This window comes from Gorilla gorilla, chromosome 11 (genome assembly GCF_029281585.2).
Source record: "Gorilla gorilla gorilla isolate KB3781 chromosome 11, NHGRI_mGorGor1-v2.1_pri, whole genome shotgun sequence".
Taxonomy (NCBI): Eukaryota; Metazoa; Chordata; class Mammalia; order Primates; family Hominidae; genus Gorilla; species Gorilla gorilla.
The window spans coordinates 131977699-132437500 of record NC_073235.2 but is presented as its reverse complement, the minus strand read 5'-3'; the positions used below and the strand labels follow the sequence as shown (position 1 = coordinate 132437500).

The 459802-nt window shown below is 40.9% G+C and overlaps 1 protein-coding gene and 1 non-coding gene across 4 annotated transcripts; one reads left to right on the top strand and one right to left on the bottom strand.

Annotated features, from left to right (window-relative positions):
• The first annotated feature begins 18071 nt into the window (after window positions 1-18071).
• Window positions 18072-373918, top strand: DNER (delta/notch like EGF repeat containing). Of its 3 annotated transcripts, none has more exons than XM_004033309.5 (13): window positions 18072-18499; window positions 141049-141354; window positions 144471-144565; window positions 146917-147083; window positions 185504-185649; window positions 219601-219754; window positions 255352-255465; window positions 285374-285598; window positions 313305-313427; window positions 324030-324143; window positions 343055-343186; window positions 364240-364486; window positions 372900-373918. In XM_004033309.5, exons 1-13 carry the CDS (start codon window positions 18224-18226, stop codon window positions 373009-373011), a joined length of 2211 nt encoding a protein of 736 aa, XP_004033357.1. In that variant the 5' UTR covers window positions 18072-18223; the 3' UTR covers window positions 373012-373918. The 3 variants fall into 3 exon arrangements, with proteins under 3 accessions (XP_004033357.1, XP_018878329.1, XP_055236591.1); XM_055380616.1 differs by lacking the exon at window positions 18072-18499 and adding an exon at window positions 120655-120798; XM_019022784.4 differs by lacking the exon at window positions 313305-313427 and having other exon boundaries at window positions 18086-18499.
• On the bottom strand, window positions 126778-126839 carry LOC115933843 (U7 small nuclear RNA). Its single transcript, XR_004069690.1, has one exon. It is a non-coding gene; the product is annotated as a U7 small nuclear RNA (small nuclear RNA).
• Window positions 373919-459802: the final 85884 nt, after the last annotated feature.

Here is a 459802-nt window from a genome sequence, read left to right as displayed (position 1 = left end):
TGGGATGGGGAACTGGAAAGAGGACGGTGTGGGAAGAAAGTGATCTTTTCCTGAAGCTGCACCATCTCAAGTTAGCCGAGTCTATCCTTAGTCTCTGATGCTCAGCTGCATGTAACCCTGAAGTTCAGCAGCTTGTATCCCTGAGGCTCAGAAGCTTGTATCCCCAATCACTTGCAACAGCTGCCTCTTTTTGCTCCACCAGCTGACATCTTTCTATGGGCATAGAATAGGGGATGGGGTGGGCCAAAAAGGCAACAGGGTCAGCTGTTTTGACTTAGGGCTGAGGTTCTGGGCTTGAGGGTGGAGTTTAGCCAGGAGCCCAGCCCTTCTGTATCAGCGTCAGCTGTTTTCACTTAAGGCTAAGGTTCCAGGCTTGAGGGTGGAGTTTGGCCAGGAGCCCAGCCCTTCTGTATCAGCGTCAGCTGTTTTCACTTAAGGCTAAGGTTCCAGGCTTGAGGGTAGAATTTAGCCAGGAGCCCAGCCGTTCTGTATCAGGGTCAGCTGTTTTCACTTAAGGCTGAGGTTCCAGGCTTGAGGGTGGAGTTTGGCCAGGAGCCCAGCCGTTCTGTATCAGGGTCAGCTGTTTTCACTTAAGGCTGAGGTTCCAGGCTTGAGGGTAGAGCTTAGCCAGGAGCTCAGCCGTTCTGTATCAGCATGAGTTAGAAACCTGCAAAATACAGCAACTTAAAGCCAACAGGTAAGGGCTTGGCATGTTTCTGAGTTTATTATTTATTTTTTGATAATATTTTCCCTATTTATATATGCATAATAAAACAAAAAACCAACTGAGTCCCACACCAAGGTGTGCCATCTTTGCTTTTTAACCTTTGGTGTTTCAACAAATGCCCTGATCCAAGAATTCCTTCCCAGCAAAGCCTTTCTCTCTGGCGCGGTTGTCAGAGGAAGGAAGCAGCCTCTTGCTCAGGTAGGTTCAGGTTGCACATGGATCATTTTGATCACTGTCACCAGCATTGATAATGAAAGATAGACGGTTGTGTAGGCGACACAGGAAGCATGCTGATAAATCCTCTTTCTTGAGAACTGATCAGGAGTTTTGCTGAGCCAGGAGTTTTTAACACCACAGACTATTTCTATGTAATGTGAGCCGAAATTCCCACTGATGATCTCAGGATCTATTTCAGCTGTCCCTTATTCCCATTAAGATTAATTTATAAGCTTACTATTTGTCACCAAGGCTAGTTTCTACTCCAGGCAAAATAGTGGTAGAAGCATGTTTCCTGCAGTGCCTTAACCATTTAGTCTAAGTCCCCTTAAAACTCTATACCTGCATGGATTGCATACTTCCTTCTCAGCCCTTGCCTACAAATTTACTCTCAAATTCTCCATTCATAACCAGAGGCAAATGCATAATAACGATTTATAGATTTTCCCAAGGATATTTTCAAATGAAGAGGGACAAAGGCATAAAAACGTAGTTGGCTGGGTGCGGCGGCTCATGCCTGTAATCCCAGCACTTTGGGAGGCCGAGGCGGGTGGATCACCTGAGATCAGGAGTTTGAGACCAGCTTGGCCAATGTGGTGAAACCCCATCTCTACTAAAAATACAAAAATTAGCTGGGCATGGTGGCGCATGCTTGTAATTCCAGCTACTCAGGAGGCTGAGGCAGGAGAATTGCTTGAACCCCGGAGGTGGAGGTTGCAGCGAGCCAAGATCATGCCATTGCACTCCAGCCTAGGCGACAAGAGCGAAATTCCGTCTCAAAAAAAAAAAAAAAAAAAGTAGTTGATGCTTTGATTCAAGAATAGTAGATTAGGGGCATCCCCTGGGCAAATCCCCATTGTTCTATAATGATTGTCTATTGAGCTATGAGGAGGAGGACTGGGAGGCCATGTCAAAGCCAGGGAGAGCCTGGCAGATTATTGATGCCTGCTGTGGGTTAGCAAGGAGTTACCTACTGTGGTATACACGACATATTACCAAGCCTGGTGTAGAGGCAAGATGCCTGCCCTGCGGTTCATAAGAATTAGCTTTTATTAGACCCCTGCCACTGATTTATGGACTGGGTTACTGAGTTCAATGAAACGTGAATTAAATGAGAAGATGTATGAGAGAGCATTTAGCAGAGTACAGGATTAGAAAGCAGTTCTGTTTCTTCAGGCTTTGAACTCCCTGAGAATTTACATACCTGTTGTATTCATCTTTGAATTTCAGCCCAGTGCCTGGCCCACAATAGGCCCTCTATAAATATTTGTTGAAGTAATGTATGCTGCCTATAAAGACCAGGTGAAGGAATGAATCCAGTGGTAGGATCTGAAGACTTATCTGAACAAACAGGAAGAATTTGGAGGTCATTGGAACTTTTCTATAGGCTCTTGGAGGTTACCCTTGATGGGTTTTCTTCCAATTTTTAAAAATTTTAAACATTATTCTTAAAGTAAAGCAAACATGCAGAGAAGTACAGAAATCATAAGGGTACACAGCTCCATGAATTCTCACATACCCATAGAACCACAATCTATGTAAAACCAGAACAGCACCAGCACCCTAGAACGCTGGCATTGCCTCCACCCATTATCAACTCTTCTCTCCTCTCAAGGATACCCTCATCCTGATTTCTGATATTACGCATTAATTTTGTCCAGTATTTTGTGAGGTTCAACTATATTGTTCCATGGCAATGTAACTTGTTCATTTTTTAAAAAATTATTGATTTGCTTCAATGGATAATTCTTTTTATACTTTAAGTTCTAGGTACATGTGCACAACGTGCAGGTTTGTTGCATATGTATACATGTGCCATGTTGGTGTGCTGCACCCATTAACTCGTCATTTACATTAGGTATATCTCCTAATGCCATCCCACCACCCTCCCCCCACCCTACGACAGGCCCCGGTGTGTGATGTTCCCCATCCTGTGTCCAAGTGTTCTCATTGTTCAATTCCCACCTATGAGTGAGAACATGCGGTGTTTGGTTTTCTGTCCTTGCAATAGTTAGTTCAGAATGAGGGTTTCCAGCTTCATCCATGTCCCTACAAAGGACATGAACTCATCCTTTTTTGTGGCTGCATAATATTCCATGGTGTATATGTGCCACATTTTCTTAATCCAGTCTATTATTGATGGACATTTGGGTTGGTTCCAAGTCTTTGCTATTGTGAATAGTGCCACAATAAACATATGTGTGTCTTCATAGCAGCATGATTTATAATCGTTTGGATATATACCCAGTAATGGGATGGCTGGGTCAAATGGTATTTCTAGTTCTAGATCCTTGAGGAATCATCACACTGTCTTCCACAATGGTTGAACTAGTTTACAGTCCCACCAAGAGTGTTCCTATTTCTCCACATCCTCTCCAGCACCTGTTGTTTCCTGATTTTTTAATGATCGCCATTCTAACTGGTGTGAGATGGTATCTCATTGTGGTTTTGATTTGCATTTCTCTGATGGCCAGTGATGGTGAGCATTTTTTCATGTGTCTGTGGGCTGCATAAATGTCTTCTTTTGAGAAGTGTCTGTTCATATCCTTTGCCCACTTTTTGATGGGGTTGTTTGATTTTTTCTTGTAAATTTGTTTAAGTTCTTTGTAGATTCTGGATATTAGCCCTTTGTCAGATGGGTAGATTGTAAAAATTTTCTCCCATTCTGTAGGTTGCCTGTTCACTCTGATGGTAGTTTCTTTTGCTGTGCAGAAGCTCTTCAGTTTAATTAGATCCCATTTGTCAATTTTGGCTTTTGTTGCCATTGCTTTTGGTGTTTTAGTCATGAAGTCCTTGCCCATTCCTATGTCCTGAATGGTATTGCCTAGGTTTTCTTCTAGGGTTTTTACTGATGCATCATTTTCCTGTGTAGGAATTTATTATAATTTGTTCATCTATTCCCCTGTTGATGAACATTTAAGTTTTTGCCAGTCTTTGGCTGTTACAAATAAAGTAGCTATAAACATTTTGATGCTTTTGACCTATATTTCTGTGGGATGTAAATGAAACCTTGGAGAGAAATTGTGAAGTTATAGGGTATATTTATGTTCAACCTTAGTAGATACCACCAAGAAGTTGCCCAATGTGGATGTGCCAACTAACACTCCCTCCAGCCATGTATGTGAGTCACAACTGCTCTGTAATGCCTGTCATTGTCAGTCCTTTTAGTTCTAGCCACTCTAGTGGATATGTAACATTATTTATTCGGATTTTAATATGCATTTCCCTGATGACTAATGTGGATGAGCAGCATCTTTTCATATATTTAATGTCCATTTGGATATCCACTTTTTTTTTTTAATTGAGACAGAGTCTTGCTCTGTTGCCCAGGCTGGAGTGCAGTAGCATGATCTCGGGCTCACTGCAACCTCCACCTCCTGGGTTCAAACGATTCTGCTGCCTCAGCCTCCTAAGTATCTGGGATTACAGGTGTACGGCACCATGCCTGGCTAATTTTTGTATTTTTAGTATAGACAGAGTCAGAGTTTCACCATGTTGGCCAGGCTGGTCTCGAACTCCTGACCTCAAGTGATCCACCTGTCTTGGCCTCCCAAAGTGCTGGGAGTACAGGGGTGAGCCACTGTGCCCAGCCTCTTTATTTATTTTGAGATAAGGTCTCACTCTGTCGCCCAGACTGGAATGCAGTGGTGCAATCATAACTCACTGCAGCCTTAAACTCCTGGGCTCCAGGGATCCTCCCAGCTCAGCCTCTCGAGTAGCTAGGACTATGGGCATGTGACATTACAGATGGCTAATTAAAAAAAATTTTTTTGTAGACATGGGGTCTCACTATGTTGTCCAGTCTGGTCTCAAACTCCTGGCCTCAAGCAATCCTCCTACCTCAGCCTCCCAAAATGTTGAGATTACAACTGTGAGCTACCACACCTGGCTCCTCCTCTTGGTTTCTAAGACAAAGACTTACAGTTGGAATTATTACTTTTAATGAATATATGTTATTGATTGTACTTGTTAGAAGTTAACACATTCTGATTTGGTAACTAGAATTTGGGACTCCTATGGAAAACTTGTGGATATACATATCCACAAGTAAATATATATATATTTGATCAGAAAGATTAGTATTTAGAAGTGTACTTTTCATGTGTTATCCTTTCTCAAGGACAACTCGTACTTTTGGAATGGCTATCAAGTACTTCATATTGTGTGTTTTAAAAATATAGGTAAAACATTCTCCTGCCCAGCAAAGGCCCAAGTTTTGCACCAGTGCTGCCATTTGCCTTTTCTATCTATCACTTTGCTAGAGAGAAGTAAAATACCATGCAGATTTTATTTATTTATTTTTTGAAATGGGGTCTCACTCTGTTGCCCAGGCTGGAGTGCAATAGTGCAATCATGGCTCAATGCAACCTCCGCCTCCCAGGCTCAAGCAATCCTCCCACCTCAGCCTCTTGAGTAGCTGGAATTACAGGTGCACCACGACACCCGGCTAATTTTTTGTGTTTTTGGTAGAAACGGGTTTTTGTCATGTTGCCCAGGCTTGTCTTGAACTCCTGAGTTCAAGGTGTCCTCCCACCTCAGCCTCGCAAGTAGCTGGAATTACAGGCACGTGCCACCATGCCTGGCTAATTTTTGGGTTTTTGGTAGGGCTTGTTGCCCAGGCTTGTCTCAAACTCCTGAGCTCAAGCAATCTGCCTGCCTCGGCCTCCCAAAGTGCTGGGATTAGAGGTGTGAGCCACCATGCCTGGCCTGTGCAGATTTCATAACATTCAGTAGTGTGATAGAGCTCTATAAGGGACAGCCCACCCAGAGGCCTTTGCCATTCTCATCTGGAATGCCTGGTTGTCACCCATTCCCTGTGCCTGGACTCTGCCTCTGGTCCTATGCATTTGACCTGACCCTTTGGCTGGATTGTTTGTCCCTGGATGCTCTCTGCTGGTTCACTTTTAGCTGCTGGCTCTGTAGCTTGTGGGCTGATGATGTCCCCAACCCTGACCCCTATGCTCAGCCCAGTTCTCACAGTTCCAAAGCAATTAGTTCCACCTATGGTCCTTTGGGATTTATTCCCAGAATGTAAGCCTGATTCAGTATAAAAAAATCTATCATTTTTTCTGGAATCAAAAACTATTCTGTGGTCCATAGATTACGTGGTGAGCATGCTTAGCTATTTGATTCTAAAATTCATCATAGTTGATAACTAGGACAATGCTACAAAATCCTGATAGTTTAATAATACAGTGTAATGAAAAGAGGTGAAATCAAGGGCATTCATTTGAGCATTTGCAGTAGAAGAGGGGACAAGTTCACCTTGGGCTAATTTGTGCATTCAGAAAAATGAGCACGCACTTTGCTCCTCTGACGAGGTGTCACACCTATATAGATGTTGTCTGGCTTGTGTCTATTAATTCTCATCTTAGCAGCAAATGGAATATGTGCAACAGACTAGTTTTTAATCAGTCTGTGACATTTGCGTCTAAATAAATTGGCGTAATCTTGAAATAAATGACTGCAGTCAGTGTGGCTCACAGTTATATGAACGTCCTTTACTATTCACAGCCCATTCTTTGAGCATTGCTCAGATTACACATTACCCCCTGACGCACAAAAGGTCACGTGATGCTGTGATCACGTTTGCTGGTGACGTGGGTCCCACACTTCAGTTAATCACCAGGTTGACTGCCATGGCAGCCCCAGAAAGCTGGAGCCCTCAGTGCTCACAAGGAAAAACTTCTGCACGTTACCAACCCCTTTAGCTTTTCCCTGTAGTCATTTAATTAGATTTCATAAAATAAAGCTGCTTTCTCTTGTGCATTGTCAGCAAGAATAGAATGTGCATAGACTGTCTTCTGAGTTCCTGATTTTATTTGGAAATCCATTAAGCCTAAAATTTCTACATTTAAAAAAAAATGAGTATCCTCTTCTTTCACTAGTGTCTTTGAAAAGATTTATAACAAATATGTGAAGAGACATGCTGTCCTTTAAATAGGAGCACAAGGTTTGCTGAGCAAGGACATGAGCCCAAACAGTGGCACTATTTTTGAAAATGTGTGGTAGGAATGTACTATGTGTACCAAGTAAAATAAAATGACTCTGCTTATTATTTATTTATTTGAGACAGTCTCGCTCTGTCACCCAGGCTGGAGTTCAGTGGCGTGATCTCAGCTCACTGCAACCTCTGCCTCCTGGGTTCAAGCAATTCTCATGCTTCAGCCTCCCGAGAAGCAGGACCACAGGCATGCACAACAACAGCCAGCTAATTTTTGTATTTTTAAATAGAGATGGGGCTTCACCATATTAGCCAGGCTGGTCTCAAACTCCTGACCTCAAGTGATCCACCTGCCTCGGCCTCCCAAAGTGCTGAGATTACAGGCGTGAGCCACCATGCCTGGCCAGCTTTGTTGATTGAAAATAGTAATTTGGGTGTCTTTAGTGTTAAAATAATTATAAATAGCTACCAAAGGACTGCATATAGACTATTTAGTTAGAAACATAGTTAATATTTAGCATCACTTTTGTCTCTAGTGAGTCCTTCCTCTCCCTTCCCTCAGCCCCATAGGTTGTCACTCACCCTTGCCTGTACCGGAGACTCCACCACCCGCCTACTGAAGTAACCACTTCTCTACCTCCACCACAAACACCACCTCCCCTCTCTCACTGTTCCTTCCCCACTCCTCACCATCTCAGGAACTGGCAACTCTATTTACCTGGTTGTTTGGGATCCAAACCCAGGTGTCATCTTGGACTCCTTTCTCTCAATCATACCCATGGCCAGTGCATCTGAATGACCTGTTTCCTCCACCTCCCCAACACCTCCCAAATTTGATCCCTTCAGCATTTCCGCTACCCATCCTTGCTTCCCTCCTTCACCCACACTGAGCCACAACAATCTTTAAAAAAATCTCATTTCAGTCACATCATTCTCTAGCTTCTCTATTGCAGGAAAAAAAAACAAAACAAAACACCACATAAGCCCAGTCCACGACTCTGCAAGATTGGAGCCTAGTTCCTTTCTAGCTCTGTTCTTGCTCCTGCTCCGGCAGTTGAGTTGGTTTTATTTCAGTTTCATGAACTAACTCCTACAAATCTAGCAATGCAATAGAAAAACCAGCAGTTGCTAGAGACTGAGTTTGTTGCTCCATGAAGCTTTAGCAGTGTCTTGGAGTGGGAAAGGCAAAGTCGGATTCTACTGGGAATCTGAAGTTTGGTTTAAGGCAGGTCTGTCAATGCAGGGGCTTGATGAAGATCGCATAAGAATCAGGAAACAATAGGATTTGGACTGGTGGAAACAGCAAGGCGAATATTTTGAGATAAATGTTTTAGGGCTTAAAGTGTTGGTGGTTTTATTAAAGTGTCGATGGATCTTTCCAGAAGTTTCAGTCATGAATAATCAAGATATTTGCCTGGGGAAGAGTGTGCTGGAGTAGTAAGGTGATGCCAAGGAGGACAGGGATAGTATAAAATCATGTTCCAACAGAGTAGGCTTTGTGTGTGTGTGATTATGTGGGGAGTCATTCCCATCTCAGGTACAAGCTGTGTGGGAAGGTAAATGGTTTCAATTCTTAGAACAATCAGTCCACAAAAAGGAAGTGCAAATGTCTCTGAAGTATATGAAAATACACTCATTTTGGCTCACGATAAGAAACATATTTGAGGCTGGCACAGTGGCTTATACCTGTAATCCTAGCACTTTGAGAGTCCGAGGCAGCCAGATTGCTTGAGCTCAGGAGTTCAAGACCAGCCTAGGCAACATGGCAAAACCCCGTCTCTACCAAAAATACAAAAAATTAGCTGGGTGTAGTGGTGCACATCTGTGGGATGTGTGGTCCCAGCTACTTAGTAGGCTGAGGTGGGAGGATCTCCTGAGCTTGGGAAGTCAAGGGTACTGTGAGCCAAGATCATGCCACTGCACTCCAGCCTGGGTGACAGAGCCCTTCTCTACCAAAAATACAAAAAATTAGCTGGGTATGGGGGCATGCACCTGTGGGACATGTGGTCCCAGTTACTTTGTAGGCTGAGGTGGGAGGATCTCCTGAGCTTGGGAAGTCGAGGGTACAGTGTGCCAAGATCATGCACTCAAGCCTGGGTGACAGAGTGAGACCCTGTCTCAAAAGAACAAAAACAAAAACAAAAAACAAAAAGAAATATGTTTGAAAACTACACTGAGATACTTTAGGCTTTGTATCCCCACCCAAATCTCATCTTGAATTGTAATCCTCATAGTCCCCATAATCTGCACATGTCAAGGGAGAGACCAGGTGGAAGTAAGTGAGCCATGGGGGTGGTTCCCCCACGCTGTTCTCATGTTAGTGAGTGAGTTCTCACATAATCTAATTGTTTTATAAGGGGCTCTTCCTCTTTTGCTTGGCATTTCTTCCTGGCGCCTTGTGAAGAATGTGTCTTGCTTCCCCTTCGCCTTCTGTCATGATTGTAAGTTTCCTGAGGCCTCCCCAGCCATGCTGAACTGTGAGTCAATTAAACCTCTTTCCTTTATAAATTACCCAGTCTTGGGGAGTTATTTACAGCAGTATGAAAACAGACTAATATGACGGTTTTTCACCTATCAGATTTTCCAGTGTGAAAAACTTTGATGAAACCTTATAATGGAGAGAACAGGGACTCCCACACATTAACTGGCAGGAATGTGAATTGGTAGAATGTCTAAGGAGGGCAATCTGGCACTATCTCTTGAAATTATAAATGCACATACCTGCTGTGCAGAATACAAATGATCACTTCTAGGCATTTATCTAATAAGCTGGCCAATGTCTAAAGAAACTAGTGTCCTCTGGGATGCACTATGAGAGGTGATGCTGAAATAGATAGAAAGTTTTGAAGTTTGTCAATGATCTTTCTTATTGCCTTATGGAAGATATCTCTGTAGTAGGAAAATTAGCCCTTTGATTTTGAGACAGTATGCACATGGTTTTTCCTAGTGCTTTCATATAGCATATGGTGATTTTTGTCATGTGAAATTCTTTAATTTTATGTTGACAAGTGTTTTGATCTTTCCTTCTTTAATGCCTTCTGGATATGTGTCACACTCCAATATTATAAAAATATTCTGCCTTGGTTTCTTCTTGCATTTTTAAGGCTTCGTTCTTTTGGGTTACCTTGACATATTTGATCCACTTGGAGTTTATTGAGGTATAAGTTGTGAGGTATGGATGCAATACTATTATTTTTCCATGTGATGACTCACTTATCTCAATACAACTCATTGAACAAACCTTCCAGCTCTTAGCATATTTTTCTCTGGACTCCTAGTCTGTTCCATAAATTTGTCTATTTAATGTGTCACACTATTTTAATTATTGTAGTTTTATATTATGTTTTAATATTGGTTAGTTCCACCCCATTTCCTTCTTTTTCAGGAGTTTCTTGGCTTTCTTAGGTTGCTTATTTTTCACATGAACTTTAGAATCAGCTTGCCCAATTCCATACTCTGCCTCACCAAATTCCACTGGTGATTGTATTTATTATGTTAAATGTACATATTAGCTTAGAGGCATTTATATTTTATGATGTCACATCTTCCTATTCAAGTATATGATATGTCTTTATATTTGTCCAAGTTTATTTTGTGTCATTTGATTATATTTAAAAATTTTCTTCAATAGGTATTTCACATTCTTGTTATAATTATTACAAAATTTTTTGTTTCTGATGTAAGTGAGATTCCCCACCCCCACATCAACTAACTGCTATTATTTGCATATATGTGGGTTTTTGATTCTGTGTATTTATTTTGATATCTTATGGAATTTTCTTATTGTTTGTAGTATATTTTAAGTTGTATTCTCTAAGTATGATATTATATTGTTTGCATATAATAATTTTACTTCCTCTCCAATTAAATATTTATAAATTTGCTTTTGAATACTGGTTAGGTTTAATACCTCAAAAACAATATTAAATGATAATGATGATGGTATCATCTTATTATCAACTTTAATGGGATTCCTTTTTATATTTTTTCATTAAGCATGATGCTGACTTTTGGGTTGAGACAGAAGTGTGGCATTGTAAGGTAGTAGTTATCTTTTTTCATTTTATTATTTATCAAGAATGTATGTTGAATTTTATTAAATGCATCTTCAACATTTATGAAGAAGGCCATAGTATTTTTCTTTTTAAATCTGTTAATATAGGTAAGTAGGTTTTCTGATAATCATGCTTTTGTTCTGGAAATAAATCTTACTTGGTCATTATATATCAAGTTTTAGATAATTTGCTGGATTATTTTGCTAATTTTTTTTTTTTTTGAGATGGAGTCTCACTCTGTCTCCCAGGCTGGAGTGCAGTGGCATGATCTCGGCTCACTGAAACCTCCGCCTCCTGGGTTCAAGTGCTTCTCCTACCTCAGCCTTCCAAGTAGCTGGGATTACAAGTGCATGCCATGATACCCAGCTAATTTTTGTATTTTTGGTAGAGACGGGGTTTTGGCATGTTGGCCAGGCTGGTCTCAAACTCCCGACCTCAGGTGATCTGCCTGCCTCGCTCTCCCAAAGTGCTGGGATTACAGGCATGAGCCACTGTGCGTCTGGCCTATTTTGCTTTTTTTTTTTTTTTTTTTTTTTTTTTTTTTTTTTTTTTTTGAGATGGAGTCTTGCTCTGTCACCAAGGCTGGAATTTGATGGCGTGATCTTGGCTCACTGACACGGCTGCCTCCCCAGTGCAAGCGATACTCCTGGCTCAGCCTCCAGAGTAGCTGGGATTACAGTTGTGTGCCACCATGCCCGGCTAATTTTTTTGTGTATTTTTAGTAGAGATGGGGTTTTACCATTTCGGCCAGGCTGGTCTGGAACTCCTGACCTCAGGTGATCCACCCGCCTCAGCCTCCCAAAGTGCTGGGATTACAGGCAGGAGCCACTGCACCTGGCTGCATCAATTGTTTTTGTATGTGTCTTATAGCTCTGTTGAGCTTTTGGTGTCAATGGTGTGTGACTGGGGTCACATGTCCATCTCTGAACCAATCTCTCACCAGAGGAATGCTCGGGTCTAGGTCATGTGGCTACTCCTGGACCTGGCAGTGGGGTCAGTTTCATGTGCAGCACATGGGCTGAGAGTTGGTTTCCCCATGGCAAAACGGGGCCCCAGCTATCCAAGAAGGAGAGATACTCACTAGATGGAGAAAACCACAGATGTCCCACCATAGGCAATTTGGTGATAATGTAGCTTGGATATTTCAGGCTTCATTTGTAGTAGAGACAGGAAGCTTCTTGGCTGATAACTGAGTGAGTCATCAGCACTGTTATCAACCCTCGACTGACAACTTCCAGACTTCTTTTATGTGGGAGAATAAACCCCAAATTTGTTTAAGCCATTAACACAAACACCTTCTATATGGAAATAAAAGCATAAAATATTGTGTCTGGAAAACCCAGAGACTGGATACTACTCTATTTTCAGATCCCAGAATAAATTCAGGTGCAAAGAAGAGGACTTAAATTGAATCTCTTTATTTGCGGGTCAGTTATGTGGATTTATTATATGATAAATCACCTCCAGCTTACTTGGGATTTAGCACCCATCTTCTTTCTGAAAGAATCTAAGTTTTCTGTAGCCATTGGCAAAATGGTCTCTCTATTTCCCTCTGGACCTTCAGTTGCCTATAGACAGTGACGTCATTCCTGCTACCCCTTTCCACATTTGGTTAACTTTTAAGGATACAAGAAAACACCCCTCCTCCCTGCAGAGGGTGGGACTGGATGCTGGATTAAAGCTGGCATCACCTTGAAAGAAAAAGTTGGCCGTGTATAGAGAGAAGAGACACTGGATCCTATGTTCCAGTATAGGGAATTAAAAACGGTTATTGAGTTTAAAATAATTTTCATGTTATCAGGAATCAATGTGAAAATACCTGATTTCCACTTGGAAGTAGCTCAAGTGCTTTATGAAATATTTATATAGGGAAGATATGCTTCCTTGCTGTCTTTTTATTCAAGACCTCGTTTAAACCTACTCTAGATCAAATGAATATTACAGTGATAATGTAAAATAAATTAAAACTGTTTTAAACAGCTGCTGGAATGATGGTTTAATTCAAATCAGAGCAAGTCTAGAGGGGAGAAAGTAAATGTGAACCTGTCTCAAACAGAATTTAAGAATTGTTCATTGATAATAGAATAAAATAATCTGAATATATATGCTAACACTTAAATGACTAATTTTAATAAAGATACTACTAATCAGAGGAATAAGATAATTACCTAGTGCTTGTGGCTATGATGTATGCAAATCATTTATTCTTCATGACGATTCTCCCAAGACACTTAAAACTCCCATGTCCTTAGTATTTATATTTTTTACACTGCCTTTTTGGGTTGATTGATTGTTTTGTAGGAAATACTGGAAGTGGAGGAAAGGTACTATGGGAAAGTGGATAAAGCATAAACTGGTGATGTGGAGGCTTGGAGCCTCATTCTGGTTCTGCAGCTACTCAGCCTCGACAGCTATTAGCTTCCTCAATGCATCCTCTTCCTCCTCAGAAAAGATCTTTGGAGAGTCCCTTCCGATTTTCACATCTTACACCGTCACAAATCAGGAGTAGTAGTTACCTTGCAGAGAGGCAAGTGAGCAAACTAACTAAAACTCTCAAGTGCCTCCCCACAATAAACCAAAACCCAGCAAGCACTGTGCATCATACCATATATTATTGATACATACAGACATATGATACATGTGTCACATATGTGATGCACATCACACATACATACATGATGTACATCACACACAATACATACATCATCTATATTTATATAATATATACATCACACATATGTACATATATTCTATATGTATATCTATATTTGTCCCTATAGCTCATGTGTAATATCCACTAAGTATCAGACTTTACATTGAAGGATACATAGTATCTACTTAGTGTCAGACTCTGCACTGTAGGAGATTGATATATCAGATACAGAGTAGAGATTCAAACAAAGCATGGCTCCTAAGCCAGACTCCTCCTTATGTTTGAGTCTTGGCCATGCCTCTTGCAAACTGAGTGACTTTAGACATTTTACTTCAGCTCATTTCACCTCAGTTTTGTCCTTTAATTGGGCACCAGTCATACTTCCTACCTCATCATGCTGGCATTAGGATTAAATGAGATAATATGTAAAGAATACTCATATTAGTGTCTGGTACACTGTAAATACTCTACATCACCACTATCATCACCTAGAGCTCTATAAAATTGGGGTTTCTGTCTCCTCTCCATGTTATATGACATCTGAAGGTCAAAAAGAGTAACTTGCCCAGTGTTGTCATGGGTCCTGATAGAACTGTTCTGGCTAAAGTAGGCTGGTGCTGTTCTTCATGGTAGAAAGCTGTCACCAGGCAATGTATCCCTTCTTTCTATACGTGGCCAACTTTTTCTTTCAAGCTGACTCCAGCTTCAATCCAGCATCCAGTCCCACCCTCTGCAGGGAGGACGGATGTTTTCTTGTATCCTTAAAGGTTAACTGGATGTGGGAAGGGGTAGCAGGAATGACGTCACAGTCTACAGGCAAATGAAGGTGCAGAGGGAAATACAGAGACCATCTGCTGATGGCTGCAGAAAACTTAGATTCCTTTGGAAAGAAGGTGGGTGCTAAATCCCAGGTAAGTTGGAGGGGATTTATCATCTTATGATAAATAATTTAGTTTGGGTCTTACTTCAAATCCTGGGAGATCAAGCTTGGTAACCTTTGCAGTTTCTTCTAAATATAAGTTTCTAAGTCTGTGAATGATGACACGATGCACTCAGGCTAGCATTCTCACAGGATGCTGTGGTGGACAGAGTATGAAAACCTCATCAGGAGTGGTGTTCTCATTGAGGCCAGTGGTTCCCAATTGGCTACCTGTGAACCTGCTGGCCTGGAAAGTTGATTTTCTCCATTTGTGACAAAATGCAAAAAATAAAGACAATTATATTTGCATTAGTTTGTAACATTTTTATAATAACCTATGGGTATAATGCAATTGAGGTGTAACTCTAAACTAGATCTGTGAAGAGAAATGAGTCCTGTAAATTGTTTTGAAATTTTTCCTTTCCACCAAGTCCAGAAGCCTTAGAATTTCTAATGGGATCCAGCCTTCTACCTGGCAGAAATAGTACACCTGAGATCACTAGTCATGCTGCCTGGCTCACTGGGAACAATCAGTCCTGCTCTGCCATTTACTAGTGTGTGGCCTCAAGTTATCTTACATCGTTGAGACTCAGTGGTTTAAAACTATAGTGGTTTATTTCTTATGTCATATGCCCATTGCAGGTTCCCATTGCTTCACATTGTCCTCTCTCAGAGACACAAGCTGGAGGAGCCCCCATTCCACCTCTTGGAATCTTGCCAGTTGTCATGCTAAGGAGAGGAGAACACAGTGGGACATGGGCGGGATTTTAAAAGTTTCCATCTGGAAGTGGGGCATACTAGTCCCTGCACATTTTATGGCCATGGCCAATAATATGACCACATCTAACTTTAAGGAGGGCAGGGAGAGAAAGTCTTACGAAGAAGTAGCGGTAAGATCAAATGTACTATCATTCACCTCATATTCCATTTCATTTATTTTAGCTCAGCATTTTTACTGATTAAGATAAATTTACATGTTGATTCTCGTATGAATTTTATCAGCTGCCAAAAATTTCAACTCCATGGTATTTCCCTAAAAACTTCTTGTAGCTTGATAGTGACCCCCTGACTGATATGTTGTTAAACAGTTTTGAGTCCACTTAGCTGAATTTTCTCCATAAGGTGATCATGAGAAATTGTATCACTTTTTTTTTTGCTAAAATCAAGATACATTATTGGTATATTTGGCCTTTGACTTGTCAATATAGGGACTCTATCAAAAAAGGAAATGAGGTGGGTCAGGATGAAGATTTGATATTCTGTAAGTTGGGAATAATACAAAATAAAAGCCTGGATTTTTAGCTTTCATTTAAACATAGAGGCAATATTATTTTAATACTTTTGCTAATGTGACAGGGTAATACATTAGTTGGACTTTTTAGTTGAGTATTTGGGGGATCTTGCAGATGGTTGAAAAGCTGTCAGTGAAGTACCAGATCAGCTTTCTACAGAAAAGACCCATTTCTCTGAGCGTGGTAACAGTAATAATAGTTAACACTTGCATGGCACTTAGTACATGGATGTTTTGGGACCAGGACATGCAAATCAATATGCTTTTTCCCCAGCATTAATCATGTTGCTCTGCCTATAAGCTAAGGTGCTGGAATATTATAGTCTTCCTTTTTAGCCTGGAAAAAATGAAAGGATCTTGTATTGTCTCTGCCATAATATGCATTTTAAAGATTAAAGACTAAGAGAATACTTTAAGCAAGGAAAATTATCTGAAACATGCAGTAACCAGCATCCAGAAAATAAAACCACTTTTAATTATCCTATATTTCAAAATAATATGAAATACACAAACAAAGGGGTTGCTCAGGCAAAAGTACAATAAACTGAAATGTGATTTTAATTAACTCACAACCTTTTTACACTTCATCTTGCTTCATTTGTGTGTGTGTCTTGATGGAAGGGAATGAAGAGCCCTATCCACTAGTCCAGGATTTAAGGTAAGAGAAGTTAGTTTCAGGAAAGAATGCAACTCCAGGGGCACAGAAACCACCTGAATGACGACACTAGTACCAGCAGAGGGTGCTGGCGTGGCACAAAATTAGGAATTTTCAAAAGGAAGAGGTCTTAGATTGAAAGACAGCAGGTGTGAGGAAAAATGTAATAACTCTATCCACTTGGAGGTCTGAATTCTCTGCTTGCAGATCTGTCTGGGGTTCAGTGATTTCCTGCAATGGCCACATGAATTTTAGGTATCTCCTGAAGCAGAAAAGTGTGACATTTGCTTCTGCGTTTGAACAGGACAGGGAGAAGCCATGCAGTTTGCCTTCTGTTTCCACTGGAGGACTTTTAGCAGCCCCTGGTGTCTGTGACACCTACAGCATAAGTTCACATGGAGTCCTTACTTTAATTTTTTTAAAAAACAAAACAAGCTATTTTTGTGTTTACTAAAAAAAAAAAAAAAAAAAAAAAAAAAAAAAAATTGGCCCAGACTGTCAATCCACGGGAATCACATTTTCTTTTTTCATTTGACCACCTTAAAAAGAAGGTACCTGGGAACCCACAGGTAATAGAGATTGTGAAAGGTCAGGTGGAGGAGACAAGGCTGGATGCGCTTTATTCAGCGGAGTGCAGCCTCCTTGGCGGTCGCAGCACCAGCCAGCCCAGCCAGGACGTGTAGAAGAGCCCCCCCATCCCCCACGAAGTAGGTCACAGCGAATGCTCCTTTTATACAGAGTCCCCTGTTGCGATTCCTGCTGCTAGCAGCGCCTCTGCCAACCTGGGCTTTTGAACTGTTCTTTCGGACGTTCTGGGCTGGGAGTCAATTGACCCACTGGATTCGAATCCAGACTTTCTGGGCCTCAGTTTCCCCCTAGGTTCAACGACAGGGGTGGACAGCCTGACACCAAGGCCTCTTTCCGCCCTCACACGGCGCGGCCAGACATTCCTTAGCGGTGCGGCAGGCCCCGCGCTCTGGAAAGGGCCGGCGAGAATGAGACAGCTGGGTCAGCACCAAGGACAAGGGCCCCGGGTCCGCCTGGCGGACGCGAGGTCACTTCCAGGCGAACCCGGCTGCTGAGCGAGCGTCGGGCGCAGGGTTCCGTGGCCGGGCGGGAGGGCTTGGGGTGCCGGGAGAAGCGCTGTGGGAAGGGGAGCAGTCCCGGGGGATGAGGCAAGGCCGGGCCCCGCGGCGGTCTCGCAGATTCTGCGCCAAGAGGCCAAAGGTGGCTGCTGCGAGCGCGCCGCCCCTCCCTTGAGGCGCCCTGCCACCTCCCGCGCCCTGCCCTGCCCGGGCCTTGGGGCGCACTCGGTGCTCCCGGCTCTGGAGGCCCCTCAAAGCCCCGCTTCCCGCACTCGTGGACCTCTCCAGCCCCTTTCCTGCCCCAGCGTCGCCTGGCTCCCTGTACCAGGGCTGCTTCTGGACACACCCGTGACTTCGACCCACTCCTGGGGGATGGGGTCCCGCATCGTCTTCCTGCAACCCCCATCCCAACTCCCTGCGGGGAAAGAGGCCCCACTCCCCGGTGCTCCAGAGCCGGGGCCGCCAGGCGCCCCGCCCCCCTCTCGCCCCGCCCCGCCCCGCCCCGCCGGCCCCGCCCGCCGTTGCCCGGGGAACCGCGGATCCCGCAGCTGCAGGAGGCGCCCGGCCGGGCGGAGCAGCCCTAGCCGCCACCGTCGCTCTCGCAGCTCTCGTCGCCACTGCCGCCGCCGCCGCCGTCACTGCGTCCTGGCTCCGGCTCCCGCGCCCTCGCGGCCGGCCATGCAGCCCCGCCGCGCCCAGGCGCCCGGTGCGCAGCTGCTGCCCGCGCTGGCCCTGCTGTTGCTGCTGCTCGGAGCGGGGCCCCGAGGCAGCTCCCTGGCCAACCCGGTGCCCGCCGCGCCCCTGTCTGCGCCCGGGCCGTGCGCCGCGCAGCCCTGCCGGAACGGGGGTGTGTGCACCTCGCGCCCTGAGCCGGACTCGCAGCACCCGGCCCCCGCCGGCGAGCCTGGCTACAGCTGCACCTGCCCCGCCGGGATCTCCGGCGCCAACTGCCAGGTGAGTGGAAGCGGCGGGCGCGGTGCGGGGCGCTGGTCCGGGACCAGCAGCCTCTTCCCGCCGGCCCTGCTGCTGCTGCCCGACAATGGGCACGCCTGACACAGGCTTTCCCACTTTGGGAAGAAGATGGATCCAGTCTCTTGGCCCGCGTGGACGCGGACCCCCGGGCAGACCCTGATTCCCTTACCCGCCCTGGTTCCCGGGCGGGGCCAGCCGGGCTCTCGGGGTGTGCCGCTCCGGGGCTCGGCACTCCTCGCGCGGGGCTCCAGACGCTCCGGTTGGCCACTGAGTGGCGCGCCCCTCCCGGCCGGGCCGAGCCAAGAACCACTTGAGCGGTGTCCGCCTTGGCAGCGCGGAGGAGCCGGCTCCGAGCGTCCCCGGCGAGGTGTTCAATGTCCAGGTGGTCCACGCTCCACGTCCGGCTGGACCCTGTGTGTGTAAAGGGTGTGCGGTGTGGGAGGCAAGGGATGTGTGCCAGGTGGTGGGGCACTTTCTCCTTCTCTTCCTCCGCCCTTGAGGGCTGTGACAAAGCAGCCAGAGGACGAGGAGGGCAGCTGCCTCTCCTCGGCCTGCGACCAGCCCTCTCTAAGCTTAGGAGCAGTGTTGGAACAGTCGGAGGCATTCGAGGGGGCATTGTACGTGGTGCTGGCAGGGCCGCCCTTCCTGCCGGACGCTCCACGGGGCGCACGCTTGGGGCTGGCAGCCGGGGCGTGAGCAGGGCACCGGGAAGCCGCCAGAAAGCGTGTGGGCGGTGCGAGGGATGGGACGATGGGATGTAGCCAGCAGCCGCCCGTGAATTTGGGGTTTTCAGGAGAATTTGGCAGAAAATAATATCTGGGGCTTTTACAAGTCCGTTAAAGCTCTGTGAAACCTATTAACATCAACATTTTCAGTAGGCAATTTGGTAGGACTGTGTGTACAGGTAGAAAATCCCCAAACCTGTATTGCAGGGTAGGGCAAATAATGAAGTTATCTGAAATGATTACATTAAACCACATGAATATGGACAATATTTGGGATCAGATACTATCTTTCTTACATTTGGGTGGAGGAGTTTGTTTCATATAAATTTGATAACAATGATTGGAGAGTTACTTTGAGAATGCTCAAATAGGTTCTTTCAATGGGGAAAAAGGCTGCCCTTTCATTATGACAGGTTTTACATTTTTTTAGAGGTAAATGGGATTGAGAAGCTTGACCTTGACAGCCAGATTTTTTTGCATTTATCTAGAATCTTTTTATTTCATTTAATGGCAAATTAGCAATCTGAATCTATCTTTTCAACACTGTGCTCTTCCTCTTTGTTTACTGGTTACAATAAGCTTTAGTTACTTGAAGGGAGATGATGATGAGGAGGAAGAATTTGTGTGATGTGAGCATCAGGAGTAGATTTGGGACATGATAGCTTCTTGGGGGAAATGCCTGTTGGAGCCATTCTAACCATTAGAACAAAATCTTGCTTTTGCAAAAGTCAAAATAACTGCAAATCAAAAACCAAGGAATGGACTCACGCTAATTTTCCCTGTGGATTGATGATTTATATGACTTTTCCTGAAGAAATGAATTGTCTGAGTGTGTCCATCAAACTGCTGTTATATTTACACGTCTGAATTTTATCCTTCAAAGAAATAGTTGATTTGGACCTAGGGTTTAGTGGGAATGGATGGGAGAAGGTACGTTAGAGTGCACATCGATTTACATGAGAAGAAAGACTCACTGGGAATTTAACACAACTCTGAGATGGTTTTTGGTGACTCTAAAAACAGATATAAGACATCTTCAAGAAAAAGAGCTCTTTAGTGCCGCCTAAAGATGACTAACAGAGAAACATAAATATTTTGATTTGTCCTAAGTAGTGACTTGATATATAATATAATTCATTCCGAAGAGTCATGAACTAAGACATAACATTGCAGGACCAACTGGATCAAAACAGATTCAGGTTTCTTTTGTAGCTCCCATTGGAGGTAGGCTTAGCTGTGTGAACACCGTCCACCTGAGCAGAAGCAATACTGCATGCCCTGGTGTGTGAGTTGGAGAGAGCGCTGAAGTTACTGTAATCCTCATAGGAAAGCTCATTGAACTTGGAACTTGATTGGACTTGGTTACCCAGAAAAACTTACTGAGATGATTCAGGGCCTTATAATCCATAAAAATGGATTCCTGATGATTTTAATTTAATCGTTCATGATCTCGCAGTAAGACTTGAGACTCATTTTTCATGGGAACGGCAAAGAACACAAAAGACAATTTCAGAAGAGAAGTTAAACGTGGGGTGGTAGGGAGGGGAGGGGAGAGAGGGAGAGAGAAACTACACATACTCAATTACAGATAAGGAAATAGGATCTTAGCCACTGCAGACTATGTGGTTGCTGAAATAGAACCTCGTGCTCACTGGATAAATTGGAAATGGAATTTTACCTGGATGTGAAGAGGATCTTTTAAACAGAGCGTCACTCCTCCTTCTCCAAAGACAATAGTGTTAGCAATGGTAACATTAGAACCTAACCTTGAAGTTTCTTTCTGTGTGTGGGGAAATTTTGAGAAAATCATAAACTACGAATTAGGATTAAAATGGCTGTCTTTAGGCTTTTTAAAAAAAGGATGTCTTTAGCTTTTCTGTGGTTGGCTGATTGAATTTGCGTAAGTCAGTGGGGTCCAGGACATGCTTCTTTTGTCACCTGAGTCATGGAAACTCCTAGGATTTGGGAATTGTAGGTCGTGTGGGTTTGAAGTCAAGCTGAAGTTAAAACTACTGGGTCTTATTTCCTCATCTTCAACGATGGGATCTATGGGACCTACCTCATAGGATTCCTCATGAAGATAGTGATTCCATTCCTTGATGTCTGATTGCTGCTGACAGCTTTAAAGCCTCACCTCTCCACTTCCTCTTTTCCTCCACATCAAAACAAGCTGATAAGAAAGCCCAGGGGTTCCCTCCTTTGGTGCTGGTGGGAGGTTCAAACCATGCAAACTCCTGCCCTGTGCTACTCCAGCCCCAACCCCAAAATGCAGCAAAACCCACAAGCCAGTCTCCTTTCCCTGTTCTCAGAAGCCATTTAAACCCATTTGGGAACTGCCTGCTGTCCCCAGAGAGCCCCATTATGTCAGCAGTAAACCTTTTTATATCGTGTGTGTGTGTGTGTGTGTGTGTGTGTGTGCGTGTGCATGTGCGTGTGTATGCATGCCATTTTCAGTCTCAGGGTCCAAACCAAATTTTGGGTGGGTGTCCATCCTGTCTCTGTGGGATGTTCACACTAAGGTTCTGGGAAGGATTAAATTAATTAAGTGCTGTAAATCACTGAGCACCTGTGACATTTCTTTCTTTGTAAACTTTCTGCACATATTTCAAATGCTCATTACCTTAACTAGATCGAGGTAATCATCATCTCTTTTAGTCAAATGCAGAAAATGAAGCTCATTTTGATTGAGTGACTAATCCAAGGTCACATTTTGATACTGCCCTGAAAGTCCTCTAACACATGCAAACATCTTAAATCATGAGAAATTCAGCTGATTTTAAAACTGCATATGAAAATCTAATTTGTAGATACATAATGATGATGATGATGGTAGCTTACCCTCCTTTTAAGCACTTGCCACATGCCTGCACTGTTCCAAGGACTTTGCAGACATAACTTGCTGATCCTTGCAATGTCCTATGAGCTGGGTGCTGTCCCTACTCCCATTTTATAGATGAAGTGCAGAAAAGTGAAGTGACTGTCCCAATGTCACACTGCTAGTAAGTGTGAGAACTGGAACTGGAATTTGAGCCAGCCAGGCTGGCTTGATACAGGGCTATAGAATCTAAAGAGTGCCTAGATGAAAATCCAGCCCTGGACCTGTCATAGTTACAATAGGGAGCAAGAGCTATAACCTCCTTGAGTTTTATCATTAAAAAGGGGATAAAGAAATTTCTGAGTCCAGTCTTGCTCTAAATGAGCTTGTATGAGTGTGCTCAGCTCGAATAAAAAGGCACAGAGGTGACAAAGACACAGATTCTCCTTATGCCACATGCTAACCAGGAACCTTCACCTTAGAGTTAGAATTCTGGGTCCTAGCTGAGGTTATTTTTACCATGATGGCAAGCAAATGGACACTACATAAAAAAAATGTTTCTGATAGGTTTGAAAAATCTTCAGCTGATTAGAAATTGAGGCCACTCTTGCTTGTTCTGGTTCATTTGGGGAAGCAGGCAGGTATCAGAGGTGGCAGTGGCTGGGCCAATTTTTCTTTTGTGGTGAGTGATACAGAAACTCCTTCTATTGGGCTGTCCATCAAAGAAGGGGCTATTTACATTTGCATTACTTTGTTTGTAAAGCTTATTTTATTTTCATAAAATAATTATTTGCCTAATATTTAAGCAGTCAGATACCTGTTTGTTTTTTCATTACATGTTCCCTAAGGATCCTATCCTTCAGGATTATAATAACAATGTGTTAATTTCTGCACTTGGAGTAAAAAGGGGACACGTGTGGCTGCTTTTCATGCAAGTTAATTTTACTTATTAAACTGATTTTATAATCCTTTCTTCTGATTAACCATGCTAACTTGAAACAATGGTCTGCTTCAGAGGAACCTATTTTTGATTGAGGTTTGCTAACAAAGAATTCTAGTTCTTTGTACTGCATCAGTCTTTTTTACTGGACTTTACACATATACACACACACACACACAGAAACACACAAACTCACATTGTAGTATGTACAAAATGTTGAATAGTAGCTGAGGTGTAAAGAGACATTGCTTCTTTCTCTGGCTTTTCTATGAACTTCTTGTGACTTTGGGATAATTATTGAACGTTCTTGAACCTCAATGTTCATATCTCTAAAATGGATTAACAATGCTTATCTTATTTTCTTTATAGAAATGATGTAACTCACAAATAAGAACATAGTAAAGTTCTTTTTAAAAGTGTAAAGACGTATGCAAGAATGAAGTTTAAAACATTTTGAAAAAAGGTAACACGTTGCGCAAATAAAAGATATACTAAGAAAAGGATTGTATTTTTCCCCATATAAAATGATTATATTAGTTTATTCAGTGTGTTTGATTGTCCTCCTTCAATGAACAGACACAGCTTTTTCTCTCTACTAGGATGAATTATGTTATGACATGTTTTGAAAAAGAAAATTTAATTGTATTAAACTTTTTATAAATGTGTACTTTTTATTCTGAAATAAATGATTTCTTAGAAAATTCTCAGTGACTTGAAGTTTTCTTTTGAAATGAAAGAACAAAAACTTGTCGAAATTTTTGTAAGAATGTTAAGAAAAGCAGGAAACTTGATGTTTTCTTGGTGTTATTAAAGCAGAATGATTCGCCTGTTTCGTGCACTACATTCTTGCTGCATTCTTAGGAGGTATCACTCTTCTCAGCATGGCCACCTCACAAAAACGTGTTCCTGTCTTTAGCTTCTTTGCTTAAGCTTCTCATGTGACATGGTACCATCAAAAATGGTTTTGTTTATGCTCTCATTTGATAAGCATCAAACAAGAAAGAAAACCTAGTCTGAATTTGAAGGGTATTTGAGTCAGAAAGCTGAATGCCAGGGTTGTATTTTTAGATATCCTTATCAATTCAGTAGGCAGCTGTGGTCAGAGCTGCTTAACCCAGAGGCAGTGACTGCAGAATCCTGCCCCCACCCAACAGAAAACCCGACAATGTGGCAAAGGTTTGCGGACAGAATTTCTTTATATTTACCCCTTCCTCTGCTTCCCCATGTCAGTGCTCAGCCCTGGCAGTGTATTAGACTGACCTGGCAGCTTGAACAAAAATGAGTGGGTCCTACAGTTCCCCTGTCCCCCAGATTCTGATTTAATTGGCCCAGGGTGGGGCCTGGCACTGGTACATTTTAAATGCTCCCCAGGTGATTCTACTGTATGACTAGGGTTGAGAAGTTCCTGCTAGACTCTTATCATCTTCCTTCATAGCCTGCTCGACGTATAGCATGTGGCAGAGAAAAACGACAGTTGCACCTGCTTTGGTCACTCCTGCCTGAAGGGCAGGCAGGCTCACAGCCTGGAAACTCCTGGTCCACACCCTCCTCAAATGGTATAGATTTTGCATCTCAAAGTGAACTTAGAATGGAAAGAGTCGAAACGTGGGAGTCAGGCCTGGGTTAGAATCTGGCTCTGGGTGTCCTTGGGTAAGTGACTCCTTTCTCTGAGGCTTGGTTTTATCATCTGTGAAAATGGGATCCTGATGCCAACCTTGAAAGTTGCTATGGCTTAGAAGTGTCTAGCCCAGTGCCTCGCCCATCAGAGAGACACCGGATAAAAGGTGCTCACTTCTGTTAATTCCTCCTCTGTTCTTCTCACCCAGTGAGTGCAAAGAACAATAAGAAAACAGTGAAGAGAGCATGAGCTGGCAGTCTAGACTATTAGGGAATCACTCCTCATGTTTTATTTGAACACACTAACCTACCTTCAGTCAATAATCACTATGTGCATCTTAGAGCAGTTGTCTTTGAGAGGAAGAGCTCTCAGAATCTCTGCTCTCTTCTCCCCCAGTTGCATGGGAACCCAGCACTGGGGCTACATACAGTAGGCTCTACGTAATACTGTTGAATAAATGACAGGTTTAGTGGGGTGCAGCTGTGGGCACCAGGAGGGCACTGGGCCTTGTGGAGTAGATCCAGGGCATATGAGGAGGGATTGTGTTTAGGAGAAGGAAAGCATATGAAGACATTTAATCTGTTTAATCATTTCCCTTGTGTCAGGTCTGTTCTGGGAAGTGCAGAATATTTTTCAATAAATCCTTTGCAGTAGCTCTAGCTTTTAATATTTCTAAAAAAGCTTTCTTTTAACAATACTTTTCTGTGGCCAGGTGCTGTGGTTCATGCCTATAATCCCAGCACTTTAGGAGACTGAGGCAGATGGATCACCTGAGGTCAAGAGTTCGAGGCCAGCCTGGCCAACATGGTGAAACCGCATCTCTACTGAAAATACAAAAAAAAAAAAAAAAAAAAAAATTAGCCAGCCATGGTGGCACATGCCTGTAGTCTCAGCTACTCGGGAGGCTGAGGCAGGAGAATCACTTGAATCCTGAAGGCAGAGGTTGCAGTGAGCCGAGATCGCGTCACTGCACTCCAGCCTGGGCTGAAGCGAGACTCTGTCTCGGGGGAAAAAAACACAAAACAAAAAAACCACCTTTTCTGATGAACTAAATCAAGGGTGGCCAAAGCACCGTTCTCATCCCCGTTCTTTCTACCAACTAAGAATGGTTTTAACATTTTTAAGTGGTCAAAAAAAAATCAAAACCAAACTAATATCTGGGCCGGGTGTGGCGGCTTACACCTGTAATCCCAGCCCTTTGGGAGGCCAAGGTGGGAGGATCGCTTGAGCCCAGGAATTCAAGAATAGCCTGGGCAACATACTGAAACCTTGCCTCTACATTAAAAAAAACTCATATTGCATGAAAGTTATATGAAATCCAGATTTCAGTGTCCAAGGATAAGGTTGTTTTGAGCACAGCCACATATGTTTGCGTAAGTGTTGTCTGTGGCTGCTTACATGTTCCAGTGGTAGAGGGGAGGAGTTGCAAGAGACAGCATGGCTCACAAAGCTGAAAATATTTCTTTATTTGTTGAGATGGAGTCTCGCTCTGTCACCCAGGCTGTAGTACAGAAAATATTTCTTTATTTGTTGAGATGGAGTCTTGCTCTGTCACCCAGGCTGTAGTGCAGTGGTGTGATCTCGGCTCACTGCTGCCTCCGCCTCTCATGTTCAAGCGATTCTTGTGCCTCAGCCACCTGAGTAGCTGAAGTTATAGGTGTGTGCCACCATATTCGGCTAATTTTTTTTTGTATTTTTACTAGAGATGAGGTTTTGCTATGTTGGTCAGGCTAGTCTTGAACTCCTGTGCTCAAGTGATCCACCCATCTCAGCCTCCCAGTGTGTTGGAATTACAGGCATGAGCCACTGTGCCCGGCCCAAAAATACTTATTATATGGCCCTTGATAAAGGAAGAAGTTGGCTGACCCTCTCCTAAATATTTCCGTAAACATTGGTGGAGTTTATTTTTTCATTTTTATTTATTGGACTTAGCCCAAGGCTCCTCTCCCTTTTCCCTTTTCCTCTTGCTCTCTTCCATCCCTCTTGATGGCTACCTCTACCTAGGCTCTAGGTAGGGCCCTGGGACTGACAGAAAGAGTACAGTCATTGTCTTCAAATTGCTTAAATCTCTAGAGTCTTCCTGGATAGATCTGAACTTTTTCTTTTATATCAGCCCTTGGCCAACATGTCTGGACACCATAGTTAGAGTTTATTTCCGGGGAAGTGTGTGAGGCAGGGAAAAGAAATGCTAACTGGAGGGGTTTTGGGTGTGGGTGAGCATCTTGACTGAGCTACTACAGGCTTATTAGCTTTCCTAAACCCCGTTTCCTCAATCATTGACAGGATGGCTGGAAAGATGAAAGTGAATAATAAGGTCTCTGGCACAGAACTGGCCCTCTATAAACACAAACTGCTATTTTGATAAAAGTGAATATGAGTCCCCATCTTATGGCTAAGGAAACCTACCTGGGGTCCTAAAGCTTGGTGACAGAGTTGGGGATCTGAGCCCAGGCATGGTGGCTTTGAGTATGGGGTCATTACTCTTACTGTACTGCTGTGCCTCAGACTGCTCCATGGTTTGTGACTTTCAAAGTGAGCACCAGAGGGAAAAGGGAACCAGAGGGTTGCGGTTCCATTCTGGAAGTTTTAGTTTCTGTATGGAGGCTTTGGGTTTGTGTAATGTTAAGGTATTTCTTTCTTAAAGAGAAAAGAAAAGGCACAGGGCTTTTGAAAAACAAGATTTGAGAAATGAAATCACTGTACTTGAAAGAAAGGTGCTTGGAAATAGAAACGTGTCTGCTATCTTTTGCTCACAGTTCCTGAAAGCAAGCAGGTCCTTTAGAATTTCAACACTGGTACTTATCTGGTCCTTGTAGTTAATGTGAAGGAGCATTTGTAATTACATCTTGGGTTTCGGAGGCAGATTAAAACTCCTTTATGGAAGACATTCTGTGGTGGAAGAAATCACAAGAGAAGAAAAGTATCTAGTCCTTCTTTTCCATGAGACGACTGAAGCACAGAGTCTGTAGCAATGGGCTGATGGGGGCTGAGTGGAGGACGGCTGAATTAGCATTACTCCTAGTATCCCATCGCGTTGAAGTCAGATTTCTGCAATATGTCATTTGGAGCAAAACCTTGCAGTTAACTTTCAAGCACAATAGAATGTATTAGAATAGGACAAAAAGTTAAATATGTCCAAGGTATATTACTGTAGAAAGGGAAAATGCAATACGGGAACAATGAAAAGAACACCAAAATCTTTAGCTTCAAAATGACTAGCTGTATTGCTTCTTCTACAAAGGATTCCCAGACTCTTTTCATTTTATAACTATTTTTAAAATTAAGGTATAATTTACGTACAGTAAAATTCACTCTTCTTGGCATTCATTTCTATGCATTTTGACGCACAGGTGTGTAACACCACCACAATCATCCCTATACATTTCCTCATGCCCCGTTGTAGTAAACCTCTCCCCGGCCCCAGTCCCTGGCAGCCACTGGTCTGATTTCCATCACTATAGTTTTGCATTTTTCTAGAACGTCATACATGTGCATTTTCCACTGAACATAATGCTTTTGAGATAGATCCATGTGGTTTCATGTATCAATTGTTTGTTTCTTATTATTGCTGAATAGTATCCATTGTATGGCTAGATGACAATTTGTCCTTTCACTAACTGATGACATTTGGTTTGTTTCCAGTGTCTGGTGATTATGAATAAAGCTTCTGTAAGTGTTCACATACAGGTCTTTAAGTGGACATGTTTTCATTTCTCTTGAGTAAATAACTAGGATTTCCTGGGATTGCTGGGTCATGTGGTAAGTGCGTGTTAAATTTTAGAAGATGCTGCCAAAGTGTTTTCCAGAAGAGGTGTACCATTGCATTCCCATCAGCAATAAATGAGGCTTCCAGTTGCTTGCATCCTTGTCAGTTCTTGGTATATCATTGGTGATTTAGGTTTTAGCTATTCTAATAAGCGTGCAGTGGTATCACATTTTGGTTTTAATTTGCATTTTTATAATGATTAATGATGTTGAACATCTTTTCATATGCTATTTGCTATCCATGCCTCTTCTTTGATGAAATGTCTATTCAAATGAGTTCTGAGGTTGTTTTTCCATATTTCTGATTCAAATTCAAATCCCTTACTTGATATGCGATTTGCAAATATTTTCTCCCAATCTGTGGCTTCTCCTTTCCCTTTCTTTTTTTTTTCTTTTTCTCTCTTTCTCTTTTCTTTCTTCATTTTTTTTGAGACAGGGTCTCACTCTGTCACCCAGGCTGGAATGCAGTGGTGCAAACTCATGATCTCGGCTCCTTGCAACCTCCGCCTCCCAGGCTCAAGCAATCCTCCCACCTCAGCCTCCTGAGTAGCTGGGACTACAGGCATGTGCCACCACACTGAAGTAATTCTTATTTTTAATAGAGGTGGGGTTTCACCATGTTGCCCAGGCTGGTCTCAAATTCCTGGGCTCAAGCAATCTGCCCACCTTGGCCTCTCAAAGTGCTAGGACTACATGCATCAGCCACCGTGCCCAGCCCTTCCTTTTCTTAACAAGGTCTTTCAAAGGACAGGTTTTAAAGACCAATGAAGTCTGATTGGTCCATTTTTTCTTTTATGGTTTGTACTTTCTGTGTCCTATCTGAGAGATCTTTGCCTAACCCAAGGCCACAAAAATCCCCTCTTGTTTTCTCATGTATCATTTAAGGTTTGACATGAAGGTCTTTGACCCATTTTAAGATTGTCTCTTTCTATGTGGTGCAATGTATGGGTAGTTTTCATTCTTTTTTTTTTTGCTTACAAATGTCTAATAGTTTCAGAAACATTTATTGAAAAGACTGTCTATCTCCACTGAATTATTTTGGTACCTTTGTTTAAAATCATTTGACCAAGCATGTGTGGGTCTATTTCTGGACTCTTTATTTTATTACATTTATGTCTCTTTTTGCCAATTCTACGCTATCTTGAGACTACTGTAGTTACAGTAAGTCCTAAAATCAGGTTGAGTCCTGTAAATATGTTCTCCCCCCTTCTCCCCACCACCTGCAAAATTAATTTGGTTACTCTAGAGCCTTTAGAACTTGCTTTTTAGAATAGCATAGGTGCGGAGCTAGAGAAATGCAGTTCTCCCAGGCACATATTGAGATGACAAGAATCCTCCAAAACAGGGTAGAATATTACACTGAGGTAGAACCAGGGTTCTTTTTTTTTTTTTTTTTGAGGCGGAGTCTCGCTGTGTCCCCCAGGCTGGAGTGCAGTGGCATGGTCTCAGCTCACTGCAAGCTCTACCTCCGGGGTTCACACCGTTCTCCTGCCTCAGCCTCCCGAGTAGCTGGGACTACAGGCACCCGCCACCACGCCCGGCTAATTTTATGTATTTTTAGTAGAGACAGGGTTTCACCGTTTTAGCCAGGGTGGTCTCGATCTCCTGACCTCGTGATCCGCCTGCCTCGGCCTCCCAAAGTGCTGGGATTACAGGCGTGAGCCACTGCGCCCAGCCAGAACCAGGATTCTTAACCTGGGATCTGTGGATGGTTTCAAGAGTGCGTGGACACTCACATACTCTTTTTTTTAAATCATCATCATCATTATTATTTTTGGTGACAGGGTCTTACTCTGTTGCCCAGGCTGAAGTGCAGTAATGTGATCATGGCTTACTGCAGCCTTAACCTCTATGGCTCAAGTGATCCTCCTGCCCCAGCCTCTTGAGTAGCTGGGACTATAGGCATGCACCACCACGCTTGGCTAATTTTTAAATATTTTTGTAGAGGCAAGGTTTCACCATGTTGCCCAGGCTGTTCTCGACCTCCTGGGCTCAAGTGATCCTCCCGCCTTGACCTCCCAAAGTGCTGGGATTACAGGCATGAGCCACTGTGCCCAGCCCATCATCATTTATTTATTTATTGCTAACATGAATTCAAACCAAGTATGCAGTTTACCAGAACAGAGCAGGAAATCAAGGCATGACTACCATCATCAAATCTTAATCTTCAGAGAACATTTCCATTATGCTGGCCTGAAGACACTCAGATTCTATCAGTTTTTCTGGGGTTCCATGGTTAAGCACTGCAGCTCCTTTCAAATTTTTCCTGAAGACATTATTTGGATCTTTCCAATAAGGCTTTTCTCCTACTTGGCAGTAGATGAATGCACATTCTTCCCGAACATGCCTCAGGCCGTCTCTACAACTGGTTTGGCCCGCATGCCTTTGGGGCTATATCTGTTACCTCCGATGTCCTTGGTGCTGGCAAAGAAGGCAAAAAAGGTCTTGCGATTTTGCTGTTTCATAGTCTGGTTGAACTCCTCAAAGTCCAACATGCTCGCTTCCTCATAGCTGGCTGTCTGCACAGTGCCATGGACTGGAGGAGTCCTTGGGTCCGACCATTGTGGGGCGGGGCTCACGTGGGGCCCACATACCCTGGAGATGCCAAATTTTGTATGTAGATATTCTCCTGGGGAATGGCTGAAAAGTTTCAAAAGATTCTTTAAGACCTCACCTACCTGTAAAAGAACCACTGGAATGGAGGAAGAAGCAGCTGGTTGAATACATGGGACTTCTGAGCATGGACTAAGACATAGACCAGGAGCTAGCCTGGGACCTCGAAGTACCCCAAAGTAGGATGCCCAGGCAAAATACAGATGCACAGTTATATTGGAATTTCAGATAAACAATGAGCATTTTTTTGTATAAGTGTGTCCCAAATATTGTACATCATTTATCTGAAATTCAAATTTAACTGGGAAACTTGTATGTTTAATTAGCTAAATATGGCAACCTTACCCCAAAGGCCCAATTCCCAGCTTTTTTCTGAAAGGTTTGTCAATTGCACTTTAAATTCTTGTCAAATAATTGTAGAAGGTAAATTTTGCTAACTTGCATTTAAAATATGAAATCAGCTCATAGTTTTGCATCTTCATGGGTCCTTTTAAGGGTAACCATCCAACTGCTAAGGCATTATAAATGCATGGAAATGTGTAAAAGACCTGTTGGTAACCTTCCCTTCCCTTTCTTCGGCCTCTCCTGCCAATATCATCCCTCTGCACTAATCGCTGTTTCCATTTTGCTGTGTAGTTTTACATTTTCTTCTTGGTATGTATAAGCATATGTGAAGCCTATGTAAATACTTTTATATGCATGCAAACTATTTTATATAAAAGCTAACTCAACCTATACGTAATGTTCTGCAATGTTTTCCTTAATCTATTTTGAGCATCTTACCATATCTTTTTTTTTTTTTTTTTTTTTTTGAGATGGAGTCTTGCTCTGTCGCCCAGGCTGGAGTGCAGTGGCTCCTGGGTTCAAGCGATTCTCCTGCCTCAGCCTCCCGAGTAGCTGGGACTACAGGCGTGTGCCACCATGCCCGGCTAATTTTTTTTTTTTTTTTGTATTTTTAGTAGAGATGGGGTTTCACCTTGTTAGCCAGGATAGTCTCGATCTCCTGACCTCATGATCTGCCCACCTCAGCCTCCCAAAATGCTGGGATTACAGGCATGAGCCACGGTGCCTGGCCACCATATCTTAAAACAGAAAGCAAACCCATTCTTTTCGATGGTTGACTAGTATTCCATTGTGTGACTATTTACATATTCAGTCCTTACTAAAGCCCATTATTTCCAGTTTTTAAATAATGTCGCAAAAAATTAGCTGGGCGTGGTAGCACACACCTATAAACCCAGCTGCTTGGGAAGCTGAGGCGGGAGAATTGCTTGAACCTGGGAGGCGGAGGTTGCAGTGAGCCGAGATCACACCACTGCACTCCAGCCTGGATGACAGAGTGAGATGCTGTCTCAAAAAAAAAAAAAAAATGTTGCACTGACCCCTATACACACACACACGCACACACACATATATTGACATAAATGTATATACATTAAGCATTCTAATAAATACTGCTAAGTTGCCATCCAAAAAGGTTGGAGAATTTTGCAAATTTACTGACAGCATATGAGAATGCCTACTAGCCCCCATTTTTTTTGTGTTAACTGATAGGTAAAACATGATATTTAATTGGTTTAATTTGCATTTAAAAAATTATGAATGAGGGAAGATTTTTTTTTTTTAATGAAATTGCCTGTTCCTATTTTTGTCTAATTTTCTTTTGGGTTGTACATTTTCTCCACATTGATTCGTAATGGCTTGTTGTTAATGAGGGAAATTAAATTCGCCCTTTGTCCTTTGTGTTGTAAATCTCTTTTTCCGTATGTATCATTTTTCATTTGACTTCGCTTATGCTCATTGTTTTGCTCTTTAGAAGCTTATAATTTTTGGTTCTTATTTAGCCAGATTCATTAATGGGGAAGCTGATCAATTTTAATTAGAAGTCTATGCTTTATATTGTTACCATACTGTATAATATGTTGAGAATTAGCAGATTCAAGCCAAGAATTTGCTTTTGAAAAATTCTATTTTGTCCAAGATTTGTATTGATAAGGTTGATTCTATTATTTCTTTAGAATGTACAATTAAAGCTGGACGTGGTGACTCATGCTTGTAATCCCAAGCACTTTGGGAAGGTGGGGTGGGTGGATCGCTTGAGCCTAGGAGTTCGAGACCAGCCTGGGCAACAAGGCAAAACCCCATCTCTACTAAAAATACAAAAATTAGCCGGTATGGCAGTGCACGCCTATAGTCCCAGCTACTTGGGAGGCTGAGGTGGGAGAATCGCTTGAACCCAGGAGGAGGAGTTTGCAGTGAGCTGAAATCCAGCCATTGCACTGCAGCCTAGGTGACAGAGCAAGAGCTTGTCTCAAAAAAACAACAAAAAAAGTACAATTAAATTTAACTTCAATTTATGCCTATTTTAAGAAGGGTTGGCATAGATTTTCTAAATCATATTTAAATATTTTTAATTTGTCTTGACTTTTTATTGAGGCTGGAACACTGCAACCATTTTATCAAGATTCTTTCTTTTTTTTAAGAACGACTCAGCACACTTTTAATAATTGTTGTGTGTTCCTTAGTATTTTGTTACAATCACCAAGTTAATTTTAATGGCATTATTGGATAATAGAGTATTTCTTAAAAGTTCTTGATGGTGTAATGGTCTGATTTCAAACAATGTTCTTCATCCAGGCTTGGGCAGAAAGGCTTGCACTAATATTCAGCAAAATGCAAATTTCCCTTATGCTTTACTCTCCATATTGTATTTTTAGCTCCATTCCCCTTGAGAACAGCCTTATTTCTCCTGACGAGGGGTTTTTGTGACCCTCTGTCTTCATTTTTACTCTTTAAAATTGGCCATTGGTTTTTTTGGTTGTGCAAAAGGGAATTCTTTTATTTCTGTAGAAAAGCCTCATAATGAGAGAGATAATAGGAAAAACAGAGAAATGAGAACGAATATTAGCATTTCTATGAGGCCCCAAATAAACCTTTAGCTGGAGAGAAGTAAATTCCATATTATTATTATTTTTTTATTTTACCAAGGGAGAGTAGGATGTGGGAGGGTGGAAATTTTGGAGCTACACACCGACTAAAGGGGAAGTCACCTTTCTTTTTGTCTCCTAAGGAAAATAAATTGTTATCATTATGTTCAAACTTAACAGCGTGATGCCAAAAACCGATGCTGACACCTCTTTAAAAATCACAAGTCGATTTTATGCAAGGTTTTTCTTGCTTCCCTTGCTTTCCACGGACCCTACAGATGTTTTATATGCTTAGAAGAGCACATAAATGCAAGTAGAGCCTGTGGGAATTTAGGCGAAGTCAAGAGCTTTTTCTCCTAACATAGATCTTTCCCGGTAGTATGTGAGTATGCTTGATTGTTTTCTTCTTTCTCCTGTATATTTGGAAAAATGATTGACTTGCAAATGTTGTCCAGGAAATGGAGACCAGCGGGGTACAAGGCTGTTGACAGAGGCCATTCAGTTGATCTCCTTGCCTCACTTTGCCCTTCCACTTTTTTTTCTTTTATTGTTTTCTTTTAGAGACACAGAGTCTCGCTCTGTCACCCAGGCTGGAGTGCAAGTGGCGGGAGTGCAATCACAGCCCACCGCAGCCTTGAACTCCTGGGCTCAAGTGTTCCTCCCACCTCAGTCTCCCGAGTAACTGGGACTACAGGCACATGCCACCATACTTGGCTAATTTATTTTTTATTTTTGTAGAGACGGGGGTCCTTCTAGGTTGCCCAGGCCTCTATGTTGCTGGTCTTGAACTCCTGGTCCCAAGCAGTCCCCCTGCCTTGGCCTCCCAAAGTGTTAGGATTACAGGCGCGAACAAATGTGCCCAGCCCTGCTCTTCTACTTCTACATGCATGCCTTGAAAACTCCTTCCTCAGTTGGAGGCAGGTCTTCTTTCCTAGAAAAGGGAGTCTTTATTTCCTGTTAGGGCTCACCTGTACACCTGCTTCCTTCATGGGTTCTTCTGATGAAGGGCTGCTTGCCTCCTGGTGTAAACTCCGAATGAGAAACCTGGGAAGAAGCGTGCTTCCTTGGAGAGTTCTTGTATTCTATTCTTAGGCCTCTGACCACAGTCCATTAGACTAGAAAGGAACATCAATGAAGTTTGTCCATATTGAAGTAGACAGATAATAAAGAGTCTTGAAACGTCATGTGGTGTCTCATCATCCCATATCGCCAATTCTCTGTATCATAAACCATCCCAGGTATATCTGTGGAATCTGTGTTGTCTTAAAACATTTTACTGAAGTAAAAGTCACATAATATGAAAGTAACCATTTTAAAGGGAACCTTTTAGTGGCATTTTGTATGTTCATAATCTAGTTCCAAAACATGTTTGCCATCCCAAAAGGAAACACTGTATCCATGAAGCAGTTACTCCCCTTTCCTCCCTCCTCCCAGTCACTGGCAACCACCAATCTGCATTCTGTCTCCATGGATTTACTTATTCTTGGTATTTCATAGAAATGGAGTAATCCAATATGTGACTGTTTGTGTCTGGCATCTTTCACTTAGTATAATGTTTTTGAGATTCATCCACGTTGCAGTATTTATCCATACTTCATTGCTTTTTTATGGCTGAATACTATTCCATTGCTCACATATATCACATTTTGTTTATCCATTCATCTATTGATGGACATTTGAATTGTTTCCACCCTTTGGCTATTGTGAATAGTGCTGCTATGAATGTGCTTGTACAAGTGTGTGTTTGAGTCTCGGTTTTTAATTCTTTTGGGTATATACTTCAGAGTGGAATGACTGGGTTATATGGTAATTCCATATTTAAATTTTTGAGGAACTACCAGATGGCTTTCCATCTGTGTTATCTTCTTACACAACCTGAGCCCCAGGATCCCCCCTGGATGGTTACTTGCAGCCTCTCCTTGCATTCCAGACTAATGTCTTGCTACTGTCGTTACCTGGGTGATAGCATCCCAGAAGCTCCATTCCAGCTGTGATCTGAGGTCTCAGCTCCCCAGGACACTCTGCTGGCTCAAATCCCTGGTCTCTTCATGTAAGGCCCAGCCTCCTGTACCTCCCTCCCAAGAAAGCCTGTGAATTGGGAAGCTTTGTTCTCTGGCTCAGCCTAGGCCATGAATGCTGCCCCTCCGCTCCAGAAAGTTATGCCTTATGCTAACTCCTGTGGTCTGCTGAGCTCCTTTGGGAGAAGCAGAGAGCTTGCTGGGGCACTTGAGCCACTGGGAATAAGTGGCCCTAGATGTCATTGGTCCAATTGCCTCACTCCACTGAGGAGGAAACTGAGGCCAGAAAGTTGAAAAAATAATTATACAAGGCCGTCCAGATTATAAGCAACAGCACAGGGTTTGAGAAAGGTCTTTGGTATTTGGTCAGTTTCCTTCTCCTAGGACCTGGCACCCCTCAGGCACATTTAATAGATCATGCAGAGAAATACAGCCTCCCCGTCAGTCATCGTGGGTTTTAATACTATCCCAGTCAACTTGTTTGTTAAGGAACTAGCTCATGTGGGTTGACCTAGAGCACTTATATTGCTGGTTTTTTAATGAGCTCAGTATAAATGAGAAATCTGAGTGGGCTGGGGGTGGGACCCCCTGTGCTTGATGAACCAAAGCAGGGCTAAAAGACTGTAGATCACTTGTTGCTTAGCAACCACTGCCAGGAGACTTGGTTTCCATAACCCAAGCCTTGTTAATTTCCCAGGGATTAGGATTTGGGCAGTGAGGTTTAGTAATGAGGTTTAGAAAGGAGTGCAAACTGGGTGTTTTTTTGGCTCAGTTTGTCTCCTAATGCACAGATCTCTCCCACCCCCAGCGAACAAACAAACAAAGAAACAAATCTCCATCAGGGAGCAGTTTTTGCAACTCTGGACAGTTTGAGGCCCAGAGAAGCTCATAAACAATTTCATCCTCAGGTCAAGGGCTCAGCATGACCCTCAGCTTACTATTCATCCTCCGTTCCCAGAACTCGGGGCCTTCCAGGCCTGCCCTACTCACAGTCTGACACTAACGAGTTCGGCTTTATGGAATACTGGGAAAGAGGTAGAGTTCTTTGTTTTTCAATGCAAGTTGGGGAACTCACTCTACAACTGGTCATTTCTGAGTACTGATTACAACAGCAATGCATTTCATAGATGTTTAGAGTGGGAAGGGATTCTAGAAATTGTATTGGTCAGTTCACTAATTCTGCAGAAGAAAATGAAGGTGAAAGAGATGAATGTCCAAGTCAGGATTAGACTTTGCCAACTCTCCACCCAGGGCTGTCTCCACCAGAGCATTAATGCCCAGCCATTCCAAACACTGAAGACCATCCTGTGGGAGCAGGCATGGGTGGGGATTTACAATAAATATATTCTTACGGACATTCAGATTCAAGTTAAATGTTCAGTTACTTACATGAAGGGCTACATGCTAGGTTCCTTTCCCTATATTATGTGTTTTAATCCTCACATTTCTTTGGAGGAGGCATTTTCCCTACTTGATAGATGATGATACTGTGTATTAGTCCGTTCTCATGCTGCTAATAAAGACATACCTGAGACTGGCTAATTTATAAAGGAAAGATGTTTAATTGACACACAGTTCAGCATGGCTGGGGAGGCCTCAGGAAATTTACAATCATGGTGAAAGGGGAAGCAAACATGTCCTCCTTCACATGGTGGCATCAAGGAGAAGTACTGAGCAAAAGGGGGAAAAGCCCCTTATAAAACCATCAGATCTCATGGGAACCCATTCACTATCATAAAAAGAGCAGCATGGGGGGCCCTCCCTAACATGTGGGGATTATGGGAACTACAATTCAAGATGAGATTTGGGTGGGGGCCCAGCCAAACCATATCATTCTACCCCTAGCCCCTCCCAAATCTCATGTCCTCACATTCAAAACACAATCATGCCTTCCCAACAGTCCCCCCAAATCTTAACTAATTCCAGCTTTAACCCAAAAGTCCAAGTCCAAAGTCTCATCTGAGACAAGGCAAGTTCCTTCTGCCTATGAACCTGTAAAATCAAAAGCAAGTTAGTTACTTCTTAGATACAATGGGGGTACAGGCATTGGGTAAATACACCTGTTCCAAATGAGAGAAATTGGCCAAAACAAAGGGGCTACAAGTCCCATCCAAGTCTAAAATCCAATAAGGCAATCATTAAACCTTAAAGTTCCAAAATGATCTCCTTTGACTCCAGGTCTCACATCCAGGTCATGCTGATGCAAGAGGTGGGCTTCCATGGCCTTGGGCCACTCTGACCCTGTAGCTTTGCAGGGTGTAGCCCCCTCTTCCATCTGCTTTCACAGGCTGTCATTGAGTCTCTGTGGTTTTTCCAGGCACGTGGTACAAGCTGTTAGTGGGTCTACCATTCTGGGGTCTGGAGGACAGTGGCTGTCTTCTCACAGCTCCACTAGGCAGCTCCCCAGTGGGGACTCTGTGCAGGGTCTCTGACCCCTCATTTCCCTTCTGCACTGCCCTAGCAGAGGTTCTCCATGGGGGCTCTGCCCTTGCAGCAAACTTCTGCCTGGACATCCAGGCATTTTCATGCATCCTCTGAAATGTAGGTGGAGGTTCCCAAACCTCAGTTCTTGACTTCTGTGCACCCACAGGCTCAACACCACATGTAAGCCACCAAGGCTTGGGGCTTGCACCCTCTAAAGCAATGGCCTGAGCTGTACATTTGCCCCTTTTAGCCATGGCTGGAGCTGAAGCAGCTGGGACACAAGGCACCATGTCCCAAGGCTGCAAAGAGTGGGGTGGCCCTGGATCTGGCCCACAAAACCATTTTCCCTCCTAGGCCTCCAGGCCTGTGATAGAAGGGGCTGCTGTGAAGGTCTCTGACATGCCCTGGAGACATTTTTCCCATTGTTTTCGTGATTAACATTTGGCTCTTTGTTACTTATGCAAATTTCTACAGCAGGCTTGAATGTCTCCCTAGAAAATGGGTTTTTCTTTTCTATTGCATCATCAGGCTGCAAATTTTGTAAACTCTTATGCTCTGCTTCATCTTGAACCCTTTGCTGCTTAGAAATTTCTTTCTCCAGATACCCTAAATCATCTCTCTCAGGTTCAAAGTTCCACAGATCTCTGGTGCAGGGGCAAAATGCTGCCAGTCTCTTTGCATAGCAAGAGTGACCTTTACTCTGGTTTCCAACAAGTTCCCCATCTCCTTCTGAGACCACCTCAGCCTGGACTTCATTGTCCATATCACTATTAGCATTTTAGTCAAAGCCACTTAACAAGTCCCTAGGGAGTTCCAAACTTACCCACATTTTTCTTTCTTCTTCTGAGCCCTCCAAATGGTTCCAGATCTGAAGTTGCTTTAACATTTTTGGGTATCTTTACAGCAGCATCCCACTCTCTGTGGTACCAATTTACTCTATTAGTCTGTTCTCGCACTGCTGATAAAGACATACCAGAGACTGAGTAATTTATAAAGGAAAGAGGTTTAATTAACTCAGTTTTGCAGGGCTGGAGAGGGCTCAGGAAACTTACAATCATGATGGAAGGGGAAGCAAATGCATCCTTCTTCACATGGTGGCATCAAGGAGAAATGTCAAGCAGAAGGGGGAAAAGTCCCGTATAAAACCATCAGATCTTGTGAGAAGTCACTCACTATCATGAGAACAGCAGCATGGGGATAACTGCCCCATGATTCAGTTACCTCCCACTGGGTCCCTCCCATGACATGTGGGGATTATGGGAACTACAGTTCAAGATAAGATTTGGGTGGGGACACAACTAAACCATATCAGACTGGAATGCCCAGAGGTTCTTGGTGACTTGCCCAAGACATATAGCAGTGCATTGAGATTGGAATCCTTTGTCTACAAATGCAGGGCTTTCTTAGATTTTTTATATTATAAAATATAAATTATATGTATTATATTACATATAGTTATTTCTTATAACAGCTATCTGCTCATCCTTATATAAGAAAAATACTTTATACAAGATGCTGATCACAGTTCTCAAATACATTCCATCCAGTTTAAAACTATGTGGAATGAATTGAAACAGTGGAATATTAACTGTAATCATTGCATCATTTTATTTTTTTGGCAAGTAAGACATCTTAGAAGTGCAGGCCATTGTTTTAAGATGAACCCCCAAAACCATTTTTATTTAGATCAGAAGCAATTTTTATGCATGGCTTAATGCTTTTGCCCAGTATATTCAGAAGTAACTGCTCATTAAAAGTACAGTTTTATAGTTTAACTTACAGAAAATCTCTAAAGATAAAATGAGTTTTTGAAAATGGTAATCAACTTGCATAATCACTTGTGATATAAGATTCAGTCATTTGGTTAACCATAGCTGAAAGCCAATGGAAGTACTGATTTTAAGATGAGTGTAATATCTGTGTTTGAGTGAGTATGAATAAACCAGAAATGCAATGATGTGTTTGGATTTTTATTAAGTAGACATGCAGTATCTTAAATATGCATGCACTAAGTACTCCTGCAAGAACTTTAGCAATCAAGTGATATCTAATTTTGTCATCTTAGAGTTGAAAAAAATGAAAGCCAGAGAGGTTTGAAGACCAGGTCAGATCAGGGACCTGGTATGTATTAGTCGGGACCCTTTGGGTTGCAAGCAACAGAAGACTCAATTCAAATAACGTAAGCATCAAAGGCAGCCTGTAGGTTCATGTGGCTGAAAAGTGTAGGCACAGCAGTGTCTGGGAGCTCAACTTATATCACCTGGGCCATAAGTCTCTTCATTTCTTGGGTCCACTTTCCGTTTTATAGGCTTCATTCTCAGATTCTGAATAGTGACTTCTGACAGCTCCAGGTTCACACTATTCATATTGCCAGCAACCCTAGGGAAACAGAGAGCACCTATTTTCAGTTGATCAGGAAAGTCCTGAGATTAGTTCTGGTTGGACTGACTTGGGTCACATGTGCATCTCTGAACCAGTCATTGTGGCTGAGGGGTTAGATTCTGCTGATTGGTCAGGCCTCAGTCATGTGTCCACCACTGGAAGTTTTTAAAGTTAGTGTTTGCATAATGCATCTTTTTTTTTTAAACCAATTGTTTTGCTTTCTGACTTTTTGTATACTTATATTTAAAGTGTGTCTTTAGCAAATAGCCTATAGATTTTGTATTTTATGCAGTTTCATAATATTTGTCTTTTAATGAGAAGATATGGTTCCTTTATATTTACTTGCCAATATAATTAAGTTTGTTTCTATCACATCACAGCCCTGGTTCACTCTTAATGGAAAACTATTATCCTTTGAGTTTCCAACCCTAAATATGGAGAGATTTATTAGGCTCCAATCTTTGAACGGGAAGCTCTGATAAATCTCACATCTTAGAACACAGGAGCCTGATTAATCTCCCCTCATTTAGGACTAGAAACTCAAAGGATAGTAGTTTTCCATTAAGAGTGAACCAGAGCTGCAAAGTGGTAGAAATAAACTCTGTTATATTGGCAAGTAAATATAAATGAACTAAATCTTCTCCTTAAAATACAAAGATCATCAAACTGCATAAAATACAAAATCTAACTATAGAGGGTTAGAGCTTAGAGTTCAGTGAAGCCACTATTGTCTCTTCTCAATTTCTCAGGATTTTAGCAACCTCTTCTGGAAAATTCAGATGCTCCTTGAGAAAAAGCTTTCCCAAATGCTGGACACCCTTCAGAGTACTTTAAACAACACTTATCCAGCTTTTTAGTTATTCTCAGCAGGATGGTTGGTCTGAATGACCAGGTCCAACTTTAGAGGAAACAAAAGACTCAAACTGATGGTAAAAAAGTCTTGTAGCTTGACTGACACAGCATTAAAAATGAATAATGTATTTATTCTTAATAAGTGGGCAGTGATAAGAATGAACTTGGCCATTGCATAATGTTTAATATTGCAATGTGATAAGCAAAAATTTCAGTCAGCAATAAAATATTAGTTCCAAGATCTACAAACATGTATACACACAAACACAAACCCCATTACTCTGCTCTGTTTTTCCATAATGTTTGTCACTTTCTACCTCCTTTGTAACTTACTTTTTCATTGGGTCCATCATTTACAGTCTGTCTGTCTCTTGCTGGAACTTAATCTCCACAAGGGCAGAGATTTTTTTTTCCCCACAGGTATAAGCCCTTGAACTAGTGCCTGAATGTAGTTGATAACTTAATATTAGTGTTTGTTGAGTGAATGAATGAGTAGTCCCAGAGTGATGGAGCTGGAAGGGAGATTGGGTGCATTCGGTGTAGCAACTTCACTCAATTCAACAATAACGTTTTATCAAATGCTAATTCCATTCAGATCCTGGCATTGGGCATAGCAAGGTGAATTAGATGTTTTCTCTGTGCGCTGTTGTTACTAACTAGATGGGAAAACATGCTCAAGAAGGTTAAGTGACTTTTCCAAAGCTATCCAGATTGTAGAAGAGCAAAGATCTTGTCATTCTTTGAGACTCTAAAGTTGATCCCTGCAAGACATATTTTGCTTTATAGGCAAAAGAAGAAAAAACAGTCTGCCTCTCTCCATGAGTGGTTCTCAACCCAGGCCACATATTAGACCCTGTAGGTGAGCTTTAAAATGCAAATCCCTGGGCCCTACTCACACATATTACATCAGAATCTTTGGGATTGGTGTCTCAGCAGAATATTAACAAAAGGAAACCCCCAAGTGGTTCTAAAGGGCAGCTATGCGTGCGGACTACTAGGGGTTGATCATTTGGAAGATTTACTCATGAATATTCTGAGACTACAGTGACCCACAGAAGGGAAATAATTGCAGCTTTCCAATATAATTACTCAAATTACACTTGCCAAAGGTTGATGCATGTAGGAATCCTGTGTTTGAACAGAAGAATGAACTTTGGAGTGGTACCAGCCTTGGGTGCTAGGTTGCTATGCTAGAGAGAGTTCTAGATGGGGCATCCAGAAGTCAGACTCTATAATAGCTCACAGCAAAACCCTGGGCAAACCACCTTTTTCGAAACTTAATTATGTCAGCTCTATGATGGAAGGCTGGCTTTCACATTCTCTGAGGTTGCTTTGAAGACTATGATTATCATAATGGTGGGAATGCTTATGTTTTTTCCTTGCAGCCAGGGAGAGCCACTGGTGGTATCTGCCCCTCCCCACTCCCAAGCACCCCGTGACTAAAGGGAATGTGCCTGTGTGTGGATACACTTTCAGAATGCAGGAAGCGCCAAGGGATTTTCACACTGGTAGGTGGTGGTATTTCCCTTTCATCCAATCTGAGTTAAACATATATTTTTTTCTGACTTGATGTCCTGCCAGGTTACATCTCCAGTGCTTTCTAGTATGCTGATGTGAATGCTCTCATCTCACTTCTTTTCTCTTGGCTAAAATAAATTGTGTGCAGAAACACATTTTAAAATGGTTTTAAACTTTGCATGTTTAAATGAATTTTAACAAGAGAAATATGTCTAAACTTTTGCATCATTAGGAAGTCATGGTTCTACCAAAGCCACCTGCTCAGCAGCTTTGGGAGAAATCAGCTAACTCCCTGTGTTCAAGAAGACACCTTTAACCCGGGACCAAGGAGGGGAGTGGCCATCAGGGTGGAAAAACAGGACTATAGGTACCATAGGCTAAACGTATAGGCATAAACTTGGATTATGGAGTTCACTTAATTTTAATTTTAAGTTCTGGGGTACATGTGCAGTGTGCAGGTTTGTTACATAGGTAAACATGTGCCATGGTGGTTTGCTGCACCTATCAGCCAATCCCCTAGGTATTAAGCCCAGTATGCGTTAGCTATTTTTCCTGAGGCTCTCCCTCCCCCAACTCCATTCCATGACAGGCCCCAGTGTGTGTTGTTCCCCTCCCTGGTTCCATATGTTCTTATTTTTCAGCTCCCACTAATAAGCGAGAACATGCCGTGTTTGATTTTCTGTTCCTGTGTTAGTTTGCTCAGGATGACGGCTTCCAGCTCCATGTCCCTGAAAATGACATGATCTCATTCCTTTTTATGGCTGCATAGTATTCCATGGTGTGTATGTGCCACATTATCCAGTCTATCGTTGATGGGCATTTGGGCTGATTCCATGTCTTTGCTATCGTGAATAGGTTTATTTTAAATATGTGCTCAAGTGACATACACTTTCCTGTGTCTCCCAGGAACCAGTCTTATAGATTAAATCTTCATATGTGTTTTTAAAGGTCCTAGTGTTAGAAACGTGGTATTTCATGAAGGGTTCACCCTGCTGCCTAGAGGGCCAAGATCTTGAAAAAATCAAGCCCATTATCTAGCGGCATCTTCCACAAACTACGGATGTGGGATCCCAGGAACCCAAAGATGGTTCCAAGAGGATGTATCTGGCCAATGCAAACCCAGACTTTCCTGCATTTCAGTCTTCAAGTTGATGCTGGGAAACCCGTCTTCCTCTCCATAAATTTCCGTAATTAAATTGGAGGAGTGTGGCTTGCTCAATGTTGCTGAGGCTGCAAAAATTCAAAGCTGCACAAATCCATGGGTCCGTCTGTTGATTGCTACAGAGAAGTCTGGGATAGGCAGGATTGAGTGCCAGAGTAGACATCCATGTGTTACTTGTGGGAAGTTTGAGTTTCAAGGTGACTTAGCACTGACGGTGTCCTTGTGGGCGGACCAGTCCTTTCCAGGAAGGTCCGTTTGGTGTATCCTGTCATGGGAGGAGCTCTTAACACCCCGATTGTACTTCTCTGGTGAAGTAGGTTAGGGAAAACTATTACTTAATCCCGTTTGATGAGAGATGAAAGGTTTCCAGCCAACCTGTTTGCTGATGTGGGTTTGCCATGGCAGTGGATTGGCATAGATTCTATGCCACAACGGAAACTTGCCAAACACTTGCTGGCCAACTTTAATTACCAGCCAGATCAAGGAGACAGAAAGAAAGGAATGAAATGGTGAAAGTTAAGGTAGAATTGACTGGGAATCCATCTGGATATCAGTGTGACCCAAAGCAGTGCCAGTTATGTAAATATTGTGTGAAATTACTCTATTAGCCTTATGACTAAATTTGGCAGCTACAGATATTAAAATGTTGTGACAGATAAGTAGTGTCAAATTTCATTAAAAATATAGTTCTTGAAGTGAAATGGGCACCTCTATCAATTGGGGGTATGAAAATTTGTTCATTTTTCTGGAAAGCAATTAGACAACATGAATTAAGAACCTTAAATCTTTTGATTTCATACTATCCCTTTTTGGAGCTTGTCCTTAGAAAGAAGTTGGAAATTTGGGCCAGGTGCAGTTGCTCACGTCTGTAATCCCCCAGCACTTTGGGAGGCTGAGGTAGGTGGATCATTTGAGGTCAGGAGTTCGAGACCAGCCTGGCCAACATGATGAAACCCTATGTCTACTAAAAATACAAAAATTAGCTGGGTGTGGTGGTAGACGCCTGTAGTCCCAGCTACTCAGGAGGCTGAGGCAGAAGAATTGCTTGAACCCTGGAGGTGGAGGTTGCAGTGAACCGAGATCGTGCCACTACACTGAAGCCTGGGTGACAGAGCGAGACTCTGTCTCAAAAAAAAAAAAAAAAAAAAGAAGTTGGAAATTTGTATAAACAGAGATATTCATAAAAACATTATTTGTAATAGTCCAAAATGGGAAAACACCTAAATGTTTTCAAGTTAATAGGAGAATGTTTAAATAATGGCATAGCTCTATGATAGAGCTTAGCCACTGCAAAAGATGTTTTTAAAGACAATCTTGCATCTATGAAATTATATGAAAAGAAAAAAGAAGACACAAAATTGATCAGTGCTATAATCAAAATTATGTTAAGGCGCATAAAATAAAATTGGAAAGATACCCTATTCTTTGACAGAGTGACATTGAAAAGTCAAATCTTGTACCTTTAAGTTATGTAAAGATTTTGGGATTTTGGCTTCATTTGCAGTTTTTCTGTACACATTGTGTTATGACGTGAAGGGAGTTGATTGTAAGTCCATGAAAGACTCCTCTTCCCTAGCATGTTGGTTTGATGGGAATTTCTACAATTAAAGCCACCTGTTTGGGTTATGGTTTTAAGGAGAGTCAGGAGGTTCGTGTCTGGACTGTTGGGATGGGGATATGGCCTTCAGCCAACAGTCACGCCTCTATTAGCAGGATTTGTTTTTGAGCTGAGTGAGTGCTGGAGTCAGGCTGGAGTCAGCTCATGGAGGAGCAGCAGAAGACAGGCCTGGGTAGGGCTTCTTGCTAGATAGGTCAGAGATGGGGTGCGGTGGTCTCTGAGCCACCCTGAGGGAGGGCTGGAATCAGGATGAGGTGTGAGCCCATAAAGTCTCTGGGGTTTGCCTCTGTTGGCTTGTTTGAATTTCTAGAATTTCTGCCTGCTCTAGCCCCCAGGCTAAGTCAGGTTGGCCAGAGCTGTGTCTTTCCTGGACCATTCCAGAGTCCACCATGCTGCAGCATCCCAGGACAGCCATGGTAATGACGGTGAAAGCTGACTCAGAACCTGGGTGCAGGTTGACTGGGTGGCAGTGGTGACAGCGGTGGTGACGGTGGTAGTGCGGGCTGGGAGTGGGGGCAAGGCTGTAGCTGTACCAGATGAACAGTCAGTGGCACCATCCCATAGACATGGCCTCCATTCTGTGGGGAGTGCAAATGTGGGTGTATTTGCCTGACTAAATGTGACTTTGAGAGGCCCTGGCAAAGTATGAAAATAATATTTTCATAAGAACACAAATCCAGCTCCCTCTCCAATCTCTCCTTTACCCCAGCCCACTTTGTCCATCCCATTCTCGGAGGGGCACCCAGCACAAACGTATGAGCTCTTTTCTGCCTCAGGCCCTTTGCACATCATGTCGCGAAAAACTCCCTCTTCTTTCAGCTCTACCCATGCATGGGTCACCCTCATCCTTCAGGTGCCCACTAAGCCTCCCCTCCTGAAGGAGCCCTCCTCCGATGCCTCACACTGACCTTAGCCCCTTGCTTGAGCCCTTCTCAGTTCTTGTAGTGACTTATATTGATGTGTTTACTCGTTTGCTATCTGTCCACACCGTGACAGGCACTTTTTTTAGTATGTTCCCAGTTGTTTGCTCTGTGCCTGGTATGGCACCTGGCATCTGTAGTTGCTCAATGACCATTGTTGAATGAATAAAAAATAAATGAATGAATGAGGAACATGCTGACTGACATTTGCAACCACTGAAATGGAAGAATGCTCATTGTAGGATGCATGCCATTTGCTGAATTCTCTACACAGGCCCGTTTATCCATTCCTCTTTAATGACGATAATAGTGATATTGATGATGACAGCTAGCGTTTACTGAGCAGGGACTATAGGATGGGCACCACCTTTTACCTTTTGTAATTTAAATGCATTTTCCGTTTAGTTTTCCCAGCAACATTATGAGCTCTGCTATGGAAGGAACAATGACTCTGCCATGTTAAACAGTGTTCTCATCATATTTTTATTCAAATTAGTAAATCTGGGTCATCCATTCAGTGATTGACTCCAACCACAAATTCAGAGTATGATAGAAATAAAAACGATGACTGATCCTGTGAAGTATTTATTCATTTGCATAGTTTTATTTAAAACAGAACAGTTTTAATAATTCTAAAACTTTTAAATAACTGTTGAATTGCAAACAGCATTATTTTGCTATGGACCCTTTATCCTTTATTCTCGTCAAAGCTGCAAGTTGCTAAGCAACCAAAGATCAGAGTCCTCTAAACTTGTTGTGTTATTATTATACGACCACAGTCCTGGTGGATGGAAAAAAATCAACAAAGATAAAAACATGCCTGAGAATGATTATAATAATTCAGTGATTATCCAGATTGCATTTTAGCGAATCGCATTTATTCCAAACCATATGCTCAGTCTCTTTATTTTTACTAGGTCATGAGATTAGCTTTCATTGAAATTATCTGTAACTATGGATTCTCATTATAATTCTTCAGAAAAGTAAATTATTTTAAATTAGTTTCATTTGGAAAACAGCCCATACTGCTTTCTAATTTTTGCTGTAAACTGTGGGGCATAAATAGGTGCTAATCATGAAGACCAGATTTGATAGGAATTTATACCGCAGATTATGGTAGAAAGTACAGCCAGGTCTGTCCACCTCCAAGAAAACTGCCCCCTCACTGGATGACTGGTAAATTCCACTCACTCATAATACTTCTCTCACTCACTGGATGAGTGGTAAATTCAAGGTAAATTTCCAGCTCTAGAGGGGAAGACAGGAGCTCAGTTTGAGGTACGTAAAGTCTGAGGGGCCCAGCAGACATTTCGATGACATGTTTGGCACTTAGTTGGAGGTGTTCCTCTGGAGCTCAGCAGAGACATCTCCAGAGGGAAATGGAAAAAGGATGGGAGTGGGTGCAATTGTCCAGGGTGAGCATGTATAGTAAGAAGAGAAGGAAAAACAAATATTTGAAATCCGGGTAGAGGAGGAAGAGCCGATGAAGAGGGGGATGGGGTGGAATGGTGGGTGCTCGGGAGAGAATTCAGACATGTAAATCTGTTCCCCTAGCTCCTCCTATCATCAATTTCATGCTCATCCTTTAAAGTTCAGCTCAGCCATCACCTCCTATTGGAAGCCCTGCCTGACACTGTGCCTTTCCTTAGCCCCAACACACACACACACACACACACACACACACACACACACACACACACTCTCTCTCTCTCTCTCTCTCTCACACATACACACACACACACACACAAACACACACACACACACACACTCTGGTAGGTACTATCTCCTGTTCTCAGCAGCATCTGGAAAATGGTTACCATTGCACTTTTCAGACTGTTGAAAGGGTCTCAGTATCAGCTCTCCCACAAGACCAGCCTTAGGTGTCTTATTCATCTCTCCCCAGCCCCTAACACAGTGCTCTGCACAGGAGAGGAGGAAGGCAAATGTTTGCCCATGAAGGCAACCTCCTCCCACTTGTAAATGTTGCCCTTGCCCCTGCTGTACAGCCCCCATGATGCCCTAGCCCCCAGCCCCCAGCCCCCATCCCTACTTTGGCTCCTGGGGAAAATCTCTGCACAAAGTCAAGAGATGCATTTCTGGCACCCTATGGCCATTGAGGTATGTTATTAAATATGTGTAAAGTACTTAGTATGAGTGCCTGGCCACATGTGCTGGTATCATCGCCATCATGATCATTATTGTCACCATCATCATCATCATCACCATCATCATCATCATTGTCATCATCATCACCACCATCATCATCATCGTCATCATCATCATTGTCATCATCATCAGGAATTAGGCTTTTCTGAACTGACCTGATAACCCAATTATTTTGTTTTCTTTCCTTTCTTGTTCTTTCCTTTTTTTCTTCAGGAAAATGTGCTTTGATTTCTAAACAAATTTTAAAACCAGCCAATTTGTAAACTGGGAAAAATGTGGACTTCTTTACTGTGCATTTTCTTTGACATTCACAATTTATGGACTTCATGATTTCTTGGTGAATGCTGAATAACTATTGATAACAGCTCTAGTTGGCGGGGAGGCAGCAACGTGTCAAGGTTAAGAATATCCTCTTTGGAATTCAGACTTCAGAACGACTTGCAGTGTCATGATTTTCGACAAATTATGAAATCTGCTGAGCCTTGGTTTCCTCATCCATAAAATGGGGTAACAATATATATCTAAGAGGGGGGTGAGGGCATGAGACTTACATAAGTTATGTGTAAAAACCACCAACTGGACTGCCTACTGCATAGAAGGTATTCAGTTGATGGAGTTATTGTCATCAGTGTGGATTTTTACTAATTTGTTTACCTGTGGCAAAAGTCAAACTTTATGCTATTAAATTATAATTAATATGTTAAATAATTAACTATCTTACAAAATAAATTTGTTTTCCTAGTTTTCCTGGAAATTTTTGTCCATCTTTACAGTTGTATAGTTCAATCTTGTTGAAAGCAATAACATTCATAACCACTTTTCACCCTTGCTGATAACCAGTCTTGACTTCTTGCTGTGGTTCTCACTGTCACTCTCTCATTCCTTTATCTTTTCTTTTTTTTTTCTTTGAGACAGACTCTTGCTCTGTCCCCCAGGCTGGAGTGCGATGGCACGATCTTGGCTCACTGCAACCTCTGCCTCCTGGGTTCAAGTGATTCTCCTGCCTCAGCCTCCTGAGTAGCTCAGATAACAGGCCCCCACCACCAAGCCCGGCTAATTTTTGTATTTTTAGTAGAAAAGGGGTTTCACCATGTTGGCCAGGCTGGTTTCGAACTCCTGACCTCAGGTGATCTGCCGGCCTTGACCTCCCAAAGTGCTGGGATTACAGACATGAGCCACTGCACCTGGCCCTTTATCTTTTCTATCCTGGTATGTGATTATGAGATGAAGTAACCAGTTTAACTTTTAAGATGCCATTTGCTTAGCTGATTATATCAGTAAGAAGAAATAAGAAGCAGGATTAGTGGGCTCTTTGTGAGTATTTTGAAAACCTCAGTGAAATATTTAGCTACAGTTTGAGAAGCAAACTTACTAGGCAAATGAAAGTTACCCTTAGTTATACTAATCAGAAAATATTGAGTCTTCTGCTGAAGTTCTTAGGAGCTGAATACATACTCATCAAATTTTAATTAAAACATTCTATGTACAAGGTTTCTTAGGAAGTTTCAGCCTATCGTCTGCTGAATTTTATACTGGAGTTTGGGAGAGATTGTGGGCTAAATTTGTGAACTAGTTTTCAAATGTGTCATCACCTGTTCAAATGTCATTATGCTTCTAAATGGCGTGCAGCCTTCAGCGGTGGCCTTCAGGCTCAAAATTGTTGGAATTCTCTCCTGCCTTCTTGGGTGCCATCTCCCCATATGCCCTCTTGCTTACATTTCAAATGATTTCTATTCATTTGATTCAAACCTTTAATATGGTTTTCTCTGAAATACGTGCAGAGGATCTGGCAATCTGTTGTGCCTGTTTCTAGTTCTTGAGATGACATTTACTAAATTAAAAAACACATAATTATGTTTTTATAAATTTATAAACATATTATACGATACATTTGTGTGTGTGTGTGTGTGTGTGTGTGTGTGTGTGTGTGTGTTTTAAGCAGAGGTATACAATTCCTTAACCTATTAAATGAACTCCACTGAATTTGAATGAGATTTTGGGGTGAGGATTCACAAACTTTGAAAGAATAGTATTTCCTAGAGAAATACTATTGTTAAGTTGTTTTCATTCTCCTCGAGTGCCCCCTTGAGTGGTGTTGTGTGGCTGCCCATGACTCAGGGTCTGAGGTGGGTGACTATAGCAAAGGATGTAGAATTTACTTGAAGAATGACTGAAAAATGTTGGTGTTTTTTTGGTGGTGTGGGTGACAAGGGAGGAATTTATTATTAAATGAAACTATTTGTGAGTTTGGATGTGTTTTCTAGGAGGGACAAACTCCTTATTTTGAGCATAATTGGCTTAAAGGAGTAACACCATGTCTGACAAGTAGATGGGTACCTGGGAGCCAATGGTTCTTTTCTGGTTATTATTAATTACCAGGTGCATCCAGTCTACCATTATGCTATTTTGGTGCCAGGGATGGAAGGTTTGAGATCCAGGACTTAAGTGTTAGAACCTGGGGGTGGTCTATTGTTTCTCAAGCATTCCATGTCCTTTTCTAGCTCAGCTTCTTCTTATATAAGTGGTGTTCTGGAGCCAGATTATACTAGTCTTGTACCTGCTGGTTGTGAAATTTCCAGGAATTTTGCAGGCCATATGATATCATGTTGGTATTGGCCATACTGGGAGTGTTTACACAATGAAAATTGGCAGAGTCTACAAATCAGAGCTTCCTCAGAGAGCTGGTTTTTAAACTTTTATCAGCACACCCCATATATGCCTCTCCTTTGGAGACCCCATCTGTTGTGGTTTTGCGTTGTTTGCAATTCCTTGATTAACTTCCTCTCCACTACCATCTCCTGCCAAAGCTAGCCTCTTCATGAAAGCAGACTTCATCAATGTATCCGTAATTACTACAGCAGTGTCTAGAACATAGTAGGACTTAAAAAAGTATTAGCTGATTGAATATATACCTGTCTTTTGGAACTGTTCTCTATATCGTTTTCAAATTTAGATACTTGTTGAAAGAGAATTATGTGATCATTACTTTTAGGAGAAATTACATTGCTGAGAAAGGTAACCTATATGAAAAGGCAATCATTAGTTTTGTCAAACAGCTTACAAAGTAAGTGGATGTTCTGATTCTTTGATTTTGCATGACCAACACATAGCACTGCTTAAAAGGGCACGAAGAGCTTGCTTGCCTGCTTTTGTTAGGGAAATTCCAGGCTCTAGCCTGCCATTGGACATTCCAGTGTTGAGACCAAATTGCTGGCCCATCAGATTCTGCACTTGTGTGATACCTGCACTTCAAGGAACGATAAAATTAGTGACTCCACAGGCATCTGGGGGGCAGTGGTTCTTCTCTGGTTATTATTAATTACCAGGTACTTCCAGTCTACTGGCAGGAACATAAGAATCACCAATAAGAATGAGATCCATGGTCCAATTAAGAGTTGGCCAATGGGAGCCCCAAAGAATACACCTTGGAGGGAAACCTTTTTCCCTGATGCAGCTTTACAGGTTAGGTCTTTCTGAGAAGCCATCCATGACTCAGTGGCATATTGATGTGTCCATACTCCTTCTGCATCACTTTTTATTCCATACCCGGGACCATATGTTGAGATGAATGAGTTTTGTGCCATTATTACTCTGTGGATGATTGCCTTCCTTTTATTTGTCTTATACTTTGAGTTGTAGAGGGTGTGCCTTATTCCAGTATTTTAGGATTTGGTAAATTAATTCAGAATTACTACTTCATGATTGTGTGGGCTTGAATTAGATACCTTCTGGTACTTTGCAGTTGGGAGAGACCCAACTTTTATAGCCTTTTTCAAATGAGTCAGGTTGCTTTTACTGCATGTAATTATATGCACTTACACACCATGTCCCTCTTGATTAGAAGTGAGTCACTCCACTTTCTCATGTGAGAAAGCTTGGGCTGACTGTGCTCCTGAAGAGTGATGGAATTGGCCTCAGTTTTGGTGTGAAAGATGTTAGGACATCTGGTTAACATTTTGTGTGCTATGTGAGGAAGCCCAGGTTAGAGTGAATGACAATCCCAGTGAGCAAATGCAGAAAAGTCAACAGTAAATGTGAGGACAGAGGAATTGGCATTGTCAAATACCAAATGGGCCATCAGACAGGCAGAATAAGGCATTAGTGGCTTGATAGGTCTTGATATTTCTACTGAGATGAGCTACAGAACGATAAGGTACTGTTGAGGAAGTGCCAGTTATGACATACCTTTTGAGACCACTGTTTTAAACTGTCAGACGACGTTAGGTATTATGGCAAATGACTATAATCATTCTGTTTCAATCTGAAAAAAAGGAATAGGACAGGGTGGTAGAAAAATATGTTCCAAAGATAATGTTTGCACAAGTGAAGTTGAAAGTTAACATTACAGTTCATTTGCAATAACATTTTCCTATTAAATAAGTGTTTAAAAAATGTTAAGAGTCATATTATAACTACTTGCTGAGCTCCTTCTTTCCTTACATACCTTTTTGCTTAGGCAAAAGGCGAAAATTAATTATTTAATTATAATAGAAATTATCATTAAAGGTGATTTGGATCTTTAAATACTATAGTAATTATTTTATCTCTTTTCTAATATTCTTTTTTAGGAATAAACTTCAAGCAGGTCTGAGGCAGCATTTAGGGGAATGCTGTGGTGCTGGTCCTAGTCCCTGGTGTGTGAACAATGATATAACTCTGTCTACAGGGCCTCTGGGGGGAGTGTGGGTAAGTGAGTATTAAAAAGGGGTTGTTCTCACATATAGCGGAATCTTTCTCATGCCATACACGTGTGTCAGACCAAAATCATCAGTGTTTCTGTGAGGAGCATTGGGGAAACCCCTCACAACTGTTCAACAGCATGTAGTGAGATCTCCTGCTTTGTGGATCTGTCTTGGAAGATTGTAGATGTATTTATTATCTGACACATTTTATGTCCTAACTGTCTGTAGGTATCTTTCTGTCAATCACTTCCCCCTTTTATTATGACTTCCTTATACCCTGTAAATACAGGAAAGTCATGTGATGGTGTACTGCCCATAGGTGCTGAAATGAATTGATGTACTTTTCTTCTAAGGCTCTAAAATCCAGAGGAAACAGGATTTAGTGGTGCTAAGGTGTCAGTTATGCATGAGATCATATAGGGCGGGTTCTGAGAACTTGATGCTCTTGGTGGAAAAACACTGGTCTAGCTTTTGCAACACACAAATTGGTTATTACTGCATGTTGGCTTCCTCAACCTCATCTGCCAAACCTTTTTGACTATACTTCCCTGACTTCTCCAAGTTTCCCTCAGTCACAGGACACCTTTTTAATAACTTCATATGTAACTAATTTCTGCATTAAAATATTTTTTATAGGGAAGAATCAGAATGTACAACAACTTGAGAGACTCTAGATGCAATTTGCCTTCCTGAAGAATTCATGATGCTTGGGTTCTCTAGCAACCCTGGCATGTAGAATCCCATCAGAATCTCATGAAGGAGGTATTTGTAGTGTCTTCACTAAGTGATGGAAGGAATCGAGAAGCGACTGGGAAAGCTGTTGGGAAATATGAAGGGAACACTAACCCAGGGTTTTTTAGTAAATTAGGGGGTAGCAAGTGGCTGCCACTGTGTACTGCCCTGGAAGACACGTGCTTCAACTTGCTTGCTGCCATGCATGGTTTTGGATGAGAAATTCTGGCATGCATGAGTTTTGACATATGTGATTTTGTGTACAAAGCTCATTAAAAATGTTTAGAAGTCCCAAATTGGCCTTAGAACAAGAGCAAATATGAGTGCAATTTATGCTTTGTTAGGATCAACAAACTTTTTTCCCCATGTACTGAGAGCTGCAAAGGAGGACAATGACCATCAGTTAAATAAAGCTTTAGACACAACATGAGAGTAAGTCCTCCAGCCTATATAGTATGAAAGTCAGAGTTCAGATTTATCTTCCATCTGTAAGAGAACAATCATGAGATCGTGGGCACCTAGCTATCCATTTAATCTTTCAAAAAACTTAAACATATTGATAAGATGAATGTGATAATGGTATTGCTTCTAAACCCTAAAAAGTACATTTTTGTCTTTCACCTGCGTATTAGAGACAATAACACTTTGAAACTTACATCATGCTTCATAGAACCTTTTCTTTGAATATTACAACCAATGTAGATTAAAAAAAATTCATTGTAATCACCCTTCCACCCTGGGGTGGTGATGAAGGGTGGTATATTTATGAAAAGAAGAGAGTGGGTCTTCAAAGTTATAGCTGCCCAGAGTTGTGAGAGGTGGGAATTCACACCTGGCTTCTACTCCTTCCCTCTTTCACTTCTGAGTTTTCAGTGTCGTGCATAAAATGAGAGTCAAAAAAGGGATTTGGAACCTTAAAAACACCCTTGAAATCTATGATGATGGGAGAGCTTGAATTGGCATCCCCATCTCAGGTTTCCTTGTCCAGAGTGATCGAGCTCATGATATGATGGGAAGACAGAAGTGAAGTGTCTGATGTTGGGTGGAGATGGCACTGTCTACCACAACAGACGCTCTCCTTGACCTGGAGAGCCAGAAGGAAATGGCTCAAATGTGACAGAGACCCCAGGAGGAAAGCAGTGCCAACCAAAGACGTCATCCCAGAGGGCAGAAGATCAGCAAAAACAGAGGCTGATGTGTCAAAGACAAGGTCAGATGGATAGGATAGTGAAGCTGTGAGAAGATAGTAATAGTCTTTAAGAGGAAGATGAAAAAGAAGAAACCCCAGTGTCACGAGGCATGGAAGAAGCAGAGTGGGAAGAGCAAGAATTCTGTAGGTAACATCACATACTAAGTGAGCCCGCATCGAGGTTTTGTAGGAAATCATGTTCCAGAACAGGGAAGTGAGACTCGTTCCTATCCACCCACCTGAATCAAAGAACAGATGTATCTGCAGGCTGTATATTACTGTGAGCATGGTACCCAAACCCTACCCTGGGTGACAGCTCTATGAGTTCATGAAATGGAGAGGGAAGCAGGTCTACATGAGAATTTCAAGTCCATCCTTACAGTCACTTCTGCAAAATAAAATAAAATACAAAATAAAAACCCAGCCCTGTTTCCTGCCCCTAGCCATTTCCAGAGTTCTCCTTGGGAGACATGTCTGTAGGTCCTGTGCAAAAAGATCTCCCATCTAATTGTGCTGCTCAGAGAGGAGGACCTTGTTGAAGTGGCAGAAAACAGGGATGGATGGGAAGACCTGCAAGAACAGTCCTTTACTAGAGCAAATAGCACCCCAAAACCACAGCAGCAGGTGAACCTAAATCTAAGAAAAGTCTTAGGATCGGGCCATTCAGCATCTATAACCAGGCGATTATTTCTTAATGCTCATTTAACCTTATTCGACTATGATTTAGCACTTGCCAGATTTATTTTCAGAAACGTTGAATCTTCACAACTGCCTTTTGGAGCAGGTGAGTATGCTGCCTGGTGAGTAACTTGCCTGGGATCTCACAGTGGGTAATTTTAGTGACAAGGTCGAAGCCTGGCCCTATCGGGTTCAGGCTCAGAGCCCTTCACCATCTGCAGCTCAACCAGTGTATTCCTTCCGCAAAGTCAAGAGCAGTGGTTTCTGCAGCTGTGATGCTCCTCTTGTATGGCATATGCCTTGTTCTTTTTTTTTTTTTGTTTATTATACTTTAAGTTTTAGGGTACATGTGCACATTGTGCAGGTTAGTTACATATGTATACATGTGCCATGCTGGTGCGCTGCACCCACTAACTCGTCATTTAGCATTAGGTATATCTCCCGATGCTATCCCTCCCCCCTCCCCCCACCCCACAACAGTCCCCAGAGTGTGATATTCCCCTTCCTGTGTCCATGTGATCTCATTGTTCAATTCCCACCTATGAGTGAGAATATGCGGTGTTTGGTTTTTTGTTCTTGCGATAGTTTACTGAGAATGATGATTTCCAATTTCATCCATGTCCCTACAAAGGACATGAACTCATCATTTTTTATGGCTCCATAGTATTCCATGGTGTATATGTGCCACATTTTCTTAATCCAGTCTATCATTGTTGGACATTTGGGTTGGTTCCAAGTCTTTGCTATTGTGAATAATGCGGCAATAAACATACGTGTGCATGTGTCTTTATAGCAGCATGATTTATAGTCCTTTGGGTATATACCCATGCCTTGTTCTTTAGAGTATTTTCAAACTTAGAATCATTAGCTCCCTTCTAGCCCACCAATATAGACATGCACACTTGTTGACAGTCCCCAGGTACACTGCCTGTGCTTGGAACAGTGTAACAGGATGGCCACCTTCCAGAACTTGTGAGAGTGGGAAATGGGGATTTCACATGAGCAGCAGCACAGCCAGAGAGAACTGCAGCTTCCTTCTCCTGGAAACCCTCCTGAGATGTCCCCGATGCACCAGTGGAGCAGCCCTGGCAGTGGTACTTCCTGGAGGCGTGCAGTGTTGGCCACTCCTGGGAGATGGACTTCATTGTTCACCAGTGCATGGTTCTCACTGGCCTATTTGCCTGCTGAGCACAAGCCTTGGGAACTTGCCAGCCTGAAGAGCTGGGTCTGGTTTCCACACCCCAGCAAAGACTGATCGATGCTATAAAAGAGTAATGAGTAGATGCAGACAGAGCACTGGCCAGAACGGGGGCCTGTGGGTCATTTCCTCTTTGAAATGTGAGCCAAGTGGCTGGGGCAGGCCTGGAGTACCATCCTTCTGGTAGGATAACAAGATTTCTTCTGGATGATTAGCCTCCAGGGACACACTGATCAGTGAGAAACCAGGAAAGCCTGTGTCTGCCAGGGATCCACTTTTCCTGTCCTTTGTGCTTTGTGCTACCTTAAGTCCAGCTTCCTGCTGGATGGTAACATGATGTGAAAGTGACAGCTCAGATAAGATTCCTGTCCATGAATTCTTTGAACTGAATCAAAATAAATGCAAGCCCAGGATCAGAACTGACAGTGCCTGGCAGTTGGTAGGTGTTGAGGTTGGCAGAGAGTGGAAATTGCTGAGAAGGAGGCATGAGATGGAGTTAGGTCCACCACAGTTCATCCTGACATCATCGGCAACAGTTCAGAAGTTCTCCCTCTAATGAGTCCTGTGAAACCAACGTGGCCCCTTCCACAGGCTTTTGGACTTGCCCTCCTGGGGAGGAAGGTGTCTTTGGAGGCTTCTGTCATATGGCATATACCTTGTTCTTCAGAGTATTTTCAAACTTAGAATCATTAGCTTCCTTCTCCCTGACCAGTATAGACATGCACATGTGTCGACAGTCCCCAGATACACTGCCTGTGCTTTGAACAGTGTAACAGGATGGCCACCTTCCAGAACAATGTGATTTTTATATAAAAGATGACTAATGCTGATGGCTTGTGAATGTCCTTGCTTAGGTAGCTTCTCCTCATGAGGGACATCTTCCAGCTCCCTGGTAAGCACAAGGTGATGAATGAAGACAGAAGTCACCATTTGCAATCTGTATGACCTTATGTCTCAGGGCATTGGAAACAGGCTCTCCTTCAGGTTTCCTGAGAAATATTTGGCCAAATGGAGTTCAACAGAGAGGGTGGAGAGTAAGTTCTGTGAAAGCAGGGGTTATCCTCACCCCTGAATCCAGCCAGTGTCTTCTCTGTTAGAGCTCAAAGTTATTTGTGGATAAGTGAATGAATGGTGACATGATGAGAGATGACCCTAGGGAACAGTGCTCAGGAAAAGCAGAGTGTGAAGGTGGCTGGGAGAGAGATTTGTGCCATTAATAAGAACAAGGGGCCAGGTGCAGTGGCTCACACCTGTAAACCTAGCACTTTGGGAGGCCAAGAGGGGAGGATCACTTGAGGTCAGGAGTTCGAGACCAGCCTGGTCAACATGGTGAAACCCCATCTCTAGTAAAAATACAAAAATCAGCCAGGTGTGGTGGCACATGCCTGTAATCCCAGCTACTTGGGAGGCTGATGCAGGAGAATCGCTTGAACCCAGGAGGCGGAGGTTGCAGTAAGCCAAGATCGCATCACTGCACTCCAGCCTGGGTGATAGAGCGAGACTCCATCCCCCACCAAAAAAGAAGAAGGGTCCTGGGTCTGTCTGGGTCGCATCCAGAAATGGGTGACACTTTCAAATTAGCATAATTCGAGAAGAGCTAAACAAAGGAACTATTTACACAGGAGTGGGCAGGGTATAGAGAAACCAACCAGGGACCCTGAAGTACCCCAGGGCTACCAACAGCTCCTTTACTGCCATAGTCCTGAAGGAGCAAGGGGAGGAGACCAGCTATTCTTGGAACCTGGAGACCAATAAGGGTTGTGTTCAAGGACAAGAATGGAGACCTTCACTGGGGAGATGCAGCCAGTGTGCAGTGACCTGCAAGGAGCAGCGGGGATGACAAATACCTGTCCTCTCTCTCCTCCCTCCCTGGCCCCTGGCCAGTGCACTCTGTTGGCCAAACCCATCTAGCAGCCAGAGTCAAAGGAGCTGGGTATGAGTCTTTGTGTTTGTCCGTATGCGTCAGCCTCAGAGCAAAGAGCCATGGGGAAGGGAGGAGACTGGCTCTGGAGGAGCAAATGAAACCAGTTCAGTCTGTCTGTGAGTTTGTGTACACCTTTCTTTTGTCGATGATGCATTTGAACAGCTGGCATTGGTGCCTCGGTTTTCTTTGGTGCTACACAGCTAAGCACTGTCCTGGCATTCTGAGCTAAGGAATGATCGGCCATGGGTCTTCCTGGAACAGTGTGCACTGGATCACATAAGAAACCTTACACTGTTACACTGTTCAAAGCACAGGCAGTGTATCTGGGGACTGTCGACACGTGTTCATGTCTATACTGGTCGGGGAGAAGGGAGCTAATGATTCTAAGTTTGAAAATACTCTGAAGAACAAGGTATATGCCATATGACAGAAGCCTCCGAAGACACCTTCCTCCCCAGGAGGGCAAGCCCAAAAGCCTGTGGAAGGGGCCACATTGGTTTCACAGGACTCATTAGAGGGAGAACTTCTGAACTGCTGCGGATGATGTCAGGATGAGCTGTAGTGGACCTAACTGCATCTCGTGCCTTCTTCTCAGCAGTTTCCACGCTCTTCCAATCTCAATACCTACCAACTGCCAGGCACTGTCAGTTCTGATCCTGGGCTTGCATTTATTTTGATTCAGTTCAAAGAATTTATGGACAGGAATCTTATCTGAGCTGTCACTTTCACATCATGTTACCATCCAGCAGAAAGCCGGACTTAAGGTAGCACAAAGCACAAAGGACAGGAAAATGGATCCCTGGCAGATGCAGGCTTTCCTGGTTTCTTATGTCTTTCTGTGATATGTGGAACAGTGTGCGTGGGTCTTCCTGGAACATGTGCTTCCTGAGAGCAGTGCACACGGCGGCTCTCAAAACGACAATGGTCATTGGGTGAAGACATGCCTAGAACTATTTGTTGGTAGTCCTGTGAGATGCTCCTTTCCAAAAGTGGCTGAAACAATATTTTTGATCCTGTAGACCCTTCTAGAAACTTACCACTCTTCCATCAAGAGACTGAATCTATTTCCTCTTCCCTTAAACGTGGGCAGGCAGACTTGTGACTACTGTGAAGAGAATAGGAGAATGTGGTGACAGTGCTGTGACATGACTTCAGAGGCTACATTGGAAGAGGTGATGTAGCTTTCACCTCTCTCTCAATCTCTTACCTCTCCCTTAATTCCTCTCTCTCAAGTCCTTTCTCTATCTTTCTCTCTCTGTCTTCTTCTCTCCCTCCCTTCTCCTTTTTCCTCTCTCTCTCCTTTCTTCTCTCCTCCTCTTCCTCCTCCTCCTAGTCCTCCTCCTGCTTCTTCCTCTCTTTCTGTCTTTCCCTCTCTCCCCTTTCCTGCCTCCATCCCTCCTTTCCCCTCTCCATCCCTCCCTTTCTTTCTCAGTTATCCTCACCACACTCCTGTCCTCTCTTTCTCTCTCTCCCCCCTCCCTCCTTCACCTCCTCTCTCTCCATGCACCTTTGGAGCCCTGAGCTTCCATCTTAAAAGTCCGGCTGCTCTGAGGCTGCCAGGCTGGAGACCACACAGAGAGTTACAGAGATGCTGAGTGCCCGGCTGTCTTGGCCATAGCTGTTGGAATCTCCCTACCTCAGCTACCCTAGACAGGACACCAGGTGAGCCTGCGTCTGATTCCAGCCCCAGCCTTGGCCACCGTGCTGCCAGGTGGAGGAGAGATGAGCTATTCCTGCGGAGCCCCTGACCCCAGATTACAGATTCACGGGCAAATCATTGTTGTCCTTGTTTTAAACCTCTTGAGTTTTGACGCAGTTTGTTACACAGCAAAATAACAGAAAGACCAGCCTAAGAAGCTGGTAGTTGAAGTTTAATTCTCCCTTTCTTTTATCTCAATGATACATTTTGGCAAACTTGTCCTACCCTTCTCACACAAACCAGAGATCTGCAAAGTATAACAGCTAATATTGTTTGAACATTTCTACGCACCAGGCACTACACTCAGTGCCTTCCCTCTGTTATCTCATTTGAATTCTCACAGCTCCATGAAGCATCCGTTTACTGCCCCCACGAATAATAGACCAGGAAGCATATGTAGAGAAGAGGGTAGTTGTTATCTGCCCAGATCAAACCTGACAGCTTGGTCCCAGAGCCCGTCCCTTTCCTGCAAGTGAAATCTTAAAAAGCAGAGTCTCTGAGCAGCCTTGGGAAATACTGGGGACTCTAGCAATTAATTCAGCCCATATTTATGGAGCACCAATATGTTGTGGACACTGTGCTTCGTGGTGGGCATAGGGCAGTGAACAAAACAGACAAGATTCCTGCTTTCTTGGAGCCTATATTCTAGTTTGGGTGTGGAGGGAGACAGATAACACACAAATAAATAAACAAGAAAATAGCAGGTAGTGAGAAGTGCTGTGCAGACAATTAAAGGAAGTGATGACATGGAAGATGACTGGCTGGTTACATTGGATAGGAGGCAGCATTTAAGGGAATTTTAAGGAGCCAGAGGAGATTTGGAAGGATCACTCACAGCAGGAGGAACAGCTTAGGTAGCCCTGAGTGAGGATAAGCTTGGCATATTCAGGTGTCCAAGGGAAAGCCGAGTATGGCTGGCGCCTAGTAGACTTTGGACAGATTTGAATTGGAGCCTCCTGATAAGTGATGGCTGTTTGGGCAACAGCAATGTTTTCATCATTTATTGGTTATTGATCAGCTTGAGCAAGCAGGTTGGTGCTAGATACAGGAACTGCTGAAGTTGTCCTATCTTGCCTTTCTTTTAATATTTTCAGCATACATTTATTTTTATCTTTTTCTGATTATAAAATTTATATGTGCTTATTAATAAAAAAACTTTGGAAATAGAGAAAAAGTATTTAAAAAGCTGAAAAAAATTCCCCCTCCCTGCGGTCACCACTACTGACATTTCACACATTTTTCCAGGTCTTATTGTGTCTTTTTTCATCACTGAAATTATACACTAGACCTATACTGTCAATTTGGTAGCTGCTAGCCCATTGTGGCTATGTAGGCTAATATTAAATTAGTTGCAAATAAGTAAAATAAAAAATTCAGTTCCTTACTCAAAGTAGCCACATTTATGGAGCTCTGTAGCTGCATTGGCTGGTGGCTACTCTGTGGACGGTGTGGGATACATTTCCATCATCACAGAAGGTACTGTTGGACAGTACAGTGTTGGATACAATCCCATTCCTGCATTTTTAAGTGTAAGCACTTTTCTCTTCGTGCATTTATACACAAAGTTTTGACTTACCCCAGAACTAGTGTTGCCTCCTGTTTATTTAGATGTGAGTGGCTAATGCAATAACATCATCTTCCCTTTATAAGTTTCCAGTTTCATGGAGAACCCCAAGGAAAATCTGTATCATTCCTACAGTCCAGTTTGTCTGTTGTTTTGAATGTTCCCGATGTATTTCCCCAGGGGTGGAAACCAGTTTCCTCCTTGAGGTCTTCATTACCCACCACATGCAATGATGAATAGACTTAGCTGGGAGTGCTTTCACAGCAGCATCACACGCAGCCTTGTGAGCACACAGGTGCAATCGTGAGAAGGCAGGGACTCGTTTGCCTCGGCCTGGGAGGAGACACAGTGAGGGGGTCTCCCTGATAGAACCCAACTGGAATCAGCTCCCACTATGAATGTGTGGCTCTTTGCAGGGCCATTCGAACCCCACATGATGCTCGGGAATCTGGCCTGGATCCTTTGAATGACCTCAGTTTTTTCTGTCCACAAATAACCATGATTTCCTGATGTCTGGTGAGGATTGCTGCAACAGCAGTTCCAGAACTTGAATGGTTTCTGAGTGATGCAGGGTGTTCTGGGGCCCTTCCTCCACCAGAGTCTGGCTCAGCAGCTTTGATCTGAAGGCAGGATGCTGATGCGACTCTCTGCAGCTTGCACAGGGATTGGTGTGCTTGAGCTGATTATAACCACTCTGGAATGGACAATTCCTGTGTTCTCATACTCCTTTAGCAAGAACCCTCCACCTGTGTGTTATGGACGACATTTATTTTAGAAAAAATGTTATGATCTTTTTCCCATTTCTTCTATGTCTCAGCTACTTCTAAGGATATTCTTGTGTTGTAGTAAGAATGTGTATTCTCAAAATCAATGTGCAAAAATCACAAGCATTCCTATACACCAGTAATAGAGAGCCAAATCATGAGTGAACTCCCATTCACAATTGCTACAAAAAGAATAAAATACCTAGGAATACAACTTATAAGGGATGTGAAGTACCCCTTCAAGGAGAACTACAGACCACTGCTCAAGGAAATAAGAGAGGAAACAAACAAATGGGAAAACGTTCCATGCTCATGGTTAGGAAGAATCAATATCCTGCAAATGGCCGTACGCCCAAAGTAACTTATAGATTCAATGCTATCCCCATCAAGCTACCATTGACTTTTTTCACAGAATTGGAAAAAAACTACTTTACATTTCAATTTTATATATACATAAACATTCTTATATATATATATATGTATGTATACATAAAAGTTCTGGGATACATGTGCAGAATGTGCAGGTTTGTTACATAGGTATACACATGCCATGGTGGTTTGCTACACCCATCAACCTGTCATCTACGTTAGGTATTTGTCCTAATGATCTCCCTGCCCTTGCCCCCAACCCCCCAACAGGCCCCGGTATGTGATGTTCCCCTCCCTGTGTCCATGTATTCTCATTGTTCAACTCCCACTTGTGAGTGAGAACATGTGGTATTTGGTTTTCTGTTCTTGTGTTAGTTTGCTGAGAATGATGGTTTCCAGCTTCATGTCCCTGCAAAGGACATGAACTCATCCTTTTTTATGACTGCATAGTATTCCATGGTGTATATGTGCAACATTTTCTTTATCCAGTCTATCATTGATGAGCATTTGGGCTGGTTCCAAGTCTTTGCTATTGTGAACAGTGCTGCAATAAACATAGGTGTGCATATGTCTTTATAGTAGAATAATTTATAATTCTTTGGATATATACCCAGTAATGGAATTGCTGGGTCAAATGGTATTTCTGGTTCTAGATCCTTGAGGAATCACCACACTGTCTTCCACAATGGTTGAACTAATTTACACTCCCACCAACAGTGTAAAAGCATTCCTATTTTTCCACATCCTCTCCAGCATCTGTTGTTTCCTGACTTTTTAATGATCTCCATTCTAACTGGCATGAGATGGTATCTCATTGTGGTTTTGATTTGCATTTCTCTAATGATCAGTGATGATTAGCTTTTTTTTATATGTTTGTTGGCCACATAAATGTCTTCTTTTATATATATATATATATACTTACCTATATATAGGTAAGTATATACCTATATATACCTATATATACTATATATAGGTAAGTATATACCTATATATACCATATATAGGTATATATATACTTACCTATATATATGTCTTCTTTTATATATATATAAGCAAATATATATATAAAATAATATTTTATGTGTATTCTTCCTGGATCAAAATATTAGGAGCTGCTGCTTGAATTTCTGGGATGCGAAGTGATACACACAATTTCTCTGACAATAATCGTTCCTTTGAGCAGGTATAAAAGGCAAATTAAGTTAGGGTCATGTGACAGAGTCATGAGCCTACATCACCCCACAGTGAACCTTTCATGAAGACCTCAAATTAGAAGGTTGAGACAGTTGAAATGGTAACATCTCCCCTAGGTGAATCCTACTGGTGGTGAGCGCTTCCTGTCTGAATGGTGGTGGATGCAGTCATGACAGTGTGATCTCAACGTTTTCTCAATCTCTGTAATGCTTTAAGTCTCACTGAAGTAAGAGACACTATTTGGCAAGATTTTGGCTTCAAAAGCTCTGAATGCTACAACACATCTATTTTGTTAGCTACAACATGGCATAAATTCTCTGACATGGTCACTGCCCCAAAATCTCCAATGAGTCCCTCCATGGCCAAATTAACGAATGGATTTGTTCACATTCCCTGGTGAAGGGTGGAGCCTGTTGATACCATGACTATCTGAAAGCAAATTATCACTCGTTGCTGTTGTCCAAACCTACCACTATCCTTCCTTCTTTTCTTCCTTATTAAAATTTTATCTTTTTAATCATAAACTTAACATGGTTTTGTTGTTGAAACCATTAAGCTATATGAAAGTATCTCAGCTTTCATTTTAAGACACTACCCTTGTCAGAAAATGCATTGGGGGTAGCAACAAACATAGGGGACCCACAACTCCCAAATGGCTGTCATTTATTTGGGGCAAATGCTATGGGATAACCAGGTCCCAAATTCTGGAAACAAAAAACCAAAGAAACATCAAGAACAAAAAGACTAGTGGTGAACACCATCACCCTGGTACACGTGACCCTGGGCAATTTATGTAATAGTCATTAAGGATGTCTATTTGCTCCCAATAACTTCTTGATTAAAATACTCTGCTTGGCCTTCCTAAAGGCATTTGTTTGTCAGAAACTCTTTGCAGCCTCATACATCGCTTCCTTTTTTCACTTTTCTATGTGCCACTTTGCAGAGTGGTAAATCAAAATGCTATTTTGGGCAGATGCATTTTGTTGTCTAGATAGTGCTGTGCAATCCTTTCAACCCATTAGTCACCCCATGGGCATGTTGTTGCCATTGAAGCCTGGTGGGCCCCTCTCACTGCCACAGATCTGCTGAAAAGAAATATCAGACAGGAGCCATTATCCAGGCCATATGTGACAGAGGCGGATGTTTGGATAATCCTGCCCACTGAGTCTTTTCCAGGTCTGTGATGCAAAAGAAAAGTCCTTGTTTGAGCACTTGACACAGTACAGAGTGATTTCAGGGACAGTCACTTCTCCCCAGGGATGCCAGGTGGCCCTCTGCCGGGGTGACTCTTCTATTTTCCTGCCCAAATGTGACCTTTGTTGGCTTCATCTGCAGAGGGACAGGATTTGGTTAGTTTCCGTCAGGTGCTTTCTGGTGGCTCCCATTTGGAACCATCTGATGTATCACTCCAGCCAGAAGTCCAGGCAGAAGAACTGGTGTTAGAGGGAGTTATCCCTCAGCCCAGTCACAGAACCATAATGCTATACAGCTGAACTCTGTCTTTCTGGCTCCCAACAGAATGGTATTAATTGAATGAGGCTAATATTATGCCCTCAGTTTTTATTGAGGGTCGTGGTCAGAAATATGATACGGGTTAGCACTTTCTGTAAAACAGCTGTTAAGGATATCCTCCATCATGTTGTTACATGTCCTTAATACAATAATACGTGTGGAAATTTCCTTTGAGTTCAGAGCTGAGGAAACTGAATCTCTATGGATGAATTCATGTGATAAAAGTCAGATAAAAACAACTTAATATATCATGTTTTATCTCTTGCCTAGGTTGCTGTGAAGCTCAGAGCTAATTTTTGTACTCAAAACTGAGTTCTAAGTTTAGCTTCTTAAAATATGATTCCCATTCTTCCTCACCTTTATTATTTTGCCTTTCGGTTACTGATAAAATATTTTTGGGTGCTTGTTTTACTGCACCTGTGCTTTTTATAATGAGCCATATCAGATTGTTTTTGGAAATGGGTGTGGGAGAGATGCCAATGATTTGTTCTAGAGTGTCCTCCATTTCTCGTGTGATGGTGACCACCCGTAGGTTGCAAGGGAAGGGAAAGTAAAGCAGGAGGGGTGTTAAGCATGGAAGGAAAGAGGATATGACATAATTAAAGAGCATAATGAATGAATGTGGGGAGGCAGGACTTGTGTAGCGGATAGTGAGACAAACAGTTAGGCCATTGCAGGGTACAATGGGAAATACGATAGGAAATCTCTGCTAAGAGGAGACAGGACAGAGTCTTGGAGTTTGGATTTGGATACCAAGCCCATTTAGCTCTGAAAATTGAGATTTTTGGATACAGGTGGGATAAGATGCAAGTATGATGTAGAATATTTATCTGGCATGCACAGTGATTGGAATTGAGTTGAGATTAGAATTGAAAAATCAGTGCATAGGAGGTTGCAGAGATGCAGGCATGCCTGATAAAGGCCTAGACTCACAGAGATGGAGAGGGAAAGATGACTCTGAGCTATGATGGAAAGGAGACCCAGATCACTTCCGACTCACCTTCTTCCCTATGCAAAGATGGTCCCAAGTGTTCATGGTGTTGGAATCTATATTAGGCCCCATTTTAGTTTGACTTTGAATCCAGCTATGCATTGCTTTGGTAGACAATATCTAACATTGAGTAGGGTAAAAACATTAAATACTGATATTTTGGCATTTTTTATTATTGCTCTAATATTGCCTTAAAACTATTTGAGGTCAACATTATTCATATTTTTAGTTTTTTTATGACACTGTTGACTCTATCTCCTCGTAATGTTGTATTTTCTAATAGATGCTTTAGATAATTACTTAAAATGTTAATTGTTAGAGTTATTAGACTGTTTTAAATCCCTGTTTTTGGTTGCTTGCCCATTTCCTCGGCTCTCTGTGGAGCTAGAGTGTTGGCCAGCTCAGGCTGTCATCTGGCTTGGACATTGGTGGACCTGGTGACCAACCCTTGGAACAAACACTGGCTTTCTTGGAATCCCTTGGCACTATGGCTTTCTTTCTGCTGGGTCCTTTAATTAGTTTCTTTAATCTGGCAAGATTTGTTGTCTTGAATTCATTTTCTTACCTTAATGACTTTCCTGAGGATCTGGACTTCAGTCTTCTTGTGATGGCGTTTTGGTGTCCTTAGGCCTTTAAAATCTGATCTAGGTGGGCATTCTCCTCAGCTGTTATATTTCCTGCAAAAGAAAATTAGCCCTAATGAAGTTTATGTTGCTCAGTAATGTGTGACCTGATAAACTGGTTCTTAGTAACTATTCTGCAAATTAAAGGACCTGACCTGAAGCTTGCTTGAGTAATTCGACAAAAGGGAGACTATTCTACTTCTCATGATAAAGAATGCTGAAGTTTGATCTCTGGAATAAATATTATATGTAACTTTTTTTTTTTCCGCACAGGGTCCACATTTTTTCCTTTTCATAGCACAGTGGCCTCAGGCCAGTGTTCTGAAAGTGCCTATTCCTCTGTCCAGGTAAAAGAATGCAGTAATCTTTGGAGAATGCCTTGTTTTCACTTTGGGTGCTATTCTTTTTTGAAGGAAAGCAATGTGAAATAGACATGTCATGAATTTTGGAGTCAAGTCTTAGCTCCCTGATTACCAGCTTAAGGTCTAATTATGAAGCTTCTTTGTGCTTCAGTTTACTTATCCAGGGAATGGGGATGAGCGTAACTACCTGATCTCTTTGGTCAGTTATCTGCATTGCTTCTAGTGTGGGGCATTATCCAGAAGTCTTGTCTGCCAACATCAGTTCTTGGCCTTACTATTCTTTTTAAATTTTTGTTTTCATTATTATTATTTATTTTTGTTTTAATACAGAGATGGGGACTTGCTACATTGCCCAGGCTGATCTCAAACTCCTCAGCTCAAGCAATCCTCCAATCTTGGCCTCCCGCAGTGCTGGGATTACAGGTGTGAGCCACCGTGCCCAGCTGGCCTTACCATTCTTGATGCCCTGGATGGTGCTTGCATCTTACCACTGGTGGATGCAAAATGGCCCAAAGTACAAACTGTCTTTATTTTAGTGATTCTTCTTTGACCAATGAGGTTGCGCAAATTGCTTACTTACAGTGTAGACTGGGAGAAAATTCCTATTTAGTTTGGTATAAATCAGCATTCAACAGAAATCTTTGTAACTGAAAAAAGGCAAATATACAAATATACAAATATTTTGTGAATTACAGGATTCACAAAATCCCCTCAAAACCAATTCAAGTCAAGAACTGAAATGTGAGCAAGGATAATGAAGAAATTATCATATTGGACCAGGTTAGTTAATTTCAAGGCCTTTTTGGAATGTCAGATTCATCCTGAATACAGAGATCAAAAATTGCACACCTACAGGAGGTTGAGGTGGGAGAATCGCTTGAACTGAGGAGGTGGAGGCTGCAGTGAGTGGAGATTGTGCCATTGCACTCCAGCCTGGGGGACAGAGTGAGACTCCAGCTTGGAACAACAACAAAAAAATTGCACCCCTATCCTCTACTTCCTGTAACTCTCAGGAAAAAATTAAAAACTAGTATCCACTGGTGTGACAGTACCCTCTTTAAATTTTACCTCTTCACAATGAAGGATTCATGACATATTTCCAGTTAATCTGCTGGATGCATTAGTGAAGATGCTGGATAACAATGTAAGGATGGAACCAGATGGAACTTCTGCTTTGCACGATACAATTGAGACTTCTTCCTATTGGTGTTACTTTAAAAAATTTTACACGAAAATGAGACTGAAAATTGAAATCTCTCTTTGAGAAAGGGATGCCTGATTTTGTACTCTTTTAGAGTGTCTGTGCAGCATATAAGTATGTCAAATTATAATTCTCCCAGAAATGCAACACGGAAATTACTTCGTTGGATAAATGTTGTCTTTGGTTTGTTCACGTGCTAAGGAAGTGAGTGCCAGGGCAGGTTCTGGGATTAAGTCAAGTCATGGAAAAAAATTGGCTTTGGAGTGATGTCAGTACATTTTGTTTCAGCATCATGGAAAAACTCTTTTCTGATTGACTTGCAGCATAACATAGTGGTTTTATTGGGAGGAAGCCTGCATTTTCTATTCTGTTACATTCTCTACTGAACTTCATGTTTTTGGTGGATCAAAGAAGAGCTAATAATTAAAATTGATGTGAATTTTTCTTTTTGCATTTTTCCTAGATCAAAGCTAAACACTCTGGATAGGGAAAAGAGTAATTGAAGGTTGCTCTAAATTCAGTTCAACTGATCAAGCATCTACTTGGGGCAAAGCACTGGGAAGGCCCAGTGTGGTTTTTCTTAGAGGAGCACGAGGAGCACACAGTCTTAGAATAGGAGGAGATCTTAGCAACTGTCCAGCTGTCTCATGCTACATAAACCAAGTTGCAAATGGGCAGAACAGACTGGATTTAGGTCACAGAGGCTGTCAGCACAGTTTCTTATTTTTGTTTAGTCAAATGTGAGAACTGGTCTTCCTTATTGCTTTCCCACTTCTGACAGGTCTACCTGATTTCATAGGTGACTTCACTTTTGCATCCCACTTTGCAGATTTGGGGAGCTTGGTTGCTCAAATACTGGTGGCTTTTTTGACCTGATGAGCCTGGTGTGTCTGTTCTGGTCAGCAGAGGCCAGAGAGTTTTGCTTTTATCTTTGGTTTCAGGAGGCTGGGTAGGCTCTAGATTATATGGAAACCTTAGCCTGAAGGCCATGAGGGAGGAGAGGGTGGTTGTTTCCTTCCTCAGAGTCCATGCTTGCAGTGGTTGAAAGCGTGGCCCTTGGACCCAGAACCCCTGGTTCTGCACCTTGGCTCTGCCGCTTACTCTCTGGGTGACCTTGAACAAGTTATTTTGCCTTTTTATACGTCTGTCTCCTCGTCTGTAAAATGGGAGCAACATTATTAGTAATTTATTACATGTAAAACCCTTAGAATAGTACCTAACAGATAATGAGTACTCCCTTGGGATGAGTTATCTTTTTCCTTAGGTCACTTTTGTCTGTCAACAGTGTATACCCTTTTGGATGAGGCTGCTCCAAGACACAGAATCAATGAACTAAGTATAGCCTGCGTCTCCAATGGGTGAAGTGGCCTTGGATGCCTTTGCTGTGCTGACTCTGAAAGTTCTGTCCCAGTTCGCCTGACGACATTGTGTTCTTTTCTAACCAATGGGATTATTGATTTTCTTTGTCAGCCTAGCACTTTTGAAGGTAGCATACCCTTGCAAAATTGACACAAATATGACTAAATTGAGTGCTCCAGATTATTATAAGCCTTTGGCTATGACTATAGGATGCTCAACCAAATATTAATTGACTTAAAAAATCAAATTGTTTGATGTTATGGACAAGAAAATCCTTCTTGTGGCTGCCTGCTGGAGTTTTTCTATTTCTAGCTCTTGATATTGGCATCAAGAGAATGCAGCCATGGAGCTTCATTTTTGTGTTAATCATGAATCATGAATCCTAATGCCAGTAAACCATGAAGTGGCAAAGCATTTCTTCCAGTTTTCTCAAAGGGGTCACTATGAAATGATGGCGTCTGAATGCTTCATGTCAACATTTAATTGAAGAAGTTTCCACTCCCGCGAGTTCATATTAGTTGCTCTGATTTTAAGGTTTACTTTAGGTAGGGTTGACTTTATGCTGCATTATGAATCACAAGTTTGTTTTGTTAACATTTGGCTTCTCTCCTTGATTATCTTTTTCTTTTTTGTTAACTTTGAACAACATGAGTTTGAACTTGGTTATCCTTCTTACTAAGTTTTCTCTTCAGTCTTGTTGACATTTGATGTCTGACTAAGGACAATGATCTAGGTCATCTTTCTTTGAGCAGTCCATAAGGAGGTTAATTCCTAATGGTGAGTTAAAATCAGATCTCTATTTCCTGATCTTGATAGTTTATGATCTTGGAACTTTAGGGTTCAATATCCAATTGGTCTGGTGTTCCATGGAAAGCCCCGGAACATACCGCTCAGCTGCAAAGAATCATGTACAGAGTAACAAGTTATTTTTTCGGGGGGGTGTGGGGGACTGGTATACAGGAGATTTGGGGAAGCAATTTTTCACTTTGTGCTTGATTATAGCATTTAAGTAGCACACATACACACAATTATGGATTACTACTCATAATCACCATGATGTCTTTGGCAAAGACACTTAGTGCCATTTTTTCAAATATTTATTGCATGAGGCAATGCTCTTTATGCTTAGGAGTCATCAGTAAAAACAAAGGATAAAACCCTTTCCTGAGGAAGATTACATTTGAGCAGCAGGTAGGGATTGGGATGGCAAAGAGGTTGGGGCATGAAGAAAAACAATAAACAATGTAATTAGGTTTGCCAGCAGCATTCTTACTCTAGCTCATTCTTAATTTTCCTTTAATTTATATTATTTTCATTTGATGTAATTATCTTTCTTCTGACGGGCTGCAATCATTCAACAAACTCTACAGTTTTAAGACATATCTTTTTCTTTGGAGTTGTGTTCTAGAAATTTCAGAATGTAGGTATAATTTTCCTAAGTCAAGGTTAAGGTCACTAGAGTTACATTCCTGCTCACCCCAAAACTAAGAGATAGACTCATCACTGCATTTTAACTTTATGCTAATGATACCAGGGTATAGCTTCAGATATATTCATGAATTCGTTAGTATCACATGTAACAGTTGCATTGCAAATTAGGGTGACTTGATGGTATTGTTTTTGTTAACTTCCCTTTCTGCCCAACCACGTCTATAATGGGACCATTTCTCCACCAGGCTGGGGAACAGAAACTCAGACTAGCTTATATAAATGAAAGAGATAAAATTCTCAGTCACTGGGTAAAGAGAATGTGGTACATATACACTATGGAATACTCTGCAGCCACAAAAAAGAATGAGATCATGTCCTTGCAGGGACATGGATGGAGCTGGAGGTCACTATCCTTAGCAAACTAACACAGGGACAGAAAATCAAATACCACATGTTCTCACTTATGTGTGGAGCAAATGATGAGAACACATGGACACGTAAAGGGGAAAGACACACACTGGGGCCTTTTGGAGGGTAGAGGGTGGGAGGAGGGAGAGGATCAGGAAAAATAACTAATGGGTACTAGGCTTAATACCTGCATGATGAAATAATCTGTACAAAAAAACACCGTGACCCAAGTTTACCTATGTACCAAACCCGCACGTGTCCTCCTGAACTTAAAAGTTAAAAAAATTCTCAGTCACTTAAGGAGCACATTTACATTTCCTTAAAAGAAGTCAATGAAGAATGTCACCTCTACTAAAAGATGGGCCAGAGCACAGTCCAACTACTTTTGAGTTCTGTCTATACACATATGAGGTATGTGTATACCTAACTTACAAGCACAGGTATAATAAATACAGTAAGATGTAGACAAAATATAGCAGTTATATTCTATTAACATAATATAATAATAGTATCTAAAATATCTGTGCATATATACATATATGGCAGTCATTGATGAAGAAAACTGCAGCCGTCGGCGTGCTCTGCAATTTCAAAGCTAAACAAGTAACATTATGTATACGTAATATATAATGTAAGATATAGAGTACAGGTTATCCTATTAAACAATAGTAAAATTTTGGCTCTTGGAGGGATCACAGAGATTCTTTAGGTCAGTTGTTTTTCACCTGGAATCTGTGACTGCTTTTGAACATCATCAAATTGGTCATAAACGTCAGTGTTTAGGTGGAGAGCCTTCATAACTTCCATCAGACTCTCAAGATGGTGAGTTTAAGAAAGGCTCATGGAGACCAGATCTCAGAGGTAGCAAAATGGAGGCTAAGAGCGGTACCCGATTTATTCAAGGTCATACTGTTTCTGTCTTTCCGGGTCCAGGTCCTACAGTTCAGATCTTGAGACCAAAAATATTTATATCATAGTAAGGTTAAATTAGATAAAATGGTTTTGTCCTATATAAATATTAAATGTTTATGAATATGCAGAGTTGGGGACTTGCTTGCTAGTGAATGGAGTGGGGAGCCATTCTTTTTGCACGTTTTTTAGTAATTTGTAGATGTGTCTATGGTTAAGTATTGAAATCTGTTTAAAGAAAGGTTTAATAGCTAAAAAACTGAGTTCCTCTGTGTAGCCCCATTTCCAATGTTTACTGAAGTCTAATGTTTTCCAATATCTTCAGAGACTTTGAAAGGATGCCCCATCCGTGTCTTAGGACAAAGAAACACTCTTGTTTAGATATGAAACTGCTGGGTACCCTTGCAGCTGTAGTTTTCTTCATCAATGACTGCCAGTTCTGGGTGCTGCAGAATTCTGACCAGAGAGTGTCAGTTTTATTTAGGTCACCACATCCTTCAGGACAAAATGCAGATGTAGAGACGTGATACGTTAAAAAAAATAGTATCACATTTCTTTCAATAGAAACCTGGCTAATTTTGTAACCTCTATTTTTAAGGTCTACTTTTCAAACCTTCTATTATAATTTATTTTTATATGATGAGTGTTGTACAATTTCAACTGCAAAAGTTAAGTCTACTTTTTTCAGCATCGACAGCCTTAGAAATTGGCCAAAATTTTAAAAATCATGTCGAAATCTAGAATAGGGCATCAAGGCAAGATTAGATTAGATTTTTGGTGTCTGGGCACTGACTCTTTGAATTGGTTGTCATTCAGATAAAGGAGTAAAATACATCTTTTATTCAAAGTCTTTCAGATGGGCAGTTGGAAAATAAAAACAACTCCCTCCCCAAGTACCCTTAAATAACAGGCACATTGTGAGTGCTTAATAAAGTCTTACTGAATGAATGAATTCATGTTGAAGGAATTGGCAAGTCTTCATTTTTAATTTGTGTGAATCTTTGGAAGCATCATTCCAAGATTCAAACAAAATATTGCCAGAGAGAAGTCTCACTTGGGTCCCACGTAGCTATTTAAGGATGCTGCTTTTGCAACAGTGTACCTGAAGGCTTTTGAGCAGGAAGGACATGTTCATTAACACTTGGGCAACTTGCATCGTCAACCAGGGTAAATAGGACCAGCAATGCCAGTTGGAAGTACTGGTTTCTCTGACATCTTCAGGCAAAATAAAAAGTGCTTCAGAAGATGCTTGAATAAAATTTGCATATGTTAAGGTCAGAGAGTCAGCTGAGAGAATGAATAAAGTCAGATATCACCATATCTTCAGTGTGCATGCTTGTGCAGGCTAGGTTTACCAGGCAATTAAGGTAATATGACCCCGACTCCCTGATCATAAAGATAGAGGTCTTTCTAGCATTTTTATTTTAGACTGACGAGCTGCTTGTGTTTGACTTCAGCAGCATTCTGTTCAATTCCAATTCAATTCACTGTTTCATTTTTAATCTTCTTGTTCTCAAATCATTGACTTAGGGACATTTTACATGTTTTTAAGGCCTATAAGGAAGAACCAGTTTTTTTAAAATTAATGCTCATGAAATTCCCTTGAAATGCAGGTATCCCTGAAATTTAGGAAGTTGCAAGCCTGACTCTATTGTCGCACTCCTGAATGGATTTCTCCCTCCAAATTTAGGAGAGCTGCTGGCTGGCCTGGGTATGACTGCTTATCCACCCGGCAGGTATTTTAGCTCTCAGAGATGGAGAAGCTGTTGTGAGAGTCTGGATACAAGAACTAGGTTGAAAGAGGTCATGTTTCCAAAAATAGTGAGTTGCTTAGGCCTTACGTATCATCTTCTTGTCACATAGTATGGCACTAAGCAAACATTTGAATGCATGTTGACTATTACTTAGCTAATGAAGATAAAACATCTTGGAGGTAGGTATCTTTAGGACCCTAACAACTCTCCTCTTGTTACTTATGTCATGTAGTGTTGAAATTGAAAAACCATGGTCCTAAAATTGTTTTTTGAGGAACTTCCATGTTGCTTATCTGTATCCCTGTGTTCACTGTGGCATTATTTACAGTAGACAAGGTATAGAACCAACCTAAATGCTCATTGACAGGTGAATGGATAAAGAAAATGTGGTATCTATATACACTGGAATATTTTTCAACCATAAAAAAATAAGGAAATCCTCCCCTTTGTGACCACATGGATGAACCTGGAGGACATTATGCTAAATGAAATAAGCCAGAAACAGAAAGACAAATACTGCCTTCTCACTTATAGGTAGAGTCTAAAAAATCAAACTCATAGAAGCAGAAAGCAGAACAGTGGTTCTGAGGGGTGGGGAAAGGTGGAGATGTGGATCAAATTTTCAGTTTTAAGATGAATAAGTTCTGGGATTGAAGGTACAACATGGGGACCACCGTTAGTAATACTGTATTGTTTACTTGAAATGTGCTAAGAGGGTAGATCTTGGCATGTTCTCACCACACACACACACACACACACACACACACACACACGTGGTAACTGTGATGTGATGGTCTTGTTAATTACCTTGACTTGGTAATCACTTTACAATATATATGTGTATTAAGTCATTATGTCGTATACTTCAAATATATACAATTTTAATTTCTTAAGTATGCCTCAACAAGGCCAGAAAAAAAGAGAAAAATCATTGCCTTCATGTTTTTCAGAAAGTAAATGAATTACATTATAGTTTCATAGCTCCAGGACATCAAAATATCTCAAAAACACATTTGCTGAAATTAAACTCCTCCTGTGAGAATGAATGAGTAAGTGTCTAGGTGTGAGAGTGGAATGAAGCTGATAATTTTAAGTGTTATAAATAGAAGTGTGGCTATCAAGGCAGTGGAGTTATTTTAATTATTGACAAGAAATGTACCGAGAATAACAGGTTCGAAGGGCTGGATGCTGGTTCCCTTGCAGTGAGCTTTTCCCTTCCTTGTCCTCCAATCCCCAGGCTCACATTGTGGTTGGCTGAGCTGGAGCTCAGCCCACGCTTAGTGGTAGGGAATGAATCTCACCATGTGTCTGCCCTGCACCTTGCGCTTTTCCAGAGGTGATCCCATTCATTCCCAACAACAGTATGAGGTAGGGACTGTTTTTTGCTGTTCACCTTTTTAGAGATGACCCTGAGGTACAGAGAGGTCAAGAAACATGTCCAAGGCCACACAGTGAGTAATTGGCAGAATCTGGATTCAGCCTAGGTCTCTTCAATCTGAAAGCTTCTGCTTCTGGCCATGCTGATGATACCTGTTTCCCATGAGACTGCAGGTCACATGTGGTAACCACAGGCAAAGGATGGCTTTTCACAATTACTTCATTAATGGCCCAGGTGCCTGTATTAATTTCCTAGGGCTGCAGTAATACATTATCACACGCTGGGTGACTTAAGACAATGGAAGTGTATTCTCTTACAGTTCTTGAGGCCACAGTCAGGCATCAAGGTGTGGGTGGGGCCGGGCTTCCTCCAGACACTCTAGGGTCTAGAGGAGGATTCTTCTTTGCTGTTTCCAGTTTCTAGTGGTTTCTGGTATTCCTTGGTTTGTGGCAGCTTAACGTGAATGCCTGCCTTCATCTTCATATGGGTCTTTACACGGCCTTCTTTCCTGTGTCGCTGTGTCTGTTTCCCACCCACCCCTTCCCTTCTCTTCCTTTCCCCTCCTTTCTCTTCTTCTCTTCTTGGGACTTGCCATTGCATTTAGGACCCACCCAATCCAGGATGATTTCATCTGCAAATCCTTAATTTAGTCACATCGGCAAAGACCCCCTTTTCCCAACAGGGTCACAATGCATAGGTTTTGGGGGTTAGGACATGGACATGACATTTTGCGGGGGTGGTCACCCTTCAGTCTACTCTAATACATCTCTTAGTTTCTTTTATGTATTCCAAATTCAACCAAGTTCTTTTTAAATGAAGGACCAAAAGCCATTCACTAAATGATCAATTTAGTGAATTTAGAACTTCTGAACTGTCGTATTTGCCTCTGCACTCCTGGATCTTAGGCTTGTGAAAACCTGGTGAAATCTCCTCTGTTTTCCTGAGTCTGATGGTATTTAAATTGTGTCCTCTCTCACCCCTAACACTCCATGAGGTTTTTAAAAGATGCTTTTCTGGTCTTAGTTATCATTTCTTACATTTTGTTTTCTTTTTTTACCAGTCCCTCTTTTGAATTCATTCCTTCTGTTTTCTTTATTTTTTAACTTAAAAATTTTTTTTGTTATATATTTGTATATTTGATTTCATTTCTTTTGGTGGTTGTTCTTGACTGCACCTGGCCTAATATGTAAAGATATCGTGCAGCTTTGAGGGGTGTTGGTGGTGGTGATGATGGGCCCACCATACATTTCACTGAGTACCACGGCCTTATGTGGAAATGTGCTGGGATTTGGCAATGTTTTAAAAACTAGGTTAGTAAATTGTTCATTCTATTAGATTCATCTCAGTACTGATGAATTTTTTTAAAACATCTGAAAGATGTTTTAACAATTGTCAGAAGCTATTTTAATGATGCTTCTGGTATTTCTTTATGTAGTTTTTTTCTTGTAGAGTTTAAGACTATAAAACCAACACTTCTAGTTGGGTCACCATTGACCTTTTGACTGATGAAAAGTAACATGTCAGTGTTATCATTAATGTGCTCAATAAAAGCGTATGGGCTGAATTTCAGGTGGCTTGTGAGGACATTCTGATTTGGCCAGGAAAATCTGAAATGTGTGAATCTGATTATAGCGTCTGTAGCTAAGAACCTCTTCATCTTGTTGTTTCAGGGCTCTGACCCCAAATCGAGACTTGTGTGACACATAAGCATAGGCAGTGCCCGAAGGCCAGAGAGTTGGAATTCGGGACCTTCTCTGGAAAGGGCTTGGCTGCCACAAGCATAGATAACAAGGCAGACAAAACATAACCTCTGGGATGGGATTTCAAAAATTGCTATTTTTCCCTTTAGGTATTATTATTATCTTTGTAATAAATACATATTGAAATAAGACAAAATCTTTACCACATACTTTCCCTGAATCTCTCCCTAAAATATGGATTTAAGACAACTTTGCTGGACATTTGGGTTGGTTCCAAGTCTTTGCTATTGTGAATAGTGCTGCAATAAACATACATGTGCATGTGTCTTTATAGCAGCATGATTTATAATCCTTTGGGTATATACCCAGTAATGGGATGGCTGGGTCAAATGGTATTTCTAGTTCTAGATCCTATTCTGAGCAAACTATCGCAAGGACAGAAAACCAAACACCATATGTTCTCACTGATAGGTGGGAACTGAACAATGAGAACACTTGGACACAGGGTGGGGAACATCACACACCGGGGCATGTGGTGGGGTGGGGGGAGTGGGGGATAGCATTAGGAGATATGCCTAATGTAAATGATAAGTTAATGGGTGCAGCACACCAACATGGCACATGTATACATAAGTAACAAACCTGCACGTTGTGCATATGTACCACAGAACTTAAAGTATAATAATAATAATAATGAAAAAGACAATCTTGCTGAACGTTCTCATGACTTTTGTATTTTTCTTTGGCATTTTGCAGCGTGGTTAATCTTACACCAAGGAATTTCAACCATTAGCCTGTACTAAGCCCCATATTTTCCTCTATGTTGGGTATTTCCTTTTAGGGTAATCAGATGGCCTAAGGCTTACAAAGCACATGTGTTACATGAATGTGAGGCCACAGCAGGGAAAGAAGTCACAGCTGTAGGAGATAGATTCACGGAAACTTAATGGGAGCTGGTTTTACTCCATTGCCTTTAGCTTGGTGATGGAGCATTTACTAGTTAATGTAAAATGAGCCCCAATTAATATTTTCTCATCAATTTGAACTGCTCAGGCAGGAAAGGAGAAAAAAAAATTGGTGTTGGGCAGGGGGTGCTAGCTGAGGCCTGGTGCATATGTGTTTATAAAAAGAACTCACAGAGCCGAAGATGCTGGCCATCCACTGAGAAGAAAAACTGTAGAGTGGAGAATTTATATGCTTTTAATTTTTGTGACAAGTGGCTTGGGGGTGAAAGGCAATGATCTTCTGCTGGGCTTGGGACTGATGGTTCTCAACACTACAAAAACAAAAACCGGAATTTGCTTTCATGGCCAACTCTGGGAGCTGGGAGAGACAATGCCTTTCCTACTGCTCTGCCCAGCAGAGGTGTCAGCCTCGACTCTCCATCTCCAGCAGGACTGGGCAGCAGCTGTCAGCAGCAGAGGCGGCTGCCTCCCAAAGCCAGAAATGGCTGGTGATTTTCTCCCCGAATCTGTAACCCAGGAGCTTCTAAGATACTGTGTGACACATGAAAAGAAAGCTTGGATTTTCAGAGTGCAATGGGGAAGAGTACAGAAGCAAGTGGAAACTGAGCCTCATGGAAATACTCACTGCTGTGCTCACTGAGATGCAGGTCCAAATTAGCATGCTGGCACCAGAGTCCATAGCTCAGAGTACTAACAGCAAATTCCGGGGAGAAGAAAGATTTTGTGTGAGCAATTGAGCTAATCATCCCCGACCCCACTCATTAACATACTACCCATGCCGCCGCCTCTCCATGCTCCCTTTTGCAGGATGTGAACAGCTTTTCACAGCTTCTTTTCCATCTGCTGAAATAAACAATAGCCTTTGTAACCAATGGAAAAAACAGCAGCAGGTGAAGAACTATTTTTAGGCATGCTGAAAGCTTAATGTTGATTACTGTATTTCCACACCTAAAACACCCAAGATACGAGGCTGAAAAAAATTGTTTTTTTGCCTGCTTCTGAGCTCATCAATATCTACTGTCTTCCACATTGCTGCTTCCTGCCTGACACTTTCTTCTGTCTCTAGGATGGACACTGGGGGAGAGCAGTCAGGTTGCCTCCCTTTATGGTATCTCTTTCAGCTCACCTGATGGCATTTTATAACAGTTACTGCTCTTCTTTTCTTCCACCTCTCTCTTTAACATCATATTGATGGGACTGGGATCATTTGCTTATGTATTTTGATGTGCACGTGGTCCATGGTTCATGTCCTTTCTATGATGCTCTGATAGATGCACCTAGTGTGCTTACCCTATCTTACTGACAACTTAAGTGTTAGTTGGTCTTACACATTATCTCATTTATTTTGCAGAATAAATCTGTCAGGTGGGGATCTCATTCACTTTACAAAGGAAGAATGAGAACGAGAATGAGGTCTCGGAGAGTTGAGGAGTCTGCGTGGCCAACCTAGCTAGCCCCAGCAGAACATGAATCTGAACTCAGCTTCTCATTCAAGACCTCACTCTTCCTGCTACCTTTCTTAGTGATTTCATTTCAAACTGTTCTTGACTGCAGGGGGCAGGGCTCCTTTTTTCTTTTGATGTTTCCTCTAGCTCTTTGATTCTATCATTAAGTAAATCTGCTTTGAGTACAGTTTTCCTTTTTTTGAAATGCTACAGTAATGACCAGTAATAGCTAGGATGTCAAATGCCCGCCATTTTTCCTTTTCTAATTGAGACAAATCCACTATGTTCCCCACTGACTTTCTCTCTACCACCGGAGTGCCTTGTTTAATTGCCCCCATGGTTGCTTTAAGGCTATGCTACTGAATCTTAAAAGAGTTGTGGTTGTTGGCCCTAGGGTTGTTCTGACGGATCATGCTAACTTGCATGTTGCTCCTTTGTCTAGACTCTGTTTGATTGCTAGTTGCTTCCTCATGTTCCTTTTTGAAATCCAGGGACTTATTCTGAGATGTCACCTACCAAAGGTCCCCTTGGCTAAATTCATTGTTTGGGAAAAAAAGAATCCTCCATCTGTATTCTGTTCCAATGTGCTGTCTTTTACCCTCACTTGCTCCGGGCTGAGTTATCTAAAACAGACCCTAGGGAGCAGCCCAGGGAGGGACTCAGCTTGAGAATGGATAGAGACCTGGCTGGGTCCTTCGGCACCCTCAGCTCCCAAAGAGCATCTGTCCTGCAATTCTGCTTTCTCTGAGACCCAGGTGATGTCTTGAGAACCTGCAGAGGGCAAAAAAGAGAGTGATTCCAGGGCTTGCCCATGGCCAGAGCTTGGGAGAGGACACGCAAGTGTCCTCTGAGAACCATAGGAAAACATTGATGACTCAGAAGACTTTCCTCCTGTCTACCATATCTGTCCACCAGTCATCTATAAGTGTGTTTATGTCAATTAGAGTTCATCAGTTATTAGCAACAGAAATGGACTCTCATTAATTGAAGCAAGAAAGGAATTAATTGGAAGCGGCAGGGCAGCTTGCTGAAATGAAGATGAAACTGAGCAACCAGCTGCTCAAAGAGGGGATCAGGGAGGCTCTGGGAAGCAGTAACCAGTGAATGGTCCTTTCCTGGGATGCCCTTGGGACACTTCAGCCTTTGTCCTCTCATCACTGGGCTCAACTCGAATTAGAGCGAGGCTGAATGGCCTGGCTGTGTCAGGGGCCACCTTTAGGCATGCCTTGATTGATAGTTCCACTAAGCCTCCCAAAGAGAAATGTTGGTGCTCATCTCAGATGAAGGGCAAATGATGGAGAGGCAAGCAAAACCGACATGTGTCCTCTACACAATGGGTTGATCCCAGGCCCCATCCACTCTATAGAAAACACTTCACAGCTGCCCACCCGATGCGTCCCAGGGCCCTTCAGAACCAGCCATAAAGTGGCCCCTGGAGAGGAAGAGATTCAGAGACCAGACACCATCAGGTGAGGCAAGCACCAGCTTGGAAATGACAATGCACAGTGACTGGGTGACTTTGGGCAGGTAAGTAGAGCCCGTTCTGGCAGGTGAGTGGTACTAGGTAATGAAAATACTACGAAAAGGAACCCTGAAAGAAAACCCTGTGTAGGGGCCCTTGGGGTGGTGGTCGTTCATGGAGGGGTGGCAGCAGGTGTGAGGGGCTGAGATTTAGCACCCAAATGCCCATCATGCAAGTGAAAATTTGGTATTGGAAGTCCGGTGTTCTCTCAAGAGGGTCTGACTCTACTGAATTTGTGGGGTGAAACCTGCTTTTCAGGAGTAGCCCTAGGCAAGTTTGCCAAATTACGGAAATGCGTTTTCATTTGCAAAACGTTTTCCCTGTCCTTGGTGATGGGTGTCTCCTTAAAGTGTAGAGTACAATACAGGATACTTTTTTTGTTCTCCCTCCTCTAACATGCCTTCAAAACCTGGGCTCTGATACTTCCTTCACGCTGTGGTGTGAGTAAAGGAGAATAGTTTAGTGAGGGAATATGCACATTTTTTTTCCACTGGGAGTACAGCCCAAGTGAAGGGTTGAATCTCCAGCTGATGGAATTTCCTTAGTCAGAATGTACGGGACAGTAGGTTTCTTGCATTTATTTCATGGGGTGTAAGTTACACCTGGGAGTTCAGCTAATGATTCTGATACCATTTCTTTTTTTTTTTTTTTTGACAGAGTCTTGCTCTGTCGCCCAGGCTGGAGTGCAGTGGCATGATCTCGGCTCACTGCAAGCTCTGCCTCCTGGGTTCACGCCATTCTCCTGCCTCAGCCTCCTGAGTAGCTGGGACTACAGGTGGCCGCCACCACGCCCGGCTAATTTTTTTGTATTTTTAGTAGAGATGGGGTTTCACCATATTAGCCAGGATGGTCTCGATCTCCTGACCTCGTGATCCGGCCGCCTCGGCCTCCCAAAGTGCTGGGATTACAGGTGTGAGTCACCGCACCCAGGGATGCCATTTCTTAAAGAGAAGATGTGAGAAGAGATAGCAGGAGAGGAGTTAAGAATAATTCTCATCCACTGTATATAAAGTCTAATGACCCCAGGTGTTGGAAATTTTCATCATGTTGTAGGTTATAAATACAAAACCCTCCTTGTATCTCAATTGCTATAGTCCTCATATAATTTCAATGTTCTTAGCTAGCATCAGGTGTGATGGAGCCAACTGATACTGGCTTGCAAGAGTTGTGCGCATCTTGGCGTTCAGTGACATCGTATTGGTAGCTGAGAACTGGTGGGACTATTTATAATATAGAAATTGGAAACCCTATAAATCAGGATTTTTTTCCCCCTAGAGTTGGTTGTTAAACGTTTATCTGCATAACACTGGATGTAATTCATTTCAAAGTAACAGGGTTACATAGCTAATGCTTTCCTTTCTATGGAGGACAACATATTTTAATATGCAGTACTGATGAGCGTATAAATGTATAGTTAAAATTTCCAAAGCATCTTTGCAGTCAATCTTTGATATTAGCTTATTTACCTTAAAGAAAGGGGAAAGAAAAAGAAAAGGAATAGAAAGGAAAGTGCAGTTTTCTGATTGCAATAGAAATAAATCCTGAATGATGGTGAATTAGAAGAGCCGAGAGTACTCGCCAAGGCCTTTTGAAGCTGCTGCTGTTGTCCAGCCTTTTCTTGCCTCCTCCTCTCTCCTCGTCTCTGTTACTGGAAAGAACTACAAGGGTCAGTGACCTGTTAAATGTAGTGACTTCAGGACAGCATATGCTTCATTCATGGATTTTGGCCTCACTACACAGGTTAGCTAAGGCACGTTATCACTCGGTAGGAAAAAACCTACTGTAATTGCAAGCACATTTTCAATAGAGGAAGAGTTTGCAATTAAAAAAAAAAATGTCTGGAACAGTGAATATAGAGGTGATGAGTTATTCTGGGGCAAAGTGTACTATTCAGAGAAATGTCTATTAGCTTTTTGCATTTGAATCAGAGAGAAACAATGTGTCAGGTCATAGATAATCAGAGCACATATGTAGAGGAAGTTTACCATATAATATCTGTAATAATTTGCTTTTGTTATCATAATGACTTATGCATATGCTTAGAAGTTCCAGTGCAAAACTAAAGATTATTTTTAAAAAGAATTCTTTGGAAAACTAGATATTCTAAAATATCAAAGTCATTTGACATCTCTGAGGTGAAGTAATACAAAGGAAAAGGAGAAATGCAGTAGCAACAGCGACTTTAGACAGCTTCAATTCGGCACTTCCAAGTGGTACAAAAAGCGAACAGTTATTTCAAGCACCCAAAAGCTCTGCAAAGAGAAAGCTCTAAATAGTCAGAATGCAGAACAGCTTAAGTGTTACTCCAGGGGTAGTATATGCTTTGAGTTAAATACAAGACAATTAATTTGCACAATGGATAGATGATTCAAAATCATGGAGCTAATTACTTTGAACTCGTAACTTACATAATGTAGTTGCTTTTATTGAGCATCTACTAGGTACCACATACTGCGCTAGACTCCTGGGATGCAAACGTGACCCTGGTACAGTCCCGTATCTAGGTTAATGGGAAAGCAACAGCATCAATAAACAGAAAGAGAAAAAGACAAACATAAGAATGAAGAACTCAGTGCCTCCCCAGTACACTAAAATGACAACACTAAATTTTATGGAGCACTTAATACATTTCTAACTGTGGCTGGCTCCTTTATTTTTTTTTAGTATAAAAAGGCTAATGATAGGCTAATGATATAAAAGTGTATATTCCTATTTCTTTAGTTGTTTTCTCCTTATAAATGTGCATCATCTCCTTTGTGGAATGGTTAGAACCTTTAGAGAAATAAAAAGAAAGTAAGTCACTTGTAATCTCCCGAATCACAGATGATTATCTTTAACCATTTCCCTCATAATGTTATTCACATGTATATGCAAATATGTCATAGATTTCAAGTATATTTACATATACAATTTTATACTCTGCCTTTTCCCTTAAAATTCTTATGAGGATCTCTGCATGTCATCACATATCATACAAAAATTGCTTTTCAATCATTGACTGACAGTTTGTCATCCAGATATATTGTAATTCATTGAACATTTATTCTGTTGTCAGACTTTGAAATTGTTTCCAATTTATTGCTAATATAAGTTATAGATATCTTGGATGTGGATATCCACAACTATCTTTATATAAAAACCTTTGTGCACATTTCTGAATACATCTTTACCATATATTTTCAGGAAAATAATTACTGAATTGAACAATTATGATATTTGTAATAGTTTTTGATATCTATTTCCAGATTGCAGTCTATAAGCATTTCCGGGTTTATATTCCCACCTGCAATGATGTGAATATTCTCAAAACGTGTGTTCTAATATTAGTGTAATGAATTCAAGTGGGGAAGTTGAGTTCTGAAAATTATGTCAACTGATTAGTTTTCACCCAGGTGAAATAATTTGCCCTTGCTGTTCCCTCGGGCCTGACTTGTTCTTTTCCTAGATTGCTGCTCCCTGGTTACATTCGGCTCTCTCCTCCCACGTCACCTCCTTAGGCCATCCCGGAACCCTCTGACCTCTTCTTACCCTGTTTGTATGTATGTATGTATGTTTGTACATATGTTTGTATGTATGTGTGTACCCTCTGACCTCTTCTTACCCTGTATGTATGTATGTATTTATTTATTTTGAGACAGAGTCTTGCTCTGTCGCCCAGGCTGGAGTGCAGTGGTGCAATCTTGGCTCACTGCAACCTCCTCCTCCTGGGTTCAAGCGATTCTCCTGCCTCAGCCTCCCGAGTAGCTGGGACTACGGGCGTGTGCCACCATGCCCAGCTAAGTTTTGCATTTTTAGTAGAGACGGGTTTTCACCATGTTGGCCAGGATGGTCTCGATCTCTTGACCTTGTGATCCACCCACCTTGGCCTCCCAAAGTGCTGGGATTACAGGTGTGAGCCACCATGCCTGGCCACTCTGTTTTATTTTTCTCTTTACTACTAGCATTGCTTGATATTAAATATTTATTATTTGCTTTTCTATTGTCTCTGACCTCCTGCATGTAAGTTCCATGAGGCAGGGACCTTGTCTGGTTCACCGTGGACCCTGAGGACCTGGCCTAGGCCTGGCACCGAGTGTGCATTCAGTAAGTGGATGTCAGAAGGTTGTGCCAATAACACATGGTCAAAAATACTTGTAGAGTTTGGTTGCTTTTGCTTTTATATGGTTGATTTTTATTCCTGTGAAGAGCCTGAGTGTAATGTTGTGTAACGAGCATCTGTCAGATGTTTAGTTCATCCTATTAGTAACTCAGAGATGGCTGGCTCAAGCCTTTTCCTCCATAAGTTCTGTCAACTGCACAACTGCATACACAAGCATAATGTACTTGGTCAGCATCAGCAAAATACAAATGCAAATTTATGGTTGTTTGACTTATCAGTTTTGATGTTTGGGATTCTGCATTAAACAGATATAACATTATATATTTTTGCATTGCAAGCCATCTGTGTTTACAATGCTTTTCCAAATCGTTTTTTGGCGATTTTATTATTTATTACACATTTTTTTCTTGGCAATCCAAGCAATATGCTAGTCTGTGCTTGTTGGGACTTGTTTAGTCATTACCACTTCTTATAATGACACCTTAAAATTAGAAGTGGAAAATAATCACACTCGGGACAGGATTACCAGATGCATAACCTCTGGTTTTATTTACTTGGTGCAGCTTTCATAGAAGGCATGGAAAGGAGAGAAATACAGACAGGGAGCTGCCAAAAGTTAGATTCAGGCAGCAACAGAAAAAAGATTAGAATCCACATTGTCAGGGAATTGGTCCACCCCTTGGTCTCCCGGCAAAGTGGCTGAAGGAATAGATTCCCCCAGACAACTTATTTCTGGTTGATTTCCTTGGGGAGAACTAGACCTCTTTTCCCAACAGTGGCTCTCAGGACTGTGTGCATATAGTTGTTTGTGTCTGCTCTGCTTACAGTTGACACCTGGGCTCAGGAATGCTCCTGATGGCTTCCTCTGCAGAGTGAGGACTGACAGCTCCTTCATCACAGTTCTCCTCAGTGCCTTGCACATGACTTGGCACAAGGTCAGGAAATATTTTACTGAGTGGATGAATGAAAGAAGCTCAAAGTAAAACTGTTCCATCAGGCCAGATGAGGTTAATTCTCCACCAGCTTTTATACAGGGTGACCATGTTCCTGATTCATCTCCTTGTAATTATTAATAGCACCCCTTTTGCTGTAAAGGTGACCTGATTTGAAGGATAAATTACAGTCATCCTACATTTCAGGTACTATTGACAGATTGGTGAACATATTTGCAGTAGCTAAAAGAATGTGCAACTCAGTTTGGGCAAAATGCATGGCCTATTTCTAGGGCTCATAAGAACTTCAGTTGTCCCAGAAGAACAGATTGAGAGGGATCTACAATGTTGTTTAGCATAAGTTTGATCCTGTTCACCTATTAACTATGACTTGCTACGTTAGTAGCAAATATCCTGGACTTCTTGTTTGTTCGATATCCAATACAAAATGCTTTAAAAATTTTCCTGGGCCAGATGCATGTCTACAACCCCAGCACTTTGGAAGGCTGAAGCAGGAGGATCCTTTGAGGCTAGGAGTTTGAGACTAGCCTAAGCAACATAGCAAGACCCAATTTCTTAGAAAAAAATACAAATAAAAAAAATTTAACCAGGTGTGGTGGTGTGTGCCTATAGTCCTAGCTACTCAGGAAGCTTAGGCAGGATGATTGCTTGGGCCCAGGAGTTTGATCATGCCACTGTACTCCAGCCTGGGTGAAGGAGTGAGACCCTGTCTCTTAAAAATTTTTTTTTTCTACTAAAGGGACTAATGCCATGGCTTCTTCAACTCGGATTCAATGGACTAGTGCCATCCTAAAGGTCTGGATTTAGCTCTATTTGTGTCAACAAACACCCTGCAGATGTCAACAGTTACCGATTACTCATCTTTACTTCATAAAGCAATATTTACAGCTGTTGGGTTGTGCAGTATTGTGATTGAAATACCCATTACAGTTTAAAAATTAGAGCCATAAATTCAGCATAAACATCTCTGTAGTCACTCCTGGTGATCTAAGGAATGGTCCATTCATCTTCTCTTAATTGTCAGGATGAAAGAGCCTTAGAAACCTGCAGCTGTAACTCTCAGGTGACCCTTGAGTTTGGGAGCATCTATACTTATCACAATACTGAAAAATAAACTCTCTTCAAAAATCCCAGCACTTTGGGAGGCTGAGGCGGGCAGATCACCTGAGGTCAGGAGGTAGAGACCAGCTTGGCCAACATGGCAAAACCCCATCTCTACTAAAAATATGAAAATTAGCTGGGCGTGGTGGTAGGTGCCTTCCGCGTAGCTGGGATTACAGGAGGCTGAGGTAGGAGAATTGCTTGAACCCGGGAGGTGGAGGTTGCAGTGAGCTGAGATCATACCACTGCACTCCAGCCTGGGAGACACAGTGAGACTCCAGCTCAAAAAAAAAAAAAAAAAAAAAAAAAAAAAAGAGAAAGCAAGACAATCATCATACTTGATGGATGGAGGGTATTTAAGCAAAGTATAGTGACCATGCTTGAGGGGATGGATACCCCATTTTCCATGATGTAATTATCACACATTGCATGCCTGTATCAAAACATCTCATGTGCCTCATAAATATATACAACTACTAGGTACCCACAAAAATTAAAAATTAATAAAAGTGTAGTGATCCATGACATTTGGGAAATTTGGGGGCAGATGCAGGGCTGATCCCTGGGCTTGCATTGTCTGGGTGTTCACTAGTCTGCATCATGAACAGTCACAGCTGTGCAAGCCAATGAGGCATTTGCTGAGTGTCTGCTTGGTGCAAAGCACTGAAGTGGTGATGAGGGGCATTTGCGTGGTTCTTACCCTTCAAGGTTCTTTGAGACAACGTTAGGCAACCATCATCTGGGAAGGTAAGAAGATAATTGACTCTGAGAAATTAAAAAGAAAATCACAAAATGAAGGGACTGCTTTGGAGCATAAACAAGGAAAGAAAATGATACACAGATAAAATGTAAGAAAATGGCTAAGTATGGCAAAAATGATGCTCCATGCATTGTGATAACATAAGTCAACATTTACTGATGCCCAATTCTTTTCCGGGCTGTTAGGCACTTTCCACGGATTTAAACTTAATCCTGGCAACTCTACCAGGTAGGCATTGTTACTATCATGATCATCATCTCCATGATACCAGTGAGGAAACTGAGGTACAGGTAGCCTAAGTAACCTACCCAAGGTTTGACAGCTAGAAAGTTGCAGAGCTGGGATGGAAGACCAGGCAGACCTGTTTCAGGGCCTGTGCTCCTATCTGCTATGCAGCTTCCTCTCCCAGTTCAAGACTGGGCAGGGATTATCCTGCTAATCAATGAAATCCATGGGCTAATTCTAAGTGTGTAATGCTTTCCAAACTACAAGACTTCTTTCACAAACATCTCCTTTGATTCAGGCAGACAGCTTAAGATAGGTGTCATCACAGTATTCACTGGGAAACTGAGGCCCATAAAGGATATAACTTGCCTAAGACCACATAGGTAGTACCTCTTGAGACCACTGCACTATTCAAATTCCTTATTATTATTATTAGTTTTGAGACAGGGGCTCACTCCCTCACCCAGGCTGGAGTGCAGTGGTGTGATCTTGGTTCACTGCAACCTCCATTTCCCGGGCTTAAGGGATCCTCCCACCTCAGCCTCCTGAGTAGGTGGGACTAAAGGTGAATGCCATGATGCCTGGGTAATTTCTGTATGTTTTTGTAGAGATGGGGTTTCACCATCTCTCGAGACCACCCAGGCTGGTCTCGAACAAGTGATCCACCCGCCTCCCAAAGTGCTGGGCCTGCAGTCATGAGCCACTGTGCCTGACCCCTTAGTATTATTTTTTAAGCTTTCATATTCTATGTGCTTCCCTGGCCCTCCATGGCCTCAAGTAATATGAAAGTAATGCTCTCACTACATTGGATCCTACTCAGGCCACTACTGGAATATTTTGTTCAATTGTTGGTTCTCTGCATTTATAGGGGATGTTTATACCCTAGAGAAGATTTGGTGTGATGTAGAGAGAAGCTGGATTTTATTGCAAATGTCTGTTGAGGAAGTCCAAAAGTTCTGTCTGCAGAGGAGCCATATGGGCACTTTTTACACAATCTCCTTACAGGAAGGGCAGTGGCTCACTCAAGGCCCCGCCACTTCTGTGACTCACCTGGCTTCAGGGAAGGGCTTCACTCGTTCCTCTTTGGTCAGGAGCCAGGGGTCAGCCAGACTGCCCTGGTCATGTTTTTCTGCCATGTGTTGTAGCTTCTGGAGTCACTCACCTTGTCAGACCTTGATGTTTATGCCCAACAGGCCAATCTAAACCATTTCACTTTGCTTTTTTTCCCGTAGTGTTTTCAGCGAGCGTCCGTCACTGCAGGGGGAATTGATGCCTCTTTGCAAAACGTTGTACAAACTCTGTCAAAGTGGCTTTCTCATTATTAGAGAAGGAGTGCATTTCCTCAGGTGAATTGTTTCTCGGGTAAAAATGAAAATAATCGTTGGGATTGAAAAAGCAGAATTTAGGGAAATATTAGTGATTTCTCTAAAAGCTACAGCAAAATGTCTTAGGTACTTTCCCCCTTTGAATGAAACCTCATTCCCAATACTAGGAAAATCAATTTAAAGACAAGTTAATAATTTAGCAGTATTTCAATATAAGGTAATAGACTATATTTAATGTAATAAAAATATCAAAAGTGATACAAGTGAGACTTTTATAATCATATTTCTTCACTATTTCTCGCTGCTTCTTCCACAGGTGTGTTCCTTGTTTCTCCCTTCTCTGATTACTTTCTCTCTCTTTCCAATCCTGACACCCTAATGTTATATCTCGGAATGTGGAAGGTTGGCCAGACCTCTAGGGTCTTTTGATTTCACGGGGCATACCATAAAAATCAGTATTCCACCAGAGGGAGCTGAGAAGTAGAGGAGACCAACCTGCTTTCTTCACTGAAATGCAGGATTTTATATTATTTCCCAACTTCCTTTAAAAGAAAAATTTAAATGTCCCAGAGGGTTGTCTTCATGTTTTTCCTTTTTGATTTTTATTTCTTTTCTTGGAAGTCTATTCATTAGCATATATCTACCTGCTTCATTTTTGCCAGTATGAAGGTTGCAATATTGCTAATGGATCAGAGGACCAACATTGTAGTTCTCTACTTCCCTGTCTAGAAAGGTCATTTGTTTTAAAAAGTCCCTGGGGTCACAGATCTGGGGTATGAAATTAACTAGGTGAGCAAGTGTGTGTGTGTGGGGCGGGGGGAGGGAAAATTCTTCTAGATTCCCAATATAACTTGAAACTATTGTTCTTTTGCATTTGCATCTGTGTAAAAAATCGTACTCTTTGGGAGCTTTTCCTGCCATAAACTCTACTCTGTCATATCCCCACATTCCTCAAAATCTGTCATGTCTGATTTGTTTTCTTCTCCACCTCTAAGTCCTGGTGACACTGATTTCAATGCAACATACTATTAAAGACCCATCCAACTCTCCAGCCTCACTGTGGCTGTGTCCCCTCAGCTGCCTCTAACCTCACCCCCACTCCAGTTCAGTCAGCCTTGCTCACGACTGCGTGTTGGACAAAGTGATCCCTAGAACTGTTGACTTCCGATATTTCTGTTTGCAGTGTCCTGTCCATACCATTACCATGCATCCTCCAGCTCCTGGCTCATTTATTCCTCCTGCATCTGTCCTTCAACTTCAACAAGACTTCTAGGGCCTTTAAGGCTTTTTCTCCCACCTAGCCCCTTCCAGACCCAAGACAACTCTTTTCCACCTTCTCTTCCTGCTTGCTAGTGGAAGCCATGTGCTCCATTGAGCCAATCTCTTGCCCATACTCTCAGCTCCCTCACCCCTTTGGACATTCTGCTGCACCTACTCAGCAGAACCGCCACTCAGTGTTGTTCAGGTGTTGACCTTTTCTATCCAAAACCCTGGAGCTCTGCCAGAGAAAACCGCCCATCCATGACACTGATGCTGCTGTATATTCATGGTCTCCAACTTCCGCTAGGTCCTCAGCACACTGTCCAGCAATCCGTTCATGGCTCCAGTGAACCCTCTGCCATTTACTTCCTGATGTTGCCTCAATTTTATTGTGCACACATTGTTCTGAGAAAATGTCAACCTCAGACACGTAGAACATGTTTTGATATCCTTCTCTTTCTTTCCTGGTGTACCATGATTGAGAAGAAGTTGAGTAAAACTAAACTGATTTGAAATATTTTTTGATTCCAGGAATTATCACAGCTATTTGGAATAGTCTCACATAGGCAAACTCCTCGTACCACATGAGTAGAGAGAAAGGTATTTCCGTGACAGCTTTTTTACAGGTTGTACTGAGCTACTTTTCTCCTCCTGTATCATCTGATGATAATGTTTTGCTCACTATTCAGATATGTTTAAATAATTTGGCACATTTCTATACTAATCCTTTCAACAAAACTATGACTTCATGAGTGGGAAGTATTGCATTGTAATGTAATCCTGAAACATGCAAATCAGAGCTGAGAACTGAGGAGGCGAAGGCCTGCCACGATAGAGCTGAAATTGTGTTGACCTTACTTCATGAAAGCACACTTGGGCTGATATTAGCCTTTTATAGTTGTTTTTGTTTTGTCTTGTAACCTTTTAAATTAGCCTCCTCAAGGTGCTATAATTTCAGTGGTGCAGTAGCAAGGACAAGTACTCCTGTAAGCTGTGAAAAGAAATCAGTATTTGGGGCTATGGGAGAAGGACTTCTGCTGATGTTTCTCTTTCTCAGTACAGTTTTTCTTCAAGGGCTCCTTCATAAATATATGCTTGTAATTAAGATCCAAGTTCAAATGGAGGGATGTCCCTTGGAGGACAAAGCCAGAGCTTGCATTCTGGGTTATTTTATCAGTGAAAATGTGCAAGTCCTATGAGCTCCTGAGTCCGACATTGGATCATCATTCAAGGGCCTGCCCTTGGGTTCTTCGCTGCGTCCTGGCCGATTTTTGCTCCTATCTTGACTTCCTGGCCCAGTCCTTTGGTGGCCAGCTGCTTGATGTCTGTGAGGATTGGGTCTGAAGCCCCAGTCTTATCTGAGCGTTGCTCTTAGCTATTTTTCCAGATGCAAATATAAACCCTCAAAAGCTTAGTTTTATAATGCATTTAGGAATCATTATTTTTATTCTTTGTGGAATGTCCTTGAGTGTTTCAACAAGAGATTTCAAAATATTTAAAATGGTTGGAGGAAGCCGGGAGTGGTGGCTCATGCCTGTAATCCCAGCACTTTGGGAGGCTGAGGTGGGCAGATCACTTGAAGTCAGGAGTTCAAGACCAGCCTGGCCAACATGCCAAAACCCTGTCCTACTAAAAATACAAAAGTTAGCCAGGCGTGGTGATGGACACCTGTAATCCCAGCTACTCAGGAGGCTGAGGCAGAAGAATTGCTTGAACCCGGAAGGTGAAGTTTGCAGTGAGCTGAGATCTCACCACTGCACTCCAACCTGGGCGACAGAGTGAGACTCCATCTCAAAAACAAACAAACAAATAAAATGGTTGGAGGGAAAACAGTCTAAAATAATTGGTGCTTATGAGAAAAAACCCTATTTTCTCATTTCTAAAAGCTGGTTTCCCATAGCTTTGTCTGGTTTCTAAATGCTTTTCTTTGAGTCCACATGGTATGGTCATAGAGATGTGTGTTGGTATCACCTGAAGGGAGTGTTCAGGGTATAAACCTAACCTCACTCCCAGACACGGCCATTCAGAAAACTGGGGAGTCACATTTATAGGAATTCCCCAGGGGCTCTGCGTCAGGTGAGTCCAGGTGGTCATAGACATTGAGAAACCCATTGGATTCAAGCAGCAGAGCAGAAGCCTGTAGACCTGGCCTTGAGGCTTTTGGTGTTTTTGGATTAGGAACCTAATTTCTTTGGAATTTATTTTCTTAATCTGTGAGGTGGGTTTTACCGATATAGTTTTGTAGATTGCTTTGTAGTTTGTCCAAATAAATGACTATATGTCTTAGTAGTGAAAGGATATAATTCTAAGTAATATTTTTATTTTGGACGTTTGGCTATAGGTTTTGCAGGTCCCAGTAGATAAATGAGTCCTGCACTTGATCAATTTATTTAAATAATTAGAACAGAAAATATCCCCGTGTCTTCTGGTTGGAATTAAATTCATATAGTGAGGGAAGATACCCTTTTTAGGTCTCTCTTTCTGCCCTTCCACTCAGGCACACTGCATGTCAAAATGTGCAGGTTGAAAAGGAGATTTGTGCACCAAGCGAATGTTTTTCATATGGGTATTCAGTTGTCCCGCACCATTTGTTGAAAAGAGTATTCTTTCCCCATAAATTGCTTTGGCACCTTTGCTGAAAATCATGCATTTGTGTCTATTTCTGGACTCTTCCCTACTGATCTATTTTGTCTGCCTTTAGGTGAATACTATACTGCTTTGATTACTATAGGTAATCTGTACTAGACTGCAATTATGAAATTAGATAGTTTAAGTCCTCTTAACTCATTCTTTTAAAAAATGGTTGGTTCTTTTAAGTTCTTTATGTGGTTCCACATAAATTTTAGACTGTCTATAAAATATTTTTTCAATCTCTATAAAAAAGCCTGCTAGGATTGTGACTAGGATTGCGTGAAATCTATAAATCAGTTGGGGAAGAATTGATACATAAACCACTGTAATTTTTTCCCTCTCTCGTATTAGCTTTGGTTTTAAAGGATTGTTCATAATTTAAGGAAGAAGAATCCTCATTAGCTCTGAATAGAACACAGGTAATGAATTCAAGTTTCCACTAATATGTTTTATGTGGCATCTATTCCAATTATTTCCATGGTAATAGGAACATTAAATAATTTTCTTAAAGCAACTTGGTAATTTTTGAAATAAACCAAATTAAGTAAAAGGTACAAATAAAACATGATGGTATTTCCATATTAACAAAAGGCAAAATGCCTCCATGTCTGTAGAAAATAATTAAGAGGATGATGTTCAAGGCTGCTTTTTCCTTAGAGCAGTGGTAAATATTTAACAGTTGACTCTCCAGTAAAAAGAAAAAAAACACACTTGATTTGTAGTCTTTGCCAATTTCTATGTTGCAAATATGCCCAATACAGCTGATTTCAAGCTACCAAGGTGATGTCTCTGAATGCAGAGTTGGGAAGAGATACACACTAGAGCACCATTACATAGAATTTCCATCCTATAGCTACAATAGATGCCAATAATTTCAAGAGTGTGGATGATAAACTGCAGTAAAATATTTAGGAAGAGATGGGTTTTGAGTATGCATTACCTTTGCTTTTAGTATAATTTAATGTAAGTGCTTACTTTAACATTTATAATGTCTGCTCTTAACAACAGCTCACAAAATTCCTGAAAATTGCCTCACAATTGGCAATGAAGCAACTTCAGCACACCACTATGGACCAAGAGTAAAGACTAAAGCATATTTAATATCAAACTAAACTAATAGTTAGTTGTCAAACAAAATGGAATGAATGGAAGCTTGTTATGTTTTGTAACTTTAAATACCCCATGCAACAATTCTAAACTGATGGGGTTGGGTAGATATTGTATTACCATTTTATGAATTAAATGATTGATGACAGATGTAAGTATGTGTGTGTATGTTGAGGGGATGGGAGCGGGTTGGGGAAGATCAGTTGGAACTTTTCCTTAGTTAGAGTGGGATGGGTGAGAAAACAGATGGACCCAAACCTGTAATGGTTCCTCACAGAAGTTTCACACTTGAATAGTGGTAGTCCAGGGCAGTTCCAGGTGATCATGGCTGATTTTTGTTTTATTTTTATTTTTTAGAGAGTGTCAGCTCCACTCAGTCATTTCAGGGATCAAATTAAAGAAAGCTCTGCAACTTTATTCATGATCACACAGGGGTTTCATTCTGGTCAGTGGGAAGGAGAATGATCAAGAAGGAGCCAGTCAGGGAGGTTTGTATGGCCAGGCCTGGATCTGGTACCTGTGCCTTCCTCTTACATTCCATTGATTAGCTCATTCATGTGACCACACCCAACTGCAAAGGAGTCTGGTAAATGTAGTCTATAGCTGTGCCTAAGTAGAGGGGGAAAACTGGTTTGGGGGAATAAGTTCATACCTTGTTAGCTGTATTGATGCAACATGACTTAGGGACATTTCAAGTCTCATGATTTCAAGGAACTTGAAATTTAGTTAAGTCTTATTGTTAGTGAACTACGCTTTTGGACAAGCCCCATCCTCTCTCTGGACCTAGTCAGTAAGACGCAGGACTTGCACCAGGTCCTTCCTAGCTTTGGGACTCTCTCATGCACTCTGTCTTTCCCTCCTTAGCATTTCCTGTTTCCCCATCTATCCTGTCTTCTCGAGGGTGCCTTCTGTTCACCCCTTGGTCCAGATAGGACTTTTTGTGCCAGTGGAACACTATCTTCCCTATGACTTGGCACCTCTGTGCCACTGGCTTGGCTTGCAACCAGGGCGGGGAGCACAGGGGTGCTTCTGACTCGGGGATTCTGAGGGACTGAGCCCAGCTGTTGGATGTGAGGAGAACTGTGCATTGGGCAGCTCAGGAGTTTGTTGGGAAGCTGTTCTCATTTTGCTTCAGTCAGGAAAATGCTGAGTACGATATGCTGGTACAAACGGTTTGCACCAGCAAACAATGCCTTGGAGGAGTTACAGTGTGCCACGGGAGAATGTGGCCTGTGAAGAAGATGGCCTGGGTTCAAATCCTGGTTCTGTCTTTTCTGAGTTTGTAACCATGGCCAAATTACTTAACTTTTTTGTACCTCAGTTTCTTACTCTGTAAAACGTCAACTAAAATAACAATATAAAAATATATATAATATAAAAATATTTTCTATAAAATAACCCTCAGAGTTTTTTTGAGGATTAAGTAAGTTAATACCTATAACATGCACAGAACAGTGCCCAGTACATGGCAAACACTACACAAAATATTTATTTTGCTTTTGTTACCAGTACATGGTAAATGTTGTACAAAATACTATTTTTGCTGTTGTTATTAATATAATGATTATTTCCCAGCATATTTAGGAAATGGTGCTCCTATGGACATTGTGAATAGGAAGTAAAATGATCACTATCAGGCTCCTTCTGAACTGACAGTTAGTTCAATTGATTGTGCAGTGCAGGCTGCTCACAAAAAATACAAAACCATTCCAATTATGCTATGGGCTACCTTCCTCTTCCCTTTATGCTCCTCTTCCCTCCTTCAGTTGCCTTTCCTGCATGTGAGGAATAAAGACATTGAGACTTGTGTCAATACTGAAGTGCCAGCCTAAATGCTGCAGACATCTAATCAGATCAGTATCATACAGTGTGCCGGCCCCTCTTCCTCTTTGTACCCTTGGTAGACGTTGCTAATCAATATGGGAGTTTTTTTTTTTTTTTTCCTGTGGGACCTTAGTGCATCCATAGAAAGGACCGTGGTCAGAACATTTAACATGTGGTGTTGTTTAACCAGTCAGAGCTGACCCTGGCCAGAGGGCTGGAGGTCTCCTGCTGTACCAGGCATGAACCCCTTGGTTGCTGCCGAGGAGATAGAAGGAGTTCCCAGGAAAAAGCCAGAGCATCCAGGGAACAGGCATGGGGAGAGGGGAAGGGAGGGGTGCTCAGGGCAGCATGGAAGAATGGAAGTATTTCACTATGTTAACAATTGGAATGGTTGTCCTTGAACAAATGGACTGAATATCAACCTTGTACGGAATTGTGTCAACACAGACACTGCTACCAGCCTCACTGGAGCTTGAGATGAAAAACTAACAGTCAAGCTGTCATTAGATGTGGTTCAAAGAAGAGGGTCACTGCTGTTCTCAAAAGTTAAGGAAAAGACCTTGTGGAAGAAGGATTTGGGTTGGGCCCTGAAGGGTTTCCATTGGTGGGGGGAAAGACCATTTCAGGTGCCAGAAGAGGACAAGTGGCCGGGTGCTGTGAACCTGACAAGGGAGGCAGCCCCTCCTTCCCGCTCGCAGAGGATGCTGAGCCAGGTTGCCATGGTGATGACAGACTCCTTTGGGCCGGCAGCCTTGTAAAGCCACCAGAGCAGAAAAGACGAGCAATTCCCCAGTTCCCAATTCTGCCCAGACTGTGAAATGGCAGTAAATGCCAATCTGTTTTTTTTTTTTAAAGAAAAAGTGGTTTCTCCTTGAGCCTTACATTATAAGTTCAAAATAGCTCCAAAAGCAAATTCTAGATGTAATTACATCCTTACAAAATGTAATGCTTTTGTTTTTCTCTTTTTTGAGTATACGTTTCTAGAATTCAGAAGTAAAATTATACCATTTTCAGAATTATTCCCAATACAATGTAACTGCATGAGAAAAATCATTTCCTCAAATTTGTTAAGTGAGAAATGCTGCAGTAGTGTGGTGAGAGTACAGTGGAATTTATTGGGATATTTCACCCAGTGCCTCTCAATTTCCTCCTCACAGAATGAGATAATATTTCAGAGAAAGCTTGAAGAAAGGAATGAAGGAAAGAAGGAAGGAAGGAAGGAAAGAAGGAAGGAAGGAAGGAAAGAAGGAAAAAATCCATAACTCAGACATACTATTATAATTTTTTTGCTTATTCTATATGCATATTTGTTCAATATTTTTAATGAAAGTTACAACCATGGTCTACATTTAATTTTATCTTCTGCCTCCTTAAGCTGCCTTCTTTCTCATTTCCATAGGCTGTGCATGGGTGTCATTGTCCCTTAGGAGAGGACGAAGTCACAGCCTGCTGAGTGCCAGCCTACATAATTTACTACTTAAACTCAGTCTTCACAGTGTTTTTACCTGGATAAATATTCTGGTATTCCATTTTCTAAGCCAGTTGCCTATGTGCTTGGCTTCAGGCCCTATTTGCTTCAGGCTGTCTGTAAGGTGCATGAATAAAATAGTGCTTCTGTGACCTGCGTTAAGAACCTTCAGAGAAGGAGTTTAGAGGGAGGACGCCTTGCCCAGAGACGGTGCTCTATGTACTTCTGGCTGGAGCGCACTTCTCTTGGATGTGGATGCTCTTACCCAGTGGTGCCGGGAAACAGGGTGGTTTGGGCGCCTGCTGTCCACTATGTCCCAGCTCTTGGGAACAGGCCCTGAACGGGCTGCTGCTGGACAGGCATGCTCACCCAGGCTTGCGAGGAGCTATGCTTTCTGTTCCAGCCTGCCTGACTAGATTTCACATTGTGGCTTTGTTTCACCTTTCATACTTGGGATTTAATTTTTTGTCTGCTAAAATCTTAAATCATTGTTCATATTACTTTGGATTCATTTTAGATTTTCTAAAGAAATTCTGTTATCTTAGTTGTTTAGTTCCCAAACTGTATTTTTTATTTTTAAAAATAAGGTGGCATAACACCATTATGTTTAGCAAGAAAGAGAAAAATATCCATGACCCAAATATAACTCCAATAATTTTTGTTTATTCCCTAGAGATATTCAAAATATTTAACAAAGTTGTAAGTGTGATAGGTGAATGATTTTATATCCTGCTTCTTTCCTTAACACACCATTATTTACATTTTCTGTATTGTTTTAGAGGGGGCTTCTGTTTTTTAACAGTTGCCATACTCCATGTGGTCATTGTACCAGAACTGGCTCAACCATTATCTAGTGTCATACATTCAGTTGTCTTGAAATTTACCATTAAGACATTTTTTTGATGTTCAGCTTTGAACTTATAGATTTTCTCTTATGAAATTAAAGATTACTTATGTCACTTATTTACTTATTGTCTGATAGGTTTCCTAAAGAAGGGTACCAATTTACAACATCATAGGTAATGTTGAGATCAGTTTTACAGAACAGTTGCTGACATTTGATACAATAATAATTATTAATTAATTTATTCTTGCTAATTTAGTAGGGAAAGCGGCTATCTTTTTTCAGTTTGCATTTTTAGTTACTGGTAAACTTGAGCTTTTCCCCATGTTTGCTCACTCTAGAGCTTTTATTTTGTGAATTATCTTTTTAGATCCTTTGAAGATTTGGGCCTAATATTTTCTTATTGTTTTAGATGAGAAAAATGTTAACACTTTGTGGCAAATACTAGTTTGTTTACTAATTAATATCATCTCTGGGCTGATATTTATATTTTTGTGATCTGGACTACCTATGTTAACACTGCAGTCTAAATAGTACTGCTTTGTAATTCTTTCAGAACTTTCTTTATGTTCTTATCCTCTCCTTGGTACATGACATTTATAATTATTTGGTGAGTTGCTCCAGCCTCCCACCCTGCACAAAAATTCCTGCCTGAACTTTGATTGTAAATGAATGAAATCTGCATCTTGATTTTGGAAGCATAGATATTTGTGTACCAGTTAGTGCTTTATTAAGGAGACAAGCCTTAGTAAATGTTTGTGAAATTGAGTTCTTAAGATGCTCCATTTAGTCACAAAGATGTGCTTTGTGAGCTGCTGAGTTTTTTAGTATGCAAGCGCTATATTATAGTTAGTGTTTATTTAGCTTTAGATTGAATGTGTCAGAGTCTCCTACTCAATGTTTTGTAATATGTTAATTAAAAACATGTGTAACTTTGAATTTGCAGGCTTCTTAGAAGCAGTCTTTCCAGAATCCTTAGGATATTGGAATGCTTTCTTTAATAATATTTTGGCTGGTATTGAAGTGATACAATGTTTGACTTCTCATCCTTATCAGCTAAAAGTGGTATCTTCTGTTCAATGGCACTGCCTTTGCTGCTGAAGTTTTAATTAAAGAGACATTCACAGCGCTATATTTTGACAGAGTACTTTATATTAGCTCTAAAAGTTCTGTAGTGCAGAGTTTATTGGGTTGGGAAAAATACTGGCAGGAATATTTTATTGGTTGATACAGAATTAATAATAAGAGTGACCATAATGGAAATAATTCTCGCTGACATTTGAGCTCCGTGTGCCAGTTACTTTTGTTAGCTCGTTTAATTCTTAAGACAACCCTATGAGGCAGATGCTGTTATGATTTCCATTTTGCAGATGAGGAAACTGAGGCACTGAGCAATTAAGTTACTTCCATGTCTTTTCTTTTGCTCTTTCGTGAAGATGTGGAGATGGAAGCACTGGTGACTGGCTGTGCAGCAGGCATTTCTGGTGCAGAATTTAAGAACTGGAAGTGTTATCTTCGTATCATTTAGTTCATGGTCTGGGGTTGTCACTTTTCAGGTGAGAAAATCAGAGCCCTGAAAGTTTCAGTAATTCTTAAAATATATATTTTTTAAATTATGAAAATAATAATGCTCAGTATGCAGGAGTACATAAAGTAAGAAGTCTTCCATTTTCTTTCTTCTGATCTAATTCTACTCCCCAAGAAAGCTCCATCAGCAATGTGAAGTGTCTTCCTCCAGACATCTTCTTTCTATATTTTAAGAGGAAGCCGGAGGGGAGCTCAGAGTAGAAGAGAGTTCTTCTAGGGACTCTATGATGGCTTTCAAAGAAACCTCTGCTCCAAGAAATCACTGGGGTACAGGAAAATGATCAGGAAGCACTTGTAGCCACCAACATTGTACCTGGGGCAAGCCCCATGCGTAAGTTAGCTGGTCTTTTCCAGGCCAGCCAATGGCTTTAAATGTTTTTTTTTTTCCCTGCAGGTATGAAAATAAAATAAGGTGCTTTCACTAAAAGTGGAACTACCATTTGACCCAGCAAGCCCATTACTGGGTGTATACCCAAAGGAAAATAAATTATTCTACCAAAAAGACACATATACTCATGTTCGTCACAGTACTATTTGTGATAGCAAAGACAAGCAATCAACCCAGGTGCCCATCAGTGGTGGATTGGATAAAGAAAATATGGTACACATGCACCATGGAATACTACACAGCCATAAAAAAGAATGAAATCATGTCCTTTCCAGCAATGTGGATGCAGCTGGAGGCCATTATCTTAAATGAATTGACACAGGAACAAAAAACCAAATGCCACATGTTCTCACTTATAAGTGGGAGCTAAATACTGGGTACAGTGGACATAAAGATGTAAAAATAGACATTGGGGACTACAAGAGTGGGGAGGCAGGAAGGGGGGCAAGGGTTGAAAAACGACCTAGTGGATACTATGCTCACTACCTGGGTGATGGGATCAATCATACCCCAAACCTCAGCATCACATATGTCCTTGTAACAAACCTGCACATGTACCCTCTGAATCTAAAAAGTTGATTTTTCTTTTAAAAAAGAAAATGAGATGCTGTCAATAAAAAGCCTCTGTCCAAATATATATATTAGCTTGCGATCCCTGTGCCATAGGTAAATGAGACATATTTTAAACATCTGCCAGAAGATTTTATTTTATTATTATTATTATTATTATTATTATTATTATTTTGAGATGGAGTCTCTCACTCTGTCGCCCAGGCTGGGGTGCAGTGACACCATCTCGGCTCACTGCAACCTCTGCCTTCCGGGTTCAAGCAATTCTCCTGCCTCAGCCTCCTGAGTAGCTGGGATCACAGAAATGTGCCACCATACCTGGCTAATTTCTGTATTTTTAGTAGAGACAGGGTTTTGCCATGTTGGCCAGGCTGGTCTCAAACTCCTGACCTCCGGTGATCCTCTCATCTCAGTCTCCCAAAGTGCTGGGATTACAGGCAAGAGCCACCATTCCTGGCCCAGAAGGTTTTATTTTTTGTGAGTCTATAACACTTCTAGGGTCTCTTAGTATAGTTGGTGTTGAATGAATGAATAAATTCTGCTGAAGCTTAACATGCTTTTTATGTAATTATCCATTAAAATAGAAGATAGATAAACTGCCAACAAAAACACTGGAAAATGATTAGGGATAATAGATTGTGCCTATAGATGAGATTGCTAAAAGAGGCACACATTCTGCGTGCTCCTAATTTGAGACATATTTTCTGCCAGTCATAATAACCTTCTGATATTGTGTTGGATGCTTCTTGGTCACCCTTTCTGAAAATGCCCAAGTTACTGCATATGATCAAGAAGCAACCACAATAAATGTCGTTTTAAAGATCCATCTATCAAAGATAAAGTCACCTACAGATGCAGTCACAGAGGGACAAATATTCAGAATGCCACCTCACTGCATTTCTGGGTGCTGTCCCAGAATGCCTAGCGAAGACTTTTCAAACATGAATGCTTTGATACAGGGTAAATGAATCAAAATTGTGATTTCTTTTGTTTGCCATTTTCCAAGTCTTCGTAATAAGAACATTTTCATTTTGGGATGACTGGAAGCCCCACAGCTGACTGCCTCTCTTGGACACTTGACTCCATGTATTGCTCAAAAGGGTCTTTTAAGGGCTGACTCACTCAAACTGGCCCCCTGGAGTTGCTAACTTGGCTGATTCAAATGGGAGCAACAATTCAGAAAGCTCTCGTTACCATTTCTGCCCAATGAGGTCTCCACATAGTGACTACAGTGCTGTTGAGCCACGTAAGTAAGTCCTCCTTAGTAAAATGTAAAGAGACCTATATAAGTCTAATCATATGTAAGAGTTTTGTTCTTTATGGTGCATCTCAGGCATTATCTATAAATTCCTCCTTACTAGAATATTGGAAAGCAATAAGGTTTAGTTAGAAAAATAATGATGACCTAACATTGATCGAGTGCTGACTATCACATATTAATTCATTTCAGTCTTACAATTCAATGAGCAGGGGTTGTATGATGATTGCAGCCAATTTGCAGCTTGGAAAACAGAGGCACAGTTACTAAATTGGCAAATTTGGTATGGCAATCTACAGAGCTGAGATTCAGAGTCTAATCAGCCAACCACTAGGCAAAACACTGTCCCATTTCTTTTTCTTGCTCCTTTCCCTGAGGGCAAAAAACAGTGAGCGGAGAGAAGAAGAAAAGAGGAAGGAGTGGGGTGAGGGGGTGTTGGTATTTTTAAACACATGTTAAGATTAGGGTGAAAATATGTTAGGGGAAGCAGGCACACTGCAAGATGGAAACGTCAGTGGTCAGATCCTGAGACAAAGAAGAGGCTAGACCAGGGGTAGTACCTTTTTGATGTCCGGGGTTCCAACTCTTGATGTTAGAACTAGGTTCCCTCTGGCTGCAGAGAGTAAGATTAAGAGCTGTTAACTTACATTTAGACACTGCCTCAGGAAGCTGGGTCGCAGTGATGACTTCTTGAGTGAGGATTGCAGGTCCTCTCTGTAGCGTTACCATGGTCAGTGCACTGGCCCTAGGATCATCCTGCATTCCACCACAGAGCTCCTTGACATTCTGGACACCCTTGTCCACTGCGTCAGAGCAGCTCTGGTTATTTCTGTTGAATATTTTGGGGTTCTTATAAGATATCTTTTGGACAAAAGGCCCAGTCGTTCAAAATCAGTTGAAAATGGCCTCTCTGCAACATTTAGTTGTTACTACCGTGTTCCCGTGTTTTTGGTGTCTATTTCTGTGTAACAAATTACCCCAAAACTTAGTTGTCTGAAACTGCCATTTTATTTTGCTCACAATTTTATGGGTTGGACATTCGGAAAGGGCTCTGTTGAGGAATTTGTCTCTGGTGCATGAGACACCAGCAGGAGTGCCTGAAACTGTGGATATATGACTTTGATGACTTCCTCCTTCCTACAGCTGGTGCCCTGGTACTGTTTGATCTATTTCCCCTCCTCTGCCGCTCACCTCGGTGTCTCATGCTTCAGGGCATCTCCATGCGGTGTAGGCTTCTCCCAGCATGGTGGTTTTTGGATAGCCTCAGTTCCAACACAGTAGCTGTCTTCCAAGAGGCAGGAAGTAGTAGCTACTGGACCAGGTGAGGGCCTTCCTGGACCTGGCATGATGGTCTACCCTGCTCTATTGGTCAGAGCAGCCACAGGCCTGCCCATGTAAGAGAGGGGAGAAAAGGACTCTACCTCCTGATTGGAAAGTGGCAATGTCACTCAGCAGAAGAGGATGTGCGGTGGGAACCATTGTTGCGCCATGTTGGAAAATACCACCTGCTGCTTCTCACCACTGCAGTGCCCCTGGGGCTATAGATGCAATTTCACTGCCTAATCCCTTTGTTACCTCCAACTTGCCTGGGGTTCCTAGCTTTTCTCTCATTTCCTGCTTGTGAGGGACTCTCTCCTTCCCTAGTCACACTTACAGCTTGCTGCTTACAGTAAACTTGCTGGTCGCAGCTTGTTTTTACCGGGAGTCTTGTTTTTTCAGCAAACAAATTGCCATCTATAAGGCTTCGCTTGTTAATCAGACCTCTCTTTCTTCCACATGGCATCCTGATCATGGTTTCATTGATGCAATCTTTGTGTCTTTATTTCCTTCCTTGGTTTTGTTCATTGTTAATAGGTGATAAATACCTGTTTAGTTGCTTCAAATATTTAAAAATTGTTTTCTTCTGGAGCTGGTGCTAAACCAGAAGGCTAGAAAGGTTGGGTACCAAGTGGTTAAGCTTTTATAAAAATTAGGAAAAGTCTTTATTAATTGAAATCTGTTATGTCTAAAGTTATGAAATAAACAGAACTATCTGATTTTAGGTGACCTGTTGAGCTATTTTCCTTTTCTATCTTGTAACTAGTTATATTTATAAAATACAGGGTGATGTGTGTTTATTAAATTACAGATATTCGCAGTCTGCATCTGTAGGTGCTTATTATGAGGAAAGAATTGAGAGAGTGAAGCATTTGTGTGGATATCTCACAGGGTCTTTGTCTGAGGCTGGCACTAGATATTGCTTCTAGTGGCTAATTGGAAGGGGACTAGAAGTACAAGTTGAGGTACCATAAAGATTTACACTGCATACAAAGAGACATTCTGATAAATTCATTGGGACCATGAACTTCAGTGAAAAGAAAAATGTGTTGCCTGCTCTGAGACTTGGGTTGAGTTATTAACCTGCCTTGACCTCAGTTTTCCAACGTGATTGATAACAGGGTTCGACCCCATGATCTCTGTCATTCTCATCAGCTCTAAAATGCCCTGGTGGTTTTTTAAAGGTGACTTGAGTTGGATATTTCTTTTATTTTCAAACGGGCATTTCTGCATGCTCTCTTCTTTACTGTGTGGACAATATGTTGTATGTACTGAATTCAAAGGCAGTTTCAAAACTTAAATGACTTGTTATTTATTTAAAGTGAGAAGGCTTTAAACAAGTCCAGACTTTAGGATGACTCAGTTAAAATATCTCCTACCAATGCTGCCTTTTTGTTGGTTGTATTGATTTATTAATTTACTTTATATGGGAAAAGCTGGTATTATTTCCCAAACAGGCAGATGGGGTATAGGAAAATGTTGCTTCTTTTATAGTTTCAGCATGTTCCAGCCCTTTCATTAGGCCCTTACAATGAAAGGAACATTGATTCTCTGTAATTGCCCGATTCTCTGTAACTACTTCTGGTAATATGTTTGAATAATGGTTGTATAAGCACATGGGAGAAACTGCTAAATTTGTGCTTTGTCTATCTTTCCTATTTCTAAAATTAAAGAAAAATTAGTCTGTACAAATTTTTCTTAGATCATGAGATACATCCTAGTTTCTGATGAGTTGTTGGGAGTTGCATGTAATGGTTTGAACAGCGGATTGCGTTCCTCCTTCACTCAATATTTCCCCCTTAGCCTTTGGACACAAAAGAAACTTCTACTCCAACCTATGTTATCGAAGTTGCATAGTAGGCCGGGCACGGTGGCTCACGCCTGTAATCCCAGCACTTTGGGAGGCCGAGGTGGGCGGATCACGAGGTCGGGAGATCGAGACCATCTTGGCTAACACGGTGAAACCCCGTCTCTACTAAAAATACAAAAAATGAGCCGGGCGCTGTGGCGGGCGCCTGTAATCCCAGCTACTCAGGAGGCTGAGGCAGGAGAATGGCGTGAACCCGGGAGGCGAAGCTTGCAGTGAGCCGAGATAGCGCCGCTGCAGTCCGGCCTGGGCGGAAGAGCGAGACTCCGTCTCAAAAAAAACAAAAAACAAACAACAACAACAACAACAACAACAACAACAAAAACAAAGTTGCATAGTAGACAGTCCTTCTGGCCTTTCCATACCTGTGAACTCTTTCAACTCTCCCTCCAGTCTAGCCAAACTGGACCTTTTTGCTGTCCTTCAGTGCCACCTATTGCATTCCTGCTACCAAGGCTCACGGTAAGTGGTTTCCAATACTTAGGACGACTTTCCTGCCCTACCCCTATGCTCTCCTCTTCATTCAAACTCACATTCATTTCTTCCATAATTATGTTTCCTATTGATAATGTGCCCAACTTATGTAATCTGTAAGCTTTTGATAAGAGGCTCTTTGTTGGTTCTAGAGCTTAAATCCTACCTAGGCAGAAGTGGAGCTTTCCTCTGGCCCTTGAGCCCCCTCCCCTCCATCTCCCTTGTTTTCTGGCCTTTGATATGACTCGGTGACCGGGCCTTCATGCTGCATTCTGGCCATGACAGCTTTGTTCATCTGAGCAGTGGAGGAGGCTGGGTTGATGGGGGAGGTGTCAGTAGATGTTGGTAAGGATGTGAGAAGGTGGCAGTAAGGGGGTGGAGTCGGGAAGCAGGTGTCAGAAGGGAAAGTGTGGGATTAGATGGAGAGAAGAACAACTGGGAAGAGGGAGAGCTTCCTCCTGCCACCCCTCCCAGCCCCCGGTGATTTTCCATGAAAATAAAATACAAGAGAGCTACACTGAGGAAGCAGATTTTTGTGAATTTGCTTTATGTGATTTTCCTTGATTTGATCGCAATTTCTATTTAGCCTTGGGCTTAGGGATTTATTTTAAAGAAATACCATCATCCTATAAAATCTTCTCATATTTATCTTCAATATATAATAAAACAAAATAATAAAATGAAATAATATAAATAATAAAATGAAATAATAGCGAATTCCTCACCCTCATGTGGAAATACTTTAGGAGATTTTGCTTACATATTTGAAATCTGAGGAACTTGACTAAAAAAGAAGTAATAGAAATTGGAGTCCCAGAGTCCACTGAGCTAACCTCAGCAGGAAAATTAAGAGGGATGATTTGAAATGATAATTTGTGTAGCCTCCAGAAATGTACACAAATACAAAGGTGTTATGTAGCTCAACTCTGGCTCTGTCAAGACTGCCTGGGAGTGAGGGTGGAATGTCATAGCCTAAAATATGCAGAGAGAAAAACGATTTCGGGTTATTTTAGTATTGGTGAAAACTGCTGATTGCATGCAGGCAAACATACCTGATCTTGTTGAAATCAGGACACGCTACTATTTAAGTACTATTTAAGACAGGAACTATTTTATGCCCTGTTAATTTGCTGGAGGTAGGAAGACATTAGTGTATTTCTGGTTTTGGAGAAAAGTTTGGAAAGTCTCTTAAAGCCATTATTTAACTTTTTTTTTTTTTTTTTAGTTTATTATATTGTTCCAGAGACTCACCTTTTTACTTTTTAGTGCAAGGAAGAGAAAATGGGTAAAATGTTGAAGAACGGACTTTCAGGTTCCTTTTGTATTTTTCTAGTAGGTGTCTTGCTGCAGAATATTTCCTGTCTGTTAATGAGAGATTTGAGCTGCTAGCATAGGATTTAGGAACCTTTAAGTTTTCTCGTGGCTTACTCCATCTTCCTGCTTTTTTCTCTTTCTTAACTTCACTTCTAACTTAGAGTTGTGTTTTCCTTTTGTTATATTCTTACCTGCCTTCCCTGCTGTTTCATTTTCCTGATGCATCTCTTTAGCAGGTGCTCAGGAGGAACAACTAGCTGACCCCAGCTTTCTGTTGTGTCTGCAACAAATTCTTTCACTTGCTCGAGAGACTTTTATAAACACTATCTGAAAAATTTTTGTGAAGCAGCTGGGATGGCTGGGGAGCTGGATTTTAAGACTTTTAAAGTCCATTCCAACCCAGGACCTCTGTGATTCCTTGAAGCCCCACCATGGCTGTTGGTTATTCACGTGAGGCCTGATTGTCCCAGTTCATGGATAATATGGGACATCTGTTTAGGACTTTCCTTTAAGCATTGAAGCATGTGATTCTTAGAGAGGAATGTGTGCAGCAGGGAGAGAAGCAGAGGTGGAAGGAGCTGGGGGTTCCTTGGCTCTGGGATGGGAAGCAATGCCCTAAGGCAGCACCCACTGCAGTGGGACCAGATATCCCTAGGTCCCCACTCACCTGATGCTGGTGACAGCAGTGCTCACTCCAATGAGAGCAGCTCTGTGCCCACCTCCCAGCCTCAGCCCATGGAGTCTTTCTGTAGTCTGCAGTAGCGATCAAGGACTTGTCCAACAATTTCTGTCTTCTTCCTTATTGTGGTTTTGAAACTCAAATGCCAGGATTCTGTGCCTGCCTTCTCGGGCTCCCAGTAGCAGGCCTCCCCTAAGGACAAGTAGCTCATGCCCAGCTGCCTGGGCTGAGGGCAGGGATCTTGGAAAACAAGTAGGTATGGGGGTGGGGAACACACACTATCCCTTTACCAATGGTAGACTTGAAAGGCTCCTTCCTGCTGATGGGAGGGGGAGCAGGCAAGGATTTGAGGGGAAATGGCCAGGCAGCATGGCGGAAGCTAAGGTAAGTTGCAAAGAAGGTGGGTGGAGATTAGCTCATGAGCAGCACTGGTTCTTAACCATTTATGGACCATAGAGCTTGTCAAAGAAAAAAACAGCCTGGGCTTAGGTAAGGAGAGACTTCCTCGAAAGCCGCGATTGTCATAGGGCGAGGGGGAGCTTTTACAATTAGAGGAGGGGACTATTGCGCAATAGGGAGAATGCTCCCACCGTGAGGTCTGCAAGAGTCTCAAAGGTCAGGCAGAAAGGACCTTTCTTTTGTAGGGAGGATTAAACATGCTGGAAAGACCTAGTGTGGAGGAGTAAGGATGAGCAGGTGGCACAAACCAACGGTTGACCAGATGTCTTTCCTTGGTTGTAGTAGATTCCTGGGGCCTCTGTGCAAAGTGCCACAAACTCAGTGGCTTAAACAACAGTAATTTATTCTCTCACAGTTTTGGAGGCCAGGAGTCTGAAATCAACATGTTGGCAAGATTGTTTCCTTTTGGAGGAATCTGTTCCAGGCCTCTCTCCTGGCTTCTGGTATTGCCTGCGATTCTTGGCATTCTTTGGCTCATGGATGGATCACTCCCTTGTCTGTCTCCAGCTTCTGTGTCTGTGTCTCTTCTTCTCTTCTTATAAGGAAGCCAGTCATGCAGGCATCCATGACTCACACTAATTAGTATGACCTCATCATATCTAACTATGTCCACAAAGACCCTGTTTCCAAAAAAATCCACATTCTGAGGTGCCGGGGATTACAACATCAACAAATCTTCTTTTGGGGGTACACGATTCGGCTTGTAACACTTGCAGTCCATGGCTCCTAAGGCACTTGCAGTCCATGCTGACTCAGGCTGAGGGGGGATCAGAGTTCAAAGACCCACAGGGCAGAAAAGACTCAAGTTTGGTTAAGTCACATTAGCAGGTATCTTGCTCAGATGGGTCAATGGGGACAAAGGTTCAGCTATTCATTTATGAGAATTTGAGGGTTCTGTGTCTGGCCTTTGGGGGTCAAAGGGGTCATTGGTGAGTCTCATCTAAGTCATATGGGGGAGGGTGGTTCTTTGCAGTAAGTTGTTTCCTGGAATACAAAGGGATGGCAATTTCACAACCATCACTGTTTTCCAGGTGTACAGGGCTCAGGTGAAACTCAATGCTGTCAAGCTCTTTGAAAATCTGATGAGAATTATAGCCCTCTTTCTGGAAAGAGGTCAGATATAGAGAGGAGTAATTATTTATATGCAATTTCTTTTTTTTGTTTTTTTTTTTGTTGTCGTTTGTTTTTTTGAGACGGAGTCTCACTCTGTCGCCCAGGCTGGAGTGCAGCGGCATGATCTCGACTCACTGCAAGCTCCGCCTCCCGGGTTCACACCATTCTCCTGCCTCAGCCTCCCGAGTAGCTGGGACTACAGGCACCTGCCACCATGCCCAGCTAATTTTTTTTTTTTATTTTTAGTAGAGACGGGGTTTCACAGTGTTAGCTAGGATGGTCTCGATCTCCTGACCTCGTGATCCGCCTGCCTCGGCCTCCCAAAGTGCTGGGATTACAGGCGTGAGCCACTGCACCCAGCCCTTTTATATGCAATTTCAATAGATTCTTAGACCCCTTGGGAGCCTTCTGAGCTCAAGAGGCCCAAGTTAGAAAAACCAAACAAAGGGCAAGGAGTGAGGGTCAGGCCAGGTGCATCCAGGTAGCCCCAGATCATCCTGTTGGGAGTATGTGGGAAGTGTGGGAAATATTGTAGTAGGCATGGCTGGGAAGGCTTTCTGAGCTCAAGAGCCCCATGGTTCCAGGTTAAAAAAAAAACCCAAAGGGCAAGGAGTAAGGGTGAGGCCAGGTGCATCCAGGTGGCTTCAGATCCTCCTGTTGGGAACAGGTGGGAAGTGTGGGGAGTATTGTGGTGGGCATGGCTGGGAAGTAGCGTCGGGACCAGCCTCTCCAGGGCCTCATATGAGACTTTCATTTGGTCGTCAATGAGAATCCAGTGGACTTTTCTCAGCAGGTGAATACAATTTTCAACGCTGTGCTTTAGGAAGGTTCTACTTTGACAACGGTATGTAGGAATTATCGAAATAGGGCAATGAGGAACCGTGGGGAAACATGTTAGGAAGTCATTGCAGTAATTTCTGATGGTAGGCGTACTCATGTAGTTATTATTTATCACTTTTGTTTTAATATCTGCAGTATTAAAACCCTTAGTAAGAGCACTTAGTAATGATGTCCTTAAGGACTTGGTTACTCTTGGAAACACGCAGAAACTTCTTGTATGAGTTAGCTGAGGCCGCCGTAACAAAGCACCGCAGACCGGGTGGCTTAAACAGCAGATATTTATTTTCTCACAGTGCTGGAGCCTGGGAGTCTGAGATTAGGTGTCAGCAGGTTTGGTTTCTCCTGAGGCCTTTCTCCTTGGCTTGCAAACAACTGCCTTTTCACTGTGTCCTCATACGGCCTCTCCTCCTGGCATGGGCATCCCTGGTGTGACTCCTCCTTTTAAGGGCAGTAGTCCTGTTGGACCAGGACCCCACCCTAATGGCCTCTTTTTCATCTCATCACCCCTTAAAGACTTTGTCTTCAAATACAGTGACATTCTGACATACCGAGGGATGGGACTTCAATATATGGATTTTGGGGGGATGCAATTCAGCCCATAACACTTCTCAAGGGACTGATGCCCCATCCCAGTGTGGGGTTGGTGTTTCTCTGAGGATTTGCAGGGATCTCTATCAGGAAAGCGAAAGAGAACGTTTGTGTCTGCAGAAGCTACCGAGCACCCCAAACCGCAGAGGGCTGCTTCTGCCTCGAGGCTGCGGCTCATCTCATCACACGCAGTGAGGTGATTGACAGGAGCCCTTCTTGAAGGAGTGATGATGGCTGAAGCCCGATGGTTGACATTTAATTTGTTGGGGGTAAGGAGAGTGCCAACTGTGAGGCTAATGGCTTGTGGTGATATCCATAATTATAACTCTGATATGAAAGTAATTTGAGCCAAAAAGATACATGAAAAAAGATTAAATGGTAATTTTGATATCTGGTTTTGCTCAGCCCTTTCTGTTGACAGTTCCTTAACTGCTTTCTGAATTTATTTCCTTTCCATTATTATTTCTATCCATTGTGACTCTCGGGAGCGATGCTCTCTTCATATCACATTCAGGCCCAGGAGGGGAGGGTGATCCCGTTCTTCCGTGACACCCACAGGCTGAGAGGGTGCCCATCCGAGTCGCTTTGGTTCTCAACAAACTTCCCATGCATCCCATGTTAGCTTCATCAATCTGCTTTCCCAAGTGCAAAGAAACTTCACCCTGGTGATTTTTCACTTCCTCTCAGCTTCATAATAATAAAAGAACACTTAATTGCTTGATTTCACAAGGCTTTTCCTTGTTCAAAAACAAAGGTGAGGATGGAATAGTAGTGCAGGTGGAGAATGACCCGTGGGATGAGAGACGAAATAATAGATGTAAAAATTATCCAACTAGAAATCACTGTAGTAAGTTTATATTCACTATTATTTAATGTAGTAAGTTTATATTCACTATTATTTAATTATTTAAAATATAGTACCAGCTCCTTTACCTAGCATTTGATAAATTACTTTAAATGAGTTTCCCAGATACCTGAAGTTTATTCTTTAAATTCTGATATTATTCTTTGCGGTCATTTTTAAGAAATGGTCCCTCAGTACACTATATGTACCAGCAGGGCACACAGAATATAATTTACCCTCTCTGTTGTAACTGAAGGGCATTATCTTGGGCATTAATTTGGAATCAGGCAGTAACTGAACAGAAGCCCTAGGACATTGCCGTCTCACCCCCAACTCCACCCAGTGGCCTCCAGTGGCCAACTTCTTGACTTCATGTTTCTCCCTTTCATATATTTTTCCTGCTTCTTTCCAAGCCAGATGTCTCTCTGCACTTACATCACTGAGCTGGTTTTTAGTGAAAACTTTTCTTTCTAATGTGTAGCTTCTAATTTATTTGGGCTATGCAACTAGATAATTTTGTTAGATAACGTGTTCAAAATGAAAATAAAATATCCTAACCATACGCCTTCTCCAGGCATACAGTGCATAATTATTCAATAAATTTTACCTACTTTAGGATATTTTAGCTTTGTTCAGTGGCATATGCTAGGTAAGTAAATTATTTTGTGTGTGTGTGTGTGTATAAATTTTTTTAGAGACAGGGTTTCACTTTGTCCCCCAGGCTGGAATGCAGTGACACAATGTGACCTCGAACTCCTTGGCTCAAGCGATCTTCAGCCTCTTGAGTAGCTAGAATTACATGTATAAGTCATTGTGCCCAGCTAATTTTAAAATTTTTTGTAGAGATGGGCAGCAGGAGTGGGTGTAGAGGGGGTCTCACTATATTGCTCAACCTGGTCTAGAACTCCTGGCTTCTAGGGATTCTCCTCCCTTAGCCTCCCAAAGGGATTACAGACATAAGCCACTGTGTGTTCAGCTATGTAAAATTTTGATTGACTCATGAGGCCACTTTAAGAGACATTAAAATAAAAGCAAAGAAATTTAAAAAGAGGAATATCCTTTTATTTAGCTTATGTAACAGTTACTGAATTGGCATACCTAAAAATTATTAAATTCAGCCAATTTACTAATTTTATTGACTTTAGTCTACTCACAAATAAAGTATGAAATGTGCAACATAACAGTTTGGACGGCAGCTGAGACTTGGTGCCCTGGTGGAAGAACTAAGCCTTGTTAAGGCAGAATTCACTGGGGTGGGCTGTGCGTCCAGGGCACCAGCTTTGCGAGGCTGATGCGTGGCGAGCTACATCACATGCTGCGTGAGAGGCCCTTGGAAATAGGCCTTCATGAAGACATGAGTTTGAGTTGAGAATTATGGAGCCCACCTTCTGGAGCCACATAGTATAAAGCATAATAAAAAAACATGTAGTGCAGTTCCATTTTTCCTGACTATATTTTTCACAGGGAGGAATTGGGAAGAACTCTTATTCAAATGAATGGTGTTGGCCTGTTGTCATCCCCTTTCTAGACTGACAGTGTCTTCTGTGGGGCCTTCACAGCATGAAGCTTTTTGTGTAATAACACTATGTATTTCCACCTACCTCCAGACTCTTAGGGGAATTTTGGATTCACTATTTCCTGGCCAGTAGTACCTGTGATTAAAAAACAGCCGTCATGCTCTATTGCCTACATTATGTATCTATGAGAATATAGGACTGGCAGGCTCTGAAGGCCATTGGGCACAGCTCCTGCCTCTTGCAGGAAAAGGGGGGTTATCTCCATTGGATGGATGTAGCAACAAAAGCCCAGGGGTCATGTGACTTCTCGAAGATCAGGGGACTACATTTCTTTTCTTTTTTGTTTTTTGAGACAAGTGTTCACTCAGTCGCCCAGATTGGAGTGCAATCATATAATCAGTGACATGATGTTGGCTCACGGCAGTTTTGACCTCCTGGGCTCAAGCGATCCTCCCACCACAGCCTCCTAAGTAGCTGGGACCACAGGTGTGTGCCACCACACCCAGCTAATTTTTGTATTTTTGGTAGAGATGGGGTTTGCCATGTTGCTCAGGCTGGCCTTGAACTCCTGGGCTCAAGTGATCCTCCTGTGTTGGCCTCCCAAAGTGCAGGGATTATAGGCGAGAGCTACCATGCCCAGCCTGAATTTCTGACCTGGGACTCTTTTCGTGCTTATAACAAAAAAACTATTTTTCCTTTGTCTTCTTTATGAAGTATGGAAATAAATGACTTACAATATCAGCAAAAAATATAAACCCTTTTTTTCTGTGTGTTAGAAAATTGAAATAGAAAAGGATACAACCAATGTGTTTGGTGGATCAGTCTTTAAGAGCCTTTTTCAGAAGACTAAAAGTTATTGAGAACAGTTATATCTAAGCAAAGCTAATTTTCAAAATTATAATTAATATTTCATTGTCTAAATTACAAGGAACATATTTGGTATAATAGTCACAGGTGATGAAGTTTTAATTTAAATGGGAAGCAAAGTAAATCAGTATTTAAAATAGCTCCACACAATTAGGTTGCAATTATTTGAATAAATTGGATCTAAATACTGGAAATACAACCATGTCATAATCTCTGTTCTGGAATGTACATTTACTGTTATGGAATCAAGAAAGGGAGCTCTTTTTTTCTTATTTTAGTTACCATACTCTCCATCCTGATTTTTACTCGTTGTAGAGCTAATGTTAAGTTTTGATAAATAAAATCAAGTGTCATAAATGATTTCCTATTTATTGAATTCATTTTGCATGTTTTGAAATCGATGCAAGGTTGAAATCCCGGCTTTTCATCTTTCGGTTTTTCTTCAGTGGATGTGCTCTGGTGTCTGCCAGAATTAGCCATATTCAGGACCTTTCCAGGGCACGTTGTCACAGCGTGGCCAGAGCAACCTGTAGCAGACCCTCCCATCTGCGTAAGCATGCCAAAGGCCTCAGCCCAGAGACCAGGACAAGCCACGTGTCCAGATAAACACCGTGATTTAAGATACATTAGGAATGCTCACTTAGCCTATGTGAGCCTTTTGCCCAGAGATGGTCCTGGCATCACCCCAGGGTATTAGAGATTAATGGCATTATAGAAGGTGGACCTGCCAAGGGCCCTAGACATGATCTAGATTTGAGACAGCTCCCTCACTTCACCCATGACACCCAGAGAGTGGAGATGATGACCACAAGTGGACAGAGAGTGCCATTGTTCTCTTGATTCCCCAGTTAGTGTTCTTCTACAGCAGTGTTTCTGGGGACAGAAAGAGGAAGGAGGGACATACACACTGTCTGTGGGTGTATTCTCAGGGAGGTCTGTGAGTTGGCTGAGAAAACGTGTAATGTTCGTGTGCTCTCTTGTTACCATCACCCTAGATCAGGAGTGACCACTTTATGATTGAGTCCCACTCTGAGATACAAGGCCTGTTTGGGTTGATCATAGAGTTGACCAATGAGAAAAAAAAATCAGTAATAAGTAAATGATGTATTTGCTCCAAGTGAAGGCCCAAAGTCACATGGAACCATAGGACAAAAGTTTCAAGGTGGGTTGAATGAGGAGAGGATGTGGGAGGATTCCACATCACACGGCCCATGGTGGCCCCATAGCCCGTGGTGGTCCATGGTAGTAGCATCAGTGGGCACACTCCAGAGAAACTTCATGAGCATGGTCACCTATGAGCAACCAACTAGCTGCAGCAAAATAATATTTTCTACCACATTATATTAATTTAAGTTTATCAGTTTTGCAGTTTTTAATAAAAATATACTTGTATCTATTTGAGTAACAACTTTAATGGAGGTTAACATTGGGTGTTTGTGAAACTTCTTTTCCAGTAAAAAGGGTCCCTTCACTTTTAAACTTTGATAAAGCATTCCATGCCATGCTGGCCTCATCATTCAGATTCCTACATGCAGGTGCATGTCTACCTGGGGAATTAAACCCTGGGAAACCCAGACTCTTAGCTGGATCCTAGCTGCCCTCACTTCTTGTGGCTGCTTGCTTTGCAATAGCTTTAGACAGATTTCTTTTTTTTTGCTGCTAGTCTCCTAGTGAAGGGATGACCACCACAGAAATGTGACACTTTGTCCTCTACAAAACAATTCTTTTTTTTTGTTTGAGACAGAGTCTCGCTCTGTTGCCCAGGCTGGAGTGCAGTGGCGCGGTCTCCGCTCACTGCAAGCTCTGCCTCCCGGGTTCACACCATTCTCCTGCCTCAGCCTCCCGAGTAGCTGGGGCTACAGGTGCCCACCACCACTTCTGGCTAATTTTTTTTGTATTTTTAGTAGAGACAGGGTTTCACCATGTTAGCCAGGATGGTCTCGATCTCCTGACCTCGTGATCCGCCCGCCTCGGCCTCCCAAAGTGCTGGGATTACAGGCGTGAACCACCGCGCCCGGCCTTTTTTTTTTTTTTTTTTTTTTTTTTAAGACGGAGTTTTGCTCTTGTGGCTCAGGCTGGAATGCAACGGTGCAGTCTTGGCTCACCACAACCTCCGCCTCCAAGGTTCAAACGATTCTTCTGCCTCAGCTTCCTGAGTAGCTGGGATTACAGGCATGTGCCACCACGCCTGGCTAATTTTGTATTTTTAGTAGACATGGGGTTTCTCCATGTTGGTCAGGCTGGTCTCAAACTCCTGACCTCAGGCGATCCGCCTGCCTCGGCCTCCCAAAGTGCTGGGATTACAGGTATGAGCCACCATGCCCGGCCTCTACAGAACAATTCTAAACCCTTTGGACGACTTGAAAAATGCATCACCAAGTGGGGGTGGGGAGGTGTCACCAACTGTCCTGCCTTGACTCTGTCGTTATTGTAAATTCCCATTTACCCTTCTAAGAATGAAACTTTGGTGATAAATGTTACTGCTAATCCTAGTAGATAAAGTCTTTGTAGATTAGTTCCTAATCCTAGCAAATAAAAGCAACTATACATACAGAATGTTAGACCTCAAGTGACTGTATCTTGGAAAATGGGAGGTAAATATTAATACAACTTTAAAATAATCACCTAAGATCATGTTGCACTGTACTTTTGATTTCTCTAATCAGCCACGAGGAAAGTGGGCACTGATCTTTTAGATTTTATATGAGGAAGATGCAATTCAGAGTCACTGTCCAGTCTGCAGAGGAGGCAGGGCTGGAGCCCAGTCTCTCATGCCCGGGTTCATAGCTCTGTTCTTTGCCTCATTCTGTAGCCTCAAGACAACCCTGTCTAGCTCCAGAAAAAACTGCAAGAAAGTCTTTGGGGCATACAGAGCTACCTCCCTGGCCCAGGAAATTATGACCCTGTTCATAAAAACGTCCTGTAGGAGAGTCCAGAAACAGGGTGGGAAGGAGGATGGAGTTAAGGCCAGGAGACTGGGCTTGGAGCTACTCTCACTTGTTCCCAACGGTAGAGGACTTCAGAAAGGCTGGGTGACTTGAGAAACGAACATTCCATCTTTTTGTGTTTCATGTTTTTTTCTGATGGATCTTGAATTTTTAGATGCTTATCTTCAGATTTAAATCTCAAACTCTGCTCAGTGCCAAACAAAACTACCTTTGCCTTACTCCTAACTTGCTTGTCTGTGCCATGGTGTCCTTCAATTAGCACGCATGATTAGGAATTTATTTTTTTTTATTTTTTATTGTATTTTTATTTTTATTATTATTTTAATTTTTTTATTATTATTACACTTTAAGTTTTAGGGTACATGTGCACAATGTGCAGGTTTGTTACATATGTATACATGTGCCATGTTGGTGTGCTGCACCCATTAACTCGTCATTTAACGTTAGGTTTATCTCCTAATGCTATCCCTGCCCCCTCCCCCCACCCCACAACAGGCCCCGGAGTGTGATATTCCCCTTCCTGTGTCCATGTGTTCTCATTCTTCAATTCCCATCTATGAGTGAGAACATGCGGTGTTTACTTTTTTGTCCTTGTGATAGTTTGCTGAGAATGATGGTTTAAAAAAAAAAAAAGGAATTTAAAGCTCAACAGTTATGAAGGGTGGCTGAAACAAAGACTAATGATTTGGGGGCTTGATACTCTATGTAGTTACTTGTTTCTGAATGTATGCTAAGATTCACCCAGCTCAAACTGTCTTTCCTTTAAAGTAAATGATTAAAAGAAAAAAAAATACCCAGGAAACTTAGCTCTTAATTTTTTTTTTTGGAAATGTATAGTAAAAACAATCTGGCATTGACTCTTCCCTGCGCCATATATTATGTTTGTGGTTTGTGAACTTTTCTAAGTCTTAGATGTCTCACCTCTGAAATGGAGTTGGTAATATTTGCCTTACAGGGTTATTTTTAGTTTTGGAAATCCTATTTTCAACGCTTATAGCACTGCTCAGTTATATGAAAATTTGTCATGAATTTTATTTTCTACACAATGTATTGAGTGTGTTATTGTTCATAAATTAAATTTGCTGTGACTGTAATTCAGGTGATCTGGCTCTTTGGCAGCCACATGCTTGAATGCTTGATTTTGCTTTTTACAATGGTTCATACTGATTGCCGAACTACTAAAAATGCTGCTGTAGTAATTGGTACTGCTGTTTGGATTTTATTTTTTTCTGTTACCAGCAAAACTTCTGATTTTAGAAGCAATATTTATAGAATGAACTGGCCGTTAATCTATATTCTATTCAGCGAAATTAGATTTTTAATGGCTGTTTGCTGAAAATCTTCCCTGAAGAGCTGGGCACAATAGAGATACTGATAACAGTATCTCATGTTGGACATTTTACAATGCAAATGTTTTAATGAGGATGCAAGTGCGATTGAATTTTAACTAGAGATAAGCTATTGTTTTATTTTAGCAAGTCACTTGTACATTTGCCTGAAATATGCAAATACATATTTTGGTCCAAAATAGTTTTGTATATTGGAATAAGTTCTTGCTTTCTACCACATAGTAATAGAACTTGTCACTTTAAGATTTCTTATTAGTTCATCCAGTTCTCTCTCCCTGTGTGTGTAGTTGCGATAGGGAAAGTAGATAACTGAGTCCTTCATAAAATTATCACAGACTCTAGATGTTAGGTCAGAAGACCAGAGATAACCAGTTTGGAGCTCATTGTGCCTACTATTGGTCAAAGCGAAACCTGGGCCAAATAGCCTGGTAACTCCAGGCCATTCTGGCAAAGTGCAAAAAACAGTGAGCCCAGCATGTTCCACCCAGCTTTGTGTCCGCAGCGAGGCTTCTGGAATCATGGAGCTGCAACCTTCCGAGGGACAGCTCTCTTTGTGGACAGCTCTCACGCACAGCTGGGCCAGTCTAAGTCTGATACCAGTGGAAGTTTTGGACCCAGAGCTGTTCTCCCTCACCTGAGGCATCTTAACTGGCCGTGGCTGGCTCTACCAGATGCTTTCCCCCTTTACGGTAAATCTCTCTCTGGGATGTTTTGTCCTTTTAACAGTCAGGCTTCCACCAGGGTTCCCCAGTGTATCCAGAATGCCCATAATGTCTGATCCCCAATAGTGGACTCAGTTGAAGCCTTTCTGGCCTGGTCAGTTGATATTTATGTGGGTGACCAGAGATCCCAATTCCACCGATTAGAGTTTTGTACCCAAGTCCTAGATTTTCTCTGATAGTCCTCAGCAGTCCCTCAAAGAAAGTACTATCCCCATTTCAAATATTCAAAAAGTGAGGAGTTGAGAAGTTACTTTAACTCCTTAAGGACTAAGAGGTATTATGTGGCCGTGCTGGGATTTGACTGTAGTAGCGCTCGACTCCAGGGTAGGGTTGACTTCAGTTTGCAACTAATGCCTTAATCCACGCTGTGATTGATCAGCTGCTAAAACACAGGAACAATAGAATAACAAAAAGTGACAGGCTACCAATGCAAAAGCTTCGCACTCCTTACCTGCGTATCGAAGAAAAGGGCTTCAAAGAGACTCAGGACTGAGTGGTCATGGAGACGGTGTAACATCCCACCGACACTGTGTGACGAAGGTTTCAAGGTGGTTATTTATGATTTCCTGTCAGTACGTCTTAGAGGAAGGGCTGGTGGAGCCAGTTTCAAAGAACTGGGCTGGAGTTCTGCTCTGTCACTTAGGGACCCTAAACCTGTATGTAACCCCGTAGGACTTTGGTTTCCTTCTCTGTAAAGCGAAGGTGAAACCTCACAAGGTCGGAGTGGTTGGGGGATCTTTCAGAGCTGTGTCAGTTGCATGCTTTGCCAACCTAGTTGATTTCAATCAATTTGCCGATAAGCCTGTTCCGTCTGTGGTCTGCCTACTGGTCTCCTGGAATTCCAGCTATTTGGTTCTTTTAGAAGGAACCAAGGACTGATTATTGAGCTTTCTACAATTGTTAAGTGGCAGAACTTCGTAAATTTACTTCTTATGTAATTTATAAAGTGACCCATTTGATGAAGAACTTTTAATGTGTTGTGTCACAACAACTGTTTTCATGTAAGCCAGGGATTCCCAAACTTTCTTGGTTCCGGGTGGCCTTAGCATCTCAGTAAATTTTTTGTAGTGCTTCAGGCCAAAAGGCATTGCTAATGGTTCTTTTTATTAAGTAGTTGGATCCCAACAACTTATGTGCAAACGACTTCGTAGCTGTTTGAAAAAAATAACACATAAATTGAAAGAAAAAAATACATTTACTTTATTCTTCAGTAATCGCAGTTACATACTGCTGGGACTATGTGCCTGTGGGGCACTATACAGCTGCTCACTTGATCACCTCATTTCCTGTTCACATCGACTTTCAGGGAGTGTTTGCTTTTTTTATCCCAGTAATTGCTGAAAAACCCAGCTTTGGTAAGATATGGTATCATCAAAATGTAACAGGATCTAATGTTGAAACAATGAACTACTTCTAGCTAGTAGTTTGTGAAATATCTGACAGAAGTTGTAGATCCTGTGTTTCTCTTGAAAATTTAAAAAATATAATCTGTGGTGCCTTGTGCCTTCAGCTTAGCACCCCATAGCACTTTGGCACACAGTTTGGGAACTGTGGATATAAGCAGCGTACACATTGCCGTATTGGCATTTGACAGACTTGGAAGCTGCTCTTATGGTTCTCTAAGATGCATAAGTATCACGAAAGGACTGCAGCCTGGAACCCAGTCCTGGTGACTGATCTTCCAGTACACTGTCGGCGGTTGAGGAAATGATACATTTCTGTGCATTGCCAAATGGAGCAAATGCAAACCCAATGATGGTGTTCCCATGACCCTGAGCCATCCTCATGAACGTCAGCTGCAGGCTCCCTGCTGGTTAGAACTGGCCATCTGAATGCGGGTCTCAGTTAAGAATGTGGAACAGTTGCTTTCTGAATAACATTCTTCTAAGTGAACTTACTACTTTCCAGGAAACCGTTCTCTTCTACCGTGTCCATGGGCTGTGAGGCCGTTTAGAGTGTTTCCTGTGATTTCTGCAGCACGACACAGTGGGCCACAAATGCTCCCTTTTCTGTGTCATTTGCTCTCTTCATTGATAAAGGACACTCATCCTTCCTGTTTATTTTCAGAACTTGTGCTTAGGTTTATTGGGCATGGCTTATTCCAAAGTCTGAAAACCTTCTATCGTCAAAACAAATGGTACCAGGGCACAATGTTAATATTTTACATCAAACAGAACTTAAAACACAAATGACATTAAAATAATCATCTGCAAAGTTATGCTGTTATTTAAATTCCTATTATATTTTTTGCAGGATGGATTGATTTTTCTCATGACAAAAACTTTTATGTGATAAAATTTCACATTCTGAATATTTCTAGCCAATGGGCTGAGTCAGTGATATAATTCTGGGAAGAAGAAGATAGTAAAAATATTACAATCCAGACATTACTCCTGCCTCATTGGGAGAGCTCCACAATTATTTAGCCATTTTTATTGAAGCTATAAAAAGTAGAATGTACAATCCACGGAAGAAAATCGTCCTTGCCTTTTCCTGCATTGGGTCATACACATAAGCAACAATGTGTGACACTGCTGCTGTGTCTATGGTGTTTGTCATTGTGTCCCTCCACCAGCACGTTAGGAACAGAGGCTTTGCATGTATTCAGGGCCTAGTGCAGGGGTTAGCAAACTTTTTCTGTAAAGGACGGATAGTTAATATTTTCAGCGTTGTGAGCTACAAGGTCTCTGTGGCAACTGTTCACCTGTGCCGTTGCCATGTGAAGGCAGCCAGATAATATGTAAAACGAATGAGTGTGGTTGTGTTTCAATAAAGCTTTATTGATGGGCACTGACACTTGAATCTTATCGAACATTTACATGATTATTTGGAATATTAACCTTCTTTTGATTTTTCCAACCTTTAAAAAGCATAAAAATCACTCTTGCCTCATAGGCTGTACAGACACAGGTTGCAGGTCAGATTTGGCCTGTGGGTCAGAATTTGCCAGCCCCTGGGCTACAGAAATGCCTGGAACAGAGAAGGTGCTTGAATGATGAAGATCACATTTTTATTTATTTATTTTTGAGAGAGAGTTTCACTCTTGTTGCCCAAGCTGGAGTGCAGTGGCGTGATCTTAGCTCACTGCAACCTCTGCCTCCTGGGTTCACGTGATTCTCCTGCCTCAGCCTCCCAAGTAGCTGAGATTACAGGTGCTCACCACCACGCCTGGCTAATTTTTGTATTCTTAGTAGAGATGGGGTTTCACCATGTTGGCCAGGCTGGTCTTGAACTCCTGACCTCAAGTGATCCACCTGCCTTGGCCTCCCAAAGTGCTGCAATTACAGGCGTGAGCCACTATGCCCGACCAAGATCACATTTTTAATTGAAATCTTTATTATGAACTATTTTAAACCTACAAGAAAGAACGGAGAATAGTATAATTAGCATCTGCCACTGAGATTCAACAAACATCATTCTGCCATATTGGTTTCCAATTATTAAAAAAAAATAAATAAAACAGGCAAATACAGTTAAAGCCCGCCGCCCTCACTGCCACTACCCTACTCCTCCCCAACCCACTTCCCTCCCTCTCTACCCAGAAACAATGATTCTTCCAAGTTGGGTTGTAAGCTTTCATCTCTTAAAATATTTTTACAATATAGGCATAAAATGTGCACAGATGTATGACACTGCAGGATCCTTTCACAACTTGCTTTTTTCCCACTCACTATGGTGTTTCTGCGATTTGTCTGTGGCTTTCAGATATAGCTCTAGTTCATTTAAATTTTCATGCGGTTTAATTTATTCACCTTTTATGAGTCTTATTTAAGAGATTCTTTTCTATCTTGATGTCATAAAGATATTGTCCTATATTTTCATTTAAAGCAAGAATGAGCAAACTTTCAGCAAAGAGCCAGAGAGTAAATAGTTTAGGCATTGTGGGTCACGTGTCTGTTGCAACTACTCAACTGTGGGAAAGCAGCTTTGGACAATGGACACACTGACGGGTGTGACTGTGCTCCAATAAAACTTGATTTATTAAAATTGGGTGATGGGCCACATTTGGTCTGTGAGCTGTAATTTGTCAACTCCTGATTTAAAAGTTTTGAGGTTGTATTTTTAACATTGTCCTACAAAATCCATCTGGAATTCATTGTGTGTGTAGATGTATGGTATAAGTTAGATATTTATGTCAGTCCCAGGGGTCAGCAATTAGCAATTATTCAAGTATCACTTACTAAAAAGTTGATCTTTCCTACACTACTTTTTTTTTTTTTTTTTGAGACAGAGTTTCGCTCTGTCACCCAGGCTGGAATGGAGTGGTATGATCTTGGCTCACTGCAAACTCTGCCTCCTGGGTTCAAGCGATTCTTGTGCCTCAGCCTCCCGAGTAGCTGGGATTACGTACATGTACCACCATGCCCGGTTAATTTTGTATTTTTAGTAGAGGTGGGGTTTCATCATGTTGGCCTGGCTGGTCTTGAACTCCTGGGCCCAAGAGATTCGACCACCTCGGCCTCCCAAAGTGCTGGGATTACAGGTGTGAGCTATCGCGCCCATCCTTCCTACACTAATTGTTAATGCCTTCCCTGTTATATTCTAAGTTTCTCTACATGGCAAATCTCTGTGCTCTCTCATCTGAAACATTGTTCAATGTAGTTATAGATTTATAATAAATTTTTATTTCTGGGGGGAATAAAGCATGTGTCTTTATTCTTCTTCAAATTATCTTGAAAATATTTGGTCCTTTCATCTCTCATTTGTGTTTGGATCAATTTGATAAGTCAGAAAACAAAAAAGAAGCATGGGATTTTGATTGGAATTGTACTGTTCTACCTGGATTAGTATTCTCATTATATTACTAGCTGAAGGACCGTGAACAAGTTAGTTTCTGAGCCTCAGAGATAATATGCAGATAACAGTACCTGCCTCACAGGGTGATAGTGAAGATTAAGTGGATTAATATAGGGAGCACGTCGAGAACCATGCCAGATATAGCATAAGCACTCAGAAATCTTAGCTATTAATGTCTTTAGTAGAAGTCTTCTTATCAAAGATATCAGGACAGTTTAATCAGGTCAGTTAATTAAAGAAGTTGTGAGGAATTAAAAAAAGTTTTAGATCTACTTTAAGCATCATATTTCATCTTAAAATGCATAAATATATATTCATGCAGGAGTGGAAAAGGTTTTGTTGACCGTTTATCCACAGTTCCAAGCGCTGATGGTGGCTTATTTCCTTGTACGGTTCGTAATTTTTTACTGTGCGCTGATTTGATAAGAGTCTGTGTGTACACAGGCATGTGTGTGAGTCCCATGTGTCGTGTATTGTGAAAAGTGTCACTCCACTTCTGTACTGATCCTAAACACGTTGTTGTTGTTGTTGTTGTTGTTGTTGCTGTTTGAGATGGAGTTTTGCTCTCGTTGCCCAGGATGGAGTGCAAATAGCACCATCTCGGCTCACCGCAACCTCCGCCTCCTGGGTTCAAGCGATTCTCCTGCCTCAGCCTCCCGAGTAGCTGGGATTACAGGAGCGCACCACCACGCCCAGCTAATTTTTGCATCTTTAATCGAGACAGGGTTTCACCATGTTGGTCAGTCTGGTTTTGAACTCTTGACCTCCAGTGATCCTCCTGCCTTGGCCTCCCAAAGTGCTGGGATTACAGATGTGAGCCACTGCGCCTGGCCCTAAACACTTTTTTAATGTTAATTTTTGGCTTAGGATGTCCACATGAAGGAGATGTTGTTAATCACAGGGGACGTTCATATGGGAGGTTTTAATTATTCATGGGAATTTTATTTTTTTTTTAATCCAAAGACTGTAGAGATGTCAGTTTTTCTGCTGTTGCCTCGGGCCTGCTGGTGGATTTCTCTAGTGTCCCTTCTGCTCTCTCTAAACAGACAGGAGGCTCTAAGAGGCTTCATTTGTGGGCTCAGTTATAGTTGCCTCTCCTTTCCTGTGCTCAAGGCCCCATTTGAGTATGTGTGTGTGTGTGTGTGTGAGGGGGGCCTTCCTGTAAAGACCAGAAAGCTTGCTAGACAGATTCTAAAAGAGCTGGAACACTCCCATGTGATTTTTAGAACCCCAATTCCCAGAACTGTAGGTCTTATTTCCAGCTCTGTAGGCTGTGTGGTCAATGCAGTGTCATCATGTGCTAAGTTCTCTGGTTGTGAATTTTCTAATCATTCCTGAAACTTGAGGATCCCCCTTTTCTTCCACCCCTTTTTAAAGCTTACCTCCAAATGAAAGCATTTTTAATTTTATCTAATTTTTTTTTCACTGGAGAAGGGCCTGGCCATCAGTTCAATTAAAATCTCGAATGGTGAAATTTTCCATCGAAGTTTCTGTTGTATGGATGCCTATGGCATTTGCATATGCAAGATAAGTCACGTGTCTATGATCTTTGTTTTTGAGACAGGGTCTTGCTCCGTCACCCAGGCTGGAGTGCAGTGGTGCTATCTTGGCTCACTGCAACCTCCGCCTCCTAGGTTCAAGCAATCCTCCCTCCTCAGCCCCTCAAGTAGCTGGGACTGCAGGTGTGTGCCACCATGCCCAGCTAGTTTTTGCATTTTTTTTTTGTAGAGATGAGGTTTCGCCATGTTGCCCAGGCTGGTATGGTGTCTATACTCTTTATACACTAACAATTCACATAGTTCAACATGGCAAGCATTGTTAAATGGGATTGATTTCATCAACATTCTAAAACAGTTCAGAGGATGCTCTGTGTTCAAAAATTGTTAGCTTGAAAAGCCATTATGGATATAGTTTTCTGACAGTTTTCCCAGTGGGTTCTTCTAGCCTTCTAATGTTATGCCTTAATTTTAAATGCTAAATATTTGCATTGAAGAGATAATTTGAATGATCAGTACTGTAGAGTGTCTTCAAAGTTGCAGTACCTTTGCCATACTGCTTCATTAGATACAATTATACAGGTTTCTTCTGCTTCCCTGTATAGCTTATATATAGTGTCCACAGAGCTGCAGAATTAAGGTGGTGGTGGGTTTCTGCCCTCATCCCTTTGCTTCCTGTCTGAACTCCTAGGCTGCAGAAACTCCCGTCTCTGTTGTGACCATCCTTGTTTCTCTGCTTCACAATCCATGACTGTTTCTAGTTGGTAGGGCTTTTACGGGTGACCTCTTCCACTTTCAGCCCTGTTTTTTGTTCTGTTATCATTTTTTTCTTTTGTTTCTTTTGTCTTTCATAACTACAAAGGTCCTCTCAGCTTCCTCATGGAAAAAAAAAATAAAACAACCCTGGCCTTTGAGCAGATTTGCTAGCCAATCAAAGATCCTCTTTTTAATCTTGCAATGAGACAATCTGAACATGTGCAATTTGTGGGTCTTTGGCTCTTGTTGATTTTAAAACAATTGGTACTGGATATCTAGGGCCACCTGCTCTTTTGCTTGAATTTTTACTCATTTTCCTTTTTAGTTTTGTTCTTAGTGTAGCTGTCTATATGAAGCCTGCTGTATATAGAAGGCTTATCTCCAGATAAATGAAGTTGGATACCCGAAGACTTTAGATTTATCTGCAGAGCCACTGATTTTTGTCCTATTCCCGGGAGCAGATGGGTATTAAAATTAGAGCAGCTGTTTCCAAGTAAGGTTAGAAAAGCTGAAAAGAGAGCAGAGGGAATTTTGTGTGCCTGCAGAGAGAAAAACACACATCAAAGTAGTCAAGAGGCCAGGCAGGTACACAAGAACCCTTGGCACTTGACGGCTCAACCCAAAGCCTCCCCCGACTTTTACTAAACAAGGTGACCCTGATTTTTCTGCTCTTGCACCTGGTTTCACAGGCACTCATAGATTTCTCTCTCCAACTTCTCTTAAGGATCCCAGGGCACCGAGCCTAACAGATACAGAAGAACACTCTTCCTGGTAGGGAATACTCTGAATAAAGAATGATTTAGAAAGCAATGGGGTCTCTTCTTTGTTTCAGACAAGAAATATTTTTTGAGAGCCTACTATGTGCCTGGTTTTCCAACTCCCTGCTACCCCACATTGGTGTCATTTGTTATTTATTCTTTAAAAATAAAGAGCATGTCATTTGTCCTATTTGAAAAATAAAGAAATGAGAACATTTAAAATGTTTGGAGTCCCTGTCTTTGGAGTCCCCAACAAAAGTGAAAAGTTCTTTTCAAAGTGCTACTCTGACTTGAGTTTCCACCCCTGTTTGGCATGTTTCATTGGCTTTCTGTGTCTTCTAGGAGGAAGGTCAAAGTCATTAGGAGGACACAGAGGCTGCTGGATTTTGGCTTCTGCTGGCTCTCCTGGTCCCTGTGGCTTCATGTGGCCGCTGTGCTAGAGGGAGAGTCACTCTGGAATCTGTGTGCCATTCTTACCTGGGAGGAAAATCAGGAAGGAACCTTATGGTTACTTTTGGGTAGAGGCAAGTTAGTTTCATCATGTTTCTTAAATATGACAACCAAGGAACAAAGAGTATGTCAGATATGTCTACATGGTAGGTGTTTTAAAAACAATTTTCCAAAATTGCAAAGTACAAAATATATACAGAAAAGCACCCCCCCCAAAATATGTACAGCTCAATGTATTATCATAAAATGAACACCTGTGTAACCACCACTCAGATCAAGGTTGACAATGTTGCCCTCCAGCAGCTTCCTCGTCCCCACCTCTCCCAGCTCTGCAAAGCTAATCACTCTTCTGACTTCAAGCATGGGTCACTTTTGCTGTTTACAATCTTTACACAAGTGGAAAAAACATTGTGTTTGGGGAATTTGTTCTATTTGTTGTATAAGGCTATAGTTCTTTCTTTTTCATGGCTGTATAGTATATTTTATCAGTATACTATAACTGTTGTCATCCAGCTCATTAATATTCTTTTTTGTTTTTATTATACTTTAAGTTTTAGGGTACATGTGCACAACATGCAGGTTTGTTACATATGTATACATGTGCCATGTTGGTGTGCTGCACCCATTAACTCGTCATTTAACATTAATATTCTTATAGTTAGTACTCTTTGTGTTCTGTTTATTAAATATTTGTTTACTATAAGGTTATACAGATATTCTCTTCTATTATCTTTTTGAAGTTTAATTTTTTACCTTTCAATTGGATCTAGAATCCAATTGGTGTTTATTTTTGCATATGGCTTGAGAGAGGGAAAAATCTTCATTTTTTTCTCATTGGATATCAGTTTATTGAAAAGACTCTATTCTAGAAGTCAAGTGTCCCTGTGTGATCCTTTCTGTTTCTTGTCTCTGTTCCATTGGTCTATTTGTTCATCTTTCTGCCAATGTCATGCTATCCTAATTACCATAGCTTTAAAATTCCTGCTTTCTAATAGAGCAAGCCCTCCCACATTGTTCTTATTCAAGCGTGTCTGTGCTATCGTGGGCCATTTTACAGAAGCACACAAATGTTGTGATTTCTGTTGCAGCAGCATTGAATCTTGTAGGTTAAGAAAAATTTGAGTCTTTCTAATATCAAGTTTTCTAATTCATGACTGGAATATTCCCCCTTTACAATTATCTTCATTGAGATCATGCATTTTTAACACTTGATTTATTACTAGGAATTTAATTTTTTTCATCTATTATAAACTGTACCTTTGAGAAAAGTATCTTTAGTTTGCTGCTGATACATGGAGATGCAAAATATTTTTATTTTTTGGTAAATTTTGATCTTGCATGCAGCAAACTTGCTGAAGTTCCATATTTTAATAATTTATCTGCATGAATAATCATATAGTCTGTAATTGACAGCTTATTTTCTTAGTGGATCCTTATACTTTCTTTTTATTTTTGCCTCATTGCACTGTGTAGGACCTTTAGTGCGGTGCTCAATGGAAGTGGTATTAGCAAACATCCTTGCTTTCTTCCCAATTTCAGAGAGAAACTGTTCTACCTTTCACCAATAAGTATTATATTTGCTGAAGGTTTTTTGTAGATACTCTTTATCAGATAAAAGAAATTTCCTTCTATTCCTAGTTTGCTAAAAGTCTTCACTCTACCTAGATGTTAAATTTAATAAGAGTTTGTTCTGCATTGGTTGAGATGATCATACAATCTTCACAGGAAATTTAATTCCCAATTTGCTTGCAGGCTTCTTTTCCTGAGTACGAAAGAGGCAGAAGTCGACATATTTCCTGTATTGATGGCATTGTGGTTTTGTAAAAAAGTTTGATAGGATGTATGAGTGTCTCTGATGAGAGGCGAAACAAAAATGTATGCACTGGAATTGTTCTGCAACTTTTTTATTCAAGAAATTGGTCTTTGAATGATTAAAAGTAAAAAAAAAAAAAACATTTCATTTGAGGCTGGTGTGCCTATGTCAGTAAGTGCAATTGAGTGCTATCTCTTAGGACTTAGTTAAATATGGAAACCAAGGGACAAAGGGAAGATCAGGTTTTTGAAGAACAATTCGTTTAATTCTTGATATATCTGCAGCTGAGCAGGGCTTATAGATTCATCACTATGACTTATCACTATGTGTTAATCAGACTAAAGCAATTACCTTGAGATTTCAAGGTAATTTCCAAATGCAGTATGTTTTAAAGAGACAGCATGAAAAAGTAGGGAAACAATATGTAAGAGTTTATTTTTAATGGATTCATTTTATAGCCACGTGTTTCAATTCTGCTTATAATTTCCTTTTAGCCTACTTACAAATGTGACTCAACTCACATACAAAAATCAGGACAAGCTGCTTTCAAGAAAGCTGACTCAGAATTGAGGGAATAATGGACTGACCAAATTCATCTTGGAATAATTTTTTGAATTGATGTAGAGTTTCTAATACAGAAGTGAAGACCTATCAAAACATGGAATGTGTATTTCACTAAGACATATAGTTCTTGATTCAGTAAAGTGAATGAGCATTTTTATTATTTGGATTTGGAAAAAAAATCTTGGGATGCATTTCTTGGCTGAGTCTACTACTGGCATAAGCACTATAGTGATTTTTTTTTTATATCTTTATTCCTGGTGAGTAAGCAGTTGGTGTTGGAATATAGTTGAAATCCTTATTGAAGAAGGTGGGAAAAATTTCTTTTTGAGACAAAAATACTGTGACAGTTGGACCCCAACATTGTTCATTTGTGTTTCAGAAGGAAGATGACATTTACAACCACTGCAATTCCTGTTTTGGACATAGAAACACAATATTAAGAACTTAAAGGCCTTTAGAATGTTCTAGTCCCATCCCTTCCTTTTACAGTTGAGCATGCTGAGCCCCAGGAAGCTTTCTTGCCTTGTCCAAAATCACCTGCAAATGAGACTGGTATCACGGTACCTCCAGGTGGCAATTGTTCATTCTAATTTCTCCAGTAACCCTAAGCTATAAATTCTGGAGTCATCTTTGCTGTAGTCCCCCTCTCCAATTGGCAGACACAGACACTCTCCTGCTATTTCAATATCCCCTTAGTCTGTGTGACCTTTCCCCACCCATCGTCTTCCATGGGTCCACCTAGTTCTATATTTAGCCTTGGCATGGGTTGCTCATCATTCATCTCCATTTAGTTCAGCTGATGGATGGAAAGGTAGAGGGAGAATTTCCATATTTCTTCTAGTGAAGGAAAGGTAGGGGTATGACCCTTCATTGTGTTCTTGCTTCAAGGTGGACTATCTAGATGAGCATTCTTTTCATAGTACCAAGATTTATTCTGCAACCTTCCTGCACATAATTATGACTAAAAGAATATCTGGTCCTTTAAGTTGTTTTGCCAAAGGTTCTTCTGTTATTTAATCACTTGGTGCACACCAGTCCAATTAGGGAGTTGCATGGGGGGAGAAAATAGATGTTATTGCTATCAAACTTGTAGGGCCCCGTTCAAGATAGTTTTCTTTTTTGAAGTCTTTCCAGGTGACCCCCACCTACCTGTTTTCCCTCTTTTGTGAACCCCAAAGTCTGTACTGTCTAGATCAGGGACTGGCAAACTAAAGGGCCAGATAACAAATATAGGCTTTGTGGGCCAGGCGCTTTCAGTTGTCACTACTCAACTGCTGGTGTATTGCAAAAGCAGTCAGCACATAAACAGGTGGCTGTGGTTGTATTCCAATAAAGCTTTATTTACAAAAACAAACCAGATTTGGCCTGTGGTTGTAATTTGCCAACCTCTAGTTTGTACTAACAATTTCTAAATTTTGGTTTTGGGGCCAGGTGCATCAGAATCATCTGGGAAATGTTGAAAGATACAGGTTTCTAGGCTTCACCTTTAGAGTTTCTGATGAACGGCCTGGAGCTGGGGAATCTGTGTTTTAAAAGTTCCCTGATTGATGCTGCTGCTTAGACAAATCACTAAGACAATGGTCCATTCTAGTTACCTGCTTCCCTTCTTCATTCTTTCCTTTTCTGTTTTCCTCCCTCCCTCCTTTGCATCCTCCAGTAAATATACATACAAATAAATACATAACATTTTATTTGTGTTTAAGATTGTGTAAAATGGCATGATTCTGTAGACTGTTTATTTTGTAGATTGCTTATTTCTTTGCCCTTTTTGCTGAGGCATTTATCTTGTATTTATCCTAAAAATTCTTTCTATAATAAGGGATTTAGTCCTTTATAGTATGTTGTACATTTCTTCCTTCATGATAGTGTTGCATTTTAAATTTACTCATGGAGTTGCAATGATTAAAAATAATTTTGATGGAGTGAAATGCACTGTTCCCTTAAGGCAGTGGTCTCAATCAGAGATGATCTTTCCCCAGGGGATGTTAGCAATGTTTTTGGTTGGCATAACTTGGAAGGAGGGATTCTACTGGCATTTAGTGAGTAAGGACACAGCATGCTGCTAAACATCTTACAACATACAGGGGAGCCCCCAATGATAAAAAAATTATCCAATTCAAGGTGTCAAAAGCACCAATGTTGAGAAAACCTGCTTTAAGGCTATTGTTTTTGTTCTTTGTTTAATAAGACACTCCCTCTTCCTATAATACTAATATCTCTATTTAAATCTGTATTAAAAGTTTTAAAATTGATTCTGCCACTCAGACAAATTACTAACATAATGGTCCACTTTACTTCCTTCTTAATACCATACACAAATTCCCCCTGTTCTTTCCCATCCTTGCCTCTATCTTCTTCTCCACTTCTCTGTAAGTATCACGAGTCCCCTGTGTCCCCTCTGTGGCCAGCGTCGTGCTAGGTCATATAATGACAGTGGTTCCCCACCCACTGCCCAGAATTTGTAAGTTCTCCTCTGGGGCTTTGTTGCATTTGGTTTCCTCAAGCACCGTCCCATTCCCTCTGGATGCCTTTGCCCACTTAGCTTGGGTATAATGTTGGAGGAGCTGACCTCTGGTCAGCTCGGTTCTTCCCTGAACCTTCTGAAAACTGCCATCAAGCTTAGTGGCTATCAATAGAATCCTAAGTCTTCAAGCTGGAGGAGGCCTTTCGAGATGCAACCCCAGCTCCTCCCTTAATGCATGAGGGGTGTGTGTCCAGAGCAGGTGAGCAACTTGTCCCACCCACCTGTGAAGAACAGGGCCAACACCAGGGCGCTGCTTGCTCAGCTGGCTCCATTTCCCATTGGAAAACTCCCAGACCACCTCTTCTTGGTGGAGGCATCCAGAATTGCTGTCTTTGTTTTGCCGAAAGCTGCCACTATCATTCTAAAAGAGACTGGTCCCAACACCTGCTCATAATTTTGTTTCCTATTTGCTCTGATCAAATCCATTCTCTCCCTCAGCATTAAAAAAATGTAAGGTAGTTTAACATAAAGGTGTTGGGGTGGGTAACCTCAATCAAACAAAGGATCCCAATAGCTGACATGCATACCAGCAGGGCAAGCAATTGATGAGCCGACTGCTCAGGGCAAGTCCAAGTTAACGTCTCTGACTCTTCTATTGGACTGTGAGCTTTTCAAGGGCCAGGTAAGGCTTTATTCATCTTCCTGACCCCTCTTATAGGCATCCTGCCTTGCACATCTTAGGTGCTTGATAAATGTCACATGAATTGCTGAGTAGCCATATTGAGTTGTCTGTAAAAGTACAGAAGAGGCAGGGCTGAAGCCCGTACATTTTCTAAACTAGTATGGAAGGGAAGTTAGTCACCTGTGCATCTCCCCAGGCCCCACCATCATCCAGGTAATGCTGATGCAGGTGTCCACACTTCGAAGCAACCCTATTAGCTTTGACTTACTATATCTAATGACCCTATCAATGGGCCTTTTTCATGCCTTTTAAAGTTGGCATTTCATCCTGCTGTTTGTATGCCGCAGAGGACATGGGAATTGCCAGAAACATGGGTAGCAGAGAATTTAAGGAAGAAAAACAGGCCATGGCTAAAGGGTCACACTGCTACTGCCTTTGAATCACAAGTCCCAGGAGAGGCTGGCACCCTCGCTCAGGTCTGGCCTCCCATTTTACTCAGTCCATTCCCCCAGAACTGCTCTTGGTTAGAGTAGACATTATTTGACACGGGTGAAAAGTCTAAAATAAAATGTGGAAAATAGTTTCAGGTTAGTTCTATGATGTGAAAAAATGTGACTTAAGCAGATAAATTGATCTGATGCAGCAAGCACACAGCATTTAATAAATGGGCCTGTTGGTTCACTGTAAGCAGAAGACCATTAACCCATGGGCTTTCTCTTTCCTCTTTATTATAGCTGGTATTACAAAGGCTTAATCATTTTTCCCCATCATTAGAATCTAGAAATTATAGCTTGGAAAATATCATGTATTACATTTTATGCATTCCCAAAGTTAGGTCTATTAATTCTGATATTTTGCCTCATTATGCATTTTGGCAGTTTGGTTATTACCTGCTTATAGTTCAGATTTAATGGGACGCAAGAGCAGATGCGACCTCTGCAACAGGACCTTTTCCTTAATGAGATAAAATACAAATACGAACTTTAAAAAAATCTTGACTGTATACAGAAACATAGGACTTATGATAAATATTTATGATTTGCTTAAAAGTTAATGATTGCACCTTATCTTATGTATGCTGTTATGAATTGAAACAGATAGCTTTCCCAAAAAATAAAACTAGTCTGAAGAGTTAGAGAAAATAATGGCAGAAAGCTGCCATTGTTAATGAAACAACTAATATACACACCAAGGAAGTAGCATTGGGATAAAATTATTTTTAAAAAGGGCCCAATGACCCTGCAATGCATTTAATTCTCTGCCTCATACTCCTGTGTGTGTGCATGTGTGCACGCATGTGTGTGTGTTCGTTTGTGTGTGCGTGCATGTGTGTACATGTATATGTGTGCGTGTGCATGTGTGTGTGCATGTACATGTGTGCGTGTGCATGTGTGTGTGCAGGTGTGTGCATGTATATGTGTGTGTGTGCATGCGTGTGTGCATGTGTGTGCATACACACTCCATCACATTATCCACTGCTTTGAATCCCCTTACAAATTTATGCAACTGACTGTTTAATTTTTAGCTTTTGTCCTCTCTTCTTCACTAAGAGTGTTTCTCCTGGCCTTCCGTGTCAGTCATTCATTCTTTCATCCCACGTGCTATTTGTGCATTCGTCTCATCTATGAAGCTCAGACAAGAGCACTTAGGGTATTATTGATTCTCATCATATTTTCTTTCTGGCTCTTTATCCCCTTACCTGGTGGGACTGACTCCTGGATGTGGCAAATTGAACATTGCCATGGGACCTGCCCTTTGCCACTCAGCTCCATCAACCAGCACCTCTGACACTTCCCACTGGGGTGAATGGCTTCACAAAGTGGCTCACAGAGATGGTCTCCGAGGACCAGAGAAAGGTGGCTTGGCTCACTGTGTTGAAAGCCACTTGTGAAGTGGGTCTGTACTCTTCATGCCCTCATCAAGGCCGAGGCTGCAGGTTGTGCTGGTTCTGTCTTACCTCTCAGGTCGACAGAGCTTTTACTCCTTTTAAAGCAGATTTAAAGTTATTTAATCACTTTAAAACACCACAGTGGGACATTTAAGCCTCCGCCTTGACTTATGTTCTCAAGACCTGAGACTGGGCCTTGGAGAATCCTGATTCCATTTAACAAGGCAGTACACTTCATAGGCTCTGGCAGCTGCTTGTATATAACATCATTCACATTCATTCACTCACTCATTCATTCATTTAGTAAATGTTTATCCAGCAGCTCCCATGTGCTGGGCACTGTTCTAGGGCTGTGGATACACAGGTAAATTAAACTGAAAACAGAAATGGGACCTCAAAAAGCCTACATTCTAGTGGGGAAAGAAAAAAATGAATGATTAAATAATTTAAAATTTGTGTGAGAAGATGATGGATATTTTAGAAAAAAAAAGCAAGGAAAGAAGAGTCAAACGTCAGCATCATGCAATACACCCAGGTAACAAACCTGCACATATACTCCCTGAATCTAAAATAAAAATTGAAAAAAAGAAAGAGGAGTTGACATTGACAGAGGGTGGAGACCTTGCTCTGTTAAGTAGGCTCCTCATCAGAAGATGGCATTGGAGCAAAGACTCAAAGGTGGCTCAGGAGCAGCCTTGAGAAGCAAGGCATTCCCGGCAGAGGGTACTGCCAGTGCAAAGGCCCTGGGGCAGGAGAGTGACTGGAGCATTGGAGGAGCAGTGAGCAAGCCAGTGTTTGTGCAGTCAGTGAGGGAGGTCAGGGGCAGGAGGTGAGGTCAGGGAGACTAGGGCAGGCACATCACAGAGGGCCTGTAAAACTTGGTGAATACAGGCTGGGCACAGTGGCTCATGTCTATAATTCCAGCACTTTGGGAGGCCGAGGCAGGTGGATCACCTGAGGTCAGGAGTTTGAGACCAGCCTGGCCAACATGGTGAAACCTCGTCTCTAATAAAAATACAAAAATTAGCTAGGTGTGGTGGCAGGTGCCTGTAATCCCAGCTACTTGGGAGGCTGAGGCAGGAGAATTGCTTGAACCTGGGAGGCAGAGGTTGCAGTGAGCCAAGATGGCACCATTGCACTCCAGCCTGGGCAACAAGAGTGAAACTCCATCTCAAAAAAAAAAAAAAAATTAGTGAATACTTTGGCTTTTATTCTGGGTAAAAGTCAGTCATTTGTGTAACACTGTTAAGCCTCAACTGTAAAATAGAGTAATAAATGTACAAATGTACTTATCAAAAGGGTTGTTGTAAGGATGAACTAAAGTAAGAAATGTAAAACACCCAACAGAATGGCAGGTGCACAAATAAGTATTGTGAATAGCAGGTAGGACTAGGTGCTTTTTGTGCTTGTACTAGGTTACTAGATGTAAACTTTTAGTGCTTGTACTAGGTTACTAGATGTAAACTCTCTAGGACAGATTTAGAGTTTTTTTTTTTTTTTTTAAACAGCATTTTATACCCAGACCTGGTACAGTTCTTGTCATAGTAAGTCCTCAATCAGTGTTCCTTGAGTATTACCATTATCATATATTTTTCTCAAAAAAGCATTCAGGCAGTCTTAATTGGCCTACATGTAATAGCTACTTGTTTTCTATTGCTTACAAAAATATAACCCTTACCTTCTGCCTTCTCTACAGGAATTTTTTTTTGGCATGGTAATAACATGATATTAAAGTTGTGGTGCTGTGTTATGGAAAGAACTCTTGGCTGAAAATCAGAAGACGTGGTCTCCTAGTACAGTAGCTGTGAGAGGTCATTCAACTCCTCTGCCTGTTTTTTTTTTGGTTTGTTTGTTTTTTTTTTTTTTTTTTTGAGATGCAGTCTTGTTCTGTTGCCCAGGCTGGAGTATAGTGGTGCAATCTTGGCTCACTGCAACCTCTGCCTCCTGGGTTCAAGTGATTCTCCTGCCTTAGCCTCTCTAGTAGCTGGGATTACAGGTGCCCACCACCACGCCTGACTAATTTTTGTATTTTTAGTAGAGATGAGGCTTTGCCATGTTGGCCAGGCTGGTCTCAAACTCCTCACCTTGTGATCCGCTTGCCTTGGCCTCTCAAAGTGTTGGGGTTACAGGCGTGAGCCACCGTGCCCGGCCCTCTGCTCTTCTTTTTCTCAGAAGTGATACGGATTCAGAAAATCCTTCTCCATTTCAGTGTTGGCGTGAAGAGAAGTTATTCTATGGAGTGTCCTTTGAAAACTCGAAACGGCTATCTTGGGGAGGGTAGGTGTTGTGCCTGTTACCGTGGGAAGGGTGCTTAACTGGTTTCTCTGGAGGAATGTGGACTTCTGCTGTGCTCAGCACCCCTTTTGAGGAGCCCCCTGCCTCTCTGAGGACTGATGGTTGTCAGATGTGGGCTGTGGCAATGGAGCTGAAGCTGTGAGGCCTCTCAGGCCACCAGATAGGTGGTCCTTGCCTTAGTAATGTCATTCTCTAAGCTGCACAATGGAGGTTTGGACTTTCAGAATTAATTTTTGTATTGATCCCTTGCGGTTTAAATGTATTTCTGCCTTTTTAATGCATGTATTGAAATTCTTATTTGTGACTAGATCAACCTCAGATGTTTTAAAAGTTGATTTCAGAAGCATGGCTTTGAATGTCTCCTTTGTTCACGTGAATAAAATTCTTCTTGTTGCATAATTCTTGGGGTGACACCCATTCCACAAGGCCTTCCTAAAAATAAATCAGAAACAAGATAACAACTTCGTGACTCAACAAGTTCACATCCCTTCCTCATCACGTGTTGCTTTCCAAATGTTGATCAATCTATCATAACTCCTTTTTCCAACAATTTTTTTAAAGTCCCATCATACAGTCTGTGTTCCTGGACAGGCTGGGAATAGAGCAGTGAACACAGTAGATAAATTATATCTGAATTCATGCAGCTCACATTTTTGTAGGAGAGGGGTAAAGAAGAGATTACTTTAGATTTCACAGTGAGGGAAGGCTTCTCCTAGAAGGTAGCATTTGAGTAGAGGATGGAATGAAATGAGGAAGAGAGCCATGCAACATCTGGAGAAAAAGTGTTCTGGGCAGGGGTCCAGCAGGTGCAAAGGGTCTGAGGTGGGAATCGACTTGGTATAGTCCATGGAGAGAGACAGGGTGAGGACAGGAGGCTACAAGGGAGGAGGAAGGTTTGTGGGAGGAGAGGAAGGGGCCTGACCAAAAAGAGCTTTGTCTGCCGAAGGAGTTTGGATTTTACTTTGAGTTGATAGATTGTGAATATTGTAAATTAATTATTGACAATTTAAATATTCTCTTCAGATACAAATCCATTGACTCTGATCTGAGATTCTGTGAGGGAATTGCCAAGTGATAGCATAGAATTAATGTGGTATTTTTGAAGCTTCATTTGATTCAACCCCAAATCCCTTAATATTCCTTAAGGAGTCTGCTGGAAGTTGCTTGATAGGAATAATTAGCAGAACGAGTAGCCGTTTTACCATTCAGAATTCTCTCCATGTATGTTTAAGTGTGTGAACTCATTTTAACAAGAGAGTGAGGGTCCCACTTCTCTGTCATTTATTCTGTACTGAATTCTGTTTTGTAGTCAGCCCTGAGAAGCCAGGGGTATATCAGCTAGAGATCTAATTTTCTCTTTATCACAGAAACAAATCATAATTGAATAGGTGCTGAGAACATGACTGAACCCTTGCGCTATCTGAAGAGGAGCAGCTGATTTTTTCACATTGTTTTGTAGCGTGTCTCCAACTACCAACACATGGCCATTCAGAGGTCAACAGCGAAGGACTCTGAGATAAACACTTTCCCCAGACCATGAACATAATTGAAACACATATGACTGAGTTCTCATCTTCCATATCTGGTGAGGGAAGGGGTCACATTTATCTGTAATCACCCTCCAAAATAATGAAATAAAAAATTTCATAAAATTCTGCTTAAGTCCCCACCACAGTCTCTTCTAGCTAACAACTGTCATGCAAACTGATCATTTTGGAAGTCTTTAATTAAACAGTACAGTATCACCTTAAAAAGTATTGTTGACCGGTTAGGAAATTGAGAGATACAGGTAAGCGCATCTGCAGGGCAGATAAATTGGGCAGTCTTTTCTCATGAGGAGACCTTGCACAGGTCCAGAATGTGGAAAAGGAGATTCCAATTTAGATTCCTAATATCATTTGACAGCTAAAAATGTCAAAGTTGGTATCTTCCTAATTAGTTTTAACTATTTTTGCCCTAGAAAATTCCTCTAAATAACTGGTTCCTGAAATCGACATTATTGGGTGTTTTGGGTTTCGAGGAGGCTGCTCTCCACTTTGTATTTTCTTGCTGGGTGCCTCTTATCTGTGGTAAGGTTAATGTTCGGATGACCTTGGTGAACATCCCCCCCAACAGCACAAGTAGTTAAGGAGTGTATTCCACAGGAACAGCATTTCCATTAGAGCAGTCGCTCTGAGACACAGAGCTAATTTCCCAGCGATGGCACCACTTTTCTTATGAGGGAATAATTGACCCATTTATGGTCTCGTTTCAGCTTGTTGCAGATCCTTGTGCCAGCAACCCTTGTCACCATGGCAACTGCAGCAGCAGCAGCAGCAGCAGCGATGGCTACCTCTGCATTTGCAATGAAGGCTATGAAGGTCCCAAGTGTGAACAGGCACTTCCCAGTCTCCCAGCCACTGGCTGGACGGAATCCATGGCACCCCGACAGCTTCAGCCTGTTCCTGCTACTCAGGAGCCTGACAAAATCCTGCCCCGCTCTCAGGCAACGGTGACACTGCCTACCTGGCAGCCGAAAACAGGGCAGAAAGTTGTAGAAATGAAATGGGATCAAGTGGAGGTGAGAACGTTATATCGTGTACATTTTTACATTAGAAAACAGAAATCTTAAAGTGATTCCAGCGGTTCTAGTATCAGCAATTAAAAATGAAAGCATTTTAAGTTAAATCATGAAGCAAAATATGTCCCTAAACTTATTCCTGTCTGCATTTGTGTGTATGATGGTTTTATAAGTATAAAAAGAGTAAACAAAAAAATGAATCAAATTATTTTTTGGAATGGTATCCACATGTATTTCTGTGAGATAATCTTAGATTTTGGGGCAGACAGCTCAGTGTAGTCATGTAAAGGAACATGTCATAGGACCCTCCATCGTTGACCTTATTTTCCTTCCTGGGAGCGTGTCTTAGTCTGTTAAGGCTGCTATAACAAAAACACCACAAACTGGGTTGCTTATAACCAACACACAGTATTGGTCCATTCTTGTGTGGCTATGAAGAAATACATGAGGCTGGGCAATTTATAGAGAAAAGGGGTTTATTGGCTCATTGTTCTTCAGGCTGTACATAAAGCATGGCACTAGCATCTGCTTCTGCTGAGCCTCTGGAAGCTTACAATCATGGCGGAAGGCAAAGGGGAGCCAGTGTGTCACATGGCGAGAGTGAGGGCAAGAGAGGGAAGGGAGAGGTCCCAGAAAACAATCCAATCTCACATGAACTCACTTATCACCAAGGGGGTGGTGCTAAGTCTTTCATGAGAGATCTGCCCCCATGGCCCAAACGTCTCCTACCAGGCCTCACCTCCCACATTGGAGATCACATTTCAACATGAGATTTGAAGACACAGATCCAAATCATATCACAGACATTTATTTCTCACAGCCTTGGAGACAAGGAAGTCCACGATCAAGGCAGATTCAGAGTCTGGTGAGGGCCTGTTTCTTCACAGCCCGCGTCTTCTCACTGTAACCTCACATGGTAGAAGGCGCTATGGAGCTCTTTCAGGTCTTTTACAAGGGCACTAATCTCATTCACCAGCCCTGTGCCCTGCTGATCTAACCACCTTTCAAAGGCCCCACCTCTTAATACCATCATCATGGTGGTTAGGATTTCACTCATGAATTTAGAGGGACGCAGACATTCAGACCACAGCAGACCGCAACACTCAACTATTTTTTTTACTGTTGTCATTTAGGTTCTGTTTTTGGTACCTTGAAGTATTTCAATGGGGTTTAGAAAGAAGAAGCTATCAATGATTTTGACATATTTTTAGAATGCATTTGACAAAGAAACTTCCAAGTTTTATTTATTTTGGCAGCAGCAAATTCTATTTGTTGGAACTTCTCCTATCAAGTTTGAGTTTGGCGGTTTTATCTTCAAGCTCTTCAAAAGTCTTTTCAGTAGACTCCTAGAAGTTGACATAAAATAAATTTGCTGGGTAGAAGAGTTGGGGAACAAATCCAAATCATGAGTTTGAAGTGACATTGGGGAGTGTAATTCCATTCTATATCTTATACTTTATATGTATGACATCCATATAAACCTGTGTTGGTATATTATTATTATGGGTTTCATCATTTAAATGAAAAAAAAATAGATTTTTGCATAGAGTCATGGATTTTTGCATGTATTAGAGTCAAGGAATGCATCTAGAAATTTCCTTTATTATAAAAGAGATAGTAGCATTTCTCCTTTTATTTTCTTGAGTAATTCTCACCAGTTGACCCACTTTTTTTTTTTTTTTTTTTTTTTTTTTTGCATTACCGCACAGCTTATGAAGGCCACATTCATACTGCAGGGCAATGTTTTCAGCTTACCTAAAAAACTGTGAACTTGCTCTGATTTCAGACTGTTAATAAATGCTTTGAAGTTATGATGTTAATGCTTCTTTGCTGGATGACTCAGTTCTTGAATGTGAACTAGATTTGATTCAAGTTTATCAGAGAAGTGTCCTTTAAAAGAAAATTTCTCCCTAACCAGCCATTTCAGTCTATTTATTTAAAGTCATGTTATTTTACAGTTGGTAAGTGTAAAAAAGAAAAAAAAGAAATGCCTCATCTTCCTATATCATGGGTTATTTCTTAGGCTGTTCACGAAGCAGATTTAAAGTGCCAGAGGAAGACATGTTAATATGTATGCCTAACCTGATGGAAACCAGGAGGCATATTATTATCCCCTTTCCGTGAAGTAATGATGCTTTGGAAACATAAAGTTATTTGGAGACTTAGAGGCTTGGGTAACAGCCATCTGTCATACAAATTTAACAAGTTATACTCACATCTTTGAATATCAGTGGTGGGCTTTATCCATAGAATTTGATTGTAGGGCATTCTGGAAAATAAGATCTAAGTGTGGGCTGTGGAGTGAAATTGCTGAGAGTTTCTGTACTGTTCTCAATTAATTCTGTGATGATGAATACTTTTAATACTGCTTCATTTTCATTGACATGGGGGAGGACAGTAATTGTGGCATGAGGACTAAGTGCATAAATTGGCCAGGTTTATGCTCACTGGACATAGCTCAAGGTTTTGCAATATGCTTTTTGATGAGCACAGTCCTCCCCCCACCAATTGATCTCCTTTTTTTTTTTTAAAAAAATCCATATAATACTTTTGGGAAATAATTTAAAAGTGAAGGTATAGCCTACAAGGAAAAAGAGAGGCAGCGTTCAAGCTCCCCAGCCTTAGCATGTGCTCCTGGACCCATCAGCACACAGAAGAGTCATCAGACCTGATACTGCATGCACTTTGCAAGTTGAAGGCTGGCTTGCTTAGTCATTAGGCTTTTACCTGCTGTTTGTAAGTTAGTCCTTAAAGTTGGCCTCCTGGTTACCATCAGGTTAAGCATAGTGCAGGGGTCAATGACTGCTTGTTAAATGAATGGAAAAAGAGCAGGGAGTGACATCTGCTTCCTGTCCTGCAATATCCTATTGATCAGTTTTAACAATCCCAGGAATTGGTAGATTGCTCTCAGGGAAGCTGTTGCATTTCAGAACATCAAATGACAAAGATTTCATTTTCTTTTGAGTTTGTAAGGCTTCACTTCTTCGTCTCCTCTCTAGCCCTACCCCCGCATCATCAAAAGGGATGAAGGAAATTCAGCATGGAATTTTGCTTTATCACATTATGTTATACTATAAACAACCCCAATCATATGTCGTTTTTTTTTCCCTTCCCAGGTGATCCCAGATATTGCCTGTGGGAATGCCAGTTCTAACAGCTCTGCGGGTGGCCGCCTGGTATCCTTTGAAGTGCCACAGAACACCTCAGTCAAGTAAGAAAATTCTGAGTTACAAACTGTTAAGAGTGATGCTATGACCTATAAGTGGGGTTGTGTCCATCCGTGGACCTGGTGTGTAAGTGGCCCGTCAAGTGAGAATTGTGAACAGATTCCGCGGGTAGATGTGGCCTCTGCCATTTGAAAACTAGAGGAAGCGATTTCAGAGGCGATTACAGTGAGGGTTTTCAGGCTGGACAAGTGGAATTGAGAAATTGGACTGGATGAGTCTGGTGTGAGGTGACAAACCGTGAGGCCTTAGATAAGATCTCAGCCAGATTCCTTGTCTCCCAAATGCTTTGCTTCCCAAATTATTGGCCTCTTAAGATTTTAATGGACCATCAGTTACATTCAGATGCATACTTTGCCCCAAATTTAAATTCTACATATTACAATTTTCTCTTTATTTTTTATAATTTTTATTTATTTATTTATTTTTACAATTTTCTCTTTAAAAGCAAGCGTACAAAGAGAGTGTTTTGTTTTAAATTCAAGCTATTTTAAATGACAGGGTCCATTGTCACCGGTGGGGAAGAGGGAGAGGCATAGGGAAGCAGTGCTGGTTGAGACCTGATATGTGTGGTGCTTTATATGAGGCTCAAGTCAGCAGGTGCCCAGAAGCACAAAGCTGGGGATGGGGTATGGGCCAGTATTAGGGTGCCCCAGGCCGGCTGACAACCCCCCACTGCCCATCCTTTTCAGTTGCCATTGACTACCGCCCTCCCCACACTTTCCATGCAACCTAAGGGGCATTTGCTGTCCAGTCTTTGGGGATTTTTAGAAGACTGGGAACACGTGGCCTGGTTAACCAATCTGATGCACTGGCTCCCTTTTAAGGGGCCTGAGGGCACTATAGGTCTCTTCCATGTATCCATCGCCATTTTTGTCTACCTGGCTTTCTAAACAATGGAGTCCCTGAACATGTTTGGAAGAGGGACTTTGTTACATTGCTCTTGCACCCTGGGTCCCCACAGCCTTGAACTCACTCTGGCAGGGGAAGAGCCTGGAAGGACTGCTTGGGAATTCCTGGGCTCAGGAGGAACGCTCCCATCCGGAGAGGCGGGAGAGGTGAAGCCTGAGGCAGCTTCGAGCTCTACCAGCAGGGGGACCCCGGTCCTAAGCGTTTCTTTCACTGCTCAAACTACAGCTGAAACCCCTGCCGTCCTGGGCTAGTTTTAGGAGCAGGAGCTCTAGTTTCCTTTACTCTTAAAACATCTCTCAGCCCTTTCTTGTCTAGATCATATTATCTTACCTTGATAAACCTTTCCAAATTTTCTGGTCTTCTATCTCGTTAAATGCTTTTGTTTTTTTCCTCTCAACAAACCTGCCATTCTCTGAGACTCCCTTAGGCTGCAGAACGGGACCAAATCAGCAGTCTGACTCAGACGAAGTGAGATGGGAGTGCCGAATGACCTGAGGGCACTGAATTCACTTGTGGGGGTTACTAGCTCCTTACGCTTTCATTTCCGCATGAATTTAGTCACTTATCAAAGCTTTACTGAGCCCCTGCTGCACGCCAGGAGCCCTGTGCTGGGGGAGCCGATCTGTGCAGAGTCTACTGTGATCTTCTCCAGGAGCACTGGGGAGAATGGGCAGCTGTTGGGATGTTGGGAAGTGGTCAGGGGTCTCTGGGAAGAGGTAATATGTGGGCTAGGAACACATTTCCAAGGTGGAGAAGGAGACAAAGCTTGGGAGGTGAGAAAGAACTGGGTTGGGGTAGCTCCTAGTAGCTGAAGTATTGGGCTGTGAGGAGAAAAGCGCAGGAGGGCAGCTGGGGTTGGGGTTGGGGTTGATAGGCTTTCTGTGACATCCTATTCTCTGTGGGGTGGGTTTTTTTTTAATTTTTTATTTTTTTTTTATTTTTACCAAAAATGAGCCAGGGGAGGCCTGAAGCATTGGGAGGTGGATTGTATGTGATTGTGTGTGTGTGTGGGTGGGTGGGTGGGGGGTGTTGGGGAAGGGTGACACACTTTTGCTTATTTTGGCAGCATAACTCAGGTGGCTGTGTTGGGTTGCAGTCCACGTTTATGACAAATTTAAGCAAAACTCTTTTTATATTGTGTGGCTATGGAAGGATTTGTCTGAAAGAGAACTCAGTGTACTCTTTTACTGTTCATCAAAGTGGTTACTCAAAGGTGAGTTACCAGTGACTCATTTTGTGGTACACTGTGAACAAGTGGGAGTGTGCGCCTTTATAGTGGACGCCCGCGTATCTGTTTATGCCATCGATCTCCTGGTGCCTTGGTAGATGCACATACCATCTTTGTATTTATTTTTAATTTGAAGGACTGGTTCTAAGATGAATTTTTCTGAAAGGAGCTTTCTGTTTACATCATTCCTGTTTCCAGGATTCGGCAAGATGCCACTGCCTCACTGATTTTGCTCTGGAAGGTCACGGCCACAGGATTCCAACAGTGCTCCCTCATAGATGGACGAAGTGTGACCCCCCTTCAGGCTTCAGGGGGACTGGTCCTCCTGGAGGAGATGCTCGCCTTGGGGAATAATCACTTTATTGGTGAGTTACCAAAATCTTCTACTCAACACTGCATCTGATTCAACCCAACTTTGGTTTGGTGTTGAGACAGTAGGTAGGGAATTTTGCTCAGATAATCTGAATTCTGTCCATCAATGCTATTTCTTTCACTTTGGTAAGGTTTTAGAATAAAAACTGGATTCTAACATAATATTTCTTTTTTTCTTTTTTTTTTTTTTGATGATGGAGTTTCGCTCAGTCACCCAGGCTGGAGTGCACTGGCGCAATCTTGGCTCACTGCAACCTCTGCCTCCCGAGTTCAAGCGATTCTCCTGCCTTAGCCTCCTGAGCAACTGGGGCTACAGGCACCCACCATCATGCTCGGCTCATTTTGCATTTTTAGTGAAGATGGGGTTTCACCACCCTGGCCAGGTTGGTCTTGAAATCCTGACCTCAGGTGATCTGCCTGCCACAGCCTCCCGAAGTGTTGGGATTATAGGCATGAGCCACCGAGCCTGGCCCTAACATAATATTTCTAGTGTGGCACAAAGTGGAAAGGCATGGGCTCTGGAATCCAGCGACTGTGTTCTAGCCCTGGCGAAGGCATCACAGGTGTGTGATCTTTGGTACTGAATGCTCTGGCCATCAGTTTTCCTTTGGAATCTTTCATCTGCTTCTTTTTCCAGAAATTGTGGGCAACTTGAGGTGTTGGATGTTGGTCTCTCAGGATAACCTTTGTTCCCAGTTGATTTTGGCCTGACTTAGGGTGTTCAAACACAGCACCTCACAGTGATTTGCCACTGCAGGGTCCCCAACTCAGAAGTAACTGGTGGGATTATAGCTCTCTTTGGGGCCCCTCTCCTCCATAACCACCCCTCCTGCATCAGTCACTTCTAACTTTTTACTCTCTCTTGAACTTGCTTCTGTAGTTTAACCTTCTCAAACTACCACGTGTCCAATTAACTGTTTTCTTTTCTTCTTCTTTTTTTTTTGGACGATCTCAGCTCACTGCAACCTTGGCCTCCCAGGTTCAAGCAATTCCCCTGCCTCAGCCTCCCAAGTACCTGGCACTACAGGCATGCGCCATCACGCTCAGCTAATTTTTTGTTTTGTATTTTAGTAGAGACCGGGTTTCACCATGTTGGCCAGGATGGTCTTGATCTCCTGACCTCGTGATCCGCCCGCCTCGGCCTCCCAAAGTGCTGGGATTACAGGGTAATTAGTTGTTTTCTAATTCCTCTGCTTTGGCGTAGAAATGGCCGCCAGAAAGAGAGACCCTCAGTATTCCCTCCCCCACCCACTGCCTCTTGCTTGGACACTTGGACAGTTCCCAGAGGACCACCTTTCCCCTAGTTTAGCGTTCTGTGTCCTTTCAGTTGTCTTTGTTTCTCATCCAGCATATAGTACCTTTGGGGTTGGAACTTGGAACTCTGGTGCCTTCGTGTGCTGACATAATGTTCCACCTTGCAGCTCAATTCAAAGGCCTGAGCTCAAGTTTAGAATCTACCCATCCCAGTCCAATGCACCCAGGCAACTTCTTGCATCCTGCTGTTAATTCCTTCTCCTGTCTGACTATATATTGCAACCATCCTCACCTGGAGGATGGGGTAGGCATCCTCCTAGCAGCACCTGTCTCTCAGAGTTGTTGGTCGGCTTAAATTAGATAACAAATGTACAAGGATAATTGACAAATGTTAAGGATTATCCTAGGGCATTTTCTCTATTTTTTTCTGGTGTACACTAAATATTTTGCTAAATGGAAAATATGCATTTAGACTCACCCTCCAAAATGTGATGCAAATATCATAATGAAGATAAAGGGATGTAAGAAAATGCTCAGGTCTCTATAATTTATATTGCACTTTGTGTTTGACTGACCCTCTTCTGATGAGAAGTTCTTTTTTTAATCTTTGGAAGTCCAGCTGGGGGAGCAGGAATTTTACTGGGTGAAAAGAAGGTAAAGAGAAATTTATTTCGGGAATGAACATAGCTTGACAAAGAGATGAGTGCATTTCACTTCAGACTGGTGTTTGAATATCAGGATGAATGACAGATAATCAGAAATTGTGTGATAAAGTCTGGTCAAGAATCAAATCTAAATTTCACTCCCCAATACATTTGAAGTAACTGTTATTTACTTCCATATCTGCTGTAAAGATTTATCTAAAAGGATGTAGTTTCTGTATTTTGATAGTTTTATTTCATATTGAATTTAAGTTTTTCTGTTTGGTATGACATGGAGCTAATATTTCAAGAAAACATATAAAGTATCACTACTCTTTAAAATGTCCTTAACGTTACCAGAAGATACTTATTATCATTCAGTCTCTGACCTACGCTGGTTCCACTTAATGACTTTTGACTTTACAACAGTTTGAAAGCTATTAACATTCAGTATAAGCTGTATTTCAAGCACCCGTACAGCTATTCTGTTTTTTACTTTCAATACAGTATTCAATAAGTTGTATAAGATATTCAACACTTTATTATAAAACAGGCTTTGTGTTAGATAATTTTGCCCATCTGCTGGTCAATGTAAGTGTTTTGAGCACGTTTAAATTAGGTGAGGCTAAGCTATGAGGTTTGCTAGGTCAAGTGTATTACATGCATTTTTAACTTACAGTATTTTCAGTTTACACTAGGTTTATTGGGATATGACCTCACTGTAAGTTGAGGAGCATCTGTATAAGTTCATATTTTATACTACTTTTGATGGTAACATAACTATGACCTTAGACTGACATTGAGATTGAGGATGGGGATTAATTGAGATGGATTTTCCAGTATTAATGTAAATTTATTCTTTTGGGATAGAAGAAATCTTGTGAACTCGTACATATTTTGAGCTCATTTTGCTAATCAAAAATTTTGTGGAAAAAATTATCTTTGGATGAAACGTATTATTCCTTATGGGAATAATCTTTAAAACTTTGATATATTAGGTCAGGCGCGGTGGCTGGTGCCTGTAATCCCAGCACTTTGGGAGGCTGAGGCGGGTGGATCACGCGGTCAGGAGATTGAGACCAGCCTGACCAACATGGTGAAACCCCGTCTCTACTAAAAATACAAAAAATTAGCCGGGCGTGGTGGCGGGCACTTGTAGTCCCAGCTACTAGGGAGGCTGAGGCAGGAGAATGGTGTGAACCCGGGAGGCGGAGCTTGCAGTGAGCCAAGATCGCGCCACTGCACTCTAGCCTGGGCGGCAGAGCGAGACTCCATCTCAAAAAAGAACTTTGATATATTAATAACTATATTAAGGAATTCTTTTCCCCAAATTATACTTTTGATTATGAGGAGAAAGCAATGATTTTGAGTAACATCCTTTATTTTGATAAACCATTTTTTTTTCATTTTGAAAATTTGATATCTTTCTAAATTTTCTAGTTAGGGCTTTCTGGGTCTTTTATGTGGCTTTGTAAGGAGATCACGATCTTTTGGTGTTATTCTCTTCAAAGGTAGCCAGCAGTCCTGTCCCGAGCTCTTCCTGGGGAGGGATGGCCAGGTTCCTAACCATGATAAATCAACTCCACCTCCACACCGCCAGCTGCTTCTCTTACAAAATCTTTTCATCCTTCAGAAACAAGATGTACTTTTGCAATCTTTGCGGAAGCCTGATGCTCACTACGTTGACATGTGCTTAATGCTCTTTTTGCTTTGTTTTTAAAAAGGAGCTTATTAAAGCAATTTACTTTTACAATCTGGACTCTCCAGACACAAATACGTTTTAGCTCAGACTATTTTTAAGAATACAGTGGCGTTCATTTAACAAACAAACTAATGCTAGGGTGGGCGGAAGAAAACTTCCACGGTAAAGGAAGAGTAAAGTTTCAGAATTACGTCGCTGTGTTTCTGTCCCTCCTGCTTGATTTTTAGAGAGAAGCTTGAGGCACTTTCAGGAATTGACTGTCTCCTGCTTCCCATTCACTCTCAATAGTTTGCACATACATAACTAAGGACCACAAATCTTAAATTCAGCTGGATAATAAATAAATAAATAAAAATAAACATAACTGATGACCAAAGGTATTTTCCTGTTTCTATGCAACAGAGCAGAGGAGTCCCTTCTGTGTCTTTGGGAGACAAACTTGGTTGCTGTCACCAGATTTACACAAATACTCTTTAAAAGTTTATTGCCGAGAGCCTAATGTTCTACATTCCGGATTAAGAGAATATACTTACATTTGGCTTATTTCCATGTTACTACAGTTCATTTCTTTATGGTTTTCCTTCATGACCACTGCCTTGTTAATATTTATAGTATTTTGCAGAAAGAAAGAGTTGATAGAACTTTTTACCAAGTGTGTTGTTCTTCCCTCTGTGCCTCAACTTCTTTCCTGCTGTGTTGCCACCAAATTTCGACTCTTCTGTCCTCTCTTTACTTATCTGTCCTGTTTACCCTAAATATGTTACTTCCAAATATGTTATTTGCCTGATGCCACGCATTGGGGTAAATATCTAAATTAGCCTTTTGTTTAATTAACATTGTCCGCTTCTCGGGGAGCATCGGAGGTGCTCATTAGTGTCCTGAATGATTCATTTGCTGGATGTTTCATATTTTCAGAGTCAAATTCATTGCTCCAGTCACATTTCCATGAAACAGTTATGGCTTGCCTGTCTTAAGTATGGGATATATATGTATCTTTAAACTTGCTGTTGCTTAGATGTGATGGCCGATCTCAGGGTGAGAGCCAAACCAGATCTCTGGGGTGTGGCTTCTATGTTAGGAAGCTGCTGAAGGTCACCATTTCCTTTGGTGAAAGCCCCTTTGGGCCACTTTTAAGGATTTCCCCCATGTTGCCTCCTGTCCTCAGGCATGGTTCTCCTCTGTTCTGCACAGTGGACTTCTACCCTGCAGCTCACTGCCGGCCCCATCCCCACTGGGGTTGCAACCCTCTCCCACCCCCATTCTGTCTGAGCCTCAGGCCCCCAAACTTAGCTCATTTCTCAGGCCTCACTGAAATCCCCCTCTTCTGGAGTGGTTTATGTAGAAAATGGCCAGTTAAAATTCTATTCAGCATGCATTCTCAGATCTCCTTTAACTGCTAAATTCCAGGCACCCTGGAATATTCTAACAGTTATTCTCCCTGGAATATTCTCCTTTGGATCAGAAAACTCAGGCGGGGACTGACTGCTTTATCCACACTCCCTGCCTGCCTCAGAGAAACCCCGATTTTTTCCTGCACACTTTTCTTTCTTATGGTTCGTTTTGTTACCTCCATCTGATATTTTATCCCTTCTCTCTTCTTTGAAGTTATTTTCATTTTGATCCAGTCTATTCCTCTCTCCATTGTTCCTTTATAGTGGTCTTTCTAGCTTCTTATACTTGCCTTTTTCTCTTCCTTCATTCTGTTCTCCTGCCCATAGCCTACTATTTTTTCAATCCCTTTTATTAGGTACACATCTGTACTATCCTTTCTTACAGTTTCAGTACATTTTTAAAAATGTCTAACTTATAACATAAGTGCATGTTACTGTTTAATCCAGACCATTGGTATTTCATGTATGACCTCCTAAAATGCTTCTCTCATAACTTTAGGTCCACTGTAACTTCAAAGGGGTGAATGGTACAACCCATGGCTGATAAGAATGTCCTTGTTGGAGCTGAGGTCATTTCTTCAGGATTATAGCCATCAAATTAACCATGGAACCCTGGAAATCAACAATTTGCAGGTCTTTCTAATTGACGTCTTAACTGGATTAGAAGGTTTCCCAGTCAGCCCATGACTCTTCTGAGCCTTCTGGGAGCTCTAGAGAGAGTGCTTTCAGTTGCCTTGATTCTACATTTCTAGCCTGAAAAGATTCTTGTTTTGAAAATTGTTGGTACGGCAGTGCATTCACTTTGTTTGTTTTTTCTCTTGAGAAATAAGACATGAATAACTAGGTACTTTGGGAGGTACAAGGAGGAATAAGACTTTTCTTTTACTAAAGTAGTTAAGACTGTCCTGGTGCTCTGGCCCTTCACAGTCCCCAGGGTTTTATTCTTTATGGACTTACCATAAAGTCTTCTTACCAAGCTTCTATCTTGACTGGCATAGTGATGCTTCCTTGGAGATAACAGTGTTTTGTAGCCTAACAGTTTATACTATGTTTAGAAAAAAAAAAAAAAAAAGGAATTCTCAATACCCAGCCAACTAATACCATTACTCTTAGGCAAAAGTTCCTAATTTGGGCTCAGTGGGCCCTTGGTTTTGAGGTAGTCATAGGGGTCAAACATCCACTTCATGGATCTCATGAATCTCCTGAAAATGCACTTTTGTGTATCTGTGCATCCTTCTCAGGAGAGAGTCAAAACCTCATTGGATTCTCAAAGATATCTGAGTCCCTAAAAATTGTAGAGCACTGCTTAAAGCTACCTGTGGGAGGGTGTATGTTTTTCAGCATTTTCCGCTCACCCAGTGATATTTCCTTTGACAGATGTACCTGCTTCCTAAGTCTCCATATTGAGGAAATTAAATTATTTATTTATATTTGTAGGTAGCAGAGCTGTGGGAAATACTCAGTTCCATATTAGTTTAGAAAAGATGCATTGCATGCCTCTCATTTTCCAAGCACTGTGGTAGTCTGGACGTGCAAAGATGATTTAGGTGTGGTCTCTGAGTGAATGGGGCAACAAAAGCTTAGACAAGTGCCCAAGACAGGGTTGTATATAAGTGGCCATGGGATTCAGATGAAGGAGCAGCTAACTCTGCCAGAGGGAGGGAAGGCAGGCCAGTATTCTCCTTGGACATACAAAGGGCAGTGTGTGTGTGGCATTTGGATGGCACAGTAGTCTGTGCTATTTAAGATCATTTGATAATAGTGCTAGAAATGGACTAGTGACCGTCACAACTGGAAATAGAGATATTTCAACAAGCATGTAACAGAACCTTTGAATATGTCACCTACCTCCACCCAGCTGCCTCTCATCTTGGATATGAACACATTTATATAAAGGTAGGTGCTCAAGATGTGGATGATATTTCTTGAGTTCTCTGTTTATCTTTCAAACGAAAAAGAGGGATCTTCTAGTCTTCGATGTGAATTTCCAGGTAGTCCTTTGGAATTCCTTAGTAAAGCTCTATTTTCTTATTCTTGAACTCTGCTTCCCTCCCCTCTGGGTAAACTATTCCTATAAGCCTTGTCCTTTAAAATGAAAGTTTCAAAAGCAACTGGAGCTGGGGTACCTCATTCTGTAAGTTTGACAGAGAGAGTGATTTTGGAGAAAGTCTTCCTGAAAGGCAGGGGACACCACTGGGGCCATATTAGCTGGGGTAAGGGCTGCTGGCAGTATTGAAAGGGGGAAAAGTTCCAGTAGAAAAGTAGGGATGGGGGATGTTGCTGACATCTCAGCTTGGCTGGAGGGCTTCCTGAAGCCAGGCATAGCGACCAGTGTTAATTTTCTGTGTGTGTCTATTTTAGCTATTTAGGTATCAAGTCTCTAGATGTGTATTCCTTTGTCTCAGCCATTTCTTGACGAATCCTTTTGTTTCCTGCTCAGGAATTAAAAGGAATCCAGAGATAAAAAGGCCAGATCCTATGAGATATCATCTCACACCAGTTAGAATGACAATCATTAAAAAGTCAGGAAACAACAGGTGCTGGAGAGGATGTGGAGAAATAGGAACACTTTTACACTGTTGGTGGGACTGTAAACTAGTTCAACCATTGTGGAAGTCAGTGTGGCGATTCCTCAGGGATCTATAACTAGAAATACCATTTGACCCAGCCATCCCATTACTGGGTATATACCCAAAGGACTATAAATCATGCTGCTATAAAGACACATGCACACGTATGTTTATTGCGGCATTATTCACAATAGCAGACTTGGAACCAACCCAAATGTCCAACAATGATAGACTGGATTAAGAAAATGTGGCACATATACACCATGGAATACTATGCAGCCATAAAAAATGATGAGTTCATGTCCTTTGTAGGGACATGGATGAAATTGGAAACCATCATTCTCAGTAAACTATCGCAAGAACAAAAAACCAAACACCGCATATTCTCACTCATAGATGGGAATTGAACAATGAAATCACATGGACACAGGAAGGGGAATATCACACTCTGGGGACTGTGATGGGGTGGGGGGAGGGGGGAGGGATAGCATTGGGAGATATACCTAATGCTAGATGACGAGTTAGTGGGTGCAGCGCACCAGCATGGCACATGTATACATATGTAACTAACCTGCACAATGTGCACATGTACCCTAAAACTTAAAGTATAATAATAAAAAAAAAAAAAAAAAAAAAAGGCCAGATCCTGCCACTCCCTAGCTGCCCTCCTGTTCCATTTTGTTACTGTCTGACTACCAGCTCCTGTGACTGCTTCCTGGCCATGTGGAGCAGCTGGGACCTGGCTCCCTGTGGAAGACTCAGGGTGATAGGGAAGAGATGGGAGGAGACAGGGCGAGCGACCCACCAGGACATGTCAGAAGAAAGGACTCCCATAGGGAGTGAAAGATGCTTAGCATACGTTTTTCTCTTGTCGGAAAAGCCTATGGGGAGATGCAGAACCAAACTGGAAATTCACCCCTTGGTACTGTGAAGAGCTGAGGGTCTGTGTGTCTCTTTTCTGTACACTCTGACTTTAGGTGATATTTTCCCTGCCTCTAATATTCACTTAAGTTGAATTTCACTCTTTAATCTTATGTATTTCTATGAGCCTCTCAGATCTTATAGAGTAAGTTAAGATATAAAGAAATAAGATAGTCGGCAGGACACTTAAATTTTTGGAATATTCTTTAACTTGATAATATCTTTATTGATTATATATTTTTAAGGATCTTTGTTTCCCAGCTCTGATGCAGTGAAGCTGGGGTGATTCTCTAAAATGCGTTAACTCATCTTTTGTAATCCGTCTTTACTGAATGTAAATTCTTACTAGCACACTGGCACCCTGGAATATTCAAACAAGTTATTCTTCCTGGAATATTCTCCTTTGGATCAGAAAACTCAGGCAGGGCATACCTGCTTTATCCACACTTCTTTGTTTTTTTTTTTGAGACAGAGTCTCTCTTTGTTGCCCATGCTGGAGTGCAATGGCACGATCTCTGCTCACTGCAGCCTCTGCCTCCCGGGTTCAAGTGATCCTCCTGCCTCAGCCTCCTGAGTAGCTGGGGTTACAGGCTCCCACCACTACGCCCAGCTAATTTTGTATCTTTAGTAGAGATGGCATCCTGACCTCAAATATTCCTCCTGCCTCAGCCTCCCAAAGTGCTGGAATTACAGGCATGAGCCACTGCGCCCAGCCTATCCACACTTCTAGAACTGCCCATTTTCTATAACTGCCCCTTTCATTCTCATAATGTCAGGCCCTGCATTCTCCAGACCTACCCAGTTACATGAAGCCTCTAGTCTCTGGTCCATCCTCAAACAAGCCTGCAGTACTTTATTAGCTTTTATTGGTGGAGGGAGTTCTCATGTACATCTTACCATTCAAATAAATTTTCCTGGGGTCCCTGGCCCCTTGGTTGTACATTGAACTGGAATATTCTCCTCTAAATGCATAGACGCTAAGCTTCCTCCAGCTTCCTGGAGCAAAACTTGATTTCCTTAGGTGTAAAGTCCCACTGCCTCACAGTCCCAGCTTCATGACCCTTACCCTGACCAGCTGCTGCATCTGTGGTAGGTCCGCTTCTCTGTGGTCTGGACCCTGATTTCATGATAGTCCCATTAGTTCTGCCTTGGACCATGCCCTCTTCTTAGATACCAAGGCCAGCCCAGATTGGGGCTGTGTCTTTCCTGCCTCCGAACCCTGTGGTTTGGCTTGCTGGCCTGCCTTCCTAGCTGTTCACCTAACTCAGCTCTGCAGGTTTCCCACTGGTTCTTCTCCATACAGCTGGAGTCATTTCTCTCCACTCTGATTCCCTTCCCCTTCTTTTATAAAATCTTTGCTTTACCAGTCATGTGTCTCACATTTCTTTCTGCTAATCACATTGACTGCTAGTATCACACAAAGTAGCATCAGAATGTTCTCTGTTCCCCCCCACAAACTTTTTTTGGCATGATGATTTTATATGTTTAATTAAACTGTAAACTTCTAGAGAGATTGGACCATGCCATAGCTCCTTGCAACCATGATGACCACATGTTCGTCACTTGACTGGTTAAATTTTGTTCCTATGTAAAAGTTATTCTGCCATTTCCTAATGCCATGTGAAGAAAATTCCCAGCTGCAAAATGTCAACCTTGAGAATTATTTGTAGGTTTTCACAATCTACCTCTGTGACATTTAAATCCTCATTCCCCCTTTTTATTATATTAAAAGTATTTTAGAGTATCAAATGCCAAAAAAAAAAAAAAAAGAGAGAGAGAAACTTTTCATCGTTCTTTTGGGAATGTTACATTTTGTCCTCTAAGATACCCTGCTCTGGGGGCCAGGGGTAAAACAGTTGAAGAAAGTTTGGAAAAGATATCATCTATAGAATCATTAACATCTTTCACTGAAAACTTAAGATTAAAAAATGCAAATATTTCACCTTTTCATGGTCATTTTAAAACCACAATTGAGTAAGTTCTGCTGAACTCACTGCAATGGTGGGGGTGGGGAGTGTAGCGGGGAGAACCATTGGAATGTTCCAGTGCAATAGTTTGAAAAGAACAAAAGCAGAGGAAATATAAAGCTTCCCTGAATGGCATAATTTACATCAAATTCTTATAGCTTACATTTGCTTAGTTCAAAGATTTCTATGAAATTTGAGTTTTACTTAAATTGAGACCTCATATTAATATTATCAGCAATCAAGATTATTCTTTTTGATCTTCTGTTACTTAATGGATTTTAGGATTTAAAAAAATTAGGTGGCCTGAACTCCATGCCCTATTTCTATATGCCCTAATCCTAAATATTGTCATGGTCAGCATGATTTACTTGTTGGTACCTGTTGATTGTGGTGATACCCCAAACATTCCATTCTGGATACGTCTGTCCCTGGAGCTGGCAGCCTAAGGTCCATTGGCCCTGCTGGGATGGGCTTCCCAGGCTGCAGTGGTGTTGGAGCAGGTGATCAAAGATGGATGAGATGTTTCTCTTCCTACCAAGACTGTCCCTGAAATCAGGCTGGTTAGAAAGGAAGATCCCTGGTCTCCCCAATGGACCTGGTAGCTCCTCAGGAGACTCTTTCACAATGCTCTCAGCCAATTTCTTTGAGCACTAAAAGTTATGCAAATTCTAGGAATTTATCAAGAAGTAAAGGACAACCCTCAGTAGAGTAAAGCCAGTCTGAGTCCATGTGGAAGGGCACTGTCATGAGTTACTAAGATGCTTCTACAGTTTTTGAGCATCAGTTTCAAAATTTAATAGAACAGAGCAGTTGCAGATATTCTACAATTTGGGCCTGATCCATTACATGGGGGATTGCCTGGTTTTGAGAAGGAAACTGAAGATATGTCTTCAAAGCCATAAATTCTCCTTTTCTCTCCTTCCTAATTCCGCCTCATTTTTTCTCTCTCCCCATCAACACTCTATTTTAAAAAAATAAAGCTAGTGCATTTTATTTACAGGTTAATTTATGAAAATTACATAAGTTATTTTTATATTTTAAAGCATTTCTTCTTAATTCTAGAAAGAAATACTTTATCCCTTAATAATAATGAATTTTAACCGAAATCTTGTCTGTGGAATTTGATTAAATATTTCTTTAAAACTTTCCCTTTTTCTTTTAACTTAGAGACAAACTTTCTTGGGGCTTTGCCAGCTTACTGTCAAAAGCTTTTCTTAGCTTCTGTCAGTGCAAATTTCAACTAAGAAAGTAATTTTTTAAATTGCCTTTTTTTTTATAGCCAAATTTCTGCTCCTTTGTAGCATCTCTTCTCTTTCTTTGGAGAGAGAAAGAAAGAGAAGGAGAGCAGGAAAGAGAGAGAATTTCTCAGGACAAAATATGCAAACTTCCAGAAGTATGCATTTCTCTCAACAAGGTAATTTATTTTCTTTTGAAGAATGAAAAAGACTCTATTGTCTATTTATTATGAAAGTAATATATACAAGAAAGATAAGAAAAACTGGTTTCTTCTCCTATAACCCGCCCCTCTACTGACAACCAGTGTTTACATTTTGTGATATTTCCTTTTCTTTGCATGACAGTGCATGTATATAGACATACACTGTTTTTGGAAAGAAGAATTCATTCATTTACTGTCTGCTTATTTGCTTTCTTCATTTAATGTTTCACTGACAATCTTTTATGTTAATAAATATAAATCTCTAACATTTTTCTTTGTGGTGGTATAGGGTTCCATTGAATCAATGTACTATAATTTATTATCAATAGGCTATTGTTACACAATTCGTTCCTTCCTTTCTTTCTTCCTTTTTTCTGCTTCTTTGGGCAGAATTTCAAATGTTGGTATAACCACATCTTTGTGTCTTCTCGGATGATTTATTTGGGTTAAATTCCCAGATATGGAATTTGCTGGATCAAAGGGTTTGTATATTTTAATGGCACATTTGATACACATTATCCAGTTGTCTTTAACTTTCTTCCAGTTTTCGCTCAGGACAGCCAGTTTATCTTCAGAATTCTGTGTTGCTCCTCTTCCATCAACCTTCAGGTGGCATTCAACTTGAAATTTACGTGTACTTTTTAGCAACGTCCTTAAGAATCTGAGACTTTTAGGGATCTCCTCAAGGAAAAAAGAGTGATCATTAACAGTTTTCAGAAAAAGGACAGTACAAATCTCCTTAAGCAGAAGATATTTAAGTGGTTTCATCATAATATTGCATTTATACATTGGAGTAATGGTAAATGTAGTGGTTTCATTGTATTACTGCATCTGCACATCACAGTCAATGTGGAATGGCCAGGAAGGTTAGGGAAATAAACAGGGGGTTGCTGCTTTCATGGTCTTTCATGGACGCTATCACATTGCCAAGTTCTAGTGACATTCCTGTCATTTAATGTTATGCAGAGAACAGTCATATTCCAGAAGATCACAATTCCTGATTTCATTTCCATTTCCTTCTCTGTGATCCTTTTGCTTTTCCACTACAATCTCCTGAAGGTAGATATTTAAGTACCTTTTATCATAGACGTTTTACGAGGTCAGAATGAGTGCATGAGAATGGAAGGAAGGATTTTTCAGAAAATGCAAATGTTTTGAAAACCCATCAGAGTGGTGTTAGAGATGATCATTTACTTTTGACATGAAATCGTGGTAGTTTTAATTGTTTCTCACAAAGGTCTTGGGTATAAAACTCAGAGCATCAGGAAAATGGACCAGAGTCGAACATGTCAGCAGAAGAAAATTGTCTAGTTTTTGAAGAGTATAAATAATTGGGATTGCATTTTGAAAACGCTGTCTTGCTTTCTCATCTCAAATGCTCTCTCTGACATTTGGGTTTTGAATGCCATGATATTTTTGGTATTCACGTGCATTCTTCACAAGCAATCCTCACATGGTTGTCCTGTTTTAATGCCGTAATTGTGAGTTTGACCTACAAAAGTTATGTTTGCTTGGTAGACAAATGGATAATCTCCTTAAATAAATACATGACAAATGCTGTTTGGCTGCATCGCTAATAACAGATGACAGCCTCTGGAACATTCCATGATAAAAAACAGGGATCACGTCATCTGCTCATTTATCTGCATCCTTGTTTATCATCAACTAACATTTATGGATTAATGACTACATGTAGGACACTGTTCCCAGGACTGGGAATACAAAGAAATACCAGGTCCCAATCCCTGACTTTAAGAGATTTTAGCCTCCAAACAAACAAGTTATACTCATTATGTAACTCAGATAAATCTTGTTGTCTCATGTCCTAGTCTTGTTCATAAAGTCACATTCAAGTAACCAAAAATTAAAACACTGTATATGTTTACTCATCTTTTTGAGGGATTATGAATAAGAGTGGGAAAAATGCATTCCTGTCGTGCAGCAAAAAACTGCATCCATCTTATCTTGTCCTTTCTCTTCTCTTAATAGTCTCCATGTGTTTGGCACGTGCTTTCTTAAATTCTCTCTCCCACTATCAAAGTCGGCTTCCCAATGTCTCAGCCTTTGAGGCTTTCCTTTCCTTTCTCTTCTTGTCCTGTTCCTTTAGCACAGTGCTTTATATGTCACTGTAGCCTCTCTGTTTGTTTTTAGTTCTTCTATTTCCTTCCTTACTTGGATTCTCCACTGCAAAGAATTTGACTGGGAGATGACCCAGCAAGCTGGTCTTTCTCCCTTTCAAGCTGAAGTGAGGGGCAATTGCTAACATTCATGTAACACGTAATTGTCACTCTAGTTAGACATTAATGATTTTGAGATGATGTGGCACATCAAGAGATTAATCAGAAGATCAAGGAGTGTCTATTCAATATTAGATGAACTGTACAGTCCATTTAGGGTCTACATGAATTCACATCGCAAGTTGAGAGTAGTCACCAAGGGGCAAGTGAAGGCTTTAGAACTCGAGATGTATCTTGAGCTTGGCCTTGAACTGAAGACCAGGTATGAGAGGGAAAGGCATTTGGGGTAAAGGGGAACGGTGTGAGCAACAACACGGGAGGGAGAATGCTCTGTTCAGAAATAATAGGACAATTTGGCTACGGCAGTGGAAAGTTATGGAAAATTAACAAAGGGATAGGATGTAAGAGCCAGACTGCAAAGGGGTGTGTGTGCTGTGTTGAGATCTGTATTTAGCTTGTAGGCAGAGGTGATGCAGGGTTTTAAGTAGAGGAGGGGGTGCTGGTGGTGGCTGTGGTGGAGATAGAACATGGGGAGTGTTATGGAGTAGCTTTTGGTGAAATGAAGAGCCAGAATCCGGTGGGTGGAAGTGGGAGCAAAAGCAGGCCTATGGGTGTCAGGACCACTGTCAAAATCAACTCTAGACGTGCTTGTGTGTGAGGGAAGTACTGAGAAACAAGGTGGCAGAATCAAGAGTGACAGACACCACGGTTTCAGTGGGGGAGGTCTCATCAATGGGAATATACCAAGTTAGAAAGAAAGGTTCTTTTCTGAAAAGAACTGCTGCATTGCATTTGGATGTGTTTTTGGTATTCAGTGGGCGGTTAAAAGTGCAGAACCCCAATTCACGGGGAGGCCAGGGGTAGAAGTTGAGTGCAGAGGTGGGAGTCTTCCGTAGGGAGGTTAGAATGGAAGCTGCTGGGGAGGAAGGAACACACAGAGAGAGAAGGCGTGGGGAGCGGAGAGAAGGAATCTGGGTAAACGCGAGTGTTGAGCTGTGTGTAGCACATGGGAGGAGAAAGTGAGCCAGCCAAAGAGGAGTAAGGGAGAGGTGGAGCTGGAGACAGATGGTGAGAGGGAGTGGGAGGGGAAAAGCAAATCCTAGAGGGAATTTCAAGGTTTGAGATTTTAGCAGCAAGTAGATTTCAATGGCGGTAAACTCTGAGTGTGGCATCCCTCTTCTGATGAGGCAGCTTCCTCCTTCCTGCACATCAGGCCCAGGCCTGGGCATCATCCTTAACTTTACTCTTTCCCACATCTATTTATCAGAAGGACACTCAGGCTCAAACTTCAACAGATCTCGAATCTGACCTCATTTCTCCACTTTCACGGCTACTAGCATGGCCCAACCCCCAGCCTCTCTTACCTAGGTTATTGCAGAAGCTGCCTCACTGGCCTCCCCGCTTCACCCCAGGCCCCTACAACTGGGACCATATTTGGGGGGGACCATTTTATGTCTCATCTCTGCTCACAATCCTGCAATGGCTCTCATTTCCCTCAGAGCAGAAGCCAAGACTTAAACACAGACAAAATCTTCCATGTCTGCCCCTTAATTCTCTGATCCTGGCTTCCCCTCTTCTCCCCCGTGCTCCTACCACTTCCAGAACTTCCCAGGCATCCCTGTGCCTTGGCTTTTGCACTGGCCACGCCCTCATCTGGACTCCCTCCCCCATCTGCTTTGCCTCTTTGTTTACTCATCACCTTCTCAGTCTAACCTCCACTCTTATACAACTGCAACCCCGCTTCTCCTCTCGTGCCCCTAATACTCCACATGCCTGTGCCCTGCTCTCTTTTCCCCCATAGAATGTATCACTCTTGATTTTTTTTTTTTTTGAGATGGAGTTTTGCTCTTGCCCAAGCTGGAGTGTAATGGTGCAAACTCAGCTCACTGCAACCTCTGCCTCCCAGGTTCAAAGGATTCTCCTGCCTCAGCCTCCCACGTAGCTGGGATTACAGGTGCCCAATACCATGCCTGACTAATTTTCATATTTTTAGTAGAGACGGGGTTTCACCATGTTGGTCAGGCTGGTCTCCTGACCTCAGGTGATTTGCCAGCCTTGACCTCCCAAAGTGCTGAGATTACAGGTGTAAGCCACCACATCTGGTGCACTTTCTTATATAGACTATAACACCTATTTATTACCTGTCTCTCCTGCTGGAATGTAGGCACAATGAATGCAGGGAACTTTGTGTGTTTTGCTTACTGTTGCATCAAAATGACTTATTTCAGTACCTGGTTCATAGTAGGTATGCAATAAATGTTTACTGAATAAATTCGGTAAATATTACATTCCTGGTAAATAGTCAGGAGGAATTATTCTGTAAGTGTGGAAACCCAACTCCAACTTGCTTACAGGAAACAACCAAAAAACCAGCTAGCAAAGGTGATAAGCGAGAATCTCATGCACTTGAAAGTCCAGGGGTGGATCTGGTTTCAGTAAGTGTTACAGCCAGCTGGAATCACACAGATCTCCTGGAAGAAAATTATGGCCCTCTGAAACGTTTGGTTTCGACTTGTTTTAGATTTTGTGCATCTGATCATATTTCGTAGAATACATTGTGGAGATGCATTGATGCACGTGCTCACATCCATCCATCCATTATACATAGAGGCACACATCCATGGGAGCACTTCTGTAAGTGCAGTGAGCCCTCTGAATCTGTGGATTCCACATCTGCCAATTCAACCAACCATGGATCAAAAATATTTGAAAAAAATAAAAAATAAACAACAATAATATAACAAAAATAATACAAATAAAAAACTAATACAGTGTAATAATAATTTACATAGCATTGACCTTCTATTAGGTATTATAAATAATCTAGAGATGATTTAAAGTATATCAGAAGATGTGCATAAGTTATATCCAAATACTACTCCATCTCATATAGAGAAATTAAAAATTTTTTTTTTTAAATTTTTTTGAGATGGAGTCTTATTCTGTCATCTAGGCTGGATTGCAGTGGCTCGATCTTGGCTCACTGCAACCTCTGCCTCCCAGGTTCAAGTGATTCTCCTGCCTCAGCCTCCTGAGTAGCTGGGACTACAGGCATGAGCCATCATGCCCTGTTAACTTTTGTATTTTTAGTAGAGTCTAGGTTTCACCATGTTGGCCGGGATAGTCTCAAACTCCTGACCTCAAGTGATCCACCCACCTTGCCTCCCAAAGTGGTGGGATTACAGGCTTGAGCAACTGCGCTCAGCCTATGTAAGGGACTAGAACATCTTCAGATTTTGGTATCTGTGGGGGTTCCTGGAACGAGTATCCTGTGAATACTGAGGGATGACTGTATACACAACCACAGATGCACATTCATGTATATGCACACACATAGATACGCATCCATCCATAGGCACACACATACAGAGATGCACAGACATGTATATACACAGACAGAGATACGCATCCATCCATAGGCACATACGTACAGAGATGCACATTCGTGTATATGCACACACATAGATACACATCCATCCATAGGCACACACATACAGAGATGCACAGACATGTATATACACAGACAGAGATACGCATCCATCCATAGGCACATACGTACAGAGATGCACATTCGTGTATATGCACACACATAGATACACATCCATCCATAGGCACACACATACAGAGATGCACAGACATGTATATGCACACAGGTCATTTACAAGATTTGGTAGGTATAATAGATCATTATAAAAGAATGATCTATTGGCTTAGGGCCAGGTGTGGTGGCTCATGCCTGTAATCCAAGCACTTTGGGAGGTTGAAGTGGGAGGATTGCCTGAGCGTAGGAGTTTAAGGCCAGCCTGGGCAACATAGAGAAACCTCATCTCTACAGATAATAAAATTTTAAAAAAAAGGAAATGTATAGCTTGGAGCATTCAAAAGTGAGTGTGTAGGTCAGTAGGGATGCGTAAAAGAAACAATGGTTTGCAAAGAAACATTTAGAATTAGAAATAATGCTATAATTATAATAATGAGCGTATGGCATAAATAGTTAATATCCATGACTACAAAGCAATTGCAAAATAAAAATTATTTTCTATTAGTGCGATACTTGTATTTTATAAATCATTTCCTTTAGAATATTAAAGTGTGATTGACTCCTACAAATAAGCCTGAATCCAAAGCCTGCATTTCCTACTGCAGAGTCAGGTCTCTCTCCTATGCTGCAGGCAGCGCTTACCAAGGCAGGGGCCTAAAAATGACATTAGAAATGGAAACTAGAAGCTGGGCACAATGGCATGTACCAGTAGTGCCAGCTACTGAGGAGATTGAGGTGGGAAGATTGCTTAAGCCCAGGAGTTCAAGTCCAGCTTAGGCAACATAGTGAGACATCATCTCTAAAAAAATTAAAACAATAAAAAATAAATAAAATGAAAGCAGGGGGCCTCTTGGAACACGGCTTAAAAACCAAAAAAGAAATGGAAACTAGAAAAGCATGAGATCTACTTGATATGCTTGATGATTTTTTCTTTCTTTGGAATAGGAACAAAGGTTCATTTTTGTTTAGTTTTGTTTTCAGACATCCGTCTTTTATGCTGTGATCCCTGTTAGATATTCTAATAGTGAAGGCAGTCTGTTCACACTCAGATTGGGATTTTGGACAGTAAAGACTGTGAGGGAGAGGGATTGAATTTTTAATTTGCTGCATTGACTATTACAGAAAGAATTGATGGTCAGATAGCGGTATAAGACTTTTGTAGAGACTGAAGCATAAATAAAATCTGTTCTGGACAGATAAGGGAGACTCTTTTCAGCCTACTGAGCTGATAGTCACATTGAATTACAGAATTTAATTTCAGGAGAGAGCTGATTGGGAACAGGGACAATCAGTAATTCATTATTTCTTGGTAAACCCTCAAAGCAGGATCGGTGGCATTGTTCATGGTCTGCAGCAAGGCACGGTTTAGAATGAGGCCTTCTACCTAAATTGACTTGGGGCTCTGTGCTCAAGATATGTAATCCTGGTTAAGGTTGAAGTTACTTTGCTCCATGGTCAGGGCTGTTTTTGGTGACTGCCTGCACTGAAGCCGTTAGCCAGTTGGTTCTCATCACTACCAGCTTTCTTTTCTGGGTTCCTTGTTTCTCTCTGCCACTTTGTCTCTCTTGTATGCCCATATTTGCCATCACCACAGTCAGCTCACTTACCCTCTTGTATTTGTGTGTTCACATATTCCTCCTTCCCTTTCAAAATGTTTTCTGAGTGCCTACTGTGCACTAGGCACCTACTTGGAGCTGGTGATAGAGCAGTGAACAAATCAGACAAAAGTCTCTGCTCTCATGAATCATAGGTTTTAGTAGGGTGCAGAATAAATAGAAAATTACAACTGTGATCAGCACACTGTGCTATGACTGTAGTTGATAATAAAAATATAATAACCTTGTGGAGGAGGGTTTACTACCTTGGAGAAGGACTATTAGGCTGAGATATTAACTAGGCAATGGGGAAAACCCCTTGTAGGCAGAAGGTTGGAACTGCTTGTGCAAAAGCCCTGTTGTTGGAGGGAGTGCATAATATTAGAGGAACTGCAACAAAGCATGAGGCTGGAGCTTGGAGAGTAAGGAGGAAGGTGGTGGAGATGTGGTGAAGAGGTAGCTTGGGTCAGACATGTTGGGCTGTGGAGGCCATGATAGGATCCTAGTGACAATGAGGAGGCATTGAAGGGAAGGTTGAAAAACACATTTATCCTGGTGTAGGATCCCAGTGAAAATATATGCATCTTAATTTTGCAGAAAAACAAGTCATCCCTAAGTCAATAGCTTCTATACCTGGCCAACAGACATCTGGGGGAGCAGGTAAACCCACAGGTGTCTTGGAGCCTAAGTTACAATTGATTAAATAAACTCTTTAGGCAATTATGAATCACTGCAGATTCTAGGTATTTGTGAGCCTGATGGGAGAGAGGCTGGGTGCCGAAGACCTTTCTGGATCTCTAGCAAGTGGAAAAATAAGGAAGACTGCCTGAGAGCTTCTTGAGGCCTGAGGCTGAGGGTATGACAGCACCCGTGATGCAAATGCTAATATGAACTAGAAATAACCCAGGCTGAGTCAGAGTCAACCTTCCCATACATCTACAGTTTTTCTTCTCTCAAATCATGGTGCACCAGTGGGGCTTCATTGCAATACATTGGTTAGTTCTATTTTTAGTGCAATAAATACACGCACTGAAAAATAAAGTGTTATGCATAATTTAAGAAGCAAATGCAACCCAAATTAGAAATCTCATCGAACACTTGAAAATTCAGTTAATTTCTTTCATATGACCTTGACCACTTCAACTTGGGATTTTAAATCAATGTGGAGCAAAGAGCTGTATTAGAACAAAGACAATTGAAAGATCATGTTCACAATGCTTGCAATAGCCAGGCAGGTAAACATGTCAATCAACAGCTTTTCACGTTAGCTCATCTGAAGACCTGATTCCCGGACTCCCTAACGTTTATGAAGTCATCTGCAGCCCAATTAGCTATGTTTAGAATCTCCCATTGCCCCTCACATCAACACAGAGAAGTTATTATTATTTCGGCATTCATAGTAATGCCATTAATCAGGAGGCATTCATTGAGTATTAATGACCAGATGTGGTGGGTGATTGGATATGAGTGCTACAGTAATTTAAAATTGATTTACTAGTATTTGATAAGTTGAAACTGTACTAGTGGGAGATAAAGTGATACAATTTGAACTGATTATGAAAAGGTGATCAAATAGACATTGAAAAAGAGATTAAATAAAGAATTTTAATTGTATATTCTGTGCAAGCCAACAAAATTTCAAAGGAAAGTGCAAATTAATTTTCATGTTCTACCAATGGGTATTCAGAAACTGGCATTTTAAAAAGGTGTCCTATTATGATGTGGTTCTTAGAGGCAATAAGAAAATATTTTTGCTAATTGGAGATTACTTAATGTGAGAAATAGGCACATTGGGAGATTTGACAGCTCTACTTGTAAATGTTGCTTCAAAAAAAGATTTTATAATTTGAATATTTTTATACCATTATGCCAACCAATCTGTCTTGTATTAGTTTCTGGTTATACTTTTTAAAAAAAGTCTTTCAAATCCTATGAATGGTAGCCATATCTTGTTTATTCACATATTTTTTTACAACTTTAAGTAATGCCTAGAGCCAAGGCTTTTTAATGGAGAGACGGGGCATGAATTATTCAAAAAGGCAGATAGTAAAAGTCATTTACTTGCATTTGAATGTATGGTATACTTTTATTTGGACATTATTTAAAAATTCTAGCAATAATTTTTAAAGAGTAGCAATCATTTAAACAAATTCCATTTCATAGGTTTGAATTGAGAAGGGCTTAGAGGACTCTCTGAATGACCTCCAAGCTTTCATCCTGGCATTGCTGTTTTCTCAGGGAACAAACTTTTCCAGAGCCTCTTCCTCAGACTTCTAACAATTCTAAGTTCTACTTAGGACCTGCCATACATTGAGTGTTTATTTCCTCCCCAAATTCATATGTTGAAATCCTAACACCGAATATGAGGAGTGTTTGCAGCTGGGGCTTTTGAGAGGTGATGAGGTCACAGGGGCAGAGCCCTCATTAATAGGATTAGTGTCCTTATGAAAGAGACCCCAGAGAGCTTCCTCACTTCTCCTGCTATGTGAGGATACAGTGAGAAGATGACCATCTGTGAGCCAGGAACGGGCCCTCAGTGGAACTCAATCTACTGGTACTTCCCAGCCTCTAGAACTGTGAGCAATAAATTTCCTTTGTTTTAAAGCCATCAGTCTATGGTCGTTCGTTACAGCCACCAAACTCAATAAGCCAGGACTCCATTTTAAATACATGTTGGTTGCTTATGTTGCTGGTGATGATGATGATGATGATGGTGATGGGGTGATGATGTTGATGATGATGGTGATGGGGTGAGGATGATGATGATGATGGTGATGGGTGATGATGATGATGGTGATGGGGTGAGGATGAGGATGATGATGGTGATGTGGTGTGGATGATGATGATGATGGTGATGGGGTGATGATGTTGATGATGGTAACGGGGTGAGGATGATGATGATGATGGTGATGGGGTAAGGAGGATGATGATGATGGTGATGGTGTGATGATATTGATGATGATGATGATGATGGTGATGGGGTAAGGAGGATGATGATGATGGTGATGGTGTGATGATATTGATGATGATGGCGATGGGGTGAGGAGGATGATGATGGTGATGGGATGAGGATGATGATGATGATGGTGATGGTGTGATGATGATGATGATGGTGATGGGGTGATGATGATGATGATGATGATGGGGTGAGGATGATGATGATGATGGTGATGGGGTGAGGAGGATGATGATGGTGATGGGATGAGGAGGAGGAGGATGATGGTGATGGTGTGGTGATGTTGATGATGATGGTGTTGGGGTGATGATGATGATGTTGATGATGTTGGTGATGGGGTGAGGAGGATGATGATGATGGTGGTGGGATGATGATGTTGATGATGATGGTGATGGGATAAGGATGATGACGAAGTTGATGATGATGGTAATGGGATAAGGATGATGATGAAGTTGATGATGATTTGTAGTGTCCTTACATAATGCTTGCTCTTTCCTAAAAACTATTCTGATATTAAGACCTTTAATCATAACAACCACCCCAGGAAATAGATAGTGCTATTATTTTTATTTTAGAAAGAAGGAATCCAGGACATGAAGGGTATAACTAACTCTCTCAAAGTCACAGAGCTGGTGAGAACTTAGGCCGTCTGGTGGCAGAGCCTGGTGTAATCTTTCCATTACCCTTGTGTCAGCACAGGAGCCTGGTATCTCATTTAAATATTCATAGTAAACCCACTAATCAGGAAGCATCCATTTGGAATTAATGAATGGATATTATGGGCAATTACCACTTCTGTAATGTGAAACATACTCTATACAGAATACATAAAGTGTTAAAAATCGAATTATAGAATATACATGTTTATATGCATATTTCATATATCCCTATTTAATCAGAGGAATGACGTTAGACACTTTTGCTAAGTTGATGTTCCCACTCCTCCCTATTCAATATAAAGTGAGCCACCTTGATGACTACTCAGCTTTGTCACTACAAAGGAAGAGGACCGAGAAGGGGATGTGATGGAGTTAGTATTTTGTGTTTATGACTCTAAGTAGTAGCTAAATGGTGATTCTTTCTGGGCCAGGTGGCAGAGGTGGTGGGATGTGGCCCAGGAGGGGTTTTGTGTGATTTATTTACAGGCCTGTATTGTTTAGGGAACAGGATAAGCTGTTGCAATAGAGAGACCTCAAATGCAGTGGCTTAAACAAGGTACAAGTTAATTTCTCCCCACTGTTACCATCAAGAGGTAGTTGGTCTAGGACCGATAGAGTACACTTGTGTGCTCTCAACACACAGGTTCCATCTCTGGATGCAAACTGGCTGTCCAAGCTGTCACAATCACATTGGTATTTTAGCCAATAGGAAGGGCGTGTGCTCGGTCCTTGTAAATGTACAATACGGTGTTACTGTACTTTGTCTCACTGGTCACAGAGGAGAAACATACTTTAGCTGCGTGGCCCAGTTCACAGCAAAAACTCCACATCCCATTATTATAGGCATGAGAGGAGAATAGATATCAGTGGGCAATTAGCAGTTATTCCCACAGTTCAAATACTCAACTAGGACAAATGATTTGACTTAGGACACATAACTTAGTCTAATATTAATGGAGAGAGGAGTGTGGTAGGGTGAATCTTGAAAAAATATTAAACAGAAATGTAGCACTGTGGCTAATAACACTTTACTGTGGGAATAGAAATTTCTTTTGGAAAAGTGTAGAATGTCAGTCTAGGAAGGACTCTCAATATAATTTTTTTTGTTCACTCTTTAAGCCTGTATTTTGATATTAAATAAATTTTAGAGTTTTCTCTGCAGGATGAATAGACAGAGAGTGTACCTGAGATGTTTATAAAGTAGGAAGGTAGTTGTTAAGGATTGCTATATTTGACAGTAAGGTTTGTTGAGAATAAGTCAATCTATCTTCAGGTGATAGCAAGTTGATTGTATGTTTGCTAGGATATCATCACATTATCTTTACAATTTTTTTCCCTAGAGCAAATGATATTACTTAATATGTAATTTTCATAGTCATTTGGCTAGGTATAATCTACCTGATGGTTTACATAAGTGACAAAGGTAAAAATATTTGGACCATTTCTGGGATGTACTGTTGTGTCTTCTAATTTGGAAAGCATTTTTTGGCTATACCTTGCTTAGGAACCCAGAGAAAATGAGAGATTCTGTGTGGGTGAATTTTCCAAAAAGCAATTTGCTCTTTTAAGCATCTAAACTTGCCTTACAAGCAAGCAAACCACAAGTAACCTTTAGATGGAAATTTTTAAAAGCCTTTTTACAAAAGGTGAAAATACTCTACATGAAATCCTGGGATAGTTGGTGTGACCAGGCAAGTGACATTCTTCAGTGATGGAGGCATAATTGTGATAGTCCATGGGTGTGGTGACACCTTTTTAAATGCTTATTTAATGCCCCCCGCCCCTTTACCTCCTGGTTTGGATTGCGTTCTGCTTACGTGTAATGGAAGGACAGCTGAGTCCACACAGCTGAGGTATGTTAGTAAGCCTCGTGTAATCATTGCCACCCTGGACTGGGTCCTGGCTCAAGTTTGCTCTCAGCATCGAGCAATTTTTGCACCTGGCCTGACATTGTCAAGAGATGATTTATTTCTCCAGTTTTGTTTCCCAGCCCACAAGTATTGAGTCACAAATCCAGGGGGATCCTGACCAGCTTATTAGCTTTGCACTAACCTTATCCCACCTTCTGAAAGAGTTGGCACAGGTGTGCTGTTTCACCCCTGTCTCTGAGGGGTGAGATGCGGGATTGCAGGTGTTTGTCTTCCCCCACCTCTGAGTTAATGCAAAATCCCTGGGTCTCCATCTGGGGATGGAATCTGTGATATTGCAAACCTTTCATGCCTATCTGGTGCCAGCCATGGAACTTTGTGGACTGTGAACCATTTTTATAGGTTATTGGTTTGTGCCAAATGACTTGTTGAGTCTTAATAGGAAAACTTGGCACAGTCTGTTTCCAACACCTACTGCTCAAATATTTATGGTCAGAATTTCTATTTTCCACTTAGGCTTTCCCTTTAACAGGAAAGAAAATGGTCTTTAGCCAAATGGCTGAAGTGAGAAAAGCAAATCCCATTTGCTATTAATCCCAATGAGGTGTTAACTACAAAGTCCATTTAAGACTCTTTAGTGTTAATATTAAGGGAGACAAGCAGTAAAACAAACAGTTAATGGCCTGAAGCCCAGCATTTTGTGCTTCCACTGATGCTTGACCACTCCATTCCAGAGATAATGACTGGAGCCCCTTTTGGTTGTCCTCAGCTTTGCATTTGCACCAAGGGAGGTGAGCTTGGCAAAGTCTTGGTTTTAAAAGGGCCATAATGATGGCAGAACATTTCATTGCCATCCTAATGAGCACAGCTTGGAGTTGTGGGCAAGAGCAGAGTAAGTGCATTTGTTTGTGTGTTAGGAGAGTAGGGAAGGAGGGGAGTGGAAATGGAAGGAGAGAGAAGGAAACCCAACTTTTATTTGTCATCATAACCAGTTACTCGAGGGTATTAACAGATCCCTGGATAATCTTTGGAGAAAGTTCCCCTTCATTACAGTTTTAAACTCATTAGGGAAATCTCCCAGTTGTGTAGCAAATAGAAGTGAGCCTCTCAAGTCCAGCACTGTCATTTTTCCTCCTCCCTCCTTCCTTCCCTTTCTTCTGTCTTTTTTTCTCCAATATCTAAATGTTGAGTTGAGCTGTGTAGAGTCCTTGAGACTTCCTTTTTTCTGGTAGACCAAAGTCTCCCTCTTCCATGCTAATGTTGCCAAAGGTCTGACCTCCCGAAGCTGTTTGTGTTCTTCAGGTCACAGAGATCTTATCTTTCCTTATAACTCTGCTTTGGGAAAATAGTGAACATATTTATGTTTTAGTTGATTTTTCTAGTATGATGATGGTCTGATATCTATGTCAAACTGTTTATATCATGACTCTCAGGCTGTAGAGCTTGGTTCTGGGCCTTGTCACCCTCTATTCTCTCCCTAAGTACACTTTCCCTGTCCCAGTGGTTTTAATACCATCCATATTCAGATGAGTCCGAAACTGAAATCTTCAGCCGTGATGTTTCTAACTACCCATATTCTACGTCCAACCACCAACTTGATTGCTCCCTTTGGGGGTCTCATCAGCATCCCAAATTTAGTACACTAACGATGGAAATCTTGATTCACTTGCCTACCACCACACCCCCACAAAGTTGCTTAAACTATCTATGTGTAATTTCTTCCCTTCCCTCATACCTCACATCCAATCTATATGAAAATCTTGTTTGTTCTTTGAGTTGTGGTCTTTGAGAATGCACCAATCGTGTGTTATTCCCCTGCTTAAAACTCTTCAATGGATTCCCATGGTGCTTGGCAAGGAATCCACATCTTTACTACGGTTCATGAGACCGGTTGTGATCTGGCCCCTCCTGCTTCTCTGCCTCAGCTAAGACACTGGTGACTGGAGCGCTGTCTGACACACTGACCTCCCCAGCTTTTCTTGCTGGCTCATTTTCACCTTCAGGGCTCAACCTAAATGCTACCTCCTACCTAGACCTCGGCAAACATCTGCTGAATGTTGAATGAATGGACTTAGCTCTCCCTCCATCCTACACTGCTCTCCCTCCCACCCCATCCTGCAGCCCAGTCCTTACATGGACTCATGATCTGTTCAGTTAGGGTGCTTCTGTATTTCAGCCTCATAAATGGAATCACAGACTTAGACTATATACAGTTATGATTTAAGCAAATGTTTATTTGTGAAAACTTTGAAATAACTTGAATTTTACATTTTTTTGTGGGTTGCAGTGAGGAATATAAGGTTATAAAAATCAGATGATGATAGAATGCCTTTTTATAACAAAAGATATAAGAACCCTTGAAATTTTTGACAGAAAGCCTTTATTTTCTCTTTTTTAAAACTTATATTTGAAGTTCAGGGGTACAAGTGCATGTTTGTTGCATAGATAAACTTGGGTTATGGGGGTCTATTGTACAGATTATTTTATCGCCCAGGTATGAAGCCTTGTACTCATTAGTTATTTTTCCTGATCCTCTCTCTCCTCCTACCCTCCACCCTCCAAAAGGCGCCAGTGAGTGTTGTTCCCCTCTGTATGTCCATGTGTTGCCATCATTTTGCTCCCACTTATAAGTGAGAACATGCAGTGTTTGGTTTTCTGTTCTTGTGTTAGTTTGCTAAGGATAATGGCCCCCAGCTCCATCCATGTCCCTGCAAAGGACATGATCTCATTCTTTTTTATGGCTGCATAGTATTCCATGGTGCATATGTACCACATTTTCTTTATCCAGTTTATCATTGATGGGTATTTAGGCTGATTTCATGTCTTTGCTCTTGTGAATAGTGCTGCAATGAATGTACACATGCAGGTGTCTTTATAATAGAATAATCTATATTTCTTTGGCTATATACCCAGCGATGGATTGCTGAATCAAATGGTATTTCTGTCTTTAGGTCTTCGAGGAATTGCCACACTGTCTTCCAAAATAAGCCTTCATTTTCTTTCCTCCATTCGACTTTGTTTCTCTGTATTAATTTCCTTTTTTTTTTCTTTTGTCTCCCTCAGTATCTATCTTATGGTTTGGTTTTCTTTTCCCATCAACCTTCTTAGTCTTTCTTCCGCTTTTACTCTCTCTTTTTCTGTCTTCTTTCTTTTATAAATCTCTCCTTTCTATTTCTCTTTCTTGCTTGTAATTCACAGCAGGCTTTATTGGGACACCTTCATTGCCTCCTATGCGGCACCAGTTCTTCAGCCTAAAAAGACCATGGGAATGCAGGTGTTGACAAAAGCCCATTCCCTATTCTCAAACAGCTTCGTAAATGCATCCAGACTGTCATTCTCACTGCTACTTTACTGGTTTTCATCTCTGATCAGTTGGCCTGTGGATCTTAGAATTCTGAGTATGAAGACAAGCCTTTCTATACAGACCTCTATGCAGCAGCAACTATGCTATGTACATTGACTTCCTACCATTAAGGAAGAGAAAAAGTGAGCATGTGCTCTGCATTTCTTATAAAGTATGTTGGAAGTGTCTATCAGTTTGAGTGCTGTGTCAAAGAACTCACACTGGCTTTTCAACAGCTCTCAAATGATCACTCTTTTATAAAGCCCCAAAGAACTTCCTTCTTTTGAATGAATTCTATTTCATTTCAGATTCTTCCTGCTGCCCCTTTGTAAGGGGCACAGTTCCTGCTCTTGGCATGTGGCATTTCCTGAGGGCTACTTTGCTTCTGACCCAGCTGCAGTTTGATGAAAGTTAAACCGGACAGTATTGCTTTTCATTATGAGGAAATACAGGCATTTCTCCCTAGATGTGATCAAAGGGAGATACAAACAACTAACTGAAATTGCACTTTTACCTGGAAGGAGCCCCCAGCCACTGTTCTTATTGTGTGAACAGCACATTGCTGCAAATAACATGCTTGTCCTGTTGATCCACTTTAGGGGATTGGTTAAAATAATTAGGAGTTACGTGGTAATGTGTGACACACTGTTGCAAAGACTGATTTCAGTAATCATCTATTAACAGATTTTAGGACCAAAATACAGTCTTAATAAGCAAATAAAGCTAATATAGAAACCGTTTTCAGAGTTGTCTCTAAGAACTTCAGAGACTTATGATGAACTTGGGAATATCAATTTTGTCTAAATATCATCTCATCACCTAGATTTCAAAAATAGATGAGTAAAATATTCCAATTTTAGATGTGCATAAGGTTGCCTTTAATTCAAGGCGATTTTTACTTTAATAATAATACTCATCACTCATGTGACTTAGATTAGTTTTTGTACCAGACCAGTGGTTCTTAACTGGAAGCACACATCAGAATTACTTACAGCATTTTTCACAAAAACATGCCTGCCAGGGACCCATCCAAGACTATAGATTCTGAATCACTTATTTTGGAGCCTGGATATACAGGCTTTGAAAAAGCTCCTGCAAACTTTTGAAGCTACTAGTTTCAACACTAGTTAAGAACTGCTACTTTTGCCTGAAAGTTTGGAGTGGCAGAAACCAAGAGTGACTTATCTTTGTAACCTTAGAATTTACAGTCGTGTCTCACTGGTGGACGCGAGTTCAGTAAGTGTTCATCAAGGAAATGGAAGCAAATTATCTAGAAAACTATGCCTTGTATATTTTTAACTAGACATTCATTTGCATTATTGCTGGGTAAGTATAATAGTTAAATAGGACTTTAAAACTAATCATTGGAAGAAAGCCTTGTCTATAACATTTTAGACCATTATGTGGTCTAAATGCTTAGTAAGTAGACAGAGATGATATAGATCTTAATAAATAATTCAATGTGAAACTAGAGAATGAAGCAAAGGTATGAAAAATACTTTTATAATAACTGATGTTGATTTTATCTTTATTATTTTATGCGTAAAAGTGTTACTTGGAATAAGAACTGGTAGCATCCCAAGATTCTGGCAGGCTCCATTTCTCTATCAAAGGTAATCACCAGTTGGTAAGCAATTTCTTTTTTAGTAAACTGGAATTTGTACATCCAAATGATTGCTGTTCTTCAAAGTGGACATATTGGATGATAAGACATTTTAAGAACTCCTATTTGGGAATTGTCTTTGCTGCTTTGGCTATTAATGTACCTGTATCTTGACTCCCTACTCACCACTTCTCTAAGACTTATCCCTTGCCATCAAGGAAGCTTCAGTAAAGGTGGTATAAGAAGCCACCCAACATACAAAATGATCAGGAAGAGGTACATGATGTTTTACGCCTGAGCACAGATGGACATGGTAGAGCTCAGAGTGGGCTAGAATATGGAGGAGAAGCTCATGAATAAGGTGGTCTCTGAGCTGGATCTCAATGGCTGTAAGACTGGAAGAAGGAGGAGTATTCCAGACAAAGGGGGCATTGTGGAAATGTTTACAGAGTTGGGATGAGCAAGATGTGTAAAGGCTGCTGGGAGAGGTGTAAGGTGTCTACATGGTTCAGGGCCATAAAGGAAGAATAGAAAGCACCACAGAAGAGGCACTTTTGCCTAAATTGTTAATTTCCTTACTTCCCAAAGCCAATTTAAATAAACTTTTCAGTAAGAAATCTTAGGAAGATAGCAATTAGTTCTCTTTGGACATAAAATGCCACTCTGCATCAGACCTGTGGTGCCTGTCTTTACTGAGACACCAAGAGATATTTGTCTCCTAATGCCCTACTTGAAGTTGAGGAATGTCTCCACTCACTCTGACTTTTATTAATCTCCTATCATGACCTTGTTGCCCATGAATTTCTTTCCTTCCCTTTCTCTTTTTCCTTCCTTTCTCCTTTCCTTTCCTTTCCTTTCCTTTCCTTTCCTTTCCTTTCCTTTCCTTTCCTTTCCTTTCCTTTCCTTTTCTCTCTTCTCTTCTCTTCTCTTTTCCTTTCAGGGTCTTACTCTGTCACCCAGGCTGGAGTGCAGTGGCATAATCAAAGCTCACTGCAGTCTCCCCTTCCTGTGCTCGAGTGATCCTACTGAGTAGCTGGGGCTACAGGTGTGTGTGCCATCACGCCCAACTAATTTTTATTATTTATTTATTTATTTTTTTGAGACAGAGCCTTACTCCGTCACCCAGGCTGGAATGAAGTGGCACGATCTCAGCTCACTGCAATCACCTCCCGGGTTCAAGCAATTCTTTTGCCTCTGCCTCCCAAGTAGCTGGAATTACAGGCACATGCCATGATGCCCTGCTAATTTTTGTATTTTTAGTAGAGATGGGGTTTCACCATGTTGGCCAGGCTGGTCTCGGACTCCTGCCCTCAAGTGATCTGCCCACCTCGGACTCCCAAAGTGCTAGGATTATAGGCGTGAGCCATCATGCCTGGCCATTGTAAAATTTTTTGTAGGGACGAGGTTTCACTATGTTGTCCAGGCTGGTCTTGAACTCCTAAGCTCAAGTGATCCCCCAGTCTCAGCATCTCAAAGTGCTGGGACTACAGGTGTGAGCCACCATGCCTGGCTGAATTGAACTTCATACTACTTTTTTGAATCCATCTTCTGCCTGTTAAAAACATTCTTAGCATTGATGTAGGACTTTGCAGATATTCTGTCTCCAGATGCTCCCTGGGACATTAAGTGCAGGGTGACTATATTGTCCCATTGCCTGGGAGAGTCTCACTTTATGCCTGTGTCCAGGCATAATTATAAAAAGTTGTATTTTGAAAGGCATCTTAGTTTTGAAGATAAATTCTATGGTCAGCCTACTTGGGTTATTATTCCTACTTAACAATTTCCAGCACATTGTCTTAGCACCTTTTATGAGTAATGCAGGAATGTTTCTTCTAGATAATTGAGGTGTTGATTATACATTGTTCATTTACATTCCGGGCTGGCTAAAGTCATAGCCATGTCTTCCTCTGTCCCAAGGAGAATCAGGGTAAATGTTTCCCATAGCCTCAGTGATGGGATTTGAGGGATCCCACAGGTCTGAGACAAACCCTAGACAATTATGAATAGAGTTGTTATCGTTGGCAGTTTTCTATTTTCTCAACCAGTACAGGGCCCACAGGAGAAACTGGCATACACACTAGAGATTGAAGTACGGAGGAACCTGCGGCTTTTCACAAGGTGTTTGCCTAGGCCACTTAGGAACCCACCTGTGCTGGCATGGCAGCCAACATGGGCAGGCCGGACATGTCAGGTTCTCACTCGGCACGGTTACTCGGGTTCTTCCTTGATGGGTTCCCTTCACCCATTGGTTTGTTCCATTTTGGGTCTTATCCCTGTCCTTTGTCTTGTCCCCACTGCTCCTCTGTGTTCCTCTGTCTAACACTCATGAGATGACATCTTCGCAGGGCTTCCTTCTCTCTATGTATGAGTGCCTCTGATTTCCTGACTTTGAAAAAGAGACACTTCTCTCCTAATTCTGCATAGAATGTGGGGAACTGGCTTAGTTTTAACAAGACTTGACTGAATGCCCAGGAAATACACAAGTACAACCCAGAGATCAATTGACCACAGCTACTGGAAGCAGTTCTGAGAGCTAGAGGACCTCATCAGATTTGTGCCAATCCCCTGGCACTAAAGGGATCTCCAGGAATCATTGCACATCAGAATCCCATTCAGAGCGTACAGATTCCTTTTGCTCCTCAATTCAAAGCTTGCTTTAGTTTTTGCCCTAGGATGGCCCCCATTTAACATGGTAGATGGTGGGTATCTACTCTCCCTCACCTCTAGGATGCGATGGCCCGGATGAGCTGAGAAGCCATGTAACCCTGGTGGTTCTTCATGCATTTGTGCATTTCCAAAGCCCATGGCCACAGCAATTGATTTCATCCAGGTGGCCTTGTCGCAAGCCCGGGATAATAGCTTTTTATAGTCCTCTGGCCAGACAAAGGAGAAGATGGGGTCTTGCTCCTCTCCTCCCATAGTCCAGGCCTAGCTTTTTGAGGCTCCAAAGCCACACAAAACAGTATAGGCAGATGATGGTATGGATCCCAATGTAAGAGAACCCCACCTGTATTAGTCAGTTTTCACACCGCTACAAAGACATACCCAAGACTGGGTAATTTGTAAAGGAAAGAGATTTAACTGACTCACAGTTCCGCAGGGATTGGGAGCCCTCAGGAAACTTACAATCATAGTGGAAGGGAAGCAAACATGTCCTTCGCATGGTGGCAGCAAGTAGAAGTGCTGAGAAAAAGGGGGAAAAGCCCCTTATAAAACCATCAGATTTCATGAGAACTTGCTCACTATCAGGAGAACAGCATGAGGGTAACCACTTCCACGATTAAATTACCTCCCACTGCATCCCTCCCACCACACGTGGGGCTTATGGGAACAACAATTCACAATGAAATTTGGGTGGGGACACAGCCAAACCATAGCAGCACCCTCCAGATTTCTTTCAGAGGAAGCAAATGGTTCTACAGATTTAATATTATTGGGCCAAACATTTACCATCTCAGCCTGAAACACCTGCCTGTAGGTTAATTCCATCCTTCAGGACTTCAGGACTGCCTCAAGGACCATCTGCATTTCCCTGAATCATGGCTGCGAGGTTCACTGGGCTTCCAGAGTGGTCCCTCAAGCATGCACTGCCTGTCCCATAGACAGTCCCGCTTTTACCCTAGAAGGTAGAGGCTCTTCACAGCCTTCTCAAAGGTGGTTGTTTGGTTCAAAATTTTTTAAGATCCATTCTGCTCAGTAATCTTCATTGTATGACTGTACTTTAAATTACGTGTATGTATTCCACACACGTCTGTATTACATGTTCATAAAATGCACACACACTACATATATTTGTATATACATACTTATTATTTTATTTTATTTATTTATTTATTTATTTATTTATTTATTTTTTGAGATGGAGTCTCACTCTGTCACCCAGCTGGAGTGCAGTGGTGCAATCTCCGTTCACTGCAACCTCCGCCTCCCGGGTTCAAGCGATTCTCCTGCCTCAGCCTCCCGAGTAGCTGGGATTACAGGCACCCACCACCATGCCCCGTAATTTTTTGTACTTTTAGTAGAGACGGGGTTTCACTATGTTGGCCAGGCTAGTCTTGAACTCCTGACCTCGTGATCCGCCCGCCTCTGCCTCCCAAAGTGCTGGGATTACAGGCATGAGCCACCGCGCCCTTCCTTATTTATGTTTTTTTTAAACGGGGTTTCACTCTTGTTGCCCAGGCTGGAGTGCAGTGGCACGATTTTGGCTCACTGCAACCTCTGCCTCCTGGGTTCAAGTGATTCTCCTGCATCAGCCTCCCACGTAGTTGGGATTACAGGTGCTCACTGTAATCCCAGTGAGCAGTAAAGATTAGCTCATTCCTGGCTAATTTTTATATTTTTAGTAGGGATGGGGTTTCACTGTGTCGGCCAGGCTGGTCTTTAAAATCCTGACCTCAGGTGATCCACCTGCCTCTGCCTCCCAAAGTGCTGAGATTACAGGCGTGAGCCACTGTGCCTGGCCTATATATACTTACTTAATGTGGGCACTTCCTATTAATATTTTTAGAGGCTCAATCTGTTTTCAGAAGGGTTTTTAGTCATCGTAGATATTTGTGATATCATTTTTATATCTTTCCCCAAAGATAATAAACAAACAGAAAAGACAAACAGAAATAGCTGAGAGGCCATGAGAGAAGTCTTACATTTATGAAAACTTTTAAAAGAAGTATGAAAAACGAAACAATGTAGGAAGTCTGTCCTGACTTTTTAAGCCAAATTTCTCAAAATATCCTTCTCTTTATAAGTATGAAAAGTGAACCTGTGTCAAGCAATACTTTGAGTAAACCTGTGAAGACAGGCTTTAGGAGTGTGCAACACCTTAGTGTGCAAGGACTTCAGCATTGAGAACATTGAAAATGTTTGGGAAGTTTTGCTAATTTGTTGTCAATAGAAGCAGCATGTTCTCAAGTGACCATCAGTTAATGAGGTGATGCTAGGTACCATGCAGGCAAGGTGAACCAACGTGGGCTCTGTTTCTATCCAGTTAATTATTACTTTTTAATGCAATATACTTATTTATTTATTTATTTTTTGAGACAGAGTCTCGCTCTGTCGCCAGGCTGGAGTGCAGTGGTGCAATCTCGGCTCACTGCAACCTCCGCCTCCCGGTTCAAGCGATTCCCCTGCCTCAGCCTCCCGAGTAGCTGGGACTACAGTCACGCACCACCATGCCTGGCTAATTTTTTTGTATTTCATTAGAGACAGGGTTTCTCCATGTTGGCCAGGATGGTCTCGATCTCCCGACCTCATGATCCACCTGCCTTGGCCTCCAAAAGTGCTCAGATTACAGGCATGAGCCACTGCGCCTGGCCAACGCAACGTACTTATAAGAACAAATTGTGAGGAAACGTCTAGAGAAGGTGACCACAAAGTCATTTTGGGACTGTGTATTCTAGATTTCTGGATACTAATATTTTCCTAACCTGTCAAAGCCTGTTTGAAGTTGTGATGCCTGAACTATGATAATCGAAATAAAAAACTTGGTTACACAATATTTAAAATATGCATAAAATTGGCTGGGCATGGTGGCTCCTGCCTGTAATCCCAGCACTTTGGGAGGCCGAGGCGGGAGGATCACTTGAGACCAGGAGTTCGAGAACAGCCTGGCCAACATGGTGAAACCCCGTCTCTACTAAAACTACAAAAATTAGCTGGGTGTGGTGGCGCGTATATGTAATCCCAGCTACTTGGGGGGCTGGGGCACAAGGATTGCTTGAACCTGGGAGGCAGAGGTTGCAGTGAACCAAGATTATGCCGCTGCAGTCCAGTCTGGGCCACAGAGTGAGACTTTGTCTCAAAAAAAAAAAAAGCATAGAACTATGGAAATGAGTATAAGATTTCATTGTACACAAGATTTGATAAATGTTTTGCAAAATTTGCTCTATTATTATTATTATTATTTTGAGACAGAGTCTCACTCTGTCACCCAGGCTGAAGTGCAGTGGCACGATCTTGGCTCACTGCAACCTCTGCCTCCCGGGTTCAAGTGATTCTTCTGCCTCAGCCTCTCGAGTACCTGGGATTACAGGCACATGCCAACATGCCTGGCTAATTTTTGTATTTTTAGTAGAGATGGGGGTGTCACCATATTGGCCAGGCTGGTCTTGAACTCCTGACCTCGTGATCCACGTGCTTCTGCCTCCCAAAATCCTGGGGTTACAGGCATGAGCCACCATGCCCGGCCTATGTTATTAAGAAAGAAAGAAAATATTATAGGCTGGATGTGGTGGCTCATGCTTGTAGTCCCAGCACTTTGGGAGGCCAAGACAGGGAGATCACTTGAGGTCAGGAGTTTAAGACCAGTCTGGCCAACATGGTGACACCCCGCCTCAATACAGAAATTATCCAGGTGTGATGGCAGGTGCCTGTAATCTCAGCTACTTGGCAGGCTGAGGCCAGAAGATCATGTGAACCCTGGAGGCGGAGGTTGCAGTGAGCTGAGATTGAACCACTGCACTCCAGCCTGGGCAACAGAGTGAGACTCCGTCTAAAAATAAAATCAAATAAAAGTATGGAAATGAATATAATTTTTCTGTACACAAGATTGAATAAGTGTTTTGTGGCATTTGCTCTATGTATTATTAATACATAAATAAAATATTATATAGGTGGTCAGAAGCTCCGTCTCCCTGGCTACCCCTATTTCCCCCCATCCTTTTCCTGAGTTTGGTGTGTTTCTTTCCATGCATCTTGGTATACTTTTACTGTATGTATACATATGCGTAACAGTGTTTCTTAATGCTTCATAGATTTCAATATTTATATAAGTATAAATAACGTTGAGAAAAAAGCAGTTTGCCAAAAATATTCTTCATATATTCTGACAGCTAAGCATTTGCTGGTTTTATGCATTATAAATTTCATTTTCAAGCCTGTGTCTTGTCTACTGTCTTTTTTTATGGTAGCTATGTACATATAATTTAAAATTGGGTAAAGTTATATTGATTGTTCTTTATGGTTATTATTTTGCACCTTGTTTAATAAATCCCCTATCTTTAGATCAGTGAAATAGCCCCCTATATTTTCCAGTTGAAGTTTTAAAGGTTTTTTTGTTTGTTTGTTTTTTATATATTTTTTATTATACTTTAAGTTGTGGGTTATATGTGCAGAACGTGCAGTTTCGTTACATAGGTATACACATGCCCTGGTGGTTTGCTGCACCCATCAACCCACCACCTACATTAGGTATTTCTCCTAATGCTGTCCCTCCCCTACTCACCCCTGCCCCTGACAGGCCCCAGTGTGTGATGTTCCCCTCCCTGTGTCCATGTGTCCTCATTGTTCAACTCTCACCTATAAGTGAGAACATGTGGTGTTTGGTTTTCTGATCTTGTGATAGTTTGCTGAGAATGATGCTTTCCAGCTTCATCCATGTCCCTGCAAAGGACATGAACTCATCCTTTTTTATGGCTGCATGGTATTCCATGGTGTATATGTGCCACATTTTCTTAATCCAGTCTATCATTGATGGACATTTGGGTTGGTTCCAAGTCTTTGCTATTGTGAATAATGCCGCTTTAAAGGTTTTAATTCGTATTTAGCTCTTTAAGCCATCTAGATTTACTTTTGTATAGTGTGAGGTGTGAGGGATCCAAACCTACTCTTTTTCCTGATAGTGGAACTCATTTCAGTTGCCCTAGAATCAATTCTTTTCTCTCTCTTTTCCCCACTGACTCCTAGTAGTCCCCTTGGTCTTACAAATCTTTTGTTGTAAAACTATCTATGAATGTGGCTTTGTAATGATGAGGCTTTTTAATTTTTACTCTTGACAGAGCTGAGGAAACTTTTTAAAGTCATATTCATTAATTTCGATATTTTGTTTTAAAATTAAAAATTAGATACAAATGAATGTTCATATTAGAAAAAAATGCTCACTTAGTGAAAATAACTTAATCATTGATGCAAAAATACTTATAATATTTATTTCTCCTTTCCAGTTAGAGGCTATATTTATTCATCAATTTATTCCATATTTATTGCTACCTACTATGTATGAATAGCTGCTCTAGGACATAAAGATCATTCAATGACAAATACAGTGTGTCAATGATACTGCAATCCATATTCAACTATGATTAGTCCCATTTTGTTAGATGGCTAAAACTGTGCGGCTTAACTTGATACTGTGGAGTCAGATTGGTGATCAAGTAAGATGCATATCTTATCAATTATCAATAAACCCAACAGAGAATGTGTACCCATGCTGCATGCCTACTCCAAGAGGACCGAGACTAGGGCAGGTGATAACTGGGTGGGGCCTTTGAGGATTTCCAGCATTTGTGACTCCAAAGTAGCCAGGAGGAGGAGGACTTGGGTAATGCAGGTAAGCTGCTCCCTGGTAGAAGCCTGGGGTTCCAAAGCAGAAATTGAATTCTAAGACACCAGCACAGGGATGGAATTGAGAGACAAAGCAGCCCTCAGAGGGCAAGGGCGGGAGCAAAGCGAAAGGATCTGAGGTGGTTGCTCAAGTGCCTGGTGCTGATTTTGCTTGGCCTTAGGTGTTTCTTATGAGGCTTGGGAGGACCAGCCTGCCCTAAAGTCCTGAGGTCTCAGTGGATGGTGGCCATGTGCTTTATTCCCTTGCCTCACTGCATTTTGTTTTGTCAGACTTGAGTGCTGCCTACACTAAATTCATAGTCTTGTAGAAAGGCTGTTGGTAAAGCTTTCAACACACTGCCTTTAAAGAGGAGACACTTGACAATTTCCTTTTGCCTCATTTTCTTTTAGGTTTTGTGAATGATTCTGTGACTAAGTCTATTGTGGCTTTGCGCTTAACTCTGGTGGTGAAGGTCAGCACCTGTGTGCCGGGGGAGAGTCATGCAAATGACTTGGAGTGTTCAGGAAAAGGAAAATGCACCACGAAGCCGTCAGAGGTAAGGGGATGCCTGGTAGCTTGTAAATACACATATTTACATGAATATTTACCTGAATAAATACATAAGTATGTATGTGTTCTTACCCCTTTCATCCTTGCTCTATCTATCTATCTATCTATCTATCTATCTATCTATCTATCTATCTATCTGTCTGTCTCAAGCCAAGTTGATATATACGTTCTTTTTGTTTTTGAGATGGGGTCTCGCTCTGTTGCCCAGGCTGGAGTGCAGTGGTGTGATCTTGACTTACTGCAACCTCTGGCTCCTGGGTTCAAGTGATTCTCCTGTTTCAGCCTCCTGAGTAGCTGGGACCACAGGCACACACCACAATGCCCTGCTAATTTTTGTATTTTTAGTAGAGATGGGGTTTTGCCATGTTGGCCAGGCTGGTCTGGAACTCCTGGCCTCAAGCCATCCCCCCGCCTTGGCCTCCCACAGTGCTGAGATTACAGGCATGCGCCACTGTGCCTGGCCTGATAGATAAAATTTAACTATTACAAGATTCTCTCTATTTTTCTAATTCCTTGTTGCCCCCTTTCAGCCCAATTAAATCCCTTGCTCATAAACTTAAGGGAGTAGTTTTAAAACTGAATGGTGGTTGGACATAGGACATGAGTATTTAGGGACATCAGGACTGAAGATTTCAGTTTGGGACTTATCTGAATATGAATGGAATTAAAACCACTGGGATGGGGAAAGTGCACTGTATACATTAGCAAGAGTGGAAGGGAAGAAAACAGGTGCATTTGCTAAAGAGGTCCCCAGAATGTACAGCTTCAATTATATGCCAGTATGCAACATATAGATATTTAAATCTCCATATGACTTTCAAAGTAATTGTAATGCATTTGTGTAGTGATAGATCCTCTTGCTTTGGTATAAAGTAGAGATTTTGTGAGAAGTAGTGGTCATTATATCTAGTAGTACAATCAAGAGAAATGGAAGAAACAAAAGGTAAACACAGTCATTCACTTACCCGTTTTGGGGACTGCTGCTTGCCAACGTGGTAATTTCCTCCTTAGTCTTCGCATTTCCCTGGCTATGATAATAGAGTTACAGACGTCAGAGAAAAGTAAGAGAAGAAACCGAGAAGAGGCATGGATGAGATGACGCATTAACTTTGCTCTTTGTGGAGCCGGCATCAGAAACACTATGATGGAACCCTGAGCCCTGTTCCACTTTTTCTTCAGCAGATGTGGCCAGGGCATGGGGGCAAGGCCCGAGTACAGCTTCCTCCTCTGCCTCCTGTTTTCTGTTTCCAGGCAGCAGTTTGGGAGTCAGATGAACAAAGGACCACAGCAGTCATTGAGGTCAAAGTTCATCGGTATAGAACTCTCTTAAAATATATATGTTTTTTGAGATGGAGTCTTGCTGTGTCACCCAGGCTGGAGTGCAGTGGCGCCATCTCGGCTCACTGCAACCTCACCTTCTGGGTTCAAGCGTTTCTCCTGCCTCAGCCTCCCAAATAGCTGGGATTACAGGCATGTGCCGCTGTGTCCAGCTAATTTTTGTATTTTTAGTAGAGACGGGGTTTCACCATGTTGGCCAGGCTGGTCTCAAACTCCTGACCTCAAGTGATCTCCCTGCCTCAGCCTCCCAAAGTGTTGGGATTACAGGTGTGAGCCACTGCACCTGGCCTAGAGCTTCCTTAAAATATTTTACAGGTGGATCCAGGGTCCACCTGAAGATCTCTAACAAGGAAGACTTCATACCTTACAAGGGGGGCCTGTTCCATTAGGGGACATCTATTCCCCTCACCACTCGCTACATCCATCTCCAGCACCTTTTCTTTATTTTCCTCTCTAGTTATACACATATTTCTATTGGAGTTAATGTTCAGTGACAGTGGATTCCCAAACCCCAAAAGAGCATGGTTTGTTTGAGATTTTGAGGGTAGCACAGGTAGGTTTTCTTTGGTGATGCCTTCTTGTGGGAACGTCAGCACATTGGGTACTAGTGGACTTTGACAAGTGAGAGGAGGGGGACTGACAGAAGGAATATTGGCAGAAGCTTTCAAGTACTGTTCTTGTCATCTTAGAAAACCTGTGACTTTCCTGTTAGCTGTAATATTGCAGCTGCTTAAATATAGCATTTTCCGGCCAGGTGCAGTGGCTCACTCCTGTAATCCCAGCACTTTGGGAGGCTGAAGCTGGTGGATCACCTGAGGTCAATAGTTCGAGACCAGCCTGGCCAACATGGTGAAACCCTGTCTCTACTAAAAATACAAAAAATTAGCCAGGCGTGGTGGTGGGCACCTGTAATCCCAGCTACTCGGGAGGCTGAGGCAGGAGAAATGCTTGAATCCAGAAGGCGGAGGTTGCAGTGAGCCAAGATTGTGCCATTGGACTCCAGCCTGGGCAACAAGAGCTGAACTCTATCTCAAAAAATAAATAAATAAATAAAATATATAAATATATTTAATAAAAATTAATAAATAGATATATAGCATTTTCCTGTAGGATATTCCTTGGAGGAGGCAGAATGTGGTCAGGAACCCGAAAGCATAGTGAAAGTAATGATTTCTGCTAAATCTTTGAAAAAGAACACAAATGGAAACTGAAGCCCAAACTCTCCCTACTTCTGGGAGTGAGGTGAGCCACTAGAGTGAGGCCAGGAAGTGCAGAGCCAGGAGGCTCCTTCCAGGAGGCCAAGCCTGCCCTTTACATCCCGTGCCCTCCTGTCTATGCCACTTTGGACCAGTCTGCTCTTCTTCCCGAGGAGAAACCTCATGTATCAACATACTTTATGGGGAAAAAATGTGAAGGACACTCAGTGTTCTTCTATGAGAGTCATGGCTAGGGAGGGGTAAAATAACTGGAGAAAAGAAGAGGAGGCTAAGGAGAACATATTTTTTTTTCTTTTTTAATTTTAATTTTATTTTTAGAATTAATTAAGTATAGGAAAATGTGAGGTTTGAGTGTAAGGGCAAGCGGGGTGGTGTGTGTGTATAGTTGTGAATTTTCTGATTAGAGATGATGGTCGATGCTGCTATGGAGATGAGACTAATAGGAAGAATTTTATAGAGAAGCAAAGGGGGCAAGAATTGGAAAGATGCATAGTTAGGTAATGGAAGAAAGAGCAGGCATCAATACTCAGTTTTGTCATAGTTAACTCTTCAGTCAGCTCACATTTCAATATAATTTCTTTTTCATATGCAGGACTTGTCTATGGGAGAACGTATTTGATAAGGAGGTGCCAGAAGAGAGGAAGGGTGAGAGACTAAGAAAAGCCACTGGCAGGGGGTGGAGGAGGGGCAGGCCTTCCTGCCTTCTGAGTGAGCCTTCGGGGAGGAGGAGGAGACACACAGATCTTCCCCTAGGCCTTCTCAGGCTTCCCAGTGAATAATTTTGAGGTCTGATTAGCTCTGAAAAAGTTAATATTGGCACGAGAGAAGTGTCCTGTAAGATGAACCAGAATTTTTGATTGATAAAGTGGTGAGATTCATTGTGAGCTTTCTTTTATTACGGGTGGCCCTTCTGGAGAAACGTTGATTCTGTAAGGCGGTCGTCATGTTGTTTTAATGTGTGTGTGTTGTGGGCTTCTCTGCAGGTAAGCTCTAGCTAGAAGGCTCTGCCTGGAAGCTTCAAATGGACTCATTGAAAAGGCAATAGAGGTAGGTGTTTAGCACCGGGCAGGTAACTTGGCCAGCCTTGTCAAATGTGAAAAAAAGTGAATCAAAAGCCGTGGTGAAGAATCCAAATCAGTTTTAGCAGATCCTTTCAGAGGCAGCGCATCTCCATCAGGGGTAGCAGCTTCTTCTTGTTCTTCTTCTTTTTTTTTTTTTTTTTTTTTTAATACTTTAAGTTTTAGGGTACATGTGCATGATGTGCAGGTTTTTTAAGAGCTTCTGGTGCCTCTGAGCTAACACCTCCTCCTTCCGTGTTGCCTCCCAGTTCCACCTCAGGTGTTTCTAGTAGAGCCTCGGCTGTCATTGATTCTGTATTGCCCTTCAGTGAATTTAAGGAAACTGTGGCAATAATCTTATCTGAGCCATTATTATTACCCCTCAGTGACTCTAAGCAAATGATTAGGCTGGAATGACCACATCCATTTCATTCTAAGACGCACCACCTTGGCGCACACTGTTAAGTTGAAGAGAAATGTCTGGGGGGACTTTAACTCCCTAAGGCAGGAACAGAGGGAATGGAAAAGCTTTTTTTTTTTTTTGTGCCTACTTGGTTTCCTGTGACTTTTTATGATTGTTGCAATGGCTGTTTCAGTGTCTTAGAAGTAGCTTTCTAGCAATGAAAGACTGTTGTCATCACGTTTTTTTTCTTTTTACTGTTTCCTAAAATTAGAAGTTATATAGTCCAACCTTCCACCCAATGTAAGAATCCACTCCATAGCACAAAACAAATAGAACTGTATTTTGTGATTTAATTTTATTGTTTCTAATCATTTTTATGTCTTTTTATTAGATCATCCATCAAAATAAAAGCAATTCTGTTATTTCCACCCCGCTTTCATTTGGTAATGGAACTCATTTCTTTTCTGTCAGAGGCACTTGGGCGAGGGCGTATTTCACAATCCCGAGCTGATGGGTGGTTTGTGATAAAGCTCAAGCTTGCTGTTCTTGATATTGCAGTATTTGGGGGAAGGTCTTTATAAATGTTTACTTCAACATCGCAAGGAGCTCTCTGTTCTTGAAAACTGCTTTCGTGTTACCAAGGGTTGATTCTGATCTTTCCTTTTCCTTAAAAAAAGCTTTAGATCTCTCTCTGAACTTGCTCATCAAGGTTGTTAGGCTACCAGCTGCGGCCTATCGGTGATTGACTCCTTAATTACCTCACAGGTGAGTGTCAGGGCATCAGCACGGGGCTCTTGGTTGGTTTAGGCCTTAATTCTTCTTTAGATCCAAATTAGATTCCATGGACTATGTCTCTCTAGGTCAAGAAATTTGTATTTGGAGGAACAGGAACATTGGATGGAGATTATATATATTATATATTAATTATATAATACAGATTGTATATAATTAATATATAAATATAAACATAAAGTATATATAAATATAAATATAATTTATAAATATAAATATAAATATAATATATATACATAGAAATATATAAATATAATTTATAAATATAAATATAAATGTAATTTTTATATACATATAAATATATATAAATGTAAATTATATATAATCACATATATATATATGATTTGTTTTAAGGAACTGGCTCATGCAATTGTGGAGTCTTGGCAAGTGCGATATCTAATGGGGGAGGCCTATAGACTGGAGACTCAGGAAAGAGTTGCAGTTTGAGTCCAAAGGCTGTCTGCATGCAGAATCCCATCTTGCATAGTGGAGGTCAGGCTTTTGTTCTCTTTGGGTCTTTAACTGATTGGATGAGGGCACTCACATTATGAAGGGCAATCTGCTTATCTGCTTTTCTTAGCCCATTTATGCTGGAGGATACAATTTTTTTGAATTTTTGTATGAGTGAATAATCAGACCTTGGCAATGACCTTGAGCAGTAGGATATAAATAACTCCCACAGGCTTAGCGTTCCAATAATGGAACACTAGATATATTAAACTTACTGATTTCAGTGTAAACCTCATCCAAAAACACCTTCACAGAAACATCCAGAATGATGTTTGACCAAATATCTGGGCACTGTGGCACAGCCAAGTTGATACATAAAATTCACCACCGCAAGATTCTCTCTCTTCTTCTAATTCCCTATTGCCCCCTTTCTACCCAGTTGAGTCCCTTTCCCCCAAAGTTAGGTTTTCCCCTGGCAAAAAGTTATATTCCAGGTCCTTTGCTCAGCTGTGGATGCCTTTTGTTGGGCAGCAGGGTGATTCTGATGCCGGAGCAGATTGTGGACAACAATTCTGAAAACAGAGGCCTCAGAAAAATGCTTCTCGTCTCCCCCTTCCCACTGACTCCCTAAAGGATAGGCACAACATCTTTTCATCCAAGGATTATGTTGTTAATCATTTCAAGTCCACATGGAGTTAGTAATAAAGATAAATGCTAGGCAGTGATATAATGGTTCAATAACAATCCCATAGTTTTCCTGTTGATTGGCTCTGGCCTATGTTGATAGGTAAATGGGATCAGGCCTCCACTCTGAGAAGACTCCCTAGAAACCTCACTGTCTCTTGCCTTAGGAATCCACCATCCTTAATCTATTGGGATCGGATACCAGAGCTGACTACTGAGACGTTGTTTTGAGAGACAATTGAGCTGGCATCATTTTCAAACCTTCTAGAGCCCAGGGGTGGGCCTATCTCTGAGAGAAGCTCTTCCATTTCTGGCCCCTGACGAGTCCTGACTTCTGTGACATCTCTTCCTACCTTTGGAATTTGAAGGCTCAAGCTCTGGGAAGTCCTACTCTTCCTACCTACAACTGAGTTCTTTCAGTTGGGTTTGGTTTATTGGAAATGATCAATGACTCGAACCAGTTACTTTGTCCATTGCTTGATAATACCCACTGTCCTTGTTCTATAGCCCATGTGGCCAAGTTGGGAGACACTGTCCTTTCAGGTCCATGTCTGCCTTATATCTATTTTCTCCTGTTCCGAAACCATGTGCCTCCTTTTTAGGGCTCCCTGTAAATTGTCATTTCTTGGGCTTCTCTATTTCCAGGCTCACTCACTGAGTGACACACACACCATAGCTGATGTACGAGCAGCTACTTCAGTGTCTGACCCCAGCCCCTCTCACAACCCCTGCACCCCCAGTTCCACCCTCAGATCTCTGTGGTTTTGCTCATGCTGTTCCCCATCTGGAATGCTTATTGCCTCACTGGCCCTGCTCCCCCTGAGTCTCTACCACTTACCCTTCCACCTCCCCAACTATTTTTCAGGCTCAGCTCAAAATCTTCCTGCTTCTAGAAGCTGTCCCTAATCTCCAATGGGAAGTAGGTCCCTCCTCTGAAGTACTGTAGAATTTTCCTTCTGTTGTGGGAACACATGACTTTTGATTTATGCTTATATGTCTTTATATTCATTATTTTTTGCATTCCCTTCATTGCAGAGTTATTGAGCACCTGCTGTGTGTCTGGTACCCTCTAGGCTCTGGAGGATACATACTGGTCTAGCAAGACATAGCCTCTGAGAAGCAGTTACAAGGCTGCAGGGACAGGGTGCTGGATGAGTAACTCATAGATTAGAGAGCAGTGTGTTGTGTGCTGTGGGAGAGGTTTGCAAGTACATTTCTGAGAGCCCAGAGAAATGTCTGACTCAGATGTGAGATCATGGAGAACCTCCTTTGGGATCTCGGAAGGTGAGCTCTTCGACATTAGTGACTGTGCCTGGTTCATTCAGTATCTGTCGTAACAACTAGCATGGTGCTTTCCAAATGGGATGCTCAGGAACTGTCTATGAACTGGACGAGAAAAACAATTAAAAGAACGGAAATAATATAGGAATCCCGTTGTCTGAGTTTTGAGTTAGATATGTACTTTAAGTTCGATACTTGCTAAATATGGGAGCAAGGAAAGTAAACGGTGAATTTAGTTTTACAAAATAGTGAGAAAATATTCTCTGATCTAAGGCCATCTCACAGATTGTGTGACCCAGAAAGTTGTAGTAACCCTTTGGGAATATTTTAAGCAGCATTGCCAGTTCTTCCCTATCATTTCAAAAAGAAGTAGGTCAGGAAAATTTGAACCCATGGATCTTTGATGCTATCCTCTGTTGGTCTGAAAGCATCAGTGAACTCCCCTTCAGATTCGGAAGTGGGAATGTACAGAAGTGCAAGAGAAGATGTCATCTTCACTCACCCATCGCTTCCCTGAGAACTCATTCCTCTACATCATTAATGCAACACAAAGGTCCTCATGAGACATTGAAAAGGCACTGTGACCTGGTTGGCTTATAAGAAAGGAATAGGATGGGAGAGGAGTCGAGGGAGCCCACAAAGAATCAAAGGAAAGACCTTTCCTGCATCCTTTTCAGCACCAAAACTGCAGCTTGCAAGGAGGACATCAGAACATACAGTTACTTTGTAATCGTTCTGTTCAGTGTGTGGTGAGCTTAGGTGCCCAGAGCTCTGCCAGCACTCTGGAGGAATTTCTCCTTTCGCTAGGGAAGAAAGCAGTGAGAGGGGGTGCAGAGTGGGATAGTGGATGGGAAATACTTGATAAACCAGTGGCAAGTGTTATTACAGATAAAAGAGGCTAATTTATTATAAGAAATTATTTTTCTAGGGCCAGGCATGGGGGCTCACGCCTGTAATCCCAGCACTTTTGGAGGCTGAGGCGGGCAGATCACCTGAGGTGGGGAGTTCGAGACCAGCCTGACCAACATGGAGAAACCCCATCTCTACTAAAAATACAAAATTACCACAAAAAATGATACCTATGTGACATAATGCTTATGTTAGTCTGATTTATTCATTCCACAGTATATACTTAAAATTTATTCTTAGCAATTTTCAAGTATACATCATCATTAACTACAGTCACCAGGTGGTACATTAAATCTCTTGAACTTAAAAAAAAAACCAAAAAACAAAATTAGCCAGGCAGGGTGATGCATGCCTATAATCCCAGCTACTCAGGAGGCTGAGGCAGGATAATTGCTTGAACCCAGGAGGCGGAGGGTTTGGTGAGCCGAGATTGCACCATTGCACTCCAGCCTGGGCAACAAGAACAAAACTCTGTGTCAAAAAATATATATATATTTTTCTAAGAGATGAGGGAAACCCTTTCTTTTGACTAAATAGCTTTATGACAGTGTTCATTAAACATTTCTGAGTCAGAGAGTGATGCTCCAGACTTAATGCTAACGTGAAGATGTCTGAGATATGTTTATTTGCTAATAGCAGGGTGATCTCTTCCACAGATTTTACTTGCAGAAACTGCTTTGTGGACCTCTGAGAGAGAAAGTACTTTTATGAGTAATAAAAGTACAATAATAATTATTAGAAACACATTAACCATAGAGATCATAAAAGTAAGTGCAGCCCAGCTGTTGCTTTTTTTTAATGGGTAAAGAATAAGCCTGTCTAGAATTTCATTGGCTTGTGTTTGAATTATAATTCTTGGCACTAATGTAATTAAAAAGCCATTGCTGCATTTATGTTACAGAACAGAAGGATGATTGTATCATCGCCTGCACAGAAAATGCAATCACGTATTTGAATCATTTATTGTGAATTAAAAAATAATTCTGCTAGATGACGAGTTAGTGGGTGCAGCGCACCAGCATGTCACATGTACACATATGTAACTAACCTGCACATTGTGCACATGTACCCTAAAACTTAAAGTATAATAATAATAATAAAAAAAAGAAAAAATAAAAATGAAATGACCTCCCAAAGGATAGACATCTTGTCATGTTTCTATTTTAGAAGGTTGAAATGTATGTCCCATGCGGACAGTTATAGAAGCATTGGGGAATGTTGGTGGCATGTTAAATATATTAGGGCGAGGATTGTATCATGGGTGACATTTTCAGGGTCAGAGAATTTAGAGTAGAAGGGGATTTTAGAGGTCTCTCCACCTATTTTATTTTAAAAACCAGGAAATCAAGGTCTAAGAGATATTTAAGCCATTTATCCAAGGCCCAAGAGCTAATTTATGGTAAAGGCAGGACAAGAATGAAGGGAGATTTCTGGACTTTTCTCTGGGGTTCCTACTGCTGAGCAACACTGCGTCTAATGCCTTCCACCCCCAACAGTGTCCTCTAGGAGGATATTCAGGATTATAGCAGCCTTTGTAGCCCATTCAGTGTCCTTATGCAAAGTTTTAATGTTCACTACGAGAAAAAACAGGTAGCAGGTAGAAATACATTTTTGGGTTTTTTTTGGCGGGGTCGGGGGTTGACCTTATGGCATTTTGGTGCAGCATTCTCAAACCTTAATGTGCACGTGAATCATATGAGGATCTTGTTAAATGCAGAATGTGGCCAGAGGGTCTGGGATGGCCCCGAGATGCTACGCAAGCGATGCCTACGCTGCCAGCCTGGGGACCACGGACCTTACACCAACGCACTAAAGGCAGGGGTCTCATGCCTTTCAGAGAGACTTAGAAGATTCAGCCCCCTCTCTTCCATGGTCTTATTTGGCATGTGTTGTATTGGGGCACAAAACTCCCTGGGTTTCTCTGTCTCCAGAGCAAAGTTTGAGAAAATGAGGGTACAGGTGAAATCAGTAATTTGGGGAAAGATAATTCCCATGGGTGTGGCCTGCAGCCTTCATACGCCTCCAGGAACTGTGTGTGGCCCGATTTCACACTTCATTTGCTACAGATTTTAAGTTTTTACAAAGAGGAGAGACACTCATGTCATAACTGTATGGGAGACATAACTATTGTTCTTAGATTTTAATTCATAATGTTTAACATACGGAAATAAGCCTCTGGCTGGACTTTTATGCCCAAGAGCAGAAAATGATCGCTTTGGAGCTTGGTGGGTCAGCTTTCCTTGTTCTTCCTCCCCCTGGAATGCTTATGCCTTTGTCCTATTTTTCAGTTCATAAGTCAGTGTGTATGTGAGAGCCACTGGAAATAAATGGCTGTGCCTGGGGTGGGTGCCCGTATGGGGCTGCTGCCTCATTACCCCTCTTTAGGGACCTGAAAACCATCTGCTTGCTCCCAAAGAGGGGTCTCTTCCACTTATCACCTTGGAGGATTCATTCATTTTCATTCTCTCATCCAGTGTTTCGTGAGCATCTTTTCTCTGTCAGGCACAAACTAAGCCCCAGCCAAACCAGGGTGAGGACACAGATGTGTCCCTGCTGCCCTGATGTTTCATGTCAGAAAACTGTCATTGGAAGCTACTGACCTCCCTGCTTATCTGAGGCCTAAATCTCCTGTAAACCATTTCCAACCTCCTCAGCCTTCCTCAGCCTCTAACTATGTATCTAGCCAATGACCGTCAGATGCAAGTTGGTACTTCTTTCAGATTTTGAGGGAAAAACTTTTAGCATTTCCCCACCATGGTCTTCGGTCCTCTGCACCCACTCCAAATATGAATTTAAATTATAAGGGGACTCATCTGTTTCCATGAAGTCTGATGAGATTAGACCTTTAGTTTGTCTCATGGTAATTGCTCCATTCCTTCTTTGAACTCATCTTAGATTTTAAAAATCAGTCTGGGCCGGGCACGGTGGCTCACGCCTGTAATCCCAGCACTTTGGGAGGCTGAGGCGGATGGATCACCTGAGGTCAGGAGTTTGAGAACAGCCTGGCCAACATGGTGAAACCCCATCTCAACTAAAAATACAACAATTAGCTGGATGTGGTGGTGCACACCTGTAATCCCAGCTACTGGGGAGGCTGAGGCAGGAGAGTCGCTGGAACCCGGGAGGTGGAGTTTACAGTGAGCCAAGATCATGCCACTGTACTCCAGCCTTGGCAACAGAGTGAGACTCTGTCTCAGAAAAAAAAAAAAAAAATCAGTCTGGCTTTACAACATCTCCTTCCAAGTTGTGGGGTGTCAAGTGGCTTCTGAGTGACCAGTTACATGTGTCTGAGGTTGCTGCTATTAGAGGATAGTATAGTAGCACTTTTTCGAAGCACCAGTGGACTCTGGGCATTGGCAACTAATGAGTCTTAATGGCAGGCAGAGGCTTTCTCCAAGGTATTAGTTGAGATCTACTGGCCCTCTGGACAAACATTACCGCCCTCACTGGACTTCCATAGTGCTTTTGTTTTCAGAACTTGACCCGTTTTCTGCCTATTGAGTTATAGACTCGAAGATTTGTCTACTGGGTACTGTTAGTCGTTTTATTTACAAAACTGTTTGGCTTCACCTAGCCTTGTGGTTTTCAGACATTTTGGTCTCAAGATCCCTTACATTCTTAGAAATGATTGAGGACCCCCAAGAGCTTTTGTCGATTGGGTTATTTCTATTGATATTTAATGCATTAAATTAAAACTGAGGAATTAAAAAATACAGCCAGGCGTGGTGGCTCATGCCTGTAATCTCAGCACTTTGGGAGGCCGACGCAGGCTGATCACTTGAGGTCAGGAGTTCAAGACTGGCCTGGCCAACATGGCGAAACCCCGTCTCTACTAAAAATACAGAAATTAGCTGGGCATGGTGATGGGTGCCTATAATCCCAGCTACTTGGGAGGCTGAGTCAGGAGAATTGCTTGAACCTAGGTGGCGGAGGTTGCAGTGAGTTGAGATCGTGCCAGGGTACTCCAGCCTGGGCAACAGAGTAAGACTCCATCTCAAAATTAAAAAAAAGCATTAAAAAATATAAATTCATCTTATTAGTAAACCCAATAAACTCATCACGTTAACATAATAATACCTTTTAAATGAACAATAATTATAGTTCTAAAACAAAACAATATAGAAGACTGGCATTGTTTTCAGTTTTACAAATTTCTTTAATGTCTTTTAAAAGAAGACAGCTGGATTTTTACATTTGCTTTTGTATTCAATCTGTTGCAGTATGTTGTTTTGGTTGAAGTCTAAGAAGAAAATACAGCCTCAATAGATACTTAGTTGGAAATGGGATACATGTTTTAATAGCCTTTCAGATATTTGTGTATATTCTAGAAAATACTCCAGAATTTGACATGTGAAAGATTCTTAAAGGTTAATTCAATGTGGACTCTGAAGCCATATCAAACGCTTTCAGTCTGTTTCATTACTATCTATTGGTCTGTTACATTACAATCTATTGGTCTCTTACCATTACAATCTGTTGGTCTATTTTATTACAATCTATTGGCCTATTTCATTACAATCTATTGGTCTCTATTTCATCACATCTATTGGTCTGTTACGTTACAATCTATTGGTCTGTTTCATTACAATGTATTGGTCTGTTTCATTACAATCTCTTGGCCTGTTTCATTACAATCTATTGGTCTGTTCCATTACCATCTATTACGATCTATAATGTCTGTCTTGTGTTTTGGATCTTTTGCCCATGAATGGGTTTGGTAACATCACACATCAGTCCTTTGGAAAACATGGGATCACTGAGTTATACAGAGCTTCCAAATGTTGATGCATTTCATTTTACAATATCAAAAAAGTCACATCTGGTCGTCAGAAAAGTCTTTAAGTATTGGGAATCTGTCAAGCTTGTATAAAAGTTTTCCAAAATTCGAATTTGCTCTTGAAAGCTCAGATTTTATCTCCGACAACAAAAACTCTTGGTTATTTTCCTTGAAGTGACAGGCTCACTTTGTTCATTTGAGAGAAAATATCTGCCAAATAGCCAAGTCTGAATAACCACAGTTTGTCTTTTGGTCATTTTTTTAAGGAGAAAGGGTGTTCCATGAAAAATGGACGACCTCAGGTCACGGTGAACGATGGCCCAGGTGCACTTCCTTGAGGGAGCCATGGTGCTTCCCGTGTGGAGCAGGAGGGCCTGGTGCGCACATTCCATTGTCAGACAATGTTGGAAAGATGTGCACTCCAGGGTTGAGAGTTCATTCATCAAATTTTAATTTTTACTGCCGCATCAAGGACATTCGAGGTGAAACTGACATTTTTTTCCTCTCTGCAAATGTCTGATGATGGTGATGATCCCCAGTCTACTGCTTCAAAGCCGCGGCTTTGCCTCTTACCGAGGCATCAGCAGTTTCTCTTACTATTGTTTTTACATCTTTGGTGTCCATGTCAACAGAGTGGAAAAGGCACATCATGTCTTAATATTATTATAAAATCATTTTGACCTCATGGACCTCCTGAAAGGATCTCAGGGAGTCCCTGGAGGTCTGGAAATCACATTTTGAGATCCTCTGTTCTGGTTCAGGCCATGCCTCTAACCCTTTTTTTCTAGATTTCTGTTTTTACTTTGTTTACCTAACTTATTATTCTGAGAACCCTTAATTTAGTTTTGAATAATTCAGCCTTTTCTCGCTTTGATATTGAAAACCCACATTGTAGTCTCTCATCTGTGGTGATTCTTTGAATGGCTTCCTTGTAACAGCTCTGGGTCAATCTACTAAAAGCAGATTTGACAAACTCCCCATCTTTGTCTGCTCCTCGATCCCCTCAACCCCTTCTCTTCCATTCCACCCACACCCCAATGCCCAGCCCAGGATCAGCAACTGTCTCCCTTATTATTCCCAAGGCACTTTCTCTCCTTTTCCTTCTCTGCCAGCAGCCCACAGGGGGCCAGGTTAGAAGTGAACTGAACATTCCCCCAAGTTCTGTTGAAAAATAAAATGAAAGCCAGCCAATTAAAATTATGGAAATCTTCTAAAGTGGTTAAAACCAACTTTTTTGATAAACATTGTTGAAAGCTTTCTAGACAGTAAAAAGAAACAAGGAAATTGAGCAGTTGCTTTCCAGGAAATTGAGCAGTTGCTTTCCAGGAAATTGGTCAGCTTCCCTGGGCTTCATTTCTTGGGTTCCACCCAGGGCCTGGGACCTTCTCCTTGTGGGAAGGCCTGATAATTTGCCCCTGGATCTTTATGTTGAGAAGACAGTGATGATGGTGGGGAGGAAGCCAGATTATAGGAACCAAGGAGGAGCTTTGGCAATCTGTGTGGCTTGCCTTTTTGATAAGTTTGGCATTGAAAAGAAGGACAGAGTGAGATGGTACCTGAGTGGGAAATTTGGTCAAAAGATAGGCTTTTGCTTTTAGAGCAGAGGGTACATCACATTGAAATAGGCTGAGGGAAGGAAACTGGCAGCTGGGGAGGTGGGAGCTATCAGAATTGTTAGGTGGGGTGTAATTAACAGATGAAGGTCTTGGAGGGGATGGAATTGACAGAGGTAAGGAAAGCTGCAGAGAAGGGGAGGAAACCTTCCTTTTCTGAGCAAGTGATGTCAGGCAAAAGACTTGACAGAGGTACTCTACATTTTAAAAATGGAGGTGAAATTCAAATGACATGAAATTAACTATTTTAAGGTGAACTATTCAATGGCATTAAGTACATTCAGCTTCATGCAGCCACCACCTCTGTCTAGTTCCAAAACATTCTCATCACCCCCAAAATAAAGCCTCATATTCATTAAGCAGTTGCTCCCCATTTGTCCCTTCACCCAACCCCTGTCAACCACCAATCTGCATTCTGTCTCTGTGGATTTACTGCTCTGGACATTTCATATAAATGGAATCATATTAAATGGACCTTTTGTGTCTGCTTCTTTCACTCAGCATAATGTTTTCTGGCTCATCCATATTGTAGCATGTATGAGTACTTCCCTACTTTATATGGCTGAGTAATGTTCCATTGTATGGATATACCACAAGGTCCATTTATCACTGATAGACATTTGGGTTGTTTCTACCTTTGGCTATTGTGGTTACTGCTGCTATGAACATGTCTGTACAAGTATTTGTTTAAGTCCTTGTTTTCAGTTCTTTTGGGTGAATACCTAAGGAGTAGAATTGCTGGTTCACGTGCTAATTCTATGTTTTACTTTTTGAGGAGTTACCAAAGTGTTTTTCACAGTGGCTGAAGCATTTTGCATTCCCACCAGCAATGTGCGAGTGTTCTAATGTCTCCACGTACAAACACTTGTTATTTTCCATTTTTTTTGATTCTTGCCATCCCTCTGAGTGTGAATTGGTATCTTGTGCTTTTGACTCACATTTTTCTAATGATCAATGATGCTATGTTAATCAGAGTTTTATGAAAAAAAGTTATAGGTGCTTTATGTCTTTGGAAAAAAATGAGTTTCCCCAACAAAACTGAATTCCAACCATATGCTGTTTGTGCATGAAGCAGATCTGGGTTACAGGGCAAGAAACAATGGTGCACATCACTTTGTTGAATTGCTTGAGAGCAGCACTCTTGGAAATACTGGGTTGCTTTGCTTTGGATGGAGGTAGCTGATTGAGTTTGCCTGTGCTGCCTTGAATACTGGCCTAGGCTAGGGCAGAGCTGGCATATCTGCTCATTCTCAGGTTATGCTTTATCTGAGAGTCTTTTAGAAGTTAGGATTGTTTCTAGGGAATGTAAAATAAGGCAAATTCAGAGAAGATGGTACCCTAATATTGCCTTGACCCAAAAGGAAGCCACCGCCACTGTGGGAAAAGGGCAGGTCACACCTCACCCCCAGCATCTGTCAGGCTGTCATGAATGCTCATATGGGTTTCTTCCTTTAGATTGCTTTTTCCTTGTACTGCAAGAATAATCCCAAGAAACTTGGCCTACACCCACATATCTGTTACTGATCGGTAACAGGGGAATCATTCCATACTCAATTTTCTTTCACATAATGGGCATTTGAAGGCTAAGATCAGCATTTAATTGTGCCACAGGCATTAGTTCTTTCCAAGTTCACGGCAGAGGAGAGTTTCTAGTTTAATGATATTTCTGTGGTTAAATAGGATATTTCCAAATCAATAAGGGATAGAGAAACTGACTCCAGAAGGGAATGAGAAAGCTCCCCCTGGAATTCGGCAGCTGCTTAGTAATGGACAAACCCAGCAAGGTTGCTACAGGCCCTCTTGGGCCATTGCCATGAATACAGTCATCTCTCTTCTGTGTGACTGTAGTTCGTTTCCATGCAATTTCTGGGCAGAAAATTTGAGCTGTGGCTCAGTCCTCAGACAGAAGTGGTTATGTGATATGTGCAATGGGATATCGTTTAGGGCTCAAATGGAGAGAGAAGGGCACAGGAGACTAGCATAACAGTCTTCCTGGGAATCTGAAGAGGCCCTGGCAAATGTGGAATGTCCCAGAGTTGCCCATAGTTCAAAGGTCATTAATTATGTAGGACATCAGAGCTGTCATTTATGCATTTTGTTTTTGCACAGTGACAATATTTTGGCAGGAATCTGGGGGAACATTGAAGTATATGAACAGAATAAGTACCTGTAGCTGCTTATAGAATACCATTTATATATTTCATAAATAATTATGCATGTGTGTTTAGGTCTATATCTATAGAAAAACTTAAAAATTTTTTTTTGCTTTTTCTCTCTTCATTCTATCTCCCCATTATAGTTTAATAAGTGCTTTTTAAGCTTCTTTAGTGTGTTTTTCATTTTTCTTTTCTATTAACCTTCTTCATTTTTTTTTTTTAAAGACTTGAGGTCTCACTCTGTCACCTGTGCTGGCATGTAGTGATGTGATTACTGCAGCCCTGACCTCTCAGACTCAACCGATCCTCCCGCCTCAGTCTCCTGAGCAGCTGGGACCACACGGGTATACCAACTTATGCCCAGCTAATCTTTTATTTTTCGTAGAGACAGGGTATCCCTATGTTGCCCAGGCTGGTCTCGAACTTCTGGGCTCAAGGAATTATTCTGTCTTGGCCTCTCAGAGTGTTGGGATGACAGGCGTGAGCCATTGCACCTGGCCTCTTCTTCATGTCTTTACATGCTTTCTGGTTAGCATTTTACCTTTACCTTTTTTTTCTTGTAATTCTCTGGTCTTAGTTTGGTTTCCTATAGATGTAAGTGCTGGTAAGCAAAGTACTACAGGTGTGAGTAATGGACAGTTGAACAAAATCATACACGTTAGCCAAATTAAAAGCTAATTCCAGAAGTATTAATGTTGAGTTGAAAGTAAAATATTAAAGGGATGAGTTATGTATGTCATGAAAGCACCAGCTGAAGTGATGATGAAACAATCTTCTAAGGAAGTGTGGTAGGGGTCTTGGATGGAAAAAGAGCCTTTGGTAAGATGGGTGGCTGAATGGCAAGGGTTGTGGTTCACTTGGAGTTGGAGGAGATCAAGGGTGGGGCTTAACCACAGACAGTGGAAACTTGCAGTATCCGCTCACTTATGATCAAGCTTGAATTATTTTCATTGATTTTTCAGCCGAAGCTCGCTCCTCTGTTGTTAGGATTTCTTCACATATGGTAGATTTGGGGATTAAAAAAAAAAAGATATTATGTTGTGGTATCTGGAATCAAAAGCAGCAGGTAGACTTGCCTTTTGCCTGAAGGGCTTTCTCAGGTTGCTAAAATAAATGAAACTGTGAGAAGTATGGGCTTCCATATTTAGATTAGCATAATATTATTCATCCATTTTCTACCAGAAGAACAATCCATTTTGCAATTTAATTACATATACTCCGTGACATTAGTTTGATTGAAATCCACAGACTACTAATGAGACGTCAGTCCCACTGCTGTGTCCTGGTAGGAAGCATCTCCCACCTGCCACAGCCCTGGGACATGGACATTTTCTTTACTGGAATTATCCAATGGGAACGGAGGCTCTAGGGAATTAAGCGACACAATCTCAGTAAGGGTTGGAATTTAGAAAATTTTTAGCACTGCAAAGACACTCACATTTTTCAGTTTTGTTTAGAGCAGTAAGAAGCACGGGAAGGCCTTATTTGTGTTTCCTAGTTAGAGAGAGAATTCAAGGGGACAGCAAATATTTATGTGTTCCTGTCCTCGGTCCAGGTGATGTCAGCATGGGCTTCCATATTTGTACAAAATCATCTGATAGAGTAGGAGGCTTCATGGCCCTGTGGAAGCCAGCAGACTTGCGGGTAGAGATCAGAGTTCAATGTCTGACTCCAGCATTTACTGAAATTGCCCTTCTTATTTCCCAAGAGCCTTGGTATCCCTATCAGATCCTGGGGATGATAGAAATATCTATGTCACAGGGCTGTGGTGGGTGGAAGGACTTAGGCTGCACAAATCTGTGTAAACGCTGGAAAAATTTCTAATGGAAGTTGAAATAAGATCACAAAGGTGGAAGCACTTTGTAGAGCATTTTCCCAGTAAAAGGTGGCACATGTGATGCGCAAACCACGAAAGAAGCCATCAGTTGCCTCCGTCAACAGTTACCTTCTCATGGTCCTTGTTGCACTTGGCATCCTGACCCTGTTATCCTAGGAAGTTTCTGCCACCACTCATCCTCTTTTGAGTGAGCAGGGACTCTTCTGGCCAACAGAAGGGATTGTAATTAGCCTTAGTGGAAATCACTGGGGCTAGACTCATGTCTAATTTCCCTCTTGGAGTTCTAATCTTGCAGGATAATTGTTGGAAGAAAGTTGATCCTTAAATTTCTGAGTTCGAGTCATTAGCGCATGCTCCATTCACTGGCATGTGATTTTTTTAAAGACCTGTGTTGTGACAAGTGTTGGTGCAGCTGGCCACAGAAATGTGCCCTTTGCCTCACTTTTTAGCCATTGCTTTGAAGCTCTACTCAGCTAAATGTATTTCAGCTTTGCGGTTAAAATACAAAATTGTTGACATATGTCAATTTTAGCCAGAAATACTCATGAATACATAATCATTCCCCATCCCAGAAAGAAAGCTGATACACAGGTCTTCTAAAAAATAGATAAACCATAGTTACCAGCCAGGAGTAATAGTAGGAGAAAATAACTTAAAAAAAAAAGTTATTATGAAGTTTTTGCTTCTGAACAAAACATTCTTTTTAAAAAATAGAAGTAACTCAAACATTGATACAATCCAGTTGTCCATGCTGTTGGACAGAAGGCACTGAGGTAAGATTCAAAGCTATCTAGGGTGGTTTCTCAACCCCAAATTTCCTTGAGACACCAGCCTGGCAGGCTGCCTGGATTTCTGTTCTTTGAACTTAATTCCTGTATAATAAAGGCATGGCTTTCTATTTAAATGCAAATGTCCCTAAAATAGTAACACATTAAGGTGTTAACTATTACTAAAACTGGAACAACTCAGCTTAGTTGGGGGTTGGTTTCCGTGAAAGTGAGAATAGTAGATCGTTCTAGAAGGCAGGTGCAACTTGGAGGTATGGGTTGTGAGAACAGGGATCTGGGTTTGGGGAGGTGAGAATCGTCAGATATGTGCACATATCTGAATCTCATGTCTGGGTTTCATTTCAGAAACAGGGGAAGCTGGTGGTATTTGAATTATTCTTCTGAGGCAGAGGTTATGCCAAATAAACCGGGCTAAGTTTAGAGGAGCTTTGCAGGCTCTGGAAGAATCCCTCACCCGATGACGTGAACGACCTTGAGCCTCATTCCACAGCAAAAGCCCAGTTATGCAGCTTTCGGAGAGGACAGGCGCTTAGGCCAACTCATAGGATCTTTTTCTTTTTTAAAATGAGCCTCTGTAACTAATACTTAGAAAAAAGAATTTGAGCTTGGCTTCCACACCGAGGACCGTAGTAGATGGCAGCCATATTGCAAGGCGATTGGCTTTTGCTGCAGTGTGTGCACGTGAATGAGGACGTCACTTAATGTTTCTTCCAGCACCTAGATGGATCTGTGTTGGCTCAAAGACTTCCACACCCTACAGCGCTGTGACAGACATTTTCACCATCCCTATCATCAGATGGGGACACAGAGGCTCTAGGGCAGAGGTCCCCCATTCTGGGCCACAGACTGGTACCTGCCCATGGCGTTAGGAATCAGGCCGCATAGCAGAAAGTGAGTGGCGAGCGAGCACTACTGCCTGAGCTCTGCCTCCTGCCCGATCAGCGGAGGCATTAGATTCTCATAGGAGCGCAAACCCTGTTGTGAACTGCGCATGCGAAGAATCCAGATTGTGCACTCCTTATGAGGATCTAGCTAATGCCCGATGAGCTGAGGTGGAACAGTTTCATCCCAAAACCACCCCCCTACCCTGTCCAGGGAAAAATTGTCTTCCGCGAAACTGGTCCCTGGTGCCAAAAAGGTTGGGGACTGCTGCTCTAGGGTATTAACCGTGGGTTTTATTTCCTCTGTATAAAGGGCCTGAATTCAATTTCCTAGTCTGGGGATCGTAAATGAGTTAGGAAAGAAACTACAAGCATCATAATGGTTAAAATATGATACGTTAACCAAGGCACTTTTGAGAGGAACATGCGAGCAGCGTTAATGTTCTTAAATTCAAAGTCGTATGCAGATTTCCTTTCTTGCTCAGAATTGGAGGATTAAATTATCACACAAAAGAAATCGCTTCGTGTGAATATTATAGATTAATAAAAATTCAAAAGCAAGAAAGGTTTATTTTGTTTGTGAATTTTTCTAATTCTTTTGTCACTCTTGAGTTAGATATGTTAAGTTTCTTCCAGAGATTATTAAAATGATTCTTTTTCTAATTAATCTGGAGAAACACATTTATTAGATCTAACCTGCCTTTTGTTCAATATTAAAATAATGAAATCAACAAGCATTTAATAAGATAAGATTTAATTAAGATGAATGATAGGACCTGCCCACCTTTGCTGACGTTATATCAATTTGTGTGGGTCTAGATTCAAATAAAGTAAGAAATAATCCCAGCACTTTGGGAGGCTGAGGCAGATGGATTATCTGAGGTCAGGAGTTTGAGACCAGCCTGGCCAACATGGTGAAACCCCCATCTCTACTAAAAATACAAAAAATTAGCCAGGCGTGGTGGCACATGCCTGTAGTCCCAGTTATTCTAGAGGCTGAGGCAGGAGAATTGCTTGAACCTGGCAGGTGGAGGTTGCAGTGAGCCGAGTTCACGCCATTGCACTCCAGCCTGGGCAACAAGAGCAAAACTTTGTCTCAGAAATAATAATGAATAAAATAAGAAATGCATTGATTAGATCAGAGACTATAGAAATAAAATGCAAAGTGTTTTTCTTTAAATACTGAAGAAAGTTTTTTTTAGTTAACTTCCATGATATCAAGGATTAGATAAAACTCTTGGAATTTAGACTATATCAATATTTAGATTTAAGTGTATATTATTATTTCTATAGGAGAACAATGGGCTGTAAAGCTGGCATTCACTTCCCATTAGGAAGACTACAGTGATTCCTTATGTCAGCTTTATGCAGTGTTCTACTTTTAAAAATTTATTTACAGTCTCTCTCTTTGCATTAGACTTGAGGCTATCCACAAAATACATAAACCATAAAATAACCTATTAAGAGGAAAGTTGATGTGAAGACTGAGGCAAAGAATTTTAGGTTGACTAGGAAAGTGAAGCTGGGTTAAAGTTATACACGCACAGAAGAAGGCCCACATCCCGGCTAAAGATGGGCGTTGAGACACACGCATATTTTTTAGCTGCAGCCCGTGATATTATGAACCACACATGTGAAAGAGCCCCATGGGAATGAGGAGAGAGAGGGAAACAAGGATGGAGAAAGGGAGATGAGAGAAGAACCACACATCAGAGTGATGCATGGAGACGGCAGCCTCGTCATTACAGGGGACGTCCCAAAGGGAGTTCGTCACATCCATCTCCGTGTCTCAGGATCTTGAGTTTCAGATGGTGACAAACGTCTTGGGAATTAAATGGTTCAGCCCCAGAAGGACAAAAGCTGCCACTCAGGATTGACCTAGGCCTGGCCCAGAGCAATCAGAGTGTTTGAAACAGTCAGGGCACTGGAGACTCTCTATAAGAGATCAAGGGCTTCACTCTTTTACCTGGACCAGGTGCAGGTGAAGCTCCTCCCTGGTGTCCACAGCTGTTTCAGCATTTGATTCTTCCCTATCTCCAAGATTTGTGAAGGGCTGGGCAATCTTAATGGAAAAAAAGAGACTGGGGGATGGGGTTTGGGGATCTTACCCCAGCCCAATTTCTAATCTCTGCATACAGCCTGGTTCATGAATCTAGCCTGTGATTTGATTTGATTTCATTGCCTCACTCATGCAGGAACTGGGAAGGAGGACCAGTCAACCATCCTGGGTCATGAATACAGTAATTGTATTCATGTCTGCACTGACTCCTTTGTTACTGGATAGGTGTTTTTGAATATCAGTTGTGTCATTTTAGAGCTTTCAACAGTTAAATTTTAAAAACATAACATAAATAATAGCATCTTTGGGTTAAGCACATCTCCTTTTATTTTCTCCTATTATGGAAGTGAGGCCTAACAGGAAACAATGCAATAAATAATATAAATACTTGCCCGTGGTCAAAAAGGGAGAAGACCCAGGAACAGGATCTCAGCAAGCAAGGTCGTGTTTTCCCTGGCTATGCTACTTTGTAATCTCTGCTTCATGTTCTTCTAATGTAAAGAGCAGGTCCTGCCATCAGACTAGCTGGATTCAGATGTCAGCTTTTCAATTTACGAGCTGGCAGACCTTGGTCAATTTATTCACCCTCTCTGTGCCTCAGTTACCTCATATATAAAATTAGAATAACAATAACATCCACCTCAAAGGTAGCTATGAGGATAACTGCATTTTGCAAAGCCTTTAGTACAATGCCTGGCATTTATTGAGGGCCTGATAAATATTCACAGTGAAGATGATCATGATGATGAGAATGACACAGACTTTTTCTCTAACTAGATTGTCAGTTCTTGGAGCTCATGAACTATGTTTCATGCATCTGCACATGCAATGCTAACCTCTTCAGACAGCAATTGTTCAAGGAATATTGTGCACCCTCTAGGATAAGAGGGTGAATACAGTAAGCATCAGATATCTGTGAAGGACTAAAAGCAGCATTTGAGGAAGGCTGTTCTGAAAATAGTTGGAGGAAGAAGCAGAAAGGGGAAAGGGAAATAGTATGGTTTGAATTCTGTCCTCCTGCTCCCCAAATTTGTATGTTGAAGTCATAACCTCCGGTACTAAGAGTGTGACTGTATTTAGGTAGGCTCTTTAAAGAGGTAAAGTGAAATGAGGTCACTTTAAAGAGGTAAAGTGAAATATGGGTGGGTCCTCATCCAATAAGAAAGGACATTGGGACATAGACAAACACAGAGTAAAGACTGTGTGAAGACACAGGGAGGAGATGGCCACGGGCAAACCAAGGAGAGAGGCCTCAGGAGAAACCAGCTCTGCCGACACTGTCGTCTCAGGCTGTGTAACCTCCAGAGCGATCAGAAAGAAAGTTGTGTTGTTTAAGCCACCTACTCTGTGATACTTCGTTACGGCAGCCCTAGCAAACGAATACAGAAAGAGTAGGAAAGAAACCCACGATGGGATTGTTAGCATTCTGGAGTGGCATGAGATCTCTGGGACCAGGACAGCAGCAGAGAGGATTTGTGCCCTACATGGGGCTGGAACCCAGGGCTACCAGACCTAAGAGTGGATGAGGCCTTAGGGGGTCACCCCCTTCCCATTCCCACTCAGTGCATCATGCTCCCCTCATCACCTTTCTCAGGATATTGTCTGAGTCCTGTCCCTCCCACCTTGCATCTCTGAATGTCTTAAATTGTAAGAAGGTCTTTACAATGAGACTCAATCTGAGCCCCTCTGCCTCTGACTAGCTGTGTGACCTTGAGCAAGCCACTTAAATTCTCTGATTTGTTTCCTCATTGGTAACATGGAAAAATCACACTTATTTTGGAAGGCTGTTGGGAGGATTAAATGAAAGAAGCCTCCCATGATACCTGGCACATGGCAGGGCTTCCTTCAGGAGATGATAGCTTTGTCCTCTGTTCCATCCCCATTGGCTTTCCATCTTTAGGAGGAGTCACCACTGCTTCACTGATTTATCATTTTTGCTCCCATCCGAGGTAACTTGAAGATGCTGGGCAGGTTTTCTATTCCTTAACCAGCCCTTCTCATTAGTAATTTATACATAAAAATTTTCATTTCTTAAAGTATTTTTTTTCCATTTTCTTGTGACATAACACAGGAAATAACTAGAGGGCTAAATGGAATTTTAAAATAAGAAAGTAGAATGGTATGTTGTCTACTTGTGGGAACAGGCTCTTTTTTCAGGGAAATTCAATCAAAGATGAATTTTCAGTGACATTCATTTTCTTTAAAGTCAAACTTTACTTTTGTTAATGGATTAGAACGTTGCGGCAAATAAATACACAGATGTGAGTGAACTGAAGATCAAGACTGATTACATGTAAATTGTATGCCTAATTATAACCACTCCAAGAGTGCTGAGAACACATGAGTTGCCAGTATATGGCTGGAAGCTGCTTTTGAACATCTCCATTCTGCCAACCCACATATCTAGTTTTAGGAAGAAAGACTTCTACAGCATTTCCTAAAAGACATTTACTTTCTTCTCCCCTGGGTAGTAAAGTAAACTTCAATGTCCTTGGAAGGAAAGAGCAGGACTCTCATTATTGCTACTATTATTTAAAATTTAACATTTAAGCCAAAGGAATGAATTCCATGAATTCATGAATGTCAAGTCCTGAATTTAATGCTGAGATGATCTGCATGTTTCTACGCTTGTCTTTTTTTATAATAAGCTACAACATTTGCAATTACTGAACCCGAATAAAAGAATGATAGTATATCTAAGAATGATGAGGAAATAAAATTATGAGCTATAAGTGATATGAACATGTTAAGTTACATGTGTAATGAATAATAGAACAATAAGACCCAGCCAAAAGACAAGAATTTAAAACATGTAATTCATAGTTTTTCTTTGAGCACTGTGTTCCCCCAAAGAGCAACAGTTTGTCTCTGTGGCTAGGTTCCATGTGTTCTTGTGTGGTCTGGTTCAGGAAAAGGCATTTATAGTCATTTTTACATTATACGTGGGATTCTCAGGTAGTCTCTTAAATTTTACATCCACATAGTCCTTTTTGCTTCTTGAAATACTAAATCTGGGTTTAGTAGGAGGCTAAACTCTACATGGCTAAAAGGGGATGCTGAACTGGTTTTCTGACCCTTTAGTCATAGCTCGCCTATGCTTAATCAAATCAAAATGTGTGCAATGGTTACTGTTTTGTATCTAGGTTTTAGTGTCTGTCACCTATGTAATTTCAGACCTAAATGACTGTCCTGTCTGGTTTCCACAGCCTAGGAGCTGGGTTAATAGATCCTTGGCTGAGGGTTAGCAGGACAAGGTTTCCGTGACCTCTGTCTGCACAGATTCAGGCTCAGTGCATTTGGGGTGATGGTCAGTTCTCGCTAGACCCTGACCAATGCTGTGTCGTTACATGAGTTGGCCAGGACACACTGTCTTCCTCCCACTGATGGCTGCTTAGGGCAACATAAGCTGTCGGTAAAAGTGGCTGCAGAAAGCCCTTACTCCTGGAATCTTTACGGACAGGCTCCTGGAGCTCCTCCATTAACTAGGAGCAAAATGATTCCAGAGCTTTCCGATGTTAAGAAACCAACTCAACTTGATGCTGCCAGTATGTGGGGAACTGGTTTAGAGAGGTCTTCGGACTTTTTATTCATAGGCTCTGTAAGCAGGAATTCCTCTGCTTCCGCCAAGGCTGGGGCTGGGCGTGCCCTAGTCATGACCCCAGTACACTGGGGAAGCCGAGAGGCAGCCAGACCCTCCCTTGGCATAGGAATGGCTGAGCCTTTTCTTCAAGCTGACGGGGTTGTTTGGAGGGAAATATGCTCTATTATGTGATTTATGTTGTCCACAAGGAGAAAACATGTTAGTTCCTTAGGGCGAGCAGAGCTTTTCCTGGCACTTGGATATGAAATAAATCTCTGGAGTGGGACTTCACATGTGGGGACTCAGTCACATGCTCACAGTGTTCTCCACAGCAGTCCTGCAGCAGATGCAATGGCAGATTCCATGGGGAAGAGCCAGATGTGGGATGCTCAAATGGAATTCCAATGTTTCCGAGTTTTAGCTTTCCTTTCTTGGTACTTAGCCAGATTCTTAAAATTAAAAAAAAAATTTTGTTTTATTATGGAAAATTTCAAACATATATAAACATAGAGTAACTGGCAGACCACCATGCCTGTGTCACCTAGTTTCAACCATTATCAACTCATTAGCCAGAGTTTTGACCTAGCAGATGTTTGGACATTTAACTATGAATAACCCACATGTAGTTTGGAATTAGGCTGGCTCACGATGGAAATCAAAATTGGCCTGGAGGGTCCTTTAGCAAGGAGTGGCTTGAATCATCTCCATTTCGTTTTCAGAGTTAGGGGCCTGTTAGTCGCCCCTTGGCTTGGGACTGTCCTCCTAATCCTGGTTCCAGTTATCCCAGTTTGTATAAACATGTGCTCAAAGAATGACTCTGATGCTCTTACAGCCAAACCCAGGACATCAGAGATAGACATGGAAGAAGGAGGAGAAGGTCCTGTGCCTGTGCAGATCTCTCCCGCGAGACTACTGCTAAGCAGCCTATTATGATGTCAGTTTATTTCAGTGAACACCTAAGCATCTATTATGTCTGAGTAACTAGAGTCTCAGACACCAAGGACTTCCAATTCTGCGAAGAATTGCCTGAAGTTCCTAAGTCTGTTCAGGAGCAATTAGGCGCTTTATGTATACCTCTTATAAGAGGTACTTTCAACCACCAGATAGGATAGTTTTTACTCTATCCTGACACCTTATTTGAATAAATTCAGTAGTAGTCTCAGATTACAGGAACTTAGAATCAGTGAACCAAAGGGACAGTCACTAATGCAGAGCTGATGAAGGCAGCCTGACAGCAAGGGAGGAAGTAGAAAAACCACAGAAATCTGGAGTGAGAACTAAAATGCCACCATTGCCGGGGTTATTTGAGAGTTGTCAACTCATTAGCCAGAGTTTTGACCTAGCAGATGCCCTTAAGGGTGAAGGGCCTCCCCAGACACATCTTCTGAACCCGAGGCCATCACAGTAATGAGGGGACTGTATGCTGCTGTGAATGACAAAGGATTTGGAATTAGACAATATGAGTTCAAGCCTTGACCTTCTGCTTGCCAGCTGGGACACCTGACATAATTTTCCTGACCTCTTTTTTGAGTCTGTTCTCAATTCTTAAGATGGATCAGGTAATAACCACCTGACAGACATGGTGAAGGTTAATGCAATAATTTCACTGAAGCAAGCTTTATAAACAATGAAATTCAATGTCTAGTCAGTTGGGCATTTTATGTTGATACTGATGTCACTGGGATATCAAAAAAAGACAAGTATATTTTCTGTATATGTTCTTTAAGGGAGGAAGTAAAATAGAATTATAAGTTCTGATCCATAAAGCAAGAAATATAGCTGCTGAGAAGACTTATCTCACTGGAATGATTTGTTCACCAACACATAGGCGTTACTGAGAGAGGTAAAATGACAGAGAATAAGATTGAAAAGGTGGGTTGGGGCCAGACTGTCAAGTGCCTTGAGTGCTGTGTTAGGGGTTTAGATTTATTCATGATATTTGGCTCTATATTACATAAAGTGTTGAAATAGAAAAATATCAAAAAAGTCAGAATCAGGGAATATATAAATTAGAAGGCATTGTCCAAGTTAGAAAGGAGAAATAGGTAGTCATAGAGCCCTATGTAGTTGTTAAAGCTAAACTTCAACTAGACGCTGAGCTTACAGCAGCCCAAATCAAAAATAAAAGAAAAAAGAGTAATCGCATGATTTGCATCATTCTTGAGAATGAAACATGAGTTCTAAAGACTAGCAAAACTGCGGCACTTAAATGAGTGAATTTTCTTGGGTAAGAGTTCGTAAATGGTGCACGAAGTGATATATGGTATATAATGTTCTCAACAATATCCTCATAGTGGATGTCATATTAGGTTTAATAGGGATGTTTCTTATAGGGCTCTTCAATATTTAATTGAGAGTGTAAGGTGAAATAACAGCTCAGTGAAAGCAGTTCTGCCAAAGGAACAAGAGAATACGGTCCAAGATTCAGTTTTCTGATGGTTGGACTCGATTTAGGTGTAAAAAGCTTGACTGTGTGGAGGAAGGGTTGAATTCTACCTATGTGCAATTCTTCAAAGACATTGGTCTTCCCAACTAGACTTTGATTGAGATAAAAGCCTATTTACACCCCACTGTCACTCTCTGTCTCCTCGTATCAATTTACACTTCTTTATAGCACTTACACAATGTGACAGGAAGCTATATATTTGTTGTCCCTCTAGGATGTTATCTGACATAGAACATGTCCTTTTCTTCCGCTAGAATGGGGACTGTGTCCTTTCGACCTTCACCACATCCCTAGTATTCACAATATTGCTAGACACATGGTAGTGTTCACAAAACATGTGTTGAATGAATGGAATGAATGAATACATGTTGGACAATACCCAGTTTAGGTTAAATTATCCAGTAATAGCCAGTTATTTTATAACGCTGAGTAAAGATACCTCTCATACTTGGAAGATCACCTAAGATGGTAGGACTGACATCATCATGTGAAAATGGAAGACTCAAACATAATTTCCCCGAATAAATAACCATCCAGCTTCTGCTTTGAGATGGCTGTGGGATTACTTACGTTCAGGGCCTGGGTGTTATCTGAATAAAACAAACTATTGTAATGAAACAAGGTAATTTAACGTAGAGCAACATTACTATGTGCAATGCATTTTCGGGTCTTTTCTGGCACAAGAACTATCTTTTCTAAAATTTGACACCAAGCCAGGGTTCTTACAGTAGCCTATAAAGCCTGTATCAGGGTTTCTCAAGCTCAGCACCACTGACATTTGGGACTGGATAGTTTCTTGCTGTGGGACCTGCCGTGTTCATTGTAAGGTGTTTAGCAGCATCCTTGGACTCTATCTGCCAGAGGCTAGTAGCAAGCCCTCAGCTGTGACAACCAAAAAGTATGTCCAGACATTGCCAAATGTCTTCTGGGAGGTAATATGGTCCCTACATGAAAACCACCATCCCACGTGATTTGACAGCACACCCAGTGACCTCTCACGTTACAGTGTTCTCTCTGTTATTTGCTATACTCTAGCGACACTGGTTTCTGGATCTTTCCTGAACATGTGAGGCATGGTCCACCTTGAAGTCTTTGTACTGGCTGTTCCCCTCACCTGGAATACCTTTCCTCGGATGCCTCCATGGCCACTCTGTACCTCCAGCAAGTCCTGGCCCTGTTTTCACTTTCTCAGTACATCCTGTTTTAAATTGTGTTCTTCATAACAGCCCTTCCACTTCTATTCCCTGTCTCCGTTTTTCCCCATGCCATTTATAACTTAATTTACTATACCACTTTCTCATTCATTTTATTCATTGTCAGTCAACCCTACTAGAATATAAACCCCAGGAGAGGGTCTTGTTCACTTCTGTGACCCTCAGCTCCTAGAACAGTGCCTGGTACATAGTATATGCTTAATACACATTGGTTGAAAGGACAAATAAGTGAATACATGTGTGATTTTTTTCTAACCTAGACGTTTCCTTTTATTAATTTTTTTTCTTTTTTTTTTTTTTTTGAGACGGAGTCTCACTCTGTCACCAGGCTGGAGTGCAGTGGCGCGATCTCGGCTCACTGCATCCTCCGCCTCTTGGGTTCAAGCGATTCTCCTGCCTCAGCCTCCTGAGTAGCTGGGACTACAGGCGCGTGCCATCACGCCCAGCTAATATTTTTTTGTATTTTTGGTAGAGACGGGGTTTCACCATGTTGGCCAGGATGGTCTCGATCTCTTGACCTTGTGATCCGCCCACCTCGGCCTCCCAAAATGCTGGGATTACAGGGGTGAGCCACCGTGCCCGGCCTTTGTTTTCTTTTCTTTTCTTTTTTTTTTTTTTTTAGAGACAGCGTCCCATTCTGTTACCCAGGCTAGAGTGCAGTGGCGTGATCATAGCTCACTGCAACCTCGAATTCCTGGGGTCATGCAGTCGTCTTCCCTCAGCTTCCCCAATAGCTGGCACTACGTCTTCCCACAGCTGACTGACTGAGAAAGTTTCATTAATGTACAAATGGCATATTTGACTTCAAGCTGTTGAGGAAAATTGAGATTCTTTATTGGGTTTTTAAATTAATCTCTGAGGGTCACTGTTCATTTTACTTGAAAAGTACATTTCCGTGTACTTATACAATACTTTTACAAGGAAGTATCTTTCTGTAATTTAGCTAAACTGCTAATTTTAAGTAAGTTTATTTTGTCCCTTATGCTGGTGGAGTTAATTGGAGTTAGATTAGTGATTAGTGATATCACAGGCAATGAGTTAAACTTCAGTGGTCAAACATGGTTTTTCACAAAAGATGTGCGAACATAGTTTCCTATAATAAACATTCATGATCTCTTACAAGTCAGCAGTCTTAAAACTATCAAAACAAACTTTTTAATATTATAGGAAAGCTCTTTGTTCTTAGAAAATAGACAGGGAGTAATCTAACTTTATAGATGATATGATAGAGAATATACAAATATTTAAAATTTTATGGTCATGAATATGTTAAACATTTGTTAACCTCCTTCCTCATCTCTCAATGAAAATTTAAGAATCAATTTTGTGTTCTACTTTATCAAAAGCAATTGTTTCAACAGTTTCTTCAGGTTTCTTTCAAGGTTCCTGCTTGCAATAAAGCAAAACAAAATGGATGGCTTCTGTTTTATCTCTAAATTCAATCAAAGCTAACTTGAAGAGGCTGGGTGCGGTGGCTCACGCCTGTAATCCCAGCACTTTGGGAGGCCGAGGCAGGAGGATCACCCTGAGGTCAGGAGTTCAAGACCAGCTTGCTAACACGGTGAAACCCTGTCTCTACTAAAAATATAAAAAATTAGCCAGCCGTGGTGGCAGGAGCCTGTAATCCCAGCTACTCGGGAGGCTGAGGCATGAGAATCGCTTGCACCCAGGAGGTAGAGATTGCAGTGAGCTGAGATCGTGCCACTGCACTCCAGCCTGGGTGACAGAGTGAGACTGTCTCAAAAAAAATAAATAAATAAAGCTAACTTGAAGATATTTGATTTGGGGCTCTCAATAATTTATTTCCATAAGCAGCATATTTTCCATGGAATGCACTAGATGAATTACATGCTAAATGTATCTGTCAAATAACCAAGCAAATTTATCTGCAATATGGAATGTCTGGATACAAACCAAGTAAATTTTAGAAGACAGCTGCCAAGACCAATGACATATAGTAATTTATCATGATTTGGAGGCCTGCTTTGGGATTGTATGCACTGGGTGTGCACAGCATTTACATTTCAAAGGTGGCCACAAATCTTCCAATGCACAGAGAGCTCCAAACAGGACTCATGCACATATCAGATGTGTACTCTGTTATGCATTTGAGCAAGGACAAAATTGTCCTTAGAAGACAGTTCTAAAAAAAGGAGTTTCCTGTTTTAAAAAAATACCTTTCTGACAGCTTCTCTTAGCTTCCAGCTACAAATACAAAAGGAAAAAACTCAAAACATGATGAAAAAACAGATAGATCCTCATTTTATTGCTAGAATGAAGAGGGAATTTCCATTTACCACAAAGAAGTGAGAGGTGATAGAAATAGAAGGCAGAAAATATAGCTCCAGCTTAAGAAGAAAGGATTTTTTAAAAAAAAATTATAATTGTTTTAGCTTCTAAGATATCATTGAAGAATGTATTACTAAACTAAAGGAGACTTGATTATGCAGATTACAAGGACTTGTTGTATTCCCTTAGCAAAAAACTGTATTCTGTTAACAGAAGAAAGACACCCATACACAATTTGGCAGTTTGGTCGAGCTAAATGTCATATCCTATTGTCTGGCCTCTTGGTTAGTTTCTGAGGGGTCTGCACACTTCTTGTTCAGTCAGTTGTTGTGAGGGGTATCCTCCTATGCAGTGTAAAACATGATCTCATGTGCAAGGGACAGCTTTTTCTTAGAAAAGAAATCTGTTGGGGAAAGAGGGTGGAGGGAGAGTGAAATGGAAGGCACTAGAAGTATGACTACTAATAGAAGCCAGCCATATTAAAACCATTTTGTATAATGACTTAAGTGGATGTTCCTTCCAGGAGCATAAGGTTGAATCAGTACTAGGAAATCTGGATATTGAATTCATGTCATAATAGGTCACAGATGAAAGCAATAGATGATTCCTGTAGGAGCTAAAATGGCATTTGATAAAATTTCACAGTCATTCCAACAATCTGCTTAGTGGTAAATTCTACAAACATCACTTTGAGGCCAAAATTATTCCGGAAGAGCTGCCAATGTAACCTTGAGAACTGGAGAAGAGAAGATGACATTATTACTATTTGCAATTGTTATGGACTTATTATTATCATCTGGTTTTGTGTCATGTAGAAAGCCTGGAAATCAACTAAAAACTCTGACGTGTACTAAAAGCTCAGTGTGATAACTGGAAACAAAACCCTAGTATTTTATTCCTGTATAATAATTACTAGCAAGTATCATTGGTATTAACAAGAATAGGATGAAGAAGATATTTCATTATCAATAGCTACAAAAACATAAATATTCAGGAGTAAATTTATCAAGAAATGTGCAGGAATTATGAAACTTGATTGAGAGACAAAAATGTACTAAAGAGAAGAACGGATAACCCTTTTCTCTTCGAGGGGAAGGCAGGCAGTGGGTTGTACTTACGGGGGTACTGGGCGGAGATCCTGAGTTGACAGTGCTTGGAGAAGAGGAGAGAGTCTCTTTCTAAGTTTAGCAGCGGGAGGCTGAGGCCAGGGAGAGGGAGGGAGGGTGAGGGGATAATGGCTGGGGAATGGTAGAGATTGAACATCTGCCCCATGTGCCAGGCTTGGAGATGAGCTGGGCAAGGGGCTTTTGTCTGTTTTGTTTAGATTTTCTTAAGTAGTAAGATCTGTTAATGTCATTCTTCTTTGCCTCTCCTCTTCTCTTCCTCATAAAAATCTTCTGTAATGATCTATATTGCTTTGTGTAGGCTTTGGGGACAGATTTGTGGTTTATTTCAGACATGCCCGTACCCCCAGGCTGGCATTAAGAAGGGGACAGAAACCCAGTTTTGTTTGTATTTTGCAGCTATCTCAGAAATGAAGCTTCAAGTCAAATTCAATTCTCTGTGTCTGAGTTATGGTCTTTTACTAAGATAATGTTAATATCATAAGCGATACAAAATGGTTACTTGAATTATACTCTTTTTATTTTCCCTTGGACTCAGGTAATCTGCATGGCTGTACATTGAGGCCAGTTGAAGGAGTGATTCAGTGCATTTTCTCAGTGTTCTGAAAGGACGGTCTGGGTTGGACATTTGATGACATTTTTGTTGCAAGTGCTGTCTCTGTTGAAGGTTTTAGTTGGTTGGAGTGATGTCTAGTTTAATGGCTGTAGCATTAAACTATCTGCTCTAGCAAAATTGCCATTTCCATGTCTGGCCAGCAAACAATTTTAGCTTAAAACAAGTTCATTTCATTTCTATTTTAGGAAGATTGAAAATGACGGGGATAAATATGAACAAAGAATAGAAAAACGTGTTTGAGATTAGACTGTAAAGAAACTACTATTTGTCTTAAAGCGATGATTTCAACTAGATTATGACATAAGTGATTTGATTAAATTGCTGATTATAAAAAGGAAGGGGTTCTTTCAAACTTTGAGTCTCACAGCCAAAACACACTGTTGAGAGGCACCAGGTAATAGACACTGTGTTTTTTTGTATTTTAGGCAACTTTTTCCTGTACCTGTGAGGAGCAGTACGTGGGTACTTTCTGTGAAGAATACGATGCTTGCCAGAGGAAACCTTGCCAAAACAACGCGAGCTGTATTGATGCAAATGAAAAGCAAGATGGGAGCAATTTCACCTGTGTTTGCCTTCCCGGTATGATACATACTCACGGTTCAGTTATTAGGTGTATGTCTGTACAGCATGCACCTCTTGTTTTTTTATTTACATAGTTTTTTGGGGAACAGGTGGTACTTGGTTACATGAGTAAGTTCTTTTTGGTGATTTGTGAGGTTTTGGTGCACTCATCACCCAAGTAGTATACACTGAACCCAATTTGTGATCTTTATTCCTCATCCCCTTGTCACCCTTCCCCCTGGGTCCCCAAAGTTCATTGTATCATTCATATACCTTTGCATTCTCATAGTTTAGCTCCCATTTATGAGTGAGAACATATGATGTTTGGTTTTCCATTCCTGAGTTACTTCACTTAGAGTGATAGTATCCAGTCCCATCCAGGTTGCTGGGAATGCCATTAATTAATTTTTTTTTTTTTTTTTTGAGACAGAGTCTCACTCTTTCCCAGTCTGGAGTGCAATGGTGTGATCTCGGCTCACTGCAACCTCTGCCTCCTGGGCTCCAGTGATTCTCCTTCCTCAGCCTCCCAAGTAGCTGGGATTACAGGCATGCGCCCCCACACCCAGCTAATTTTTGTGTTTTTAGTAGAGATGGGGGTTTCATCATGTTGGCTAGGCTGGTCTTGAACTTCTGACCTCAGGTGATCTACCTGCCTCCACCTCCCAAAATGCTGGGATTACAGGCATAAGACACTTTGCCCAGCCTAATTCATTCCTTCTTATGGCTGAGTAGTATTCCATTGTATATATATACCACAGTTTCTTTATCCACTCGTTGATTGATGGGCATTTGAGCTGGTTCCACATTTTCAGCATGCGCTTCTTAGTCAAGAATGGTTAAACAATGCTGTGCCCAGCTGTTGAACAAGGCAGCTTCAAGATCTCATTTGATGCTATCAGTCTATGCTTTATGTAATCAGGGAATGGAAGAAGAAAGTTCACATGGGGCTGCACAATATGTCTCTTGGCTTTCTGACATTAGAATGCTTCTGTTTCAGCATTACCCCATTTTTGTTCAGGGAAAATAATATTCTCAGCCCAATAGAGGCTTGGATATTTTAAAAACAATTCCACAAGTATGTACTGAGTGTGGGCTGGCACTGTGCAGGGTGATTATATTAAGTAACTGAAGAAAAACCCAGGATAAACCACAAAAGCCACCTAATCTTCGTGTTTATATTAATTTCCTTTTGTTCATGTATGTTCATTAGTTCAAGTTCCTGCTACCTTGCTCTCCACAATGGGAAGTTTTTAACATTTCTTGGTTAGTGTGGTGTGTTCTTGGGTGTTACATGAGACTTGGAAATCCTCAGAGCACATTGAGGGCCTCTAGGGAGGGTGCAGTGGACAGTGTTGCTGTAGACTTCATGCTCTGACAATCATCTTAATTGACTTACTGCTCAGCCAACTTGATTACAAACCCTTCAGGAGCAGGAATGGCATTTTACCAGGGAATGTTTTGACACAGCTATTTTGATGCATCTTAAAAGCAAACACCAAGTTGTTCTTATTTTGTTATAAAATAATGTGCAAAACTGACATCATCTTTTCTCTTTCCATCCCATTCTCTTGCCAGCTTCTGCCACTGGGTGGGGGTTCAGGATAAGGTAGGAGTTGGGGGTGAAAAAGAGATGGAATGAAGTGGGCATGGGGGTTATGAAGTACTCATTGTAAGAAACAAGAGAGTCAGCAAAGCAGAAATTTATAAAAGTGAAATTCATTTACTTATCTATTCCCACCTAAACTTTATCAAATCATAGGGATAGGTTAATATTTAGCATATTCTTTCATTGTGTGTGTGTGTATGTGTGTGTATATGTGTGTGTGTCTGTGTGTAGGTCAGAGTGTGTGTATTTCTCTTGCAGGCCAGATGAGTAAGTATTTTTCTACATCTTTTTAAAAAGTGATATGATACATATTGTTCTATAACTTGCCTTTTTTCAGTATGCATTTGGCAGTGGATCACAGACATCATACCAAGTCAGTTTATATGGAGTGACCTCATTCATTTGAACAGTTACATGGTGTCCCCAGATTTTTATCTCCAGGTGAGGCTCCCCTCCAGACCTACTTACTTGACAGCCTACATGGCATCTCCATTTAGGTGTCCCAGGACAACCTAAGCTCAGTCATCTCCAAACTGAACTCATCGTGTTCCCAGCCCAACACAGCTCGTCTTCCAGCGTTCCATCCATTTCTAGAAGCCAGACATCTACAAGTCATTCTAGGTGCCTCCCTCTCCCTCTTTCTTCGTATTTTTTCCACCTCTGATGCTCTCCATTTTACCACCTAGAGAATTCTCAAATCCTCCACCCTCTGTAGCCCCACTGCCAACACCTTCAGGCTAGTGGCCTTTGCCCCTTGCCTGTGCTGCTGAGATGGCCTCCTGCTGTTCCTCCAACAATTCTTGACCCTGCTGCACACTAGAGCCAGGGTTCTCACGTCAGAGTGGGCATCGGCCTTTGTCTCATCCATGCCCGGACCCTCCATTCTCCACGTGGCTGCAGGGCATCCCTTCGCAGTGAGATTCTGATGTAGTTGCTTTTCTGCTTAAACTTCTTCTTCACATTGCTCTTTGAACAGCGATTGAAATCCTTGGCCTCATTCTGCACCAGGATATGTCTTTTGCCTGCTTTTCCAGCCCTATCTCACCCCCATGTCTCCCTTACCCTGGTTTCAGCCACCTTGACCTTTTACCTCTGTAATAGCTTGATCTCTCATCTGCCACAGGATCCACCCTCTCAACCTTGTGCTTGGACAATACTTCCTCCCTGTCTCCTTTTTGCTTGGTTAACTACTCCCAGATCTCTGTTGTTTCAGGCCTCTATTAAATGTCCCTTTTCTCAGGAAGTCTTGGCTGAAGGCTTCAAGATAAGTCTCTCTCCATTTTTCTCTTCTATAACCCTGTGTTCCTTACTTCACAGTACTGTCTGTTTTCAGCATACATTTGTGTGTGTGACTCTTTGATTACTACCTGTCTTCCCTTTTTTATTTTATATTTTATTTTATTTTGAGACAGAGTCTTGCTCTTGTTGCCCGGGCTGGAATGCAGTGGCATGATCTCGGCTCACTGCAACCTCTGTCTTCCAGGTTCAAGCGATTCTCCTGCTTCAGCCCTCCTAAGTAGCAGGGATTACAGGCACCCACTACCATGCCCGGGTAATTTTTGTACTTTTAGTAGAGACAGGGTTTCACCATGATGGCCAGGCTAGTCTCAAACTCCTGACCTCAGGTGATCTACCCACCTCGGCCTCCCAAAGTCCTGGAATTACAGGTGTGAGCCACTGCACCTGGCCTGTCTTCCCTTTTTAAAAAGATTGTTAAGCCACATGAGGGCAGGGCCTGGATCAGTTTTGTTCATGATTGTATTCCACAGTGTCTGACAAATTGTGGACACTCAGTCAATGTGTTGATGAGATGAATTAATGAAAGAGTATAAATGTAGACAGATGTTTTAAGCTATTCCTCTATTGATGAATCTTTTAGATGGTTGCAATATCTCTTTTGGAAGTAATGTTAAATAAAGATCCTTTTACAAATAGTCTCAATCAGAGCTGGCTGGTGGAGGTTTTCGATATATTTGGACTGACATGATTTCAGTTTGATATTTTTTATCTAGGTTTGTTCTCAAAGGGGATTCATCTTTTTTTAAAGGATTTTATGTGCACAGAATTGAATTGATGATAACACTCGGTTTGTGGCACTCTCCGATCTTGTTCACGCATAGCCTATTTTTACATATTTACTAAGCACCAGTGAAACCACTACCAAAAACAGAAGTTGTTTCTGACAACTAACCTTATAGGCTCCTCCTTTGTTCCTCCCTTCACCTCTCCTTTCTCTCCAGAGATAACAGATAACAACCACCCTGAATCTTGAGTTGATCAGTTCTTTGTTTGCTTTTTCTTTTCTTTTCTTTTTTTTTTTGAGATGGAGTCTCACTCTGTCGCCCAGGCTGGAGTGCAGTGGTTCGATCTCGGCTCACTGCAAGCTCTGTCTCCTGGGTTCACGCCATTCTCCTGCCTCAGCCTCCCGAGTAGCTGGGACTACAGGTGCTTGCCACCACGCCCGGCTAATTTTTTGTCTTTTTAGTAGAGACGGGTTTCACCGTGTTAGCCAGGATGGTCTCGATCTCCTGACCTCGTGATCTGCCCGCCTCGGCCTCCCAAAGTGCTGGGATTACAGGCATGAGCCACCGCGCCCAGCCTGTTTTCCTTTTTAATCATTTTAATATTTACATGTTTTTATAGAAACATTTATTTTTAATTCTTTTAAAATTTATAAAAATGGTATCATGCATGATTCATGTTATGGTATCATGCATGCAATTCTCTGGCACTTACTTTTTCACTTAATACTGTTATTACTAAGACATCCATAGTGTTGGAGTTCTTGACTGCCATATAAAATTCCATTCTATGAACAGGGACAGATATGCATTCTTGTATGTCTTCTGTTGTGTATGTGCTGGAGGTTTTTAAGGTATATACCTAGAAGTAAAATTGTGGAACATAAAATATGTAATTGACCAATTACAGGAGGTCATATCAAACTGTTTTTTCCAAGTGTTGCACTAATATCTACTCACTGTGCAGTATACAAGTGAGTTTGTAGACTCACATCTTCAGCATTTGGTAGTGTCAGAGTTCTTAATGTCTGCCCACCGGATAGGTATAAAGACGAGTCTCATTATGACCTCTGTAGTCTGCTGAACACTAATCATGCTGAACTCCTCTTCATATGTTTATTTGCCATTATCTGTGTGTGTGTGCACACTCTTCTTGTTGATTTGTTAGAATTCTTTATTTTTGATACTAATAATTTGTTATACAAATTGTAAATATGTTCTTCAAGTTTGTAACTTGTCTTTTGACTTCAAGGGCTCTTTTGAGGAATAGACATTATATTTCTCAAACTTTACTTTTCTGGTTAATACGTTTATGTCCAATTTAAGAAAATGTTTCCCTGCATGAAGATCTAAAGGATATTAACCTTGTTTTCCACTAAACATTTAAAAAGTTTGTTTTATACCAAAGTCTTTAATCAATATGAATTTAATTTACATATATATAGTATGAAATAGAGATCCAATTTCCTATTTTATAATTTTATTTTTAATCTTCAGAAATACACCATTTCTATAAATACATAGTATATGATACTTTATAATGTGTCCCTATTTCTTCAAAGCTACAGACAGAATTTGGAATAACTAAATAGCTGTGTATTTTAAATTGTGCCTATTATCTTCTCAGCATTTCTGCACTGTCATGGTTAAACCATTGATTTGAAATTTCCAGAAACATAATTAATTATTTTTGCTTGTTAATGGGAAAAAGAATTTTACTGTTACCATCTAAGGTGATTTAATGTCTCCAATGCTAATAGCACATTATAGCACATGTAGGCATATAGGAATCTCCTTGGGCCTTCTACTAACAACAGTAACAATAATAGAGGTATAGTCATGTACATGTACATGTACAACAGTAACAATAATAGAAGTATAGTCATGACGGACCACATACTGACGGTCAGTGATGGACCGCATAAACAATGGTGTGCCATAAGATTACAATGCTGTATTTTGATGGTAACTTTTCTATGTTTAGATATATTTAGACATGCGTAAACAATGATGTGCCGTAAGATTACAATACTGTGTTTTAATAGTAACTTTTCTATGTTTAGTTATGTTTAGACACAAATATACTTATCATTGTGTTGCAATTGCCTACAGTATTCACTACAATAACATGCTGTACAGATTTGTAGCCTAGGAGCAATAGGCTATCCTGTATAGCCTAGGTGTGTAGTAGGCTATATCATCTAGGTTTGTGTAAGTAAATTCCATGACATTAGCATAATGACGAAATCACCTAACAACACGTTTCTTAAAACATATCCCCATCATTACGTGATGCATGATTGTAATACTTTGACTTTCAGTTGACATCAGGACCATAGCATAGGGACATGGATGAAGCTGGAAACCATCATTCTCAGCAAACTATCACAAGGACAGAAAACCAAACACCTCATGTTCTCACTCATAGGTGGGAAGTGAACAATGAGAACACTTGGACACAGGAAGGGGAACATCACACACTGGGGCCTGTGGTGGGGTAGGGGGAGTGGGGAGGGATAGCATTAGGAGATATGCCTAATGTAAATGATGAGTTACTGGGTACAGCACACCAACATGGCACATGTACACTTATGTAACTAACCTGCACATTGTGCACATGTACCCTAGAACTTAAAGTATAATAAAAAAAAAGAAAAAAAAAAGAAAAAAAAAAGGCCATAGCATTTTTGCATTACAAATATATGAACTTTGATAATTGTACTTAGACTCCTGGTATGGTTTGGCTCTGTGTCCCTACCTAAATCTCACCTTGAATTGTAATAATCCCCATGTGTCAAGGGTGGGATGAGGTGGAGATGATTAACTCATGGGGGCAGTTTCCCCCATGTTGTCCTTGTGATAGTAATTCATTACAAGATTTGATGGTTTTATAATGGTTTTGCTCAGTTCTCATTCTTCTCTTTCCTGCCAGCATGTAAAGAAGGACATGTTTGCTTACTCTTCCTCCATGATTGTAAGTTTCTTGAGGCGCCCCCAGCACTCTGGAACTGTGAGTCAACTAAACCTCTTTCTTTTGTAAATTACCCAGTTTCGGGTATTTCTTCATAGCAGCATGAGAACAGACTAATACAACCCCGAAACAGTTTGGTGGTTGCTGGTAAATTCATCAGAATTGTGCTGGAACCCAGGAGATGGCAAATTGATCTTGATTCACAAAACAGTCATCTTTTATGTCTTCTATTAAAACAACAAAACTATTTTATAGCCCCACACTTGTAAATAATAGCAAATTATGGTTTAAGTAAGCTGCTTTCTGACAATAGTTCTACCATTTTCTGAATATTGCAGATTGAAAACTCCCATTTTCATGAAATAATATGAAATTAGATATAGGTGCCTTTGTGCATTGGTCACAGTCTAAACAAGTTTCAAAAATAATATCTTTTTACATTGACATTTACATCATATTGTTTTATTTTCTGGGGTTCTTGAAACGTGTATAATTTGCTTAGAGTTAGTTTTCCATGTGTGAGAAAAATCCATGTGAAAGGTCTTTCTTGTTTAATATAATTTTAAGGCAGCCGTAGAACCATAGTAGCAATTTAAAATAATTCATTTCTGCTCTCCTTGAATCTGTAGCTCTCCTGTCATCTCTCTCACGTTCCACTTTGCCCAAAGGTCACCCCTGCCTCTGTCAGGGTCTCTCTGACTCCCAGCTACTTTTCTTCATTGCATTTTCACAGAGATGGGTCCAGGGGACCCCCCTGGCTCTACTCTTTTTTATGCTTTAGCACAAATCCTGATCAGGAGTAGAAGAGATTTAGGAATGTTACCCTGGCATCATAACTCCCTCTTTGCTCATCTATCTGATAACTTGTTCTTGAGTTTGCTTAAGAAGGTTTCTTCTTTGCCAGTTCCAATTCCCTGCAGGAACCCCCGTTCCCATAGGTTTCTCTCTCTCTCATTTAGCTTAGCTTCTAGTGCTGCTTTTTTATTGTAGCCAACACACACACACACACACACACACACACACACACACACACATACACACACACACTGCAGCAACACATAATCCTCAAGCCTCAGTGGCTTCCAAGCCAAGGTTAATTTTTGCTTGTGTCATAGTCTGATGGTGGCACTTAGCCTTCAGGTGGTGACTCAGGGATCCAGGTCCCTTCATGTTATGAACATATCATCCTCAAGAGGTGGCCTTCACAGTACTGCTGAAGGCAAAGGGACAGCTGGAGGGTCCTATGCAATGTTCTTAGGGCAGTGCCTAGTAGCATCTGCTATCCCTTCCACCACATGCCATTTGCCAGAATTTAGTTGTTATTCCCTAAAGTCACTGACTAGGAAGAGGAAACAACATGGGGAACACGTCTTGTCCATGCCATGCCAGGTGCAAGCACCAGTAGCTGTTGGGGCTGGGATTTGAACCCAGGTCCTTCTGCAGGATTATTGATCATCTTACTATAATGTTTTTCTGTGTTTGCAACTATGTGGTGTGCTGAGTAATTTCCTGTCACAAATGCATGATTTAAGACAATGTAATCCCTTCAGCATTTCCATGTCAAAAGATCTCTTTATAATAAAATAAATATTAGGCAATTTTGTGTAAAAAAAGGGGGCTGATGTTTAAAGGGGAGTTTACTAGTGAGTTTAGTTCTGAACATCTTTTTTTGTTGTTCATCACTTTATTCTAAAGGGTATTACAGGGCCGGGCATGGTGGCTCATGCCTGTAATCCTAGCACTTTGGGAGGCCGAGGCAGGCAGATCACCTGAGGTCAGGAGTTTGAGACTAGCCTGGCCAACATGGCGAAACCCTCTCTCTACTAAAAATACAAAAATTAGCCAGGCATGGTGGTGGGCGCCTGTAGTCTTAGTTACTTGGGAGGCTGAGGCAGGAGAATCGCTTGAACCTGGGAGGCGGAGGTTGCAGTGAGCCAAGATCACACCATTGCACTCCAGCCTGGGCAACAGAGTGAGACTCCGTCTCAAAAATAAGTAAGTAAATAAAAAGTAAATAAAGGATATTACAAAGGGTATAGATGAAGAGATACACAGGGCATCGATATATATATGTGACTGGGTGAGTGTACACTCATGTGTGCATGCACATACACACGTCACCACAGGCCATCTCCCGGTTTTCAAACACAGATCAGTTACATCAAAAGAATACACAACTCAGCTGGGCATGGTAGTTCATGCCTGTAATCTCAGCACTTTGGGAGGCCAAGGTGGGCAGATCACTTGAGCCAAGGAGTTTCAGACCAGCCTGGGCAACATGGCAAAACTCCATCTCTACAAAAAAAAACCTCAAAAATTAGCTGGGCATGTTGGTGTGCATCTGTAGTACCAGCTACTCAGGAGGCTGAGGTGGGAGGATCACTTGAGCCCAGGAGGCAGAGGTTGCAGTGAGCTGAGGTAGTGCTACTATATTCAACCCAGGTGGCAGACTGAGATGCTGTCTCAAAACAAACAAACAAACAAGCAACAAAAAAGTATGTATAACTCAAAAGATACCCCCACATTACTAGAATCCTATTCAGTCATTAGTTATCAGTCCAGTCCGTCATACTGCATGAATGTCTCCCAGGCTGTGGCCATTGGGTTTGCAGGCTTCCTTTTTATCTCAGTGGGTTCCAAAAGCAGGAGTGGTCTTTGGCAAACGTGTATTGTACCCTTTAGGGCATCCGTTATAATTGAGCTGAGACAATGTCGTCTCTTGCTCTGAGACTCTTTCGAGATGATAGTGCATCCTATTTATTTATTCCTTTACCCCCAGCTACTATTTCTCCTTTTTCCATTTGTCATTTATTTTTACTCAACTTTTCCACCTCTGGAAGGGACATTAGGTTTGGCCACTCTGCTGGTCCAGACTGCTGGTAACAATGCTAGTCTAGCAAGGGCCTCTCCTCAGTCTATACCCATTCGTGTAGGGTAAGGTTACATAGGCTGTGAACTAGTGAACCATTTTTACCACCCAGGCAATATAGCTGTATTCACTCTTAGCCCCAGTTTTGCCAGTGGGGGTCAAAGCATAACCTACCCCCATTAGGTCCTTAGGAATTCTGACATAAGGTTTAAAAACACAGTTACAGTTTTCGGTTTAGAAATCATTCCTGCTTCCAGTACTTGCAGTTGCAGCCCTAGTACAAGGACCATTGTATCAGGTAGTGGAGAAAAAAGAATTATGTGAGGGGTAACTTGGGAAAGAAAGAAAAAATTATAGTTGTTATTACCAGTGCACTCTCTACCTTGGCAAGAATTGCTTAATCATACCAGCATTCTCCCTATCCCCTCTCCCCAAGATCAGCCAGAGGAAAAAAATATCTAAGGGGGACACCCCTTTAATCCCATTCATATGCAGTGTGAGCACACGGCTGAGAAACCAGGTAAACCAGCCCTGCCTGCCATCTCCTTATTTCAGGCAACCATTGTTTCAGTTACCTGTCCTATTTCTGTATCAAACTATCACTCTGAGGAGGATATCTCTACCCATTGTTGGACATTATGGGCTGTATAGTGTGTTCATTGGTCTGAAGAAATGATAACCATCCAAATCCATGTAATATCTTCTGTTTCTTGTTTTTGTTTTTGTTATGGCACTCCGAGCATTTTCATCTTCCGCAGGGTAAACAAAGCCCAGTCCAGAGTCAGTGTCTATTCCCGTCAAGACCTATTTGTAGCTCCCCGGGGCTGCCAGCATCAGTCCCACTCACCAGCTGTGTTCAGGGCCTTCTTTCCCCACAGAGAATCTGCCCCATAGCCATCGGCAGTCTCTGTCTCTCTTATTGACAAGCAGTACAGTTTTGGCATTATGTGCCCAAGGAGGGTGCAAGAGGAACGTGTCTAGGTTCAGCCCATCTCTGCACTGCTGTGGTGCCCCCATATCCCATATCCACCCATTTCATGGACTCAGGTGGCCACCTCAAGGGAGCACCCGTAGATATCTGTTTGTTGATTCCAGTCACCTTCTGAACCTGGATGAGAGTTCTTCTGATGGGCACTGATGGGTTCTACTTTAATGCACCCCTCAAATCTTCATAGGGCCATGCTCCATATGGGTTTCCTTTCGACAGGACAGGTTTCCACTGCCCTCTTGCCTGAGTATATGGCCAGGCCATTGGTCACTGCCCAGTGAGTCAGTGAAAACCCAAACACAGGGGCTTCCACCACTGTTAGTTCTTCCGTTACTCTTAGAAAAACAGCATGCAATTCAGCCCACTGAGCAGATCAGTTTTTACCTTCTTTGACCAAAGCAGCAGCTTTCCAAATAGTATATTGTCCATTCACTTTGCAACTGCTGTCTGTAAGCCAGGCCGCTCCTTGTTGGTCAACTGTGAGCTGCTGGATATCCTTGAACCAATTATTTTTCCATAGGAAAATTGCATTTTCTTTGTGGATTAACTATTTATAATTAATTAATATCAATTAATTAACCTCCGAAACACCAGATAAATACACAAAAACCTTCAAACAGAGGGGAGTGTGACTTCTTTTTGAAAATGTATCCCACTGTGCTCTAATTATTACAAGTTTGATCATGCAAAATTATTTTGTTTGATGAATGAATTAATTCAAACTGTGTTGTTGTCACCAGAGAACAAAAACTCTCCACAAAGTCTCTTCACAGAAGCATTGTTGTCTTGACACAAGGCTTATTTCTCTTGAGAGGAGAATGTTTCTTGGTAAGGGAAATATTTTCAGCAAAGAATCTGCAGCTCCAAATTTGTTAAATTTTTTGACATTTTTGCTTTAATTTCTATGTCAAGTATCAGTACACAATTTTTTTTTTAGTTATGGGTAATCTAGAATGCATGAATATGGCAGATTGGGTTTTGAGTTGGTTAAGTGATAAACATTTTTCTTTAGTTTTCCTTTTTAACCTAACATACTTATCATTTCTTTGTGGTGAGAACACTTAAAATCCACTTTCTTAGCATTTTTTAAGGATATAATACATTGTGACTAACTATAGTCACGGTGTTGTACAATAGATCTCTGGAAGCATTCCTCCTGAGATTTTGTATCCTTTGACCAACCTAGGTACTCTTTTAAATCTCTCCAGTCTTGTCCTCCCCTCCTCGCACCCTCCTGGTAATCACCATTCTCTCTACTTCTATGAGTTTGCCTATTTTAGATTCATCGTATAGGTGGTATCACGCAGCATTTCTCCTTCTGTGTCTGGCTTATTTCCCTTAGCACAATGTCCTCCAGGTTGGTTCATGTTGTTGTAGATGACACAATTTTCTTCTTTTGAAAACCAAACATCATATGTTCTCACTCATAAGTGGGAGCTAATCTATGAGAATGCAAAGGCATAAGAATGATACAATTGACTTTGGGGACTCGGTGGAAAGGGCGGGAGGGGGGTGAGGGATAAAAGACTGCAAGTTGGGTACAGTGTATACTGCTCGGGTGGTAGGTGCATCAAAATCTTACATATCACCACTAAATACCCTACTCTTGTAACCATACACAATCTGTTCCCCCGAAACCTATGGAAATTTTGAAAAAAGGCCAAATAGTATTCTATTGTGTATATATACACCACATTTTCTTTATTCACTCACCTGTTGATGGATACTTAGACTGAATCCATATCTTGACTATTTGTAAATAATGCTACAATGAACATGATAGTGGAAATATCACCTCGAAATACAGATTTCAATTCCTTTGGATATATATCCAGTAGTGAGATTACTGCATCATACAGTAGTTCTATTTTAGTTTTTTGAGGAACTTAAATACTGTTTTTCGTAATAGTTACACTACTTTGCATTCCCAGTGTTCAAGAGTCCCTTTTTCTCCACATCCTCACCAACACATATTATCTTTTGTCTTTTTGATAATAGCTATTCTGACAGGTGTGACTTGATATCTCATCGTGGTTTTAACTGACACTTCCCTGATGATCAGTGATTTTGAGTCTTCTTTCATATACTTTTTGGCCTTTTGTATGTCTTTCTTTAGAAAGCCTATTCAGGGCCGGGCACGGTGGCTCACGCCTGTAATCCTAGCACTGTGAGAGGCCGAGGAGGGCAGATCATGAAGTCAGGAGATTGAGACCATCCTGGCTAACACGGTGAAACCTGGTCTCTACTAAAAATACAAAAAATTAGTTGGGCGTGGTGGCAAGTGCCTGTAGTCCCAGCTACTTGGGAGGCTGAGGCAGGAGAATCGCTTGAACCTGGGAGGTGGAGGTTGCAGTGAGCCGAGATTGTGCCACTGCACTCCAGCCTGGGTGACAGAGTGAGACTCCATCTTGAAGAGAAAAAAAAAAAAAAAAAAAGAAAGAAAGTCTATTCAGATTTTTTGCCCATTTTTAAAATTGGCTCATTTGTTTTCTTGCTATTGAGTTGTTTGAATACCTTACATATTTGAAATAGCAATTCTTTATCAGACGTGTGGTTTGCAAGTATTTTCTCTTATTCTGCAGGTTGTATTTTCACTCCATTGATTGCTTCTTTTGCCATGCAGAAGCTTTTTAGTTTGATGTAATCCCGTTTGTCTATTTTTGCTTTTGTTGCCTGGGCTTTTGGGGTTATATGCAAAAAAAATCATTGCACAGACAATTGCCACAGAGCTCTTCTATTTTTTTTTTTCTGTTTAACAGTTTCAGATCTGATTTTTAAGTCTTTAAATTGATATTTTGCATATGATGTGAGATCAGAGTCCAATTTCATTCTTCTGCATGTGGATGTCCAGTTTTCCCACCACCATTTATTTTAGAGACTGTCCATTCCCAATTTTTAAATTTCTTTTTTTTTTTTTGAGAGGGAGTCTTGCTGTGTTGCCCAGGCTGGGTGCAGTGGCATGATCTTGGCTCGCTGTGACCTCTGCCTCCTGGGTTCAAGCGATTCTCCTGCCTCAGACTCCTGAGTAGCTGGGACTACAGGCACCCACCACCATGCCCAGCTAATTTTTCAATTTTATTAGAGACAGGGTTTCACCATATTGGCCAGGCTGGTCTCAAACTCCTGACCTCAGGTGATCTGCCCACCTCAGCCTCCCAAAGTGCTGGGATTACAGGTGTGAGCCACTGCACCCGGCCCTGTTCCCCATTTTATGTTCTTGGCATCATTGTTGAAAATGAAGTGACTGCAAAAGCATAGATGTGTTTTTAAGCTCTCTGTTGTGTTCCATTAGTATGCATCTGTTTTCATGCCAGCACCATGCTGTTTTGATTGCTATAGTTTTGTAGTATATTTTGAAATCAGGTAGTGTGATCCCTCCTGCTTTGCTCTTTTTACTCAAGATTGATTTTAGCTATTTGGAGTCTTTTGTGGTTCCACACAAATTTTAGAATTTTTTTAAAATTTCTGTGGAAAATGTCATTGGAATTTTTATAGGAATTTCATTGAATCTGTAGATTGCTTTAGATAAAATGGACATTTTAACAATATTAACTCTTCCCATCCATGAACACAGGAAATCTTTCCATTTATTTTTGTCTTCTTCAATTTTTTTGTCAGAATTTTATAGTTTTAAATTTACAGATATTTCCCCTACTTGGTTTAATGTATTTCTAAGTATTTTATTTCGTAGTTACTATAAAGAAAACTGTTTACTTCATTTATTTTTTAGGTAGGTCATTGTTAGTGTACAGAAATGCTACTACATTTTGTATGTTGATTTTGTATCCTCCATATTTACTGAATTCATTTATTAATTGTAGCAGTCCTTTTGTGGGGTTTTAAATAATTTCTGTGTATAAGGTCATGCCATCAGCAAACAGTCTAACTTCTTCCATTCTGATTTGGATGCGTTTTATTTCTTTTTCTTGCCTAATTGCTCTGGTTAGTATATTAAGTTATATGTTCAATGGAAGTGGTGAGAGTTGGCCACTCGTTCCTGATCTTAGAGGAAAATCTTTCAACTGTTTACTACTGAGTATGATGTTAGCTTTGGGCTTGTCATATATGGCCTTTATTGTGTTGAGGTACATTCCTTCTATACCTAGTTTGTTAAGAGTTTTTATCATGAAAGGATGCTAAATTTGGTCAAATGCTTTTTCTGCATCTATTGAGATGATGATGTGGTTTTTGCCCTTCATTCTTTTAAAGTAATATATCATATTTATTGATTTGCATATGTTGATCCTTCCTTGCATCCCATGGATAAATCCCACTTGATTGCGGTGGATGATTCTGTTAATATGGTATTAAATTCAGTTTGCTAGTGTTTTTTTGAGAATTTTTTCTTCTATGTTCATCAGGGATATTGACCTGTAGTTTTCTTTTGTCATAGTGTCCTTGTCTGGCTTTGGTATCAGGGTAACGCTGGCCTTCTCTTCCATATTTTGGAAGAGTTTGAGAAAAATTGGTATTAGCTCTTTAAATGTTTAATACAGTTCAGCAGTGAAGCCATCAGTTCCTGAATTTTTCTTTGATGGGAGACTTTTTTATTACTGGCTCACTCTTTTACTCATTCTTGGTGTGTTCACATTTTCTATTTCTTCATGATTCAGTCTTGATAGATTGTATGTTTCTAGAAATTTATGCATTTGTTCTTGGTTATCCAATTTGCTGGTGTATTACTGGTTATAGTATTAGAGTAATTCTTTGTGTTATAGTATAACAAATCCTTTGTATCTCTGTGGTATCAGTTGTAATATCCCCTGTTTCATTTCTGTTTTTATTTAGTTAAGTCTTCTTTTTTACTTTGTTAGTCTGGCTAAAGTTTTGTTGACTTTATTTATCTTTAAAAAAAAACAACTGATTAGTTTTGTTGATTTTTTTCCTATTGTTTTTCTAGTTTCTATTTTATTTATTTTTGATCTGATCTTCATTATTTCCTTCCTTATATTAACTTTGGGCTTTGTTCTTTGTCTAGCTTCTTTAGATGTAACATTGGGTTGTTTATTTGAGATCTTTCTTTTTTGATGTAGTTATTTATTGTTACATCCTTTCCTCTTAGAACTGCTTTAACTGCATCCTATTAGTTTTGGTATGTTGTGTTTCCATTTTTGTTTGTTTCAAGATATTTTTACATTTTTCTTTTGATTTATTCTTTGACTTATTGGTTGTGCAAGAGCATGTTGCTTAATTTTCATGTATTTGTAAATTTTCTAAAATTCCTCCTATTATCAGTTTCTACTTTCATATCATTGTAATATGAAAATATTATTGATGTGATTTCAATCTTCTTAAATTTGGTAGACTTGTCTTCTGGCCTAACATATGATTTGTTCTGGAGAATGCTCCATGTGGCTTGAGAAGAATGTATATGCTGCTGCTGTTGGGTGGAATGCTCTGTATATAACTGTTAGGTCCATTTGGCCTGAAGTACAGTCCAGCTCTGGTGTTTTCTTATTGATTTTCTGTCTGGATAGTCTCTCTATTTTTGAAAGTGGGGTATTGAAGTCCCCTGCTGTTGTATTGCAGTCTAACTCTTCCTTCAGATATATTAATATTTGCCTTATGTATGTAGGGGCTCTGAAGTTGGGCACATATATCTTTATAATTGTTATATCCTCTTATTGAATTGACCCCTTTGTCATTATATAATGACCATCTTTGCCTCTTTTTACAGTTTTTGACTCAAATTCTATTTTATTTTATTTAAGTATAGCTATCCCTGCTCTCTTTTGGTTTCCACTTGCATGGAATGTCTTTTTCCATTCCTTTACTTTGGATCTATGTGTGTCCTTAAAAGTGAAATGAATCTCTGGTAGGCATCATATAATTAGGACTTAAAAAAATTCATGCATCCACTCTATGTCTTCTGCCTGGAAAATTAATCCATGTACATTCAAAATAATTATTGATAGGTGAGGACTTACTACTCTCTTTTTGTTTATAGTTTCTCTTTTAGTTTTCATTTTGATTCTTAATATAATTGCTTGGAAGCAGGAGGTGATCTTTTAACTTATAAATATTAATGAAGTCATATACATGTTTTCACAATATTAAATGGACTATAGATTTTGATCAGTAAAGTTTCTGTTTTGAGCAGAAAATTTTAATGAAGTGTAATTGATATTTTTCTTGAAACTTTCTCACAATACTTTCAAAAAGAAAGGGATTGTCATCTGCATCAATTACTGCAAGAAAATCTAAGAGGAGTTTATTAAACTTAGTAACAAGGTTTTTCAAGCCTGTGGTGGTTTTCCATTACATTGACCTGACATAGGCTATATCAGAAGCTTTGAGGTCTCTTTAAAAGACTGTAAGAACAGGAGCAAGAAGGGTAGTTAGGAGGTGCCAAACACTCTGTAGGGCAATACTGTGTCTAGAGCTGTCATACCCTCATGGTTTACATGTGGCCAATAAGTTATTAGACTGACCACCCACCTCAACCTGCCACCAGGTGATACTGGTTGGCAGTGATGAGCTGAACAGGAGGTAGATATGATATGAGAATGAGTGAGCAGCAAATACAGACTGCTCTAGAAATACATTTAGTGGAAAAATTAATATGAGGAACGGAATCAAAGAAAGGTCTCTGTGATGGTTTATTTTATGTGTCAACTTGACTGGGCCAGGGGGTGCCGAGACATTTGGTCAAACATCATTCTGGGTGTGTCTATGAAGACGTCTCTAGATAAGTTTAACATTTGAATTGGTAAACTATGTAAAGAATATTACCCTTCCTAATGTGGGTGGGCCTAGGTTGAGGACCTGAGTAGAATAAAAAGGCTGAGTAAGAGGGAATTCCTCCTGCCTGACTGCCTTGAGCTGGGACATTGGTCTTTTCTTGCCTTCCAACTTCAGTTGAAATATTGGCCGTTCTTGGGTCTCGAGCCTGCTAGCTTTCGGACAGGAACTTACACCATCTCTCCTGGTTCTTAGGTCTTTAGACTCAGACTGGAATTGCATCATTGACTTTCCTTAGTCTCCAGCTTGCTGACTGTAGATATGGGGACTTCTCAGCCTCCATAATCATATGAACCAATGCCTTATAATACATCTCTTTATATATATCTCCTATTGATTCTGTTATAAAGTGGCAAAAACCTTGGCTGAGCTACATTCTAGTATTTTGTGAAAGGTAGAATTTGTTAGTGATGAAATTATATATTTAGCTGAATAGATTTCCAAGCAAAGTGTTGAAAGGCTAGATCCTGTTGACTACTCAAGTAAAGTGCAAAAGGAGAGAGATGCATTGAAAAGGAAATTGTTAAGCTAAAACGGATCAGAACTTGAAGATTTGGAAAATTCTCAATCTATCTATATTGCAAAAAAATGAGAAAGTTGTTCTGAAGAGAATACTTAAGGTTGTGGCTGAGGAACCATTTGATAAATAGATCATGGATATGATTCATGGGTTTAATCAGCAATCTCAGCAGAAGCCAGGAATTGAGATGGGATTTTACAATCAAAGACACTGTCAGTTTGAACTAAAGGGGACAGAGAAAATAGAGGTGGAATGAAGGAAGGCTGTCAGACTTCTTGGAATCTATAGGAGTGGAATACAGAGCTATTCAGCTGTGAATATGAGCTGTTCTTCAAGGAAAGGGAAAGATGGCCCCAAAGGAGAGTCAGAGATCAGCGGGGCTGTAACTCCCACTACAGAGATGGTATAATCCCACCTCTACTCCAGGTCTGGGGACAAGGCTTCCTCCTTTGTTTCTAAGGGTATGACAGCCTCCCAGATTTCAATGGGCCTGAATAACTGCCCAGTGTCTCTGGGGCAGGGCTGCCCTGCAAAGCTGTGGGGTGACACTGCCACACCGGGGGCCTGGAGGGCACAGCATCAAACCAAAGAGGACTGCTCTTGAGCTGTTACGTTCTGATGGATTTTACCTTGCTAGAGTTTTAGACTTGCTTGGGACTTGTCACCTCTTCTTTCCTTCCTAGTTCTTCCTTTTGGAATGGGAATATCTATCCTACACCTGTCCCACCATTGTATTTGGAAGCATATAACTTGTCTGATCTCACAGGTCCATGTGTGGAGAGGAATTTTGCCTCAGGATAAATCACACTTTGGGTTTCATTCGTATCTGATTTAGATGGTACATGGATGAGACTTAGGACTTTAGATTTTAGGTATTATGCTAGAATGAGTTGAGACATTTGGGGCTGTTGGGAAGGAATGAATGTATTTTGTGTGTATGAGAAGAACCTGAATTTTGGAGAATCAGAGGTGGAATGCTGTGAACTGAATTGTGCCCCTTTAAAATTGGGCTATATTCTTTATTTCCCATCAAGCCCTAATATCATACTATTCAATTCAGAACAAGGTTCCTAGAGAGGTTCATGTAACTTATTGCCCAAAGTTATATGAACCCCAAGTGCCAAAGTCAGGTACAAACCTGATACTGTCTGCTCTGGAATCTAGACCCTTATCTGTTCCACTTGGCCACAGCTTCTGAGCCAGCAGTTTAAATCCTGCTGCCACTCTTACCCTTTTCTAGCCGGGCTCCTTGGGAAGATTATGCAACTCTCTGGGCCTGCTTCTTCATCTCTGCAAAGAGATTAGAACAAGTCTCATCATGGCTGGTTATGAGTATTGAAGGAATGCAAGTACCTGATCAGTTGTCAATCCATACACCCAGTACCTAGCCTGGAGCCTGACACAAAGCAGGTGCTCAATAAGGACTTGCTGAATGAATGAATGGGTGAATAGAATGAGATACAATTCTATATGAGCCATACAGGTGTATGGTAGGGGCTCAGTTCTCTTATTTCTTCTTCCTCTTCCCTCTGTCCCTCAGCTTCTCCCTACAGCACATGTGTAATTTGTAGCTGGCTTGAGGGCAGCAACAATTCTATTACTCTTGAGTTTTCCATCATGTCAGTGCCAAGCCCTGTGCCTTGTACATAGTAAACACACAATGGCTGATTACGTTGAAATTTAACTTCTTTAATCAGGATTTATTAACATTTTATAAAAGCCTTCTATTTTCAAGAATATAATTCTTCCTCAAAGGAGCTATTTCTTTTTCTGAAAAGAAAGCGGTGATACAAGTTCAGAACCACCACTGCCAAAATATTATTAGCATTATGCAAAGCATTTTTCAACTTCAAAGCACTACATTGTTCCTACTAATTGGTGATTTCATCCTATTTTTAAAAAAATACTCGTTATTTCCGAGGCAACGGGAATGTTGTTGCGCGTGTTCCCTTCCCACATTTACTCTTTTGCACACTGACTAAGTGTCAGTGCCTTTGCGTTGTTGGTTTGAAATGGGTCACCTCCTGCTGGAAACAAATCCCGATTAGAATTTTCTGTGTGTCCCCAAACCCAGCCTTTTTCACCTCAAGAAGTGAGTGAATTAGCAGATCATGAAAGCAGGTTTTAAAAAGTAGGTTAGGCTGGGTGTGGTGGCTCAGGTCTCTAATCCCAGTGCTTTGGGAAGTTGAGGCAGGAGGATAACTTGAGGCCATGAGTTTGAGACCAGTCTGGGCAACATAGTGAAATCCTGTCTCTGTGAAAAATAAGAAAAGCTTAGCTGGGCATGGTGGTATGTGCCTGCAGTCATAGGTATTTCAGAGGCTGCCGCAGGAGGTTAGCTTGAACCCAGGTGTTTGAGGCTGCAGTGAACTATGATTGTGCTACTGCACTCCAACCTGGGTGACAGACTGAGACACCCATCTCAAAAATAAATAAATAAGTAACAAATGAGTTGTGAGTTTTAGACTGGCAGAAACCTCAGAACTCACCTCTGTGTGAAGCATGGAAGCAATATTGACTCCATAAGGCTGTGGGACTTGATCAAGGTCACAAAGCTCATGGAGGAAACTGGAATGCAGGCCTCTTCACTCGGGGCCCATCTTTGAAAGAGTGTGTTTCACTGCTACATATTAATGGTCTGTGAATTTTCTGTTAGTTATGAATAGAGTGGAAGGTATGGGCATTTCTAATGGTCTATGAATGTATTGCCCCTGTGTCATTCATCCCTTCTCAGGACCAGACATTGCACCCCTTGGGGCTCAGAATAACAAAACAAAACTAGTGAGACATGGTACGTCAGGGCTTCAAGCTAACCACTTCTACCTACTGGTTGTGTGACCTTGTGTGATCCTCCTAACCTTTCTTAACTCCTTCTGGTTTCCTCATCTTTAACATAAGGAGTTGTAGTAAGGCTTATTCATTCAACAATTGTTTACTGAATGTGTACTATGTGTCAGGGATTTTTCTGGGTGCTGAGAATACAATTGAGAATGAAGCAAAGTCCCTGTGCTCGTGGAAGTCATATTTCATTGAGGAAGATGACTAGACAATATGCATATGCGTTTGTGTATACAGTGTATGCGTGTGTATGTTTGCATATATGTAGTGTGTGTGTGTGTCTGTGTGTGTGTGTGTGTGTGTAATCATGGCAAAAATGGGAAAAATGGGGAAGTTGTTCTGAAGAGAATACTTAAGGTTATGGCTGAGCAACCATTTGATAAGAGATCATGGATGTGATTCATGGATTTAATCAGCCATCTCAGCCGAAGCCAGGAATTGAGATGGGATTTTACCATCAAAGACAGTATCAGTTTGAACTACAGGGGAAGGAGAAAGTAGATGTGGAGTGAAGGAAGGCTGTCAGACATCAAGGAGTGATAGGTGCTGTGAAGAAAAAATAAAACAGGGTAAAGGGATGAAGAAAAATGGGAATAGGATTGCAGATAGGTTGACTAGGTAAAACCTCCTAGAAGGGGAAATGTTTGTGAAGAGACTGAATAAAATGAGCTTGTAAACAGTGTGACTATCAGGGGAATAGTATTGCAGGCAGAGGAAATAGTTATATGCTATGCACAAGCGCTATGATCTGTGTTTGTGTTTCCCTAAAATTCCTGTGTTGAAACCTAATCACCAAGGTGATGGTATTAGAAGGTGGAGCCTTTGGGAGGTGATTGGGTCATGAGAGCTTCACCTGATGAATGGGATTAGTACCCTCATGAAAGAGGGCCCAGAGAGCTGCCTTCTTTTTCTGCCATGTGAGGGCATCTCGAAGGTGCCGTCTATGAGGAATGGGCCCTCACCAAACACTGAATCTGCCTGCACCTCGTAAATTTCCTAGTGTCAGGTATTTTGCTCTAGCAGCCTGAACGAACCAAGATAATGTGCCAAGGTCACGATGCAGGAATATGCCCAGCGTGTTTGAAGAGCTGGAGCACAGTGCCCGAGAGAACCTATGATGAGACCTGAGCAAGCTGAGAAGGAACCTGGACCTGGCCAGGAAGGAAGGACAGGGAGCTCATTCTGAGAGTGACAGGAAGCCACTGAAGGCATGAACTGGGCTGAGCCATTGGATTTTCCACTTAAAAGGATCACTGTGGAGTCTGGGGCAGAATAAACATAGGGAGGACAAATTGGAAAACCAGTTAGGAGGCTATTTTTAAAATATGTGCATTTATCAGGCTAGAGATAAGGACAGCTTGACCACTGTGGTGCTGGAAGTAGTGAGACGTTTTGGATTTGGGATGTCTTTGAAGGTACAGCTGATAACACTTCCTGGTGTGCTGAGGTGTGAGTGGAAGTGGAGAGTTGTGGATGACTCCAAAGTTTGTTTGTTTTTTTAAATAACAGCTTTATTGAGATACAATCCACATACCAGTAAGTTTACAATTCAATGCGTTTTAGTATATTCATAGAGTTGTGCAGTCATCACCATAATCAGCTTTAGGGCATTTTATCACCCCTGAAAGAGGCCCTCTACCCTTTAGCTATCACTTTGTGGCCCTACCATCCTCCCCACCCCCCAGCTCTAGGCAACCACTCATCTACATTCTATCTCCATAGATTTATTTATTCTGGACATTTAGAGAGAACTACCACTCTCTAAATGTGTAGTTTTGTGGCTGATGTCTTTAATTTAGCAGGTTTTCAAGGTTCATTCAGGTTATACCAGGTATAACTGCATTCCTTTTTATGCCTGAATAATATTCCATTGTATGGATGTACCATGTTTTGTTTATCCCTTTATGTGCTGACAGACACTTGGAGTATTTCCATCTTTTGGCTATTGTGAATAATGCTGCCAAGACACTAAGACACTTAGCCTGATGTACTCCCTCTTCAATTTTCCTCCAGGATCATGTGCTTCTAACCTTGTCTCCCTCTTTCTGCCATATTCCCTGTCCCTCCCTGCTTCTTTCCTGGCTTCTTGTTCACAAGGATTCTCTGGCCTTCTCTATCTTAAAACCAGTCCTGCAAACAAGCAGTAATTTGGAAATTCCTTGCTGCTCCTTCCATATGTCCACCTCCTCCACTTCCTCCTCCTCCTTTGTCTCTTCCTCCTCTCCTCCTCTTCCCTCTTGTCCTCCACTTTCATCTCCCCTTCTTTCTCTTCCACTCTCTCTTCCTCGTTACTGCAACATATTGGTCCATCTTCAACTCATAATTTTCTACCCACTCCCTCACGCTGCTTTTCTCTCTGTGTCATAAGAGTGCTTCTCCAAGGTCATCGATGGTGCCCTTCTCACTGATTTCTAGGGCTCCTTCCTCATCCTTATCCTGCTGAAGTTGATCATTTTTCAGAAGCCTTCTCACCTGGCTTCCAGAGCACTGCACTGTGCCTGCTCTCCTGAGACCTCTCCCACCCTCTTCTTCCTCCCCTCCCTCTTCAGCTGCTCTCCTCTGCCTTGGGTAGCAATGGCTCCTTCTGAGCCATCACCTCAAGGTGGATGGCTTCCAGACCCCTTCTAGCCCAGCCTTTCACCTCAGCACTTTGCCTGCACCAGGCAGCAATGTGTCTGCCAACTCCTCCTCCCCCTCCTCCCCTTTCGCTTCCTCCCCCTCCTCCTCACCACCTTCCTTCCCTCTGTCCGCGCCCCCCACACCCACCCAGTCATGTTGCCGGCCTCTCTCTGCCTCCTTTTGATCCCACACTTGATTCCAGTCTGGCCTTCTCATGCATCCCTAGTTTCTATCAGTGGTGCCATCATCTCCCTCCTCACTTGGGCTGGAAGCTCGGCCATTATGCTCGCCGCCCTCATCTCAGTTATCTTTGGAGTGCCACCAAGTTTCCTTTATTTATGATGACTCTCCATCTGCCCTGGCTCTTCCTCTTCCATCACCAATGCCCTGACTCAAGCTGTTGGCATCTGCCACCTGGGTGATTGCACCCTCCCCGCAGGCCATGCTGCCTTACTCACAGCTGCCGATGTGATACTTACGAAGCCAGGGCCTGGCTGACCGCAAAGCCCAGCTGGGGCGGGAGGCCAGATTGCCCAAGTGCAACGCCTGCTTCCACTACTCATTTATTGTGTGAGCTTGGGGAAGTTACTTAATCTTCCTGGGTCTTAGCTGTCTATCTGTAAATTGGGCATGGGTGACGGTATTCAATGTGCCACAATCCAACGACTGTGAAGATTAAATAAGATGATACAGGTAGTGTGCTTGGAAAGTGACCTGGTGCATAGTAAGCCCTCAACAAACGTCAGCTGTTGATATTGTTGTTGCAATTGTCAAGCCCTGCACAGAGTCCAATCACCACTTTCTTGGCCAGAGATTTGGCTTCAGCTCTTTCTGCATCTCCTGCTCAGGGGAGCCAGGTTGGAGCAAAGATCACAGGAAAGCCAGGCCTGAATGGGCCACTTCCTGCCCACTGTGTCTGGCCTCAGGGCTGGCCTTGGTTGGCCCTCACAGTCTTTTCAAATGAACTTCATCAAAAGGAAAGAAGGAACACATATGAGGAAAGAGAGCGACGTAGGGTTAGAGTCTGCAGTCCTGGGTTGAATTCCACTCACCAACTTAGCTCCTCTGAGGCCAAGTTCTCTTATCTATAAAATGGAATGATGATCTTGACCTTGTAAAAGAAAACACACATGCAAGAACACACAAATGCACACACAACACACATGTGCACTCATATACATGCATATGCAACACATGCACACACATGTATACACATATGCACACAACACATACACAAACACAAAACACGTACACACATATACAAATGTAATATACACAGAGTGCACACATGCACGCAGACATGCATACACAAACATCTATCCCCACATCCACAAACACAAAACATGTACACACATATACAAATGTAATATACACAGAGTGCACACATGCACGCAGACATGCATACACAAACATCTGTCCCCACATCCACATCCACACACACTGGCACAGAATCGGTGAACCATCAAGGGCACTTCTTTGTAGCCTCTAAACACTAGTAAGAGGAGGAAAGATGAGAAAGATTGGAGCTTTCATTCTTCTGATTTCTTCTGCAAGGGCATTGCCCACTCCCCATCCCACACCCAGTTTCGACATCCCTCTTGGAGTTCTCTCATTTCGTCCAGACCAGAACACCTGCTCCCAGGGAGAAGGGAGGAGAGACCTTAAGTGCTCCCCTGAAATGGCAGTGAGTGGTTACAGGAAGAGATCAATATACAACACATCGTTAGCATGCCTGTACTCTGTGCAGAAACCTTTGAAGATGCCATGTCAGTGACCCCAACTCTTTGGTTTGTGGATTGGGAGCCCTAGCCGAGCCTTGTTTCCCTGGCACATCAGTGAGGCTAGCCTGGGCACTGCCATGCACATGTGCCTGCCTTGGGACCATTCTCCTGCTCATTTATTCAGTATGCTGTTTCATGGGAATGTGTCTTACCTCCTCATCTGGAGCCTAAGCTCCCTGAAGGTAAGAACTGTTCCTGAACTTCTTTTAGATTCCCCAAATGTGAATTTTCACTCACAAAAAATTCTTTCTGAAGAGTGAATGAATACCTTCTTTAGAGTTTGATTTACTACAAAAACTTAAAACTCAACTAATAAATATAGTTGTATATATTTATATGTAGTTTAAGTCAATCCCCTAACTTGTCTGTCTCATGGTGTAACATCTTAATTAATCTAATGTTTTCTTTCTTTTGATTTCAACTTCTCAGGAGTAGTCATCAGGACATGCTTAATGAAATATCTTCCCCTTTGAGGTATTGAATTCAAAGTATTGAATTATCTTCCTCTTCGGAATCATCAGATTAAAAGATATAGATGGACTGTATCAATATTGCACTTTATTATTTGAGAGCTAGAGAAATTGAATAAAAGGAATTATATTAGAGAGAGTGATGCATGGTGCTTATGCAGTTATTAGTTTACTATATAATGAGTATTTATAGTGCCCCTGGCTCTGTGCTAGAGGCTGGCATAAAAGTAATCAATACCTGCCCTTAAAGAGTAGGGAAGTAGACGTGTGAAGAATGCAATGACAGTTGCAATAATTGAGCCCAAGACCTCCCACTCAGAAAAAGAAGAAAACCATGTCAACAGTGCAATCACTAAAGGCTTTTTGATGTCATATAATATTTGACTTTCACCCATTGGCCTCTGATTTTTGTCCTCTGTAATTTGCGTTATATGTGTAATTCGGAAATGAATACTATTAATATTTGCTGTTAAAAGATTGCTTGCTTCTAATTTTCCAGATGGTGGTTTTCAAACTCTAGCGTGTACCTTGTATTAGCATCACCTGTAGGACTTCTTAAACCTCAGTTGCCAGGCCCCACCCCCAGAATTTCTGCTTCAGTAAGTCTGGGACAATGATGGTCAATTTGCATTTGTAATGAGTTCCCAGGCAGGGCTGATGCTGCTGATCTGGGAAACACACTTTGAGAACCACTGCTCTAAATTGCCTGTATAAAAACTGAGAGATCCAAAAATATTGGCATATTGCTTTGCAGTTTTAAAATCCATAAATTCTTCATTCACTCAAAAAATATTGAGCCACCTAGGACATGCCAAGCATGGTGCAAGCTCTTGTGGATTAAAGGGTACACTCCATAGAAATGGTGCCTGCTGCTTGAAGTCATTATAATCATAATCTTTAATTCCTCCATGAGGGAAATGAAGGTAAAAGTCAACCCCTTAATGAGCTCTCTCAGCTGATTGTTGTATCACCATCCCAGACCTTCCACTCCCCAAGCCACTGTCCTTCCCACTGTGCCTCTTGTCTGTTTACTTGTTAGATGTGGTTACTTTTTTCCCCAATGTTGAGATTAATTTTTCTAATTCTGCTGAATGTCAGCTTTCTGTCAAGCTTTTTTTTTGCATATTTCAATTTAATTATATTTTACTTATTGTCTTTCATAGATGGGCTTCATGTATCTTCCTTTCTTTGCCTTTGGTTTTTAAATCCTGTTTGTGTTTGTCCAGATGTGTTTGTGTTTCTCCTGCCAGCGAATCTTACTAGTTTTTTTCTGTGCAATAATTTCTGCCTTCCGACTTTAAAATAGGATGCCTCTGAGACTGAACGTCTTGATGGTGCACTATTTATTCCGCCTGTTTATTTCTTGCCTCAGAGTGCTAATATTAGGCACTGCATCTCAGCAGCCACGGCTGAGGCCCTGATACCAGCTGCTCAGATCCCCCCAGGGTGAGAGCTGAGACTGGTGGGTTCTCTTGGTAGCATCAGCATTCAGCCCAAATTCAGCAGCCTCACCTCACTGCACAGGCCAGACTATTAAAAGACCAGGAGCGTTAAAAATAGCTCTCGCTGCAATTGCCACCATGGGAGCCTTCAGAACAGCTCTCCAAAGAAACAATTAGACTCTGCCTCAGAGAGCCAAAGCAACACAGGAGAATTCTTTTTTTTTTATTATTTCAGTAGAGAAATCATGAAGTAAACATCATACACAAAAACAACTGTGCAGGGAAGGAGAATGTTTTTTAAAAAATGCCCACAACTGATTGATCGCCCTTCTTCTTCATAATCTGACTCATTTAGCTAACTTCGCTTACACCTCATGTAATTTACCATTGACCTCTGGAAGGTTTTCTTCATTTGAAGGGAAATGGTGGTGTCGATAATGATATATGGGTTGGTGCGGGGATTTTTTGTTATGTTGGAAATCAAAAGATACCACTCAGATGGTATGCTGCTCTGAGATTCACAGGCAAACTTAGCCATTCTTCTCTCTCTAGATATGAATACATTTTAAATTATATTTTATACTTAAATACAAAATAGTATAAAATCAAACACTCCAAGCCTATATTAGACCAAATGTAATCTGTGAACACCCACTGATGAAATGCATGCATTTCCTTCAAGTGTCTGGTCACTTTCTGCCTTTTGCCTTTTTAAGAATTTACTCGCTGCCAGGCTTTGCTTCCTATGTCAGGGACTGTATTTCACCTAACATCATTGCTCACGGTCAGACCCTTTAAAAGCACGAAGCCTGAGTTGAGGGCTTTCCCAGCTGTGCCATATGTCCTCAAAGGGCATCCTTACCATATACCCTGAGTCACAACTTTTCTTCTGTCTTTGTTATACTGCAGTGTTCTTCAAAGAAACAATAAAATCGCTGCAATTCCCTAAAAGGAGAGGTCAGTATTTTCAATAGTCATCTGTTTTTGAATGAATTATTTTACTTATTCATAGAACATCCCAATTATAAGTTCCTCAGGTTCTTAGGGTTTTGGGTCAATGTATTTTACAATGGCCTTGAATTTGCTAGGGATTATAAATATTCCTAAGAATGCTGATTTTTTAAAGATGTTCTGAAGGTGCTGTTTCTCTGCTTTGTAAAGGAGCAGTTTCTGTTTTAGGGAAGATAAGAGGCTCTGAAACCAAAACAAAGGTTTATAGTCTGAAGGACTAAGGTTCCATTGACCTAAACCAGGGCTTCTCAACCTTGGTGTTCAGGACATTTTGCCTTGGATAATTCTTTGTTGTAGGAGACTGTCTTGTATATTGGAGAGTGTTCAGCAGCATCCCTGGCTCTACCTACTAGATGCCAGTCACACCTTCAGAGGTATAACAATACATAAAGTCTCCTGACATCGCCAATGACACCTGGGGGAAGAATCACCCCAGTCAAGAACCACTGACCTAAGGAATTAAGTCTGGATATGGGCTCCTGAACAACAACAACAAAATGAAGAGTTCTGCTTCAGCCTTGTTGATTTGCCATATTGCAGAGACCTGTTGGAGGTGCTGAATGCTAGCTGGAGAAACAAGATTGAAGTTCAGAAGAGGGGCAGCATGATGCTCTACTGATCTCAGTCTGCCTAGAAAGGAGGGGGCCCTTTAGCAGGACAGTTGCTCATTGCAGTGTTTCCCAAGTTAGATGTACAGACCATGATGGCACCAAGGTGATTTTTGATGGCAGATATTTGAGATAACAATGTTTTTACTTCAATAGCTCTGCATTTATTTTAATGTGCATTAGGAAAACAAGCAACTAGCACATTTTACCCAGGCCGTTCTCGATATTATTGCTTAGGGAGAGGCTAAACCTAAGTTGAAAGATAAGGTTGATTTTGGGACAAAAACTTTAAGCAAGTGGATTTGCTCCTTCAACAAATAATTGTGCCAGGAAATGTTTAAGTTTGGAGGGCCCATAGGTGAACAAGGCAGAGAAAGTCCTGATTCTCAGGGAGTTTATGTTCTCGGAAGGAAACCAATACAGAAAATCATTGTAGGTAATGATAAGTATACTGTGATGAGCACAGAGGTGACCTGGGGATACACTGCAGCCCTGCTCCCATGGGTCACCTTCTGGGTGGGGAGGTAACAAGTATGTGTGTGTGTTTCAAGTAGAAATAAGAGCGAAGTTTTAGAATAAACAAGGGCAAAAAGCCTGAGGTCTGAGCAAGTGACTTCTGAGCTTAGAGCTAACTAATGAAAGAGGGTGGGCACAGAAGGCTGCAGAGTCAGAGGAAACAGCCCTGCAGTGTGACCACAGGGTCCAGGGGTGAGTTTTCTGGCGTCCCAGAATGTCCTTTGGGCACAGAGAAGACTATTTGAAATTATCTTTTGTATGTGTTCCCTTGTGAGAAGTAAACTTAAACACTATAATGATTCTCAAGCTCTGTTCAACATCCCAATGGGTTCTGACTTAATCTTATCTTTCAACTTAAATTCATCAATCAAAAACCAATTACTCAGCTAAACATTTTAATTGGAATCATAAGTGTGATAGATTCTCTCACACACCACATTTTTTCTCAATCATCACACATTCTTTGCATACCAATAGGCACAGATTAGCTTAAACCAGACACAAAGTGGCAGAACCATGGGCTTGATCTACGTCCTCATATCATCATCTCTATACTTGGCTCTATCTCTTCTTGTGGCTGGAAGACTCATACCGCTAATGGAAGAGCTTCATTATCCTAAGCTAACTGTGGTTCTTGACCCAAATGAATTGCAGTTGACGGTCAGAGGACTAAGGTTGTTTCTGGGAGGGAGGTTTTTGGCTGTCTCAGGAGTCCTGGGCATCCAGGGTGATTCTTCTCATATCAGTGGGATGAGCACACATAAGCCACCTCTCCCTATTATTGCCATCCAACAGGAAACTCCACGCTCATACTCATCAATGGGCTTGATTTCAAAACCCACAGTCCCTGAGTCCCAGAGACATTATTGTTTAATTGTTCTGATTTTATTGGTAACTCCCACTAAGGTTGTAGCTATTTTCCTTCCCTCCTTAGCTGGATTTTGCACTTTTCTCTGTAGCCCTTGTAAGACATTTTCATGTCTCCCTACCTGGTTCTAGAGATAACTTTAAAGCTTTGATACCCTTCTCTTAGGTCTTCCACTCTGTTGTGCAATTTATTTGTAAACCCTCCTGTCTTTATTTCCTGATTTTACAAATGAAATTCCACTATACCTCCACTGGTCCTCTCCTTTCCACTCCCAAAAGTTTATTGCTAACTTTCTTCAGTAATTTCTCCATCTCAGGACAATTTTAAATCTGTGCCCCACTTCTCTTTGTAGGGCAGGACTATAACTGCTTCTGTTGAATCCTGCATCCCTCTCATGATTCTTTCTGGTCCTGAGGCCACAGCATGAAAACAATACTGATGCCTGTGAGCAGAAGCTTGGCAAGATTCGGAATAGAGTGAGGCCTGGGTGGCTGCAGCACGGTGGTCAGTGGCAGGACTGGGCCAAGATGAGGGTGCAGGGGCCACACCACGCGGTATCTTTTAGCCCCTGGGTAAAGTGTTTGGGTTTTATTCCAAACCTTTTGGGAAGCCATTGGAGGGTTTTAAGTAAGGAGTAATAGGATATGAATTATATCTTAAAAAGATCTCTTTGGCTATTCGTATGTGGAGAATGGATTGAAAGAAAGCAAGTGTGGCAGTGAAGACAGGGGCTGGGCGACCATTGCTGGAGTCCTGGTGAGAGGCAGTGAGGTTTGGGACTAGACAACGTGAAAGGTATTACGTGGTTGTGACAATAACTTGGCAGGTGGTTCACGAACGCTTGTGGTCTGCCCATGGGGGGCTTAGAGGGAGTACCACTAGCTAGAGGAAAGAAAGACCATTGCTGATACTTGCCTCCATGGTTAGGTATAGACTTTTGTCATTTGGAAATCAAAATGAGGGAGTTTATCATTGTCGTGCATTTTTAGTCAAGTGTCAATGACATTCACACATTTTCTGCACTATTTTGTGCCTTTACATGGGTTTTTCTCCATGTCTTGCCCACCTTCCACTTGGGAGCTATGGCATAGGTTTCCAGGGCTGAAATGCCTGTTGTGTGTGCATGCTAGAGCAAATTCTTCCATAACACACACAGAATGGCCACCGTGTATTACCTTTTGTGTCTGTGGCATCGATACCATCAGTCTTGCTTGTATATCTTCTACGAGGTCCTCTGGGTGTTTGTCATTGCTTTAGTGGCAAAAGGAAATATTAGTCATAGTTGGTATGGTTACTTTAGTCCCCAGAGAAGAGTTTGATTTTAGCAGGATGGAAGAAAGAAAACCCAGGCCAAGACTTTAATGGTATTTTTCATTTAAATTTCTACCAGTCACTCATTTAGTTTTGAGTCCTTGATTATGAGATCAAATAAAAAACCAAAAGACACAGGAAGGGTGATTTGTGTAGATCTTAGGTATCCAGTTCAGAGTATTACATGTATATCAATACCAGTGATTTGCCCAACACCTTCAGTGAAGCCTCTGCTCTCTGAGGGTCTAAGGAGTGACTTGCTGGTATTTGAGAGTTTCTGAAGCCAGCCATAGGATGCTCCTGGCTCCTTGTCCTCTGCCTCTCCTCTCCCAGAACTGTCTTCACTTGGCTAGTAATGCAACCGTAATGGGAGTAATATAGTTGATGATGGTACTCTTGGGACTGCCAACTAGTAACTCCCTGGAGGCCAAGAATAATACCTGGTCCTCTTGGTGAGTCTGGTGTAAATGATTGTCAGGTCTTGAGCTCCTGCCATCATGGTCCATACGTCTAATTTGGGAAATGCTCACACCAAGCAACTGTCCTGCCAAAGGGCCCCTCCCTTTCCAGGGAGACTGGGGTGGGTAGAGCATCAGGCTACCCTCATCGGCTTTGCAGATCCATAGCTGGTTATTGCCAGTAGCACTGGCCACTTGCAGCTGAGGATGCTCAGTGGTCCTATAATCCCATGATCTCACCCCTGCCTCCCTGCTTCCTCCTACACCCCAGTCCATGCTCCTCCATTAGTGTTCTTCATCTCCAGTAATACTGAACCCACATACATGTCAATATGCTCATACTTTACGGGTCTAGAGCATTACACATAATCTTTTTCTCCATAGTTCCATGTTTCCCGTGTTTTCAAAATCTTTACTATAAAGACTTTAAAGCTCAGGGAAATAAAGCAATGACAAAGTGTTGAATGTGGACCACTGTTTCTCATTGGAGGGAACTATTGGCATTTTCAGTGTGACAACTCTGTTATTAATATATTAGACCGTCTCAAGTCCTGCAAGACCCCAGTATCTTTACCCACAAAATGCCAGTGAGGTCCCGAAGCTGTTATGACAATTAAAAATGTAAATTAGCCTCTTTGATTGAAATCTTACCGAACTTGTATACAGTATTGGGGCACTTAACAGCATTTAAGATTCACCCTCACTTATAATTTATTAGATCTGTAAGAATTAAGTGCATGGGAATATTTGTGCATTATCAGACAGTTGTGGTACTTAAGAAAATTGTTGATATTATTAAATATAAATAAATATGTTTTAAAGTGTTTAAATTTGTAAATGGAATGAAATATTAATTAAAGAGGCCATTAAAAGTGATCTTTAAAAAACTCTCCTTTTGCTAGAAATGCATACTGAAATATTTACAGGTGAAATGAAATTTGATTCAAAATACCCTCATGGGGAACCTAGGAAAATACGAGGAGATTAGATGAAATTAAACAGACAAAATGCTAATAATGGTTGGAGCTGGGTGATGGATACGTGAGGTTTATAACTTCATCTCTCTATGTTTAAGTATGTTTTAAATCCTTAGATAAAAAGTAAAAAGGAAGTGATTGTTAAAATTTTATTGAAAGAACTTTGAAGTTTACAGAGTCCTGCATTCTTCTATTTTTTCTGTCTGGTGGGGATGTACATCTCTCACATCTGAGACCGAATTGGCTGCTGGCTGTGGGTCATGGTTTTGTGTCATTCTGTGGTCGCAATTCTGACATCTTTCTGGGGACAGAATTCATGATGCCATCCACATCCTTTAGGCCACACTGCCTCTAAGAAGCTACCACTTGTAATCGGTTAGCTTTTTCATAAATGTACTATACTTTTCTAGCCATATTGTAGAATCTTTGAAGTCAGGGATTTGAAAAAATAATTCTTGGCACCTCCAGCCTAAGCATAACCAACCACACATAGGCTGTAAGTTATGGATGAATATTTATATTTATGGTTTTTTGTTTATTTTTTTGAGACGAAGTCTCACTCCATTGCCCAGGCTGGAGTGCAGTGGCGCAATCTCAGCTTGCTGTAACCTCTGCCTCCTCGGTTCAAATGACTCTCGTGCTGCAGCCTCCCCTGTAGCTGGGATTTCAGGCATATGCCACCATACTTGGCTAATTTTTGTATTTTTAGTAGAGACAGGGTTTTGCCATGCTGGTCAGGCTGGTCTTGAACTCCTGGCCTCAAGTAATCTGCCTGCTTCAACCTCCCAAAGTGCTGGGATTACAGGCATGAGCTACCGCACCTAGCTGAATATTGATGGTTTTTATATCAAGCTCTGTGTCTCTTTCTATGTGTTTTCTTACCCATTATTTTCTGTTATTTTCCCTTCATACTAAATACCTGTTTGTTGACGATGGTGATGCAGAGTGCCTTAAGCGTAACCTTAGGCGTACTGTGTGAAAGGGCTTGGACACAGGGCTCTGACTCCCTGTATGACTGTGTGCAAATTACTTAACCTTCATAATCCTCGGTTTCCTCATTTGTTAAATGGGGTGATTCTCCATGGAATACTACGCAGCCATAAAAAGGAATGCGATCATGTCCTTTGCAGGGACATGGATGGAGCTGGAAGCCATTACCCTCAGCAAACTAACACAGGAACAGAAAACCAAACACCACATGCTCTCACTTTTAAGTGGGAGCTGAATGATGAGAATACATGGACACGTGGAGGAGAACAACACACACTGGGGCCTGTTGGGAGTGGGGGTTTGGGGAAGGAGAGCATCAGGAAGAACAGCTAAGGAATGCTGGGCTTAATACCTAGGTGATGGGTTGATCTGTGCAGCAAACCACCGTGGCACACGTTTACCTATGTAACAAACCTGCGCATCCTGCACAGGTACCCTGGAACTTAAAATAAAAGTTGAAGTAAAAAAAAAAATAGGGTGATTCTAATAACACTAACCTCATAAGGTTACATGAGTATGGATGAATTAGGTATCAATGTGTGGATAAATTATTAATATTAATTAATGTAGAATAAAAATAAGTGATTTTTGTAAGTTTGGGCTATTATTTTTAGCCAAAAAGTTATTTGCAGCATTCCTCTTAAAAACAATTCACTGTCCCTTATTTTGAATTTACAGCTTTTATTTAATCTGTTCTAGAATTTTGAAATAGCCTTTTTTCCTGGTGTTTGGATTTTTAGTTTATGCGCTTGTCTTACTCCTCTTCTCATACCATGAATTAGCTAGAATCTCCTACACGGCTTGAATGCCTGTGAGTAGCATTGCAAATGGATGCCTCCACATTCCCAATCTGTAATTTACAATCTATTTGGCAGGTAATTGAAGCTCAGGTGAATCATCTCTTTTCTAGTATCACTGGATCTTTTTGGTTTGTAAATCTCAGATTCAAGTGCTAATGGCAGTCTTTCAAAACTAGTAATTCAGAAAGACAAGATTTTATGTAGTTAAAACTGTCCTAGAAATAAATAAAGTGTTACACTATGATCATAATTGTGTGGAAAATATCTATGACTCACAATTTTTGATAGGAATTATCTCTACAGTATTGATGGTCCTGTCACTCAAAATAACATAACCAAGGGCACATTTTTTCTTTTTCTGTGTAATGTCTTAAATTTTCCAAACTTTCTTTACCGTTTTCCACTTTATAATGAGAAATTTATTAGGATTTTATTTTTTAAACTTTTCTCTCCAGGGGCTTTGTTTTCAAAATTAATAAACAAAATTCTGGAAGTATTTAAAGCTTTTTGACTGCACAGGTGTTCCTTATTTCCTTATTTCCTCACCACATGTGTGTAGTTATGTTACAATCCAACAAAATTACCATGAGAGCCTTGCTTCACAGATAATTTAGTTGGATTTGTGAGTTAAGTAAGTATTAATAAAAATATATTAATGCGCTTAGCATTGTGTGTGCCTCAATCTCTTTATCTTTAAAGTGGGGGAGAGGTCACAGAATTAACACAGGTGGGTTATTCTAGCTCTAACATATTATAAATTAAAACTGCTCATACCTAGACATTTTCCTAATGCTTTTTATGTAGGTGTTGTGATGGCCTAGGGAATGTGGCTATTATCTCAGTTAGATCAAGCTGAACACTGTAAATTCCTGCGTCAGAAGGAAGCTACCAACGTGATACTCAGTCTCAGCTTCTGAAAGTTCCGACTGGTATTTCAAGATGAAACACAGACCTAATGCCGAAGAAATGTGGTCTTCTTGCAATAAAGATTTTTGCAGAGTAAATGATTTTTGAACTATGACTCTAAACCACTATGATTATTTCTAAACTACCATAGTTTGTAAAAATAAATGAGATCTAGGAGCAGCTTAGCTGAAGGCTGCCGCTGCCTTCACTGGGCAGGTACCAGTTGAATCCATCAATTCCTAGAGTGGCTCATGGTGGGTCTGGAAGAGCTTATTTTATAAAATGTACATTTTGTTTTATTCAGGTTATACTGGAGAGCTTTGCCAGTCCAAGATTGATTACTGCATCCTAGACCCATGCAGAAATGGAGCAACATGCATTTCCAGTCTCAGTGGATTCACCTGCCAGTGTCCAGAAGGTAATTAGTATTTATTACTCCAGAAAGAACTTTTTTCATTTTAAATCATAAACTAATTTGGTCAGCCTTATACTATGTTTCTGCAAAACTCTACACAAGAGAACTTCCTGTTTTGTTTGATTTATAAAACAAAAATAGAAGATAGTCCCCCTTTTTAACTCTATGCTAGCATAGCTTGAAAATTATTTGAATATTAGACATAATCTAGGACTTTCTGTGATTTTATTTATACATTGAAAATGAATAGCTATAATAAAATAGAATCTCTAATGGTGACAATTTACGTAAGATTTCTATTTTGTTTGGTTTTTGATATGAGTTTACATTTAAAAATTCAACATAAAGTTCACCTGCTTCTGTTTTTAAATCAACTTCATAATGTCTTAGAAAATTCAAGTCACCTGAAAAACCACATCTTTAGGGCTACTTTTATTTTAAAAAGCAGTTTTACTGCTGGCATAATTTTACCTGAAGAAGCAGGCAGATAATCACAGCTATCAAGCTGGTGTTCACAAAATTGTTTTGTGATTTGAGGAAGTTTTGTTCCCATTTCTGCTTGCAGCGATGTTATGGAAGGGATTATTTTCAATTGTTAATTTTGTAAGAATAACATGACATTAGATTGTTTTTTAGAACCAGCATGTAAGCTTCTGATCCACAGAAGTAACATTGACAACTACATAGAGTCACATCCTCTGCAGAGATTAGATGTAGAGCCTGAGAGCCTAAGGAAGCATCTCTGTATTCACAATTACCTTAGACTACCTAAGGCTGAGAGGCAGGGGGAGGGCGGTGGTCCAGGAGGGTGTTGGTAAGAGGCCACTGGCTTCCCAGATAACCGAAGTGCTTCGGTTCTTCAGGAGCTGCCCCTGTGATCGGCAGTACCTCATAATCGAATATTTCGGAGAAGTGAACATCAACTAAAGAAGGGCAGGTTCTTGTCTTCCTGCTCACTTGGGCAGAGCAGGGGCCAGGGTGGGGGCCGGGGTGAGATGGCTGTGGCCCACTTAGCCATCCCTCTCTCTCTCTCTGTGCTGGTGATGAGTTAAATGTGTTTGGCAAGCCCTGCTCTTCACCCTCTCCTTCTTTTGCAATTTAGGCTCAGCTCCCTTAAACAAATGCGAAACCTTGGAAACGTTGCTGAAGGCTGATGACTGAGCAAGCAGCACCAGTCTTCACTCACATAGAGCACTTTGCAGTTCTTAAAGCTCTGTCACACCCTTGGTTAGTCAGTCGCCACCTAACTCTGACTGAAGGCCTTGTCGTTTAGTGTTTAGTCAAGGGCAGCCTGCAGGGTCATCCTGGGACCAAATGGAATTTTTGTGAAAGTGCTGTAAGAACTCCAACATGCTTTCCTATTATTGCTGGGATTGTTACCTGAAAGTTACAATCAGGCCTCTGGAAGTTCAGATGGGGGTAATTTGCACAAAATCACACTGGTAATAAACAATGGCCCTTGAACTAAAAACGGAATTTTGCTTGCACTTGTACTACAATTTCCTAGTTGTTAATGATTTGCTGAGCTCTTCACATGTACCAGGCACTGTGCTAGGAGCTAGGATATAATGCTAAGGAAGGCTGAGATGGCCCCTCCAATAGTGCACACACAGATAAGTATGTAATTACATGCAGGAATAGGTGCCTTGAAGATGCACAGAAGGGATCTGCCTGGGCTTGGAGAGCTGGGAGAGACTCCCATGTACAAAGACCCTAGGAGAGGAGAGGGAGGAGATGGCGCAGTTGAGGGCATGACTGAGCTAAGAGGATGAGAAGAATCATGGTGACAGCAGGTGGAAGCAGGCAGGGCAAGGCTTGCAGGGCTGGGTGAGCCCCGCAAGGCCTTTCATCTTCATCCTAGAGGGGAGGGAGTCGGAGGCGGAGGTTTGAAGGCCAGTTCCACTATCACCAGCTTTGTCCCATGGGCATGTGATTTTATACCTCCCTGCATCTTGGTGTTTTTAATCTGTAAAATGGGGTGATGATTGTGTCTATGTCCTGCGATCAGTGTAAGGATTAAATGAATTGAGACAGATAAAGTGCCTAGCACAGTGCCTGGCTAAGTGCTGAATTCATAGTAGCTATTTCATCACTATTGTTTTCATGATAATGATTACTATTAAACCATTGATAAGCAGGGAACTTTGAACTTTTCATTCTGGAACAATGTTGAACATAAATAGAGAGAGACAAGAGTGGGAATAAGGAGAAAAGTTTGGGGACTGTTGTAGAAGTCCAAGAAATAGATGTTGGCTGCTAGGAATGGAAGGGTGGAATTTGAAAAAGAGAGAGGCAGATGGATTTGGAAGAACTTTGGAAAGAAAATGGAGGAGGCCTGAGAAGGAGCGAGGTGGTGGGAGGTGAGGGAGGGTGAGGCAGCGAGTCTGGGGCTTTGCAGTGGGTTGTGCTGTTCATGGAGAAACAGAAAAATGAAGTGGTCTATGTTGGAACCCTTGTGAGAGACCCTTGTGATAGTCAAGTGGAGATGTCAGCTAGGCTTTGGCTCTATGAGTCTGGAAGAAGCCTGGTCTCATCTAAACGCAGAGACATTGGCCTTTAGGTAGTAATTTAAATCCTGGATGCTGATCTAGGAACCCTTCTCCTTTATCCGGTGGCACACCAGCCCCTCCATGCTGCCTAGATAAAGCCTAGAGAAAATGCGAGGCTCTGGAATTGACAAGATGGAGATGAATTTTCCATTACAAAGACTTTTATTCAAAGGTTTATCTTCATTGAAGCCTGAGCAGGGAAAAGCAGGCTTTCATTAGAGTTTAGAAAAATTTGCTGGATTGTGTGGCAGCCACTTAGCAGGAGCTCATACCTGGTGACTGGCATTTTTTAAGCTGCCTCTCCCACTGGCCTATCCTTACAGTGCTTGCTTTTGTGTGTTGGCAGTAACTCATATTTATAGAACACTTTGCACTTTAAAAAGAGCCTGTGTCACCAGGTGTGGTGGCTTATGCCTGTAATCCCAACACTCTGGGAGGCCAAGGTGGGCGGATCACTGCAGGCCAGGAGTACAAGAACAGCCTGACCAACATGGCAAAACCCTGTCTCTACTAAAAATACAAAATTTAGCCGGGTGTGGTGGCACGGACCTGTAATCCCAGCTACTCGGGAGGCTAAGGCACAAGAATTGCTTCAACCCAGGAGGTGGAAGTTGCAGTGAGCCGAGATTGTGCCACTGTACTCCAGCCTGGGTGACAGAGCAAGATCTTGTCTCAAAAAGAAAATAAGAAATAAAAAGATCCTGTGTCTCCAGGATGTTTCTCACATCAGACATGCTGAGAGCAAGTCTGAGCAGAGCCTCAAATTCCCAGAATGTCCTGGGGTTCAGAGCCAGCCCTGACCCTTGCCTGCCTCCTTTTCCATTTCTCCATTGTAGGTTTTTGTTGATTCTGTTTGCCCTGCTTCTCTGTGTTATTCTTTGAGGAAAGGAAATGTATTTTATTCATCTTGTTTCCCACACCTAATTCCAACACCTTTCCTACAGATTGCGTTTGATGTTAGCAGGAAGGATTAATATTTGGTAAATAATTTAATAATAGAAGTCAACACTTAGCTATCACTCACTATGTCTACTAACTAATTTGACTCTCACAACAATGAGAATCAAATTAGTATTGTGTGCTAGGAAGCACACACTGTTAATATTTCCATTTAACAGATTAGAAAACTGAGGCACAAGAGGATCAATAACTTGCCTGAGGTCACATAGCCAGAAATGGAAACTAAAGCTAGAAATTGGCTCTAGTGCTCCCAACTACTGTCCTATACCATCTCTGAATATATTCTTTAAAAGAAATCCAATTATATTTTTAAAGATTATCTTTGTAACCATAATCATAAGTAAAATGCATGCAAAGAAAACTTCTAAATGTCTCTGCTGTTTACTTTCTAAATCTGGAAAAAGTGAGAAGTTATTATTTTTGGTGAGCAAGTCAAATCCTTTTATATCAATTCCTCCCAGGCTGGAAAGCTGTTAAAATGGGGTTTTCCCTCTGGATAGAGCTCTCGACAGCACACATCCGCATCCTTTCTCTTTTCCCCCCTTTTCATCTCCATTTTGTTTCCTTCAAGGACCTTTTTCCATCTGACCTGGGTAGGCCCGTAGAGATTGAACATCCTTTCTGGGTACTGTCTCTGTGACTCCTGCTCCTTCACAAAGTTCCAAATCGGGCAGCCTGAGAGCCAGCTGCAGTCACCTTCATAGCTGCGCTCCTTCAGGACACGTCTGCCCTTCTACACTGAGATTTTTATCCTTCATCAACAGGTTCTGTATTTCTCCTGAATTTCGACTTAGCTTTTACTAGGTTCATATTGGGAAAGTGTAGCTTCAGATTCTGGTTACGGTGGGGATGATAAGAAATAAAAGTGAAATATCATGAATGTTTTCTAATATCCACCTAATTGAATGATAACAGCAACGACAAAGATAAGCACTTAGAACCTGGCATTATTGCTTAATAATTTATTGTCTTCGTATTTGGTTTAGAACTTTGAAATCCTTAAGTTTTAAACTAAATGCATTTTAATTCTGAAGATGTCTAATTATATATACTTAGGATTACTGAATATTGGTATTTAAATATGTATATTTAAATATGTGAATGTATTTAGATACATGTATAAATACAGTCTGAATACTACTATCTAGCCATTATCAGTATCTTAATTCCATCTCCCCTCCACTGGGAATTTGAAGTAGAATACCCATAAATTAATAAAGAATAAAAAGAAATCAGTAGTGATGAAAGCCTCCAGCAATAAAGAACATCCATTGGCTCTGCAGCATGACCATCCCCTTCTGGAGAGCACACCTGGTCAAACGGAACCACCTTCCTGGCACCTACCTATTACGGAAGACATATGGCAATCAGAGACCGAAGAGAGAATATGGGGCTTTATGCACTATTTTGAAAACATATCATTTTATCCAATGCATTTTAAAAGCATTAAAGGTATTTCCTCACACTATTCCTATGTGATAGGATTATGGAATACATAGATTTTGTATGAACCGCTCTTGCACTGTAATTATGAAGTCAAGTGTTACAACCAGGGAGAGGACTCACATCTTCCAGTCCTATAACTATTACAATGCGATGTTGGATTTTGCTGTCAGACATCAAAGATCTTACAATCTGGAAACTCTCATAGCCAAGGATGGAGATTTGGTGTCGTTCTCTGGCCTGGAGGTCAGTAGATTTGAGTCTAGGCCCCGTGACGAGGCAGTAGAGTGGAGTGGTTTATGCATGTGGTTTGGGGTCACACTGCTTAGGTTTGAAATCCAGACCTACCTCTTTTGACAAGGTCTTGGCTTCTTTGAGGCTCATTTTTTAATTTATAAAATGGAGTAACACTCGTATACATGTTTAAAGTTAGTGTGAAGGTTAGAGAAAGCCCTTAGCACTGTGCTTTGCAAATAGTAGGTGCTGAGTTAATGTTAGCTATTATGATGATTGTTATTAATTAGTCATCTAACCTTGGGTAAGTCACATAATTTTATCTCTTCCACCCTTAGTTTCCTTCGGTAAAAAGGATGAAGGTTGACTACTACCTTTAAGGGACCCTATTCTTAAAAGTCTTTAATTCAAATATATCAGTTTAAAAGCTACTTGCTGAGTCAATAAATCCATCATGTTTCAAGTCACGTTTATAGAGAAAAGCTTCATAACCTCTAAGTGACTCTAGGGAATGCCTGGGGTCTAAATCTTTATGTTGGCCCAAAGGTCCTGTAGGTTAAATTCCACTGCAACAAGCTCCAAGCATTTACAAAACTATTTTTTTTTTCATTTTATAGCCTTGGGTAACCTAGCTATATAAATCCTTTTGTCGAACTCAAATTTCAGTGGTAATGCTTTTCATCTTAAAGGGTTTTGCAGGCAATAGCAACACATGTCGTAAAAGTTATCTCTCAGATAATGTGTATTGTTCAAAAACTGGGCATGTTACCCAGTCAGAATTTAAGGGTGATATAGTTTTGGGATTTAGTTTTTTTTTTTTTCCAGCACCCTAACATGTATGATCTTGGTGAAAGCACTCTCTTAGGACCATATGAAACTCCATGTATTTACATAAGAAACATGCCACATACCCTCATAAAATTAACAGTCCTGAATAAAATGCTGTTCTTGTTCTTTCAAAATTTGGCATTATCCCTAAATCACCACTTCATTTAGGAATCACAGCAGCTGAGATCCTTGGAGTAGTATATAGTTTCACCTTTTAGAATCAAAGCAGGGTAGTAAGATTTATTAAGTGTGAGTAAAATTTTATCTTATTTTATTTTATGTTTGAAACGGCATTTTGCTCTTGTTGCCCAGGCTGGAGTCCAATGGCACGATCTTGGCTCACTGTAACCTCCGCTTCCCAGATTCAAGTGATTCTCCTGCTTCAGCCTCCCGAATAGCTGGCATTACAGGCGACCATCACCACGCACGGCTAATTTTTGTATTTTTAGTAGAGACGGGGTTTTACCATGTTGGCCAGGCTGGTCTCGAACTCCTGACCTCAGGTGATCCGCCCACCTCGGCCTCCCAAAGTACGGGGATTACAGGCGTGAGCCACTGCACCCTTCCAAAATTTTATTTTTGTGTTTGGCACACAACTCATTAATTTTGCTTTACAACTGAATTATTATTATTATTATTATTTTTTGCATAGCAGTTTCTCTGAGGTTGTTTAAATAAAAATGCAGCAAGGAATTTTAGTTGCCTGCTTTTTTTCATTAGCACTGGGGAAAATGGCTGCACTAACTTTCAGTGAATGACCAGGACCCTCTTTCCACATTAGCTTTCTTTCCCCTTTGAAAATGGTTCTGACGCCCACTTTAGTGCTGACAGAGGGCAGTCAGAAGTTACAGTTTGATGAATGAATGAATGAATACTTAAATGATACCTTGATGGTTTTCTTCTAAAAAAGGGATGGGATATACCTAAGGGATAAACATAAATTTCGATTTCTAAAGGTGTGTGTCCAGATCTGCACGTGACAATTATTTAGCATTCTTACAACATTTTAGTTTTAAAACTTCAGGCATAGGTCTTGAACTTCAACGATGGTTTTCTTTCTTATGCTTCAAAGTAATAACAACAGCATCGGCAGTACCTATAACAGTACTGATGCTGTCTGCCATTTGTTGAGTGCCTCCTATGTGTTAAGCACTGTGCTTGGCACTTTGACATTATTATTATTATTATTATTATTATTATTATTATTATTATTACTTGAGATGGAGTCTCAGTCTGTCCACCCAGACTGGAGTGCAATGGCGCGATCTTGGCTCACTGCGACCTCTGCCTCCCGGGGTTCAAGCGACTCTCCTGCCTCAGCTTCCTTAGTAGGTGGGATTACAGGCGCCCACCACCACGCCCAGCTATTTTTTGTATTTTTAGTTGAGACGGGATTTCGCCATGTTGGCCAAGCTGGTCTCGAACTCCTGACCTCAGGTGATCCGCCCGCCTTGGCCTGCCAAAGTGTTGGGATTACAGGCGTGAGCCACCATGCCCGGCCAGCACTTTGACATTATTATTCAGCATAACTTAGCAGTTAACAGCTGAGGCTCAAGTAGACTTTGCTGAGTTTGAACCTGTTTGATTACTTACTCCCCAGTGACCTTGAACAATTTACTTAAATTCTCGATGCCTCATTTTCCCCATCTATCGAGCGAGGGTAGTATTAGTGCCTACCTAAAGGGGTCGTTATAAGAATTAATGGAGCTGTGAATATGCAATGCTTAGATCAGTACCTCGCAGAGAATAAGTAATTAATAAATTTCACCACTTAATCTGCACAACAGCTGTACAAGGTAGGTATTATTATGCCATTTGTCAGATAATTCCTGAGGCTCTAAACAGGTTTGTTTGATCCTGAAGTTCATGTTCTTTCTGCTGCACCAATTCCTCCCTGATCCAGTTTTACTTCAGGTGGTAGCTATTTGGATGTACACCCGCTGTCCCTCATGGGGCTCTGGGCTCGTTGAGGACAGGGATGCTAAACATTTCTGTATCCCTTAAAGCATCTGGCATGTAGAAACATACGAGACATTTGTTGAGTGAATGAATGAGTAAATATCTCAAAACTGTCCTGACAATAACATTTTATGTATGAGGAAACTCCCCATATCACAAAGATGCATTAACCAATGTTCACTGAAGTAAATGTGCGAATCTCACTGGCTAGACTCATTGCAAACTCATGATGCCTGTGGGGTGCAGGAGCTCTCATCTCATCTGGTTACTTCCAGTGCCCAGTTTAGGGGTCATCCAGAGACTCCGGGAGAGTTCATATTCAGAATTGGAGGCCCCTTCTTTGGCTGTCTCCCTGCCCAGAACCCTCCCTCACTCCTCGTGGTATGCCTTCTCCAGGCTCCTTCTGTAACTACCTAATGGGTTCACCCTGCCCACTGCCTAGACACAGCTGATTTATCAAGACAGGGGAATTGCAATCAAGAAAGAGTAATTCACGCAGAGCTGGCTGTGCGGGAGACAGGAGTTTTATTATTACTCAATTCAGTATCTCTGATATTTTGGGGATTAGAGTTTTTAAAGATAATTTGGCGGGTAGGGGCTTGGGAAGTGGGGAGTGCTGACTGGCCAGGTTGGAGATGGAATCATAGGGGGTCAAAGTGAGTTTTTCTTGCTGTCTTCTGTTCCTGGGTGGGATGGCAGAACTGGTTGAGCCAGATTACCTGTCTGGATGGTGTCAGCTGATCCATTGAGTGTAGGGGCTGCAGAATATCTCAAGCACTGATGTTAGGTTTTACGATAGTGATGTTATCCCCAAGAACAACTTGGGGAGGTTCAGACTCTTGGAGCCAGAGGCTGCATGACCCCCCAAACTGTAATTTCTAATCTTGTAGCTAATTTGTTAATCCTGCAAAGGCAGACTGGTTCCCTAGGCAAGAAAGGGGTCCTTTTGGGAAAGGGCTATTAGCAATTTTATTTCAGAGTCAAACCATGAACTGAATTCCTTCCTATAGCTTGGCCTATGCCCAGGAATGAAGGATAGCTTAAAGGTTAGAAGCAAGGTGGAGTTCGTTAGGTCTGATTTCTTTCACTGTCATAATTTCCTCAGTTATGATTCTGCAAAGGCGGTTTCCCTTCCTGGGTCCCTCTGGACTGAAACGGCAGGTTCAGTGCTGTCGTCTTATCTCCCTGTGCCACTGTCACGGCTGTGGCAGCCGGCCATGTGAACCCCCTAAATGCGAAACTGATCTCATGCTGGCTGCTGCCTCTGTATTTTGACTGCCTTCCAAAACCTGCCTGCTTTGGTTCACTTTTCAGAGCCTTGAGGAAGTTTTTCACTTTTTAGTTTTATTTTTTTTCTTGTCAGATTTAACAGCTGTTTTGTGGGAGGATCTGTTTATTAAAAGCTAACTTCTCCATGCTAAACGCAAAACATTCATATTATATCATGGTTCTTAAATGCAACAAAGATCCTTTAAAATAGAAATATAAATACCCTAGTAGTAAATATAATTTTCATTTTTTCTTGTAGCAGAATTATCTCCTCACACATACCCCTCTTTAGACCACAACAATGGGGGAAGCTAAAGTGAAATTTTTGTTTTTCACTTGGACCAAAATATCATGTGATACAGTCCTGGCCCTTCTTCTGAACTATTCAGGTCGAGGCTCTGACTCTGACCACCTTAAGGCAGGGGACATACAGAGAGACCCAGGCCCAAGACAACGTTGAACAGACAGAAGACTGGGAAAGTAGAAGAATGTTTTGTTAATTGCTTTATCATATATTATTTTTGGTTAAATAAACCCTTCTTTGACTCTGTTTTTCCAACCTAATTTCATCTCCTGTGACCTGATACCATAATGATAAAAGGCAGCTGAAGATAGATACTGACGCCTCTCCTCAGTTAATTTAGCCCATTTTGAAAGACATTTTCCCACTGCTCTTCTTTAAAATTGGCCTAATTACATTTAATTATAATTTCTATGAAGAAGTTGTCATGTTTAGAGTCCCTTCCTCACTTTCTACTCCCAAATAGCCTACCCTTAGCAATGCCCTTGGCCGCTGTGACCCAGGACACTCACAAGGGACTTTCTGTTCCCTACTGGCCACCGTCATTGCATTTGACCAGGGTCCTCTTTTCCGTGACAGTCCAAGACTTGACACCGCACTTTAAATCATTTTCGTGATTTTTTTCCCTGATGGCCAAAGAAATTTATGCTCAAATGTGCTCAAAGGAAAAACAGTGCCTCGAATTCCAACCCCAAGAGAAAAATCACTTTACATTTTAGGTGAACATCTTTAAGGTCACTTTATTAATGCCCTTTTTAGAAAACCAAAATCGGATCTGACTGTGTATTCGCTTTTGTAATGAGTGTCTTTAACTGAACAACGTGCTCTACATGTTCTATATTGTTAAGTATTATTCTAAAGAATTAATGATTGCTTCTATCATATGAATATGGCATTATTTATGTAATAAAACACTTAATTCACATACTATTTATTGATTACCTACCTTGCAGCAGTTATTGTGTTAATCACAAGGGATTCAGCAGTGAGCGAGACATATGTGGCTTTGGCCTCATGGGTCTTACGGAATAGTGGCCCCGAGAGACAGCATGGACAGTATGATCAGGGGTGTGACAGGGCTCCTCTGGGGTAATCAGGTGGTAGAGTCTGAAGAGGGACCACTCACCTACACTGAGGGCTGGAGGGAGAGTCAGGAAGTGTTCCAAGGGAAGTGATGTTCAAACACACTTGAAGACTAAGTAGTAACCTGAGGAATGAGTAGGGCTGCAGGCAGAGGAAAGACTCTTTCAGGAAGAGAGAAAAGCAGGGGGAGGTTAGGGAGGGAGAGGGAGACACAGAAATCTGGGAACAAAATGCAGTTCAGCAGAGCCGTACTGCAGAATGTGATGGAGGGAAGACAGAAGGCTAGAGAGAGAAGTAGGAGTCGGCTCAGGTAGACCTTTAAGCAGTGGGCTAAGTGGATTGCACATGGCCCAAGAGTGTGGACAAGGGCACCATGAATGGGTTTAGCAGGTAGCAGGAGAGGAGAAGAATTTTAGCACTTGGAAGAAATTACTGTGTTTAGGGGGGAAGAATGGATCCAGGGAGGACAAGAATTAGAGAAACCTGTCAGGAGCCTGTTACACTACTTTAGATGAGCTTTAATGCTGAATGCATTACAGAGGTGACAATGGAGATAGAGAGAAGTGGACAGATTTGGCTATAAGAGGACAAGGAGAAGGCCAGGGAGAGGACACACCAGTTTTCGACAAGTTTTACACGACTTGATATACGGGGGTGCTATTGGGAGCTGAGCGTTTTTGAGGGGGAGGATGAGAAAAGTGATCCCTCTAAAATGCAGATGACATGTTTTCCTTCCCTGCCTTTCGAATCTCTGCTGATTTCTCATCCAAGGTGTTGTCTGGGGCCAACATATCCCTGGCTACCTCTCCAACCTAATTTCTTCTTTTATTTTTTGCTTTTTGAATTTTAATGTACATACAAATCACTAAGTGATCTTGTTTAAATGCATATTCTGATTCAGCAGGTATGGGATGGGGGCTGAGATTCTGTTTGTTTTTTATTTTTTTTTAAATGTTATTTTAAGTTCCAGGATACATGTGTAGGATGTGTGGGTTTGTTACATAGGTAAACGTGTGCCATGGTGATTTGCCGTACCTATCAACCCATCACCTAGGTATTAAGCCCTGTATGCATTAGCTATTTATCCTGATGCTTTCCCTCCCTCAGCCCCCTGGTCCCATTGTGTGCTGTTCCCTTCCCTGTGATCACGTGTTCTCATTGCTCAGCTCCCACTTATAAGTGAGAATATGTGGTGCTTGGTCTTCTGTTCCTGCATTAGTTTGCTGAAGACAATGGCTTCAAGCTCCATTCATGTCCCTGCAAAAGACATGATCTTGTTCCTTTTTATGGCTGCATAGTATTCCATGGTGTATTTTCTTTGTCTAGTCTATCATTGACGGGCATTTGAGTGGATTCCATGTCTTTGCTATTGTGAATAGTGCTGCAATGAACATACACATGCATGCATCTTTATAATAGAATGATTTCTATTCCCTTGGGTATACACCCAGTAATAGGATTGCTGGGTCAAATGGTATTACTGGTTCTAGGTCTTTGAGGAATCACCACACTGTCTTCCACAATTTCCAACCTCATTTCTTATTCCTCTCTTCCTTTCCTTTTCTCCAGATTCTGACTTCTTGTTGTTGTTCAAACATGCCAAAGGCTTAGAAATTGTCCTCCAGGGGGAAGCCATTCACCTTACATCCAACGCTACAGGGAGCGTTTGCACCTGACCCTGTACCCTTCTTCACAGGGGCCCTCACATGGCTCTCTCTCCCCCTTGTGTCACTTAGGTCTTCCTGACTCCAGTATCTTACACAGCCCCCGCCATTCTCCACCCACCGCACCCTGCTTCAATAACCTGTAGCCCTGACTGAGGATACCTATTTACTTGTTTTTTTATAGTATGTTTTCCTCACTAGAATGGAAAGTCTTGAAGCAGTGCCTGATGCATGGCTGCTCCCAGTTAGTCTAGGTTAGATAAATGAAGACCCAGAGGGAAATGCAGACCTTCTGACCAAACCTCTAAATCTCCATTGTCAATAGCCAATTATTTTTGTTCACATAACTATATCCTTTAAATAAGTTTTATCTCTTATGCCCTTCTATGTATTCCAAATTAAGGGAGAGTTGATTTAACATTCTTCTGATGATTTCCTAGCTGTTTTTCATTTTCCTGTCTTAAATCTAACTTTGACTTTCTGTTCTGCTCAAGAAAAAGTCCTTAAGATATTTTTTACTCTCTCAAATGGATTTTCTTAAAAATTCAAAGTCACATTTAAAGTGCAATCCTATTGGGTCTTTTACAGCTGATGATTTTGTAATTGATTTTCCTAGATGTTCCCCTTTCTCTTTATCTTGCATAACTGTCTGCTTTCTTAGAACCGGAACAAATGTGGTCCCAATTAAGTTTTCCATACACACTGGCCAAAACCCCTTCTCTGATTTGAACATCACTCCTTGTCCTCTTCTGCCAAGTAAACTCCTGTGCTTTCTTTCAGGCCCAGTTGGAAAAGCCAACTCTCCCATGAGATTTTTCTGACCTGCACACATCATAGTGGTTCTTCCTTCTGAATTTCTGCCACAGTTAGAGCTGGTGCCTCACACACTGATTCCATTTTGACAGCCTGGGCTGGTCCTTCCACCCTTCCTGCCAGGGTGGAATCATTCCATTAATGTTTGCAGGAAGGAAAAATGGCCTCAACTTGTTCTCTCATTATCTCAAATATGTCCTTCTGGTCTCCGCTGTACAAGAATGAGCTCTTTGAGAGTCAGGATTCTACCTTCTCTTTGCTTTCCTGTGCTATGCGCAGAATACTTCATAAACTGTTTTACCTTCAGCTGGGCACAGCGGCTCAATGCCTGTGATCTCAGCACTTTGGGAGGCTAAAGCACGAGGATCCCTTGAGGGCAGGAGTTCAAGACAAGCCTGGGCAACATAGGGAGATCACATTTCCATGAAAAAATTAAAATTTAATTGGATATGGTGGATGTGCTTGTAATCTCAGCTACTCGGGAGGCTGAGGCAGTAAGATCACTTGAACCCAGGAGTTCAAGGCTGCTGAGAGCCATGATTATGCCACTATACTCCAGCCTGGGAGACAAAGCGAGACCCCATCACAAAATAAATAAATATATTTTCTACTTTCATTTTGATCTAGTGATTATTCATTTATATATCTGTAATAAAAACATCTAATGACTAATATTTCTCCTTTCATATTCCCTCACTGTAATTTCTAAAACCTCATCCATATTTGTCAGTTTGCTTTTCCTAACTATATTGTGTTGCAAATCTGTTGGAATATGTTCTCTATTACACCATTCATTTAATCCACTCATTTATTCCACAGACATTTACTGCACACTTCCCATAGCTCAGACACTGTGCTGGATGCCAAGGCACAATGGTGAGAGGAAACAACCTGGCTCCTGCTCCAAGAAGCCTGTGGTCTTATTCTGGGTGGGAAACAGGTGATAAACAGGGAAACCAATACACACCTATTTCATTGCAAATAAAAAGTGCTATGAAAGGGGTGAGCAGGGTACTGTGATACAGAATAAGAAAGGGATATGTACCTAGGATGAGGCGATCAGGAGAGACCTGCTTGTCTAACACTTATGTCAAAAATTAAGACATAAGGAGGAGTCAACTCTGTAAGCAGGTAGGAGCAGCAGCTTCTGGACAGTGGAAATGGCATGTGGCAAGGATCAAGGTGAGGAATGGCTTGTTATTTCTGGAAACTGAATGGAGGCCAGTGGGGCCAGCTTCTGAAGCATGTGGCGTAAGACTGGTGAGCTGGGCTTAGAGCACATGGGACTTGTAGCCTATGGAAAGGAGGTCAAATTTTATTCTAGGAATTACTGGAAGTCATGATAATATTAACATTTTAAGAAAATTATTATTGCTGTTTGGAGAATTGGTTGTAGGGGTAAGATGGACAGGGAATCTCATAAGAGAAAACTATTATAATGGGAGCAAAATATTAATAGTTGTATCTTTGGCTAGCATGGTAGCAGCCAAGTTGCAAGAAAGTGTTAGGGTTCATGATGTATTTTGGAGATAGTGTCTATAAGATCCACTAATTGGATAGATATGGGGGTTAAGAGAAGAAAAACAATCAGGTATGACTCCTAGGTTTCTGACTGGAACCATCTGCCAAGGCGATGGAATGCTGAGTTGAGTTTAAAATGCCTATACACATCATTTCTTTGATGTGAATTGTCTTTACCCTGTCAGCAAAAAATGCCAGTGTCACTTTATTCTGTATTTTCCTTTAGTATTGCAAAAATTTCTGACACCTCTATTGCTTTCTGACAATACATAGAGTGACTTCATTGTCATGCAATTTAAAATCTTCCAGAAATGTTTTCTTTTGGTCTTAAATATCTGATTCCATAATGGGTGTATCTCAAGGGTATTGATTTCTTTCTACTTACATAATAAATAATTCAGCAGTAATGTTCACTTTAATATTGGTTCAAACACAAAATTTGAAGGAAAGTCAACTAGCTAAATTACTTTTTTTGCATTCCTCTTCAGTAGGTTTCTTTTGTAATTCTATTTTGTTTATTTTCCATTGTAATTCTTTAATCTTTCATCCTTTTCTAAACTTTCCCCTTGTTTTAAAATCAGTTGTTTTAAATCTCTTGGCTCCTGCCATTGTTTCCATGTGTTTGAAATAGACCTTTTCTCTGGAGCTCTTGTGTTTTCTTTCCAAGATTTCCTTATGTCCATCATCTTAGGTCTATATCATTTGAATTACACTATTGAACACCAGAAATATCACTATGTTCATCTTTCTGCTTGCACTTTTTGGCTACCATCACCAAATAGTTTTTCATTTTCTACTCTTCAAGGAAGATTGTATATCCAAATATATTTGCTTATTAGCTTCCAGTTAGGACTGTATATTATTCCTCTGTTATAGCATATTAATCCTTTAGTCATTTCATAAATACTACTATTATTTTTATTTATGTTACATTATTCTACATAGCAGTATTGTATTTGTTCTCCTATCTGTAGTTTTTCATATTTTGGAGGTTAAATGTGTCCATGAATGTGCTTGAACCCAGGAATGTTAAATTTCCTTTTCCAATTCTCTACCCTTTGCCACCATAACTAATTTAATTTGAATTTTCTATAAGGGGAATTTTAAAAAACACTTACCTTGAGAGATCATTATTACTAGATTGACCAGTCAAAGCTCTTAAAGAGCTATGCTAATAAAAAGAGAAACTTTACCAAAGTCTAGCTCAAATAATTTCTTTTAGAGTTATAACATTATGTAGGAACAGGACAATGCAGAGAGGTTCCTAGGTCTGGAGATTGAATTGAAAAGTATATATAATGTAGGTCTGTATATTTATATTGAGAGAGAAGGGAAGAAAGGAGAAAATAGAGTGAATGAGAATATTGCTTTATTTTTAGAATTGTTTGGGGAAGATGAAATCTATTCTGACCGTCTCAGCCACAGATGACCCAAGGCCTTTTCCACCTTGTGTTGTAAAATGTCTTTTTACTAGCACTCATCCTACTGCCCTACACTCTGTAACTCCAACACAGGGATGTGTTTACTCATCTTTGCTTTAGCTTTGACTCACAGACTTCTATATTTCTACAAGGGGTAATCAGACTCACATAGTACTATATCTGAGTTTGGGATCACTTACACAGGTGCTTGTTCTGAATATATATTGTTTCACATGTGGTCTCCGTTAAACTTTGAAACTATGTTTGTAACATTTGACCTTCTTGTGATCACTATCAGGTTTACAAGCTAGTTTTGACTCAAAATTTCAAAATATATCCATCAACAAACCTGTAACATGCATTGTAGCTAAGAGCCACCAATCCACCAATGTCTGGTCTCCATCAGCAGATTAGTAGGCTATGCCTGCATCTTGAATATTAAAAACTAATATTCAAATTTGATGGCTATAATTTTTGTTCTGAAAATTTATAATGTCATCAGATGTTTCTTATTGTGTTAGATTTTATAAATTACCGGTGTAAGAACTGGTTGCCTTGTGCATCCTTATGAAAAAAAGTTCTCCTAAAAATATGGCTTTAGGTTTGTATTTAAAACCAATCAGCTCTAAAGAAAAATAACAATTTATATATTTCATATATAATTTTTGTATATTGACTTTGTATGCTGATAGTTTTCAAAAAGCTCTCAACATTACACATTGGCTTGTAATAGTTTTTGAAAAGCTCTCAACATTACACATTGGCTTGTAACACCAAAACATTTATGATTTTCTCTTAAAGTTTCTTACATAAACATCTTGGCTCTTAATTTGATATCTGAATTATTTTAAGAGTTCTGATTTTGTAAGGAGTTGGTAGCACATGTTTATTCCTTAGGACTCAAATTTCATAATTTTTTTTTTTTTTTGAGACGGAGTCTCACTCTGTCACCCAGGCTGGAGTGTAGTGGTGCGATCTCTGCTCACTGCAAGCTCCGCCTCCCAGGATCACGCCATTCTCCTGCCTCAGTCTCCCGAGTAGCTGGGACTACAGGCACCCCCCCACCACGCCCGGCTAATTTTTTGTATGTTTAGTAGAGACGGGGTTTCACCGTGTTAGCCAGGATGGTCTCGATCTTTTGACCTTGTGATCCACCCGCTTTGGCCTCCCAAAGTGGTGGGATTACAGGCGTGAGCCACCGCACCTGGCCCATAATTATTTTAAAAAATATCCTCCATGTGATATTTGAAATACAGAGAGCCAATAGTTAAATCAGGCTCAGGACATTTATGCAAATATACAGAGTTCAAAATTTGTAATTGCTAAGTACAAAGCTGTCAAATTACAGAATTTATAACATTTATGGGTTTAACTGTCAAATTACAGAATTTATAACAGTTTTCAAAGCTGTCAAATTACAGAATTTATAACAGTTATTGGTTTAACATTACATAATTTCTTTCTTTCTTTTCTTTTCTTTTCTTTCTTTTTTGAGATGGAGTCTCGCTCTGTTGCCCAGGCTGGAGTGCAGTGGCGCAATCTCTGCTCACTGCAAGCTCCGCCTCCCAGGTTCACACCATTCTCCTGCCTCAGCCTCCTGAGTAGCTGGGACTACAGGCGCCCGCCACCACGCCTGGCTAATTTTTTGTATTTTTAGTAGAGACGGGATTTCACCGTGTTAGCTAGGATGGTCTCGATCTCCTGACCTCGTGATCCACCCACCTCAGCCTCCCAAAGTGCTGGGATTACAGGCGTGAGCCACCGTGCCCGGCCTCTTTTTTTTGTTTTGAGATGGGGTTTTACTATGTTGCCCAGGCTGGTCTTGAACTCCTGCGTCAGCCTCCTGAGTAGCTGGGATTACAGGCACACACCACCATGCCCAGCTGATCTGAACATAATTTCATATGCTAGCACGGCGTTTTCGACTTGTCAAATGCTTTTACACGAACTTTCTTGTGAGAAGCAGCAAATAGATTGGGGCTTAAGAGCACAGATTTGGAGTCAGACAAACCTGATTGAATGTTATTTTTCCCAGTTACTAGATGAGTGTTTCTAGGTTAGTTCCCTAAAGCGAAGTCTCTGAACCTTCGTCTGTAAAAAGTAGATGGTGGTAGACCCTACCTGAGCCAGTGGTTGTGATAAGTAAGAAAGAATACATACCAATTGCTCGGCATAATGTCCCGTATGTAGTAAGAACTCAATAAAAATTTTCTATTACTTTTAACACAACAATTTCTCTTCTTTCTTCTTCTATTTCTACTAGTACAACTATAACTACTGGCTGCATACAGCTATTCTATTATTTCCATTTTAACAAATAAGATAACAGACATATAAGAGATGTATAAAACATATAAGAGCTACTTACTTGATTGTGCTGACATAATTTATCAATTAGAATTTGATTTAGTTATAAACAATAGGCATCCCCAAATAATTAGTACTGCAGTAAATCAATTTGAATAGAACTTAAATATTAACAATAGTGAGACTTCCAACCCATCAACGTGGTATATGTCTTCATTTATTTGGGTATTTTTAATTTCTTCAAGTAATGTTTTATAGTTTTCAGTGTGGATATCTTGCATATCTTTTGTTAAATTTAATCCTATTTTATGCTTTTTGATAATATTATAAATGCCAGTAAAACATTTTTTAATTTCCAGTTGCTTATTACTAGTGTATAGAAACACTATTGATTTTTGTATATTGACTTTGTATGCTGACATTTTGCTAAATTTACCTATTAGTTCCCCAAATGTTTATTTTAGATTTCTTTGGATTTTCTTTGTATAAAATCGTAGATTGTTGAATAATAAGTCTTATTTTCCTTTCTACACTTTATGTTTTTTATTTCTTTTACTTTTTTTTTGCATATATAGAACCTCCAGTAAAACATTGAATGTAAATGCTGAGGGTAGACATCCTTGCTTTGCTCTCTATCTTAGGGAGAAAATATTTATTCTTTCATCATTAAGTGTGATATTAGCCATAGTTTTTTTTTTGTATATACCCGAAAAGATACAACAAATGTTACCTTCTATTTTAGTTTGCTGAGAGTTTTTCTTTCTTCTTAAAAATGATGAATGCATATTGAATTTTGCCAAATAATTTTTCTGTATCTATTAAAATGACATTTCATGTGCACATGAAAAGAATATGTTATTTAAATATTGTGTAAACTAGCTCATTTTGTCAGTTGATTCTGTCAGTTACTAAGAAAGGGCTTCTTCTCTGATAATATCTGTTTCTCTTGCTGGCAGTTTTTCTTTCATGTATTTTGAAGCTCTCTTATTAGGCGCCTACATATTTGGGATTGTTAAAGCTTCCTGTTGGATTACTCACTTTTTCATATTAAGTGTCCCTTTTTATGTCAGATAATGTTCTTAGTCTTGAAGTCTACCTATTCTGATTTTAACAGAGAATACTAGTTTTCTTATGCTTTCTTTTTCACAATGTATCTTTCCCTATTCTTTTACTTTCCTTTTTTTTTTTTTTTTTTTTTTTTTTAGATAGAGTCTTGCTCTGTGACCCAGGCTGGAGTGCAGTGGTGTGATCTCAGCTCACTGCAACCTCTGCCTCCTGGGTTTAAGCAATTCTCCTGCCTTAGCCGCCCCAGTAGCCGGGATTACAGGTGCACACCACCACACCTGGCTAATTTTTGTATTTTTAGTAGAGACAGGGTTTCACCACATTGGCCAGGCTGGTCTCGAACTCCTCACCTCGTGATCTGCCCACCTTGGCCTCCTGAAGTGCTGGGATTACAGGTGTGAACCACCACACCTGTCCTTACTTTCCATTTTTATGTGTCTTTATACTGGAGTGGGTTTCTTTTAGAGAGCACGTAGTTAGATCTTTTTTTTTTTCCAAATAAAGTCTGACAATCTATGCCTTTTAATTGGGGTGTTAGTCTACTTATATTCAATATTACATTGATATGATTGGATCTAAGTCTACCTCATTGCTATTTATTTTCTATTTTTCTCATATGTTCTTTGTTTTATTCTATTCCTGCCCTCTTTGGTGGTGGGGGTGGGTGGGTAAATAGAATATTTAAAAAGATACTATTTTCTTAACTGGCTTTTTAGCTATACTGCTGGGTTTTTTGGTTTGGGGTTTTTGTTGCGTCTGTTTTAGTTTTAGTGGCTGCTCTGGGAATTACAGTGTACACCCTTAATTTATGAGAGTCTACTTAGAATCAACATTTAATCACTTCATGCAAAATGTAAGAACCTAACGGTAGTAAAATTCTATTAACTTCCCTTATTATTTGTTCTCTTGTTATGTATATTCCTTCTATGTACGTTACAACATCATAATTCAATGTTCTTTTTGCTTTTAACCATTTTTAAAAGAAATTAAGAAAAAAATGAATATTTATTCCCCCAGAGTGCCATTTCTAGGGCCCTTAATTTCTTCCTGTAGACTTGAGTTTCCACCTATTATTATTTCTATTCAGCTTAAATAACTTTCTTTAGTATTTTTGTAGTGTGGCTAGATCTGCTGGCAACAAATTTTCTCAGCTGTTCTTTATCAGAAAATATCTTAATTAACCTTGATTACTGGAAGTCATTTTCCCTGAAAATAGAATTCTGTTTGACAAGTTTATTTTTCCAGTGCCTTAAAGATGTCATTTTGTTATCTTATGCTTCTGTAGATCTTGGTGACAAGTCATCTGTCAATCTTACTATTGCTTGATGTGTGTATCATGTCTTTTTTTCTTTTTGGCTTCTTTTAATGTTTTCTCTCAATTTTTGGTTTTCAGCAGCTTGTCTGTGACATTCCTGTATATTTGATTTATTCTCCCTGGGGTTCACTGAGCATATTGTGTATGGGTAGATGTTTTTCACCAAACTTAGGAAAAACTCGGTCATCATCTGCGTGGTCTAGATGGTAGGATGGATGAAGGGGGAAAATAGTGAAAGAGCAAAGGGTGCTTGCCAACTTCTTTCAAGCAATTTTCTATAGAAGTGACTTCAGGACATTTTCACTTGTGTCTGTTATTCAGAAGGTCATCACAGATGTACATGTAGCTGCAGAAGAGGCTGGTCTCGGTAGACATTATTCTATGTTGCCATGTGACCAGAAGTGTAAGACCATGGGAAGTGGAGAGATGGATGTTAGAACAAAAAGTAGTTTCTGATACACATGGTCAGGAAGGGACAGAGTCCTGACAGACCCTGGAGCACCTGCCCTCTCATTCTTTGCCTTTCTGCTTGGTGTGGTTTAGATGTTTGTCCCCTTCAAATCTGATGTGGAAACGTAATTCCCAGTGTTGGAGGTGGGGCCTGGTGGGAGGTGTTTGGATCACGGGGATCCATCATGAGTGACTCAGTGCCATCCCATTGGTTGTCACTCTGAGTTCACATGACAGCTGGTTGTTTACAAGTGTGTGGCACCTCCTGCATTTCTCTCTTGCTCTTGCTCTCACCCTGTGATACGCCAGCTTTCCCTTTCACCTTCTGCCATGATTGTAAACTCCATGAGGCCCTCACTAGAAGCATATGCTGGCACCATGATTCCTGTACAGCCTGCAGAACCGTCAGCCAATTAAACCTCTTTTCTTTATAAATTACCCGGTCTCAGGTATCCCTTTGTAGAAATGCAAAAATGGACTAATATACTGCTATACCCCAGGTGTTGGGTGCCACAGCACAGAGTGCTGGTTAGGAGCTTGGACCTGAATCTGACTGCCTGGGTTCAAATCTCAAACCTGCCGTTTACTAGCTGTGCAACTTTGGGCAAGTTACTTGATCTTTCTATCCCTATTTTCTCATCTGACAATAGGGAAATGATAGTTCTTATCTCATAGGATTGATGTGAGAGTTAAATGACTTAGTATATTTAAAACCCTTGGAACAGTGCCTGGTACATACAAGTGTTTGCTATTAACAAACACAACTTCAGCAGATTGTCCTTTTGAGCCTGTACAGAGATGTTCTCAGGGACACTCCTACCTCCCACCTCTTGCCACGGCTGTCTGCCCTGGGACCCCACCTCTGTTCACCAGCATCACTGCATGGCCCAGTAACTGTTCGTGTGTTTAGAGAGCAGTATGTGAGCACCTCCCAGTTCCAGAAATCTCCCTTTATAGACATCCAGGGTCATGACCCTGAGGGATTCATACAAATGTGAAAATGGATGGTATTCCACAGACTGACTGACAGGCCAGCTTCCTTTCTCTAACCACAAACTCTGAATATGCAGGCAACTTGAGATTACCCCAGAACCACTGTTTAAAGGGAAAAGAATCTGACATTTATTGACCACATGTGTCACCTTACTTGACTTCATAGTAGAAGCCAATGCCATTTTGTAGGTAAGAAAATTAGAGAAAAAATGATTAAGCCTGAGGTCACACAGTAGTAAGAAGATTCAAACTTTGGTTCTCTGGCTCTGCATTCTTTGAATTATAAAACCTGTTCTTGCTTCTCTTGGGAAGGTCACTTAGAGGGTGTCTGAAGGAGATGTGAGTCATTTGTAAAAGGATGTCATATGAACAAGAAGATAATAGCTTAGGTGATAGAAAGAAATGGAGAATTTACTCGTTAAAGCAATAGCATCTCAAAAGTGACTCAGCCTTTAAGTCTGGCCTTCCTTTTCTAGCGGTCATTAATAATCATGTGAGCCAGGAAAATTATCTCGTAATTGCGGTACCTCACATTCATCTCTTCAAAGTGTATTCAGATTTACCTTGCATTCATTTTCTTTTTGCTTTGTCATTCTTTGTAACAGAAGAGCATTTTATATCCCACTTTCTTTTTTTAGACTGTATAATATGCCAAAAGTGTATTCTCTCCTCAGTATGTATACTGAGGCATGCTGGCAGACTCTGAAAATATTAAGTATTAGTTCCATTCTCATCCTGCATTATATTTTCTTGAATTGATAAGAAAAAGCAAAATTTTAATAATAATAATAAAACACAGGATCCTTGATTCAACAGCAGTGGGACTTTTTGATATTCAATTCAACAAACATTTATTGATCATCTCTTTAGTGAAATTTTCCTGTAGTGTATGATCAATTACTCTTTCAAGTCTGTTCCATAAAGCAAAGCAAAACAAAAATCTCCCTCTGGCCTGTATTCCCACATAGATACAATCCTGTAGCTCTTATTAATTTTATCAGTTAACTTTTGCCGCATAACATAACAAACCACCCCCAAAATTTAGTGGTTAAAATGGCAGCCACTCATTTAGCTCATAGTCCTTGTACATTGCAATAGCAATTTGGGCAAGCTTAGCTGGTCACTGGCCACACTGATGGAGGTCAAGTGGTCTAGAATGGCCTCGGCTGTGCTAGCTTCCTTTGCTCCATGCCGTCTCTCATCTTGCAGCAGGCTGGCGTGGGCTTGTTCATGTGATTTACAAGCAAGGTTCAGTGCCATTTTTTCACATTCTGTCTTCCATTGTTTTCAGTGACACCTTTCTCTCCTGGTTTCTCTTCTTTCTTTTTTTTTTTTTAAATATATTTTATTCCTGACCAAACCCTGCAACTTCTTTCTTTCTTGAAACTTAGCTAGCTGTCTATTCATCCATCCGTCTGTCTGCCTGTCTGTCCATTTATCTGTCCCTGGTCAAATGCCTACCATTTTCCAAGCTTCATGCTGAGCAACAGGGATACAAAGACATGTAAGTTACATTCCCTGATCTCAAGAAAATCAGAGACCACTTATGGAGGAGGCAGACAGGGTGGGGTAGGTGCTAGGAGAGAGTGAGATCTATAGAGAGCTGCAGAACAAGAGGAGAGGTCTCTTAATGAGACATGCTCTTGGTTTCCTCTTCTTTCTTGTGCTCACAAGAGTTACAGTTGTTCAGAGTTCCAGCCTTGAGCTTTCTTGTCTCTCTGTTCATTTGCCCCAAGTGGTGTCATGTATACCTATGATGAATCCAATTCCCATCCATGTGCATATGGCTCCCAGTCAACAGTCTAGTTCATACCTCTCTCCTGAGCACAAGTTCTGCATATTTAATGACTATTGAACAACTGCAAAAGCATCTCAACTCACTTTGCACAAAGCTGAACTCATAACCCTCCCCTAGCAGCCTCCTCCTGTATTTTCCACTGCATTTGATAACAACACTATCCACATTGTCCCCCCATCTGAAAACCTGGAAATTACATTATAATTATTGCTGCTTCTTATTAACACTTACAACTGGAGAGTCACTGTGCCAAGTGCTTTGCATAGATTTTTGCAGTTAAGCTTCATAAGAAATGAAAATTGTAGGCATTAATATCTTTCTTTCGTGGATACAAAAGCAGAAAGTCAGAGTGATTAAGTACTAGCCCAAAGTCCCACAGTTTAGTGGGCTGAGATGGTGTTTAAATCCAATTCCCCTTGGTTCAAAGCTCTTTAACATTAACTCACACAGAGAAGCCACATATACAGGGCCCATACATATGCTTTATTTGCTGGAGAAATGATTTATCAACAGTTTAAAATGACAAGGCTCGGCTGGGTGTGGTGGCTCACGCCTGTAATCCCAGCACTTTGGGAGGCTGAGGCGAGTGGATCACCTGAGGTCAGGAGTTCAAGACCAGCCTGGCCAACATGGTGAAACCCTGTCTCTACTAAAAATACAAAAATTAGCTGGGCGTGGTGGCAAGTGCCTGTAGTCCCAGTTACTTGGGAGGCTGAGGCAAGAGAATGGCTTGAATCCAGGAGGCGGAGGTTGCAGTGAGCCGAGATCATGCCACTGCACTTCAGCCTGGGCTATGGAGTAAGACTCCATCTCAAAAAATAAATAAATAAATAAATAAAATAATAATAAAATAGACAAGGCTCAAACAAGAATTTGGATTTCGGACTTTTCTTGAACACTCAGAAGATGTGGTACCCGGCCCCGTGTTTTGAACTGGCTGCAGGTTATGGCGGCTGTCTTTTTTGGAAGGGGCATGCTTTCTCCAGTTTGCCACAGACCCTGCCAGTCCCTACTGTATTACACCTGATCCACCCTCTGTATCAACATTATCTACCGGACTCCTGCTGGCATTTGCATTTTTGACTCATGTTACATTGTGTCTCTGGGCACTGTCGTCTCTTCCATTCTTCTACAGTCCAAGTGGTCCCTGAATTGACAATTTTACTTATAAAATCATGCTCTAATATATTTCACATTCTTTATCTTTATTGCTACAAATTGGCCCTCAACCTCAATTATTCGAGTAAACAACTGGTTTCATGCTTCCGGTCTCAACCTCTTCTGATTCCCTCTCCACACTGCCTATAATTAGAGATATAAATAATGAAAATAGATGATATCCAGTAGCCTCAGAATGAAATGTAAGCTCCCAAGTGTAACATATAAGACCAGTCGTGACCTGGCCTGATCAGTGCTCTCATTATTGTTCATTTTCCACACTTCTCTTCTTATTGAAATATTGGCTCTCTCCAAAGCCATGACCCTTTATGTCTCCTTGTTACCCATTTTTATTTCTACTTGGACTATTCTGTGTGGCTTATATTACTATTTATAACTGAGTATATTGACATAAAGCTAGAGTGATTGCCTTTCTAAAATTCACTTTTTCCTTTATTTTGACCTGATCAGTAAATCTTCTATTCTTTCACCAAGACACAAACAGGATAGAAACGTAAGTCCTGGTTTTGCTTACACATCATAACATCTTAACTGGTTTGTCATTCACTTCTCTTCTGTGCAGTGTAGGAGACGTGTAAGCACTTGGCTTTGGTGTCCCAGCTCTGCCATATACTAGCTATTTAGACTTGAAAAGGTTACTTCACATTCTCATGTCACTGTTTTCACATTTGTAAAATAGGGCTATTATAGTTCTTACATCCTACTATAATAGTAGGATTAAATGAAATAATTCACCTAAAGGGTTAGAACCAGGTGATGCAAATCAGCCTCCAGTGGATGTTAGCTGTTGCTGTTATTTATTTATTTGTTTATTTATTTTTCGAGACAGAGTCTTGCTCTGTCACCCAGCCTGTAGTGCAGTGGTGCTATCTCGGCTCACTGCATCCTCTGCCTCCTGGGTTCAAGCGATTCTCCTGCCTCAGCCTCCCCAGTAGCTGGGATTATAGGCAGGCACCACCACGCCCGGCTAATTTTTGTATTTTTAGTAGAGACGGGATTTCACCATGTTGGCCAGGCTGGTCTTGGACTCCTGACCTCAGGTGATCCACTCGCCTCAGCCTCCCAAAGTGCTAGGATTATAGGCATGAGCCATTATGCCTGGCCTGTTGCTGTTATTATTAGCATTTTTAATTCATTCATTCTTCCAGCCTTGGACTGGGAACTGTACTAGGAAGTTTGATATGAATTTTTTTCAGAACCCACAGTGACTTTGTAAAGAAAACAGTTTCAGCCCTGTTTTCCAGGTAGAGGCAGTGGACGATGGGAGAAAGGGGGCCTTGCCATGGTCACTCAGACTGCTGGGGTGGTGAACACAGAATCAAACACAAGATCCTAATCATTGCTTCCCTGTCTCCTTATGCTCCCTATTTGTATGAGTCTTCTCAGGCTGCTGTGACCAAGGACTACAGGTTTAAACAACAGACATCTTTTTCTAGCTTTGGAGGCTGATAAGCAGTTCATCTACTTCTAGTTCTGGAGGCTGGAAGCTCAGGATCAAAGTGCTGGCAGGGTTGATTTTTTCTGAGGCCTCTCTCCTTGGCCTGCAGAGGGCCACCCTCTTGCTTCCTCCTCACAAGGTCTTTTCCTCTGTGCACAGGCATCTCTGGTGTCTTTTTCTGTGTCCTGATCTCTGCTTATAAAGACACCAGTCAGACTGCATTAGGGCCCAACCTAACAACCTCAGTTTAACTGACTCACCTCTTTAAAGGCACTATCCCTGAAAAGCCACATTCTGAGGTATTGAGAGTTAGGGCTTCAAAATATGAATTTTACTCAACCAGAGAAAGCTAATTTTAAAAAATATGAATTTTGGAGGGACACAATTTAACCCATGACATTGCTAATCCAATGCTTAACTATCAACCTCCACTGAGAACTATATTTAATATTAACTCTTCTACTGGGTTCTAGTAGTTCTAAGTAATTTTCATTTTTATGCTGCTAATGTAGGTATAAGCTTCTTGTTCCTGATTTTTCTTATCTTTGACCCTCCCTAGATATTCTTTCCATCAAGTTCTCACCCACCTAATCTCATAGAGTTTTCAGGGATACGGTTCCTATGATCATTTCTCTTCTCTGTGTTCTCAACTAGAAGAGTTGACAGAGTTGACAGTTCTCAACTGTCACCTTCTGTCATCATTAGTTCAGTTCTTCTGGAGGAATAAAAATAATCAAAATGTCCTCTTAAATTTGATTTCTGTGCCCAGGCACGGTGGCTCACGCCTATAATCCCAGCACTTTGGGAGGCCGAGGCAGGTAAATCACGAGGTCAGGAGTTTGAGACCAGCCTGACCAACATGGTAAAACCCCGTCTCAACTAAAAATACAAAAATTAGCCGGGCGTGGTGGTATGCTCCTGTAATCACAGCTACTCAGGAGGCTGAGGCAGGAGAATCGCTTGACCCGAAGGCAGAGGTTGCAGTGAGCTGAGATTGTGCCATTGCACTCCAGCCTGGGCAACAGAGTGAGACTCTGTCTCAAAAAACAAAACAAAATAAAATAAAATAAAATAAAATAAAATAAAATAAATTGATTTCTATTTCTGAGCATTAACATGATTTTCTGATTCACCTTGAGCTGCTGTTTTGGGCAAACTGGTACCCAGCCTTGGGTATGGAATTTATCATGAGCCTGAATTTCTTGTAAAGAAATCAGTGCATCCACAAGGTTAACATAGAACCTGCACTGCTCCCCACTGGCCACCGCCCACCCCCACCATTTTTTTTTCCTCTCAAGTCATAAGATGCAATCTTGGGTCACTATCTAACTAAATGCAAGCTGTGGGGTGGCTTGGTCAATTCATTTCTCAAAATTATTCCTTCATATTAAGAAAAAAATATTGAATGACTGTTAGTGTCATGCTCGAGCAAATCAAATGGCCTTTTAATATTTTAAGCAGCTATGCTGCATTTTCTAGACAGATAAAAATTATTTTATTTTCTAAAATTAAAAGATTTGAGATATTAAATCCTATTTTTGAAATCATGTTAAATAGTGACGGTAACATATAGTACTGTCATATGTTGAAAAATGTTTAAGTATCTTCTTTTCAATCAGAGTAAAATGGAACATATCTCATGATGGGTAGAATTATATTCCACTTGAGGCTGCCAAGAAACTTTTTGGAGAATTCAAGTGTTATTAAAACTGATTGTATGGTACATTTTTAGTAGGATTTCTAAGATTTAAAAGCTACCAGGAATTTTATAAAATGCTGAATAGCATTGGATTTTTTTGGAGGATAATTTTATATTTCTATACTGCACAGAGAAATACCAAGTTGATTATGCCAATTTATGAGTGGTGCTTCACATAATTAAATCTGGGAGTTATTTTGGTTTGTTTACATATTAAATGTGTCCTTAACAACAACAAAAATTGTCAGTATTGCTAGGAGTTCTATAAGAAGATGAGTAAATATAAACTTAAATGTAAACAAGAGAAGTGTAATAGACTATTAGAATACAAACTATATGTGAGTGAAATTATTTAACTTTTACTTCTAAAATTTGAATAATCTTTAATTTTCAAACTGCTCTTAAAGTATTGAAAGAAGTATAGTTTTATGGAAAGCATTGTTAAACATATATACCTACATGTATGCACAGATGTAGAGACCCACACATATGCACATGTATAATTTTTTAACAAGAAATACTGAATCAGATACACAGGAAGCAAGATAAAAATCACCTACACAGTAACCATATTTAAAAGAAAAAGTTAACAGCCTTACATAATTTTATATAACATAAAATTTTATTTAAATGTACAATTTATACATTATAAAATTCATTCATTTGAAAGTACAGTTCAAAGCATATTAGTAAATTTACAGAGTTGTGCAGCTATCACCACAATCCAAGTTTAAAATATTTCCATCCACCCCAGTGGACTCCTCATGTCCATTTGCAGTGAACTCCTCTTTCCGGCCCAGCCATAGGCAACCATTTATCTACTTTCTGTATTTTCTACAGATTTGCTTTTCCTGCACATTTCTTACAAATGGGATTATATAATATGTAGTATTTCATGCCTAGCTTCTTTTACTTAGCATAAGGCTTTTGACATTCATTCATGTCATATGATGTGTCAGTACTTATTTTTTTTTTTTATTGCTGAGTGGTATTTCATTGTGTGGGTAGATCACTTTTGTTTCTCTTACAACAATCAACTTTTTAAAAAGCATATATTCAAGAAACTGTTAACAGTGGCTGCTTGTAGAGAAGGGAATGAGAGACAAAGGGACAAGGATGAAAAAGAGACTTTTTCATTGTTTACTATTTGATATGGTTTTAATTTTTTGAATTCAGGATTATGTCATCTCTATTAAAGCAGAATAAGAAATGTGTTCCCCATTAATGTATACAAAATAAGAGGGGAGAGCCCTCTGCTGATCCAAATCCCATATTCCTTTAGGAAATTACCATTAATTTATTTTTGATATATTTCTAGAGTATACACACATGTTCATATACACATGTGTGCACACAAATATATTCATGTACACGTATGTATGTACTCCTAAACAGTCATATACCTTATATTTCAATAAAAATGGAATTGTGGGGCTTAATATTTTTAACCCTACATTACTAAAGGTGAGAAAAACAACCTACCTATCTCGTTGGGTTGTGACATATCTGGAAGCTATGAATGAATTAATTGTTATGAATATACAGTGGCGCAGACTCAGTTGATTAGTTATTATGTGCAAATGTGTTTTAATTTTTTTAAGCTCTCATGTGTTTTTTCACAGGATACTTCGGATCTGCTTGTGAAGAAAAGGTGGACCCCTGCGCCTCGTCTCCTTGCCAGAACAATGGCACCTGCTATGTGGACGGGGTACACTTTACCTGCAGCTGCAGCCCGGGCTTCACAGGGCCGACCTGTGCCCAGCTTATTGACTTCTGTGCCCTCAGCCCCTGTGCTCATGGCACGTGCCGCAGCGTGGGCACCAGCTACAAATGCCTCTGTGATCCAGGTGGGTACCGCCCCTACACAGTAAATCTTCTTTTTCTCAATCTCAAACCAATCTCAAAAGACCATTACTTTTTCTTTTGCATCTTGGTATACTTGTAAATAAAAGTGGTATACTTACTGGTATGCTTGTAAGTAAGTATACTTACTGATATACTTGTGAATAAAAGTGAATTCCACTCATTTATGACACACTTTCTTTTTTAGATTTACTCTTGGCAGGGTTAAAAAAATACTCTTTCATCATTTCATGATCAACTCACATTCATTGCAGAAAAAACAAGCAAAATAAAGAAAATTGAAAACAGGCTTAATCTCATCACAGGCTAAGCATTTTTAACAATTTACTGTAAGTCACTGCAGAACTTTCACTGTGTTGTGTATCTTTTACTATCGTGTGCTTAAGTTAACAGAATATCTTCTTTCATTTTAATGTGCATGAAAAGCACAGTGCAGTGCAGTACATTCAGAATTGTGTCATCTATTAAAATTGTTACTCGATGCACATTATGTTATATCACTGGCTCCCTATGTAAGAATTTAAAACTTTTACCATTTAATTTCCAAATGCCTTCTGCATTTGCATTACAGATTTTTAATTATGGAGGTTTTGATACCTAGAAGTGAGTGATTACTAGTCAAAATTTTGTGTGTGCACAACCCACTAGTGTAGTCAGAAAGGAATGCACGGGGCAGCCCTTTCCTCTCGTTTCTATTCTGTGCATGTCTCCATCCTTACACGAGCTGGCTCTTTAGAAAGCTTCCCAGCACAATGAATCCCCACACATCTCCCTGGCCAGTCAGTATGGCTGGCCAGTATCTGGTTTTGCTTGACCGTGGCTTTGCTGGTGCAATGGCCTCTAGCTGGAATGCATGCTCCCCGTTACCCCACCTCACTGTACAAACTTCTACTTCTGGGGCTGACTCAGTTTTGCTTCCTCTGGGTTCCGACAGTCACCTACAATATCACTTTTGTGGTCTTGGAAACAGAACATTAATTATCCTTGTATGTGTCTCTGTCCTCCTTAGGGCTGGGAGGAACTGTGTTTTATTAATAGCTTTTGTATCAGCAGCAATCACCCTAAGCCACTATTTAGTGAGCACTGATCTTTCTAGATTCTGAGCTGGGTGCTTCACATCTCTGGTCTTTTTAGTGTCACATTTACACCAAGGTTTGAAATGCCTCTAGAGGTTCAGTCATGTGCCTGTGGCTACACACCCAGAATGGGGGCTGAGCCCAGATTCTAATGCAGGTGTCCCTGGCTTCGCTGCTCCAGTGCCTGGCCTGGAACTTCCAAAGGGCATGTCTCATACTCATGAATAACTCAAAAAGTTACTGAGAAATGCAATTTGGCACTTGAATGGTGTTGAAAAGCCTTTTTTCACATAGACTTTTAATTCCCCGATTTTCTAAGCAACTGATATTTTGCCAAGTGCCTCTTTCCTCTCTGCTCTGAAATTCAGAGGGAATAGGGCTGTTTAATCTGCTTTGTAACAATGTTAGTGGTTAGGATTCTCCGGAGAAACAGGAGACAGAGAGAGAGGAGAGAGAGAGATTTATTTTAAGTAACTGGCTCATGCAATTGTATGGACTCACAAGTCCAAAATCCGTAGGGAAGCTGGCAGGCTGGAAACTCAGGCGAGGTTTCTGTGTTGTGTTTTGAGCTGAATTATTTCTTCTTTGGGAAACCTCAGTCTTTGTCCTTAAGGTCCTCAGCTGTTTGGATGCAGCCCACCCACATTCTGGAGAGTCATCTGCTTCATTCAAAGTCTGCTGATTTAAACGTTAATCTCATCTAAAACGTACCTTCATACCAACATCTAGATTAGTGTTTGAGCGAGTATCTAAGAACCATGGCCTAGCCAAGTTGACACCCGAAATGAACTATCACAGTAACATTTTTGGATCTCATAAACCTTGAAGTGAAACAGTTTCTCCACTATGTTTGACATGAGGATATTTTTCTTGGTTGACCTCCATGCTCTCCTTCAGAGCCAGGGTGGAGATAGGAATAGCTGCCCCTCAGAGGGTCCAGTTTTCTTCCATGTGGATTCGGGCTCACGTGCTGTGAGTTGCGTGTGCTGTGGCAGGAGGCAGTGTGGCGCTCGCCCTTACCTATTGGGAATGTGGATCACTGAGACAACTTGTGTTTGCAAACTAAACAAGCTGCAATTGTGCTGGAAGAAAAGAGGCTTACTCACGTACTGACTCACGCGCACGCTGTTCCCAGCTCTGCTCTGGATGTCGTAACACATGTGAAAATACCCCTCAGCAGCATTCTGAACAAAAACTTCCTTAATACTTTATTACCTGTCTCCTGAGAGTTCTGTTCTCTCTGTGAAGCCCCAGAAAGAAGAATTAAATATTGTAAGACCAGAAAACAACTTAATTTTCTCCTCCCTTTCTCCTCTGACTTCTTTTCTTAATTATATCAAACTTTTTCTTTTTAAAAATTTCTTTGAGATGGAGTTTTGCTCTTGTTGCCCAGGCTTCAACCTCTGCCTCCCGGGTTCAAGTGATTCTCCTGCCTCAGTCTCCCAAGTAGCTGGGATTACAGGCTCCCACCACCACACCCTGCTAATTTTTGTATGTTTACTAGAGACAGGGTTGCACCATGTTGTCCAGGCTGGTCTTGAACTCCTGACCTCAGGTTATCTGCCTGCCTCGGCCTCCCACAGTGCTGGGATTACAGGCCTGAGCCACCATGCCTGACCCAAACTTTTTCTTATAGTTAGTTGATTTCTAAAACTTAAAATTGAAGGGAGTTAGAGATAAATAGTGTTTTTTAATAATACCAAATAGAGTTTTTCAACACGTGTGAGGCAACCAAATAGAAAATATACTGCCTGATGTTTCTCTTTCCACATTGGGAGAGGCAGCCGAGAGTGGTAGAAAGGACCTCTCTAACATCCTCGCTTACTGACTAAAACCATAGGAAATTTACAGGCATCTCTGGGACTCAGTTTTCCCCTCTATCAGAAAAGAGAGGAGAGTTATATGTCAGAGCATGAAATGAGAGGCAGGCAGCCCATTTCCTGGCATGGACTAGTGAAAGCTCTTCTTTCTTTCTGTCCGTGGGGATTCCAGCAGGATTCTCGAGCGATGTGGGGGTGAAATCACTCCTGTTTAAGTTCCACTTTCCTTCCGTCTATTCTCTGCTAAAACATTCATGCCCACTTGGAGCGTTTGACTTGATAATTGTCTGTGGTCCAGCAGTAGCCCCTGAATAGCCTTGAAAAGCCTGAAGACGTGTGCATTCTGTTCGTGGAATGAACATGATCCCTTCATTTTTTCAGCAGTCTCAAAGCAGAGCCTTGTAATCATGACAGCGCCCTCTTGTTGAACCTGGGAGCTGAAACTGCCTTCAGAGGGGATGTTTCTTCAGATTGTTAAGTGACTGTGTAAAATAAAAAAGGCACCTTAACACCTGGCAAGAACTTACATTTTTAAGAGGTGAACATGACAAGTCTGTGAATGTGAAATTTCTCGTCTTCATCTTTTGGAGCATGTAATTGCTTCACCACCAGTTTGCATAATGGAAGAATCTCACGAGAATAGGTGAAATTGGGCATCTAGCTATGGAGCAGCAAGGCTGATCTTCTTTACAGAGAGCAAACGGATCTCATTTCATAAAATGGCAGCAGATTGAAATCATGTCAGGTTGATAATTAGTTCCCATCTGACAAAATGCCATTTTGATTACTGCAAATCAGATTTGCCGGGTGTTTTATTTTCAAACTTCGTTTGTAGCTTATCGGGCTAGGGATTTCTGATGGGATTTTAAGATTAAATAATAAAATGTCAGCACTGAGTAATTACTGAAATGTTATCTTCCAGTGACAGTGTTAAGTGATAGGCTACCCATTCTCTTAAAAATTGCAAATTGAAATCTGCTGAAGAAAGTGAGAACTTGGAGCTGCTACAAACAGGATGAGGTGGAACTCGCTGGGGTAGGGGTGCCATTTCCCCTGCAGATGGGAGCCACGGTATTGCTTGTGTTCTCAATACAATGGTGGCCTCTGCAGATAATAGCTGTACATGACCGGTATTGGAAGGAGTCCCTGGCAGGAAGGAAGATAGTTTGCACTTGAGTTATTACTCTAAACTTGTGGAATTGAATTAACCCTGCCATTATAGAATGTGCCTCACATATTACTATTTAAGGAATTTAAGGGACAGGGCATTGGAGATTTTTACGTGGAAATATGTTTATAATTTTTTTAACAAGCAAGATCTAAGATGCTCATCATTTCAACTGCAGTTGAAATCCCAGACTAGACATGGCACAGTTGCCAACCAAGTTCCTCTGCCCATTCTTCTTCACCAAAGGGCTGGTAACTCAATTAGATCATCCAGATATATAATAGGCTGTAAACCAACGGAAATGTAGACTTTTTCCAAGTGAAATTTTTTGAAAGAAAATTATATTTGTAAGGATTTTAGATGTAATTTTTTTTGTATTTTCTACATATGCCTTACATGTGAGCTGCATTTCTGGTCTGCATGTCCCGAAAGACACAGTTGACACTGCTCCTTCTGTTAAACTCAGACCTGAAAATATCAGTAGGCCGATAATATTTGCTGGAAACAGGATCAAGGATAAGACTTAATGGTCAGGATTTTAATAGCAATTGAACAGCAATAAAGAAATAAATATACCTGCAAAGGTTTGAAGACATTTAGCTCACTAAGGCCCACGTGCCTTTACATTTTTGGATAAGTATAGTAAGTATAGTGGACAACTTTCATCTGTTATTAACCAGAAAAACTTTATCTAGTTTAACAGCATGAAGACTTTTTTTTTTTTTTTTTTTTAAGACAGAGCGTTGCTCTGTCGCTCAGGCTGGAGTGCAGTGGTGCAGTCTCAGCTCACTGCAACCTCCGCCTCCCAGGTTCACACCATTCTCCTGCCTCAGCCTCCCTAGTAGCTGGGACTACAGGCACCCACCACCACACCCAGCTAATTTTTTTATTTTTAGTAAAGATGGGGTTTCACTGTGTTAGCCAGGATGGTCTCCATCTCCTGACCTCTTGATCTGCCTGCCTTGGCCTCCCAAAGTGCTGGGATTACAGGCGTGAGCACTGCTCCCGGCCGATGAAGGCATTCTTATATTTAACATGCTGTAGGGGGTTTCTGATCTGCATATCACACTATTCTTGAGAGTCGTAGATTGTATAGAATATATTACCTTTTTTCCCCAGATCCTAATCCTGCCCTCATGTCCTTCCTTTTCTGTATTCCAAAATATGATGCCCACCTCACCACTGGGACCCCAAATGGAATCCTGATCACCCAGCTGCATCTGCAGCAAGGGGGAGTTTGCTTTACTCTTCATAATCTGTGCTCTGCTTTAGAGAATGTTTACATCTGTATATTGACATCATGATGATGCTGAGAACTGAGAAAAAGAAGAGCAGCCGCTGATGTCAGGAGCTTGCTTCGCACTTACGGGTAGACCTTGAGGTTGTTAGGAGCTGGTCTGATGCTTACAGCTGGGCTGTGATGTCTTCTGCTGGACTTAAGGACATCAACAATTCCACATAACACGGATATTGGATATGACCATTCAGAGGCTATGAGTCAGGCAAAACAAGACCACTTTATAATTTTGTCCAATACAAAAACAAGGTCACCCTGCAACCCGCAAAATACCAAGTATCCACTTTCTCTCAGTTCTTAGTGTCACATATGTAGAGTGACAGCTTCCTCTTTACCAAATACAGCATTGGCCTTGCTCTAGCCTTCCCATTCTTTAGATGAGAATTGCTCCTGCTTTCTGACAGCATCCAGCATTCACTCTAGAGTGAAATCTCCCCAAATCACCTAACCAGAGTTCAAATCCTATAATAAATCCCATCTAACACCTTCTAATTGAGACACTCCACGATTCCCATGGCGTGCAGTCTCTCTAACTGCAATGGGTAATAAACTCAACTTGTTCAACTACAGGTGTGTCCTTAGTAGTCTTTTGTTGAAGGGCATTGACAGAACTTAATTAATTAAAATGCTTGAAGTATTGAGGATGGCAATTGATTGAATTTTTATATGAACAGTAGTTCATATAAAATTCTGAACAATAGTTCGGAATTTCCAATGAGTTGGACACTGAAATATTGTTTGGATTTATACCTGGGGGAAGTCCTGGGTCATGGGGGAGGAGTTCAAAGAAGAGTGGATCCAGTTTGCTGCAGGATAAGATGCATTAGATGCAGCAATAGGTAGTAAGGCTGAAAATGCTCATGGGGACACATGTGCGGAGAATGTAGATGCTAAGGAGTTTGGATTATGAAGACTTGCAGACATTTGGCATTATTGGGTATATGTGAACTGATATGTATTTTAGACAGATTATTCTCATAGTATTTGGCATATATTATGGTCAAAAAGAGATGAAAAGATAGAGATCTTCTAGCAAGTACCAATAGAAATAAAGGCATGAACTTGTGTGTGGGAATGAAAGGATGGGTTAAACGTTTATGTGAGGATCGGGATCATCAGGGTTCAGTTGTCAGTTGGATGCGGGGAACAAGGGTGTGAATGGAGTCAGAGGACCCATTCACCCTCTGGGTGATTCAGAGGAAATGGGAAATGTGCATAAGGACCCTCTTTAGGGCTTGGGTACAGCAGGCCGAGCAACATGGATGTGTCAGTAAATGGTTCTTACTTGGGGCTGGAATGTGGGAACAAGGCTGAAACCAGGGGAAAAAATATATAGAGAGTTCCCATTGTGTGGATGCTAGAGAAAGTCATGGAAGCCATCAAGATAGGAGAGGGTGAGAGTGTAAAAAGAAAGGGGAAAAAATTGGAAGAGAGTTGCAGAGTTCTTGCTTTGAGGTTGGAGGTAGTAGTGGCCACAGGAGAGGGCAGAGGAGCCAGCAATGAGTTGGGAGGTCGGGAGGTTGCAGGGTGAGGGCGATATCCTGGGAGTCAGGGGAGGGAGGAGGATGAGAGGGCACTGCCCAGGGCGTGAGGAGCTGAGTCAGGCTCCGCTAGACGTCCAGACGCTAAGGTACCTTTCCTAAGCTTGCTTCCAAACTGTGGCCACAGCCATTCTCCATCTTCATCTTGTTTGATTGTAAGTTGTGGGGGTATTCAGGTAGAATTCGTGATATTTGCCTTCTTTAGGCTTCTGACCTGAGAAATTAATACAAGGGGAGGAAGGACACTGCTGTTAAGCCAAGGGCACTTGCTGGTGGAGCATGAAATTTTTATGAGATTCCTGATATTACAAATCTATTCACAAGGCTGCTTTTTCACCTCACTTAAATTGGCTAATCCATAGGTATGAAAATGTTAATGAACTGGTCTTTAATTGTAAGAGATTTCTGCTCCCACCACTCCCTGACTTTCCCTCAAAATTCAAATCATTCAGAACTCATTCTTTGCTGCAGTAGTATTGAAAAGGTGTGAGATTTGCCTACTAAAAATAGGAGTTAGCAGAGTCTGTGAGGACAGCAGAAATCATTTTACGTCATCTTGCCTGGAATGAAAGTTGCAAATGGCAGCTGGTAACAACTTAACGTCACTAACCTATGCATTTCTGAGGACAGCTCTTTTTGCAGCCCTGCCAGCACAGTATCAGAACATTCTCATCAAGCTTATGGCCCTGGAGGGTCAGATGGGGACCTCCCTACCACTATTTTGTAACAAAGCCATTGACTCTTATTATGTGGTTGAAAATTATTATGTTCCAATCACTGTTTTCTTTCACTGTTGAGAATGTCTGTGAATCTGGATTTTAGAACTGAAATCCTGCATGCCTTGCCTTTCTTCCTTGGCTGGATGGAAAGGGGCCTGAGCTTAGCGTTGAGAAGAGCTGAATTTAAGTACCAGCTTTGCCTCCTAACAGCTGTGCCATTGGCCTCTATCAGCATTACTTTTCTCTCCTTTAAAATGCAGACAAACATAACTGGCTTGTGAAGCTCAAATGACATGATACAGATGGTCCTCCACCTTGAAATCTATAAAATGGTGGAGCATTAGTGCAGACATTAGATATTCCGTTACTTGGGAAAGACCACTGAGGACATTTTTACATTTGTGTTTTGATTCTTTTTATATGAGGTTCAAGGTTAGAGTTGGACTGGAGGTGAGATGAAATGGCCATAGTGGGCATTCTTGAATAATGGGTGCACATTCAACTTCTTGCAGGGTTAAGCGACTGCTTGCCTTGATGGTGGCTTTCTGTGACTCCGGTGATAACTATTTAAGTGCCAGATGCTGGGCAAAGCTCTTTGATTGAATTGGCTTCTTGAATCCCCATAGTCCTTATGAAGTGGGACCCATGGTTGTTGTCATTTCTCTGCCCATGACAATACAGCCAGTTAAGGATGAAGCTGGGACTTGAACCCAGGCAATTGGGACCTGCTGGAGCCTCTGTTAGCTCAGAGTAAATAGTAAATGGGGTCAAAAGTGGCCTTGACTCACCAAGGGTAAATAACTGACTGAAAAATTTTTCTGTTTTTAAAAATTTGTATAAGCTTATGAAGTGTAAGTATAATTTTGTTATATGTGTAGATTGCATAGTGGTGAAATCAGGGCTTTTAGGGTAGCCATTACTCAAATAATGTACATCGTACCCATTAGGTATTCTAACCAGATTTTTCAAGTGGTAGCTGTGTTAATAGCCACTTCAAATTAATATATTAAATTGGGATTTGTCAGCCACATTGATTCAGCTCTGTTGACCCAGAGAGTGACTTCATCCCATCTGGCTTTGACTAGAGTAGCGACCATCTATGAAAGCTTACTGCATTTATAATAGACTGTGTGCCAAACACCTGACACTTATTTTCTCTTACTTGCCCCCCGTTGGAGTATTCCTATTCTTTTATTTAAGGATAAGGTAATGGAGGCATTGAGAGTTTAAACAACCGGAGGCGGAGGTGATATTTTAACCCTAATCCTCAGAAGCCTACATGTGACATCCCAAGTTAGGTGCAAACCTGGGCTCTCACTTATGTTTGAACCAATCACAAGAACAAGATTCCAGACTCCTCTGTCTCAGCACAGCTCCTGAGATGGATCTCTAAGTGGATGCCGCAAAGCTTGGCATGAAAGGTGGCCTTCATTATAGTTCAATGGATGATACTTGACCAATAGACGTTTCCTACTTCCCAGCACAGAGAAGCACAACTCTGACTTCCAAGGGTATTGAACCACATCTAGGTAGGGAGCCCCCTTCTTCTGTCTTTGCTTCATTCTGTAGATCCAGCAATCCACTTCTTTGAAATTGATGCTGAGAACTACCTGTGACTGAAGCTTATGATTTTATTTGATTTGATGTCTGCCGGATGGATGCACCTAATTAAAGAAACTTCCTTTCCTGTGACTCAAATGAGAAATGCAGACATAACCACATGACAGCTATGCACCCTTCAGCCTAGGTAGTTTCTCTTGATTAGCGCTTCTCATTTCTGGGGTCCCCAATGCCTACTAGCAATTTTTCTTACCACCTGATTCCCTGAAAACCTCCTGCATTGATGATTATATGTCATGGATTCCTTTGATGTTGTTTCTTTTCACCTGGCTCTGGTGACATTATAGTCCCTGAAATGTTCTTTCCTTTTCATATTTGACTTTTGTTGTTTTTAGTTCTCTACTTTGAGATAGCTTTGATGACATGTTCCTTCAGTAGCACGCCTTCCCACAAGACTGGCTTAGTGGAAATGATTTGCCGTCAATGTCAATCATGGAGGATTGGAAACTCTGTAACAATGTGCCATTATAGGTGATGTTTGAGATATATTGTGACTTATGGTAGTCTACTTCCTGAGTCCCAGTTAGACCACCAATAAGGAGATTTGCTGCATGTCCTACTTTTTTCTGGACTTGTAGCCTTCAATATGCATTTAAATTATTCATTGGTTTGGATTTATACAACAACCTGGGGACAATGCCCTGTATTTCTTCCATTGTTTTCTATCATGCCCATTAATTTTCAGTTTGAAAGCACACTGTGAAAGTTGCTGCATTCACTGAATGCTTTTACAGAACAGCTTCAGTTTTAATGAAGATTCAGAGCTCTTAGGTTTGCCTGAAGCAGATTGATACATAACCTTTTCTTTAAATCCCAGAACATTGTCAACTCATAGCGGGTATTGATTTTTCAAAACAGCATTTCCTCTTCCATCTCACTCACGTGCTTCTTTATGCAGTGCCTCAATGCTCTCTTTAAAATCCCATTTGTATAGCAGCCCCTGCCTTTTTATGTTTTCTGTTTGTTTGGTAGATTTTTCTCCATCTGTTTATTTTGGCCTATGTGTATCACTGTGTGTGAGATAGGTCTCTCAAAGATAGCATACCATTGGGTTTTGCTTCTTTATCCAACTGGCCACTCTGTGCCTTTTAATTGGGGCATGTAGCCCATTTACATTCAAGGTTAGTATTGATATGTGTGGATGTGATCCTGTCACCATGTTTTTAGTTGGTTATTGTGCAGACTTGCTTGTGTGACTGCTTTATAGTGCCACTGCTTTATGTACTTAAGTGTGTTTTTGTAGTGGCCAGTAATGGTCTTTCCTTTCCATATTTAGCACTTCCTTCAGGACCTCTTGTAAAGCAGGTCTGGTGGTGGCAAATTCCCCTAACATTTGCTTGTTCAAAAAGCATCTTATTTCTCCTTTGCTTATGAAGCTTAGATTGGCTGGACATGAAATTCTTGTTATAATTTTTTTTTCTTTTGAATGTTGAATACAGGTCCCCAATCTGTTCTGGCTTGTAGGGTTTCTGCTGACAGGTCTGCTGTTAGTCTGATGGAGTTCACTTTGTAGGTGACCTGCTCCTTCTCTCTAGCTGCCTTTAACATTTTTTCTTTCATTTTTGACATCGGAGAATCTGATGACTATGTGTCTTGGGCATGGCCTTCTTTTGTAGTATTTCATAGGTGTTCTCTGCATTTCCTGAATTTGAAAGACACATACATACATATGTTCATCACAGCGCTATTCACAATAGCAAAGACACGGAATCAACCTAAATGCCCATCAGTGGTAGACTGAATTTTTAAAAAGTGTTACATATACACAATGTAATACTGTGCAGTCATGAAAAAGCAGGGGATCATGTCTTTTGCAGTAACATGTATGGATCCACAGGCCATTATCCTAAGCAAACTAATACAGAAACAGAAAACCAAATATTTCATGTTCTGGCTTATAAGTGGGAGCTAAACTTCGAGTACATGTGGACACAAAGAAGGGAACAATAGACGCTGGATCCTGCTTGAGTGGGGAGGGGGATGAGGGTCGAAAAACTACTTACTGTGTACTATACTTATTACCTGGGTGAGAAAATAATCTGTACACCAAACCCCGGAGACATGTAATTTACTTATATGAAAAACCTGCCTGTGTATCCCTGAACCTAAAATAAAAGTTAAAAAAAATCACAATCAAATGTTGTTAACTTGTTATGCACATGTTTATCTTTTACCAAACAGTTTATATTGTGAATAAAGATATTCCCAAAATCATTAAAAAATTACAGTCCCACTTGGTTTTATAGGAATTGCCTGAAGAGGTCCTTAGTTGGTTGGAGTGAAGTCTTAATGATATGTTGATGATTACCAAGATCATGTTTCAATTTTACTCTACCAGATGGTTTCTGATGCCTCAGGTCAGAGTGAATGTCCTAGGTTCAATTAATTAGTAGGTGTTGCTTTTAGATTGGATAAGCCCAATTAAAGTAGGTCTAAACTAAGGAATATGTAGTACCTGCTGGTACTATTTTGAGAAGACTCCTCTTTACTACTCCGTAAAAATACCTTTTTTACCAGGTCTCTGATACCTAAAAGTTTATCTTTGTGGTTTTATTTATTTAAGTTAGACATTGTACCTGGCAATCAACCTTTGTATTAATCATTGCTGTGTAACAAAACATTCCAAGACTTGATGGCTTAAGAAAACCACTTATTGTTTGTGATTCTGTGGGTTGATAATTTGGGCAGGGTTTAGCTGGGATGTCTCTTCTCTATTCTATGTGCCCACTCATGCTTTTGTGGTCAGCTGGCAAGCCAGCTGGGGACTGCCGGGTCCTGGATGACCCCTCTTATATTGCTGGCAGTTAGCTGGAGTGATGGGGGCAACTAAGCCACATGTCTCTCTTCATCCAGCAGACCAGTTGGGGCTTCTTCCCATGATTGTAGAGTTCCGAAAGCAGCAACAGAACACAAGGTCCCATATGCATGCTCTCTTTAAAGCTGCTTCTTCTGTTGTTTGCCGATGTCCCAGTGGCATGAGCAAGTCACAGGGCCAAGCTTATAGACTCTGTTTCTTGATAGGGGGAGCTGCACAGAACTTGTAGCTATTTTTTTTTCAATCTACCATAACCTTAAACCTAAATGTGTGAAGAATGTGATGTGATGTGTCTGTGTGTGTGTGTGCACGTGTGTGTGTGTGTATATATATATATATATAAATTGTCTCTGTATATGTAAGCAGATTTGAGGAGAAAGAAAGTTGAAAAACAGTGTTTAATCTTTGGTTGCTTGAAAAGAAGTGGTGAGGTCCCCTGAACTTGCCTACTCAAGTGATAAGGAATGTCTAGGAGAAAACTTCTTTACTTACCTCATAATTCCGTATAGATTGAGCCTTGTTCCTGGCTTTATTTCAAAGAAGTTTCATTTTTCCCTTCAGGTTATTAACATATATATTCTCCTAGAATCTTAAATCACCAAATAAAAACACACTTCTGATTTTTCACTGCTTTATCAACTCTTAAATGAACAAATGCTGTGTGTTCAGGCATCCTTAATTTAATAAAGAAAGTTGGAACAGAATTCAGAATTTACTCATATAATTGAGTTGTCATTTCTGATTTGTTTACATTTTGAAATTTTTTTTGTAATCCAGTTGCATCAAGGCTGAATTTCCCCATGAAATTCTTTAGCTGAAGTCCTGACTGTCAGCTTCAGCCCTTGGGCATTTGTAGCCCTTAGGGATAGTGGCCAAGTGGAAGGTGTGTGCTTCTAAAACTGTTCTTAAAGGATCATGAGAAATTTCCCTGGTGTTTAACAATATTTAGGATTTAGCATATTTACTCGAGAATGGCAATGGCTAATAGAAAGCTTAGAGGATGACACGATTGCATTGTGCCTGTGAATGTCCCCAGTGATGGGGGAATGAAAGTAAATACAGCCAGAAAGATAATCGTGGTCTGCATTGTGGACTCCGTGTACCGAAATTTTCTGGAATAATCCCAGTCACAGTATTTTGTTTTCCATCACACAAATACTTTGCTACCAAACTGTGTATCTATGAGGCCACCTCTGATATATAATTGGAAACAGCGCAACTTTGTCAGATCATGGTTCCCAATTTTTGGTTTGCAAGAATTGTTACTTTAGATTGTTTATGCTTTTTTCTTTCTTTCCTTTTTAAAGTAGAGCTTTTATGTTGTATTCAAAATATATTTTAAAAGATAAGCAACATAAATTACCTTCAGAGCAAATTTTCGGCAAGATAATTAGGAATGCAAAAAGCTAATTCACAAATGTCTAGTATATGATAGTCAATTTGAAACACACTTAATCTTTACAAAACTATAATATTATTTTTAATATTACCTACTGGTCTGTATGTTACTCAAAATCTTAATCTTGGTGCTGTATTAAATACTTCTAATGTCTTCCATTTTCTGACATTCCTTTCTGCAGAAATATTATTCCTGTGGGTTAAGGAAGCTAGATCAGAGATGTGGGAAAAATTGCCCTCACGAATTTGAATTTGAACTTGTTTATCCTCATTCCGCTTAGGCATGTGTGACTCCTAGTCATACAGTGAGGAACTAGAACACATTGTGCCACAGCTATATCCTTATCACTTTCCCTCATTTTGGCCTTTCTTTTCCAATACATCATTTGTTGTCACTTTGGGATTCCTTTGTGTTACTTTTTTCCCTTATGTAAACCTCGAGAGGAGGGTAGCTTCCTTTAGTCCATGTGCCGATGGCTGGTAGATCATTTGACTATATGTTTCACTGTTGGTTTATTTATATGCCCATAGCTGGTACATGTTCTGACCATATGTTTTGCATCCCTCTGTGCCATCTATTTCCTTTTGTAAAAGACATCTTTTTTTCTTTTCTTTTTTGTTTTTTAATTATTATTATACTTTAAGTTTTAGGGTACATGTGCACAATGTGCAGGTTAGTTACATATGTATACATGTGCCATGTTGGTGTACTGCACCCATTAACTCGTCATTTAGCATTAGGTATATCTCCTAAAGCTATCCCTCCCCCCTCCCCGCACTTATCTTTTTATTGCTCCTCTTTTGTTAAACTCCTGAGTAACTTTTTTTTTTTCCTTTTTCACTTGCCTAGATAATAAGTAGAATCCACCCTCTAGTGGCCAAAAGCAACATTAAAAAAAAAAAGTCATAAGACATAGCTAAAACATTGTGAAGAGATTGATTTTTCTCAGTGTGACTAGTTTGTAACCTAGTCCTGAAGCCAATTCCAAGAGAAAGCTTTCAGAAATGTTTAGATCAACATGGCTAGAAAGATTCCCCAGATGATGGACAAGTTTAAAGTCGAAGGCCTTTAGACACTGAGTGTTTCCATTAAAGCAGGTTCAACTGCCAATTTCTCCTGGCTTCCAGTGTCCTTCATAAGCACAGTCACAAGTGAGCTGTCGTCTTCCATATAGTCCCAGATTTTCTTAAATGTTTTTGAGAGAGAATGCTCATTTTTAAGGAGGGAACTCCGGATAGTGGTCGTTTGGTTTTTACCGTATATTTAAGGACTGTTTCCTTTCCAAATACAAATTAATTATGATTTACACTCAATACATCTACAGAAGTTACGGAATTTTTACCATCTTCAAAGATTTTCTTTTCTGCATATTAAAAAGTATAATTCTTCTTTTAAAAAGCAATTTCTTTACTAGCACTGCGTTTATTATAATGTCTGTTCCCTGCATCTCAGAAAATCTCCTCTAATAAGTCTAGTCTTTTCCCTTTATAGACTATAGGAAATGTTCTTATCTCTCCACTAAAAAAATATTTTAAAAAGTTAGGGTTTTTCTAATATTACCTGTTTTCCTTACTGCCAATCAAGGGTTAGACATAAAGAATGGTCATCATTTCCCTTGTAATCGGTGACATGATTTAGAGTTGTGATACTACAAATAAAATACCCATAAAACATGTGTATTAGTCAGGGTTCTCTACAGGGACAGAATTAATGGAATATATATATATTTATATATTTACTAAGTATTAAGTCACACGAACACAAGGTCACACAATAGGCCATCTGCAGGCTGAGGAGCAAAGAGAGCCAGTCCGAGTTCCAAAACTGAAGAACTTGGAGTCTGATGTTCGAGGGCAGGAAGCATCCAGCACGGGAGAAAGATGTAGGCTGGGAGGCTAGGTCACAGTCTCTCTTTTCACATTTTTCTGCCTGCTTATATTCTAGTCATGCTGGCAGCTGATTCGCTGGTGCCCACTCAGATTAAGGGTGGATCTGCCTTTCCCAGCCCACTGACTCAAATGTTAATCTCCTTTGGCAACAGACTCACAGACACACCTAGAATCAATACTTTGTATCCTTCAATCCAATCAAGTTGACACTCAGTATTAACCATCAGTTAATCAGTATTAACCATCACAGCATGGATGATATTACCTCCTTATATCACACAATAACATATCTCTGTTACGGAAAATTAGAAAACATGAATATACATATTTAAATTAATAAAAGAATCCCTTAACAAAACAATTGTCAATTTTGGAAGATGTTTTTCCAGGCCTTTTAATGCATGTTTGTGCAAAACAGGCACTGGTAAAGAAAAGAACTCTTCTGTATTTATGTATGCAAAGGTTATTTGGCCCTCTGATTCTATTTTTCTAGCAAATTGAATTTACCCAGTTTGATCAAGCATCTTCTATATTCATCAGCCTGTGTGCTAAGGAAATGAGAGGAGAACAGCCTGTTGTTAAAGAGAAAATGCAGAGTTTGGAATCAAATATTGAGCAGTGAGTCAAAGTTTTACTGCCAAGCAGGAAACCAGATCCAGCCCCGAGGTTAATCTCAGGGGATGGGGCTATGAAAAGGAAAAAGGGTAGGTTTTAAAAAGCCAAACATCAACAGGCTGTTTCGTATTGGAAAAATTTAGATCTTCAAGTTCCTGGGTAGTGAAATCTGGGCTAATCAGCCAGGCACCATGTCAGTGCTGAGCTGGTGCTATTGTGCTTCTCTAGTAAGCGGTCTTTGCTGACCATGTGAAACTATGGCTCAGGGTAATGGCGTCCTTCAGGGCTATGGTGCTTAGGGCCTTTGCTGTGTCTGCAAGGTGGGCACCTATTTCAGAAGTACGGCACCCAGGTTGTCTTTTAAAATCACGTTTGCATCACAGGCCGGGTGACCACACATCACATCATGATGTGCTTACGCCAGGTATTGTGCTTAATGCTTCCCTTGTGTTACCACCTCACGTACAATGCCAGGCCCGTGTCCCCCTAACGGAGGGGCAGAAACTCCTCCTTTTATAAGTATCCTCTGTTGCCACAAGTGCCCATGAGTGGCCTTAATGGAAGATGTGACACACTGGCACTGAGCTGCAACTGTATGCCTGATGGTCCAGTGCTCCCCATCTAGAAACTTTCAATACTGAGTTACAAAAAGTACTTAATAAAAAGAAAATAGCATCAAATGCATTTTATTTTAATAAGGGAAGCAAGAATATGTATTTTACTTGGGAAGCAAGAATCCTGCTGTGTCCCATTGTCTCTCAAACTCTCACATTGTACCCCCAGCCCCCATATGCTCCACCATCTTGGTGACCCTCCAAGGGCAGTGCTCAAGGTCATTACGCCAGTTGGAGAAATCACTCTGCAGGGGCCCACAACATTTCTGGCAGCGACCTTGCTGTCTGCCCAGTGTAATTCCATCATGTTCTGGACCAGTTTTTCTTTCTCTCTATTTTATCTTTTTGGGCTTTTCTCTTTCTATGTCTCTTTCTCTGTTTCTTTTCCGTCTCCATCTTGATAACTCTGGGTCTCTCTTTTGCTCTTCCTCTCTACCCATCCCATGCACCCCTGATCCTGCTTTCTCTTTTTCTGCCCTCCCTCCACCTCTGACTTCTTGTGTCTTCTTACATAAGGCCTTTCTTTCTTAACTACAGCACAGTTGAACCCCTCAGCAACTAGTTCAGTGCTTGGCAATATAGTCAGATTTCAGCAAATACTCATTAAAATGAACTGATTTTTTTTTTTCAAATCACTTCTGTTTTTCTGGGAGAAGCTGTCAATTCTTTTTGTTCAATTAAGGTCTGCTTCTTCTAGAATATGGTTCCCTTCCACTCCATTCCCCTCCCCAGCCCCTTCCTTCTAATGAGCTTCTGTTGTATTTTAAAGTGCCTAGAAGAGAAATTGGCCCATAGAAGGGGACTCAATAAATGTCAATTCCTGCACTCCTTTGAAAGAAATTGCAGTATCTCTGGACAAAACAGCCAGGAATCTGGGCCTCCCCTTCCACCTCTCCTTCCTTCTCACCCTTCACATTCTATTCATTACCAGGTATTCCTATTGACTGTTTAAATGGCTCTTGACATTTATATTCCACATGGCCCTGTCACCACTCTCATCCCAGCCGTGATTTCCCGAGACGATTGCAGCAGCGTCTTCACTGATTTCTCCACATTGATTCTTGCAGGTCTTATCCCCATTCTCCAAAGGGTAGCTGGAGCAATCTCTCTGAAATGCAGATCTGATTTATATCCCCCCACCACCCACATTAAAGATACCACCAGGCCTGACACCTGCCTGTTTCTCTTTTCTTTTCTTTTTTCTTTTTTTCTTTTTCTTTTTTTTTTGAGATGGAGTCTCGCTCTGTCACCCAGGCTAGAATGCAGTGGTGCGATCCCAGCTCACTGCAACCTCTGCCTCCCGGGTTCAAGCAATTCTCCTGCCTCAGCCTCCCAAGTAGCTGGGACTATAGGTGTGTGCCACCACGCCTGGCTAATTTTTGCAGTTTTAGTAGAGACGCGATTTCACCATGTTGGTCAGGCTGGTCTCGAACTCCTGACCTCGTGATCTGCCCGCCTCAGCCTCCCAAAGTGCTGGGATTACAGGCGTGAGCCACCGCGCCCAGCCCAGTGTTCTTATTTCTTCTCTGCCCTTTGCTCTACAGTGGGTTGCAATCCATGTCTGGAACAAATCACAAGCCATGGCCCCTCTACTGTGGGTCTTTTGCACCCACAGCTTTTCCTGCCTTGAATTTTCTCATCATTGTTCTGCACACCCCTCCCTTTTAGCTCACTTTCCCCTCTTCCTGGCAGCCTCCCTGGGGCAAGGTCAGCTCTCCTGTATCTCCTCCCACTCCTCCCTCCTGGAACACCAGGCCTCTCATTGCTTATACTTCCCAGTTATGATTTTCCATTGACTTGAATGATTGATTGTTGTTTTTCCCCTCATAAGCGCCCCAGTGAAGGCACTTTATCTGTTTTTACTCACCAGATAGCCCCAGTGACTAGCACAGTGCCTGACACATAGCAGGCATTGAATAACTATTTGTTGACTTAAAGAATGAATCGATCGAGGAGGCAAATATGAGAAACAGAGAATTACCAACCTTCCCCATGTGGCTATTAAAGCCAGAGAGCCTCTGCACTGAGGGAGAATACAAACTCATGGTGTGAACAGTGAGGATATGATTTAGAGCTGGCTTTTCATCATCCATCCCTTTGGAAGCCCAGGGAGGGAGGTGGAAATTTGTAGATGGCTCAGTAACATAAATAATAGGGAGGTTTTACAGTCAAAAACTTTAATTTAGCCTCTGTCTTTAGTCCTTTCAATTTAATGTTTATAAAAATCACAGCAAGTGGAAATATTGACTGATTTGGGTCTTCTGACATTTGTTTTCTTTTCTGGCTGAGTTGCCATGAGCAATAAAAGGATAAGAAATTAGAGACTAAAGAAATAAGAAACATCAGCAGCTATTGTCCACCACACACCAACGAATGCTCTGCATTGACTTACACAACTTCCTCCATGTTCACAAGTATTTTCTGGCTTTATTGTGTGTGTTGTGTGTGTGTGTGTGTGACAGAAGCATGATTACTCAGTGAAAACCTGTGCAGTTATCAAAACCAGCAGGTTCGTTTAAACGAGAGCATCTGAACACTTAATAGGATTAATGTGAGCCCAGATGCTTGCCTCTGTTCTTATTTCTGTTCTTTAATCGATTTCTATTATGAACCTGCCAGCAACAAGAGAGGCTAAGGGAGATAGATGCACACACACACATACACACACTCACTCACACACACACGCACCCACACAGGTTCCCTTGAAATAAAGCTCTACACAGCAAAATGAATGCATCTTGTCCCACATTCCAGAGCGCCGAAGGGCTCTATGACCACCAGTGAGTTTAGCCAGAATTTGAAAGCTCACAATCATGTTAATATAATAGGATTATTTTCTCTGTGACCCGTATCTTTTTTTTTTTTTTTTTTTTTTTTTTGAGATGGAGTCTCGCTCTGTCACCCAGGCTGGAGTGCAGTGGCGCAATCTCGGCTCACTGAAAGCTCTGCCTCCTGGGTTCATGCCGTTCTCCTGCCTCAGCCTCCCAAGTAGGTGGGACTACAGGCACCCGCCACCACGCCCAGCTAATTTTTTGTATTTTTAGTAGAGACGGGGTTTCACCGTATTAGCCAGGATGGTCTCGATCTCCTGACCTTGTGATCCACCCGCCTCGGCCTCCCAAAGTGCTGGGATTATAGGTGTGAACCACCGCGCCTGGCCCCCATATCTTTAACTACTATGGGTGAGGTGGAATATTTGATCTCCCAGGAACTGGCCTAGACTTGAATCAGAAAGTGATGGGTTTTCACATTTTATCCACTCATGCTGAAAGGAGGGGAAAACATCCTTTGAGTTGTGTTGCATCATTAAAGGAACCACTCTTCACAACCCTGCACTCACTTCAGCCTGACTATAAAGTAAAAACAAATAAAAGCCCCAAACACCTTAAATTCACTCTTGCCTTGAATTCAGTCTGTACAAGGAGAGTGAGTGGCATGACCTCCCCCTGGTTGTCCTGATCACAGCACCATGGTCTTCGAAGGTCCTGTTTGTCTGAGGCAGCAGGAAGCACAAATCACCCTCCAGAGGTGATACTGACAGATGAGTCGCTGGGAATTTGTTGCACGAAGTGTGAAAGCCATCTGGCTACAGCTAGAATCTTACAGTTTTGGATATTTTTGAGTGTGATGAGGGATGGGTGGGGAGAGGGAAAGTACTCCTGTGAGCAAACACAGTGTGGAACCAGAGCCAGTGGGTCCTGGATTGATGTTTAAATCCTGTCTTGCGACAGTGTTGAGAGGGAAGATGGTGAAAGGCCATGGAAGGCTTTGCCTTTCACTGGGGAGAGTAGGAATTGAGTGACTCTTAAGACCTTTGTGCAGCAAAGTGTCCTGTTCTGGAGCAGGTCAGGGTCTGTGGGCTGGAATCTGGGCTCCACTGTGCCTTTGCTGAGCTGGTCAAGGCTGTAGGGCTGTGGTCTTTCCATGTGAAAAGTAGGAAGAGCACTAGCTAGAAACCAGCTTCACCACGTGGCTGGAGGCTTCATAGGGGGCACAGAGAGGAGTCCCAATCCAAGGACACAGCATTCAGCAGGGTTCTCGTTAGCTCAAAAATCACCAGGCAGGTTCCCCCTTCTTACTCCGCTCTATCTCATTTGCTTGGTATGAGCCAGTCCCAGATATACCCAGGGCCTGTTTCCTTCTGTGGGATAGCAGTGCAGGAGAGAGTCACCCCATGGGCTGTGTTATGTCAAACCCACAAGGGCAGAAGCCCCCCTAAGTATTGTCCAGAAATCCTTTTGCTCTGATGAATGAACTCTCACCCTTCACAACAATTTGAAACCCTCGTGTTCTCAAATCTCTTCAAGTAGTTTTCATCTTATAAAAAGGATCTAGAACAGTGGTTCTCAAAAAGGGATTTTTGTCTTCCAGGGGACATACGACAATGGGGACATTTTTAATCATTACAACTGGGAAGGATGGTATTATTGGAATCTATTGTGTAGAGGTCAGGGATGCGACTCAACATTCTACAGTGCACAGGGAAGCTCCCCGCAATTATGATCTGGTCCAAAATACCAACAGTCTTGTGACTGAGAAACTCAGATTCTAGGTGTTAAGGACTAAATTAGGCCCCCCACCCCAAATTCATATGTTGAAGTTGTAACCTCCAATGTCTTTGGAGATAGGGCCTTTAAAGAGGTAATTAAGGTTCAATGAGATTATAAGGGTAGGGCTGTAATACAATAGTACTGGTGTCCTTATGAGAAGCACTCACACACAGAGAAAAGGACATGTGAGGACTCATAGAGAAGGCGGCCGTCTGCAAGCCAAAGGGAGAGGCCTCAGGGGAAACCATACCTGTTGACACCTTGACATGGACTTCTAGCCTCCAAAACTCTGGGAAAATAAGTTTTTGTTTAATTCAACCAGTGCTATAGTATTTTCATGGGAGCCCTAATAAACTAACACACTAGACAATGAGTTTGGAGGCAACATGAGAAAGAAGGAAGAACACACAGGATTGACTACATGGCTTTGGGCAAATTTCTTTACCTCTCTAACTCTTAATTCCTCATCTATAAATTGGGATGAGTCATGCCCATCGCCTTGGGTTTTTATGAGAATTAGACAAGTTAACACATCTAAAGGGCCTGACATAAGGCAGATGCCGCTAACTTGCTACCACACTGGATGCTCCATGTAGGTGCAGACCCTGTTCTTTAGCTTTGTATGCAGTACCCAGGGCACCTGGAAGGTCCTGGAGCACCATGGAAACATTTTAAAAGTGCATCGAATCAATTGATAACATTTTGGGTGCTTATTCAACAGTTTTATTTGTGTAGCCTTTTCCGACACAGATACCACAGGTACAGCTGTGAATACTGCATTTGCAGACTCTACCCTCAAGCTTATCCTGTAGTGGAGGAAGAGACGTGATAATCAAGTAAAGAACTATCATAAAAATAGGATTTCAGACAGTTACAAATGCTACGATGGAAATCAGCTGACTGTCGTGATGAGTTGCTGGTGGGAAGAGCTACTGTAAATAGCATTGTCAGAAAACTATCTGAGGAAGTGATTTTTGTTGATGTTTTTGTTTTATGGATATAGATATTCTTTATTGGAGATTTAAATTCCACTAGAGCTGTTGTTCTTGTGAAGTGTTTTTTTTAAAATGATGATTAATTCTTGGTACAATCTTCTCTTGGTTTATCAAGTAGTACCTTCTAGGAAAACTCAGTATATCTTTTTTTTTTTTTTTTTGTGAGATGTAGTCTCGCTCTATCTCCCAGGCTGGAGTGCAGAGGCACAATCTTGGTGCACTGCAACCTCTGCCTCACAGGTTCAAGTGATTCATGTGTCACAGCCTCCCAAGTAGCTGGGATTACAGGCGCCCACCACCACGCCTGCCTACTTTTTGTATTTTTAGTAGAGATGGGGTTTCACCATGTTGGTCAGGCTGGTCTTGAACTCCTGACCTCAAGTAATCCACCTGCCTCAGCCTCCCAAAGTGCTGGGATTACAGGGGTGAGCCACTGTGCCTGTCTTAAAACTCAGTATATCTTAAAATGGTGCTGTACATATAAAGAAGTTAGGTTTTAGCTTGGGAAAGTTATCAACAGGGTTTTTGCCTACATGAGGGTCCAGTGGAACAGTCCATTGTTGTGAAGAATGAGGAGGCATTCTTTGTTGTGCAGGAATATCCAGGGCATTGCAATATTTAATATCTTTGCCCTCTCCCACCCTCCTAAATTCCAGTAGAACCCTCCAATCATTGCATAAGGATCACTTCCACCCCTAATTTTCTCTGAACACCATCTAAGGGCTAGCACAGCCACCATTAAGAACCATGGTTTTGAGGGTATTCAGTGACCTCCTCATTTTCTGGTCCAGCGCTCATTCTTGCTCATTAGAGCCTCTGACACTGCTAACCCACCTTCCTTGATATCCTTTCATCCTCTGGCTTCCATGGCACTGCATGCCTTGGGCTTTTCTCCTCCTTTTTGCCCAATCCTTGTCCAGTGTCCTGATCTGGCTCTTTGTTCTCCACCTGCCCATGTGGTTTGACCTTGACCCCTTCTTTTTTCCCTTCCATTTTCTTCCTTCCCTTCCCTTTTCTTCTTTAATGAAAATTCCAAAACCACTTCCAGGCGACTAATTCCCAAAGTGCTCTTTCTAAGCCATTTACACACATACTTCCAACTGCCACTTGGACCTGCCCAAGTGTGCCCAATCTAACACGTCCAAAGTTAAACTGGTCTTCTTCTAAGCCTGTTTTTCCTCCTCTAAGCCTGTTTTTCCTTTGGTGGTACCTCTTGGTGATAATGACTTCATCCGCTCACTCAGCTAGACATGGCAGCCATCTCCACTGCTCTTTCTCACTCCCCCCATCTGGTTGGTTGCTGTGCCCCGTCAATCCGAAAGAAATAATGGGAACTGATTATTCGGGAGCAAATCATGCAAAAATGGGAGCAGTGCTGATAAAGATCAGTGCCTTGGAAAGGGCCACTCTGATCCCACCCTTTGATTATTTATTTTATTTTTAAAAAATCTTTGGATTAGCCTAATTTTTTTTCAGACCCTGGGCATACTGCCCTGAGCTAATTTGTTTGCCTGAATTAATTATCAGCAGGGGGTGATAGCCTCATTTTCACAGAAGCCCTCTCTTTTGGAAGGATTGCCTTTTTATTCAAACCGTCCGATTGAGGCTGCTTGGCACTGAGTATAAAGGGTGCCTTGACATTTCCGTGAAGACATTTAAATGTTACCGTCTCTGAAGAAACAGTTTTAGAATATGAAAACTTTATCTTTTTTCCCCCCAAGGAAGAAAACCATCACCAGCTTAATTATCTCTGTAAAATAACTTCCTCATTTGCTTTTCATATTGCTAGTATAAAAAGATAATGATACTGTTTTCAAAAATGGAAACAATTAAAGATGATCTTGCAAAACTTGCTTGTTTGATTTTTGTCTATTTAAATGCCACCTCAATTCAGAGGTCAAAGATGCATGCAGGGTTATGGTTATATATTACCCTTCCATGTTGATTGTTGAAAGATCTCCTAGGAGGGCAAATGCAATTGAAAAGGTGCTGCTGGTGACTGTACTCCACAGTGACCTCAAAAAGCTTCTTATATTAGGAGAAGCAAAAGACACTTAACTCTTTACATATACGTGGATATATATGTATATATTTTTACTCTCTCTCCCACTTTCTCTCTCTCTCTCTCTCTCTCTCTCTCTATATATATATATATATTTCATGTTGTATGTTTTTACCACTATATATATATTTTATGTTGTGTATTTTTTACCCACTGTATATATAGTAGGTAAAATATAGATATAGATATAGAGATATAGATATAGGTATATAGATAGTGGTAAGATATATATCTGTATATAATAGTGGTTAAAATATGTATATTTAATAATACATATATATTTATATATATAGTGGTAAAAAAACACAGCATTAAACGTAACTTCTTAACAAATGTTTAAGTATACATTACAGTATTATTTACCATACACACACTGTTTTCCAGCAGATGTCTAGAACTTATTCATCTTGCATAACATCTTGCGTAACATCTTGCATAGTTAAATAGCAGCTCTCCATTTTTCCCCTTCCACAGACCCTGGCAATCATCATCATTCTACTTTCTGCTTCTGTGAGTTTGACTATTTTAAAAATACATCATATAGGTGGAACCATACAGTATTTGTCCTTCTGTGACTGGCTTATTTCATGTAATGTAATGTCCTGAAGGTTCATCCATATTGTAGCACATGACAAGATTTTCTTCCTTTTTAAGGCTGAATAATATTCCATTGTATTATGTAACACCTTTGCTTGACCTGTCCATTCTTCTGTCAATGGACATCAAGTTGTTTGTACTTCTTGGTTATTGTGAATAATGCTGCAATGAACATGAGAGTGCTAGTATCTCCTCCAGATCCTGTTTTCGATTCTTTTGGTTGAGTACCCAGCAATGGAATTGCTGGATCATGTGGTGGTTCTATTTTTTATTTTTTGAGGAACCTCTGTAGTTTTTCATAGCAGCTGTACCATTTTACCTTCCTACCAACAGTGCACAAAGGTTCCAATTTCTTCAAATCTGCCCCAACACTTGTTATTTTCTGTTTTTGTTTGTTTTGTTTTGTTTTTTATAATGGCCATCCTAATGGGTGTGAAGTGACATTTTGTTATGATTTTAATTCGCATTTCCCTGATTTTTAGTGATGTTGATTAGTGATGTTATTTTCATATGCCTGTTGGCCATTTGTATTATTTTGTACCATACATAACTGCCAACTCAAAATGGACTAAAAGCTTAGATGTAAGACCTGGAAGTATAAAACTTCTAGAAGAAAACGTAGGGGAAAAACTTCATAACATTGGCCTTAGGAATGACTTCTTGGATATGATATCCGAGGTACAGGCAACAAAAGCACAAATACACAAGTGGTGCTTCAAACTTAAAAGGTTCTGCATAACAAAGGAACAATCAACAGCATGAAAAGGTAACCTATGGAATGGCGGAAAATATTTGCAAACAATACATTTGATAGGGGTTAATATCCAAAACTTTTGTTAAAAGACAGATCTTTCATTGAATCTGAATCAAGAATCAGCAAACTTGTTCTGCAAAGGGCCAGATAGTAAATGTTTAGGCTTTGCAGGCCATATGATCTCTGTTGCAACCACTCAGTCCTCTGTTGTAGTGTTAAAACGGCCATAGACAATATGTAAATGTATAACTGTGGCTGTGTCTGTGTCCCAATAAAACTTTATTTGCAAAAACAGGCTGGGATAGATTTCATCTGTGGGCCATGGTTTGCTGACCCCTGGTCTAGAACAGAGTTTCTCAACCTGGCTGTATTGTTATTTTTTTCTGGATAGTCTTGTTGTGAGAGGCTGTCCTGCGCAGCCTCCGGTAGAACTGTAGGATGCTTAGCAGCACTCTTGACTCTGCCTACTAGATGCCAGCAGCAACCCCTCCCCCTGCCTCCAGCTGTGACAACGAAAAATGTCTCCAAACATTTTCAAATGTCCTTTGGGGGACAAAATTGCTGCTAGTTGAGTACCTCTTATCTACATGATGGAAATAATCTAATGAAGGGTAATAGAAATATTTCCCTAAAGTTACAAAAAGTAGGGTAACATACTACTTTTCAGAAGAATTGAAAACTATAGTATATTTGTCTTAGGTAGGTCAAGGGCTCCTCAAAGGGGCCATTATCACAACCTAAATTTGGAAAGCTGTTCAAAAACAACTGAAATGGCAACATGTTTGAAAAGTGCTCTGTTAATAATGCAAATATGAGCTTAACCTACTTTTATGATAGGCACAAGAAACAAAGCAGTTCAACATATTAGCATGTTCTAATGGGACTTTCTGAGTTTGAGAGTTGGTTGTGAGTTGGAAAGGCTAGGGAAAAGCTAGTAGTTCTAATTCCTACTTGGATAAGGGCTTATTTTTTCTGCTTATCTGAATTCAGAATGAACACAGTCAGTGTGACTTTTGAAAACACTCATATGTTTTTCATTGTTTGGACAGGGCTGGACAAAAATGGCCTGGTTTCACTGCAAATTGGCAGTAACACATGTTTTCAAAAGTTGAAAACAGCATAACCCTCATGAGTGAATCTCAAAGAATGTTGTCTTCTTGTCCTTTAGAATAAATACCTGTTTTGCAAATAGGAGGGTAAAATCCACTTTATCAAGAAATTGTGGGTTTATTTTCTCTTCACTCACATTATTATTTCTTTAGTAATTTAAACATTTAGGTACAATTTAAAATATTATAATTTATATAATCATATCTTTAAACAAGCAATAACAACAAAAATACCCTCACATTTCATCAATAATTTCAGTTAAGCATTTTGAGCTAATTTCCTTTTCTGACTTGAAAAGGAAATACAGATATATTTTTCTAATGTGGCTCTCACACTTTTTGTTTTCTTTTGTTTTTTTGAGATGGAGTTTTGCTCTTGTCGCCCAGGCTGGAGTGCAGTGGTACAATTTTGGCTCACTGCAACCTCCGCCTCCCAGGTTCAAGTGATTCTCCTGCCTCAGCCTACTGAGTAGCTGGGATTACAGGCGCCTACCACCACACCTGGCTAATTTTTTGTATTTTTAGTAGAGACAGAGTTTCACCATGTTGGCCAGGCTGGTCTCGAACTCCTGAGCTCAAGTGATCAACCTGCCTTGGTATCCCAAAGTGCTGGGATTACCAGCACTTTGTGGTGGCATGAGCCACCACACCGAGCCAGGTTCTCACTCTTGAAGGGAGCTGTTTGCTCCTTCCCTGCCGTAAATCCTGCTCATTCACTATCTCTGATGGCCACAGCAGACACACTCAGTGACTGGATCACCCTAACACCAGCACTGTTGGATGCACTATGATGAAAATGTCAGTGGATAAATGGAATCACTTCTTTTATACTTGGGATCATGGAAAAGTATGATAAGAACAGGCGCTTTCTTCATAGCCTTTCCCCAAATCCACCTTTCAACTTTACCCCAAGAGATCTAGCTCCTGAAATCCCATCTGTTTATACCATACTTTCTAATGAATACCCCCAACTGCCTTCCTTGCAGGCTGGTCCCGCGTGGGTTGTAAATGGGATGCATTTGACAGTGGGCCTTTCTCTCTGTCCCTCAGGTTACCATGGCCTGTACTGTGAGGAGGAATATAACGAGTGCCTCTCCGCTCCATGCCTGAATGCAGCCACCTGCAGGGACCTTGTTAATGGCTATGAGTGTGTGTGCCTGGCAGAATACAAAGGTGAGAGGCCGCCTGGCCTTCCTGTGCCAGAATGGCTCTAAATGACATCATGTATTTTTCAGTGTAAATGCATAAACCTCTAATTGGACCATGAATTGTTCAGAATAACAGTCAAATGCTGAAGCTGGCATGATTAATCGGTCCAAGGAGACCAATTTGCAAGTCTCTGGTTTCTTCCTGATAGATTGAGAAACAACCCTCTTTCCTGTCCTGTTCTTCGTGGATCCTCGCTCTCTTTTTTATTGAATGTGTAAAAAGCTGAAAACAAAAAGTAATATTAAGATGGACTGTCAGACATAGGTTAGAGACCATGGCTGTGAAAACTGTGGAAGAGGAAGGATGCCGTCCTATAAAGCTTCTTATGCAGAGATAGAATGCTGTGCTTTCTTGGGGAGGAGGCAGGCGGAGTCCCATGTATCAGCAAGTAAGTTAATGCTTATTAAAAACAGGTGACATTGACAGAGTGTTTCCAATGTGTGGACCCCGTTCTAACCCCTAATGTGCATAGCTCACTAAATCCCCCCAAGAACCCTATGAGGTGGACAGTAATGCTCTTCCCCTATAAGCCTGGTCAGCATGGTTCCTAAAGCCCTTTCTCCCAGCATCTTCGTTGGCCTCTGGCCACGTTTTGTGGATGGCAAGGCTTCCTGGAGCCCAGATATCCTCAGACGGCCCTGTTCCAGGAGAACCTATTTATCAGCTGTTGCACACATTTCTCTAAGCCATAACTTCAGGTCTGGGTTTAGATTTTGGAATGCGTTTGTGGGCTCTATTTATAGCCATTTCACTTAACCGCTTGCTCCTATTGCTGCTTGCTTGATGCCATCCACCTGGCTGGAGACCTTGCATTGCCCTCACCGTTGCTTCTCTTTGGATGAACCTACCTTTATTTAGTAACCTTTTTGGCAAGTCTCATGGCCTTGTAGGCTACACTGAAAACTTGATTAAGCTCCTGGATAAAAGGGCTGAAGCTGGGCCAAGTCTTGACTTTGTGTTCCACAGATCTGATGCTTCTGTTGGAGTATGACGTTCGGTTAGAACCAAACTCCACTAACATCTACCAGGACACAACAGCAGATGTGCTGGCTTCATTCTCAGGCTTCTCAGTTCTGAGTCTGAAGATATGTAGAGTACCTTTCTCTCTACATATCTTCAACCTCCTTCTTTCCCCTTGCTCCTTTCCATGTGTATAAATATTTTCATGGATTTCTTACTCTGAACAAATGAAGATTCTAGGAAGATGGCAGCTCACATTGACATTCAATATCTCTGATCCCTCCTAACTCTCTGCTAGGGATGGCTCAATAAGGTAGATGACCCTGAATGGGGTCATCTGAAGATTTGGGGTCTCAAGAAAGGGTATGTGTGCTGGGAGCCTTTGCTTAACCACAAGAACAGGGGATGAGGGCTCCAGAGAGAACTGATGACTCAATGAACAGATGAGTCCAAAAAAATCCTTCAGCTTATAGAGAGGAAGTGCATGCTGTAATTGTGCTGCATCTGACCCTAGGAGGCAGAGGGGTGTACTGATCTCATGGCTACAGGCTGCCGTCTAAGGAAATTGCACAGTAGGCTGAGCTGGCCCCCCCATTTTTTGTGGCCTTGAGAACACCAAACTGGGAGGCCTCTCTCTGCCTCATGCCTTAGTACACAGGGCCCCATTGGCTGCCCATCCATCCCTGAAGGGGAATGTGTTATGTTGTCTGTCTCTGCCAAGATTTCCACCCACTAGCCTGGCCAGTACACTAGCCCACGCCAGCAACTCAGACAGGGAGAAAAGTTTTGGGAAATAAAAACAAAAATTGCAACAACAGCTCTAAACACTCAAGAAAGGAAGTGAAGAAAGTAATGTATACTACTCAAAATTGAATTTGGATCTGAATAAAAAGGAGGAACTAGTGCATGAGAGAATCAAAATATGAGGAAGTGGAAACCACGAGTGAAAAGACAGGAAACATGGAGAAAAGATTCGAGAGATCTGCTTCTGTCTGAGCGATGGGTGCTCCATAAGAAGGAGCATGTGAAAATAGAAGCAGAATTAACTAACTCCTAGAAGGAGGTGTCTGTGAGGTGAAGAAAGTCTTATTTTCAAATAGAATGGGCTCACAGGGCAGTAATGGGATTAATGAAGGAGATGATACACAATTTGAGATTTCCTGGTAAAATTTGTAACTGCAAGGGTAAAGAGAATTTTTTACAAGATTCTTCGAAGGGATCACAGGTTACATACAGAAGAAAGAGAATCAAATCAGCATTGTACTGCCCCTCTCTATCATGAAGGTAAAGAATAGCAGAGCAGCGTTTCAGACTTTTAAATGAAAAGGACTAGGAGTTTGTTGTTTATATTTGAGGGCAAAAGAAAGACATTGCCATACATTCAAGGATACAGAAAATATAGCACCCTATACCCTAAGATAAGTACCTTAATAAGCATCCCCACCAAATAGGAACTAAATCAAAACAAAGATATCCAGATAGGGGAAGATGGAGAATGGAAGGAAGAGATGTATGCCTTTAAATGCAGGCATACTTAGTCAATTCCCTGCTCAGGGGCTCACAAGGGTGAAAGCCAGGTATTGACTGACTGAGCTCTCATCTGAGGCTTGAATAATGAGAGATCAGCTTCCAAGTCCCCTTAGGTTATTGGCAGAACTTATATCCTCGTGGCTGGAGGATTTGTGACAGCTTGCTCTTTGAAAGCTAGCAACTATGACAGAGACCCCACTGCTTCCAGTCTTGAACTTCCGGGAAGGCCTGGACTTTTTTTTTTTGTGATGGAGTTTCACTCTCATTGCCCAGGCTGGAGTGCAATGGTGTGATCTCGGCTCACAGCAACCTCCACCTCCTGGGTTCAAGCGATTCTCCTGCCTCAGCCTCCTGAGTAGCTGGGATTACAGGCATTCACCACCATGCCCAGCTAATTTTGGATTTTTAGTAGAGAGAAAGTTTCTCCATGTTGGTCAGGCTGGTCTTGAACTCCCGACCTCAGGCGATCCACCTGCCTTGGCCTCCTGAAGTGCTGGGATTGCAGACGTGAGCCACTGCACCCAGCCTGGACCCTCTTAAAGGTCTCACCTGGTTAGGCCAGGCCCACCTGGGAGGAACTCAAAGTCAACTGATTAGGGACCTTAATTGCATCTTCAAAATGTCTTAACTGCCATTTGCTCTTGGTTGGAAGCTCACACTCAAAGGGAGGGAATTACACAAGGGTGTGACTCCCTAGGGGTCACTCTAGGCTGTGTCCACCACTCTTGCTCTTAAGGAAAAATTTCAACAAGTAAAGTGGTTTCATATTATTTAAAACAAAGCCATGTGTTGAAGGGGGTGAGGATAGGAAAGACTGAAAGGCATACAAGTTTGTTAAAGATTTCACTCCTGGCTTGGTGTGGTGGCTCACACCTGTAATCCCAACACTTTGGGAAGCTGCAGTGGGCAGATCACCTGAAGTCAGGAGTTCAAGACCAGACAGTGAAATCCCATCTCTACTAAAAATACAAAAATTAGCCAGGTGTGGTGGCGGGTGCCTGTAATCTCAGCTACTCAGGAGGCTGAGGCACGGGAACTGCTTGAACCTGGGAGGTAGACGTTGCAGTGAGCTGAGATCACACCACTGCACTCCAGCCTGGGTGACAAATCCAATGGGCAGATAAGGTGTTTATTTAATTTTAGTATATTTATAAAGACATTTAGGTTTAGGTTTAAATAAGGCTGCTGAAAACAGGGAGGTAAACCCTAGTAATGTAGCAGTAAATGGTAGAACTTCTAAACTAAGAGTGGTGGGGACGTGGGGAGGGTAGGTAGAAGGACTTAAAGGAGAGACAGGAGGATCTAATCATGCTCTTCCACCCAGAGGAAGAGTGAGGGGAAGTGAGAGGCCACATGATCCTGTGCTTTTCTCTCCGTGGGGGGATGGACATTCTCCCCCTTTTGGGAATATTTTTGCCAATATATATTTACATATAGTATGTCTGTATACATTCAGGAAACTGTCAGATGGATGGGTTTAAATTCCTAACTAGTACTTACCTGGAGTTAGAACTTGGATAGGTAGTATTTTAGGGATAAAGTTAAGCTTTAACTTTTTACTTTATATATATACTTTTTAAGTGGTAATTTTTACTGCTTAATATTAATATTTTTTAAACTATATATATATAGTTTTTATATTTTTAGGAGGATATCTATAATATAACTATATATAACACTATATATATAACACCCTCTCTCTATGTATATATTTTTATCCTCCTAAAAAGAATGAGTGCAATAGGGAGTCAGCCAAATATATAGCTAAGAACATTTTGAAAAAGGAAAAAAGGCCGGGGGCGGTGGCTCACACCTGTAATCCTAGCACTTTGGGAGGCTGAGGCCGGCAGATAATGAGGTCAGGAGTTCGAGACCAGCCTGGCTAACATGGTGCAACCCCATCTCTACTAAAAATACAAAAATTAGCTGGGCGCTGTGGCACATGCCTGTAGTCCCAGCTACTCAGGGGGCTGAGGCAGGAGAATCACTTGAACCCGGGAGGCGGAGATTGCAGTGAGCTGAGATCGTGCCATTGCATTCTAGCCTGGGTGACAGAGCGAGACTCCATCAAAAAAAAAAAAAAAAAAAAAAAAAAAAAGAAGAAGAAGAAAAAGAAAAAGAAAAGCAATGAGGGGGAACTTCTGCCAGATGTTGAAAAACCCACTATAATGCTGCAATTATTGTTACATTCATATATTACCCTAGCAAGAATGGGCAGATAACCAAAACTGAAGAATGGCCCAGAAACCATCGTCTATAATAATAATGTACGACTCTTAAAGAGGAATTGCTAGGAATGAGAAGGGAATTCTTTTCAAATAAGCCCTTCTAGAAAAACTGGGCTGCTAAAGAAAAAAAAAGTTCTTAGACTTCTAAGTAAATTCTATATAAATAATAATTTTAAAAACCTCTTCTTTGACTTTTTGTGTCCCTGCTGTGCTTAAAGTCCCTTTCTTCCCTTTTGCTTTTTCAACCATGGCTCTTGGCCCTTGTCCACATCATTCCACTAAAAGAGGTTTCAGGAAAATTCATGGTGAAGTAATTGAAGTCATTTGGTGAAATCTATGAAGCCTCCCCTTCCACTTCTGACTCAGCCAGCGTTCCTGTCCCTTTGCCCCACTGAGCCCTGGGGTCCCTCCTGCACGTCGCCTTGCTGTGTCTTCTGCAACTTCATTCCTGACGGGGTTCTCCTCTCTGCCCTCACTAAGTCTTGGTCTCCCAGATGCCATGAATGACGTGGGTCTCCAGGCCCCTTTCTCTCTCTCTCCTCTTTGCTTTCATCCACTCCTATGGCTGTACCCACTGTCTGAAATGTTGACCCCCAAAGAGATGTGGCTTCTTCCTCCTTTAACTCTCTATTTTCTATTTGCCATGACAATTATGTTTAGCCCTGTATTAAATTCTTTTTGGTTTCAGACTTTCTTCTTCCCTACACTAAATCATAAGCTCTGGAAAGACAGTGACTACATAGGCTCTTTTTCTTTTTAAATTCTCTACAGCTCTTACTATGGTGGCTCGCACAGAACAAATGCTCAATGGCTACCTTTACTTGAGTTAGAACTACTGTTTAACACATGAATTATGTAAAGGAAACCAACTTAAACATTTTCATGGAATGTAAGTCTTCACTGTAGATCACGGAATTGTTAGAAAGCAAAATTCATGGAGGACCTCTGTGTAACCCGTCTTCAGACAAACCAAAATACTGCTGTGTCCTTCAAAACTAGTTCAAGGCTGGTTTATGACGGAACGTCTAAGACTTTGTTAAGTGTTCGTACCTCATATTGTCAAAAGGTTAAGGAACAGCCCCATAGTGATTGATTTTTTTTTCTAGAAGATCCAATGAAATGATCAACAATATATATATTTGAAATTTTTGGTGATAAAATTTAGAAAAAAATTCGATTATTAATTTTGAAAATAATATAACAATAATAAATATTTAGAAGAAAAGAGAAAATTCATAATTACTCATGTTTTTACAACATAACATGAGCCATAATAATCTGTGTTGCTTCCATTCTGATTTTAGTATCCATGTTTTTACTGTTCAATAATTGAGTATGCCTACAATTTTATATTGTTCTGCTCACTCATAATAGGATATTATGTTTGATTTATGTATTGCTAGGAAGTCTTACTAGTTTTATTTTAAATGGCTTTGTAATGTTCCCATGAGAGAATACTTATCCATTGCTTTGTTGTTACATCTGATGTGGGGCTATTACAAGTATTTCTGGAATTAATATCTTTACATTGTTTTCATACTTTCTGGATTTCTTTCTAGAGATAGAGTCTCAGAAATGAGATCACTGGATTATAAATATAATTACATTGTACATTGTACGTACTTTTTTTTTTTTTTGAAACAGAGTCTTGCTCTGTCACCCAGGCTGGAGTGCAATGGCGCTATCTTGGCTCACTGCAACTTCTGTCTCCCTGGTTCAAGCAATCCTCCTGTCTCGGCCTCCTGAGTAGCTGGGATTACAGGTGTGTGCCACCATGCCCGGCTAATTTTGTATTTTTAGTAGAGACGGGGTTTCACCATGTTGGCCAGGCTGGTGTCAAACTCCTGACCTCAAGTGATCTGCCCGCACTGGCCTCCCAAAGTGCTGGGATTACTGGCGTGAGCTACTCTGCCGGGCCTGTACCTACTTATTTATTTTTAAAGGCTACAGAAATTTTAATGGGAAGGAAGAGAACTCCTTCTTTGTTGGATAAAGTTATTGCCTTTGCTAGATTCCACTTAGCCAGGGAACAAGAATTTCTGGTTATTTTGTGCACCTAGCCCTTTCAAGTACTGTGATAAATACAAAAAGGATAAGTCAGAGTTTCTTCCTTCTTTGGGCTGTTATTTAACCAGACGAGCAGACTGAGTGACACACACAGGAATAATGAGGCTAAGGCTGAGATGTCAATTGTAATTTCTGAGATGGTTTAGAAAATGTCGAGATCTATAAAGATTGAAATACTGGAAAAAGTTTTCATAGAGGAAGTAAGTTTGGATGAAATGAGACGATGTCTTAAAGTAAATATTAAGTGTAATAACACTTCTTTACTGGCTTAGTTTCCTGGAGATAAAATATTGATTTTCATTTTTCAAATATTAATTGTAACTAAATTTGTTACAACAACAAAGACTTATAATTGGTATACTGCTTTTTGAATTCTAGCTTATTTCAATTCTAAAATTAACTTCTGTAAAGAACCCTGTTGGAATCAAAGTCTTTTTAGAAACATTTCTTCTCCATCCCTTAATATGAAAAGTATGAATTTTTATTAGTTTTGACTGAATTACAGTTTATTTTTGCTTGAGACTAAACATCAGCTTTGTAATAGTACGTGCTGTGTCTTCTGCCAATGGGTGATGCATGTGTCATTCCACAGACTTAGTTTGAAGTGTGGACCTGGTTTTCTCTGACAAAATAGGGTGTTTTTGAGGCAGATTTGGAATTTGGAATCTCTCCTCTGGCAACCTCACCTGTGTGTCAGCCAAAGTACACTGGCTGTCGCCCCTCTTGAAAGGATAGGATTCCGGTGTTAGGTCCATAATTTCTTCCACGCATTATGATACGGCCTCTGCTCTACAGGACTTCAGAGATTTGTGGGAGAATCAGACAGGAGAGCAGATAAGTTATGATTTGGCACAGTGAACTCGGTGACAATGACAGCCCCAGCATGCTCTCAAGGCACAATGGTGGAAGAATGTGGTCTGTGTTGAGAAAATCAAGGTTCAGCTTTGCAGAGAGAGGGTGTTTGGATTGGGAATTGAGAGATTAGTTAAATATGCAAAGATCAGGTTGGGGGAAGGGTGTGAAAGAAGGTGACTCCTCAGAGGAAACAGGATGCCCAAGACTTGATGTTTTCTGGGAATGGGAGTGGTGAGGAGGGCAGGAAGAGGGGGCCTAGGGACCTCCAGAGGAGGAGGGTTTGAGTGGAGACAACTTGGCACATCAGTAGTGTCCATGATTGTCTATTCTCCGTGTTTAAAGTTTTTAGCTCAGAGTTGTTCAGTTGTAATGACAAACTGAGCAATATGACAGATATATTTTATATAGGGATTAGCAAGGTTTACGATATAGAAATGTGAGTCACCAAAGTGCTCTCCAGGGACTTTTAACACCATCTTGCTTCTCCGTAATCAGGTTTCTGTGAAGATTAGCTTTTGTCCAGTCTTGCTGCCAGAGAACTCTCAATAGATGCTCGAGGGACCAAATGTCTTACCATCTGAAAAAGAAAATTAACAAGGGAAAAAAGTATTGTCTCCCCGCCCTCCAAAAAAGAGCCATCTATCCAAACAAAAACCCCAAACACCCAAAAGATTGAAATTGCTTATTATCTTGGGTGTTTTCATCAAGTCTTATTTTGTTGAAGACTTTAAATAAAAGGTAAGATGCTTAAATATTTGGCCTAGAATTTGCTTTTCAGTCTTGTTTTTAAAATGTGGTAGTTTGGGTGCTAATATGTTAGTGATGTTAATGTATTACTAGAAACTCAGTGACAATCATTTGATTTCTTTGACTTCAGGTCTAATGGAAATGTTTTCTAGGCTTCAGGCACCTCTGAACTTTGGTGGTGGCCATATTTCCCACTACAACCAAAAGTCTTTTTTGTCACTTGGCTCCCATTGATCAGCCCAATGGGAACTTGTAAATATGTGAGTCTTTGTGTTGCGATAAACATTTTGAAGCAGAAAAGGCTCTTCTGCTTTTTATTCTTTCAACTGAGCCCAGGATACTTGTGTATCAGTAGGAAAGTAAAAATAGAGACTCCTGGGAGAAGAGGCTGTACACACCCAAATGAAGAAGAATGACCAGATTTATGCTAATCTTAACATTATTTTGATCTTTTATGTTACCATGCAACCTGGGTTAGGGATGAAGAAAGTTGAGGAGGCTCGTTCAAGTCCCTGGAGACAGAGGAAACTAAGACATGGCTGCGGGAGGCTGTATCCCACCAGGCACGAGGCAGTGGGATGACAGGGGTGGTCTCAGGAAGGAAAGAAAGGCAAAGATCTGAAAGACACTTCAGAACAATACCTGGCAGAATATTGCTGATGGCTTGGCTAGGAGGGGCAAAGGATGAAAAAGAATTACAGGTCATTTATTCTAAAATTTGAGCTTTACCTGGCTCAAATAAGTCATTAGTGTGAATATAGATAGGAAGTTCCATTTCTATTTTCTCTTACTTCCTTTCCTCCTTCCTGAGCCCTATTCTTAAGGCATTGAGAAAGAAATAAGGGAAAAGCCCAGCAAGGATGATTTCAGTGCCTAAAGGATGAGTCACTGGGTGTGGCAGTCCCTTGCACAACATGAGCTAAGTAATGAAGTGCAGAGAAAATTAAGTAAATACCATTCAGTTACTATTTGCTTTATGCATATTTTTCTTGAGGCTGTTGGGAAGTGTGGGCATATCATTATGTACATTCTTAGGCAAGATAGAATGTAATTTATCTTTCTCTCCAAAGGGTGGGGATAGGGGAAGGGAGAGAGGGAGGAGGGGCAGGAGGAGGAGAGAGAGAGAGACACTAATCTATTCATCCATCTTGGCATCCAGTGTAACATCAGCAGATATCCCACCTTTCAAATAGCATTAGATTTTTAAAGTTTTTAATAAAATTATAAAAAAATAGATACTTGTAAAAAAGGTGCCAGTAATGTAGAAATACACAGATGTGAAAATCAAAGTAATCAAGTCTCCTGGAAGTAATCCAGTCCCACTTCAGGCATTTGCGTACATACATGCACACACAGTCTTTTTTTTAAAAAAAAAGTAAATGAGAAGCTTTCTGTTTTACTTTACAGATTTTTTTAAAAAAATGCCTCTTCTTTGTTAAACGAGTGCTGAGCTCCATAGAGTTTTGTATATTTCCACAGTCAATTCAGGGTCACTCTCAACAGCCTACTTAGCAAACACAGACTCTGGGATGGGATTACCGGCAGCTTCAAATCCCAGCTCCTTTCTTACCAGGCTTGTGATCTTCGACTCTTTCCTCAGTTTCCTCATCTGTAAAATGGAGGAATAAGGATAATTGTCTCATAGTGTTGTTGTGAGGAATAAATTAGACATAAAGCATGCAGTGATGTCTTTGAGAATGAAGTCTAAGTATCACACGGCTTCCTCTCTCCCCTGCAGTTCTTCAAAGTAGAACTGGGACTCACTTAAATATCTGATTCCAAATCTTCACTTTCAGGTTGCTAATATTATATTTTCTCAAGGCCATCTAGATATTTTCTGTTTCTTTTGGAGACTTATAAAGCATTTGCTATTGATTAATTTATCTTTCAGGCTTTTAACTTTCTGTTCCCCAGGCTTTGGGACACGTAGGCAGAGAAAGTACAGATAAAAGACTATGGTGGGACCTATGGACAGTGATCGAATGTGTTACTTTCTCATAAGGCAAGTTTTTACAACAATCTAAAATCATGAGTGGGCACGTGTGTATACACTCACCCACACACACCCACGCTGGGAATCTCCCTCGCATTGTTCCAGAGAGTTCCGACTTTGCTTTCAGAGGCCATGGGAGCCAGAGAGTCCTGGATGAGTCATCCTGTTTTGCTTGTTTCTCTGCAGGAACACACTGTGAATTGTACAAGGATCCCTGCGCTAATGTCAGCTGTCTGAACGGAGCCACCTGTGACAGCGACGGCCTGAATGGCACGTGCATCTGTGCACCTGGGTTTACAGGCAAGTGATTCCAGGGACTGAGTTTTCAAATTTACCACAAAGTGCCCGAGATTGCAGATGTTAAAAAAACCCAAATCCATCATGAATAAAATATTGCAAAATATAAACACCATTACAAAATGTAAGGAGGCATGGCTTGGATGAAGATCTATTTTAAAACAACCCATTGTGTGAGCCTCATTAAATGAGGCTTTTCTGAGATGGTTGTTTGGTGTCTAGACTTACAAAGACTATCATTACTGTACCTTTCCCAGGCTAGGACTATGAAACATGAGAAATGAGCCATTACATGAACACTTGAGAAAGGTGATGGGTTAATGAAAGTCAGAAGATGGGAAGAAGGAAGAGGTGTGTCTTCTGTAGATGCTGCTTTCAGCTGCCATATTTATTTTTATTGCAAGATATAAAAGTGTCAAGGGAGAGTGGGATGGGAGGCGAGATTGGCGGGGCAGGACGGCTTCTCCAGAAACCTTGGTGGCCACTGAACACCGAACAGGAGGAGCCACTTCTAGATTGGGGGTTCCAGCCTAACTTGGGGTCCTTCTTCAAAGTCACCCCCTTATGAGCTTCAAGGACTTTGTGAATCTCCAAAAACAGATGTGAAATGTGGTTTGTACATGTATGTGCTGAGCTAGCCTCTCAAATGTTTATCAGATTCTTTTGGAGACTTAGAAAACATTTGTTATTGATTAATTTATCTTTCAGGCTTTTACCTTTCTGTTCCCCAGGCTTTGAACTTTCTGTTCCCCAGGCTTTGAACTTTTTGTTCCCCAGGCTTTGAACTTTCTGTTCCCCAGGCTTTGAACTTTCTGTTCCCCAGGCTTTGGGACACATAGGCAGAGAAAGTACAGGTAAAAGAAACTAAACCACCGGAGACAAAATGTTCCATCCCCTGCTTTTCCAACAGAACCCAGGGATCTTGAAATGTAGAGAGTAAGACAAAGTCTATGTTTTTAGAGTTTTGCTCAACCAACAAAAGCTTAAGTGTCACTCTGGATTGCATATTGGAAGAGGATGACATATCAAGTACCCACAGAAGAAGGTGGGCTCTGAAGCCAAAGAAAAACATATGTTATCATTGACTGGAGAGCACCTTGCTGTGTCCACCTCTCCCCTGCTAAGCCACTGTGGCCACCTCCCAAGCCCCGGAGAATTTCACAGAGCCTTGGTCCCTAAGCCATCCCAGGAGAGCCTCATCTGTGCTACTGGTGAAGGTGACAAAAGCCGAAGTGTAGGAAAAGCAACTTCTGATTTTCCTTCTATTTATCAGTGTCACAGCCTATGTTTTCCTTTTGGCTTTTCTTGGGACTGAGAAGTGGGCTCACTCCAAAAATGATTCACAGATGGCTTTGTTTTGCTTATAAACACACGCAGACATTTATACTCACCAGTGGAGGCAAACATAATATTAGGGGAAGCATCCTGGGTTTTTTTCCCCAGATATTCTTATCCCATGAGTAAAAAAAGCATAGAAGGAAAATTAGAAAATATAGGACTATGGAAAAAAAATCCCACCACTGAAAATTGATCTGCTAGGAGGTAACTGTTATTAAGATTTTGATACATTCTGATATCCAGAAATTTTCCTGAAGGTCTGTGTGTGTGTAGTATATAGTGTATATGCATACATATTTGAATATAAAAGGAGTCATACCACTCATACTATTTTATAATTTACTTTTTACTTAAAAATATATGTATATCATAAATGTGTTTTTACATCAAGGAATAGCTTCTGTTTTATTTTTACTGGCAGCCCTATAGTCCATTATATGAAATATTATGATATTTTAAAAGTTCCATCCACAATTCAACTTTTGGGCAGTTGAGAACTTTTCCCCATTATAAACAACATTACAAGGAATCTTCTTGTATTTACATCTTTGTGTACTTATCTTACTATTTTTAGTATAATTTTGCAGAAATAGAATCCCAGGGTACAGGAGAATACATACATATTTTGACATTACTCTCTAAGAGGAGAAAAAACAAACAAACATTGAACCGATATTTTCTCCTACCAAAAGTGCACAGGAGCATTTATTTCCTTGTCTTGACACAAATACTGAGAATTGTCATTCTAGTGGTCAAAAATATCATTTTAGTGTTGTTTAAATTTGTAGATCTTAGACTTATAGTAAGGTCGAATACTTCTTAAATATGTTTCTGGTTGTGTTTCTTCCTTTATGAACTCTCTATTCATATCCTTTGTCTGATTTTTTATGAGACCATTCATGCTAATCTTTACTCTTCTTGATTTGAAATAGCCCTTTATTTTAAGTATATAACAGTTTATCTGCCATAGGTTACACATATTTTTCCACTGTCATTTGCCTTTTAAATCTGGACAAAAGTATTTTGTTTTCCATATGTTATATTTTAGTTTTACATAATTACATATTGAGGTCTTGATTTCTTTTCATGTTTCATGCTGAAAGATTCTATATATCAAGAGTTTAGAAATATTCTCCTCTATTATGCTAATCATGTATGAATTACTTTTATGCATTTAAGTCTCTAATGCATTTGAAATTTACTTCAGTATTTTATGAGAAAATGTCATGTTTTCTCCAGAATATTTAGCAAAACTCCAACTACCTACTCCACATATATCTTGAAAATCTCAGAGACACCCCAAACTGAGATCTTCTTCTCCTTTCCTTCTTTAAATATCTGCTAGCTCATCAAATGGCATTACCATCACTCCCAGTCATTCTGGCCAGAAACTGGGTAACCATTTTGATACCATCTGATATGGCTAAGCTTTGTCACCATCTGATATGGCTAAGCTTTGTGTTCCCACCCAAATCTCATCTTGAATTGGAATCCCCATAATCCCCACATGTCAAGGGAGAGGCCAGGTGGAGGTAATTGGATCGTGGGGGCAGTTTCCTTCATGCTGTTCTCATGATAGTGAGTGAGTTCTCATGAGATCTGATGGTTTTATAAGTAGCTGGCATTTCCCCTGCTGGCTCTCATTCTGTCTCCTGCCGCCCTGTGAAGAGGTGCCTTCTGCCATGATTGTAAGTTTTCCGAGGCCTCCCCAGCCATGTAGAACTGTGAGTCAGTTAAACCTCTTTCCTTTCTAAATTACCCAGTCTTGGGTAGTATCTTCATAGCAGTGTGAGAACAGACTAATATACCTTCTTCTTTTTCCCTCTTACCTCCATCCAACTACCAAGGACTCCTAAAAACCTCTTAGATCTTTTCACTTCTTTGCAGAGTCAGCACCATGCTGCCTTCACCTCCAGCCTGCACCACTACAAGCCTTCCTATCTGGTCTCCTCACACCTATTCCTCCTGACTCCTAATCCATTTTTCATACTGCAGAGACCTTATGCATGATCATCTAATCTTATCACTCTTTACCTAAAACACCTGTTGGCATTTTATTGTCCTTAGGAAAAAGATCAAAGTCCTTAACATAATCTTTAAGACCTGAGTGGTCTGGCCCCATCCAGCCTTTCCAGCCTTGTCCTGGGCCCCTCTGCTTGCTGCATAACTGAACATACCATGTCACGCTCTTCTCAGTAAGGTGCCTTTCCTCCATCTCTTGCCTCTCAGCCCCCCTCTGCTCATCCCTTTACCCCTACACCCACCATACCCATATATACCCCACCAGCAATCTCACCTCTAGGCATTTTTTCATGAGACCCACCCTGATCTCAGGGCGCAGTGGGACTCACTGAAGTAGGTTTAAACATCACTCTAACTGCTTTTTGAAAACAAGTGGTCTATTCTATTCAGCCCTGATAGTTTTTCAGCCTACAGAGGACCACAGAATAGTTCATAAAGTCATTTAGGGGTTGTGCTGTTAATGCGTTTAACAGAAAACTGGTCCCAGGAGATGCTCCATGGAAAAAAGTGTTCTGTGGCCAAATAAATGTGGGACATGATACATCCCACGTGCAGATTCATAAAGGATGTCTGTGTGCTCAAGGTTCTCAGAGGTCTTACAGTAAATTTATCTTTCAAATCTATTTGATCATAGAACCATTTTTTTCCTTAAAGAGAATCTATTGTTCCTGAGAACTAGTGTTCCACAGGAGAGGCTGATAAAATATTAACTGCTTCCATACAAGGAGTATGGTGCTTCTGGTCTTGAGGTTGAGCTACCTTAGAATCAAATACTCTTTCATTGTACCTGAGGTTTAGCAGAAGTTACACTTGGCCAGCTACTGAGTGTTCAAAAACTCTCTACTTGACCGAGTGGAGTGAATCGGGCAAATCATTGCTATATAATTAGATACTCAATCCAATGTCATATTTACCATATTAAACTGACTTTCTTAGGCCATCAGATAAAGTGTAGGGTGTGGTATGTGGGGGACTCTGTCCTCTCTTGCTGAACCTAGGCTTCTGGCTGAAAATACGCTTCCTCCAGTCATCTGAACAGAGAGCCTCCCTGCTCTTCAAGCATTTCATTCCTTCTACACAGTTCTCTCCATAAGGCCCACTGTCCTGGCCTAGGTCCTGTCCACCCTTCAGTTACTGTCTTACTTTGGGACCACTCTTGTCACCGAAGCTTTGCAATTCTGCCCCCTTGGAATTATCTGGCTGAGGACCAGTGGATGGAAGGAAAGATAACCTGATGCAACATTAATTCTCTAGGACTTGCTTTATTTTTTTACCTGAAACCATAGACTGGACATAAGGTTACCGTACTTCAACAGGGAAGCCAAAGATTCTTCCAAGCCCATTGACATTGTCATTTGAACAGCTGGGACACAAGTGACCCATTCCTTTCTCACCAGAGCAGGAAATCCTTGTGCATTATTAAAGGTGGAATGATGTTACTATATCTTTCTCTCTGTCTTTTAACTCAACTATTTTTTGATATTTGTCTTTCAGTTCACAATAGAATATTACAATTTCTAGTTCAATTTTTATGGTAAAATACCATCAGTGCTTTAATTTCATTGACATTTTCATTGAATTTCTTTGATGCTCAGCATCTTTCATGTGGTTATTTGCTCTTCATATGTCTTTACTTGTGAATTATCTTTTCAAATAATCTGCCCATTTAAAAAATTTTGGTTGTTTGTCATACTATTGATTTCAAAGAATTCTTTACATATTCTGGATACAAGTTCTTTGTCAGGTATACATTTTGCTCATCCATGCATTTTTTTAATGGTATCTTTTGGGGAGTAAAGTTTTCAATTTTGGTAATTGGTCTAATTTATCAATTTTTTTTCTTTTATGGTTTGTGCTTTTCTGGTATTGTAAGAAATCTTTGTCTACTTCAAGATGGTGAAATTTTATCCGACGTTTTCTTCTAAAGTGTTTTTAAAATAGGTCTGCTTTTAAGTTTAGGTGTAGAGTCTGTTTTGAGTTAATTTTTGTGTACGGTGTGACTTAAGGATGGAAAATATTTTTCCCATGTAAACATCCAGTTAGTCCAGCATCTTATTGAAAATACAGTCTTTTCCCCATTGGATTTCATTGCCACATTTGTTAGAAAACAATTGATTATATATGGGTCTATTTTTCTCTGGCTAGTTTTTCAAAATTTTAGTTTGAGATTATTGAAGCTTTACCTGCAGTTGCAAGTAGTAATAGAGAGAGATCCAATGTAAGCTTCACCCAGTTTCCTCCAATGATAACATATTGTAAAACTACAGTACAATTTCATAGCCAGGATACTGGTTACCCTTTTCCCTTGCGCCACAACTGTCTTTAATTCCTGGAAACCACTAGTGTATTTTGCATTTTTGTAATTTCAAGAATATTGCATAAATGAAATCATATAGTGTGTAGCCTTTTGAGATTGATTTTTTTTCTACTCAGCGTGATTCTTTGGAGATGCATCCAGGTTATTTCGGGTCAATAATTTCTCCCTTTTTATTGCTGAGCAGTATTCCAAAGTATGGATGTCCCAGAGTTTGTTTAACCAGTCCCCTGTTGAAAGGAATCTGGATTGTTTTCAGTTTTCAGCTATTATAAAAAAGGTGGTGTAAACTGTCATATATAGGTTTATGTGTGAACATAAATTTTCATTTTTCTGGGACAATTGCCCAGAAATTCAATTGCTGGGTCATATGGTAGTTGCATGCTTAGTTTTATAAAAAGAGCCAAAGTGTTTCCAGAGTGGCTTATGCATTTTATATTCCCCACCAACGATGTCTGAGTGATTCAGTTTCTCTACATCCTTGCCAGCATTTGGTGTTGTCACTATTTTGTATTTGGGCCATTCTGATAGGGGTAAAATGATAGCTCATTGGGGTTTCAGTTTGAATTCCCCTAATGATAAATGGTGTTTAGCATCTTTTCCTGTGCTTATTTGATATCTGCATATCCTGTGAAGAAATGTTTCTTTCTGTCTTTTGTCCATTTTCTAATCCTATCACATCACATCAAGGCTACATACTGCCAATGAGATTTATGATCATTGACTTTGATGTTGATCACTTAGCTGAGGTAGTGTTTGTTAAGTTTCTCTACTATAATGTTACTCTTTCTCTCCCTTTCCATACTTAACAATTTGGAAGGAAGTGACTTCCTTCCAAAGAAAGTGTTGTGTAGTCCACACTTATCAAGAAGGGAGTTATGCTCTTGCTCTTTAAGGGTAAAGTAGCTACATGAATTATTTGGAATTCTTCTGGATGAAAGATTTGTTTATTCTCCTCCATTTGTGTATTTATTTAATCATTTATTTATGGGTTCATGGATATTTATTTTATACTTTAGGTTATAATCCAATACTTTTAAAATTTATTTTGTTGTTCAAAATGTTCCGGCTTTGGCCATTGGGAGTTCTTTCATTTAGCTCCTATACCTCTTTGCCACATCCCCATTAATGTGGTTAATTTTTTGTTTTGTGGCTAATTTTTTGTTTTTTAAAACATATATACCTTCTGGCACTGCAAGATGCTTCAGCCTCATCTTGTGTATTTCCTGCTCCAGTTCTAGAGTCATTCATTTCTCTAAGGATCTCTGGTTTTTTAAATTGGAGAATAGTATTAAAACCAAGATTTGGGTGCTAAGCTGTGCTTGTTTCTACTGGGATATCATTGCTTTTAGGTCCTCTTAGCTGACAAAGTGAGGAAGTACATGTGTATACTAACCCATGGACATGTGCTTATCCATAAATATTGCATGATGTAGTTATCTTTGTCTATATTAAGCTAAACATGAATTCACAGTGATGTCTCCAACTCTAGTTTGTTACAGCATGAATGGTTCTAGCCTTCTCCCCTTGCTTATTTGTAAACCCTTCACACCAACAACCAAATACTGCCTTTCATCATCCATCATTTATTTACTTAATTGTTCAATTTCAGTATCCAGGTATAGCAGTATCAGAATTGTTAACTTCTACCCTTGTGGGAAACAACTTTATGAACTAGAGTATTGTGTTTATGTACCACTTATTTTGCATTTAGTCTTATCAATGCTACCCATTTCCAAAGTCACTTAGGTCAGCTCCCCCCGAGAACCCTTTGTGAGGTTGTTCCATACATTTGTAATATAGTTAGAATCTTTTCTCACAGTTTGCATTCTTTCCTGAATCTTCTAACTAGAGGAGGCTCTTTTATTTACATTTGCTTATGTAAGTATAATTTTTCAAGCATCATTAGCTGAAAGGGCTATCTTTTCTTCACTGAATTGCTTTTGAACTTTTGTCAAAAATCAGCTGGCCATATTATGTGGGTCTATTTTGGGCTCTTCTTTTTCATTGATTTATGTGTCTATTCCTCTACCTTTATTATGTCATAACAACTGTAGTTTCATAATAACTATTGAAATTGGGCAGAATAATTCCTATCACCTTATTTTTTTTCCAAAACTGTTATAATTATTCTAGATCCTTAGCCTTTTCATATAAATTTTACAATAATCTTGTCTATACCTACAAAAGATTTTGCTGAGGAGTTACAATAAACCAGTATATCAATTTGGGGAAGAATCAATATCTTTACTATTTGGAGTTTTCCAATTCATGAACACAGTGTGACTCTCCACTTATTTAGATCTTTGATTTCTTTCATCAACATTTTTTCCCTGTACATGTATATCCAAGTATCCAAGTATGTATGTATATATGCATGTGTGTGTGTGTGTGTGTGTGTGTGTGTGTGTGTGTGTATGGTGTATTTTTAGTGATTGTAAATAGAATTGTTCTTGCTAGTAGATAGAAATATAATTGATTTTTGTATGTTTAAATTGTATCCTGTGACCTTGCTGAACTTACTAGTTTTAGGATTTTTTTTTTTTTGTAGATTTCTTGGGATTTTCTACATAAATAATGATGCCATCTGAAAAGAGTGGCAGTTTTATTTCTTCCTTTCTGATAGGTATAAATTTTACTTTTTGTCTTGTCTCACTAGCCAGAACTTCTAACACTAGGTTCAGTAAGAGCAGACATCTTTGCTTTGTTTTCAACATTAGGGGAAAAGCATTCAGTCTTTCACCATTAATGATAATGTCAGCTGTAGTGTTTTTTTAGATGCTGTTTATCAAATTGAGGAAGTTCCTCTCTATTCCTAGTTTGCTGATAACTTTAACCATAAATTGGTATTGAATTTTGTCAATGGATTGATATGATCATGTGATTTTTTTCTTTAGCTTGTTAATATGCTTGGTTGATTTTCAAATATTGAATTAGTCTTGCATGCCTGGAATATACCACCTGGTCATAGTGTATAACTCATTTTATATAATACTTTGCTCAATTCTATTTCCTAATATTTTGTTCAGAATTTTTGTATCTATAGTCATGAGAAACAAGTTGTTTCTCCAGTTGTTGTTTTAAAAAAGAAAGAAAACAATTTTGTGTTTTGTGAGAAACAAGTATTTACTATGAATGTAGACACAAAATAGTTTTCTTTCTTTTTTAAAAAAAATTATTATGTATTTGTCTAGTTTTGGTATTGAAGTAAAACTAGCTTCTTGGAATAAGTTGCGAAGTGTTCTTTTGTATTCCGTTTTCTGCAACCGATTGTATCAATTTGCTATTAATTCTTCTTTAAATAGTTGATAGAATTTACCAGTGAAAGCATTTGGACCTGAGATTTCTTTTTGGGGAGTTTTAAAGTTTAAAGTCTCAATAGTTATAAAAGTATTTAAATCATCTGTTTTATATTTGATGAGTTGTGATTTTTTTTGAGGAAGTAGTGCATTTTTTAAGTTGTTAAATTTACCTGTGGAGTTGTAATATAGTATGTCTATATTATCCTTTTGACATCTGCAGTCTTTAGTGATATTTTCTGCTTTATTTATGATATTGCTAATTTGTGTCTTTCTCTTTTTTCCTTTGTCAATCTTGCTAGAGTTTTGTCAATTTTGTTAATCTTTTTAATAAATAGCTTTTTGTTGCATTCATTTTCTCTATTGTTTTTGTTTTCAATTTCATTGATTTCTTCTCTTATGTCTATGATTTTCTTCTTTTTGCTTTGGGCTTAATTTGCTTTTGTTATTTCTTTCTAGGTTTTTTGGGTAAGATCTTAGAGTATTGATATAGGCTTTTTCTCACAGCTAATGCATGCGTTTTAGTGCTATAAATTTCCCCCTCAGTACTGCTTTGGCTGTATCTCACAAAGTTTATGTTGTATTTTCATTTTCAGTCAATTTAATTTTTATTTTTAATGTCCCTTTAGATTTCCTCTTTGATCCATAGATTACTTATGAGCATGTTGTTTATTTTTCAAGTGTTTTGAGGTTTTCCTGTTACTTTTTATCATAGATATCTAGTTTGATTTAATTACAGTGAGAGAACACTCTACAATTTCAACTCTCCTAAATTTGTTGAGGTTGTTTCATAGCCCAGAATATGGTTTATATTGGCATATGTTTTGTGGGTACTTGAAATTTAGATTGTGCATTCTGTTATTGTTGGGTGGCTGAGGTGCTTTGGAGGGTGGAAGTCCATGCTCTCCACTCGGCCTTTGGTGGCATGGGTGAGGGGACTTGCAGTTTTTTTTTTTTTTGTAGTGTTTGGCTGGAGTGGAGCAGTTATTAGCTATGATATTTTGTCTTGTTAGGCTGCCCCTATCTTGGTTCTTTGGTTACAGAGAACAGGCTTTCGTGGGAGTTTTGTTTTCTGCATCTTTTGACATTTCCGGGTTGCTGCCTTCTCCAGCACCTAATCTGGAATATATGAGGTCTAAAGAAAACTCAGAGAGCTCACAATCATGTTGTTCCTTGGGTCCTGAGATTACTAGCCAGTCTGTCTCTTTCTCTCACCTTCTTGGAATTTTCTTTTGTTTATTTTATGTACAATGTCTAGGGTTTTTACTTGTACTTGGTGGGAGGGATAGGGAAAATATATCTGCTCCTTTTTTCCAAAAGCAGAACTCTCACTCTGGCTGTTTTTAGAAGTTTTCCTTTATTACTAGGTTTTAGCAAATTGATTGTGATGTATCTGTTTGTTCCACGGTGGGCAGGTCTATGCAAACCCACCCCCAAAGTCTGAGGAAGGTAATAATATCTACCTACAAAATGGCACAATTCCTTCACACTAGACCTTCTGATTTCAGTAGTTACTTGGTTTTGCCCTTCCCTCATATTGACTACCCTCTTGGTAACCAGAGTCTCAGAGGTACTTTTTGTTGCCCTGGCATAATTTTCCCCTTTGTGGGTTGCTTTGAGGCTAGTGACCTATGCTCAGACAGACCCACATCTGAGGTTGGTTCAGCCTCAAGGCCCAACCATCACTCTCTTATACTTTTATTTTAGCTATGATAGATAACAATTAGCAAGGGGTTTAATATTTCACTTTTTCCTTATTAGTTTGCATTTTCTTACACATCCAGTGAACCACCTCCCCCAGAGTTAAATTCCTAAGTTCCATTGGTAACTTTTACCTTTAGCAACTGAGTACAGCACAGATGGGCTCCATACCTTAGGTGGTGACCATGTGACCACTGTGGAATCAAAAATTCCTCATTCCCCACCCTTTTATTCTTTCTGTTTCTGTCCACTTAGTTTTACCTATATCATTTTTTTCCTTCACTTTGAAACAAACTTTAAATAGCCTCTAAACTAGGTGATATTACTTTTCCATATTAACTAGCATTTTAACTCTTTAACTCTTAAATTACTGAAAAAATCTTGAAACTAGTTTTGGTTACCAAAGATTACTAAAGTCGTGTAAACTAAAAGGCATTTGTGTTGGTTTCTATCTTCCTGGTAAAATATTTGTCTGAAGCACTTACTTTTCTTTAAGCTAATTAATTAGAGCTCTTTTATATATTTTGGTAGGGATATATCACCCATGACACATATAAAATATAGACATACAGACACACAGAAGCAGATCTTATAGATTTATAAGATTTTTTGTTTGCCACTTTTCAGTTTCTTTCCCCCCTTTAGACTGTCAATCCAAAGACATGACTCTTAGGTGAAACAAGGTAGGAAATTTACATCTCAAAGGCAGAGAACTCAGGCTGCCATTGTTATCTGAAAACAAGATTGCCAGGAAAAGTGTCTCTTTTTCACTTAGTTTGTTTCTTATCTAGATTATTGGCTTTAGGATGGAAGCTTTTTTTTTTGAGACAGTGTCTTGCTCTGTCACCCAGGCTGGAGTGCAATGGCGCCATCTCCGCTCACTGCAACCTCTGCCTCTCCGGTTCAAGTGATTCTCCTGCCTCAGCCTCCCAAGTAACTGGAATTACAGGTGTGCCACCACGCCCAGCTAATTTTTTGTAGTTTTAGTAGAGATGGGGTTTTACCGTGTTGACGAGGGTAGTCTCGAACTCCTTACCTCAGGTGATCCGCCCTCCTCAGCCTCCCAAAGTGCTGGGATTACAGGCATGAGCCGCTGCACCAGGCCCAGGATGGAGCCCTTTAAAGCATGCAGTTTGTAGGGCTGAACACTTGAGTAGGTACAGCAAAAAGGCAGAATATTTAGATCCCTCAAAACCAAGGATCCCATTTTACACTGAATCCTGGGTCCCCCAAAAGAGGGAAACACTACAGGATTGGACAGTGCAATGCTTCCACGGTGCACGTCACTGCAAGGACATTCCCCTGAGGCTGATGGGCAACTCAACGCTGATCAGCCCACTCTGTGATCAGCCCATCCCCCAAAGGGTGTTTTATCCCATAGTAGGGCATGTTTCTGTAGCCTTTAGGTATCCAAACCACAGTTTTCTTATGTAAATTCCCAAAGAAATGAGTATCCCCCTGTAGTAATAATCGTTTTCGGCCAAGTGCCATCAACCACCTCTAAGACTGTATCTCTCACCTGCCAGTTATTACACACAGCAAAGGCAAGTCCTCTCATGGTACAAAGTAATCTCTGGCACCCCGCAAAACCAAACAGATCAGGTAACGCAACACAAAAGAGAGTCATGTTTTGGACCCAAGAGGAATCTGTCTGCTTATAACTCTTACGGTTCCATAAAGAAAAATAGAGGTACCTCCCACCAAGAGGAGTATTTTCTGTCTCCAAGGGATCCCAGACTGTCAGAAGTTCCTTTTTGTAGGTCCCCCATGTGGCATCGAGGGTGGCAAGAGGAAGGAGGGACAGACAGATGTAAATGGAGAAAACAGAATTCATTTGACTGAGAAGTTTTACGGAGAGAGAACAGAGACCTTAAAACAATACAGATGTATGTTTGACAATAGAGCTCTTTAGAAAATCTTTTCTAATTTTAATTCTCCCTCAAGCCATTTTACTTCGCTTTTGCTGCTAGATGGGCTCCCGTCCTCAATGGCCACAGAAGTGGCCGTGTGAGAGCAGTGGCTGCTCGCCATCCTTCCTTACTGCAGTGCGACAGATGGCTCCCACTTAAAAGTCACTCTAAAGACGCTGGCATTTTTGGGGTGTCCGTGTACCCACACACAAGCATCTAAAAGGTGAGCCACACCACTCCACACAGAAGTGGCTGCCACCTGGGATTACCCACACAGACGCTTCATTCCCTTTACCCATTTCTTGGTCTCTCAGCTCCTGCAGGCCTCTGCAAACCTGCCCCCAAAGTCTGAGGAAGCTGAGAGGCTGAAGAAAGAGGCTGACATATCCAGTTTATCAGAAAGAAATGTTTAATAGGGACTTACAAAGAGAAGCCTGTCTGTGTCTTGGGCAGTGGGAAAACAAGATGGCAGATCCCCACACCCACACCATTACCCTTCGGACCCAAGGCTTATGATCCACAGAGGGAGAGGTGGTTCAGAAGGGATGTGCAGGACAATCGAAGTACAATAACATCAAGGTTGTTTTGACCGAAGGGCAGGATTTATGGTAAGTATCTGTTCTTGTACAAGGAACAGTACATAAACTGGAATCCTCAGAGGCGTTCCTGGAACTGGGGTTAATCAGTATCCAAGATGCAGTTGCTTTCGCTTCTGCACTGTGATGTGTGTGTGTGTGGTTTTCTTGTGTTTATCCTGCTTGGGGTTTGTTGCACATCTTGAATCTGTGGTTACAGTTTTCATCAAACTTGGAAAGTTTTAGCCATTAACTTATTAAATATTATTTTTGGCCTCATATCCTTTCTCTAGGATTCTGAGTACATCTATGTTAGACTGCTTAAAATTGTCCAATGGGTCAGAGTCTCTGCTTAGTTTTTGTTTTTGTTTTTGTTTTTGTTTTTGTTTTTGTTTTGAGACGGAGTCTTGCTCTGTTGCCCAGGCTGGAGTGCAGTGGCATGAACCCGGCTCACTGCAAGCTCCACCTCCCAGGTTCACGCCATTCTCCTGCCTCAGCCTCCCAAGTAGCTGGGACTACAGGCACCCGCCACCGCGCCCGGCTAATTTTTTGTATTTTTAGTAGAGATGGGGTTTCACCGTGTTAGCCAGGATGGTCTCGATCTCCTGACGTCGTGATCCACCCACCTTGGCCTCCCAAAGTGCTGGGATTACAGGTGTGAGCCACTGTGCTCAGCTTCTACTTAGTTTTTTAAAAAGTCTTTTTTCTTTCTGAGTTTCAGTTTGTCAAGCTTCTATTCTGTTTTCAACTTTACTAATATTTTCTTCTGCAGTGTCTAATCTACTATTTTTTTATTTTTATATTTATTTTTTTTGAGACGGAGTCTCACTCTGTCACCCAGGCTGGAGTACAGTGGCGTGATCTCAGCTCACTGCATCCTCTGCATCCCTAGTTCAAGATTCTCTTGCCTCAGCCTCCTGAGTAGTTGGGATTATAGGCATGTGCCATCACACCTGGCTAATTTTTGTATTTTTAGTAGAGACGGGGTTTCGCCATGTTGCCCAGGCTAGTCTCGAACTCCTGACCTCAGGTGATCAGCCCGCCTCAGACTCCCAGAGTGCTGGGATTACAGGTGTGAGTCACTAATCTACTATTAAGACCAGTGGGTTCTAAAAACAATTTCAGATATTGTATTTTTCATATCTAAAAGTTCCATTGGGCTTGTTTTTTATTTTCCATGTTTCTGTTCGTTGTTTTTTATATTTTATTTCACATTTTGAACAAATTTTTTGTCTGCTAGCTCTCATCCATTGTTTCTGAATTTGTGTCTTTTGACTGATTTCCATGCAGTTATGGGTCACGTGATCCTACTTTGTTGCATGTCTAATAATTTTTGTTTGAATGATGGTCATTGTGGATTAAGTTGTTGAGTGATTGGATTTTATTGTCTTTTTTTAAAAAAAGTAATGGACTTTTTTTGTGTCAGGTAAGTAACTTGCTGACCTAATTAATCCTTTCAAGGTTTGTTGTACATTTTGGGGAGGTGAATGTAGAGTAGCCTTACTCTAGGGATAGTTGTGCCCCATTACTAAGGTGCGATCTTTTGTGGCTTCACTGACTGTACTGGGTAATCCATTAAATAGTTCCACTCTGGCTGTGCAAATCTGAATATTTCTCAGTCCTCTGTGAGTTTGGGAACTGCTCATCTGTCATTTTGTTTGCCAAGCTTCAAGTTACACACACACGTCTTCAGCAACAGCCTATGGGATGCAGCAGATTTCTGGTGCTCAATTTCTGAGTGGTTCTATCTTGTGTTGTGGTCTTTCCTACAAATTACAGCTACCTTGGCCTCCACGCACTCTGATCTTTGTCTCCTCAAGCCAGTGAAACCACTGTGTTCTAAATTAATTCCAGGAAGAAAGCCAGAATGATTGTGGTGCTCAGCTGTTTTATTTCCCTTCTTGCAGCAATCACAGTCATGGACTTCCTGTTGTCCAATGTCTTCATAGTTTTTTTTTTTTTTCATATATTTCATCTAGTTGTCTAGTTGTTTACAGTGGGAAGGCAAGACAGGTTCCAGTTATTCCATCATGATAAAAAAAGTTAGAAATAATTTTTAAAATTCACTTTATCTTGAATAAACTCTTAGTGAAGTATATGAAAGATTTATAGTCAAAGCACCCAGTCAGTGCCTGGCACATAGGAGGCATATATTTAATACTAGATATTATGATTATAGTAATTGTCATCAGTATCTTTTAGTGGGGACTCTGTTAACCCAAGGATTTACTAACAGCGGTGACTTTGGATGGTTTTGTCTTTTTGCATTTCTTAATTTACCCAAGGAAAGCAAGCAGAATCAGTATGCTTGTAAATCTACATAAGTACTACCAAATGTGATACCCACTGTACTTACATATTGCCTCATAGAAGGTAGTACATTGAAAAAAAATTTGGCTGGGCATGGTGGCTCAGGAGTTCAAGATCAGCCTGGGCAACATGGTGAAACCCCGTCTCTACTAAAAATACAAAAAATTCACTGGGCATGGTGGCACATGCCTGTAATCCCAGCTACTGGGGAGGCTGAGGCAGGAGAATCACTTGAACCTGGGAGGCAGAGGTTGCAGTGAGCCGAGATTGTGCCACTGCGCTCAAGCCTGGGTGATAGAGTGAGATTTTTGTCTCAAAAAAAAAGAAAAAAGAAAAAATAATTATAAAAGATTTGAAGTTCAGACCTTGATTGCTAGCCTTAGTCAAGTAGAAATTTCATTTTGTATTTTCTCAATAGATGTTATTCAAGAACAACAGTGGTTTAAGAATAATTGTTTTTTTTGAACTCAAATTTAAAAAGAGTAAGTGAGCCAACTAAAAGGTCAATTGGCTCAGGGCAGCAAAAGCTTAAAGATTTATTAGTTAACTATTAGCAAAGAAAGATAATACTGTATACTAAGAACTCTTATAATAAAATAAGTTAAAATGAATATTGATTGAGAATGGAATGTTGTGGTGTTGAAATGCATATACAAACATAATGCCATTAATATGGGGAAACGTAAATGAAGCCAAACTTATTTTCTATAATTCATAGTGCATCTTCAAACACTTTGCGTAAGACTGATAGCAAAAAGCATGATCACTGTAAGGCAGAGAACAACAGTCATCCTTGGGTGTCTTCTGGTTGAAAATTCCCTTGAGGGGCTCCATCATTTGAGTCACCTCATACTCCTATTGCCAGCCAGCATAGAACACAGCAAAGGCCTCAAACTGAGAGCCAGTTGAGGAATAACTGATTCAACTAGATGCGTAGGAGGGTTTGTCTATAAAAGAGGCCATTACAATAAACCCAACGAATAACTGATTCAACTAGATGCATAGGAGTGTCCATCTATAAAAGAGGCCATTAGAATAAACCTAAAGGTATCTGAGAACTGTGCATCACTCCAGGGTTCTGCCAGAGCACATATGTTGCAGAAATAGCTGTCAGCTAAGTGGGGCCCTGACTGGCATAGGGTTTATTTCATTAATTTGCGTCATTTAATCCCCAGTGTAACTGTAAGAATGTTATGGTGATGAAAACCAGAATGAGATAGGTTTGGCCCTAGTTGGATTTTAGATACTGTATTTGATAAATGTCTACAGAAAGAGTTCATCCTATTTTTTTCCCCACCATCTCCATTCTTACCAAATCTGTCCAATCTAGTGGATCCCAAGAACAGACAATTCTAGGGACCTTGGGCTTCCCCTGACTATGTTAGAGCCCCTTAGTGATCCAAGTGACTTAATACATGCATGGGGGCTGCCCTGGCTCCTGAATGTGGCATTTGCCTTTTTGGAGAAGCTCTGGACTGGAGCAGGCCTGGATGGACTGAACTGATAGCCCTGGGACTGCATAGAGTTTAGGAAATGAAAAGCATATGTCACTGACATTGGACTTCATGAAGCAGAGTGAGGCTTTTGAGTTTTGCCAGACCATAGCAGTAGGGAAATGTGGGCTGTTTCTGTAGCTGTTCTTGTAAAGGTAACAGAGCATCTCATTTCAGAATTTGCAGTGTTCAGATTGCCAGCTAAAGAAAGCTATTGTTTAGTAAATATCTCCAATTACACTTATCTTCCTAGATGGTTGGAAATTAGTACTGACATATATACTTGTTAAGGTCTTTGATTTCATCCTTTTAACATTTCTCAGCATGTTCCTGATCATATGTCTCTTCAACCAGTCTGCCATGTAATGCCATTTGTAATAGTTTAATCTATGACTATTTCTACTAAGAGTGATTGCCCCATTAATGGAAAGACAGCCTTTGAAATAGGCAATCAATTTCATGTTTTTTTCTATTGATGTAAGTGACAATATTTGTTGCAGGAAACAAATTCACGTATATATTACTGAAATATAATCAACCTAGTAGGATCTAGAAGTTGTAAATGTTTTGTTCAACAGATTTTATTTAAAAATTAAATAGTAAGATGCCAGGTATAGAAACAGTGTGAGATGAAACAGACATGGAATATATTAGTGTGAGATTCCTCCCCTAAAATGGCCTGAGTGACATAAAGTGGTTTTATAAACGTAAGGTAAACCAATAGCAGATAGAAAAGCAATTTAATGCTAATTAAATGAGCCCAGAAGTAATCACTTGAGTGTACATTGAAACATTGCTTTTGAAAATGGATAAAAATATCTGATTTTGTCCATATGCTTTAGTCCATGACCATAGCCATGCTAGGAGTTTTGTTCTCATCACTTTCTGCATTTATCTAAGCAAAGCAGGGCTTATTTTGAAAATTTCTTTTTCTCGTTTTCAAACTTTTGACAGAGGGAGTGCCTCAGTTTGAAATATCCTCTTCTCTTCAGCTTTAATGAGATGCCTTTAAATTTAAGAGGTGTGTGCATTTTGTAATGACTCTTAATGATGGCTTTAAAATCACTTGAAGATGGCTTTGTTCTAAGGTGGTGTTTGAATCACCGTGACATTGGCTCTGGACCCTGGTTTGTAATTTCTATCAGGTTCTCTCTGAAGCATGCAAAGGTGTCCTGAAAAGTTGGGTCTAGCCAGGGTCAGGAGCTGAAGATCACATTCTTCCTTATGGGAGAATGACAGACAGCTTCCCTTGGGCCACCATTTCTCAGAAGAGATTAGGTCAGGTTTAGACTAACCCCAGACTTCACAAGTTCTCTCCTTAGGTGGGCCTGATGCTCTTCCTGAGCACTGCAGGTCCCCCAACTTCAAGCAGAATCACATCCAGGGATTTGGAAAGTGGAGTAACCTCTCCAAATTGCCTCAGGCTGGGTGCACAGCTATGTCCTAGAACTATCCAGAGAAGAGTCAAATGTCCACTCTCACATACTCAAATACTTGGCTACAGAATAATCACGAACTGCGAGTTTTCAGCTTTCTGGAGTTTCAGAAAAATAACGAGATTCAGCTGATGAAATCCAAAATAAAATAGACTTCTTTAATAATATCAAGATCCCGACTTCACTTTTTCTGATCAACCCAGAAAGATTTATTCAGACATGGGAATCAACCTCACTTAACTAGCTAAATGAAGCTAGTTAACTAGTTAAGTAGACTAAAGGAAAGATTCTTTTTACCAGTGCTATCTATATATATATTTTTCCTTTTTAGTTTTACTGAAGTAAAAGATCCCTCGTCTGGAATTTTCTGAGAGTTCTGCACTTTATACAAACAGCAGGTTGGGCTCTATTGCTAAAGGTTATGACCCCTAGCCTTGGATCTTTATTTTTTGGCCAGAAAAATGACAGGAACCATGGGTGCAGCGGTTTCACCACTGCTTTTTCTTATCTCCCTAGGTGAAGAGTGCGACATTGACATAAATGAATGTGACAGTAACCCCTGCCACCATGGTGGGAGCTGCCTGGACCAGCCCAATGGTTATACCTGCCACTGCCCGCATGGTTGGGTGGGAGCAAACTGTGAGATCCGTAAGTATTTCTGCAGCTCAGCCACTGTTATTTAACATTTATAGCTGTTACTTAAGCATTTTCCTTCATCAAGAAGATGCCGACTGTGACCAGAAAGCCCCCGAGTCACTGGCAGATGAGGCAGTGAGTCCCAGAGGGACAACCGGAGCTACACTTGCCCCATTTTGGTGCTCAATACCCAGTTTAGCACGTTTGCCCCTGCATTCTGCTGCCCCCACTCCTTCCTGAGTCTGAAGCCAGCCTTTCCCCAGGATGAGAATTTTCAGATGTCATCCAGAGTTCACTGCTACTCATGCAGCCAAAAATGTGCTGAACAGAAAAGCATTAGAATCATATCAAAAAAATAGTCTTTGTGTTGAAAATTAAAAAAAAAAACCACACACACACACACACACACACACACACACACACAGAATGTAAATTACCTTTTTATTTATGTGTTCAAGTGTCTTCAAATGTATTAAGTTCCCTCTATTGCCTGGAGAAAAGTTCAGTGAAGACAAGCTTAAAAGAAAAGCTGAAAAACATTTTGGGCTGCTTAAAGCTGAGTGATCTCTTAGGGTGAACTAATAGAAGTTTGATAAATGTCTTAATCAAGATTTTATACCTTAAAACAATATATCTACTAGGATTGAAGTGAAAAATGAGAACTAACATGGAATTGAGCTTGCTTGCCTTTCCTTCCTTCCTTCCTTCCTTCCTTCCTTCCTTCCTTCCTTCCTTCCTTCCTTCCTTCCTTCCTTCTTTCTTTCTCTTTCTTTCTTTTTCTTTCTATTATACTTTAAGTTCTGGGATACATGTGCAGAACGTGCAGGTTTGTTACATAGGTATACACATGCCATGGTGGTTTTCTGCACCTATCAACCCGTCATCTACATTATGTATTTCTCCTAATGCTATCCCTCCCCTAGCTCCCCACCACCTGACAGGCCCCAGTGTGTGATGTTCCCCTCCCTATGTCCATGTGTTCTCATTGTTCAGCTCCCACTTATGAGTGAGAACATGCGGCGTTTGGTTTTTTGTTCCTGTGTTAGTTTGCTGAGAATGATGGTTTCCAGCTTCATCCATGTCCCTGCAAAGGACATGAACTCATCCTTTTCTATGGCTGCATAGTATTCCATGGTGTATATGTGCCACATTTTCTTTATCCAGTCTGTCATTGGTGAGCAATTGGGTTGGTTCCAAGTCTTTGCTGTTGTGAACAATGCTGCAATAAACATACGTGTGCATGTGTCTTTATAGTAGAATGATTTATAATCCTTTGGGTGTATACCCAGTAATGAGATTGCTGGGTCAAATGGTATTTCTGGTTCCAGATCCTTGAGGAATCACCACACTGTCTTCCACAATGGTTGAACTAATTTACATTCCCACCAAGAGTATAAAAGCGTTCCTTTTTCTCCACATCATCTGCAGCATCTGCTGTTTCCTGACTTTTTAATAATTGCCATTCTAACTGGCGTGAGATGGTATCTCATTGTGGTTTTGATTTGCATTTCACTAATGACCAGTGATGATGAGCTTTTTTTTCATATTTTTGTTGGCTGCATGAATGTCTTCTTTTGAGAGGTATCTGTTCATACCTTTTTGCCCACTTTTTGATGGGGTTGTTTGTTTTTTTTTTCTTGTAAATTTGTTTAAGTTCTTTGCAGATTCTGGATATTAGCCCTTTTCCAGATGCATAGATTGCAAAAATTTTCTCCCATTCTGTAGGTTGTCTGTTCACTATGATGATAGTTTCTTTTGCTGTCCAGAAGCTCCTTAGTTTAATTAGATCTCATTTGTCAATTTTGGCTTTTGTTGCCATTGCTTTTGGTGTTTTAGTCATGAAGTCTTTGCCCATGCCTATGTCCTGAATGGTATTGCCTAGGTTTTCTTATAGGGTTTTTACAGTTTTAGGTCTTACGTGTAAGTCTTTTATCCATCTTGAGTTAGTTTTTGTATAAGGTGTAAGGAAGGGGTCCAGTTTCCGTTTTCTGCATATGGCTAGCCAGTTTTCCCAACACCATTTATTAAATAGGGAATCCTTTCACCAATGCTTGTTTTTATCAGGTTTATCAAAGATCAGATGGTTGTAGATATGTGGCATTATTTCTGAGGCCTCTGTTCTTTTCCATTACTCTGTACATCTGTTTTGGTGCCAGTACCATGCTGTTTTGGTTACTGTAGCCTTGTAGTATAGTTGGAAGTCAGGTAACATGATGCCTCCAGCTTTGTTCTGTTTGCTTAGGATTGTCTTGGCTATGCAGGCTCTTTTTTGGTTCTATATGAACTTTAAAGTAGATTTTTCCAATTCTGTGAAGAAAGTCAGTGGTAGCTCGGTGGGGATAGCATTGAACGTATAAATTATTTTGGGCAGTGTGGCCATTTTCATGATATTGATTCTTCCTATCCATGAGCATGAAATGTTTTTTTCATTTGTTTGTGTCTTCTCTTATTTCCTTGAGCAGTGGTTTGTAGTTCTCCTTGAGAGGTCCTTCACATCCCTTGTAAGTTGTATTCTTATGTATTTTATTCTCTGTCGCAATTGTGAATGAGAGTTCACTCATGATTTGGCTCTCTGTCTATTATTGATGTATAGGAAAGCTTGTGATTTTTGCACGTTGATTTTGTATCCCGAGACTTTGCTGAAGTTGCTTCTCAGCTTAAGGAGATTTTGAGCTGAGACAATGGGGCTTTCTAAATATACAATCATGTCATCTGCAAACAGAGACAATTTTACTTCCTCTCTTCCTATTTGAATACCCTTTATTTCTTTTCCTTGCCTGATTGACCTGGCCAGAACTTCCAATACTGTGTTGAATAGCAGTGGTGAGAGAAGGCATCCTTGTCTTGTGCCAGTTTTCAAAAGGAATGCTTCTAACTTTTGCCCATTCAGTATGATACTGGCTGTGGGTTTGTCATATATAGCTCTTATTTTGAGATACGTTCTGTGAATACCTAGTTTATTGAGAGTTTTTAGCATGAAGGGGTGTTAAACTTTATCAGAGGCCTTTTCTGTGTCTATTGAGATTATCATGTGGTTTTTATCATTGGTTGTGTTTATGTGATGGATTGCATTTATTGATTTATATATATTGAAACCTTGCATCCTAGGGATGAAGCCAACTTGATTGTGGTGGATAAGTTTTTTTTTGTTTTTTTTTGTTTTTTTTTTTTTAGATGGAGTCTCGCTCTGTCGCCCAGACTGGAGTACAGTGGTGGATAAGCTTTTTGATGTGCTACTGGATTCGGTGTGCCAGTATTTTATTGAGGGTTTTTGCATCAATGTTTATCAGGGATCTTGGCCTGAAGTTTTCTTTTTTTGTTGTGTCTCTGCCAGGTTTTGGTATCAGGATGATGCTGGCCTCATGAAATGAGTTAGGAAGGAGTCCCTCTTTCCTATTGTTTGGAATAGTTTCAGAAGGAATGGTACCATCTCCTCTGTACCTCTGATAAAATTTGGCTGTGAATCCATCTGGTCCTGGGCTTTTTTTGGTTGGTAGGCTATTAATTACTTCCTCAATGTCAGAACTTCTTATTGGTCTATTCAGGGATTCAACTTGTTTCTGGTTTAGTCTTGGGAGGGTGTATGTGTCCAGGAATTTATGTGTTTCTTCTAGATTTTCTAGTTTATTTGCATAGAGGTGTTTATAGTATTCTCTGATAGTAGTTTGTATTTCTATCGGATCAGTGGTGATATCCCCTTTATCAATTTTTATTGTGTCTATTTGATTCTTCTCTCTTTTCTTCTTTGTTAGTCTGGCTAGTGGTCTATCTATTTTGTAAATCTTTTCAAAAAACCAGCTCCTGGATTCCTTGATTTTTTGAAGGGTTTTTCTTGTCTCTCTCTCCTTCAGTTCTGCTCTGATCTTAGTTATTTCTTGTCTTCTGCTAGCTTTTGAATTTGTTTGCTCTTGCTTCTCTAGTTCTTTTAATTGTGATGTTAGGGTATCGATTTTAGATCTTTCCCACTTTCTCCTGTGGGGATTTAGTGCTATAAATTTCCTTCTAAACACTGCTTTAGCTGTGTCCCAGAGATTCTGGTACATTGTGTCTTTGTTCTCATTGATTTCAAAGAACTTATTTATTTCTGCATTAATTTCATTATTTACCCAGTAGTCATTCAGGAGCAGGTTGTTCAGTTTCCATGTAGTTGTGCAGTTTTGAGTGAGTTTCTTAATCCTGAGTTCTAATTTGATTGCACTGTGGTCTGAGAGACTGTTTCTTATGATTTCCGTTCTTTTGTATGTGCTGAGGAGTGTTTTACTTCCAATTATGTGGTCAATTTTAGAATAAGTGCGAAGTGGTGCTGAGAAGAATGTGTATTCTGCTGATTTGGAGTGGAGAGTTCTGTAGATGTCTGTTAGGTCCACTTGGTCCAGAGCTGAGTTCAAGTCCTGAATATTCTTGTTAATCTTCTGTCTCGTGGATCTGTCTAATATTGACAATAGGGTGTTAAAGTCTCCCACTATTATTGTGTGGGAGTCTAATTCTCTTTTTAGGTCTCTAAGAACTTGCTTTATGAATCTGGGTGCTCCTTTATTGGGTGCATATATATTTAAGACAGTTAGCTCTTCTTGTTTCATTGATCCCTTTACCATTATGTAATGCCCTTTTTTGTCTCTTTTGATCTTTGTTGGTTTAAAGTCTGTTTTATTAGAGACTAGAATTGAAATCCCTCCTTTTTTTGCTTTCCATTTGCTTGGTAAATATTCCTCCATCCCTTTATTTTGAGCCTATGTGTGTCTTTGCATGTGAGATGGGTCTCCTGAATACAGCACACCAATGGGTCTTGACTCTATCCAATTTGCCAGTGTGTGTCTTTTAATTGGGGCATTTAGCCCATTTACATTTAAGGTTAGTATTGTTATGTTTGAATTTGCTCCTGTCATTATGATGCTAGCTGGTTATTTTGCCCGTTAGTCGATACAGTTTTTTCATAGTGTCAATTGTCTTTACAATTTGGTATGTTTTTGCAGTGGCTGATACTGGTTTTTCCTTTCCATATTTAGTGCTTCCTTCAGGAGCTGTTGTAAGGCAGGCCTGGTGGTAACAAAATCTCTTAGCATTTGCTTGTCTGTAAAGGATTTTATTTCTCCTTCACTTATGAAACTTAGGTTGGCTGGATATGAAATTCTGGGTTGAAAATTCTTTTGTTTCAGAATGTTGAATATTGGTCTCCACTCTCTTCTGGCTTGTAGTGTTTCTGCAGAGAGATCTGCCATTAGTCTGATGGGCTTCCTTTTGTGGGTAACCCGACCTTTCTCTCTGGCTGCCCTTAACATTTTTCCTTCATTTCAACCGTGGTGAATCTGATGATTATGTGTCTTGGGGTTGCTCTTCTCGAGGAGTATCTTTGTGGTGTTCTCTGTATTTTCTGAATTATGTTGGCCTGTCTTGCTAGGTTGGGGAAGTTCTCCTGGATAATATCCTAAAAAGTGTTTTCCAACTTGGTTCCATTCTCCCCGTCACTTTCAGGTACACCAATCAAACAGGTTTGGTCTTTTCACATAGTCCCATATTTCTTGGAGGCATTGTTCATTCCTTTTCATTCTTTTTTCTCTAATCTTGTCTTCTTGCTTTATTTCATTAAGTTGGTCTTCAGTCTCTTATATCCTTTCTTCTGCTTGATCTATTTGGCTATTGATACTTGTGTATGCTTCACAAAATTCTCTTGCTGTATTTTTCAGCTCCATCAGGTCATTTATGTTCTTCTCTAAACTGGTTATTCTAGTTAGCAATTCATCTAACCTTTTTTCAAGTTTCTTAGCTTCGTTGCATTGAGTTAGAACATGCTCCTTTAGCTCAGAGGAGTTTGTTATTACCCTATTACCCACCTTCTGAAACCTACTTCTGTCAATTCGTCAAACTCATTCTCTGTCCAGTTTTGTTCCCTTGCTAGTGAGAAGTTGTGATCCTTTGGAGGAGAAGAGCCATTCTGGTTTTTGGAATTTTTAGCCTTTTTGTGCTGGTTTTTCCTCATCTTCGTGGATTTATCTACCTTTGGTCTTTGATGTTGGTGACCTTTGGATGGGGTTTCTGTGTGGACATCCTTTTTGTTGATGTTGATGCTATTCCTTTCTGTTTGTTAGTTTTCCTTCTAACAGTCAGACCCCTCTGCTGTGGGTCTGCTGGAGTTTGCTGGAGGTCCACTCCAGACCATTTGCCTGGGTAACACCAATGGAGGCTGTGGAACAGCAAAGATGTCTGCCTGTTCCTTCCTCTGGAAGCTTCTTCCCAGAGGGTCACCTGCCAGATGCCAGCCGGAGTTCTCCTATATGAGGCGTCTGTTGACCCCTGCTGGGAGGTGTCTCTCTGTCAGGAGGCACCCACTTGAGGAGGCAGCCTGTCCCTTAACAGAGCTCAAGTGCTGTGCTGGGAGATCCACTGCTCTCTTCAGAGCTGGCAGGCAGGAACGTTTAAGTCTGCTGAAGCTGCACCCACAGCTGCCCCTTCCCCCAGGTGTTCTGTCCCAGGGAGATGGGAGTTTTATCTATAAGCTCCTTACTGAGGCTGCTGCTTTTCTTTCAGAGATGCCCTGCACAGAGAGGAGGAGTCTAGAGAGGCAGTCTGGTTATAGTGGCTTTGCAGTGCTGCGGTGGGCTCCGTCCAATCCAAACTTCCTGGCGGCTTTGTTTACACTGTGAGGGGAAAACCGCCTACTCAAGCCTCAGTAATGGTGGACGCCCCTCCCCCCACCAAGCTTCAGTGTCCCAGGTCGACTTCAGACTGCTGTGCTGGTAGTGAGAATTTCAAGCCAGTGGATCTTAGTTTCCTGGGCTCCATGGGGGTGGGATCTGCTGAGCTAGACCACTTGGCTCCCTGGTTTCAGCCCCCTTTCCAGGGGAGTGAACGGTTTTGTCTCACTGGTGTTCCAGGAGCCACTGGGGTATGAAAAAAAAAGTACTCCTGCAGCTAGCTCGGTGTCTGCCCAGATGGCTGCCCAGTTTTGTGCTTGAAACCCAGGGCCCTGGTGGCATAGGTACCTGAGGGAATCTCCTGGTCTGTGGGTTGTGAAGACCATGGGAAAAGTATAGTATCTAGGCTGGAGTGCACCGTTCCTCATGGCACAGTCCCTCATGGCTTCCCTTGGCTAGGGGAGGGAGTTTCTTGACCCCTTGTGCTTCCTGGGTGAGGCGACACCCCATCCTGCTTCTGCTCGCCCTCCATGGGCTGTACCCACTGTCTAACCAGTCTCAATGAGATGAGCCAGGTACCTCAGTTGGAAATGCAGAAATCAGCTGCCTTCTGCATTGATCTTGCTGGGAGCTGCACACCAGAGCTGTTCCTATTCGGCCATTTTGCCAGCCGCCCCTCCAGTTTTCTTTTTTTATTTTATTTTATTTTTTTATTTTTATTTTTTGAGATGGAGTCTTGCTGTGTCCAGGCTGGAGTGCAGTGGTATGATCTCAGCTCACTGCAACCTCTGCCTCCTCGGTTCAAGTGATTCTCCTACCTCAGCTTCCCGAGTAGCTGGGATTACAGGTGTGTGGCACCACTCCTGGCTAATTTTTGTATTTTTAGTAGAGAAGGGGTTTCACTATGTTGGCCAGGATGGTCTCGATCTCTTGACCTCATGATCCACCTGCCTTGGCCTCCCAAAGTGCTGGGATTACAGGTGTGAGTCACCGTGCCTGACTGCAATCGAGTTTTCAATTGTTTTGGAACTATTAAAGATTCAACTTTGAAAGGTATTGTCTTCTTATTTAAATTAGCTGGGGCAATTTGATCTTTCATAGCAGAAGAAAGCTAACCATGCTGGTTGGGTGAAAGTTTCCTCCCTATTCCAGATTGCTTCTTTTCCTGGGAAAGTTGCATAAGAACTCCCTTCCGTGCTCTGTCACCTGCTCACTCACCTTTTGACAGATAAGGAAAACTTGTCTTCTGTGTGAATTTGGAAGGATGCAAATCAGTACCCACAGCCCTGCCTGTCTGTCTGTGTCACTCGGCCTGATCTGTCTGCTGTCTCTACTCCTTCTCTATGTCACAAGACCAGGCCCTCACTGGTGGTTCTGGCTGCCTATGGCTGGATAGGGTCATCTCATTCTCAGTGTTTGTCTAATGTAGAGGGTGGCCAGTATTAGGAAACTCTCTTGTCCAAATGTGGTCCACATTCTCTGACATCAACTTGACCAACTTGACCACATTCTCCAACGTCAATTTGATCAACTTGATAAGAGGCTGAGGATATGATTTAGCCTCTTACTGCTCACTCACTGTCTTTCTTCTTGGTTCATGCAGCCAAAGTGTGAAGTGTGAAATTATTATAGGCCTCCCCCTTAGCATTCTCAATTGCTCTCATACAGAATGGGCTTAGAATTAACTTTCCTTGCTAAAGATGGGTGAGAATTACTTTCTTGTTGAAGAGAGAGACAAGGGACTGCAAAGGATTTCAATGGTAAAATTCTAAGGGACTGTAGTTATAGGATGTTAAGTCCAGTCTGGTGGAATCTGCTGGTGGAAAGGATTCCAGACTTGGGTCAGCAGGACCTTGGTTCTTATCCTGGCCAAGGCACTCGTTATGACTGCATTTGCTTGTGCTGAGCCTCAGTTTACTTTTCCAGAAAATGGGATCAGTTTTCATTCTAAAGTTTAGTATGACAAATTGACACACTTTGTGCCTTTAGGGCAGAGTAATATCTACTTAAAACTTTAAAATGGGATTCATGAAGACAAATATATAGGAGAGTGTAGATAAAAAGTCAGGAACACACAGGATATCATCAAGAAATTTTGAAGTGAAATCCTATCATTGTAAAAAATCTAAAGTTTACTTCTTCTGGTGATGATAATGTAGGCAAAATATGGAATAACAAAAGGATCAAAGTCGACTTCAAATTCAAGCTCCATCATATTCTAACTATGTAACCTGGAAAAACAAATTTACCTCTGGGAGCCTTGTCTTTCTCACTTGATTATAGGAAGGCTTCCCATGCTGGTTGCTGTGAGGATTACATGAGGCAAATGTCCAGATTTCTGCTGTTCAGTAGACACTAAATAAATACTGGTTGATCTTTCTTTTATTTTTTCTGTACTACTATACCTCTTATGCTATAAGCTACTCCCAGGAAGGATTAACCTTCAGCAATTGTCTTTTTAGATGCTGCCTACAGCCCAGGACAGTGGCTATTCTGAGTGGCTGGGTGTGATAGGGTACATTACACATCTCAGTGCATACCTGGACGCTGTGTTCACTCAACTCTATCATCTTCCATTTGATGATCTCATTTATATTTCTCTATAGGGCCAAAGGTATCAAAACTAAATTTAATTACAGATTAGGCTCTGCCAGGTCCCAGCACTGGATATTTCTAACCATGACCTGAGTATATGGAAAGGAGACCATGTGTATGAGGTTTGCGGATGACACATAGCTGAAGCCAGTGGCTCGTGTCTAGATAATTGGGTCTGAATCAATGGAATGGATCCAAGGATCCGGAGTGGACACAGAATTCGTACATTTGGTGGGCAGGGAAGCTGTAAGAGGCCTCTAGTCCTGCGTGAGCCATGGGAACCACGGCCTCTGAGGTCTCTTTCTAACTCTGAGCATCTGTGATCCTCTGAAGTATCCAGAAACCAAGAGGAGGATGCCTGGATATCTCAAAGTCTAGTCAGTAGATCTAAACAGAAAAGCTCAGATGTACACAGAGAACCATGGCCCACATAGCTACATGGTGCTGGAGGGCTGCTGAGTCACCTGAGGAAGTAAAGGAGGCTTCTGTTAACTCGATCACTGCCTTCGGAGGCCACATTGCTTGCCTCTCTTCCTTGCTCCCTCTGCAGTAGCCACAGTGTCCTGCTTTCCCTTCCTTGAGCAGGTCAAGGTCATCCCTGCCTTCAGGACCTTCACCCATGCTGTTCCCTATGCCTGGAGCTCTCTTCCTTCACATTTTAGCACAGCTGCCTTCTTCTCATTCAGGTCTCAGTTCAAAGGTGACTTCCCTGACCATCTGTATTAGTTTCCTCTTGTCACTGTAACAAATTACCACAAATTGAGTGGCTTAAAACAACACAGATCTATCACGTTACAGTTCTGGAAGGCAAAAGTGCAAAATGGGCCTCACTGGGCTAAAATCAAGAGACCAGCAGGGCTGTCTTCTTTCTGGAGGCTCTAGGGGAGAACTTGTCTCCCCTTGCCTTTTCTAACCTTAAGGCTGCTCACATTTCTTGGCTCATGGTCCCTTCTGCCTTCTTCAAAGTCAGAAATGTCATTTTGACCTCTGCTTTCATTCTCATCACTCAATTGTCAACTCTCCTACCTCCTTCTTTCACTTATTAGGACTCTTATGGTTGCATTGAGCTTGTCCAGATAATCCAGAATAATCTCTCCATCTCAAGATCTCAATTTAATCACATTTGCAAAGTCATTTTTGCCATATAATGTATTGATAGGTTCTGGGCATTAGGACATCTTCAGGAGACCCTTATTCTGCCTTTCATACCACCCACCAATGGTATCTCATTCCTCTCTCTATTTGTTCTTAAATATTACAATATTTGGGGATGAGGTAGAATTAATTTTATCTGTTAACGCATCACCCTAGTCATTTGCCCCTTTAGGGTAATTATCTGGCCACCAGTCAGTAATAAGAAGCAGAAATCTAACAGACCACACAGATTTATCAAAACTATCAAGAAGATTGATCCAGGACCATCCTAATAGAATCGTTCAAATAGCTGTAGTGATTTACACATGTTTTAAGGCAAATGAAAACCCACAGTTCTGGGAATTAACAGAACAACATCAGTGAAGTTTTAATTTTCTGCCATTCATTTTTACTACCTTGGGACTGATTATAATTTTTTTCTGAATTATAATAAAGGGAAAATATGCCTTCCTAGAATCAAGGTCTAAAAATCAAAATTTCTATGAATCTTGACATAGCAGGGTTGGTGTGTTTTGCTTTGTTTGTGTAAGCTTTATAAAGTTAGAGTTATAGTTAACCTCACTGACTGACAGTTGGCCAGTTTTATATATTAAACAGTTGAATCTATGGTTAAATACAGTTAAACTATTGAATTAATGATATTTTGCAGTTGAGAAATAGGCAAATAGGCTGTCTTAGATTTATGCATTCAATCAGGAATCAGTGGCTCTTTATTGTCAGGCATTGAGTGTAGTTCTGGAATATAAAGGTTAATGAAACATACCCCGCCTTTGGGAGCTTGTAATCTGAGGGCAGGTCTGAATATATGATGAGTCACTGTAAGGCTTTGCACAGCTACCTCTAGACAACCAGGGAAAGGGAAAGTAACTCATCCTGGGGCCAGAGGTAAAGTATAGATGGATGTCTTGGGCCTCTTCCTTTAACAATAGATGGAATTTAATAATGGTTAAAGAAATGTATCAAATGATTATATTATATGGGCAGTTCTTATTATACAAATAGGTTGGCTTCTTTGGTTCTCATTTTTATATAAACCAAGATGTTTAAAAAATAAAATTAATTAATATCTCTCCTTATCCAGATCCCCACCTCACTCCTTAAAGGTAACTACTGTTAGACATTTATTGCATATTCTTCTAGATGCATCAGTCAATAGATAAGTTCCTATTTTCTCCTGTACAAATGAGAGTTTTATGCACACTCTTCAACATATTGCTTTTATTGTAACAGTATATCCTGAAGGTGCACCCACACTACCTTATGCAGATCTAGGACACTTTTTAAAATGTCACATGGTATTTCCATTCTTTAGCATCTCCAAAATTTATTTAATCAGACGCCCATTGATAGATAATACATTTGAGGGGTTTTTCTATTTAAAGCAATACTAGAATGAATATTCTATATATGCACCTGTCTTAGTTTGCTTGGGATACTATAACAAAATACCTTACAGTAAGTAATTGCTCACAGTTCTGGAGGCTGAGAAGTCTGAGAGCAAGGCACTGGCAGATCCAGTTTCTGACAAGGGCCCATTCCTCATAGATAGGGCCTTCTGGCAGTGTCTTCACATGGTGGAAGGGCAAGGTGGCTCTCTTGGGCCTCCTTTATAAGGACATTAACCTAGTTCATGAAGGCAGAGCCCTCATGACTTAATCACTTCCCAAAGACTACCTCTCTTAATACCATCACTTCGTTGATTAGTTTATTAGTTTGTTTTCATACTGTTATAAAGAACTGTCTGATACAGGGTAATTTATAAAGGAAAGAGGTTTAATTGACTCACATTTCAGCATGGCTGGGAAGGTCTCAGGAAACTTACAAGCACGGCAAAAGGCGAAGGGGAAGCAAGGCACCTTCTTCACAAGGTGGCAGAGAGGAGAAATGTTGAGTGAATAGGGAAGAACCCCTTATAAAACCATCAGATCTTGTGAGAACTCACTTTCATGAGAACAGCATGGGGGAACCACCCCCATGATTCAGTTACTTCCACCTGTCTCTCCCTTGACATGTGGGGATTATGAGGATTATGGGGATTACAATTCAAGATGAGATTTGGGTGGGGACACAAAGCCTAACTGTATCGATTAGGCTGCAACATTTAAGCTTGGGAGTCACATACATTCAGATCATAGCAGCATCTTTGTGCTTATGTAAGAATGTCAATAGTAGAAATTCTCAAAGATAAAATTGTCAAAGGGTTTTTGCATTTAATATTTTGATTTTGGTTGGTGATTATCTTTTAACTTTTCATGAGCATTTCATTATAAGTTGGCTTTTTGCCTTTTAGAACTTTTCCCCTTGGAAGCAATGGTGGTGGGGTCCAAGGGTAACTTGCAAATCCCACTGAATCCATAATTACCTTTAGTACATACTTGGAACACCAGGAATGCATCCTCTCCTTCTCAGGGAGGGATTGTGGCTAGATGTGGGGAAAGCATACTGATTGAGTGGAAAGAATGCTGTTGTGGAGTTTTGTGGTTGATAACTCAATTCTGTGAGTTGAGCTGTTTTGAATTCTAGCTCAGGTATTTATCCCTGGGCCAGAAAACAAGGTCTCTGAGCCTTAGGCCTTGATAAATGGGATAGTAAATGTAACCAATATTGTTCAGTGACTGGTACATAGTAGATACTTAATAAATGATTACCTTAATTATTATCATCAGCTGTCTTTCTCTTTGAACAACTAGAAGTCTCTGGGCATCTGCTGAAAATGAAATTTCCCATCTCTGATGGAATCTTGGTAAACTAGATACTTTTGGGTTAATAACCAATTTGCTGCAAGTACAGAATATTATAGGACCACAGGCATTATACAGATAGGTAGTTGTTATTGATGTAATTCGATCTTGACTTTTTTATTCCAAAAAATCTCATGAGGAAGAACATTCCATTGCCTCTTTGAAGAGCACTGATGGATGTGTACAGCATAGGGAAATGCTTTTCATGCCTTTTGAGTGCAACCCACAGTAAGTACTATGTTTTACATCTTGACGCTGCATGTAACACAGCCTAATATACACACAAACACACACAACATAAAATAATACTTAACTTTTTATAAGTGTACAAACTCTGAAATAGTTCTCTAAATTTTTTTTTTTTAAATGTGAGTCTGGCCCCATTACATTGATTTCTACAATCTACAGTTTGCAAAACATTCCTTATTGATTGAAGTGTGTGGCTTTAGAACCAGGGCACCTGGGCTTAAACTCAGGGGCTGCCACTTACTGTGTGTAGCCCTGGGCACATAGCTTTCCTCTTAGAGTCTCAGTTGCTTCCTATATAAAATGAAGGCAATAATAGTGTCTACCTCAAAACATTGTAGGAGGAATAGGTGAGTTAACACCTTAACACTTAGTGTCCAGCACAAATTGAACCCTCAATAAATATCAGCTCTTACTAACCAAAATGATGAGCTAAACATCAAAATTTAACTATTAGACATAACTACTTGGGTGTCTTAAAGGTACTTCCAATTTATTTATTTGTTTATTCAAGTTTTATTTTAGATTCAAGGAGCACATGTGCAGGTTTTTACCCGGGTACATTGTGTGATGCTGAGGTTTGGGATATGAATGATCCTGTCGCCCAGGTACTGACTATAGTCCCCACTAGTTTTTTAACCATTTCCCCCCTTCCTTTCCTTACTCCCTAGTAGTCCCTAATGTCTATTGTGGCCTCTATATCCACAAGTACCCGATGTTTAGCTCCTATTTTTTAATCTTTTTTAAGACAGGGTCTCACCCAGGCTGGAGTTCACTGGTGCGATCTCAGCTTACTGCACCCTTCGCTTCCCAGGCTCAAGCCATTCTTGTGCCTCAGCCTTCCAAGTAGCTGGGATTACAGGAATGTACCATGGCACCCGGCTACTTTTTTTGTATTTTTAGTAGAGATGGGGTTTTGCCATGTTGGCCAGGCTGGTCTGGAACTCCTAAGATCAAAGCTATCCACCCACTTTGGTCTCCCAAACTGCTGGGATTACAGGTGTGAGCCACCGTGCCTGGCCAGCGCCCACTTATAAGTGATAACATGTGGTGTTTGTTTTTCTGCTCCTATGTTAATTCACTTAGGATAATGGCCTTCAGCTGCAACCATATTGCTGCAAATGACATGATTTCACTCTTTTTTTATGGCTGCATGGTATTCCATGCTGTATATGTACCACATTTTCTTTATTCAATCCATCTTTGATGGGCACCTTGGTTGATTCTGTATCTTTGCTATTGTGAATAGTGCTGTAGTGAACGTGCAAGTGCCTGTGCTTTTTTGGTAGAACAATTTGTTTTCTTTTGGATACATACCCAGTAATGAGATTGCTGAGTTGAGTAGTGGTTCTAAATTCTTTGAGAAATCTCCAAACTGCTTTCCACAGTGGCTGAACTAATTTACATTTCCACCAACACCGTGTTCCCTTTTTCTCTCAGCCTTGCCAATATCTGTCGTTTCTTGACTTTTTAATCATCGCCATTCTGACTGGTGGGACGTGGTTATCTTATTGTGGTTTTGATTTGCATTTCTCTGATAATTAGTGATGTTGAGCATTTTTTCATGTTTGTTGGCCACTTATATGCTTTCTTTTAAGAAGTGTCTGTGCATATCTCCTGCCCACTTTTGAATGAGGTTATTTGGTTTTTGTTTGTTCAATTGTTTAAGTTTCTTACAGATTCTGGATATTAGACCTTTCTTGGATCCATCATTTGTGAATATTTTCTCCTCTTCTGTCGGTTGTCTGTTTACTCTGTCAATAGTTTCTTTTGCTGTGCTCTTTAGTTTAATTAGGTCTCACTTGTCAATTTTTGCATTTGTTGCGATTGCTTTTGAGGATTTAGTTATATGTTCTTTCCCAAAGCCCATGTCCAGAATTGGTACCTCCAATTTAACATGTATAAAACCAAACTCAGAATCTTCCTCTCAAATCTGGTCATCTCACTCGGCTATAGCACCTCATCCATCCAGCGATGAAAGCCAGGAAACCAGGAATTGGCCTCCTGGTTTCTCTCCCCTCATTGGCCTATCTGTACAAGCTGCATTTAGTCTAGTTGATTCCCCCCTAACACAGCACTCACATCCATTCCCCTGTCTCTGTCTCCATGCCCATCACCATAGGTCAAGTTACCACTAACTCTGCCCCGTCCTACAGGAGCCTCTGAACCAGCCTCTGTCCTTGCTCCTCAAACCCTTTCTTCATGCACAGCCAGAAGGATCTTTTCAAAGTGCAAATTGGAACACTCAGACTCTCCCTCCCACTGTTTCCAACCCTGACTGTGCCAAGCTCCTATTAAAATAAATAAGTTACTAAAGACCCAAGGCCGCACTGCCCTATCCTGCAAGGAGATCCCTTCTCCTTGCTGCAGCCACTCTCTGCCTCTCTCTCAAGCAGTCATGCTGTTCTTCCAGCCCTTGTTCTTCTCCCTCACCCCCCTCCCACAGGCCTGTGCTCACTCTGGTTCTTTGCCTGTGCAGTCTCCCCTCTGCTCTTGCCCATCCCTGGTTAGTGCCCACTCATAACCTAACTCCGTAAGGGCTCCTGTTGTGCAAGCTCTCTTGGCAGTCAGTGAGGTAAAATATCTCCTGTCTTCCTGCTGCACTGAAGAGCTTGTCCCTTGTAGACATAGCACAGTTGTACTTTTACTTTGTTTTGGGGATCATTTGCCTGATGCCTGCATCCCTCAGAAAACTGGGGACTACATGAGCCTACTTTTCTCTCTATTTTCCCTTGCTTTCCATCCCTGTCACTCAGCACTGTGCCTGGCACATAGTAGGTCCTTAATTAATGTGCTCAGTGAATGGATCCCCATAAAGGAGACGATCTCTTTCATTCCCTTTTCACATTCATTCCTCTTCCGGACATTAACAAGAGTTGTTAATCTTTTTCAATCTCACCGACTGCTTTGATTGTCCTGCTAACCTTTAACTATAGAAAACAAAGTAATTTGACATCCCTCCTCACAATTGTTCTAGGCAACAAGTAGTCTTAAAAATTATTAAGCTAAGTAACATCTTCTTAAGAAACAGTCTCACTTTTGCTCTTTTTAAAAATCACATAGGTAAGCAAATTAACTAGTGTAGCTACATTCATCTAGGTAAATTAAAAAATAGATATGGGCTATGTATTTTAGACGCAATATGTAAATTGACTAGAGTCTCTTTTTGGCAGAGTGGAGGCGGGTCTGATTTTATTCTCAGCTTGGCCACTGACTGTCTGCCTCACCTTGAGCAACTGCTCCAAGTTTAGCACCTCTGCCTAGCTCAAGGTGTTTGTTTAGGGCCAACTGAAATGTTTAATGCAAAAGCACTTTGGAAAATACAACACCTCAAACAAATTTAGTTTAAAAAAATGAAAATGATCTGTCAGACTCACAAGTGTGACATTTTTCTTGAGCAGCTCGTGCACATGCATTCCTGGTCATGCACCTGCTGGGGCTGATGAGATGAACCCATCTGGCATATTCTGGTTCACAATTCTTCCCAGTGCCATGCTGTAGCAAACGTAGTCAACGATTCATGTGATGAGACTCCTGGGATGCAGCAAAGCAATGACTTATGAGGATAGCATCTGGACTGAGAGATGGTGGTTGCAGGCACCTGGCATAGATAAATTTGCTGTCTCTCAGACCTAGCGTTGGACTTAGCCAGATCCATCCCAGCTACTAAACCAATTAGCCTGTAAAGCAGCCACAGTCATTTGTATCAAAAAAGTTTTAGATGACAGTGAGGTGGAATCTAGCTTTAAAGAAAAGGGCAGGGGGAGAGAGGAAAGCAGAGCTTTTAGGAGAAATCTTGAGAAAGTTTTTCCAAAAGTCCAAACAGCTTGGAATACAGAGTTTTGGGAAATGGAGCAGATGGTCATAAATGCAAGCAGTCAGACCTGGGACACTGCACTGAGCACATAGCCCAGTATGGTTGTTTTTTTTCACTTTAGTGGCCATGTGGTTGTGCACTCACTGTGTATACACAATTGATGTGATGTGTAGGTTAATTCTGTGAAGCTTATGCATAGACTGCAAGAACTCATCAAGAACTCATGTGATCTTCCATAGTGATCAGATCTGAGCACTCTACCGAGTTGGAGGAGAAACATAGTACTGGCTGCCCTTGTGTTGATGCTAAATGGATGTTATAACATACTCTGCTGAGTGTTGGCCTCCTGCCTGCAACTGAATTTTTTAGAGAATGTTATAATACTTGGAAATGAAGCGAATCACGCTTGCTTTTTCAGCCAGAAAAATGAGTTGTCTCTCTCAATGCACACCAGGTATTGCCAAATGAGATGGCTGCAGATTTGGGGATTGAGCCTTGGTTCTGCTTTCCCCAAACACCTTCTCCCTTCCATCGTGACTGTTTCTGGTATTTATGTTACTCTGTCTGCCATATGTGAGTTGGCTTAAATGAAGCAGTCAATGCAGTAATGGTCATTTAGTTTTACTAAGCTCCGTGGGCCTTATGAGCTCAGGCAGGCAGACTCAAATGACAAACCAGGCTTCAAAGGTTTTGGTGAAATATTCAGGATCAGGAGGGTCTGGATGCAAACTCAGAAATCACATTATTCATCTGTTCTCAAATTCTCAGGAAGCATCCAGGATGGGCACGTGGGTCATTTTTCTGTTAGCTTCTAGAAAGTGGGTCTGCAGGCCTGGCCCCCTGTTTGGGTGTCTATCTGTGCTCTTCTTCAGACTGACTGCAGCTTTTCAAGGTAAGGAATAGCTAATTGTGATTCTTAGATCTATGATGACTGAAGATACAGCTAAGATGAAGGTGTGAGTATCCAGAGGCCACAAATACTCTCAACGATAATGGAACAGTGAGAAGAGTCCTGTGGATTTCATGGAAAGACAGGCTCATTTCCATTTCCACTAACCTCTGAATCTCATTTGCAGGCACTTGGAATTCTACCATGAAAATGATGTCCTGGTGTGGGTGGGGAAGTGTGGAATGGTGGTGGTGGTGGTGTGAGTAAAGTAGAGAAAGCATCCTTTTTTCCATATGAGTTCAGCTTCTGTTTGGTCTTACCTAGCTCTTTAAAATTTCCACAATTTCCTTTCAAATCTTGTATACACTATCTAGATAGTTTCATTTGGGTGCAGATCTATAAACAGGAAGTAACTTGATGTTCTTGACCTATGCCAATCACAGAGATTACATTGTGTCCTTCCAGTTTTTCCTGCTAATACAGGTTGGTGCTTTTAGGAAGGACAGAGGGCCATGCTCAGTAATCCTCAGCTCAGAGCATGTGCCTTAGGGAACAGCATGTGACCCTTTATCCTTCCCTCCTCCACCACCACAGCTGGTCCTCTTTAGGGACCACCACCACATGTCCAGGAGTGGACTCTTTAACTTTTTTAGAAACTTTTTTAGAAACTTTTTTAGAAACTTTTTTTTTAACTTTTTAGAAAGTTGAAACTTTTTTTTAACTTTTTAGAAAGTTGAAACTTTTTGTCTAACTTTTTAGAAAGTTAAAACTTTTTTTAACTTTTTAGAACATTAAAACTATTTTTTTAACTTTTTAGAAAGTTAAAACTTTTTTTTTTAACTTTTTAGCAAGTTAAAACTTTTTTTTTTAAACTTTTTAGGAAGTTAAAACCTTTTTTTAACTTTTTAGAAAGTTTAACTTTTTAGAAAGTTAAAAAGTTTTAAATGTTTTAAAAACATGTTTCCTAACTCATGCTGCAGCAAGCCAATGGGGTATATGTTGTTATTTCCATTTTACAAACAAAGAAACCGAAGCTCAAGGAGATCAAGTAAATGTAGGAGCTGGACTGAAAGCAAGGTTGGTGTGATCCCAAGGCTGATACTATTTCCACTCTTATGCTGGAAGATGATCCTGCAAATGTCTTCTTTAAATAATGTATTGCATATTTCTTTATTGGAAAAGGAATACATTCTTATTTTTAAAAATCTGGAAAAGACTCAGACATATACAGAGGAAAATAATCATTTTTAATCCTGTCTTTTAGAGATCACTGTTGTTAGTATGTTGCTGTGCAAAGGCCAAGACCTCAGATTCTGACTTGTATCAGAGGCATTCACTCCAAATGATGTCAGTTCTCTAGGCCTCCTTTGTAAAGTGGGGAGAGAGAATAATGTATCTTCTGGTGGTTATAATGATTAAATGAGCTGTTTTTAAAGAGCTTAGTTTATAATAAGAAATCAATATATGTTTGCCATCATTATCATACTATCCTTTTGACCTTTTCAATGTGTATATAGACATTTTAAACTCATAAGATATTGTCAAATTATTGTACTGTCCAGGTAGATTCTGTTTGGTAACATGCTTTTATTCTTTTGTTGTTTAGTGGATATCTTTTCATCTCACTGAGTGTTAAATATTTAGGTTTTTATTTTTTGACTTTTATAAATTATGTTGTTGCTGGTGGAATGGGGAGAGAGTATGGGGTGAGGGAAGTCTAGCTATATTTGTGTGTGTGTTTTTTTTCTTCTTTTGAGACAGGGTCTCACTCTGTTGCCCAGACTGGAGTGTGTTAGTGTGATCTTGGCTCACTGCAACCTCCATCTCCCAGGTTCAAGTGATTCTCTAGCCTCAGCTTCCTGAGTAGCCAGGACCACAGGCATGTGCCACTATGCCTGGCTAATTTTTGTATTTTTTGTAGAGAAACGGTTTTGCCATACTGCTCAGGCTGGTCTCAAACTCCTAAGCTCAAAACAATCTGCCTGCCTTGGCCTCCCAAAGTGCTGGGATTACAAGCATGAGCCACCATGCCCAGCCATATTTTATTTCTTTTTAAAAAACTATCTGAAAAAAAATCTAAAGAAAAATGGTAAAATATTAACATTATTAACTGAGCAGCGAGTACATGGTTGTCTGTGTGATTTTCTGAGCCTTTTTCTAAATATGGAATAGGTGATAACATTGAAAAATTGTGATACTAAGATAAGCATCTTCACACATAAGGCTTTATGCATTTCCTGAGCTACTTCCCCAGCATAAATCCTAAAATGGGAATATCTGGGTCAGAGCATATGCTAATTAGTAAATGAAAGGGTTATGTATCAACTTGTAGTCCTTATTTCTGGGTACCCTTGCCAACTGTGGTTATAATTTTAAAGTAATATTTGGGAGCTGATAGAGGAATTGCACTTTTTTGTAATTCTGAAGCCAAGTAATTTTCTATTTGTATTTTTTTGATGAATTCCTCCTTATATCCTTTGTTTTTCTGTGGCATATTTCTGGTTTTTCTTTTTTTGTTTGATGGAGTCTCACTCTGTTGCCCAGGCTGGAGTGCAGTGGTGCGATCTTGGCTCACTGCAACCTCCGCCTCCCGAGTTCAAGTGATTCTACTGCCTCAGCCTCCCGAGTAGCTGGGATTACAGACATCCACCACCATGCCCAGCTAATGTTTGTATTTTTAGTAGAGATGGGGTTTTACCATGTTGGCCAGGCTGGTCTCGAACTCCTGACCTCAAGTGATCCACCTGCCTCAGCCTCCCAAAGTGCTGGGATTACAGCCGTCAGCCCGGCCTGTAGTTTTTCTTAGTTGTTCTTAAGAAGTCCTTATGTAGTAAGGATATTAACCCTGGGTCTGGATAATCCGTAGAAAATAAGCCTTCCAAGTTTGAATGGCCCTTAGGTTTTAAGTTATCTATGCAAAGATGAAAAAGGCCTTCACATTCTCAAAGGTCACAACTCATACCCAGCCATTTGCTTATTTTTGCCTGCAGACCTCCAATGGAAGTCCGGGCACATGGCAGAGAGCCTCACCAACATGCCACGGCACTCCCTCTACATCATCATCGGAGCCCTCTGCGTGGCCTTCATCCTTATGCTGATCATCCTGATTGTGGGGATTTGCCGCATCAGCCGCATTGAATACCAGGGTTCTTCCAGGCCAGCCTATGAGGAGTTCTACAACTGCCGCAGCATCGACAGCGAGTTCAGCAATGCCATTGCATCCATCCGGCATGCCAGGTTGGCTGTGGGGGCGGCGTGGAGAATGCTGCCTTCACATGTGCATTCTTGGGAACAGGGTCATATTATACACAGAACTTTCCATTTGCAAAGAGGAGATTTTAAAGAATGAAAAATAGGTTCCACATTGTATTTGGGGATAGATCATTAGGCCACTTGCTAAGCAAACTCCTTTTAATTTGCTGCTAGCTTTTCCTTTTGTTTTGTTTTGTTTTGTTTACATTGAATATATTTGTTCCTCTAATTTGGGTTGCTCTGTGACTATAAATATCTGATTCGTAATCACTGTATATTGAAAACTTTTTTGTTGAATTTTTTTGGGGAATGTCTTTTGCCCTGTTGCTCTTCAAACAGTCAACATATAAATGATTTCATTTGACTTAAGGGCCTAGTAAAAGAAGGATAAAGAGCTATCTTTCTACTTTTAGAGTGAATATTTATAAATCAGTATCCTTTTCTGGAAGAAAGACTCCAGAGGGACAAGGAGTTAGTGTGGTGTCATAGAAAGAGTGGAAGTTCTGGTGAAGTATAGCTTTGAGTCTTAATGACTCCGTTACCTGACTCGGTAGTTTAGACAGATCTTTTAACTTTCCACAAATATAGCTCCCTCAACTGTATAAAGGGATAACTCTCCCTCCTTGGAGAGTTATGACAGTCATATTAAATTACAAATATATATACTTTTTCCTTCAACTTTTGTTTTAAGTTCCGGGATACATGTGCGGGATGAGCAGGTTGGTTACATAAGTAAACTTGTGCCATGGTGACTTGCTGCACAGATCAACCCATCACCTAGGTATTAAGCCCAGCATCCATTACAAATATTAAAGATGGTATGAACAGAAAACCCCATATTTACTTCTCCAAATCTATTATATAACATTAAACAATCAACTAAGATAACATTTTACTGACTTTTGCAGAGTATGTGTTCCAAAAATAGCAATATTGTTTGTTGAAGTAAGCCATCTCTTCTTTTGTTAATTGAATAATCTCAAGCACACAATTCAGAAAGTAAGTGTGCTGTAGTGAAAAGTGGGCTGAGCTTGGTGCCTTAAGATTGGGGCTCGAGGGAAATGGGAGCTGTATGATCTATCTTGGGATGTCCTATGTTGGTATCGGTCAAGACATGAGAAGACCTGGCCGGGTGTGCTGCCTCACGCCTGCAATCCCAGCACGTTGGGAGGCCAAGGCAGGTGGATCACTTGAGGTCAGGAGTTCTACACCAGCCTGGCCAACTTGGTGAAACCCCGTCTCTACTAAAATACAAAAATTAGCCGGGCATGGTGGCGGGTGCCTGTGATCCTAGCTACTCTGGAGGGTGAGGAAGGAGAATTGCTTGAACCTGGGAATCGGAGGTTGCAGTGAGCTGAGATGGCACCACTGCACTCCAAACTGGTCGACAGATAGAGACTCTGTCTCAAAACAAAAACAAAAATCCCTGGGTTTTCTATCTCAACAGCACATATCCACATCCTTTCTCTTTTCCGTCCTTTTCATCTCCGTCTTGTTTCCATCAAGGACTTTTTATTATCTGACCTGGGCAGGCCCGTAGAGTTTGAGCATCCTTCCTGGGTACTGTCTCCGTGACTCCTCCTCATTTCCAAAGTTCCAAATCAGGCAGCCTAAGAGTCAGCTGCAGTCACCTTCACAGCTGCGCTCCTTTGGGACATGTCTGCCCTTCTGCACTGAGATTTTTATCCTTCATCAATGGGTTCTGTGTTTCTTTTGAATTTCTACTTAGCTTTTACTAGGTACATATTGGGAAAGTGTAGCTTCAGATTCTGGTTACAGTGGGAATGATAAGAAGTAAAAGTGAAACATCATGAATGTTTTCTTATATCTACCTAACTGAATCATAACAGCAACGACAAAGATAAGCACTGTAATCCCAGCTACTCTGGAGGCTGAGGCAGGAGAATCACTTGAACCCGGGAGGTGGAGGTTGCAGTGAGCTGAGATGACACCACTGCACTCCAGCCTGGGTGACAGAGCAAGACTCTACCTCAAAAAAAAAAAAAAAAAAAAAAAAGAGAGAGAGAGACATGAGAAAACCCAAATTATTCTATCTGAATGGCATAGAAGCTAAGAGGTTCGAAGAGTTTGCTTTCTCCAAAAGAAATTCCCCAAACCCACTTCTCAGATCTTACAGTGATCTTGTCATTCTAATAGAAGCAAAAGCCAGAACTCAGCTTCCATGGGGAGGAGCCAGTGGGAGGGAGAACTTGGGAGACCCTGAGCATCTGCACCAGTGCTGAGGTGGGAGCTGCACCCAGTCTTGCTTATGTAACTGCGAGGGAGGACAGAGAACTCAACCCTCCTCCAGCTTGGGCCCTGCATGGCTGCTCATCTTAGCGCCTTCCTTTCAGAGCCAACTGAGGCAATACAACATCCAGGAAGCCCTGATACCAACCCTTGCAAGAACCACCTTAATTGTTTATTTGACTCTTTATGCCACTACCCTGTAAATAAAGGGTAGTAGCTTTTATTTCTATGTCTCCAGTGGGTCCTGGCAAGTAGTAGACCTCACTAACATTTGAGGTTTGAAATGAATGGATGATCTCAGTTAGGAGTTGGAATAGGGTGCCTTGACCAGCTTGAGAGGTAGACTCATCCCAGGGCACCAACTCAGTAAGTGGCCCCAGCCTAGAGGAACATTTGCAGTATCCTGAAATTACTGGATTGGAGATGAAGAACTTAAAAAGGAGCAGAGGAGGCCAGGCACGTGGCTCACACCTGTAATCCCAGCACTTTGGGAGGCTGAGGAGGGCGGATCATGAGGTCAAGAGAGAGAGATCAATCTGGCTAACAAGGTGAAACTCCATCACCCCAGCCTGGGCGACAGAGGGAGACTCTGTCTCAAAAAAAAAAAAAAAAAAAGCACAGAATTGACAAGTTTCTTTGGTGCCCAAGAACCTTTTCTCTCCTCGTCATTCCTGGAGGGGCTTTTTTACCAGGAGGGAGCAGAATCCATGGCATTGTATTCTCACGTGTTGGGAGACCCTACAATTTGGATTCCCTCTGCCCCTACAGGCATCCATGGCTACGATCCTTCAGGGCTCAAGAGGTGGAGTGTTTTATTTCAGCCCCAAAATAGTTTAAGATAGATTCTGCTGAGCCTTCTGCTCATATGGCCCATGGGGAAGATATTTAACTGAATACTCTTGGAAAGAAAGAATAAACTTGAAAGCATTTACAAACCTGGCTCTTATTTGGTGCTGATTTATATCAAAAATATTTACTGCGGAATTCCTAACGGACAAGCTCCTGCATGCACCAGTGACTGCAGATAAAACTATTGACATTAAAACAATACCTTCCCTTTAGGAAAACTTCTCTTCTGAACGTTTATTCAGCTCCAACCTGGGGTTTCTACAGCATGGCTGTGTAGAGGCCATGGCTGGGTCTCGGGCTGGTTGGCCCTCTTTTCCTGGAAACCCTAGAAAGGCATTGGCAAAAACTTAGACCTTTTGATGTTATCCTCTCCATAGTTTTCAGCAGCCAGTGTCCATTTTATGGGCTGTCTCACTGCTACTATCCTGGAGGTGACATTGGATCAGAATGACTGCAACCCAGCAGCCACACAGGACACATGGAGTGGGTCACACGAGTGACTGAGGCCATGTCGGGTGATTCTGATGTCAGAGTCTGTTGGTGCTAACTCCTAGTAGGGTTGAGAAGGAGACCCCTCCCCCTCTTCCTCATCCCAGGAGTCATCTGCAACATGCTTGCTTTGCTTGTACTCAGGCAGGGAAGAGCTCGTAACTGACCAGCAGGAGCAAAGCCAGGGTTCTCCAAGTTCTGACACTGAGGTCCCACTCAGTTGACTGCTCTACGAGCTAGAAGTGCCTGATCACAGGAAAAAGATAATGGAGGACATGTTCAGTTGTTTTCCCCAATAGCTCAAAACCTTCCAATTTTGGCCTTTCTCAAGATCTGACATTCTTTCTGCGGCATTGTTTTAGTGGTTGACTTTCAGAGGACCATGAACTAGCGGCTCTTTGACCTGCCTTATAACTGGTTGCAGTATCTTTTGTTTCTTTGAAGAAATAGACACACAAGACTTGTCACCAAATAGGATGTTTGAGATGTCTGTGCTAACTGATATTACTGGTGCTGTCATTTCTGTTAGTGCCTCTGTGATGGCCAACACTTACTGAAAGCTTCCCGTGGGCCAGACACTGTGCTAAATAAATCATTCACAAATAACTCATTGGTAAGCATCTCACAAGAATGTAGGGGACCATGTATCATTAGTCCCCCATTGTAGGCAAAAGAAATTTGGGCTTAGTGAGATAATACAATTTACACAAGGGTCACAGAGTTTGTGAGAAAACCAGGACTTGTAAGTGAGATTTATAAGCCAGAGTTTGTTAATGAGAAGGAGGATGTGCTGATTTGAAGGTGATGCCTTTCAATCCAGCAGTACACAGGCTCTTGTCAGGCACAGGTTAAGAGAGAGCTTCAGTTTATGGGGTCGTCACATGCATGAAGGTTGCAACGAAGTGTTCAGCATCTAGGCTTGGAAGCCAGAAAGCTCCACCTCCCACCAGGTGTGACCTTAGGAAAATTATTCCTAAGTGTCTGTTTCCTCATCTGTAATATAGGAAAAATGAGATGTACTCACTTCACGAGGTTGTTATGATGATGAGATGAGATGATCAATCAGTGAAAACAAGACAATGGAATGTGATGTTGAGTGAGCACCAAGGACAATGGATGCATCACCCCTCGAGGGGCTAGGAAGGAGCCGCAGATGGAGCCACCACATTAGGGTATTTGAGCTATTTTTCCAGGAGGAGGGGGAGTGTGTCAACTCCTTCCCATCTTTTAAAGATCTGGCTTCCTCATGGACCATCAGCAGACATTTCCCAAGTGTCATGGTCTGTGGTCATGTCATGGGCCATGAGCTACCTCAGGTGGGAACATGTTACTATGAACACTAAGTGTTCCACCCAGCCCGCCCCACCCAGCACAGAAGAAACATTTTCTTATTAATGTTTTAACTTGTAGGAATTTTTTTTTTTTTTACTTAACAAGAATGCTGAGTAAAACATTACACAGACTATTGATTGAAAAAAGTCAGTCTCAATACAGTATTCAGAGTATTTTCTCAATTTTGTTAAAATATGTAATATAATTATTATATATAATACTTTCAGAGGGGCTTCATACATATTAGTAAAATGAATGGGAGGGATGTGGGATTGAGGGATGGGCAGACTGAAGAATAATGCACAAAACATTGACACGTCCTTTGGAGAGCAGCACTAAGGGCGATTCTTGTGGTCTTCATCAGGGACCTGTAAAATGTTTTAGACTTTGCAGGCCATATTGTCCTGACTACTCAACTCAGCCTTTGTTGTGCAAAAGCAGCCAGAGGAAGTGTGAATGGGCTTGACTATGTTCAACTAAGACTTTATTTGAAAAACAGGCATCAGGCTGGAATTGGCCTGTGGACTATAGTTTGCTAACCCCTAGTCTATTTTATAATTTTCTCTAGCTTCCAATTTTATTTTGTTTTTTTTACATTTAAAATGTACCTTTATGATAAAAAGTAGTAGTTATTTTAAAAATGAACACTTGCATAAAAATGCCTGCAATAAAATAAACAGCCTCTGACATTGATTTAGTGCCTGAGATATTTAAAAAAAAAAAACTGTTAGTCTTTTAAATGTAGACATGAATGCACATTCGTTTACCAACAAGTGTAAGCCTGCTACTGTGAGAGGTGTAGGAGATTCAAACAAAGTCTTTTCGTTGTACTGTGTGTTTTAAAACTGTGGTGTTTCTATAAACGAAGTCATTTTAGCTTCCATATGGTAGATACAGCATTTCAGGTGGAAACCTCCAAAATTCTCCTAAGGAATTTGGACAAAGTTCTCAGCAGCTAGTAAGTTGAAATGCAGGGATTCCAGTTCCAAGCCTGCCTGCTCTCTCTTCTGGTGCTGGGGCTATTAGTCTTACTTTAACCACCTTTGTAACCAGCATTATACTTTATGACCCATACTTGTTTGGAGTTAATCCCATTAGGACCGGGCCACACAGCTCGGTTAACCAGTGTGGACACAGAGTGGTGCTCCTTGCTCTTCAGTTGACCTTGAACATGCATAGGTGGCCATGTGGCTCACTCTTGAGTGGCATCAGCCCTTGCCTTGTCATACTCAGTGGATCTGTGACACTCGTCCTTAAACCTGTCTTGTCAATATTGAGTTCCGTGGCAACATCCAAGTTTACAGCCCTTCGAATTATAGTGTGTTAATGGATTAAGTAAAATGAAGGCTTTAACTTTCTAGATTCTGAGGAAGCAGGTTCTTTTTCAAACTATGAAATTATATTTAAAAATGGGTGTTTTAGGCTGGGCGCGGTGGCTCACGCCTGTAATCTCAGCACTTTGGGAGGCCGAGGCGGGTGGATCACGAGGTCAGGAGATTGAGACCATCCTGGCTAACACAGTGAAACCCCGTCTCTACTAAAAATACAAAAAATTAGCTGGGCGTGGTGGTGGGCGCCTGTAGTCCCATCTACTCGGGAAGCTGAGGCAGGAGAATGGCATGAACCCAGGAGGCGGAGCTTGCCATGAGCCGAGACCACACCACTGCGCTCCAGCTTGGGCAACAGTGCAAGACTCTGTCTCAAAAATAAAAAATAAAAAAAGGGTGTTTTAAAGATATATACAATTGGGTTTTTCCTTTCAGCCAACCAATCGAATAATTAGTTAGTTAATATAATTTGTTGGCCCTCAAGTCAAAGCTCTCTATATCCTACTATGTTAGATATGGAGAGCTCTTCACTGGGTTGCTGGATATTTTTGGTTAAATTATTATTAGTGGTGGTGTATCTAGCTATTTTATGAGAAATAAATTGTCAAAATGTTTGCATCTTAAAGTAGCCTAGGAAATTGTCGGACTTGGGAGAAAATGTAAGACCCAACAGGCCTGTTGACACTTTTACTCTGTTGACACTTTTCCTATCCTTAGATTATGCAGACCTCACTCAGTTTAGGTAAATAAACTGCAGGCTAGAGCCTGACCCACATCTATGTGAGCACAATGGTGGACCTTCAGTGAGGCTTCACATTTTAGAAAGTATTTATTGAAGTCTTTTGTCATATTGCAGTAATAGCTGTGGGTTTTTCCGAGGGTAGAATGCTTTAACTCTTTAACCCCGTGTTTTGCCTGGTGCCTGTCTGGCATAGCATATGCCTTTGTGCTCTTCAAGGCCAGTAAAATTTGAGAGGATTGGAATACAAGATTGATGACTGTTTAAAATGAAAGATCACATGAAGAAAGCACTGTTTTCTCATTTCTCACTTGATTCTACTTCCCATCTCCATACATGAGAAGACAGACTTTCAACATATCAAAGGAAAAAATAGGAAAAGAGGAGAGTTGGGACAGGAGCCATGGCAAATAAGCCCCTTTAATTCCTAGGGACCCCATCCTAGGAACCTTGTAAAATTTAAGGTTCTTTTAAAATGCCTTTTTAAAGAGCCCTGGTGGAATTGAAACAATTAAAAAATGCTGTCCAGACAAAGGAGGAGGGAGGATGGGTTAGTGTGGAAGATCGTTTGAATCCTGTTGCACTCCAGGGCTTTTAGGGAAGGTGAGGTCTTGAATGGGAAGAGACCACCCAGAAGTTGAATTGGCTTTATTTTAAGAATTGCCATCTTACGACAGGTTTGACAGGAAGTCCTGAAATTGGATTTTGACTCCCCTGGCTTCTGAGAGGCAGTCCTGCTGTCGAGGCGATTTTGATACATACAAATCTGTTGGGACAATGGCTTTGTGCTCTGAGGAAAACATTGGCTTCTGTGTCCATAAGGTTGGGAGGTGATAGGTGGGTGGGATTCAATGGTGAGTTCTGGCATAGTTTGTGGACAGACACCTCTGTATCTGAAGTCATTTCCCACCTCTGCCCTTTTGTGTTGGGGTCTCAGATGACCTTAAACCTTCACAGCTTATCCCCTGAAAATCCCACAGGAAAGGCTATCTGTCCATGGCCCGGGGAAGACTGCCCTGGTGTTCTATATTCCAGGCACTGGAGTGGATATAAAATAAACTCACCTCTCCAAATATTTATGGGCCTCAGAAGAAAAAGACGAATCAATACACATTTTCTTAAAATCTACTGTGGAGCTGTCATGCTTGACTGCTTTGCCAAGATTTAACCTACAAGCTCCAACTTTGAGCTCTACATTTTGTGAAATACGTTTTTTTGCCTCTAACACCAAAGACTAATGTTTATACACATTCAGTGTTAATATTAGGATGTCTAAAGTTTCTGTACTTGCTAGAGAATATGTTTTTACAGTTTCATTTAATTCATGCATATAAATTATTCTCATCACTTGCTTTAATTAAACTTGAGATCTAGTATTTATCTAACCAGAGTCCTTTCTCTCTGATTTCAGGTTTGGAAAGAAATCCCGGCCTGCAATGTATGATGTGAGCCCCATCGCCTATGAAGATTACAGTCCTGATGACAAACCCTTGGTCACACTGATTAAAACTAAAGATTTGTAATCTTTTTTTGGATTATTTTTCAAAAAGATGAGATACTACACTCATTTAAATATTTTTAAGAAAATAAAAAGCTTAAGAAATTTAAAATGCTAGCTGCTCAAGAGTTTTCAGTAGAATATTTAAGAACTAATTTTCTGCAGCTTCTAGTTTGGAAAAAATATTTTAAAAACGAAATTTGTGAAACCTATAGACTACGTTTTAATGTACCTTCAGCTCTCTAAACTGTATGCTTCTACTAGTGTGTGCTCTTTTCACTGTAGACACTATCACGAGACCCAGATTAATTTCTGTGGTTGTTACAGAATAAGTCTAATCAAGGAGAAGTTTCTGTTTGACGTTTGAGTGCCGGCTTTCTGAGTAGAGTTAGGAAAACCACGTAACGTAGCGTATGATGTATAATAGAGTATACCCTTTACTTAAAAAGAAGTCTGAAATGTTCGTTTTGTGGAAAAGAAACTAGTTAAATTTATTATTCCTAACCCAAATGAAATTAGCCTTTGCCTTATTCTGTGCATGGGTAAGTAACTTATTTCTGCACTGTTTTGTTGAACTTTGTGGAAACATTCTTTCGAGTTTGTTTTTGTCATTTTCGTAACAGTCGTCGAACTAGGCCTCAAAAACATACGTAATGAAGAGGCCTAGCGAGGCAAATTCTGATTGATTTGAATCTATATTTTTCTTTAAAAAGTCAAGGGTTTTATATTGTGAGTAAATTAAATTTGCATTTGAGTTGTTTGTTGCTAAGAGGTAGTAAACGTAAGAGAGTACTGGTTCCTTCAGTAGTGACTATTTCTCATAGTGCAGCTTTATTTATCTCCAGGATGTTTTTGTGGCTGTATTTGATTGATATGTGCTTCTTCTGATTCTTGCTAATTTCAAACAATATTGAATAAATGTTATCAAGTCAGGGATGCAGTTGTCTCTTTTGTTCTTTGAAAACTATATATAAAAAGTTTTGGGTTTGATATTGTTTGCCAAACAATCCCATGGTTGATACCATATTAAATAACCTGAGGAGCGCACCTCTGTGGCTGCCGGAGCCCCCTCCTTTGCCTCTGCAAGGCTTTCTGACCTCCTAATTGTCAGTAAGCTCACCCTAGCTGCTTGTCAGTGTGAAGTGTGGAAAAAAAATAAGAATTCTTATCTGAAGTTTTATATCCGAATTTGCCAGTGAAATGCAGCACATGGAACGGTGGGCACACTGGAATCCGGAGATGTTTCCAGGCATTGAGGGCAGGCACCTGTGGCCTCAAGAAATACCTTGCGTGCTGCTATCCTGTGGAGGCTAAATGAAATTGCCTTAGCAAACAGCTCCATGGTTCTTAGAAACTTGAAGGCCGTTTAGAGCCACCCTATATTCAGTTCCATTTTGTATCCAAATGCTGCTCTGAAGTCCCAGAGTTATTTTTAAAAATGCATTTTTAACTGTACACAGGAACGTCAGGTAAGGCCAAGAGGAGTCCTGGAACCAGGTGTGAGGGAGAGTTTTAAGCAAAAAGAATTGTTTAAGATTCTTTTCCTCCCTGCTCTACCCTCAAAACATCTGTTCCTAATCCTACAAATGACACAGCAGTACACCCACATTCTGATTATTAAATGATACAGTGCAATACATTAATATTTTTAGTTAAGTGGAAGTAAGGTAAGAACAAAATATTAACTTGGTTGGTTAAACAGTCATGGGAACATGCAGCAGAGTGTTGTGCAGACATACTTACTCCCATCTTCCTATAAAAGACCCTTTGGTTGTGTGGTGCTCAGACACTTCTTGATCGATGATAGGAGAGGGCCCTGAAGAGGTGTGAGTTGAACTCCATTTGCCTCTTGACCCCCACGAGCACCTGGACATTGTCTGAGCCTCCGTGTCTTTTTTGCTTATTGGTCTTCATTTGCAAGCTGCTTCAATCACACCCTCTGAAATCATTTTCAATCTCCCAAAGTCTTAAATTCATTATATGCGATGTCTCTTAAAGGACTTGTTTAAAAAACTAAAGTCTTTTATCAATCACAGTTTGTCTCTTGAAAGCCAATTAATGGAGCTTGCAAATTCAGATCTTGGGCAGAGCCTTCTGACCATCTGAGAGTGGCCACCAAATATATCTAAAGACATTTGCTCAGTCATTTGGACATTCAATGATAAGAATTCATCTCATCGAGCACTTGTTCTGTGTCAGGCAGATGGTGACTGACAAGAGCCCCACCAGAGGATCCTGCCTCCCGAGCTTATAGCTTGTTTTGAACCAGACCTTCATCTAACAAACAAATAAATACAGAATTACACTTCATAGAGCACCATGAAGGAAAGGTAAACTCCACTATAGGGCAGCTGATTTGTAGCAGAGTAGATTAAAATCTTACTTCAATTGTTTACTTGGTAATGACTTTGGACAAGTAACTCTCTGGGTCTTAAGCTTCAAAATTTGAAAAATGGGGATCATGATAGGGCCTCCCTTGAAGAATCGTTGTGAGCATTGAATGCCAGACTGTGTGTATATCACTTAGCCTCCCTCCAGCGCCCACCAAGATTCAGCGTGTTAGCTATTGTTGTTGTTGCTGCTGTTCTTGTTTTACATTCAGACATGATCACAAAGTAGGATAGTACCCTCGCTTTTATGATTAATGATTGGGATCTGCAGTTAGTACATTGTGATATGTGTGAGGAATAGTCCTTCTAGAGCAGGGAGCACATTCTCTAAGGGTGTCAAAACTCCACCGTCTCAAGTTGTTACTTTGCACTAGCTGTGAAAATAGTACTTGATAAGCCAGAGTTAACTACTACTCCAGAATTCTTGAACTGATGGTGGTCTTATAACTCAGTGTAGCCATAATTAGTTCTCTAATATGTGAGTCTTCACAAGCCAAAGCAACTACATGTAATGACAGGGATCCCCGCCATCTAGAAATGGTACAGCAGTGTCTGCAGCTCATTCGGGAGTTTTTTTCAAAGCTTTTTACTCTTGCCACAAAATGGCACATGCAGATAAGTTATTTCCAAGTGGTCTTAACAGTTGAGTTGGCCTCTTTGACCAAAGTCTCCACTTAGCACAGTGGGGCCTGGGCCTCCTGCCCTGTCACTTAGTAACTCTGCCCTACTGGCTTCTGTTTCTTCATTTCATGAGGCTATAAATTTTTTGAATGATTTTGTCTGGCTGTGATTTTCTCCAAGAACTGAGAAGTGTCTGGGAGTCTGAACTGATCTTTTCTTCAAACAATGTTGTAAGTCCAGGTAAACAAAACCAAACAAAACTAACTTTTCAGGTATATGATAGTTTAAGTCATAGTTCTTTCTGTTAAAGGGTTTTGTAGTTTACTTATAGGGAAAACATTAACCATACAAAAGAAATATATATATGAAATCACCTTAAAATTATAAGTAACCACTCACAACAACCCTGGCAAATACCACTGGGTGCCTCCACCACAGCCGTTTCTCTGCCCTTGTTGTGATGCAACATAGAATTGAAAATGTCAGCTGTCACCTTCTCCAGCTTCCCTTGCTTTTAGGGGTGATTGTGGGTCAGTGTGGCTCAGTGGGCCCTTCAAGAAAATCTCCCGGGACCTCCTAAAAATACATTTCTTCCTGATTAGAGAGTGATGGAGTCAATGAAGAATCATCAGATGCTTTCAGGTAGGGGGAAGAAGAGTTCTCCTATGCTACAATAAAGAGCATAGACTTTGATATTATTCACACTATATCACAATTATCACAATTATTACACAATTGATCACAAGGGTTTGATGAACGCTGATGTGATTAGAATTAGTCCTTGACCTCAGTTTTTTCAGCTACAAAATGGAAATGGAAGTAGCTTATTTGAGCAGGTATTGATAAACTGTGGCCCATAGGCCAACATATAGCCCAAAGCTTGTTTTTGCACAGCGCTTAAACTAAGAGTGATTGTGCATGTGTGTGTGAATTTTTAATACACTTTTTTTGATGGATATAGAAGTTTTTATTTTATTTGTGTTTTCTGTTTTTTTTTTATTATGCTTTAAGTTTTAGGGTACATGTGCACAACGTGCAGGTTTGTTACATATGTATACATGTGCCATGTTGGTGTGCTGCACCCATTAACTCGTCATTTAGCATTAGGTATATCTCCTAATGCTATCCCTCCCCTCTCCCCCCACCCCACAACAGGCCCCGGTGTGTGATGTTCCCCTTCCTGTGTCCATGTGTTCTCATTGTTCAATTCCCACCTATGAGTGAGAACATGCGGTGTTTGGTTTTTTATCCTTGCGATAGTTTGCTGAGAATGATGGTTTCCAGCTTCATCCATGTCCCTACAAAGGACATGAACTCATCGTTTTTTATGGCTGCATAGTATTCCATGGTGTATATGTGCCACATTTTCTACTTTTGAACAGATTTTGATTTACAGGAAAGTTGTGAAGATATTACTAAAAGTTCCCATATACTCCATGTCTGGTTTTCCTCATAAACATTTTACATTAGTTGGGCATATTTGTCACAATTAATGAATTGATGCCTTACTATTGACTAAAATCCATACTTCATTCAGATTTCTTTACTTTTTACCTACCGTCTTTTTCTGGTTGTTCCAGGATCTTGTCTAGGACACCACATTACATTTGATCATCACATCTCCGAGGCCACTCTTGGCTGCAATGATTTCTCAGACTTTCCTTGTTTTCATGACCTTGAGGAGGACTATGTATTTTCTAAGATGTTCCTCTATATAGATTTTTATGACATTTGACCCATGATCAGACTGTAGTTACAGGTTTTGGGGAGGACAACCACAGAGATAAAGTGCCATGATGTTCATCATGTCTTATCAAGGTTACATACTAACAACATGATTTATTACTGTGGATGCTGACCTTAATCACCCAGCTAAAGCATTTGTCAGGCTTCTCCACTGTAAAATTGCCTTTTCCCCCTTCTCTCCATACTGTACTCTCTGGAAGGAAGTCACTATGTGTAGCCCACACTTAAGGAGCAGGGAGTTATGCTTCTCCACTTCCTTAAGGATAAAGTATCTACTTCAATTATTTGGGATTCTGCATGAGAAATTTGTTTATTCTCCCACGTTTATTTATTCAATAACTTATTTATACTGGTATGGACTAATGGACATTTTTGTTATTGTTTGGAGTATAATTTAACACTTTTTTTTTTTTTTGCTCAAAATTTTCCATCTTTGGCCATTGAGAGCTCTTCTAATCAGCACCTTTGACATACCTTTATCATTGTGTATCTGTGTGTGTGTGTACATGTGCCTGTGTGTGTGTATGTGCCTGTGCCTGTGTGTGTGTGCATTTTAGCACTTTCTTGCTTTTTGGCAATACAGGATGCTCCAGGCTCATCTTGTGTGTTTCCTGCTTCAGACTTAGAGTCAGCCATTTTTTTCCAGGGAGATTGGTTCCTTTCATTGCAGTGAGAGTGGTTTATAACAAATGAGCATTTGAAACTGATTTGACAATAGCCAACTGTCTTACTCCATTTGTGTGGCTATAACAAAATGCCTGAGGCCAGATAATTTATAAAGAACAGAAATGTATTTCTCACAGTGCCGGAGGCCAGAAGTCCAAAACCAAGGTACCAGCAGGTTTGGTGTCTGGTGAGGACCTGGTCTGCACTTCTAAGATGAGGCATTGTCGCTGCATCCTCTGGAGGGGAGAAACGCTGTGTCCTCGCATGGTGGAAGGGACAGGGGGTGAAAAGTGAGGAGTGAAAGGCCTCCTTCAAGCCCTTTCAGGTGGGCACCTAATCCCATTCATGAGGGCACAGTCCTCATGACTCAGTTCTAAAGGCCACACCTGTTAATGGTGTTGCATTGGGGGTTAAATTTTAACCTGAATTTTGGAAGCAACAAAGAAAGACATTCAAACCATACCATACACACTCACTTGGAAGCCCAATTAAGTGAAATATTTCCTACCCCACAGAGTTTTCTTCTTCTCCTTAGTAGACTTGTATTACAAAAATAAATCGTATTCAATTATTGTTATATTTTGACTTCCATTAATAAAAAATGTGTGGAATGTTATCTCTTCTCATGTTATACAAGTATCTATATCATATGCTCAGTTTTATATCTTGGCCAGCACAAGACTAAAATGTTTAATATCTGGTCTTTTACAGACAAGGTTGGCTGACCTCTGCTTGAGAGCAACATTCTGTAGTGTAAGTGAGGTAACATACTTAAGGACCAGCATAGTGATGGCACATGGTAGGCACGTGGTATGGGGGAACACATGTCTCCATTCTCCCTTGAGAAGGCGAACTCTTTCGGGACGACTCTGTCTTATTCAGCTGTATCACTCTAGTGCTTGGCATGTTGGTTGACCTTTAGCAAACCTTTATTAAATGTTTCCATTGACTGAATAGCAAAATGCATGATGATTTAATGCAGAAGGAGATAGAAGATTGTATGTGAGAACAATGAAAGGTGACATGGTTGAAATGGAAGGCAAAGGCACACATTAATATGGAACCAGTGGGAATGCCTTCTAGAGTTTTACACATTTGTTTGCAAAATATCTGCAAGATTTCCATCTTATGTATCTGTTGACCTGGCCTGGCTATTTGAGAACCTGGACTGGTCAATAAGATATATTATTTTTTCAATCATTCAATTTATCTCAATCCCTTACAAAATGCAATACTTAGAAGGCTTTTATAGGCTTTATTGAGGGCCTTGGGGGAGAGTCACAGAGAGGATCATATTGCATGGAGAAGGTGACCTTCCACCATATGCAGATTCTGCTTCCTCTCTTGTTCTTCTGTTGTTCTCATCTCCCTCTCCAGAACCATAAGAAAGTTAATCTCTTGTTTTGTTTTGTGCAGAGCAGTCGTTCTCACCCTCACAATCCTTAGGGAAGAATCTTCTATCTCAAATGCACCTTAAGTATATTTCCAACCAAATATTGGTCTATTCTTGAAATGACTCAAGTAAAAGCTCCCAAGAAAATCAAACTCTCCATATGTCATTTCATTTAATATAATTGTTAGAATGCCTCTGGCTGCAGGTCACTGACAGCAAACCCAATACATACACTGACTTAAAATATAAGAAAGTCTTGTAACTGGTAGTCCAGAAGCGAGGCAAGCTTCAGGAGCAGCTTGATCCAGAAGCTCTTATTCCATTTATTTGCAGTTTCCTTAGTCCTGCTCTCCTCTAGATGATGGCTTCATCATCAGGCTGCTTCCCTTGTGATGGCAGAATGGCTATGACAATTTCTACCTTCACATACTCAGGCTACCCTATATTTTTGTGTACCCACTCATTCCACTCTTCTCCATTTTCTCTTATTCTGCATTATTATTTTCAATCATACTTGCTAGTATCTATCTGCCATGTCATTGAGTTACTTTTTCAGTCACTTTTTTTCTGTTTTCCCAGTAGTACTTTAGCTCCACGTTGTGATCACTACTGTATCACCAGTGCCAGGAACAGTGCTTGGCACATAGTAGCTGCTTAAGAAACATTTGCTGAATGAATGAATGTCGGGACATTCAGAGGATGAACTAGAGATTGCCTCAGAGGCTCCCTCTTAGCAGCTAGGGGATTTCTTCCTCAAATATTTAGTAACTCTTATTGGCCCAAACTGGGTCATGTACACATGTTGGAATTATCCCTCATGGCCAGCTAAATGCTACACCCTCACTAACAAAGGCCTGGATTCCTGAATCAATCACTGCCGAGGGGCATAGGATTATCCTGAGGCTGGGAAAGGGGTCATTGGCCCTAGAAATATATGGAACGTACAGTGAGAGGTGGGGCAAGAGCAGTACCGATGCAAAACTAAAGGGCAGTTGAGATGGGGAAGGGGAGTGGTCCTAGGAGGCAACCACGCATGTCTTCTCCAACTACACGTAGATATAGGAGTGAGCAGTGTGGGTGGAGAAGGTGGAGAGGCACTGAGCTGGGAGTTAACAAATTTAGATTTTTATCTTAGCTCTTTCTTGAATAAGCTGACGGAAACTTGGTGAGTCATTCACCTCTCCCAGCCTGTGCTTTGTCATTTATGTTTTATACTTATTTTTATTTTTTGAGGATAGAGTCTCACTCTGTTGCCCAGGCTCGAGTTTAGTGGTGTGATCTTGGCTCACTGCAACCTCCACCTCCTGGGTTCCAGTGATTCTTGTGCCTTAGCCTCCCGAGTAGCTGGGATTACAGGCTTGCACCATCATGCCCAGCTAATTTTTGTATTTTTAGCAGAAATGGAGTTTCACCATGTCGGCCAGGCTGGTCTCCAATTCCTTGCCTGAAGCGATCTGCCTGCTGTGGCCTCCCAAAGTGCTGGGATTACAGGTGTAAACCACCATGCCCGGCCTGTCATTTTTAATACTGAGCAATTGAACTATGGTTATAACTTGGCTTTCAGCCCTAGCATGAGCCACAGATGTGTTTTGTTTGTCCTACACCGTATGTTTAAATGTGTAAACCAAAATTAATAATTAGGATCTCTCTGTCTCTCTCACACACACACACATACACACTCCACTCACACAAATCAGTTTTCTGGCTTACCTTGAAAACTCAGAAATGTGATTGCACCATCCATATGGAGACAGGAGAAAGGAAAAAAACAGGCAGACAGTTAAGACAGGTCACTGGTAGAATTGTTTTAAACAGAGAAATAGGCTGAAAAATCAAGCTATGGCTACACAGATAAGGGGACAAGCCCCAACATAGAAACACCTTTGTTCATTGTATAATCAGCGGACTCCCAGGAAAGTTTCCTCCCCTTTTGTGGACATGTACCTGGTGGCTCCGTGGGAACTTTCTTGGGGAGGAGGCTTGCCTGAGACATGTCCACAGCTGTACAGATAAGGGCAGTTACACAGGCCACTACACAGACAAGGACAATTTCTTATAAAAACATTTATATTCAACTGTAAAATGGCAACCCTCTCCACTGCAGAGAGCTTTCCTCTTTTGCTTATTAAACTTTCACTCCAACCTCACCCTTGGTGTCCATGCTCCTTAATTTTCTTGGTTGTGAGACAAAGAACTCAACACCTCAGACAATAAGATTGCTTCATTGACCTTAGATGGCTTCATTATTACCACATGGCAGCAAGTGGCTGAAATGGAAATGAAACTGCCCCTTTTAGATAGTTGGGCACAAACCCCACCACTCCCTATTGTCTCACTGACACTAAAGGTGAATGTCAGTTACTACTTATAATATTTTTTGCCCAGTTATTTTTGTTTTAGTTTTGCTTTATTTTCATTTTGTGGATAAACATTTCTCTATATCCATGCCATCAAAACAGGTATATGAGCATTAGTTGAGTGGGCTGTGTGTTTCAAGGAAAATGAGCAAAAGCATAGTTATTGTGGAAGGGAAGACTATTTGTATGTGTTTAATATCCCCCAAACCCCTGACCAGTTGACTAAGTCACATTACTTTCCTGTCCCTAGGATCTCAGCACTAGATCAGTAACTTTTAAAGCTGTTTTTTAATAAAAGAAGTATGTTGTCTTCCAGTGAAATACTACATGGATGTGTGGTATATAAAACAGATTAAAATGAACAAGATGCTCTGATCAAACCTGGATAAGAGGTCCTGGTGGCCAGTCCCTTTGGCCTCCTCTTCCCACCACCCCTAACCCCAGTGGTCTCTGAGGGGATGTGAGGAGCCATGAGTCCCACAAAGAACAGTTTGAAGACCACTGGTCTAGCTGATCCACCCCAAGACTCTTCATCTTCCCATCCTTCAATCTGTCCATCTGTCCAGCAGATTGATAATGAAGCACTCGGCGTGTGTAAGTCGAGTGCTAGGTGTTAACTGAATTAGCTGTCGTTATTTGTTAGGCTTCTCCACTGTAAAATTACCTTTTCCCTCCTTCTCTCCATACTGTACTCTTTGGAAGGAAGTCACTATGTGTAGCCCATGCTTAAGGAGAGGGGAGTGATGCTGCTCCACTTCCTTAAGGACAAAATATCTACTTAAACTGTTTGGAATTTGGCATGAGAAACTTGTTTATTCTTCCTTAGTTACTTATTTAATCAATAACTTGTTTATACTAGTATGGACTCCTGGACATTTTTGTTATAGTTTGGAGTATAATTTAATACTTCTTTATTTTTTTGCTCAAAATGTTCAGTACAGCATTTGCCCTGTGGATGCTAGATGCTAGAATGAAGACAGATGTTAGGAACATGTCATTGCATCAGGATGTTGCAATGTTACAGGGTGTTGTGGGAAATTCAAGCAGAGAAAAATCTAATAGATTCCATAGAAATCAAGGAAGTTTCATGACATGTGTCATCTTAGTCAGGACCTGAAGGATGGGTAGGAATTACCCATGTGAAGGGAGGGGAGGGTGTGTGAAGCTGCAGAGGGTGAGAGCGGACACTTCTGAGGGACTGAAAACAATGGAGTCAGGCTGGAGCTTCATTGTGCAAGGTTAGGGTGAGCATGCACTACTCTAGGACCCAGCAATTTTACTCCTCGGTAAATGCCCAAGAGTGACAAAAGCATGTGTTTGTTTAAAAGAGTTTTGTACAAGAATATTTATGGCAACCTTATTCATAATTGTCCCCAATACAATAGAATACCACTAAAAAGTAAAAAGGAAAGAAGTACTGAAATATGCAGTGACACGTCTAAATCTCACAGGCGTTAATGTTGAGGAAAAAAAACAAAACAACACAACAAAAAAAAAACCAGACACAGCAGAGGGCCTAAGGCATGATTCTATTTATGTGCAATTCCACATCTAGGAAAACCAATTTATGGTGATAGAAATCCAAACAGTCTTTGCCTCTGGAGGGTGAGGGTATTAACTGGGAAAGGGGCACAAAGGACATTTCTTGGGCATGAAAATGGTCTGTGTCTGGATTTGAGTGATTGTAGCAAGAGAAAAGCATCTGTCCAATGACACCCAATTATAGACTTAAGATCCATGCCTTTTACTGTATATAAACTTTTAAATAATGGAGCTTAAAAAACAAGACCACCAAAGAAAAGTACAGGAGAGAGGGTGGGTAAATGGAGAATTGGGAGTCGGGCAGGAGCTGAAAAACTTTTGGGTAGGGTTGGGGTTGTTTCCATGCCAGGAAGAAAGCAAAGGTCACATGTTGGTCAGGGAGGAAGACCCTGCTGCAGGGATTCAGGCAGAAATAAATTATAGTGTCTTATAAACCTCAGCTTCTGGACTGAATCAGCAGCTCCATGATTTTGTAATGTAGGTTTTTCTTGGATGAATTTCCACCCTAGTCATTTACAATTTTCTAATCTGCAGATTAAAATTTAACCCACAGACACATTCCCAGGCTACTGTGTGGCAGAAGAGACCCATAGACAACCAATTGTTGTCATTTTTCTGCTGGTTTATTTGAAAATCTCCAAATTGCTAATGAGAATGTTCACAACATTGAAATCCTTTTATTATTAAATGAGTCTATGCAGAAAATACTTTATGGTTAAATTATCTTTTAATAAGGCAATTTCCTGCTTTCCCAACCCAAAAGGCCCCTTAACAATTTGAAATGCAGATATTGTGGTTTCCTTATGTCAGAGCCAAGCAACTCTTGCATCCTTTCGGAAAAGTGACTCCCATGGGGAATTTCAATTTAACTCATTATAGCATGATTTTTCTTACAGTGACGTGTCTGTAAATCCCTTGACATAAAGAGTATAATAAACATACAATGTGGTCCTGAGATCAAGCTGACTTTTAGGAAGATCTATTTCAAAACACACATGTACGTTACACAGAGTGTGTGTGTGCGTGTGAAAGAGAGAGACAGAAAGACATTCTATGGTAGAGCAGAGTTTTAAAACCAATGAACTAGACCAGGGTTTCTCAAGCTCTGCACCATTAATATCTTGAACTGGAAAATGGTTTCCTGTTGAGGGCTGTTCTGTGCATTATAGGATGTTTAGTAGCATCTCTGGCCACTACCCACTAGACGCCAGGAGCACCTCCCAGTTGTGACAACCAAAAATGTCTCCAGATATTTCCAAATATCCTCTGGGGGGTCAAAATTACCCCTGAATGAAACTATTGAGCTAGACAATCTGTTTTCCCTTCTATGCTTTTTATTTCTTCCATCTGTCCATTCATTCATTGATTTGTTCATTCATTCATTGTCTCACTCATGCAATTCATTCCATCCATTCATATGACAGATCTTCCCTGAGCACTCACTGTGTAAGGCACAGGTAGTGTTCTCAAATGCTTCCTCATGACCCACCAGTGTCTAATGACTGGTCTAGGGCTGTGGAGTGAGCAGTGTGCTTCTAGAGCTAAAATACTGAATTCTGTAGATGTCTTGCCTTTTCATGATTTAGAGTGATTCAAGAACTCTTTTTTTTTTTTTTTTTTTTTTTGAGATGGAGTCTCACTCATTCTGTCACCCAGGCTGGAGTGCAGTGGCACAGTCTTGGCTCACTGCAACCTCCGCCTCCCAGGTTCAAGCAATTCTCCTGCTTCAGCCTCCAAAGTAGCTGGGATTACAGGCGTGTGCCACCACGCCCAACTAATTTTTGTATTTTTAGTAGAGATAGGGTTTCTCCTTGTTGGCCAGGTTGGTCCTGAATTCCTGGCCTCATGTGATCCATCCACCTCGACCTCCCAAAGTGCTGAGATTATAGGCATGTGCCACTGTGCCCGGCCAAGAATTCCTTTGTAATAAGATAACTTTTGCTCACTATTCCAATAAAAGTAGTTGACATTTATTAAAGGTAACAATACACTGGCCACAGTGTTGACCAATTTGTCTAAATTGTCTCCTTTAATCCTCACAACAAACTTCTGAGGTAGGAACTTTTATCACTGCCATTTTTAAGGTGGGGAAATTCAGTCCTAGAGTGTTTAAATAGCTTTCCAGATTTCCGTTGTTTGAAAGACACAGGCCAGAGCTCATGTTCCCAATCTCCCAATCATCATCTGTCCACCCACCCCCACCATCCATTTAGACTTTCATTAATTTATCCATTCAGCAAATGTTTATTAAATGCCTACTATGTAACAGTAAGTTGTTCCCTCACAGCTTTTCAAGATTGCTATGTGAGGGAAGGAAAGGAGTGCCACGGCAGCAGGACCAGGAATTGCCCATGGCCCTGGATAGCATGAGCTACACCAAGGGTCCTTTTTCTGCTTCTCTTAACAACAGTGGTGAGGCAGGAGAATAGGGAAAATGAGGCAGGAGAATAGCAAAGGGAATTAAAAGTTGGATAAAGGGCAGAATAAGTAAAAACAGAGAGCAGAAGCAAGATGAAGGGGTGGGTGAGCAAGAAGCAAGATAAGAGGTGGATGTTAAGCAGCCAAAACAAAGAGTAAGATAGAGAAGTGAGCAAGGACCTCATGGCCAGCAGGATCTGGACCAAACCAGGAAGGGGCAGCGCTTCAGAGACGGGCATGCACATTAGAGAGAAAAACTATCCTTCACATAACCCTGTATGATAATTGGCTACTTAAGATTCATGCATATGGGCTGCATATCATGCATGTACTTAAAATTATGGGATAGAGGCAGCTTGCAAGTGCATGGAGGCCGAAGTAACTAAACAACACACCTCTCAATCAAAAGGCAGACACCGGCTAGAGATTAGGCAGCCTTGGGAAGAGAAGAAAAAAAACACATAAAAAGACTCAAACTTCACCAAACTGACGCTGATCTCATCTCACAGAGGCCAGTCCATTCTCCTGCCCTGAAAGTGTAATACTGTGCTTAATGAACTTCTGCTGCTTTGCTTTGCTATCTGTCTCGTCCAATTCTTTATTCAGGACACCAAGAGCCTAGAACTGCGTGGCACCCTCCGTTAACAGTGGGTGCACAGAGAAGCTCCTTCTGAGTCTTAGGTCAGAAGATGAAGAATGAGAATTAGCTCTGAGCTTTGTGTGCAGGGTGTGTGGGAAGAAGGCACTTTCAGAAAGATAGCCAAGCTTTTCATACCAACTCAGGCTTCCTGTGGTTGAAGGGTGGAGGCAGTTTGAAAATTACTCTTTTCACTTTACAGATGGGATGATTGGAGCCCAGGAAGAATGAGAGATGACTCTCCCCAGGTTAGTGGGACATCAGTGCTATGAAGAAACAGAAGATGGGATCACATAGCTGGAAGCACTTGCAGCACGTTTCCTGGCCCATTGTTCACACTCAACACATAAGAACTCATTCTTATTCTTAAAGAGCCCTGGTCTCCATTGGCCATGCAGTGGTCAGCCATGTGCTCAGAAGACAGAGCTGGAATGCAGACAGACAAAAATGGGCCTCGGAAGAGATGAGTAACTCTGCTTGTTTACCACTTCAACATGTTAGCACAACTCAAGTTACAGAGACTCGTGAGTGCTTCAGCTCTGAATTCAGGGGATTAAGGGCAGAAAGCTTTCGGCACAGGATAATATTCACTCAGAAAGGCTTCTGTTCCTCTGTCAGGTAGCAAGGGACATGACTCATGCATTTTGCCTTTTATAGGAGTCTTACGGTGTGCTATAAATGGATTTACTTTAATTCTCAAGTAGTCTCAGAGGCTAGTGATGATAAATAATTACGTAGTTGAATGTGAACTGTGATCCAAACAGCTTTAAATGTAGAATTGACTCTACATTTAGTGGGTAAACCTGAGGCACTAGGGAGCTAAGCTGATGGTTGATGTACAAGTGGGTCATTTGCTTTTCAAGGCCTTATTTTCAGGGTTCAGCAGAGTGAAACTTTCTTGAAAAGCTGCGACTGGTTGGATCGCCTCCATCAGGATGGGTATGGCCATGCCATTCCTCAGGTATTTCCCTTGAAGGCAATCACCATTTCACACTGACAGGACCAATTTCCAGCTGTTTTCTTCCAAGGCAGACTCATCCCCAGAAGCATTGCTCCCAAGGCATAACTAGCTTTTCTTCCAGCCCCTTCTGTTTTGTTTAGATGCTTGCTCTACTAGATTGTATGGCCTTTCTGGGTGGAAACTCCACCCTCATTCTTGCCCCACTCACCAGAGGCATCCATGATTTGTTGAGTGATTGACTTCCCCACTGTTTCCTATCCTTCTCCCCACCCAATCACATCTGAGAGATTAAGAAGCATCAGTGAACTCTTCCCAGTCCCAACACACTCCCTTACCCAATTCCTTTATTTCCATTATTCCGAATGAATGTGTCTGCATCATATCAGAATTTCCCAAGCTTGCCTGATTGTGGGAATCACTGCCATGCTGTGAAAGTGACAGGTTCCAAGACTTTGCTTACTGGAGACTCTGATTCAACCAACAACTGTTCTGTGCTTGCTTTGGGCTAAGTTTTGAGCCATGTCCTAACAGTTCAGGGTGAATAGATTGATTCAGGTGGATTGTCTTTAAGGAACTGAAGTTGAGGAGGGAGTTCATTGGAGGCTTTGGGTATCTGATAGTAGGAAGTGGGAAGACGATGTAGAAGGCAAAAGAGCCAGACACCACTTGCCATGTGCCCAGGGCTGAGCTGGATCCATGAACAGGACATTCAGGCCAGCTCAGGGTAGGAAGGCTCTGATCTTGAAGGAGAAGGTAATAAAACAAATAATTGCTGATTAATTCTGTTCCCACCCTGACTATTGTCCATAAAGCCTATCCATCAATTTGCCTGCTGTCAAACCATTGGCACAACAATTTAAGAATCTGAATCCAAGAATCCAACAATTGGGGCTGTGTACTCGCAGGGACTTGGGCCCTTGCTGCATTTCCAAGAGTTCTCTCCCTCTTGCAGTGAGCTCACAAGTGCGCAAGTCTAGGCTCAAAATAGATCAGTTTTGCAAAACAAAATAGAGAAGTTTTACAGCACAGTTGCATATTTAAATCTAGTTGTGACTGAAAATAACCCAAATCTAGCTCCTAGAGGATGCCAGAACTTTTCTATTAATTGTACATTTATTTGTATTAAGAATAGATCTTTCTGTGCAAAATGCTCTCAGACTGAAATAACTAATTTCAGATTCCTCTGGGAAATCAGGGGAAACAAGGCTGCTTACCTGGGTTTGCCTCTTTCAGACTTTCGGGGCGCCCTCCAGTGGCTGGGAGCTGGCTGACTGAGGAGGACCTGAGGATTTGGTGCGGGATCTGCCAGTCAGGTTTGCCTCCAGACTCTGCTTCCCTTGGCTTCTCTTGAGCTTTGCACTGGACATGGGTTCGTTTCTAAGCTATTCATTAGCTAAAAAGGGCTGGGAGCCATTGCTCTCTCATCTTGCCTTTGCTGCACAGAGAGAAGCAACTTTTTGGCTCTTGCTTCCACAAGAAAGTCTTCTCCTTCCTAAATAGCAGGGACGCAGTGATGAGGATGGACATGTGCTGTGCTCACTCAGATGGATTTCCCAGCTCCCAACTGCATCCTCAGAGAACTGCCCATCACAGAGGTGACCCCTGGGGCATCATTTTGCTCTTCTTGGGCAGCAAGCTCTAACTTGTATAAATCATCAAATTCTTCAGGGATTTGCCCTTCTGCCTTCAGGTTTATATTATTAAACTATGCTCCTATTTTTACAAAAGGCCTCCTTCTTCAAAGTCAAGACATACAGACCATTTATCACCATGCACAGAGCTTGAAATTCCTTTGAAGACATTGGTAAGGGCTCCAATCCCATACTTATCCCTTGTGTCCTTCCAGTGACATTCTGGTTGTTTGTGCAACTGTTTCCAATAGAGGTCTTTAGGGGCTATTGATCGATAAAAGTCTACTCTGACTGGCTTATCTAAAGTTGCGACACACACACACACACACACACACACATCTCCCACTAAACTATAAGCTGTGATAAGGGAGAGTTCTTCTTTTATTCATATCTGTGTTCCCAGGGCTTGGATTTCAGATAGGCACAGAGTAGGTTCTCAATGAACACTTGCTGAATGAATAAATAAGTGAATGAATGCCACATAGTAAGCTATCAAATAGTTTCTCTCTAACCTTTTCATCATGTGTTTAACATTCACAATTGGACATTCAAGGGATTTCTTCTTGCTTGCTTGCTTTCCTTTCCTTTCTTTTCTTTCTTTTTTTTTTTTTTTTTTTTGAGACAGAGTCTCACTCTGTCACTCAGGCTGGTGGGCAATGGCATGATCCCGGCTCACTGCAACCTCCGCCTTCCAGGTTCAAGCAATTCTCCTGTCTCAGCCTTCTGAATAGCTGGGATTACAGGTACCTGCCACCACACCTGGCTAATTTTTTTTTTTTTTTCTTTTTTTGAGACGGAGTCTCACTGTGTCACCCAAGCTGGAGTGCAGTGGCACCATCTCGGCTCACTGCAAGCTCCACCTCCCAGGTTCATGCCATTTTCCTGCCTCAGCCTCCTGAGTAGCTGGGACTACAGGCACCCGCCACCACACCCGGCTAATTTTGTGTGTGTGTGTATTTTTAGTAGACATGGGGTTTCACCATGTTGGCCAGGCTTGTCTTGAACTCCTGACCTCAAGTAATCTGTCTGCCTCAGCTTCCCAAAGTGCTGGGATTACAGGTGTGAGCCACCGTGCCTGGCCTGGACATTCAAGAGATTTCTAACTTTTCACTTTTATCAGGAAAACTCTAATGATCCTCTCTCTATATAACCTGGGCCAGTTTCACTGAGGCTTTCCTCTGGCCAGCTCACTGGATGTGCCTTGCCAGGTGAGTGTACGAAGACTCTTGGGATGCAGTTATTTTTGGTACTCCTGACATTGTGGTCTTTCCTCGCTTTCTGTCTCCCCAGATGTCAAACATGTCTTTTTGTCTTGCTGCAGGCACCATCCTCTCCAGGAGGCCTTCCTGCCTTCCTAAATACCTTCTTTGAGGTTTGTGAACTGAGATTTTTGAAGGTAGAGTTTCATCTTCAATTGCCTAGCATAGGGTCCAGAATGCATCAGAATGTAACAGGAGCTCAAGAAATGTTTGGTGAGTGAATCAGTTATGTAGCGAGTGGAGCAGGGGTGAATTTGTATCCATGGGAGCTGGGCCCCTGTCCCACTGGCCCTCCAGGCTGGCCTGGTGCTGTTCCTGCTGCTCCTGGTGACCATATGGTGTCCTCCCCACAGAGGTCTTGTGGGTATACTGCTGCCACATGAGTCATGGTGGCCTCTGAGAGCTGCACTGGGAGCTCAGGCAGCCCCATGAAATGGGCTTTTTGCTCCAGGAAGGATTTTGTGGCTTCCAAAGTTCAGAGGGGACTTCAGTGAAGAAAAGTAATTTCATAGTCTTAACTTCAGAAGCAAACAATGCCTTCAAGAGTTTTTCTGGGCTGTAATCGATCATGTTTGGAGCAAGACCACAGGGCCGTCTTGGCAAAGGCCATCCGGAACTCAGGGAGGGGGAAAGCAAGGGCTAATTGGTTGTGTGTGTGTCTGGTGGGAGGCTGGAATCTCTGACACTCATGGAGAATGGGGGTGGCAAGGCCGCTGGCTGGCTCCCTGGGCTGGGAGTCTGGGACACCAGGCAGGAGGAAGCCAGCCTCGTCTCTGCTTCCTCCACATGTGCTTTTGCGAAAAGCCCCATCATCACCTTACACTCCCCTCGCCCACATGTTGCTTGTCTTGGATTTGGGGTCTGTTTGAATGGGAGCTGGTCTTGGTTAAATGGTGCAAAGTCGGGCCCACTTCGGCTTCCCGTGGATACCAGTTACAGGTGTGAAACCAGAGAGAAACAGTGATCAAATAGGAAAGTGTGTGCTGGAAAGGACCCTCTGTTTACGGAACTGTCTGGTTAAAATATAAGGACATTAGCACTTTGACAAACACGGTGGCTCACAGCAATGTTTCCTGGTAATAAGTTCGTTGTTTGTGAGTCACGATGGATTTGGAAATTCTTGAGCTCTGGGAGGTCTGGCCCATGGAATGACTCCCTTAGACAATTTTGCATGGCCAGCAGCTGCTGGCTTCCAGTGGAGGCCACCTGTCAGCATTTCACCTGGCACCCTCACCTCCCAGTTCCAGGAAGAAAACAACTGGCTCCCAGGGCTAGTCTCTCTCTCTCTCTCTCTCTTTTTTTCAGGGTAGGGGAGGGGTGGTGGAGAGACAGGGTCTCCCTCTGTAACCCAGGCTGGAGTGTAGTGGCATGATCTCAGCTCACTGCATCCTCGACCTCCCAGTCTCAAATGATCCTCCTGCCTCAGCCTCCCAAGTAGCTGGGACCACAGGCACACGCCACCATGCCTGGCTATTTTTTTGTATTTGTGGTAGAGATGGGATTTTGCCATGTTGCTTAGGCTGGTTCCAAACTCCTGAGCTCAGGAGATCCACCCACCTGGGCCTCCCAAAGTGCTGGGATTGCAGGTGTGAGTCACCATGCCTGGCTGTCTTTCTCTTTTCATCATTTCAGTGTTTGCCATTCTGACTGGTTTACAAATATTTTGTTTCTTGCTGGTTTGGTGCATTTTTTGAAAGATATAGGGTCTTGCTATGTTGCCCAGGCTGAGGTGCTGTGAGTATTCACAGGCACAAACATACTGCACTACAGCCTCAATTTCCTGGGCTCAAGCAATCCTCCTGCTTCAGCCTCCCAAGTGGCTGGGACTACAGATATGCAACACTGTACCCAGCTTGGTTGCATTTTGAATCCTGAGAGACTTCAGCAAAAGTAGGCAGAGGGCTTCTCAGTGTCCCGGTCACCAGGTCTAGGAGACAAGAAGTTGGGGGGAAGAAGGGGGGTTCCAGTACCAACCTGTAGTCACTTTCAGAAAACGCAGAGATGCTCATGGCAGGAAATTGATGTTTATGAGAAAGGACTTTCTCCTGCTGGGAGCATTTAAGCTTTTTTCAGGGTCTGGTCAGAGGCTCAACTGTTTGCCCTGTGTATACATCTGCAGAACCAGATGAAAAGAGGCTTTGGCAAGCCGTAAACTACACGCAGCAGAGCATCATGAACCACTAATATCTACCACCTGCTTCACTCACTTTTCCATAAATTACACCGTGTTTCTGTCTTTGGAGAATAGTCACAAGTGTCAGGCCCAGGACCCTGTTGATTCGAAAGATGCCATCCACCTGGTTCCTGAATCCTATCTCAGACTGGGCAAATTTGGATGGAGGGTTACCCATCAGTGTGCAGAGCTTGGCACCTTGACCTTGAAGTGCTGCCTGGGCCCCCTTGCAGTAAAAGACTTTCCCTAAAGCCTTGCTCTCAAACTTGCCTGCATCAGGGAGGGCCCAGATAAAATTCAGGAGGCCTAGTCACATTTTAATTGAGATAAACAATGAGTAACTCTTAAGTATAAGTATGTCTCAGGCAATATTTGGGATGGTCTCATAGTAAAAAATGTATTAGTTATCTGAAATTCAAATTTAATTGGGTCTTCTATACTTTTATTTGCGAAATCTGGCAACCCTGGCTCAACACTGCAATCACATGGGGGAATTTATAAAAAAGACTGATATCTGGGTCCTACCCCCAAAACCTCTAATTTAATTGGTGTTGATTGGACCTGAACACTGGGGACTTTAACAGCTTCTTTACTGATTTTAATATGCAGAAAGGTTTGACCACTGCAGAACTAAAATCATGATTTATAAACCATTCTCAGCTCTGCAAAGCTTCACAAGCTTTTTCATCTTAACAGTCTAGACTACCTTATTCACCTGCTGTAATTTATCAGCTGTCTAAGGTTAGTCAACCACCCTGAGCCTGTTTTCTCACCTGTAGATAAGGGTGTGGCACCAAGTTAATGTCTGATTCTCAATGCTATCTTTACACTGCTCTTAAGTGCAGAGAGGCATAAGCTGTATTCCAGAGAGTCTAAAGCAACTGGCCCCAGGCAAGAAAATATTTTGGAGCTTTCATGATTTAATCAAAAACTTTCTGTGAATTTTATGTTTTATTTTTGATTACACATGTGTGTTTTAATATGAAAATAAGGAATGGATTTGCCTCCACGGAATTCAAGTAAAACTGGCCACAAAGGAAGATGAACTCTGTTTACCCCATGATGTCATGGGCCTCCTAGTTGACCAGCAAGATCTCTTGCAGGAATCATACTTTGGCTGGAGAATCAGAAAAGTTATGCTCCTGTCTGCTGTGGAGTTTGGTTCAATTATTTCATTCTGAGACATTCTGAACTACCTTTTCTCACTTGGAAGAGTACAGAGCTCGGTGTGAGGCCCAGGTAAGCTTGCTAATTATGTCCGGACCTCTGTCTCAGCTACAGAGAAAGAAGATGAATATGGGTGAGCTTAAAAATGGCCCCAAACTTAGAAACATCCCCCCTCTCAGTAAGGGGCAAAGTGAATAAATCATGGCATTTTGCCTATGGAATTCTGTGCATACAGTTAAAAGAATGAGTTACATTTTTGGCATTGACCTGGAAGGATGCTTATTCTCTATGGTTAGTAAAGAACACAGATTATAGAATAATAGAACCTGACATAATATAGCCTTAAATATAATCGGAGAGATGGGTTGTGAGTGGGTTGGTGATAGAGGGAGACTGTTACATTTTCTAGACCCAAATGTATTAGACTCATTGTATTAGGTTGGCACAAAAGTAATTGTGTTTTTTGCCATTACTGTTGTGCCAACCTAATAGCATCATCTGCATCATCTTGGAGTTGGTTTTAAAAATGCAGAATTTGACCAGGTGTGGTGGCTCACGCCTGTAATCCCAGCACTTTGGGAGGCTGAGGTGGGTGGATCACCTAAGGTCAGGAGTTTGAGACCAGCCTGACCAATATAGTTGAAACCCTGTCTCTACTAAAAATACAAAAATTAGCTGGGCATGGTGTCGTGCACCTGTAGTCCCAGCTACTCGGGAGACTGAAAAGGGACAATTGCTTGAATCTGGGAGGCGGAGGTTGCAGTGAGCCGAGATCGCACCACTGCACTCCAGCCTGAGTGACAGAGCGAGACTCCGTCTCAAAAAATAAAAAATATAAATAAATAAATAAATAAATAAATAAATAAATAAATAATGCAGAATTTCAGGTCTCACCCCCAGACCTTCTGCTCAGAATCCACAGTATAACAAGATTCTCAGGTGTGTTGAATACACATTACATGTTGAGAGAGGCATTGTTTTAGACAAGCCTGGGTTGATTGAAACATTAAAATCACCATGTATTACTTTCATAACGTGAATGAAATTTTTAAAAATTATCTGAAAATGTAAGTGTTTATAAATAGTAATTATCTATATAGTTTTTGCTGTAACTGTTATTTTAATCCAAGCAAGTTTCTACTGCCTGTGAAATATCTCTGCAGAGAACCGGAGAGCAAGTTGGGCCTGAATTGCGCCTGCTGAACACATTCTAGGTCTAGCCATTTCCCTGATCCACATCAGTCCCAAATCTTCCACCATCCTGTGTCTGCCTGTCCCTCCCAATCCGTCCCCACAGAATCGGGACTGAGTGTGCCTGCCAGATGTGTGCATGTCGCTTGGGGCCATGGTGGCTGCGTGCTCAGGCTCAGATGATGACCTGGAATATGAGCAGCTCTTCCGTGAGCTGACACATGTTTGCTGAGCAGTAGAAAAGCTTTGCAGAGTTTGGTCTGGTCAGTTAGAAATCTGGCTAGACCAGGGAAATGCTATGGTTTACTGGATTGTAAATAACATTGAACAGATCCCTTCTTCTAGCAGTTTCCAAAATAGTCTGTCATGGGCTGCTCAGTGCCCTGGGGAATTTTCAGTGCAGGGCGAAGCCAGGCTCTGTTGGTTTTGCTAATAAGATAAACAGTTCTCCTCCGACTTGCAGACTGGCAGCAACCCCACTGCAGCTCCGCCTGGGCCCTCCCACATCCTGTGAACCATCCTCCAGGAGAGGTAGAGGGTTCTGGAGGCAGGGGCATAGAGTAGGATCGGAGAGTTTGTAAGTCTGAATCTCATGCAGGAATCTTACTTTTAAAGAGAGAAGAGGGGTCCCTAAAATGCATAATGGAATATTATTTTAAAAGTCCAGGGCTGTATCTGTTGAGCACCCTTGAAAACCAACCCCAGACTTACCTGTATGGTCCTTAATTCCCGGATCCTGGTGAGAAACAATCCACAGTGAAATGCTGGGGCTTAATGGAGCATTAACCACTCACAGGGTTAAGGCGGGCCCAAGCCTGATTAGCAGAATGCAGGATGAAATCTTCACCTCCATGGAGAAGGAGACTGTCACCCTGGATGACCTAGCCTGGCTGCTCCTGCTGGTCTGACAAAGATGAATGAGAGGACAAGTTCTGCTTTTGATGAGACTCAGTGAGGTGATGTCTGCATTTTATTTAAGGTCACAAGCAAACACTTTGCTCTTGCCAGAAACCAATGTGTAAACACGACCACAGAAGAAACACGCATCCTAGGAAGGACCAGTCTGTTGACGCTTGGAAAACCGATCAGACCCCCACATCGAGAGCTCTGTTCTCTCAGATTCTGCAGCGTTTACTTATTATTTTATTTTATTTTACTTTATTTTGAGACAGAGTCTCGCTCTGTCGCCCAGGCTGGAGTGTGGTGGCATGATCTTGGCTCACTGCAACCTCCGCTTCCCAGGTTCAAGCAACTCTCATGCCTCGGCCTCCCAGGTAGCTGGGATTACAGGCCGATGCCAGCATGTCCCGCTAATTTTTGTATTTTTAGTAGAGATGGCTTTTGCCATGTTGGCCAGGCTGGTCTTGAACTCCTGGCCTCAAGTGATCCACCTGCCTCGGCCTCCCAAAATGCTGGGATTACAGGCCTGAGCCACTGTGTCTGGCTCTGCAGTGTTAATTTTTAACCCAGTTTCTGATCTGAATGTTCTTCAATTAAAACAAAATGCCCTTTTAATTTCAAAAAGTTGCATTTCCCTCAAAGAAAATGTCTGTTGTCCTCTGGTTCATTGCCTGAGAATAAGCCACATTCTCTGAAGTAAGAGCAGAAAGTGAATGCAGGCAGTCTCGTTCTGGTGTGAACTGAGGGTTGGTGCGGAGAAAAGAGGCACTAACATGGGGAAGGGGCAACTGCTGGCATCTTCCAGCTCCGTCCCACATGAGTTCCTGGTGGCATTTTGTTGGGACATGGTCTCTGGGCTAATCTGGAAGAGATGGAAAATGAACTCAATTCTGTCATCATGTGTTACAGAGAAATTCCGCAAACAGCAGGTTGTCCCATGTCCATGCATAGGCTGCCCCTGCATCCCTGGAACACCCAGCCCCCTCCTCTGTGTCACTTTCTCCCTAATCTGGCCACCTCTGTCTGAACAGTTTGCACTCTTCTCATACTGATTGCTCCCCTCACTCCCAGACAGTGCTAGTCTCAGCAGGGCATCACATTTAAAGAAAAACTAGCTCAGCAGAACACGAAACCATGGGAGACAACTTATATCTTTGTTATAGCCTGTTGAGGAAACACCTAAAGCTGTGTGTGTTAGGGGCAGGCATGGGGGCAAAGAAATAGCAAAGTTTCTTAAAAATTATCTGTTGGAGGCCGGGCGCAGTGGCTCAAGCCTGTAATCCCAGCACTTTGGGAGGCCGAGGCGGGCGGACCACGAGGTCAGGAGATGGAGACCATCCTGGCTAATCCGGTGAAACCTCGTCTCTACTAAAAATACAAAAAACTTAGCTGGGCATGGTGGCGGGCACCTGTAGTCCCAGCTACTTGGGAGGCTGAGGCAGGAGAATGGCGTGAACCCGGGAGGCGGAGCTTGCAGTGAGCCGAGATCGCACCACTGCACTCCAGCCTGGGTGACAGAGCAAGACTCCGTCTCAAAAAAAAAAAAAAAAAAAAAATTATCTGTTGGGGCTGGGCTTGTTGGCTCACGCCTATAATCCCAGCACTTTGGGAAGTCAAGGCTGGTGGATCACTTGAGGTCAGGAGTTCAAGACCAGCCTGTCCAACATGGTGAAACCCCATCTCTACTAAAAATATAAAAATTAGCCAGGTCTGGTGGTGGATGCCTGTAATCCCAGCTACTTGGGAGGCTGAGGCACAAGAACCGCTTGAACCCGGGAGACAGAGAGTGCGTTGCAGTGAGCCAGGATGGTGCCACTGCACTCCAGCCTGGGTGACAGAGTGAGACTCAGTTTCAAGAAAAAAAAAAAAAGTCCTCTGTTGGCACTTTGGTCCCTCTCAGTATCTTTCATTTGCATTTCATCCTTCCCCCTCAAATGCAGCTCTCAATGAAAGCATTCGCCAAATGTGGCCGGATAGTTCCTTTACTGTAGTTTCACAGTTGTCAGAATAAAGAACCAGCCGGCCTGAGTTTCACTCTCTACCCTCTCATTCCCAGTGGTGTGTTTCTGGGTACGTTACCTAGTCTTTTTTCCACATCTATAAGATGGGGACAAAGATTACATGAGCTAATACCTGTAAAGCACTTAGAACCACGCCTAGCATCTGGTAAGTGTGGTAATGTGTTTGCTGTAATTATTATTCATTTGGCCTCCCGCCAATCTATTCTTCTCACCAGCTAGTCTTATCTTTCCTTTCAAAAGTAAAATCCCTCGGGCACTCTATCTTCTTATTTTCCACCTCCCAGTACCCTAGATATGTCTACTAACGTGGGGGTGAGAATGCGGAGAAGGAGAAGCAATGGAGCCTCACATAGCAATACTTTTCCTCCAGTCAATCTGCATTCTAAACTCCTATTCATTCTTTAAAAGGCAGACAGACATCACCTTCTTTGGGTGACCTCTTTTGGTCTTCCAGAGAGAGCCCCTTCTTTCCTTTTCTTTTTCTATTTTTTTTTTTTTAGAATCAGAGTCTCACTCTGTCACCAAGGCTGGAGGTGGAGTGGAGTGGTGCCATCATAGCTCATTGCAGCCTCCAATTCCTGGTCTCAAGCGATCCTCTCACCTCAGCCTCCCGAGTAGCTGGGACTACAGGTGTGTGCCACCACACCTGCCTAATTATTTTTAGAGGTGGGGTCTTGCCGTGTTGCCCAGGCTTGTCTGAAATTCCTGGCCCCAAGCAATCCTCTCTCCTTGGCCTCCTGAGTTGCTGGGATTATAGGCGTAACTCCTTTTTAATGAACCGTATCTGCACATCTTTCTCCTACTGCACATGTTATGCATGTTACGTGGGGTTGAGATTATTTGCTTGCCTTTTTATCAGCACCGCTAAACTGTGAACACCTTGAGGTGGAACGTCTATGTTTTTTAGCACAAGGGCAGCATTTGGCACACAGAAGGGGGTCCATACATTTGGTTGAATGGAATTGAATGAGACGCTTAGTTACTTACGGGAAAGGCAGAGGGGCTGTGAATTTGGTGGGGTGTGTGGCTACGGAGGACGGCATCACATTGAACTATGGGGTTGTCTATAGGGGAAGGTCACATGGAATTGCTTGGCACTTGGGATAGAGATGTTTCTAACTGCAGCAATTATGCTCTGAAGGGCTCCTCTCCCTGAACACGAGATTAATGAGTGCTATTGACAGCAAATATGATAATTATCTAATGATATTCATAAGTGTCTGAAATACTTGGCACTGTGCCTGTGACAACTTGGGAGCCATTTTCCATTTACATCTTAAAGTGAATCTAACTCATTTAAAAATAATAACAAACCGACCACCGTTGATAAAAACCATAGGTTAGATAAGCATTTAGTCTCCTCTACTGCCCCTCTGCAATTATGCATATGGAGGCTTCCAATCCTAAGCAGAGGCAAAGCCTTCCCCCGCTGACTGAATTTAGTCTCTAAGAAGACTGGCAATGGGAGCAAACTAAGGCCTCTTTAGAACCTGCATTGTTAGAGAGCCAAGCTTTTAATTAAAATACAACTGGGTACAAACCTGTACAGAAGCCAAACTTAAGGGAGACACAAGTTTTGCAACCTCACCCCACCAGTCTTATGTTGGGAGCAGGTGGTGCTGGAAGGCAGACACATTGGAGGTGCTGGAAGAAGGTGGTGGTGACTGGTGGGGCAGGTAGGGGTCACCATTCCACATTGAGGTCCAGGATGATAGAAGTGCTTCAGAGGCAAGGAGAGGTCCTTCACTAAGGTAGACCACGCACTCAGATATTGCCCACGGAGAAGGTAGGATGGGGTCAACATCTGCCAAAGGACTATCTAGCTGGAGTCTCGGAAAGACAGGAAAGTGAGTTCTCCAGAAGAAGAGGGTTAGGCCACAGTTCTTACGGATTCAGGTGCAAAAGATGTGATTTACCCCTCGATACTTAAGTACAAAAATGTCAGGTGTTTTCCTGAATCAAATTTAGCCCGACTTAGGTCTTAGCCTTCTTTTTCGATAATGTACAAAATGCCAGAACTTACACAATCTTGAAATGTTGATGAAGAGCCTGGGGTCTCTGGTGGCCACTGAGCTACTCAGAAAATAGGCAGCAAGGCTCATCAGAAGATATGGGAAGAGAGGGACCGGGTGATTTGCCCAGAGTCACACAGCAAGTAGGTGGGCCAAGACTCACACACGGCACTTTTGCCTCTTACCAGCCCAGGCCATTTGTCTTCTCTCCTCCTCCTTGTGCCAAATCCATTCAACAGAATAGGGGCTCTCAGTGAGTCTCTAGTGGAGAAGTTTTCAAGTAGCCACACAGCAATTATGCAGTGCCAGCAATTGTCATATCAGCCCTAAGAAAGGTTTTGAAAGCTGCAGTGAAAGGACTCTGCGTCTCCAAGTCTCGTGCTCAGAGAGTTCAGAAACCAAATAGGAAGTGAAACCACAGGACCATCTGCAAGAGGAAAAAATAAAGAAATGAGGAAGCCAGGAGGGGGAAGCATGGAAATGAACCCTGACCAGGGTACTGATGACAGTTACCAAGACTTGATGAACAATGGGAAGTCTTGGTTGTATTAAGAACCAAAGGTTACTTCAACAAGCATTTACTGAGTGACTTTGCTGTGCCAAATCCTATGCGAGGTGCTGAGGATATAAAGATTAATTAGACCTCCAGCTCACTGCTGAGTCCAGAGACTATAGTATTTCACAGATTCAATCACAGATATCTGTACAAGGCACAGAACCCATTAGGAAGAAAGAGTGATTTCATAGCTCATGGGGTCAATGAAGTCATAGCTCATATGCCAGCTGTCCGCTGTCCTTTGAAATAAATAAAACATTTTATTTATTTCAAAGGACAGCTGGAAATATTTTATTTACTTATTTTTATTTAATGTACTTCATCAAAAATAATTAACTCCAGGCCCCTAGCTCATGATTAGGGAACAGCCAATGGACTCTCCAAAATTTCTGGCAACTTCCAGGGTCTCACAGGCTCACAGTTCCTTCTGACTCTGAGAACCCAACAGAGGTCAGACTCACAAGACCACGTGTCTCACTTTCTACAGCTTTTCTTTCCTGTGCTCCATTCTGACCCAGATATGGAACTCATCCTTTTTCTACAAAAAGCTTTCACACAAGCTGGAGTTGCATTAAAAAATAATAGTATGGCGAGGCACGGTGGCTCACGCCTGTAATCTCAGCACTTTGGGAGGCTGAGGCAGGCAATCACTTGATGTCAGGAGCTTGAGAGAAGCCTGGCCAACATGGTGAAACCCCATCTCTACTAAAAATACAAAAATTGCCAGGCACAATGGTGCATGCCTGTAATCCCAGCTACTTGGGAGGCTGAGGCAGAAGAATCACTTGAATCTGGGAGACAGTGGTTGCAGTGAGCTGAGATCGCACCACTGCACTCCAGCCTGGGCAACAGAATGAGACTTTGTCTCAAAAAAAAAAAAAAAAGAAAAAAAAAGAAAACACCCAAAAAAGTATGGAGATGAACACTAAAGAATAGGAATAAATCACCCCCAGTCAGAATTGGCATTGGCTGTAAAAGTTTCATGTGACTACTTTACCAGCTGAAAATCGGCTCTTCACACAAGGCACATGTAGGTCAACTGAATTTAATGAAAATATGTGAACATGGCTTTTCCATTTAAATGACTCAAAATCTAATATGACTTAGTCCTATCTTTAAATCTTTAAAAGTATTTCAGCCTTCTCACCATGGGAATTCTTCACTGGCCAACTTGCCCAGAAAACTGCTACCTTCCTCCATTGCTGCTTGATCATCTTTCCTCCAGAGCCTCTTTACCAATCCATGACCAGCATTTTTCCAAAGTTCATTTTAATTAGGTACAATTTCTATACAATAAGATAAGATGCACCCATTTTAAGAGTGCAGTTTGATGAGGTTTGACAAAAGTATAAACCTATTTAACCAACACAATCAGTATCTAGAACATAGCCGCCATCCAAAAAGCTTCTTTATGTCCATTTGTGGTATCTTTCCCACCTCTGCTTCCAGGCATGCATTGATCTGTGTTTGGCTGTCTACTTAAGTCTATGTATTTTATGACATACAAATGGGATCATACAGTAAGTACTCTTTTGTGTCTATGAATCACTTTATGAGTTTTAACAAAGCAGTTGCCCATGATTGCTCCTTTTTATTATTTAGTAGCATTCCATTGAACAAATATACTACAATTTGTTTATCCATTCACCTGCTGATGGACATTTGAGCCTTTCCCCTTTTTGATGATTACAAACGATGCTATGAACATATTTGTACAAGTCTTTGCATGGAAATACGTCCTTATTTCTCTTGAGTGAATACCTAGCAGTAAAACTATTGAGTTGTATAGCTAAGTGTGTATTTAACTTTATAAGAAATTGTCAAACTGATTTCCAAATAAGTTGTTCAATTTTACATTTCCTCAAGCGATGCACAGCATTTCCAAATACTCTACGTCCTCATCAAAATTGGGTATTGTCAGTGTTTTTAATTGGGTATGTCAGATACCATACTTATCACCCACTTGGGTGCACAACTATAGTGTCTCATTATTATTTTAATTTGACTAATGATGTTGAGCATCTTTTCCAGTGTTTCTTGGCCATTCATATATATTCTTCATGAAATGTCTGATCAAATCTTTGCCCATTTAAAAAATTGGGTTGTCTTTTTATTATTAATTTATAGCATTTCTTTATATACTCTGAACACCTGGCCTTTGTCATTTATCTGTTTTGTATCTATTTTTTTCCAGTCTGTGGCTCACCTTTTCATTTTCTTTTTGCAGTCTTTGTAAGGCATATGTCTTTATTTTTTATATAGTCCAAATTATATTTTTTCTTTTATGATTTATACGCTCTGTCTTCTCTCCAAGAAATCTGCCTTCCTCCAAATCATGAAGATTTTTTCTTGCGTTTGTTTCTTATAGATGACTTTAATAGATTAGCCTTTACATTTAAGTCTACAATACTGTGATTGAGTTAATATTTGCAAATGGTGTAAAGTAAGAGACAATGTTCATTTTCTTCCAAATGAATATATAGTACCATTTGTTGGAAAGAAAATCCTTTTGAATAGCTTTGATATCTTTGCCAAAAACCGGTTGATGATCTGATTGGTTCTCTTTCTTGACTCTGTTTTGGCCACGTTGATCTAAATGACCATCCTCACACCAGTGCCACTGTCTTTATTACCGTAACTATACTGTTTTGAAATCAGCTGGTGTTAGTTATATAACTCTGCCCATTCCTTTCAATATTATTTTGGCAATTCTAGGTACTTTTGTTTTTTATATACATTTTAGAATCAGCCTGCAAATTTCTAAAAACAAAACCTTCTGGGGTTGCCTTAAATCTATGGGTCAATTTGGGTTGAAATAACATATGACCAATATTGAATCCTCAAATCCACAAATATGGTGTATGTGTCCATTTTTCAAAGGTCTCCTTTAATTTCTTTCAGCAATTTTATATAGTTTTCAGAGTATGAGACTTCCACATGTTTTATTGAATTTGTCAGTAATGATTTCATGTTTTGATGCTTCTATAAAACTTCATGTTTGACATTTCATTTTCAAACTATTTGTTGTGATTATATGGAAAGATAATTGATTTTTATGTATTTCAGGCTACACGTTTTCTTGAAATTTTAAAAGAATTTTCTGTACTCATCATTATGTCATCTTTCAGTAAATGCAGTCTTCTTTGTCTCCATTCTTTCTGCTTTTTATTTCCTACTGAACTCTCTAGGACTTCCAGGACAATGCTGCATGGAAGTAGTGTTGGTATATATCCTTGCCTTATTCTTCATCATAGAGGAAAAAGCATTCAGTGTGTCACCGTTAAGCATATTATTGAACACTTTTCGTATATTCCTTTTATCAGGTTTAAGAAATTCCCTTCCATTTTTAGTTTATGAGAATTTTGCCATAAGTAAGTGTTTAATTCTGTTAAAAGTCTTTTCTGCATACAATAAGGTGGTCATATGATTTTTTTAATCTTTATTCTGTTAATATGGTTGAATTTATATTGACTGGTTTTCTAATGTTAAACTACCCTTTCATTCCAGGGATAAACCATATTTGAACATGAAATACTTTTCTTTTTATGTATTGATGGGTTTTTGCTAATATTTGGTTAAATATTTTTGAGTCTACATTCATGAGAGCTACTGGTTTGCTATTTTCTTATAGCATCTTTCTTGTTTTTCTCTGATTTTGAAAGATTTCTGTAGAATTGGTATAATTTACTGTTTAATTTTATAATGAAATTTACTGGTAAAATCATTTGGCCTTAAGTTTTCTTTGTAGAGTTTTAAAATGATAAATTCAACTTGTTTGATAGCTATAGGCTATTCGGGTTTTCTATTTCTTCTTTGGCCCTGGTGCTATTTAATTTTTATATATCTTGAGATTAGCTATCGAGAAATCTTTTGGTTATTGGGTTCTGATTTCAGTTCTCTGTAATTAATCTTTATTATTTCAGCCTATTACATTTATTCAGAATTTTAAAATGATTCAGCATATAATCTATATTGGAAAATTTTCTTTAGGCATTTGAAAATAATGTGCATTGGAAAGAATGTGTATTCTACTATAGTTGAATAAAATGTTCCATAAATGTTAGTTAGGTCAAGTTGCTTGATAAGATTATTCTCATTGATTTTCTGGTTACTTGTTCTTTCAATTACTGAGAGAGCAGTATTGGAACCTTCAACTATAATTGTGTATTTATTTCTACTTTTAGGTCAGATTTTGCATCACTTATATTACATCTCTTTAATTAGGTGTATATACCGTTAGGAGTGACATCTCTTTAATTAGGTGTATTCACTGTTAGGAGTGATATGTCTGCCTGATGAATTGATTCTGCTTATCATTATGAAAACAATTTTTTACCCCTGATAATTTTTTCTTATAGCCTATGTTGCCCATTACTGATATAGCTATGCCAGCTTTCTTCTCATTAGTGTCTTAGTCCATTCAGACTGCTATAACCAAATACCATAGACTGGGTGGCTTAAAAACAACAGAAATTTTTTTCTTATGGTTCTGGAGGCTGGGAAGCCCAAGATCATGGCATTGACTGATTCAGTGTCTGGTGAGGATGCACTTCTTTATTGACAGCCCTCTGTTTACTGTAACCTCACATGGCAGGAGGGAACAAGGGAGTTTTGTTGGATCATTTTTATAAGGGCACTGATCCCATTCATGAGGGCTTCAACTTCATGACCTAATCACCTCCCAAAGGCCTACCTCCTAATATCATCACTTTGGGGGTTAGGATTTCAACATGTGAATTTTGGGAAGAGACATATTCTAGCATTTAGAGTTTGTATTATATATTTATTTCTATCCTTTCATTTTTACTTATCTATGTAATTACATTTCTTTTTTTTCTTGTTGAGATGGAATTTTGCTCTCGTTGCCCAGCTGGAGTGCAATGGTGTGATCTTGGCTCACCACAACCTCCGCCTCCCAGGTTCAAGCAATTCTCCTGCTTCAGCCTCTTGAGTAGCTGGGATTACGGGCGACTGCCACCACGCCCAGCTAATTTTTGTATTTTTAGTAGAGATGGGGTTTCACCATGTTGGCCAGCCTGGTCTGGAACTCCAGACCTCAGGTGATGCCACCACCTTGGTCTCCCAAAGTACTGGGATTACAGGTGTGAGCCACCACACTCGACTTGTAATTGTATTTCAAGTGAATTTCCAGGCAGTATATATTTGGGTCTTCCTTTTTTATCCAATATGAAAATCTACCACTTAGAGTGTTTAAAGCATTCATATTTCATGTGATTATCAGTAAACTTATGTTGAAATTCTATACTTTTCTAATTTTTCTTTTTCCTACCCTCTTTTTAATTAATCAAGTTTTTTTTGTATTTCACTTCGTCTCCTCATTGGTTTATAATTCTTTGTTTTATTTTAAGGCTTGCCATATGTCTTTTCAAAAATCATACTCTATCTTCAAATATATTGTATCACTTTACATCATGAAAGAGACTTACAGCAGTGTGTGTTTCTGGTTCCCTCCTTCCATGCACTGTGCTATCGTATTTGTCATAAATTTTCCTTCTGCATGTGTTTTAGTCCACACAATATTATTCTTTTTTTGTTTTAAATAGTGAATTATCTTTTAAGTAACTGGAAAATGATGAAATTAATTTATATTTACCCACATATTTCCCATTTCTGGCTATCCTCATTCTTTTGTGTAGTTCCAACTTTCTATCTGGTTTATTTTATCTCTGCCTAAAGAACTTCCTGTAACATTTCTCTTTCTACAGGTCTGCTGGTGACAAATTATCTCCATTTTTATTTTCCTGAAAAACACCTTTATTTTCAAAGGGTATTTTTACTGTATATAAAATTCTAGTTTAAGAGTATGCACTTATTTCAACACTTTAAAAATGTCATTCTATTGGGTTTTTTGGGGATTTATATAGTGTTTAAATGATAAATTTGTGGTCATTATTATCTTTGTTTCTCTAAATGTAATTTGCCTTTTTTTCTCTGAAAAATGTTAATATTTTATCTTTATCACTAGGTTTCAATAAACTGATTAGGTGTGTTAGTGTAATTTTCTTTGTGTTTGTCCTACTTGGGGTTCTTTAAATTTCTTAAACGTGTAAGTTTATAATTGTCGCATAATTTAAAAATTTGGGCCATTTGTTCAACTACTGTTTTCTGTCAACCTTTTCTGTAGTTTCAATTATGCTTATGTTACTCACAGGTCATTAAGGCTTCATTCATTTATCAACTTTGTTGTGTTTCACCTTGAGATAGCTTCTATTATGTCTTCAAATTCACTGATACTTTTATCTGATGTGCCTAATCTACTTATACTATCCAGTGAATTTCTCATTGCTGATATTGCATTTTTCATCTGCAAAAGTTCCTTCTATTATCTTTGAAAGTATATTCATGTTGTTTTTAAAAATAGTTGAACACACTTATTGCAACTATGTTAATATCTTGTCTGCTAATTCATCATTTCTGCCATTCTGAATCTACTTCTATGGATTGATTTTTCTCCTGGTTAAAACTCAAGTTATCCTTCTTTGTGTGTCTGGCATTTTTATGTTATTGGGTATCTTCCTTATGTTATTGGGTGTTGCCTTCCTTTATAGAGTGTTGCTCTTTGTAATGGCAAGTGATTAAGTTACTTGTGGATAAGTTTGGTTCTTCTTTTTTTTTTTTTTTCCAAGACGGAGTCTTGCTCTGTCACCCAGGCTGGAGTGCAGTGGTGCAGTCTCAGCTCACTGCAACCTCTGCCTCCCAGGCTCAAGCAATTCTCCTGCTCAGCAATTCTCTTGCCTCAGCCTCCTGAGTAGCTGGGATTACAGGCGCCCTCCACTGCGCCTGGCTAATTTTTGTATTTTTAGTAGAGATGGGGTTTCACCATCTTGACCAAGCTGGTCTCGAACTCCTGACCTCATAATCCACCCACCTCGGCCTCCCAAAGGGCTGGGATTACAGGCGTGAGCCACCAGGCCTGGCCAGTTTGGTCCTTCAAAGTCTTATTTTTAAACTTCTTAAAGATAGCTTTAGAATTATGTTTCCTCTAGGTTTAGTTTGTCCTTTTGCTAACATGTATCCCTTCTACTGAATGTACGGCTGGTCAGAACTCACAGGTTTCCATGCCCTTTGTGTGCTCTAGAAATTGTTCAGCTTCCATCTTTGGTAATTGTTAACCGGCCTTGTAGAGTTTCTCCTTACAATATGTGACCTACTTTCCATTAGTAGAGTCAAGAGGAGTTGTGATGACTTCTGGAACTCCCTCTCTGCTGGCTTCTTTCTTTTTGGTACTTCCTTCCACAACTTCCAGCTGCTTCTCCAAACTTTGATTTCTGTCTCCTCTGCTCAGTAAGGTGACTGTCCTCTGCTTAGGATTTTCTTTCAATTCCCAGCATCCAAAGACTGTCCATTATTTTCTTAATTTTAAATTTAAAAACGTGTTTATGTAACACATTTTCTTTATCCAATCTGTTATTGGTAGGCATTTAGGTTGATTCCTTGTCTTTGTTATTGTGAATAGTGCTGCAGTGAGCATTTGTGGGCATGTGTCTTTATGGTAGAATGATTTGTATTTTAGGAAACTAATTTTATTTTAAATTTTAGATTCAGGAGATACATGTACAGATTTGTTACATAGATATGTTGTGTGATGTTGAGGTTTGGGCTTTGATTGAACCCGTCACCCAGATAGTGAACATAGTACCTAATATGTAGTTTTTCCACCTTTACTCCCACCCATCCTCCCCCTTTTTAAAGTCCCTAGGGTCTACTGTTCCCAATATTATGTCCATGTGTACCCAGTGTTTAACTACCACTTATAATTGAGAACATGTGGTGTTTGGTTTTCTGTTTCTGTGTTAATTCACTTAGGATAATGGCCCCTAGCTGCATCCGTGTTGCTGCAAAGGACATAATTTTGTTCTTTTTTATGGCTGCATAGTATTCCATGGCATATATAAGCATTTTCTTTATACAATCCACCACTGATAGGCACCTAGGTTGATTCTATGTCTTTGCTATTGTGGATAGCACTTTAATAAACATGCAAGTGAAGCTGTCTTATTGGTAGAATGATTTATTTTCTTTGGGATATATACCCAGGAATCATCCAGAGAGTTTCTCCAGGTGGAAAACCAGGAAAATCCTTTCTCTTAGGGGTCACAGTCCTTTGCTGCCTGTTGTCCAATATCTGAAAATAGTTGTTTCACATATTTTTATCAAGCTTACTAATTGCTTACCGGGGAAGGATAAGTTTGATACCAACTATTCGTGATGGCTACAAGTGGGGGTTTACATTTTTTATGGAGTAATTTAATTCCAACACCACTTAGGAAACATTTTTGCATACCCAAATCTCTCATGTTTGACTAAAATAAAAGGTCATCTACTCAACCTTTTCCTTTAGCATCCCAGAAACAGCAATCAATTTCCTTTTTTTTTCTTTTTTCTCTTCTTCACAAGTTCCTACCCTAACTCTATTTCTCAGCCCTTTCCCATTGAAGGAAGCCAATTTTATTTTATTTCATTTTTATTTGTAATTTTTAAAATAAACTTTTATTTTAGGTTCAGGGGTACATAGGCAGGTTTGTCATATAGGTAAACTTGTGTCATGGGGGTTTGTTGTACAGATTCTTTCATCACCCAGGTACTAAGCATAGCACCCAATAGTTATTTTTTTTCTGTTCCTCTCCCTCCTTCCACCTTCGACCCTCCAGTAAGGTGTCTGTTGTTCTCCTCTTTGTGTCCGTGAATTTTTATCATTTAGCTCTCACTTATAAGTGAGAACTTGCAGTTTTTGGTTTTCTGTTCTTGTGTTAGTTTGCTAAGGATAATGGCCTCAAGTGCCATATATGTTCCTGCAAAAGACATGATCTTGTGCTTTTTTATGGCTGTATAGTATTCCATGGTGTATACGTAACACATTTTCTTTATCCAATCTGTCATTGATGGGCATTTATTGATTCCTGGTCTTTGCTATTGTGGATAGTGTTGCAATGAACATTTGCATGTATGTGTCTTTATGGTAGAATGATTCATATTTTAAGGAAGTTAAATTTAATTTAAATCTATATTTTATTCTCTTATCAAAATTTTTACAGAGGAAATAATTGAGCAAAGTTTTGAAATGTGAGTAGTTCTCTGGCCTGGTAAATTGAGAAGGCTTTTCAGGCATAAGGAAAAGCAAGTAAAAAGGGGGGTATATAACAAGTCAAATGTGCAATAACTCATAGATTATTCAGTGTAGCTGCAGCATTACATTCAAAGAGGATGGTTTTAACGGTGGGTTTTAGAGGATTGGTTCCCAAATTAGATGAAAGAGATTTGGAGCGACCAGACTCTGGAAGGGCTTTAGTGTCATCTTACAGACTTTAGACTTTACCTCCAAAGCAGGGCAGGTTACCTGATCAAATCTGCATTATAAGGGCAATCACCATGGCATTAGTGAAAAAATTTATTTGGCCAGGCACGGTGGCTCACGCCTGTAATCCCAGCACTTTGGGAGGCCGAGGCGGGCGGATCATGAGGTCAGGAGATCGAGACCATCCTGGCGAACACGATGAAACCCTGTCTCTACTAAAAATACAAAAACATTAGCCGGGCATGGTGGCGGGCGCCTGTAGACTCAGCTACTCGGGAGGCTGAGGCAGGAGAATGACCTGAACCCTGGGGGGGCGGAGCTTGCAGTGAGCCGAGATTGCACCACTGCGCTCCAGCCTGGGCGACAGAGCAAGACTCTGTCTCAAAACATAAAAAATAAAAAATAAATTATTTGAGGAGCTGGAGAGCAGTCAGCTGCCTATTGCAAGAATTCAGACGAGATTGCAGTGAATTAGAGATGTAGGCCTGGAGTGATGTAATCTCTGTGAAGAGGCAGAGGAAGGGACTGCTTCAGGAGACATTTAGAAGCTAAAATCAATGGTGCTAGGTGGTTGGCTGGCTGTTGGAGGACAGAGCAACAGAGACATGCGGGACAATTTTCAGGTTTTTAGCTCCAGTGATTTGATCAACCGTCATGATGCCAGCTGAGATACAGAGTGTGGAACAGGTAGTCTGAGGAGAGAGATGCTGAGATCAAAACTAAAAACATTGTGTTTGAGCTTTTTCTGGGACACCTACATGGAGATAGATGGATAAGGAGTTCTGCATAGAGGTCAGAGCTGGGTCTTTATTTTTGAAAATTATTATTATTATTATTGAGATGGAGTCTTGCTTTGTCACCCAGGCTGGAGTGCAGTGGCACAATCTCAGTTCGCTTCAACTTCCGCCTCCCAGGTTCAAACGGTTCTCTTGACTCAGCCTCCCGAGTAGCTAAGACTACAGGCAAGTACCACCACGCCCAGCTAATTTTTGTATTTTTAGTAGAGACAGGGTTTCACCATGATGGCCAGGCTGATCTTGAACAGGATCCTTACCTCAGGTGATTCACCCACCTCTGCCTCCCGAAGTGCTGGGATTATGGGTGAAATACCATGCTTGGCCAGAGCTGTGTCTTTACAATACAAAATAATACCAGTGACTATATGACAGATGAGACTGTTCACCTAAAACAGAGTTTGCTAAAATGTGTGGTCATGGACCACTTATATCAGATGTGTATGCAGTGCTGACAAAATTTTCAGAATCCTAGGCTGCCTGTAGGCACAAGAACGTGCACTGATAGGCTCTACAGTTTATTCTCATGCTCATTAAATTATAAAACAGAGTAAGAAGAATTTGGATAGATAAGGCTTCCCTCTTATGCTTTTTTCTCACATAGGAAAGTGTGAAATCACAAGCATTTATGCTGGAAGATGCAAAGTATTAGCTGTCGAGTAGAAGGCACTGAATAGAAAGTTAGTTAACAGATCTGTACAATCAAATGGAAAAAAATATTTGTATTGAAAATAGGTTTTTATTCTTGAGCTTCAAGAAAAAGACACTTTGAAGAAGGTGGTAATTATAGTAGGCATGATAGAAGGAGTGACAAACTGCTGATAATTTTAAATATTAGGATAATTTATGAAAGAAAAAAGCAATAAAATTATCTTTCCCTGTAAGACATAATCATAGGTGGGCATAAGAATGTGAGGATTGCCCAACGGATTAAGCCCATTGTGGTTTCAGCATTCCCGTCTCTCATAGTGGTACAGAAGTTGGGTTACTGGGATTCAAGTTGTCCTTCTGGAGGTCAACCTATAAGGTTAGAGTTTCACCTCCTTAAATTCTGGTTATCCCCAATATTTACTGTGACTACATACTTATAGACAGATTTACATAAGTAGTTACATAAAGTTATTTTATGTATTTGTGTTTACATGACGTAATGTAACTTTATGTAACTATGTATGTAGAGATAGGCCGAGAAATATGCTAAATGGAAGTAATAACTTGTGATTACATGACTGTGTTGACTTTATTTATGAAAGAGAAAGAAAGAAACTGTAGTTTTTGGATTGCTTAATTTCAATTATCAATTTTTCCTTGGAATATTTTTGGCGGTTTTAGAAAGACAGAGACCACATTTCACATATGAAATAATTCAACGGAAGTTAAAAGAGGATGAACTATGGTTAGCTTTCAGTGCCTATGGAAGTTATAAAAAATATTGAAAATGAAGTAATACTAACATTATTGAACATGCCAATGTCCTGTGTTAAGTGTTTTACATGGACAAATTCACTTACTCTTCCCAAAAGCTCTACCTAAGGTAGGTACCACCATGATCCCCACTGTGTGGATGAGAAAACCGCAGTGCAGGGGTGACCCAGGTCTGCAGGCTGGTAAGAGTCAGAGCTGGATTGAAACCCGTGAACGCAGCCATAGAAACCTGAACACTGTAATGATGAGAAAGACAATCAGGAGTGGAAACCAGGTAGGATGCCTGAGGAAAAAAAGAAAGCTAAAGAACTGAAGATGCTTCAAATAAAATATTTTTGTCCAACAGAAAATTCCACAACGAGCAGAGGTTAAAGATAAATCTGATGATACCAATAGCCAAATTGTGCAACAAACTTTATGTTCTGTGAGAGCTCTGCTGTACATGATCCCCTATGATCACTCGCTGATGCTTTACCTGTAGACAGACAAGAACACCTTAAGAAGTGGAGGGCATACAATGTGATTAAAATAATTGAAAACAAAAAAGAGGATGTGGATGTCGAGATCACCTCAAAAATAAAAATGAGGCATCAAGATCAGAGGATGGGAAGTGGAAAGGCCTGGGAAAGCTCAGGAGTCCCTTAAGCTGTTTCTCACAGCAGAAGAAACTAAGGATTTACTGAGAAACTATCTGGAAGCATCTGAGTGGTTGAAACCTACTGAGAACTGCTTGCTCGTAGAACAGGTGGGTTTACTGCCAGGTGCTGGGAAGGCTCCCTGAAGGGCTAAACCCATCTGTGTTAAAGGATTTTAATAAAATTTATGAAAAGGGGGGAAATGGCAAAGTCTGTCGTGTTGCCCACCTTATTTAGGAAAGAGCTATGGCCCTTTAACTATGTTGGATCTAGCCTATTAAATAGGCCCAGCACGGTGGCTCACTCCTGTAATCCCAGCACTTTGGGAGGCTGAGGCAGGCCAATTACCTGAGGTCAGGAGCTCAAGACCAGCCTGGCCAACATGGTAAAACCCCATCTCTACTCAAAAATAAAAAATAAAAAAATTAGCTGGGCATGGTGGCGGGTGCCTGTGGTCCCAGCTACTTGGGAGGCTGAGACACAAGAGTGGCTTAAACCTGGGAGGCGGAGGCTGAAATGAGCCAAGATCGTGCCACTATACTCCAACCTGGATTACAGAGCAAGACTCCATCTCAGAAAAAAAAAAAAAAGATAAAATATTTGCAAGCATTTCTTGCCCTCAAACCAGGAACTAGCTGGCAGTGAAGTACAAGGCCCAGCGAGGCAATGAATGAATGGGGGAAGGCAGGCTGCTTAGAGACCTGCTTCAGAGAACTAGAGAAGTTGCTACAAGAAGGTTGGGGTTGCCACAGGGCCTCATCCACCTGGATGAAGAAAAGGCCATTCCCAGAGACAGGCATGACTTGAGGGCTACAGGAAAGGTGGGTGAGCACATGTCTGTGTTTGTGAACCTGGCTTTCAATGTGGGGGTTTAAGAGGGGAAACTGGGGTCAGATCAGTGGAAGGCCAGGTTTCCAGGACAGCCACAATCAGGAGTAGAAGGCAACAGGTAGATGAAACATCAGTGTAGGGGGTTATACATAATGCCTAATGAAAGCAAAATGTAGCTTCACCTTCAAGATCAATGGAGAGTCACATTCAATACAATTCAATCCAGAGTAATCTCACAGAGGAAAGTGGTAAAAAATATGTACAAATAAAATAAAATAAAAAACAATATACGTACCAATAAAAATATTTTTAAAAAGTTGGAAGACATCAAGGTAGAAGAAAAACCCATTAGGCCAGGCACGGTGCTTCACGCCTATAATCCCAGCACTTCGGGAGGCTGAGGTGGGCAGATCACTTGAGGTCAGGAGTTCGAGACCAGCCTGGGCAACATGGTAAAACCCTGTTTCTATTAAAAATACAAAACTTTGCTGGGCGTATGCCTGTAGTCCCAGCTACTCGGGAGGCTGAGGCAGGAGAATCACTTGAACCCTGCCTCGGGAGGCAGAGGTTGCAGTGAGCCGAGATTGTTCCACTGCACTCCAGCCTGGGCAACAGAGCGAGACCCTGCCTCAAAATAAAACAAAACAAACAAACAAACAAAAAACCCCAAAAACCCATTAGAAGGCTAATACAAAACTCAAATGATAAAAGAGATAAACGTAAGAAGGGAGTGTCTGAAAATCTGCAATGAGTAACTCTAGATAGAGGGTATGTGGTCAAGCCATTTAATAAAACTATACAGGCATGAGGCTAGGCAGGCACGTAGCAAGTTTTTTGGGGGATTCTTAAACATTTATTTCATAACAGTAGGAATAATCTGTTTTAGAACCAGTTAACGTCCACATTTCCTGAGGAGTAATTTTTTTTTTCTTTGAGGTAATGCCTTTAAATTGCATTCTAATGAGAAGATTAGGGAAAAATAAATAGGAAAAATTTAATCTTTTAGGGAGGGATAATGTTTGCAATTTTGTTCATGCCATCCCCACACCTAATGCAGTGTCATGTACTTGTAGGTAGTTCACAAATATCTGTAGAAATAAATATTTGAATGAAAGATATCTCAACTATTAATGCATAGAAACATACAGAAATCTGAATATATGTTAATTTTCTTGAAAAATCTGCGGAAGAAAGTAGAATTAAAAAAATTTAGAGTATGTTTGTATAGTTATTAAAATTAAAATGGAAAAGATTAGGCAAATTGAATTATCAGCATAATAATTCAGTAAAGAAAAACACTGAAATGATTTTATTTAAAGCCAAAACGCTAAATCAAATAATTTTAAATTTTATTATTTTGAATTTGAACATATTTCTAAAAACATGCAATCTCAAATAGTTCCTGTTCCCACACAAATTGGAAATCTGGACTAAGTGTGCAACATTAGAAGCATCCATCAACTTCTGCCCCAGCTCCAGCTATCATAACCTGATACCAGCAGGCTCAGGCTTGTGCAGGCTGAACCATTGAGAAGCTGGCTTGTACTGGGTTAATTTCTCTTGTATTAAGAGTGAGGAAGGCCAGGTGTGGTGGCTCATGCCTGTAGTTCCAGCATTTTGGGAGGCCAAGGTGGAACAATCACTTGAGGCCAGGAGTTCAAGACCAGCCTGGGCAACATAGCAAGACCTTGTGTCTATAAAAAATAAAAATAAAAAAATTAACTGGGTGTGGTGGCATGTGCCCCTAGTCCCAGCTACTTGGGAGGCTGAGGTAGGAGGATTACTTGAGTTCTGGAGGTTGAGGCTTTTGTGGGCTATGATCACCGTACTGCCCTCCAGCTTGGGGAACAGAGTGAGATCCTGCAACAAAAAACCCATCCCCCCAAAAAACAGTGGGATAGTAGGGTAGGGACTGGGGACAGTGTCTGCAAATTCAAAAATTGTCTCCGATCCCTTGTCATGATGCCCATGCTAGTGCTAGCCTTCTGGCTTCCTCTGCCCCTCACTGCAGAGGCCAGTCAGCCCTGTGGTCGCTTCCTCCGCACCTCTGGCTTTTGGTCCCATTCTTCCTCAGCTCTGAATACAACCCTGAACTTCTCCCCTTAATCATCCTGTGAGGCATTTCTGCTGAGTGGTCCCAACTTCTAGGGCCTCTTACCCTAACATGTAGGCAACACACAATCTCTGACTGGGACACTTTATGGAAGTCCTGCCATTCCCACCCCTACAGAAGGATGTCAGCCCAGCTTGGAGTGAATTTTTCATGGACCACTGGCCTTTCTGTCCTGGTGGCATCTCCTGGCTCCTTCCCTCACTTCTGGAGTTCCCAGCAAGGCCTGTATTAGCCCTTATGTGCAGTTTTGGATCACCTTCTAATAGAAAACCAGACTTATTTTAATTCATCAGGAATCAATAATTTTTCTAAAACACTGACAGGGAAAAGCTTTTCATCAAGGATCTAGAGTTATGGCTGTATTAAATTGTGTATCAGTCAGGGTTCTCCAGAGAAGCAAAACCAGTAGGAGGCTAATATATAATAAAGATACTTATTTTAAGGAATTGGCTCTTATAATTCTGTGAATCTGGGAGCTGGCAAGTTCAAAATATGTAGAGTAGGTCAGGAGAGCAATGGCTGTTGACAAGTCCGATAAAATATATTCATTTTTCCACATTCAGTAGGGTGGCTTGTGGAAAATATGTACAAAGGCAACTACTTACAATCAGATATCAAAAGATATTTTGGGAAAAAATTGTTCTTTGTTAAGAAAGAAAATTCTGGAAAATATTTTCTCTCAGCTCTCCCAATCTAACTCAAACTAGATATGAGGTATAGTATTGACAGGAAAAAAAATCTATCAAACTAAAAGAGCGAAATATATTAAACTGTTAATTATATAAAATGTATTTGGTTGGAGGGTGTATAAAGCTAAAGCAGTATGTTTATATAAACTTAAGAATAGTCTGTAGGTGATGTTAGGAGAAACAGAATGTATTAAATACATAGATTCAGAAGAACATGTCTGGGTCAGTGAGGAATATGAAGACTCAGGTTAGATAAATAGAAACTGTCAAGAGATTCTGTTCTTGAGTTTGCAACATGCAAGTGAGCCAAGAATTTAGTTTGAGTCAGAACAGGTGGGCAGACCTCATGTAAAAACTGGACTGTGTCAGAGTTATTTCTTCTTGCCCCAGGAATAGTATCCTCTTCTCAGGCTAATGATGTATGATGAGCAGAGCCACCTGAAAATGCGGTAATCAGAAACTAAGCAACAATCCTGTAAGTTTCCACTTTGGAGATGGGATTTGGGATGAAATTTGGAGGGCGTTGGAGAAGAGACTATGGGAAAGGATTTGGATTCCTTTCTACTGAAGAGCATCTTGGGCGTGGTGGGCGGCTGCTATTTCGTTGTGCAGGTCATACACCTGCACAAACCAGCCCAGCCAACTCCTGCTTGCCTGACTGACACTCCCTTTGGGTGGAAGGAGATCCAAGAGGATTAAACAAGATCCTGGGTATAAGGTCAATGCTATAATGTTATTTTAGGGAGGGAGAGATCTTTAAAAAGTTATTTGTGACATTCAGAAAAGTCAAGGAGCATGGATTTGTATAGCTACACAGGAAGCCTTGGAATGACATCATGCTTACAAAAGACTTGTAGGAGAAGTAGACAGAGCAGCGGGAGCACGTGAAAATACTGTCACAGACCAAAGGTCAGAATTTGTTGAGATCTGAGTAAATGAAGAAGGATAGAGGGTGTAGACGTGATGTCCAGAGCCAATAGGTTGGACGAAGTCCAGTTGCTTGAGGCAGATGATGAGATTGTAACTGACGACAAAGGAGAGGCACTTTTGTTTCTACCATCTCCAACAAGAAGAATGGTAATCAAACTGGTGGGTTCTATATTTTCATCATCAGAGAAGAAAAACAGCAGAGGATAGATATGGAAATACTAAGGCCATCTCCGAATTTCCGATGACTCCGTTTTATAAGGGTTAAAGGGAGCAGACCTGTATGTGAATTCAGAGTCCCTTTCAGGAATCTTTAAACCATCTGACCCTGGAAGGGGAAGGCAGGACCAGGATATTGGTAATGAACAAAGCCTCTCTCACTTTTGAAAAAGAGGAATTCTGCAAACAACACACTAGCAAATCAGATTTCATTTTGGGGAAAGTTTCTAAAATAGAATATTAAACAGATGGCGTGTGAGCAGAGAAGAGGAAGCAGTGACTCACTAGGAAAAGTCATGCCAAACTCATAATCATCCTCTTTCCTCATTACACTTCTACATTGGTGGAGCAGGAAAAATTGACGGAAACGTTTAAAATGCCTGCCTTGATTTCAAAATAGCATTTGCCAAAGACAAATGATAGCCTGGTAGACAAAATACTGAAATATTAGATTGGTATTGGGTCAATCCATTAAAATTGTGGCCAGTTGAACAATAACTTCCAAAAAAGTATTGACTAATGGGTTGTTGTCAACTAGAGGAAATGCTGAAGAGAAAACATCATGCTGTTTGATTCTTGGCTGAGTTCAACCTTTTATCAATTGCTTGGCTAAGACATAGAAGGCCACATAAAATTTGCAGATGGTACAGAGCCAAGTGACAAGAAGAGCTAATATAGACAGATGAAAGAACTGAGATTCAAACTTATTTTGACATCTAGAACACTAGGCAGAAACCAATAGGATAAAATTTAACAAAAACAAACGTATAATTCTATACTTAGAACTTCATGGAAAAAGAATAGAACGGTTAATGATCAGCTCAAATTTCTGACCCCTTAGCCTCTTGACTGTGGCTACAGAATTCATGTATCTTTGTTGGTATGCTCCACTGGCATGCCCCTTAAATTTCCCTGGACTTAGTAGGAATTCTGGTAATCTTTTATCCACATTTTAAGCCACGCTGTTGGACTAGCCCTGAAGTTATTACTGTGTTTTTCACTATAAGCGAAAAACCCATTTATACTTTTATCCACAATAGCTCAATCCTCCCTTCTATCCCAGATCCCACAGCACTGATCTCTAATCTCTTTTTGGATGTGTCCCTGAGTCTGTTGCTCCACACTTGGCCATTTGGATCTTCAGGCTAGTTGAGAGTATGGAACTCAGTGAAGTCTCCACACTAGCCCTACTTCAATAATTGTCCTTGATCTTGGGTTCTGTTCATGCCATTGTTTATGGTATATAACTTCTAAGTTTGATATAATATTTGTACACACTTCAAGCTCTTTCCTCTCATGGACTGGTTGGAAATGTAGATTTAGGACCAGTGCAAGAAAGTGGTCAGCTAGGTTGAAGTTGAAGCCACAGGTGTGCCTGTAATCTGTACAGAAGCAGGTGGAGAGTAAATGAAGAAGAGAGCTGAGAATTAGGGTCTAAGAGAAACCAAGAGAGTTGTGGTTAGAATAAAGAAAGCCTGCAAAAGACATGGAGAAGAGGACAGCCAGGACAGCGGGAGGTGAACCAGGAAAGCTAGTATCACAGGGGTACAAAGATGAGCACAGTTTTCAGAAGGAGTTAATATCAACAGTGCTAAGTGCTGCCATGGTGTCAAACAGGATTGAGGATCTAAAGTATTTCAGTTAGATTTAGCAAAAGCTGGATCACCAGTGACATAGGCAAATACAACTTCTGGGGGAGAAATGGAGGGAAGTCTGACTGCCAAAGCCGCAGAGGTAAGAGGTTTGGAGAAATGGAGCTAGTGGGGATCACTTGCACATTGGAATAATGGGAGAGGAATGAGGAGAATAATAAGAGTGGTAGCCAGAAAGGGAAACTGGGTTAGATGAGGGGACAGTGTGAGTGTGCACACTCGCTGTTGTTCATATATGCAACAGGAGTTCCAGATCAGCCTCGCCAACATGGCAAAACCCCGTCTTTACCAAAAATACAAGAAAAATAGCCAGGCGTGGTGGCGTGTGCCTGTAATCCCACCTACTCAGGAGGCTGAGGCATGAGAATCACTTGAACCTGGCAAGTGGAGGTTGCAGTGAGCCGAGATCATGCCACTCCACTCCAGCCTGGGTGACAGATCTAGACTCTGTCTCAAAAAATGAAATAAAATAAAATAAGGAGAAAAAAAGGGAGTGATTCTTTTTCTTTAAATGCTTTAAGCACATTCTTTAAGCCTTTTAAACACTTTAAGTTTTGCTTCCTTGAACACTGGCTGGTAGAATTGTCCTTTCCACATTTCTCTCCACTTTCTTTTTTACTTTCTGCTTCTTGAAGTTCATCTTTTCCTCCCTCTGCCTCTCAGAACCCGAAACAGTGTTGAGAATGAGGTAAGATATAACAGGAATGGTATGGCTAAGGAGTAATGAGAAGAAGGTATATCTCCCTTCTTCCCTGGGCTCAAAAGTTCTGATAAGAAGAAAAAAAACATAACATACTTCTTAGTGTGGCTTTATGAATCTGTGTCATATTTTATAGTCAGTACAGGTGTTATTTTGCCTTTTTATTGAAAATGTTACTAACTTTGAGGCCTGTTTCCCTTTTAGCCGGTTATCCACTGTTCAGTTGAAATTCTGCTTTCTTTATTCAACATCTATTTATTGAGTCTTTGGTCTATAAATGTGTAGTCACTGATGACCACTGTGGTGAAGGCAGGGCAGCCACACTTCATGGCCCCATCAACACATGTGTCAGGAAGAGATTTGAGTACAGCATCCCATCGATCTGTGATGGCTTAAGCGGTAGGAGAAAAGACCCAAGAACTTTTATGGCTGTGACCTGTTGACTTCAGGCCAACCCTTCTTTATTTATCTGATAGTGCAGTCAACCAAGACTCCATGTGTTGATTGTTCCAGGTGTATAGGCTTACCCTGCAAAAGCCCCTGGCCTAGCTCAATTTCATTCCCACTATTAGTTTGTAATGCAACCTCCATACTGTGCTTTACCCAGTGACCTCTAACCCTAGTCAGTATGATTCGTGAACTCTATGCTGGGTCCTGGAGGAGCCAGAACCACAGAAAAATTAGAAGGGAAGGCAGGCTGGGCATGATGGCTCACACCTGTAATCTCAGCACTTTGGGAGACCAAGGTGGATGGATCACCTGAGGTTAGGAGTTCAAGACCAGCCTGGCCAACAAGGTGAAACCTCATCTCTACTAAAAATACAAATATTAGCCAGGCATGGTGGCACATTCCTGTAATCCCAGCTACTTGGGAGGCTGAGGCAGAAGAATCACTTGAACCCAGGAGGCGGAAGATGGTGCCACTGCACGACAGAGAGAGACTCCGTCTCAAAAAAAAAAAAAAAAGAAAGAAAAGAAAGCAAGGCAGATAATCTGATCTGACTGCATGTATGAATAATCAGTTATTTCTCTTTTTGGTGGGGGAAGAAAGCCAATTGTCTAGTCACTTCCCCAGTTGGCATTCACAATTCTGCTGCTTTCATAATCCTTGGGGTAAATGTAAAAAATATTTTTAAGTTCTGCAAATTTTATTGCTTGATGGAATTCCTTTCTTTTTTCCCCTCCCCCTGTAACAAAGACTTTAGCAAAACCCTTCTCTACAGGGCTGGGTACCACAAACAAGTATCTATGTAAGAAAAATCACAAAAATTAAGTGTAATTTCTATGGCTTAAAGACTCACCTGGGGTCTTTTCCATGCACATATTTGTTTGCTGGATTTGCTACGCTTCCTCTTGCCCTCATCAAGTTGATCAAGAATCATCTTGTTTAATCTTCTGATTTCACTGCTATATACTTAAAACAGTCATTGATCAGAGGTTCTCAAAGCATCAATTTATTGAAATTAATTTTAGTAAAGGCACATTTAGCAGAAGAATCAAATAGAGGCACTTGTGTGCTATGATGCTGCAATGAAGATGAAAAATCTGTACCAATAACAATAACTCTATAAACTTTCAAAAGTTTATGTTGACATAAGAAGAAATGGCTTGATATTTGTCATATCCAGTCAATAATATAAAATTTCTAGGAGGATTTGTTAGTGAAAGAGCAATTTCAGCATTTAACCGTAACGCACAAACTTTATATATCTGAGGAAAGACATGTTGAAGTATCACAGCAACAACAACAACAACAAAAAACCACACACACACACACACACACACACACACAGACACACACACACACACACAGGAAAGCGGATCCTTGTTTTTCCAATAGTTAACGGGTAAAATCTCATGAAAAGATGTCTTAGGTATGTTTGATTCAGCCCTTCCCACCATCACACTTAAGGATCACATGCGCTGTGTGCATATGTGTACAGAGGCAAAGAGTAGTGAGAATTATCTGAATTTGGTTTAAGCTGATGAATGTTGAAGGGCCAGAGGGCTCAGTTACTCTTGCCACCTTGTCCCTATTTCTGCTCTGCCTTCTAGGAAGCACTTTCTGACTTAACAGAAAAGTAACAAAGTCCAAGTGACATATAAACCATCACGATCACACTCATTTGTCAATATGTGATCTTTTTGTGTGTGTGTACATTTGTTTGTAGAATTTAGAAGTTTGTCACAAAACTATCCTATATGTGACATTTAATCTGGGTGCTTTCTTTCTCTATCACTGTAATTTGGAGGCACTGCCCAAAGTTTAAACATCAGTCAGAATTCCAGTTTCCTGGCTGGACACGGTGGCTCAATCCTGTAATCCCAACACTTTGGGAGGCCGAAGCAGGCAGATCACCTGAGGTTAGGAGTTGGAGACGAGCCTGGACAACATGGCAAAACCCTGTCTCCACTAAAAATACAAAAATTAGCCGGGCACGGTGGCACATGCCTATAATCCCAGCTACTCAGGAGGCTGGGGCAGGAGAACCGCTTGAACCCAGGAGATAGAGGTTGCAGTGAGCTGAGCCTGGGCGACAGAGTGAGATGCTATCTCAAAAAAAAAAAAAAAAAAAAAGATTTCCACTTTTCTACGTGTAAGTATTTACTAATATAATGAATATACAGATACACCTTTTAAAATAGCAAGTCAAAGTTAAATATATAGAATGTAACTTCCAAAGTTGATGCTTTACACCCTTTACAAAAATTTTATAAGTAAGTAGATAATGTAGGCTCTTTGTTTCATTTCTGATGATTAATATTGTCTTCTTTATTCCCTTAATCTTAACATGTCTTGGGTGAATTATAATCCAAGCCAGGCCAGATGGCCTTGAAAGTTTCTCCCCCTGTGTCTGTTTGGATTTCCATCTTGTAGGGTGTCATTCTGATTATCTACTCTATTTTGCTGAGTCAGAGAATGTATATTTTTGAATTCTTTCATCTTTTTTTTTTTTTTTTTTGAGACGGAGTCTCGCTCTGTCGCCCAGGCTAGAGTGTAGTAGCGCATCTCGGCTCACTGCAAGCTCCGCCTCCTGGCTTCACACCATTCTCCTTCCTCAGCCTCCCGAGTAGCTGGGACTACAGGCACCCACCACCATACCCGGCTAATTTTTTGTATTTTTTTTTTTTTTTAAAGTAGAGAAGGGGTTTCACCATGTTAGTGAGGATGGTCTCGATATCCTGACCTCGTGATCCACCCACCTTGGCCTCCCAAAGTGCTGGGATTACAGGCATAAGCCACCCCCCCCAGCTGAATTCTTTCATCTTTTATTAGGACGATTAAAATTTTGCTTCTTTGTTTTCTGTGTTTCTTACCACAGGTATTTTTGGCATTGAATTAAGTCTGATTCTAGAGGGTAAAATCTAGGGGGAAATGGGGTCACAGTGACTAAAAATAACTATGAAGCCAAGTTACATACAATCCTCAAGAGCCACCCTGAAGAGCCATTGACAGCTATTAAAAATTAGATGGTTGTTATTTTGCTTAAGCTACTTTATCCAAATGGGAACTAATTCAAACACCTTTTCTTTCTGCCTTTCAGATGTTCAAAATAAAGATCGTAAAGCTTAAATACAATGCTTTTAAAGAATATATTTTGGCCAGGTGCGGTGTCTCACGCCTGTAATCCCAGCACTTTGGGAGGCCGAGGCAGGCGGATCACAAGGTCAGGAGATCGAGACCATCCTGGCTAACACGGCGAAACCCCGTCTCTGCTAAAAAAATACAAAAAATTAGCCGGGCGTGGTGGCGGGCGCCTGTAGTCCCAGCTACTCGGGAGGCTGAGGCAGGAGAATGGCGTGAACCCTGGAGGTGGAGCTTACAGTGAGCCGAGATCGAGCCACTGCATTCCAGCCTGGGCAACAGAGCAAGACTCTGTCTCAAAAAAAAAAAAAAAAGAATATGTTTTAGTGTGCTTAGCCCAAGACAGAGAAGAATTTACCTATGCAGAGCTCTAAGTTCACTGAAAAAATTGGTTTTGATTTGACTTGATTTCTATAATGAATAGAGATTCTCTGGACTTCCGGAGAAACCAACTCGTTGGTCAGTGATAGATCACAAGAGCCACAGAATTTCTCATATTTCTCATGTGAACCATTTACCCGTTTAGTATAATCAGATACCACATTAATGTTTCCAGCAAGGAGATGACTTAGGAAATTCATGAATTATGCAATTACATAAACTTCAAACATAGTAAACTAATTTTGGTTAAGGGATTTGGACCTGATTGATCCATGAATGATAGTTCAGACTATTTCTTCTTCATTTCTTCTTTTTCTTGTTTTTTTTTTTGTTTTGTTTTGTTTTTTTTCTTGTTGTTGTTGGTTGTTTTTGGTAGGAGTGAGTGGGGGAGAAGGGGTAAAAGTCTGTTTAGAGTTCAGGCTTCTTGATTTTAGTCTATGACATTGAATTCTTTTAACATTTTATATGGTGTATGGGCTGAATTTTGTCCTTTTTAATATTCATATAATGAAGTTTAACTTCTGGTCGCCCAGAATGGGACCTTATTTGGAAATAGGGTCATTGCAGATATAATTATTTAAGATGAGTTCATATGGGAGTAGGATAAGCCCCTAATTCTAATGTCATTATAAAATGGGAAAATGTGGACACAGACATGTACACAGGAGGAATGCCTTCTAAGAGACACAGGAAGAAAATGCCCATCCAGAAATCAAGGAATGCCTAAGCCTCCCAGAATCTTGGAGGCAGGCCTGGAACAGATCCTTTCCTATCATTGTCAGGGAAAGTATGGACTGCTGATACCTTGATTTGGGGCTTCTGGCCTCTAGAGTTGTGAGAAAATAGATTTCTGTTGTTCTAAGCCAACCAGTTTGTGGCATTTTGCTAAGGAAGCTACAAGAAATGAATACAGTTAATAACAATCAAAATAGGAGGAATTACATTAGGATTCAATTCACTTTCATAGGAAAATTGTGACATTCATTCATTTTATAATTCTTCCTTGCTACCTGTTATGGACTTAATTGTATGCTTCCAAATTCGTGTTTGAGTTCTTAATGCCCTGTACCTCAAACTGTCACTGAATTTGGAGATAAAGCCTTTAAAGAGGTAATTGAGTTAAAAGTAGGCGATAGGGTGGGTCCTAATCCAATCTGGTGTCTATGTAAGAAAATTAGGTCAGGAATTCCTTATATATATTGAGTATTAACTTTTTACCAGATATATGGCTTGGAAATACTTTTTCCCATTCTGAAGACTGTTGCCTTTCAATTTTGTTGATTATTTCTATTGCCATGCAGAGGCCTTTTAGTTGGATGTACTCCCACTTGTCTGTTTTTGCTTTTATTGCCTGTGTTTTTGGTGTCATATTCAAGAAGTCAATGCCAAGGACACATCCAGAAGCTTTTTCTCTATGTTGTCTTCTAGGAGTCTTATGGTTTCAGGTCTTATATTTAAGTCTTTAATCCACTTTGAGTTAAATTTTGTGAGTAGTGTAAGAGAGGGGTCCAATTTTATTCTTTTGTGTGTGAATACCTAGTTTTCCCATTGAAGAGACCACACTTTCCCATTGTGTATTCTTAGAACCCTTGTCAAAGATCAGTTGATCATATATGCATGGGTTTATTTCTGGATTCTCTATTCTGTTCCATTGGTCTATATGTCTTTTTAATGTCAGTACCATACTATTTTAATCCCTGTAGCTCTAAAATCTATTTTGAAACCAGCAAGTGTATGCCTTCAGCTTTGTGCTTGTTTGAAATTGCTCTGGCTATTTTGGTTTTTTTGTGGTTCCATAAAAATTTTAGGATAATTTTATTTTATTTCTGTACAAAATGCCATTGGGATTTTGATAGAAATTGCATTACATCTGTAGACTGCTTTGGGTAAGTACATTTTAACAATTTGAATTCTTCCAATCCATGAACATGGATGTGTTCCCATGTACATATTTGTGTCTACTTTACTTAATTTCATCAATGTTTTATATTTTTCAGTATGCAAGTCTTGCACATCCTTAGTTAAGTTTGTTCCCAAGTATTTTATTTTTTGGATGCTATTGTAAATGGAATTTAAAACATATTTTCTTTTCAGATAATTAATTGTTAGTGTATAGAAATGCAACTGAGTTTTGTATATTGACTTTGTATCCTGCAAATTTTCTGAATTTATGTATGGCTTCTAACAACTTTTTTGTAGAGTTGTTAGGGTTTTCTAGATATAAGATCATGTGGTCTGCAAACAGAGATAATTACTTCTTCCTTTTCAATTTGAATGCCTTTTATTTATTTTTCTTGCCTAATTGGCCCTGAAAGTCCTAACTGACTAGGACTTCTAGAACCATGTTGAAGAGAAGTGGCAAATGTAGGTCTCTTTATCTTGTTCCTGATCTTAAAGGAAAAGCTTTCACTTTTTCACTATTGGGTAATGTTACTTATGAGCTCTTCATATATGACCTTTATTGTGTTGAGCTAGATTCCTTCTATATCTAATTTGTTGAGTATTTTTAAAAGGGAGTTAAATTTGGTTGAATGATTTTTATGCATCTATTGAGATAATAATGTAATTTTTATCTTTCATTCTATTATGTGGTATACCACATTCATTGATTTGCATATGTTGAATCATCCTTGCATCCCAGGGATAAATCCCACTGGATCATGGCATATAATTCGTATTAAATATGCTGTTGAATTCAGTTTTAAGGTTTTCTTTAGGATTTTTTTATCCCCGTTTATTGGGGATCTTGGCCTGTGGTTTTCTTTTCCTGTGGTATTTTTGGCTTTGGTATCAGGGTGATGCTGGCCTCATAGACAAAGTTTGGAAGTGTTCCTTCTTCTATTTTTGGAAGAGTTTTGGGATGATTCGTATTAATTCTTCCTTAAATATTTCATAGAATTCACCTGTAAAACCATCTGGTCCTGGGCTTTGCTTTGTTGGAAGGTTTTTTTTTTTTTTTTTTTTTTTAAATTACTGATTTGATCTCCTTATTTGTTGTTGATGAGGGTGTGGAGAAAAGGGAATCTGTGTACACTGTAGTGAGAAGGTAAATTGGTGCAGCTACTGTGAATCTTCCTCAAAAACTAAAAATAGAACTACCGTATGATCTGTCGATCCAACTTCTGGATATATATCTAAAAGAATTGAAATTAGGATCTTGAAGAGATATCTGTCCTCCCATGTGCATTGCAGCATGAATCACAATAGCTAAGACAGGGGAGCAACCTAAATGTTCATCAAGAGATGAATGGATAAAGAAAATGTGGTACATTCACAATGGAATATTTTTTAGCCTTAAAGCAGAGGGAAATCCTGCCACTTGAGACAACATAGATTAATCTGAAGGACGTTATGCTCAGTGAAGTAAGCCAGACACAGGAGGACAAATATTATATGATACCACTAATATGATGAATCCAAAATAGTCAAATTCATAGAAGCAGGGAATGGAATGATAGCTTCCAGGGGCTGGAGTTGGGGGAGATACAGTCTAGGGGTACAGAACTTCAATTATACAAGACAAATATGTTCTAAAGATCTATTGTACAGCAATGTACCTATAGTTATACTATGGTATAGTATACCAATATACAATACCTAATCATACTGTATAGTATACTTAAACATTTGCTAAGGGGGTAGATCTTATGTTAAGTGTTCTTATCACACATAAAATAATGATAATGATAAATAAGAGGTAGTGGTACAATCTCGGCTCACTGCAACCTCTGCCTCCCAGGCTCAAGTGATTTTCCTGCCTCGGCCTCCCAAGTAGCTGGGATTACAGACGCCCACCACCACGCCTGGCTAATTTTTGTATTTTTGGTAGAGACGGGATTTCGCCCTATAGGCCAGGCTGATCTTGAACTCCTGACCTCATGTGATCGGCCCACCTCAGCCTCCCAAAGTGCTGGGATTACAGAACTAGATCATTCTCAAAAATAAATAAATAAATAAATAAGAGGTAGGAGGAAACTTTTGGAGATGATGGATAGGTTTATGGATACATTGTGATGTTGGGTTCATAAGATAAACGTATACTTAGCTCCAAATTTATCAAGTTGTATATTAATTATTTACAGCTTTTTGTATGCCAAAAATTAATTTTAAAAATTTATGATGTTACGATAAGCAAGTCAAAAATAATAGGTAGAGAAATAGAGAAATAATGTAATAATATATCGGTTCAACACATAATAATAATAATAAATATCTATTAACACTGAAAATTAAAAAACATTAACATTGTTTTAAAAAGAGGAGATTAGATCATACAGAGAGATACCAGAGATGCATATACACAGAGGAAAGACTGTGTGAGGTCAGAATGAGAAGGTGGCTATCCATTAAGCCAAGGAGAGAGGCCTCGGGAGAAACCAAATTTGCTGACACCTTGATCTTGGGCTTCCAAACTGTGAGAAAATATTTCTGTTGTTTTAGCCACACAGCCTGTGGCATTTTGCTAAGACTTTCCCAGCAGTTTAATATCCTACCTATATCAGCTGTTGATTGGTCTTATCCATTAATTAAAATGTGTTGAGTTATGGCCAGCATGTGACGCATTTGGACCATACTTAGAATGAAGTAAAAATTTTGGACTTGGAAACTTATTTCTTCCAGTCAATCTATGCGAGAGTCATGGCGGCAATTAAGATATCTATTTTCAATGAAACTGACCTCCAATTCCACCTTCATCCTTTTCATCTGATGAAGAGACAAAATTCCTTGTATAGAGTAATGTTAGTTGTTTGTAGCACTAGCATTTTTGGTTTACGGAGCGTTTACTGTCTGCACACCTGTAATCAGTCAGCTTTCTTCTTAGCACTTTAATGAGCATGAAGGTCCGCTGTTTGGAATTTCCTGGTCCACAGTGGCTGATGAGTATAGTCCTAGGCCATCGCTGCAGGGACAGTCTGTGGTGTGGGGGCATGAACAGGCCACATGGGAAAACATCTTACATCCATGGACATCAGTGCCTTACATGATTGCCTCAGCCCTTTGTCTCCACGGTCTTAAGCCAGAGTTGTTCACATGCTGGGTTAGAGTTCACCTGTGTTGCAAAGAAACTAAACATTCATTTTTGATCTCTAATTTTTCTTGTGATTTAGCACGTGCCTACAGGACAAGTAAACCCCAATACATTTCTCCACAGTTGTAGAACATTTGTAGGTTTGGTGATATCAGTCAACATCCCCAACTCTTAGGCATCTAGCACAGGTGACCCTATCCTTCTGACACTGCTCCACTTTCTCTTCTACCAGCTGCACATTCATCCTAATGTGTAACTGCCTGCTGTAGTCTATCAATATAGTCCAGCATAAGTAAGAATAAAAGATCTCCCAAGTGTTGCACAAAACACTTAAATCCCGTACATCAGTTAGAGCACCCTGATGCAAGTAACTGAAGTGTACTCTGGTTAAGCTGAGCACAAACAAATTATAGGAAAGCCGTGGGAAGGTCACAATATTAAACAAATAAAAAAATAAAGCAACATGGAACAAAGCAATATCGATGACTAAAGAACAAGACGAAGAAAGAAGAGAAAACAAGTGACTCTGAAGAGTCTCGGTAGTAGAACTATGTGAGTACTGTCAGGCGTTGCTGCTGGAATTCATCAGCTTCAATAAGCTTTCTTGTCTCCATCACTCTCATCCGATTCTGCTTCTAGGAAAGGGTTGGGCTTCTGACCTATATTGGGTCACCTGCCTGCTCCTTGTCTAGAGAGCACAAGGCACCTTGGGTAACTGTTCCATCCAACTGTATTCAATGAGGTGGAGCCCATTCCCCAGAAGAAAATCAGAATGTAATTTTCCAAAAAAGGTAGAGAAGAAAATTGGCAACCCAAAGGCAACAAATGGAAACACGAGTGTCTTTATTATGGCAGAGTTATATGTGAGCATACCGTGTTAGTTTGTGTACAGTTTAATTAGTGCACATCCCCTAGAGTGTCCCAGTCAGTGCTCCTTTCCAGATGGCAGCTGGTCCATGCGCACTGTCCTATGGACAGGAAGTGTTCCTTCTGCTGTGCTCTCTCAACAATCAGTTAGCTGGTCTCAGAGACCACTCTGGATGCTCCACTCCACGAATCTGGCCCTGAATTTGTGGCAGACTAGTTCTGAAGCATTTTGAGATCTTTTGGCACAATGAAGAGCTTGTTTGTGTAAATATTATTATTAATAGTCATTATCAGAAACAAGGAACATCTTGATAGAATGAGAAAAAGAGGAACCAACTCTGCCTGGGTGCCAAGTAAACAGCTGTGTGGAGCAGACATGGATCTTTGAGCTGCCAGACATGTGGGAAACTGCTCTTCACTGTTTGGGTTTTAGCAGAACTTTCCAGGAGATGAGATGGCACAGCTCCTGCGAGGTTCTAGGTGCTGGAACATGAATCAATGTGGTTTAGAAAAAAGCAAGCTTTCTCTTTAGGATAATTGTGTTTGCAAAGACTCCCAGGGACAGTGGTGACCACATTCTGTCCTTCTGAGGCTTCCAAATGAGAATGTGTGTTTCTATGGCAGAATATATTAACTCTCTTTAGGTCTTCCTGTCGAGGAAGTTGGAGTCCAAATGGAAGGAGGTTCATCCGGGAGTGAGAAGCATGTGAAGTCACAGCAAAGTGACCTTTCCTATTATGAATATAGCAATCACAAAATCTAGTCAAGTGTAAAATGACACCTTACTAATTATTGTGCTATTGCATAATATTTCAATAATTCAATACTAAAAGAAGAAATACAGCTATATTGAGTAATGGCATGAAACAAAACCACAATATTCAGCGTGGTGTTCATGATGGATTAATCCTTTCCCTACTGAGGAAGTTGTGAAGGGAACCAAGAGCTTTATGGCTGGACCCATGGAGATGGGGGTACTTGCAGAGGAAGGTGTTGCCAAGAGTTACATGTAGTACTGGTGTAACTTTATGATTCCATGCAATGGAAGGGGAGATCATATAGAACAAGAGAAATAAAAGAATGTCTTTAAGAAGACTATGCCCTTTTCTGCTCTAAGCAACATGGTTCTACTTGTTTGTACCAGCAAACGATGGGGAGTGGAGTGACGTCCATGGAGATTGGGGATGTATCCAGGGAGTATCTGAGGGACAAGGATAGCACAGAAAGTGAAGTTCTGGGCAAGCTGGAAAAACTGGGCTCTTGATCTTGGAAGCAGTATTAAAGGCAAAGTTGAGGTGTTGAAATCCAGGAAAATAAATTTTCCATTGGCCCTCTCTTTCTCTGCCCCTGTGACATTTAATAACAGAGATTGTCTGGTGAGATTTTTCAGGTTCAAGCAAATTAGGTGCTTATTGTTATTGATCCCAAAAGTGTGGAAAAAAATTTTATTTTCTTAGAAGGGCAATATTGGCCTCTGTTGCCTAGCACAGATCTGATTTTTGTTGTGTGAAAAATTTGTAAGGGAGTGTATTCATCAGGGTTCTCTAGAAGGACATAACTAATAGGATATATGTATATATGAAAGGGAGTTTATTAAGGAGAATTGACTTATATGATCACAAAGTGAAGTTCCATGATAGGCCATTTGCAACCCGAGGAGCAAGGAAGGCAGTAGTGGCTCAGTCCAAGTCCCAAAACCTAAAAAGTAGGGAAGCCGACAGTGCAGCCTTCAGTCTGTGGGCAAAGGCCCAAGAGCCCCTGGCGAACCGCTGGTGTAAATCCAAGAGTTCAAAGGCCAAAGAACCGGATTCTGATGTTCAGGGGCAGGAAGCATACTTCCTGGATGAAAAGAGTAGGAGAAAGATGAAGGCCAGAAGATTCAGTAAGTCAGCTCATTCCACCTTCTTCTGCTTGCTTTTTCTAGCCTTGCTGGCAGCCAACTGGATGGTGCCCACACAGACTGAGTGTGGGTCTGCCTCTTCCAGTCCACTGACTCAGATGTTAATTTTTTCTGGCAACACCCTCACAGACACACCCAGAAACAATACTTTGCATCCTCCAATCCAATCAGTTGACACTTAGTATTAACCATCATAGGGAGAGAGCCCCTCTACCAAACACTCCACACACTTCTAGAACAACAGCAATGGGGCATGCTTGGATAATACATAGAAATTCAAGTGATTTCTAAGAGGACACAGCCCCTAAACTCTTAGGCTGCTTTTTCTCCCTGAGTGAGAAAGGCTGGAGCTCAGCCCAGTGGAATGGATTTGTCTGGGGAGAGTAGAGAGATGAGTGGCAGAACTTGGAGGGGAAAAGTTCCAAGGAAATACAGAAATGTCTAATGGAGAATTTTATTACATTTGTCTCTAAATCCTCTTCCTCAAACCTTCCTGAAATTTTCAGTAGAATCAAAATGACTTGTCAATGTACTGTGTGGTTGGGTCTGTTTGGAAGATGGGGCAATGGGCTGCTGGTCTCATGGTGGAGAGGGTGTGTGTGAGGATGTGTGAGTGGGGGAGTAGCAGCGAAGTGGAAGGTACACATGAGAGACCTGTCACATCCCATTACACCATTTTAGCCAGATGTCACTCTGTGCCTAATGCCATGTTGAGCCCTTTCTATCTGTTATTTCATTTAATCCTCACAACAATCCAAGAGGGCAGGACTAGTGTATTTTCTGTTAAATCCATGTCAATGCCTTCCTCCTTACACAAGATGCCATGAGCTTCTTTTGGGCAGGGATAGTATTAGTGTTTTATTTATCTTCGTATCTTACTCATTCAAGTATCTGGCACACAGAAGGGACTTGTGAACATTTGTTCAGTTGCACTGAACTGAGAAGGAGATATGATTGAAGACATAGATTGAAGCTAGAGTTTAGAGCCTTGATTGACAAAGCAAGTTTGGATTTCATCTTTAATTACTGGAGTGACTGAAGATGAGATAGGGTGGGTCAACAGTGTGGGAGGTTTTTGATCAATGAAGTACATCCTACTCGTCTTGACTGATAAGCCCCCAGCATGTAAGAGTTATATCTTAAAGCTTAGGTTGAAGGGAACTCAGCTCTTTGTCTCATGAATATCCTCTTGACATATCGTTTTTGATGACTGGTTATGATGTCAAGGACCAGTCAATGGTGAAACTCCGGAAGCTAAAGTTTCTTTTGAAGCTGTCGTTTGGTTGATAAAAGAAAGTGGGTACAACAATGCTTATTAAAACTCTGAGGAAAATTGCTATTTTATAACATTAAAATATCTACAAAAACAAATGATTGGCTGCCAATTGATAATAAAGATTATTATTCTGGCCATTAGAAGAAGGGCATGGTTTAATATATTTCTTTAGATTCATTTTCTATTCTGAAGTTTTCTTTAAGTCTCTATTTCTCTTGTCCAATTCGGTAAGAATAGAAGAATAATAGAACTGCAGAAATCACCAGTGAAGGAGAAACATGATAATCACTATCCCAAAGTCTTCTAACTTCAGGGTCTGCCAGATAGCAAAAGGAGTCCATAAGCTACTTTCAGTTTTTCTAAGAATTTAGCAGAAACCATATATTTTCCTATGATAAGATCATGCAAGCTAACCATACTAAGCTTATTTGCCTTTGGTAAGTATTTTGTCAGCTTTGTGTGCCAACCTTGTCCATCTTTTGCTGATTGGAAGCTCTGATTAGCAGTTATATAAGTCTTTGAATAAAAAAAAGAGAAAACCTGTGAATTATTATTTTATAAGCAATTCTTTTGTTGAAAAATATTTTCAAAAAGTATTCCTCAGGAAACATGCATAATAAAAAATACCTTTGAAAAGGACTATTGGGAAGCAATATCATCATTCCTCTTACTTTTATTGATAGGGAAATTGAGGTCTGAGGGTTAAGACAGCCCCGCCAGGAGTTTCAGATCTCTCTTACCTCAACATTTATTTAATCCTTCTTGATGCCTCAGATTTTTTTGTTGAGCTGTTTGAAAACATATCTTCCCAACAATTTTAATTTCATATGAGGAAGGTATATTTTACAGATTCTGTCCCTGGGATCTGCTGCTTTTAGTTTCCCAGTGAATCAAAGGTAATGCAAACCCTTTTATTTTTGGCACAACAAGACAGGTGATTACAGGATACCTGATCACGTAGAACTGTGATTATGTAGTTGAGGTGACAACCAAAGAAAGCCCACAGTTGTTTGCTGGAACTTGGCAGAATGTCCATTAAAAAATCATCACCAACGCTCCGTTTGAACACCTTGGTATGCTTGTCCCTCTCTCATGTTCTCACGTCATTATCATGGTCTTGCTGCAATGGCTCTCTGTTAGCTCCACCGCTTCCTTTGGAGAACACAGGGCTTGAAACCACAGGGGAGGACTCGACAGAGAAAGCAGAGCCTGTTTGCTAACCCTTCAGTGTGGGCAGAGAAGCCTCAACTCACTTTTAAACATTCATTTAACCAGTATTTCTCCAGTAGAGTGAAGGAAAATATTGAAGAGAGAATATATTCTTATTAAAGGAAGCAAATTGCTGTTATTTGAATCAAAGGAAGGGACACAGCCAGCCTGCATTTCAACAAGACAGACCTCATGTAAATTGCAGCTAATTCTAGAAAATGGAATGTAGAATGTAGTAGATACATTACTGGTGTCTGCAGTGAAAGACTGACACATGTAAAATACTGACCTTTTGGAAAATGACATAGAGATGCAAAAATATTAAGAGTTTGTTTTTCAAGTTATTTGCTTCTATTTTGGTTGAAATAAGATTAAGGCCTGTGGCATGAAACAAAGATTTGGGAAAAGTTGAAGTAAGTGAAATATTATGGAAATACAAAATTTAGATGTGGTATTCTTTTTCAAAAGAGAACATACATTAGCAATGTCACCTCCAGAACTCAGTATATGGAAATTTAAATAACAGGAGCACACAAAGAAATTTTCTATGAGGAAAATATTTTATCAGCCCCTCTTCTTTTGCTCTGCTAGTATGCAATGAAATAAAGAGAGTCTGCTTTTCCAGCTGGCTCACCATAATCATACCCCGTGCCCCAAGCCATGGTCACGTTTTAGCCAAGTCTTGTGACATCAGTGGGGATTTGGCCAGGGTGGAGCTTTATGTCTTCTTTTCTTACTTGGCTTTTTCACTTGGAATAGGAAGTTAACTTTTACAAGTAATTGTTAGACCAAATTTAGGCAAGTCAAGGACAGCCAGCTTCATCTGCTCATTGACAAATCAATGGGGGAAATCCTTCCAAGATGCACTGCAAAGCTACCCTGCCCAACTGTGATTGAAGGAATCAGGGTTCCTCCTCCCCAACGCATGCCACTCAAAAGGTACCTGACAAGAATAAAGGCAGAGGGTTGACCTGCCCTTGTTCTATCTTATGATGCCCCAAAGATGGTCTTCGGTCTTTAACAAAATTGGAGCTTGCTACCTTTTCTTTTAGCAATCATACCATTTTCTGCACTTTAAAAGCTATAGACAGAGTCCTATTTTTTTCTTTTAAGAAAATGGATATGATTCTATCTGGAGAGACTACATGAAAGAACTCATTGTTAATGTTTGACTATTTTGAAATTTTGTGGTCAGGCACAGTGGCTTATTGCTGTAATCTCAGTGCCTTGGGAGGCTGAGGTGGGAAGGATCACTTGAGCCCAGGAGTTTGAGAGCAGCCTGGGAAACAGTGAAACCCTGCATCTACAAAACCAAAATTAAAAAATAAGTTGGTGTGGTGGCACACACCTGTAGTCCTAGCTCCTCAGGGGGCTGAGGGAGGAGGATCCCTTTAGCCCAGGAATTTGAGGCTGCAGTGAGCATCACTGCACTCCAGCCTGGGTGACAGAGTGAGACCCTGTCTCAAAAAAATAAAAATAAAAACATAAAAAATTTGTGTTGTGGGCCTTCCTGGAGCAGATGCTGGTATACAGAGTCCCAGAGTTTCATCCTCCAGACTGTGGAGACTTGTTTAAGGTCTCGCGATCTTAGTTCTTTTTGCAAAGGACGTTCAGAAGAATGCAGATATTCTTGCACTCTGCAATGGCTGGCTAGATACAGCCTGTAGTGCCCAGATTCAAATCTTCTCTGGGTGACCAAAACTTAGCCCTAGTGTCTTAGAGAAGCAGCAGGTGCTTTTCAAGAGGCAGTGTGCTCAATGGTTAAGAGCACAGGCTTCAAAGACAGAGAGTTGTGAATCTAGTTACTTGTGAATCTAACAATGTAACCCTCAGTAGATTATGTTATAATAAAAATTGTTAACATTTATTTAACATTTTTATGCCTTTCTATGCACTAGTTGTGTGTGTGTGTGTGTTAAATATAATTTCATTTATCCTCACAATATCCCTAAAAGGTACAAAATACTATAACCTCCTTTATGTAAATTATGCAATGGGTTCAGAGAGCTTAAATAACCTGCCCAAAGTCACACAGCTAGTTTGTGGCAAACCCTGGGTAAAGTGCATGTAATCCCATGCCAGAGGGCATGCTCTTATTCATAGCATTATAGTATCTATAGGGTGCTACTCAGAGTGTGATTGGAGAAGTGAAGGCTGTTGTTTAAAAGGTAAAGAACTTATAAACAAATCACATCCCTAAGCACACTACTTAGTTTATCAGACATTTCTTTTTTCATAGTAAGGATTTCTCAATAAAGGAAGCAGTGCATTGATTTGCATTTCTACACATGCTTCCTTAAAGGTTGAAAAACAGCCTTCTGGGTCCATCTGGTTTAAGTTGAGTTTCTCACCTCTTTTCTGTCTCCACAAATTGTTTTTCCAAGGTCTGATTTAGAAATCTCAGAGGGAGGAAAGAACAGTGGATTTAAGAATGCTAGAAATGGAAGAGTTCGGAAACTTTCACGATACTATTTCAATACTACACTGTCTTGATTATCATAGCATTATAGTTAGTATTGAAGCCAGGTAATGTCAATCTTCCACATTTCTTCTTCTTCTGTATTTTGGAAATCATGTTTTTTTCCCCTCTCCAGATAAACTTTAGAATCAAATTATCAATATCTGGAAAATAACTTGCTGGGATTTTGATTGAAATTGCATTGAATCTATAGCAAGTTTGGAAGAACTAATGTCTTGACAATATTGAAGTTTCCTATCGATGAACATGAAATATGTCTACATTTATTTAGTTCTTCCTTGATTTTTTTTCAACACAATACTATTTCTGGTAAGTTCAATATGAAACATTATTTGAAAAACTTTTTAGTATATTTGCTTATTTTCTTTTCCTCTTCATCAGGAAAAGAAATTCTCCATAATAGACCTCTCTTTCACTCCGGGAAGAATTTCCATGCCTCCTTCTTTTTTTTTTTTTTTTTTTTTTTGAGATGGAGTCTCCCTCTGTTGCCCAGGCTGCAGTGCAGTGGCACAATCTCGGCTCACTGCAAACTCCGCCTCCCGGGTTCACGCCATTCTCCTGCCTCAGCCTCCCAAGTAGCTGGGACTACAGGCGCCCACCACTGAGCCCGGCTAATTTTTTGTATTTTTAGTAGAGACGGGGTTTCACCATGTTAGCCAGGATGGTCTTGATCTCCTGACCTCGTGATCCGCCCACCTCGGCCTCCCAAAGTGCTGGGATTACAGGCGTGAGCCACCGTGCCCGGCCTCTTTTTTTTTTTTTTAAACCTTGAAAGCCACTGGGATAGAACTAAAACCATGGATAATAACCCTTTGCTTACCCAAAGGTTATTTTTTTAAATATGAGAATGACTTGAAGGTATGTATTTTAATCTTTGTCACATGGACTGTTATTTTCACACTTACCACTTCATATCCCAGTTTCCCAGTTTTATACTTGGAAATATACAGATGCCTTTCATACATGTTAGGCTCTCTTTATCAACCGGGTTAAAGTTGTCATATTATCCTATTGTGCTATAAACACAGAAATAATTTACACATGCTGATATCCACCCATAGCTTAAGGAGTGGTTAGAATGAGAATCTCCACATCTTTTCTGCATTAGAGCCACATTTGCACCGGGATTCTAGCCTAAATTTCCCCGCCATCCGAAACAGAAAGGAGAGTTAGCTGCTTAACAATCACTTCAAATTCATACAAAGACAGTATAACTGCTTTAAGTTATCATTTATTTTATGATTTCCATGTGAGGTAATAACTAACACAGCCTCTAAATTTTATTGTGGACAAAGTGAACCCACATTCACAGGAACAGACAAGTATCTTGAAAATGCTTCTTTCTATGAATCTGACAATGTTCACTTTAGCTCCAAGATCAAACACCCTGGGGAATCACTCTCAAAGAATAACCTAATATAATTTTATGTGTGTGTAAAAAGATTTAATTAACATCAGCAGGCCTGGCTGAACATTCTCTGGACAGATCATTTTCAGTCACAGGGACCCAGGTAATGCTCCAGGGCTATACTGCCCAGTACAGTAGGCATTAGCCACATACAGCGACTTAAATTTGAATTAAATTAAATTCCTCCCTTCTTTCCTTCCTTCCTTCCTTGCTTCCTTCCTTCCTTTCTTTTTTTTTTTTTGGAAGTCTCATTCTGTCGCCCAGGCTGGAGTACAATGGCGTGATCTTGGCTCACTGCAACCTCCGCCTCCTGGGTTCAAGTGATTCTCCTGCCTCAGCCTCCCAAGTAGCTGGGATTACAGGCCTGCACCATCATGCCCAGCTAATTTTTGTATTTTTAGTAGAGACGGGGTTTCTCTATGTTGGCCAGGCTGGTCTTGAACTCCTGACCTTAAGTGATCCACCCACCTTGGCCTCCCAAAGTGTGTGGATTACAGGTGTGAGCCACCACACCTGGCCAATTAAATTAGACTTCTAACAGGTAAAATTCAGTTCCTCAGTCACACTAATCACATTTCAAGTGCTTAATAGCCACATGTGCCTAGTGGCTACCATACTAGAGAGTGCAGAAATAGAACATTTTCATCACTACAAAAAGTTCTGTAAGACAGGGCTGGTCTAGATTAGTGGTTCTTAAATGTTGCTTTGCAGAAGGATCGCCTAGGAATCTTGTTAAAGATACAGATTCTCACATTAGACTAAAAAGTTTCTGCACAGCCGAGGAAACAATCTACAGAGTGAAGAGACAACCATAAAATGGGACAGAATATCTGCAAACCATACATCTGATACAGGGTCAATATCCAAAATATATAAGAAGCTCAAACAACTTGAGTGAGACAACAAATAACCCAATTAAAAATGAACAAAGGATATGAATAGATATTTCTCAACAAAACACATGCAAATGGCTAACAGCTATATGTAATAATGCTCAAAATCACAAATCATTAGAGAAATACAAATTAAAACCCCAATGAGATGTCACCTCAGGCCTGTTAGGATGACTATTACAAAAATGATGAAAGATATGTTGTAGAGGATGTAGAGAAAAAGAGATCTCTTGCACACTGTTGGTGGCAATGTAAACTAGTACATCTGTTATGGAAAACAAAATAGAGTTTCTTCAAAAAATTAAAAATAGAATTACCATATGATCCAGAAATTCCACTATTGGGTATCTGATGCCCCAGTACTGAGGGGACTTCAAAAGTTTTGTGGAAAAATGGAAGTAGTTAAATATAAATATATGTGTATTTATATACATATATACATATATATGCACATATACATATATGTATTTATATATATTTAAGGTAAATATATATATGTAAATTTTATTTCTCTGCATAAGCTCCATCAAAGTCAAGGCACTGTTGTAAGCAATGACACAAGCTATTTAGTCCATTAAGAATTGAACATCCTGGCCAGGCGTGGTGGCTCACGCCTGTAATCCCAGCAATTTGGGAGGCTGAGGTGGGCGTATACCTGAGGTCGGGAGTTCGAGACCAGCTTGGCCAACATGCTGAAACCCTGTCTCTACTAAAAATACACAGAAAAAAATTAGCTGGGTATGGTGGCAGGCACCTGTAATCCCAGCTACTCGGGAGGCTGAAGCAGAAGAATTACTTGAACCTGGGAGGCGGAGGTTGCAGTGAGCCAAGATCATACCACTATACTCTAGCCTGGGTAACAAGAACAAAACTCTGACTCAAAAAAAAAAAAAAAAAAAAAAAGAATTGGGGATCCTGGAAATTTAATAACCATGTCAATGTAGTATTTTGTGTATTATTAACTGAAGAAAAATGGGGCTCCTTAAAGATTTTATATGATTAGGAAATAAAATTCAAAAGTAGCCAAATCACAACTGTAAAATGGATGCCTAGTGACTTCCCATTGAAATGCTTACAAAGTTGCCCTTGTTTGACGACAGCAATGAGCAGACGCATTGTCATGGTGGAGAAGGACTCTCTGAGGAAGCTTGCCTAGGTGTTTTTTTCTGCTGTTGCTTTGGCTAACTTTCTCAAAACACTCTCATAACAAGCAGACATTATTATTTTTTTTTTGCCCTTTAGAAAGTCAACAAGAAAAATGTCTTGAGCACCCCAAAACATGTTGCCATCACCTTTGCTCTTGACCAGTCTACTTTTGCTTTGATTCGACCACTCCTACCTTTTGGTAACCATATTGGTAACCATTGCTTTGGTCATGTTTGTCTTCAGGATTGTACTGGTAAAGCCATGTTCCAGTTCTTTGAAGAAATGCTTCAGGATCTTGATCCCACTTGTTTAAAATTTCCATTGAAAGCTCTGCTCTTGTCTGCAGCTGGTCTGGGCACAACAGTTTTGGCACCCATCAAGAGGAACATTTGCTCAACTTTAATTTTTCAGTCAGAATTGTGTAAGCTGAGCTAATTGAGTTGTCTATGGTGTTGGCTATTATTTCTGCTGTTAATAATTGGTCCTCTTCAATTGGGGCACAAACAAAATTATTTCCTCACAAATTGATGTGAATGGTCTACTGCTGTGGTCTTCATCTTCAATATCATCTCATCTCTTCCTAAAACAAGTTTTCCATTTATAAACTGCTGATCTCTTTGGGGCATTGTTCTCATAAACTTTTTGTAAAACATCAATGACTTCACTATGCTTCCACCCAAGCTTCACCATAGCTTTGATGTTTGTTCTTGCTTCTATTTTAGCAGAATTCATGTTATTTTGTGTTAGGGGCTCTTTTCAAACTGATGTTTTATCCTTTGTGGTGCCTCAGAATAGATCTTGTTCAGACATGTTATAACAAGTTAGCTTGAGTTTATTTTGGTGCAAAAAAATTTGAAGTCCATGCATAGTTTTTCATGACACACATTTTCCATGAACTTTTTGAAGACCCCTTATATAAAGCAAATGAAATCGGTATATCTAAGCGATGTCTGTACTCTCATGTTCATTACATTATTCATAATAGCTAAGATATGCCAACAGCCTGAGTGTCCATCAATGAATGAATGAATAAAGAAAATGTGGTATATACACAGTGGAGTATTATTCAGCCACAGAAAGAAAGAAATCTTACCATTTGTGACAACATGGATAACCTTGGAGGGCATTATGTTAAGTGAAATAAGCCAGGCACAGATAGACAAATACCACAGGATCTCGCTTATATGTGGAAGCTAATAAAGTTAAACTCATAGAAGTAGAGAATAGAATGGTGGTTACCAGGACCTGAAGTCAGGGAGGTTGAGGTCATATTGGTCAAAGCACACAAAATTTTCAGTTAGAAAGGAGGAAGAAGTTCAAGTGATCTATTTTACAATATAGTGACTATATCTAAACAATGTAATGTATTTTTAAAAATTGCTGCCGGGAGCGGTGGCTCATGCCTGTAATCTCAGCACTTTGGGCGGCCGAGGCGGGTGGATCACCTGAGTTCAGAAGTTCGATACTAGCCTGGCCAACATGGCGAAACCCTGTCTCTACTAAAAGTATAAAAATTCGCCAGGCATGATGGTGGGCACCTGTAATCCTAGCTACTTGGGAGGCTGAGGCAGGAGAATCACTTGACTTGAACCCCAACAGGGGTGGAGGTTGCAGTGAGCCGAGATCACACCACTTCACTCCAGCCTGGGCGACAGAATGAGACTCCGTCTCAAAAAAAAAAAAAAAAATTGCTAAGATAGTAGATTTTAAGTGTGCTACGACAAAAATAAGATAATGCCTATGTTAATTTGCTTGATTTAGCCACCCCACAATCAAAATATACCATTTTTATTTGTCAATTAAGAAATAAGTAAATGTTGAAGTAAAAAATAAACAGATTCTCCAATCTTTTCTCAGTTGGTCCTAGGTGGGGCCCAGGAATCTGCGTTTGTAACAAGCACCTGTGTTTTTTTTTTTTTTGTTTGTTTGTTTTTTTTGTGAAAGCTGGGTCCAGGGGGGTAACCACCTTCTGGTCCTATGGTGCTGCCAATGCACTGGATGTACCAGAATTTATTATTAAGTTTAGTGAGGGTAGGGGTAGGTTAGTGAGGGATTTAGGGTCATTTGATTATGAGGTGAGATGGTCACATGGGGATGAAGTAATTCTTTAACATAAAGTCTGTGTGCAGAAGTACAGTATACAGAGATAAGAATTTACAATATAGTGTGTGCATCAATAATTTCTAACAGAGCCTTAAAACAGAAACACCAGGAACACAGTCTTTCCATAACCTATGATTAGCAAGATATTAATCAGCAGTAACAGTTGCAGCAAAAGCTGGTTACAAAAAATCCATAGAAACAGGACGTGAAGCTAGACAACCGGTTAGACCAGAAATTCTCAGAAGGGAGTATGCCTTAACCCTAAAGAGGCCTAGAAGAGCCATGGCAAGATGAGGGCGTTTATAGCCCTATCTTATCCATATGGACAGGCGCCCCTCATGCATCCGTTTATAGGCTCTCCACAAGGGTCGCATTCCATTCCCAGAGCTATGAACATCTGCTTTTCTGGGATAGGAATCTTGGTGATGCGAAACCTCCTTGACTGCACGTCCATTCATAGGCTCTCTGCAGGGGGAAGCACATCACACACTGTTGGCTCATTCTGGCAGTCCAACCTGGCATTGTCTTTACATGATACTGCATGCGATTTTGTATTTTCAATAATCAGGATCATTTCATCTTTTATTCCGTAGCAATAGTTTCAGGGGGTCTCCCTACATCTCCCCCTTTTCTCTGATTTAAATGAACCATAGCAATCATAGCTTGACAAGCACCTGTTTCAGAAGCAGATGGTCTATCAACCAGATTTTGACAGACATTATTCACTAGGGTTAAAAATATTTGCTTCTTTTTGGAACAGTTTTTTTTAAGTTCTAAGCCATCATGAATTAATATAATAAAAATGAATTACTAGAAAAGTAAATATTTAAACGTAAAATATAAAACATAAGCCCCATTTTTATTAGATTTAAAAGACATATAATTACTCTGCCAAACTGCTATACAAGTATATCAAAATTCTTACTCTCAGTTTCTGGACTTGTCTGTTTATGGACCACATTTGTGGTAGTAATATGCTTGAAAAACTAAAGGACTTGCATCAATAAAAGAATAGACCCAGGCACAAATGAAAGGGAACTCAGTGATTTGTATTTGTTTTTAGTAACCTCACTTTTTTTTCATTAAAAAAGATCTGGGCCCTGTGTATATCACTACAAATGAAGGCTTAGGAAATAGTGTATGGGCTTATTCACTTCTTCTGATGTGAAAAACAACTGAGTACCCAAGTTTTATTTACAAATGACTGAAGTAAAAGTTATGGGAGGAAGAATAAATGGTTGTTACAGTGAAGGATAACAAGATTAATGCCTAAGGACTCCAGGAAAAAAAAAAAAGGAAGTGAAAAAATAAAGTGGGAAGTTACCTGGTGTTACTACTGAATCTAGTCATCATATTGGCACAGTCACTGATAACTTTCCCATGGCTACTAAGTGTTACTTTATCCTTAATTCTCTGAGGATGGTCATAGTTGATGTTGTGATGTTGTCCCTTTTCCTCAGCACTTACTGAGATAACCTATACACATCTCTGGAGGACAAATAATCAGGAATTTGTGAGGAAGATTTTGAAAGTAAAGCTACTCAATCTGTCATTTGTGGACATTATGGAGAGCAGAGCTGTCCTCTCTGGTGGGCTGAGATGAGAGAGTCTGTATGAACCAGTATACCCAAAATAATTAATAGTTAACTCCCTAATGGCTTCAAAAAATCAGTAGTCAAATCTCCTATTTGGGTTGACTGTTCAGATCAGAGTCAAAAAAGCTCACACACTGCTAATTTTCATTATTCCCTTTTTAATCTAATTTTCATAATTCCCTTGTCATATAACTGTTGAAGAAATCTGGTCATTTGTTCTACAGTGTCCACATTCTGAGTTTTGTTGATTGAATTCCAATGGTTTGCTTAAAGTGCTTTTTTGTCCCCCATATTTTCTACAAAATGGTGGTTAGGTCTAGACCAGCAATGTCCAACAGAATTGTAGTTCAAGCCACATATGTAATTGCAAATTTTCCAGTAGATATCTAAAGAGAGTACTAAGAATCAGATGGAATTAATTTCATAATAGCTTTATTAAAGATAATTGACATAGAATAAACTGAACATATTTAAAGTGTACAATTTGAAACCATCACCAGAATCAAGATATTGAATATATCCACCACCCCCATGAAAGCTACTTGTGACATTTGTTCATAAGTCTTTTATGGACACAATCTTTCTTTTCTTTTGGGTAAGTACCTAGGAGTGAAATGACTGGGTCATATGGTAGGTATAGGTTGAAGATTTTAGAAAACAGCTAAACTCTTCTCCAAAGTGAGTGTACCATTTGACATTCCCACAAGCAGTAAGTCAGATTGATTTTAATATTATGCAGTCTTTTAACTCAGTATATCCACAATATTATCATTTTAATATATACTATATTAAAATGTTAATAAAATATTTTACTTTTTGTACCAAGTATTCAAAATCCCATGTGTATTTTACCCTTATAACATATCTCAGTTCAAATTAGCCACACTTCAATTGCTTAGAAAATAATGTACAGGGCTGATCTAGATGCTTTATCTGATTGCTGTTTTTTTAAGACAAAAATCCTTAATTGTTGGTGTTTGCTTCTATAGACGAGTCTCTGGTCTCTTCCTTTTATGGTATTTAGTTTATTTGGTGTATGCAGATGCTAACAAACTGAATTATACCTTATAAATCCTTCATTAGTATTTTACGTAATGCTTTTAGCAGAAACTAAATTTTTTTCTAGATTCATTGTTTCATTGAGGATTGAAAAATGTTATTTCTTATTTATTAGCTGAAATGCTTGAAAAACAACAAAAACCCTTAGCCACATCAACAATTTGTTTATCTTAAGTATAGTTTGTGTAGGTAAGTCAAGAGAAATGCTTGATTCTTTCTCTTTATTTACCAATTGTCATTTTTTGTTATTATTCTTTCCAGCTTTATTAAAGTATAATTGACAAATATAACTACATATTCAAGGTATACAATGAGAAGACTTGTTATATGTATACATTGTGAAATTATTACCATAAATAAATTAACGGACACATCCATCATCACAATTAGTTACCATTTTGTATGTGTGTGTATGTGTGTATTCCCTGTCTCTTGGCACCACACTATGTATATCGTTCTTTACTCTTTCTTTCTTGTTTAGCAATGTATCCTGGAGAACACCATAGCTTACACAGACAGTCTTTTACAGATGTATAGTATTTCCTTGTGTGGATGTACCATTGTTTATTAATCAATCCCATATTAATAAGCATTTGAATCGCTTCCTTTCTTTTCGCATTACAAAAGCACTGTCATAAATAACCTGTGTATGTATCTTTTCATATTTTGCCAGGATATCTTTGAGATTGCATCCCAGAGGTAGGATTCTTGGGTCAATGGCCATATGGATATACAATTTTGGCAGATGTTGCCAAATTCCTGTACACAGGGATTGTGCTATTTGCATTCCCACCAGCAAAGCACAAAAATACTTGTTTCTCTACAACCTCATCAATATGTTATAAAAATATATTCTATTTTGCCAATCTAATAGTGACAAGTGATATCTTTATGTAGTTTTAATTCATTTTTTTCCATTATGAGCAAGATTGACCATCTTTTCACATTTTAAGAGCCATTTACATTTTTTTTTCTGTGAACAGTTTGCTTATATATCCTGTTTGGTGTTCTTTGGGTTATTGCTCTTTTTCTCTATTTTATAAGTTCTTTATACATTAGGAATATTAGCACTTTTCTGTGGTTAATTTTCAAATATGTTTTTCAGTTTTTATTTGTCACTTATCAATAAATAATTTGCTTACAAAACTTTTTGCTATAAAAAGTTTTCTAAAGATATTGTCTTGTCAAATTTATAATTTTTTTATTTTCTAAATTTTGAATCATAGAAAATTTATCCTATAGTGAAATTCATTTATATTTTCTTTCATACTCATATAGATTTTATATTTTACCTATTTAAATCTCTCTTGTACTTTACATTTATCTTAATATACCAAAAAAGAATAAATGTAGTTTTTATCTTTTTTCCATCTGGCTACTCAGTTATTCAAGTACCACTTTTTAAAAAGTTGATTATTTTCCCACCAATTTGAGATGCTATCCTTATTGTACGCTAAATTTCTGTATGCATTTGGGTCTGTTTCAGTATTTGTTGTTTTGTTCTGTTGGTATTTTTGTATGTTTAAGAGTCAATGCTATGAGGCTTTATAATATGTTTTAATATCTGCTAAGGCTAGACTTCTCTCCCGGCCTTATATTTTCCGATAAATTTTCTTCCTATTTTTTTTCAAATGATAATTTAACATCTAATAAGTATCAGGATGAAAAATATAAACCTACACACTAAATTTCTTGTCCACCATGATTGGCATAAAAATGATGAGTTCTTAAAGTAGGATAAATGTGGGTTGAAAATGTATGTAAAAAACTTTCATGAAATTAGAAGCAGAATTAAAAAGCAGTATAAATTATATTTTTAAAAATCAAGAAGGTAAAAATAAAGAAATATCAATAAGAAATTATTGAATGAAAAAGTAAATATCAAGCTAAAAATTATACAGAAGTCAAATATAACATATATAATGTGTATAATAATACTTTTAATACTATTTATTTACTAATAAGTCTGGTAAATAAGGTTTCAGATTTTTTGAAAATGCAAAAGAAGGAAAATGATATTAAAATATTAACAGTAATAGTAATATGTCAGTGAACTATGAACAATAAAGAGTAAGAAATCAAAGTAAATATAATTAGATAGGGACTAACAAGATATCTTAAATTTCATAGAGAATTATTTTATATTTGTAAAATTAGAATTACTAGTAAATAACTGTAGTACTGAAACTATGATCCAAGTAATATTGCAATGACATTTATGTCTCAAAAAATGTTTAACATATGTGGAGAAAAATGACATAAACATGATAGAAATGGGACATTTTGATTCTAAAAGTCATTCTGGAAGAAAAGGTAAGGAGACAGAAAAATTAAATAATTACAAAGTAAGATTAAAAGACATATTACAGTTTGTATTGCTAAAAGCAAGAGTATATTTCTCCTGAAGCACATGTGAAGCATTTTCATAATAGGCCAAATATTCACATATACAAAACAGTAATAATAATAATTTATTATAATATACAGTAGTATAACATTGTCTGATTGTAATACAATAAAAATAGAAATAAATAATATAAACTTGAAATATTTTGACAACTCAGGCCCAAAAATGCTGTCTAAATAAGTGTATGTTTTATAGAATTATGAAGAACATTTTAACTAAAATGTATGAGATGTATAAAAAGTATAATCAGAAAAAATTATTGCCTTAAAGCCTTTTGGCATTCAATAGTAAGCATATTTAAAACTATTTGTCTTATATGGGAATCTTAAAAGAATAAAATTGTGACTTACAGTGAGAAAATATTATTAGAAGAAGGTATAAGGGACATAAACAATAAAACCAAAAATTCTCTGACCATTGTAATCAATAAGTAACTGAAGCAAAATTAGAAGTTGGAAAGGGAATAGCACATAAACATAGAGATTTAATATTTATTACCTATGGTAATAAATTTTGAAATTAAATATGCAGTAGACAGTTGCATTAAAAAGAGGGATATGAACAGATAACTTATAAAAGAAATACAACTATTTTAATATCAGAAAAATGTTCAATTTCAGTTATAACTGAATAAATGCACACTAAAATAATAAAGCATTTTGTTTTTAAAGTTGTTAATAGAGTTGAATGAAAATATCCAATGCTAATGATGACATGATATTCTCATATTTTGCTGCTGACTGTATATTTTCACAATCTTTTTTGGAGACAATTTGGTAACATGTACTAAGAGTCATAAAAGTATTCATATTGTTTGCATAATTCTTGGGGAATATTTTTTAAGATTAAAACACATTGAGAAATTGGGGGATGACTATTCTCGTACTCTTTGCTGGATTTACGTCAAGGTAGTTTTAGGAATTGCTTAAGTGGAAAAGGGATTCCGTACAGTCACTCAGGAACCGGCTCAAAAGACAGTCTGTGGTCAGTGCCAAACCACAGAAAGGGAGTGAGCTCAGACGATAATAAAAGAAAGGCCAGTGCCAAGACTCAACCCAGGGATGTGGAGTGCAGGTCTTAGGAGTAGAGGAGACTTTGGAACCACCACATTGGGCCATTTTCCTTACCTGAGCCCTGGTGGATGATAGTCAACAGCCTGTGCTTTGGAGACTGACTAGCAATGTTTGAATCCTGGCTTATTAGCTCTGTGTGACTCTGTATAAACTTACTGTGCTTCAATTACCTGTTTCATAGGGTAGAGGTAATATAGTGCCTGGAGTTGTTGATAGGACTAATGAGATAATATATTTCAGATATGCACAGCTCAGTGGCTGGCACAATTTGACCACTAGATAAACCCTGGGTCTTATTTGTTGCAATATATCTGCCAGAGATTCTAGAGGTCTGGTCCTAGCCTACCACTAACTAGCCAGTTGAGTTTTTACACATCAGTTCATCTTTCAGAGAGTTGGATTGTATTAGATGGTCTCTCAGGTCCCTCTAGACTTAGAAATTTGTTGATGAGACAGTCCTGTCTAGCCTAGTGCCTAAGAAGTTGAACTACTGGAGCCAGACATACCTACATATGAATTCCAGCTATGTCTTTTGCTAGCAATGTGATTTGAGGTATATTATTTAATGCTTCTGTGCCTCAGTTTTGTCATTTGCAAAATGGGACTCATAAGAGCGCCTACCTCACAGGGTTGTTGTGAGGATCCAAGCGGTGGTAGAAGTAAGACGCAGAGCCAAGTGGCTTGCAAAGATAAGGGTTTACCAGAAGGTGGGTTGGTGTAAAGGCAATTGTAGTTTTGCCATTAAAAGTAAACGTAATAGCTGTTAGGTTGGTGCAAAAGGAATTGTGGTTTTTCCATTAAACTGTAATTACTTTTGCGTCAACCTATTAGTGATTGTTATTATGGTTTGAACATGGTTAGAATCACACTATCACGGTTTCTGGGCATTGGTAGGGACATTAGAAATACAATCATTCCGATTTCAAATATTCTATCCATTGTCCACATAAACTATAATCTGTGCTGAGAATTCAAGTACTATTTCACAGGAAAATTTCTTGCTACTAGGTAGGTACAGAATTCCGAGTAATCCCAATACTCAGAAAATAAGGTTACTGTTTTTTTGATTTTTGGCTCAGAAAATAAAGTTACTGTTCTTAGCAATCACTCGCTGTACATTTAAACCATGGCTAGAGGACAGCTGGATGGATGTTAGGCAGAAATGAGGGTCAAGGATGATAACATCCTATGGAAAATACCACAGGATAAACGGAACTGGACTCACAAATGGAACCCATTAGGTGGAATCCCACCGAAGTAGTTTGTGTTTGAAATTATCCAGTTCTAGGGAAACTTGTCGGGACTGATACTACCACCACTAGCAGTATAACAACGATGTTCTTAGCAACCAAGGATTCATTATTTTATGGGATGAGATTTCCTTTCTGCCTTTTACCAACATATTAGGATATAAAATAACTTCTAATCTCACTCCTTAACCTTATGCACCATATTTGGAGTTGGAGATCCCCAAAGGGCAAATCACACAGCTACTCCTATTCTGAAAATAGATTTGAATGATGGTGAAGAAATGTGAAGCAGTCATGGGCCTTAAAGAATCCCATTAGTGTTATTGATGTACCACATTATATACTTTTAATGGGATCATTAGCCAAAGAATAGAATAATAAAATTTTAAAGCTCGAGCAAAGCTTAGAGGTAAACGAATCCAAATCATTTATTTTACAGATGAAGACAATGAGACTGAGAGGTGAAGTGACTTTCTCAAAGTCACCTGGTGCTGTAGTGGCAGGGCTGGGGCTGGTATCCAGACCCGGACTCTGCACACACGCCTGTCCTTATTGATGTTTGAAGACCATAAGCTTTCTTACATTTCATGAGGACATCACAGGACAGTGATTATCTAAGGAGAAATGTTTATGATGTTTGTAAATTCATATTAAACATACCGTAGATTAACAAAGCAAGGGCTCTTTCCTTATCCAGTCTTATAATATTAATGATCCTTTCAGTGGGTGGAGGGGAATCTCAGAATTGCAAAATGATGGATCTCAGCCCTGAAGCTAAATAGTGAAAGGCTCAGTAACTCGCCAGAGACTAAAACTTGGAAACATTTCCACTGTAACCCTTAATTCAACACAATGTTCTAAAACTGGATTTTTAATTCCATTGAAAAATTATATATCAGAGAAGGAAAGATGAGAACATTGACTCACTGTAGGTAGCCCAAGGAAGCAAGGGTGACTGCCTGCTGACTGCAGCGATCGTAGTGGGAACATGGAGTGCCCAATGTTTAATGTATTGTCAGTAGGACAGAATATGACCCTCCATTAAAATATTCAAAATTTAAAAATTCTAGAATGTTGTATTTATGTAAAGATTAAGTGGGACTGTTTCTGTGGTTTTAGTTTCCGGTGAGCTTTTGGAATGACAATTGAACTCAGGTCTGTCTGACTCTGGAGGCTCCAGGTTTCTTACAGGTCTTTTTCCCTGAAGAAGCTTGTAAGAGAAAGATGAGTGGGAGTCAGCACAGCCTCATCAATGCACCGTGGCCTGGAGTCAAGGCCCCGCTGATGCGCATAATCTCCCTCCTTAGTTACCCATTCCAGGTTTGATTCAACCTCGGCTGGCAACCCAGCTGGTCTTAGCAGTTTTCTTGATGAGACGACCCGGGCCATCATACCTGAAGGGAGCTCAACTCCTGGTCACCATGTCCTTCTCAGGCCATGACTGCTGCATTTATTTATTTACTGTTATAACTGGGCAGGGGAGTTCTAAGAGACACCCTAGTGTATCACATGAATGTCAAAATGAAGGCCTCCCTGCCTGTGCGTATAGGAGCAGCCCTACATCGTCTCCATAAGGCAGGTCAATGACCCCTGCAGCAGGATCAGTATTTTCCTTGACTGCTGACCTCTCAGCATGTGAAATCAGAAGTAACTGGGCATAGCTATCACTTAAATCAAAAATAATTTTTAAAATAAACTCTTTTGAGGTATAATTTACATGAAATTAAATGCATGTGCATTAAGTGTACAGTTTGGTGAGTTTTGACTCATCACCATCACAATAAAAATCAGGAATATTTCCATTATTTCAGAAAGCTCCCTCATGTCCACTTGTATGCAATTACCACCCGCCCCCTGGGATTCCCCACCTCCAATCCTAAGAAACCACTAATCTTCTTTCCATCACTATGTGTCTATATATAAGCTTTGCCTGTTCTAGAATTTAATATTAATGGAATTACATAATATGGAGTCTTTTGTATCTAGTTTCTTTTGCTCAGCATAATGTTTTTTAAAATAATTTTAAGTTCCATAATACATGTGCAGATTTGTTACATAGGTAAACGTGTGCCATGCATGGTGCTTTGCTCCACCTATTAACCCATCACCTAGGTAGTAAGCCCCGCATGCATCAGCTATTTATCCTGGTGCTCTCCCTCCTGCAGCCTCCTGCAGCATCACCCCCCACAGGCCCCAGTGTGTGTTGTTCCTCTCCCTGTGTCCATGTGTTCTCACTGTTCATCTCCCACTTACAAGTAAGAACATGTGGTGTTTGGGTTTCTGTTCCTGCTTTAATTTGCTGAGGATGATGGCTTCGAGCTCCATCCTGGTCCCTGCAAAGGACATGATCTCATTCCTTTTTATGGCTGCTTAGTATTCCATGGTGTATAGGTACCACATTTTCTTTATCCAGTCTATCATTGTAAGGCATTTGGGTTGATTCCACGTCTTTGCTATTGTGAATAGGGCTGCAATGACCGTACGCATGCATATATCTTTAAAATAGAATGATTTATATTCCTTTGGCTATATACCCAGTAATGGGATTGCTGGGTAAAATGGTATTTCTGGTTCTAGATCCTTGAGGAATCCCCACATTGTCTTCCACGATGGTTAACCTAATTTACACTCCCACCAACAGTGTAAAAGCATTCCTATATCTCCACAGCCTTCCCAGCATCTCTTCTTTCTTGACTTTTTAATAATAGCCATTCTGACTGGCGTGAGATGGTATCTCATTGTGGTTTTGATTTCCGTTTCTCTAATGGTCAGTGATGTTGAGCTTTTTAAAGTAATCAACATAATGTTTTTAAGGTGCATCTATGTCATTGCATTTGCTCGTGGCATGTTCCCTTTCACTGCTGAGAAGTATTCTACCGTAAGGACGTACCACAATATGTTCAGCTATTTACCTGTTGATCAATGCTTAGGTTGTTTACAATTTGGCCTATGATGAATAAAGCTGCTAATAAATACTTGCATCTTTGTGTGGACATATGTTCTCATTTTTCTTGGGTAAACACCTAGAAGTGGAATTGCTGGGTCATATGATAAGCATATGCTCAACTTTATAAGAAACTACCAAACCGTTTTCTGAAATGGTTGTGCCATTTTATGTTCCAAGCAGCAATGCTGAAAAGTCCCCATGAGATGGCTCTTTCTTTTTTCCAGATTCTTAAGGCAGAAGCTTAGATAACTGATTGTAGACATCTTTTCTTTTCTAAATATAAGTTCTAAATTCTTCTTGAATACTGCTTTTGCTGCATACAACATTTCTGATAGGCTGGTGTTTATTATTATTTAACTAAACATATTTTTAAATTTTCTTTGTGATTTTTTTCTTTAAACCACAGGTTATTTAATAATGTATTGTTTACTTTCTAAATATTTGTAGATTTTCCAAAGCATCTCTCTGTTATCCATGTCTAAGTTAATTCTGTTGTGGTCAGAGACCATATTTTGTATGATTCCAATTCTCTTAAAGTTACTAAGGCTTGTGTTATGAAGCAGTGTATGATCTATATTAGTGAATGTCCATTTGCACTTTAAAAAAGTGTGTATTCTGCTTTTGTCATGTGCAGTGTTTTATAGAAATCAATTATGTTAAAATAGTTATCTTGCAAAGCAGAGTTAGATGCATCTTTCACGAGCAAGGAAAGCGGCACTTCTCTCAATAGAGAGATGGAAGAACCTGGGAGCTCAAGACTTCCAAAGGGCAGAAACCTGTGTTCACAACCTAAGCCTCAGGGTTTCACTCCTTCCCAATAAAGGTTCTGAACTTGCCACAACACTTACTGGACTGGTGAATTCAATCTTCTCTGGAGCTCCACTCTCTGTATAATGAATTCCTGGACCTGATCCTCAGCTTTCTCCCTCATTTAGCTGCAGGAGATGAGGGTCTCTGTATATGCTGCAAAGGAGCACCCTGGCTTTCATACGAGCCATAATCACTAGCAGCATTTCCATGTCTTTCTCTGATGCATCCACAGCACTCAGCAATAACCATCTGACTCTGTAATCCTTATAATTACTATTTCCCCTAAGTCTCTCTAATGCTTGGGGGCAGTGCACCTATCAGCACATTTCCTTCCATTTGTATTCCATTTCAGTTCACCACTGGTGAAAGGTTTAACAATAGCCCTGCTACCCTACCGCCTCCCAGCAGTGAGCAGTACTCTACCTGCTACTATCCAGTGGGTGGTCCAGCTTCCAAATGCCTACTTAAGAATCTGGAAGCAAGTGAGGAATTTTGAATGAGAAGAGAAGCTGGACTCTTGAGGCAGCTGCAACTGAGATTTGGCTGATCCAATAGGAGGCTCTAGAGTAGGGATGGCCCTCCACGATTGTCCCCCATTGAGGCCTTCACACCCCCACACTAGCCAGCCTTTGGAGGTGGGTTGCATCAAGGGAGGGAACAAAACCTTGAGCAAGTCAGCTGTCTTTGGCCGAAGGCAATGCCAAGAGAGGGACTCAGACGGGGTCACTGGCTCACACTCCCAGCATCATCTGATGTTCCTGGCTGCTGAGGTAATGAACCCAGTGCTCCTGAAAGGGGTATCTGGATGGCACACTGCAACATCCACTACACCACTACCAACAGATAAATCCTGAATGTTTTTAGCACTTTAAGAGGTCATTGATGATTTCCTGCTTTCTTGCTGCCACTTACAATATGACCAGTAAAAACAGAGGACAGACTATATAGCCACAGTTTTTGCAGGACTCTTCCTGCAATCCAGGTAGAGCTTGTTAAAGATGAAGATTTCATTTATCCTTACCTCTCTCCAATTCTTATCCATAAGGTCACCAACTTTATCTACGCCACTCCCTTATGATTTTATGATGGAGTAGTCCTGTGGATCTCTGAATGAAATGCAGAGAAAACATAGTCTAGCCAGGGCTGCCATGTTCAGCAGCGCAGGTTGTGCACTGCACAATTGTACATGGAGGTTTTGAGTTAAGCAAAGGCCAGGGTAGATAAGGAATCATCTTTCTTATTGTGGAGACTTTTTTTCTAGACAACCTAATTTCTATAAGTTATGCCCAAACATTTCCTATAGGTTTTAGGATAAGTAATTCTTGGCTTTGATAATGAAAGTGGGAAGAAAAGGGAGAAAAAAATAGAAGCAAAGGAAGATTGGTTTTTGTGTGAAGTCAGCTCAGATGGAGAAAGGATGAAGTGGGAAGATAGCATAAGGTGTGGCTTCACACAAGTCCCCATGAGAATGTATTTGGGATCATAGAGCTAATCATTTCATCACGAATACAGATGAGGACAAGGACCCTTAGAAACCACAGAGAACATTAATAGTGCAGAGTTGCCCCTTTCTGGGCTAAATGTGGTGAAGGCAAATCTAAACACCACTCTCCATTTCACTCTCAATTCCCCCAGGCTCTAAGTGAAAGAGGAGCTGTATTTACCCACCCAAAATGATGGGCAGATAGCTGTCTAGAGACAGTGTCGCTGAGAGGGTGAGAAGGGCTGTAAAAGAGCAGATATGTTCATGTTTATTGCAAATTGTGCCAGAAAATAAATTCATCTTAATCATTATATGGCTGGCGCCCAGCCCAATTCCCATCTTCTTTTCAGAGGGACTTACTAGAAAATTTAACAGATGGGACTTGGATACATGGCCCACACAATCTGAGACTAGGATGGAGGTGTGTATGAGGGAATTGTGAGAGCAGAAATAAAACCAAAAGAGGAAATAAGTTTTTATGTTAGACTATTAGGCTTCATTTTACTGCTAACCCTGATCAATTGGTTGTTATGAAATGTTGAGAAGGGTGTGTTTAGCGGGAAAGACAGACACTTATTAGTGATGTTTTCTCTATCAGTTTTCTATTATTACCTAACAAACCACCCAAAACTTAAGGGATAAAACCCAACCTTGTTATGTACTCATGATTCTGTGGGTCGGCAGTTGGCAGGTCTCAGCTGGGTGGTTCTTCCGCTGGTGGGACCCACATGGGATCACCCATGTGGCTGCTGTCGTGTAGTGGCTTGAGCTGGGTGTTATGAGATGAGCTTACTCACATATCTGGCTGTGGGTGCTAACTCATGGTCTGACCTCCCTCTATGTGGTTCTCATCTTGAGGAGTCTAGTCCAGTCTCCTTCATAGGATGACTTATGTTCCCTTTTGGAACATAAGCTGCAAAGTGTTTAGTGGCCCAAGCTCAGAAGTTCCACAGTGTCACATCTGCTGCATTTTATTGGTCAAGTATGCCACAAGTCCAGCACAGATTCAAGGAATGTGGACAGATTGCATCTCATGATGAGAGAAGCAGGCAAGTTACAGTGCAAATGGGCATGACTTCCTTGGGGAGGGGAGATTTTTGTGGGCATTTTTGAAAATAATCTATCAGGTGTCTAAGGTTCGTGAGGATATGAGGAGTCAAGAGTAGGAGAGTCACAACACACAAATGAGCCAGTCCTACCCTGTTAAGCATCATCTTAACATCCCAATAAATTCCTATCACTCTGTAGGGATGAAAGCCAGTGGTTCTGTCACTACTGGGAGGTTTAAATGGTCGAATGAATTTTCAGACTTTTTTATATTGCTCATTTATATACAGCTGTTTTGGTGATTTTGAAATAAGGTTAGTGATACCATAACAAGGGCTTTTTAATGATAATTCTGCTAAATACACAACCATAATAAATTTTGCTGTCATCTGCTTAAGTTAGAATTGTAAGTGGGCCAGGTATGGTGGCTCATGCCTGTAATCCTAGCGTTCTGGGACGCCAAGGCAAGTGAATTACTTTAGCCCAGGGAGCCCGGGAAACACAGCAATACTCTATCTCCATAAATTTTTTTTTTAATTAGCTGGGTGTGGTGGCACAAACCTGTAGTCCCAGCTATTCAGGAGGCTGAGGTGGAAGGATTGCTTTGAGTCTGGGAGGTTGAGGTTGCAGTGAGCCGAGATCGCGCCACTGCACTCCAGCCTGGGCGATAGCGTGAGATCCCATCTCAAAAAAGAAAAAAGAATCGTAAGTGAGCTTGTATATCCTTTGTCATTTTTATTTGAGAATCTAAAGCAAATAATTGAAACCCACAAATATTCCAAATGGAAATAGTGTAACCACAAGAAGCATGGGCCGCTTTGTGAGAATTGGATCATTCCAATAATAAAAAGAGAAAGAAACATAATGGGGATGAAAACGAATGTTTCCCACACACCTACCATGTGTCAGGCATGCTGCACATATTAATTCATTCACTCCTCCCAAAAATCCTAAGTATTAAGTAATACTATCACCCATTTTATAGAAGAGAAATCTGAGGTTCAGCAAGGCAAATGACTTGTGAAAACCTGATACCTAGGTAGACAGTTCGAAGGCTGGGATTCAACCTGAGTCTTCTGCTTGTCCTAGATCCTTTCCAATATTTACTGAGATTGATACATATTTTATACATATATTCAAATTATATACATTTTATCCTACTTTAAAAACCATAATTGTATCATTTTCAGCTGCAACACAACTTTATAATTATCCTTTTAAATGGTGCATAATATTTTAATATTTCTTTGATATGCTGGACCATACTTTCATTCACCATTACTCTGACTTGGACATTGAGGTTGCTTATGCTAGGGCTCAGAACCATGAACTAGATCAAATCTGGCTTAACACAATTTCTAGGGATGCTGTAGTTATTTTTCTGAACCAAATGTGTGAATAACACATCTGCGCCTTGTCAAGCTTTTTTGATTTCCGTCATTTGCCTTCAAATGGTATTTATTAACAAGATTAGACCTGTTTCGGTAATTGCAGGAGACTAAGTACATGAAATTAGGCACACATTTACATGCCTAATATTTCTACTCATTGCACCAAAACACCTTCTGCTCATTTTAAGGGTGGTTTCTTGCTCAGAACAAACCTGTTTACATCGTAAGGCAGCATTTTCAGATTCACCAGAAGGATGAGGTTCCAATGTCACAGAACAGAGCTGGGAGACATTGGCATGCAGGTCTCATCTCTAGCCAGCAGATGTCTCTATTTCATTCACCCTTCATTGCAGGCTCCTCCTGAATGGGAAGACTTGGGAGCAAAATCTATGAGTGGGAGGTTGTCCCATCCTTTTGTCACCTCCCACAAGCCTGCAATTGCCCCTCCTCCACCCCCTCCCCTAGCTTCCTGATTCGTGGCATAAAGGTAATTGAAACAGGAGTGCCATTTGAGTTTAAATACATTCTTTACTTTACCAAATCTGTTTGCAAAGTGGGAACGGTAACTGAAAGCAATCTTTACAGAGCCAAAGCTTTTTCTCTTTAAATAGCACCATACTCCGTACTAAAAGCTGTATTACTGAGTCATAACAATTAATTACGTTCGGAGGTGAGAAGACAGGATTTAACGCTCTAATGCGATTTGAATTTAGGCCGTTATCTCATTCCACTGCTATTTAAAACAAAATCACTTTTCCACGGAAGCATCTGCAACTAAGGATGGTTTCAGAGCTTAAGTCTGAAGACATCCCTGGCAACTGAATATTCCTGTTTTAGCTTCCTGGGGGGGGGGGGGGGGGGTTGGGGGGTGGGGTTTATATGCGTGTCTGGATTTTCTAGATTTTTGTAATGAATTGCATTTCTTTCTACTTTGGGATTTGATAAAAGAGAACTAGGGGCTGGGAAGGTCATAAGGAATTTTGTATGTGTGGAGGTGTGCAGGAGGAGTTACTGGAAAAGCAAACAGAGACCATATCACCAAGCATGTGAGGCACATGTCCGTGCAGGGCTGACATGCAAACACCTCATGAAAAGAGATTTATTAGTAAGTTCAGAGCAAGTAGCAGGAACTGGAGAAGGAGCTGAGAAGGTTCAGGTGGTTATCAGGCAGGAGTGGGAGAGTCCTGTGGATATCCAGGGAGACAGAGACAAGCTCTTCGGAGGCAGCTCTGTGGCTTTGCCAGAGGCTCCTAGAGGCACTTAGGGTCCTGGGCTAGCCAAGGCTGGTGGCACTAACATAGCAACCGCGGGGTCCAGAAGGATCTGCCTGGAATCCTGGATCTGAATCGCCATTGTGACTCCCCACAGTGTGACTCTGTGAACCCTGTGCTCCCTAAGCCTTGGGAGATAGGGGCTTCTGTCCCACGGAGAGTTGCTGCGAGGGTCGGATGAGCTGAGGGTTAGATTCTGGAGTGGTTCCATATCTGGAAATCATTGTAGTCATGCAGAACAAGGAAAATGGACAGATCCTCCTTCCAGACATGGAGTGTGGATTTTGACATTGCATGGGTAGCTCAGGGCCCAAGCTGTGCAGCTGTCTCAGTATGAAATGCCTCTCTTTCACACCCCTCTGCTCTCAGGACCCTGCCTTGTAGGAGCCTAGGGCTCCCCACAAACATTGTGTTCTCTCTGCTGCTCTCTTTGGTCATTCTATGTCGTGAGTTCTTCCCACCATGTTCTCCTCTCCCACTCTTCATCAGCTCCAGAATCAGCTTAGTATCCTTGACTCGCCAAGTGCCTTTAACCCCCAGCCCTAGACGGATGCTCTTTCCACTGGGTTTCCATGGTCAGTTAGAGGCGCAGGGCCAGATCTCCTGCCCTGAAGTCATCTGACTGTGCACTCTCTAAGCCACTCACTGGCTGTGTGACCTGGACAAGTGACCTAAACCTTATAAGCCTCATTTCTTTGATCCACATGGTGAAAATATTAATAGTTATTTTGCCGAGTTGTCAAGAGAATGGGAAGGGCTGGCCTGTTTAGGACAGGAAGTCATCTCATGGTGGCTGGCACTAGCCGGGGAGCCTCCAGGCCTGTGAGCCCAGAGCGGCTGTCCCTTGGGTTCTCAGAGCCTCCTGCTGCACCTGGCAGATCTCAGGATGAGTTAGTGATGCGGGAGTCTGCATGGCCCTCCTCACCCCTGTATAGGTTAGGAGTCGAGTCCTCTCCCCATCATGAAGCATGGCCTCCTCATGGCCAATCCCTCTCATCTCTCAGGTCTTACTCCAGGCATTCCCCAGGGCCCTTGTCTAAGAAGCTCTCCTCTCCCCTTCTTCCCACATCTGCCCTGTTTTATCACCACCCGATATAGCACCGGCTTGTTGACGTGTTTGCTCAGTCACGACTCTCTCTCTGAAGCAGAAGGTAAGCTCCAGAGAGAAGGAACATTCTCTTGTCTTCTATTCTGCGTCGCTGCATCCTCAGAACCCAGCATAGGGGCTGGAGCCTAATAGATGCTCAGTTAACTGGAGTGGGAA

Coding starts and splice junctions, on each gene's coding strand:
- DNER (XM_004033309.5), top strand. CDS start 18,224: ATGCAGCCCCGCCGCGCCCAGGCGCCCGGTGCGCAGCTGCTGCCCGCG. Junction 219,755..255,351: donor CACCTGTGTTTGCCTTCCCG/GTATGATACATA, acceptor TGTTTTATTCAG/GTTATACTGGAGAGCTTTGC. Junction 364,487..372,899: donor GCATCCATCCGGCATGCCAG/GTTGGCTGTGGG, acceptor CTCTGATTTCAG/GTTTGGAAAGAAATCCCGGC.